Genomic DNA, 576716 nt, shown 5'->3' on the forward strand with positions numbered 1-576716 from the left:
GGGAGACACCAAAGCTGCGATTGCCACAGTGGCGCCACCGCCAGAAACGGAGGGCGACTGCTTCACACAACGCGCTGCGGCGCGCTCTTCAAAACAGCAATTTTTACTACGGCTCAACGCCGTATCTGACGTTAGGCAAAAATCTCCTGAAAACATCCTAATTATGGCCGTCCGTCGTCAATCAGCACCTCGAGCACATTACGGTTAACCGGAAGTCGCCAGTTAGAGTTAAAGAGCAGTGCATGGCTAATGACATTCATAGGTCTATGCGTTTGTCTGTCTACGTTTGTTTCTTATCTATGTAAGTAGCAATCAGCGCCCACTATTGTTCAAATGCCTCTGCCAACCTCTTACACTGTTCTCCAGTCCTGTTGTCACTATGACGGACCACCAAATGACTGCAACTAATCTCATTATCATCAAAGTCGCCTTCCCCTTCCCGTTTTTCATTTGAAGATCACTCTGTTGTTAATTTGTTTGTAAACAATTATAGCAACATCCACACAATGTCGATTCGCATCCAAGTGCTAAAACGTATACGACGGAAACCGGGGTAATATTATAAACCCCATGCAGAAATTGGAGACATTATGCCACAGAAGGGTTGACAGAACTTCATTTTCAGTGGGACATCCTGCTAGACTCCATGAATGCATTTTGGTAATGGGAGTGGAAAGTGAAATAATAGTTCGGTACTGGTGGCGGGCAATATCAGGAGGCACATAACAGCGCATCTTGAGACAGTATTTTGCCTATCTAGACCAGTGTTATCGTGGTTCTGCACTACGTCTGGCGACCATACATTTACATCTACATACATGTTCCGCAAGCCACCGACCAGTGCGTGCAGAGGGTACCGTTGCACCATTACTAGTCATTTCCGTTCCTGCTCCACTCGCAAATAAAGCGAGGCGAAATCGAATACCTATATGCCTCAGTCATTGCCCAAATTTCTCTTATCCTATCCTTCGTGGTTCTGACGCGAAGTATACGTTGGCGACAGTAGAATCGTTCTGCAGTCAACTACAAATTCCACTAGTCTAAATTTTATCAGCAGCGTGTCACGAAAAGAACGTCGTCTTCTCTCCAGGGATTCCCATTTGAATCAAATGGTTCAAACGGCTCTAAGCACTATGGGACTCAGCTTCTGAGGTCATCAGTCCCTGAGACTTAGAACTACTTAAACCTAACTAACCTAAGGACATCACACACATCCATGCCCGAGGCAGGATTCGAACGTGCGACCGTAGCAGCAGCGCGGTTCCAGAATGAAGTGGCTAGAGCCGCTCGTCCACAGCGGCCGGCCATTTGAATCCACAAACTATCTCTGTTAAACTCGCGTGCTGATAGAACCTACCGCAACATGTCTAGTACCCTGCCCCTGAATTGCTTCCATGTCTTCCTTCAACCCCACCTGGTGGTGATCCCAAACACTCTAGCAATACTCAAGAACGGGTCGCAATAGTATTCTACACGCAATCTCCTTTACAGGTGAACCACACTTCCCTAAAATTCTCCAAGTAAACCCAAGACAGCCATTCGCCTTCCCTACCACTACTCTCACGTGCCTCGTTCCATTTCATGTCACTCTGCAACGTCACGCTTAGATATTTAATCGAAGTGACTGAATCAAGCTGCTCACTATTAATGCTGTATTCGAACATTACGGCATTGTTTTTCCTACTCATCTGGATTAACTTACATGTGTCTGCATTTAAAGCAAGCTACTATTTATCACATCAACTAGGCATTTTGTTAAGTCATCTTGTATCCTTGTACAGTCACAGAAACGACGACAATATCCCATACACTACAGCATCACCAGCAGAGAACTGCAGATTGCTCCTCACCCTGTCTTTCAGATCAGTTATGCAGACAGAAAATAACAGGCGACCTGTCAGACTTGCCTGGGCACTTACGACTATACCTGTGCCTCTGGTAAACACTTGCCGCCGAGGACCACGTAAAACTGGGTTCCAATCCCCGTCTCTGTACTGAAGTCGTCGATAAGCTCAAGCCTGTTTGTAGCTACAAGGTCCAAAACACTTCCAGTGCGAGCGAGCTGTCGAATTAGCTGCTCAAGGCTGTTTTCGGAAAACCTGTTCAAAAGTACTTTACACTTGTGAGAAGAAGTTGTGGCACTAGTACCGGTGGCGATGTAGTAGTGTCAATAGTAGTAGAGACTAAAACTTGTAATCAGTGTAATTGGTGTTATGACCACACGAAACTACAATCGTCCGGCCATAACGGTTCTTTGATTGCTCTGGGAGATGACTCATTCTAAGTACAAGATATGAAATAATAGTTCTCTTTATTACATGAATGATTAAAAAGACTTACTTAACTAGATACAGTCCTTTCCTAGAGGAGTGCTTGATAATTTACAACTGCTAGTGACTAATAAAGCATCACATGATGCACTAAGTAATAAACTCTTCTCTTTAAGTGCAATGTAAACATTTACACACGTAGTTTTCCATCTGACATTTGAATAACTCTTTATTCCTAGTCATTGGTGTTCACTGTTTCAGCTGAGGTCACGATCTGGGGCAGCGCGCTACCATACACGGCTCTGTATTGACGTCCGTGCGAGGGCGCTGATGTGCTGAGAGAAAGGTCATGTGTTCTTCATCCTGTCCTATTCGTCGTTGCGGATTGCAGGGAGTCATCGCTTCAGTGTATAAAAGCACACAGAGAAAGATAAGTACGTAACTTGCTCCTTTCTGGTGCGTCACCAACGGAGGATAACGCGTTACTTCGGTGTGTAACTGACCGTTCAAAAGAAATGACAGCTGTGCTACAGACTGAGCGAATCTACAGGTTACAGTTACTAAAAATCGAAATTCCACTTCTTAAATAGAAAAACGCTCAAGGAATTGAAGAGTTAAATTAAACGAAGACACAGAAATAGCTAAATATGTAACTTGCTGTTCTGCTGGTGTGCTGCCCGCAGCTGGAACCTGACTAGCATGAGACGAAGGGTTATTTGCCATCCAAAGTAGACAAGTGAGTCAGCGATTATGGTGGCGACCTGGAAAGAAATCCAACTCTTCGAACCTTTTGGAAGGCCCCAGAGGTGTTACTGCTGGTGTCTTAGTGTGCGAAGACGTCAGGTACGAAGTAGGTCACAGCTGATAGTGGCTGAGCTAAGTCTGACGACACAACGGCACGTCACGGGCATCTTGCATCCTCATGCGTTCAGTTTCATGCGATAGTATCATGATCCTGTTTTTCGAGAGGACTATGCTCGTCCAGAAACGGAAAGTGTCTCTATGAAATCTAGTGATCAGCAGGATCCCCAAATCTGTCCATGATAGAACATGTGTGGCAACAGCTTGGATGTCAGCTTGTGCCACTGCCAGTTTGCAGCATGCAGTCGTCCAGAAACGGAAAGTGTCTCTATGAAATCTAGTGATCAGCAGGATCCCCAAATCTGTCCATGATAGAACATGTGTGGCACCAGCTTGGATGTCAGCTTGTGCCACTGCCAGTTTGCAGCATGCAGTAGTCCAGAAACGGAAAGTGTCTCTATGAAATCTAGTGATCAGCAGGATCCCCAAATCTGTCCATGATAGAACATGTGTGGCACCAGCTTGGATGTCAGCTTGTGCCACTGCCAGTTTGCAGCATGCAGTAGTCCAGAAACGGAAAGTGTCTCTATGAAATCTAGTGATCAGCAGGATCCCCAAATCTGTCCATGATAGAACATGTGTGGCACCAGCTTGGATGTCAGCTTGTGCCACTGCCAGTTTGCAGCATGCAGTAGTCCAGAAACGGAAAGTGTCTCTATGAAATCTAGTGATCAGCAGGATCCCCAAATCTGTCCATGATAGAACATGTGTGGCACCAGCTTGGATGTCAGCTTGTGCCACTGCCAGTTTGCAGCATGCAGTAGTCCAGAAACGGAAAGTGTCTCTATGAAATCTAGTGATCAGCAGGATCCCCAAATCTGTCCATGATAGAACATGTGTGGCACCAGCTTGGATGTCAGCTTGTGCCACTGCCAGTTTGCAGCATGCAGTCGTCCAGAAACGGAAAGTGTCTCTATGAAATCTAGTGATCAGCAGGATCCCCAAATCTGTCCATGATAGAACATGTGTGGCACCAGCTTGGATGTCAGCTTGTGCCACTGCCAGTTTGCAGCATGCAGTAGTCCAGAAACGGAAAGTGTCTCTATGAAATCTAGTGATCAGCAGGATCCCCAAATCTGTCCATGATAGAACATGTGTGGCAACAGCTTGGATGTCAGCTTGTGCCACTGCCAGTTTGCAGCATGCAGTAGTCCAGAAACGGAAAGTGTCTCTATGAAATCTAGTGATCAGCAGGATCCCCAAATCTGTCCATGATAGAACATGTGTGGCACCAGCTTGGATGTCAGCTTGTGCCACTGCCAGTTTGCAGCATGCAGTCGTCCAGAAACGGAAAGTGTCTCTATGAAATCTAGTGATCAGCAGGATCCCCAAATCTGTCCATGATAGAACATGTGTGGCACCAGCTTGGATGTCAGCTGGTGCCACTGCCAGTTTGCAGCATGCAGTAGTCCAGAAACGGAAAGTGTCTCTATGAAATCTAGTGATCAGCAGGATCCCCAAATCTGTCCATGATAGAACATGTGTGGCACCAGCTTGGATGTCAGCTTGTGCCACTGCCAGTTTGCAGCATGCAGTAGTCCAGAAACGGAAAGTGTCTCTATGAAATCTAGTGATCAGCAGGATCCCCAAATCTGTCCATGATAGAACATGTGTGGCACCAGCTTGGATGTCAGCTTGTGCCACTGCCAGTTTGCAGCATGCAGTAGTCCAGAAACGGAAAGTGTCTCTATGAAATCTAGTGATCAGCAGGATCCCCAAATCTGTCCATGATAGAACATGTGTGGCACCAGCTTGGATGTCAGCTTGTGCCACTGCCAGTTTGCAGCATGCAGTAGTCCAGAAACGGAAAGTGTCTCTATGAAATCTAGTGATCAGCAGGATCCCCAAATCTGTCCATGATAGAACATGTGTGGCACCAGCTTGGATGTCAGCTTGTGCCACTGCCAGTTTGCAGCATGCAGTCGTCCAGAAACGGAAAGTGTCTCTATGAAATCTAGTGATCAGCAGGATCCCCAAATCTGTCCATGATAGAACATGTGTGGCACCAGCTTGGATGTCAGCTTGTGCCACTGCCAGTTTGCAGCATGCAGTAGTCCAGAAACGGAAAGTGTCTCTATGAAATCTAGTGATCAGCAGGATCCCCAAATCTGTCCATGATAGAACATGTGTGGCAACAGCTTGGATGTCAGCTTGTGCCACTGCCAGTTTGCAGCATGCAGTAGTCCAGAAACGGAAAGTGTCTCTATGAAATCTAGTGATCAGCAGGATCCCCAAATCTGTCCATGATAGAACATGTGTGGCACCAGCTTGGATGTCAGCTTGTGCCACTGCCAGTTTGCAGCATGCAGTCGTCCAGAAACGGAAAGTGTCTCTATGAAATCTAGTGATCAGCAAGATCCCCAAATCTGTCCATGATAGAACATGTGTGGCACCAGCTTGGATGTCAGCTTGTGCCACTGCCAGTTTGCAGCATGCAGTAGTCCAGAAACGGAAAGTGTCTCTATGAAATCTAGTGATCAGCAGGATCCCCAAATCTGTCCATGATAGAACATGTGTGGCAACAGCTTGGATGTCAGCTTGTGCCACTGCCAGTTTGCAGCATGCAGTAGTCCAGAAACGGAAAGTGTCTCTATGAAATCTAGTGATCAGCAGGATCCCCAAATCTGTCCATGATAGAACATGTGTGGCACCAGCTTGGATGTCAGCTTGTGCCACTGCCAGTTTGCAGCATGCAGTCGTCCAGAAACGGAAAGTGTCTCTATGAAATCTAGTGATCAGCAGGATCCCCAAATCTGTCCATGATAGAACATGTGTGGCACCAGCTTGGATGTCAGCTTGTGCCACTGCCAGTTTGCAGCATGCAGTAGTCCAGAAACGGAAAGTGTCTCTATGAAATCTAGTGATCAGCAGGATCCCCAAATCTGTCCATGATAGAACATGTGTGGCACCAGCTTGGATGTCAGCTTGTGCCACTGCCAGTTTGCAGCATGCAGTAGTCCAGAAACGGAAAGTGTCTCTATGAAATCTAGTGATCAGCAGGATCCCCAAATCTGTCCATGATAGAACATGTGTGGCACCAGCTTGGATGTCAGCTTGTGCCACTGCCAGTTTGCAGCATGCAGTCGTCCAGAAACGGAAAGTGTCTCTATGAAATCTAGTGATCAGCAGGATCCCCAAATCTGTCCATGATAGAACATGTGTGGCACCAGCTTGGATGTCAGCTTGTGCCACTGCCAGTTTGCAGCATGCAGTAGTCCAGAAACGGAAAGTGTCTCTATGAAATCTAGTGATCAGCAGGATCCCCAAATCTGTCCATGATAGAACATGTGTGGCAACAGCTTGGATGTCAGCTTGTGCCACTGCCAGTTTGCAGCATGCAGTAGTCCAGAAACGGAAAGTGTCTCTATGAAATCTAGTGATCAGCAGGATCCCCAAATCTGTCCATGATAGAACATGTGTGGCACCAGCTTGGATGTCAGCTTGTGCCACTGCCAGTTTGCAGCATGCAGTCGTCCAGAAACGGAAAGTGTCTCTATGAAATCTAGTGATCAGCAGGATCCCCAAATCTGTCCATGATAGAACATGTGTGGCACCAGCTTGGATGTCAGCTTGTGCCACTGCCAGTTTGCAGCATGCAGTAGTCCAGAAACGGAAAGTGTCTCTATGAAATCTAGTGATCAGCAGGATCCCCAAATCTGTCCATGATAGAACATGTGTGGCAACAGCTTGGATGTCAGCTTGTGCCACTGCCAGTTTGCAGCATGCAGTAGTCCAGAAACGGAAAGTGTCTCTATGAAATCTAGTGATCAGCAGGATCCCCAAATCTGTCCATGATAGAACATGTGTGGCACCAGCTTGGATGTCAGCTTGTGCCACTGCCAGTTTGCAGCATGCAGTAGTCCAGAAACGGAAAGTGTCTCTATGAAATCTAGTGATCAGCAGGATCCCCAAATCTGTCCATGATAGAACATGTGTGGCACCAGCTTGGATGTCAGCTTGTGCCACTGCCAGTTTGCAGCATGCAGTCGTCCAGAAACGGAAAGTGTCTCTATGAAATCTAGTGATCAGCAGGATCCCCAAATCTGTCCATGATAGAACATGTGTGGCACCAGCTTGGATGTCAGCTTGTGCCACTGCCAGTTTGCAGCATGCAGTAGTCCAGAAACGGAAAGTGTCTCTATGAAATCTAGTGATCAGCAGGATCCCCAAATCTGTCCATGATAGAACATGTGTGGCAACAGCTTGGATGTCAGCTTGTGCCACTGCCAGTTTGCAGCATGCAGTAGTCCAGAAACGGAAAGTGTCTCTATGAAATCTAGTGATCAGCAGGATCCCCAAATCTGTCCATGATAGAACATGTGTGGCACCAGCTTGGATGTCAGCTTGTGCCACTGCCAGTTTGCAGCATGCAGTAGTCCAGAAACGGAAAGTGTCTCTATGAAATCTAGTGATCAGCAGGATCCCCAAATCTGTCCATGATAGAACATGTGTGGCAACAGCTTGGATGTCAGCTTGTACCACTGCCAGTTTGCAGCATGCAGTCGTCCAGAAACGGAAAGTGTCTCTATGAAATCTAGTGATCAGCAGGATCCCCAAATCTGTCCATGATAGAACATGTGTGGCACCAGCTTGGATGTCAGCTTGTGCCACTGCCAGTTTGCAGCATGCAGTAGTCCAGAAACGGAAAGTGTCTCTATGAAATCTAGTGATCAGCAGGATCCCCAAATCTGTCCATGATAGAACATGTGTGGCACCAGCTTGGATGTCAGCTTGTGCCACTGCCAGTTTGCAGCATGCAGTAGTCCAGAAACGGAAAGTGTCTCTATGAAATCTAGTGATCAGCAGGATCCCCAAATCTGTCCATGATAGAACATGTGTGGCACCAGCTTGGATGTCAGCTTGTGCCACTGCCAGTTTGCAGCATGCAGTAGTCCAGAAACGGAAAGTGTCTCTATGAAATCTAGTGATCAGCAGGATCCCCAAATCTGTCCATGATAGAACATGTGTGGCACCAGCTTGGATGTCAGCTTGTGCCACTGCCAGTTTGCAGCATGCAGTAGTCCAGAAACGGAAAGTGTCTCTATGAAATCTAGTGATCAGCAGGATCCCCAAATCTGTCCATGATAGAACATGTGTGGCACCAGCTTGGATGTCAGCTTGTGCCACTGCCAGTTTGCAGCATGCAGTAGTCCAGAAACGGAAAGTGTCTCTATGAAATCTAGTGATCAGCAGGATCCCCAAATCTGTCCATGATAGAACATGTGTGGCACCAGCTTGGATGTCAGCTTGTGCCACTGCCAGTTTGCAGCATGCAGTCGTCCAGAAACGGAAAGTGTCTCTATGAAATCTAGTGATCAGCAGGATCCCCAAATCTGTCCATGATAGAACATGTGTGGCACCAGCTTGGATGTCAGCTTGTGCCACTGCCAGTTTGCAGCATGCAGTAGTCCAGAAACGGAAAGTGTCTCTATGAAATCTAGTGATCAGCAGGATCCCCAAATCTGTCCATGATAGAACATGTGTGGCACCAGCTTGGATGTCAGCTTGTGCCACTGCCAGTTTGCAGCATGCAGTAGTCCAGAAACGGAAAGTGTCTCTATGAAATCTAGTGATCAGCAGGATCCGCAAATCTGTCCATGATAGAACATGTGTGGCACCAGCTTGGATGTCAGCTTGTGCCACTGCCAGTTTGCAGCATGCAGTAGTCCAGAAACGGAAAGTGTCTCTATGAAATCTAGTGATCAGCAGGATCCCCAAATCTGTCCATGATAGAACATGTGTGGCACCAGCTTGGATGTCAGCTTGTGCCACTGCCAGTTTGCAGCATGCAGTAGTCCAGAAACGGAAAGTGTCTCTATGAAATCTAGTGATCAGCAGGATCCCCAAATCTGTCCATGATAGAACATGTGTGGCAACAGCTTGGATGTCAGCTTGTGCCACTGCCAGTTTGCAGCATGCAGTAGTCCAGAAACGGAAAGTGTCTCTATGAAATCTAGTGATCAGCAGGATCCCCAAATCTGTCCATGATAGAACATGTGTGGCACCAGCTTGGATGTCAGCTTGTGCCACTGCCAGTTTGCAGCATGCAGTAGTCCAGAAACGGAAAGTGTCTCTATGAAATCTAGTGATCAGCAGGATCCGCAAATCTGTCCATGATAGAACATGTGTGGCACCAGCTTGGATGTCAGCTTGTGCCACTGCCAGTTTGCAGCATGCAGTAGTCCAGAAACGGAAAGTGTCTCTATGAAATCTAGTGATCAGCAGGATCCCCAAATCTGTCCATGATAGAACATGTGTGGCACCAGCTTGGATGTCAGCTTGTGCCACTGCCAGTTTGCAGCATGCAGTAGTCCAGAAACGGAAAGTGTCTCTATGAAATCTAGTGATCAGCAGGATCCCCAAATCTGTCCATGATAGAACATGTGTGGCACCAGCTTGGATGTCAGCTTGTGCCACTGCCAGTTTGCAGCATGCAGTCGTCCAGAAACGGAAAGTGTCTCTATGAAATCTAGTGATCAGCAGGATCCCCAAATCTGTCCATGATAGAACATGTGTGGCACCAGCTTGGATGTCAGCTTGTGCCACTGCCAGTTTGCAGCATGCAGTAGTCCAGAAACGGAAAGTGTCTCTATGAAATCTAGTGATCAGCAGGATCCCCAAATCTGTCCATGATAGAACATGTGTGGCAACAGCTTGGATGTCAGCTTGTGCCACTGCCAGTTTGCAGCATGCAGTAGTCCAGAAACGGAAAGTGTCTCTATGAAATCTAGTGATCAGCAGGATCCCCAAATCTGTCCATGATAGAACATGTGTGGCACCAGCTTGGATGTCAGCTTGTGCCACTGCCAGTTTGCAGCATGCAGTAGTCCAGAAACGGAAAGTGTCTCTATGAAATCTAGTGATCAGCAGGATCCGCAAATCTGTCCATGATAGAACATGTGTGGCACCAGCTTGGATGTCAGCTTGTGCCACTGCCAGTTTGCAGCATGCAGTAGTCCAGAAACGGAAAGTGTCTCTATGAAATCTAGTGATCAGCAGGATCCCCAAATCTGTCCATGATAGAACATGTGTGGCACCAGCTTGGATGTCAGCTTGTGCCACTGCCAGTTTGCAGCATGCAGTAGTCCAGAAACGGAAAGTGTCTCTATGAAATCTAGTGATCAGCAGGATCCCCAAATCTGTCCATGATAGAACATGTGTGGCACCAGCTTGGATGTCAGCTTGTGCCACTGCCAGTTTGCAGCATGCAGTAGTCCAGAAACGGAAAGTGTCTCTATGAAATCTAGTGATCAGCAGGATCCCCAAATCTGTCCATGATAGAACATGTGTGGCACCAGCTTGGATGTCAGCTTGTGCCACTGCCAGTTTGCAGCATGCAGTAGTCCAGAAACGGAAAGTGTCTCTATGAAATCTAGTGATCAGCAGGATCCGCAAATCTGTCCATGATAGAACATGTGTGGCACCAGCTTGGATGTCAGCTTGTGCCACTGCCAGTTTGCAACATGCAGGATATCAGTGGCCAGTTACAACAACCGTGGCATGGCTTGCCTCAGGAGAGGATACAACGACTTTACGAGTCTCTTCTTAACCAAATCAGACCACAGGAGGTGCAGTAAAACGTTATATTTGTAAGTGAACTATTACTGCCAATTTCTTTATTAATTTAGATTTGTAATCACTGAAATAACATCACATATCCTGTCATCCCGTGAAGTTTCATATCGTATCTGTTGTGTCCAGGTCCTACCGTCCAGACACAACGAGGTAGCTAGGTGCACGCTAAACTAACGCAGACGGGCTTGAAGTTCTGGAACATGAGACTTATTAATGAATAAGAAGAAAAGTACATATAGGTTTGTTACTTAACTTTAATGAATCCTTGGAATACATCTCTCTTGAATATTCGTTAGCTATAAGCACTGACACAAATGGCGCCTTGCTAGGTAGCAGCCATGGATTAAGCTGAAGGCTATTCAATCTGTCTCTCGGCAAATGAGAGGAAGGCTTCGTACGTCTGGTCGCAAGCTATGTAGTCCGTACAACTGGGGCGAGGTCTATTCCGTGTCTTGTGACCTGCCATGTGGTGGCGCTAGGTTTGCGGTCACACAGTGGCGACACGCGGGTCCGACATGTACTACAGGACCGCGGCCGATTTAAGTTACCACCTAGCAAGTGTGGTGTCTGGCTGTGACACCACATTCCTCCCCCGCAAATCGGCGAACGGTCGTGAGATAAGGCTTCCGCCCGCCGTGGGGAGGACCCCATGTTGACGTATGCGATGAGGTGGGGAGCCTAACAACAGGCGAGGCTGTGCCACCCGCACCCGGCCATTCGGTCCGAGGGGAGCTAGGAAACGCCTGCAAACCTAGTCCAGGGTGCACGTCAACATGCGGTGTATGCGCCCGTAATAAGACAGGAGGGGCCGATGGGTCGACCTCCATGCGGTCGGAGCACCCGACGGGCGAAGACGACATCGGGTCCGGAGCGGGCAAGAGGTCCATGGCGGAGGACGGCTGGTCACGGGAAGCGAGCGGCGGCGCGGGACCCAGGGAGGCGCCAGGCGGCTGCAGCGAAGCGTCCGCTGCGGGCGGCGCCGGCGGCGGCTGCGGCGGCGGCGCGACGCCATGAGGCAAAATGGAAGGCAGCGTCGGTAACACCTGGGGATGAGGCGAGCCAGTAGATGGGTCCCCAGGGCGCTGACCGGACGGCTCCGTCGCTGAAAGCAGACGGGGAGCGGCAGAACCCAGGCGACGACAGAGGCGCAGCTGATTGAGATGCCGACGCACCTCACCAGAGGCCCCCAAAACCAAATACATCGCGCGGCCGAGGCAGCGAAGAATGCGCCCTGCGAGCCAACGCTGTGAACCGCGATAGTGGCGATAATAGACAACGTCGCCAGGAGCAAAAACCGGAGTCTGCCGCTGCACAGGAACCTGATGCGGCGGATGCAGCAAGGACATCAGGGTGCGATGAGATCGACCATGGAGCAAGTCAGCCGGCGAGCGGCCATCGCGGGGCTGAGAGCGATACGAAGACAAAAAGAGCAACAAAGCGTCCTCCCGAGAATGCGACTCTTTCAATTTCAACATCTGGGACTTGAAAGTCCGGACCAATCGTTCAGCGGCACCGTTTGACTGAGGCGAAAACGGCGCGGAAGTCAGATGTTGAATACCATTGGCTTTGCAGAATGACTGAAATTCTGCGGACATGAATTGTGGGCCATTGCGTAGCAACAAAACGCAGAACAGTAGCAAGGACAGGGTCAGCAGCTGTGGCTGTAGCTACACGACGAAAATCAATCGGAAACGATGCGACCACGTCATCGGCTTCCGAATCAATGAACATGCAAGCAAGTTCGGAAGAATCGAATGCTTTATCCTCAGCAACAGGCAAACGGGACAACGCATCAGCGTTTCCGTGCTTAGCAGTGGACCGATACAAGATATCGTAGCGGTACTGCGAGAGAAAAAGTGACCAGCGAATGAATTTCTGCGCTGTACGTGGAGGGACAGGCTTGTTCGGATGAAAAAGCGATGTCAAAGGTTTGTGGTCCGTGATGATGGTAAAGGGACGACCATACAAGAAGTCATGGAACTTGGTAACACCAAACACGAGAGCTAAAGCGTCTTTCTCTATTTGTGAATAATTTCTTTGCGCAGATGAGAGCAATTTTGACGCAAAGGCAATAGGGCGATCATGCGAGCCATCTTTGTGCGCAAGCACAGCACCGATCCCGAAATCCGATGCATCTACCATCAACAAAAGAGGTTTTCGGGGATCGAATGGCGTAAGGCAAGTATTTGAAAGTAACGCCGATTTCAACTGGCGAAAGGCGCGTTCGCATTCCGTCGTCCAGACGAACGGAACACCTTTACGGCGTAAGCGATGAAGCGGAGCTGAAATGGAAGAAGCATTTCGCAGAAATTTGTTATAATAATTAATTTTACCCAACACACTCTGTAGCTGTTTCAAATCTTGCGGAGCAGGTAAGTCCTGTATGGCACGGAGGTGCTCTGGACTCGGATGTATACCTTGGGCATTTATGACATGCCCCAGGTAGGGTAAGTCCCGAGCAAAAAACACACATTTGTCCTCCCTCAAGCGAAGACCATTTTGACGCAAGACCTGAAATAATGTTCGGAGATTTTGCAAATGTTCGGCTTCTGTCTTTCCTGAGATCACAATGTCGTCCAGATAGTTCGCAGCAGTAGGGACCGACGCACAAAGAGTTTGTAAATATTGCTGAAACAAAGCAGGGGCGGATGCACACCCGAATGGCAGTCTTTTGAAGCGATACAAGCCAAGATGCGTGTTTACCACCAAGACGCGCTGGGATTCTTCGTCCACAGGTATCTGCAAGTACGCATCTGCTAGGTCCAATTTGGAAAAATATTTTCCCGGGCACAGTTTGTCAAAAAGATCTTCCGGGCGGGGCAAAGGAAAAGTAGCAGTCACAAGTTGAGGATTCACAGTTGCCTTGAAGTCCACACAAAGGCTCAGTTTACCGGAAGGTTTTGGCAAAATTACTAAGGGTGAGGCCCAGAGAGAAGCCTGCACACGTTCAATTACACCCTGAGATTCTAAATCGTGCAATGTTCTTGCGACCTCATCACGCAATGCGTGGGGAACATTGCGCGCTCTGAAAAATTTTGGTTGCGCGTTGTCTTTCAGTTCCAAATGTGCTGCATAGTTCTTAGCGCAACCCAGGCCCGGTGCAAAAATGTCTGCAAATTCTTCACAAAGACTAGAAACACTGGCGGAAGGCACAGTCTGATTCACTGATAGGACCTGATTTACTATAGACATATTAAACAATTTAAACAAATCTAAACCAAACAAGTTCACTGCAGTAGAAGAACGAAGAACGTAAAATGACACAAGTTTTGTTTGTCCCTTGTATGTGGCAAGAAGGCTGCACTGGCCTAACACAGGGATCTGTTGTCCTGAGTAACTAGTTAACTTAACATTTGCGGCACGCAATGGCGGTTTGCCCAGTTGTTTGTATGTGTCGTGATTGAGCAATGAAACTGCAGCTCCGGTATCGAGCTGGAATGGTATCACTTTGCCTTCAAAGTCTAAGTCCACAAAAAGTTTATTGTCCTGCTGACGACAAGAGCGACTGTCACGTGCAATTTGAACTGATACAGGTACAGAAGCACTTGCGACTTTACGGGATTTCCGGCGACGTCGACGCACACTTTTGGTGGGACGAATACAGTCACTGTTAGCTAAAGTGTCACTGGACGGGTGGGAATGAACTACATGAATGTCCATGGGCAAAGGTCCACGAGCCCGATTGTCCTGGGTTCGATTCCGGCGCGAAGCAAAAGGCCTGGAATTTGTGTGATTGTCCGATCTAAGCTTTTTCTGGCAAACACTTTGAACATGTCCCTTCTTGTGACAGTAAAAGCAAATAGCTTGGCGTGACGGGCAATTTTCACGCGAATGTCTCGTAGCACACCGCGGGCATGATTTCACTACAGTTGCTTGCTTACGCGGCGCACGTGTTTGCGAGCTAGGCCGCCGCTGCTGTGCGGACGGGCGCGAGGGCCGTGTAGCGTCCCGTGCAGCGGGCCCGGCGGGCCCGTTAATGTGACACACTGCTGGCGAAGTTTCAAATGAGTCCTGAGCAAAGTCAAGTGTGTCTTGCCTATCCAATATGTCTATCACTTGTTGAAGGGAGGGATTTACGAGTTTCAAAATCTGTTCCCGTATGCGAACATCAGAAACGTTCCGTGCTATTGCATCACGCACCATAGTGTCTGAATACGGGAGGCCACAGTCACATTCAAAGGCACACTCCCTCGTAAGTCCTTGCAAAGTTGCAACCCACTCCCTATTAGTCTGACCGGCCGTACGTTTTGTACGAAAGAACGTATACCGTTTGGCAACTACATTTACTGTTTCTTTGAAATAGGCATCTAAAGCAGACAAAATTTCGTCGTAGGACAGAGTGGCTACGTCGCGTCGGGGAAACAATTTCACTATCACACGGTAGGTAGACACACCGACACAAGAAAGCAAAAACGGCTGCCGCTCATTACCTTGTATTCTGTATGCTGCGAGGTGAAAGTTGAACTGGCGAGACCACTCTTGCCAGGTCTCGTCGGCCGCCACGTATGGCCGAAAGGGAGGTGCAACAGCGTTTTGTGGCAGCGGTAGCGAAGAAGCGGCGGCTGCCGCATCGTTTTGCAGTGCACGTTGACCCTGGACGAGCTGACCGACGGCTTCCAATAACGCCTGCGTCTGCTGATTCTGCAAGCGAAAAAATTCGGACAGTACATCTGGAGATTGTGGCGAAGCCATGACACAAACGAATTAATACAAACTCTTTTACTCGTCGCCAAATAATGTTGTGTCCAGGTCCTACCGTCCAGACACAACGAGGTAGCTAGGTGCACGCTAAACTAACGCAGACGGGCTTGAAGTTCTGGAACATGAGACTTATTAATGAATAAGAAGAAAAGTACATATAGGTTTGTTACTTAACTTTAATGAATCCTTGGAATACATCTCTCTTGAATATTCGTTAGCTATAAGCACTGACACAAATGGCGCCTTGCTAGGTAGCAGCCATGGATTAAGCTGAAGGCTATTCAATCTGTCTCTCGGCAAATGAGAGGAAGGCTTCGTACGTCTGGTCGCAAGCTATGTAGTCCGTACAACTGGGGCGAGGTCTATTCCGTGTCTTGTGACCTGCCATGTGGTGGCGCTAGGTTTGCGGTCACACAGTGGCGACACGCGGGTCCAACATGTACTACAGGACCGCCGCCGATTTAAGTTACCACCTAGCAAGTGTGGTGTCTGGCTGTGACACCACAGTATCCTCCTCCCTTTCCGCATGCTTCATTTCCTTCTCAGGCAGTGTATTTGAAGGCAAACACGATCAAGAAGTGAGCTGTAACTACTTGACGGGTATCAGCAGATGTGTGGCAGCACCGTGGAGGCATATGGCGTAAGGAGCACTCTATTCCGCATTGAATTTGAAATGATAGATGATGTGACTGTATGGTCTAAATACACTCCTGGAAATGGAAAAAAGAACACATTGACACCGGTGTGTCAGACCCACCATACTTGCTCCGGACACTGCGAGAGGGCTGTACAAGCAATGAACCCACGCACGGCACAGCGGACACACCAGGAACCGCGGTGTTGGCCGTCGAATGGCGCTAGCTGCGCAGCATTTGTGCACCACCGCCGTCAGTGTCAGCCAGTTTGCCGTGGCATACGGAGCTCCATCGCAGTCTTTAACACTGGTAGCACGCCGCGACAGCGTGGACGTGAACCGTATGTGCAGTTGACGGACTTTGAGCGAGGGCGTATAGTGGGCATGCGGGAGGCCGGGTGGACGTACCGCCGAATTGCTCAACACGTGGGGCGTGAGGTCTCCACAGTACATCGATGTTGTCGCCAGTGGTCGGCGGAAGGTGCACGTGCCCGTCGACCTGGGACCGGACCGCAGCGACGCACGGATGCACGCCAAGACCGTAGGATCCTACGCAGTGCCGTAGGGGACCGCACCGCCACTTCCCAGCAAATTAGGGACACTGTTGCTCCTGGGGTATCGGCGAGGACCATTCGCAACCGTCTCCATGAAGCTGGGCCACAGTCCCGCACACCGTTAGGCCGTCTTCCGCTCACGCCCCAACATCGTGCAGCCCGCCTCCAGTGGTGTCGCGACAGGCGTGAATGGAGGGACGAATGGAGACGTGTCGTCTTCAGCGATGAGAGTCGCTTCTGCCTTGGTGCCAATGATGGTCGTATGCGTGTTTGGCGCCGTGCAGGTGAGCGCCACAATCAGGACTGCATACGACCGACGCACACAGGGCCAACACCCGGCATCATGGTGTGGGGAGCGATCTCCTACACTGACCGTACACCACTGGTGATCGTCGAGGGGAGACTGAATAGTGCACGGTACATCCAAACCGTCATCGAACCCATCGTTCTACCATTCCTAGACCGGCAAGGGAACTTGCTGTTCCAACAGGACAATGCACGTCGGCATGTATCCCGTGCCACCCAACGTGCTCTAGAAGGTGTAAGTCAACTACCCTGGCCAGCAAGATCTCCGGATGTGTCCCCCATTGAGCATGTTTGGGACTGGATGAAGCGTCGTCTCACGCGGTCTGCACGTCCAGCACGAACGCTGGTCCAACTGAGGCGCCAGGTGGAAATGGCATGGCAAGCCGTTCCACAGGACTACATCCAGCATCTCTACGATCGTCTCCATGGGAGAATAGCAGCCTGCATTGCTGCGAAAGGTGGATATACACTGTACTAGTGCCGACATTGTGCATGCTCTGTTGCCTGTGTCTATGTGCCTGTGGTTCTGTCAGTGTGATCATGTGATGTATCTGACCTCAGGAATGTGTCAATAAAGTTTCCCCTCCCGGGACAATGAATTCACGGTGTTCTTATTTCAATTTCCAGGAGCGTACAATCGGAAATTATAGTCTAACAAAGTGGATACACCGGTTCCCGTCGTATCACCGAAGTTAAGCGCTGTCGGGCGTGGCCGGCCCTTGTATGGGTGACCATCGAGGCCGCCATGCGCTGTTGCCATTTTTCGGGGTGCACTCAGCCTCGTGATACCAACGCAGGAGCTACTCGACCGAATAGTAGCGGCTCCGGTCAAAGAAAACCATCTTAACGACCGGGAGTGCGGTGTGCTGACCACACACCCCTCCTATCCGCATCGTCAGAGCTGAGGATGACACGGCGGTCGGATGGTCCCGTGAGCCACTTGTGGCCTGGAGACGGAGTGCATATAACCATTATGTGTCTGCCTCCGTAGCTGCGTGGTCAGCGTAGATGGCTATCTGGGTTCGATTCCCAGTACTGTAAAGGATTTCTCCGCGGTAGGAGGAATGGTATGGGGTGCACGCTGCCCCGTGACGCCAGTTGAGAAGCTACTTGAAGGAGAAGTAGCGGCTCCACGTTCTGGGAAGGCTGCAAAACGGCCGGGAGAGCAGTGTGCTGACCACATGCCCGTCCGTAACGCTGCGTCACGCCACAAGGCACAGGTCGACACGGCGGCCGGTAGGCATCCCCCGGCCATTCAAGACCTGCAGAGGAGTTCGTCTTTTATGTAACCATTGTGAAAGGAAGCTCTGATGATTAACTCGGCTCCTTAAGGCTAATGTTCTAACAAGGGAACCTCCCCATCGCACCACCCTCAGATTTAGTTATAAGTTGGCGCAGTGGATATGCCTTGAAAAACTGAACACAGATCAATCGAGAAAACAGGAAGAAGTTGTGTGAAACTATGAAAAAATAAGCAAAATATACAAACTGAGTAGTCGATGCCCAAGATAGGCAAGAACAAAGAAAGTACAAGCATAGGAGTGCCGTGGTCCCGTGGTTAGCGTGAGCAGTTGCGGAAGGAGAGGTCCTTGGTTCAAGCCTCCCCTCGGGTGAAAAGTTTAACTTTTTATTTTCACTTTATGTGACAAACGCTTATGTTTTCATCACTTTTTTGGTAGTGATTATCACATCCACAAGAAAACCTAAATCGGGCAAGGTAGAAGAATCTTTTTACCCATTCGCCAAGTGTACAAGTTAGGTGGGTCGACAACATATTCCTGTCATGTGACGCACATGCCGTCACCAGTGCCGTATAGGATATATCAGACGTGTTTTCCTGTGGAGGAATCGGTTGACCTACGACCTTGCGATCAAATGTTTTCGGTTCCCACTGGAGAGGCACGTCCTTTCGTCTACCAATCGCACGGTTTTGCGGTGCGGTCGCAAAACACAGACACTAAACTTATTACAGTGAACAGAGACCTCAATGAACGAACGGACAGATCATAACTTTGCGAAAATAAAATAAATAAAATTTTCTCCCAAGGGTAGACTTGAACTAAGGACCCCTTATTCCGCAGCTGCTCACGCTACCCACGGGACCACGGCGCTCGAGAGCTCACACCCTCCTTTATGTTGCTTATCTTGCACATGGACTACTCAGTGGGTTTATTTTGCTTATTTTTTTCAAAGTTCCACACAACTTCTTCCTGTTTTCTCGATTGATCTGTGTTTAGTTTTTCAAGGCCTATCCACTGTGCCAACTTATAACTAAATCTGAGGGGGGTGCGTTGGGGAGTTTCCCTTGTAAGGAGAATTAAAGGTACTCGCGGCAAGTTGCGACACGGTAGCTTTCGCTGAAGCGCATGCCACTGGTCGTAGTCAACAGTTGAACTTGCTTGGAGTTGGTCATCAAACGATCGTTTTCGAAAGCTGCGACGCGAACTTTGTGCTCTGGGCAGGGACACGCCTGCGCATACTAGGAAGTGTATTTAGGGAGCGAACTTGGCCGAGTTCCATCAGCGAGCCGAGTTAGTTTCGGTGGTTCCGGTGTAAATCGAGAGCAGACGACAGATGGGCGCGGCAGCTGCGGCGCTCCCACGGCTAACGGCTGCTGCGTTCGCGCAGAGATTACAGATGTTATACCTGTGGAGTATCGAAAGTTGACGATCAAAACGTTAAAAAATATATCGGCTCAACCACTTGTTTATAGTGTAAAACACTAAGACTGACGCGTTTCGGAAGTCGAGCTTGCATCATCAGAATAATAAAAAGTAAAAGAACCTGTTAAAACTCGCTAAAATGGAACATGCACCAGGCACAATAAAATTGTCAACAAAATTAAAACTTCGTGGCTACTTCCCCTGTTGCAGCCGTGTCTTCCAAGGTGCATCTCCACATAGCCGTCAAAATATAAAAAACTCTAAAATGGTGTCGCCTATGGTGTTCAACATCTAACCACATGGCTCTCTCCTCTATCGTCGTAAACCACCCGTGCGTCTTCGTTGATACCACACACACCACGTCGCCAAACACGACACTGAAACGAGAGTGAGCTCACGCGCAAGTAAACAAGGAAGTCACAGAGATGTCTATACAAACAGATAAACCGGCCGGAGTGGCCGAGCGGTTCTAGGCGCTACAGTCTGGAACCGCGCTGCTGCTACGGCCGCAGGCTCGAATCCTGCCTCGGGCATGGATGTGTGTGGTGTCCTTAGGTTAGTTAGGTTTAAGTAGTCCTAAGTTGTAGGGGACTGATCACCTCAGCAGTTAAGTCCCATAGTGCTCAGAGCCATTTGAACCATTTTGAACAAATAGATAACGTATACATGTTCCAAGGACCTCATGAAATGATGGCATCCTGCCAATTGCTAAAAATATAGTCACTAAAAGAAACCAGTGAAATGTTTGAAAAAGTTATTTGTATCGCCAGTTAGCTGTTCATTCAGTGTGTTCTGATTATCCACGCTATGTATCGTAATTTCCAGCTGTTCTAGTAGATCCAGCTTTTTGCCTTTGTCCTTTCTATGTAAAATAACGAGATCCTGATTTATTCCCAACATGGGGTGTCCCGTTTCCCAAATATGCGTGGCTACAGCTGACTTTTCGAAATTATTAAGCCGGAAAGCATCGCTATGTTCTTTGTAACGTACTTTAAAGGACTTACCAGTTTGGCCTACATAGCTTGCCTTGCACGTGTTACAATGAATTTTATAGACACCAGCTCTCTCATATTTATCGCTTTCTGCTGTAAATTATTTCTTAGTTTAAACCGCAGCGTATTATTGGTCTGAAAAGCGGTATCAACTTTAAAAGGTTTGAAAATGTTAGCCATTTTTTGCGAAATATCACCGGTATCGATAAAATCAAAATTGACGACCACTTTAATACATTTCTTTACCATGCATAATCGATAGACATACACGATCGATATAGATATTTCGTCGAAAAAATGTAAATGAAGGAGCCAACGCTGAGCGAACGATTCATCTGAGTCTCTCGATCTAAATCAATAAACATTCAAAGAGTAAGTAGCAGCAATGATACATAAATTTTGCATAACCGAGTATTTATTTATTAGCTTAACGCCCGCTGTTTCGCTAGCCTACAGAGATTTTTTTCCTTGTCGTGGTGACTGTTAAATAGCTTTCACACATTGCAACACCTTTTAAAATTTTCTCGATAATTAAGGCCATACAAGCGTGGTCTATCCAGAATGCGCATCTGACCAAAAAGCAGTTTTGATAGCTTGAAAGGCGTATGTACTCGTTGGCAGCGATGATGAGGCATTGTAGAATCTCTGACCAGAGCAGTTGCGCTCGAAGCGCAGTGCAGTACAGCAGTCTGTTGGAAGTAGTAGTCGAGTGCAGTTGCGAATGGCAGTCTGTCAGTAGTGTTAGCGCAGAGCAGTCGGCGGGCGTCGGCACCGCAATGGTCGAGATTCAGGACAAGGTATATTATTAAGCAGCATCGCGCTCAGCTAGTAATGTAAATTAAATGTAATGAACTTTAAAGAATCGCCCCCAATAATAATTTTGATTTAAAAGCAATTTTTAACAAAGAATCATTCGATTTCCTTCCATTTCCTTTAAACAAAAAAATTTTCAATTAACTTCAAAAAATTTAGTTATTGCGATGCATGTGCTGCAAGCTGTGGCGCAGAATAAGAGCAGAATTTTGACATGCAGTTATATTAAGGTAATAAATTAATTCTGATTTTTGCACAGGGCCAAAGACCGACATTTCGGTTAAGCTGAGTTTTGATTGTCACTGTAGTTCCATTGTCATGGGATCATGTTTCATTATTTTATGCGAACTTATACTTGCGTCAGATTGCTAATTTTCGTTTAATTGTCTTTGTCATTAATATTTTTCCGTGGGGAGGTTACACTTGGCGACACCCAGTCCAGGATCGTATTTCGTGAGAATCTTTTGTAAAACAGTCAGATATCTGCTCTTATTTGCTTAAATATAATTAGAATTTGGCGCAACGCTTTTACTAATTTGTGACTTTCTTTCCTCAGATCATCGGCAATTCGTTGCTCTGTTGTATTTGTGTGTTGATTTTGCATTGTGCTTATTTCCCTTTTTTGTGATTAATTGTGACTATTGTAAAAAATGCCGCGAAAGACTGTGAATAGTGTATCGCGAGGTATTTTGAACGAAATTACCGACCTAAACAATGTGACCGATAGTACTTGTAACACGCAGTGTAATGATGACAATGCTGCGTTCACTGACAATCAATGCGTTCTAACCACTAATGACGATTTTTATCTTACTGATGAACAAACGAACTCGATTGTGTCTTCTGTTGATTTGACGACAATCGATGACGCGGGGCGCCCTATTGTAATGAGCGCTGCCCAGCCTAACACACCCGGTTTGGAAAATTCAAATAACATACAGACAAATTTCTCTAATGAAAATGAGCAGGATACACAAAGTACGACGTATTTATTTAATTCCGAAATAGTGTCTGACAGTGTACATCCGACTGATGACCCTTTTTGTAAATTACAGAATGACCAAATGGTCACACAAAACGTGACAATTGCATGTTCTCCATCACAGAGCACTGAGAATGCAACAGCTACTTTGGGTTTGGATCAATTTATGGCAATAATGCTACAGTTTAAGAACGACCTTACTGCAAATTCCAAACAACAGAATGAAAATCTCAAACAACAGTTAAATGAAAAATTAGACATTAATAATGAAAAACAAGATAAACTTAGTGAAGATTTCAGACAACTTAGTGAACAGGTCAGACAACAGAGTGAAGATAGCAAACAGTTTAATGAAAAATTAGACAAACAGAGTGAAAAATTAGATAACAATTCCAGACAGCTAAGTGAACAAATTAGAGCCGTTGCTGCGCTGTGCCATGACACTAAGGAACAGTTACGCGAGGAAATCGAGGCTTGTTCAAAAAAAAGTAGCGAAGAAATTAAGTCTGTTGCTCAGGAATTAAGGGAATTACAAACAGCTGCAACAGAAACACTCAGAGACGAAATTAGCGGAGTCGCTAAACAATGCTCTGAAAAGGCTACACAACTGCGCGACGAGTTTAAAGCAATGACTACAGAACTTCCGCGGACAATGGATGCTAAGATAGATGCGAAATTCGATCAACAGAACACACAGATTAACGAACGTCTTAGTCTTCACATACAGAACAGTGATACGCGTTTCCGCAAATTTATTGATGATCAAAATAAAGTAAAACGTCAAGTAATGGAAACAATCACTGCTCAGAGACAGGAAGACAAACGTAAGATGTTTGCGAAAGCAAAAACATACGTGGACAACAATATTGCTACAGTGTCCGACAAAATTAATACCATCGAACAGTCAAACACAGAATTACGTGACGAAATTTCTGATCTGAAATCGAAAACAGACACATACATAACAGATTTTCAAACAGTGACCGACAGACTCGAACAATTAGAACTAACACAGGATTCCGATGTTGTCAAAGCTGACGTTAGAAAACTGAACGAAACTAAACGTAATTTGCAAAAACAGATTAATGCGTCTGATTCTAAAACCGATGATCAGGCAAAAATACTGACTGAAAAATATGATGAATTGGCCAGTCGTATTGATGCTATCGAAAGTAGTAATGATAGCAAATCAGATGATACTTCACCGGTTTCATTTAACCAAACACCTGAATTTCAAAATTTGCAGCAAACAATTAATGAGATCGATTCGTCTAATAACACGTTGCGCAGAAAGTTGTCAAGTTTACAGCAAGAGGTAGCAGAGATAAAAAATATTTCGGTTAATAACACATCACAGCAGACGCCACTTTGCGAACATTTGTCAGACTCGCGCAACGCGTATAATTTGGGTAATCTACAGAGAGTGCGGGACTTAGATTCCGAACAACCACAGTTCAATAGATTCTCTTACAATCCTGAACCTGTTCCATCACACAGAGACGATAATTTCGATTACAAACATTTTCTGTCAGTGAGAAAGTTTAAAGTGTTTAAAAACGACAGAACGCAGATTCACCCGCTAGATTGGATCCAACAATTTAGCTTTGCTTTTCCACCGACTTGGCCTGTAACGCACAAACTGGAATTTATTTGCAGCTTTTTGGAAGGCGAACCGGCAACTCGTATGAGGAATTTCAGAATGCTTTTCTGTCAGCGTACTGGTCGAAGACGACACAGCGCGGAATTAAAGATCAGCTAATTAGTTTGCCAAATTATGAAAACACAAATTTTCCCAGTGTGACGCAATTTTTTGAGCACATGGTCCAGCAAAATCAGTATTTAAGTGAACCGTACAGTGAATCTGCACTTATACAATTATGTATCTCTAAATTACCGCGGTCATTAAGAGTGTCACTTTTAACAGGTCAACAAAAGGAAAATATTTCGGCATTCAGGGATCTGTTGCAGCTTTTAGAAGTGCAGCAATCTGATTATTCCTTTGTAAACAGAAATTTTTCGTATAACAACCAAGGCCAACAAACGTACAGCAATTATGATCAGACACGTAATTTCAATGGTAGAAGTGATAGACGCTTTAGGACTGACAACCACCAGAACTTTGGTAAGAGACAAAATTCTAATTATCGGTACCGTCAAAATTATGAGCAACAGGAACCACATTTTGGTAACAATAGACGTTTTCCGCCACAACAACATGAAAGTCAGCCGGTTAGCATACCTAACCAACAATGGAATGCACAAGGTCAACCAGGCTTTAATGTTTCGCCGCGTGCACGTGTAGTCCCTGATACAACAAATAGTAACGCACGGCAGCAAGGAAATAACTACGTACAGAGAAGACAGTATTTCAATTCCTATCGCAATGCACCGTATAGGAATGAGTATCACGACAGACGTAAAAATGATGAGCACAATTATCAGCGTACGTTTAATAACAGTCGGTCATACCAACAGCAAAATTGTCCACAAGAACCTATTCTCATGAATGAACCCGACAGTAGGTATCATCCAGAGCGTAATGCGTCTGGAAGAAGTAATAGAACTGTTCAAATTGTACAAATGCCACAACATCCTCCTGATAATAATAACACGTCGGATAGAATCTGACTAGATACTGTACAGGACGCATCTTCCAATAACACAAGCACTACTTTTGACACGCAAAATGTTGTTCACGAAAATGTTATTACTTTCGACGACATTCGAGACACTCTTTTACAGGAAAAACCAGTTATTCAGAAAATCATTTCACATCCTGTTATCGAAATTAAAATTGGTTCATCGAAATTTTCGGCAGTAATCGATTCCGGCTCAACTATGTCAGTAATAAATGAGGAAACTTTTAATGAGTGCAACAAAGAGAATACTTATCCCACATTACCATTAGGCAAAACGAAAGTAAAAGGAGCAGTATCGAGTAAAGGAGTAGACGTTAAATTACAGACACATTTATCATTTTGTATTGGAGGTCATACTTTTCACTCAAATTTTTGGATTGTTCCTTTATTGACAACAGACGTAATTTTAGGTACGAATTTTCTCGTACAACACGATGCAGTGGTTGATTTTCAGAATTCCTATTTAATGTTAAAAGATGAAAATGTGCAATTGGCTTTAGAGTTTCAGCATTCATTATCTGCGGAAGAACAAACAATTAACCGCACAGAGGTCATTTCTGCAACACGTAACATAGACTGTAATTCCCCATTGTTCACAGACACGTACGTACATAACTATAATACTCCAGACGAAGATGACTACGACGTAATGCAGATGATTACTGATAAGGTTAAAGAGAGCAGTGCAAATACAGACGACGAGCGAACGCAATTACACAAAATTCTTTTACAACAAGCTCCAGTTTTCGACAACATTCCTGGTACTATGTCCGGCTTTATGTATGAATTTCAAGTCAAACAGCACGACACATTTAAAGCAAAGCATTATCCTATTCCGAATATTCATAGAGAACAAGTTAAAAGAGAATTGCAGGATATGCTCGATCAAGGAATTATTGAACCAGCAGTTAGTCCGTACATAAACCCGCTACATATTGTTAAGAAAAAAGATGGCTCACTTCGCCTTGTACTTGATTCACGTCACATTAATGACATTATTATTAATGAAACAGATCGACCACAGACATTAGAAGAACTACTACAGAAATTTCATGGTACTGCTATTTATTCTACGTTAGATTTGAAATCGGGATTTTGGCAAATTCAACTTCATCCAAATCGCAGAAAATATACAGCTTTTCTCTGTTTTGGTGACTGTTATCAATTTTGCAAATTACCATTCGGCTTAACTATTTCTTCTGCAGCTTTTATTCGCGGTTTGAACACAATACTTCCGACAGAACTTAAAGACAGAATCACGACTTACGTAGATGACATTCTTATCGCAGAAGCTAACTGGACTGAACACAATATGATTTTAGAACAACTGTTGCAAACCGTTCATGCACAAGGACTTACAATTAATCTCAGTAAATCGCATTTTGGCAAAACTTCTATAAAATTTCTTGGACACGTAATTTCAGCAGAAGGCATCGCGCCTGATCCGGAAAAACTTCAAGCTCTACGTGACATTACTGTTCCTACGACGAAGAAACAATTACGCAGTTTTTTGGGCTTAATTAACTTTTTTCGCAAATTTATTCATCACTCTGCTTTAGACACACCTAGATTATGCCAGTTAACAGGTAAAAATACTATTTGGTCATGGGATAAGCAAGCACATTCTGAATTCGTGAACCTGAAACATGCTTTGTTGAATGCTCCACTTTTATCGCACCCAGATCTTACTCGAAATTTTTCTATTGCCACCGACAGTTCTAACACAGCTTTAGGCGTACACATTTTTCAGGAAATTGAAGAAGATGGCTCAACAGTAATTAAAAACATCGCATTTGCAAGCCGCATTTTGTCACCTGCTGAACGAAATTATTCCGTTACTGAACTAGAAACATTATGTGTTGTATGGGCTTTTACGAGATTTCGGCACTTTCTTTATGGCAGACACACGACCGTTTACACAGATCACAGAGCTATTCAATTCTTACTTTCGGCTAAATTCACTCACGACAGGTTAAGTAGATGGAAACTTTATTTGCAGGAATTTAATTTTACGATTGTTCACATTCCCGGCACACAAAATGTTATAGCAGACGCATTATCCCGTTCTCTCAGCAACAATCAGAAAGACGTAGCAACCAACTTCTGCAAAGCAAATTTCAGCGTTATGTACATTCAGCAAGTAGCATTTGAAAATTTTATTTCGTCGTCATTACAGGACATAGCAAAAGAGCAAAGTAAAGACAATGTGTGGAAAGAAATTAAACACCTTTGGCACGATAAGAATAATGTTACAATTAGGAACCACTACACTGTACGCAATGACATTCTGTTTCGCCGCTCTCATCCAGACAGCAACAATTGGTTATTATGCATTCCTGACGAACTTGTTAACAAATTAATCTGGTACACTCATTTAAGTTATGCACATTACGGAGCGAGAAAATGTTTTCTTATACTGAGACAGAACTGTTATTCTACAAATATGGAAAAACGTATACGACGAGTTTTAGCGTCATGTAAAATTTGCCAGAAAGCTAAATCAGACACCACTTCACACATTCCTCCATTATATCCCATTATACCTGTTAAATTAAGACATATGGCTGAAGTAGACATTTTTGGTCCAATTCCGAGAACTAATAGAGGTTTTTGCTACATCTTTGTCGCTGTTGAACTCACTTCAAAATTTGTTACTTTCACTCCGTTTCGTAAAGCTACTGCCAAAACTGTTTCGAAAGCATTTGTAAAACATTTTCTATTTCATGTAGGGCATGTGATGAAAGTAATTTCTGACAATGGATCACAATTTCGTTCTGCTATATGGACACGCATGTTACGAGCTAGAAACATTTCTCCGATTTATATATCCAAGTACCACGCTTCTTCGAACCCTTGTGAACGATTAATGAAAGAAATTGGTAAACTGTGTAGAATATACTGCCACAAAAGACATGTTAATTGGGACACACACATACACTCATTCCAAGATGTAATTAATTCCATTCCAAATGAATCCACTATGCTATCTCCGTCTGTAATACTGAAAAACGTTGAACCATCAAACAAAATTAAAGAATTAGTAACATTTCCTACATCTCGTCGATTACGACACCACGAAATAATTGACATTGCGCTGACCAATATCAAACGTGCCGCAGAGCGCCGGAGAAGACAACAAAAACAGGTTTGTAGACGCCGAGACTTTCACGTTGGACAGAAGATATTAGTACGTACACACTATTTATCCAGCAAATTAAAAGGTAAGTGCAGTAAATTTGAACTTCTATACGCAGGTCCATATCGGATTCGCAGCATTCCTCACCCCAATGTTGTACACGTCGAAACTTTGAGAACCAGAAAATCGAAAGGCAATCACCATATCTCCAATGTTAAACCGTTTATTGAATGAACATACTTTATGATTTATCACACTGTAATACATTTTCCAGATATTTATGTGAACAATTATTGATGATTATCGTATTTTTTCTTGGCAAGTGCCCGGCAAGGTAAGGTTAGCAGGTCGCTCTTCTTGTCGTTACACTTCAGACCGTGCATATTTTCCAGATGAACTTACACATTTTTATGACCACTTATGAAATTATAATTATATGACTAATTACTGATGATGACTATCGTATTTTTTCTTGGCGAGTGCCCGGCAAGGTAAGGTTAACAGGTCGCTTTTCTTGTCGTTACACATCAGACTGTGGACATTTTTCATTTTTTTTGTGTATAATTGTTTTCCCGTTTTGTTTGTATACATTATGAAATAGCTAAGGTATAACACACACCAGTTGACTTTGACTTTTTTTCTGCCCTATGATATCTCAACATCGTGACTGTTTTACATTTTTCTTCTTTTTGCTGCTGCATTATGATATTCTCTGTACACTTTTTGCCTTTAAACACTGTCTATGCTTTTGACATATTACGTTTTCTGTCATGTTATGCTGTATGCTTAATTGTGTCACCATTAACCAGTCATTATTTAAAGGGTATATGATTTAAATGCAAGACATTAATCTTTGTTCATCAATTTCAGAAAGAAATGATGCGTAAAGGAAATAAATTCAACAGAAATGGGAATTTCACCTACGGAATAAACGAAAGAAGATGCAATAACTTTATGAAGAAGAGTAAATGGATTAGGATTAACAAGTATTAACAAGAATATACTATACACATCGCAGAATAGTAGTCTTAACTAATTTTTTCTTTCAGAATACATGGCGATTGATGCAAGCTGTCAGACAGAACTACACATCTTAGTTTTAAGTGATGAAATATGCTAGAGATAAGGAATAGTTGTGTGATGAATAATGAAGTGATTTTTGCAGATGATAATGAATGCTGATGAAGAATAATGATGAAGAATATGCTACTATGAATAATGAAGTTTTTTTCTTTACAGATGATGATGATAATGAAGTTATGATAATATGGATAATGAAGTTTTTTTTCTTTACAGATGAGGATAATGTTGAAGTTATGTATTTATGCTATGTAGTTATTTAAGTATTTGTTGCAGTTTGCTTTGACAGCAGGTGTTATATTGCATAGTAGGATGACTGAAGGTTTTGGAAAGGACAGCTATGGAACACATTTTTATACACATTTCACTACCTGTTAATTCGAAGTTCACTACTTTTCAGCATAGTCTGCGTTTCTTCTTTCAGCCCAATAATCCATTTTGTATTTTTTCCAGGAGAAGCTTTTCATGATACTTACTAAACTTGTTACTTATTATACCTGTTCTAATACTTGCAATTTTTTTTACCCATTTGTGTATATCATTTACACATGTGATCACATATACTGCCTTGTCGCATAACCTTGCTACAGCTGACTCATGACGAATGACGTTACACATTTTTCATTTATAGGAACAACCTAGAAGCAATTTTTTCTCTTATTTCTTCTTGCTTTCCCTTATAATTACCCAAAGCAATGCATTGCTAGCACAAAAACAAAATGTATTACCAGTCTCATATAATGTCACTAGTTTATGACAATTCTGAATAATACTGATCAGCTCTGAATAGTATGTCACTTTAATAATGACTTCTTAATTATCTGAATAATAATACTTTGTAACCGGTTAATAACTGCCACTGTTTATTGTAATGAGACTACTTATTATGCCCATGATTATTAATGCTATGATTGTAATTTTATAACTGGCTAGTAATTGCCATTGTCTATTGTAATGAGACTACTTATAATGCCCATGATTATTAATGTTATGATTGTAATTGTGTAACTGGCTAAAAATTGCCACTGTCTATTGTAATGAGACTACTTATTATGCCCATGATTATCAATGCTATGATTGTAATTGTGTAACTGAACAAAGATTGCCGCTGTTTATTGTAATACGACTACCCATGATGGCAATAATTTAATTTTATGAACATTATTCTGTAATACTAAAATACTTGGTACAGAAATGTTCAATAACTAGAGTATGGATGCCGCAAACTACTTATGTAATCACTACTCAAGACTTGTGTGTTAGTTAATGTCCTTCACCTTCTGACCTAACTACCTGAAAATATTGTAACATCCATTTGTCTTGTCCATCCTCATTATCATGGAGCACTATATTTGGTTTTTGCACTAATTCTACGTTGGTGTGCCTCTTAAGAGCGTGGTGTTGACACGACATGTTGTCCACCACCGTAAGCGATGAAGACGTTATTATGGTCCCACTGTTTGGTGTACCTGGCATACTGCCAAATGATAGCATGGAATATTACTACGACGTTTCAGTGTCTAGATACGCTGATAAATACTTCTGGGAACGGAACTGCAGATTGTATCACTTAGTGTTGTGATTCTGTGGAAAGATATGGACTTTCAGTGCAGCTGTGTGCAAACTAAAGTGCTACAACCATGATGCAATCCTTTCCTTTCCTATCCTAATAGTGAAAATCATTTTTAACTAACACCATTTATGTTCATGGCCTATACATTTTTTCTCGATTTGTTGAACTCCAGTGCGAGTACACTTATGTCACCTGTCGACATGATTTTTTGCTATTATGTTTATTTATTGTGAAAATACTAAAGACATTTTTTGATTTGTTCTGAAGTGCAGTATGTGTGCACTCTTGTCATCTATATTGTATATACTTTTTGTGATTTGATGATTTTTCTACCCTTGCGTTTATTTGTTATAAAAATGTTCAAAAGTTTTCAGTGCATGTGCACTTATGTGAATATGTTTTCAACTGAACTCCAGTGCCTGTGCACTCTTCTCAATTTTCGATATGATTTGTGTTCATTCTGTATACTTTTTATGATTTATGTCATTTGTTACTCATTGTATATACATTTCGTCTTTTGCTGATATGTTCTCCACTGCAGTGCATGTGCACTCATGTCCCTTGTCAACATGATTTTGTTCAACAAAAAAAAAATGCTACAGAATCTTACAGTGCGTGTGCACTTTGTTATTTGTCAAATAATTTGTAAATACATTTTTCTGATTTGCTGATACGCTCTCTACTCATTGTACTTATATTTTGTCTTGTCTGTAATGTTTTGTAATCGGTGCATGCGCACAACATTTAATTCATGTATTACATCCAAATATTTTGTAAATGTTAATTAATTAACAGAAAAATTTGTTTCGATGGCAAGTCCAAATGACTCACCATCGCTGCCAAATTTTTTGCCCCCCAGTGGAGGGTTATGAAAGGCGTATGTACTCGTTGGCAGCGATGATGAGGCATTGTAGAATCTCTGACAAGAGCAGTTGCGCTCGAAGCGCAGTGCAGTACAGCAGTCTGTTGGAAGTAGTAGTCGAGTGCAGTTGCGAATGGCAGTCTGTCAGTAGTGTTAGCGCAGAGCAGTCGGCGGGCGTCGGCACCGCAATGGTCGAGATTCAGGACAAGGTATATTATTAAGCAGCATCGCGCTCAGCTAGTAATGTAAATTAAATGTAATGAACTTTAAAGAATCGCCCCCAATAATAATTTTGATTTAAAAGCAATTTTTAACAAAGAATCATTCGATTTCCTTCCATTTCCTTTAAACAAAAAAATTTTCAATTAACTTCAAAAAATTTAGTTATTGCGATGCATGTGCTGCAAGCTGTGGCGCAGAATAAGAGCAGAATTTTGACATGCAGTTATATTAAGGTAAGAAATTAATTCTGATTTTTGCCCAGGGCCAAAGACCGACATTTCGGTTAAGCTGAGTTTTGATTGTCACTGTAGTTCCATTGTCATGGGATCATGTTTCATTATTTTATGCGAACTTATACTTGCGTCAGATTGCTAATTTTCGTTTAATTGTCTTTGTCATTAATATTTTTCCGTGGGGAGGTTACAAGCTGAAGTCAGACTTCTTTGGTAACCCTGCCTTTGGAGTTCTTGAGGTGATATTTCCAGAAAAACTTCCATCTCCGACCACATATCTCTTCAGAATTCAAATACCAATTTTCATACAATTAATTTTAAAAATGTTTTAATGTGGCAAAATATTTTCAGAAAAAGTTTCATTCCCTATATCGACCCCTTATGGGTTGAATTTCCCGAAAACACGGAAATGTGTATTTTTTTATTTCCATCCCAGAAACCAAATACAAATTTTCGGACATTTAGCTTCAAAAAATATTTCCTGATGAAATATTTACGTAAAAATTTTCATCCCCTATTTGAATTTTCAAAAACACTCAACAACATATCTTTTGTTAGATTTAACTTTAAAAATGCTTTCATAATAAATATTTTCATAAAACTTTACATCCCCTATTTTATACCGTTAGTGCTTGAATTTCAAAAAACGATGAAACATGTATTTTTTTTAAATTTCTAATCAAGAAGTCAGACACCAGTTTTTAGATACGAAGCTTTAAAAATGCTTTAGTAGTACTTTCATATTGATTTATTTTTAAGATAAACTTCCACCTACTAGTTCATCCCCAAAAGTGATAGTTTCCAAGAATGCTGAAACAGGTGTTTCTTCATTTCTAACTGAGAAACCAAACAAATTCTCGTAGTTCTAGCTTCAAAGTTGCCATAATAGCGTCTACTTTAAAAATATCTTTCCTCCCCTACTTCAGCACCTTAGAGGCACAATTTCGGAAAAAGGAAAACGTTCTTAAAGATCAACAGCTTCTCCTGATTTCAAGTTTCTATGCTTAGAAGTACGCGTGGTTTAGGGGTAGCGTCTTTGATTCATAATCAAAAACGTCTTCAGTCCTGGGTTCGATCCCCGCCACTGCCTAAATTTTGATAAATAATTAGCATTGGCGGCCGAAGACTTCCGACATAAGAAGTCAGCCTCATTCTGCCAACGGCCTTGTCAAAGAGGGCGGAGGAGCGGATAGAGGTTCAGGGCACTCTCTTGTCCTAGGGGTGGGAAATTGCCCCTAAAGGCGCAAGAATTAGCAATGATCAACGACATGAGGATGCAGAAGGCAATGGAAACCACTGCATTAAAGACACGTAACGTGTATCCACAGGACATGTGGCCTGTATTTGAAGAAGTGTCATGATGATCTCTCCATTGGCAAAAGATTCCGGAATAGTCCCCCATTCGGATCTCCGGGAGGGGACTACCAAGGGGGAGGTTACCATGAGAAAAAGATTGAATAATCAACGAAAGGATAACGTCCTACGAGTCGTGGCGTGGAATGTAAGAAGCTTGAACATGGTAGGGAAACTAGAAAATCTGAAAAGGGAAATGCAAAGGCTCAATCTAGATATAGTAGGGGTCAGTGAAGTGAAGTCGAAGGTAGACAAGGATTACTGGTCACATGAGTATCGGGTAATATCAACAGCAGCAGAAAATGGTATAACAGGTGTAGGATTCGTTATGAATAGGAAGGTAGGGCAGAGGGCATGTTACTGTGAACAGTTCAGTGACCGGGTTGTTCTAATCACAATCGACAGCAGACCATCACCGACAACGATAGTTCAGGTATACATGCCGACGTCGCAAGCTGAAGAGGAACAGATAGAGAAAGTGTATGAGGATATTGAAAGGGTAATGCAGTATGTAAAGGGGGACGAAAATTTAACAGTCATGGGTGACTGGAATGCAGTTGTAGGGGAAGGAGTAGAAGAAAAGGTTACAGGAGAATATGGGCTTGGGACAAGGAATGAAAGAGGAGAAAGACTAATTGAGTTCTGTAACAAGTTTCAGCTAGTAATAGCGAATACCCTGTTCAAGAATCACAAGAGGAGGAGGTATACTTGGAAAAGGCCGGGAGATACGGGAAGATTTCAATTAGATTACATCATGGTCAGACAGAGATTCCGAAATCAGATATTGGATTGTAAGGCGTACCCAGGGGCAGATATAGACTCAGATCACAATATAGTAGTGATGAAGAGTAGGCTGAAGTTCAAGACATTAGTCAGGAAGAATCAATACGCAAAGAAGTGGGATACGGAAGTACTAAGGAATGACGAGATACGTTTGAAGTTCTCTAACGCTATAGATACAGCAATAAGGAATAGCGCAGTAGGCAGTACAGTTGAAGAGGAATGGACATCTCTAAAAAGGGCCATCACAGAAGTTGGGAAGGAAAACATAGGTACAAAGAAGATAGCTGCGAAGAAACCATGGGTAACAGAAGAAATACTTCAGTTGATTGATGAAAGGAGGAAGTACAAACATGTTCCGGGAAAATCAGGAATACAGAAATACAAGTCACTGAGGAATGAAATAAACAGGAAGTGCAGGGAAGCTAAGACGAAATGGCTGCAGGAAAAATGTGAAGACATCGAAAAAGATATGATTGTCGGAAGGACAGACTCAGCATACAGGAAAGTCAAAACAACCTTTGGTGACATTAAAAGCAACGTGGTAACATTAAGAGTGCAACGGGAATTCCACTGTTAAATGCAGAGGAGAGAGCAGATAGGTGGAAAGAATACATTGAAAGCCTCTATGAGGGTGAAGATTTGTCTGATGCGATAGAGGAAGAAACAGGAGTCGATTTAGAAGAGATAGGGGATCCAGTATTAGAGTCGGAATTTAAAAGAGCTTTGGAGGACTTACGGTCAAATAAGGCAGAAGGGATAGATAACATTCCATCAGAATTTCTAAAATCATTGGGGGAAGTGGCAACAAAACGACTATTCACGTTGGTGTGTAGAATATATGAGTCTGGCGATATACCATCTGACTTTCGGAAAAGCATCATCCACACAATTCCGAAAACGGCAAGAGCTGACAAGTGCGAGAATTATCGCACAATCAGCTTAACAGCTCATGCATCGAAGCTGCTTACAAGAATAATATACAGAAGAATGGAAAAGAAAATTGAGAATGCGCTAGGTGACGATCAGTTTGGCTTTAGGAAAAGTAAAGGGACGAGAAAGGCAATTCTGACGTTACGGCTAATAATGGAAGCAAGGCTAAAGAAAAATCAAGACACTTTCATAGGATTTGTCGACCTGGAAAAAGCGTTCGACAATATAAAATGGTGCAAGCTGTTCGAGATTCTGAAAACAGTAGGGGTAAGCTATAGGGAGAGACGGGTCACATACAATATGTACAACAACCAAGAGGGAATAATAAGAGTGGACGATCAAGAACGAAGTGCTCGTATTAAGAAGGGTGTAAGACAGGGCTGTAGCCTTTCGCCCCTACTCTTCAATCTGTACATCGAGGAAGCAATGATGGAAATAAAAGAAAGGTTCAGGAGTGGAATTAAAATACAAGGTGAAAGGATATCAATGATACGATTCGCTGATGACATTGCTATCCTGAGTGAAAGTGAAGAAGAATTAAATGATCTGCTGAACGGAATGAACAGTCTAATAAATACACAGTATGGTTTGAGAGTATATCGGAGAAAGACGAAGGTAATGAGAAGTAGTAGAAATGAGAACAGCGAGAAACTTAACATCAGGATTGATGGTCACGAAGTCAATGAAGTTAAGGAATTCTGCTACCTAGGCAGTAAAATAACCAATGACGGACGGAGCAAGGAGGACATCAAAAGCAGACTCGCTATGGCAAAAAAGGCATTTCTGGCCAAGAGAAGTCTACTAATATCAAATACCGGCCTTAATTTGAGGAAGAAATTTCTGAGGATGTACATCTGGAGTACAGCATTGTATGGTAGTGAAACATGGACTGTGGGAAAACCGGAAGAGAAGAGAATCGAAGCATTTGAGATGTGGTGCTATAGACGAATGTTGAAAATTAGGTGGACTGATAAGGTAAGGAATGAGGAGGTTCTACGCAGAATCGGAGAGGAAAGGAATATGTGGAAAACACTGATAAGGAGAAGGGACAGGATGATAGGACATCTGCTAAGACATGAGGGAATGACTTCCATGGTACTAGAGGGAGCTGTAGAGGGCAAACACTGTAGAGGAAGACAGAGATTGGAATACGTCAAGCAAATAATTGAGGACGTAGGTCGCAAGTGCTACTCTGAGATGAAGAGGTTAGCACAGGAAAGGAATTCGTGGCAGGCCGCATCAAACCAGTCAGTAGACTGATGAAAAAAAAAAAATGCTTAGCGGTTCGGGCTGGCAGTAATGAGTCAGTCAGTGATTTTCACCTGATCTGATTAGGACCAACAGGCCGTCTCCTATATAGGACCAGGTTTGCACACACACAGTACCCTTTTCCCACCTTAATTACGTAAGACAGGCCAATTTTGATATGATAAACAGTATTAAAATGATGTCAGTGTCTATGGTGACAATATGAGTAAATAATACTGACTATGGACAAACAACGTTAATAGTGGCAGAGCTTGTACTACTCCTACTGCACCCACTAGTAGTGATAACAGCAAAAATAATAATAATCATAATAACAACAATAATGTTAGTGGCTGATATAAAAATAATTATGGGTGCACAAAATAGATGTTTTTTGGTACAGCGAGTTCTGAAGAAACGAAATTAACGGAGGTGGCATCAAAATAAGAGTACTGGTTGGAAAAAAGGATGTGCAAGTGAAACGAGTGTCTAGAGGGACAATGGTAATCATTATTAATCCTTTAGTAGATACGATATTAACTGTCTTATGAAGCTGGAGATGTTATTCAGTTCTCTAATATAATGTGGGATTGATTTCAGAGTCGGTTTCCTGTTATGGAGAAGGACTTCGAGAACGGTGGAGTGGGACAGAAGGATTTTCCTCTGATAGGCTTTTTCTGACATGTTCTTCAGACAAGAGCATTACGGCCGAGGAGAGACATGGCGGAAAATTTACGTTGATAAGACAGTAGAGAAGACGGAGGGTATGGAAATCTCTGCGCTTGTTTGCACGCAGTCAGTACAGCTGTACATATGACGGTGAAATCTGATCAAAGAGTCGAACATCAGAGATATAACGAACATAGGCATTCAGACCAGTTACAGACGTCCTGCGCTTTCCTGAGAAAGGTCTTGCAGCACAACGTCACTGTAGTCAGTAATTGGAAGAATAAGTACTCGTACAAATTTCTTTCCATCTTCAAGAGGGAAGGGCTTTTCATATTTTTGTAGGGACTGGAGAGATGCTAGTGCCGTCATGCACACAGCAGTCACGTGTTCAGTCTAATTTAGATTTTCATCTGTCATTACTCCTACACTCTTTGCTGAAGTAGACAAGTTGATATTTGTCCCAATTAGGGTTGAAGATGGTAGGAATTTCCGATAAGTCGAGGTAATGCGATTTGGATGGATTGAGGTTTAACCTTAAATCTTGCGCCCAGTTTGACAGTGCACACGGGTCGGTATTGAGATTCTCTATAGCTGTCTTCAGATTTATTGGTTTTGCACTTGGATGCAACTGCAGGTCATCAGCGTACATGCGGTATTTTCAGAAGGACAAGACTGATGACACATCATTGACATACAACGAAAAGCGGCAGGGCGGTCAGTATCGCCTCGTATGCTGCCTGTCAACCACCTTCTCGTGGCACGGTTCTATGCTATTCCCTTCATTTTAACTATGGCTTACCACTATTAACGCGCTGTTTGTTTATAATTTAACGTGAGCGATGGGGAGTGGCTCAAAGCAGTTACTGTTCCTCTATGAGTTGTTAAACAGAACCTCTGTCACCTAAGGATGCGCCTTCAATCAACGCGAAACGGGTCGTGACTTTGAATAAAAGTATTTTCCGGCCACCACTGCGGATCATCTCATTCAAAACGTAGAAATTTGGCTGCGGTTGCCCGCAATTTAAAATAACGAACCCTGGGATCACCTGTACTACCTCCCTCCATTGTGACTTTATGGTGCTGGACAAGACGCATTTATGGCGGAATGTCAAGTATGAGCTAAACCATTGCACTGCATTTGGCGAGAAATTTCGACTGCATTGGTTTAACTAGTCACCGTTCCCAGTCCACAGGGAAAACACTTGTGCTTAAGGAGTGGTTGAAGTATATGTTATAGCGGGCGGTGGTGAGCCAGTGATAAGGTTCACCACTAGGACTGTGATGGCAATCGTGTCCGGAAGATGCTCATCTGATAAGCATAATGTTCTTTTCTTTTTTTCTTCTTTTTTGACGGTATTGCAAGTAACATTCTTTTGAAAGAATATTTCGTGGTTGCAGTTGTCTAGCATGTGGTGTAACAATGGGTACAGAATCACCACGTGAACCAACTATCGAACTGCGTCACCAGACAGGTCAGACGTCACAATAAATTCAGTACGTCGAGACCACGACAGTCAGAGACCTGCAGGATTCGCAGGAGCGACAGCAGGACAATACGGCGGAGAAAGGCCTAGAAGCCAACAACATAAAACAGAGCAACTGCTGGCAAAGACGCCACCCAAAATATTCCAGAGCATCTTAGCAATATGTAAGTGTTCGCACTGTCAGCTTGTACGCATCTAAAGACGAAGATCCTTTTACTTTATTTGTAGAAACCAAAGACGAGAACGTAGTCAGCATAAATCTTATGGCTCCTAGCAAGCTTATTGTGTTGGAATGTAGCTCGTTATTCAAATTACTACTGAACAGGGTATCACAAGCAATGTAGAAACCTTGATAACAGAGGGACAACTGCTTACTGAAATTGCATGTTGTGAAGACATTGCAGTGAAATATCAAATGTGAAAGGGGAAACGTTAAGAAAGCCGACACCAATCTGTGTTTTGACTTTTAGACTTCGGTGCGTCTCACAGTTCGTTTATATTAATATAGTTATTTACCAGTGGAGATCTATATTCCGTCCGTTCTGCAATACTATAATGCTTTGAGTTTTGTATATGGTGGCAAACAGTACTGGCGTACCAGAAAATGCCAAGCAGTCTGTATTTATTGAATTGACTAAGTACGAGTACAAGATCGAAGTATTCTCACCGATTTCTGAAAACGTCCATAATTCTTGATTCGGTATGTTCTTTGCACAGGGTTCTAAACTGCAGTTAAATCTCCATGATGTATCACATTGCAATGATTTATTACTGTGGAGAGTCATACTCTGCATCACGTTGTTGCGTCATTATCTTCGACTATTTGCGAACTATGATAAGTATCGTATCGTATTCATGTGATTCGCGGTGGTTTTCTTATCTCTGTTAGCGACCACAGGTCATTCCATTAATTTCAACCCTCCGTCGTTTTTCGGTTCTACTCACTAGTTACAAGAAATTATGAAAGAATAATCTGGCCATTTTTAATCCCTGTTCTGTCTGTTTTTTCCCCGTGGATGACTGAATTAAATGTATTTGTATCGTACTCACTGAGTAACTGTTATTAATAATTGAGATTCCTAAGTCATTGTTCACTATTCGGAAGGAGACGTCAGTCGATGAAATTAGTATTTATTATGCAAAACAATTTTCCACTTGTCCAGAAAAAAATTATTACTTATTATAGTATGTGACATATTTAAGTTCCTATCACAAAGGTCTTATAATTGAGACGGATAAGCATCACTTTCATTAGGGTGCAAATTCGTACCTGCATCTTAGCGAGATTCTTCCAAGAGTACTTTCATAATGTTGTTGTTGTTGTGGTCTTCAGTCCTGAGACTGGTTTGATGCAGCTCTCCATGCTACTCTATCCTGTGCAAGCTTCTTCATCTCCCAGTACCTACTGCAACCTACATCCTTCTGAATCTGCTTAGTGTATTCATCTCTTGGTCTCCCCCTACGATTTTTACCCTCCACGCTGCCCTCCAATACTAAATTGGTGATCCCTTGATGCCTCAGAGCATGCCCTACTAACCGATCCCTTCTTCTGGTCAAGTTGTGCCACAAACTTCTCTTCTCCCCAATCCTATTCAGTACTTCCTCATTAGTTATGTGATCTACCCATCCAATCTTCAGCATTCTTCTGTAGCACCACATTTCGAAAGCTTCTATTCTCTTCTTGTCCAAACTATTTACCGTCCATGTTTCACTTCAATACATGGCTACACTCCATACAAATACTTTCAGAAATGACTTCCTGACAAATCTATACTCGATGTTAACAAATTTCTCTTCTTCAGAAACGCTTTCCTTGCCATTGCCAGTCTACATTTTATATCTTCTCTACTTCGACCATCATCAGTTATTTTGCTCCCCAAATAGCAAACCTCCTTTAGTACTTAAAGTGTCTCATTTCCTAATCTAATACCCTCAACATCACCCGACTTAATTCGACTACATTCCATTATCCTCGTTTTGCTTTTGTTGATGTTCATCTTATATCCTCCATTCAAGACCCTGTCCATTCCATTCAACTGCTCTTCCAAGTCCTTTGCTGTCTCTGACAGAATTACAATGTCATCGGCGAACCTCAAACTTTTTATTTCTTCTCCATGGATTTTAATACCTACTCCGAATTTTTCTTTTGTTTCCTTTACTGCTTGCTCAATATACAGATTGAATAACATCGGGGAGAGGCTACAACCCTGTCTTACTCCCTTCCCAACCACTGCTTCCCTTTCATGTCCCTCGACTCTTATAATTGCCATCTGGTTTCTGTACAAATTGTAAATAGCCTTTCGCTCCCTGTATTTTACCCCTGCAGTCTTCAGCTTGAATTTCTCTGACATCTTTGCATTCATTTTCGCCATGCGTGTTGCCTCTTGCACACATGCTTGTCTTACTTTTATTAGGTTTCGAGTTCTTGTCAAATTGCTTGATTGTTCACACTATCATACGCTTTTTGGGAGGTAGAGATCGTCTCTGAGAAAAATTCCCGTTTGACTGCATTTACCTTATTATATGTAGTTGGTCAACGGTCATTTTCCCTTTCTAAACCCTGTTTATTGAAATCCAAGTACCACTTCAACGTATGTGTTAGTCGCTTGAGCAACAGTATGTTGAGGATCTTATAAGATGTGCATAGTAACGTAATTTCTCTACATTTGATGCATCTCATCGGGTGTCCTTTATTTAATATTGGACATATGCGGACTGCTTCCATTCTGCTGGGATACTTTCTTTCCTCCAAGTTAAACCGATAGGATTCCTGCCAGTACTACTTGTGTTAAATCAAACTTACGTTCTGCATTTGGAGTAATGTAGCGTCTAAGCACTTGTCCCAAAAAAAGTAATAGTGTAGAAGCCACATCCTTCAACACGGAATGGGAATTGCTTTAATTTTCGTGTCGTTTGGTGCTTATATGCCGCGAGCTTGAATCGCGCGCACTGAAACGTCTTTACAAGGCCAACCACAAAGACGATGTGACGCATTTGTCTTCTGACGTACGAAAATGAATGCTGGCTGAACTGAAGGTATCCACTACGGAAAAACTGAGCTAAGAGTAAACAGCAGAGTTGCAAATTCTTTTATGGTCGACATCACCAGTTATCTGAATTCATTAAGTTTCTTAGTGCAAAGGGAGTATCATTTAGTAACATATATGGCAGACAAAACTGGGCTACCAAACAAATATTAATCCTATGCGTGACATTTCCTGAAACTCAAGGCAGTAATTTGTGGGCCAGACACAACTGACTACTAATTTTAATTTTAATAATCAACAGCCTCAGTTGCACCATTTACCTAGGTTTCAGTCGGGATAACCCAGCCTTCTTGAGAATAACAGTAACTACCGTTTGTCCATAGTGGACATCGTCAAGCTAAAACTGCAAATCCATAAATTATCGTCAGACTGTAAAAACTTATCTGAAGCTGCCTCGGCCCCACTTCGCGACCGCGATGCGGCAGCCACGAGTGCTGTACTGGAACTCAAACGGTAGTTACTGTTATTCTGAAGAAGGTTCGGTTATTCCGACTGAAACCTAGGTAAATTGTAGGTAAACGGTGCAACTGAGGCTGTTGATTATTAAAATTAAAATTAATATTTATACAGTTGCTGACAGGGCCGCGAAATGTTGAAGATATTTAACAACTGACTACGTTTCAGTAATTCAAACATTTCATCATAAGTTTTCAATGAGCTTCCAAGACTTTTTACGACTTGGATTTGGATTTATTTGTCAGATCATTCTCAATTATCCCTGCTGATGTACCTCCTTACTTCAAACTTGACCTGATAGACGAATTGTGTGGCACGCGGATCAACGACCTGTTTGTCCGATGAGGAATCTGCAACACTTTCATAAGTGTTACAGAAGGAACGATTAGTTACTGATTACCAATTGCGGAACGATCACTGGAAGCAGTTACTGCGTGGGAAACGATTTAAAGTGGAACTACCACATAAAATTAACCGTACTTACAGCAGATGCCGAACAGAGACTCAACGGAGGAATCCTCAGGAAATGCCGTCCGCACACTAAGAAATCAGGTTACAAAACCGTCGTTCGATCAATACTTGAATACTGCTCGTCAGTTTGGCATCTGTAGCAAATATGATTGGTAGAAGAAATAGAGGAGATCCAAAGAAGAGCAGCGCGCTGCGTTACAGGCTTATTTAGTAAGCAGGAAATCGTCACGGAGATTCTCAGCCAGTGGCAGACGTTGAAAGAGAAGCGTTCTGCACAATGGTGTGGTTTACTGTTAAAGTTCCGAGAGCGTTCGTTCCTGGAGGAGACAACCAATGTGTTATTTCCTCCTACGATATCTCGTGAAAACATCATGAAGGTAAGTTTAGAGGGATTCGAGGCAACAGGCACACCAGCAATCGTTCTTCACGCGAACCATTCGCGACTGAAATAGACAAAGGGATAAGTGACAGTGATACATGAAATACCCTCTGCCACACACCGTAAGGCGGGTTGTGGAGTTTGGATGTAGATGTACCCCAAGGGCAAGAGCCTCCATTGCACAGAGAAGCCCCTAAAATTATTTCAGTGTTTGGTTCAGCATATGTGTACAAGCATTTTTCTGTATCTGTTATGAAATTGGCACAGTCTCAGCAACATTGGTGTATGACAGCTTTCAATCTGTGTAACTACGTGTGTTTGAGTGTATCACAAGCAATAATTCTAGGTATACTACATATTCTAAAACCGAAATGTGTAAAAACTTGCCGGCCGGGATGGCCGAGCGGTTCTGGGCGCTACAGTCTGGTACCGCGCGACCGCTATGGTCGCAGGTTAGAATCCTGCCTCGGGCATGGATGTGTGCGATGTCCTTAGGTTAGTTAGGTTTAAGTAGTTCTAAGTTCTAGGGGACTGGTGACCCTAGAAGTTAAGTCCCATAGTGCTCAGAGCCATTTTGTAAAAACTTATAAACATCACAACGTTTGTAAAGTTTTTTGTAGTTCTGCTCATTAAACTAGAACTATCTAATGCACTAACTTAAGTAATAAAGCTATTGTTTTGGCAGAAAAATAAAAAGCTGAAAGCTACTGATAAAATCCTGTTTATAAAAGTACGCTGCCATATTCGCCTGTTAGAAACGCTCACTCTGTGCTGCAAACACGTCTTCCTACGTTTCTCGCGTGTTTAGCCTACGCCATATTGCCGTCTTGTTCACACATCTTCTCGGAACAGCGCATTTGTTGGGGAAACCAGAGCGCTGAGCCGAACCGGCTGCGCTCGCAGAGTACGAGCGTGTTCCGGAAGTGCAAATCTTGGCCAGGCCTGATCTACGACATCTACAACACCCAAGTGGGAATAATAAATGTCGAAGGTCAAGAAAGACAATTTCACCTCAGGAACAGTTTGAGACAGAACTGTTGTGTATCACCAGTGTTGTTTAACTTGTACATCAAAGAAACAGTGAAAGAAACGAAAGCATATATCAGGAAAGAAGTACAAGTTGAATGATAACAGGTTGTTGAAAGTAATTGACAGCACACAGTTTCACGATAAAGTGTACGGCATAATTTTAAATGTAACGCCCGCAGCGTCACCTCTGGTAGTGGTCTCGAATCTGTAGGCAATGCGCTTTTGAGGAGTGTATAGATAAATATATACTTTGAAGCAGCTGTCATATAAAATCAGAGCGATATGGAGATCATTAGCGAGAGAATATGCAGAAAATCTAGTGAAAAGCATGCCAGAAAGGTCCCAAGCTATAATCAATATTGGCGCCGATTGGACCACAAGTAACTATCAGGTAATAGTGCAAGTCGTAGTAACATGTATTTTCATGTAAACATGTGTTTTTATTTTTATTTATACGTCAAGTTCCATTGGACCAAATTGAGGAGGTCATGGAACATGCCAGTACATGAAATAACGACATAAAAGCAATTACAGATAAAAATAAAATGTTCATCAACCCGAAAAAAGTAAAGCAAACGCAATCAACAATACTACAAGAATCAGCTTAATTTTTCAAGGAACTCCTCGGCAGAATAGAAGGAGTGACCCATGAGGAAACTCTTCAGTTTCGATTTGAAAGCGCATGGATTACAGCTAATGTTTTTTAATTCGAGTGGTAGCTTCTTGAAAATGGGTGTAGCAGTATACTGCACATATATCGAGAGGCCAATGTCAAAATACCCAGTCTCGTGAACAGGGGTCGACAAGAGGTTCGTGAACTTACACCACTTATTGCCCGAACCGCCCGTTCCTGAGCCTAAAATATCCTTTTAAATAATAGCGTCTTATTTCATACAGAAGACGGCATTTGATGTTATAGAGTGATGTTTTCGGTGTCCCGAAATTTGATAACAACAATGCAAGCAATTTTGGATGTACTCGTAGAATACTCCTGTAGAGGTAATAAGTATACACAGGGAGGCTGAAGTAAGAACTGGCGGGTATCCAGGGTTCAGTTCTGGGGAAGATTGCAGTGTGTTTGTGATTAGGGTAAATGCACTACTGGCCATTAAAATTGCTACATCATGAAGATTACGTCCTACAGATGCGAAATTTAACCAACAGGAAGAAGATACTGTGATATGCAAATGATTAGCTTTTCAGAGCATTCACACAAGGTTGGCGCCGGTGGCGACGCCTAAAACGTGCTGACATGAGGAAAGTTTCCAACCGATTTCTCATACATAAACAGCAGTTGACCGGCGTTGCCTGGTGAAACGTTGTTGTAATGCCTCGTCGTATTCTAGCCTATAGCGATTGCGGTTTATCATATGGGAACATTGCTGCTCGCGTTGGTCGAGATCCAATGACTGTTAGCAGAATATGGAATCGGTGGGTTCAGGAGGGCAATACGGAACGCTGTGCTGGATCCCAACTGTCTCGCATCACTAGCGGTCGAGATGACAGGCATCTTATCCGCATGGCTGTAACGGATCGTGCAGCCACGTCTCGATCCCTGAGTCAAGAGATGGGGACGTTTGCAAGACAACAACCATCTGCACGAACAGTTTGACGACGTTTGCAGCAGCAAGGACTGTCAGCTCGGAGACCATGGCTGCGGTTACACTTGACGCTGCATCGCAGACAGGACCGCCTGCGATGGTGTACTCAACGACGACCCTGGGTGCACGAATGGCAAAACGTCATTTTTTCGGATGAATCCAGGTTCTGTTTACAGCATCATGATGGTCGCATCCGTGTTTGGCGACATCGCGGTGAACGCACATTGGAAGCGTGTATTCGTCATTGCCATACTGGCGTATCACTCGGCGTGATGGTATGGGGTGCCAATGGTTATACGTCTCGGTCACCTCTTGTTCGCATTGACGGCACTTTGAGCAGCGGACGTTACATTTCAGATGTGTTACGACCCGTGGCTGTACCCCTCATTCGATCCCTGCGAAACCCATATCAGCACGATAATGCACGACCGCATGTTGCAGGTTCTGTACGGGCCTTTCTGGATAGAGAAAATGTTCGAATGCTGAGCTGGTCAGCACATTCTCCAGATCTCTCACCAATGGAAAATGTCTGGTTAATGGTGGCCGAGCAACTGGCTCGTCATAATACGCCAGTCACTATTCTTGCTGAACTGTGGTATCGTGTTGAAGCTGCATGGTCAGCTGTACCTGTACACGCCATCCAAGCTCTGTTTGACTCAATCCCAGGCGTATCAAGGCCGTTATAACGGGCAGAGGCGGTTGTTCTGCGTACTGATTTCTCAGGATCTATGCACTCTAATTACGTGAAAATGTAATCACATGTCAGTTCTAGTATAATATATTTGTCCAATAAATACCCGTTTATCATCTGCATTTCTTCTTGGTGTAGCAATTTTAGTGGCCAGTAGTATATATACTTTGAAGCAGCTGTCTTATAAAAACAGAACGATATGGAGATCGTTACCGAAAGAATATGCAGAAAATCTAGTGAAAAGCATGCCAGAAAGGTCCCAAGCTATAACCGATAATGGCGCCGATTGGAGTAACTATTAGGTAACTGTGCAAGTCCTTGTAAACATGTGTTTTTATTTTTATTTTTTTTATTTACACGTCAAGTTCCGTTTGACCAAATTGACGAGCAAATCTCCAAGGCCATGAAACATGTCAGCACATGAAATTACAACATAAAAGTAATTACAGATAAAAATAAAATGTTTATCAATCCGAAAAAAGTACAGTAACGCAATCAACAATACTACAAGAATCAGCTTAATTTTTCAAGGAACTCCTCGACAGAATAGAAGGAGTGACCCATGAGGAAAGCGCGTGGATTACAGCTAAGATTTTTGAATTCGAGCGGTAGCTTCTTGAAAATGGATGCAGTAGTATACTGCACACCTTTCTGCACAAGAGTTAGGGAATTCCGGTCCAAATGCAGGTCTGATTTCTGCCGAGTACTAACTGAGTGAAAGCTAATATTGTTAACAAGAAATGGCAGTAAGGCAGGCATATATATATATATATATATATATATATATATATATATATATATATATATATATATATATATATATATATATATATATATATCAAAATACCCAGTCTCGAGAACAGGGGTCGACAAGAGGTTCGTGAACTTACACCACTTATTGCCCGAACCGCCCGTTCCCGAGCCTAAAATATCCTTTTAAATAACAGCGTCTTATTTCATACAGATGATGTTATACAGTGATAACAACAATGTAAGCAATTTTGGATGTACTCGTAGAATACTCCTGTAGAGGTAATAAGTATACACAGGAAGGCTGAAGTAAGAACAGACGGGTACCCAGAGTTCATTTCTGGGGAAGATCGCAGTGTGTTTGTGATTAGGGTAAATGCACTAAAGGCCATTAAAATTAGTACACCACGAATTTTACGTGCTACAGATGCGAAATTTAACCGACAGGAAGAAGATGCTGTTATATGTAAATGATTAGCTTTTCAAAGCATTCACGCAAGGTTGGCACCGGTGGCGACACCTACAACGTGCTGACGTGAGGAAAGTTTCCAACCGATTTCCCATACACAAACAGCAGTTGACCGGCGTTGCCTGGTGAAACGTTGTTGTGATGCCTCGTGTAAGGAGGAGAAATGCGTACCATCACGTTTGCGGTTTATCGTATCGCGACATTGCTGCTCGCGTTGGTCGAGATCCAATGACTGTTAGCAGAATATGGAATCGGTGGGTTCAGGAGGGTAATACGGAACGCCGTGCTGGATTCCAACGGCCTCGTATCACTAGCAGTCGAGATGACAGGCATCTTATCCGTATGGCTGTAACGGATCGTGCAGCCACGTCTCGATCCCTGAGTCAAGAGATGGGGACGTTTGCAAGACAACAACCATCTGCACGAACAGTTCGACGACGTTTGCAGCAGCATGGACTGTCAGATCGGAGATCATGGCTGCGGTTACACTTGACGCTGCATCACAGACAGGAGCGCCTGCGATGGTGTACTCAACGACGAACCTGGGTGCACGAATGGCAAAACGTCATTCTTTCGGATGAATCCAGGTTCTGTTTACAGCATCATGATGGTCGCATCCGAGTTTGGCGACATCGCGATGAACTCTCATTGGAAGCGTGTATTCGTCATTGCCATACTGGCGTATCACACGGTGTGATGGTATGGGGTGCCATTGGTTACACGTCTCGGTCACCTCTTGTTCGCATTGACGGCACTTTGAACAGTGGACGTTACATTTCACATGTGTTACGACCCGTGGCTCTACCCTTCATTCGATCCCTGCGAAACCCTACATTTCAGCAGGATAATGCATGACCGCATGTTCCAGGTCCTGTACGGGCCTTTCTGGATACAGAAAATGTTCGAATGCTGCTCTGGCCAGCACATTCTCCAGATCTCTCAACAATTGAAAACGTCTGGTCAATGGTGGCCGAGCAACTGGTTCGTCACAATACGCCAGTCACTACTCTTGATGAACTGTGGTATCGTGTTTGTAGCTGCATGGGCAGCTGTACCTGTAGACTCCATTCAAGCTCTGTTTGACTCAATGCCCAGACGTATCAAGGCCGTTATTACGGCCAGAGGTGGTTGTTCTGGATACTGATTTATGAGGATCTATGCACCCAAATTGTGTGAAAATGTAATCACATGTCAGTTGTAGTATAATATATTTGTCCATGAATACCCGTTTATCATCTGCATTTCTTGTTGGAGTAGCAATCTTAATGGTCAGTAGTGTATGTTTCTTCTTTGGCGTCTCTAAGAGAGCAGGGAGCAAAGAGACGGAAAGACGCCCACTCCCCCTCCAGAGTTTCCCCTCTGTTGTTCGATATGAAAGCTACTTTCACTATGGATTTTCATGTGCACAGCGACCACCGAAAAATGTACTGTAGCACAGGCTGTAGTGCGAACTATGAGACAGTTAAGGCCTAGTCATGAATCAGATCGGCTGTGGATTTCTATTTTGCCTCTCACTAGTAGAATTAAGACTGCACAACATCGCAGAAAATGTTTACAAAATATGTGATCGATTTACGTCCTGGAATGGCGTGGAAATACCCTTCTAATTCACTTGATAATTTCACATTACTTCAGTGCAGTATTCTGGCTAACTCTCACTAACGGTGTCACATCGAGTTAGTAAATGTAAGGTTTTGATTCCAGGAAAGTCGTTCCACGCACAAGTTACAACTAATCGCATCTGCGTTGCGAAATATCTGTTCTACGCGTCACTGCGGCATTGAGACAGCGTGAACACAGTGCTATCAGTCAGCTCCCTGCAGCCGTTGGACAAGCAGCAGCCAGCAGCAAGTCGTACTCCTAGCTCACTTATTTGTTTTATAGTTTAATTCTTAATTTCGTTGCGTGTTTTTGGGTACTTGCATAGTTTATTTTACAAATTTCGGGGGTTTTTATAGTATTTGAGGGTTGTAGCATCGCGTTTTAGTACCTGAATAGTGTAAATTCGCGAAGTCGTCAGTCATCTGTTTGTTTTTGAACGGCTTGTGAGATAAAAGAGAGGAAAAAATGTTAGGGATGGATAGGGACTGCGCCTGTTGTGTACGGATTCAGGGGGGAGGTCACAGTTCGTAGTGATAGACGGTAAATCATCGAGTAGAATAGAAGTGATATCTGTCGTTCCGCAAGGCAGTGTCATAGGCCCTCTGCTCGTCCTGATTTACATAAATGATGCTGTATTTTACCGTCCAGTAAAATCATCAGTCGATCAATTCCAATTACAAAATGATCTAGAGAGAATCTGTATGGCGCGAAAGTGACAATTGGCACTAAACAAAGAAAAGTGAGAGGTCATCCACATGGGTACTGAAAGAAATCCGATAAATTTCTGCTATACGATAAATAGCACAAATCTAAGGGCTGTCAATTCGACTAAATACCTAGGAATTACAATTACGGGCATTTTAAATTGGAAAGACCACGTAGATAATATTGTGGGGAAGGCGAAACAAAGACTGCGCTTTGTTAGCAGAACACAAAAAAATGGTTCGAATGACTCTGAGCACTATGGGACTCAACTGCTGTGGTCATAAGTCCCCTAGAAGAACTACTTAAACCTAACTAACCTAAGGACATCAGACACATCCATGCCCGAGGCAGGATTCGAACCTGCGACCGGAGCAGTCGCACGGTTCCGGACTGCGCGCCTAGAACCGCGAGACCACCGCGGCCGGCAGCAGAACACAGAGGATGCGACAAAACCACTACAGAGACAACCTACATTACACTTGTCCGTCCTCTGCTGGAATACTGCTGCGCGGTGTGGGATCCTTACCAGGTAGGATTGACGGAGGACATCGAAAAAGCGCAAAGAAGCGAAGCTCGTTTCGTGTTATCGCGCAATAGGGGTGAGAGTGTCACTGATACGATGTGCCAGCTGGGGTGGCAGTCACTGAAAGAAAGGCGGTTTTCTTTGCGGCGAGATCTATTTACGAAATTTCTGTCACTAGCTTTCTCTTCCGAATGCGAAAATATTTTGTTGACACCCACCTACGTACGGAGAAATGATAAATAAAATAATAGAAATCAGAGCTCGAACGGGAAGATTTAGGTGTTCCTTTTTCCCACGCGCCATTTTGAGAGTGGAATGATAGAGAAGTAGTATGAAGATGGTTCGATGAACCCTCTGCCAGCAGTATGAATTGCAGAGAACCCATGTCGATGTAGATCGATGCCACCCTCTCATGCCAAGGTTGCATCAGATTTCGGTTCCTATCTGCATGAACGACTAGTACGCTGCATCAGTATTTTCCCGCTTGTTTAATCGAACTGCAAGCAGCCAAGTAGAATATTGGCAGAAAGTTCATACACAAAATGTGTGTATGTATGTAAAAAATCTCCTCCTAAACCAGTGGCCCGATTTCAACGAGACATCGTACACACATCACTTGTTGTACAGCTGTGGGTTTAAAAACCACCTACCTATCAAAGGGATGGGAGTGCAGATGAAAATGCAGTGTAGCTCATAACGCGCGCGTACCTGTACTTTATTATATCATTATTCCAGATTGAGAGCACATAGTGTTGTATTCTCTTTAACCACTTTTATGTTGTCTCGTTGTCTCTGTAGAGCTGTACCTTGGGATGTTGATTAGTGGCCGGTATCCTCGTTCTATAACAGAAACTGCATGCGATTAATAACTGGGTTCTTTATTCATAAACAAAGAGCTACTTAAGTTTCCATGTGGTGTGGTAGTAGCTCTCTTCTTTGTAGTCCTCGTAGCCTCAGTGCTGTTGAAGTAGAAGCTCGCTACGTTCACTACACGGTTGCTATGTGCTGCCTGTCTCTGTGCTAGAGGCTAAGTCTGCGGCTCCGTCTCGGTGACACACTGGAACTCTCACAGCGTACAGACTGGAACGACTAAAGTAACAGGCTCGAACTAACTGGCTAAACTGGCCATCCAGTGCGCGGCACGATCCTAAATATTGGCGGCTGACAGGCCGTTGGCGAGTCTTGTCGTTGGCCTCTATTGATACTCTCGTAACCTCAATGCTCCATGTGCTGGCGCCAGCGGACGCCAGCACTTTCCTACCCCGCCCATTCCTCCCCCTCCCCCTCCCCCCCGAAATGCTGCACGGTTGTCTTGTAGTGAGGCTGCAAACGACAACTGGAAGTGGGGCAGGACACTGGACGTCGTGATGAGCCAGTTGCCGTGACTGGAGGCAACGCCGACTCAAAGGAAGGCCTCGGCGCTTGCTCGTGACGTCACGTCAGCTAGGCATGGCGAACGCCAGGTCTGTTGCAGGCATACTCGTAATGGTGGTATCTCCCTATCTGACACAGGAAAATGTGAAACTATTGACGGTAGTTGACCAGTACACGTTGTTCTGAGAGATTTCTGCAATCAATTAATTGTGCAATTCATTGCACTTCTTAACAAATAGTGTACTCCTGAACTTAATTTCCACCTGTATTAAGGGTTGACATACAAAAACAACTTCATGGTTCAGAACCAACAGAATTCGTGCTTCTTTACCTTATTTGCAAATCTGAGGAAATTACGTTTGTACTGGGTTGCTTTTACAAGAAACTGTGAACATATTGGTACTCTTCTTTAGCTATCTTGGTTGACTATGGGGTGAGGAGCTCTGAATGTTAATGAAATATCTTGCGATTGTACACGCTGGGGGAGGGGGTGGGAGACAGAAGAAGAGGCAAAAGAGAGATACTTGTTTTATCAAATAAAATTTTTTTATCTTATAAAGTTTCTCCTTTCAGTTGCAAGAGGGGAATATTTATCTTTTGTAATGTGCATGTTTAAAAAAGTTTAAGCTCAGCAGTATTTTCGATGTATGAAGCTATTTTGTTTCCTGTTTAGAATTCCTTTCGTTGAAAACGACTCTAATCTAATGACTGGCAACAGTTGGACATTTACACATGTAAATTAGTTCACATTTCCAGTGACGATGTCAAACGAAAATAAATAAATAAAAGAAACGAGTTCATTGTAAGGGGGTTGGGATAAGTTTTGATAGCAAAAGGGATCAAGTAAATATAGTTACTTGATTGTAAAATTTCCGAAGCTTGCAATGGGGCAAAGCATCTTCTCATATTGATCTACGTTTGTTTCGACAGGATTCAGTAGTACAGAACTATGATCTTCATTTGTAGTTTTACGATAGTAAGAAAATCTTTCATCTAAATAAAACTGCAGAATCCAAAACAATACCAAACATTTTGTCCAAAAATAAGAGATTTATAGTGATAAGCACGACCACGCGTTTCTGCCTGCCACAGACCTGGCGTTCGCCGTGCCTAGCCGACGTGACGTCACCAACAAGCGCCGAGGCCTTCCTTTGAGTCGGTGTTGCTGGAGGACGGTGGACTCCCGACCAAACCCCGCCATCTGGCTTGCGAAGCAACAGAAACGTCCTCCGAAAAACTGCTGCCAGGGCACACGTCCAGGACTGAGGACGCGTGCGGGTCCATGGGGTCGGTGACCGAGGATGGCGGGGGCGAGGGGCCATCGTCCCTCCGCTCCTCCTGGGGTCTCCTGGAGCCACCAGCGGGCGGCTGCGAAGGCTGCGTGGTCCGTCGAAGCTGTGAATCTGGTGGGAGAACAGCAGCAGAAGCACGGAGCAAATGACACGCACAAATTTGGTTCTAGTGGCGGCGCTGCAAACCATCGGGACCTGCAATTAAGTACATATATGAGCCAATGCGTTCCTGGATTATGTTTCTTTCCCAGCGCCAACGGTTGCCATAAACGCTGAAAAGAATGAGATTATGTGGCGCAAAGCGACACTTGCGGACCACTGGCGGCGCCAGATGCTACGGAGAGTTTAACGAGTGTAGTAGCGTGCGATGGCGGCTGCCCTGCAGAAGTTCCGCCGCTGATGGTCCGTCTCTTGGGTGGGAGCGATAGGAGCCGAGAAAGAGTTGCAAGGTCTGTTCCCAGGTGTGCGTGGTGCGAAGCTTGGCCATCTGTTGCTTAAAAGTGCGTAAGAGGCGTTCTGCTTCTCTGTTGGACTGCAGGGGAAACGGAGGACTTGCTAAATGACGAATGCCATTGCATCCACAAAGCTTTTCAAAGTCACGCGAAGTGAACTATGGTCCGTTGTCCGACACAAGTACTTCTAGCAAACCTTACATGCAAAATATTGGGGACGACGATTGAATGGTGCTACGTGACGTTAGAAGCCATAGGCACTGCAAATGGGAACCTGCTAAAAGAGTCTACCACGATGAGCCAACGAGTGCCCCAAAATGGTCCTGCAAAGTCTACGTGTACTCGTTGCCATGGCGATTGAATCTTAGGCCAAGCTGCAAGTGTCTGTGGCGAGCAGATTGGTGCTCCGCGCATGTGCGACGCTGACGTCATCTGTTGAATGTGGGCTTCCATGCCCTTCCAGGTACAGTGTCGGCGCGCTAATTGTTTAGTGCGAGCAATTCGCCAAGGTCTTTGATGGAGCAATCTCAACACGTCCTTCTGCAACCCTCTTAGAATAAGTACACGCTGTTGTCCACTACTCATTTTGAACCAGAATTACACCTTGTTGAACTGAAATATCGGAGCACAACTGAGCTCCGTATACTGTTCAGTGAACGAGGCAAAGACGTACAAGCATAATGCAACAAAGACTTGATGACTGGATCTGCTTCCGTGGCCTGTGCAATTTTTCTGTGGTTCAAGTGAAAAGATTCCAGCAATTCAGAGTCTTGCGCATCGATTTGGCAATAAGATGTGGCAGATGCATCAAAATCAGAGTCTGGGCCTATCAGAAGGCGAGATAGGGCGTCTGCATTGCTATGCTTTGCTGTAGGTCTGTACACAGTTTCATACAGACACTGCCAAAGCAACAAAGCCATCGTTGCAATTTTTAGCAGTGCGCATAGGAACCGGCTTTTAGAACCATACAAATTGTGGTGTGCGTACTGTAAGACCTTTGGTACACACACCGTCGGATTATTTGACTTGTCGCTCTAACGAAGTAGGCGAGTGTCAGCAATATGTCTCGTGGTCTTATCGCGGCGTGTTTATCTTCTGCCGGTAGGTCAGACGATAGAAATGTCACTTGCACGCTTAGAGTAGCAGATTGACGGTGACCAACTTTAAACAGAACTTGATTAATTTTCACACACATTTATTAAAATAATAAAAATCATAGATATTACGTAACTTGATCTGGATGCTGTTTACAATTGGTCTTGGTACGTTAATCTTATTCTCACATCTATCTCTGATACTTGACAAAAGTGTCTATACATTTCTCTTCATGGCTATGTACAGGAATATGATAATATTATTAGGCGCAGACTGAAACTTGACTATAGACAGGTACAGACAAATGCAGACTAATGCAGACAAATGCAGACTGACTGATCGGAGGTCTGTACACTCGTTATAATAGCTCGCGTGTTCAGGTATCACTGCGCGAGTGTGATCCGCGAGGAAAAAAGGTTCTACGTTAGCAGCAATCACATTGGCTGCGTTGCATATTAATACGCGGATCGGCGGAAGCAGAATTTGGTCCGTCTCTAAGACAGCGTCTTCTCGTAGTGCGGAGACGGACGAGCGCTGCGCCTGCGCTGTTGTGCTTAGCGGGGCGCGCTCTAGTGGAAAAGTTGTGTACGCGCTGACTACGCGGAACTATGTACTCAACACAAATAATGATGGAATTTTGTCACGTCATACACGATGGCGATAGCTTCTTTTTCAATTTGAGAATAATTGCACTGAGTTTGAGTGAGCAATTTTGAAACAAAAGCAATAGGTCTGTTTTGTGCACCTATTCTGTGCGAAAGCACAGCGTCGATACCGTAGGAAGAAGCGTCAACTTGCAAAACTACTGGCGTGGCAGGATCAAAATGCACTAAACATCTATCAGTAAGTAAAGCATTTCTGAGTTTCCGAAATGCATCTTCACAATCTTCAGACCTCACAAATGGCACAATTTTGCGACGCAAGTGATGCAATAGAGACGCGATATGAGCGGCTTTCGGTATGAACCGCATGTAGTATGTCGTCTTGGAATTCAGACACATTGCGAGGAACAGGCAAGTCACGGATTGCAAGCAAATGAGTCTAGATGGGGTGCACACCCTGACTGCTTATCACATTGCAAGGTACCCACTACTGCTTCAGTTTTAACACTAAGCGCAACGGATTGGTTTGCGGGACCTTTGCATAAATGCCCTAACTTGAAAGCTATGACAATTCTGCTTGGCCCAATGATTCACATTCAAACATTTAGTGAAATTATTAAATAAAATTTCTTTTTCAACTCATAATAAAACAAATTAAAGAAAGGTTTGTCTATTGTTATGGAAAGAATGTTCCGTCTCAAATTTGAATTTTTATAGCACAAATTGATTTACTCATTAAGCATTTCAGATAATCATAAGAACAAAAAAAAATTCACTTCTTTAAACAAATCTTAACGCGTCTGATCTTTACACAGCATGAAATTTGCATCAGATTCCACAATGTAAATTAAACGCATCTGACTTTCTTATTAACAATGTAAAATTTAACGCATCTGACTTTGTATTTAAATTTATCGTTAACGCATCTTTTTTACTAAAACTATGGTCTCCTACAGAATGGTATCTCTCATTACCTCAAGTTCCCACTTTTGGATCGGAAGAAAAGGATATTCCACAACTGTATCCATTAATCAAGCTGCACGCACAGTTACTGCAACAACATACGCACAGGAGAAACGCAAGGATCGGGCCGTTAGCAGTTCCGATGTTCATCATACAGTAACTATCTCTACTCAAAATTATCCCACCGAAAACCAGAATAATTACATTCACTTTAATAGCCATTATTGTATTGCTGCCTACTCCCGACACAAATTCACCCACTGAAATATGAAAAACCTTCCAAAATTACACATACAAAATACATACTCTAAGATGAACTACTTACTTTGTTGCAGCCAAACTTCATGGATGGCTACGTTATCAGTTTACTAATCTCTTTCCCCGCTTTCCAGTTTTAATTATTCAGAAAATCTCCCCACGTGACCCACCATCCCAATAAACATGAATTAAGCAAGCATTAGCTCCACTTGGTTTGCTAAAATTTGACACACGCTTTCATACGAGATACCACGTGTCCTTAACAAAGGATCCACGTTACTAAATCTTTCAAGATTGCAGATATGTAACAAAATTGAAAATTTACAACAGTACTTCATCTCACACGCATATTTCATATAACAGCACACTTCCTGCTTACATGCTATAGGCCCCTAGCACTCGTGCATCCACTAGTTATAAAATTCTTGATCAGCCCCACGTGGTGATTGCCAAGTGTAAAACTAAATAAATTGCCATACGCACTTAAATATTTCATTTTCCCTAATGAACTTTCTCGCTCAGACAAATTAGATTAAATTATTCACCGCGAAATTGTTATAAAACCCAAAAGTTGCAAAGTACTATCACAAAGGAAAGCAACAATTTTATATCATCTACTATTGCACATTACCTACCTAAGTAAATTTCGTTCCCCCAAAATATTAATATTACTTTACGTCTAGCTGCAAAAAGAGGTTGTTCACTTAATGTGAAACCATTAGCTGCAAGAAAAGGTTGTTCATCTAATGTGAAAACATTAATCATAAATACAGCACATTTCCCACACTTAAATCGAGCATAGCTCGACCCATCTCAGAAAATCGTCCTCTCTCGTCCAAGTCTTCAGCAGCAAAGAACGCACCCACGCTACGGTGTTGCTCGCCTGACCGCTCATGGTGGGGGCGGCTCCCAACCAATCACCAGCTCAGAAAATTTCCGGTTTAAAGTTGCCGGTCAAACCTCGCTGGGGAAAGATCCCGCGCTTTTCTTCCCAAAGACTGAAACGTGAGTTTCTCAGACTATCCAACCTTCCTACGCCTCGCTACAGCCAAAGGCTGAAGTTTCAGAGCTTCCATAATCGCTGCCTATCTACTAGTTGTTCCCTATCGTACACCCACAATCGCTAAATATCGTTCGATCCTTATTCTCTCCCCAAACATTCTTCCTGCAATTATTTTCATACATTCTCCCTCCTGCTGTGGACTCAAAAGGATAAGGAACAGTGGGCATTCTTAACTTATTCAATCAATAAAAACAATTCGATTCCTCTGGTCATTCTTTTACAACTTGGTGTTGGTTTGCACAGGCCGGCAGTAAGTCTGTGCTTAGTAAATTAAATGATGTTATTACGATCAAAAAAATGATATTATTTCGATCAAACTAGTGTTCTTAGAAGAACACGACGATCAGTTTATTGTTACATTGTTAGAAATATAAATGAGAGTTGTCATTGCCGAAGACAATGTCCACCTCTCAATATGACCTAAGTACAGTTTGAAAAAAGTCACATTTCGAGACGACACTTGAGTCCTGCCTGTGCCAACGGTCGAGAAAGAGTACGCTTATTGGCAATGTGTTCCTCTTGTGTACGACCTGCGACAACAATATCGTCAAGGTAGTTTGAACAAAATGGGACGTTTGCAGTCAGATGTTTCAAGTAACGTTGAAAAATGGCGGTTGCGGAATCACTACCGAAGGGCAAACACAAATACTTGAACAGTCCTGTGTATTTACAACAAACACTTTCTGAGATTCTTCATCCAACTGAATTTGCAAGAAGGCATCACACAAATCTATCTTAGGAAAGTAACGTCCTGCACCAAGCCTGTCCATGACTTCCTCATGGCGAGGTAACGGATAAGTGTCTACTACTGTCTGCGGCTTGACTGTAGACTTGAAGTCAACACAAATGCGAATGCGACCAGAAGGCTTAGGCAACAAATCTAGTAGACTTTCCCATTGACTGGTTTGAATAGGAGCAATTGCCCCATTATCTTGCAATTCTTTCAATTCACTAGCTACTTTGTCTCTTAAAACAATTGGAACGGAGCGGGCCCGGAAAAACGTAGGCTGTGTATTGTGTTTCAATGTAACGTGCACTACAAAGTTATTAGCTTTTTCCATTCCTTCGGAAAATAGTTCAGGAAATTCTTTAAGCAAGCTAGTTACATTGTCTTCATTATCTTTGGGAGCAAATGTAGAGACTGACAGCACATTGTCGTGGATGCCAAGCCCAAAAAATCAAAGGCATCTGTGTTTAACTGAAAGCTCACACGACGGCCAGCAATGCGTAATGAGACACAGCACTAGGGAGAGAGAGAATGAGGCACAACCGTAATCTTACTTTTGTCAGAACCTGTTGTAGGTTTGGAAAACCAACGTTCACTGCATGTGCGCGAGCCTGTTATTTCTGAGAGCGGGCAAAACTGACATTTTGTTGTGCCATTGCAAACAAACTGCTTGGACATGGCTTTTTTTTTTTCAACACGTGAAACAAGTTGCGTTACGTGATGAGCAGTCTTGTCTTTTACGGCGAGCAAAACATCTAGGGCAAGACTTCACCAACTTCACCAAACTGCGTGGCTGTGTACGCACTCACTGTTCTGGCTGCTTGGGACGGTCGTGAACAACGGGCCACTCCACCCGACAGATCGGGGCCTGGTCAAAGATTTGCAAAACTCGAGCGAGTGAAGGATCAGAGTACTTTAGGATCTGTTCCCATATTCTACTGTCGGGGACATTGAATGTTATAGCATCTAGAATCACAAGGTCACTGTAAAAGTTGTCACAACTACACTTAAATATACACTTGCAAACCGGTCGCTGTGGCCGAGCGGTTCTAGGCGCTTCAGTCCGGAGTCACGCTGCTGCTACGGTCGCAGGTTCGAATCCTGCCTCGGGCACTGACGTATGTGATGTTCTTAGGCTAGTAAGGTTTAAGTAGTTCTAAGTCCTGGGGACTGATCACCTCAGATGTTAAGTCCCATAGTGCTTAGAGCCATTTGAGAATACACTTCCTAGTCATGCCCGTCAGTTCCGTTTACCACTGACGATAGGTTCAAATGGTTCAAATGGCTCTGAGCACTATGGGACTTAACTTCTGAGGTCACCAGTCCCCTAGAACTTAGAACTACTTAAACCTAACTAACCTAAGGACATCACAAACATCCATGCCCGAGGCAGGATTCGAACCTGCGACCGTAGCGGTCGCGCGGTTCCAGACTGTAGATCATAGAACCGCTCGGCCACTCCGGTCGACTGACGATAGGTCTGTTCCGGCTTTTTCTGGAAACGAAGAAACTGGTATCTGGCTGCAGCTACTTGAACTTGCTGGTCATAGTACTTGGTAAAAATGTGAATGTCGTGTGACTAGGGCCTCCCGTCAGGTAGACCATTCGCCAGGTGCCAGGCTTTCGATCTGACGCCACTTCGACGACTTGCGCGTCGATGGGGATGAAATGATGATGATTATGACAACACAACACCCAGTCCCTGAGCGGAGAAAGTCTCCGACCCAGCCGGGAATCGATCCCGGGCCATTACGACAGACATTCTCTCGCGCTGACCACTCAGCTACCGGGAGCAGCCAATTACTTCGCCATAACTGAGTTCCTCTGGAGACGCAGTTAAGAATAGTTTTTGTATTTACCAACACTGGGGACTCCGTAGTCGAAAGAAAGTACTGTAGCTTGACAGTAGCTTTAACGCGATGAACTTGACAATGTGCTTGCAACTGTGTCAGGTATTCGTGCCATCCCCTTCCATGTCGTTAAATTGCCGGAACGTAGGTATGTCAGGCTGCAGCACTTGGGCGTGTTGATCTGTCTGTTGCGCGACCGCCGTTGCTTGTGCAGCCAGAAGTCAGCACGGCAGCAATTTGTTGGTTCTGAAATTGAAAAAGCTTATGTTGGATCCATTATCCATTACATTGGCCGTCGAGGCTTGGGCGCTGGGGGGGGGGGGGGGGGGGGTCAGGGTAGCCATGGTTTACACAAATACGTTATAGCAAAACAAGCAAGTAAAGCTTCTGAAACGAGAAATTTGATTAGTTCTGCGGCTCCCCTGCTGGAATACCTGCACGAACACAGCAACAAATTTGCAATTAGAAAGCCCTGCAGTCTGGAACACAAGAGAAACAAGCAAAGTATGCTTCACTGAAGTTTTCTCGTCGCCACTGTTGTATTCATAGCCGCCTTTATGTAGTCCCGTTGTCTCTGTAGAGCTGTACCTTAGGAAGCTAGGAGAGGATGTTGTTGGATGGTGACCGGTATCCTCGTTCCATAACACAAACTGCACACAATTAATAACTGGGTTCTTTATTCGTAAAAAAAGAGCTGCGAGAGTGAGTCAAATGAAAACCATAAATTTGTAATAAAAAATCGAAATTTCGCGCCTTTGTCCTGTAAGTTGGTAAGTGTGCTACAAACAGCGTGCAGAATGGCCTGTAGGTGGCAGCATAGTGCAGATGCACACATACCGTCGCAGTATCAGTATAAAGATGGCCACTCCATTGCGACTTCCACCAGAGAAAAACAGCGTTCTGTTATTCGGTTTTTGCGTAGTGAAGGTGTGAAACCTATTGAAATTTATCGACGAATGAAGGTTCAGTACGGTGATGCACGTGTGTCACAGCAGTAAGTCTAAGAATGGAGTAGGAAGTTCGCAAATGGTGTGACTTCAGTGGAAGATGCTTCTCGTCCACATCAGGCACAACGAGTTGTGAGTCCACAGAACATTGCAGCAGTTGGAGCCATAGTGAAGGAAAACCGGCGAGTGACACTGAATGACATTGCAGCATGTTTACAGATTAGTCATGGGTCAGCACACCACACTGTGCATGAAGTGCAGTTTCACAAAGTGTCTGCATGATGGGTGCCACGGCAGCTGACTCCTGAAATGAGAGAACGACGTGTTGATGTTTGTGAAGAACTTCTTCGGCGCTTTGAGCGAGAAGGTGATGGCTTCCTTGCAAGAATCGTTACTGTGGACAAAACCTGGGTTCATTTCCACCAACCGGAAACGAAGAGAGCGAGCAAGGAATGGCGCCATTCCTCATCACCAAAACCAAAGAATTTTCGAACAGAACCATCAGCACGGAAAATTATGCTGACTCTGTTTTGAGGTGAAAAAGGGGTCATTTTGGAGCATTACATGCCTAGAGGGACCACTGTCACCAGTGCATCATACACAGATCTCCTAAAAAGTCATCCGCGGCCTCCAATCAAATCAAAGCGACGTGGATTGCTGTCAGCAGGTGTCCTTTTGCAACAAGACAATGCAAGGCCCCACACTGCCCGTACAACAGTTGCAACAATCACAGACCTGCATTTTGAGTCTTCCTCATCCACCATACTCACCAGACCTTGCCCCAAGTGATTTCCATATGTTTGGACCACTCACAGACGCAATGGGAGGAAAGAAGTTCCGTTCGGATGAAGAGGTACGCCACGCAGTGCATGAGTGGTTGCACGGACTACCAAAAGAACCTTTTTCTAAAGGAATTTATGCACTTTTTAAGCACTGGAGGACTGGCATTGAGCGTGGGGGAGATTATGTTGAAAAGTGATACAGCTTTGTATCACTTTTGCACAATAAATAATATTTTAAAAAATATTTGAGGTTTTCATGTGCTGTGGTACAAGCTCTCTTCTGTATAGTCCACATAGCCTCAATGCCGTTGAGTTAGAAGTCCACTATGTGCCGCCTGTCCCTGTGCTAGAGGCTAAGTCTGTGGCTCCGCCTCGGTGACATGCTGGAAACCTCACGGCGTACAAACTCGAACTAACTGGCTGAACTGGTCCTCCGGCGATCGTACATACTAGCGGCTGAGAGCGCGTTGGCGGCACGTTTACAGCGAGTCTTGTTGTTGGCCTCTGTCAATACTGCTCTTGAAGTGTTGGCAGAAGTGCCAACACCATGTTGCTAGAGGAGGCCGAAATGCACGCGTTTAATTACACGCAGACTGGCGTGAGGTCTGGAACAGTACAATGTCTTGAGAATTGCAAATAAAGTACGTAGATGATGTAATACTTAACTTTAATCCATAATTGGTGTACATCGCTCTTGACGGTACAGGTTTTATAATAAGCTCAATATAACTGGTAATGGCGCCTTGCTAGGTCGTAGCAAATGACGTAGCTGAAGGCTATGCTAACTATCGTCTCGGCAAATGAGAGCGTATTTGTCAGTGAACCCTTGCTATGAACGTCGGCTGTACAACTGGGGCGAGTGCTAGTAAGTCTCTCTAGACCTGCCGTGTGGTGGCGCTCGGTCTGCAATCACTGACAGTGGCGACACGCGGGTCCGACGTATACTAATGGACCGCAGCCGATTTAAAGGCTACCACCTAGCAAGTGTGGTGTCTGGCAGTGACACCACAGCTCTATGCCGCATGGAGTGCTGTTGCCAGAGTACGCCAGTACACATAGTAGGCAGGGAACTCCGTCTTCAGACCACAAGTGGCCCATCGGGACCATCCGACCGCCGTCTCATCCTCAGCTGAGGATGTGGATAGGAGGGCGTGTGGTCAGCACACCGCTCTCCCGGTAGTTACGATGGTTTTCTTTCACCGGAGCCGCTAGTATTCGGTCGAGTAGCTCCTCAGTTGGCATCACGAGGCCGAGTGCACCCCGGAAAATGGCAACGGCGCATGGCGGCCCGGATGGTCACCCATCCAAGTGCTGGCCACGCCCGACGGCGCTTAACTTCGGTGATGTGACGGGAACCGGTGTATCCACTGCGGTAAGGCCATTGCCAGCGACAAAGTACCTTGCAGAAAACTTTACACATGATTTCAAATCTTTACGAAACATGTTCTCGTTGATAACTCCCACAAAATCATGGCGTGGCCTAGCGGTTCTAGGCGCTACAGTCTGGAACGGCGCGACCGCTACGGTCGCAGGTTCGAATCCTGCCTCGGGCATGGATGTGTGTGATGTCCTTAGGTTAGTTAGGTTTAAGTAGTTCTAAGTTCTAGGGGACTGATGTCCTCAGAAGTTAAGTCCCATAGTGCTCAGAGCCATTTTGAACCACAAAATCATGGAAGGAAAAAAGTTTATCGTTAACTACATTTTTACTGTTCATCTAAAACTGCCACACGAAGCATGACGTTTATTACTTCCTTACTAGCGACTCCATTCGCAACACATGAATGTACCTTCAAAAATATGTCATTGTGCAACACATAGTTCAGGAGATAAAACATCAAATGTTGAGATGCGTCAAAAACTGCCGCATCATGCATCTCGTTTTAATTCATTACTTCTGTCCTATTAACACGTTTCGCAGGCTGTAGCCACTAGATGTACCTGCAAAATTGTATCAATGTACAGGCTCATAGTTCAGGATATCTGACGTCGTAAACATTGGACTATATGATAATGAAACTGCACGGCGAGATTCGTTTGAGATTGTGGCGGAACGCTACATATATTTACTAAAAAAAATGGAGTTTTTCTATTCTCATGAATAATTCGTCATGTGACGCTAGAAGTGTTAAAGTGCGATGTGTTTTGTGCTACGAACATTAACATTTGCAAGGAAAAGAAATTATTTCAGGACAACTAAAAATAATGATATCGAACCTTTTTTGTTTTATCTGTGTTGGTCAGTGAAACAGAACCAGAGGCATTGTATCATGTTACTGAGTCTCTTGTCTTCGATTTTTGTATGGATGAAAGGCGCCATTGTACGCTGGATATTACTGTGTGTAAGTTCTGTAAAAGTAATCAGAATATAAATAATATTTCCATGTGATAACATCTACTTTTTGTACCGTCACACCTAGGTCGGCCATTACGCCGGAAAAACAATTATTCCTATTAAATCATTTATTAAATGTAAATGTAAATGCAGGAGAGTTCTCTATTTTTCTCATTCAATATTCTGAAGCCAGTAAAATTAAATTAAAGCTACAATCATTAATATTTTCGTTGCATTGAGTTAAGTAAATTTTCGATTGGCCGCTTAGCGGCTAATAACGAGAATGTCCTTAGTTTGCATTGCTAGTGAAAAATGATCAAAGCAATTTATTACTTTTCATGAAAACAGAAATATCTCAGGTATTAATTGTCGTTTTAGAATTGGTACATAATTAAAGCAGTTGTCATCACGCCCCCTGAAAACTACTTTTTATCGCAGCACTTGTGAAATACGTTAAATGTATAAAAAAAAATATTTTTCCATGCATGCAGACGGACAAAGCCATGGTTAAAAAAAAAAAAAATTCGTCCTAAACCTCTGAAACGATATTAATCAAATCTGGTACACATATCAGTTACGGTATTAAAGTTCTCAGCCTGACTGCTCGTGTTTACGAGCACGGCGTTCGATAGGGGCACTAAGGCAACGAGACAGAGTTGGTTTTGGCTCAGCTTGATGATAATCTGACGATATTCTAAGGCGGAGCTCATGAAAGGGCGCGCTGATCAGTCAATTGCAGGCAGCGAGGCGATGCGAATTCGGCGTCCTCCGCTGGACGGTGCGGCATGCCACGACTACATCTGGCGAGCCCTCTATAGCAGCGTTCTTTTTTCTTTAATTTATTTTATTTCATCCCGCTTTCCTAAGATGGGCGGAGGGGTGGGGAGCAAGAGGGACGTGGGAGGGGGGGGGGGGGGGGGAACTCTCAGCGGTATAATTTTCCGCTCTTCAGCCAAGCGTATTATAGAAAATATAGACTGAGAAACAAAATTATTTTTCTTATTAATGACTAACTTTGTATCCCCCTTATTTAGGTAATATAAATTCTGATGAAGACTCCCTTAGTTTAGGAGTCGAAACCATGGTCAATTCGACTATAAAATCCATTGCACCACAACTGACGATGGGCTCGCCCGCTACAGACAACGATCTTTTTATTTATACCCTATACATACCCTTCATTAATCCATCCAAACCTAGTCATACACAGCGAGCGAGGTGGCGCAATGGTTGCCACACTGGACTCGCATTCGTAAGGACGATGGTTCAATCCCGCGTCCGGCCATCCTGATTTAGGTTTACCGTGATTTCCCTAAATCGCTCCAGGCAAATGCCGGGATGGTTCCTTTGAAAGGGCACGGCCGACTTCCTTCCCCATCCTTCCCTAATCCAATGAGACCGATGACCTCGCTGTTTGGTCTCTTCCACCAAACAACCCAACCCAACCCTAGTCATACAAAAAAAATATTGTACGCTCCATAGAGCAATAAATCCAAAAACAGGGAGAGGGGTCGGAGGACGGGATGAGAGGAGGTGAAGGAGGGGCCGTGGGGGAGGGGAGGATATCGTTGCTGTGGTAGCCACTCCTTACAGTAGTCCACAACGGCAGCACCACACAAATTCTTGACGGCGGCGTGTTATATCGAGATTCCCTTCTTAAAACTTAAAGTAGACGTTTTTGAGTCGTTGTTCACCACTTTAAGATACCGCTAACCACATTGCTGAAACAATGAAGCTACATACAACAGAGAGCGACCTACCACTGAATGACCATCACTCTTGGCTAAAAATTCGGTATCGTAAACTTACTTACGGCCGGGAGAGCGTTGTGCTGACCACATGCCTCTCCATATCCGCATAGAGTGACGCCTGTGGGTTGAGGAAGACACGGCGGCCGGTCGGTACTGTTGGGCATTCATGGCGTGTTCGGGCGGATTTTAGTTTAGTTTGCGCTACAAATTACTCAAGCCTGTACCTGGACTGTAGCCAATGCAATAACCAGAAACAGCGAGCAACAACATTTTGACTCTACAGCGCTGCGCTCGTAAACACGAGCAGTCAGGAAAGGAGAGGCGACCCAAGAGTGTACCACTCTTCGCGACCACCGCCGGCGCCGCTAGCGCAACCGCACTGTAAAGCGCGCGCGTGGGATGTGGAGGAACTACACAAGGCGGCGCGACGGAGCGAATTCCAAATTGCCGGGCGAGGAGACCAAACGGCATACTGAAGTGTTTTTAAAATACGTGTATTTTGGTTTTTTAGCTGTCTGTCTATGATTTTTAATTTAAAATAGAGGAACAACCGAACATTTTACAACTTTAAACATAGCTGTGTGCAGCAACCGTGAAAATATTTTTTGTAGTTAAGACAGCCCACTGGTTGCAATGGATTTTATAGTCGAATTGACCATGGTTTCGACTCCTAAACTAAGGGAGTCTTCATCAGAATTTATATTACCTAAATAAGGGGGATACAAAGTTAGGACAGTCTAGGAGGATTACAAATATTTGTTGCCGCGCGGGGTAGCCGCGCGGTCTCGGGCGCCCTGTCACGGTCCGTGCGGCTCCCCCCTTCAGAGGTTCGAGTCCTTCCTCCGACATGGGTGTGCGTGTTGCCGATAGCGTAAGTTAGTTTAAGTTAGCTTAAGAACACAGCATGTCATTCTCAATGGAGAGAAGTCTTCCGAAGTAAGAGTGATTTCAGGTGTGCCGCAGGGGAGTGTCGTAGGACCGTTGCTATTCACAATATATGTAAATGACGTTGTGGATAACATCGGAAGCTCACCGAGGCTTTTTGCGGATGATGCTGTAGTATATCGAGAGGTTGTGACAGTGGAAAATTGTACTGAAATGCAGGAGGATCTGCAATTAATTGACGCATGGTGCAGGGAAAGGCAATTGAATCTCAGTGTAGACAAGTGTAATGTGCTGCGAATACATCATTTAGCTACAATATGGCAGGTCAGCAACTCGAAGCTGTTAATTGCATAAATTATCTGGGAGTAGTCATTAGGAGTGATTTAAAATGGAATCACCATATCAAATTAATTGTCGATAAAGCAGATGCCAGACTGAGTCATTGGAAGAATCCTAAGGAAATGCAGTCCGAAAACAAAGGAAGTAGGTTACAGTAGGCCTACACTTGTTCGCCCACTGCTTGAATAGTGCTCACCGGTGTGGGATCCGTACCAGATGGGGTTGATAGGAGAGATAGAGAAGATCCAACAGAGAGCAGCGCAGTTCGTTATAGGATCATTTAGTAATCGCAAAAGCGTTACGGAGATGATAGATAAACTCCAGTGGAAGACTCTGCAAGAGAGACGCTCAGTAGCTCGGTACGGGCTTTTGTTGAAGTTTCGAGATCATAGGCCTACTTTCACCGAGGAGTCAAGCAGTATATTGCTCCCTCTTACGTATATGTCGCGAAGAGACCATGAGGATAAAATCAGAGAGATTAGAGCCCACACAGAGGCATACCGACAATCCTTCTTTCCACGAACAATACGAGACTGGAATAGAGGGGAGAACCGATAGAGGTACTCAAGGAATCCTCCGTCACACACCGTGAGGTGGCTTGCGGAGTATGGATGTAGATGTAGAAGTAGAGTGTAGGCTTAGGAACCGATGACCTCAGCAGTTTGGTCCCATAAGATCTTACCACAGATAAATTAATTATTAAAAATGTTTGTTACCATTACGTTTTCCCATACGGTACATTTAATTTATATTGGTGAAATGCGCCATTTGTGTATATGAATCAGGTGTAAAGATTTACCTTTGAGATTCCTAGAGAATATAATATGCTTCTAGTATCCTGACCAGTCGTCTAATATAGGGTGCCTAGGAAGCTGTTCTCTCCGATCGCTAGACAACAATTCAAGCAAATTATATTAATGGAGTTTATTACAGTAAGTTAAATTAACAATACTTCGCATATTCACAAGGATGTGCCACAAATAAATAGTGACATGCTAATAATTAGTGTCCTTCGGTATATACAATTTCAATGCAAATAAAACAATGTAGTCCACAAATCATTGCGGTGGCGTTTGAGTGCCGGTTTGTCTCCTACTGCGGCCGCGGCTATGCGGCTATGTGACGCGGCGCTTACGTTCTCTTCGTACAGATGCCACTCCTGCCGTGGTGTCGCCCTCGTCAGCGTACTATTCGCTCACGTCGTCTCACAGCCCTCTCTGCTCTTCTGTCCTTCTTCGTCGTGCAGGAGCTTCTCGTTGCGCTGGAACAATGCTTTTTAAATTGCGTAAAATTTTCATGAGACTATTTTCAAAACATTTCAATGTATCGCCACGTGACGTCTACACAACAACTCACAAAGGCTCTGCGGCGCCTCAGTTTAGTCCACGTGTGGTCGTCGACATGGCGTGTAGTTCTAACACTATGGGTGCTATGGCTGTTGTATTTTTACCTTTTATTCATTTAAGTACCCATCGGGGACAATGACAAATTATGTGTTTTTAATATATTTCCACTTTGTCAATGACACCTGTAAAAGTTTTTGTAAGATTTGGATAGTTCCGAAAAAAAGAATATATCTTGTGTAGATTATTGATTACCTTTTTTCCTTTAACACAGTGTAGTGCCAGTCTGAAGATGACAGCACGATTCTGTCGAACCTAGTAATTGGAATAAAGGTCTTAAAATCACGCGATCTTGGCTTTAAAAATATATATGTACTCGTACATAAACAGAGATCGTCCCAACAATATGTGTAAGTTATAAATTTTGCCCAATTGGCGTGTTAGATTGTCAAAATTCCGAACTAGTTGGAGCACCCTGCCCTCAATGCTCCAAACGTACTCAAATGGGGAGGGATCCGGCACCTTGGTGGCAAAGGTAGGATTTGGTAAGCACGAAAACAACCAGTAGAAACTACCGCTGTGTGCAGGCTGGCTACGCTGAAATGGAAGCCCAGGATGGCAACAAAACGAAGCGTAGAATATCGTCCACACACCGCTGTGCTGAAAGGAAGCCGCTGATGGCGACCAAAGGGGTTGAAGTGAAATGGCACGCAGATCATCACCCCTGGCTGTCAGATCGTATGGTGGCTGATAGGTGGGTATCTCACCACTGTCTGGTCTTCGTCTGGAATCTCACGGAGTGGTGTCCAGTTGTCTTCAGTATGAGTCCCACTTCGTTATGGGCACCGAGGAGCATCCAAGACGTATCTAGAGACGTCTCGGCAGCGGCGGGATACCAACCTGTCTGTCTCTCGCCATATGGCCCGACAGCCAGGACCGATGGAGTGCAGCGTCATTTCATTTCATAGAAGGACCCCTTCGATTGTCATGAGCGACACCCTTACTGCGATGCGGTATGCCAACAATATTCTATGTCCCTTTTCCTTTCCTTCAAGGCAACCCATCCTGGCCTTACATTTCAGCAATGTATGCCCACCTGCACATCGCAAGAGTTTCTACTATTTATCTTCCTGCCTGCCAAAATCCTATCTTGGCCAGCAAGGTTGCCAGACCTCTTCCCAATTGAGAACGTTTGGGGCATTACAGGAAGGGCCCTCTAACCAGCTGGGGAGTTTCACGACCTAACTTCACAGTGAAGCTACCACAGTATAAGGTAGGGCGATGGATAATGTTATCAGCCCCTTATACCGCAAAGGGTAAAACAAAAATGTTTGTAACAAAGTACCAAGGACCATACTAATTGAAAGAGTCAATGTCACCAGTCAGTGTCAAGCTTCTGTTGCCAATTAGAACAACGATAGTTCATGTTGGATGTTTACGAACATTTCAAGGCACTCCAGATTCATTTCCTCTCGGATCAACATCCTCAGCAAAGAGAAAAGAGAAAATAAGTGAGAGCAAGTGAACCGTGATTTATTTTCAAAGAATATTCTTAAGAATTTATTTTATTTACTAGCGATTCATCAAGAACATTAACACATTTAATCACACTATGTAAGCATGGAAGTAGTTGCCAGGAAGTAACTGATGAAATCATAACCAAATTCCTTTTAACAAATGGGAATTTTATTCACTTTAATAGTGCCTAAAAGCATTTTTTAAAAGAAACAGATTTAAAATTATAATCAGAAAGCACCCTCTAAATTTCAAAGTTACAATTTATTCGGAGGCAGAAAGAAACAAGTTTTGACTGTATGAGCTTTCGGGCAGAGAACCTTGCCGCTCCCTTTTGATACGGCCGTAGTTACGACCGCTCACAACAGCCTCTGAAAGACTACACTGGTGCAAATCTGCAACATACCAGATTACTTTAAACTAAAAGTTTTAACAATTTACACAACCACACAAACTATGCACCCCCGTAGGAGGGATGGAAATGGTACAAAACACTAAAAATTAAAATATTAACTTTGCCACCGAAGGTGCAACTTGATTTTAACTTCTAAGAAAGTCTTACGGTGAAAGGGTGGCAACTTTATATACTAAAATGATCATTTAAATGAAAGCCCATGAAATGCAATCTTTTATAAAATTCTACAGGGTTGGTCAAACAAGTTAAGATGCTCTACAGTACAGAGATACCGCCTCTCAAGATGATAGGCAAGATCAAAACTTGTTTCAGGAATTAGGCCGTTACCCTCCAAGCAATAAATTCATTAACACACCAAATCCGACAAACATGACAGAGGCAGCTACTAACGTACGGTAGATTGATAGGGAGATTAACAAACAACCCGAACCGCAGGTTGCTCTAACCCGCCCCTATTCCACAAGGGAGAAACGGACCACCCAATTTATAAACAATCACCTTCCCGCGGGCGGGCAAACGGAGAATAATGGTGGGACTACCCCAAAGCAAAACGGCTGGTGACCTCATCAAGAAAACAAGTAGAATTTAACAAGAGTAAATCAAACAACATATCACCAATCACTTAACTTCTAATAAACTGCGATTTCTCGAGAAGACCTGGCGCAGCACCCCCAAATCGTTCTCCCGAACTGTGCGCTGCCAGCCGCTTCAACAGGAAGGCGCGCCGATCTCCCATCTCACGGTGTCGCAGCTCGCACCGGCCAAACCGATGTCGTGGGTTGACTCCTGTTGCTCTCGCGTCGACCGCGAAGCCACTGCCCCTCGCTGGACGGCGTGGCCCACTGGACTCACGTGGCGATCTCACATGCGCCGACGCTCAAGACGGACAAGTCATCTTGTGTCTCAGCGCGCGACCGACCAACCGATCGATCCAACCGCCAATGACCATTGCCCTAGCAAACTCGAGCAGCCTGGCGGCCTAACGAGCAGACTCAGATGCAGGAACTAAGCCCCGACCGGCCGACCACTCGCTGAGTTCTCTTACTGGCGGAGTGGAATGACTCTCATTTGCTGGCCTTAAGGGTGATCCGAACGACAGACGTACTAGCTCTCCGGACGACAGACAGATACTAACTGCTTAACAAATGCGGACGAGAGACAGACTAGCAAGCTGGGGAAGAGAGAGTGATCCAGACTGACCCGCTGGCGAGCTCATAGCGCCCCTTAAATGCACGTGAACAGGCAACCTTTCCCCTTTGCCACCAGAGGGAGACACCAAAGCTGTGATTGCTACAGCGGCGCCACCGCCAGAAACGGAGGGCGACTGCTTCACACTACGCGCTGCAGCGCGCTCTTCAAAACAGCAATTTTTACCACGGCTCAGCAAGGGTGATCATGAAGATTTTGCATGACCTTGTGTGGGAAATGGCATAATTATGGATTAAGGCCGAGGAAACAAGGACTAATATTGGGTGTATTTTTTGTTATGTTTAAGTGTAATTATGAAGCCTGGTAGCATTACAGGGAGACGGGAAGCAACTTTGTCTTATGAGAAGGGTGTACAGTTATTGTAGTTTTATGCCTGCGTTTTATGAATAACGTATAAGAAGTATGTCAGGTGACAGCAGATCTTTCTGAAAGAGGACGGAGAGTAAGTGCGGCCTCCTGTTCTCAGACTGCTGTACGCCAAGGAAGAGGGTGGCAGTGAGGATGAAGCTGACCATAGTTCTGGCGGTGCTTCACTGCCTCACCTAAGGTGGAGTGCGGGCACTGTGAGATCAGCATTTGGAAAGCGCAGTACTTTTTACCAGGCAAGACGCTGACTCTAGTCTTCAATCATTAGAGATGAGAAACGAGGTGAGGAGAAAATTGGATGTGCTTCGTGTTTACAGTGTGAAGCAGAGAGGAAATGTGAATTAAAAGAAGCATGGATTTGCTGTTTGATCCATGGGTATACGGACAGAGTGGAGCAGCGGAGGCATATGGATTTGCTTTGTGAGCATCTTACTGTGGTGTGTCTGTGCTCGTTGGTTAAGGCTACATGCTTCCAAGGGAGGTGTGCCAGTAGTGGCGTTATTGGGTTCTTTTGCCACTGTGTGCTTCCAGCGTTTGCCTTTTGGCGCATGTGTCTTGAAAAAGTGCCTGCCACATGTGTGTAATACACAGCACGGACAAGCTCATATTTCCTAATTATATTCCTCCCTCCCCCCCCCCCCCCCCAATCCCTAACTGCTCTTAGTTGGCCGTATTTATGTGTGCTGAGCGAGGTGAAGTGGTTTTGTTAGGCATGAGCCCGTTGAGCCTTTCAGGCTCTAAGTCATTGGTACCCTCTTTTTAATCTGTTGTTCATTTGTTTAAATATTGTTTAAACTGAGAAACACACTTTTGAGTGTGTTTTATTTGCCCATAGCTGCCTTGTGTGTCTGATATAGATTAAACCAGAGGCAGAAAAGATTACGACTAAGTAAATTTCACATTTTCGTGGTCCTGTAAATATGTTATTGATACCTCAATGGTATTTAAATTTTTCCTCAGTTGCTTAAATTGGAAATTTGTGGTAAGGTCTTATGGGACCAAACTGCTGAGGTCATCGGTCCCTAAGCTTACACACTACTTAATCTAACTTAAACTAACTTATGCTAAGGACAACATACACACACACACACACCCATGCCCGAGGGAGGGCTCGAACGTCCGACGGGGGGAGCCGCGCGGACCGTGGCAAGACCCCCCCTAGACCGCGCGGCAACAGTTGTTTAAATACTGCTTGAACAGAGAGGTCTTTTTTGCTAAATTATTATTACTCACTAACTAGCATTATCAATCTTTCAGTTCTTTTGTATAATTCTCTGAGCTGTAAGAGCCATTCACCCTGCTGCCACAAGCAAGAGTTTTGTAATAAAACGCGAAGTAGAATATCTGAATATTTGTAGTAATTAATTTTAACTGATGTTTTCAAACAAATACCTTTTCTGGTGCAAATGTTAAGTTGTGCTTCCCAGCACCTTACTGTTCTCAGCTGCCCACTAGCTGCCCCATTTTAGTGATAGCACAATCTGATTGTGTGATAGGGGGAGCGTGCTTTTACACCAAAAGAGGCATTTGAGATGAAAATTTTAGTTATAAAGTTGTTTGCGTCTTGTGTCTGCTCTTGTATACTGTTCAAATGGTTCTCTGTTCCCAGGTAATAGAAATGGCTCTGAGCACTATGGGACTCAACTGCTGAGGTCATTAGTCCCCTAGAACTTAGAACTAGTTAAACCTAACCTAAGGACATCACAAACATCCATGCCCGAGGCAGGATTCGAACCTGCGACCGTAGCGGTCTGGCGGTTCCAGACTGCAGCGCCTTTAACCGCACGGCCACTTCGACCGGCTCCCAGGTAATACATTTTGTGTCAATGGAGACCCAAGACGTGCTCAAGAAGGAACATCTTCTTTATAAATCTTCTTAATACATTAAACAATGCAAAATCCATGAGGGAATGTGACAATATTATGAGAAGGATAGTTGCTACTCGCCATACAGCGGAGATGTTGCTGAGGCCTCAGCAGCCAGAGAATGTAATCATGTGTGTATGAGTTGCGTTTGGTGTGTGTGTGTGTGTGTGTGTGTGTGTGTGTGTGTGTGTGTGTGTGTGTTAGTGTTCTTACCTAGTTACAGTTATTTTGAGTGCAGGTCCATCTTGATCATTTAAGCAATCGGATACAAGACTTGTGTAAAGTTTACGCCGATACTAAGCAAGGCGCAGAATTTTAGATAGTTGCAAGATAGAGCTAGGGAACTTCAGTGTCGCGCTAATTTACTGTAGTAGAAAGAAAGTCATGATGAACCGATAGGGTTAGAAGATTGTTAGTCATTTTCATGCGAACAACCACAAAAGTGTCAAGTGTCATTTTGGTTCCACGTGACTACCATTTGTGATGTGGCAAACATCCCACCGATAATCAATTTGTTCCCACACTCGTTGCAGCAAATCGGGCATAGCCTGTAAACAGTCAGTCTCATCGAAGTTCTTGTGTCAAGAGTAAATTGTAGGCCTGCTTGGAGGTTCTTTAGCATATTTGGTGAAAAATTTATGTCGAACAGTTGTTGCAGAGTTCCTTTCTTGAAATCAAAACACACCAGTGAAAGTAGCCATTTTAGGTGTGCACTACACTGGCGCTCCTGGTGTCAGAATGGGATACCGTTCACTATGTGAAACAATGTTGAAGTTGAAACTTCCTGGCAGATTAAAACTGTGTGCCCGACCGAGACTCGAACTCGGGACCTTTGCCTTTCGCGGGCAAGCGCTCTACCAGAAGTAAAGCTGTGAGTGCCGGGCGTGAGTCGTGCTTCGGTAGCTCAATTGGTAGAGCGCTTGCCCGCGAAAGGCAAAGGTCCCGAGTTCGAGTCTCGGTCGGGCACACAGTTTTAATCTGCCAGGAAGTTTCATATCAGCGCACACTCCGCTGCAGAGTGAAAATCTCATTCTGGAATGTTGAAGTTGTTTGCCACAAAATGACACATCTACGGACTCTGTAAGTTATCTTAATAATTAACTATATCATTCCAAAGTTGTTTTGACTCATCCTGTACCTGGATGGAAGACCATTCGCAAGAGATTGTCTCTATTACACCTAGCACCTTTGGCGACTTAGGTCAAGTGTCATGAGAAATACATCGTATGAGTTTTGCTGATAAGAGAAGATTTCTTATTGACTCTGAAAACACTTAATCTGGATCCTTTTCTCATGAATATGATGTGAGCTGCACCTATAGTCTAGCACAGTAGCTCAGCATGTTCGGGCATAGGGTTAGCTGCCCTCTGTAATAAAAAAACTGAGTTAATGGATCAACGATAAACTTGAACAAGCGTCACGGGACGTCCGCCCCGAACGAATATAGTGAGAACAAAAAAAAGGGGGGAGGGATTGCGTCTTTGATTATTGATGGTTCGAATACCGCCACCGCTAAAATTTTGAATGCAAATTATCATGGATAGTCGGCTCTCAGCCGTGGCAGCGTGCGGAACTGCCCCGCGCGCCAGCCTGCGCTCCGCTCTCGGCGTTGTTTACTTCCGCGTCGCAGTATTGTTTTTAAGAGTGCGCTACTACCGTACATCATGGCGCACACTTACCGCTGTGCTACGATCAAAGTAACGTTTCAGGCCGAACATTTACGACCCAGAGCCTTTGTAGTTGAACAGTTTATAAGAGAGGGTTTGGTTTCAACCCTCTGGATGTGATCGGAATTCATTTTCCCATCACAGGAAGTGTTGTATACATCAAGACGTCAATGGAAGCGCTTTGTGCTGAAGTTGTCCAGCGACATGCCACTTAACTAAAACTTAAAACACTCTGATGGACATGTGGGTGCAATGACATGTGGGCCTTGCGGGATTCGATCTCCAAACTCTGCCGCTGTTTGAGCTCCCATTCTAGATACCTCAAGAAGTGGTCAATGCCGCTTTCCAGCCACATGGAAATGTGGCTGGGGTCAGAGCAATGATGACATCAAAAGCAGACTAGCACTGGCAAAAAGGGCATCCTGCCCAAGCGAAGTATACTAGTATCAAACATAAGCCTTAATTTGAGAAAGAAATTTCTGAGAATGTACATTTGGGGATCAGCACTGTATGGTAGTGAAACATGGACCGTGGGAAAACCAGAAAACAAGAGAATCAAAGCATTTGAGATGTGGAGCTATGGAAGAATGTTGAAAATTAGGTGGACTGATAAGGTAAGGAATGAGGGCATTCTCCAGAGAATCAGCGGGGAAAGGAATATATGGAAAACACTAAAAAGTAGAAGGGACAGGGTGGTAGAACATCTAAGACATCAGGGAATAACTTATTTGATACCAGAGGGAGCTGTAGGAGGTAAAAATGGTAGAGGGAGAAAGAGATTGAAATACCTCTAGCAAATAATTGAGGAGGATGTAGGTTGCAAGTGCTACTCCGAGATGAGGAAATCGTGGTGGGCTGCATCAAACTAGTTAGAAGACCAATGACTCAAAACTCATGGGAGTAAGCAATCTGGAAAAATTTCAAGAGCTGCTTCATGTGTAATAAATCATGTTATTTTGCTAGACAGTGTCTGCTAGGTCACGGAAAAGTTAACGGAAGATGGTGCTTTCGTAAGTGGGGTTGGAGAAGTTGAGCAGGTTGACCGCATGTGGCTTGCAAAGAGTTACGCAGAGTTAATAACTCCTCTCTCCCCTTTATTTGTGCTGCTTGAAGCATGAACTGGTTTGTGGACTGCTGGATTCCGGCAGTAATATTCCTTATTGAATTACTCTTGGTATAACATGAATCAGCATATTTCTAAACTTCAAAATTAATGGCCAGACCTTGCCCTTGTTAGGCGAGGAACAAAATAATTTAAGAGTTCGGCAATTCTCATGTTTGGTCAGGATACTGTTGCCAAACAGCTGTCTGATGAATTATCGTCGGGTTGTGATTTTATAGACGAGTCAGGTTGTGCTTTAGACTACTCTGAGAAAGTTCATCCTAAAGGAGAGTGTCAGTTGTGTGGTCATGGCCAACATTCTGCCATTAATAATGTGGACTCAACTGATTTCCTGTTTGATATTGGACATTCAGGCAAATGTACCCTAGTTGTTATTACATTGGCTAGATCAGTTTCCCGAAGTGCTGACAGGCCAGTTGGGAGTTACGGATAAGGTTGAGTACAAGATCCAACTCACTGACCAGACCCCAGTGCACCTGTCTCCCTACCATTCGTTGCCACCCAAGATCCTAGAACTACGCAAATTGTTGACAAGTTGCTTGCAGAAGGAGAAATTGGACCATCACTGTACGTCTCACCAATGTTTTTGCTTCCAAAGGGGAACGGTGAAGGGGATAGGCCTCTGATTGACTACAGTGTTTTAAATCAGGAGGTCATTCTGGAGTTGGTGCCCTTTCCTTATCTTCACACATTTTATGTGGTATGTAGAGTGTGCTATTTCACTGTTTTGGACCTTAACCAAGCTTACCATCAAAAGCTTTTACCCAAAGAGTCAAAACCTTTGGCTACCTACACAGTATAGTGGACAGCTGCTAATGGTCATTTCTTTGGCATTTTCAATCAGTCTTGAGGCTGAAAACGTGCACAGTCCACTGCAGTGGGCAATACCTACTGGTGTTGTATCTCACATGCATTTGTGGCCTCATGAGTTATTGAAAAAGGTCACAGAAGTGACCACTGAAAGATGTCCACTGCAGTGAAAATCATATGCCACAGTGCTAAGACTACTATGAAAATCAAAGAGCACCTGATAAGGCCATCTCTAAATTCCAGTGATAGGAAGTTGATCCACCAGTGTCAGGAATGCCAGTCAGCAAAGATAAACCCCAATATTCATTCATGGTTATTGCACTCTAGTTGGAAAGAGAGGCCAGTGGATAAATTTTTTGTGAACTATTTAGGGCCGCTTCCTCAAACTAAGGGTGGCAATAAGTACATCTTGGTAGTGGATGCACTTACTTGCTTTATCTGGCTTGTCCAAAGTAGGGGAACAACAACCTCTCTAACCATTGATCAATTGGATAAAATATTCTCGTTCTATGGTGCCGCACAGGTACCAGCCAGCAACAATGCTGCTACTTTTATCTGTTATCTGTTTGCCAAACATGTTAATCAGAATCTTAAATCAGCTCTTATTATCTATCGCAGTCACTCTCAGAGTGGCTGGGACAAGTCTCTGGCTCAATTTTGTTGTCAATTCTGTGGTGTATGAAGCTGATAAGACTACTCTTGCGAAACTGGTGATTCCTTATCTAATTAACTTTCCAATTTCCAATCTTTGGTCCATCAACGATCTCTTGGCAAAGAATATTGATGCTGATATCACTGAGAACAACTGGAGCAAGGTGATACACACATTCTCTTCTGACACAGGAAAGAGGCTCATAGATATGAAGAGGGTAGGCAGTCTGTCTCATTAAGGGTCCGTGACTGGGTTTTTATATAGGATTTTTGGGCTCACAGCAAGGGTGCCACTGAGCTCACTGCTACACTCCTGTCCACTTTGTTGATCCATATGAGGTTCTGGAGATGCACACTCAAATATGTCTCATGGTTAAAAATGTCACTAACAGTAAAATACATCAATTGCATGTTAGACGAGTGAAGATGAGCGCCTTGGGTGAGAGTTGCCTGGCAATCAAAGGTGGTTGAAAAGGAAGGGTACCTTTCTGTGTATCCCCCCACCCATTTTGACTTTTACATGTGAGGAGGGGGGGGGGGGGGGAGTGAGAAGGATTGAGCCATGTACATGATCAATTCCTCACTGACAGCGCAGGGCTACACCTTGGGCAGTCACTAAGCAACCTTTCCTGGTGTCTTGCAAGAGGGCATGCTCAACCAACCACAGTGACTTGACACTGAACTGCTTGGGCTCTTTGTCAGTTCCATCTTGCTGCTAGCTGGAGAAGGAAGTTCCTCAGCAGCTATAACTGGTCATTCTGTGCAAACTGTCAAAGGTTTCAAGGTATTCTCCCATCTTGTAAGCGGGTCTCGGATTGCTAAGCTCACTTCTCTAAGAGACATGACACACAAGTTCCAACACAGCCCTGGTCTGCCTTTGTGTTTGGTCCATGGGTATATGGAAGGAATGGAGCAGCGGACACACGTGGATTTGCTTGGTGAGAATCTTGCTTGGTCCTGTGGCATGCTTATTCTCAGTGTCTAAGTGCACCCCCTTCCAATGGAGATGTACCAGTAGTGGCGTTGTTCGGTTCTCTTGCAAACATGCGACTGCAGCACTTGCCTTTTGGTCTTTATGAGTTCAACAAGTATCTGCCACATGTTGTAATGCAGGAGTAAGCTCAAGTTCCCTCATGATATTCCCCTGGCAAAGAAAGATTTGACATAAATCTGCATATCTACAGCTGGAGTTATGAAAGGGAATGGAGGGTGAGTATCAGTTTCTCTAGCCAAACAGTCAGCCAGGACCCAGAGAAAGAAGACTGAGCAAGCACCACAGCCAAGGGAGGACATTAGGTCGTGGGTAGCAGAGACCAAAGGATGACGAGAGTAGCAGGCTGCCTGTTAAGTCAGTATATTATTATTATTATTATTATTATTATTATTATTATTATTATTATTTACATTTTATGGCCTTCATTGGATCACTCTAGCCAACTTCATAAAAAGAATTATTCAGTTTCCTGTCAGCCCAGTACTTCTTCACTCTCTCAGATCTCATCCTTCTTTCTTCATCGGAAACCACCCTTCCTATTGTCTGTTTGTTGATTCTTATTTGCATTCTGGTTTGTTTGTCTGTGAGTTTCCTGATTTTGCATTTCGTTTCTTAGGTCTTCCAACGTAATCTGTAGCTCATCCATATCTTCCGTGATTTCTGTTATCCACTTAATGTTGCACTTACTATTCCACAATTTTTCTATTATTCTCCTGGTGATCTTGTTCTCTGGTGTCCTGATTAGACATCCAAAAAATGAAATGCATTTCTTCCTGATTGCACTCATTACTGGTTCTATTTCTTTTACACTGTTACATTTGTAGCTACTCTCCAGTGTTCATCTTTCTGATACAATTTGTTCTTGCACTTTCTGATTATTCTTCTCTCTATTTTGAGTATTTTGTCTATTTGTGCAGTGTTTGTTTTGAAGATGGTTTCACTTGTGTTTGTTATTTCTGGTTGATTGACTCTTTTGTAGTGTTTTAATTTTGTTGCTATTGACAGGCTCTTTTTGTTGTAGGTGTTCTTGGTGATATACCTTGCTCTAGTCAATTTGTTTATTCTGTTATTCCATGTTGGCTTTTCATTGAGGTTATATGTTATGATTTCTCCCAGATATTTACATTTATGTACAATTTTCATTTCTTGGGTTCCTATGGCAATTTTGTTTATAAGTGGTGGGTAAGTTAACATGACTGTTTTTTCAAAGGATATTCCAAGACCAATTTTCTGTGCTATTTCCTGTAGTTTTTGTTTGGTTTCCTGAATACTGTTGGACAAGAGAGCAAGGTCATCAGCAAATCCTAGACAATTTAAACATATGTTGTCTTTGGATCTTCCAATTTGGATGTTCTTTGGGTTAGCCTTGTACCATTCCCTCATTATGTATTCTAAAGCACAGTTGAACAGCAGGGGTGCCAAGCAATCTCCTTGTCCTAAACCTGTTTTTATGGTGAATGGCTCAGAGAGTTCTCCCCCTGAACTTGACTTTTGATACAGTGTTGTTTAAGGTGAGTACTATCAATTTGATTAATTTTGTGTGGAGCCTGAAATTTCTTAAGCTTTTCAACACTGAAGGTCTACGAATACAGTCATATGCTTTTTAACGTCCGCAAAGGTTATTACAAGAGGTTTATTTCGTTTCTTGTACGAGGGTGAGTCAAATGAAAACCTTAAATTTTTTTTAAAAAATACTATTTATTTTTGCAGAAGTGGTATAAAGCTGTATCACTTTTCAACATAATCTCCCCCACGCTCAATGCGAGTCCTCCAGTGCTTAAAAAGTGCATAAATTCCTTTAGAAAAAAATTCTTTTGGTAGTCTGCGCAACCACTCATGCACCACATGGCGTACCTCTTCATCAGAACTGAAATTCTTTCCTCCCATTGCGTCTTTGAGTGGTCCAGACATATGGAAATGACTTGGGGGCAAGGTCTGGTGCATATGGTGGATGAGGAAGACACTCAAAATGCAGGTATGTGATTGCTGCAACTGTTGTATGGGCAGTGTGGGGCCTTGCATTGGCATGTTGCAAAAGGACACCTACTGACAGCAATCCACGTCGCTTTGATTTGATTGCAGGCCACAGATGATTTTTTGGGAGATGATTTTTTAGATCTGTGTATGAGGCACTGGTGGCAGTGGTCCCTCTAGGCATGTAATGCTCCAAAATGATGCCCTTTTATCCCAAAAGAGAGTCAATATAACCTTCCCCACCATTCTTTGCTCGCTCTCTTCGTTTCCAGTTGGTGGAAGTGAACCCAGGTTTCGTCCCCAGTAACGATTCTTGCAAGGAAGCCATCACCTTCTTGTTCAGAATGGCAAAGAAGCTCTTCACAAGCATAAACATGTCATTCTCTGATTTCAGGAGTCAGTTGCCGTGGCACCCATCTTGCAGACTCTTTGTGAAACTGGAGCACATCGTGCACAATCTGGTGTGCTGACCCATGACTAATCTGTAAACATGCTGCAATGTCATTCAGTGTCACTCGGCAGTTTTCCTTCACTATGGCTTCAACTGCTGCAATGTTCCGTGGAGTCACAACTCGTTGTGCCTGATCTGGACGAGGATCATCTTCCACTGAAGTCACACCATTTGCGAACTTCCTACTCCATTCGTAGACTTGCTGCTGTGACAAACATGCATCACCATACTGAACCTTCATTTGTTGATGAATTTCAATAGGTTTTACACCTTCACTACGCAAAAACTGAATAACAGAACGCTGTTCTTCCCTGGTGCATGTCGCAAGTGGGGCAGCCATCTTTATATTGATACTGTGACGGTATGCGTGCATCTGCACTATGCTGCCACCTACGGGCCATTCTGCACGCTGTTTGTAGCACGCTTACCAACTTACAGGATAATGGCGCGAAATTTCTATTTGTTATTACAAATTTAATGTTTTCATTTGACACACCCTCATAATAAGCTATGGCTAATTTTAAAGTGATGATCTGTTCTGCTCAGCTTCTCCAAGGCCTGAAGCCTCCTTGATATGCACCTAATTCTTCCTCTAGTTGCTCTTTGATCCTCTTGTATAGGATTCTGGAGAAAATCTTGTATGTGTAGTCTAAGAGAGAGATACCTCTGTAATTATCTGGGTTACTTTTATCTCCTTTTTGTGGAGTGGGTGGATTATGGCTGTGGTCCAAAGTTCGAGAAACTTATCTGATATCCAGATTTTTGTTAGGGCTATGTGTAAGAATGTTTGAACTGTATCACTGGCATATTTCCACATTTCTGCACAAATTTGGTCTTCTCCACATGCCTGATAATTTTTCATCTCTCTGAGTGCCATTTTCACCTCTTGGATTGTTGGAGGATTTATGAGATCAGGTGGTTTCTTGATAAGTGTGTCTGTATTAATTGCTAAACGTTCCTGGGGTTCTTCACTCAGTATATATTAAGACACTGTGGAGGAAGGCCTGGGTAACAAAATGGAGGGTCCTGGTAACAGCTAGCAGCTCTGCTGTGAACATGCTACATGATTCCAGCAATAAATTGTGCTCTAAGCCAGTAGGAGACCTGAAAGTGTATCCCAATTTATCTATCATCTTAGAACCATCAATGTAGAAGATGATAGCAAGGATAGAATGTACAAGATACTGGAAGACCATAGGGGGACAGAGACCTTAGGACACTGGAATAGGTCGGTCCTAATTCGTGGTCAAGGCACCATACAGGGGGAGGGGGGGGGGATGAGAGGAAATACATGGAGCCATTTCAGTGAGTGGCGATAGAGATCCCAACAGAAGGAAGTGAGACACATTCCACATTCCAACCGGCGATCCCACCTGTGGGCAGTGATCAGGAGGGAGACGTCCCTCACTTGTAAAGAGGACAGGATAAATGGGATGGTCACGGAATCTGCGAATGGCGACTGCATAAGAAACCAGGAATTAGCTTCAACATATTTGTAGAGCGGGAATCCCTGCTTCTGTGAGGAGTCTTTCAACAGGACTAGTGTGAAAGGCACTAATACCCAGACGCACCCAACAATGGTGAATGGGATAAAGTATTTTCAGAGTGGAAGGAGTCGCTGTGCCATAAACCTGACTTCCATATTCAAAGTTTCTTTAGTTTACGTCTATGGTCACAATCTTTTTTGTTTAGCAGATTACCGGTTTCAGTCTTTAATGACCTGTTAAACAAAAAAGATTGTTTTTCTTCGCGACGATGTCGCTGCTTGTGATTCCATATTCTAGTCTGAACAAGGCCAGAGTGTACAGAAAAGATGGACGAGTAGCATGGTCTGCACCCCAAGATGTGTGAGCCAGGAGGTAGAGAGCATTAAGCTTCCACATGCATGTAGTCTGTAGGTGGTGAATGTGTGGTAAGCATGTCAGGTTTTTATCAAAAATAACACGCAAGAAATGGGACTGTGCTGCAACATTGAGGAGCTGGTTGCCTACATAAAGTTCTGGATCGGGGTGTACTAAAATGTGATGGTGCCAGGCCATGTCGTATGCCTTATGTAGGTCAAAGAAGATCATGACATGTTGCTGATGCTTAGTAAAAGCCTGTCGGATTGTAGTTTCCAATCTAAGTAGTCAGTTAGAGATCGTCCTTCCCAGAAGCCACACTGATACAGGGACAAAAGGCCCTGAGATTCGAGTACCCAACATAATTGAAAGCTACCACCCCCTCAAGCAATTTACAAAATACATTCATCAGGCTAATTGGGTGGTAGCTGTAGAGAGACATTGGGTTCTTCCCAGGCTTAAGGACGGGGATAACTATACTGTCTCGCCATTGTGAGGGGAAGGCACCCTTGAGCCAAATGCAGCTGAAGACCCTGAGTAGATAGTGCCCTTGTGTAATTTCCAAGTGTTGGATCATCTGGCTCTGGATGGTATCCGGGCCTGGGGCAGTGTCATGTAAAGAGGTAGGAGCCTGCAAGAATTCCTATTCAGTGTCGGGTTCATTATAGGGTTCAGATCGGTGAGGGTTGAAACAGAGGGATGGGAGTGGGGGGGGGGGGGTCTGTTCGATCTGTGTTTGTGCTGGAGACAGATTGCAGAATAGGAAGGGGATGCCGATGCTGTTGCAAAGCATGTCGCGATGTGTTGGACCAATGGATCAGTAGACACAGCATCTTGCAGGATAAGGCCCTGGAGAGTTGACTGTCGCTGGCGGCCCAGAAGATTACAGAGCTCAGAACAAACCTGCGATGAAGAGCCATACATCTCCAGGGAGAAAACATAGCACTCTCAGTATTCCTTTTTACTGCACTTAATAAGGTAATGAGCCTTAGCATGGAGATGCTCAAAAGCAAGGAGGCTGGTCTGTGAAGCATGTCATTTTAATCACTGCAGCACACGTTGGCTGTACAGCGACTGCTACATCCTTGGTCTACCATGGTACCAGTCGACGAAGAGGGTGACGTGTGGATAGGGAGACAGTAGTGCCAGCAGCATGAAAAATAGTGGCACAGATGCCCTGTATGACCACATCAATGCAATTCAAAAGAGGTGTGTCAAAGTGCACAGCAGACGCATATAAATGCCAAGTGGCCTTGTGGAATGCCCAGCATGAGGGCCTGTTTGCCTGGTGGCTGCAGGGGAATGACAGAATCAACGGAAAGTGGTCACTATCACAAAGATGACTACAGGCAAGCCACAAGAGCAGGGGTGGAGATTGTGAGGTCAATAGCAGTAAAGGTTCCATTAGCGGCACTGATGTGTGTAGGGAAACAGTCATTGAGGAGAGACAAATCTAAGTATGTAGTAAGTTGGTCAAGCAGAAGATCCCTACCCGATCAAGTGGCACCCCTATTTTCATTCCTCAATGTCATGCAAGTTGACAGTATTCATGTCTGGCAGCCAATACTACAATTTGATATTACGCAGTTGGTAGTGGAGCGTTTATTACTATCAGAAACAGTTTACTTTGTATTGAAATTGAAGTAGATAGATCCTGTTAGTACTGATGGTGGTTATACTTAACAACTGGAATAAATTAATAACTGATTCAGTTTACTTATCCCCTGCCTGATAAATTCAGTTGCTCAATAGTTTAAAGAAAACTTGAGTCTCATTTCAAATAGGTAACCCGCTCATACAGATACAGCTAGTGACGACTTCACTCTATTCTCAATATGTTGGCAAAAATACATGTTTAAAGGCTGTGGTAGGCATAAAACATCATCCAAAATCTTATTAAATGGTTTCTCCAAAACATATTTTGAATAATCAGTTCAGGAGTGGAGACCATTTGAAGTGTAAATGGTTTCAAAAACATACTTTATCCCTTAGCAACAAATAATCCTGGACAAACACAGGGCATCTTGATGCATGTGGGGATTACCAGTAGTGACCCCGTGGTTGTTGTAACAAGGTTGAATACCTTAAGATTCAAATTGACCAAAAATAAACACAAAATAAATGTGGTTTGAAAGAGAGAAAAAATTTGGTAGACACCTTCCTGTGAGACACTCTCCACTCCCTATCTGACTGTGTAAGTGCAGACCAAATGTTTACATTTAAAGAAATACTATTCACAGCAATTGAGAGGTATATACCAAATAAATTAAGAGATGGTGCTGATACACCATGGTACAAAACAGGTCAGAACACTGTTGTGGAAGCAACAAGAAAGGCATGCCAAATTTAAAAAAATACAAAATCAAAGCTGGCAACATTTCACCATAGCTCGAAACTTAGTGCTAACTTCAGTGTGAGATGCTTCCAACAGTTCACAAAATGAAATCCAGCAGAAAATAAAAGAGTTTGGTTGTATGTAAAATACACCAACGGTGAAACACAATCATTGCCTAACTGTGCAACAGCAAAGGTAAAGTTAATGATAACAGTGCCACTAAAGCAGAGTTAGTAAACATGGCTTTCTCAAATTACTCCACCACAGAAGTTCAAGTACATATTCCACAATTCAAATCGAGAACTGTCAATGTGAGATGATGTGTGTAGAAAAGCAGCTTAAATCATGCTTTGCAGCCCACGAATAAATATTTCTTTATAAACCTATCCTTTCTATCACAAAAATTATTTAACAAAATTGCAGCCAAATAGCCATATGCAGTTACTTCGCTCAACATTTTACATTTACGTATTCATTTATAGATTTCACTCTTTTACTGCACAGTTCTATGTGATATCGTTACCAGGCTTCGTTACACATTTCACACACACATGTTGTGGTCGGGTCATGATAAGTTTTGTTTTTGCAAATTAGATGATGAAAACTGTGAGTAGAAAATCTAGTTACATGTCACAGTTCGAAGTTTGGTGCTGTCCACGAGCGGTTCATCATTGCTTCGGTACCACAGAACTCCGGCCATACTTTTTCTCGTTTATCCTCCCATGATCTTCAGTTGATTTCTGGAAGCCTTGGTGTGTGGCATCATATATCAAAGTTTGATGTCTTCAATTAGGAATGTCTCTCTCACTAGCAGGTACACTAGACTAGATCTTGTCGTCTTTGAGACATCTAGTGCTCTTTTTAGATAAGTCGATTTAACCTTTTCTAGTGTATCTAGATTTTTTCTGTCAGTTGGTCCCATATAACTTCCATCCCATAGGCCAGGATTTGCAATATTTTTGTGCTGAATAATTTCATGGCCGTTTCCAGACTGAGTAGGCGGATGTTTCTGATGTCATGTATTGCTATTATTGCTTGGGCTGCACATTCTGTTGTGTTTTGTGAAGCATTGGGCTGTTGGTTCTGTTGTATGTTTTGTGAAGCATTTGGCTGTTGGTTGCAACATCACCCCTAGGTATTTAAAGTCTGATGACATTTTTATTTTTTGTCCTCTACAGTTGATTTCCGCAATCTTGGGTGTTTTGTCTCCTTTTCTGAAAATCACAATTTCTGTTATGTTTATGTGTAGTTTGTGTTTACTGCGCCATTTGTCTATTTTCTCAATGATTTCCTGCAGCTTCTGTATGTGTGTTGAACGTAAGGCTATGATGTCAGTGTATATGTATACATCATCTTCATTTTCTCCAGTTTGCAGTACTTCTTCAGTGGCAAGAATGTACAGCAAGGGGCTCATTGGGTCATCCTGTAAGACCCCATTCAATTGCAGAATGAGATTCGAAAAAGAGAGGTTGTCTGATATTGTGATTAAGTTGTGTTCAAGGATTGACTTGATTATTCTTGCCCATACGCTATCTTCTCCCATTGTGTTTTCGGACTATGAGATCTCTTTCCAATAGGTCAAAGGCTTTGGTAAAGTCTATGAACACTGTGTAGAATATTTGTTTCTTTTGTAGCACTTTGTCGATGTTGTTTAGAAGCAGCTTGACTGCTGTAGTGTTGATCTTCCAGATCTGAAGCCCATTTGTCGTTCTGGGAGGTGACTGTCCACACAGGCTTTGATTTTTTGTGTAATTATCTTCAAAAACATCTTGAACTGAATATTTTCCAGAGCTATGCCTCTGTACTTGTTTGTGTCTGTTGGGTTGAAATTCTTCAAAGTTCCAGGCATGTGTTGAATGGTTTGATCCATGTGTGTTGGAGAGCCTCTTTCACATCTTTTATTTGTTCATTACATATATTATCGGGTCCTGTTTTTACATCTTCTTCGTTTAGAGGTTCCCACACATTGTCTTTTACCTTTGTCTGATGTTTCTCTTTCTTTGGGGGTGTTTTGATTCCTCGTTTGTTCAGTATCTTACTGAAGTGGTCTTCCCATTCCTTCGTGTCTATATTTGGTGTATGAGCCAGTATTCTTGGTCTTGCAGCTGTGTATGGGTCTTTCTCTGCTTCATCCGCTTCTCTTTTTTACCTCTCTTTCTATGTATTCTTTTTTTCTCTTCTATTAGTTTTTTTGTAGATTCTCCTCTCTTCTGCGTATAGTTTGCATATTTCCTCGTCACGCTGGTTTCTTAATCTGTTCTTAGAACAGTGTTCCTTTTGCTGTAGCATTCAGCATCAAACCATCTTTTGGCTGTCCTTGTTTTTGGGTTTGTTTGTATCACTGGTCTCCTATTTTGCCTGTTGCTTTTTCAAGGTCTTCTTCCTTTATTAAAGTTTCTTGTTTGTTCTTGCTGGTTTGTTAATTTTTCTTTATCTATTTTTCTTTGTGTGATTTGGTGGGTCTTTCTTGCTGGTGGTGACGTGACATTATTTTTATCTTCACTGGAATGAGCTTTCCTATAGGAGTGATGGAGTCATGCCATTGGTTTAATACGTCCTTTTATTTCTCCTCTTGTTAATGCGATGTCAATGCTGCTTTTCCCATTGCGGTATATATATATGTAGGTATCCGTCTATCGTTCAGTAGGGTGAAACCATCTTCTTCTAGGGTTTCAATGACTAGTCTTGTTTTATAGTCTCCGTGTCTATTCTGCAGTCGAGATCGCCTGCAGTAATGGTGGGTTTGCTGTCATATTGTTTGATGAGTGTGACTATTTCGTCAATATTTCTACAGCATTTGTGTGCAGTTTAAAATAGGCTGCAATTACATTTATGTTTGCTGCTTCTACTAGCATACTATTTTCTAGCTTTTTTTTTTTGGGGGGGGGGGTCATCCAGGGTTTCAGTAAGATAGATATTCCTCACATGGGTCGTCCTCTTTCTCCCTTCTCTGCCATTAGGTGAAAATTGTAGAAATCTTTGTGTTGCCAGTTGTCTATCAGGAAGGTTTCTGTTAGAATTACAAAAACCAATAATATAATAAATTTGAATTTCACAATAAAACATTTTTGGGAGTTTCACAGTGAAACCACCGAGTCATGATTTTCATGGCTAGATTATTTTTTTTTTTTTTTTTGTAAAATTCAGTGAAACAGTTCTTTGTTTTCATTAAAACATGCATCCACATACCAGGTTGATCTAATTTGATCGGTATTTTGGCAATATTACAGTGTGCAGATCTTTGAGACAGTCCTCTTCCTGGCTAATGAGATGCAGTGTCAAAGCACTTATCCGGTGCAACGAATGGCTTGAATCTGTTCTGCTCGATCCGAGACCTCTTGAGGTTAGAAGATAAAGATGCACCAACTAGGTCAGCAGTTACAGTGAGTCTAAACTGTCTTAAGGATATTTGCATGTGACTGCAATGTTCCTTATAAATGATTAAGACATTTGCAACAGTGACAAAAGTGCCAGAAAATTCTGTCACCACTTTTTCCTTTTTCTACCACTCTGATTTGTCTTACAAGTCTAATATAGGCATTGTAATCCTTTACAATTTCTGGACAACTTTCTACACAGGAACTTTACATTTCAGAGATGTGCTTGTTTTCAACACAGTGGAAATTTGAAAGAAACTTTACTGATTGCTGTGATACCCTGGCTGCTACATCAAAACTGGAATTCTCCCCAAAACACGTTCTTTTGATTCTCAAAGTATTTTGGGAACCCAACTCTCAGCTCTCCTTTTCCTCAGATCGAGCATGAGGGGTACAGGAGCAAATTAATTATCATGTACATCTTGTGATATTTTCCTGCAAATTATAAACTGAAGTGTTTTACAACTCGGGAATTGAAACACTTTTCTATATCCTGGCCAATTTTCCCAGTACAGGGCTGAAACTTGGCTTCTAACTTTCAGAATAGCTCTTGCTAAGATAATCCAGTAGCAGGGGCACCTTTAACAGTTTATCGTAGCCTTTCTCCCCTGTTTTCGGCAGCTGATCATTATCCACATTTATATGCCCCAGCAACCACAAAAATCTGTTCCAAGGCATGAGAACTGAAATATAGTGATTACAAAGAGCTGGGTAAGAAGACCAATAATCCCTATATGGAGGATATTTCTTGACAACCATTAATAAATTGATGGCATTAAATTTCTTCATTTTGCCAAGTTGTGGGTCTGTCCAGTAAATCATCACCAAGTAAGCAGCCAAATATGTCGATGGAGTTGGGTTTGTCAGGAAGTATATTTGGGCCATAATTATGTGAAAATTCAATAGTTTCTTATGTAAGTATCTCTTGCACCCATTCAATATGCTCCAGTAGTTCTCTGTTGTCATTACACACATCACCTTCACTTTCGACACCAACACTTTCACCCACATCCGCTCAAAGTTCAACTATGTTCTTTTCAGGTGAAGTTGTGACTGCTGATCAATTTTGTCACATCCACTTTTGATAGCCACAGCAGCTGACTCTGGATCACCTGGAATTTCAGTATGTTCGTTAGCACACCAGTGCTGAGGTAATGAATTATAAATCATTGGTTTCCTCTTGGCGGTGGTTTACTATCCATACTGACGCTCTATAAAGAAAAATGTCTGCATACAGACTTACCATATGAAAGTTGTTACATCCCGGAGATTTCAAACTGAAACCATCAGTATTTTTGTGAGAAATGAAACTACTACTAATAATTTATTACTAAAACATCTTCCAAAGACTGTTAAATGAAGCATAATAACAAAGCACTACCTGAAATTCCAAAGTCTGCTGTAGAGACGTCACAAATTGAGTGTGTAAGTAAGTTTGGGCTGCATGTCCCAGTAATCTGTGCAACACTACACTAAAAACACAGGTAACCTTCAATAATCACTTTTCTGCTGCAAGTAGCTGTCAGCACTGACGCTAGGTGTGAATAATCAGTGTGTGCGCTGTCTTCGAGATAAAAGCAGTGGTCCACATATAGAAGCAAAGTAAAAATACACTTTCAGGTTGAAACCACTGGGCTGGAAAGGGTCAAAAAAATAAACGTCTCTCATCCAGATTGTAAACCACTTAGGTTCCTTTCAGAGTACATTGATGCAATAGCTCCATACTGGACAATCATATACATCCACTAACTCAAAAGAAGGTTCATGGATCATGACTGGAAAGCTGCACAGATCACATTAATACTCAAGAAGGGAAATAGGAGTAATCCACTTAATTACACATCACTAACCTACATTTGCAGTACGACTTTGGAACGTATACTGCGTTTGAACATTATGCATTACTTTGAAGAAAACAGATTACTGATAAATAGCCAATATGCATTCAGAAAATATCTTTCTTCTGAAATAAAATTAGCTCTTTATTCTCGCGAAGTAAGGGATCTCAAACTGATATATTTTTATGTTTTCAGGACACCTCTTCCCCGTCCCTGACAAGCAACTTCTGATCAAATTGTGTGTCTACAAGGTATCATCTCAGTTGTGTGACTAGAGTCATAATTTCCTGTCAAAACATTGGAGTTTACAGTACCCGACAGAAAATAATCGAGTATATCAGAAGTAATATATGGTGCTCTCCCAGGAAGTGATATAGGTCCTCTGCTGTTCCTGATCTATATAAATGATTTGGGAGGCAATCTGAGCAGCTCTCTTAGGACTGTTGCAGATGATGCTGTCATTTACTATCTCGTAAAATCATCAGATGATCAAAAGCGATTGCAAAATAATTCAGACAAAATATCTGTATGATGAACAGTGGCAATTGACTCTAAACAATGAAATTGTGAAGTCATTTATGTGAGTAATAGAAGGAATCTGCTAAATTTCTGTTACACAACAAACCACACAAATCTGAAGGCTGTGAAGTCAACAGAATTCATAGGGATTAAAATTACGAGCAACTTAAACTGGAACAATCATATAGATAATGCTGTTGAGGGAAGCTAGCTAAGATTGCAATTTATTGACAGAACACTTAGAAGATGCAACAGACTACTAAAGAGACTGTCTACACTATACGCTTATCTGTCCGGGTGGCGGTGTGGGGTGGGGTGGGGTGGAGCACTGTGGATAATAATATGCAAGTTAATGTGGCACCCATTAAATGTTGACACTACTCATTGTGGCAGGACTTCTCAAGGAATATCAACCTCTAACTTTCACTTCTGAATGCGAAAATATTTTGTTGGTGCCCATCTACAAAGGGTGAGCCCACATACAAAGGGAGAGTTGCTCACTGTAATTAAATAAGAAAAATTGGAGCTGAACTGGAAAGATTTAAATGCACTATTTGAGAGTGGGACGGAAGAGAAATTTAAGAACATCATCTGGATAACTGAAGAGACTTCAATAACATCAGTTTTCTGGTTCTGAGTAAATTATTTTCACCTTGATTTTTGCAGGCAGTACTTTTACTTACTAAGTATTCCACTATCACAGCTTCAATTCTGCCAGTACCTCATTCCTACTTTCCAAATTTAACAAAATCTCTGCTCCACATATTGCTGGAAGTCCAATGTAAAAGTTCTGTCTGCAAAAGGCAGGTCGCAGTCTTAAATACCTATGCAGGCAATAAATTTCTTTTACAATTTCTTCAATATTGCTAACTTTCACAGATTTCCAATTACCCATTACAGAGTTTTAACTAAATGCCTTCATGCCACACAGAAAATAATGTGATTGTGTAACTGTAGCCAATTCATAATTATGATGCACCTATTAATGCAAAATAGAGTTAATAAAACCACAATGCTTTATTTCTTGATTCAAAAAACTTTACCAACAGCTGTATGTTTTCGTTTATTTTATTTTATATGCCACCAGTTTCGGCAGCTCAATATTGCCACCTTCAGGCCCCATACCCTATTATCGTATTATCAATCTTATCGAATGGTGCCTTAAAACTGGTATTATAAATCTGATCATTACACAACAGATTCCTGTGAATGGGTGACACTGACTGAGCCTACATACAGTACTCGAAACGTGGTCAAAGATACTACCTTACTCCATGTTGGTAAAGGTTTTTGAATCAAGAAATACGTACCAGCCGAAGTTCCTCAAGCCATAATGGACCAACAGACAATGCTTCATAGTGCTTTTTGGCCTCAGGGAAAGGGTTTAAAATTTAACATACTGTTTGGAATTTTGAATGGAATAGAAATAAAATGCCCAGAAGGTACGATTAAACTCAATGAGGCCAGGCAACTGGCCTGCAGTAGATGCTTGTTTTACTTGTGGACTCAACACATCTGCTCCACTGAGGACAGAAAAGTATGTACAAACTGGCCCTCAAAAATTTTTGATATGTAAATTTGTAACATTATTACTTCATTTGTAACTATAATGATCTCTGAGACAATGAAACCTGTTGTCAGTAATTTTACCAGTCATTTACTATAACTACTTACATTTGAGAAATTTATGTCTTGGCAAAAATGCGACATACACAATCAGCGTTCTTGTAATTTTAAACAAGTCAATACCAATGAATACTATTTCACAAAAAAAGACAAGAGATCAGTCTCACAATAAACCTGTATTTCTAAAATTTTCATTTTGAAAGGCACTACATTACACCCAATAAACTTGACAGCCCCCTTTAATTTGTGTTTAACAAATTACAAGATAAATTCTTTTTTACTAAATGAATTAATAATAAATGTATAATTATGATACTACTACAGTCTTTAAATTGTGAGTACTTACATTAGTACTTTCAATAGAATCTACTTAAAATACTGAGCAGGACTTTGGTAATGTAAGTTGTACTTTGACAGAAATAAAGAGAAACTTTCTACAACAAACCAAACAATACTTCACAATCACAGCCTAGTCTGCCTAACACTTAGTGAGAGGAACACGGCAGATGATATGAACAATTAAAAAAAAATGATTTCAGTGATATATATAATTATTACAACCACAATATTTTCAGTCGCTGAATTTTGTATCAGAACAAAATTTCAGTATGTATTTACATTTCAAAGTAGGCGTAATAATGTTTGATCATAGATACTTCACTGACTCTTCATCAAATAAAGAAATATGTCGTCTGTAAAATAATATCACTTTGGCTTTACAGCATCTGATCAGTATTAACCAAATGCAGAGAATATAACTGCACGATTACCAAAAATAAACAGTCTGATAACCCGTAATGTAGGGGAGAGAGAATCTTATTTCCATGCATGAAGGTTTCCTCATCTCAATTTCTCTCTTCCTCTACTCTTAACGTGAAAGTGAGATAAACTGTAGCAAGATAAATACAATTAAAAGATATAGCACTTCACTTGAAAGACACAGATTATGTACATGTCATGTGTAATTTCAAACAGAGTTGGGAAATCAAATGAAATCTTTAAAAGTAATTACTTTTTCTGAGCTTTCCTAATTAATACCACTATGTATCACATGCCATAACAGCATATGAAAGACATTACACACAAAAATAATTATAGCTAGTAGAATAAACATTATTGCTTTAGTTTAGACTTTACAAAATTCAACGAAGCACTACATTTGAGTGCAATAATTTTAGAACAGTTCTGAGAATAAATTTGTAAAAGTAATGTCTCATTTCATATAAATTGAGGACACTATGAAAAAGCTAATGAATACAATTATGGTCCTGAGAATACTACAAACAACAATTTGCTTATGTAAATACATTAATTTTAATTTTAACAATGAAATGTGAATGATGACTGGCGAAGACAGATCAATCAATACACTATATAGACAAGAAAAGGCACAAGATCTATTTCTTCAATACAGCATCAAACTTTCTCTGTGAACTTCTTCATGCACTTTCAATAACCAGCTTGACAAACTATGCTATCAAAATTACAAATTTCCTTGTATAAATGCTAATATATTAATCTGTTAAGATCACAATAAACTGAAATTAAGGCTACCACAGACTAATAATTTTAGAAGCACAAGGAAGGAGAGTAACCAGTCTAAAGGAATTCTGATCATCTCCAGATTTCAAAAAAATCATTTTGTGCAATACTACCATTTATCATTAGTCCAAAATTATGTGATGTTTAAAAAAATCTGCCCTGTCAAATAGGAGTACTTATGAATTGTATCAGAAACTTCATGCATGATTATAACTTTCTGTAGAAAGTTTGAAATTCTAATGATGTGGAAATTCACATTCATTATCTCCAGCAAAGGCTGGAATGAATACATTGTCATTGTGTACAATTATGTATGTACAAATTGTTACACCTGTACTGCACAGAAAAAGGGCATCAATATACTGGGGTGGTTCGTTGTAGGCCACAAGGATGCAAACCACTATTCTGTCATTCAGCATGGCGTGTAATAATTATTGTATGCAAAAGTTAACAACAAATTTATTATGCTTACAACAGGACATTCAAAAATGAGTTAAATGAAGTATATGACTGGACACCCAGAAACATCACATCCAGAAACGTCTAACTTGCTAAAAGCCTCCTACGCAGGAGGCAAATTTTCAACTGGATGATTGACAAAGATGCAGAATTCTTTGCTACATCCTTCAAATTTCGTGTCCTAAGAAAAGAAATCAAAATGTTGTTACAGAGTAAGAAGATCCAAAAGGATTTATTGTAGACGTGGCTTCAGCATTTACTATACACTTGTGAAGTTCTAATCACAATGGTTAACATCGACATCCAATTGTTAAATTCATATTTTACTACATCAGTAATTTAGAGACAAGTAGCCACCAGTTAGCTACTACTTCTGTTCAACATATGCCTTACTCATGAACATTAAGATATTGTTATCATACATGAAGCTCATTTCACCTCTTATTTCCACTAATTCAGTTTCTCAAGTGAATTTCCACTGATGAGTATGTGCATTTGAGATTTTCATTGTCTTGATAACTCAATAACTCACTTGATAACTCAATAACTCACTGATAGCTCACAGTCTTAAATGTCACACTTTTAATACAATCAACCATTTCCGGAAATGCAGAGGAGGGAAAAATCAATTAAGCAGACAGATCCTATTACATCTTTCTCAATTCTATTGCAAAACTGGGAGCCACAAGTCACATTATATTCCAAACACAATGTTTTAAAATATTTTTCTATGGATAATTTAAAATTTTCTCCATAAGTAAAAAAGAACCAAAGAAAAAGTATAACAATGCCAAACCAACTAATTGAGAAGCAGCTGCTGCATTTCAAATTGCAACAACAGTCCAATGAAATAAATAATTTTCTACCACTGTAATGGTTGTTCTAACAGATTTTTCTTCACAGCCCTAGGATGAGTCTTTTACTGATTCTAAGATAAAAATCATCCTTACATACGAAAAAGACTTGGGTAAAGAATAGTTTGCTTCCACACTGATGAAAACAGAAGATATTATAGAAAAACTGTAGCAGACTTTCAAGTACTGTGTTAGGGATTCTCAAATGGAAAACGTTCAGAAAATTATCTACGACAAATGAATGCAACATCCCATTCCAAATACACTTTGTACTCTTACTGCTATATGTTCACTAGAATAAGGAATCTAGAAATCAATCTCAGCACAAAATCAAAGAGTTCAAATACCGTACAGACATGAATAGTCTGTGCTTCGTTTTTACCCCGAATTTACGGATGAAATGCTGGGTTGTGTAGATTAATTGTAATAAGGTTGGTACTGTCCACCTCTAACAATAGATCCCATTATACTATAGTGTTGTCGTGGCCTCAGTCTGTGACATCAATAGCACATTAGAAGTGACATATTAACCACTAATTAATTATGGATGTTCTCGATACTGCTCATACACAGCTAAAAAAAAACTTGAAATTATTGAAGGAGCAGAGAACATTGGAAACAGTGCAGTGGGAATAAAGTAGGATGTGAGCAAGTGTTTTATTTGCGAATGGTGAAAAAACAAAATGCGCCTTCAAGCAACAAACCGTAATCACCAGGGATTTCACAACCAAAAAGCAAAGCATACGGACCTCGAAAAAAGGCTCTGCAATTATGTGGGCGAGAAGTGACAATGTGGATGCCCAGTGACAAGTGAAAGGTGCCAAATCAAAGCATTGGCTTCAGCCAAAGAACTAAGCATCACCGGTTTCAATGTTAGCTAGGGCTAGCTGCTATCAAGATTTTTCCAGAGCAAAACTACCATTGCTCAACAGCTGCCAGATGACTGGAGGAAAAGTAGTGAATTTTCATCACTAAAAGATAAATTTTCACTGCAAACATTCCTTTATATTATTGCTAGTTGTTACTACAGATCCAAGGGGACTCCAGCGTCATGATACGAACTGGCAGCAATGAGTGGCAAAGGTGTACAGTGATGTGTGTAACTGGCAATGGATGAAAGCTACCACCTAACGTAAAATGTAAAAGAAACTATTGCAAAAAGATCACTGAAAGCCATATCGGTGACAGTGACCCTGAAGGGGCGGATGGACAATGACCTTGCGGTTGACTGGGTGCCATGTTTGGCAATGTCACCTTGTAGCGTTACTGAATTTATGTACCATGTCAGTCCTGGGCAACTTTTACAGACATAATTGAGGAAGTGCGAGACAAGTTACAAAAAGGGAAAATTAGCTGTTATTACCCCTGGAGGCATAACATCCATCCTCCAACAACTCGATATGTGTGTGTGTGTGTGTGTGTGTGTGTGTGTGTGTGTGTGTGTGTGTGTGTGTATTTTAGCCACTCAAAGCTGCACTTAAACAGCAAGATACACAATGTATAAACAAAGACAAATTAAAACCAGTCTCTCCCCCCCCTTGAAATTTGGGTGCGCAGATAATTTGGTGAAATATATTATTCACATATATGTGGTATAAGTAGTCATAGAATAGAAAACTGATTCCGGTAGGTTATGGTGTGACAACTGTATATGTAATTAAACCAATTAAGGAAGTCACTCCTTTTATTTAAGGCTTGCACACATTTTCTGGGGAATTTATGGAATTGTTCCTCACTCAGATCATTTTAACTTTAACTGCTCATATCTAACACTTAAGTGCAACTAATTTAGATAACAATAACTTTTTATCAATGAAAATAAAATAACTGTCAAACTTGGAGCAATAACTGTTATGCTATGCAAAGCTAAGAATGTGTGTAGGAGAGAAGTAGATCTGCTACGAATTTTTTCCACTTAATTGCGCAACTACAACATTCACAAAAAGTTCAGGAGCTTCTATAATTCTTTCTTTGTAAAAAGAAGGAGCATATTAATTTTTTAATTATAGGCAAGCAATTTAAAGGATTAATATTAATGCTACCTGCATTTATAAGAGCATAGCCTCAATCTGTTTAAGACACTCTGTATAATTGTCAAATGTGTTTCACATGTTGTATGAACACAATAATATCCAATACATTCTACTCAACTAGACACGGTATGTCAAAAGATTTTGTTTTTATTTCTGTGATTATGATTTCAAATACTAAAATGATTCAAAGAATTTGTGTTGTCACTACTAAATTACTGTCGGTGTTTTGGTGTTGCCCAGACCATAACTGCATATTATAATCAGAGCTGTTAGCAAGTTATCCTCTTGTGAACATCAACCTCTGACACTTTACACTAACTTATTGGCTACAAAATAGCTATTTTGACAATCCTGGAGCTCTGCAATCATAAACGTGGTTGTAAGTGTTCTTATCCTTAAGAGAAACGAAATACTATCAAATCCAGTAAGAACCTCTCCAGTTATGGTCAGTCTCTGTTCATATTGATTGTGCTTATTATAAGACAAACATTATACACAAATATACAATTAATAATTGAACATAACCTATTTAGCGTTATTCCCTACTGATAATCAGGCTGTGAAAATCTATTAAAGTGAAGTTCCTCTGATGGAAATTGTGTATATTAAGCCAGTTTATCATTAGGTCGTCAGTCACTGAAGAGATTAAAGCTATTTATTACAGTTGCAACAAACAAGTTTCACATACATAACATTTACCCAACAGCTTTTTTTTAGATTGGTGTCACAACCTAATAAGAGTATTACAGGACGCTGAGGTTCTTATGTGCCTCAAACATGAATCAAGATAGCTCATTTTCGATGAAAATGATTTTTTTTTCCTTAAGAAGTTTTATGGTACATCAACAGAGTCCTGATCTTGTTCTTTTTCCAATTCAAGTGTTCCTTTGCCACATATAACTTGATTCTTCGTTATGGGTATCAGGGCAATGAGAATGCCTGATAAAACAATCCAAACACCAGCTAAGTAGAAGGAAAGATCCCAATAACCAGTCAGATCAAAAACCAAACCTGTAGACATTACAAAACACATAAATAAAGCAGTACAATGAGAAGCAAAACACTAATTAATTTTAACTGTGCTCTATGTACTAATTAATTTTCATTTCACATAAAGCTTCAGCAGTACCATAAACGTAATGACACTGCAATACAAAATACAGCTCTGACTTGTTAAAACAAATGCATCATTCTCTAACTTAAATAGTTCATAAATACAAGAACAAATATTAAGTAAGACAGTCTCAACATAACATATCACAAATGATAATGCTCATTTTCCTTTCTCATCCTGAACTTCTTGTGAGTCAATATTAGCCAAATACTGTTTTTTTAAGTGTTATCTTTGTTGTAGTTGAGTTCATAGGTTTTATGCTTTTGTGGAATTATGGCCTGCAAACACAGGAAGCTTACAATTGAGCAAAACCTGATGTTCATCAACGATGTCAAAGTCAATCGCAACATAAAACTTTCAGACGGAGGGGGGGGACTAAGCAGTATTAAATATCAAAGCTTGCAGTTCCTCTGGCTGCAAAAAGAGGAACATTTGCAGCTCTACAATCAGTGATGTGGAAACTATTCTTTTAAAATGGTTTCAAGGATGCAAAATGGCAGCATTCCTGTAAGCAGAACAATTCAACAACTGAAAGCTCAGAAAAATTCCCTGAAGACCTGTGTTGAAAATTTCAGTGTGTCAAACGAATAGTTTGATCATTCTGAGAAATGTCAGTCTTTCATTTCAGTGTGTAAGAGGAGACAGTGAGGCCCTGGACATAGAAAATTTAAGCCACTGGAGAAACAGTATAATGCTGCAAATAGCGATGGGAGTGAGAAGTTACCACTATTGATAATAAGGAAATTAAAACTCTTGTTTTAAAAACTCTCATGTGTTTTAAAACATACTTTGTACTTAACAAGTATATCAGCAATGCCTAGATGACATCACGAATATTTACAAGATTTCTCAGGCATTTAGATGCCAAAATGAGTACAGCAGGTAGGAAAATAGTACTACTGACTGACCGATGCCTGTACATGCGAAGGAAACTACATTTATGAGAAATATTAATGCTGTGTTTCTTCCACCAGACTGCAGAAATCATCTGCAGCCTCTGGACCTGGGCATAATACACTCCAGTAATGCCAAATACAAGATAACAACCATCTACAAATTAATTACATTCCTTGAGAGAAAGGAAGTGATTAGACTTAACATTTTGCGGGCCATGCACATGTTTGTTGCTGCACTGAATTGTGTAATGCAAAGACTGTGTTAAATTGTTTTGCAAAGGCTAGCTGTGGTACATCAGTTGCTGATGAAGATGACATTGTTCCACAGGAAATCACAAATGTTCTTAAAAATGTGACATTCCAGGACTTTGTATTTGTGACAATGATGTCTTCACTTCTACACTTGAGATTAACGTGACTGAGGTGTGAAATTCTAGTGAAGGAACACTGTGAGGTAGGAAGTGATGGTGGCACCAACGATCATGTACTAGAGAAGTAAGAGGAGGAGAAGGCGGCTGTTGTATCAAGTTTCACAGGTGCTGTACAGGGACCTGAGACTGTCAGGGACGACATTTTGTCTTTTACTGTAGACTAGTCCATTACAACCGACATCAACCAAGTGGAGTGACAACTTCTGTCATTACAGTGTGATGGCAGGAGAAAGCAAACAAGTCATCTTGAATTTTCCTAAAACACAAAGAGTGTGTTCTGCAAAAATGTGATATACAGGGTAACAATTATTTAACTACACAAAAAACAAATTAGTTACAAACTGCAGTGTGCACACACTTTATTCAGCATGTAAACGTCACTACAGATATTTGGACTTATGATAGTTTGATATGTCTGCCATCATTGGCGGTAATGTGGTGCACACGAATTGATAATTCTGCATAACCTGCCGAAGTGTCAGAACATAGATGCCATCGATAACCTCCTGAATGGCTGGTTTCGGCTCGACAATGGTTTTAGGGTTATTGCTGTACATCTTTTCTTTAATATGGTCACACAAAAAGGAGTCACTTGTGTTCAGACCCGGAGAATACGGCAGCCAATTGAGGCCCATGCCAGTGGCCTCTGGGTACCCCAGAGCTAGAATGTGGTCCCTAAAGTGCTCCTCCAGGACATCAAACACTCTCCTGCTTCGTCGGGATTGAGTTCCATCTTTCATGAACCACATCTTCTCGAAATCGGGGTTACCCTGGATAATGGAGATGAATTCATCTTCCAAAACCTTCATGTTCTGTTCGGTAGTTTCTGTGGCATCAAGGAATAATGCACAGATTATTCCGTGACTGGACACTGCACACCACGCAATGACCCATTGGGGGTGAAGGGACTACTACAGCACAAACGGCGGATTCCCAGTCTCCCAAATGTGCAAATTTTTCTTATTGGGGAACCCATCCATATGAAAGTGGAAATCGTCACTAAACCCAACCATGAATGTGCATACTAATTCCCGTAATGCCCCACGGCCAACCATGCAGTTTGAATGTTCTAATGCAAACCGTTCAGAAGTCGTGACAATTTTGTTTCATATAGTTCAATAATTGTCCCCGTTTGTGTATACTGTATTTAAATTTGCAGCACATGGCACAGATGTGAATTTTGCACAAAATACATGCAAATTTTGCCAGAAATAGACGCCATATTGTCCAGTCCTTAGTCAAGAATAATGAGTATAAAAGATGGACACATTTCAGCAGAACACAATATGTCGATACATGTGGGTATTATCAATGCAATGAATACATTACATTAAAGAAACTTTCTCTCAGTCTCATAGATATGAAGTTATTAAATGGATATCAGCCGACACTTCAAATTTGTCTTCACGTGCTATTTCCATTACAGGAATTATGTCATTGGCATTTATCACCAAGTGGTGTGATGTACAGCCCAGGAGGTCCCACTAGATGCCTGCCTTGAGTGCCACATTTAATTTCAAGGCATTATTATTGTTATTATTGTTATTATTATTATTATTATTACCCTCAATGAGACATGGGTTAGTACGTTTCACATGTTGGCTTACGCCGAGTATACCAGTACAGCACAACAACAACAAAATCACAGTCCTCCTTGTTGGCTTTGTTTATGGCTTCATTCCAAACTGTTTTGTTCCCGTAAGTAATGGGACTATCATAGAAAAAAATCCATGCCAGAGTTTTCCGAGAATGATTTTCTGATTTTCTATTCCAAAATATCTGTCCAAATTAAACTGCAGTGATTGACAACACGCCAAAGAATCCACTGCATTAGTTAAAGCAATGTCAATGCTGTGCACAACAGCACATAGAGACAATGTTATTAATGATCAAAATCAGACGTGGTATGATTTACTGGAACTCTGATGCTGTAGCACCCAATAGACCCTAAATAAAACTGGCTGAAGCAGAAAGGCACAGTGTAATACTGCCCCCCCATGAACCATGGACCTTGCCGTCGGTGGGGAGGCTTGCGTGCCTCAGCGATACAGATGGCCGTACCGCAGGTGCAACCACAACGGAGTGGTATCTGTTGAGAGGCCAGACAAACGTGTGGTTCCTGAAGAGGGGCAGCAGCCTTTCCAGTAGTTGCAGGGGCAACAGACTGGATGATTGACTGATCTGGCCTTGTAACATTAACCAAAACGGCCTTGCTGTGCTGGTACTGCGAACGGCTGAAAGCAAAGGGAAACTACAGCCGTAATTTTTCCCGAGGACATGCAGCTTTACTGTATGATTAAATGATGATGGTGTCCTCTTGGGTAAAATATTTCGGAGGTAAAATAGTCCCCCATTCGGATCTACGGGCGGGGACTACTCAAGGGGACGCCATTATCATGAGAAAGAAAACTGGCGTTCTACGGATCGGAGCGTGGAATGTCAGATCCCTTAATCGGGCAGGTAGGTTAGAAAATTTAAAAAGGGAAATGGATAGGTTAAAGTTAGATATAGTGGGAATTAGTGAAGTTCGGTGGCAGGAGGAACAAGACTCTTGGTCAGGTGATTACAGGGTTATCAATACAAAATCAAATAGGGGTAATGCAGGAGTAGGTTTCATAAGGAATAAAAAATAGGAGTGCGGGTTAGCTACTGCAAGCAGCATAGTGAACGCATTATTGTGGCCAAGATAGACACAAAGCCCATGCCTACTACAGTAGTACAAGTTTATATGCCAACTAGCTCTGCAGATGATGAAGAAATAGATGAAATGTATGACGAGATAAAAGAAATTATTCAGGTAGTGAAGGGAGACGAAAATTTAATAGTCATGGGTGACTGGAATTCGTCAGTAGGAAAAGGGAGAGAAGGAAACATAGTAGGTGAATATGGCCTGGGGGGACGAAATGGAAGAGGAAGCCGCCTTGTAGAATTTTGCACAGAGCATAACTTCATCATAGCTAACACTTGGTTCAAGAATCATAAAAGAAGGTTGTATACCTGGAAGAATCCTGGAGATACTAAAAGGTATCAGATAGATTATATAATGGTAAGACAGAGATTTAGGAACCAGGTTTTAAATTGTAAGACATTTCCAGGGGCAGATGTGGATTCTGACCACAATCTATTGGTTATGAACTGCAGATTGAAACTGAAGAAACTGCAAAAAGTTGGGAATTTAAGGAGATGGGACCTGGATAAAGTGAAAGAACCAGAGGTTGTAGAGAGTTTCAGGGAGAGCATAAGGGAACAATTGACAGGAATGGGGGAAAGAAATACAGTAGAAGAAGAATGGGTAGCTCTGAGGGATGAAGTAGTGAATGCAGCAGACGATCAAGTAGGTAAAAAGGCGAGGGCTAACAGAAATCCTTGGGCAACAGAAGAAATATTGAATTTAATTGATGAAAGGAGAAAATATAAAAATGCAGTGAATGAAGCAGGCAAAAAGGAATACAAACGTCTCAAAAATGAGATCGACAGGAAGTGCAAAAGCAGGGATGGCTAGAGGGCAAATGTAAGGATATAGAGGCTTGTCTCACTAGGGGTAAGATAGATACTGCCTACAGGAAAATTAAAGAGACCTTTGGAGAGAAGAGAACCACTTGTATGAATATCAAGAGCTCAGGTGGCAACCCAGTTCTAAGCAAAGAAGGGAAGGCAGAAAGGTGGAAGGAGTATATAGAGGGTTTATACAAGGGCAATGTACTTGAGGACAATATTATGGAAATGGAAGAGGACGTAGATGAAGATGAAATGGGAGATAAGATACTGCGTGAAGAGTTTGACAGAGCACTGAAAGACCTGAGTCGAAACAAGGCCCCGGGAGTAGACAACATTCCATTAGAACCACTGATGGCCTTGGGAGAGCCAGTCATGACAAAACTCTACCATCTGGTGAGCAAGATGTATGAGACAGGCGAAATACCCTCAGACTTCAAGAAGAATATAATAATTCCAATCCCAAAGAAAGCAGGTGTTGACAGATGTGAAAATTACCGAACTATCAGTTTAATAAATCACAGCTGCAAAATACTAACGCGAATTCTTTATAAACGAATCGAAAAACTGGTAGAAGCGGACCTCGGGGAAGATCAGTTGGATTCCGTAGAAATGTTGGAACATGTGAGGCAATACTAACCTTATGACTTATCTTAAAAGAAAGATTAAGAAAAGGCAAACCTACGTTTCTAGCATTTGTAGACTTAGAGAAAGCTTTTGACAATGTTGACTGGAATACTCTCTTTCAAATTCTGAAGGTGGCAGGGGTAAAATACAGGGAGCGAAAGGCTATTTACAATTTGTACAGAAACCAGATGGCAGTTATAAGAGTCGAGGGGCATGAAAGGGAAGCAGTGGTTGGGAAAGGAGTGAGACAGGGTTGTAGCCTCTCCCCGATGTTATTCAATCTGTATATTGAGCAAGCAGTAAAGGAAACAAAACAAAAATTCGGAGTAGGTATTAAAATTCATGGAGAAGAAGTAAAAACTTTGAGGTTCGCCGATGACATTGTAATTCTGTCACAGACAGCAAAGGACTTGGAAGAGCAGTTGAATGGAATGGACAGTGTCTTGAAAGGAGGATATAAGATGAACATCAACAAAAGCAAAACGAGGATAATGGAATGTAGTCAAATTAAATCGGGTGATGCTGAGGGGATTAGATTAGGAAATGAGACACTTAAAGTAGTAAAGGAGTTTTGCTATTTGGGGAGTAAAATAACTGATGATGGTCCAAGTAGAGAGGATATAAAATGTAGACTGGCAATGGCAAGGAAATCGTTTCTGAAGAAGAGAAATTTGTTAACATCGAGTATAGATTTAAGTGTCAGGAAGTCGTTTCTGAAAGTATTTGTATGGAGTGTAGCCATGTATGGAAGTGAAACATGGACGATAACTAGTTTGGACAAGAAGAGAATAGAAGCTTTCGAAATGTGGTGCTACAGAAGAATGCTGAAGATAAGGTGGGTAGATCACGTAACTAATGAGGAGGTATTGAATAGAATAGGGGAGAAGAGAAGTTTGTGGCACAACTGGACTAGAAGAAGAGATCGGTTGGTAGGACATGTTTTGAGGCATCAAGGGATCACAAATTTAGCATTGGAGGGCAGTGTGCAGGGTAAAAGTCTTAGAGGGAGACCAAGAGATGAATACACTAAGCAGATTCAGAAGGATGTAGGCTGCAGTAGGTACTGGGAGATGGAGAAGATTGCACAGGATAGAGTAGCATGGAGAGCTGCATCAAACCAGTCTCAGGACTGAAGACCACAACAACAACAACAACAACAATACTGCCTCCTCCATACCACACCAATTTCAATCTGGACAGTGCAAATAATGCAGCTAGTAGTAATAAAATGATTCCACTCACTCAGTGAAAGAAGCTACAGCAAACAATTCAACTAAGGACAAGCCGTAAGATGTGGACCATATCGTGAGACATGTGTCCGTAAAGAATTGGTAAACACATCAAATGAATGACCATTTCCATCCACTTATCAGTTCCAAGTCAAAATGAGAGCAGCAAACAGTCTTCTTTTGCAATTGCTCTGTCTCCATGACAGTTATTGGTATTTATAAAAGGTAAACCAATGTTTGGCAAGAAGACGAAACAAACAAAACTTCTTGATTTTTTTTTTTTTTTTTTTTTAAATAAAGGCTGTGTTCTGTCAGAAGTGTAGTAATTGTATATTTACTGCATTTAAATTTGTCGCACAGGATATTGATAATTTGTAATTAAATAGCAACTGTGTCACTCAAACATGCTTTAATTATGATTCTGGGTAACTCTTTCCATGTACTCTGACAAAATCCCCAATTAAGAATAACCCATATTTAAGGAGAAAATATTTGGGTCCCTACAGATCCGTTAAAAAGGGGTTTTACTGTACTATGTAAATGTGAAGTTGTTATACTAGGTGTTGGGCTACTGCAAAACTGAATAATTGTTTTATGAGCAACTTTGACAAATATGTTGAGATAAATCACATAAACGGAACTTAAGTGGACCTTAGAATGCAATTCTGATTTCACTTTGTTACTGACACAGCTACCTAAACGACAAAGGACCTACAATGGACAATGAGAGCAAAGGTAAGTGATGTTAATTCACTTCAACAAATGAATTTTAACTACTCTTCTATTATATTTTTCCGTTCGATTAACACTAAAGAACATAAACCAGACCCCACTTTTAATAAGGTTTGAAGTGACATCATTTATTAACTTTCATAAAATTTCAGAAAATTCAGTAAGGATTAATGAAGGACATCACAAAGTCATTGCAAAATATTCCACTAATACTGACACTGAACAGTTGTCCATCAAAAATTCAGCTGCACAGTAAGGAGTTTCTAAAACGATGGTCAAAAAAGTCAGAAAAAGTTTTATCCAAAGATGAATGGTTTTGGAATTGATAGGGTATGGGTTCCAAAGCGAATGTGACTAATGCCACGCAGATTAATACCAATTGTTCCTAAAATATTTTTCAAATTCTGTGACCTCAGACCAAATTGGTGAGTTACAACAGGTTCATAAAAATGTGCTCTCTCTCTCTCTCTCTCTCTCTCTCTCTCTCTCTCTCTCTCTCAGCCAGTCAGTCGAGTTTATAGAGTTTTGTTTTGTGTAATTCTAAAATCCACATTAAAAGACTTAAGTCCAGATGACATCAATGGGAACACAGGCAATTCAGAGGTGTGCTGCTGCATTTGTTACCAGTAGGTTCAAACAACACCCAAGTATTATGGAGACGCTTCAGGGACTTAAATGGGAAGCACTGGTGGGACGGTGACATTCTTTTCGAGGAGCACTACTGAGAAAATTTAGAGAACTGTTATTTGAGGCTGACTGGAGAGTGATTCTACTACAGCCAACATACATTTCATGTAAGGACCATAAACGTAAGATTAGAGAGATGAGGGCTCATATGGAAGCATACAGTAGTCTTTCCCTCGCTCTATTTGCAAGTGAAACAGAGAAGGAAATGACTAGTAGTGGTACGGTAGTTTGCAGGGTACGTATGTAGATGTAGAACTTGTCAGATGCTTTTGAATATCAGTGTCGCATTATTTTCTGGAACATTAACTCATTCCTCTTCTACCAATAACTTTGCTTTCCTAAAAGTTAAGCAATAGTTAACTTAAGCTCAGCTTATTTTTGATTCAGCTGATATCAAATACAAAGTGACACAGAAAAACAGGAAAATTTCCACAATCCAATACAACAAGACGTGACGGAGGAAAGAAATTGCATTCATAGTAATTGAAACCTTACATCTTTGCCATTAACAAAACACTGATGGCATTTACCATATTTTTTAAATTACGTTCTTTAGATGGCGTCGTCCTGCACAAACACATTCGTGAAATCTGCTGTTGAGATTCCCCATTGAACACTGCAACATCTAAGCTGGGATACTGTGAACTGCATCCCAAATTCTCCATTTTAACTCATCTGGGATCTTGGTTGAGTCTTGTAGACTTTTCTTTTGAAGTAGCCTCACAAGAAAAAAAAATCACACAGATAAATCTGGCAATCTAGGGGGCCAGGAAATGTTACCAAATCTTGAGATCACACGGTTGCCAAACAATTCTCGCACATATGCCATCGATTGCCATGCAGTGGGTAATTTCACTCCGTTCTGTTGAAACAAGGCTTCTTGAACGACTGGAAAAGCAGTTCAATGCAGGTGTAACGAAAGTTCGTAACATCTCCACGTAAAGATCAGCATTGACAGTTATTGTGTTTCCCTGTTCATTTGCGAAGAAATACGGTCCAATAATCCCATGTGAAGAAACACCTCACCATACTGTCACTTTACTAGCGTCTAAAGGGTGCTCATGAACGTCACTAGGATTTGCGTCTGCCCAGTAAGGGTAGTTCTGTTTATTCACATAACCTACGAGATGAAAATATGCCTCATCTGACATCCACAACTTGTTTAGAAATTCATTGCCATTGTTTACTTTTGCTATCATTTGTTGACAGAATCCTAATCGTAACTGGTAATCGTTGTCCTTCAATTGTTGCACCATCTGCAGTTTGTACGGATGAAATTTTAGATCAAGATGAAGAATTCTACGAACACTCTCCAGAGACATTCCAAGCACTGCTGCTTGCTTACAAATTGTATGTCATGGGCTCCGTAAGGCAGACTCGGGTACAACATCAACGTTCGCTGGAGAATGCACACTTCTTAGTCGTCCTGTTGGTCTCTTAAGTTATTAATCCAACATTTTGTCTGTGTTTTGATGCAACAGCATCATGCCGTCCTAAATTATAAAAACGTTGAAACTCCCTATGCGCCACTACCAAACTATCATTATTTTTATAAAACTTTTTTTTTACGGCTAACGCACACTGTTGTCTGTTCCATTGATCCACGATTACTGAAATGGCGGACTGTTTACTCACTGTCACGAACCTGCAGTGCTGCCACCAGTCCATGGCTGCCACTTCTCATTTCAAACATTCCCTTTACTCGGTGTCACACTGTATTTCAGGTATGTGACTAGCTAGGTACCCCACAATCAAACAAATGATTCTCTTACCTCTCTGAAAAACACGTACAAAGATGGCTACATAATTTTACTCTTTGTAAATATTTCCTTGAGTACTGGGTTACCTAGTACTGAATTAGAAGTTGGTGGATTTCAGGTTTTTAGTGGTCTGTGTATTAGCCATAGTGTAGTTCATATTGCGTAGTGCCTGACCTTTGAGAGGAATGTGAAGCATGTTTGTACTGACTATTAACCATCACAATCCTAATATTATGCAGTAAAGCCTCCAGTAATGTCCTATACATTACATAAAAGATAAGTTGCTACTCACCATATAGCGGAGATGCTGAGCCACAGGTTAGGCACAGCATAAAGACTGTCACAAATAAAGCTTTCGGCCACAAAGGCCTTCATCAACACACACAGATGCAACCAGTTATCTGATACTGCAGACGTGCGTGTGTGTGTGTGTGTGTGTGTGTGTGTGTGTGTGTGTTGTTGAAAAAGGCCTTAATGGCCGAAAGCTATAGTTGAGTGAATCTTTTTGTTGTGCCTATCGCGATTCAGCATCTCTGCTATATGGTGAGAAGCAACTTTCCTCTCTAATATTGTTACATTCCATCCTGGATTTTCCATTGTTTGTTTTTACTGACAACATTGCTATTCTGAGTGAAAGTGAAGAAAAATTACTTGATCTCCTGAATGGAATGAACAGTCTAATGCAGGGGTTGGCAACACGTCGATCGCGATCTACTGGTAGATCGCGAGTGCTTATTTGGTAGATTGTGTGAATACTGAGAGTGCAAAAGACAAATTGTTGAATAAAATCTTCAATTGTTTTCCGTAGCAGTAAAAATGCGTGCTCGTTCGACACAAGTTGTTTCCTTTGTTAATAACAGTGTGGAACTGGTGCCAACATCTACCTTGAACCTCTAAAATTTTTTGCCTCATTAATTACATCAGCCGCCACCTGCGCGCCACTCGTTGCTGCACTGTGTCACTCATCTTTGTGAAATGAGTTCAATACATGTCAGGAGAAGGTAGTGAGTTTTGTGCCGTGTACTCCCCACTTCTGTGATGTAACAGAGTGTGGAAAGGACGTAGGTAGAACTTTTCTGTGCCGTCAGTAGTCAGCATTGAGCATGCGTAGTTGCATACCTTGTTGACACTTTTTGAGAATGTACGAGTAGCTCAGCGACTTAATGCATAATGAGTTGTGTGTGTGTGTGTGTGTGTGTGTGTGTGTGTGTGTGTGTGTCTATATATACAGTATAATTTATCATTTTCATTCTGAATGGGAACACGATTTTTTTTAGCAGAAAAAAATGGCACATGCATTTGTTTATTGTGTGACGCAAAGATTGCATTTGTGAAAAACACACCGAGTTTACAGGAAATTCTGAACTGAGAAAAGAGAAAATCAAGAAGCTTTATATCAATTAAGTGTTCAACAAAGCATGTTTACGAAACCAGTAGACAAAATTGTTGCTGCCTCACTTACTTACCAAACGAAAGCATTGTTATGTTGATAGACACGCAAACAAACAAACACAAACACACACACAAAATTCAAGCTTTCGCAACCCACGGTTGCTTCATCAGGGAAGAGGGAAGGAGAGGGAAAGACGAAAGGATGTGGGTTTTAAGGGAGAGGGTAAGGAGTCATCCCAATCCCGGGAGCGGAAAGACTTACCTTGGGGGAAAAAAGGACAGGTATACACTCGTGCGCGCGCGCGGACACACACAGACAACCATCTGCACATATACAAACACAAGCAGACATATGTAAAAGCAAAGAGTTTGGGCAGAGATGTCAGTCGAGGCGGAAGTATATAGGCAAAGAAGTTGTTGAATGACAGGTGAGGTATGAGCGGCGGCAACTTTAAATTAGTGGAGGTTCAGGCCTGGTGGGTAACTGGAAGAGAGGATATATTGAAGGGCAAGTTCCCATCTCCGGAGTTCTGATAGGTTGGTGTTAGTGGGAAGTATCCAGATAACCCGGACGGTGTAACACTGTGCCAAGATGTGCTGGCCGTGCACCACGGCATGTTTAGCTACAGGGTGATCCTCATTACCAACAAACACTGTCTGCTTGTGTCCATTCATGCAAGTGGACAGTTTGTTGCTGGTCATTCCCACATAGAAAGCTTCACAGTGTAGGCAGGTCAGTTGGTAAATCACGTGGGTGCTTTCACACGTGGCTCTGCCTTTGATCGTGTATACCTTCCGGGTTACAGGACTGGGGTAGGTGGTGGTGGTGGGAGGGTGCATGGGACAGGTTTTACACCGGGAGCAGTTACAAGGGTAGGAGCCAGAGGGTAGGGAAGGTGGTTTGGGGATTTCACAGCGATGTACCAAGAGGTTACGAAGGTTAGGTGGACGGCGGAAAGACACTCTTGGTGGAGTGGGGAGGATTTTATGAAGGATGGATCTCATTTCAGGGCAGGATTTGAGGAAGTCTTATCCCTGCTGGAGAGCCACATTCAGAGTCTGATCCAGTCCTGGAAAGTATCCTGTCACAAGTGGGGCACTTTTGGGGTTCTTCTGTGGGAGGTTCTGGGTTTGAGGGGATGAGGAAGTGGCACTGGTAATTTGCTTCTGTACCAGGTCGGGAGGGTAGTTGCGGGATGTGAAAGCTGTTTTCAGGTTGTTGGTGTAATGGTTCAGGGATTCCGGACTGTAGCAGATTCGTTTGCCACAAAGACCTAGACTGTAGAGAAGGGACCATTTGATATGGAATGGGTGACAGCTATCGTATTGGAGGTACTGTTGCTTGTTGGTGTTTCGAATGTATTGGCGAAAAGGAAGAAACCCTTCGAAGATGGTGAATTCGTAAAAGAAGCATTTCGAGATGCTGCTGACGAGCTGTTTCATAATTTCATGAACAAGTCTGAAATAGTTGCTGCCATAGAATCCCTTCAACTTTCATCAAGAACGGTCACAAGGAGAGTTGAAAATATGTCTAATGATGTTTTCTCTCAGCTGAAAACAGATTTAGATGAGTGCTGTTATTTTTCGATGCAATTAGATGAGTCCATTGATGCAACAGGTACTGCTCAGGTGCCAGTTTTTGTAAGGATGATTTTTAATAACTTTACTGTCAAGGAAGAATTTTTGAAAGTAATTTCTTTGAAAGGCCATATTGTTGTTTTTGTGGTCTTCAATCCTGAGACTGGTTTGATGCAGCTCTCCATGCTACTCTATCCTGTGCAAGTTTCTTCATCTCCAAGTACCTACTGCAACCTACATCCTTCTGAATCTGCTTAGTGTATTCATCTCTTGGTCTCCCTCTACGATTTTTATCCTCCACGCTGCCCTCCAGTACCAAATTGGTGATCCCTTGATATCTCAGAACATGTCCTACCAACAGATCCCTTCTTCTAGTCAAGTCGTGTCACAAACTTCTCTTCTCCCCAATTCTAATCAATACCTCATCATTAGTTACGTGATCTACCCATCTAATCTTCAGCATTCTTCTGTAGCACCACATTTCAAAAGCTTCTATTCTCTTCTTGTCTAAACTATTTATCGTCCATGTTTCACTTCCATACATTGTAACACTCCATACAAATACTTTCAGAAACGACTTCCTGACACTTAAATCAATACTCAATGTTAACAAATTTCTCTTCTTCAGAAACGCTTTCCTTGCCATTGCCGGTCTACATTTTATATCCTCTCTACTTCAACCATCATCAGTTATTTTGCTCCTCAAATAGCAAACCTCCTTTACCACTTTACGTGTCTCATTTCCTAATCTAATTCCCTCAGCATCGCCCGATTTAATTTGGCTACATTCCATTATCCTCGTTTTGCTTTGGTTGATGATCATCTTATACCCTCCTTTCAAGACACTGTCCATTCCGCTCAACTGCTCTTCCAAGTCCTTTACTGTCTGTGACAGAATTACAATGTCATCGGCAAACCTCAAAGTTTTTATTTCTTCTCCATGGATTTTAATACCTACTCCGAACTTTTCTTTTGTTTCCTTTACTGCTTGCTCAATATACAGATTGAATAGCATTGGGGAGAGGCTACAACCCTGTCTCACTCCCTTCCCAACCACTGCTTCCCTTTCATGTCCCTCGACCCTAATAACTGCCATCTGGTTTCTGTACAAACTGTAAATAGCCTTTCGCTCCCTGTATTTTACCCCTGCCACCTTCAGAATTTGAAAGAGAGTATTCCAGTCAACATTGTCAAAAGCTTTCTCTACGTCTACAAATGCTAGAAACGTAGGTTTGCCTTTCCTTAATCTTTCTTCTAAGATAAGTCATAGGGTCAGTATTGACTCACGTGTTCCAACATTTCTATGGAATCCAAACTGATCTTCCCCGATTGGAATTACTATATTCTTTTTGAAGTCTGAGGGTATTTCGCCTGTCTCTTACATCATGCTCACCAGATGACAGAGTTTTGTTAGGCCTGGCTCTCCCAAGGCTATCAGTAGTTCTAATGGAATGTTGTCTACTCCCGGGGCCTTGTTTCGACTCAGGTCTTTCAGTGCTCTGTCAAACTCTTCACGCAGTATCATATCTCCCATTTCATCTTCACCTACCTCCTCTTCCATTTCCATAATATTGTCCTCAAGAACATCGCTCATGTATAGACCCTATATATACTCCTTCCACCTTTCCGCTTTCCCTTCTTTGCTTAGAACTCTGTTTCCATCTGCGCTCTTGATATTCGTGCAAGTGGTTCTCTTTTCTCCAAAGGTCTCTTTAATTTTCCTGTAGGCAGTATCTCTCTTACCTCTCGTGAGATAAGCCTCTACAGCCTTACATTTGTCCTCTAGCAATCCCTGCTTAGCCATTTTGCACTTCCTGTCAATCTCATTTTTGAGACTTTTGTATTCCTTTTTGCCTGCTTCATTTACTGCATTTTTGTATTTTCTCCTTTCATCAATTAAATTCAGTACCTCTTCTGTTACCCAAGGATTTCTACTAGCTCTCGTCTTTTCACCTACTTGATCCTCTGCTGCCTTCACTATTTCATCTCTCAAAGCTACCCATTCTTCTTCTATTGTATTTCTTTGCCCCATTCCTGTCAATTGTTCCCTTATTCTCTTCCTGAAATTCTGTAGAACCTCAGGTATTTCAGTTTATCCAGGTCCCATCTCCTTAAATTCCCACCTTTTTGCAGTTTCTTCGGTTTTAATCTACAGTTCATAACCAATAGATTGTGGTCAGAGTCCACATCTGCCCTTGGAAAGTCTTACAATTTAAAATCTGGTTCCTAAATCTCTGTCTTACCATTATATAATCTATCTGACACCTTTCAGTATTTAGGCCATATAAGAGAAGATATATTTTTTGCCATGAAGCAACTCATTCTATCAGAGGAAATACCTATGCTTGTAAGCATGACCACAGATGGAGCCCAAGCCTTTAGAGGTTCTAAAAGTGGTTTTATTGCTCAGTGCGAAAGAGATGAAAGTTTTTCACTGTTTGTAACTTATAACTGTATTTCACGCCAGCAGTCTCTGTGTGGAAAGTTTTTAAACTTGAATGAAACTATGAATACGGTTGTAAAGATAATCAACAAAATTAGCTCCCAATCACTTTAAAGAAGACTTTTCAAAGATTTGGCAAATGAACTAGAACTACAGTATGGAGATTTACTGTTCCACATTGAAGTGAATTGGCTCAGCAAGGGAAAAGTGCTGCAACATTACCACAAGCTTTTACTGGCTATCAAACTGTGGAGAGGAAATTCTGGAGTTCTTTCCTCCCCAACCTCAACTCCTTTGGTTCCAGCAGATTCACCTGGTCCTACTCCAAATCCCATGCCACTTTCCTTGACGTTGACTTCCATCTGTCCAATGGCCAGCTTCACACATCCGTCCACATCAAACCCACCAAGAAGCAACAGTACCTCCATTATGACAGCAGTCACCCATTCCATATCAAACGGACCCTTCCCTATAGCCTAGGTCTTCGTGGCAAACGAATTTGCTACAGTCCGGAATCCCTGAACCATTACACCAACAACCTGAAAACAGCTTTCGCATCCCGCAACTACCCTCCCGACCTGGTACAGAAGCAAATTACCAGTGCCACTTCCTCATCCCCTCAAACCCAGAACCTCCCACAGAAGAACCCCAAAAGTGCCCCACTTGTAACAGTATACTTTCCGGGACTGGATCAGACTCTGAATGTGGCTCTCCAGCAGGGATACGACTTCCTCAAATCCTGCCCTGAAATGAGATCCATCCTTCATGAAATCCTCCTCACTCCACCGAGAGTGTCTTTCCGCTGTCCACCTAACCTTTGTAACCTCTTGGTACATCCCTATGAAATCCCCAAACCACCTTCCCTACCCTCTGGCTCCTACCCTTGTAACTGCCCCCGGTGTAAAACCTGTCCCATGCACCCTCCCAGCACCACCACCTACTCCAGTCCTGTAACCCGGAAGGTGTACACGATCAAAGGCAGAGCCACGTGTGAAAGCACCCACGTGATTTACCAACTGACCTGCCTACACTGTGAAGCTTTCTATGTGGGAATGACCAGCAACAAACTGTCCACTTGCATGAATGGACACAGGCAGACAGTGTTTGTTGGTAATGAGGATCACCCTGCAGCTAAACACGCCTTGGTGCACGGCCAGCACATTTTGGCACAGTGTTACACCGTCCGGGTTATCTGGATACTTCCCACTAACACCAACCTATCAGAACTCCGGAGATGGGAACTTGCCCTTCAATATATCCTCTCTTCCCATTACCCACCAGGCCTCAACCTCCACTAATTTAAAGTTGCCGCCGCTCATACCTCACCTGTCATTCAACAACTTCTTTGCCTCTATACTTCCGCCTAGACTGACATCTCTGCCCAAACTCTTTGCTTTTACATATGTCTGCTTGTGTTTGTATATGTGCAGATGGTTGTGTGTGTGTGTGTGTGTGTGTGTGTGTGTGTGCGTGTGTGCGTGTGTGCGTGCGTGCGTGCGTGTGCGCGCGCGCGCGCGCGCGCGCGTGCGCGCGCACGAGTGTATACCTGTCCTTTTTTCACCCAAGGTAAGTCTTTCCGCTCCCGGGATTGGGATGACTCCTTACCCTCTCCCTTAAAACCCACATCCTTTCGTCTTTCCCTCTCCTTCCCTCTTTCCTGATGAAGCAATCGTGGGTTGCGAAAGCTTGAATTTTGTGTGTGTGTTTGTGTTTGAGTGTCTATCAACATAACAATGCTTTCATTTGGTACGTTATATCTTCTTTGTTTTTAGATATATTTTTCCCATGTGGAATGTTTCCCTCTATTGTATTCATAAGTTATACACTAAATATGATGGACACTGTTCACAAAACTGCTACTCAGATTTCACATTAAATGTAAAATAATTCTTGTGTTATTAATGTAAGAATATACTTGAGAATATTATGAAATAAAATTATTATGTTTCAAATAAATAGCGAAGATTTAAAACTTCTATTTTAAACAGTTGTTTTACAGTACCAGTATCCAAAAATTAAAAATGTAACAACTGAATATTAAAAGTAGATTACTTCGATATGCTGGTACGGAATAGGAGATCGTGAAGGCGTTGTAGTTGGCTGCCCCTGGTCTAATGTATACGGAGTATGGATTGAGAGTAAATCGAAGGAGGACGAAAGTAATGAGAATTAGCAGAAATGAGAACAGTGAGAATCTTAACATCACGATTGATGGTCACGAAGCAGATGAAGTTAAGGAATTCTACTACCTAGGCAACAAGTTAGCCCATGATGGACGGATAAAGGACATCATCAAAAGCAGACTAGTACTGGCAGAAAGGACTTTCCTGGCCAAGAGAAATTGGCTAGTATTAAATATAGGCCTCAATTTAAGGAATAAATTTCTGAGACTGTATGTATGGAGTACAGCATAGTATGGCAGTGGAACATGGACTGTGGGAAACCCGAAACAGAAGATAATCGAAGCATTTGAGATGTGGTGCTACAGACAAATGTTTAATATTAGGTGGACTGAGAAGATAAGGAATGACAAGGTTCTGCACAGAATCAGAGAAGAAAGGAATATTTAGAAAACACTGACAAGGAGAAGGGACAGGATGATAGGACATCTGTTAAGACATTAGGGAATGACTTCCATGGTACTAGAGGGGGCTGTAGAGAGCAAAAACTGTAGAGGAAGACATGAGACTGGAATACATCCACATCCCCACAAAGGAAGATCTTAAGCTTTTACCTGTTTGAAAACAACTGATTTTACTAGCTTTATATTTTTCCTTAACCTTTTCTGACCTATTTTCCAGCACAAAGATGTAGTTACATCCACAAATGCAAGCCTCTAGGTCTCTTAAGGTATTGCTAAAATAAAGTTAGAAAACTGAAGATGTTCCATTTACATTTATGGTACGTACAATATCATGAAAAGGGTAGAACGCTACTCACCGTAAGGACGACACTGTGAGTTACAGAGACACACAATGAAGAGACATTTACATATACAGTTTCGGCCAAAGCTTCCTTCAAAAAATAGGAAACACACACACACACACACAGATAAGCACACATCACATGCAAATGACTGCTACCTCAAGCCAGACTGCAACAGAAACACATGTAACAGGAGCAACAATTCAAAGCAGGGTGAGGCAGTGAGGCAGGGAAAGGGGAGGGATAGCAGGTTGGAGAAGAGGAATCAGCATAGCTTGGTGGAACATGCAGATACTAGAGGTGACAGCATGGGTATGACAAGCACAGTGTTAGGAGGTTATGGTTGGATGGTTGGTTGGTTTAGAGGCGGGAGAAGGGACCAAACTACAAGGTCATCGGTCTCTTGGTCCTAATAAAACAATGCCCCAAGGGTGAGAATAAAACGGACGAAACATATAACACAAAACGGAAAAAAAGGAAAAGCCACAAGAGTGGAGGGAAGGCAACAAATACTAAAAGGAACAAAAGAAGACAATAAAACAACAGAGAGATGCTAGAAACAGAAGAGAGTAGAACATGAAAGCAGATTACAGTGGCTGGCCAACCACGAGAATAAAAAGGGAAAGCCAGCCACAACGCAATACATTAAAACCTCCACCCTAAAAGCACTAAGGTGGAGGACACAGAGGGACAAAGGACATGTGCTAAAACCTAGATAGTAGTATAAAACCCACTCTCTCACGCATAAAACGTAAAACTAAAGATGCTGTGGAGGCATTGTTGCCCAACACCGAAGGCAGGGTGCTGAGAAAGTTAAAAATCTGCCGGAGAGCAGCTGAAAGTGGGCAGTATAGGAAGAGATGGACGACTGTCATTTGGGAGCCACAGTGACTCTGAGGTGGGCCCTCGTGATGGAGTAGGTAACCGTGCGTTAGCCACGTATTGCCAATGCCGAGCTGGCACTGATTCCCTGCAAGAGGCCTGCATGGAAGATTTCCACACATTCATAGTCTCCTTAATGACACGCAGATTGTTGTGCGTGCTGTTGTGCCATTCCGTCTCCTAAAGCTGGAAAACCCTGCGGTGTAAGACAGAACGCAGGTCAGTTTCGGAGATGCCTATCTCCAGAAACGGTTTCCGCATCGCCTGTTTGGCCAGCCTGTCGGCAAGTTCATTGCCGGGGATTACGATGCGTCCTGGGGTCCACACAAACACCACAGATTGCCAAGGACTGTTCCAGGGCATAGATGGACTCCTGAATGGACGCTACCAGAGGGTGGCGAGGGTAGCACTGGTCGATAACTTGTAGGCTGCTCAATGAGTCAGTACACAGGAGATACGACTGGCCAGGGCATGAGTGGATGTACTCAAGAGCACGAGATATGGCCGCCAGCTTTGCAGTGAAAACACTGCAGCCAACTGGCATGAGTGCTGCTCAATATGTCCTCCCTGAACATATGCGAAGCCTACATGACCATCAGCCACTGAGCTGTCGCTGTAAACCACTCTGTAAATGGGGTGTTATAGGATTCACTGCAGCGTGTAGTGAATGAAAGGACATTCCCTTCCGGCTGCCGTGTTGAGTGTGCGAAAGGCTGGGGGTTAATTCTCCGATGCAGAGGCTCGAGCAAAGTGCTCAGCAATCGTATTTACGTCAGTACATAACTCACCATTTATGGTAACACCAGGGGCAGCTGTTGGGGACTGGTACCCGAAAAGACGTTGATCTTTGCCCAGACTTGGGAAAGTTCCGTGTGGCACCCAATGGTGGAGACATGTCTCTCCCAACACTCCTCCTGCCGTTGTTTGATAAGGTAACGAACACGGGCACGGAGCCGTTTAAAGGCTATGAAGCGCTCCAGGAAAGGGTGCCGCTTATGCCGCCGCAGAGCTTGCCGACGCTCCTTAATTGCTTCAGCGACTTCCAGCGACCACCAAGGGACTGCCTTAAGCCTCTGACACCCTAAAGAGTGAGGGATCGCGTTTTCTGCCACAGAAACAATTGTGCTAGTCACATGCTCAACCATCACATCAATGTTACCATGTGGGGGAGATTCAGTGGTGACAGCAGAGGTGAAAGTTCCTCAGTTCCCCTTGTCCAAAGCCCATCTTGGATGGTGTCCGCAGGCCTGAAGCTGGGGCAGTGACAGGAAGATGTGGAAGTGGTCACTACCAGACAGGTAGTCATGTGCTCTCCGGTGGATAGATGGGAGAAGTCCGGGGCTGCAAAGTGATAAATCAATATCCAAATAACTACCATGAGCCACACCGAATTGTGTGGCAGCCCCAATATTTAAGAGGCAGAGGTCAAACTGAGACAGTGAAGTTTCGACATCTCTGCCTTGGCCAGTAAGCACGGTACCACCCCACAAGGGGATATGGGCATTAAAATCTCCCAGATGTAGGAAAGGTTCAGGGAGTTGATCTATCAGTGCAGCTAGTACATTCAAGAGGGGTTTGAAGGTGCACATGTTCACTACAGACCGAGTTTAGGACATAAACGCAAACTCCATCTAACACTCTATTATAGTCGCTACAGTTCCTGTAATATCGCTTATGGGCGCAGAGGGCAGGGGACCACACTGCCGCGAACCAGGTTTCCTGGAGGGCAATGCAGATAGCAGGTGTAAAGCTTAACAGTTGCCGTAGCTCAGCCAGGCGGTGGAAAAAAACACCGCAATGCCACTGGAGGATGACATTGAATGTTCCGTGCCTTCTCAGTCTCACGATAAGGCAGTTTATGCCTCAGAGTCACCTGCTGCCACCGATTTGTTGCCTGAGCAGTCTATATCCATTGTGCCTGAGGGTCTGGCAAGATCTAGGTCCTTGGCGGTCGCCAAAATCTCCACCCCATCCTCAGCCACAGAGGTTGTAGGTAGAGGTGACTTTGGTGCCATCGCAATTTCCTTGGTCTTAGGGGTTTTCTTTATGCATTTCTCTCGCTGCTCCTTGGGTTTCCCTGACTGGAAGGACTTCACTGGCTCTGTCTGCGAAACAGAGGACGAGCGTGAAGCCCTATGACCAGCTGCTTTTGGGCTCTTCAGCAAATGGCGGGTGTCGTCTCTCCCACTAGAAGAAACCTGGGAAGGGAGTGACCCAAGGGACCCCTTCCTAGCGAGAGAAGCCGAAGAATACTTACGCTTCTCCAGCTTAGAAGTGGGGACAGACGTCACCGATTATTTGGGGGGGAGGGTGGGGGGGGAGGGGGAGGGTGTTGCTCCCAAAGTAGGTGGTGCAGGAGCAACAGGGAGGGAAATGCCCCCCCACCATCAAGGGGGCAGGTGTAGTCTTCTGGCTCTGAGAGGTGAGCTGGGTTGGCGGAGCTGATGGTGCCAGAACTGCTGTTGCGGCGGCATAAGACGATGTCATGCGCACAGGATGCCGGCGTTAAAATTTTCTCTTAGCCTTAGTGTAGGTCAGTCTGTCCAGGGTCTTGTCCTCCATGATTTTCCTTTCTTTCTGGAGAATCCTGCAGTCAGGTGAGCAAGGCGAATGGTGCTCTCCGCAGTTGACACAGATGGGAGCCGGGGCACATGGAGTATTGGGATGTTATGGGCATCCACAATCTTGGCAAGTGATGCTGGAAATACAGCGGGAAGACACATGGCCGAACTTCCGGCACCTAAAGCACCGCATCGGGGGAGGGATATAGGGTTTTACATCGCACCATCACCTTGACCTTCTCGTGCAGTGTATCAGCCTCAAAGGCCAAGATGAAGGCACTGGTGGTAACCTGATTATCCTTTGGACCCTAGTGGACATGCCAGACGAAATGTACACCTCGCTGCTCTAAATTGGCGCGAGACCATCGTTGGACTGCAAAAGGAGGTCTCTGTGAAATATGACACCCTGGACCATACTTAAGCTCTTATGGGGTGTGATGGTTACAGAAACATCCCCCAGCTTGTCACAAGTGAGTAACTCCCGTGACTGGACAGAGGATGCTGTTTTGATCAAGAGTGGCCCAGATCTCATTTTGGACAAGCCCTCCACCTCCCCGAATTTGTCCTCTAAATGCTAAACAAAAAAGTGAGGCTTCATCAACATGAAAGATTCCCCATCAGCTCTGTAACATACAAGGTACCAGGGCGAATAAGATCTGCTGCCATCCTTAGCCTGACGTTCCTCCCAAGGTGTAGCCAGGGAGGGAACGATTTGGGGTCGTACTTCTGAGCATTGAATTGAGCTCGTGAACACTTAGAGACTGCTGGTGTTACACCACCAGCAAGAGATGATGGACTACACTTCATCGTGCCACCCACCCACCCACCCACCCACCCGCCACGACCAGACACCCCCCCCCCCCCCCCCTCCACAGGTGTCCCCCAGCTGCAGCAAAGGCCACCTGGCAGGATGGCCATTGCCGGGAGTCCCGATGCCCCAGGGGATGGGCATCTACCGCTTGGCATACATGGGGATTTAACGGCGTAGGCATCAGCAGAGCGATCCCTGTGTGGTCAGCAGGCTACAACCAACAGGGTACATGGTGGCCCCACCACAACGGACTGGCTACCGTGCTGGATATCAGGTGCAAAGAAGACCATGGTCATCATCGATGCAGAAATCAATACTGCATAGTGCATCGTGGAAAACGCACCCAGGAAGGTGTCCTCGCCTGAGAGATGGAGAATGGGCAGGACTGCAATGCAACAACGAGAAAGTGGGCTAAAGATCTCAATGCACGATGGACACGATGCACCTTGTAAGGTGCCCTTCCCCAACTGGCTTGCTCCTAGGAACAATTTTGAAGAATGGAGATCAAACCCCACAGGGGACCATCATATAAAGGCCACAAAATGTGAAACTCCTTTTAGTCGCCTCATACGACACGCAGGACTCTTCTATCCCCCGGACCCGCAGGGGGGGTGGGGGGAGGGTTGTGAGGGAGGGGGGTCAGGGGCAATACAGGGTAATCAGATGCAGGGCAGCAGAGAAGGGGAAAAGTACAGTGGATGTGCTGGCAAAGAGCAGCCCACATGAGGGTGAGTAGAGGTGGATTGTGAGGTGGTGACAGAACAGGGAGGCAATGGTGGTTGGATGGAGGATGTGAGGACAGCAGGTTATCATACGTTGAGGCCACGATAATTTTGGGAGCAGAGAATGTAGTGTAACAGCAACTCCCATCTGTGCAATTCAGAAAAGCTGGTGGTGGAGGGAAGGATCCAGATGGCCCAGATTACGAAGCAGCCACTGACAAAGTATGTGCCACAGAGTGGTCCACCTTGCTCTTGGCCACAGTCTGGTCTTTCTAAATCCGGTGTCTTCTTCCCTCCAGTGATTCCCATTTGAGCTCCCGAAGCATGTCTAACACTTGCATGCTGATCGAACCTACCAGTAACAAATCTAGCAACTCTCCACGGAATTGCTTCCAGGTCTTCTTGTGGTGTCACCGCCAGACACCACACTTGCTAGGTGGTAGCCTTTAAATCGGCCGCGGTCCGTCAGTACACGTCGGACCCGCGTGTCACCACTATCAGTGATTGCAGACCGAGCGCCGCCACACGGTAGGTCTAGAGACACTTCCTAGCACTCGCCCCAGTTGTACAGCCGACTTTGCTAGCGATGGTTCACTGACAAAATACGCTCTCATTTGCCGAGATGATTGTTAGCATAGCCTTCAGCTACGTCATTCGCTATGACCTAGCAAGGCGCCATTATCATTTGCTAATTATCTTGTGATGCATGTACCGTCAGACCGATGTTTACCAATTATGGATTAAAGTTAATTATTCCAGAAGCTACGTACCTTTTTTTCTAGTATAATTACTTTACCTGTTCCAGACCTCACGCCAGCCTGCATGAGCTTAAACGTGTGCCTTTCGGCTATCTCCTAGTGGCTTGGCTGTCTTTCCAAGTCACAACACTTCTTTCAATCTAACCTGGTGCAAATCCCAAACACTTGAGCAGTACTCAAGAATTGGTTGCACCAGTGTCCTACAAGCAGTCTCCTTTACAGATGAACCACACTTTCCTAAAATTCTCCCAACAAATCAAAGAAGACTATTCACCTTCCCTACCACAATACTCTCATGCTCGTTCCATTGCGTATCACTTTGCAATGTTACACCCAGATATTTAATCAACATGACTGTGTCAAGCAGGACACTACTAATGCTGCACCTCAACATTAAGGGTTTGTTTTTCCTACTCATCCGCATTAACTCACATTTTTCAACATTAAGAGCCAGCTGCCATTCATCATACTTATTAGAAATTTTGTCTAGATCATCTTGTATCAACCTTCAGTCACTTATCTTTGACACCTTCCTGTACACAACAGCACCATCAGCTAACAACTGTAGATTGTTTCCCACCCTGTCTGCCAGATTATTTATGTATACAGAAAATAGTAACAGTTCTATAACACTTGCCTAAGACACTCCTGACGTCATGCCTGCCTCTGATGAACACTCGCTGTAGAGGACTATATACTGTGTTCTATTACTTAAGAAGTCTTCGACCCAATCACGTATGTGGGAGCCTATCTCATATGCATGTACCTTCCTTCATTAACAGTCAACAGGTACTCCGTCGAATGCTTTTTGGAAATCTAGAAATATGGAATCTGCCTGTTGCTTTTCATCCACAGTTCACAGTATATCATGTGAAAAAAGAGCAAGCTAGGTTTTGCACTAGTGATTCTTTCTAAAACCATGCTGATTTGTGGGAATCAGCTTTTCGGTCTCTAGGAAATTTATTATTTTTGAACTCAGAATATGCTATTAGAATTCTGCATCATGAGATGTTAAGGATACTGGTCTGTAATTCTGTGGATCCATTTTTCACCTTGTTATGTAAAGCAGCCACCTGCACTCTTTTCAGTCACTTGGCACTGGTCACGAGATTTGCAATAAATTCGAACTAAATAAGGGTCCAATTATGTGAGTACTCTTTGTAAAACCGAACTAGGATTCCATCTGGACATGGTGACTTATTTGTTTTGAACTCTTTCAGTTGCTTCTCTATGCCAGGGATGCTTATTTTTAGAAACCGGATTATATGCATTTGCACGTTGCACATGCATTTGCATATTTGGCTACTTTTCACCGGTTATTGCATATTTTAACTAAAAACTAATGACAATGCATATTTTTGCTCTATGTTTACAATATTTTAAAAAAATAGATAGGCAGTATCTAACTCGATCTAGTTTTGATGTCTCACAGATTGACCACAACCTAGAATGGTGTGCAATTGCTAACCAAGAGGCCATTGCCTAGCGAAATCATTACAGGAGAGCAACACGAACAGGCAGTCAGTCAATGCTCTTGCATCTGCATCCCCAGTTAATCCCCTCTGCTGTCACGCCATACACATCGGCAACAATTAAATTAAACTACGCGAGCTATTAGTCGCATGTCCATTATTTAAATTTAGCTTGTACACAGTTAAACATGTTTACGACATGTAGTGCATAATGTGTCGTGTGCCATGCCATAAAAAAAAAAAAATAAAATAAAAAGAGAAATGTCATTTCATGGATAGCTGACCATCTTTGAACATTTACATATGACTTAATTGTTTTATACTGTCGAGTTTCCGAGAAAAAAGTTTCAAATAAACCAGCATGTCAAGACAAGTCTTCATATCGCAGGAATGCAGAAGACAGGACCACAACAACAACTTTTGACAACAGCAAGTTGCAGTAGCAGGGATCTGTCCTAAAGTATCCAAAAACACAAGTTTAACATGGATCTATGAAGTATTCATTGCAAGCAACATTCTTCTTCACAAACTTACAAACCCTATCCTCAAAGGCTTCCTGCGCAAATATTGCTTAAATCAAAATGTACCAGATGAATCAAAATTGCATTAAAATTACATACCGACAATTTATGCAAATGCTGTGGAAGAAATACGCAATGAACTCAAGGACAGCATTATCTGGATTTCAGTTGACGAAACTACAAACACATGTGGCTGTTACATTGCAAATTCAATTGTTGGTGCTTTACAAGAAAAGCCTTCTTCTTCCTATTTAGCAGCCTGCAAAGAACTTTAAGTAAATCATTCTACGATTGCCAGATTTGTGAATGAGGGTATTAGAAAATATTTCCAGAATCTTCTGCAGACGAAAGGGTGTTTGTGTTTATTTCAGATGTTGCTCCCTATATGACCAAAGCAGGAAAAACCCTCTGAGCATTTTATCCCAATTTGATTCATGTGATATGCTTTGCTCATGGATTACATCACCTTGCTGAAGAAGTATGTCTCATGTTTGTGAATGTAAATAAACTGATTTCATCCACAAAGAAAGTGTTTCTAAAGGCTTCTGCTCGCATCAAGACCTACGAAGAAAAACTACCAAATGTGCCTTTAGCTCCAGAACCAGTGGTAACTCGTTGGGGTATGTGGGTCAAAGTTGTGTTTTACAAAGAACATTCCGAGGCCATTAAGAGGGGTAGTAAACGACTTCAATAGTGCAGAGGCTTTGGCAGTTTGTCAGTGCAAGGAAGCTTTTGGTGATTCCGGTATTAAAAAAAGACATTGCTGTGATTAGTATTCATTTTTTTCAATATACCTGCAAGTATTAAAAAGATTGAAACCCTAGGTTTGGCGTAGAATGAATCTTTTCAGTTAATGAATAAAATTATTCCCGTGAACTCCTCATTACTAAGAAAAATTAAAAGTTTGAAAACATTTTAAACCATAACCCAAGCTTTCAATCCTTCTGCCAAATTGACAGTTTTATTAATGGGACGGGTGAACTTTAACCAGAAACAATAAGTGCCAACATAGTACTCAAATTCAAATACCGCCCAGGTACCTCACAGCTGATTTAGAATTGTTCTTTTCTGCTTATAAAAATGTTTTGAGTGATCGAAGACACAATCTTACTACCGAACATTTGGAATAGTACTTGGTAGTTTATGTTTACAATAGCAGAAAAATGTAAAATAAATTGTAAATGATGCTTTGGGCCTATAGTATTAATTAAAAGTTAATGCTGTTCGAAAAAATTCATGGCTGTATGCTGTTTTCTAAATAAATGTATCTTGAAGTTGGTCCTGTACCTATTTTTTGTTAAGCTGCGACTCACTCGCATCGCTCCTGCTTGTTTCTGACAATAGCAAAGAAAGAACAATTCTTGAAACATGGTATGCGTCCCCATTTTGCAGTTTTTTAGAAAATAATCCCAGAAATGCTCCATTCCTAACCTCTAACAGAAAGTATTCAGAACATGATAACAGTGTTTTAAATGTATCGATTTTTCGCATGGCCGGCGCTCTTCCTCGTAACTGATATGCACAGGTTCGGCTTTGTCAGATAAAATGCACGGACTAACTACCACGTTTTTTTACTATTTGATCTTGCATATTTCAACACTTTTCATGCATATTTTAAGGTTTTCATGATGCACATAATCCAGTCTCTACTTATTACTATGTCATCCATAAGGGACGCTGCGTGATTGTCAATGACTATATTTGAACAATTCTCTTGCACGAATGATTTCTTAAATGTGGAATTTAAAACTTCAGCCTTCCTTTCACTATCTTTTATTGCTAAACCTGACTGGGCAACGAGTGACTGGATGGAAGCCTTACATCCGTTTACTGACTTTACATAGGATAAGAATTGTTTAGGTTATCCGCCAGATCTTTAGCCAACGTACGACACTGGCAGCTGTTGGATGCTTTGTGCATAGATCTTTTCACAGACACATGAATATCTGCTAATCTTTGTCTGTCGTCATTTGCTCATTCTCTTCTGAACAGAGAGTGTGGCAGCCTTTGCTTCCTCACCATTTTACGAATTTCGTTATTAAACCACGGTGAGTCCTTTCCATCCTTTATCCACTTACTAGGCATATACTTGTCCAGAGCACAATTTACAATCTGTTGAAACTTAATCCATAATTCCTCAATGGCCATCATTCTGGAACTGAATAACTGAAGTTCACTGTCTAAGTGAGATGCTAACAACTGCTTCTCTGCTCTTTCTACTAGAAACTCTCCTAGCCCTCTTGGCAGATTTATTAACTTTCATAACCATAGTCACTATGATGACGTCTACATCTACATCTACATTTATACTCTGCAAGCCATCCAACTGTGTGTGGCGGAGGGCACTTTACGTGCCACTGTCATTACCTCCCTTTCCTGTTCTAGCCGCGTATGGTTCGCGGGAAGAACGACTGCCAGAAAGCCTCCGTGCACGCTCGAATCTCTCTAATTTTACATTTGTGATCTCCTCGGGAAGTATAAGTAGGGGGAAGCAATATATTTGATACCTCATACAGAAACGCACCCTCTCGAAACCTGGACAGCAAGCTACACCGCGATGCAGAGCGCCTCTCTTGCAAAGTCTGCCACTTCAGTTTGCTAAACATCTCCGTAACGCTATCACGCTTACCAAATAACCCTGTGACGAAACACGCCGCTCTTCTTTGGATATTCTCTATCTCCTTCGTGAACCCGATCTGGTACGGATCCCACACTGATGAGCAATACTCAAGTATAGGTCGAACGAGTGTTTTGTAAGCCACCTCCTTTGTTGATGGACTACATTTTCTAAGGACTCTCCCAACGAATCTCAACCTGGCACCCACCTTACCAACAACTAATTTTATATGATCATTCCACTTCAAATCGTTCCGCACGCGTACTCCCAGATATTTTACAGAAGTAACTGCTACCAGTGTTTGTTCCGCTATCATATAATCATACAAAAAAGGATCCTTCTTTCTATGTATTTGCAATACATTACATTTGTCTATGTTAAGGGTCAGTTGCCACTCCCTGCACCAAGTGCCTATCCGCTGCAGATCTTTCTGTATTTCTCTGCAATTTTCTAATGCTGCAACTTCTCTGTATACTACAGCATCATCTGCGAAAAGCCGCATGGAACTTCCAACACTATCTGCTAGTTTTATATATATAAAACACAGATGATGTGATTTACCGAACGGAAGTGCTGGCAGATCGATAGACACACACACACAAACACAAACATATACACGAAATTCAAGCTTTCGCAACAAACTGTTGCCTCATCAGGAAAGAGGGAAGGAGAGGGAAAGACGAAATGATGTGGGTTTTAAGGGAGAGGGTAAGGAGTCATTCCAATCCCGGGAGCGGAAAGACTTACCTTAGTGGGAAAAAAGGACAGGTATACATGCGAGTGTATACCTGTCCTTTTTTCCCCCTAAGGTAAGTCTTTCCGCTCCCGGGATTGGAATGACTCCTTACCCTCTCCCTTAAAACCCACATCCTTTCGTCTTTCCCTCTCCTTCCCTCTTTCCTGATGAGGCAACAGTTTGTTGCGAAAGCTTGAATTTCGTGTGTATGTTTGTGTGTCTATCGACCTGCCATCAGTTTCGTTCGGCAAGTCACATCATCTGTGTTTTTAGATATATTTTTCCCACGTGGAATGTTTCCCTCAATGGTCCCATAACACTCGCCTGTGATATGCCAGAGGTTACTTTAATGTCTGTAGACATCTCTCCATTGATAACAACATGCTGTGTTCTGTTTGCTAAAAACTCTTCATTCCAGCCACACAGCTGGTCTGATATTCCATAGGCTCTTACTTTGTTTATCAGGCGACAGTGCGGAACTGTATCAAACGCCTTCCGGAAGTCTAGGAAAATGTCATCTACCTGAGAGCCTGTATCTAATATTTTCTGGGTCGCATGAACAAATAAAGTGAGTTGGGTCTCACACGATTGCTGTTTCCGGAATCCATGTTAATTCCTACAGAGTAGATTCCGGGTTTCCAGAAATGACATGATGCGCGAGCAAAAAACATGTTCTAAAATTCTACAACAGATTGATGTCAGAGATATAGGCCTATAGTTTTGCGCATCTGCTCGATGACCCTTCTTGAAACCTGGAACTACCTGTGCTCTTTTCCAATCATTTCGAACCTTCAGTTCCTTTAGAGACTTAAGGTACACGGCTGTTAGAAGGGGGGCAAGTTCTTTCGCGTACTCTGTGTAAAATCAAATTGGTATCCCTCTGTTGAGTGATTTCAGTTGCTTTTCTATTCCTTGGACACTTATTTCGATGTCGGCCACTTTTTCGTTCGTCCGGTGATTTAGAGAAGGAACTGCAGTGCAATCTTCCTCTGTGAAACAGCTTTGGAAAAAGGTGTTCAGTATTTCAGATTTACGCGTGTCATCCTCTGTTTCAATGCCATCATCATCCCCGAGTATCTGGATATGCTGTTTCGATCCACTTACTGATTTAACATAAGACCAGAACTTCCTAGGATTTTCTGTCAAGTTGGTACATAAAATTTTACTTTTGAATTCACTGACGCTTCATGCATAGCCCTCCTTACACTAACTTTGACATCATTTATTTTCTGTTTGTCTGAGGAATTTTGGCTGTGTTTAAACTTGCAGTGAAGCTCTCTTTGCTTCCACAGTAGTTTCCTAACTTTGTTGTTGAACCACGGTGGGTTTTTCCCGTCCCTCACAGTTTTACTTGGCACGTACCTGTCTAATACGGATTTTACGATTGCCTTGAACTTTTTCCATAAACACTCCACATTGTCAGTGTCGGAAGAGAAATTTTCGTTTTGATCTGTTAGGTAGTCTGAAATCTGCCTTCTATTACTCTTGGTAAATAGGTAAACCTCCCTCCCTTTTTTTATATTCCTATTTACTTCCATATTCAGGGATGCTGCAACGGCCTTATGATCACTGATTCCCTGTTCTGCGCTTACAGAGTCGAAAAGTTCGGGTCTGTTTGTTATCAGCAGGTCCAAGATGTTATCTCCACAAGTCGGTTCTCTGTTTAATTGCTCGAGGTAATTTTCGGATAGTGCAATCAGTATAATGTCACTTGATGCTCTGTCCCTACCACCCGCCCTAAACATCCGAGTGTCCCAGTCTACATCTAGTAAATTGAAATCTCCACCAAAGACTATAACATGCTGAGGAAATTTATGTGAAATGTATTCCAGATTTTGTCTCAGTTGTTCTGCCACTAATGTTGCTGAGTTGGGAGGTCAGTAAAAGGTGCCAATTATTAACCTAGCTCGGTTGTTGAGTATAACCTCCACCCATAATAATTCACAGGAACTATCCACTTTTATTCACTACAGGATAAACTGCTACTAACAGTGACAAACAGGCCACCACCGATTGCATGCAATCTATCCTTTCTAAATACCGTCTGTGCCTTTGTAAAAATTTCGGCAGAATTGATCTCTGGCTTCAGCCAGCTTTCCGTACCTATAATGATTTCAGCTTCGGTGCTTTCTATCAGCACTTGAAGTTCCGATACTTTACCGATGCGGCTTTGACAGTTTACAATTACAATACCGACTGCTGCTTGGTCCCCGCATGTCCTGACTTTGCCTGGACTGCTATTTCGTAGTCATACCAGTATAAAAAGCTGAACAATGATTGCAGCAGAGCTGGTGTATACCATAGCTGCTTTAATAGGTGGCCCACACGAAGCACTGTGTGTGTGGATTGGGCAGGTCTTGCACCAAGATTTTCCTCTAAATAGCCCACAAACAGGTAGGCACAGGAGGGTGTAATGCGGGTGCCTATGGCTATGCTGCTAATTTCTTTGTATACCTTCTTTTCATAGAGAATTAGTAGAGTGTTAGGAAATAGTATGACATATGATGAATCAGGTAGTGTGTTTGGAGTCTGAAGGACATTGGGAGAAGTGGTGTTGAATAGCATCAAGACCATGGACAAGTGCAATGTTGGTGTATCGGGAAGTGGCATCAACAGTGACAAGTACGTATCCAGGAAGTAAAGAGGTGGGGATAGTGGGGAGTTGGTTCGTATCTTCGATGTGGGAGGTTCTGTTTTGGGCAATAGGTTGGCGGTATTGATCAATGAGGACCAAAATTCTTTCAGTGATAGCACTATATCCAGCTACAATGGGGCATCCAGGGCAGTCTGTCTGTGGATTTTGGGGAGCATGTATAAGGTGGGTATCTGGTGTGTCAGAGGACTGAGAAGGGAAATGAACTCAGGAAAGAAATTCTGGGAAGGGGGTAGTGTTTATAGGTGGAGCTGTCAGACAATTAGCACAGGTCTTCCAGCAGTTGGTCAGTACGATTCGTAACGACAGTGGTGGAACCTTTATCTGCAGCTAGGATGATAAGGTCAGGATCTGTTTTGAGGTTGTGTACAGTTGTCCTTGTGTCTGTTGAAAGGTTAGTGTTCTTAGAAAGAGACCTAGGGAAGGATGATGAGGCCAAGTTGTAATTAAGGAATTACTGGAAGGTAACCAGACGGTGGTCAGATGGGAGGGGTGGAGGTGGAGGAGATGCCTAGATGACGTCGCCTTGCCACATCCCCCTAAATTTCCTTCCAACACACCACTAAATCCAAAGCCTAAACACTGCTGTTAACCTTTCTACCAAAATCCAGTCTCAGAGAAGTTTCAGTTGTGTCCAAAGGCCTCACCTTCACCCCTTCACCCAAATTTAACAATATTGGACTTAAAAGACCTACTCTCCTTCTCCTGACTCCTCCAAACTAAACTTATTTGCCATCAATCCTTCCAACCAAAGCCAACTTAATTCCAACATTGAACCCTGCCTCTCCCACTTCACACCACCATCCAGCTAGTATCGTCCCTCTCCCACCCCCTCTTCTCCCCCAACCACCCCCTGATAACTTTCCAAGAATTTCTTAACTCCAACTTGGCCTCATGATCATTCTCCATGTCCATTCCTTAGTACATCAACTACCCAGCAGAAGAAAAGATAATCATACACAACCTCAAAACAGATCCCGACCTTATCCTAGCTGCAGACAAAGGTTCCACAACTGTCATTATGAACTGCAGTGACTAATTGGTGGAAGGCCTCCACCAATTGTCTGACACCTCGACCTAAAAACTCTGCCAGTGACCCCTTACCATAAGTCAAACTTAACCTCCAATCCCTGCTTAAAAGCCTTACGTACTTCAAAGAACCCCTCCCTGAATACATTTCCCTCCTATGACACTCTGCACACCCACCTTCTACATGCTCCCAAAATCCACAAACTAACTACACTGGGCATCCCACTGCAGCTGGTTATTGTTCTAACACTGAAATAATTACAGTCTTAATTGAACACCACCTCCAACCTACTGTTGAAAAAAACCTAGCCTCCCACATCAATGATACCAACCATTTCCGCCACTGGCTCCTCCAACTCCACAACTTTTACCTCCTATATCCCTGCTCATTACTGTTGACGCTACTTCCCCTTACACCATCTTACGCCAACATCCCTCATGCTCATGGTCTTGCACCATGGAACACTACTTCTCCCAATGTCCTTCGGACTCCAAACCCAGTACCTTCATTCCTGACACACCTTATTAAATATACCCTGATACACCCCAACTATTTCTTTGTAGGAAAGGTATACAAACAAATCTGCAGCACAGCCATGGGCACAAACATGCTGCCCTCCTATGCCAACCTGAGAGGAAACCTTGCTAGCCTCCAAAAACCCAAAACCCTGGTCTGGTTTGGGTTCATTGACAATATCTTCAGGATCTGGACCCATGGCCAGGACACCCTGTCCTCATTCTTTCACAACCTTAGCACCTTGTTTCCAACCTCTTCACTTGGGCCTTCTCAACCCTTCTCTCAAACATTTATCACCACCTCTCCAATGGCTCCATCCACACCTGTCTCAACATTTAACCCAACAACCACCAACAGTATTTGCATTTCAACAGCTGAAATTAGAAACATCCTATACAGGATTCTTCCCACCCCTCCAAAAGTGGTGATCCATTGCCCACTTAACCTCCACAAAGTCCTAGTCTATCCCCATACCACTCCATATCCAAACCCCTTGTCACAGGGATCATCTCCCCCATCAAAGACCCAGCAGCAAGACCTGCCCAATCCCTCAATCCAACACTTTCTACTCTAGTCCTGTCACAAGGTTATCCAATATCATCAGAGGTTGGGCCACCTGTGAAAGCAGCCATGGTATACTCCAGCTCTGCTGCAATCATAGTTCAGCCTTTTATGTTGGTATGACTCCCAACCAGCTGCACACGAGACTGAATGCCCACCATCAAACAGTCGCCAAGAGCAATGTGCACCACCTTTGGCACATCATGCAGCTGCTCATACATTTTTTCAATGGCTACCTCACAATCTGAGTCATCTGGATCCTCCTCTCCACCAGCAGCTTTTCTGAACTGCACAGATAGGAGTTACTGTTGCAACACATTCTCCACTCCCAAAATCCACCTGGCCTCAACCTATGATAACCTACTTCCTCACATCCTGCATCCAACCATTCTTGCCTCCCTTTGTCCTGTCACCTTCTCACCATTCACCTCCCATCACCCTCGTTGTCCGCTGCTCTCTGCCAGTACATCCACCTGTGTCTTTTTCTATTCTGCTCGTCTCCTTTCCGCTCCCCGTTCTTCCACCTCCTCTCCATTACCCACAGCCTCCTGGCGCTGTGCTTGTCAGCCCTATCCTGTCACCCTTAATCCCCACATGCTTCACCAGGCAGCACTGATTCTTGTTCCTCAGTCTGCTGTTCCTCTCCTTTCCTTGAACAACCCTTCTCTGGATTGTTGCTGCCATTCAATGCATTTCTGTTGCAATCTGGCAGTGTGTGTGAGGTGGGCTTGTGTGTGTGTGTGTGTGTGTGTGTGTGTGTGTGTGTGTTTCCTCTTTTCTGAAGAAGGATTTGGCTGAAAACGTATATGTAACCATCTTTCTATTTTGCCTGTCTGCAACTCAGAAGTGTTACCTTTACAGTGAGTAGCATTCTACCCTTTTCATAATATTGTTGATATTCCAGTCTGGGTTGTTGATATTCCAGTCTGGGTTTTCCATTGTTTTATTGCATGTACAACATTTTAGAACAGTCAAAAATACAAAATCCTCTATTTCATGAGTGTATCTTTCAGAAAATGTTTGAATGTTCCTCTAATCTTCGCATCACAGCATCCCATACAATGTTTGATCTTGTCGTCAAAAGCAGTAATGAAGTGCTGCTTGCTGGTTCAGAGTCTTGCTTCAGTATCTGTACGTTGTACACTGTCAGTTCTTTTCAGCGTGTAGCTTTAAATCTGAGAAACAAGGTTCTAATTTTTTTTTTTTCTCTTTCTGTATTGGAGGTGTGGGTATTAATTCCTTGTCTTTTGGTACTTTTTGCACAGCATGCAACAAAAAAAAACTCCACTATTTCAGTGATATGACTGACTAAATGATCAGCTCTGTTAAGAATATCCATTCTTCTCGTGTATGCTGCAGCTACTCTGTCTATGAGTCATTACACAGACACTGTGGTGTGTGTTGCCTGCCATCAGCATCATAATGTATACTCAACACTAAAAATGTCTACCTGGCACCCAGATAACATTACTGATTTGTCTTAGTGATAAGTACATATTTAACTTTCCTTTTATTTTCATATTATTTCCTTATCTACCAAAGTGCAACAGACAAATTGCTTTGCACAGGTTCTATCAAGTCAGTGTTTCTTCTGCAGTTCATTTGCCAAAACAATACTTCTATGTAACATATCTGTGTGAATATGAATAAGTTTTGGAGTGACAATCACATTCACAGTCAACCACAAAACTGTTAGCAATGCCTTTACATTCATTTCTTCAATCATTCCACACACAATGGTCAGCATGTTGTCCAATTTTTTGTGCAATTTTTTGCAACGAAGAACCACATGCAAAACAGGGAAATTTGTTTAGTATGTCAATATTATCACTATTCCATGCAACTTTCACCAGTGTGCCAGCACTTCACTGCATTCACTACGCAAGTCAACATTTTTGGAGAAAATCACTACCCCCTAATTCATTCTGGTATTCACTTCATCTGGATCATTTACTTCACCATTTCACTCATGACTTCTACTGAGAAGTTTCTTAATTTGACTGCCATTACGATAAGTATGTATTAACATAAATGATTTGTGTTAGAACTTCTGAACAATCTAAGAGTTCCCTAGGAAAAAAAAATCATTAACTTTAGAAAGGTTTCAAATTTTTCTGTGCATCAGCCTCCCTAAATGTAACTTTAATTGTGATTTTTCTTTCTTTCTGCACAAAAATGTGATAGTCTTTCCTTTTTATTACAATGGGAAGATAGGTAAGCAAAATATGAAATACTGGAAAAGAATTCACATTCATATAAAATTAATATTGAACAAATTAGGCTAAATAAATGTGTCCAAAAAATTGAAATGGTACAAAAGTGAGCTTCACTTTAAACCACAAAGCAAATTTGTTGCTAAAAATTGTGAAGTGACTGACTAAGTATACTTTAAGTAAACTTATTACATAATTAAGTTTAGTGTAAATCGCAGAACTTTATGGACACTGTCAAATGACTGCAGCAACCCTACAGACTGTACTTTTACACTTACCTCCTAATGGTGGGCCAAGAAGATTTCCAATTCCTTCACAAAGCAGCATCAGTCCATATGCTGTTGTGAAACGGTCAAGAGGTATTAGCTGCACCAAAATGGCTGGAGTAAATGAAAATGAAGATGCAAAAAATAAACCAAATAGAGCTGAAAGTAATGCCAACATCCAGTATGAAGTAATGACTAGTGGCATTAATCCAGTTGCCACACCACACATCACTAAGCACAAAGCATATGACTTGGTTACATTCACCCAGGGTTTGTCACCAGCCCATCCAAGAGCAATCTGAAAAAGGCAAGCATCAGAGAAATTGATGTACAGAAGGCCACATTAACAGTAACAAAACTTCTACTCCTAATTTTAAAAGTTTTAACAGACAGCACTTATAGTAGGTAATTTCCATTCAAAATGCTTTCGACCTATTTCAGTAAAGTACTTTCACAAAACAATAATCAAATCTGGAAATCAACAAACTTACTCTAGCTACTTCAGAACCACATTATTTAGCCATTATCATACTTTACTTCAAAGTGGATATTCATAGGGGAAGGGGAGATGGAAGTGAAGGGGCAGGAGGGAGACAGGGAGGAGAGAGATGGGTAGGAGGCAGACAGACAACTGGACATTCCACTCTTTGAGCTACAATGACCTGTCCATTCACAGCCCAAAACTCTCAGTCAACTGGTATGCAAAGCTCTATGAAATTTACAAATATATTTAAATAATTTAGGTGTAAAAGAGACAACATATCCTACGGTAGAAGCACTGGAAGCACTGAGTTGCCGACAGGTACACAAAAGAATGAAGACTTTGGACTTTGCTAGCTTTTGGACAAATCCTACAGCCACATTTTGCAGCTGAACGGGCAGTTTTCTCTCTCTCTCTCTCTCTCTCTCTCTCTCTCTCTCTCTCTCTCCCACCCCCCCCCTTTTTTTTTTTTGGCACCTAGAGTTCAAAGGGTTTATCTAAAGGGTAGCCAATTTATTCTTTTTATGTGGTTGTCGATGTTTCCACACTTCTATTGTTCAATGAGTTGAGTTGCCTCCTTTACTCCTAAATTATTTACATGTTGATACAACTTTTCTTACCCCAAACACATTTATTTTACTTTCAACTGACGTACCATTCCAATGCAGTTAGTGAGGCCAATAATACTGAGCAGAAGTGATGCTTCATTTTCAGTGTATCCATAGAGCATCATGTAATCAGCCAAATAGAAGTATGGGACGATAAACCATGTAAAAAGCAGGATAGTTGAAAGTGATGTAAATAGGAAATGCAGTTCCAAGAACATTGAGAAGTCCACAATGTCCCTCAAAAGGTCCAGTATATCAGAATACCATTTCTGTAAAACATAAAACAAATATGGATTATGGCAGATGGTAAAGTAACATCAAATTTATTTATATGTAAATATTGATAAATATAATAGAGGGAAACATTCCACGTGGGAAAAATATATGTAAAAACAAAGATGATGTGACTTACCGAACGAAAGCGCTGGCAGGTCGATAGACACACAAACAAACACAAACACACACACACACACACACACAAAATTCAAGCTTTCGCAACAAACTGTTGCCTCATCAGGAAAGAGGGGAAGGAGAGGGAAAGACGAAAGGATGTGGGTTTTAAGGGAGAGGGTAAGGAGTCATTCCAATCCCGGGAGCGGAAAGACTTACCTTAGGGGGAAAAAAGGACAGGTATACACTCGCACACACGCACATATACATCCACACATATACAGACACAAGCAGACATCTGCTTGCACACAAGCAGTCCTCAAGTGAATAAAGAAAATTAAATATCTCCGCTAAAGGGAATATGTTTAATGTGAGGGCCCCTCTCCCCCCCCCCCCCCCGCCCCCCACACACACACAAATTGGGGGGGGGAGGGGGTGAGAGGGGGGAGGGGGAGTCCTGGGGCAGGAGGCTAACAGATTCAGGGCTGGAGGATTATTCATGACAGAATATTCTGGAAGGACATGTATCTATTCATAGTTCAGAGAAGCTGGCATTAGGGCAAAGGACATAGATGGCACAGGTTGTGATGCTGCAACTGAAACCTAGCATGTTGTGTTCAGCAGCCTGTGGTCAACTATTATCTTGGTCACATTTGACAGAAGCAATTTATTCTGATGGACAGAAACTGCACCAGAGTTGGTATGTGACAACACTGCTTTCATATATGGCCAGGCCCCTGATGGGATAAGATAAACCTTTGACAGGACTGGAGCAGAATGTGCTCATTTGGTGAACTGGACATCTTTCACATGGGTCTTCCACAGGAATATTGAACTGTATCACCCACGTAGCATGGGGCTGGGAGTGAGTGTGGCATATGGACTAGGATACTGCACAAGTTGGGAGGGCAATGCCACACCACTTTGGAAGGAGTGGGAAGGGTTGTAGGTAGGACATTCCTGATCTCTAAGCAAATGGTAAATAGTTAAACAATATGGTCCATTTGGGCCCAGGAAATGACCTGGGGGGGTCTCTGCAGACATCATGAGACTCTGGCATAAAATGGGGGTGATACGCGATTACAAGAACTCAGCAAGAGAGTTCTCACAGCCTCTGTCACCTCAATTCTCCAACTTCCTACCTACACGTGGTGCCCCTGTTAAGCCGAGCAACTCAGCGGAAGGTTGGGTAGCCAACCCCAGCGGGAAACTGAGTCGGTGAGCAGATAGGAGTTGGAGGACAGTGGAAGGCAACGGGAAACCACCACTGAACTATCCCAAGAAAACCCCATGGCTTCGCTCAGCTCAAAATGTTCCGGAGTTTCAAGTTCCCCGATCGGATCTCCGGGGGGGAACCAGGTTGAGAGGAGCTTCACGAAGAGTAAAATGGTGCAAAGAGAAGCACTGCATAGGAACATGGAATGTAAGGTCCATGTACCAAGGAAAACTAGACATAGTGAAAAGAGAAATGGAGAAAATTAATATCGACATATTGGGAATAAGTGAAATGAGGTGGACTGGCATGGGAGAATTTGCTTCGGATGGCCATATGGTGTATTATTCTGGGCACGATAACTACAGAAGTAATGGAGTAGCATTCATAGTTAGTGATAAAGTGAGAAAAGCTGTGATGGGATGCAAATATAAAAATGATAGAATGATGTCCATCAGACTTCAAGGTCAGCCCCTCAACATCACAGTAATTCAAGTTTATGCACCAACAACCGATGCTGAAAAGGAAATTATTGACCAGTTCTATGGAGATTTACAAGAATTACTACTGTCAACACCAAAAAAGGATATCGTCTTCATAGTTGGAGATTGGAATGCAAAAGTGGGAAATGAAGCTGTAGAAGGTATAACAGGGAAATATGGTCTTGGTACAACAAATGAAGCTGGACAGAGACTCCTAGAATTCTGCCAAGAAAATTCATTGATAATTACTAATACACTGTTTCAACTACCAAAACGACGCCTATATACCTGGACCTCGCCAGATGGCCAACACCGGAACCAAATTGATTACATACTTTGTAATCAGAGGTGGAAGAGCGCGGTTCAGTCAGCTACAACAAGACCTGGGGCTGACTGCGGATCAGATCATGAGCTCCTGATTGCGAAATTTCGGCTGAAACTTCAGAATGTAGCAAAAAGTATCCCAACTTGCAGATACGACCTTAACTCTATACCCTCCGACTATGCTGTAGAGGTACAAAACAGATTTAATGTATTACAGCTGGAGGACAAAAGCTCGCAAGAGATGTGGACAGAAGTAGCTAATACTGTCAAGGAGGCCGCAGAGAAACACATTCCCAAGAAAAGGAACAGTAAGAAGGCTAGATGGCTATCAGTTGAGGCACTGCAAGTTGCAGAAGAACGAAGGAAAGCAAAAATCAAGGGAGATAGATCAGCTATGTTTGAATTAAATAAAGATTTTCAGAAATTAGCTAGAAGAGATAAAAATATATTCTTTAATGAACAGTGCAAGGAAGTTGAAGATAGTAACGTAATGGGGAAGACAAGAGATCTTTATAAGAAAATTAGAGAAATTAAAGGAAAATTCCAGGCAAAAATTGGAATGATAAAAGATAGAAACGGGAAAGATCTGAGTGAAGCAGAGGATGTTAAGGAAAGATGGGCAGAATATGTAGAAGACCTATACAAGAAAGAACTGCGTCATGACAGGGCTCCTACTGCTGATGTTAATGTTAATTTTGAACTAGAGCCAGATATTTTGGAGAGCGAAATCCAGTGGGCCCTCGAAAATATGGCTGATAACAAAACTAGTGGACATGATGAAATACCAGCAGAATTGTTTAAAGTCACTGGAAAGGATGCAGTGAAAGTGCTGCACTCAATATGTCAAAAAATATGGATCACGCAGCAGTGGCCAGAAGACTGGAAAAGATCAGTATTCATCCCCATTCCAAAGAAGAAAAGTTCTAAAGAATGCACAGATTACCGAACAATCGCACTTATTTCACATGCTAGCAAAGTTATGTTGAAAATCTTACAAAATAGACTTCGCCAATATCTAGATCGAGAGCTGCCAGAAGAACAAGCTGGATTTAGGAAAGGAAGAGGAACTAGAGATCAAATTGCTAACATTCGGTGGATTATGGAAAAAGCGAGAGAATTCCAGAAAGATGTGTACCTCTGCTTTATTGACTACGCCAAAGCCTTTGACTGCGTCGATCACAACAAATTATGGAACGTACTGAAAAACATGGGTGTACCAGATCACCTCATTCATCTGATACGGAGTTTATACCTTGACCAAGAAGCCACGGTGAGAACTATGTATGGAGCAACGAAATGGATAAAGATTCAGAAAGGGGTCCGGCAAGGCTGCATACTGTCACCGTACTTATTTAATCTGTATGCAGAACATGTCATGAGGAATGCGAGGCTAGATGAAGGAGAAACAGGAATTAAAATAGCTGGAATAAATGTAAACAACCTCAGGTACGCGGATGATACGATCCTGTTGGCAGAAAGTGAAGAAGAATTGAGAACACTCTTACTGAAGGTGAAAGACGAAAGTGAAAAGGCTGGTCTTATGCTGAATGTGAAGAAAACGAAAATTATGGCAACTACACCTACCAATTCATGGGATATAGCAGGAGAAACCATGGAGGTAGTGACCACATTCAGTTATCTCGGTTCCCAGATCGCTGCTGACGGTGACTGCAGCCATGAAATCCGGAGACGCCTGTTGCTCGGTAGACAGGCGATGTCAAACCTCGACAAGGTTATAAGGTCCAGAGATATAACACTAGCAACAAAGATCCGTATTGTGAGGGCTATGGTCTTTCCAGTTGTGATGTATGGATGTGAGACCTGGACCATTAGAAAGGCTGAACGGCGAAGAATTGACTCCTTCGAATTGTGGTGTTGGAGGAAACTTCTTAGAGTTCCATGGACGGCAAAGAGAACCAACAGATCAATATTGGAGCAAATTAAACCAGATTTCTCCCTGGAAGGTCTAATCTTAAAACAAAAGCTGACCTACTTTGGACACACAATGCGAAGGCATGCCTCACTGGAAAAAACATTAATGCTGGGGAAGATTGAAGGAACTAGAAGAAGAGGACGTCAGAGGATGAGATGGATCGATGGCATCACAGAAGCAATGTGTTCCAACCTGGAAGGTCTACGGGAGAAAGTGCAAGACAGGAAAAAGTGGCGTGATTTGGTTCATGGGGTCACGAAGAGTCGGAACCGACTAAACGAATAGAGAGAGAGAGAGAGAGAGAGAGAGAGAGAGAGAGAGAGAGAGAGAGAGATGGTCCATTTGTTCTAGTCTGGAATGAAACAGAGTGATGATGGGGTGCTCCTTTGCAACTGATCCTTGGCGGTACGCAGACAATTAAAGGGGTGTGAAGATACATTGCAGGAAATTTATCTGCAGGCTAATTTTGGAGTATAGTACCTGTCTGTGAAGGTCTTAGAAATATTTACAGTTTGTTGGGCAAGGGAATTTTTGCCAATGCAGATGTGGTGTCCACAGGTGGTCAGATTGTAAGGGAGTGAATTTTTGGTGTAAGGGATGGCAGCTATAAAAACGTAGGTACTGTTGGTTGAGTGAGTTTGATATGGACAGAGGTATGGATGGGTCCATCAGAGAGGGAGTCAATAGAGTCAATATCTAGGACTGTTGCACATTTGGCAGAGGCAGCACAGGTGAAGCAAACGAGAGAAAAGGTGTTGATAAACTTTCAGTAGCCAAGGTAGCACAAATTCATCTTTTATTTTTGACAATTTCAATGGATATCACTGTCATCTTCTGGCCTTCAAAAATTGTTTGTTACTAAAAGTATTCATTGCAAGATAGAGCCTCATGCCATGCTCTCATTACAGCAGTTAAAATACAGCACTTCATACATAGGCTTGTCAGGAATAAAACATTTGCAATTAAAAGGCTCCTTGTGCGCATGGCCATGTTCTTATACTTAGCACTTGCAGACACTTGTTAATTCTCAATAATCACAATATACAGAAAGATGCATATTTGCCCTTCTGTTTAGGTTTGTTTGACTTGTTCCACACACTGAGGATCCACCTTCGATGAGGTATATGATGCAACTATGTGGCTCTTTAGAAATAACAATCATCTATGAGCACTACTTACACAGACATGGCCATGGGCACAAGGTGCTTCCTAACAGTAAATGTTTTATTTTTGACAAACCTTTGTATGAAGCACTATATTTTTCCCACCATAATGACATCACATGAGGCTTTAAGTCGCAATGAACATATTTAGTAATAAACATTTTCCGAAAACCAGAAGATGGAAGTTATACAAGTCGAAACCGAAATAAAGACAAATTTGTGTGTTCTTGTTACTGTTAAGTGTGCTACCGAGTAAAACAGATCATTCCTTCTATTCCTCAACACGAGAAAATTCATGTCAAAAGGTGTTGAGTCTGAAGGAACAAGGATAGGGTCTTGGGCCTAGGTCCAGATCATGAAGCTTTAGTGTTAACATTACCAAATTGCTTCACAAGCTATGGAACCAGGTTGTTAGAGGAACAGTTTACAATTCACAAAATGTTATGCAAACAAGGGACAAATATGTATTGCTTAAAACTAACAGTGGGCCATTCCAAATATGGAATACCCTAAGGTTCTATGTTGGGACACTTTCCCTTGTTTATTTCTTTATAATGTAATACACTGTTCTCCAGGCTCTTAAAAATACTGTATGCAAATAATACATTTATTATGACAAAAAAGCTAAGGCAGTCTTGAGGTACTTTGATGTATTACCAATGGAATGCTGCAGATTTTAATAAATGATATCTAAATTTGTACTACAAAGACTGCAATAATGGAGTTCAATATATATTTTTATCCATAGGAAATGATACTGCAAAAAAGAACTGAACAAAATTACAGGGAACCACAATCAAAGATAATCTGAACTGAGAAATAGCAACACAGACTCCTTTACCTGTAAAAAACCTGAAAACAAATTGCCAAAAATGTGATCAACAAACATTGTAAAGATATGTATGCGTTAAAAACTGCTGTCATCCAATTTCACCTGTGCCATAGAAATAGGAGGTGTACACTTAACCTTTTTCCAAAATCAGGTGTGGTCACCAACCCAAGTGTATATATTTTAAAGTAATGTTCCTTGCAAAAACAATGCAACCAAGTTAGACTGTGACCTGCACCAACATAATGAGACAAAAATAAGAACTCCATGTAAGTAGCCCAAGAACGGTGTTACATGAAGAAATTCACTTCATGTTGGGCTGAAGTGCCTTTACCAAAAATTTCACACCCCTTCTTTTTATGAATTAGCTGAGGTACCCGGCTTCACTCACTCGGGGAGTTGATAAGAGATTGTGTGGTAGTAGGAGTAAGAGGATACACTTAAAAAGCTTAAAAGATAAATTTTTACTCTAAACATATTGTAATTATTTACAATATTTGTTTACAAACAACATTTTTCATTTTGTTATCAGGAGTATATATGTACAAATTTTTCGAATCTCTTACTCAAGAGCAAGATACGACCATGAGAGAAGCAGGAGTCTTTGAGGTTGATGCCACAACATTTCAAAGTTTGTCCTTGTGCTTTTGTCAGTTTTAAAACGCTAATGTGACTGGAAATTGCAGTCTTTTAAATTGGAATGGCAGTTTAGTAGACATCAGTGGTATTCTGGGAATAAATAGTATGTGTCCTTTGTAATTTCCAGTCGCAAGTTCAGCTTCGATGATGTTATTTGATAGCTGTTTGACAATCATCCTTGTTCCATTACACAGTTTTGATAAGTTGAAATTTCCAAGTATCATTATTGGAGATATAAGTCGAAGGCAGTGTAATGGCATTCCTGGTATTTGCAAAGAGATTAGAAATTCTGTAGTAGGTAAGTTCACACTTTCTTCAATGTTTACCACTGTGTCAATCTTTTTGTACATTCTCTCTTCACTGGTAATTTTCTTTTGAATATTAAAGTTGATATAGTCGCCAATATTATTTTTAGTTGCCAAACTTGCCCTTTCAAATAGCCAGTCTGGATTGGCATAGTTGTTAACAATGTTCAGATAAATTTGGTAGACGAGTTCATTTTCAGCAGTGGCTATGTTGCAGAAATAGCTGTCAAGTATTTAACAGTTGTCTTGTCCACAGGATATGTGCTGTTTCATCTTTTGATAGTTAGAACTTTCATAATTTCTGTTAGTCAAAGTATTTGAATGTGTCACCAGAGATGTGATTTTTTTAAGCAAGCATTGGTCCCATCTGCTAGTGTTGACTTTGGGATAAGTGGAAGTGTTTGTCTAAAATCTCCTGAGAGTATGAGTAGAGCTCCTCCCATCACTTCATTGTTTCCCCCGCAAGTCTTAATGTTCTGTCTATGGCTTCGAGTGATTTTTTATGTGCCATTATGCTTTCATCCCAGACAATAATTTCAGCTCACTTTAGAAGTTCACCCCAATCCAGATGCTCTTGAGATTTTGCATACTGGGAATTGTTATTCGGCTATATTCAATGGTAGTTGCAGGGCGGAATGGGCAGTTCGTCGTTCTTCCATAAGTGTGGCTGCAATGTCGCATGATGCCGGTGCTAGAGTGATGGGTTGTTTGGCTCGTATACCTGCCAGGAATAGATTTATTAGAAACATTTTCCTGGTGCCGTCTGGTGTGTACAAGTAAATAATTCCGCCAGTGCTGTTGTCGATCCGCTCCCTGATAACGTTGCAAATATCCTTTTGATTGTCACTGAGGAATGGTTTGTTGTGAGCAATGTACTGAAGCAGTTTGTTGATGATTTGGGTTTTTCCTTTGTTATTTCAAAGTTTACTCCACTGATAGCTTCTTTTCGGGTGCTTGCATCCCAAGTTGTACTAAGAGCTGTTTGTTTATTGCTAAACATTTATCTTCTAGGCGAATGAATGTTTCATTGAAGACATCATCATCAAATTCAATGGTCAGTTCAGGATGAGCATGTCAGATTTGGTACATCCGAACAATGCTAAATGTTTCTATCTCCGGATGTTGCTACACAAAATACAGGGACCAACAAGTTTCACATATCTCAAGATAATTGATGGTTAGCTAAGCCAGACGTACAGAGAAGCATGCCAATGGTTAGGACTACTGCGAATTAACACTATATTGTCACGTAAAGGAAGGTGTAAGCAGATGAATGACGAACATTAACTTCACTTAACAAAGGTTTATTCAGCACTTGCACATACAAGAGTGTGGAGCGAACTGCTTCTGGCCCGAACATATACAGTACATATACAGCTACAGAACATTCCAGTACAATGATTCTTGCCATTTGTGGATACTTCTCGAATGTACTCAAACCGAAGACAGAAATTAAAATGTCTCAGTTCAGGTGAGTTTTGAACTCACGACCCTACATGCAAAAATCTAGAATCATAACCACTACACTACAGCGACTGCGCTACTCGGCTTCTTCTGTGACACTGCTCCCTCCTTAAGAGAACAGCGTCTCCGTGTTACATCCTCCTAGTCCAAGAACGAGACATTGGTCCTGCATACTCCAACTTCCAATGACTGATGTTCGCCCTGGCGGTGATCATCTTAGTACTTCCCTTGCCACTACGTTCTTCATTACCTTTCCGCTTGTTGCCTGTCGCTGGACCTTCAAACTTACCCTGGGTTGCAGGATCCTTATAGGGCTTCATTCGAAGGACATGGACTATATCTCGTCATCTTGTGTCGGGGTCGAAATCTTCGACTTGATAAGTAACATTAGGCAACTGTCTTACAACCTGTAAGGTTCAAAGTAGCGCCTGAGGAGGTTCTCAGAGAGACCAACCTTCCGAATAGGAGTGAAGATCCAGACGAGGTCACCAAGCTGGTAGACAATAGAGCAGTGGCTTGCATCATACCTTCAGCAATCATTTTCTTCAGCCTGCGGTGTGTGGAGTCGAGCTAACTGCCAAGCTTCCTCAGTTCTGGTTGACATCTGGCCGATATAGTCGTCCACGTCATCAGGATGTAACAGAAATACAGTTCCATTGTCGTCGTCACCTCCCACCCATGCACCAGGAAAAATGGCATAAATCCTGTGGAGTCTTGTTTGGTGGTGTTGTAGACAAACATCAGAAAAGGTAGCACCTCATCCCAGTTGCTCTGCTCAACAATGACGAACATCGATAGCATGTCGGCCAAGGTCTTATTAAGGCATTCAGTACATCCGTTAGTTTGCGGATGGAAGGCAGTCGTCATGTGATGAATAATGTTGCAGCAACGGTTTATCTCTGTCACAAGATTCAATTGAAAAACTTTCCCTCTATCCGTAATTAACGACCTTGGGGCCCCGGGTTTTAATGCAATGTCTTCTACGATGAATTGGGTTACCTCAAATGCTTCAGCTGTTTCTACAGCTTTTGTAATAGCATAGCACGTCAGATAATCAGTGCAAACAATAATACACCTATTGCCACTAGCAGACGTTGGAAACTGTCCAAGGAGGTCAATCCCAACACACTGGAAATGCGTTTCGGCTGGTGGAATTGGTAAGAGTTGGCCAGGTGGTTTCTGAGGAAACTGCCCTTCTCGTCTGGCACTCTCGACAGTGCGACACACAGTGACTGACAACCCTCAATAAACCTGGCCAGAAAAATCTCTTGCGGATCCTATCATATGTCTTAATAAATCCTAAATGTCCGGCCTCAGATGTGTCATAGAATTTCTGTAGAACATCTAAGCGCATGTGTTTAGAAATCACTAGTAGCCACCTCTTTCCAAACGGATCAAAGATTTTCCTTGCAAAGTAATGAATTAACTACCTTAAATTGTCCTCTGATCGATTTCAGGCAAGCATAATTTGAGATATCTTGGCATCCTTCTGCTCAGCAGAGAGATCCTGGAGTGCAGCGAGACAGTCACTATCTTCTTCAAAGTCTTGATGTTCTTGCACAGAGTTTCTTGAGAGACAGTCAGCATCTTGGTGTTTTCTTCCACTTTTGTACACTATGGTAATGTCATACTATTGAAAACTTAGTGCCCTCCTGGCGAGTCGTCCTGTCTAATCCTCAAGACCCGTCAACCAACGAAGTGAATGATGGTCTGTAACAACTGTGAATGGCCTTCCATAGATATACTGTCTAAATCTGCACATGGCACAGATCACAGCAAGACATTCTCTTTCTGTAGGTGAGTAGTTTCAGCTTTTGTATGTGTCCAAGAAGCATAGATTATAACCTTCTCTTTTACATCTGAAATCTGCACCAGAACAGCACCGATCCCATACCCACTGGTATCTGTGTGTAGTTCTGTAAGTGCTCTCTCATCATACAGACCAAGTACAGGGTCAATCATCAGAGCTTTTCGCAGCACATCGAAAGAATATAGTTGAGCACCATCCCAGATAAATTTAGCACCGACTTTAAACAACTCTTGGAGTGGCCTGGCTTTGATACAGAAGTCTTTGATAAAATGACAGTAATAAGAACACCTTCCGAGGAAGCTTCTCACATCTCTTATACTTTTAGGAACAGGAAATTCCGTTAGAGCTCCATGTTTTCTAGGTCTGGCTGCACACCTTCGTTTGACACAAGGTGTCCAAGTATTTTGAATTATTTTGTTCCAAAGAGACACTTTCTTGGATTAAGTTTCAGTCCGGCTTGTTCAAGGCACTTAAGAACGGCCCCCAGTCATTTTGTGTGTTCATCAAATGTGTCTCAGAACACTATAATGTCATCTAAATAACGGAGACACATTGTCCACTTCAGGTGCCTTAGAAGATTATCCATCATTCGTTCAAAAGTTGCTGGTGCATTAAACAAACCAAACAGCATTACCTTAAATTCATACAGGCCCTCAGTGGTGATAAGTGCAGTTTTCTCACAATCAGCCTCATCTACTTCAATTTGCCAGTATCCCGAGTACATGTCCATGGTTGAGAAAAACTTAGCCCCCTTCAGACAATCTAATGTATCATCAATTCGTGGGAGAGGGTAAACGTCCTTTTTAGTTATCTTATTAAGCTTCCTGTAATCAACACAAAAGTGCCAACTGCCATCATTCTTCCTGACTATAACCACTGGTGACGACCATGGGCCCTGCAAAGGCTGAATGATGAAGGATGACATCATTTTCTCTACCTCACTGCGAATTATTCAGCGCTCCATTGCTGACACACGGTATGCTCTCTGGCTTACTGGTAGATGGTCTCCAGTGCTAATCCGGTGCTTCACCATCGAATTGTCTAATTTCCTCTTCACCCATGGATTGAAGCGTTCAGAGAACTCTTGAAGAATGGCAAGTAGCTTCTGTTGTTCCTTAGTGAGATCTGGTGATAGCCGAGTTAAAACATCTTGTCTCTTAGTGGTAGTGCTAATTTCGCCCACAGACTCGGCATGGGAGGTTTGTATGACGCTCAGCTGTTCTGCAATTAACAGCTCAGTGTTTGCTAAGCACATGTGTCAAGGATCTGCAGTTCTCGGCCACACTGAATCCGTTCTTAAACGAGACAACAGAGGCTGGGATGGCCAAGTTATTCTTCAGTGTTATGCTTCTCTTACATTCCACTACAAGATCCATGGGTTGATGCATGGCATGACACATGACAGCGCTAACTGCAGGAATGATCACTTCATCAAGCACACATAGTCTTCACACAATCGGATGCGCATATTTCCATCCACAGTATCTCATCTCGTCTAGCACAATCTTCGAGCAACCACAATGTATAATTGCTTGAGAAGCTTTCAAAAAGTCCCATCCGAGAATGACATCATGACTACACTCTTGATTAATTCCAAGGGCTGTGTATGGCCACTTATACCCACACGAATGACATCTTCCTGTAGGTTTCACATAGCCACTTTCAGCAGAGATGTTTTGCTGTCGACGAATACGGTTTTCTGCAACTGGCGACGGTACTTCTCCGATATGACTGAATATGATGCTCCAGAATCCACAAGAGCTTGGGCTGGTCAGCCTTCCATGAGGATATCGACGAAGTTTCCTATCATTTTTGTAGTGATCGACGACGGAGGATTTTTCCCTTCGGTGGCCTCATCTCCAAGGAAGGTCACACCCTTTAGTTTTCCAGGTGGCGGTGGCTAGGTGATCGGTTGGAGCTTCTAAATGGCGATGGAGACCTTGATCAGCATGTTGGTGAGCGTCCTCTCCAGTGGCTAGTTAGCGGCGATGACCGCCTATGTCGTGCTGTACCCATATCTTCATGTTCATCTTCGTCATCCCAGAGTTGGCATCAGCTAAGATCGGTCTGCTGCCTTCTGGCACGGGCGTCATCAAATACTTACAGCCTTTCTCGACAATAGCGCACCACATATCTCGGTTGTCTGCAGTGGAAACATACTGGTTGGTTATCATGGGTCCTCCAGACATCAGTCTTCCCTGGTGCCCGAACAGGTTCCTCATGAGGCATTGTAGGAACATAACTTCGCCTGGGTCTCTACTTTTTCACCATTTTAAAGGGAAATGAAGGACGAGAGACTGGGTTCAATGTCTGCTCCACTTCCTCCCTTATGACCTCTTGAAGCGTTTTGTTTTTTGCTTGCCGTGCAATCTAAGTGTCTACTGAACTTCCTATCTCACAATCTGACGAAGAACACTTGTGAAATCAGTTTCTGCCTCCATCATAGGCATAGATATGATGTTTGGAAGCCGTTCAAACTTCTTGTGTGTAATTAGTTTTTGATGCATTGTCTCGATATACTGGCACCATTTTATGAATTAGTCTGCTGTCTAAACCACCTACAGGAGTAGGACTTGATAGATGTCCTCACTAACACCCTTCATGAGATGTGCAACCTTATCTTCCTCCTTCATTCAAGGATTTACTATTTTACACAGCTCCAAGACGTCTTGAATGTAGGATGCTGTAGTTTCTCCTGGTCACTGTGCCCTGCACTTTATCTTCAGCCTTACACTTTTGTCGTCGTGTTGCCGAAATACTTGCACAGTTCCACCTAGAATACTTCCCAGTTTGTGAACTTCTCCTATACGCTCATACCTTCAGCTACTTTTTTTGATCTTGGCCATCGTCACCAGAGAACCCAGAAGGATGTCTCACGTGGTGGCACACAACTGCTGTTATCGTGATCTCATCGTCTTCTGTCTCTGATAGATTGCTATCTGTTGAATATGGCTAGAACTCGGGTTTCTCGCCACATAAACGGCAGCTCTGTCATGGGCTAATGGGAGACCCTGTGTCGTCGATAATGTGCGGTATCATAAGTTCCAATACCCAGCGTCTCCACCAGAATAATGTCACGTAGAGGAAGGTGTAAGCAAATGAATGACAAACATTAACTTCACTAAAAGGATTATTCAGCACTTGGACATACAAGAGCGCGGAGCGCACTGCCTCTGGCCAGAACATATATAGTATATATACAGCTACAGAACATTCCAGTACAATGATTCTTGCCATTTGTGCATACTTCTCGAATGTACTCGAACCAAAGATAGAAGTTAAAATGTTTCAGTTCAGTTGAGTTTTGAATTCACGACCCTCCATGCAACAATCTAGTATCATAACCACTACACTACACTACACTACACTACAGGGTCTACGCTACTCGGCTTCTTCTGTGACATTACGAAGCTTCACTCACAGCCTCAGGTGAGAACAAATGGGAGACTTACTTGCCATACTCCTAACAACATGTAACCCATTGAATCCAAAATAGCTATGGGATTTGTTCAAAGAGGTACAGAACAGGAACAGGTTGAGCAACAGACAATATGTCAGTGATACTGTGCACGCAGCTAGCTATTGACTGTGTCACATTTCACGTGATTATTCAGTGACAGACAGACTCTTTCAAGACAATGTACAGAATTAATGGCATGTAACATAACTCATGGCCTGCAGGGTTTAAAAAAAGCTCTGCTGTTACAGACTGACTTAACTATACTAAGTAAAAGAAATTATATGGAAGGAGAAACTTAAAACACATTTCTTAAATCCTCGGTGCTTCAGTATTCTTGAGTCTGAGGGAGACCATCCCTATCTTAGAAGTAATCTATTCTGACACACATTATGATTTAGAAAAATTATGCTCATCAGATACTGTAAAACGTGCTTACAGAAAGCTTTTGCCCACAGTCTTCATCAGTAAAAGAAAAACAGCGTTTATACACACAAGCAAGCCCACCTCATGCGTACATGACCGCCAACTCCAGCGCCTCGGAACGAGGTGCTGGAGTTGATGGTCACATGTGCATGAGGTTTGCTTGCCTGGAATGGTGTGTTTCTCTTTTACTGATGAAGACTGTGGCCGAAAGTTTTAAACAAGTATCTTAATTGTGCCTTTCTGCAACTTAACATGTCTAAGCAAGTAGCAATCTGTTAAAAACCACAATTTCTTAACTTTCATCTGTTACTGGAAGTGTATCATTCACGACAGTTAAGATTTGTTTTGAAGGATGGGGAGTGAGACATAAGGGAGATGAGATGGAGAATGGGGTGGCAGAGGGGAGGAATAAACACAGAAGCCACACACATCCATTGGAAGAATGCTAAGGAAATTTAATTTATCCATGAACATAGCAGCTTGTTAAGCAGATCTTTGGTACTGCTCCTCAATCTGACCCCATTACAGGTAATATGAAGTGACAGAAGAGCCCAAAAAGGCGACAACTTTCTGTTGCAGCATCGTTTAGTAAGAGAGAGAACATCGCACAAATGCTCATCCATCTCTAAAGGCAGACTCTACAAAAGAGGCATGGTACATGGCAGAAAGGTTTGCTGTTAAATTCCTCAAAGTGTATGTTTGAAGAGGAAACTAAAACCATATTACTTTCTCACATGTATATCTCCCAAATGACTATGAGAGAAAAAAAATCAGAGAACTCAAGCAAGCACATAAGGAGACTTACTGAAAGTCAACCCTCATCTATTATTTAGATCTGGAACATGGAAGGGTGTAACAGTATTACCAGGAGTACTCTGTCACACAATGAAAGGTGATTTGGTGAATTTAGACTACATTACAGTTGTTTCTCTACATAACGAAAGAGGTGCAAGAACTGGCAATGTGCAAATACTTTTGGAAAGCTCCACAAAAGAATATGGGACACAAGCACCTTACAGTCACCACAAAAATGCCTGCTTATCAAGCATGCATGCTGGGCACCCTCATGTATAGTGCTGATGCCTGGGCATCTTACACGAAACAAGAGCGTAAGCTCAACACCTTCCACCTGTGGTGCTTACAAAACATTCTAGGCCTAACATGGAAGGACTATGTGGCAAATGAGATGGTCCTGAATGTTGTGAATGTATCAAAAATCACCACCACTCTCAGGGGATGTTGCCTGTGGTGGTTAGGACATTTACGTTGTACAGACTACTCCGTTTTCCCGACGCTCACTACTTAGTGTGGTAGCATGGCAGCACATGCTAAGAAACCCCTTGGAAGACCTATTTTGTGCTTTGAAGATCGTGGTAAGCATGATATGCATGTATTTAATATCAATTGTGACAAATGGGAGAAGCTAGCCAAAGACCTCAGTAGACAGAAGAAACTCGTCAAAGATGGTAGCAAGTTCCACGATAGGGTCTGGTTTGACAAATTGCTGCAAAACAAGTGTGTAGACAAGAAGCGGCCTCTGATGAACCATTTCTTCGGTGGGGTATACACTTGCCCCACCTGTGGGCACCAAGTAGGTTCTCACATTGGACTCTCGAGTCGCCAAAGAAGGCAACTTCATGATGCTACTTCAATCTTCCGTTAGGAAGTATACCAGTGGTGGTGGTGGTGGTGGTGGTGGTATATGGGAGGGGAACAAACAGCAAGGTCATCACTCCCACGATCTAGGATGGCAGAAACCGAGGGACAAACACCACAAACAGCACAGTCCACTCAAGAGGGAAGGATAATATGCGAAACAAAGAGGGAAAAGGGACGTAAGGTTAGCAAGAAGACAAAAGAACAGGAGCGGTGTGGGTGGAAATGGGGAGAGCAGGGATGCCCCAGCCACACTGTGTGTGGCACAGCACCAGCACCACCACCCCTGAACTGTCCTGACACCACACCACACCACACCAGGGGGAGAAAATACAAGAAAAAGGGGAGACAAAGCAGCATAACAGAACAGATAAAAATGTAGGGAAAAGTAGAGAGAACCCAGTGGGTGCGAAGGCAAGTCAGGGCCTCCTTAACTAACACCTACACTAACTGAGGGACTTAAATTCCAGGGGGAAATTCAAGAACTTATACCTGAGAGTACAAACCACTTTCACAAAGAAAACCAAGGACAGACAACCATGTGAGGGTCGTCTTCTAGGACCCGAGACAAGGTGGGAGAGCATATTTAGTGTGAAGGGCCAAAACGCAAGGCAGTCCAGCAAAATATGGATCACCACTAGCAGAGCCCTGCAACTACAAGAGTGGAGGGTGGGGGACTCATTGTGCAGTACCCCCCCCCCCCCCCATGGGCCAACCTAGTATGGTCAATATAAAGACAGTAAAGGATGGTAAATTCCCACTGGGAGAGGCAGGGGGAAGAACGCCACATCGTGGGAGCCTCCTAGGAGTAGGCCCACAACTGGGCAAGAAGGGATTTGATGTAAAGCCACAAATCTGGCCCCGGAAGGGTTTACAGATAACAGGGTTAGATGGCACCAACCCAGCAGATGATGAGCAAGTTCATTACCTGCGATACTTACATGGCCAGGAACCCAAAAAAAGTCAACCGAATAAGTAGCATCATTATGATCAGCCAGAAGCTCGTGGATGGCAGAGACTAAGGGATGGCAGGGAAAGCACCAAGCGATAGCCTAAAGGCCACTGATTGAATCTGTTCATAACAACACTCATGTGAGGGACAACCGTTTAATAAAACAGAGGACCCGGCAGATGGACATTAATTCCGCAGTGACCACCCACACATGGCAGGAATGCCAAAAGAAGATATGAAGGCCTGTGCCACATGATTAGCACATTCAGAGCAATCAATGTAAAAAACAATGTCACCCTCAACTCCTGTGCCTGAGAGGTTAGCAGACAGCATTAATGAGCTGCTTCCTGGACTCAGGTAGGCGCATCGGCCCCGGATTGACGCCCTGCAGATTAACAAAGAGGAGCAGTGTGCCGGCCAGCCTGGATGTGGTTTTTATGCAGTTTTCCACATCCCGTACGTGAATACCGGGCTGGTCCCCACATTCAGCCTCAGTTACATAACTCGCAGACATTTGACACACGTTTGCACTATTTCACGATTTACACTAGACGCAGACAGTTGAGGTACACTGATTCCATCCCAGTGGGTATTGGGTGGCAGCAGGAAGACATCCGGCCACTCCTTCAAACTAACCATGTCAAATCGATTGCAACAACACTGACCCTGCTGGAATTGTGGGACAAAGGCATATGCGAAAGAAGAAGAAACATCCTAAACTCCTCTAAGATCATTCAAAACAAACAACGGAACAGCACTGGAGAGATGGAGGCTTTCGGACCCCAGCAGAGATCCATCTGAATCTGTGGTGAGGAACTGATCATAGGGTTGTGGAGAGGGAGGGGGGGGAGGGGGGTTGGCAGGAAGAGAACGAGGGGATGAGGACTAGGAGGAGAGATGGAAATCAAGGTGGAAAGAAGGGAGATGGAGCCCAACCCATTAACCCACTCAAGGACAGGCAGTAGGTGGTTGACAGCTCAAAGCTGCAAAAGAATAGGAAAGGTGAACAGCGTAAGAGTGGATAGTGAGGGCACAGGAAACTAGGAGCTGGGACTGCCAAATCTAAAGTGGAGGGATCCCAGAGTCCCCCAGAAGAATATAGACAGGACTAGTGTGAAATGCACTGGTGGCTAAATGGGCAACATGATGGTGAACTGGGTCCAAGAGGAGCAGCATGGAAGAGGTAGCTGATCCATAAACTTGACAGCGACAGCCCAGGTGAGACAGAATTAATGGCCGGTAATGACTGAGAAGGATAGAATGATCCACACCCCAAGAGGAAGCTAAGGGCACTGAATTTACGCAAACAGCCAATCTTCGGATAACAGATATGGGGCAACCAAGTAAGCTTGTTGTCAAAAAGAAGAACCAAGAAAAAGAACTGGGGGACCAAGGTCAGGTGTTGGGCATCGAGGTAGAGCTCCAAATAGCTCCAAAATCAGGGTGGACTGTAGTACAGCAACAAAAATGCACCACCCTCGACTTAAGGGGAGAGAACTGAAAACCATGCAAGAGTGTCGACATGGAAGCATTTTGGATGGCATCCTGGAGATGTCGTTCTGCAGGGGCCACCAAGTGGGAGCTAGCCCAAATACACAAATCATTCCCAATTGAGAGGGAAAATTGCCTCTGAGACTAATACAGTTAAACATCTGGAGGGGATATTGGTACTGTGAATGATTGAGGTGTTGAAGCAATTTGTTATGGATGGAATCAGAGCCAGGAGCTGAATCGCTGGAAGAAGAGAGGGCCAGAAGAAGCTCCTACTCAGTAAGAGGTTCACTGTAGGATTCCACCTGACATGGGGTGAAACATAGGCAGGTAGGTTCAGCTCGCTGTTTCTGGGGGTGGAAGGCAGCTGGATAGGGGCCTGAAGCTGATGCCACCAAGTGTTCTGCAGCATCTGGTGGATCTGTACAAATGCCAACTGGAGGCAAGGCCTGGAACGGAAGGCCGCCGCTGACAACTTTGGAGGGAGTGGTGTGTAGCCCACACCCGAGGAAGGGACACAAGAAACTGGAGAGGAGACAAAGCATTGTCAACACAACCATTTGCCCTGTCTGATTAAGTTAACAGGCTTTGGCAAGAAGATGTTAAATGGTAATAAGACCGGCAGAGAACAGGTGCCGTTTCAGATGTTACTAGTCACGATGACAACGATCACAGATAGCAGTGGCAATGGCCATGCCCCATCACGGAACTGGCAGAAGGCAAAAGGGGCCCATCAAGTGGGCAATGGCAAGGCTGGCAGTGCGGATTATTTTAGCACACCAATCACTGATGACTTCACAACCTGACAAAGAAGGTGGAAACATGACCTGGGAGGTACATAGAGGCCAATCAGCATGATGGAAAGCCCAGCGGGTTAACCTTGTCTGCGAGAGGCAGGAAGGGAACATGAGAAATCAACAGGAAGTGGTCACTATCACGGAGGTCATGGTGTGGCGACTAGTGTACAGAAGGAAGAAAGGTGAGGGGAAGAGAGTGAAAGATCAGTAGCAGAAAAAGTGCCATATGCAGCATTAAAATGAGTAGGGGAACTATCACTACGAAAGAACAGGTCACAGGCTGCAAGAAATTGATCAATGAAGAGCCCCCGACTAGATGAAGAGGCTCTGTCCTACAAAAGATGATAGGCACTAAACTCTCCAAGGAGTAGGAAGGGAAGTGGGAGTCGCTGAAGGGGGCAGTTAGGGGAGCAGATGTAGGTGGCTACCAGGGGGAAGACAGATTGCTAACTGTGATGGCAGAGTCTATGTAGACGCAAACAGCATTTGCTTCCAATGGGGTATGAAGTGGGATCTGTGTAGTACTAATAATATCTGTAGGGACCAAGGTGCAGACATCACTGGAAGTGCTAGAAGGGTGACCCGGTTCCGACAAAGCACAGAAATCACGTAGGGTCTGTGAGTGAGCATCAGTGAAATGACATTCCTGGAGAAAGACACAAGCTATTGAGTAAAAGGCAATACAGGATTGCAACACTGGGAGCTGATGGTAGCATCCATTACAGTTCCATTGAATGACAATGGAGATTACAGTTCCATTGAATGACAATGGAGCAGATATCCGAATGGCAGGCGAAAGGGATGGAGCCAGTCACACTGCTGGGTCACCATCCATTACCAAAGACGACATGGTGATATCCATAAATGTCAGACTCAGGTTGTGAGGGGGGGAGATGGCACCTCCAGGGGCACTGGGGCTTGTCCAGGGACAGCTCAGGTATCAGAAGTGTGATTCCTGTGTTGTCAAGAGGCTCAGCCAGATGGGTGCCTAACAACCTCTACACATGCTGGTGACCTAGCGGGTAGAGAGGGGCTATGGCAGGGAGGGAGGGAGGGACACTAAGAGAGGGAGTTCTTCCCCAGATAGCTCACACTACCAACAAAAAATTTAGAAATGGAGGTCAAACCCCACAGGGATCAGAAATATCAAAAAGGAAGGAAGGAAGAGGAAGCCAAGTGGATAGCTAGGTCAACATAAGCAAGAACACCGAGAGAGTAGGAGGAGGGGGCAGTGGGGAAGGAATGAGGATGGGAAGGGAGGGGCACAGGGAAGGAAAAGTAGCCCAGGAAGGAAGACTGAGCTACAATAGCTTGGGGACCCATGCACAAACTCATGAAAGAACCAGGAGGAGGGCAGCAGTAATAACTACAAAAAGCTACATCCCTATGGAAGCATTCTAACCAGGAGCATACAATATTACAATATCAGTACAAAACACTCACCTCCTCTGTTTCCTTTGCTATGGTGGTCATAGAGTTACGATAGATATCAGGGCAGGACGACGCTCTCAACCGATACTTGTGTATTTTCAACATGGCACCTCTGTACATTACAGAATTCCTGCAACAATCAACGAGGAAAATGAGAATTTCATTGTTGCACAACTAATTTAATTTCTCAAATATTCATTTATATGCTCAAACCAATAAAAATAATTAACTTTTATTTAGCAGTATCTCAAATTATCATTTCCAAATCTCCTATCACTTAAGTCACCTTATAAACTGAAATTTACAAAGAAGAAAAGGAAATCATGCCATTATGTAAACAATGCTCCCATTTGATCTGTCTTTAAAAACGACCTGTATGAGTAGCACTGTTTGCAAAATGGAATGCCCCAAATCTTCCTATCATTTACAACGTGGAAAGAGAAAGAAGAGAGAGCTGCTGCCACTACTGGAAGTGTTTTATTTCGTGGCTTGGCACTTGCAAATAAGGAGGGGAGGGTGTGGGCACCTCTGCATGGCACTAGCCATTATGGAGGGAAATGTGCATGTGATATGTGGAGTGTTATTGCCTTGTTATCAGCACTGTGGACATCTATGAGAACTTTCACTTCAAGGCTTTGTTAAAAATGGTAGTTAATATTAATTCCTTCGCAGCTCTGGCCTTTAATTTCTGCTAAGTGTTTTGTACGCTACTGGTGACATCATATGCCTGACTTTTTGAACTTTCCTCTGAAGCTAGACCAAAGTCATTGTGGAGGCGACACCAAGATGTTTGATTAAGCTTCGTATACCGCTAAATCTCATGGAAATGCATCTTGGAAAGGCAATAAGATTTTTTTAAAAGAAATGTGTTGGTAAAGAAGTGACAGAAACTGAAGTAACCATAGCTTTTGTAACAACTGCAAGTAACAAGATCACTAATTTTATTAAATTCTGCAAGTGCAATGCAGATCAGTGTAACCTTGAAGCAGAAATACACACTAAAAGTATGCCTGCATTCAAAGGGAATGAACATACAGTGGTGACAGTGCATTCCATACCTGCACTGACCCATTATTACTATGATGCCTGTAATCAATCTGCATATTTCATTGTTATCTGTGTTACGTGTTTGTCTTCAAGAAGCGATGGGGAACTTTGGAGCACATATTCCGTACTTTAACTGTTGTGATCTCGCTGAAGGCTCGTAAAATGGCAAAGCAACACTTCATCTTTTTCATACACCAAGCTCTGCATCTGTTTTGTAGGAGCATATCTTCTTTTCATAGATTCTTTGCCAGGTCTTAAAAATTGAGCCATCAGATATATTTCAAACTTATCCTGACAACTTAGTAGAATAATGGATTCCATCTGATAAAACTACTGTATTTCAACGGTTAGCTTGAGAATTTTTCCAACATTGTAAGGCATTTCACAGAATCTTAAAAGACAAGTTTGTGGATATATCACTGCAATTTCCAGTCTATAATATCCTTAAGGCTCCACTAGTACATTAGAGGTTTTCCTCTACTCAGTTTCAAAACCTGATTAAATGTGTATGTGCTAGTCCTTTAAATGTGTGTACATTAGACTACATTCATTGTTAACTGTGGCACAGTAAACGATTAAAGTCAGTCTGCAGCTAAAATTATTGTCGGATTTCTTTCACTGCATGTTCACAGTTTTTTGTTGTTGTTGTCGTTGTTGTTGTGGTCTTCAGTCCTGAGACTGGTTTGATGCAGCTCTCCATCAGTTAACTGCATCAATATTTCACACTTTTGCAGTAGTTTTGAGAAATAAAATAATGCTGAGATTATAGAAATCTTGTGTTTGTCTCTACTCCTTACTACTTTGAAAAGAACATAATGGGTAAAATTTGAGATATTTCTCCACAAATATACAATTATCTTTCAAGATGTGATACAACAGTCTCCTCACAAAGCAATGTATGTAGTAACATGAAAGCACTAGCAAATTGCAGGTAGTTTCAAGTGTGGAAGCCATGAGAAAGATGTTCTAATTCACACTTTCCATAGCAAACACCTAGATCATGTTGGCACATAGAAGTTTGCAAGGCTGACTAACAGTGAAACAAAAAAAAAAAATCAAACTGGGTTGAAAACATTACAAGACGGACCATTCACTTGTTAGCACTCTACTCCATTTCATTAAGTCTCCAACTAAGTTCCTATTCATTCCAAACAAACTACTGCCATATTTCAGCAGCAAACTGCATCTTTTCTGTCAACGGCAAGATGAGCCTCATACTTTTACTGATTCTGGTCTCTTATCATTCCATCAGTGCTAATTAATCCAATCTCCTTCACATAAGGAGATGGGAGTATACTTACAGCCTTACAGTAGATACCCCACTGCCTACGAATGGAAGATATTTTACTTTGTTCAATATAATCGCCTTCTCTAAACCAATAATGTACTGTATATTTTCTTGTTTTTCCTAAGTCTGTTCTGTCATTACGCCCAGTATTTTTGTCTCCTACTTCTCATGGAACTACACTGCAGCTCTCCATACAATCATTTTTGCATCCATTCATTGGATAGAACTGTGTTTGAGAATTTTTAACACTTGTTATACGCACTAGACATATTATGTGGTAGTATTTGTATCGATCCACTTAAGCTTTCTTTGTAAGTGTAACAGTTACATTCTTTTCAGAATCACATGTCAGTTATTCTGTTACACACACACACACACACACACACCTGTGTCACCTGGACACACAATGCCACAACTGCAGACTGACATGTGGAGCAAGTTGAGGTGGGGGCTGTGTCGGGTGGGGTGGACAGAGAGGAAAAGGTGGGAGGCAGTGAGAGGGGTTGAGGGTAATGCAACAGGGACATGTGGCAAGTGCTAGGGCGAAGCCTGTGATGCACTGATGTTGAAGCCACTGGGAAGGGGTGCACAATGAAGGAGACCAGGAGATGTGGACTGGGAGGGGATGATAGGACAGAGGAAGGGGAAACTAATGGATGCAGGTTGTGGGGACAGTGGGTTACCTGAGATAGAGGCCTGAAGGGTTGTGACAGTGAAGGATATACTGCAAGAATAAATCACATCTGTGTAGTTCAGTAAAGCTTGTTGTGGTGGAGAGAAGAATCCAGGTGACCTGGGCTATGAAGCAACCACTTAAGTCTAGCAAGTTATGATCAAGCTGTATGTTGTGCAGTAATGTAGTCAACTTTGTTCTTTGCCTGTTCGGCAGTTTACCATTCATCCTAGTCAACACCTGTTTGGTTGTGATACCAACATGAAAAGCTGTGCAGAGATTTCCAAGAGTTGCTATACGACATGGCTGCTTTCACATGTGTCCCGACCTCCAATAGGACATGATAAGACTGTTACAGAACTGGAGCACACAGTTTTGGGTGCCTGAACTGGACAGGTCTTGCACCTGGGTCTTCAACAGGTATCTGGTCCCTGTGGCAAAGGGTTGGGTGCAGAAGTGCCATAGAGATGGACTAGGATGTTGTGCATGTTGGGTAGGTAACAAAACACCACTTTAGGCGAAGTGGGAAGGATCTTGGGAAGATAGGGTTCAGTAGTTCCAGCCGAGGGTCATACTGTGTGAAGATGATGTACGAGAATATGGCATGGGAAATCTCGTTTGCAGAGTGGGTTTATGGGGTAGTGCTTGTCTGTGAACACCCTCTTGAGGCCTTCAGTGTACTGGGCAAGGGAGTTCTTGTCACTGCAAATACACTGTCCATGGGAGGGATTTTTTCATATGGCAGCTGTCAAGATGCAGGAACTGTTGGTGCTTGGCGGGTTTTAATGTGGACAGAGGTGTGGATGGAGTCATCACAACTCCTGGAGGTTGACACCTCGACTTGAGGAGGACCTGGTGAAACAGATGGGAGAGTACATGTTGAAGTTGCAAAGGAAGGAGGATAGTGTGTCTTGCTTTTCAATCTAAATCATGAAGATATCATCACTGAACTTCAACCAGACCAGGATTTGGAGTTTTGGAAGGCTAGGAAGTTTCCCTCTGGATGGCCCACAAATAGATTGACCAAGGAGGGCATCATGCAGGTGCCCATGGCTGTGCCAGATTTGTTTATATACCTTCACTTCAAAGAAGTAGTAGTTTTGGGCCAGGCTACAGTTTGTATGAGGGGATTTGAAACCTGAAGCACAATACGAGAGGGGAGTGTTCGGTAGCAGTGAGGCTACAGGCATGAGGGATGTTTGTGAATAGAAATGTGACTACTACTGCAGTGACAAGGTGGGATACAGGAGATAACAGGGGTAGGGATGGTGGGGAGTTGATAAAGGATGTGGTTGGTTGGTTGGTTTTGGGGAAGGAGACCAGACAGCGTGGTCATCGGTCTCATCGGATTAGGGAAGGATGGGGAAGGAAGTCGGCCGTGCCCTTACAGAGGAACCATCCCGGCATTTGCCTGGAGTGATTTAGGGGATAAAGGATGTGGTTAATACCTCTGACGTGGGTAGCTAGGGTTTGGAGAACTGGTTGGAGGTGTTGGTCAACAAGAGCTAAAATTCTAGAGGAGCACAATAACCAGCTACAGTGGGGCATCAAGGAGTGTTGGTCTGCACATTTGGGAGCAACTAGAAGGTGAGTGTGTAGGATGTCATCAGGGCAAGGAGATAAGAGGTTCTGGGATGGGCTGAAGTATTTCAGTAGGGATGGAATCATTATGGTAGAACTTATTTGAAGGAGTCAAGACAGTTGGCAGAAGCCTTCTGTCGTGCACATCAAGACAGTTGTGGAGCCTTTGTCTGCAAAGGAGCATTATTAGGTCAGGATCTGTTGAGAGGTTGTGTATGGTTGTCTTTTTGTCTGCTGAAAGGTTTTTGTTCTTTGGAATGGACTTGGGGAAGGATGACGACACCAAGTTGGATGTAAGGAGTTTCTGGAAGGTGATTACGGCATGGTTAGATGGAAAGATTAAAGTTGGATGGTGATATGAACTGTGTGAGGCTTCACGTTAGCTTTGGTTGGAGGAGTTGGTGGCAAGTATTTCCACTGTACAGAATGGCAGAAGGAAAGTGGGTCTTTGGCAAGTCCATCACGGTTATACTTCCGTGTGGATCTGAAAGTGAAGCCTATGGAGAGGACTGAGAATTATGTAGGATTGAGGTTTTTTGTGGAAAGATTAACAACAGTGTCTTGTGGGTCTGACTGGGTTCTGGATTTTTTGGAGTGTCGAGAGGGAGTTTTGGAGGATGTGGTAAACTGGAAAAGGTCAGCTAAGCAAGATCTGTATCCTATGAGTGGTGGAGCAGGATGTCAACAGGTTGGACAATTTATGGGAATGGTATCTGGCATTCTCTTCCAGGTACTGGAGAGCAAGGGTTTCAAATGGTTCAAATGGCTCTATGCACTATGGAACTTAACATCTGAGGTCATCAGTCCCCTAGACTTAGAACTACTTAAACCTATCTACCCTAAGGACATCACACACATCCATGTCCGAGGCAGGATTTGAACCTGTGACCATAGCAGCAGCGCGGTTCCGGACTGAAGTGCCTAGAACCGCTCGGTCACAGCAGCCAGCGCAAGGGTTTCCATTTTGGAGACTTTATGTATGTAGTGAGGAAGTGATTCTGAAGTGTCAGGTTTGTGAGGGACTGGCGTTGACTTCATTCTGTCAGAGACAGCAAAGGACCTTAAAGTGCAGAATTAAATTAGGAAACAAGATACAAAGTAGTAGATAAGTGTTGCTATTTGTGCAGCAAAATAACTGATGATGGGCGATGTAGAGAGGATATCAAAGGTACACTACCAATGGCAAGGTAAGTGTTTCTGAAGAGAAATTTGTTAACATCATGCTGGAAGTCTTTCCTGAAAGTATTTCTGTGATGGCCTTGTATGGAAGTCAAATGTGGGTGAGAAACAGCTTGGACAAGAGGAGAACAGAAGCTTTTCAAATGTGGTGCTACAGAAGAATGCTGAAGATTAGGTGGGTTGCCCATGTAACTAACAAGGAGGAACTGAACATAATTGGGGAGAAAAGAAATTTGTGGCACAACCAGACTAGAAGAAGGGATCATCGGTTGATAGGATACATTCCGAGGCATCTAGGGATCACAATTTAGTGTTGGGCACCGCCAGCCACGCGCGGCCGAAGTAAGGACATTCCTCCACTACGTCACAGCACAAGGCGCTGCACTAGCAAGACTGCGCGGCCCGGATCTGGTGTCATCGCTACGAGTCAGCGAGGACTCGGGGAAAATCATTGATATCACCAAGTCACGTTGTACTCGGCAGGAATAAAGGTGTTATGAATTAATAATGTTTCTTTGGCATTTCTGGCGCTTCTACAGCCATTTCCTAGCATCCTGACAACTGGAGAGGTCACCACTCGGCCATCCAGTCCACCGTAGGCGACCGGGACCACCGGGGTGCCTACATATCTGTCATCACACCACAAAATGAGAGACATCTTACCAAAGATCCTTCCACCCCTTCTGAAGTGGTGTTTTGTGGTCCACCCAACCTACATAACATCCTAGTCCATTCCTAAGCCACTCTGATCCACAACCCCTTTCAATAGGGATCACATCCCAGTGAAAGACTGATGCAGTACCTGCCCAATCCACCCACTCACAACAACCCACTGCCATCCTTTAATAGGCTTATCCTGTCCTACTGGAGGCCAGGACACTTGTTAAAGCAGACATGTTGTATACCAACTCTGTGCAATCACTGCACAGCTTTTATGTCTGTAAGACAACCAAACAGCTACGCACCGGGATAAATGCACGCTGCCAAACTATGGCGAAGAACAAAGCTGACCATCTGGTTGCACACACAACATGCAGCTGAGCATAACATGCTGAATTTCAGTGGCTGCTTCACAACCCAGGCCATTTGGAGTCCTCCCTCCACCACTATCTTTCCTGAGCTACACGGATGGGAATTACCCTGGCAATGTATCCTTTGCCCCCACAACATTTCTTAGCCTATACCTTCAGTAATTAACAAAAAATGGAAAAAAAAATCAGATTTTTTCCAGATTTCCCAGTTCAAAATACACTTTTTCCGTGTTAAGAGAAAGTATACTTTCCCTTGGAATTTTATCAATCCTATGAATGGCTACAGTTTTATACAGAGGCACAGAACTTTCCGGCACTGTAGGAAACAAAACCCTGCAAAAAATATGATCTGGGAAGATATTTGATGTTCAGCAACATGTATGCTGCATATTTTTGTATTACGATACGCTGCATATTTTGGTATTACAAAAGTACAAATTTGATTCCAAACACAGCACGTTACTTTCCGAAGCATTCATATTGAGATTGTGATGCCCTTTTGTAAGCCAATCATAGCTCATGTCACGTGATCCTCTCTGCCAATGACAGCAGATATTCAGCGCATATGACATGATGTAGTTAGCCTCAGCCAATATCAACATAACTGTTAAGTAACATGAACACACAAAAACGAAAAGTTAATGATTTAAATCAATGTACACAATGTACCTACAAGAAATGCTAAGCTTTCACATGTAATATTTTTATTTTTTTGTTTTTTTGTGCATGTGTTGTACTTTAACCCTTTGAGTACTGCAGACGTGATATGCTGTGGCACTCCACCTTGCCGCGGGGCTTGTGGACGTTGTTTGCTGCTGAAATGGGCTTTCCCATGGGCCCTGCAGACGGCATTCGCCACGCAGCCTGGCCAGTACTTGAGTCCTAATGACGGCTTATACCGCAGCCGGTTCCACTGGCTGTGGGCCTGCTGATGTCAATGGCCGCTCAGGGCTACATGCCAGCCCGTCGCAAGTTCTTTTGTCCCGTGCACTCCCTGGGATGGATTTACCCTATTTGTTGTTCTGTGCCACTGTCCCTGCTATATAAGAAACACTGCTACGGATTCCGCAGTTGCTATTCGACATTCGTGCTAGCGGATTCATGTGATCTTCTGCATTCTTCTTCTGGGGTGTCGTTTAGCTATCTGCCATTTCATCAGGATTTTTAGAGTGCTGTCACTTTTGAGTTCCATAGACAAATGGCACATCAGCGTTGTGGCACTGACGAATAGATACTGGAGATACTGACAAGGAGTGAGAGTGAGTGTAGCATCTTCAATGAATGTAGTGACAATGAAGATTCATCAGAAGAATCTCGTAGTAATAAACCTCCACATACGAGGGGCATCCGAGAAATGGCACCACCGGCGCGTATCGAGGCCATGTTTAGTTAGTACCATCTTTGGTAAGATGACACACCAAGTTTCAGCCATATTGGTTTATTTCTTTATATTTGGTGTTCGTGTGAATCAAGGAAGTCGAGTCAGTGTCAAAAAATGGACGAAAAAGAATATCGTGTGGTGATTAAACATTACTTTATGAAAGGCAAATGCCTCAGGAGACTAAAGAGAAGCTTGATAAACATTGCAGAGACTCTGCACCTTTGATTAGAACAGTTTATAAGTTGTTTCAAAATTTTAGGAATGGCCATATGGGCCCATGTGATGCTGAACGTTCTGGGCAACCGGTGGAGGTTATGACTCCAGAAATCATTGATAAAATCCATGATATGAAGATGGATGACAGAAGAGTTAAGGTGCGTGAGATTGCCAGTGCAGTGGGCATCTCGAATGAAAGGGTACATAATATTTTGCATACACATTTGGACACGAGAAAGCTATCCTCAAGATGGGTTCCACGATTGCTCACGCTTCACCAAAAACGGAATCGTGTGACATGTTTCAAGGATGGTTTGCAGCTGCTCAGGAAGAATACACAGGACTTTAAGCATCGTTTCTTCACTGTGGATGAAACATGGATATATTACTATACTAAGAGCAAGCAAGTGTCTAAACAATGGGTTACCAAGGGAGACTCTGCACCAGAAAAGGCGAAGACCATTCCTTCGGCCGGAAAGGTTATGGCAACTGTCTTTTAGGATTCGCAAGGGATAATCCTCATCCATTATCTGGAAAAGGGTAAAACTATTACAGGTGCATATTATTCATTGTTACTGAACCATCTGAAAACCGAGCTGCAAGAAAAACGCCAGCAATTGGACCACAAAAAAGTCCTTTTCCATCACAATGCACCAGCACACACCTCAGCAGTTGTGGTCGCAAAATTATTGGAAACAGGATTGCAACTCATTTCACGTCCCCCCTATTCTCCAGACTTTGCTCCCTCTGACTACTATTTGCTCCCCAATTTGAAGAAATGGCTGGCGGGACAAAGATTTTATTCAAACGAGGAGGTGACTGCAGCAACTAATAGCTATTTTGCAGACTTGGACAATTCCTATTATTCGGAAGGGATCAACAAATTAGAACAGCGCTGGACGAAGAGTATAAGTCTAAAAGGAGACTATGTCGAAAAATAAAAAAGATTTACCCCAAGCACGTAAGTAGTTTTTATTTTTGCGCGGACTTTTCAAATGCCCCTCGTACTTCACCTAGCAGAACTCGCCAGGACAGTTCTTCTTTAGAGTGAAGACAAATCAATACGTAAAAGGCCAATCTACAGTGAAAATGAGAAGTCTGATGGGCACAAACGTGATTTCAGTCCAGTACTTCATGCATTTGATGACTCATCTTCAGGACGTAATTGCCAACTAGCGCCTGATTCAAGCGTTCTATCCTTTTTCATGCTATTTCTATCAAAAGATCTGTTGTATTTGTAGCACTTTAAACGAAGCGATTTTTCACTTTCACCATGGCAAATTCGTTTGAATCCGTTCGTTCTTGTCTATCCACCTGGAAAGATACAGGTTTTGAGGAAATGTATAGCTTCATTGGTATTTGACTTCTCATGGCTCGTGTCAAAAAGTTGAGAATAAAGGAATACTGGTCCAGAGATGTACTTCTGAGTACTCAAATTTTTGGTGAAGTTATGTCTCTTGACTGTTTTATGTTACTTTTGAGAATGTTGCATTTTAGTGACAAACTGTCAATCATGGAGATGACAGTTTGTTTAAAATTAGGAAAATAACTGATACAGTTCATGTGGCGTTCCACACTGCATTTAATCCATACAAAACACTCTTGTCGATGAAAGCCTATTATTGTTCAAAGGTCTCATCTTTTTAAACAATGCTTTCCTTCAAAACGAAGTAGATTTAGAATCAAAACATTCGCGTTGTGCGACTGTAGAACTGGATACATCTTTGATTTCATTGTATTCACAGGCACAACAACAGAAATTGAAGTCCATAATTTGGGGAAATCTGGTGATATTGTGGCAACACTAATGAAGCAATACCTTGAACGTGGACTTACCCTGTATGTCGACAATTGGTATACAAGTCCAGCCTTGTTCCTCTGGCTTCACAACCAGAGAACAGCAGCATGCGGTACTGTACGTAAGAACAGGCACAACTTTCCAAAGCTACAAAAGAAACTGAAACGAGGAGGAGTTGAGCTTATGTCAACTGACGCAATGCTTGCCTTCAAGTGGTGCGACAAGAGAAGTATTCATGCTGACTACCTGCGACGCTACAGAAATGCGTGACACGGGAAAGAAACAGGATGACTGGCGAAAAAGTAATGAAGCTGCAATGTGTTGTTGATTACAATGCGAATATGGGAGCAGTAGACCACTACAATATCCTATTAAGCTCTGTTGCATCTGTGTGTAAATCTGTTAAATGGTACAAAAAGTTCCCCCCCGCAGGTACACGAATTAGGCGGCCCCAAGGGCAGGCTTGACACGGCCAGCCTCACACGTCGGTGCAGCACTCAATGGGTTAAAATGGATCACAAGAATGTGCCACGAAATTTAAAATGATTAACATAAATGTCTGGTCTTCTGGGATCGAAATTCGTCTAAGTCGGTGGTCCTCAAAGTATTAAGTCTTAAACGAGAGTCAAATGCTCTGTGATATAAAAAATTCATCGCAAATTCTCATACATAACATAATTCATGTTGTGTAAAAGAAAATTCACTTTACAGTAATGCTTCTCAAACCACCATTCACAATATTTCCCCGTGACCTGTTAGAAATAGGTTCATTTCAGCAGTTGCCGGAGGAAGAAAACACAGGCGTTGCTGTGTGTTCACAGCTACAATGAGGGAGGAAGCATATATGTTTACGAGTATAAAGCAGTAAGAGATCTTACATTATGTCTAAAAGAAAAATGCACAATTTGGTTTTCAGTGCACAGTTGTATGTCCAGATTCCCAATGAAGTACACCCCAACCTGATATTAAGTTTTCCATTGCGGTTTTCAGGATGTAAATTTTCTTGGAGTAGAAGTACTTTATCATCTCATGTTTGGCTCTTTATTATGGCATAATGCTATACATGCAAGAACATGAAAGCATGTATTTGAAATTCAGCCAACAGTTGACACTAGCCAATATTGTTGAATGAAACACTTCGTTTCAAATAAATTAATTGCCTCAGTGAGAAAGATTAATAACAGCCAAATTTCTTTAGCAACAAACATAAATAACTTCATTGTTTTGCAAGGCAATTATAAATAAAATAAAATCAGAAAACTGAACTAATAACATATTTAAACTTCCATAATTATGCGAATGTATTATAATTCACTTGATAGCTCCCAGCCACAAAAATTTATTTTGTTTTCATTTGACATGAGACCTGTAAACAAAGAGGAAACAGCAAAATCACTAAATGTAAGCATGGATCACATGGAGACCAACTGACTTACCACCCCCCCCCCCTCCAAACAACAACTTGCTCTGCGCATACACAAATCTGGCAGCTTGGGCACACCATAAAATTTTTTCCTGTTAGCATCCAGCTGCTTGCTGCTACTACCAATACAGCAAACAGCAACACTTCAAGCAGCCAGAAGCAGAAGAAGGTGCTGCTCATACACGACTCTACAGCACAAGCACATAAGCCCGCTGGCAACTGCTCAAACGAACCTAATGTAAACAGTTGGGTCATCACACTCATTGGAAGTATTGCATAGTCTTCATCCTAAAGCCTTTGACATTTTTTGCTGTTAGCACACACTCGTTTGTGCACTGTGTTTCCTTGTTGTAAATGGTGCATTTCCATTGCAATTCAAGTTATATTTTGGTTTTTTCTCATTTATGTTTTACTGCTGCAGTATTATTCTGCAGTAGCAGGATACAGTAATATTCTTTGCTAGAGTACCAGTTCTTACCAGTCAAAATTACAAAAAAAATTGACTGAAGGCTGAAACAGTGTAAAATTCCCAGAATTCCAAAAAATTACCACGTTTTTCACAGTTCAGACGAAAAAGTTCCTGGGTTTTCCCAGATTTTCCAGTCATCTCAGGGCATATACAACCTGTCCATTGTCCCCACCCTTCACCCAATAGTTTCCCCTTCCTCCATCCTGTCGCACCCTCTTAGTTCATGCCCCTGGTCACCTTCATTTTGTGCCCCCTCCCCTCTGATTTCAACATCTATGCATCAAATGCATAGCCTATGGACCTGGCACCTGTCTCTCCCACACTCCTACCAGCCAACTAGCTACCTCCCCCAGAGCCACTAGCTACCCACCCCAACCCCTCTTCCTGCCTTCTACACCTCCCCCTCTCTACCCACCCCACCTAGCACAATCCTCCCCACCCCTACACTATTTCATGTACCTGCAGTCCTGGCATTGTGCATCCAGTCAACACGATGTAGGGGACCGTGTGTACGTATGTACGTGTGTGTGTGTGTGCGCGTGTGCTCTCTCTCTCTCTCTCTCTCTCTCTCTCTCTCTCTCTCTCTTCGTTTGTACTCTTACTCTAGCTCAAGAAAGGATTTACTCTGCAAGCTCGGAAGTTGTCTTTGTTTTGTATGTCTAAGGCAATACTTCTGCTTTTTGGTGAGTGGTCTTTATGCCTAAAAGTATTTAAATTCTACCAAAACTTACCAGTCAATAATTCTTCCTTTGTTCTATGGCCTGATGCCCATAAGAGTTGCATATTATTTTAGCAAACTTTTTCTATCAAGAATTTCTTCTGGTCAACTCTAAAGTTTACCCCAGTGTTTCTTCTATTTCCACTACCCAATTACCTTAACTGTTTTTTCATCATTATGCTCCTTATTCTGTGATCCCTGTGGTTATTATTAAATAGCCTATGTGAAGCATCTACAGTTCCATGTTTTAATGTAAGTATTTATCTTTGACAACTACTTGCCATCAGTTCTTCTCTAGAATGTCTATATATATACAGCTAATTTCATTTCCGGGTGACTTCTTCCCGTTCACTTTCAACATTTTTACTTTTTCATTACATATTAAATCTAGTATCTCAACTATAATTCGTAATGTTGTTTTGAATACTAGTACCCTTACTGCTGCATTTTCAACAAATTTAAGGCTATTCCATCAGATCTTAAACATATTTTGTTAGGTCAATGATATTATCACGAGTTTCTTCAATGTCCCCATCATCCACACCCTTGGTTGGTATGTAGATATTTGTTTTGCTGTTGTCTTCAGTTGAGAGACTGGTTTGATGCAGCTCTCCATGCTACTCTATCCTGTGCAAGCTTCATCTCCATGTACCTACTGCAACCTACAGCCTTCTGAATCTGTGAAGTGTATTCATCTGTTTAGTCTCCCTCTACAATTTTTACGCTCCACTCTTCCCTCCAGTACTAAATTGGTGATCCCTTGATGCCTCAGAATATGTCCTATCAACCTATCCCTTCCAGTGAAGTTGTCCCACAAATTCCTCTTCTCCCCAATTCTGTTCAGTACCTCCTCATTAGTTATGTGATCTACCCATCCGATCTTCAGCATTCTTCTGTAGCACCACATTTCAAAAGCTTCTATGCTCTTCTTGTATAAACTATTTATCGTCCAAGTTTCACTTCCATACATGGCTACACTCCATACAAATACTTTCAGAAACGACTTCCTGACACTTAAATCTATACTCGATGTTAACAAATTTCTCTTCTTCAAAAACGCTTTCCTTGCAATTGGCAGTCTACATTTCATATCGTCTCTACTTTGACCATTATCAGTTAGTTTGCACCTCAGATAGCAAAACTAATTTACTACTTTTAAGTGTCTCGTTACCTGATACAATTCCCTCAGCATCACCTGATTTAATTCGACTACATTCCATTAGCCTAATTTTCCTTTTGTGATGTTCATCTTATATCCTCCTTCCAAGACTCTGTCCATTCCATTCAACTGCTCTTCCAGGCCCTTTGCTGACTGACAGAATTACAATGGCATCGGCAAACTTCAAAGTTTTTATTTCTTTCCATGGATTTTAATCCCTACTCCAAATTTTTCTTTTGTTTCCTTTACTGCTTGCTCAATATATAGATTGAATATCATCGGGGATACGTTACAACCCTGTCTCACTCCCTTCCCAATCACTGTTTGCCCCTCGACTCTTATAGCTGCCATCTGGTTTCTGTACAGATCGTAAATAGCCATTCACTCCCAGTAAGAGAGAAATGCATGTATTCAGGAAACATAATGTGGTTCCCCATTTGCCTATTCTCATATTTCTGATACAACTAATATGGATATAACATTACAGAATTTACACACACACACACACACACACACACACACACACACACACACACACCTGCATTCATATACAACAAGAAAACTTATATCTGTGCAATCATACACTTATCACCTGTGCATACGGATGCCTTTCAGGTAGTTTGATGGCCCTGTAGCCAGTGGAATTATATTTATTGGCTGTGTCACTCCTCCATTAGGCAGCAGTGGTGATGTAGCCTGCTGAGTAGGTTTTTCTGCATCGTTTCCTTCGTACTCGCAAGCTGGAATTAATTCTTCTTTCTTGGGAATGTGCACCTCCATTGACACTGGGATACGGTGAGAAACTGAGTGTGATGTTACAGGAAGCTTGTTGATACCTTTATCTGACATACTTCTGCACGAAAGTAGGCTTGGATAATTTTCCATTATTACACTGAACACTCTCCTCTTAGTGCAGAGTGATTCCAGCACTTCCAGTGGAACCTGTAAAACGGTTAACAGTGTTATTTATGATTACTTCAATTCAAGATAAATTCCTCAACTGAAAAACTATGTAGCAACAGAAGAAGATTGGCTGCGCAATTATTTATGGCTACAACAGTTTCAGATAGTGACAACTCATGTTTTCAAAAAAGATACATGATGTAAAGAATATTTTAACAAATCATTAAATATGAGACGTACCTCATAAATAGTGCACATAAAACTTTGCAGCTAACTAGCTCACAATTAAGTTCTACAGTTTTCATTATCTACTTTATGTCGCTGCTAACATGATTAAAATATTTATCTACTGATATATCTGACACACAAGCGTCCTTCAGCAGGAAATGTGCACAGGAATGTAATATTACTGTACAAATACTGTGTTATATAAGTCAAACAGGCAACTGGAAGCTATTCAATTCCTTCACAAGGCAGCAAATTCTCAAGTACCAGACATTTTCTGTTTCTTGTCATTCAATGGATTATAATGGAACAAACATTGTGGCACATATAACAAATTTGTGCAATTCCAATGTTGTTGAATCAGTGGTAATACAACTGCCGGAAAACCTGTATTCATCAAAATTATGACTACCACCTGAACACAACCTAGAATGCCGTCACTGGGAAACTTCACGTTCCACATCACTAATGTTTTGCTGTGATTTTGCAGAATCTGATTCACCTGATATTGATAAGGAGAACTTTCCCCAAGTACACTCCTGCAGTGATTTAGAAGTACCCAACACAGGTACAAGTAGGCCCCCTACACACGTACCAGTAGGGCCTTAATAGAGGAACTTAACAATACTTTATCAGTGAACAGAAGACTTTGCTGAAATATGGTAGGCAATTTCTGACATCCAGCAATTCTCTTGTAATTTAATAACAGCAGATGCATCAGAGAAAATTTGTAGGTAATTTTGTCAAGTGTTTACATGGGTACACCCTACAATAACATTTCACGTATGGAGAGAGCAGCCACCCTTGACTTATGAGCAGATGTGGATACCACATACTCAAAGCAGATAAAGTTAACATTATGATCAAGCCACGGGAGGTTGGTTGGTTGATTAAAGGGAGCACACTACTAGGTCATCAGTCCCTTTTTCCTTGAACAGAGAGGTCAACGTGTCTCTACATCAGAGATGGCCTACTGTGCAAAACCAATGAGAAGAAAACCCCAAGGTCTACCAAAGGTCAAAAAAGGCTAGGTAAGGGGGAAAAAAATGAGGAAAGGAGGGATACAGGAAGAAAGGCAGCAAAGTGTCCTATCTAGGAAGCAGCTGGAAGCCCTCGAAAGCAGACTGCAATGAGAGAACATACATCACCCATCACTTACCAGAGGTACAGCACTCAGAAATTGCCTAGGATGGTGGTTGTTGGGATGTTTAAGGGGGACTAAACAGCTAAGGTCATCAGTCCCCCATTCCAAAAACAGACGAGACAAAGGCGCGGAGCAGATAAAACCCCAAGGGGAAGGAGACTCCCCCCCCAGGCACTAAAGAACACAAATTAGCCAACGTACACTACAGAAAAGAAGAGTACAGACGAACACCAAACAGAAAGAAACAGAAGAAAAGAAAATGGCCGGAGACTGGTTGACTGACAAAAAAAAAAAAAAAAAAAAAAAGGGGGGGGGGGGGGGGGGGGAAAGAGTCAACCATCCGACGACACAACAAAACAGCAACAAATATTGAGAGACACGAGGACAAAAGACACAGAAAGGGAAAGGTGCAGGACCTCCCTAAATCGAACCATAAAAAGGACTACCACGGATAAAATGTAAAACATTGTCAGCCATGGAGGCATAGTCGGATAAAACCAAAGCCAAAGTGCCCTGGAGATTAAAAGATTGCCGGAGTGTGCGCAGTCGAGGACACTCCAGCAAAATGTGGCCGACCGTCAGCCGGGACCCACACCGACACAGGGGGGGGATCCTCCTGACACAACAGATGGCCGTGCGTCAGGTATGTATGGACGATGCGCAGCCAACACAGGACCACCGAGTCCCTGCGAGAAGCCCGCAGGGAGGAACGCCACACGTCGGTCGTCTCCTTGACAGCCCGCAGTTAATTCGGGGCTGTCATGCCACGCCACTCAGCAGCCCACATCCCAAGCACCTGACGGCGCAACACCAGCTGCGGGTCGCGAGCCGTAAGGCCGATCTCCAAAGCTGGGGCGTCTATCGCCCCTTTGGCCAGCCTGTCAACACGTTCGTTCCCCGGGATGCCAACGTGACCTGGCGTCCAAACAAAAACCACCGAACGACCAGAGCGGGTAACGGTGGAAACAGACTCCCGAAAAGAGGACACCAGAGGAGAAGAGGGGTAGCAGCGGTCGATGGCCTGGAGGCTGCTCAGGGAGTCACTGCAGATGACGATGGGCGTACCTGAGCAGGAACGCATATGCTCAAGAGTGCACAAGATGGCCACCATCTCTGCAGTAAAAACACTACAGCCAGCTGGCAAGGAGCGCTGTTCAACATGGGCAGCGTGAGCAAAAGCGTAGGCAGTGCAACCATCAACCAGGGAACCATCGGTGTAGACAGGCTCACAGCCCGGAAATGAGGCGAGGAGCGCAAGAAAACGGCGACAAAGGGCCACAGGCGGAACCGAGTCCTTGGGTCCCTGTGCCAAGTCCAGACGGACGGCCGGCCGGGGCAAACACCAGGGAGGCGTAGGTGCACGGACCCGGAAGGGAGGCAGAAGAGGGAATGACCCCAGTTCGGACAGCAGGGACTGGACGCGGACAGCTATGGAAAGCCCAGACCGAGGTCGCCGTTCGGGCAGATGGAGGACCGTGACAGGGAAAAGCAGGCGACGATTGGGATGGCCTGGCGAGCAATGAACATGGACAGCATAGTCGGCGAGCAGTCGACGACGGCGAATCCGCAGCGGGGGAACCCCGGCCTCGACCAGTAGACTATCCACGGGGCTCGTACGAAATGCGCCAGTTGCAAGCCGAACCCCACAGTGATGGATGGGGTCTAACTTCAACACTGAGGGTGATGCAGACCCATAGGCCAGGCTCCCATAATCAAGCCTGGACTGCACAAGGGCCCTGTACAATCGCAACAGCGTGCAGCGATCCGCACCCCAAGATGTGTGGCTGAGGCAGCAGAGGGCGTTGAGGTGCCGCCAGCACTTTTGTTTCAGCTGAGTAATATGAGGAACCCATGTGAGCCGGGCATCAAACACGAGACCTAAGAAGCGGCAAGTGTCCACCACTTCAAGCAGGTGGCCGTCGAGGTAAAGTTCAGGATGAGGGTGGACCGTCCGACGCCTGCAGAAGTGCATAACTCGAGTCTTGGCTGCAGAGAACTGAAAACCGTGAGTCAGAGCCCATGATGCTGCCTTGCGAATGGCTACTTGCAGCCTGCGTTCGGCGACTCCCGAGGTCGTGGAGCTAAAGGAGATGCAGAAGTCGTCGGCATACAAAGAAGGAGACACCGACGACCCCACAGCTGCAGCCCGACCATTAATGGCCACGAGAAATAAGGAGACGCTCAACACCGAGCCCTGCGGGACCCCATTTTCCTGTATATAAGATGAACTAGAGGCGGCACCGACTTGCACCCGGAAAGAGCGGCGCAATAAAAAGGTTTGAAGAAAAGCCGGGAGCCGACCACGAGGACCCCACTCATACAACGTGGCGAGGATGTGATGCCTCCATGTGGTGTCATACGCCTTCCGCAGATCGAAAAATACAGCAACGAGATGCTGACGTCGGGCAAAGGCCGTACGGATAGCAGATTCCAGCCGCACCAAATTGTCCGTGGCAGACCGGCCCCAACGGAAGCCACCCTGGGATGGAGCGAGGAGACCGCGCGACTCAAGGACCCAACACAAACGCCGCCCCACCATACGTTCGAGCAATTTGCACAAAATGTTGGTGAGGGTAATGGGACGATAGCTGTCCACCGCCAGTGGGTCCGCACCGGGCTTCAAGATGGGGACAATAACACCCTCTCGCCATTGTGACGGGAACACGCCTTCGCTCCAAATGCGGTTAAATACCGTGAGAATGTGTCTCTGGCAGTCCCGGGAGAGATGCTTCAGCATCTGCGCGTGGATGCAGTCCGGTCCTGGTGCTGTATCAGGGCAATCGGCGAGGGCAGCGAGGAATTCCCTCTCGCTGAAAGGAGCATTGTATTTTTCAGAACGACGCGTGTGAAATGAGAACTGCGTCCGCTCGGCTCGCTCCTTGAGAGAGCGAAAGGCGGGGGGATAAGATGCAGTCGCCGAGCTCTTCGCAAAGTGCGCGGCAAGCTGTTCAGCAATGGCGGCAGCGTCCGTGCAGACAGCGCCGTCCAAGGAGAGCCCAGGTACACCCATAGGGGTCTGGTATCCATAAATCCGCCGGATCCGGGACCACATGAGCGAGGGGGAGACACGGGAGCCTAAGGAGGAGACATACCGCTCCCAGCACTCCTGCTTACGCCGTGCAATAAGACGGCGGGCCAAGGCACGGAGCCTCTTAAAGGCGACGAGGGTCTCCAGAGACGGGTGCCGCCTATGACGCTGGAGAGCCCGCCTACGGTCGCGAAGAGCCTCAGCAATCTCCGGCGACCACCAGGGTACAGCCTTCCTCTGAGGGAGTCTAGAAGAGCGGGGGATGGCAGCCTCGGCCGCCAAAATGATGGATGTGGTTAAGACACGGACCACCCCGTCAATGTCACCCTGGGGGGGGAGAGTTAATGGTTGCAGCAGAAGTAAAAGCCGGCCAGTCAGCCCTGTGGAGAGCCCAGCGGGGCAGGCGCCCAGAAGAATGACGCTGGGGCAGTGACAAATAGATGGGAAAATGGTCACTACCACACACGTCAGGGTGCACTCTCCAGTGGAGGGATGGGACAAGTCCGGGGCTGCAGAGAGAGAGATCGATGGCCGAGAACGAGCCATGGGCCACACTGAAATGCGTGGGAGCACCAGTATTCAAGAGGCTAAGGTCGAGCTGAGCCAACACATGCTCCACGGCCCGACCGCGGACATCGGAGACAGTCCCACCACATAGAGGGTTGTGGGCATTGAAATCGCCCAGAAGCAGCAAAGGTGGCGGGAGTTGAGCCAGCAGCGCAGCCAAGACATGTCGGGGGAGCTCCCCATCCGGAGGAATGTAAACAGAGCAAACAGTAATAGCCGGCGAGAGCTCAACCCTGACAGCGACTGCCTCTAAAGGCGTCTGAAGGGGTACTGGCGAGCTACAGACAGAGTGGTGAACAAAAAGACAAACCCCACCTGATGCTCGTTGACAGGCAGCGAGGTTCTTATAGTATCCCCGATAACCGCGAAGGGCGGGGGTCCGCAGTGCCAGAAACCAAGTTTCCTGCAGAGCAATGCAGAGAACAGGGTAATCGCTCAGAAGCATCCGGAGCTCAGGCAGGTGGCGGAAATAACCACCGCAGTTCCATTGGAGAATGGAAGCAGGAAGGGACTGGGAGGGCGTGAATGCGACTAAGAGGCAGACAGCGCCTCAGAGCCAACTGCCGCCACCGGGGGAGAGTCAGCTGAGACCATAGGAGAGGCCCCCAAGGGTTCCGTGAGGGCGAGATCCGCGACAGAGGCGAGGATCTCCACCTCATCCCCGGAGCCAGGACTATGTACAGCAGGCGGTGCTGAAACCGCCGGAACGTCCTTCTTCTTGGACAGATGCCGTTCCTTCTTCTCACGTCGGCCCTTAGGGTGAGAGGGCTGGGAGAGCTTCTCTAAAGGAGCGTCGGAGGCTGACGACGACGCAGAAGCCCTACGACCAGCAGGTGGCGGAACCTTCAGCCACTGGCTGACATCCGGCTGGGTAGGAGAAGAAACGGAGGAAGGGAGAGCCCTGAGGGACCCCTTCCGCGAGAGAGGAACCGGCGGAGGCAACGCCGGCGGAGAAGGAGGGGGAGGGATCGAGCCTCCCGGTTGTGGAGCAGATGTCACTCCCGAAGTACGAGTGGGGGGAGCGACAGAAGAGGGTTTGCTAAGGGGGCAACAGAGGAAGGCTTGCCCCCAGGCACGAGGGGGGCAGACAGAGATACACGGCCCCGAGGGCCCACTGAAGGCGGCATAGATGAGGCGACAACCGTCGCTCGCGTGGGCGACGATAATGTGGCTGCAGCATAAGATGTTCGAATGGAAGCAGGATACAACCTTTCATATTTCTGTTTAGCCTCCCGATAAGTAAGCTGGTCCAGGGTCTTAAATTCCATTATCTTCCGCTCCTTATGAAGAACGGGGCAATCCGGCGAGCATGGAGAGTGGTGCTCCCCACAGTTGACACATACAGGCGGAGGCGCACATGGAGAGTCGGGATGAGAGGGGCGTCCGCAATCTCGACATGTAGCGCTGGATGGGCAACGGGAGGACATATGCCCAAACTTCCAGCACTGGAAGCACCGCATCGGGGGAGGGACGTATGGACGTATGGCTTGACGTCGCAACGGTAAACCATCACCTTGACCTTCTCGGGCAAGACATCACCCTCGAAGGCCAAGATAAAGGCACCGGTGGCCACCCTGTTTGTCTTGGGTCCTCTATGTACACGACGGACAAAATGCACACCACGTCGTTCCAAGTCGGCTCTCAGCTCGTCATCGGATTGCAACAAGAGGTCACGATGGTAAATAATCCCCTGGACCATATTTGAGCTACTGTGGGGAGTGACGGTAACAGGGACGTCACCCAGCTTATCACACAAGAGCAACGCTCGTGACTGGGCTGGGGAGGACGCCTTGAGGAGGATGGACCCATTCCTCATTTTTGACAACCCCGCCACTTCCCCAAACTTAGCCTCCAGGTGTTCCACAAAAACCAGAGGCTTCGTCGTAAGAAAGGAGTCACCATCAGTCCTGCTGCAAACAAGGTATTGCAGTACGTAAGGCTCCCACTTGGCACTAGATCGGCGTCCCTCCCATGGCGCAGCCAACGAGGGGAACGTCTGAGGGTCATATTGCGCAGCAACAAAGTCGACTCTACCTCGCTTAGAGACGCTGGTGGCCGTGCGACCACCAGCTTGGTGTGATTTATTGCGCTTCATTGCGCCACATCCGCCCAGATGCCACCTACTCCGAACGAGGGCTCTCCCCAAGGGCGCCACCCAGCCAAAGCAACGGGTACCTGGCCGATATCCCGTTGCCCGGAGTCCCCGTGCCCCAGACAAGATGGGCACATACTCCTTGGCATGCATGGGGAGGAAACAGCTCTGGCATCTGTAGTGCGATCCCTGCGTGGTCAGGGGGCTACCACCAAGAGGGTACATGACGACCCCACAACAACGGACTGGCTACCGTGCTGGATTTTAGGTGTTGAAAGGGTCCACAGTTGTCGTGGGTGCTAAGAATGGTATTGTGCACAAGGCGAGAAGGAGGCAACCCAGGAGACGGTGGGCGTAAATCCCGCCACACGACAAGAGGTAACATGCAAGATGGTGGTGCATGATGGACCAATAGAAAAACACCATGTAAGGTGTCCTTCCCCAAATGGCACGCACTAACAACGGAAATTTGGAAAAACGACAGGCAGGAATACCGCGGGTCTATTCGTACCCCCGAACCCGCAGGGGGTAATTGCCTAGGAAAGACTAGCAACACAAACAGGGCAAGAGAAGCACATACAGACATGAGACGAACAAGTTGAACAGATCATGCGAGAGGAGGGAAGGAAGAGCAGAAGAGCAGGTAGGGTGATGGCTGGGGTGGATCACTAAGCCCAGACAGCCACAGCGTGGTATAGGCAGAGGAGGCAACAGAGTTTTCTGCCAATTAATAAGATGTAAAAGTAAGTCAGCAGCTGAGGCATCATCTCCTATCACAGGGGTAGTGAGTAAGGGAGATCTAGAGTCTGCCGCAGGGCGACTATGTTGGAAAAGACCAGCAAAACGTGGACCACCATCAAATGAGAACCACCACAACAGTGGGGTGGGTCCTCATGATGGAGGAGATGACGAGTAATCAAAGTGTGGCCAATGCTGAGCCAGCAAAGGACAGTCTTCCCAAGATGCCTGCTGCAGGACCTCCACAGATTCGTAGTCTCCTTTATCGCCCGTAGTTAGTTTGGTGAAGTCGGAATGAGCCATTCCAATTTCCTAAAACTTGATGGCGTAATACCGACTGGAGGTCTGTTTACAGAATACTGACCTCAAGAGTCGGCTTACTGGTAGCCAATTTTGCTATCAGTGAGTTTATTCCCCAGGATCCAAATGTGGCCCAGGTAACAGACACAGGTCACTGATATCCACATTGTTCAAGGGCACATAGGGAATCCTAAATTAGCATGACCAAGGGATGGCGGTGGTAACACCAGTTGAGAGCTTGAAAACTGTTCAAGGAGTTGCAGAAGATGAGAAAGGACTCACCGGTGCAGAAATGGATATGCTCAAAAGCACAAGAGATGACTACCAACCCAACAGGGAAAATACTACAGCCACGGTATCTGGCAAGGAGCACAATTCAGCACAAGCAAAGACTACATGACCAACAACCATCGAGCTATCAGTATAGACTACTTCTGAACCCTGGGATGGAAAAAAATTGCTGTTGGAGGGCCTCGGGCTGAACCAAGTCTTTTCGACCTTGTGATAGATCAATACAAAGCTGTGGCCGAGGGAGGTCTATACAGTATTATTATGTGACATTATGAAACACTAACACTTTTCACTCCTAACACTATTAAAGGAGGTAACCAAGAGAATGAGACCACAGAAATTAGTTCCACTTAGGTTGTACAAACTGACCATGATTCACATGGAATTCATGTCTATATGATCTATTCAGAGCACTACTGGAGCATTACACACACAAACTGTATCCATCGGACATGTAGCCTGTAACTGAAAACATGTCATGATCATCTCTCCATCGGTAAAATATTCCAGAATAGTCTCCATTTGGATCTCTGGGAGGGGGTTGCCAAGGGAGAGCCGACTATGAGAAGATTCTACAACCAACAAAAGGATAACATTCTACGAGTTGGTGTATGGAACATCAGAAGCTTGGTTGTGGTACAGAAGCTAGAAAATCTGAAAAGTGAAATGCAGAGGCTCAATCTGGGTATAGTAGGGGTCAGTGAAGTGAAATGGAAAGAAGACAAGGTTTTCTGGTCAAATGAGTATAGGGTAATATTAACACCAGCAGACAATGGTATAATGGGAGTAAGATTCGTTATGAATAGGAAGGTTGGGCAGAAGAGTATTACTGTGAACAGTTCAGTGATAGGGTTACTTTGTTATCAGAATCAACAGTAAACTAACACCGACAATGATAGTTCAGATATACGTGCCGACATCACAAACTGAAGATGAGACAGAGAAAGTATAAGAGGATATTGAAAGGGTAATACAGTACATAAATGGAGACGAAAATCTAATAGTCATGGGAGACTGGAATGCAATTGTAGGGGAAGGAATAGAAGAAAAAGTCATAGGAGAATATGGGCTTGGGACAAGGAATGAGAGAGGAGAAAGACTAATCGAGTTCTGTAATAAATTTCAGCTAGTAATAGCAAATACTCTGTTCAAGAATCACAAGAAGAGAAGGAATACTTGGAAAAGGCTGAGTGATACACGAAGATTTCAGTTACATTACAACATGGTGAGATAGATTCCAAAATCAGATACTGGATTGTAAGTTGTCCACAGGAGCAGATACAGACTCAAATCACTATGCAGTAGTGATTAAGATTAGGCTCAAGTTTAAGAGATTAGAAAGGAACAATCAATATGCAAAGAAGTACTAAGGAATGACTATATACACTTAAGTTCTCTAAGGCTAGAGATACAGCAATAAGGAGTCACTCAGTAGGCAGTACAGTTGAAGAGGAATAAACATCTATACAAGGGGCAATCACAGAAGTTGGAAAGACGATCACAGAGGGTAACTGCGAAGAAACCATGGGTAACATAAGAAATACATCAGTTGATCAATGAAAGAAGAAAGTACAAAAATGTTCAGGGAAATTCAGGAAAACAGAAATACAAGTCGCTGAGTAATGAAGTGCAGGAAAGCTAAGGTGAAATGGCTGCATGAAAAATGTGAAGAAATCAAAAAAGAAATCTTTGTCAGAAGGACTGATTCAGCAAATAGGAAAGTTAAAACAACATTAGGTGAAATTAAAAGCAAGGGGGTAACATTACGAATGCAATGGGAATTCCACTGTTAAATGTGGAGGAGAGAGCGGATGGGTGGAAAGAGTACATTGGACGACTATGAGGGGGAAGATTTGTCTGATATGACAGAAGAAGGAACGAAAGTCTATTTAGAAGAGATGGGAGCACTATTAGAATCAGAATTTGCGAGTGCTTTGGAGGACTTAAGATCAAGTAAAGCAGAAAGGATAGGTAACATCCCATCAGAATTTCAAGAATCATTGGGCGGAAGTGGCAACGAAACGACTATTCACATTGGTGTGTAGAATGTATGCGCCTGGCGAAATACTATCTGACTAACAGAAAAATATCATCCACAAAATTCTGAAGACTGCAAGAGCTGACAAGTGAGAGAATTATTGAACAATCAGCTTAACAGCTCACGCATTGCTAACAAGAATAAGCTGAATGGAAAGAACAGTCTAATGAGTACAGAATATGGGCAGAGTAAATCGAAGAAACACTAAAGTAATGAGAAGTAGCAGAAATGACAACAGCGAGAAACTTAACGTCAGGATTGATGGTCACGAAGTAGATGAAGTTAAAGAATTCAGCTACCTAGGCAGAAAACTAACCAATGACGGACGGAGCAAGGAGGACATCAAAAGCAGACTAGCACTGGCAAAAAGAGCATTCCTTGCCAAGAGTCAACTAGTATGAAACATAGCTATTAATTTCTGGAAGAAATTTATGAGAATGTACGTTTGGAGCATAGTATTGTATGGTAGTGAAACATTGACTGTGAGAAAACCAGAGCTGAATAGAATTGAAGCCTCAGATGTGGTGTGGACTTTGGTTGCAACTGCTACTATTGAGATGAAAAGGTTGGCACAGGAGAGGAATTCGGGACGGGCCGCACCAAACCAGTCAGAAGATTGATGACTTAAGAAACAGCCTTAACCTACTTACAAATTGGCTAAACACTGTTTTTACTCAGTTCTATGGCAAGTAAATGTCCACATCACATTAGAGATCAGTCATTTACAAAGAAACAGGTCCAAAGCAACAGGTTTAGTAAAAACAGAGCAAAGGCCAAGGAATGACATCTACGGAACTGTTTTCCACTGTTCTCTTCAGACTGGTCTCTTTTGATTGGTATCATACTTTTTCAGGTGGTCAACAATTTCCCGTTTAGTTCTGGCATTCCTTATTCCTCCTTTGGTCTAATTCACTCTGCCTCGTTCTTTTTTACAGTGGTCACTCATTACTCTTCTATTTCCATCATACTTTATCCAGTAGTGAGCTATTGTCCATTCCATTCATTGCATTCATCTCTGGTCACTCAATTTCAAAGCTTTTATCAAATTCCCACTTCTAGTTCTTTGCGTACACTGTTCAACTTCCACGAGCGGCAATTTCTAATGTGTTATACAGGGTGTTTGATAAAGAACTCCCTGGTTTTAAGTATAAATTTAATGGGGAAATTAACGAAAAAATACATCAATGAGTATCGATGTGGGATCCATTTGTTGCTCTTGAGATAGTATTCCACTTGTCGCCACATACTCACCAACATTTCAGGTTTAACTGTCCCAACCACTGTGATGATTCTTTCCTGTAAATGATTGATGTCTCTGATATTTTCACTGTACACAACATTTTTTATGTGGCCCTAAAAGAGAAAGTCCACTGGGGTTAAGTCGGGGCTTCGTGGTGGCCAAAGTTTTGGGCCAGCCCTGCCCATCCACCTTCACGGAAAGCGAGCATCAAGAACTGCACGCACATGGTTATTGCAATGAGGTAGGGCGCCATCTTGTTGGAAACACACAAGCCACTTTTCCGCCTCAATATCGTCCATTTGGGGAAAGACTACGCTACATCAGTACACAGTAAAACATTGTCAACGGCAGCATGCTTAAAAAATAGAGTGCTGTGCTAACGGCTGTCTGCTCTTCCGTGAACACACTCCATGTTCCCAGTAGTTCCATACCAGTAGCAGACGTAAAAATGTATTTGGTCTGATACACTGTTTTAGAGCCATCAGTGTAAAAGACAGTAGCACCCTGTAACTCTAAGAACTGAATGTAACAGAAGCTGAAGTTCATGGGGGTGCCAGACTTAACAAACATGGAATAGATGGGAAAGAACTTTGAAGATGTCCACCAGACTGTGCTTTGAAGGTGGTGCTGCAGATGCTATGGACTGGGAGCTGAACTAAACGCAAAAGTCGACGTACTACGCAGGGGATGACCAATCACCCAACTGAGGTCACAAGCCTATAAAAGGCAATTAGGAAGAGATAACACTCAACACACAGCCCTGTGGGACCCCTTTCTCTTGGACCCACGAGGGGGTCAGTGAAGTGCCAATTCTAAACTGGAACAACCGGTGGGATAAAAAGTAACTAATAAAATTCAGTAGGGGGCCTCAAATACACCAGTCATGGAGGGCATTGAGAGTAAGTAAAATGTGATGACTCCAAGCAATCTTGTACACCTTAGGCAGGTCAACAGATCAAAAAGAAGACTGTGACAGATGTTGGCATTTAGAAGGAGACTATCAGATTGCTTCTTCAAACGTAAGCAGATGGAAAGTTGTTGATCGCCCCTTCCACAAACCACACTTATAGGGGGACAAAAGGCCCAGACATTCAAGAACCCAGCATAATGTGTGAGCAAAACATCCTTTCTAACACCTTATAGAATACACTTGTCATGCTAATCAACCAGTAACTGTCAAGAGACATTTGGTTCTTGCCTGGCTCAAGGACTGGGACAACTATGCAATCTCGCCACTGCAGGGGGAAGGTACATTGGATCCACATACAGTTTAAGACCTAGCAGAGATGCTGACTTTAGCAACATTCAGGGATCACCTGATTATGAATTTAATCAGAGCCTGGGGCTGTGTCATGTGTCGAGGCACAAGCCTGAAGTAGTTCTCAGTCAGTGAATGGTTCATTACGGAATCAGCTGGTGAAGAGTTAAACAGTAGAAATGTAGCAGGATAGGAAGAGGATGCCTATGCTGGCGTAAAATGGGCCGCCAGGTGTTCTGCAAGAACTGATGAATCTGTACAGAAACCACCCTGTGGGACAAGACCCAGAACAGTAGTTCATCACTGGTGGCTCATAAGACCCTGGAGGTTGACCCACATCTGAGATGAAGAGGTTGACGTTCCCAAGGAGAAGATACACTTCTCTCAGCATTCCTTCTTATTACATTTGATTAAACATTGTGCCTTAGCATTAAGTCAATTAAAAGTGATAAGGTTGGTCTGCAAAAGATATTGTTTGAATTGTTGCAGGGCTCGGCAGCGATCCTAAATAGCTACAGCAATGTCTCTTGTATGCCAAAGCACTGGACGACATTAAGGGGGACTTGTAGAAAGGGGAAAAGTAGTTCCAGCGGGCCGAGTGATCACATCAGATGCATTGCACATCTCATCAATACGATCAAACGATAGAGGTGGCGAATGTAACAGCAGAGGCATACAAAAACCAGTTTGCTCTGAAGTGCCAGAAAATGGTCCCTGTCACACAGGTTATCACGAATTGAACAATATAGTGAATCTGCAAGATTAGGAGAGGCTATCACTTGATCTATAGTTGAAAAGGTGCCATGCACAGCACTGAAATGGGTAGAACTATCACCTAGGAGTCACAGATCATGGTCTGTGAGATGTTGGTAAATTATTATTATTATTATTATTATTATTATTTGTGGGGTTTTAGGGCGCTCAACTTCCCCCATGAACCATGGACCTTGCCGTTGGTGGGGAGGCTTGCGTGCCTCAGCGATACAGATGGCCGTACCGTAGGTGCAACCACAACGGAGGGGTATCTGTTGAGAGGCCAGACAAACATGTGGTTCCTGAAGAGGGGCAGCAGCCTTTTCAGTCGTTGCAGGGGCAACAGTCTGGATGATTGACTGATATGGCCTTGTAACATTAACCAAAACGGCCTTGCTGTGCTGGTACTGCGAACGGCTGAAAGCAAGGGGAAACTACAGCCGTAATTTTTCCCGAGGACATGCAGCTTTACTGTATGATTAAATGATGATGGCGTCCTCTTGGGTAAAATATTCCGGAGGTAAAATAGTCCCCCATTCGGACCTCCGGGCGGGGACTACTCAAGAGGACGTCGTTATCAGGAGAAAGAAAACTGGCATTCTACGGATCGGCGCGTGGAATGTCAGATCCCTTAATCGGGCAGGTAGGTTAGAAAATTTAAAAAGGGAAATGGATAGGTTAAAGTTAGATATAGTGGGAATTAGTGAAGTTCGGTGGCAGGAGGAACAAGACTTTTGGTCAGGTGATTACAGGGTTATAAATACAAAATCAAATAGGGGTAATGCAGGAGTAGGTTTAATAATGAATAAAAAAATAGGAGTGTGGGTTAGCTACTACAAACAGCATAGTGAACGCATTATTGTGGCCAAGATAGACACAAAGCCCATGCCTACTAGAGTAGTATAAGTTTATATGCCAACTAGCTCTGCAGATGATGAAGAAATTGATGAAATGTATGACGAGATAAAAGAAATTATTCAGGTAGTGAAGGGAGACGAAAATTTAATAGTCATGTGTGACTGGAATTCGTCAGTAGGAAAAGGGAGAGAAGGAAACATAGTAGGTGAATATGGATTTGGGGGAAGAAATGAAAGAGGAAGCCGCCTTGTAGAATTTTGCACAGAGCATAACTTAATCATAGCTAACACTTGGTTCAAGAATCATAAAAGAAGGTTGTATACATGGAAGAATCCTGAAGATACTAATAGGTATCACATAGATTATATAATGGTAAGACAGGGATTTAGGAACCAGGTTTTAAATTGTAAGACATTTCCAGGGGCAGATGTGGATTCTGACCACAATCTATTGGTTATGAACTGCAGATTGAAACTGAAGAAACTGCAAAAAGGTGGGAATTTAAGGAGATGGGACCTGGATAAACTGAAAGAACCAGAGGTTGTAGAGAGTTTCAGGGAGAGCATAAGGGAACAATTGACAGGAATGGGGGAAAGAAATACAGTAGAAGAAGAATGGGTAGCTCTGAGGGATGAAGTAGTGAAGGCAGCAGAGGATCAAGTAGGTAAAAAGACGAGGGCTAATAGAAATCCTTGGGTAACAGAAGAAATATTGAATTTAATTGATGAAAGGAGAAAATATAAAAATGCAGTAAATGAAGCAGGCAAAAGGGAATACAAACGTCTCAAAAATGAGATCGACAGAAAGTGCAAAATGGCTAAGCAGGAATGGCTAGAGGACAAATGTAAGGATGTAGAGGCTTGTCTCACTAGGGGTAAGGTAGATACTGCCTACAGGAAAATTAAAGAGACCTTTGGAGAGAAGAGAACCACTTGTATGAATATCAAGAGCTCAGATGGAAACCCAGTTCTAAGCAAAGAAGGGAAGGCAGAAAGGTGGAAGGAGTATATAGAGGGTTTATACAAGGGCGATGTACTTGAGGACAGTATTATGGAAATGGAAGAGGATGTAGATGAAGATGAAAAGGGAGATAAGATACTGCGTGAGGAGTTTGACAGAGCACTGAAAGACCTGAGTCGAAACAAGGCCCCGGGAGTAGACAACATTCCATTAGAACTACTGATGGCCTTGGGAGAGCCAGTCATGACAAAACTCTACCATCTGGTGAGCAAGATGTATGAGACAGGCGAAATACCCACAGACTTCAAGAAGAATATAATAATTCCAATACCAAAGAAAGCAGGTGTTGACAGATGTGAAAATTACCGAACTATCAGTTTAATAAATCACAGCTGCAAAATACTAACGCGAATTCTTTACAGACGAATGGAAAAACTGGTAGGAGCGGACCTCGGGGAAGATCAGTTTGGATTCCATAGAAATGTTGGAACACGTGAGGCAATACTAACCTTACGACTTATCTTAGAAGAAAGATTAAGAAAAGGCAAACCTACGTTTCTAGCATTTGTAGACTTAGAGAAAGCTTTTGACAACGTTAACTGGAATACTCTCTTTCAAATTCTGAAGGTGGCAGGGGTAAAATACAGGGAGCGAAAGGCTATTTACAATTTGTACAGAAACCAGATGGCAGTTATAAGAGTCGAGGGGCATGAAAGGGAAGCAGTGGTTGGGAAAGGAGTGAGACAGGGTTGTAGCCTCTCCCCGATGTTATTCAATCTGTATATTGAGCAAGCAGTAAAGGAAACAAAACAAAAATTCGGAGTAGGTATTAAAATTCATGGAGAAGAAGTAAAAACTTTGAGGTTCGCTGATGACATTGTAATTCTGTCAGAGACAGCAAAGGACTTGGAAGAGCAGTTGAATGGAATGGACAGTGTCTTGAAAGGAGGATATAAGATGAACATCAACAAAAGCAAAACGAGGATAATGGAATGTAGTCAAATTAAATCGGGTGATGCTGAGGGGATTAGATTAGGAAATGAGACACTTAAAATAGTAAAGGAGTTTTGCTATTTAGGGAGTAAAATAACTGATGATGGTCCAAGTAGAGAGGATATAAAATGTAGACTGGCAATGGCAAGGAAATCGTTTCTGAAGAAGAGAAATTTGTTAACATCGAGTATAGATTTAAGGGTCAGGAAGTCGTTTCTGAAGGTATTTGTATGGAGTGTAGCCATGTATGGAAGTGAAACATGGACGATAACCAGTTTGGACAAGAAGAGAATAGAAGCTTTCGAAATGTGGTGCTACAGAAGAATGCTGAAGGTAAGGTGGGTAGATCATGTAACTAATGAGGAGGTATTAAATAGGATTGGGGAGAAGAGAAGTTTGTGGCACAACTTGACTAGAAGAAGGGATCGGTTGGTAGGACATGTTTTGAGGCACCAAGGGATCACAAATTTAGCATTGGAGGGCAGCGTGGAGGGAAAAAATCGTAGAGGGAGACCAAGAGATGAATACACTAAGCAGATTCAGAAGGATGTAGGTTGCAGTAGGTACTGGGAGATGAAGAAGCTTGCACAGGATAGAGTAGCATGGAGAGCTGCATCAAACCAGTCTCAGGACTGAAGACCAGAACAACAACAACAACTACTACTACTAAGGTCATTAGCGCCCAGTCACAAATGTTAAGTGCACATATAATCTGGTAAAACGGGGGGTGGGGCACCAGAAAGTTCTTACAAAGACGCAGATAAAATAATTAAAAGAGTTAGATGTCTTTGGACAAGTCCGTCAAAGTAATAAAACGAAGAACACTAGCAGCTGCTCGAGCGTCATCAGCTAAAATTTCCTGTAAGGCAGATGGCAGAGACAGGAAAACACGAGATTGATTAAAACGGGGACACGACAATAAAACCTGGCGCACTGTCAATGCATGACCACAAGGGCACTGCGGGGCGGGGTTACCGGATAGCAGGTAGCGGTGCCTAAACCGGCAATGCCCAATCCGCAACCTGACCAAAATGACCTCCTCTCGCCAAGATGGTCAGGAGGAGTTTGTCCAAGCTGTTGGGAACGGTTTTATGGCCAGGAGCTTATTTTCTTGAAGTGACGACCAAGTATCCCACCATAATTACACAAACCTCTTACAAACAACCCCACTAATGTCAGACGATGGGACACAAAGGGAGGCTGGCCGAGGCAGGAGGACTGCAGCCTTGGCCGCAGCTTCATTCCCAGGCACTCCTACATGGCCTGGAACCCACATAAAGCTAACAGGAGAGCCATCAGCAGCAAAATAATGGAGGGATTGCTGGATCCATTGCACCAAGGGGTGGACTGAATATGGAGCTCCAAGGCTCTGAAGAGCACTGAGTGAATCAGAGCAGAGTACACACGGAAAATGGCGATGGCAGTAGACATACTGTACGGGCTGATAGAGAGCAAAAAGCTCAGCCGTAAAGCTGAAACACTGGTTGAGGAGCCGGTATTTAAAGGTGACGTCCCCGACGACAAAGGCACAGCCGACACCATCGTCAGTTTTGGAGCCATCAGTGTAAATAAAGGTGTTACTGGAGAGTCGCACACGAAGTTCGACAAACTGTGAGCAATACACTGCATCCGGAGTACCCTCCTTCGGGGGCGTGCTGAGGTCACGATGAATGTGAACCGGAGCCTGGAGCCAAGATGGTGTCGGGCTCTCACCCTCTTTGAAGGTGGTAGGGAGGGCAAAATCCATTTGTCGAAGCAGGCGATGAAAGTGGACTCCAGGGGGTAGCAGGGCAGACACATACAACCTATACTGACGGTCGAGAGAATCGTCGAAGAAGGACTGATAAGAGGGGTGGTCGGGCATTGACAACAGCCGGCAGGCATACCGACAAAGCAGTATGTCGCGCCAGTAGGTCAATGGTAATTCGGCAGCTTCAGCATAAAGACTCTCGACGGGACTAGTATAGAATGCTCCGGTCGCAAGACGTAACCCCTGATGATGGATGGAGTTGAGACGGCGTAAGAGGGATGGCTCGTTGGTAAATTAGAAGGCCCCTCTCAGACAAAGTGGTACTCTGCCACACGCAGTGGTGTGTGTTTAAGTCCCCAAGCAGGAGAAATGGGAGAAAAGCTGTTGGATTTATGTAGTCAATTCAACATAAGTAGCCCACTTGGAGGTATGTAAACATTTAAAAGGTAACATTAAGCTTGTTTGCACCTGCACCACTACTGCCTCCAACAAGGTATGAAGGGGAATCCAATCACTGACGCCATCTGTATGAAAAGTACAGACCCTCCAGATGCCCTCTAGGGACCAACACAGTTTCAACAGAACACACAATAACCACAGAGCATAGGAGAATGGTCATCAGTGAAATGTTTTTCTGGAGAGCAATGAAAACTGGTGAAGAGGAAATAAGGTGGTGGTGGTCCATGAGGTGATAGTAGTACCCATTACAATTCCACCGAATGACCCTGACTGAAGCAGGTTACACATGAGTCACGAGCCACGCTAGAGGCTCACTGCCCGCCACCAGCGGGGAGGGAATCACATCCACAAACATCAGTTAAGAATCCAAATGTGTGAGGGGATCTGGCACCTGCAGGGGCACTTGAGGAGCCTTAACCCAAGTCGTCATTGTCGTCCCCTCTTCCTCCTCCACAACCTTTTAGAACAACTGGAGATTTACACCATGTAACACAAAGAACTGGATAAACTCCTCAATGTATGAACTGTGTTTGTACCTAATGCCTATTTTAACATCTGTAACAATTTACTTAGTCAAGTTAGTTGCCGATTCCTGCACACATCCTCCAGCTGGTCACGAGCCACCTTGTGAACGAGTGCCACACTGTGCTGTCTGGGTCACGTCTGCGCTTCCTAACATCTACCCACCCAATATGAACACTGTGCAGCTGGAAGAAGAGTGTCAGGGAGCTGCAATAAGAAACTGTCCTGATCGTCCTATGTGCAGTGGTGTACACATCTAGCAGCCTGAAGCACAGCATCACCACGACCAAAAAATACACCATAAAGATTGCTATTCTTACTTCAAAAGGCCTCATTTTGTCCTAAATAGATTTTACTGTTTTAATGACATGTATTTACTTTCACAATTTGTGAATAACTGAATGAAATATTCTTGTAACTGTCAGTAAAACTGCTGAGATTTTTTTTATAAGGACACATGCAACTAGTGCAAAGAGTGGGGAAAGGAAAGTATACATGGTTGTATGTCATAATTTCCTGATTTCTGATTTTATATTTAGTTAAGAATGCATGAACTCTTATTCATCAAATACCATCCACAGGTAAGAACCATGTGCATTTTAGTACCACTTTCCTAACTTTACCAGTAGAGGTCTACCAAAAATAATTGCACTTGTTTTAGGTATTAATTTAAGCTTTTCTATTCTCTATTGTAGCATCTGAGGATAGCCTTTGGAGTCTGATATGGAGAACATTTGAACTACAGAAAGATGGCAGAAATGCAGGCACATGGTCATAAATTTATGAGTACACCACATGTGTAAGTGAGGTCTCGTATAGAAGAGCTCATCAATATATGAGCAATGTAAAATTCAATCAACTGCTAACAACTGAGCTAGCCAAAGGCTATTTTTGATTAGTGAAGTTACATATGTGACATACCTCTGGTTAATCATGTTAGCAGTCCAATTGTTATTTTGCATAAGTTCTGCAGATATGATTGACTGAAGCAAACACTTATGGGTTGACATACAATGGAAGAGCTGTTCAAGAAATGCTGCATAGCCACAGACAATTTAATTTATATTGGCAAGCACAATACACCAGAACAAATCATTTCCATGAGCTTATGGCACTTTTGTTAAGCCCAGAGAGGACATATCCACGACTGATCAGCTATCCAAGAATAAATAGTAAATATAAGAATTATTTTCTACAGACACCATAAACAACCCCCTTGCACTTTATGTATGATGTATGTACATAGCAGGCATCAAAAGATTTGTCAGTGACTTTTTTATCATCTAATAAAGGTCTATTAGCTAATAAAAACTGCTGATGTAACTGGAATTGATAACTGTCTGGGAAGTGGAAACGTTTGACTTAATTTCAAACAACATAATTGATGTTTTTGGAAAGCTTGAAGCTCCCATTTATTATTTAAATAATGAAATACTGCACTGGTTACGTATTTTGTCATGCTTAACGACGCGTTTCGAGAATTTTTAATTTCAAGCCTCATAATCAATGTTTTTGGAAAGCCTGCATCTGTCATGCATTATTTAAATGAAATACTGCACTAGTTATGTATTTTTTCATGCTTAGCACGATGTGTTTTGGGAATTTTTTTCTCATTGTCAAGTGCAAATATGTAAATAAGTATTTTGTATTGTGTTTAAATATGTGTTATTCTGCGTCTCTTGCACTGTACTCGACTTTTAAGGTTACCAGGTACTGTGCCTCATCAGTTATGTAGAAGCACACACACACACACACACACACACACACACACACAATCTATCACATTGTTGGTTTATGTAACATCACAAAAAATAGCAAATACTGCACTTGACAACAAGAAAAAATTCTTGGAACACATGAATACAATACATAACCAGCGCTGTGTTTACGCTAAAAACATTTCAGCAACACAAAGTTAATGACCGTGTCAACTAGTGCTCCACGTGGCCACATGCCGAAACCGCTAAATACGGTTTGACAAAGGTGTCACAATGATCACAACAATCACGAAACTGCATTTGTGCAGTAGAGACAGTTTGGAAATGTTTGTAATTGGTCATGATATCTTCATTCGAACGAACCTCGTTATATACTCCCATCAGCCACCACGCCACAGAGCTTGGCAGCGGCGGGAGATACAGCACAAATTGTTACAACTTTTACTTGTTTACCCATTAAAATCCGCTGAATCAAGTGCCCTGGTGTCAAGAAACTTAACCACATAATATTTGTAAACACTACCGTACTGGACAGCCAACATTATGCCAGCATCATATTTTCTCCACAAACATTTTTTCGTAATGCGTAAATCGTGGGAAAATTATAAATATGTTGACGCAAAATCAGAGCAAATTAATATTGTGGGCATAGGAAATTTGTCGGGACCGATAAAAAATGTCATAAACAATGGGAAAATGTTAATTCTGGGAACGTAAAAGCGGGGTTCTACTGTATTTATGTGGTGACAGTATTAAACATTCTCATTCTTTCTTTCTCCCCTTAAATTCTACATGTTAGCAGCCCAATAGCCTTTCTTTCTGCGAAAGTATTATTTTATTTTCCCCAGAAAGTGAGTGAGTGAGTGAGTGAGTGTGGGAGGGGGGGTGGGGGGGGCGGCGCCATGGATTATGTGTGTTTCTAACTACAAAAATTCTTCAGAATTACGTGTTTGTTTTTTATGGCAAGTAATTTTTAAAAATGTGTAACCATTTTAATATCAAAATGTAGCTGCTTTACAATGTAAAAATGCAGCTCATTCTATTAGAGCAGCGCAAAACACAGACTCAACATTCACTGATATGGTATCAACTTTCGAAACATGTTCAATGGATTCTCAGCATGTCACATTAAATTTCATTCTATAGAGTGATATCGCACAACTTACGAAAACAGAAACCCCTGGCTCCCTCTGCCAATATTTTTCTCCTATACAGTTGGTACAGCTACACTTTTAAATAAAGTTATATGCAGAACTAAATACTTGTCCCACAAAGTTATGTTTTAAGAAGATGAAAACTTGTGAAATAACCACACATGATTGTACATTGTAGAAAGATATCTCTATAATTATTAAATTTTAATACTGTTTTTCCGACAATTCTCTGGTACACTAATTCAAGTCATTTCTAAAACATAATGATGGTGAATTGTCTCTTTCAGTTAAAACGCTAATTGGATGTTTTAACACAACCAATAACACCATTATTATGGCACTAGCCCTTGTAACAAGAATTTATTCCATGTTCACATGCAACCTATCGACTATGGCAATTTTTTGAAAGATTGCATATTAGTGTTTCAGTACATACCTTCTCACTTCTATGAATGAATGTGGGGAGATTTACAACTGAACTATAAGCTGGAGTTTTTGTACCATCCACCTCCGATTCTCCTGGGGGTAAGTCTGTGTCCTGCAAATTAGCAGCTAATGTCGTCAGCACATATTCTGGCGAATGGCCACTTGAGAGCATTTTGCGGATCCCATCTACACCCGGGAAGTCACCAGCATTATCTGATCGGCCAGATACAGAGGCACAACTTGAAGATGCTCGTCCAGATTTGTACAAGTGGCTTGTGGCTTGCTTTCTCTGCTCAAGCACCAACCAATCTGGATCACGCATCAGTGCTCCACATACACACATGTTGAAGAATGTACCAGCTAGGAGCAACGTCGTCCCACGCCATCCATACTCTTCAATAAAGTAAGTCGTCATTGGTGCATAGATGAAGGTACCAATTCCAGTGCCACATGAGCCCAGACCAGTCGCCAAAGTCCTCTTCTTATCAAACCAGTAAGCAATGCTAACAATTGCTGTCACGTAACACAGTCCTAATCCCAAGCCAGCAATCAGACCAAATGTAATGTACAACATTTCCACAGAATCAGCAAACGCACTCAATGTAAGACCTATGCCAGAAACAATGCCTCCTATAATGGTCATCCAACGGCAGCCATACCTAAAAAGTTAACAGCCAATGAGAAACATTTTACAAATTATTGGAATTGTCAGAATAAGAAAATGTATTGTTACTGTTATTAAAAGTAAGTTTATTTAGTCTATAAAAATATTTTTTACAACATACTTCCAGCAAAATTAGACAAATTTTGTAACTGAAAGGGCTTCTGCAAGTATCTTAAGTCACTTGCTTCAGAGGAAAAACAGTAAAATGAACTCTAAGTTCAGGCAGCCAAATGTCCTCTTTCAAGAATTTAAAAAAATGAAAGGTTACAAAGGCTGAAATTAAGAAACATTTAGAAATCAAAAAGCAATAATTGCAGTCTGCTACATTGAATTCCTACATTGGCACTGGAGAAGCTGAGAGAATAACACTCAACAAAAATAACATATCCCTCCTGACCTCCTCCCAAACATTATTTCATTATTACTATTACACAAAAACAAGCTACAATTCCATTTATTTAAGACTTTTTTTGTTCTTTCCTTAACTGTTAATGAGTCTACAATTGTCTTCCAAAACCATACAGTAACATTTAACAATTTGGCATATGATTGCCTTTTCTGCAGCTCCTGTGAAAGAACTAGAGAATAAGTGGTGATAGCTGCCATGTCGGATGAAAACTTTTAAATAACATTCCCTGAAAAAGAGCTACTTTTTTCCAAAATTAGCAAATGCCACAGAATTCCAACAGAATTAAACATAGATTTGACCACACTGTTAAGTGGATGTTAAAAATCAAAGCTTCTTCTGAGAGATGGGAACAAAATGTACTGAGTAGTGAGAAGATACCGGCAAATTAATGCCAGAACTGACTACAAATTATTCAATATAACAAACACACTGCCAGTCTCGCAATTAATTTCTGTCATTACTCTCTAGATGATATTCATCTGGGGTCTTTCTTTTAAGACATTTAAGTTCCACACACATACATTTCAGATTAAATATTTACACTATAACAGGATCAGAATAATGAATGACTGACATAAGCACAGAAAAGGGTGGCAGGAGACGATTATGGTTCGCCGTAGCATGCAAGAGCAATATTGCTCCGGTAGCAGCAGCTGTGCAGTTCCATACTGAGCACGTTCATATGTTTTCTGTTAATGTGTCGTACTGAGTTTACTTTGCAGGTCTTATCACTTTCTAAAGAAATTTTGTAGGTAGTTTCATACACTCTATAGTACAAAAATATCACACAAAAGCAAAGCATGCAAGAACAAAACAACAATTACGTAATGAATCGCAACTGTTGTCAATGACTGACTTAACTTGCAGCTGAGATAGCAGAGCAATGACGTTACTGTGCATGGGACAGAAGGAGGTAGGAACACACTGTTGCTGCCACGGTAGCTGTCCCATAAACAACTAGCTGTCACTGTTATTCTGATCCAGGTGTTTTAACTGTTCAAAATCTATTAATATTGAGATGAAAATAATATCTGAATAGTACCAACAATATTCAAGAAATTTATTTGTGCTCACCTGTCTACCAAAGCACTTCCAACCGGTCCAGATAAAAGTGGGACTGCCATGAACAGACTTCCAATCCAAGATGTTTTGCTCTTGCTCTCACCAAAATGATCCAGCAACTGTATGAATAATAACCCAAAGGAGAAACTTACACCATCAGCAATCATGCTGATGACAAGTGATGCAATCACAACCACCCAGCCCCAACCTCCATCCGGCACTTTGGTCTTCTCTGAATGATCCTTGCTGGAGGGGCTACTGCTGCAGATGCTATCCTTTTCTGAATTTTTGTCTGCTGATGTTTTTGTACCTTCTTCAAATTTAACAGCACAATTTGCTACGTCACTGATTGCTTTCTGGTCAGTGTGTAACGAAATGGTGGAGATGGGCTCCAAGATTGGAGATGTATCTGACACTTGAGATGGGTAAGAATTTCTACAATCGTTTTTGAAATCTGGAAAGTTGCCATATTGAGCCAGTTTACCATTAAATTCCTGTTTTAGTTTGTCACGAGGAATTATTTCTCTCACATCGAAAGCAATATCTACACCATGGCAACGGGCTGGCAATGACAAATCCACTGACAACCGTTTCTGGTGTGATGCATCTGTAGGTGTTTCCTCTGATGGTGGAGTCACCATAACGAAGCGGGTTGTTTGTACACTTATTTCTCAATGCACTAAAAATAAGGAATTTTGAAATAGCAAATAAATAAGATCAGTTATTGGTAACTTGTAGCATCATGGTAATTCTATGTTCTTGTTTAAATCCATTCCCTAATGTTTCCACCATTGGAGCACCAAGTCAATTTAGAGGGATTTTGAACACCATTTCTGTCCATTGTCTGGGCCAGCCCTGCAGTAACTTCGTAATAGGATAACATTTGCCCAATAACTGTGGCCAAGAGCACATAAAGGACCACTGGCGTGGTCCAAGGAGCACGTGAGGCGAGCAATTCACAGTTTTGGTGGCCACCATGCGGTGTGTGTCTGAATGGCAACACCTGCAAGAACAAAGCAATCTTCATTAAACTGTGAAATTTTTAAACTAACGTGTAAATGCTTACACAAAGTAGTATAATTACGAACATTGTAACTCTTCACCAGGTTTCCTCCATGTGTGGTCACATGGCATTCCACTAGTGTTACAGAAGAAATTCTTGGATTTATTTTTGCAATTTGTATGGACTCAGCCTGAATAGAGGCTTGTTTTATCCAACACCCAGTGTCAACAGAAAAAATAATTTTAGTTCTTATTAAAGTGTGATTTTATGTCAATGGTTTTCCATAACTGGCACAAATTGGTGTAGCACAGCAATATTTAATTCAAGTTCATCTACAGACGGTAAGGACTGAACATGGAATAAGCCAGATTTGCCGATGGAACTACTTTCAAAATATAGTTACACAGACCCTCAATCATTGCTGGAACACAGAAGTGTCCTTAAATTAAATAGCACAACATGCTTACTCAAGGTTGCATTAGTAACTGAAAATGTAAGAATCTGTAACGCAAATAAAAATTGCCTTTCCATTGGTGTCACATAGAACGGCTGATGAACTGACTACCTAACATTACAAAACCAAAAGTTAAGCAAGTTCTGTACCATAAGAAGAAACGCAAAATAGATATATATAATAGAGGGAAACATTCCACGTGGGAAAAATATATCTAAAAACAAAGATGATGTGACTTACCGAACGAAAGTGCTGGCAGGTCGATAGACACACAAACAAACACAAACACACACACAAAATTCAAGCTTTCGCAACAAACTGTTGCCTCATCAGGAAAGAGGGAAGGAGAGGGAAAGACGAAAGGATGTGGGTTTTAAGGGAGAGGGTAAGGAGTCATTCCAATCCCGGGAGCGGAAAGACTCACCTTAGGAGGGAAAAAAGGTCGAGTATACACTCGCGCGCGCACACACACACACACACACACACACACACACACACACACACACACACACACACATATACAGACACAAGCAGACATTTGTAAAGGCAGAGTTTCGGCAAACTCTTCTTTGCCCAAACTCTTCGTCCTTGAATATGTCTGCCTGTGTCCGTATATGTGTGGATGGACACGTGTGTGTATGTGCGTGCGCGCGAGTGTATACCCGACCTTCTTCCCCCCCCCCCCAGGCAAGTCCCCCCACTCCCAGGACCAGAACGACTCCCCACCCCCCTCCCCGAATAAAAATATATAAAAATAGAGGGAAACATTCCACGTGGGAAAAATATATCTAAAAACAAAGATGATGTAACTTACCAAACGAAAGCACTGGCATGTTGATAGACACACAAACAAACACACAAAATTCAAGCTTTCGCAACCAACGGTTGCTTCATCAGGAAAGAGAGGGAAAGACGAAAGAAAGTGGGTTTTAAGGGAGAGGGTAAGGAGTCATTCCAATCCCGGGAGCGGAAAGACTTACCTTAGGGGGAAAAAAGGACAGGTATACACTCGCACACACACACACATATCCATCCACACATATACAGACACAAGCAGACATATTTAAAGACCTGCCAGCACTTTCGTTTGGTAAGTCACATCATCTTTATATATATATATATATATATATATATATATATATATATATATATATATATATATATATATATATATGTGTGTGTGTGTGTGAGTGTGTGTGTGTGTATGTGTGTGTGTTCTCATTGAGGTGGTGATGGCTCTACATCTGTAGAATGTAGTGTCAATTTTAACCAACTATTGCCACAGATTACTGGAGGTCACACACTGTCCACTGATGCCAGCCATCGTCCTGAAGGTCTAGTTAGAGACGGTAAGTATCTCATGCACACCTAATTATAGTCCATAAATTTACTGGCAGGTGCTAAAAGCAAATATTCCAATAATCATTGCCAAAATGAAGTTATAGCCACCATCACAAAGTACACTTAGATAATGTTCAGATGGTCTATGGAAGTGGGTGCTAATCTTCAGCACAGCAATTATTGCAACTTTGGGCTACTAATTTCCCAATTTTGTCCCCAGCACATATGCAATGTGCAGATTTGGCCACTGAAGCATCAATGCTGAGCAGCACCGACTGTCACTGAGCTATTATGAAAGCAGTATGCAGCACCTAAACACTTCCAACATCCCACTGATGAAATGCAGCACCGTAACTTAGTGTATCACACCTCATGGCAATTTCACAATGTAATGAACCTATGCCAATGGTAAAATAATTCTGAAATAATAATTTTTGCTTGATATAAAAGGTAAATTTTGAAATTTTAAATTTTCTGACTATTCCTCCAGAGGGTTATGTTCTACTGACAGTGTCTCAAAATTTTACTTCAAGTCAGATAGTCACGGAATCAAGATAGTCACGGAATCAAGATAGTCACGGAATCAAGATAGTCACGGAATCAAGATAGTCACGGAATCAAGATAGTCACGGAATCAAGATAGTCACGGAATCAAGATAGTCACGGAATCAAGATAGTCACGGAATCAAGATAGTCACGGAATCAAGATAGTCACGGAATCAAGATAGTCACGGAATCAAGATAGTCACGGAATCAAGATAGTCACGGAACACAAATGTTATTCATACCATTGCATGAACACCAATTTAATTAATGGATGTCACTGTAAGTCAGTCTTTTGTATCATCAACAGAGCTTCAGTTGCTTTTCCCCCTGATGTTTATTCCCAACTTTGCAATGCTTTTTCTCAAGTTATTTATCATCTTTGTCTTCCCCTTGTCTTAAAATAATATAGTTTCCTTTCAACATTTCCCTTACAATTTCTCCATTTCTCGGCATTATAAGCTCACACCTCTATTTTGCAGTATGGATGTCCTATACTAGTTGCAATAGTGTGCAGAGAAGTTTTAAGACCATTACTACTCTTCAAAGCAAATTCAACACTGCACGTAAACACACTATGCATGAATGTAACCAGAACAAGACAATCGGCCGCTAATACAGCACACAAATATAAACCAACAACATCGACCACTACCACGCTTGGCTGTCAATCACTTTGTTGTTTTGACTGAGGTACAGGGAAAGTACTGTTTTCGAGTAGTGGTGCATAATTTGTAGCAATCAGCACCATAACATTGCTGGAATAGCGAAACTTGTCACACCTAAGGCTTACATTCTCGAGAATAGTAGAGATATGTCTTCCATCCCTGTCTGTCTCATTTACTTGAACTCTGAATAATTTATGACTTATTTTACTTATTTATATTTTATTTTTTCCATACTAGGATTTGAGCAGAACTCAAAACTTTCGGAGGTAGTGCACTACCAATTACATAACAGGTGCATGTCTCATGGACTGACAAATTTCAACTTGTCACTTTTCTCTCATACCCTCCAAGGTCTGCAGAGGATCTTCTGTCTCACTGTTAAGACTTCATACACAGAGAGAAAGGAAAACACTGTAAATTTAACTTCAACACAATGTTATTTTGGGCCGAATTATATCAATTACACCTTTTGCCCCACAGTGCTAGTCCTCCATCATTGTGGTTGAATCCCTGTGGTGACTAAATGGTACTTAAGGGAGACAGTGAAAAGGTAAAACATTCAGTCAAGCCATAACATATACTAAATGTGCTTAACAGCTCACAGCCACAACATTTTGTTGTAGTCAAACTACAGCACAGTTTCAATATGGCATACATGTTCATTACAGATACAGTTTCCTAACAGGGAGGAACATTTCCTCTGTGATGACACGTATCATGAATGCATACACTTTCAACAGTGATGAGGGATGCAGAAGATAGAAGCTAGCACCCAAGTGTGTGTGTGTGTGTGTGTGTGTGTGTGTGTGTGTGTGGGGCGGGGGGTTATTGATGTTGTTGACAAAGGCCTTAATGGCCAAAAGCTATAATTGTGAGAATATGTTTGTTGAGCCTATCTGCGACTCAGCATCTCCAGCAACTTTCCTTCTCTAATATTGCTACATTCCATCCTGGATTTTCCATTGTTAGATTTCCACTATTTTAATGTAGACGTAACTAATGAATGATACGCACCGAAAAGTTGTCATATATAAACATTATAAGTGGTGCGTACTGCTGCATCACAAATGCAGGTTTAAAAAAAAAAAAAATTCAATAGTGTATAATTTGCCAATGCACTGACCCTGCTTGTGCACAGGATCATTTATTGCAAAGCCTGCAAACTGTTCAGACACTATCTTAAACTCACGCAATTTCTAATAATTTGTCGAGTATGCTATCACCTACGTAGATACACCACAAGCTGTATTATGGAGTATAGTGGAGTGTACTTTGTGTACTACTGTTACCGTCCCTTTTTCTGTTCCAGTCCAAAACCGTCCAAGTGAAGAATAAATGTTGGTAAACCCTTTGTGTGACCTCTAATATCTCTAATTTTACATTCACTCTCTTTTTGAGAGATATACACTGAAGGGAGCAATATATTGGCTGACTCTTCTATAAACTTATGTTCTAAGAATTTTAACAGTAAACCACACCATGATTCACCTCCCTTGTAGCGTCTGCCACTAGAGTTGGCAGAGCACCTCCCTGACTCCACACTTACAACATGAAACTGGGACAGAACTTGCAGCACTTCTTTGGATCTTCCCTGTTTCCTCTTTCAGTGCTATATGGTGTGGACTCCAAACCGGCAAGCAATTGGTTGAAAGGTTTTGTAACCTAGACCTACCCCTTTTGTCATGGGACTACACTTCCTGAAGATCCTTTCAACAAATCTTAGTCTGACATTTTCTTTACCCGTAAGTAGTTTTATGTCGTCGTTCCATTTTAAATCACTTTGCATGCACAACTGCCTATTTTTAATATATGTGGTTCCTTCCAGTGATTGTTCATAATCAATAAGGTCCTACAAATTGGAGAATGACAACAGCAAATCTCCTATAATAGAACCCTCCATAGCAAAGCATTTTATTTCATACCACTCTGCATTATAAAGCATTCTACATCTACATCTATACTCTACAGACCACTGAAGTGCATGGCAGAGGGTACCTTATGTCCCATAGAACTAATCATAAGGTTCCCCTGCCCTGTTCCACTCACTTACGGAATACTGGAAAAATGCCTCTGTGTGTGCTGTAAATAACACAATCTTGTCCTCATGATCCGTATGAAGTGACTTGTAGGAGGGTAGTAGTATATTTGTAGAACCATTGGTTAAGGTCGGTTCTTGAAACTTTGTTAAGTAGGCTTTGTCGGGACAGTTTACATCTATGTACAACTGTGTGCCATTTTAGTACTTCAACATCTCTGCAACATTCTCCAACAAGTCAGACAAACCTGTGACCTTCCAGGCTGCTCTTCTCTATATACATTCCATACCCCTGTCAGTCCCCCACATTAACTACATTCCTGGATTTGTCACACAAATGAATCTTAAGCAGTCTCCTCTGTAGACTGATTGCATTTCCCTAGTATTCTACAACGAAACCTGTGCTATCTGCTCCACCCACGATGGACTACATCAACATTCCATTTCATGTCCTACAAAGTGTTACACCCGGGTACTTGTACGTATTTGCCAATTCCAACTGACATGATGATACTGTAGTGACAGGATTTTTTTTTTTCTTTCTTTATGAATTGATGAATTGCACAATTTTACACTTTTGAATATTTAAAGCAAACTGTCAATTTGTGCACCACTTTGAAAGACTACCAAATCTGACTGAATATCTGTGCAATTTTCAGAATGTACTTCATTGTAGATAAATGTGTCATCTGTGAAAAGTTCTGAGGCTCAGCAATGGATCCAACACACTTCCGTGGGTACACCCAAAGTTACATCAACAACTATCCATGATTTTCTATCCAAGATAATTTGTTGCATCCTCTCGACCAAAATATTTCAATCCAGTCACAAATTTCACTTGATACCCCATATAATCATTTTTTAAAGGAACCGTAGGTGTTGTACTGAGTCATGTTTTCTTTTTCCCCAGAAATCAAGAAATATTGAATCTACCCGATTGTCTTGATCCATGGCTTTCTGTGTATCATATGAGAAAAATGCAAGTCAGGTTTTATATGATCGACATTTTTGGAATCCATTCTGGTTGGTATGGAGAAGGTAATTGTGTTACAGATACCTCACTATGCTTGAACTCAGAATATGTTCTAAGATCCTACAACAAATTGATTTCAAAGATACTGGATGGTAGCTTTGAGGATCACTTCTGCTGTTGTTCTTGTACATAGGTGTGACCTGTGCTTTTTTCCCCACTATTAGGCAGGGTTTTTTGTTCAAGAAATCCATAGGCGATTAAAGTTAACAAAAGGGCTAAATCAGTGGAAAAAATGGTATACAGACACTGACAGGGATTCCATCGAGCCTTGGGGCGTTGTTCAGTTTTAACGATTTCAGCTGTTTTTCAACACCTACAACACATACCTACTTCTATCATCTTTTCAGAGCTACGGGAATTAAAACAAGACAATTTTTGTTCAAGCCATTCTGCAAGTTGCTAACTCATACTTGAGAAGTCCACACAGTTATCCTACATGAACTAATGAACAACAAATTTTATCTGAGAAACTGAATACAGTAAGTTTCTATGAGAGGGTACTGCACTTACAGCAAGAGGATAAACCTTTGCATAAAGGAAATAAATCAGAAGAATAGAAGAAAAAGCAGGACTATGAAGAAACTCAGTAATACAGAGACACACATCTGAAGTACACACACAGCACAGATTAGCTGAAGTGTTTGATACCACTTCAACTACTCATAACTGACCATTTGCTTTTCAACCTAATCTAGACCTCAGGCTATGGTATAGATCAGTATTGCTGTTAACTTGCCAAAAACTAACACAGACACAAAACAAATATTTATAGTGTGTTATTCTCTTTTTATTTGTAAGCATATGACACCACATAGCAAAATAATCAAATTATGAGACAAAGCCAATACCTGGCATTTGTAGGTTCAGCTGACCACATACCACCACATGCCAAAGTTTTCAGTACTGTAGAATAATAGAGGGAATGCATTATAGTGGATAGGTTATTAGCTTATATTTTTGAAATCTGTTGCACAAAAACAAATTAAGAGACATGAATGAGTGGCATATAACTGAATTTGAAAGTTGGAAAAATAGTAAAAAGAAAGTAGTAGTAGTAACAAAGTAGATGGAAGACCATAAACAGCAGGAGAGTAGATAACAAGTAATATGGGCTGCTGTTCACTAACCCCCAGGAATTTGTTAAAAAAGCGTCGGTAAGCAAATATTCAATATAGAGCACCAAAAGGTAATTTCAGAAGCACAACATACTTGGGCAACCTACTACCATCACCTGGTGATCCCATTAATGTCATTACCAGTAAGGTGCATCATATGTATTCTATATTATTAGAAATCTATACTACCTTATTATCCCATCTTTCCTATGTAATCATGCATAAAAGCAACACAGCATATGCATTTATACTGGTACTTGCAGCAGTGATTGACATTCACTACACAACTACGTTGAAAGTTTGTACTAACGCCCACACATTACTAGCTTCCAATTATTTAGTAATTTGTACTATACTCAACTGCGATGATGGGTTATGCTCCAATGTCTAATTCCCCCAGTCCACAACTGAAAATCACCCTAATGAATATCATTCCAACATGCTCGCTATCTTATGTGCACATATCCTTAAAAATAATGGACATTTTTTAGCCAAAAGTTGAGATCATTTGTCAATTTTGTATTGCATAAACAACAGCAAGCATCGCAAGTACAAAATACAAACATTACTATTTATGTAACAACCAAATTTACATACAACATTAACTAATTACCTATCCAATACCCATCATTGCAGAGATCCAGCCTTACACAAATGGGCTAACCAAAGAAACCATTGGTAGACTGAATTAAGTTAGAACTTTGTATTATCATTATAAACACACAGCTCACAGTACGTGCACGGTACACTTCCAAATAAACATTCTTATAAAAGCTAACATACACAGATTAATATGTTCATTTCACACACACACACACACACACACACACACACACACACACACACACAGAGAGAGAGAGAGAGAGAGAGAGAGAGACTAATTCTCAAGAGTTATTTCAATTTATGAGTACACAAATGAAGCATGAAGGATATCAATGACAGTTGCATTCTCTTTGAAAGTTGAAATTCTCAGCACACTCGACACTTCACGGTTGCATTGCACTACTTTCAAATTATAAGATGAAGCATTATGAAAGAAAATGGGAAACTGAAAATTATTAACTAATTCAAAGAATAATCACAATAGTACACAAATCAATTGTTCATTAAAAGTAGCATACACTCCGAAATTATACTCCGGATTCTCCATTCAAGACAGGGAGTTATCACTGACAATAAAAATAGTTATTGCAAAATAATGTATGTCAGCCTGACAAAGGTGTCAGAGCCGAGCCGAGATCCGTCCGAACAGCCACTAACATAAACATTGCTACGGTACTATTAAAAACCTGGACGTTTTGTGGGCTTGTGTAAATAATGTCTGTCACTTAGTTTCTCACATTTTCCTCTGCTGAGTTTCTTTTCACGAACAGTTTTGTCTACCGTCCTGACATCACTGAGGAACTCAACATCACAAACGTTAGATTAATACACTGTCAGTTTCGTAGAGTTCGAATAAAATGTTAGCTACTTACTGATGCAATATGTATTTCCTACTTACTGATGCAATATTTATTTCCTATGTGGAAAGAAAAGCTATACTGGGCGTACTATTCAAAATATTTCGCAGCGCATCTCAGAGTACAGATCAACAACAATAACAGGGTGATTCGAGACTTAGTTTCGTAAGAGCACAAGATTGTTGATATGTTAACAAAACCGAAAAAATATGTCTTGAGATAGTCTTCATAGATTCAAGCAAATTTACCTGCAACATTTCATTGTTGACGTTTCTCAACACACTCATTACCGTACAAAGCACTAATTTTCGCTATAGAAGAATGCACATAAAGCCTTACTCAAAGACACCACATATCAAGAGGTTACAGTTGTTGGCTAGGCGGGTTGCAGTCACACAGGAGCATTCAAACACTGCTACAATTAAGTTTAGGCTAATGAAGATGGCAATAACTTACGTGGCTCATCCACAAACTGCAGGTGTGCTGCCCTTGACGCTAAGGACGGTTTTTCTTGTGAAAGACCACTCACCTATCTTCGAAACTAGCAACGAAGTGTCACTCACGCAGCAGTGTCAGTTGTTACGACTGACGGCTAGCAAAAGTCGCCGTGGCGGTACTATCGCTGGCGTAGGAGCCTCTGCGGTGACTTGCGGAACTAATTCTTCGATTACAGGCGCGCGACGAAATAATGCGCTGCAGTTTAATTTTCTTCTCCATCTGTAGCAGACTGAGAAATTGGGAATGCAAAGCAATGAATCATGCTGGATCTGAAACCTACGATGTGGCTGTCGGAATCAAATAAGCAGCATCGTATACATAAAGATTATATTCCTCGCATTGTCGAAGTCAGTTCCGGATTCAGTGTAGACAAGAACCTTTATCCAATAATGTAGTTTTACATGGAATTGTAGCCGAAGACTCTGTACACAACGGTTTAATTATTGTGTCCCAACATTGCTGTCGTTTGTCAATTCACAATAAATGGAAAAATTTACTTTAATGTTCCAAATCAGGCTTCTACGGAAAAATCCGAAAACCAAAACTGTATCATATGGGCAACACTTGGAATCCTCGTACTTCACGACACCACATCTTTTACTCTTCGCCTTTCATTTTGGCTTTTGTGAGACCACCAGGTCGTAAAGTGAGAGATCTACCGCAGCTACGCTAATGTAACTGTTGTTAATATTTCTTCTAAACGTCTGCCACACGCTATAAAATCTTTTGTAGAAAACCAGAAATCCATGAGAATCGCAAAAAGCACTAAGGAATTGTTCAGTTACATGTCATGTCTGATTTCTGTAACTGAATGAAGTCTTTTTTTTCCCTCGTTTGTATCAAAGTACGTTCATAATGCCATACTAATGTCACTTCAGAAATTAGCTGTAAACTCATCTGCTAGCCTACGTTTCAGAATTCCTTGTGAAACGATTTTTTTTTTTACTTTGTTAATGCCAGTGATGATATTTTTTACATTGTTGTTTCAGTTTCGTGATTTGAAAACTATTTATTTTGGAAGAATGATCGAGTAAATACAATTACTTTCGTGTCGGTACTTACAACTGTCTCGATTCGTTGTACAAGTGCCTGAAACCCTTGGTAACAGCAATCCGTTCTGGAAATATGTAATTCAGAAAAGTAAAATTTTCAGCAAACATTTCCCTCAAAAGAATACTTAAGATGAAAATTGATAAATAAACAGAATTCCATTCATGAACGATGGGCAAAGTGCAATAAAAAACATCCAAAACCGAATAAATTTTAAAATTTCATCGAAAGGACTTATTAAGACCGGTCCCGGTGGATGTTCGAGTCCTCCCTCGGGCATGTGTGTGTGTGTGTTTGTCCTTAGGATAATTTAGATTAAGTAGTGCGTAAGCTTAGGGACTGATGACCTTAGCAGTTAAGTCCCATAAGATTTCACACACATTTGAACTTATTATGAAATTCAACATTCATTCTTCCTTATACACGTGGAGTCAGCGTTCAGTGTCTCACACAGATCGAATCGTGCCTTAACCTTTTATTTTATAACAAAAATCCTTAGCCTTGTAGTTCAGTGATGACCATCGTTAAATGAATCGACGCAGCATTAAATATGCAAAGGAGAAATGAAGGTTAGGGCTAAAAGCATCTCCATATAGAGATCGATGCGGAAAAGGACATAATGAGGAATTCACCAGGACTTTATTAAATCCACCATGGCTTTCGCATGGAGTTCTTTCTTTTCGAAATCACGGAAAAGTTTAACCCGTACGGCAGAATTTCAACATGAAGCTCTCCGTTCCCGAAAGGTTAGTGATTCTTGAAACACTGTGACATCTTGCTTGAAGCACAGTTACAATCGAATTCCTTAAAATGCAATGAGTGTATACTGTCACGCACAATAATCCGTTCTCTGGCAGTTTGGCGTGTCTTGAAGAGCGTCTTTTCATTATTCTTTACGGTTAGCACCCAGACGATAGAGAGATCGTTAAGGAAGTATAATAAGGTCTGTGTTGTCTTGTGCAACCAACAGAGAGAACCGGAATTCAAAGCTGACTGCAAACCGATTCTACTGCCACTAACGTATATATCGCGTAAGGACCGTGAAGACAAGATACAGAAATCAGGGCTCGTACGGAGGACATTCGTTTATCCCTCGCTCCATTTGTGAGTGTACAGGAAAGGAAATGACTAGAAGTGTCCTCCGCCATTCACCACGGTGGCTTCCGGAGTATGTATTTAGGTGAGGAAAGTTGAATCAGAAAGAACAAGAAAGAGTACAACTGTAGATACGAGTAATACGACAGCAGTTTTCTACCAATTCCGTTAGTTCTTCGCTAACCTTTGCGTGGGAACTATTCTTTGTATTCCTGAACAATGAAAACTCCAAGTAGGAATATCAACAATGTAGGAAAAGACATATTGCTACTTACCGTAAAGACGACACGTCAAGTTGCACACAGGCACAATTAAAAGACGCAATTAACAGACAATTTAAACCATCCGGCCCGAGATGCCGGAATCGGTGGTCGTGTATGTTTGAGGTGTACTTTCTTGTGTGTGTGTGTGTGTGTGTGTGTGTGAGGGAGAGAGTCTCTTTTACTGACGAAGGCTGTGGCCAAAAGCATTCGTGAGTGTTTTTTGTCGTGCCTGTCAGCAACTTGATGTGTCTTCTCGGTATTATTGGTTAGTTTTTTTGAATTAAATAAACACAAGTGGCACACACGCTTCGGTTAACAAACCCAAGATTGGTTTGATGCAGTTCCACATTCCCGTCGCTTGTCAGGCTGAAAGGATATCAGGATAAAGGATACTGCAAGCGATCAAATGTGTTTGTCAAAATTGATGTTTGATGTCTACTGGTTTGTCAAACAAGTGTGCACACGTGCAAACCAATTGATCAAACTGAACCTCAGTTTTGGAGTAACTTTCACACTATACGTAAGGTGTTGCGAAATATTTTGACATTGGTGGGTGACGTACGAAGTGCAATGCAAGACACAAAATTTAAATCTTCGAAATCTGGTCCCGCTGACAGATATCCCAAAATTACAGAAAACAGCCCCACAAGCAAATGGCTATTGTTCGATAAACGCATGTGTCAATAGTCTACATCTACATTTATACTCTACAAACCACCGTGAAGTGCATTGCAGAGGGTACTCTTATTGTGCCAGTTACTAGGGTTTCTTCCATTCATGTATGGAGTGCGGAAAGAATAATTGCTTGAATGCCTATATGAGTGCAGTAATTATTCTGACCATATCCTCACGATCCGTATGTACCTGTATGTGATACGTAGAGGGTTGTAGTATATTCCTAGAGTCATCATTTAAAGACGGTTCTTAAACCTTTGGTAACAGACTTTCTAGGGATGGTTTACGTCTATCATCAAGAGTCTTCCAGTTCAGCTCCTTCACTATCTCTGTGACCCTCTGCCACGGATCAAACAAACCTGTGACCATTTGTGCTGCCCTTGTCCGTATATGTTCAATATCGCCTGTTAGTCCTCTTTGGCATAGGTCCCACACACGTGAATAATTTCTGGAACTAGCCGCACGAGTGATTTGTAAGCAATCTCCTTTGTAGACCGATTGCACTTCCCCAGTAATCTACCAATAAAACGATGTCTACCACCTGCTTTACCTTCGACAGAGTCTGTGTGATCATTCCATTTCATATCCCTACGAAAAGTTACACCCACGTATTTGTATGAGTTGGCCTATTCCAACTGTGACTCATTGATATTATACGTTCTTTCGTTTTATGAAGTGCACAATTTTCCATTTCTGAACATTTAAAGCAAGTTGCCAATTTTTGCACCACTTTGAAATCTTATCAAGATCCGACTGAATATTTAAACAGCTTCTTTCGACAATACTTCATTATAGATAAATGCATTATCTGCAAAAAGTCTGAAGTTGCTATTAATATTGCCTGCAACGGCATTAATATAAAACACGAACAAGAAGGATCCTAAAACACTTACCTGGGGCACAACTGCAGTTACTTCTACATCTGACGATGCCTGTCCATCCAAGATAACATGCTGTGTCCTCCCCATCAAAAAGTCCCCAATGCAGTCACAAATTTCACTTGATGCCCCGTATGATTATACTTTCGACAATAAGCGTAGGTGTGGTGCAGAATTCTTTTCGGAAATCAAGGAATGCTGCATATACCCGACTGCCTTGATCCAAAGCTTTCAGTATGTCATGTGAGAAAAGCGCGAGTTGTGTTTCACTTGTTCGGCGTTTTCGGAATCCATACAGTTTGGCATTGAGGAGGTTATTCTATTCGAGATACCCCATCATGTTTGAGCTCAGAATACATCCTAAAATTCTACAACAAATCAGTGTCAAGAATATTGGACGGCAGTTTCGTGGATCACTTCAATTACCCTTCTTGTAGACGGGTATGGCCTGTGCTTTTTTTCCTAAGAACTACTCGTGGTTTTTTGTTCGAGGGATCTACGATGGATTATTGGGTACATATCTATCCATTGCATGGTCAAATATTCTTTTATATTGAACCATAGTTCCTCTACATGCTCCTACCCTGTGCTGAAAGTTTCAAGTTCCTCATTGAGTTATGGCACTACTGATTTTTTTATCTATTTTACTGAGCCTATATATTCTTCTTCTTTCGCTAACACCATAGTCCCGCAGCGATCGCAGGATCGGCGTGGTTAGAACGAATTTGGCAAAGTTAGTTTCTTGGGGTGATTCCACAACCGAGTCATGGTCACTGGCACCAGTTTCGATGTGGACAGCTTCAAAGAGGTTGGGTCTATTTGTTGCCATTAGATAGAATATATTTTTATCTTGAGTAGGGGCCTCCCCCATGAACCATGGACCTTGCCGTTGGTGGAGAGGCTTGCGTGCCTCAGCGACACAGATAGCCGTACCGTAGGTGCAACCACAACAGAGGGGTATCTGTTGAGAGGCCAGACAAACGCGTGGTTTCTGAAGAGGGGCAGCAGCCTTTTCAGTAGTTGCAGGGGCAACAGTCTGGATGATTGACTGATCCGGTCCTGTAACACTAACCAAAACGGCCTTGCTGTGCTGGTACTGCGAACGGTTGAAAGCAAGGTGAAACTACAGCCGTAATTTTTCCCGAGGGCATGCAGCTTTACTGTGTGGTTAATGATGATGGTGTCCTCTTGGGTAAAATATTCCGGAGATAAAATAGTCCCCCATTCGGATCTCCGGGCGGGGACTACTCAAGAGGACGTCGTTATCAGGAGAAAGAAAACTGGCGTTCTACGGATCGGAGCGTGGAATGTCAGATCCCTTAATCGGGCAGGTAGGTTAGAAAATTTAAAAAGGGAAATGGATAGGTTAAAGTTAGATATAATGGGAATTAGTGAAGTTCGGTGGCAGGAGGAACAAGACTTTTGGTCAGGCGAATACAGGGTTGTAAATACAAAGTCAAAGAGTGGTAATGCAGGAGTAGGTTTAATAATGAATCAAAAAATAGGAATGCGGTTAAGCTACTACAAACAGCATAGTGAAAGCATTATTGTGGCCAAGATAGACACGAAGCCCACGCCTACTACAGTAGTACAAGCTTATATGCCAACTAGCTCTGCAGATGACGAAGAAATTGAAGAAATGTATGATGAAATAAAAGAAATTATTCAGATAGTGAAGGGAGACGAAAATTTAATAGTCATGGGTGACTGGAATTCGGTAGTAGGAAAAGGCAGAGAAGGAAACGTAGTAGGCGAATATGGATTGGGGGTAAGAAATGAAAGAGGAAGCCGTCTGGTACAATTTTGTGCAGAGCATAAATTAATCATAGCTAACACTTGGTTCAAGAATCATGAAAGAAGGTTGTATACATGGAAGAGCCCTGGAGATACTAAAAGGTATCATATAGATTATATAATGGTAAGACAGAGATTTAGGAACCAGGTTTTAAATTGTAAGACATTTCCAGGGGCAGATGTGGACTCTGAACAGATTCTATTGGTTATGAACTGTAGATTAAAACTGAAGAAACTGCAAAAAGGTGGGAATTTAAGGAGACGGGACCTGGATAAACTGACTAAACCAGAGGTTGTACAGAGTTTCAGGGAGAACATAAGGGAACAATTGACAGGAATGGGGGAAAGAAATACAGTACAAGAAGAATGGGTAGCTCTGAGGGATGAAGTAGTGAAGGCAGCAGACGATCAAGTAGGTAAAAAGACGAGGGCTAATAGAAATCCTTGGGTAACAGAAGAAATACTGAATTTAATTGATGAAAGGAGAAAATATAAAAACGCAGTAAATGAAGCAGGCAAAAACGAATAAAAACGTCTCAAAAATGAGATCGACAGGAAGTGCAAAATGGCTAATCAGGGATGGCTAGAGGATAAATGTAAGGATGTAGAGGCTTATCTCACTAGGGGTAATATAGATACTGCCTACAGGAAAATTAAAGTGACCTTTGGAGAAAAGAGAACCACTTGTATGAATATCGAGAGCTCAGATGGAAACCCAGTTCTAAGTAAAGAAGGGAAAGCAGAAAGGTGGAAGGAGTATATAGAGGGTCTATACAAGGGCGATGTACTTGAGGACAATATTATGGAAATGGAAGAGGATGTAGATGAAGATGAAATGGGAGATATAATACTGCGTGAAGAGTTCGACAGAGCACTGAAAGACCTGAGTCGAAACAAGGCCCCGGGAGTAGACAACATTCCATTAGAAGGCCGTCAGTGGCCTTGGGAGAGCCAGTCCTGACAAAACTCTACCATCTGGTGAGCAAGATGTATAAGACAGGCGAAATACCCACAGACTTCAAGAAGAATATAATAATCCCAATCCCAAAGAAAGCAGGTGTTGACAGATGTGAAAATTACCGAACTATCATTTTAATAAGTCACGGCTGCAAAATACTAACGCGAATACTTTACAGACGAATGGAAAAACTAGTAGAAGCCGACCTTGGGGAAGATCAGTTTGGATTCCGTAAAAATATTGGAACACGTGAGGCAATACTGACCTTACAATTTATCTTAGAAGAAAGATTAAGGAAAGTCAAACCTACGTTTCCAGCATTTGTAGACTTACAGAAAGCTTTTGACAATGTTGACTGGAATACTCTCTTTCAAATTCTGAAGGTGGCAGGGGTAAAATATAGGGAGCGAAAGGCTATTTACAATTTGTATAGAAACCAAATGGCAGTTATAAGAGTTGAGGGGCATGAAAGGGAAGCAGTGGTTGGGAAGGGAGTGAGACAGGGTTGTAGCCTCTCCCCGATGTTATTCAATCTGTATATTGAGCAAGCAGTGAAGGAAACAAAAGAAAAATTCGGAGTAGGTATTAAAATCCATGGAGAAGAAATAAAAACTTTGAGGTTCGCCGATGACATTGTAATTCTGTCAGAGACAGCAAAGGACTTGGAAGAGCAGTTGAGCGGAATGGACAGTGTCTTGAAAGGAGGGTATAAGATGAACATCAACAAAAGCAAAACGAGGATTATGGAATGTAGCCGAATTAAATCGGGCGATGCTGAGGGAATTAGATTAGGAAATGAGACACTTAAAGTAGTAAAGGAGTTTTGCTATTTGGGGAGCAAAATAACTGATGATGGTCGAAGTAGAGAGGATATAAAATGTGGAGTGGCAATGGCAAGAAAAGCGTTTCTGAAGAAGAGAAATTTGTTAACATCGAGTATTGATCTAAGTGTTAGGAAGTCGTTTCTGAAAGTATTTGTATGGAGTGTAGCCATGTATGGAAGTGAAACATGGACGATAAATAGTTTAGACAAGAAGAGAATAGAAGCTTTCGAAATGTGGTGCTACAGAAGAATGCTGAAGATTAGGTAGGTAGATCACATAACTAATGAGGAGGTGTTGAATAGGATTGGGGAGAAGAGAAGTTTGTGGCACAACTTGACTAGAAGAAGGGATCGGTTGGTAGGACATGTTCTGAGGCATTAAGGGATCACCAGTTTAGTATTGGAGGGCAGCGTGGAGGGTAAAAATCATAGAGGGAGACCAAGAGATGAATACACCAAGCAGATTCAGAAGGATTTAGGTTGCAGTAGGTACTGGGAGATGAAGAAGCTTGCACAGGATAGAGTAGCATGGAGAGCTGCATCAAACCAGTCTCAGGACTGAAGACCACAACAACAACTTGAGTAGGGTTCCTAACTATCTGTTTAGGTAGTTTTCAGAGAAGGCGTTTAGTTATGTTGTACGCGACGTCTTATCACACCCACCACTAACAAAACTGTAATTTTCCCAATTAGTTGTTGGATGATTAAAGACTCAACCAATGGTTACAGTATGATTGGGGAACTAAAGTACAAGCTAACTGATGTGTTCTGTACGTACAGTTCTCTGTTACATCAGGAGATGAGTGTGGTGGCTGATTGAAGGATCCAGGTACCACTGTGTGCTCACCCCTGACATTGAGTCTTGCCCAAACAATTTTACATGCAGCCTCAGTTTCTACTTCGGTGGATCTGGGCGTCTTGTACGCCGTTACAAACACAAGACCTCCATTTCATATTAGCCTACCCTTTCGATACACACTTAAATATTCCCCAGAAATCTCACTGCTACCAATGTCAGGTTTCAGCCAGCTTTCTGTACCTTGTATTATGTGAGCTTCACTGCTTTTCAGGAGCGTTGGTAACTCTGACACTTTGTTGCGAAGACTTCGGCAGTTAACAGTTACAATTTTAATACGCTCGTCTGTGGGAGTATTTCTTTCGATCTCACATTGCCTCTTTCAGGTTTCCTACAGCTATCGTTATCTGAATTGGATGGAGAGTCGCCTAATCTGAAAAACCCTTCTGTGCACCCCGCACGCAGTTAGCTACCTAAGTAACAGCCTCTGATTTTTACTGCACACCTAACCCATTTAGGGGAAACCTACAGTTCTCAACCCTATGGCGCAAGTCCAGGAAGTCGAAGTCTAGCTTGTCACAGAATCTTTGAAGTTCAGTCCATCCACTCGACTCAGAACCTAAGGGCCACGATCAGTTCTGGGGACAATGCTGCAAATTGTCAGCTTCGTAGAAACTCCATGCACAAGACTGGTCTTCTCCACATTATCTGCTATTCGCTGGAATGACCCAAGGATGACCTCGTAATCCAGACAACAGGCATAATTTTTTCCAAGTGCGCCACAATCTGCAGTTGGTTGCACCCTGTTCCATCAGTGGCTGCTGGAGTAGCCTTTTCAGCATGTTGAATGAGGTCCCAAGGCATACACACCGAGTGCACATGGTGTCCTTTCCTGTCCCTAAGGGGTACCACCGTTCGCTGTACGTTTGAACTGCCAGCGATTAATAAATCCCTACCCATTCGCGTTTGCCTCCTCTTCACACCGGTCACAACATATGCCTCCAAAACAGGTGAAATGAGTCAGTCCCACTGACTCAGTTTCAGTGAAAGATTGCACCTCAAACTTGTTGGTTAGGGGGATCGGTACAAAACCCCGAGTCCTCCCTGGTCCCTGTCCATCCTATACAGGACGCCTAGATCTGCCACTGAGGCGCCACTCGCACACAGATGGACAAGTAATGACAGATTCTGAACTTTCTGCAGAGGAGACAGGATCCATAGAAGAGGATAGTACTTGAGGTGCCTCTGGTACGGGTATCACACGTACATGACTCTCGGGAGCTCTTCCAACACACCGATTGGCAGCAGCTGCGAATAGTTTGACAGTAGTCATGTCGATTTCCAACCGCTACGGACGTCAACCAACTCATCCCATGTTTGAGAACAGCATTCTTAGTGGGACTGCATTTTGGCTGGTGCCCCCATGTATTAAAGGACAGTGAAAAAATAACTTTAATTCAAGTCTACTTATTACCATTTAATCTGTCGAGCTAAAAAAATTGCTAATTTCCTATAAGAACTGAAGCAGACACACAAAACGAGTTGCCTTAAACGACACAAAACCTTTGGTAATAACTACTAGTTTCCTAAAACGTTTTGAAATTAAGTGCAGTTGTTAACAAACTCAAAAACAGAGTTAATTCACGATAAATGTAGGTAATACAGAGGGCTGCTCTTTAAGGGAACGAGATGTAACATAGACAGTTGGAATATCTGCTACAGTATTTCGCCGTATAAGGCGACCTTCAGGTAAGGAGAGGTATAAAATTTCTCGAAAGATACAAGTTTTATCGTTTGCCTACAAGTCGATCCCCAAATTATCAACGACCTGTAAATTTATTTCACAACAGCGATCATATGAATACGCACAGTGAGTCGAGTAGTGACCTCGAGTATTTATAAAAGCGTCGTACTGTCTATTCAGTTTTGCGGACATATCCGCTCTGTATTACTAAACAATAGGTACGGTTGCACATATCATAAATCAGAAGCTTCCTTCAGTATTTTTACGGTTTTTCCTGCAGAAGCACTTGCCGAATAATGAACTCATATGCAAGTTGTGTTCAAACAGTTTGTACTGTAAGCGTAATCGGCGTAAAATTTGCAAAATGTGTGTCTAATGATGGAACCTACAAAAAGAAGGAAAAGCGAAGGAACATACAAGTTAAAGGTCCTAAAAAGGCTAAATAATCGAACAACTGTGTTGCAGCAAGGGCTTTCGATATAACGGAGAAGATGATAAGAGATTTGCGATTAATAAAGATGCAATTAAAACATGAAAATATAAAGTATTCTCTTGACGAGAAGAATAGCTTGCTGACCAGATTTAGAAAATAGCGTTGCGGAATGGTTCGAGAACAGAGGCAGATTTGTTCCGTTGTTACTAGAAATATGATCAAGGCTTACGCACTGAAGTGGGCACGAGCCAATCCAGAGCACGAGAAAGAATTTAAAGCGACAGTAAGTTGGAGCAGTCGTTTCATGAACAGAAAAAAATCTGGTAACAGGCAGAAAAAAAAAGTTCTACAGAAACTACTAAAAGATCTCGACCATAAAGTTAGGAGTTTTCATAAGTTTGTTATTCATATGAGGCAACAACTAACACGGCACACCATCTTAACAGAACGTCTCAATTCACAGACGGACTGAAATGACGACAATCGGCAGATAAAACGTCTAGCACAGCTTGGACGCCATCCAGAACTTAATTCAGCTATACTGACAACGGATAATAGCCACAAAGTACGCGCACAGCGTTCGAACAGTCGCTGCTAGAAGAAAACGCTGCAGCCACTGCTATTGCACACCACGGACAGAGCGCCAGACGCGGCGCGGACCGCAGAGGGTACGCCTAGCACAACGTAGGGATAAATACCGGACTCGTTCCACACTAGAATCAGTATCGGACAGCACCTGAAGAAGACTTCGAGTCACGCAGTTGAAATATCGCGCAGGAAAGAGTCGAATAATCTGCAGAAACCCGGTAAATCAACATGACAACGCCTCGCCGAGAAAGCCTGAAGAATTACTTTTTGAAATTGGTGAATGGACGGTTAATGAATGTTCCATGATGACTGCCATGCGTTATACGTAGTCAGAAAAGCACGCAAACTTGGATACTCTACCTTTAACTACTTTAAAATCCAAAACCTACTACTATCTTGAGATACCTCCCAATGTCGTGCCAGGTATCTATTTCCCGGCGCAACGCAGCAACCAGACTTGGTATGGGCTCAACAGGTCATTGGAAGTCCTCCACCATTCTGCCTCTATAGCCGTCCATAACTGCGGAAGTGTTACCGGACCTCTCGATAATGTTTCATAAATATTCGATGGGATTCATGTCGGGCGATCTGGGTGGCCAAATCATTCGCTCGAATTGTACAGAATGTTTTCAAACCTACTGTGATGTGACATGGTTGTTTGGGAACACGAAGCCCATGAATGGCTGCAGATGGTCTCCATGTAGCTGAACATAACCACTTCCAGTCAATGATCAGTTTAGCTGGACCTAAGGACGCAGTCCATTTCATGTTAACTCAGTCCGCATCTTTATAAGCTACCACCAGCTTCCACAGTGCCTTGTTGACAACTTGGGTTCATGGCTTCGTGGGGTCTGCGCCACACTCGAACGCTACCATAGCTCTTACCAACTGAAATCGAGGCTTATCTGACCCGGTCAAGGTTTTCCTGTAGTCTAGGCGCCTCCGATACGAACACTAGTCCAGGAGAGGCCTCGCACGCGATGTCGTGCTGTTAGCACAGGCACTCGAGTCGGTCATCTGCTGCCGTTGCCCATAAACCCCAAATTTCGCAGCACTGTCCTAACGGATACGTTTGTCGTACGTCCCACGTTGATTTTTGTGGTTATTTCACACCGTGTTGCTTGTCTGTTAGCACTGACAACTCCACGCAAACGCCGCTGCTCTCGGACGTTAAGTGGAGGCCTCCGACCACTGCGTTGTCCGTGGTGGGAGGTAATGATTGAAATTCGGTATTCTCAACACACTGTGGATCTCGGAACATTGTAGTCCCTAACTGTTTCTGAAATGGAATGCCCCATTCCCCTAGTTCCAATCGCATTCAGAGTCTGTTAATTCCCGTTGTGCGCCAATAATCAGGTCGGAAACCTTTTCATATGAATCAGTGTAAACCAACTGTGGATATAATGACAGCCATTCCTATCGAAATGTCCTTGAAGGTGAATATAGATTCAATAAAACCTTATACTTCAGGCGATCATTACTCTCCTTTTCTTCAACGTAATTTCCGAAACTGGATATACTGACCAGGGGACTGCTGTCCTTTTCATCCAAGAACTTGAAGCCGGTAGAGGTAGTGGCTAGAACTAAATTTTCTCTATTAGCACAACCACTGGGATTTTTGATAGAGATGGCTGACTTTTACTTATCCTTTTATTGTGTTATTTCGTGTCAGGTAGGATATTTTTCTATTCCCTCACTTTAATTTCCGGTTTTCATTCGTTTGTGAAGTACAAAATGCTTAGGAATGTGTCACCCTCTTCACTATGCTTTTACACCTCACACTGCACAAAATTGCAAGTAAACCATATTCATGTAACACTGCTCACATACAACTCATTGTTGACAATAAAAAAAAACTGAGAGGTAGCTTCATTAACTGCCGACAACAATCTGGCATGCTACCTGTCAGCTGAGTTTCGTGACAGTGCATAACAGAGACGATCCTGCTCACATGTGGTGCTTATTTGAAGCAGAGAGGATGAAATTAATTAAATGAAGGCAGTAGAACAACAATTACTCAATGAGTGCCTCCCATTGTTAGGTCTCGTATGTGGGAAACAGTTCCAATGACGGCGACTTCCTACTTTACCGGCAAGTATCGATCGGCGGCCAAAGGCAATAAATAAACACCTCCTCAGCAAATGAGAAGAAATATAACACACTTTAAATTAGCGTCTGACAGTTGTTAATCATTAGATAAATTTTGAAGGAGTAAGCCTTAAGTGTGTTTTGACGTGCAACTGTTTTACACACCAACAGGCGTTTTCCAATTGAGGTTTATGAATATGTGCGTGATGGGGGAACTGGAAGCAGTCGCGCCCACGTGTTTTCTTATCAGTGGGGGCAAAACATTTTTCCCATGAAAGTAATAAAGAAATTTTGAGGACAATGTTACCTGTGCATTATTCTCTCTTGGCGTCTACACTGCACTTTTAATAGCTGGTAGAGGTTATAAATAGAAATAAGCTAGTAGCATAACAGTAGAAAAACCAGTCATTTTTTACATTCCCATTTTCCTGTCATTTAAGTTCTTTTCCGTTGGTCCTGTCGTTAACCCCTACTCTCTCAATTAATTGTTTTCATATCATTAAACATTTCGTACGGATAACTTTTCCACACTTTGCACTTTCGAACCACGAGCACAAGCTCCAGCATCGGCTTGTGTTGAAACTACTCGCTCATCCACAACCTGTAGAAGTGTAGAATAATGCATAACATAAAACTGTACAGCTTGTTTCAAAATCTAAATCGCTTTGTGTGCTACGAGAAATATAGGTGGCATTTTTTAGAGGTCCTTTCAAAATATTTCCGCCGCGCGGGGTAGCCGTGCGGTCTGAGGGCGGCTTGTCACGGTTCACGCGGCTGTTCCCGTCGGCCGGCCGTTGTGGCCGTGCGGTTCTAGGCGCTTCAGTCTGGTACCGCGTGACCGCTACGGTCGCAGGTTCGAAGCCTGCCTCGGGCATGGATGTATGTGATGTCCTTAGGTTAGTTAGGTTTAAGTAGTTCTAAGTCTAGGGGACTGATGACCACAGCAGTTGAGTCCCATAGTGCTCAGAGCCATTTGAACCATTTTTTTACACAAGAAACAATTTACTTTGTTACTGCGATTTGGTTTGTACTAATTTCGCAAGATTCTCCTTGACGAGTCCTTCCACATTCTTAGTTTTATTTGTAACAATATTAACAAAGTTGCTTGCCTTTCGTTACGGAGTTCGAAATTATTATGCATTTTTTTACATTTGTGAATCTTTCTGAAATTGGTGAATGGGTGGCCAACGAATGCACCATGATGACTAAGATGCGTTATGTCTGGCCAGAAAAGCACACACAATTTACTGAGCTCTCGTGTAACTGTTTACGAATAAACCGAACGTCGGTGTAATGACAGCTAGTTCAATCGAAATGCTGTCTTTATGTAGCCTACGTCGTTTTTAAAATTATGAGTCAGCTTCCAATGTATTGAATAAAATCTTATACTCCACGGAATCGTTAATCTCCTTCTTGTTTTAAGGTGATTCCGGCATCGGAAATACTGACAACGAGACTGCTATGCTTTTATTCAGCTTGGTTTCGTGACAGCGCATTATACAGAAGCTCATGTTCAGACGTGCTTATTTGCAGTAGTGATAGTAAAATTAATTAAATTTGGAAATTTTGGAAATTTATAGTAAGTTACTATGGGACCGAACTGCTGAGGTCATCGGTCCATAGCCTCACACACTACTGAATCCAACTTAAACTATCTTACGCTAAGGACGACACACACATACACACACACACACACACACACACACACACACACACACACACACATGCCCGAGGGCGGACTCGAACCTCCGACGGGGACGGGCCGTGCGAACCGTGGCAAGGCGCCTGAGACCGCACGGCTGCCCCGCGCTGGAGGAGGCTGTTGTACAACAATTACTCCATGAGTGCTTCCACTGTTAGATCGCATAGGTTGGCTGCATTTCCAAAGACGATGACTTCCTACTTCTCCCGACAAGTAACGATCAGCGGCCACACAGTATAAATACACCCCCTCAGCAAATGGAAAGAAATATAACAAAAACCGTTATTTCCAATTATCGCCTGACATTTGCTAACCACTATCTGAATTTTGAAGTTGTAAACTTTTGTCGAATGTGTTTTGTTGTGCCAATAGCCATTTGAGGTTTATGAATGTGTGTGCACTTAGTGATGTGGAAACTGGGAGGGTGATGTTTTCGTTCCTTAGGAAGGCAACATTTGCAAGATGGAACTTTAAGCGTAGGATTTGGGTGGAGTGTGGTTCAGGTGCGGGCTCAATTTTACAAATACAGTAAGAAAGACAAAGTACTCTGATAAGCCAAAACATTATGACCACGGCCCACCGCAAAGTTGGCGTCGCGGGCACGTGACATAATAACACAAGCATCTAAGCGGAGCAGACACAGGGGGGATTACTATAGGGAAGATACGGGCTGCTAATGGGGAAATCCGTCGAGATAAGGGACTTTTACAAAGGGTGGATTATAGTTACGCAGACCCTGTGAACAAGTATCTCGAAAATGGCGAAGCTGGCCGAATGTTGATGCGATACTGCTGTGAGCAGCTATGGAAAGAGGTAGAAGGAGAGTGAAACTACTACTAGGCGGAGGATTGTCTGCTCTGTATAGTAGGATAGCTCTGCAGAAAGAGCACAGTGCTGCTGCACGCGCAGCTGTTACGGAGCACACCATTCATCGTACGTAACTGAGGAGTTAAGCCGGACAATTATACGATCAATTTATCAATTATACGACTATTAAGATACAGTCATCGTACACACATCCATACAGTCACAGTTATGAGAGCATGTCATAAAACAATGTAATAAGGCTACCTTGCATTTGTGTCTTGTTTACAACATATTCAAAGCTAACCGTATCCGCCAACTTCCCCACTGTCCCTTCTTCTTCAACTAAAAGTAACAATTTGGCGACGAAACTCCTTTAAAGGGAAGAAGCCCGATGACTTCACGGTCTAGGAATAGAAGACTAAGAGGAGAGCGTAGCTTCTTGTCTGGTACGGAAACAGTGATAGGCAACATATTTCCCCACTCCAGCGAGCAGAGTCTACAAATTGGACAAAATTTCCACTTGGTGAAGTGAGTGACAGCCTTCTTTAAATGTAAGTTATTGCCCATAAGAGAGAGAATGAACACGATAACATCTGATTAGAAGATTACCAGTGAAAGTCTTGGGTACGTCACACCATGTAAGTATTTAGAGGTAACACTAAGAAGCAATGTGAAATTAGTATTAGGAAAGGTTTGGATTCTGGGAAAATACCATGCATCTGTAAGGAAACCGCATATAAGACTAGTACGACAATTTCTTGGAGTCCTTATCAAGTAGGCATTACGCATTCGTGAACGCACTGCTAGGATCGGTATAGCCCATACGAAAATGAAGGATATCCTGTAAAGAACCTAACTTTTTATTGATTAATAAAATACAGCTTTATTGGTGAAATTAAGTAATTTACATATTACTGCAATGTACACTGCCAGTGATTAGGTACGAATTAATGATGTTACTCAAATATCCTCCACTGCACGGCAGGCTCTCTCGTTCTTTCGATGTAACTTTCCTTAATTGTCCGCCTGCTTAGCTGGCTGGTAACGTGCCATGCAAGTGGGTCCGGGTTCGATTCCCGGCTGGATTGAAGATTTTCTCCGCTCAGGGATTGGGTGTTGTGTTGTCCTCCTCATCATTTCATCCCCATCACCGGCGCGCAAATCGCCCAGTGTGGCGTCGAATGAAATAAGACTTGCACTTGGCTGTCGAGCTTCCACGATTAGGGGCCTCCCGGCCAACGATGCCATACGCTCGTTACCATTTTTTTCCTTAATTTCTCGGATTATTTACTCCTCCAGTTCCGAAATTACACGCTCAATCTCGGCCTTAGATCCGGAAGTGACTGTGGTTTGCTGGCGTACGTTTAAGGCACAAACGACACAAGCCTCCGCTTAGAAAGAGCAACGGGTGCCAAGTGCAAGATTTTTATACATTTCGTATCACAAGTAGTAGCGGTGAAATTACAAGGATAATTGCGTACGAAGGAAAAAAGGGAAAAATAGGCACAAAATGATAAGTAACTCGTGTGGAAACACGTTCTTGAACAGGCTCTGCGTACACACGATATTTCAAATACCCCTGCAGAAAAAAACACATGGTGTCGTCACCGATCTGGATGGCCGAATCACGTTACCGCTGCAAAAAATTACATATTTAGGGAACCTCTGTCGTAACAAGTCCATTGACGCAATTGGTGTGTGTCAGGTTGCTTTTCATTTTGTTGAAAACAAACCGCTTCAGCATTCGCGCGACCCAGTTCAGGACGCGAAAGCTCTCTTAATACGAGGGACATTCAATAATTAAAGAGACAAATTGATATAGAAATGAAACAGTTTGTAGGAGGAGTTTTGTACTTTAATGAGTTTAGGTTGGAATCAGTGAGTTGAGCTAGGAACAGCTGATGGATGAAAATTGCTTTGTTTGTAACCAGAATATTGCATGTAACAGTTGTGTGTGCTCTTGAAGTTTCCATATTAGTTCAACAACGTTCAGTAACCCATTTTTTTCTTTCTGAAGGTGAAAAAATGCCTAAAATCTTTTTTCTAATGGTTTTATAGTATGGTGAAAGTTGGTAGATCAGTTCCAAAATGGTCGAACCTCTGTGACTGGAGAGCTACGACGTAGCCAGCCAATTGAAGTGTCAACCCGCAGTGATGACATATTCGCGAAGACCAACGTGCTACAGTTGAGCGTATAGCAAAAGCAGCTGCACTAACTATGGACACAGTCCATAATGTAATCAGTAAAAAGCTAAGATACAGCAAAAGAAGTGCAAGGTGAGTCCTAAAGGAATTAACATAGCAACACAAGAAAACAAGACTCAAAGCGTGTACAGACCTGAAAGATCTCTATGAAGGGGAACACGATTTTAACGTGGCATGAAACTTGGGCTCACAATTTTGAGCCAGAGTCCAAATGACAAAGCAAGGAATGGAAGCACAGCAGCTACCTCTCCCAAAGAAATTCAGAACGCAACCATCAACGCGAAAAGTCATGCTGACGTTTTTGTACGATGCCCAAGGTGACTGTGATTATTTGGAAGATCAAGAGTGCCTACTACTCAGACATGTCGATGAAGAAAGTAAAGTCATCGATGAGAGAAAAACATCGCAGATCTCAAAGAAAAGGCATGACACTGCTGTACGACAATGGTCGCCCTCACATCGCCCAGTTGACCCAAGAAACCATTGAAAAAATTGGTTGGGGGACACTTCCTAACCCTACGTACAGTCCATATTTGGCTCCCCAGGATTTTCGTTTGTTTGATCCACTCAAGGAGGCATTATGAGGAAAAAAGTTCAGCAATAACAAGGTCAAAGAATTTGTGGGAAGGTAGTTCAAACAATAAGACAAAGACTTATTTCCATCAGGTATTAAAAAAAAACTAGTTCATTGTTGGGACAAATGTATTAGTACTGGTATTATGTTGAGAAGTAGTGAAGTCTCATTTTGTAAAAATACACATTTTTTTTCCTACGTCGATTTGTCTCTTTAATTATTGAATGTCCTTCGCATATTGCGGTAGCACCCGCCTCCCACTATTAATGCTTATGCGTCACCAACTTCGAAGTAGTACAGCGCAGTTATGCCCTCAACCCAAATTCCATACCACACGGTGATTCGTTTTGTAATGGCTTCTCTATAATTACTCGAGGGTTTTGTGTGCCCCAAATACTATAAATTTGCTTGTTCACCGAGCCATTCAGTAGAAAGTGTGCGTCATCAGTGAACATTAGTTTCTTTATGAAATTGTTGGTTACTGGTTCTGGTAATATCAAGTTGTTATGAACGTCAGTGAATAGATTTCATCGGACTTACAGCAACGTTATCACTCACCACGGAGATGTTTTTCAGAGAACGGCTAACCCGAGGACGCCTGTAGGGTTTAATATCCATAACTGAGGTAGTTTTCACAAATTTAGCAATCAGTCATACCAGAAATGAGCTATTCGGTGCATTAAGTTGACAAAATATTCCACGGAGTTTGTCTCCGATCTCTTTACGACATTCAACACGTATATGAATATATAAGTTTTAACTCTGACAACACATTGTTCCGTCATAACCGCCCCGTTACTAAACATAAAGAAAACAGAGAAAAATCGGTCATCGGCCAGTGTAGGCAACTTACCATAACACAGATGGTGGGCATTCCAAAAAGGTGCGTTCTTTGAGAGGCACCCACTTGCCTTTCTCATACTGTGGCATCAAGCAGTCAGGCCTGCAAGATGGGTGGTTTGCCAAGCGAGTGGATTCTTCCTTAATTTATTGAGCAACATGAATTCTCGTATCTTACTATTTAGTTACCAATTATCCTCCTGCATGAATAATACGCAACGGAAACACGCATCTGACTATCAGTGATTTATAGAACTCTGACTGCACACTACGCACTGGCAATACCACACTTACTTTTTGTCTTTGGTTTAACAGCTTTTATATATATTCGGGACATTATGATAACATACAATTTAATGAAAAAGGCCACCAATCTCTTTCTATTCACTATTTGATTTATTCCTAAACACACAAATTCTACAACCTAGAACAAAATCACAAGAGAAATTCCGCCCAGTGGGCATGGCTTTACTTTAGTGAATCTCTATACTATGGTCTCGTAATCTATTTGCCCCAACAGTGCACTCCCTGGATCGGATGGTGGATCTTTTATTATACCTCACACTTCGCCTCTCACATTCATCCTCACGAAACTTTCCTCCAGATCGAGCGATACAGAAGGAACAAGCATAACCCACAAATCTTTCGAAACTACCTTGCTACTCCCATGCAAAACACACATACCCAAATTACAAGACATACACAACACAACAATATGAAATATTACACAACGAACGGTTACAACTTCATCACTTTCCGCTTTCCCACTTCAATCAATATCCATCCCAGTTTCACACTACACTGCCCCACTTTGTAATTTTACTTTCCTACTGTGAACTCTGGAGATAAACGCACATCTTCCTGTGCAATGCAAGCCAAGTGGCGTTGCTGGAAAAACGGCCGACTCACCTTGATTCTCTCTCAGAGTTTAAATTTAGTGTCACACGGAATGATATTTCTTAAATACTTCAACTTATGATACACACGCTATTTCTTAAATATTTCAGCTTATTGTACACACGCTATTAATTCTTAAATATTTCAGCTTATTGTACACACGCTAGTATCTCAACTTATAACTACACGTGGTCTCATTGTGACCGTTGGTTTACTACAATCCCCTTAAAATTACCTGCCTCACCTTGTAATTTTCCCCACAAAAGTTCCTAGGAAAGAGAAATGATTAGTTCTAACTACTCTTAAATATTCCACATCCATACCATGCCTCCACACTTTCATTACGGAGCACAACAAAAAACAGGTCTTTACATCTACATCTACATCTATACTCCGCGAGCCACCTTACGGTGTGTGGCGGAGGGTACTTATTGTACCACTATCTGATCCCCCCTTCCCTGTTCCATTCACGAATTGTGCGTGGGAAGAACGACTGCTTGTAAGTCTCCGTATTTGCTCTAATTTCTCGGATCTTTTCGTTGTGATCATTACGCGAGATATATGTGGGCGGTAGTAATATGTTGCCCATCTCTTCCCGGAATGTGCTCTCTCGTAATTTCGATAATAAACCTCTCCGTATTGCGTAACGCCTTTCTTGAAGTGTCTGCCACTGGAGCTTGTTCAGCATCTCCGTAACGCTCTCGCGCTGACTAAATGTCCCCATGACGAATCGCGCTGCTTTTCGCTGGATCATGTCTATCTCTTCTATTAATCCAACCTGGTAAGGGTCCCATACTGATGAGCAATACTCAAGAATCGGACGAACAAGCGTTTTGTAAGCTACTTCTTTCGTCGATGAGTCACATTTTCTTAGAATTCTTCCTATGAATCTCAACCTGGCGCCTGCTTTTCCCACTATTTGTTTTATGTGATCATTCCACTTCAGATCGCTCCGGATAGTAACTCCTAAGTATTTTACGGTCGTTACCGCTTCCAATGATTTACCACCTATGGCATAATCGTACTGGAATGGATTTCTGCCCCTATGTATGCGCATTATATTACATTTATCTACATTTAGGGAAAGCTGCCAGCTGTCGCACCATTCATTAATCCTCTGCAGGTCTTCCTGGAGTACGTACGAGTCTTCTGATGTTGCTACTTTCTTGTAGACAACCGTGTCATCTGCCAATAGCCTCACGGAGCTACCGATGTTGTCAACTAAGTCATTTATGTATATTGTAAACAATAAAGGTCCTATCACGCTTCCTTGCGGTACTCCCGAAATTACCTCTACATCTGCAGATTTTGAACCGTTAAGAATGACATGTTGTGTTCTTTCTTCTAGGAAATCCTGAATCCAATCACAAACCTGGTCCGATATTCCGTAAGCACGTATTTTTTTCACTAAACGTAAGTGCGGAACCGTATCAAATGCCTTCCTGAAGTCCAGGAATACGGCATCAATCTGCTCGCCAGTGTCTACGGCACTGTGAATTTCTTGGGCAAATAGGGCGAGCTGGGTTTCACATGATCTCTGTTTGCGGAATCCATGTTGGTTATGATGAAGGAGATTTGTATTATCTAAGAACGTCATAATACGAGAACACAAAACATGTTCCATTATTCTACAACAGATTGTCGTAAGTGAAATAGGCCTATAATTATTCGCATCTGATTTATGACCCTTCTTGAAAATGGGAACGACCTGTGCTTTCTTCCAGTCGCTAGGTACTTTACGTTCTTCCAGAGATCTACGATAAATTGCTGATAGAAAGGGGGCAAGTTCTTTAGCATAATCACTGTAGAATCTTAAGGGTATCTCGTCTGGTCCGGATGCTTTTCCGCTACTAAGTGATAGCAGTTGTTTTTCAATTCCGATATCGTTTATTTCAATATTTTCCATTTTGGCGTCCGTGCGACGGCTGAAGTCAGGGACCGTGTTACGATTTTCCGCAGTGAAACAGTTTCGGAACACTGAATTCAGTATTTCTGCCTTTCTTCGGTCGTCCTCTGTTTCGGTGCCATCGTGGTCAACGAGTGACTGAATAGGGAATTTAGATCCGCTTACCGATTTTACATATGACCAAAACTTTTTAGGGTTCTTGTTTAGATTGTTTGCCAATGTTTTATGTTCGAATTCGTTGAATGCTTCTCTCATTGCTCTCTTTACGCTCTTTTTCGCTTCGTTCAGCTTTTCCTTATCAGCTATGATTCGACTACTCTTAAACCTATGGTGAAGCTTTCTTTGTTTCCGTAGTACCTTTCGTACATGATTGTTATACCACGGTGGATCTTTCCCCTCGCTTTGGACCTTAGTCGGTACGAACTTATCTAAGGCGTACTGGACGATGTTTCTGAATTTTTTCCATTTTTGTTCCACATCCTCTTCCTCAGAAATGAACGTTTGATGGTGGTCACTCAGATATTCTGCGATTTGTGCCCTATCACTCTTGTTAAGCAAATAGATTTTCCTTCCTTTCTTGGCATTTCTTATTACACTTGTAGTCATTGATGCAACCACTGACTTATGATCACTGATACCCTCTTCTACATTCACGGAGTCGAAAAGTTCCGGTCTATTTGTTGCTATGAGGTCTAAAACGTTAGCTTCACGAGTTGGTTCTCTAACTATCTGCTCGAAGTAATTCTCGGACAAGGCAGTCAGGATAATGTCACAAGAGTCTCTGTCCCTGGCTCCAGTTCTGATTGTGTGACTATCCCATTCTATACCTGGTAGATTGAAGTCTCCCCCTATTACAATAGTATGATCACGAAACTTCTTCACGACGTTCTGCAGGTTCTCTCTGAGGCGCTCAACTACTACGGTTGCTGATGCAGGTGGCCAGCAGAAGGTTCAGCGCCAGAGTGCCGAAACATGGCCGTCTTCCGGTTCTCTCGCACCTCTGTCGAAGTGGGAGAAGCACCTTGCTACCTTATTGGTCAGCCACATTTCAGACGCTCCAAAGCTCTGGTAACTTCCATATCTTTGATCTCACCAAAGGTAGCCAAAGGATCGACTCAAAGATGTTCATATATTCCGATTCACTATCTGTGGTTAGCAGACGACCATACATTCATTCATTTACACCACACAGATCTCACCAACCTGGATGTAGGGATTTATGTTGAGGAAGTGCACATTTGATCAATTAAATAAATAAATTGTCATTCTTTCCCACACTGGTATCCGGCTTCGCTGTATTAATTGAAATTGAGTTACTTTTACACAAAAAATGTGTTGTTCTGACAAGAATTTCGTACCTATCTTCAATGTTGGGCGGTACTGTACCCTTTCATCTTCACTGGATATCCTTTATAACAGAAATGTTTGGGACGAAAGACGATGCAGACCTCACGAATCCTTGTTGGGTAGATTTAGGGAAGTTGTGCCACTGTCGCATATCTCGCCTAGAGATCATGTGTATAGGATAAGAAAGATTAAGGAACATGCAGAAGCCTGCATAAAGTCATTTCTCCCTTGCTCAGTACGTAAATGGAATGGAAAAAAAATCGATAATATGGATACGACTTGCCCTCTGCCACACGCTTGTACAGAGGCTTGCAGAGTAGGTATATATGTGCATGTAGAGGTGGAAGTAGGTCTTGCAGACGGTGGTTCTGTCTGCGTGGTACGTGCATTTGAGACACGGCAATCACGTAACAAGAACTCAGGATTCCACAGCGAATACAACTGTTTAGCTTTACGTGTAGTTGAATGATTATTATTATTGTTAGCAGATTAGACCCTGGTCGTAATAAGCGTCAGTGACCTGCCATTTAAATATTGTTTCGCGGTTATGAAGAAGGTTACGCGAGGGATGGAAATACAGGTAAAGTCGGCCACATGCTAGTACCAAAGGCTAGGACCATTATAGTGTTTTAAATGTTAAACGCCTGCAACTGAAAAAAGGTTAATGTTAATCAAGATCCACGCAGTGGACACCTAGTGAAAAAAGCTACTCCTTATGTTTCTGCTCTAGACTGCCATAAACATGCGAAGGAACTGTTAATCCGAACTCAGGGAGAAGTTGCAGTCTCCAGAATGAGATTTTCACTCTGCAGCGGAGTGTGCGCTGATATGAAACTTCCTGGCAGATTAAAACTGTGTGCCCGACCGAGACTCGAACTCGGGACCTTTGCCTTTCGCGGGCAAGTGCTCTACCATCTGAGCTACCCAAGCACGACTCACGCCCGGTCCTCACAGCTTTACTTCTGCCAGTATCTCGTCTCCTACCTTCCAAACTTTACAGAAGCTCTCCTGCGAACCTTGCAGAACTAGCACTCCTGAAAGAAAGGATATTGTGGAGACATGGCTTAGCCACAGCCTGGGGCATGTTTCCAGAATGAGATTTTCACTCTGCAGCGGAGTGTGCGCTGATATGAAACTTCCTGGCAGATTAAAACTAGGGCAAAGGTCCCGAGTTCGAGTCTCGGTCGGGCACACAGTTTTAATCTGCCAGGAAGTTTCAAGTTGTAGTCTAATTCACAATCGATTTATTGATCTTAAACATGACAACAAAATTATTAAAGAACCATCATACAAAAAATATTTATGTAACAAAAGCCTTACTAAAATGGGATCTATGGTGGACAAAGTGACCTGCTGGGGATCGACACACGACACTAATCAGAACACTACTCGCTCTATCTCACTTCATATACGTGAATCCAGGTTATGGCATCAAACTACGCCACCACCAAGCACCTGTATCCTACCATACAAACAAACAAACAAGAAAAGGAAAAATATGGTTCGAAAGAACAGGATGCTGATAAACAGAATATAGCCCTACGTCGCCGCAACGAATACTTTACCAACCTACTGGTCAAGGCGGCACTCCACGATGCATTCAGCGACTGAAGTCATGGACGGCGGCAATCTGTTATCAAATGCGCGTTCCCGAAAAATGCAAGTTCGCGGTCTCACGTTCGGTTAATTCAGAATGCAGGTACTTCCCTAAGAGCCTCTGAAACCCCGATGGATTCAAGTGTGCAGGTGGACCCATTTGCTGGTCTGCCAAACCAATTTGACTCCGTGTCACGACTGTGCATGTCGGAATACGTGAAATGTTTAGACGGCTGACTCAAGACAAATAAGTACATGCACGCGTCACTCATTGTGACCATGATGGTATAAGCAGTACCTCTGACATTTCAGAAGGTGACTGGCACAGGCTCTAAGTCGCACACTAGCAAGACTTCCCCCCCTTTCACGTAAGCCAGTCATGAGCTGGAGCATTCTAAGCTCAGAGAATGGTCTTTGCACCGCTAACCGATTTGACCAACCAGGGACTTTAAAGTTAATTGGCAGAAAACGGAAAAAATTCAGCTTCGCAGCCTCTTTCCCACACGTTTTCCTTGTTTTTTGCTAACACAATGCAGTGTGGAAGCACAGCCCTCCATAAAAAGCTTGTTATCTCCCTTGTTGCAAAGTTTGCAAAGAACGGCCATAAACTCGCATTGACAAAACATGTTTTGCAACAGAGTCTGGACGTCTGGGCGCCAGTTTCCCTGTCCCACGGACATTTGCAGAACGTTTACATTTCTTTTGGCGGCTTGCTCGCTAACAAGGCCTACAATGCGATGTCGGCGACTTTTCGGCCCTAGGCCGTAGAACCTGGACGTCTGCCCCCTCTCTGGCGCCAAGCTAATGTGTTTTGCACAATGCGATCACTGCACGTGGCCGTCTGGAAATGTCTCCTCATAGTTTCCCAGAGAAAACGCGCTTTGTCGGCCCACCAACGCCGTGCTCTTACTGCAGTTGTTTAAGTAGGCACCCTGTTCCTTTGAACGCAGGTAAAGCTTACCGTATTTCTTTCCCTAGAGCACACAAACAAAACCATAAAGTGCCGCCCACCATTTTATCACAATGTATGAAGTTAAATCGCAGTAGATCGTATTACCTACACCCAATCAGAAGTGAGAGTGCCTTGCAATATCTCACAACCAGCTGGCTAGAGACTTCGCAGCAGGCTCTGGGTCACATATCTGCTGTCAGACTGTGCTTTGTCACCACCGAGAGATTGATCCACATGTCAGAAGAGTTCCAAGGCGCATTTTGACCCGATGTGTGTGGTGTCTTGCTACTGAGGATGGATAGTAGGATAGTGCCCTATTGATGGGCGAGACACGGATTAGCTTAGAGAACGATTATCAATGTCTCTTTATTTGCTGCACACTTTGGACATCTTATGACCTTGCACCTGTGGTGTAGGGGTAGCGTGTAGTGATTGCAATGTCCTCGGTCCCGGGTTCGAACTCCGCCACAGCTTCAGTTGTGAACAATCAATCATCAACAATGGTGGCCGAAGACTTCCGGCATAGAAAGTCTCCCTCGTTCAGAAAATGGCCTTATCAAAGATAGCGGAGGAGTGGACAGAGGTTCAGGACAGTTCGCAGCTCGTGGTCGTGCGGTAGCGTTCTCGCTTCCCACGCCCGGGTTCCCGGGTTCGATTCCCGGCGGGGTCAGGGATTTTCTCTGCCTCGTGATGACTGGGTGTTGTGTGGTGTCCTTAGGTTAGTTAGGTTTAAGTAGTTCTAAGTTCTAGGGGACTGATGACTATAGATGTAAAGTCCCATAGTGCTCAGAGCCATTTGAACCATTTTTGGTTCAGGACACTTTCTTGCCCTTGGGGTGGGAAAGAGCCCCTAAAGGCAGAATAATCAGCATGATCAATGGCGTGAGGATGCAGAAGGCATTAAAGATACATAATGTGTATCCACAGCACACGTGGCCTGTAACTGAAAATGTATCATGATAATCTCTCCATTGGCAAAAGATTCCGGACTAGTCCTCTTTTCGGATCTCTGGGAGGGGACTGCCAAGAGGGAGGTGACCTTGAGAAAAAGATTGAGTAACTAACGAATGGATAATAACAGGCTACGAGTTCGGGCATGGAATAAGTTTGAATGTAATAGGGAAGCCAGAAGACCCTGGGTATAGTGGAGGTCAGTGAAGTGAAATGGAAAGAAGACACGGATTCTGGTCAGATGAGTATAGTGTAATACCAAAGGGAGTAGGATTTGTTGTGAATAGAAAGGTGGGGCAGAGAGTGAGTTACAGTGAACAGTTCAGTGATAGGGTTGCTCTCATCATAATCGACAACAAACCAATACCGACAACAATAGTTCAGGTATACATGCCGATGTCGCAAGCTGAAGATGAAGAGATAGAGAAGGTATATGAGGATATTGAAGGGGTAGTTCAGTACATAAAGGGGGATGAAAATCTAATAGTCATGGGGGACTGGAATGCAATAGTGGGGAAAGGAATAAAAGAAAGGGTTACGAGAGAATATGGGCTTTTTACTAGGAATGAGAAAGGAGACATACCAATTGGCTTCTGCAATAAATTTCAGCTTGTAATAGCGAACAATCTGTTCAAGAATCACAAGAGGAGGAGGTATGCTTGGAAAAGCCTGGGGGATGCACGAAGATTTGTTAGATTACATTAAGGCCACGCAGAGATTCCGAATCAGATACTTAATTTTAAGACGTTATCAGGTGCACAATTTGGTGGTGATGAAGAACAGGTTGAAGTTTATGAAACTAGAGAGGAAGAGTCAGTGCAAAAATAAATGGGATACGAATGATATAGGAAATGGAGAGATACGGTTGAAGTTCTCTGAGGCTATGGAGAATGCGATAAGAAGTAGCTCAGTAGGCAGTTCAGTTGAAGAGGGCTTACCGTGGGTAACAGAAGAACTACTTCTGTCGATTGATGGAAGAAAGAAGTGAAAAAATGTTTAGGGAAATTCAGGAATACAGAAATATTTCACTCAGGAAAGGAAATGCAGAGAAGCTAAGGTGAAATTGCTGCATCAAAAACGTGAAGAAATCTAGAAAGAAAAGATTGTCAGAAGGACCGACTCGGTATACAGAAAAGTCAAATTAAAAGCAAGGGTGGTAACATTAAGAGTGAAATGGGAATTCGACTGTTGAACGCAGAGGAGAGAGCTATGAGGGGGAAGACGTGTCTCATGACGTGATACGAGGAGAGACAGAAATCTATATAGAAGAGACAGAGGATCCAGTATTAGAATCGGAACTGAAAAGAGATTTGGAAGATTGAAAATCGAATAAGGCAGAAGGGATGGATAACATTCAGTCAGAATTTCCAAAATCATTGGGGGGAATGGCAACAAAACGACTATTCACGTTGGTATGTAGAATGTATGAGTTTGGCGATATACCATCTGACTTCCGGAGAAACATTAACCACATACTTTCGAAGATTGCAAGAGCCGACGAGTGTGAGAATTATCGAAAAATCAGCTTAAAGGCACATGCATCCAACTTGTTGACAAGAATAATATAGTGAAGAATGGAAAAGAAAATTGAGGTTGTGTTGTATGATGATCAGTTTGGCTGTGGGAAAGGCAAAGGCACCAGGGAGGCTGTTTTGACGTTGCAGTTGATAATGGAAACAAGACTAAAGAAAAATCAAGACCCGTTCATAGGATTTGTCGGCCTTGGAAAAAGCGTCCGACAACATCAAATGGTGCAAGATATTCGAAATTCTGAGAAAAATTGGGATAAGCTATAGGAAAAGACAGGTGCTATACAATGTATACAACAACCAAGAGGTTACAATCAGAGTGGAAGACCAAGAACGAAGTGCTGGGGTTAAAAATGGCGTAAGACAGGGATGAAGTCTTTCGCCCCTCCTATACATCGAAGAAGCAATGACGGAAATAATATAAAAGTTCAAGAATGGGATTAAAATTCAAGGTGAAAGGATATCAGTGATAAGATTCGATCATGATACTGCTGACCTCGGTGAAAATGAAGAAGAATAACAGGATATGCTCTATGGCACGACAGTCTAATGAGTACAGAACACGGATTGAGAGTGAATCGAAGAAAGACGAAATTCACGAGAAGCAGCAGAAATGAGAACAGCGTGAATTTTAACATCAGGCTTGTTGATAACGAAACGGATTAAGTTAAGGAATTCTGCTTTCTAGGCAGCAAAATAAGCCATGACAGACGGAGCAAGGAGGACATCAAAACCAGACTAGCACTGGCAGAAAGGGCAAGCATCAAACAATCAGAAAATGATGACTCAGATAAATAAAGAAACAAATAAATAAAGATGCTGCAACATTGCAGAAAATGACCAGCATGGTAACTTCAGCGTTCTCATCTGTGGCGGCATTATGTTAAGCGCATGTACGCCACTGCATGTGTTTCTTAGGGAAACTGTGTTTTGTATGGATGCAACGATACATGAAGCATTTTCGCATACAACGGAATCTGGCGACCATCTGATGGGTGACATTGCCCGACCAGACAGAGCCTAGTGGACGGTACCTGCAATATGATGACATATCGTATGTAATGTAAGCAGCTCGCCTCCTGGACTTAAATTCAGTTCGGGTTGATTGGCACGAAAATCTGAAGGCTGAACGTCGACACCACACAGGAGAGTAGGTCAGGCGATATAGACAACCGGCGAGTACGCCAGAGTTACCAGCAGTGCGCTCCCTTCGGTTACTTCCGGTGCTACTGTAGCAGCTGACGAGCAGTCGGAGCCCAAAAGAAGCAGATGGAGAGGGCTGTCACTTGACCGGCGTATTGGTAGTGTGCGAATTCGGTTAGCGGGAGGGTAAACTGCAGCTTCCAGCTAGTGTCTCCTTTGTATATGCCGATCAGTGAAGCAGAGAAGACACCTGTTAGTGGACATCAATGTGGTGTGTGCAACATTCAGCTTTATGGTGGCTTGAACTGTGATGCGGAAACTTTCAGTGAGGTGTGAATGTCTGCAGAGGAATGGAAGTCCAGTCTTCCTAAAGTGCCGAAACAATAAAATGTAGTGATTTTGGATGCTGGGGGGTGGAGCGCAGCTGACATTCTAACTCAAACCAATTGATTTCCAGTGGGTTCAGGTCAATTTCAGGAATATCATTGTCGTCAAGCCATTGTCTCACAGATACTGCTACATGACTCGGTCCATTGTCATGTCAATACAAACAATCGTCGTCACCGAACTATTCCTTTATTGTGCGCAATACAGAATGCTGTAAAATGTATTCACATCTTTCTGCTGTTAGCGCTTTGAAGCACGATGGCAGCAGTTTCAGCACTCGGTATCATGTGACGCAGTCACGGAATGTCTTTGCCATATGGCTACGTAAGCATAGACAGTATACAGCTTCGCCACAATGTAGCGGCTCTAATTGGCCCAGCAATCGTTGTAATGCACTTAGAATTTCTTTTTACAAGAGTGTGTTGAAAAGTGTCATCGATCATCCTCCATACAGTCCTGACTTTTCCAAAACCGATTTTCATCTGTTTCTGAATCTTAAAGAACACCTTCGAGGGCTTCTTCTTGATAGTAATGAAGCGGCACGGCCAGAGATCACATTATGGCTCTACTACCAAAGTCAAAGATTCTACAGCGGCGTTATCAACAAACTGGTCTCTCGTTAGGAGTAATATTTTCGTCGCAGGGTATCGATGTTGAGAAATAAATATGTAGACATGAAGAATAAAGACGTAGAATGTTAACAACGTTTGTTTTATTTAAAAAGCTTCAGAGGTTTCCACACAAAAATTCTGAGGCATTACTTTTCAGCACGCCCTCATAGCTGTCGATTTTCTGTTTTCTATGGTGGAAGTGTATGTTGTATACCTGAAATTCATCAAGTATTATCACACTGATTGAATACAAACATGTTTAACGAAAATTAAGCTGATAATCGGATCCTCAAAGTTACTGAATGTCATTGTTTTAGTTCAGCAGTTATAAATGTGCATGAAGGAACAGCCGATGAAACAATACTCGCAATCAACCAGTTGCTAAAATCGCACTGACATTGAAACATGCCCGCATCTCGTGGTCGTGTGGTAGCGTTCTCGCTTCCCACGCCCGGGTTCCCGGGTTCGATTCCCGGCGGGGTCAGGGATTTTCTCTGCCTCGTGATGGCTGGGTGTTGTGTACTGTCCTTAGGTTAGTTAGGTTTAAGTAGTTCTAAGTTCTAGGGGACTGATGACCATAGCTGTTAAGTCCCATAGTGCTCAGAGCCATTTGAACCATTTTTGAACATTGAAACATAATTTGAACTGAACAAACGAAGAAGAATTATGTTGAGGAGTATGGCAATAGATTATAACTGTCAACTTCATTTATGACTAACGAAAAACTTCAGTACGCGCTGTAGGCTCTCGTACTTAAATCAAGCAAATGAACTAACAGTACTCGCGGTCGTTGATAATATTAACTGCAATGAATGGATGAAGGAAGGAAGTGAAAGGTCTAGGGGTAAGCAGAGACGGGCGTTATTCGGATACATTTCTACCTGGATAAATATACAAATAAGTAGATCATTCAAATATTCGAATATTAGAATATTCGAATTTCGATGGAAGTAGATCATTGAAACACATTTGGTGGATAAAGGTTAGTAGGAGTTCTCGGGAGTATGTAGCTTGCCGATATCTGCATACCATAAAAACCTCAAGAAATACCGACTAAATTATCAACTCTGCTAACAAGCCGTACCTCCAGGTCCCTGTCGTATATTCCGGGGAATGCATGGCATACCGTGCGTGTGCGTTATGTAGATCGCGGAAGAGGGAGAAAGGCGACTTTCCGGCGCCTTAAAACTGGAACGTACCGTCCAGGTTGGAGGCTGGAGGTTAAGCTGTCGTTCTAGAAACCCATAACTTCGAAAGCAATGAATCTGTGGGAACATAACAAATTACTATTTTTTTATATGCCTGTAGAACGTTTGCCTGGTAATGTCGGCGTAATAGTGTTATAATCTTGGGAACTTAAGAAAAGAAGAAGATTGTTCCTCTGTTGCTGTAATTCAATCTTCATTGTGTGAGAGATAAAAAGTAAATAACTGGAAACGTCCGTGTTATATTGAGTGTTATAGTGTGTAACAAACTGGTGAACCCGACGTGATTGGCGAGACATTTGCAACGCAATTTGCGACGACCGAGTTTTAACCTGGATTCGTTGTATATAATGTTTAAAAATACCCAAATCGTCAAGAGAAAATGGACGTGAATGGAATAATCCTGAATGTAAACTGGAAATTGACAAAGTAAACGTTAAGCTATCGCCTTTTTGGACTGAGAAGCCAGTCATTTGGTTTTGTCAAACGGAAGAGCAATTTACGACTCCTGGTATAGCTATGCAGGCGACTGAATTTCCTCAGTCAGCTGGAGCCAAAATTTGTTGAAAATATGTGGGACCTAGTTACAAGTGACGAGAACAATAAACATTCTCTTGCGAAAGAACGACTTCTGAGCTTATTTAAGGAAAGTGAAGAGCGTCAAATTAAAATAATAAAACAAGTTTTGAAGGGTTCAGAAGTCGTCAATACGAAGCGTAGACAATTATTATGAAAATATGTGGCTTTGCAGGTACTAACGTGTCGAACAAGATCTTAAAAACACTTTTCCTTGACAAACATTCTAGTAGTAGTCGAAGTATTCTGACGAAACAGTGGATAAGAAAGCTCAAATGGCAGATTCTATAGTCGAAATGGCACGCTGTTGAGGAGGTTCAAACTGCATCAGTTCAGTCCATTCCGTCAACACTGTCGTCCCTCTCAGTGCAACATCTGCTTTTAGGTACTGACGAACTCGAATATTAGATTAAGACGCTTCGAGAAACAAATAAGCAAAGATCACGCAGTAGAAGCAGGGCAAAATTCGATAAAAAAAGGTAAATATTATATATAATATTCTGTTTAGTATGAAGTCTTCAGACCTTTTTTCCCTAGTCCACAGGAATTTACAGGAGTCAAGAAATATGACATAAAGCTGGGCGCTACCTGCTCTCGTGGACGAACAGTGCAATTTCAGTTTCACACGAACTCTTTCTGATTCATATAGAGGCACTGTTCCTTCCCGTAAGATGTTAGCTGTACAAATACTGAGGAACCCACAGTGGAGGAGGATGTCTAGCTCTCCATGTCGCTGCGAAATGGTGAGACACGTTCATCTTTTTCGCCAAGAAAGTCATCTCAGTAGTCCAAGTAGGAGCAAAACAGAGAATGTCTACAAGGAAAAAAAATGTAATTGTCACATTCAGCATTAGAACTATATTAACACTTGCGGGAACTTCATACTTTCTTATGGTACGTGAGGCTGATATGAATTTTGCCAAGCATATGGCAATGCGCAAATGATTGTGATTACAAAATTGTGTATGAAATCAGAGTTTGAGATTTTCCTGAGGTATGAGGCCTGTATGCTCTGCCCTCAGAGCCTGTAAGTGTACTGGTATGGAAGAGAATGGAGTTTCTGCTGCCCATGCAGGATAGAAGATACATCGTGCTGTTCTCACAATGCGCGGCTCAGTGGCCGCCATTACTGCGTGGGATCCATTTCTATAATCCCTTTCTGTATCACAAGCGTCACTTTCGCAGCAACATGTCCTGTACGAACATGTCACAGCGTCACAAACACTGGAATTTTTTTATAAATGATGTGGAGAACTTGCCGAATATTATAACACATCGGTGTAGAGATGAAACACTCGTTAGAGAACGAAGTATCGATACAAGCGGCACTTCAGTAGGGTTGAGATTAGCCAGCTCTGTGACGCCCTGAATGGTAGGAAAGCTTTTTCCCCTACTGTCTCCCATTATCTTTGCCAGCGGACTGGGCAGACGGGCTTTAAGTATTAACGCACCTCTGATCAGGAGACCAATGACGGTGATGTTTGCTTTGGGGGTGCCCAATTGAACAGTCATCAGCTCCCGTTCGAATCCCAATTATTACACAGTTCAGTTTTTTTGCACAGTCCAAACTAGCCACTGTCAAGAATGATGATGATGATGATGATGGTGAAATGATGAGGACAACACAAATACCCAGTCCCATGGGCAGAAAAAATTCCCAATCCGGCCGGGAATCGAACCGGGACACCGCGATCCAGAGGCAGCAATGCTAGCCACTACATCACGAGCTGTGGGCTCAGGAGAGCAAGTGCGGCTAGGTCTGATGAAGGTGGTGACAGAGAAAGCACAACGACTGCCTTATACACTGTCCAGTTACATTAATATGAGCACCAACTATGTTCCACGTAAACGTGCAATAAATACTCACGGACGGCTGTACAGGGCATATGAAGCGTGCATGAGGGACGTGGAAAAGAGCAGTCGTTGCGGTAATGCAGAAACGAAGTGTTTTATGACGTCTAAAAGTGCGTGATCGTTGGCTTTCGTTCCAAGGGTGGAAGCATATCCGAAACGGCTAAATTTTTAAACTGGCCATGTGCCGAGTTGGTGAAAGTATACTGCACACAACACCCGTAGATGCACTGCATGAATTAACGGGGTATTTGATTGCGTTTGCCATCATTATAAGCTACGATCCTACTTTCTGCTGCCACCAGTCATCGAGAAAGAGAGGTAGTTGGGATTTGCTGTTCTCTCTGATTACCTGGATGATTATATCTCCATTGTCTAAAATTCTAGAAACTATACCATAAAAACTGTTGTTCTTTCTGGCTACGTGGATGGTTATTTCTGTATTGTCTAATGTTTGAGAAACTATACCATAGAAAAAAAAGTATGGTAAAACAATTAACGGCAACCTCCACCGAACTTCATTGTTGCCATAACAGACTCACCTTAATACTGGTACTCAGGAATGTGGTGTCACCGCCAGACACCACACTTGCTAGGTGCCTTTAAATCGGCCGCGGTCCGTTAGTATACGTCGGACCCGCGTGTCGCCACTATCAGTGATTGCAGACCGAGCGCCGCCACACGGCAGGTCTAGTCTAGAGAGACTCCCTAGCACTCGCCCCAGTTGTACAGCCGACTTTGCTAGCGATGGTTCACTGACTACATACGCTCTCATTTGCAGAGACGACAGTTTAGCATAGCCTTCAGCTACGTCATTTGCTACGACCTAGCAAGTCGCCATATTCAGTTACTAACAGATAATATTGTGAATCATGTACCGTCAAGAGCGACGTTCATCATTAATGGATTAAAGTTAAGTATCAAACTAATTCCGTCCACTTTCTGAATTCTAATTCCTAGTCATGTTCCAGACCTCACGTCAGTATAGTTCTTCCCTCTTCACGCCAGCCTGCGTGAGCTAAAACGCGTGCATTTCGGCCTCCATTCATAACACGGTGTTGGCTCTTCTGCCAACACAACAAGGAATTCATCAGATACAGCACAACTATTTCAGGTACCTGGCAATATGATTCAACGGTCCATAAACATTCCTGTCACTGCTCCACTGAAGTTTAATAAAATGATGGAGGTTTTTGCAGCTATGCAAGAGAGGCCACGCATTCTATTCTATCATAAGCGCTAGATACACGATCATAAAAACCGAGTCCCTGGCGTCTCTTGACGAACTGTTGTGTAACTTATCTCTGTGCAGCTGGAACGTATGGGGCGTCAGATGATTCAACTACATGTTGAACCTTAAAGATTGCCGGGTCTTGTTAGTTAATTTATTAAGCTAATAAAATAAATGATGGCCTTTAATGGTTTTGTGTGTTTTCAATGATGAATCTGTCGTAAGATCACACTACAATATAACAGTAACTCCGTTAAAAATACGAGCCTTTTTGAAGCTATGTAGATGGTGTAGAGCTGGTACCGGATGGTAATCCTCCAACACTGACGCAAGTAATCGCAGTGAACTGACGTGTATGTGTCAGTCGGTTATGTAGAAACAGTCCAGTAAGATGTGTCGGTGTGGAGACGTCAAAGTATGGCAGAAAAGAGTTATCGTGTTTGGACTTGCCCATGAACACACCATTTGTTTGCGTAGAAATGTTGACTATCCAACATGCCTACAACGAATGGAGTCAGTCACGTGGCCTGGAGTACAACAGAGAGTGTTAATAGGTCCTAACCGGCACCATGTCAATGAAATCGGTTTCATCTGCTGTCAGTGAATACAGACACATCACAACCAGTTTTCGAGCAAACACTGCAAAAGCGAACTGCGTGTGACAGGCACTTGGACTACGGTGCCTCGCATATCGCCGTTGCTCACAGCACCACCAGCTGCTACGTCTTCACTGGGTCAAATACATTGTCCAGTCACATTAATGTGACCTCTTGTCGAAAGGCCTGAATATGATGCTCAAGGGTAGATGCATACTTGTGTTGGTCCACTGTGTCTTCTGGAATGACGAAGTCACTCGCGGAATGCCGCAAAAACATTCTCCACACCATAAAGCTCCCTCCTCCGGCCTGGGCGCTTCCGTAGGTTATTTGGTTTCAGATATGTCACACCTTACACGCCGAGGGCCTGCTGTCCAATGGAGCCGGCCGGTGTTGCCGAGCGGTTCTAGGCGCTACAGTCTGGAACCGCTGCGGTCGCAGGTTCGAATCCTGCCTCTGGCATGGACGTGTGTGATGTCCTTAGGTTAGTTAGGTTTAAGTAGTTCTAAGTTCTAGGGGACTGATGACCTCAGAAGTTAAGTCCCATTGTACTCAGAGCCATTTTTTGTCCGATGGAGCATAAAACGTGGTTCATCTGTCGCCAGTCAGTGGACGTGCAGTCGCAGAACTGGCGTGCGAATTCCACCCTTCGTCGTCGGTGAACGCGTCAGTCTGGACGCTTGTACGAGGTGCCTGCTGTGGATGCCTACACGCAGCAACGTTCGCTGAATGGTCGTTGAAGATACAGTGTTGATAGCCCCTTGATTCATCTGGCCGGTCAGTAGCTCAACAGTTACACGTCTGTTTGCCCGTACTCCTCCGCAGCATTCGTTCACCCCTGCCATCTATTGACTGTAGTGCACCACGCCTGCCTTAGTACCAGTTTCGAATAGCCCCATTTTGCCGTGAAAAGTATACTTCAACTACAGCGGCACGGGAAGAGTTTAAAAACGTAGCCGTTTCGGAAATGCTTCCACCCTTGACACGGAATCCCTTTGAACATCAAATAAATCACTCAGTTTCCACGTTACGGCAATGACTGCACTGTTTCCTGTACCCACCATGATAAGCTTTATACAGTGCGTTTGAAAAAGAACTCCCTAGTTTTAATGTGAGCTAGAACGTGTACAAAGTGACATACACTATTCTAGTTTGTCGTGTTTGATTCATCAATTCTCCAAGTTTGGCTCCCCTGCAGTTGGCAGGTCTGCTTGACCTTGAGACGGCACCAGTGCTGTTTTTTTCTCTGTTCCGTTTCAGTCCAGGCGTACATGCAGTGCAGTGCAGAGCAGCTCAGCAACAATGTGTACTCCGCAACATAAGTCCAGTGTGTTATTTGGCTTGTGAAAACTGAGTCAGCTATAACAGTGCAATGTAATTTTAGACATCAGTACGGTGATGAACCACCTACAGCAAAAAGTATCTGTCATTGGCTAAAGACTGAAAGAAACTGGTAGTGTTTTTCTCACCAGGTAGACCGAGAACTTCTGAAGATGTTAAACAGATCCATGTTCCATGTGTTCGTCATTGGCCAGCATAGTCTACAATTAGGAGTGGCTAAAGGTACTGTGTATGATGTGCATAGAAGACTTAAATTGTGTGCCTACAAATTGTAACTGTTACATGAAATAAAACCTACTGATAAAATCGAAACCTATGAGCTTGCTGTTGAGTTTCTACACAGAATTGATGATGATGTCTTTTTTTTAAAAAAAACATTCTCTTTTCTGATGAGGTTACATTTCATGTCAGTGGAACAGTTAATCGCCATAACTCCAGAATTTGGGGGGGGGGGGGGGGGCAGAGCATCCACATGAAGTTATTCAGCATCAACGTGATTCTGCCAAAGTAAATGTCTGGCACAATTCGAGGGAAGATCGTGTGATTGGTCCTTTCATTTTTGTACAAAAAACAATAAATGGGGAAGTTTACTGTGACATGTTGACAAAGTTCGTCTTTCCCCCAGTTGACAATATTGAGGCGGAAAAAGGGCTTGTGTTTATCTGACAAGATGGCGCCCCACCTCATTACAGTAGCCACATGCGTGTGGCTCTTCATACTCGCTTTCCAGGAAGGTGGATAGGCAGGGCTGGCCCAATACCTTGGCCACCACGAAGCCCAGACTTAACCCCATTGGACTTTTTCTTTTGGTTCAATGTAAAAAATGTTATGTAAAGTGAAAAGATCAGAGACATCAATCATTTATGGGACAGAATCGTCGTGGCGATTGGGACAGTTACACCTGAAATGTTGGTCAATACGTGGCGAAAAGAGGAGTATCGCCTCGACTTGTACAGGGCAACAGATGGATCCCACGTTGAATTCTACTAACATTAAACAAAACTTGAATGAATTCTCTTTCGTGATAGGTACTCATTGATGTGATTTTTCATTAATTTCCCCATTAAATTTGTTGTTAAGTAGGGAGTTTTTTTTCCGAACACCCTGTACTTCCTCCACTGCAAGTGCTGCCCCCTGCAACTGTGAATGATTATTCCACGTTGACGTCGAATATAGGCGATCGTCACTTTAATATTTCTGGACTGCGTAATATAGGAATTGGACAACAACTGATTGGAGATGTGGTATGTGACATGACATCTCGCGATTTTGTCTCTTTTCAAATGATACAAGCCTATAACCTTTTTTTTTTGTGCTATGACTTGGGTCCACTGATTCTGGTTTCTGTGAATACGAAGCGGGATGATTATTTAAACACTGTCTTTGAGCGAATGTTGCACTTTTTTTCTACATGTTCATAATGACTATGTTGTGGACATTTCCAAGGTGACAAAAAACGCGTTCACAAGGCTGCGTGAATACTTTCTTCGTTTGACAAACACTCAGGCTCTGCACCGTACAACTGTTGGATTCGTGCGTAAGTTCGTAGAGTTTTTCCGTAAGTTTAATAAACACAACAGATACACATAACAGAGATTTTAGCTATCAATAATATATTCTCCTTCACTATGTACAACAGTCTGGGCACGCTGGAGTAACTTTCGACGCTGCGACTGTAGAAATCACGTGACTTTGACGCGAAAAACTCGTCGAGCCATGTTGGGAGTGCGTGTTCATCCAGAATGGAAGTTCCTTCAAGCCTGTTCGATAGAGAGCGGCAAAGGTGAAAACGTGAGGGCGGAAGACCGAGTGAATAACATGGGTGCGGAATGACTTCCCAACCCATCTCCTATATAGCGTTTTTGTCAGTCTATCAGAATGCGGGCGGAAGTTACTGTGGAGTAGCATCACTTCACACAGTTTTCCTGGACTGCGTCTGCAAGACGTCATTGTTGTTCACAGTAAATGTCAGCACTCACGTCTTCTCTGCGCGTAAGCAATTTTTAGTACTCCACAGGGTTGCTGTTCCACCAGATGAATGACATTATCTTCTGTGGATGCGCGTAGGTCTTCTTACGGAGTGTTGCTGCTTTATTTGGGTAAAGACACCATTTCTCGTCACCAGTGACGATACTGGGTAAGTATGACCGGTGTTGTACACGAGCAAATTGATGGCGAGCGAGCATATGGCCACCCACAGAATGTTGGGATTTTGGTTTAGAGCTGGCAGTACCCAAACACTTGATTTTTGAATCTCGACACTGCATGCAAATGTCGTACGATAATGGAATGATAGCAGTTCACCACATTTACCAGTTATCGTGTACACTGAAGGGGATATTGTGGATAAATGCTTTTGAACGATCTTCGTCAAACCCCGAAGGTCCTCCTGAACCTGTAGAGTCATTAATGCCAAAACGATCCTCCTTAAAACTACAATATCATATTCTTGTGCTCTGTCCAATAACACTATCCCAACAGATGGTGCAAATGTTTCTGGCTACCTCCGCTGCTGTCAACCCTCTATTGAACTCAGGCAGAAGAATATGTCGGAAATGTTCCGATTTCTCCATTTGGCATTCTACTTTCGAGCGTCTATAGTTCCACTCAGTATCTCCAGATGACAAAATGACAATATGTAAACTCAAATAACAACAGTGAACTACAAATAACAAATGACACGCGATAAATAAAACCATAGGAACTGGAATATCAACATGCAAAATAAAGATACGAACTTATAGACCAACCTATTACTATCCCGCTAAATCATACGAGATTAATCCCATACAAAATGTCTGGGACTGTTTGGAACAGCAGATCGAATGTAGCAATCAACATCCCCCCCTCCCCAAATTCTTAGCTCTACATCAGCGGTTCGCAAACTTTCTGAGACCTTTACTCCTGCGCCGCTCGGAGTGGCCGCGCGGTTAGAGGCGCAATGTCACGAAACGGGCGGCCACTCCCGCCAGACGTTCAAGTCCTCCCTCGGGCATGGGTGTGTGTCTTGTCTTTAGCGTAAGTTAGTTTAAGTAGTGTGAAGTCTAGAGACCGATGACCTCAGCAGTTTGGTCCCTTAGGAACTGACACACATTTGAACATTTTTTTTTTACTCATATATTAGTTAGTACCTCCCCCCTCTCTCCCATTATCAAAATTAGCGCCTTACTAAACTTCTGTTTCAATAGAATTTTCTCTAGACGCTTTTAATTTTAAAATGAGTGAGGTACATGATATTCAGTTTTTGTAGGTGTTTTGTTAAACCACAAATTAATGAGTCAGTGACACAGTTGGCACCACCTACTTCTAACAAGTCCTTTTTTATACGAGGATCATTCAATAATTAAAGACACAAATTGGCCTGGAGAAAAAAGCGTTTATTTTTACAAAACAATACTTTTTCTACTTTTCAACATAATGCACTTGTTCCAACGGGCTACAAGCTTTTTTATTCCGACTGCAAAGAACACTTTATCTTGATGTTTGAACCAATCTCCCACAAACTTGTTCACGTCCTCATTGTTCTGGAACCTCTTACTGTGTAATGCCTCCTTCAGTGTACCAAACAAATGGAAATCACCAGGTGCCAAATCAGGACTGTAAGGGGGATGAGGCAGTACTTCCCAGTCCATTTTGTCGATGGTTTCACGGGTTAGTTGAGCAGTATAAGGACGTGTGTTTCGCTGGAGAATCACACATCTCCTCTGAGATACACGACGTCTCTCTTCACCTCGTTTAAAAACAAATTCGAGTGGTATTAGCTGTTCATTGTACGCTGCTCTTCGAGCTAATCACAAAAAACTGGACCTTCAGCATGCCAAAACACCGTCAACATGACTTTTCCTGCTGATGCTTGGGTTTTGATTTTTTTCTTGACCAGTGAGTTGGTGTGCTTCCGCTCCATGCTTTGTCTTTTTGTTTCTGGCTCATAATAGTGAACCCAAGTTTCATCACAAGTTAAAATTTTGTTGAGGAAGTGCTCACCTTCTCTTTCATAATGTTCCTTTAGTTCTTTGCACATTCTCAACCTGTTTCCTTGTGTAGCCTCGTCAACTCCTTTGGTACCCATCTTGCACATGTTTTGCGGTACTTCAGCTTTTTACAGATAATGTTATGAACTGTACCAGTACTAACTTGAACCTTATCAAATATCATTTCCACAGTCACACGGCGGTCGGCACGAATAATGTCATCAATTCGACTTTCAAGTGGCAAGAGTTGAAACTGCAACTGATCGGCCAGAACTCATAGAATGATGAAGCAGTTCTCAGTGAATCTTAATAATTACCTGCAACTCCTTCTCAGTAAAGAACGCTTACGATCCACGTAGAGGGTTGAGACTTGTTTCAAAGCATGATTCCTGTGTACCACTCCTCTCCCAAGGACACTTGCTTCACCAACTTAAAGTCAACCAAGCTAAAATTTGTGCACTGCACTTACTATTTGTAAATAACTTGACGGCAGGAACTGGAAGACTTCAGTTTGTCTGTTACTAACAACAATAACACTGTGTAGGTCCTGCAGAAGTGTAATAGCCATTAAAACTGCCGTGTTGTGGTGTCAATTTTTTCATTTATTGCTGCCAAGAGTCGAATACACATCTGTTGCTCAAGTTGTCAGTTCAAGCTGCCGCCAGTTGGGGTAGGCAGAGTTAAGTAAAGGACGTGCGACCGTAGTGTGTCAATGTTGTTGTGTCACATATCGCAATGGAGTGACATCTCTGAATAAAGTGTTTAAGATATTCTCCAGAATTTTTTGAAGAACAAGGAAGTGTGTGCAAGGTTTATCCCGCACACCTTGACTCCCGAACGAAAACGATGGCTTCTGGACATCTGCCGCTATTTCTGAAATGCAAGTCGGGCACAATTTTTTTAAGAAAATATCACCTCGGGGACGAGGCTAGGTATTATCAACTCGCACCTAAAACGAAACAGCAAAATGCAGCAATTCACGTGAAGGGCCAACGCTTTGACGTCATAATGGACATTCAAGCAAAAGTGACGCGCGAGTTGAAGAAAGTCCCAAAGAAGGACTTTCTAACAATTTCCAATTTCATATGGTCGTATGGACGTACCGTGCATTGTAAGCAAATGAGGGGATGCTGTGTAGAACACCTGAAGCATTAAAACCACCATCTTAATAGTTCCCTATTTTTTTTATTAATCCAGTGTCGAAACTTTTTGGGCCGATGTTTTACAAGCTGTAATCTCCACCACATTGGTTCACACGGTAATACTAGTGTTTAAATAAAATTCAACTATTAGTAACTTACGTAATCAGTATTCCATTCTTACGAAATAGTAACAGTAGTAACAATCTTTTAAAAATAGTTTTGTGGCTGAAACACAATTGAACCCTTCAGAAAATTTCATTTTACCTCTCTTGGGGTGTATTAACCTGAGGTTGGGAACCAATGAGTGGCCTCAGCAGTATATGGCATACCTCAGTAAACCTTGTGGTCTGTCTTCTTCGCTGATCTGGGACCACTGTGAAGATCAGAGGCAGCATTGCACACTATTAGCGTGGTGGCTTCTGGTTAGACTAATCGTCTGCTCGGGGTGCTTACGTGAAAACTCTTTGTTGAAACGCTCAACATGTGATTTTGCTCCTCTCGGAACGCTGTAGTTCACTAATGACTTCATACAAGCAAGAACATGATGTTAATATTTTGTGCCTGTGTTTGTATACTCCGGGACCATAGCCCAGTATTACACAGAAAACTTGCACGGAAAATGTGTGTATATGTTTGACGACATAGAGTAACTCCTTCTGCGGGAGACAGGGAGAGAACTTGGTTGTTTTCACGAGAAGACTACCTGCGCCCTATCGCGTTAGCTTCTGTTGTTTTGTTTTCGGCCCGGTGCGCGAGCCCCCAAGTTCTGACGTCACACGGGAGAAATAAGCGAGCAGAGAGAGAGAGTTACGGCAGAGGACACTCCACCCACCGACGTCAGGCCGCGCAGCTCTGGAAATAGCAGCACGCGCGCCCGGTACAACTCTAATTCTGTTGACAGCTGGCAGGGAATATATGCACCGTGGCGATATAAAGGTTGGCACGCCTGCCCCTGGCGCCTTGTACCGCTTCTCTACTGCTGCCGTCGAACTGACTGCCAAATCCAAGACAAAAGGGCAGTGACGTAACTAGCGAGTGTTTACCGCTCAGCATTAAGCAGTAGAATGTAATCTTTCGACCCGTGGTCATATTATATAATATGGAAGGTAGTACGTGGTATCACTGAATTTAGTTTTGGAAAGCATTTACTAATAGTCTTGCACCGAATTCTTCGTCATATTCTCACGAACGCTGTGCGGCGGAGGCATTGAAAATATGTCGACAAAAATCGGCTTCTACTGTGTTCCCAAACCACTACGAATTAATGCTCACTGACTAGATTCCCATAATTCTGGAAATGAAGCCCACACTTCGTAAGCCGCGAACGCAGCATAGAAACTTTTATTGGTCCAAGATGACAAGTTTGAACAGTCGAGGATATCAAGTGTGTGCATTTTATCAGCTGTGCGTTTTTTGTCAAGATATAATATGTCTATGTGTGGAGTACCCTTCGTGCCTTGACTTCATTTGACGTAACTTGGCGCTCTAATAACAAGTTCCTGAGATCAGATGATGGCAGCATAAGACGTTGAAACGGTTTTCTTGGAACAATAAAAGTTCCTATTCTGTGACCGCGGCGTAGGAAGTGTGTGCTTCATTTCCACCCATACAGATCGCCCCACACCACAAAATGTATACCTTACAAAATCCCAGATTTTTCCTGTACAGTTAGCACAGACACATATAGAATGAAACAAACCGTTGCATACCCAAGAACACTTGATGAATAGGTGAGATAAGTTGAACGGCAAGTAAAAACTAAATTTAAAGACGAAGTGAACACGATTTTAAGCGAATCGACTACAGTCTAGAAAGCAGGTCCACACATGTGTGTTGCGTTCAAACAACAATTACATCACATCAGCTAACGCCAGTGATGGAGTGTGAACAATTCAATAATTACCTTTTTAGTTTGAAGGATATTTTCTTAGAAATTTTAAGTGTTTCTTTACTCGCGGTGAGTTCTTTATGTGTCTTCTCACAAGGGAACCTCCCCATCGCACCCCCCCTCAGATTTAGTTATAAGTTGGCACAGTGGATAGGCCTTGAAAAACGGAACACAGATCAATCGAGAAAACAGGAAGAAGTTGTGTGGAACTATGAAAAAAATTAGCAAAAATATACAAACTGAGTAGTTCATGCGCAAGATATACAATATCAAGGAGAATGTGAACTAAGGAGCGCCGTGGTCCCGTGGTTAGCGTGAGCGGCTGCGCAACGAGAGGTCCTTGGTTCAAGTCTTCCCTCCAGTGAAAAATTTAATTTTTTGTTTTCAGACAATTATTATCTGGCCGTCCGTTATGTTTTCATCACTTTTTGGGAGTGATTATCACATCCACAAGAAAACCTAAATCGGGCAAGGTAGAAGAATCTTTTTACCCATTCGCCAAGTGAGGTGGGTCAACAACATATTCCTGTCATGTGACGCACATGCCGTCACCAGTGTGGTATAGAATATATCAGACGTGTTTTCCTGTGGAGGAATCGGTCGACCTATGACCTTGCGAAAAACGTTTTCGGTTCCCATTGGAGAGGCACGTCCTTTCGTCTACTAATCGCACGGTTTTGCGGTGCGGTCGCGAAACACAGACACTAAACTTATTACAGTGAATAGAGACGTCAATGAACGAACGGACAGATCATAACTTTGCGAAGATAAAAAAGTAAACTTTTCACTCGAGGGTGGACTTGAACCAAGGACCTCTCGTACCGCACACTGTCCGTGATGTTGCCTATGTTGCGCATGGACTACTCAGTTTGTATATTTTGCTTATTTTTTCATAGTTCCACACAACTTCTTCCTGTTTTCTCGATTGATCTGTGTTCCGTTTTTCAAGGCCTATCCATTATGACAACTTATAACTAAATCTGAGGGGGGTGCGATGGGGAGGTTCCCTTGTCAGTTATGCAGAGCTGCAACAGTTTTCCGCAAATTATGTTGTTCCGTTATGTTCGGACGTGTTGTTGCCTGTTATGTTTCTTTGTGAAGAAAACACTTTTATGAGTTCTGCGAAATGGAAAACAAATTTATTTCCCTGCGCTTGACCATAAACGTGATGTTGCCTGATGGCTTCTACAGCATGGGAAGGAGCGAGATGGCGGTGTAGTTAGCACACTGGACTCGCGTTCGGGAGGATGACGATTAAAATCCACGTCCAGTCATCCAGATTTAGATTTCAGTGATTTCTCTAAATCCCTCCAGGCGAATGCCGGCATGGTTCCTATGAGAGGGCGCGGCTGATATGCTTTCGCATCCTTGAAGCGATCTGAGTTTGTGTTGCGTCTCTAATGGCACGTTACACCCTACTCTTACTTATTCTGCCGGCCGCGGTGGTCTAGCGGTTCTAGGCGCTCAGTCCGGAACCGCGCGACTGCTACGGTCGCAGGTTCGAATCCTGCCTCGGGCATGGATGTGTGTGATGTCCTTAGGTTAGTTAGGTTTAAGTAGTTCTAAGTTCTAGGGGACTGATGACCACAGATGTTAAGCCCCATAGTGCTCAGAGCCATTTGAACTTACTTATTCTATTATGGGCTCTATCTTATGGGAACCATTAGAACTGTGTCGAAAGGAAATGAGAGGAAACTCAACGTATTGATTGAACTACCAGTCTGGAAACAAAGGCTGCAGCACGGGAAAAGCAGTCAGGGTTCCTGCAAACTAACTCGTTTCTGCACAGCCTGCAAGTCGTCCTCCACTGTGTCTACACAAAACATTACCCAAGTACACGCGTGTTATGTTACAGAGCTTCTCGACCAAGACGGGAATAGTACTTTAATACTTTTTTAAGAACCGCTAGGTCCTCTCCCACTCCTAATCACATTAATGATGATCACCTGTGTTCTGTCCTGTACTTCAGACAATACCGGAATGGCTACTCCATTACATGTTCCTGTCAGTCTACAATCTTATCACACGTCGCTCTAAGTTCAGCCTCGGTTATTTGTAGCAATGTAGTGACGACATTTTATAGTAAGACAGAGTTGTGCATCACTCATACAATAATGAATCTGCTTTATGAAGTTACAGACTTTGTTTATCAGAGAAACACTTCACTAAAAGCAAATTTATCGGCGACTAGAGCGTTCCTAGGTGTCGTTTCCATCGCATGGCATTCTTTTTTTTCCCCCCAAAACAGAGCGAAGTGATCCATTGGACTCGTATTGGGAAGGAGCGACGTTTGAATTCGCGTGCCGCCATTCTATTTTAGGCTTTCCCCGGTTTCCCCACGTAACCTCTGGCAACTGCCTGGTTGCTCCACCAGACATGGGGAGGACTGGTATCTCCTCACGTACATGTACGAGTGGGCTGGCGTTCTCTCTCCAATGATTTTGACGTCGACGCAGCTACAGCCTGTCACATTCCTGCTTATTTGCCACAAAGACTGCTTGCCGAGTTTATTATCTAAAGAATCATTTTCACGATCCTCACAGTTGTCCGCTCTCCCTAACATCTTGTATTGCTTTGTTTTTCTAGACTACGAGGAAGTGACTAAGAATATGCTTGGGTTCGACCGAATCAGAGGGATAGTTGGCAGTGGATTTATATCATTAGTCATTACAATCTCGTTTGATGCAGATAAATCGTGTCACTTATTCGAGGTTCTAATCAGGTCTTGAGTGATTAATTACCGTTGAGGGAAGCTACGTTGTCGAAGTCCAAGAAACGAAGGTCAGTGGAATAATACAGGACTTAGGCATTATACGACACTGCAGTGCTTGTGTTCTTCTGAATTACGATACAAAGTTCCTTCATCGCATTCAGAGTAGCGCAGGCACTGCAATATCGTATTTATCCGCTGTCACTGGGCAAGCGACTTTCAAGTGAAGTGTCTCACCTGATGGAACATACCTAATGGATGTACGAGTACAGGTTGTAGGAGCATGATTGATGACATGTGCAAGTTTGGGTTTGGCCGTGAGTCTTGCACGGATAGCCAAATGGAAGTCGACCGCTCGCGATAAGCGAGAAACCCGGGTTCGAGTCATTCCATTCTACAGTTGATGGTTGTCCATATTCGTAACTGCCAATACATTTAATACATTAGCATTTTAAGTTATATAGGCAAAGCGGTTTCAGAAACCGTATGGTACCCAATGTGAAAGTTACAAGCAAGATGTTATTTCGTTCACGGTCAACGCCAAGTAACTGCTTTGTCGTAATCGCAGTTTTCTACGCCATACGTCTGAGGCCATGCTGACCCCACCTCCATGCGTTGTCTCTCGCTACCTGATGTGCCTGTATGTTTCGCCTGTCTTCAACAAGAAGTGGTAGAACTACAACTTCGTAAATCGTTAATGTCAGTTTACTGCAATTTTTGGAACATTGTTTGATGGCTTTTGTTGAATCAAATCGTCTATTGTGTTGCACTTCGCACATGCACTGAAGAACTACAATCGGCCTCTTTATTCATAGGAGTCGATGGGTAACTGGAACGAAGTGGAAGTCGCGTTTCTGGACTTAAGAAAGGCTCTTGATACTTTTCCGCATTATCGGATAATCAATGAGGAATGCGCTTACGTAATATTCTCTGGGACACGCGACGAGCTAGACGACTTCCTAACAGGTAAAACTTAATTTGTGGTTCTCGACGATGGATAAATGGTTCAAATGGCTCTGAGCACTATGGGACTCAACTGCTGAGGTCATTAGTTCCCTAGAACTTAGAACTAGTTAAACCTAACTAACGTAAGGACATCACAAACATCCATGCCCGAGGCAGGATTCGAACCTGCGACCGTAGCGGTCTTGCGGTTCCAGACTGCAGCGCCTTTAACCGCACGGCCACTTCGGCCGGCGACGATGGATAACTCTCGAAAAAAAAAAAAAGGTGACATCCAGCGTATCTCAAGTAATAATAGCAGAGCCATTACTATTCACGAAATGTCTGCTCAGCTGAAAGTAACAAAAGAAAAGTCAAGCCCATAACTCAAAAGGTATTGTCAGTAACGCGTTCCGATATGTCTATAAATCCACAGACATAAAAGGGATGCCTTCGCAGACTCCGAATATGATTGTACATGAGCTTTACAATTTTTAGTGACATGAAAATTGACCCCAGTTGGGACTCGAACCCGGATTTCCCGCTTAACCCGAGCGGTCGACTTAACCACTTCGGCCATCCGTGCACACCTTCTAAACTGATCCAAACCCCGGTAAGTAACTGTGTCCACGACCCTTAGTGTTCGCACACATTACGTCATTCCTGCGCATGGAGAGAGTGCTACAGTATTATTGCCATTTTGGCCTATCATGGAGTGTAATACAATTTTGCCATGTCTGTATTCCATAGAGTCCGTGTATTACCATGAAATGTCATTCAGACAGCACGCATGTCACTGCGCGATAGCGATGATGACGTTACTGATGACAGTGCCACTAAAGCGGGGCTACTAAATAATTCTTTCCAAAATTCCTTCATCAAAGAAGACGAAGCACTTGTAAATATTTCAGAATTCGAATCAAGAGGAACAGCCAACGCGATAAACTTAGAAGCAGATATCGTCGGTGTAGCGAAGCAGCTTAAATCACATAATAAAGGCAAGGTCACTAGTCCAGCTTGTGTACCATTAGGTTTCTTTCAGAGTATGCTGATACAATAACTCCATACTTAGCAATCATATTAGCATCACATTATATCATATCATCGCTCGTCGAAAGATCCGTACCTAAAAACTGGAAAGTTGCATAGGTCACACCGATACCCAAGAAAGGAAAGAAGAGTAACCCACTGAATTACCGACGCATATCACTAACGTAGATTTGCAGTAGGATTTTGAAACATTATAAATTTTGAAACATTATAAATTACCTCGAAGAAAACGATCTCTCGTCACATAGTTAACATGGATTCAGAAAATATCGTTCTTGTGCAACATAACTAGCCCTTTTTTCTCGTGAAGTAATGAGTAGTATCGATAGGGATAGCATACTGATTCCATATTTGTAGAGTTCCAGAAGGCTTTTGATACCGTTCCTCTCAACTTCTAACCAAGTTGTGCCACTGATTTCGTGATTTCATGCCAAAAAGATCACAGTCCGTAGTAACTGACGGAGAAACATCGAGTTAAAAGGAAGTGACATCTGGCGCCCCGCAAGGCAGTGTTATAGGCCCTCTACAGCTCCCAATCTGTATCGGTGATTTATAAGATAATCTGAAAAACCATGTTAGATTGTTTGTAGAAGATGCAATCATTTAACAGTAATTAAGTGTTAAAAAGCCGGCCAGTGTGGCTGTGCGGTTCTAGGCGCTTCAGTCTGGAACCGCGTGACCGCTACGGTCGCAGGTTCGAATCCTGCCTCGGGCATGGATGTGTGTGATGTCCTTCGGTTAGTTAGGTTTAAGAAGTTCTAAGTTCTAGGGGACTGATGACCACAGATGTTAAGTCCCATAGCTTATATGTCGTTGAAAGGTCTCTGTTGGATTCCTTTCATGTTTAATTTCTCAAATTTGTTGTCTTTTAAGGAATAAATTCCTCTTCTAAATTTACTGTGGCGTTTCTGACTATCTGGGAGGAGACTGAGTAGTGGAACGTGTTACTTTTACACGTAAACAAGAACGATCTCTCACACTACTACACTTTAAAGCACAGTTTATATGTAATTCTTATATGTAATTCATGTCACACAGTCTCATACGGAACCTACATCCGCTTTCTTTTATATACTGTGTATGATAAGATACTGTCATCCCCCTTCCCTTCTGTGTGAGAGGATGAATGATCAAATGTGTTTGTAGCTGCATGCTTGAGGGTAGCAGACAAGGCTGTCTGCTAGAGAACAGTAGGACCAACGTTGAAACAGGTAGCTACGGTTCCTAAAAGCAGAGAGGTTTCCATTCTTAGTATGGTCCGGTCCGTCCCCTGTCATGTTGGTATAGGAAGCTGCCCCTCTGGCGCCTTCCGTTGGTCTTTGTGAGCGACTCTCGGGAGCACGCTGGGTAGTTCAGTGGGAGTCTGGAAGTTGGAGAGTTGCAGCCGAGCAGTAGGCAGTTGGAGTCCAGTAGTAGCGCAGGGCAGTCCAGCAGTAGCAGTCTGGCGGTAGCGAGCGTCTGAAGTGGTAAGATCTCCGGCTAAGCGCGTGTCTGTTAAGTCCATAGGACAATGGATTTGTTAAGTTCAGCTTAACTGAGAATTTAATCATTTTATTTCGGGTTAGCTTTAAAATGGCTAAGGTTATCTTTAATTGCAGCGGAGTGTGATTCTCGTGTCCAGTTCAGATTATTTGGCGGTAGTTGCTTTGTTACTACTTTGTGAGTAAAGTGGAACCACGTGTTGGTCAGTAACTCTAAGTAAGATCAATCTTAAATGCAAATGCTTGTGTGATTATAACGTATCGTCTTGAAAAGATTTTGAATATACCAACTTTTCTTTATGTTCAACCCACGTGGCGTGTACTTTGTGAGACCAGTACCACGTGCTTATATAACTGTTTGACCCATCAGGTTAATAGTAAGACGTTAGTAACCAGTTCGAGGTTTTTGTTTTGTAATTTGCTTTTTGATCTAATTTATTTTTATTATCTAAATTATTGCGGAGTTATACGCTTTCTGTAAACCAAGTTGACCACGTGAAGGGTAATTACAAGACGGACAGGATTGTGCTATGAAAGTAATTTCTGAATCTGTTTGTAGTGATTAACTTTCTCTTGCATGCGTTTCAATGTTCTTTGTGTGTTGTTTTATGAATGCAGTGTTGTATCCAGTCTCCCAATCTTGACTCCATATTTTATGTGTTCCGTAATATTCCAATCTCACAGTCTCACAATCGTAAATAAGGCACCAGCTCAGTTATAACTCACGTATAATATGCTGAAATTTCAATGAACAATCTTTAAAATAAATTTGCAAATATAAACTGATTTCTTTCTTTTTATTTAAATTCTCCTTTTATATAGATATATTACCGGTTGTTGTATGACTGTAAAAGATTATAATCAATGATAGACTGATTGGTAATATGGTAAACTTAGACTAGTTACCTGCTGAAACAGTGGCCCAGTAAACGCACGGTTAACCTCCCAAGACAGCTCACAGTTTTAAACCGCTTTCATGGTCTAATTAGCACCCGATTTCAGCATACCAAATTCAAGTCACAATCTTACGCTATTCAGCAAAGCAAATTAGAGTTACAATCTTTCACATGGCGACCCTGTTCTGTGATTCCGCTAGACTCTGGAATCTCTGAGACGTTAGATTGCAAGCGTTGTATAATCTTAATTTTTTTTCCCTACAGCGCTCAAACAACTTTTGCGTTGTTTCTGAGCAGACGTTCAAAAGATTCACGGCGTTGTTGAGCGGCGTTGTGTTGTTTGTCTTGTTTTGTTTTCTATATTTGTTTGTTCTATATATGTGTGTTTTTTTTTTTTCTCTTCGCTTGTAAATTCCACGGTTTCGAACAAAGATAAAAATTTGTTTTGCGTATGAAAAATTGCGTACTAGGTTGGGTATCTTTCTTGTGACTGTCGTAATTTTTGGGGGACACATTTATTGTGATTAGTGTGTTACGTACTGGGTGTAAATTGCACTAATGCTGACACGTAACCAAGCTAAAAGTAAGCGGTCCGACAACTTAAGCAACATGGACCAAGGGGATAATTTGATTTCCAATATTAACGCGTCGGGCGGTTCCGAAAATGCAATGGGGAATACTTCAGACGAAATGCAAAACAGCACGAACGGGCTCACATCAGAGCCAGAAATTAATTCGCCTCCAACTAACCAAATTGATTTGGCGGAATTCATGAAAGCCTTATTGCAACAAAATAAAGAATTGTTCCGAGAACAAAAAGAATCATCCGAAAAATCGATCCGCGAGCTAGGCGAACAAATGACGCAAAAATCTGAGAAATCGATCCGAGAGCTAGGCGAACAAATAGACGAAAAACTAATCCAGCAGACAAATAAAGTCGACAAGTCGATGCAGAGAGTGTCCGATGATATCTCACAAAGAATAAACAATCTGGCAAGTGAAATAAAAAGCGATATTATGAAAGAATTAGGCCGTACATTTGAACAGATCGATGACCGTCTGCAAGCGTTAGAACAGAGCAAGCGCAGTGGCGAGGCCGAATCTAAAGAAAGCGAAGAACGGCTACTTAGGAATTTCCAAGAGCTGAGAGAACAATGCCAAAGACATCGTCAGCAGGTACTCTCGAGGGTCCAAGAGGCTGAAACGCATTGTCCCACGGTCGTTAGCAACACAATAGCGGACAACAGTTTAGCGATCCACGCGTTGGAACTGCAGGTCGAACAATTGAAGCAGACTGGGGCGGAGGACAAGAGACAAATAGATGAGAAGATCGCGGCATTAGCGGACATTGTAGGCACGATGAAGCTGACGGAAAGCGAGAACAATATCACACAGGTAGCGGCCGCAGAGACCGAAGAAGTGCGTTCGCTTCTTAAATTCCAGAAGGGACAGTTTGAAGTGAACAGACAGCACAAAGCTGTAACAGGCGATTTACAAGAACGCGTGGCGCATCTGGAAAACCGCATGGCGTGTGATTCCGAACTCGCCAATAGCAATAAAAATAGCCGTACGAACAGTGCAGAGAGGGACTCCGGCCACGAGGGAGATTGTGACGACAGGGAAGAATGTAATTTAAGGGGCAGACATGAAACAAATAGAAACATTCAAGGGCCTCGCCAGGAGGAAATGCGGGGATTTGATTTCAAACATTTCCTTACGGTAAGAAAATTTGAGATATTCCGTAATTCTCAAAAAGGCATACATCCACGAGCATGGCTCGAGCAATTTGAGTTCTGTCTTCCTCCCGACTGGGCAAGTTCACATAAAATAGAGTATATGTGTGGCTATTTGGAAGGCGAACCGGCGAGTCGTATGAGGTCGGCAGCGCGTCACTGCAACTCCACTCGGGAGTTTCGACAAGCCTTTCTCTCCGCCTATTGGTCGGAAGCGGCACAAGATAGGGTCAAACATGGCATAATTATGCTGCCAAATTTGAACCAGTCTGGTTTCGGCAGCCCTGCACGCCTATTCGACCACATGCTGCAGGCAAATCAATTTTTGTACGACCCATACGGACCTGCGGAACTAATTAGGATATGCATCACCAAATTGCCGATGCACTTGCGGCACGTCATTCTTGCGGGACGATGCAAAGAGGACGTGGAAACGTTTAAAACGCTTCTCCAAGAGATGGAATACAATACAGCAGAATGTCCGCCTAATCAGGCACAAAGTTATTACGGGGCACAGCAGCGCGATCGCAGTCGTGGCCGTATTACTAATCAACGGCGTGACTGGTCGTCGCGACGCGAACGAAACAATAATCGGGACAGGCCGTATAGAAACTGGGGTAACAGTCGCGAACACAGATGGAGCAACAGAAATGATCGAGGACGTGGACAGAATCGTGAACGGAACAGTTACGGCAACCAGAATCGATACTACGGTGAACACGGTGGGAATAGGACTATAGGCGGAGCACCTCATGATGTTGAAATTCGGCCAGCTAACCCTAGACATAATCCAGCAAATGGAAATGAACAAAACCGGCAATGACAAACGATCAGCGCAGAAGGCGCCCAATCGGAACCAATGAACGACATGGCAAAGGAGTGCATACGGTATATAGAGAGGGAAGATATTAGAGAGGATCTGTTGCAAGAAACTACGAGTGCTAAAATTTCGGGAATAAATCCAGTCGTGACAGTTGCAGTAAACGAAATATGTTTTAAGTGTATCATTGACACTGGAAGCCCTTTCTCGATAGTGAGCGAGGCAGCATTTCAAAAATGCGAAGGGACTGGGACTTGGCCCGTTTTTCAAGTGCGAGGAATAAAGGTGAAGGGCGCAATCTACGGTAAGAGCGTAGAAATCCGAAGGCAGACTCGGCTTAATTTTACCTGCCAGGGAAGAGAGTTTGAGTACAATTTCTATGTGCTCCCAATGCTGAATGTGGCAATGATTTTAGGCAATGACTTCATGAATACCCACCATGCGGTAATTGACATGGGTGGAGGAGTAATGACAGTTCAAGTTGGGGATCAGCAAATTAATTTAGTATTTGATGAATGCATATTACGTGCCGAATCAGAAATTAGTTGCCTAAAATTTCAAGCTCAAACCGAGTCGCAACCCAAACTGGAGCTACTCGTGAACTATGTAAGTGAGTCGTGCTCTATGTCTGGTGAGCAGGGGAAAGATGTTGCTTTTGCTGATGCACTGAGAAAGAGCATCGCGGGTGTCAGAACCACGGACAGGGAAAAGGAGAAATTGTATTGCCTACTTAGGAATCATGAACGGGTATTTTCTGAGACTCCGGGGGCCATTAAGGGTTTTATGTACCAATTCAGAGTACGTGACCATCAGAAGTTTTCTGTTAGACCATACCCTATTCCCGTGGCGTATAAAGCACAGGTGGAGGAGGAAATAAACAAGATGTTAGAACAAGGAATAATTGAGCGGGCAGTAAGCTCGTACAACTCACCTTTGCTTGTCGTGCCAAAACGCGACAACTCAGTTCGTTTGGTGCTAGACTCGAGACAGATAAACACAATTATCATGTCGGAAACGGACAGGCCTGAGAGCCTTGAGGAACTCTTACAACGTTTCCACGGGGTAAAGGTACTATCATCTGTCGACCTCCGTTCGAGTTTTTGGCAAATCGTGCTACACCCATCTTGCAGATTATATACAGCGTTCCTGTGTTACGGAAATTGTTTCCAATTCCGGCGTCTCCCGTTCGGACTAAACGTCTCATCAGCTGCTTTTATAAGGGGATTAAATAGCATTTTACCTGATGATTTGAAACAGCGAGTGACAATTTACGTGGATGACATATTAATTGCGGAAAAGTCGTGGGAGGACCATAATGACGTTCTGAACAGACTACTGGATGTTTTTGAGAAGGCAGGTGTAACAGTCAACTTAGATAAGTCACAGTTCGGACGAGAGAACATAAAATTCTTAGGCCATATTGTCTCAGCAAATGGAATACAACCTGACCCGGAGAAAATTGCGGCGATAGCGGAGTGTGCAATGCCGACAAATAAAAAACAGTTGCGAGCATTCTTAGGCCTGTGTAATTTTTATAAGCGATTTATAAATTTTAGTGTACTTGGTACACCCCGTCTATGTGGACTAACAGGGAAGAACGCTTTGTGGGTCTGGGATCAAGAGGCACAGGATGAATTTTATAAATTAAAAAAGGCATTGGTAGAGGCTCCCATCCTCGTGCATCCCGACCTGACACAAGAATTCTGTTTAATGACGGACAGTTCCTTGTCAGGATTAGGTGCGGTACTGTTTCAAACGGAAGGAAATGATGATATTACAACTTGGAAAACAATCTCGTTTGGGAGCAGGGTACTCTCACGATGTGAAAAAAATTATTCCGTGACGGAACTCGAAGCACTCGCGATAGTTTGGGCATTCTCAAAATTTAGGTATTTCTTATTTGGAAGGACCACCAAGGTGTACACTGACCATCGTGCACTCCAATTTCTGATGAGCACAAAAATCACGCATGGGAGACTAGGACGCTGGGCACTATACCTACAGGAATATAACTTCACTGTAGAATACATTCCTGGACAGAAAAATGTAATTGCTGACGCTTTATCGCGCATTCCTATAGGTTTGGTTCACACAGAAGAAAGGGAACTCGGTGAAAATAATTTTAGCATCCTATACTTACAGAATGTAGCGTTCGAGAATTTTGTTACCACCTCTTTAGGGAGTATAGCGGACGAACAGGATAAGGACGCAGTATTGAAAGATATAAAGAAGAAGTGGGAGGACAAGGAGAATGTAGGAATACGCCAGTACTACTTAGTCCGCAACAGAATATTATTCAAGAAACGAGCCCCGGACGACTCCAGATGGGTGTTGGTGATTCCGGAGGAACTCGTAAACAAAATTATATGGTACATACACTTGAGTTATGGTCACTTCGGAGCACAGAAATGTTGTGAAAAACTGAAAGAGACATGCTATTTTAATAACATGCTACGGCGTATTCGTGGTGTACTTAGAGTGTGCGGACCTTGTCAGCGAGCAAAGGCGGCCACAGTGACCTATGCTGCATCTTTGCACCCGATAATACCTAGCAGACTTTGTGACCTCGCGGCCGTGGATCTATTTGGGCCACTAATACGATCTAAATCAGGTTTTGCATATGTTTTCGTAGCGGTAGAGCTAACCTCCAAGTTTGTGTGTCTGACTCCGTTGAAGCGAGCCACAGGAAGGGCCGTGGCAACTGCATTTGCAAAGCAGTTTCTGCATGAAGTTGGGAGAGTGAAAAGAGTTATCTCAGATAATGGACCACAATTTAGATCGCAATACTGGCAGCGGATGCTTCGAAGAAGAAGAATTAAACCTATATATATATCTCTGTTTCACCCCAGCTCGAACCCCAGTGAGCGTATTATGCGTGAATTAGGAAAATTATGTAGGTTATACTGCAGTCGTGATCACCGATCGTGGGACATACACCTAAAAGGGTTTCAGAATATAATTAATGAGTTGCCTAATACGTCAACAAAGCTTCCGCCAATCACTGTGCTAAAAAACAAGGAGCCCCCAAGCAAAATCAAAGAGGTGGTGCCTTGGCCACTAGAGCCGAGACTACGCCGGAACGCAATTGTTGACTTAGCTTTACGCAACATCAAACGTGCAGCAGAAGCCAGAGTCAAGGCGTATAAGAAACACGTGAGAAAAACAGTGTTTCATGTAGGACAAAAAGTTCTTATCAGATCACACAAGCTGTCTAACAAACGGTCAGGTGTCTGCAAGAAATTTTTTAATCTCTTTAGCGGCCCGTATCGGATAAGGAGGATTCCCCATGAAAACGCCATAGAAGTGGAAACTCTTCGATCGAAGAAATCAAAAGGGCTACACCACGTGTCAAACGTAAAACCATACATTGAGTAGAAAGGACAGTGAGAAGTAGAGAGGACGGTGAGGAGAGAGAATTGATTAGTTTAAATTTATGGCGTAGGCATTTTGAATAATATGATGGTAAATATAGTGATAAAGATATTTTTATGTGATTGATTGAAGTGATGTTGTTAATTTGTTTTCTTTCCTTGTGCAATTAGGATTTAGTTTGATTCAAACGTAAAGATAAAAGGTTTCCTTGTGAACAAGTGAAATGCTTTTTTTTGTGTCAATTGAAAAGAGTTGCTCCTGAGAGAAGCAAGATCGTTGCTGAAATTGCAAAAACTCAGGGGAATATCCGATCTGTGGGTATTATGGGTCTGGCAAACCCAGGTCCCCAGCTGTTAGTAGCCTTGTTTCCGATTTTCTGTTTTCAGTGCTACTATCTATCTATTACTATTCTATATCTGTCGGTATAAATGAGGATCTCTTACTATAGTATGCGTGCTGTATGAATATTTTAAGATAGGAGAACTCTGAGAAAGGAATGAGTAAGTTTGGAATCTTGAAAACAGGATGCGATAATACGATTGTTTAACCATTGGCTTCCCAATATGCGATGATATGTTAATATTGATGATATATGTCTTTTTTGTTCTTTATAGCTGAGTACGTAAAGTGCTGTCTGTGGATTTCGTAAGTATATTGATTCCCTTCAAGGTGAAAGAAGAATTGTGGTTTGTGTAATTTACGTGGCTCTGAAATATTATTGTGGTAGTCAAATACGAGCAGTTTTTCAGCAAATGGAGAATGGAACGGAAATATAGATCCTTTTTTGTAGTCTTGATTGATGTTGAGCCAAAGCCCGAAAAATTATTCTGCGTGAATACTTGTCCTAGAAAAGCGACGTTTATGTGTTTTGTATTTTGCTGATGCTGTGAGCATTGCAGCTTACTGTTTTCGCTGGTGCGGGATGCACTGCAGCCTATAGGATTTGTACTGAGGAAATTTCCCTCTTGAAGGTAGAGGATGATTAAATAATTTTGATTATGGGAACGAAGGAAAGCTTGGTTTAAGGTAATAAGGATGAAGCAAAACATTTGTCATTTAAACCACAGGAGGATTCGGATCTTTTGTGTCTGTTGTAAGTTCAAATATGTAAAAGATGAAACTGTTTTACAGAATAGAGGTGACCACAATTTTGCCATTCATGAGAAATGAATCCAGAATAACCACCACAGGCGAAATAACTGATTTGAAGGCGAAAGGTAACGTAAAGAAGGAACGAAATCGAAGCAAAATGGGTAAGAAAATGTAATATAACCTGTATAATTAAAATATTTTACCTTCTCAGAGCCATCTGTGTGATTAAGTCTTGTAATAACATAATTTTAGATGAAATTTTCTTACTGTTTTATGTATGAATCTATGAGTATGATAAATGTATAATTGCGAGTCTCTTTTCAGGTGTGCAAACTGGTATAAATGTTTTTGCGTGTAAATAACCATTGTTCTTTTTACTGTGTATGTTTAAGGAAAGTTTCTACATATTTATCATGTGACAAGACGTATGCCGCGAGCGTCAAGAAGAGTACGAAGTATAAAAAAATGTTGTAGTGGTATAAACACGGTGTTGAAATAGCATTGAAGTAGCTTGTTGGATTAATTAGTAGTGGATAGAAGTAGAATTTTGAGTAATGCATGTTTATGGGTAGTTAGTTTGTAGAATAGACAACAGGTGTGCATGTGTGTGTGTAAATAACATGTGAACCCCATGCTCTCCTAACCTATACTTGCGCAAGGCATAACCCTATTCATTTTAGTGAATTAATAAGTGGCATTTGATATTAAAACACAAGTGAACCACATTAGTGATGTGGATTTAAATATTATGTTGTCAATTCATTTAATTTTTATTTTTACATTGTAAAGTCATTTCACTTTTATTTTTTATATTGTCAAGTCATTTAACTTTTAGTTTTATATTGTCGATTCATATAACTTTGTTCTTAAAAATTGTGAAAGACAATACTAAGTGATATTATGTATGACATTGTGTAATCACATAAGGATGATGAAAAATTTCTGTGAATGCAGTTGAGAACGTGAAAGCGAACCGGCAAAACTCTTAAGAGACAGCGGGAGCAGCCAGCTAGTTGTAAACTGGCGGGTTTCCCAGCGGGACACGCTGTCAGCCAGGCCACTTCGGGAGCGCGGCCGACAACAAAAGACCCTACGCCGCAAACACTTTCCCGTATACCTGCAGCTAATGGAGGGCCGCCCCGCGCGACCCTTCCTGAAGGGAATGACCTGAGATGGGCGAGCGGTCCACCGCGCGGAAATCCATCTCCTGGCAACGCACCTCACGCACGCGACCGTGACGAGACGGCCGCGGTGAAACAAAACAAGGGGCGTGGAGCCTTTTGACAGGTACTGTCCAAAGAAACTTGCAGACGTCAACGACGCCTATCGACATTTCCTGACGGATGCCTACTGTCAAGCGACAGTAATTCATGGTTAGATGTTCTCTGGTCGCTAAGGGTGACACGAAGAAGAGCCATTGAAGTGTCATCCTTGCCCAGGAATATCAACCTGGCATGTCAATCGAGGATACTGCACGAATTTGACAATACAAACATGGAACAAAATCGAGATGTACGTGACACGGGAGAGACTTCATGAGAGGGCAGAGACGGCGGGATTGCACGCAACAGATGGACAAAAATCCCTACTGACAGCTGCGGCGACGAACCCCCTCCCCCTCCCCTTATATTGTGCCTCGGAACAGTGGAACTAGTGAGTGTATCAGTGAACAGTGATTATACGATTCTTAATTCAATGCATATACGTGTGTTTCTGTCACAGAAACTTTGACTCGTGTGTTTTGCAGGGACTCGATTTATTGGTGTTTATTAAACTCTGACTCTTGTATTTTGCAGGTGTTCTATATTTTTGTTTTGTTTTGAAACTTTGACTCTTGTAGTTTGCAGGTGTTTTATTTATTGGTGTTTTGTTTGAGATGTTGACTATTGTACTGTCTTATTGATCAATGTTTGTTCTTGTGTTAGGTATTAGATTTGTGATATTTTGTTTTGTAAATTCATTGCTGTGGCACTGCTTCCTTTATCAGTCAGATAGCTTTTCATTCTCATTGGACTGTGATCGATTAGCCTTTGCATGGGGCATATTTATTGTAAGGAACCCCTTAAGGGTAACAATCACACAATTATTGTAGTTTCAGTATAATGACACAGTGCTCATTGTTTGCTAGCTAATTGAAATATAGTAGAGTGATTAAATTAGTGCCACATAGTTATTTTAATTCTACAAATTATTAGTTTTATAAGATATAGAATTTTTTTGCGATAACCACTTTGTAAAACATGTTTTTTCTCTTATCATTTTTTTGCTTTTGCCGATTGTGGATTGTAATGTTCTGCCTTGTAATACTGATGTTATTTCCTGTTGCTTTTTAATTGCTGTGGCACCTTTGCTATTTTCATAAATTTTGCTTGTTAATAAACAGTCATAAATTTGCCTGTGATCAGTTGGCTCTTGCAATGAGCAAATACTGGTGAACTCCATAAGGGTAACAACCAGAAATTGTTTTCATATTAATGACACAGGAACCATTGTTTTTACTTGCTGACCGATTTAGGTCTACATCATCTTTTAAATAGGTGTCACAGATTGTGTGTTTTTTTTTTCTCTCTTTGAAATTGGTAGATTGTAAAGATGTTTGAAATTATTGTGTTTTAGCAAGTAGCTGGTGACCTTTTGCCTTTTTCTTTACACTTTTGGTTTAAGTAGGGTGTGAGAAGCCTGCTTGGGAATGTCCTAGCATGGCCAGAAAATTCCCTGCACAGTCTTTTCCCGGAGCGTTGGGGTTATGAAAGGTCTCTGTTGGATTCCTTTCATGTTTAATTTCTCAAATTTGTTGTCTTTTAAGGAATAAATTCCTCTTCTAAATTTACTGTGGCGTTTCTGACTATCTGGGAGGAGACTGAGTAGTGGAACGTGTTACTTTTACACGTAAACAAGAACGATCTCTCACACTACTACACTTTAAAGCACAGTTTATATGTAATTCTTATATGTAATTCATGTCACACAGTCTCATACGGAACCTACATCCGCTTTCTTTTATATACTGTGTATGATAAGATACTGTCATCCCCCTTCCCTTCTGTGTGAGAGGATGAATGATCAAATGTGTTTGTAGCTGCATGCTTGAGGGTAGCAGACAAGGCTGTCTGCTAGAGAACAGTAGGACCAACGTTGAAACAGGTAGCTACGGTTCCTAAAAGCAGAGAGGTTTCCATTCTTAGTATGGTCCGGTCCGTCCCCTGTCATGTTGGTATAGGAAGCTGCCCCTCTGGCGCCTTCCGTTGGTCTTTGTGAGCGACTCTCGGGAGCACGCTGGGTAGTTCAGTGGGAGTCTGGAAGTTGGAGAGTTGCAGCCGAGCAGTAGGCAGTTGGAGTCCAGTAGTAGCGCAGGGCAGTCCAGCAGTAGCAGTCTGGCGGTAGCGAGCGTCTGAAGTGGTAAGATCTCCGGCTAAGCGCGTGTCTGTTAAGTCCATAGGACAATGGATTTGTTAAGTTCAGCTTAACTGAGAATTTAATCATTTTATTTCGGGTTAGCTTTAAAATGGCTAAGGTTATCTTTAATTGCAGCGGAGTGTGATTCTCGTGTCCAGTTCAGATTATTTGGCGGTAGTTGCTTTGTTACTACTTTGTGAGTAAAGTGGAACCACGTGTTGGTCAGTAACTCTAAGTAAGATCAATCTTAAATGCAAATGCTTGTGTGATTATAACGTATCGTCTTGAAAAGATTTTGAATATACCAACTTTTCTTTATGTTCAACCCACGTGGCGTGTACTTTGTGAGACCAGTACCACGTGCTTATATAACTGTTTGACCCATCAGGTTAATAGTAAGACGTTAGTAACCAGTTCGAGGTTTTTGTTTTGTAATTTGCTTTTTGATCTAATTTATTTTTATTATCTAAATTATTGCGGAGTTATACGCTTTCTGTAAACCAAGTTGACCACGTGAAGGGTAATTACAAGACGGACAGGATTGTGCTATGAAAGTAATTTCTGAATCTGTTTGTAGTGATTAACTTTCTCTTGCATGCGTTTCAATGTTCTTTGTGTGTTGTTTTATGAATGCAGTGTTGTATCCAGTCTCCCAATCTTGACTCCATATTTTATGTGTTCCGTAATATTCCAATCTCACAGTCTCACAATCGTAAATAAGGCACCAGCTCAGTTATAACTCACGTATAATATGCTGAAATTTCAATGAACAATCTTTAAAATAAATTTGCAAATATAAACTGATTTCTTTCTTTTTATTTAAATTCTCCTTTTATATAGATATATTACCGGTTGTTGTATGACTGTAAAAGATTATAATCAATGATAGACTGATTGGTAATATGGTAAACTTAGACTAGTTACCTGCTGAAACAGTGGCCCAGTAAACGCACGGTTAACCTCCCAAGACAGCTCACAGTTTTAAACCGCTTTCATGGTCTAATTAGCACCCGATTTCAGCATACCAAATTCAAGTCACAATCTTACGCTATTCAGCAAAGCAAATTAGAGTTACAATCTTTCATCGTCTTCTGCATTGTCTTTGTATACTTGTAATAAGAGAAAAATATCTGTAAATGAGTCTGTATTCATTTGGGTTAAAGGTAAAGGAGTATGTGAATATGTAAAGTTTGTTGGTGACTGTACTTTGTATTTTCATAAATAAATTCATCTGTATGCAAACTGATCTGTAGCGTCAGCCATTAACCGGACACTGGTACATCACGAACCGGGGTGGCTCAAGAATGCGTTTCAGTGCCGATGAAGATGAACTGTGTTAAAAATACTGCGATGGGTTGATAAGTTTGGTAAATTTCCCTGAAAGAATACAACACTTTTGTTGCGTTTTCATGGACGGTTGTCGTTGTTGTGGTCTTCAGTCCTGAGACTGGTTTGATGCAGCTCTCCATGCTACTCTTCATCTCCCAGTACCTACTGCAACCTACATCCTTCTGAATCTGCTTAGTGTATTCATCTATTGGTACCCCTCTGCGATTTTTACCCACCACGCTGCCCTCCAATACTAAATTGGTGATCCCTTGATGCCTCAGAATATGCCCTACCAACCTATCCCTTCTTCTGGTCAAGTTGTGCCACAAATTTCTCTTCTCTCCAGTTCTATTCAATACCTCCTCATTAGTTATGTGATCTACCCATCTAATCTTCAGCATTCTTCTGTAGCACCACATTTCGAAAGCTTCTATTCTCTTCTTGTCCAAACTATTTACCGTCCATGTTTCACTTCCATACATGGCTACACTCCATACAAATACTTTCAGAAATGACTTCCTGACACTTAAATCTATACTCGATGTTAACAAATTTCTCTTCTTCAGAAACGCTTTCCTTGCCATTGCTAGTCTACGTTTTATATCCTCTCTACTTCGACCATCATCAGTTATTTTGATCCCCAAATAGCTAAACTCATTTACTACTTTAAGCGTCTCATTTCCTAATCTAATTCGGAATAATTCTCCTAGATTACTTGGAAGAAGGCAGAACCATAACTGTACCTTATTCTGCTTCATTCTTGGATCGTTTGAAACTTAGGTTGGCTAAAAAAAACCAAGGTTGGCACGCAAAAAGGTACCCTTTCACTAAGATAATGCACTATTCTACACATCAGCGATAACAATGCAAAGGTGCATGAGTTGAGCTTTGAATTGATTCCTCATGCACCTTATTCACCAGATTTAGTTCCAAGCGACTTCTTCCTGTTCCCTAACTCTGGCTTGCATGGAAGAACTTTTCATCAAATGAGGAAGTCATAGTTGCAGTCAAGAGTATTTTGCATAGTTTAGCATCTATTATTCCGATCGGATGAAAGAGCTGGAGGATCGCTGGACTAGGTGAGTATCCCTCAATGGAGACTGTGCCGAGAAATAAGGTGAGTTCTTTACGAAACAAACCCATTTTCTTGATTTTTTACCAGACATATCAAACCACTCTCGTATATTGTTGCCTGTTCTGCGCTTTGCATAAGTGTGGAGTAAATAATTATCTTTTCCATCATCCACCGTCCATTGTCCAATCCAGGAGTTTCCTTTTTCACACGTTATTCATCAATACTGTACAGTATATTAGCATTTCGTTTAAAGTAAGAACGCTTTGTCTGAACGCTGTTCCCAGATAGCGCATGTAGACTGAAAAGTTAATGTCCTCGCATTCACTTTCTGGGAAAACACAAATGTGTAACGTATTTAAGTTTTGCATCCCTGTCCTCGCAAAACGCCCTTCCCTGTTCGCGCGGGACAAAATTCCTGCTCCAAGAAAAACCCGGCTTAAGGGAGAACCAAGTTGAAGTAGACCAGTTATACACAGTAACCATCCAGAAGAGAGTGATACACAGCGGAACAGTGGGCGGGTCTCAACAGGAGAGTACGCTTTATACAGGCAGTTGTTGACGAAGGTCGGAGTGCACGGTTTAGATTCCCAGATATGTGTGGCTTGAAAAGTTTTAGGTAACAGAACCCAGTCTGTGGTTCTAGACGGCGGACATTCATCAGAGACAAACAAAGGTATCGTCAAGACTGCCCCTGGGAAGTGCATACATAAATGACCTCACCAACAGAGTCAGCAGCAATTTACGGCTGTTTACTGATGACGGTGTGGTGTATGGGAAGCTGTCGTCACGGAGTGACTGTGGGAATACACAACATCACTTAGAAAAAATTTCTAGTTGGTGTCATGAATCGCAGACTACTTAAACGTAGAAGAACGCAAGTTAGCGCGGATAAGTAGGAGAACGCAAGTTAATGCGGATGACTAGGAAAAACAGTTCTGTAACGTTCGAATACAGATTTAGGAGAGTGCAACGTGACACAGTCACTTCGATTAAATATCTAGTCGTAACTTTACAAAGCGATATAAAATGGAATGAGCACGTCAGTTTGGTTGTACGGAAAGCAAATGGGCGACTTCGGTTTATTGGGAGAATTTTGGGAAAGTGTGAGTCACCTGTAAAAGAGACCGCATATAAGACACTGCCCATTCTTAAGTACTGCTCGAGTATTTGGGATCCTCACCAGGTCGAATTAAAGGAAGACATCGAAGTAATTCAGAAGCGAGCTGCTAGATACTTTACTGGTAGGTTCGATCAGCACACAAGTACTGCGGAGATACTTCGTGAACTCAAATGGGAATCCCTGGAGGGAAGACGATGCTCTTTCCACACGACATTATCGCGCAAATTTAGAGAAATGGGATTTGAGGCCAACTGCGGAACGATCCTGCTGCCACCAAATTACATTTCGCGTAAGAATCATGGAGATAAAATGCGAGAAATTAGGACTCCTTGGAGGGTTTTAGAGAGTCGTTTTTCCCTTACTTTATTTGCGAGTGCAATAGGAGACAAAATTACTAGTAGTGGTGCGAGGTACCCTCCACCATGCACTATACGGTGCTTGCCGAGTATGTATGTAGATGTAGATGTAGGCATAATTTAAAGCGGGTCTCACTGTCGATTGCATTACATCGATTTTCAAGTACTTGTAACATAAGATAGCACACACTGCGGGAGAGCAACTTCCAGTCTACCTAATATGGCATAATTTACGTACAAAAGTGTATTGCATAATGGGTCTTGTAAGGACAACTTAGTTAGTATTAAGAAAAATCAGAGGTTTCGTAACAAAGCTAGCTATCGGAATAAAATGAAAATGCTGCTGGCGAGCACGAAAGTGTGCTTTGCCACAAAAGCTAGATAATATAAAAACAACCACCCATCACAGTAATGAATGAAAAATAGATTACACAGTATTACTTTAAATCATGTATTATAGAGCTTACAAACAGGAAAAGTAAGTTAATAACAGTAATAAGTTCTAAGACACTACTGAAAAGAGCAAAACAGCAACGCAATTATTACTTCTTTCTGCGAGGCTTGTATACAAAACCGGGATAACAGAGAGGTGGATAGAAATTCTGTTACAATGCCATTATGAGATAAACGCAAACCACAAACATGAAATGACTTTTACAGTACTTGCTTAGTAACTAAACATGTATACACAAAAATAGTACAAAAATTGCTCAATTATGACAATTACAGATTATAATATGTAACAATAATTATTTCATCTTACGCACATGACTTCTGGTTTCTATAAGTGTGCGTATGTTTCAAGATCTTCTAATACATTCATACAACTGCCCTTTTAATTTCTATGAAAGATGGTGAGGTTGTCCTCTGTACTTAAATTGTACAACTTTCTCTCGTAAGTGCAAAGAGGAAGATGACGAAGATCTCTGTAGCTTATGGTAAACCTTCGACTCGTCTGGGTCATCCTGTACATGCCAAATTCGTCTTATTTAGCGACTTTATCCATTTTATGTACAAGCCACGAATTCAGTGGTTATCAGTAAGAAAATTAATATTTTCTTTTGTCTTACGAAAGGCGTATGCTATGTTGTCCAGCCCATGCAAAGGATTATAGCGTACGGTATTTTGTTTGGCTGTTATGGGATGTAATATTTTTCCAAAGTTATTTGTATCAGTTACCTGGAGGTAATTATAACACGATACAAGGACACATCCACGTTTAAATATTTACAGGAAAGATACAATGACCAACAACACAATACCTGGAACTTCATAATGTACGCCTAGCATCAGATACACTGAAAAAATATCACAAAAGATACAATGTATCTTCAAAATACACAAGCTAAAAAGTGGTATCTTACATATAAAAACCGACAACAGGAGCCTATAGAGGGTGCGAAGTGTAATCATGACGTGAATTCAGATTCAGAAATGTACAAAATAACAGGAATGGTCTATGTGTTATCTAGGAAAAACGGAACGAAATTTCTGCAATAGATATACAAAGCACGTTAGAGCCTGTAGACAGAACAGATACTCAAAGTAATATCGTAACCACCTCGTAGTTAGTGTCGCTGACTCGCGATCAAGGTGGCTGGGTTCCATTCCCGGGCAGGTCGTGGAATTTCTCCACTTTGGACAGCGTGTACGAATTGTCATCATCATCGGCGGGCAAGTCGCCGAAGGGGCTTCAAATAAGAAGATGCCATACGACCCTCTCATTTTTCATCAGAAATAATCACACACATGAAGAGTACTGCCACGACAAAATAAAGGTCGTAAAATGGGTCTTTTGAAGAGCTGGAGATGCATTCACATCGCAAGAAACATGAAGACAAAATAATGAATGAAAAACTGCAGGTCCGCAGCTCTTGGTCGTGCGTTAGCGTTCTCGCTTCCCGCTCCCGGGTTCCCGGGTTCGATTCCCGGCGGGGTCAGGGATTTTCTCTGCCTCGTGATGACTGGGTGTTGTGTGATGTCCTTAGGTTAGTTAGGTTTAAGTAGTTCTAAGTTCTAGGGGACTGATGACCATAGATGTTAAGTCCCATAGTGCTCAGAGCCATTTGAACCATTTTTTTGAAAAACTGCAAAGTTGTTGTTGTGGTCTTCAGTCCTGAGACTGGTTTGATGCAGCTCTCCATGCTACTCTATCCTGTGCAAGCTTCTTCATCTCCCAGTACTTACTGCAACCTACATCCTTCTGAATCTGCTTAGTGTATTCATCTCTTGGTCTTCCTCTACGATTTTTACCCTACACTCTGCCCTCCAATACTAAATTTGTGATCCCTTGATGCCTCAGAACATGTCCTACCAACCGATCCCTTCTTCTAGTCAAGATGTGCCACAAACTCCTATTCTCCCAAATTCTATTCAATACCTCCTGATTAGTTACGTGATCTACCCATCTAATCTTCAGCATTCTTCTGTAGCACCACATTTCAAAAGCTTCTATTTTATTCTTGTCCAAACTATTTATCGTCCATGTTTCACTTCCATACATGGCTACACTGCAAAGTGCCTCAGTGAAGTTTTTCTGATGATTCTATGGTATCAAATAATCAATTACAATAGTGATACATAGAAATAAGTACGTTTGTAAGTAATATATATTCAAATAATGATTCAGATTACAAACAAAAACTATCTTGTGCACTAAAGAATAGCAGACATACTCACTGGGCGGTCTGAAACGTTGTCTTTGTTGACTGTATGCGAAATACCTTTGTGACGTTGCTATTGTACATTTTCTATTTTATCGTGTACTATGCGATGTAGATTCTGTGAGTTTCTGCATACGTCGGATACAAGAAAATAGTACGTTAAAAGTTTTTTTCGAAATTCGTCACTAACCTCAGATTAGTACTATTGCGTCTTAAAATCTACGATTTCTGTTCCCGTCAGTCTCGTATTATCAGTATAGGATGTAAAGCAAGACATTTTATACTTATTTTGTACGTGACATACTACTCAAGACGTTATAAAAAATACGTGTGGCTAGGGCCTCCCGTCGGGTAGACCATTCGCCTGGTGCAGGTCTTTCGAGTTGACGCCATTTCGGCGACCTGCGCGTCGATGGGGATGAAATGAGGATGATTAGGACAACACAACACCCAGTCCCTGAGCGGAGAAAATCTCCGACCCAGTCGGGAATCGAACCCGGGACCTTAGGATTGACATTCCGTCACGCTGACCAATCATAATTGAAATTAACTAGTGCATTAACTGTAACTATAAATTTCCTTTGAATATATGCTAGAGTAGTAAAATGTACCATGGTTTAGTAACAGTGTAACATTTTCCTCAATTTAATGCTCTTGGGATAACTATACATGCTGTATACTCCACTATGAATGACAAACTTGCGCGTGTTCGTATGTTACAGTACAGGTAACAGAATAGTGGAGCATCTTATACGTCGAAGTCACCACATATAAATTCCATGGTACACGAAACAATGCAATTTAAATTGGGATCATTTTACCAAACACGTTGTACAAAAAATAGATAAAGGACAATCGTGACTGACAGCACCAAAAGTTATTTTATAAACAAACCCATTTTTTTACGTCGAAGGTTTTCTCCAGCCATTTCTAGTAGATGGTAAAAAAAACAACAGCTAGTGTCACAGTCTCGAGAAATCACAAACACTCAAATGTGTAAATCAGGGGTGTCCAACCCGCGGCCCTCGGGCCGCATGAAACCCAAGTGAGCATCTATCACACGGTCGGAAAAAAAACATAAAATTCCGTTTATGTAAAATTATGATAAATTAAATATTTTCAATTTGAAACTGCCAGCACACGAAGCTCTTCCGTCATTGGTGCATTCCGTTTCTCTCTCTCTCTCTCTCTCTCTCTCTCTCTCACACACACACACACACACACACACACACACACTGTCTCTGTGTATATAACAATAGCCAACGACGTGGTTTGAATCTCATTGCGACATTTCACGATGATATAAAGGAGACTGATCGCATTGTTGAGTGCTGGGAAAAAAACGAGGTGGTTTCATTATTTTGCGAAAGTGTTAGCATCTTTAGGAAAAACAGAGCTTATAAAACTATCACATTCACTCACTCATTCATAAACTGATCGTGTTTCGTGTACCCCACCAACATTCAGGATGTGGAACGATCCAAAGTATACATTAACAAAAAGAGGCGACTCGTAGAAACTTTCTTTATACTCTGTTTTACTAAAAACTATAACTATTCCTGCTTACACTAGCTACTATAAATACAACCAGTACAGTAAAAACGATAAAACCCCGTATTGTAAGAAACGTTACTGGGCCTTCAGTTATACTGAATAGCGGCTCTTTACCTCCTAGTGGCAGTTTAATATTTACTTGAATACACCGGTATTATTCAACGAAAATGTTTACCTACATCTGTAACAGTACTGCGTATTTTGTAGCTACACAATGAAAACTAGCATTTGCCATGTAGTTTCCAGAAGTTTTTCGTTGTTGAATCCAGACAACAGTATAATTTTTAGAACGAGTGACTAAGGAGGTATGTGTCTATTTTCTTTGGGACTGGTAGGGATTCCCAATTTTTTGCTTTATTTTCTGTTTATTTTAGTGCAAATTCCTACAATATTCCAGAAACGATAACATGTTCCTCCAGGACTGTTACTGGATTGACTTATTTCATAATGGCGATTTTGGTGTGTGTGGCAACTCAATAAACATTCTCAATAAACATTTTAGCTTGTCGAATGCATTTCCAACAGAATCCACATCTCTGATCTAAACAAAACCTAAGTGAAATTTATTTTCGTGTCTTGTACTATGATTGTGAACATCGCCTCTTTATGGAAACGAAATCATGTTGGATTGACTGGAAAATGTTAAGGAAAAAATCGGCGTGACATATAACTGGTTTATTGGGTGTCTAGGGCGCGTTATGGAGAGGCGCAGTTAAATCTATTGCGAGATCCTGCAAGAGGGACTTCCTATAGCACATGGAGCCTGTCTCATACAATTTAGACACCTTGAAAGGGTACAGTACCGCCCAACATTGAAAATAGGTACGAAAATCTTGTCAGAACAACACATTTTTTGTGTAAAAGTAACTCAATTTCAATTAATACAGCGAAGCCGGATACCAGTGTGGGAAAGAATGACAATTTATTTATTTAATTGATCACATGTGCACTCCCTCAAAATAAATCCCTACATCCAGTTTGGTGAGATCTGTGAAATGAATAAATGTATGGTCGTCTGCTAACCACAGATAGTGAATCGGAATATATGATCATCTTTGAGTCGATCCTTTGGCTACCTTTGGTGAGACCAAAGAGATGGAAGTTACCAGAGCTTTTGAGCGTCTGAAATGGGGCTGACCAATAAGGTAGCAAGGTGCTTCTCCCACTTCGACAGAGGTGCGAGAGAACCGGAATACGGCCATGTTTTCGGCACTCTGGCGCTGAACCTTCTGCTGTAAAGACCTGCTTTTTGTTGTGCTCCGTAATGAAAGTGTGGAGGCATGGTATGGATGTGGAATATTTAAGAGTAGTTAGAACTAATCATTTCTCTTTCCTAGGAACTTTTGTGGGGAAAATTACAAAGTGAGGCAGGTAATTTTAAGGGGATTGTAGTAAACCAACGGTCACAATGAGACCACGTGTAGTTATAAGTTGAGATACTAGCGTGTGTACAATAAGCTGAAATATTTAAGAATTAATAGCGTGTGTACAATAAGCTGAAATATTTAAGAAATAGCGTGTGTATCATAAGTTGAAGTATTTAAGAAATATCATTCCGTGTGACACTAAATTTAAACTCTGAGAGAGAATCAAGGTGAGTCGGCCGTTTTTCCAGCAACGCCACTTGGCTTGCATTGCACAGGAAGATGTGCGTTTATCTCCAGAGTTCACAGTAGGAAAGTAAAATTACAAAGTGGGGCAGTGTCGTGTGAAACTGGGATGGATATTGATTGAAGTGGGAAAGCGGAAAGTGATGAAGTTGTAACCGTTCGTTGTGTAATATTTCATATTGTTGTGTTGTGTATGTCTTGTAATTTGGGTATGTGTGTTTTGCATGGGAGTAGCAAGGTAGTTTCGAAAGATTTGTGGGTTATGCTTGTTCCTTCTGTATCGCTCGATCTGGAGGAAAGTTTCGTGAGGATGAATGTGAGAGGCGAAGTGTGAGGTATAATAAAAGATCCACCATCCGATCCAGGGAGTGCACTGTTGGGGCAAATAGATTACGAGACCATAGTATAGAGATTCACTAAAGTAAAGCCATGCCCACTGGGCGGAATTTCTCTTGTGATTTTGTTCTAGGTTGTAGAATTTGTGTGTTTAGGAATAAATCAAATAGTGAATAGAAAGAGATTGGTGGCCTTTTTCATTAAATTGTATGTTATCATAATGTCCCGAATTTATATAAAAGCCGTTAAATCAAAGACAAAAAGTAAGTGTGGTATTGCCAGTGCGTAGTGTGCAGTCAGAGTTCTATAAATCACTGATAGTCAGATGCGTGTTTCCGTTGCGTATTATTCATGCAGGAGGATAATTTGTAACTAAATAGTAAGATACGAGAATTCATGTTGTTCAATAAATTAAGGAAGAATCCACTCGCTTGGCAAACCACCCATCTTGCAGGCCTGACTGCTTGATGCCACAGTATGAGAAAGGCAAGTGGGTGCCCCTCAACCTGTTTCTGCGGAAACAGGAAATTTAAAGGACACGCTACGTATGTATCTTGCAAAGACTGTAATGAGAGAAAAGGTAGGAAGATTAGGACATTTACAAAAGTCTACACATCATCTGTCTTCTCTCACACTATTTGTGAATTGAATGGAAAAGTATGCTGTAGCTCACGAAGTTTGAATGTTGCCGAAGGCTCACGCTCGCTCACGCCGAGGCTAAAACCGTGGTTACCTTGTTGCTCTCTGTCCCAAGACAGGTAGAAAGCAATGTTCTGAGGAAATGATGGAATGCAGATAAGGAAGTCCAACTAGTCCAAAAACACTTACCTCCTAAAAAACATTCGTAGCTGAATTTTAACGAAATAATGTTGGAGATTTCCACGTAGAGAATAATTACTTGGGATCGGAAAGACTCACGCCACAACAGCAACAGTTGTAAAATGAAGTCGCAGTGGAACGACACTAAAACTGCAATTCAAACCAGCGAAAAATTTTTAGGAAGCTGTGTTGAAACACTTACATATCACTGATTAGTACTTTTGCGTCAGTGTATTTAACAGGATACAATTTTCTTTGTTTTTTCTGGGACGAGAAGATGTACAGAATACGAAGTCCCGTGGGCATGTAAACTGCTAGATATTGTGAAATAGCTCGGGTGAATAACAATAGGGGCGGGCGGAGGAGGGACTGGAATTGTTTGTGACCCTAGGTGCGTCACGTAAACAACAAGAAAACTAAAACAGGTTGGACGAGAGGTTAGATGAAATCAGTTCCCCACATTCTGGTGACAGGATTTGTACCACCTCGCTCAGTCAGGAGCAATTAGATGTTCTCCTGACTTGGCCCACTAGCATTCTGTTTTTAAGCAAGCAGTAGCTGGAAGGTATCGTTACATTAAGGTTAATCAAAATGACAATGATCACCGAGCCTAGGTCCAAAGACTTGTGGCTGTACAGTCAGACAGCTTGTCATTAGTTAAAAGACTGCGCAGTTTCTCCAAACAGTTTCAGAACGAACATACTGGCGCCAGTTGTAACATGTGGCGACAGTACACAATGAAGATCTGCGGGCAGGTGAGCGTTTGGCCTTGCATCGGTCGCCGAGCGTGTCAGCGGATCGTAAAAGCGTAACTTGGTGCAATCACCACAGGGAACTCTGCCAGAAAAAATAGAAAGAGTTGGCAGTTCTCTCACTCATGACACGTGACAAAAACTGCGACGCATCGCTGAGGACGTACGACCTAAGATTTCTAAAAGGCTTGAGAAACACAGAATCGGCGAAAAAATGTTCCAACTTTGCTACAACAGGTTGGAAACGATAAAATGTAAATCTGCAACGTCAATCGCCTACAACTGTAAAGATGAAATCAACAATCCAGCATCGTTTCGTCAATAAATACGAGTAAACATCTGACGCGTCTTGTAAGTGTGAACGCATTCTTAACACGAGATACAAATTCAGATAAAAAGTCAGAAAATGTTGTGAATAAAGAAATATTTGTGCGCTTGGCCTTAGAAAGTTGCTACCAAGTAAAACGGATCGCTTCTTGTGATTTCTCAGAGAACATTCAATCAGGACGTAGGAGGTGATCTGCCTCTCAGCATCCTAAGACAAAATGAACACCCTTCAAAACGAAGGCACAAGTCTGTGACTTCTCTTATGCGAACGAAACATATGTGGACTACCTGAGAAAAAATTGCAACGATAAAAAAATCAGCAATAAATATAAAATGTTTATCAAGGATGACTAAGAGTGGCAGAAATAAGTAACTGAAGTGTTAGAACGCTACAAGTAGACTATTAGTGTTTCGAGATATCCCTTTTACGTACAGCAGGACCTACTTTCTGTCAAAGCCTCAAATCAAAGACGTATGATGTTTTTTTCCGAGATATTTTTTACACTGACGTTTCCACGTGATGCCATAGTTGACAGATACTGACACCTGAATGATATTTTAACTCAGTTATCAAATGACCGTATCCAATAAGGGGCCAATAGATAGCATATTAGTGGATAGACAAGTCAGAGAAAAAAAGAGACAAACAAAGCAAAAGATTTTGACATACGAAGAGCTGATATGTAATATACTATTAATAGCTTTCTGAAAGTAGTATGTTGTTTCGCGTTCTAGTAGATTACAGATAACTGCTTTTTGGAACACCTTCAATTAGTCTAACGCAGAGTGACATCCACGGTACACTGCAATTATATGTTGCCTGTCTAATATGGCGCTTAATTGTGAATACGTTAAACATAATACAAATGCAGTCATCGTTTCAACCAAAAGTAAACGAGGGCTGTGTGTCAATTATACTCATTCGATACTGACTGTATACTTTCTCCTGTTATAGTCTAAGGCACGATCAGTTCAGAATCATATTACAGCATGCTTTTTGGGAACGGAGAAGGAAAAAGGAAGGAAATAGAAATGAGGCAGGTGAAGCCATACTGGGAGAAGATTGTGACAGAGCTCTGAAGACGAAGTCTAAAGAAGCCTTCAGAGTAGACGACATTCTCTCAGAATGGTTAAGACCCGAGGGAGGGCCTATGACAACAGTCGTTTAGGTAGTATGGAGGATACATCAGACAGACGAAATAGTCTCAAATTTCAAGAGAAATGTTATATGCCTGACACAGATGGTGCATACAGTTCAATCAGTCATTACTGCACTTATTCGAGTTTTGTACAGAAGAATGGAACGACTACCACAAGGAAATTGGTTAGGGTTCCTGACAAACGTAGGACTCTATGAGTAATTGCTTACCCAACCAATTATCTAAGAAGATAGGATGAAGAGAAACAAACCCACAGTTACAACATCTGTAGATTTGGGAAAGCGTTTTACAATGGTGATTGGAACATATTCTTTGAAATGAAGAAGATAAGATGCAGACAGTTAAAGATAGTTTGCATGTTATACTGAAACTAGGTTACAGTTACAAGACTCGATGGTCTTTAAAGTAATGCAGTAGTTGAGTTAAACAGGGTTGAATTCTATCGCTCATGTTGTTCAGTCTGTGGATAGAACAAGCACTGAAGGAAACTAAGGATACAGTTGAAAACAAGTTGTACTTCAGGGGAAAGGAACGAAAAGTTTTGGCAATTAAACCGTAATTATGTTACACACAGAAAAGCATTTCGGAGATCAGTTGAACCGAACGGCTAGTGTCTCAAAGAGACACTACTCGTATAACACGAATATCAGTAAAAGCAAAACAGTGACTTTAGTTGAATTAAGGCAGACGATGCTAGAGGAAGTAAAATAGCTCAGAACCGTAAAAGTAATGAATAAATGAAATATAAATTTTCAGTTCGGAAGTCATTCCTGTAAGTATTTGTCCGGAATGTAGCCATCTATCTAAGTGAAACATGAGGAGACAGGAAGAGACTAGAGCAATATACACCGACGATTTTCTAAGATAAAAATAAATTTGAAAGAAAAGGAAATCAAAAAATTAAAATGAAATGAATGTTTCTGCACCGCAAAAACTGCCGAATAATTATTTCTATGTTGTAGACATGTAGGTATCTGGTATAGAGAGGTGAAGCTTACTTGTCTCGTACCACTTCTGATTTCCACGTCACGACGGGTGAAAGCTGCTCTAGCTTCCTGTTCAACCCATATAATGTTTCTTGATTAATTATCATAGATTGGAATCCTATGTAATAGAGGAAGAAATACAAAGATGTAGTCAAGCGTACTAGGAATTACAGTTGAAGTTTGCGAACGTTCATCTTATACAAGTGACGTCATGTGGAGCTGTCCGATTATTATTTTGTTAAGGACTAATGTGACAGAAGCATGCATTTGACAAGGTAGTGGTCGGTTTCTTGAGAAACATCTAAACGTCTGGTTTAGCAAAGACAATCACTCAGCTGACCAGATCGTTATCCGTACACTGCAGTGGGAAACCAGAGCGTGGCGTAGGAATTTCCCGTGCCGACCTGTTAGACCTGTTGCAACCAGTCACGTGACCTGGTTTGAAGTCAGTGGTCTCTGCAGATCGATCGGTTCAATTAGCTAACGCTACCTGAGTGATTTCACGTCCTCTGCATACAGCAATTTCCTCTAAGGGTGGTGGTGTTTTCTTAGTGTAATTATTAGCTTATCTATCCCACCGTAAGTGAAAGGTGACAACTGCGTCTCTTATCCACCTAGCAGGTGCTCCGTAGCGAACTAGAGATTCGAATCGGCTACTAAACCAGATTCTCTGTTCCGTGTTGGGCTTGGGGAGAGGGGGGAGGGGGAGGGAGGGGTGATGACTGCCTGAATGTGCATACATATACTTACAAAAAAAGTGCATTATACAGTTTTCGCTGCAGTAAGATCATAAGCAATCTTCACTGGAACATAATGACGCGGATTCTTCATTGTAAGTAACCGAAACATCTTGCCTATTAAATTTGCTTACATCACTTAAAATCGTTGAGGCACAATTACAGTTAAAAAGACATTATCTCACATCTTGGTTTGATTCTAGGGCACTACCACCCCAGGGAAATTTCGTCAGTTGGGGAAAAAAAAGGCTAAAACTAATGTAAAACGTGAACTAGCTGAACATGAACCTGTCGGCTCGAAACCGGTAACGGCACTGTTTAAATAAATAAATAACATTGTTAAAAGTGGCTGGTTGCTGTAATCTTCTATGTAAGAGTCAACCTATATTCTCTTCTCTCATCCTCACGATCCCTACTCGATATACACAGTGAGGTGACAGTAGTCGTGGCATATCGATCTGCACATTTACAAATGGCGGTACTATTTTCTACACAAGTTATGAAAGAGAAGTGCATCGGCGGAGCTGTCATTTGTACTCAGGTGAGTCATGTGAAAAGTTTTCCGGCGTGTTCATGACGCACGACGGAAATTAACTGACTTTGAATGCAGATTAGTGGAGTTAGAGGCATAGGGAATTTCATTTCGAAAATTGTTAGGGAATGTAGTATCCCGAGATACAAGAGTGTGCAGAGAATAACAAGAGAGACAGGTGGCTTTTTCAGGTGGACCACATGTTATGCTCCATCGAACAGAGGCCTTCTGCGTGTGCGGCGTGAAGCGTCAGAAAGTAAACAACCTGTAACAATTATCGGAAACGCCCAGGCTGGCGGAGGGAGCGTTATGCTCTGGGGAATATTTTCATGGCGTTTTCTGAGTGATCTCGTCATTCTGGAAGCAGCAGTGGATCAACAAAAGTATGCATCTATGATCTGGGACTATGTCCAACATTCAGTTTGTTTTTTTCCTCGTCACATTGGTATCCATCAGAAGAACAGTGCAACGTGTCAAACTGCTTTCAGTGTATGTGTATGGTTTTAAGAACACCAGGATGATTCTGACATACTTCCCTCGCCACCGAACGCCCTGGATTTAAATCCAGTCGAGAATTTATGAGAGCGCGTCGATGGGGCTGCTGAACCTAGAGACCTAGCACAGCTGGTCGCGGCACTCCAGTCGGCATGGCTACACATTCCTGCCCGTGCCTCCCAGAAACTCACTGACTCTCTTCCTGCATGTTGTAACATTATTGGGCTTCCCGTCGTGTGAGTACCCTTGGAAAGGCATTCACCTATCTCTATATTAAATGATCAACTTATGAGATGAGACCTATTCTTTGAAAGACGTTTGTTTTACATAATTTACGTAACTGTAAAGATGCGCATCAAGCGCGAACGCTGATACGATTGCGCAGACAAAGAAACATTTTAACAGAAGCTGAACTGAGCGTTCCGCTTCAATCTAAATAAAAAATATGACGGTAAAAAACCTTTGTAGATCTTCAGATTCTGTCGTACTTCTTCTTGCGATGTGAAAGCGTTAAGAAGGTCGTCTTTAAGCCATAAAAGTGAGCGGTCTTGCCAGCGTGCAGACAACAGTTATTAATTAATAAAATTCAAGTAATTTATGTTCGATACTGTAAATCAGCAAGTTATTGTTATGAAGGTGTTCAAGCTGCAAGAATTGTCTCGAAGGAAGGAGAAAATTAATGACTGTAGTTTGTGACAAAACGTGAACCAAGAAGCTAGCACAGGACAGGCTGACCATACAGTCAGAAAATTACTTATGTAACTTATACTGTTTATAAATAAGCCCTAATTGCTTATGAGAATTATTTGAATATATTTAGTGTTTACTAGATTTCTTATTCTATTCTTTTCCGCCGGCCGGAGTGACCGCTACGGTCGCAGGTTCGAATCCTGCCTCGGGGATGGATGTGTGCCATGTCCTTAGGTTAGTTAGGTTTAATTAGTTCTAAGTTCTAGGCGACAGATGACCTCAGAAGTGAGCCATTTGAACCATTTTTATTCTTTTCCTTTTTTTTACCTCCATGTCATATTAATTTTATAAACGTCAAACAGCCTTTACTACAGCAGAGAATTCTGCAGCATCCTGGTCGTAGACAGAAGGCCGCTCCTCGTCTTCTATTCAACTCATAGCTGCCTCAATTATTAATAATTTCATTTGAAAATGCATTTTTTTATTGTTCATTGTTAAAGGTCCCTTAGGTAATTATAAAATTCGTACTGATTACGTAAAGAAATCCGGTTGTTCTTTTCCTAATAATAGAAGCCTTTGCGTCATCAAAAACTAAACTCCTTCTGACAACGATCAGAAGCCGACCAGAAAACGGACGTCTTCGACACCTTTCGTGTTTCCTGTGGCAAAGCTGTGCCAAGCTGGGAACACGACATTCTAGTATGAAACAATATATATATATATATATATATATATATATATATATATATATATATATATATATATATATATATATAATTATCAGATTAAAATTGAAAAAAATTGAAATATATTTAACTTATTTTTTTTCTTTCATCATACTAGAACGTCTCGCAGCCGTCCGCGCTGCAAAAGATTGTTATTCAGACTTTCGACAGGTGGCCACAGTAATATGACTGGACAGTGTAGTACAATATTCCATCAGGTTCCGTGCACTCCTCAGGCGGCGTACGAAAGCTTCCATCACGCGATCCTGCATGTTCGATGGGATTTCCCTGACACCTGCATGTTTCTTTTCCTTGAGCTTCACTCTCCTGGTATCCGCACAAGGAATAGCCAGTTCAAGGGACCATACTGGCCAATTAATGGTCCCCAGCGTGGAAACTAATTGACCAGGAAAATTACGCAAGACATTAGCGGTCTGGCGGGCCGTATGAGCTGTTGCCCCTTCCCGTTGCAACCAAATGTCGTTCAGTCTTTGAAAGAGGAGATCATTTAACATTTTGACATGACTATCGCTAGTAATGATTACTGGACGGCCATGGAGATCCTCATTTTGCACGCTGTGAGGTTATTTAGTGGATACAGGATCGTGAAACAAGTGCCACCCATCAACAGAGAATTCTATTATTAATTTATTCTACATCTGAAGCAAATAGTAAAAATTATACATAACTTTGTTGCCTTGGCTGCAGCGTTAGTTGTCAACAGAAGGTTTCAATGTAGAAATGTAAACAAAAGATTTATAAATCTGTCACGCTTTAGTACAACACCTATTCAGATGATGTCGAGCCCTGGTCACTACGAAAGTCTGTAAACGTTATTCAACTGACAAACACAAAAAGAGGACTGTCCATGAGTGTTGGAACTTAAGTACACACGCCACTGGAGCGGCGAAGAGAGGATGCTTGCAGCTCATTGACAGCGGCGTAATGCTTCGTGCAGCGGTGGCGGGTGTTGGAAACGCGGCGGCACAACTGGCGGCGAGCGTATCTGAAAGTGCGGCCGACCGGATAGCGGCTGATACCGCAGAACGATGATGGAGAACAAAGCCATGCCGAGCCACAAAACCACATGGTCATAGTGCAGGGACTTCTCTTGCTACCGGCGAGTATTACACAGATTGCGTGGCCCCTCCAGTACCCGTAATTGTGGTTATTTTCACCATCGTCTAGATGAAAACGGGCCTCATCCAACATCAGTATATTGTTCCCATGGATGATGTGCCGCAGGGAATGATTAAATATTGTTAGTGCCAAGGCATGACTGGCAGCACAAGGGTGTGGACTTCGAGTCAGTCGTGGACAAAACGAGCGAGACCCCTCGCCTTTTCGTTATGCTGATCCGCACAGCTTTAAAGTCTGCTACACAGCATAACAGGCAACGCGACGAAGTGCTACCAACATACTATGCACAGGCGTGAAATTGAAAAATTATCCGAAATTTGTCAGACTGTTTTCAATCATGTATAAGACTATATCAATGCTGATTAGTGTCTTAAACACAACACCTAAATATAAGACATAAATGAAAGAAGAAACGCTAATTAGTATGAACTGTACTAATGAAAATGAATCTCAGCTTATCGATGATAATATAACTGTTTTAGTAAGACAAAGTACCCCAGATCGTTACGAATTAGTAAAATATTATGCGCATTCGGCCGCGAAATGCCTTTGTCAACGTTCAGACCAGTCATACTGGATTACCGTTGCTGACCTACCATGAAAGTGTGCAAATTTAGCAATGCGTGAAGATTCATAACGAAATTCAGCTAAAAATCATTCAGTGCCACACTTAAGTCAATTCAATTATTGACGAAAGCGGAAAAAGTAGGCAGTAACAAGTATGAAATTCTACAAGAGTTTCATATCGACATCCACGGGGTGCCGGTACAGAATAAAGGTAGCAATAAAACGTATTGGGGGGGTGCGAGAATTTCTCAAAATTCCTTTACTGATAGTCTATCTGCCTCCATCGAGATTAGAACCGAAAACAAACCAGAGCTCCGTTGCAGTAGCAAACACCTTTCACTACGCTAGAAGACAACCCAGGCAAACAGCCCTCTATTATTACCCCAGATATGAATAAACCGGCAATTTCGCAATGAAAATGGCAAAATTATCTGCAGTTTCTGTTGCGCAGAGCTTTCTGGACTCAAAAGCATGAATTGTCTACCTTTATGTCACCGCTTATGTGACAATCATTCGGGATGTTTATCGAAATAACTGAAAACTGTTACTAGCGAGTAAATTTAGTAGGATAATTCTGCTCCACTCCAGGAAATAAACGGCGACGTAGCTGCCAAACGTATTCTACAATGTTTCGAATTCTCCATTAGACGTGCCACAGCCAGAAAACGTTCATTAGCCGAAGTGTCCCTTAAGGTAGCTAGCAATGGGAATGCTCGCACATCTAAAACGCGGTCGCATTAATAGTGGGATCTGAATTACCACGTGTATAGGCAAATGGATTTTATTTGCATTCCTGTAAACGTGATTTGGATCGAAAGCGTAGCTACGACTAATATGCTGATGTATCGACTGCAACTGGAACATTTCGAATAAAGAGTACGAGAAATTATTATGCGGCCGTCATCTTCAGTAACTGTGGTAGCTATTTTCGTTGTTAGGATTTCGTCACGTTAATCGGTAAAAATGGAACCCTAATAGTCTCACTTTCTTGACAGTCTATCTATCTACCCAACCATCAAAACCCCGTTTACCTCGAGTACGGGTGGACATAATACGCGGGAAATTCCTGCGGTATACGGTCCCTTGGTGGTGTAAAAAAGTGAGCTATGTCAACGCAATCTAAAGATACGGCCGTTTATGTAAAGAAAATTTACGCGAAAGGTCAAAAAATGACTAAGAACTATGCCACCAAACTGCTTAGGTCATCAGTCCCCTAGACGTAGAACTACTTCAACGTACCGATCCTAACACACATCCATGCCCGGGGAACGATTCAAACTGACGTAGCAAGCAGCAGTGCGGTCCGCGATATGACGCCGTTAAGCGCACGGCTAACCCGCGCCGGCAAGCTGTTAATATCATCTGGTGTTACTAAAAAAGTTATTCACTTCTGGTGAATGATTTTCTGCGCAGTTCATTTAAGAAAGAATAACTAAAATATATTTGATGTTACGGAAGAAGAAGGACGCCTAATTTATTTCCCCTTATCTTTATTCATGATATTAGATTCGCAATCTGAGCGTACGTACTATCCATAACCACTCTTTAGATCCAACTCATAGTCACAGAAATGCGAATACAACACATTGGCTTATACTTCAGGTATTTCGTTTTACACGAAGTGGTGGCAGACGATGCTGTGGCGTCTTCGAAGCGCGAGTTTCTCCAGTGCCGGCTACGAGTATCTCACCACATCAGATGAGCGAACTTGCATAGTATGTTGGTAGCACTTCGTCACCTTGCCTGTTATGCTGTGTAGCAGACTTTAAAGCTGTGCGGATCAGTATAACGAAAAGGCGAGGGGTCTCGCTCGTTTTGTCCACGACTGTACCTCTTCAACTCGTTCCGCGGTCGCGGTGTCTTTCGTCGTCCTGGACTTCTCTTCTTTGCAAAAGATGGAATAACCCGAAGTTATTGCACCCGCCATACAATCGTCCGATTGTCAGGGACTTTATCACGTCTTTTCAACTCGAAATGGCTACGAAAGAGTAGCTTGACTGTAATGGGAAACTAGTTATTTTTTACGTACGCCTCGACGGCAAATGTTGAAGCTCTGAACTCTATAAGGCCATAATTAAAAATGGCGATGTAAAATGTGCATACTTTTTTGACTCAGATGCAACAGCGACGTTGTTTTACGTGACTCAGATACGACTATTCATTCTGCCGGATCGTGTACTTCACTGAAGAGCCAAAGAAACTGGAGAAACTGGTATACTTCACTTGCCTAATATCGTATAACCCCCCCCCCCCCCCCCCGAAACACACAGAAGCGCCGCAACATGACATGGCATGGACTCGACTAATGTCTGAAGTAGTGCTGGAGGGAATTGACACCATGAATCCTGCAGGGGTGAGCAATAATCTGTGAGAATACGAGGGGCTGGAGGTCTCTTCTGAACAGCACGTTGCAAGGCATCCCAGATATGCTCAATAATGTTCATGTCTGGGGAGTTTGGTGGCCAGAGGGAGTGTTTAAACTCGGAAAAGTATGCCTGGAGCCACTCTGTAGCACCTTCGGCGTGTCTCATTGTCCTACTGGAATTCTACAAGTCAGTTGGAATGCATGATGGGCATGAATGGACGCTGATGATCAGACAGGATGCTTACGTACGTGTTACCTGTCACAGTCGTATCTGCATGTATCAGAAGTCTCTTATTACTATAACTGCACTCGCCCCACACCATTACAGAGCCTCCACCAGCCTGAACAGTCCCCTGCTGACATGCAGGGTCCATGGATTCCCTAAACTCGTCCGACCAGGCAACTTGTTTCCAGTCATCAAAAGTACAGTGTCGGTGTTGACGGGCCCAGACGAGGCGTAAAGCTGTGTGTCGTGCAGTCGCCGAGGGTACACGAGTGGACCTTCGGCTCCGAAAGCCCATATCGATGATGTTTCGTTGAATGCCCCAGCATTGAAATCTGCAGCAATTTACGGAAGGGTTGCACTTCTGTCACGGTGAACGATTCTCTTCCTTTGTCGTTAGTTTCGTTCTTGCAGGGTCCTTTTCCGGCCGCAGCTATGGCGAAGATTTGATGTTTTATCGGACTCATGATATTCACGGTACAGTCTTGAAATTATCGTATAGGAAAATCCCCACTTCACTACCTCGGATATGCTGCGTCCCATCGCTCGTGTGCCGACTTTAACACCACATTCAGACTCACTTAAATCTTGATAACCTGCCATTTTAACAGCAGTAACCGATCTAACAACTGCGCCAGGCACTTGTTCTCTGCTATAGGCGTTGCCGACCGCAGCGCCGCATTCTGCCTCTTTCGATATCTCTGTATATGAATACGCCTGCCTATACCAGTTTCGTCGGCGCTTCAGTGTAGAGCAGTAACCTAGAAATCATGGCACTAGCATCTTATACCGATTTGCTTTACAGGAGTACTGCCTTTTCCCAGAACACTTCCGATAAATCTAAAGCTATATCTTACATTTATAAACATTTAAAGAGGGGTACCATTTATTACAAAAAGTGATAATTTTGTACGTGTCTTTCTGCAACTCCTTATATTGAGCAACGACGATACATTCCTGTATAAGACAGCATCTTCAGCGAATAATCTTCTAGTGCTGCAGGTCCTATCCGACAAATCACTCACGCATTTGACAACATTATGGGTCTTATTCCGCTTCCGTATGGCACACCAGACGTTATTTTAGATTCTGTCGAACTATCACCATCCAGTAGAACGTACGGGGTTCTGTTAGTTTAATATCCATCGAGCCAGTCACATATTTTCAAAGATACTCAATATAATTGTATTTTGGTTAGAAGTCGACGATGCAGTACGATGCGGAAAATATTTTGGCTCTTGATCGAAACAAGTCTCCGCAGCAAAGACCCCTGCAGCAACTTTATGGAGGTTAATAATGACTTTCTTCAAGATACACTGCAGAACGATGCTTTCAGCAAATAATAATAGAATATCACATCTTCAGATTGTACTGCGATATTTGGTTGTGAAAAACAGTCTGCCTTAGTCTCTAGACTGCATGTGCAAAAATAAACAAAAAGACTCAAATGAAATTGACAGTAAGCATGAGCTATTTTGCCTGCAGTTGTGCGGTGCTTTTTGGCCCCACGATTTAAAATTATTTTGAAAAACATATTTGCTTGTATAATTGTACGTTTATTCTCCAGAGACTTCAGTCGCAACAACCATCTTCACAGGAGAAAAACAATACTATAGCTTTTGATGAAGCTTCACAGTCGTTCGTTATTCCAAGCAACTGATTTGAGCACCCATATGGGTAAAGCCGTTTAGTTTGGAGCGAAATGATACTATTTTCTGCACTACAGTGTAACTTTGAATCACTATCGGAGGCCTTTGATACCGTTGACCATAAAATTCTGATAAAAAAAGCTAGAGTGATTTGAATGAAATTAATATCTAGTGATCGGTTTGGAATGTATCTGGAAAACAGCGCGTAGAGGGTAGAAATAATTCAGACGTAAAAAAAGCGAAATATTTAGTGAAATACGTATCAGATTCAAAATATATAAATACTGGGTCACTCAGGGTAACATATTACGACCAATTGTATTTTTGGTATAAGTCAATGGCTTTAGAGGTAATGTTAGAACAGTCAAGAAGATTCCACTTAAAATTCCTCAAATGGCACTATGTAGAATGTTTAAAATCGATGAAATAGAAATAAACTAACTTTAAGATATCGTGGATCATGAACTTTTGCTTTAAGCGGGAATATAATTCTGTAAAAGTAAATGTAGATAACAATTCCATAGATTGTATAATGGACACAAAATTTTTAAGGATGAATACTGACAGTCTCCTGAAATGAAATGAATACATAAAGGTACTATCAAAGAGAATATTAACAGTATATTGTGCCGATAGAGTCCTGTCACCAGTTTGTAACATTTAGTGCCTTGTAACTAATGTCACTTCTCCATGCACTCAGTCCTTAGCTGTGGAATCATTCTTTTGGGGAACCAGTACTCAGAGCACAAACACAATCTACATAAAAGGATCGCAAGCATAACAACCAAAAATACTATCTGGACTAACTTTACAAATCTGTTTATACGGCTCGAGATTCTAACTGCACAAATTACGAATATGTCATGCGCATTAAGAAGAACATCAGTAATTGCTATACTAATAACAATATTCCGTAACACGAAGCAGAATTAACTTACATTTAATGAAAAGAAGACGACGCCATTTTCTAGCAGGAAATAAACTACTGAAGTAGTTTAAAGAGACAACTATAAGTCTTACATTAAGTCTTAAATAATACAAACTGTACAGTTAAGGATTATTTAGAGAACACAGAGAAGTGACTGGTAAGAAATTACAATAAATTAATAATGAAAACCTAAAGTAAACAGTTAAAATATAGCCCATCTCACTACCAAATCCTATGACCAAGTTCTGTATTGGATAATGTAATAACGTCCTATCGTTTTGCTAACGTCAACAACTTGTCTACATGTAGGGGGGGGGGGCTGCTGACTCAGTTTTTCGACTTCGGAAGAACAGATGGGCCGGTCGGTTTGACCGAGAGGTTCTAGGCGCTTCAGTCTGGAACCGCGAGACCGCTACGGTCGCAGGTTCGAATCCTGCCTCGGGCATGGATGTGTGTGATGTCCTTAGGTTGGTTAGGTTTAAGTAGTTCTAAGTTCTAGGGGGCTGATGACCTCAGATGTTAAGTCCCATAGTGCTCAGAGCCATTTGAACCAAAAGGTGAAGAGGAGTGTGTAACAACACCAACGCTGTACTATTGTACATATAATAATTTTTTTCTTCTGATTTTAGTAAATTAGTGTAATCGATATTCTGTTTTCATTTCCTTTCTTTTCATGTCATTGTGTTGAGGAAACTATAAACAACTTTCGATGTGAATATTAATGTTTATGTCAAATTTCAAGCAATGTTGTAACAAAATTGAAATGTAAGAAATGTTGAAACTATTGTAAGATGTTAAAGTTGTAATTGTGAGCCTGGTCCATACGTAGGTAATGTATTAGGATATGTAGAATGCAAAACCTTGGGTGAATACCCTGTCTGTAGGGGAGAGGTAAAAGGTGGATGGCAGGCGAGCGCGGGAAAATGCACACGGGCGCGGCACGGCATAACGGGCTCAGCAGTAGTAGTCGGAGTTGGGCTTTGATCTGAGTAACACGTTCTGGATCGAGGAGGCTCTCGTGGAAAACGTGATTTCATTGAGCCTCGGGTGTGCCGTTTCCGACGACTATACAGCATGGCAAAATTCCATAGGCACTAAATGGAAAAATATTGCGACGCTATGAAGAAGTAAAGTGCCGATACATCAAGAGCCATGTGTGCTTTGCGCCTCGCCATCTCGCCGCCGCCAACCGCCACATCGATACGAACAGGTTGAAACTTTTAGTACTGTATTCGTGTTGACCAGTGTTACTTTTGTTCCTGACTGTTCAATAACAACTTAACTTTTACCAGAACTGTCCTATCATTTAATTATCCTCATCACTAACCTAGACAGGGTCCTTTCCACATGTTGTGCAATCCGAGTGTCCCGAAATGAAGATTTAAAGTTTATGTTAATAAGAATTACCTGCAGACCTATCTATGTTGGAATGATGTTTAAAGAACTTTGTTGTTAAAGAATAGATAAGTAAATATTATAGGTCTGACAAAGTTGGAAGATAATGTTGAAATTGGTTTAGTAATGAAGTTTAATTAATTTGAGTCAAAAATAATAGTAGTTAAATGAGCAAGAAATAAGACAAAAAGAGTAGTAAATCACATATTGGAATTCTTGAGTGCTTAATGATTTAAATAACCAAAATTTCAGTACAGTGATCATAACAGTTTCAGGGCCCCTCCCCAACCTTTTTATTTTCTATTCATTTAAATTCTGAAGTGTACTGAACTGATTTGACCAGCAAAGTTAAAGTCAATATAAAATCAAAATTTATTAGTGTTTTACCTTTTTCAAAATTGACATTGTATGTGTGTTTCGAAAGTGCTGTTTCTAGGGTAACCTATGCCCGATTTTAGTCAGATCAATAGACAGTACGAAGTTTGTAGTAAACATTATAGTGTATTGTTGTGTATTTTTGGCTTGTCCATATTAGTACAGAAAGTGAAATTATTAGTTCAGTAGATTTTCTGGTTCTAAAATTTACCATATTATACAGTGTAGTTACGTGCTGTTTTGTATGAACGTACTTCAACTTGTACTGGGAAGAAACTCAGTTAATGCCTAATTAGGCTGGCGACCGTATTATTAACAATTTGGTAGCATCTGCGGTGTTGTTTCTTGTCCGTCCTAACGTGTAGTTGCACTTCAGACTTGCTTGACATATTATTGTTGTTACTGAGTGGGTGAAAGTCTGATTTTGCCTCCATTCAGGTACACGCGGTCAACATATATACCAAAATCGTTTCCTATAAGGTGAAGCCCGTCAACTTACCATAGTACAGGCTTTAACAAGTATCGTGCGCAGTAGCGTAGTGTTACAAGTGCACAGTATGGAGAGCTGCACTTAACCAGCCTAAATGCATGAACTAATAAACCTTTTGATTGTTTATCTCTTTGTACTAAAATGAAATGTGAGGTACCATTGCATATATGGCCTACCAAAGAAAAAATTAACTAACTAATAGTTGAAACTTTTATTTCAGAAGAATTGTCACACGTGTACACTCTCATGCTGATTTATCATTAAAACTGCGATTAAATTTAAATTCCATTGAATGCAGTGGAATAGGTGTGAACGTGACGGGTCGCCCCGAGGGGGAGAGTTCGCACAGACTTACTGTGGACAATCTTTCCGCTGAGAGTTCCTGACTCTGAAGACAGAAAACACACAGAGCCGTCACCAGAACCGACCTGCAGAGTAATATGCGCTCGAGCTCCCCGTAGCAGTCCTGCATCTAGAACAGAGTATTTATATCTCGCCCGTGTGCGCAGCCGACTCAGCTGTTCCGGAAACACTCTCTGTTTTACCGCTGGCGTCCGTTGAGGCTTCAGCCTCACTTTCAGGCTTCCGTACCTCCATCGTTAAAAACGGATGCCTTAAAGGGTCACTTTGTTGTCCGTCTCATTGTACGTCTTACCCGACTGTTACGAACCCTTTTTCTCAGGAACGGGTAACGTATCAAGTTGACGTATCGAGTTGACATTTATGTTACATACTAAGGGTGTTTGGGGCAGGAGACGAAACAGCGAAGTCATCGGTCTCATCGCATTAGGAAAGGGAGGGGAAGGAAATCGCCCGTGCCCTTTCAAAGGAATCATCCCGGCATTTGCCTGAAACGGTTTAGGGAAATCACAGAAAACCTAAATCAGGATGGCCAGACGTGGGATTGAACCCTCTTCCTCCCGAATGCGAGTGCAGTGTGCTAACGACTGCGCTACCTCGCTCGGTACATGCTAAGGTCATGGTCCCTTGGCGATGTATAAAAATTAAGGTTCTATGCTAAAGCAATAAAAATATACGCCCGTTTCAGTCACGTATCACTCACTTCCCGTTGCCCTAGAATCTCGATATTGGTCAACTAAAGGAGAAAATCCGACAATTGTTAATTTGTACTTACATCACACAAAATAATATTTTGTCGCATTATCCGACTGCCTTTCTGTCCATCTCTTATGACCCCTTTTTCCCAGTAACGGGAAGACGTGTCAAGTTGAAATGCATGTAACGCACTAAAGTCTACGCTCCCTTGGCGGTGTAAACAATCTAAGTCTCTGCTTCAAAGCAGTTAAAAAACAAAAAATACGGCCACTTATGTCACATGTGTTGATGTCTTGCCAGTATCGATATCAATAAAAGGCAAAAATCGTTGAAATTCTCTATTGTCGGGACGGACGAGCTATCTGTAAATATAATTGGAAGGAACCCTCGGTGCACAAGTTCTACTTGAACTCATCCGGATTTTCTAGATCACATGCTTCTCTCGCATCAATGTAATATAGTTGATGATCTCTGCTTGGTTATTTGTGTATCACGAATGGAGATGAAAGTCAAGATACTTCGGAGCAGATTTGCCAATTACTAAAATGATTGCTGTATGCAACTGTGAAATGTAGAGGTCTCACCTCTGATTACACTTTTTAACAAAAAATGGTTCAAAAGGCTCTGAGCACTATGGGACTCAACATCTGAGGTCATCAGTCCCCTAGAACTTAGAACTACTTAAACCTAACTAACCTAAGGACATCACACACATCCATGCCCGAGGCAGGATTCGAACCTGCGACCGTAGCGGTCACGCGGTTCCAAACTGAAGCGTCTAGAACCGCACAGCCACACTGGCCGGCTTTTTAACACTTGATTACTCTTTGTAGGTGTTAATATGTTGAAGATGTGCCAGCGTTTGCTCCATTAGCGCGAAGAGTTTTAACTGGTCCCATTATTTAAATATTACGTACGTTGTTGCACAGTTAACCTAATAACTGGGCGTTCACTGTGTCGCTGCCCTATAAGATAATAAGATTAATTGCTTTTGCATTTGTGTGTATTAGGTTCATGTTTCACAAAGTCTGAAATACCTTTATTTTTATTTTCATCGTGTAGAGCTGACGATAGCTGTAAAGCCGAAACTGATTACAATAGTAAATAAAATAAAACGCGCCGATGATGATGAATTTCACGATTGTATTACATATCAAGCTCACCGGTCGCTTCCAAAAGTCAAAGAGATTTCACTTCATCTAAATGCAACGAATTGGCGACGATAATCGAGTTTACTGATCACTATTGCTATAGGATCTTACTTGATTAGATTCAAGGGTTTTTGCCAAACAGAATAGAGTATGCCATTCTTAACGGGGAGAAATCCTCAGGAGCAATAGTAGCTTCAGACATGCTACAATGGAGTGTTTATAGGACCATTACTTTTAGCAGCGGACAACGTCAGAAGTTCTATGAGGCTATTTGCGGATGATGATATATCTGGTCAACGTTAGCAAATTGTAGCGAAATGAAAGATCTGCAGAGGATCCACGATTTGTGCAAGGACTGGTAATTGAAGCTCAACATAAACAAATGTAAAGTACTACGCATAATTAGACAGCGAGGCCTGTCACTGTACTACACTGAAGAGCCAAAGAAACTGGTACACCTGCCTAATGTCGTGTAGAGCTCCCGAGAGCACGCAGAAGTGACGCTACACGACATGGGAATTGACACCATGAATCCTGCAGAGCTGTCCATAAATCCATAAGAGTACGAGGGGGTGGAGATCTCTTCTGAACAGCACGTTCCAAGGCATCCCAGAGATGCTCAATAATGTTGGGGAGTTTGGTGACTAGCGGAAGTGTTTGAACTCAGAATAGAGTTCCTGGAGCCACTGTGTAGCAATTCTGGACGTGTAGCATGTCGGATCGTCCTACTGCCGTCAGAATGGGCAATGGACGTGAACGGATGCTGGTCATCAGACAATGCTTATGTACATATCACCTGTCAGAATCGTATCTAGAGGTATCAGGGGTCCCATATTACTCCAACTGTACAAGCCCACACCATTGAACAGTCTCCTGCTAACATGCAGGGGCCGTGTATTCATAAGGCTGTCTCCACATCCGTACATGTTCATCCGCTCGATACAATTTGAAACGAGTTCGTCCGACCAGGCAACATGTTTCCAGTCATCAACAGTACAATGTTGGTGTTGACGGACCCCGGCGAGTCGTAGGCTTTGTGTCGTGCAGTCATCAAGGGTATATGAGTGGGTCTTCGTCTCTTAAAGCCCATATCGATGATGTTTCGTTGAACAGTTCGCACGCTGACACTTGTTGATGGCCCAGCAGTGAAGCAATTTTCGGAAGGGTTGCTCTTCTGTCACGCTGAACGATCCTCTTCCATCGTCGTTGGTCCCGTTCTTGCAGGATCTTTTTCCGGCCGCTGCGATGTCGGAGATTTGATGTTTTACCGTATTCCTGATATTCGCAGTACATTCGCAAAATGGTCGTGCGGGAAAATCCCCAGTTCATTACTACCTCGGAGATGCTGTGTGTAACACGCCATTCAAAGTCACTTAAATCTGGATAACCTGCCATTCTGGCAACAGTAACCGATCTAACAACTGCGCCAGACTCTTGTTGTCTTATGTAGGCGTTGCCGACCGCAGCCACGTATTCTGCCTGTTTACATATCTTTGTATCTGAATCCAAATGCCTGTACCAGTTTCTTTGGCACTTCAGTGTAATATGATTACTTGTTTTTCTGTTTGTGCATTAAATTCATGTTTATGTTTCGCAAAGTCTGAACTACCTTCATTTTTATTTTTATCATGAGGAGCTGATGATGGCTTGTTACCTGAGTATATAAAATAAAACGTGTCGATGATTGTGAATTCCACGATTTATTTAGATACAAAGGTCACCGGTCGCTTTCAAAAGTGAAAGAGATTTCATTTCATCTAAATGTAAGGAACTGACCACAGTAATCGAGTTTACTGACCACTATTGTATAGGATGTTACTTGATCAGGTTCAAGGGTTTTTAGGACACAGAATACAGTATGTCATTCTTAACGGAGAGAAATCCTCAGGAGTAATAGTAGCTTCAGACATACCACAAGGGAGTGTTTGGCAATGGAGAACGTCAGAAGTTCCGTGAGACTATTCGCGGATGATGATGTATACGGAGAAGTCGCAACGCTAGAAAATTGTAGCGAAATGAAAAAAGACCTCTAGAAAATCCACGATTGGAGCAAGGTGTGGGAATTGAACCTCAACATAAACAAATGTAACGTATTACGCATAATTAAGCCCGTTACTGTACTATTACGCCATTGTAGAACAATGTCTGGAAGTAATTACTTCCATAAAATATCTGGGAGCGATTTAAAGTAAATAGACCATATAAAACTAATCGCAGGAGAGGCAGGTGCCAAACTGAGATTCACAGGAAGAATCCTCAGGAAACATAGTCCGACAAAGAAGATAGTTTACAAAACCCTCGTTCGACCAAAATTTGAATACTGATCGTCACTCTCGCTTCTATATGAAATATGATTGGTAAAGGAAAATGAGAAGAACCAAATAAGGGCAGCACGTTTCGTTACAAGTTCATTTGGCAAGCACGAAAGCGTCACGGAGTTGCTCATCAACTTCGGTGGAAGACCCTGCAAGAGAGACGTTCTCCATCACGGTGTCAGAATTCCGAGAGAGTACGTTTCTAGAAGAGTCAATGAATGCATTGCTTTCTCCTTCGTGTATCTCAGGAAAAAGACTATGGATGTAAAACTAGAGAGATTCGAACCCACTCGGAGGCTTACCAGCAACAGCGGGAAGGTGTTGTCGTTGAGTGACTATTGGAGGATACAAGATGACTTGGACAGGATTTGTGATTGGTGTAAAGAATGGCAGCTACCTCCAAATAAAGATAAATGTAAATTAATGCAGATGAATAGGAAAAGAATCCTGTAATGTTTGAATATTCCATTAGTAGTGTAGCGCTTGACACAGTCACGTCGATTAAATATTTGGGCGTAACGTTGCAGAGCGATATGAAGTGGGACAAGCATGTAATGGCAGTTGTGGGGAAGGCGGATAGTCGTCTTCGGTTCATTGGTAGAATTTTGGGAAGATGTGGTTCATCTGTAAAGGAGACCGCTTATAAAACACTAATACGACCTATTCTTGAGTACTGCTCGAGTGTTTGGGATCCCTACCAGGTCGGATTGAGGGAGGACATGGAAGAAATTCAGAGGCGGGCTGCTAGATTTGTTACTGGTAGGTTTGATCATCACGCGAGTGTTACGGAAATGCTTCAGGAACTCGGGTGGGAGTCTCTAGAGGAAAGGAGCCGTTCTCTTCGTGAATCGCTACTGAGGAAATTTAGAGAACCAGCATTTGAGGCTGACTGCAGTACAATTTTACTGCAGCCAACTTACATTTCGCGGAAAGATCACAAAGATAAGATTTTGGTAAACATTTTTGGAAAGCAGTGATCAATTAACTGTTATATTTTGACTAAAGTTCAGTCTTGATCACGTCTTGATCATGTCATTAAAACATACATGACGTGATCAAGACTGAACTGTAGTCAAAATATAACAAAGATAAGAGAGATTAGGGCTCGTACAGAGGCATATAGGCAGTCATTTTTCCCTCGTTCTGTTTGGGAGTGGAACAGGGAGAGAAGATGCTAGTTGTGGTACGAGGTACCCTCCGCCACGCACCGTATGGTGGATTGCGGAGTATGTATGTAGATATGTTGATGTAGAACAGCTCTTCCCGCGACTGCAACGGGGAAGGGGGGAAGTGACAGTGGTACACGAAGTACCCTCCGCCACAGACCGTTAGGTGGCTTGCTGTTTGTAGATGTAGTTGTAGATGTAGATGTAGGCGTGGTGTATTTTTCTATGTTCGAGTCGAAGGGAAGCGTTGTCTAAATAGTGCAACTTAATAAGGGGGAAGATGGGTCACTTCACTAGCACTACTAACATAGGTAGCCTGACGAAACAACCACAGCGAGACAGAAGAGCGATTAATACTTTGGATTCGCGTTCTGGATAACTGGGTATCAAATACCTGGGCAGCTGTCCTATTTTCGGTTCGCGGTATTTTCCCTAAGTCATTAAACAGGGACAGAAGTACGGTTTGCTTTAGTAAGCCATGGCCATTCCCCTTCCCCATGCGAAAAAACGTTGTTATTAATAACTTCGATTTCAAGAAGGGCCTTCATTCAAAATACGACGTAATGATTTATCTTGAGGTCCTTAAAGTACATTAGTGAATTTGCGCTTAAACTAAATGTAGATGCGCCAAGTCTTGGTGATGAAAAAGGTTTTACTATCTGGCAGGTCAGGAGATTGCGCGCTAATGTCTGATGGCGTGATGTGTGTGTGTGTGATGTTAGTAGTAATTTTATTCGTACACGGATTAAATGTACAAGAATACTGAACATGTCGTGGTATTACAGTTTAAGAACAAAGAAAAGCATATTTCACATCTGCAGACATGTACAGATCTAGTTTGACAAGGATGGAATAGTCAATCGGCCGTGGCCATATAGAAAGAACCACCCCGACGTTGGCCTGTAGTAGTTTCGGGAAATCACTGAAAACCTAAATAAGGAGGGCCAGGTGAAGACTCGAGCTTCTACATTGCCGGATACAAGGCCAGTCTATCCGAAACACAGCAACCTCATTCGTTTTATCGCTCGTGTACAATACTGTTTTGATTACACATTCTTCCAAATATGTTATTTAATAACGTAAAAAGCTAGTGCCATACCACTCATTGATCTTTCAATATCGATCACCGTACGCAATACACACGCTGCACACACACTGCACGTCCGTTAGCTGACATCAGAAACAAGGCGACGACCTATGGTTTGCATTTTGTGTACCGCAGCTTCTCATTTACTTGCCTGACAAAACTGAATCAACATACCTCTATAGGGAGTGAATGTTGAATTCATAAAGAGTGTAAGTTCTTAATACTTTCCATTGCAGAGCTTTGGAATACGAGTTTCAACACAAAAGGAAAAAAAAATCCCTGGAGTGAAATAAGACACATTTTCATTATTGTAATTATTCACTTGCGATACATTTTTTACCAAACCTCTCATTCTGAGTTATCTAAATAACCCGTCACTGCACACAGTGTATTGCTTAAATGTATTTAACTGCGTTTATATTTGTTTTAATAATTTCTGTAAAATTTTTAGACAATTTATTGAGCTTTTTATTCCTCGGTGGAAAATGTCGTTTTGAGTTCTATCTTTAGTCTTTATTGGTACGTCTAGCTAGTATTCAGAATTTTTCTTGAACGCGAAAGCAGATATCCACGCTCAAGTTCGAACATCTGTGAAGACGACCTTTACGTACACATTTTTCCGATATTTTTCATATTATCAAACACCTAAAAGAAAGAAATATTTTGCGCTCTGAAACGGAATGAAACAGGACATTCGCCCAACACAGTGAAGACTACCTGTTGCCACAGGTATTGATTGCGACTTCGCCGGCAGTGGAGGGTGAGCGGTTATTAAACTGAGAGCCCGCGGGCATTGTCCGTCGGAGCTGCCATTTAAAAGTCAGTTCAGTTGGCGCCAGCGGCTCTGATGGGTCGTTTCGTGAGAAAATAATAAGGCGTTAGTTTCCATTTCGGAGCAAATCAGACGCGAGAACGACAATATGCAAGGGACAGTCTTAGCTTAATCCTTAAGTAGCCGGAAGATACTCAGCTGGAATATCAATAAAAGAAATTTGATTTTTATGGACGCATGCCCGAAATTTAATAAATTATTTATTACGCCGTGAACAGTTGCTGACGTTGCGTGTTAATAGGAAGGTCTCTCAAACTACACTCCTGGAAATGGAAAAAAGAACACATTGACACCAGTGTGTCAGACCCACCATACTTGCTCCGGACACTGCGAGAGGGCTGTACAAGCAATGATCACACGCACGGCACAGCGGACACACCAGGAACCGCGGTGTTGGCCGTCGAATGGCGCTAACTGCGCAGCATTTGTGCACCGCCGCCGTCAGTGTCAGCCAGTTTGCCGTGGCATACGGAGCTCCATCGCAGTCTTTAACACTGGTAGCATGCCGCGACAGCATGGACGTGAACCGTATGTGCAGTTGACGGACTTTGAGTGAGGGCGTATAGTGGGCATGCGGGAGGCCGGGTGGACGTACCGCCGAATTGCTCAACACGTCTCCACAGTACATCGATGTTGTCGCCAGTGGTCGGCGGAAGGTGCACGTGCCCGTCGACCTGGGACCGGACCGCAGCGACGCACGGATGCACGCCAAGACCGTAGGATCCTACGCAGTGCCGTAGGGGACCGCACCGCCACTTCCCAGCAAATTAGGGACACTGTTGCTCCTGGGGTATCGGCGAGGACCATTCGCAACCGTCTCCATGAAGCTGGGCTACGGTTCCTCGCACCGTAAGGCCGTCTTCCGCTCACGCCCCAACATTGTGCAGCCCGCCTCCAGTGGTGTCGCGACAGGCGTGAATGGAGGGACGAATGGAGACGTGTCGTCTTCAGCGATGAGAGTCGCTTCTGCCTTGGTGCCAATGATGGTCGTATGCGTGTTTGGCGCTGTGCAGGTGAGCGCCACAATCAGGACTGCATACGACCGAGGCACACAGGGCCAACACCCGGCATCATGGTGTGGGGAGCGATCTCCTACACTGGCCGTACACCACTGGTGATCGTCGAGGGGACACTGAATAGTGCACGGTACATCCAAACCGTCATCTAACCCATCGTTCTACCATTCCTAGACCGGCAAGGGAACTTGCTGTTCCAACAGGACAATGCACGTCCGCATGTATCCCGTGCCACCCAACGTGCTCTAGAAGGTGTAAGTCAACTACCCTGGCCAGCAAGATCTCCGGATCTGCCCCCATTGAGCATGTTTGGGACTGGATGAAGCGTCGTCTCACGCGGTCTGCACGTCCAGCACGAGCGCTGGTCCAACTGAGGCGCCAGGTGGAAATGGCATGGCAAGCCGTTCCACAGGACTACATCCAGCATCTCTACGATCGTCTCCATGGGAGAATAGCAGCCTGCATTGCTGCGAAAGGTGGATATACACTGTACTAGTGCCGACATTGTGCATACTCTGTTGCCTGTGTCTATGTGCCTGTGGTTCTGTCAGTGTGATCATGTGATGTGTCTGACCCCAGGAATGTGTCAATAAAGTTTCCCCTTCTTGGGACAATGAATTCACGGTGTTCTTATTTCAATTTCCAGGAGTGTATATTCCTCATCAAAATATTCCTTAGGAGCACACAGTCACATGAAATTATATGGCAAGCTCGCTCAAAATTGGAATATTCAGCGTTAATACCTACTATGAATTTCTAAAATTTTCAATACACAGCTGTTTTTGCATCATCATCATCTAACCCTACTTGTTATGATATGATATCCTATTATAAGCTTTTAGCTACTAACTGTCTGGAATTTGTAATTTAAAGGTAACAGACGACTTCGTTTAAGATCAAGTTAGGACGGCAATGCCGTCGTAACATGAATGCGGTGTTCTGCAACTTTTATTCCCTTCACGTGATGGCAGTGCTAGAAGCTAAGCTACATTATTTTTGCTGTTATTCGAACTATTTGTCTTTTGTAAGAGCGTGGCTTATTATCCGTTTCACGAAACATTAAAATACCGTAATTTTATGTTATCCTGAGTCCAGTGTACGCACTGATGTTCACGAAAATCGCAACTCGAAGGAGATTATACGTTTATGAATTTAGGTCTTGACCACAGGTCAGTTACAGTACGGTACATAAACTTTTTTTTTTTCTCAGTAGGGCCTGCAGCATGAACTACGACAGAATACGATATTTTACAAGAAGTCATTAGCAGTAGCTGCAATGTAATATTTTTTTGTGTCCGGGTATTGTTGCACAAAAGTCTTGCCTGTCTCGGCTTACAATGCCATTTTCAAGTGCTCGTCTAGGTGGAGCTGACAATCATACGGCATCCATGGACCAACTGTGAGCTTTCTGATGTGTTGGCAGAAGAGCCAACACCGTGTTGCTAGAGGAGGCCGAAATGCACGCGTTTAAGCTCACGCAGACTGGCGTGAGGTCTGGAACAGTTAAAGAAGTTGAGTCTACTAAATAAAGTACATAACTCTTGGAATAACTTTAATCCATAATTGGAGAACATCGCTCTTGATGATACATAATTACAATCTCAATATAAACTGGTAATGGCGCCTTGCTAGGTCGTAGCAAATGACGTAGCTGAAGGCTATGCTAACTATCGTCTCGGCAAATGAGAGCGTAGTTTGTCAGTATAGCATCGCTAGCAAAGTCGGCTGTACAACTGGGGCGAGTGCTAGGAAGTCTCTCTAGACCTGCCGTGTGGCGGCGCTCGGTCTGCAATCACTGACAGTGGCGACACGCGGGTCCGACGTATACTAGCGGACCGCGGCCGATTTAAAGGCTACCACCTAGCAAGTGTGGTGTCTGGCGGTGACACCACACTTTCCACATGTCAGACCATTACTATCATGAAAAAATTTCATATTTTACGCTAAAATTTCGTACGTATTACACACTGAAGCTCTGTATTCAAATACAGAGACATGTAAACAGGCAGAATACGGCGCCGCAGTCGGCAACACCTATATGAGACAAGTGTCTGGCGGAGTTGTTACATCGCTTAGTGCTGCAACAATGGCAGGTTATCAAGATTTAAGTGAGATTGAACGTCATGTTATAGTCCGAACACGAGCGATGCGATACAGCATCTCCGACGCAGCGATGAAGTGGGGATTTTTCCGTATGACCATTTCACGAGTGTACCGTGAATATCAGGAATCTGGTAAATTATCAAATCTTCGACATCGCTGCGGCCGGAAGAAGATCCTGCAAGAACGAGACCGACGACGACGGAAGAGATGTTGCTGATTTCAACGCTCGGCCACGAACAAGGGTCAGCACGTGAACCGTCAACGTAACAACATCGATATGGGATTTCGGTGCCGAAGGCCTACTCGTGTACCCTTGATCACTGAACGACATAAAGCTTTATGCCTCGCCTGGGCCCGTCAAGACCGACATTGGACTGTTGATGACTGGAAACATGTTGCTTGGTCGGACGAATCTCTTTTCAAATTATATGGAGCGGACGGACGTGAATCCATGGACCATTCATGTTAGCAGGGGACTGTTACAAGCTGGTGGAGGCTCTGTAATGGTGTGGGGCGAGTGCAGTTGGCGTGATATGGGACCTCTGATAAGTCAAGATACGAGACTGACAGGTAACGTGTACGTAAGCATCCTGTCTGATCATCAGCATCCATTCATGTCCAATGTGCATTCCGATCTTGGGCAATTCCAGCAGGACAATACGACACTTCACACGTCCAGAATTGCTACAGAGTAGCTCCAGCTTCCCATGGCCACTAAAGTCCCCAGACATGAACATTATTGAGCATATCTGGGATGCCTCGCAACGTGCTGTTCGGAAGAGATCTGCACTCCGTTGTAGTCTTACGGATTTATGGACAGCCCTGCAGGATTCAAATGGTTCAAATAGGCTGAGCACTGTGGCACTTAACATCTAAGGTCATCAGTCCCCTAGAACTTAGAACTACTTAAACCTAGCTAGCCTAAGGAAATCACACACATCCATGCCCGAGGCAGGATTCGAACCTGCGACCGTTGTGGTCGTGCGGTTCCAGACTGAAGCGCCTAGAACCGCTGGGCCACACTGGCCGGCCTGCAGGATTCTTGGTGTCAATTCGCTCCAGCACAACTTCAGACATTAGTCGAGTCCACGCCATGTCGCGCTCGCGGGGGCGCTACACAATATTAGACAGGTGTACCAGTGTCTTTGGCTCTTCAGCTTATGTATACGTTAAGCCACATCTCCGGCAAACAGGATCCCTAACGTGATTGCAAGAGTGAAAGAGGTCCTCCTATATTCCTGGAGAATCGTCGTCCACGTTTTTTGTATGCAACTTCATGAAATAATAAGAGTGGATACTGCTGAAAATCAACCAATTCCAGGCAAGTAAGGTGCACCACGTTTAGGGCGACTGTACACGCCAAGAAAACAGTTATAAGGGTCATTCTTTGAGGAGATCTTGAACATTACTCCTAATATGTGGAGGGGCATTCTCTCACTCAAGTATGGCAAGCAGACTTGAGTAAGGAAAAGTAATTAGCACTCTGGGATACTAAACCGTTTGGTGCAGTGTTACCCATTCTGCTTACCCTCAAGACGTTGCAGCCGGTGTTACACTATCGTTGCTCGGCGCTCGTTCTCTGTGCCGCTTATCAGTGCAGCCTGGCAGGATGGTTTCACAAAAGCAGCATCAAGGCTAAATTCACACAGTGGTGGCGTGGCGTGTTCTTCAGGCGGCGGCGACGCAGAGTCGCGCCACACTGAAGCGGCGCTGTCGAACCACAAAATGCTTTGCTGCAGCGAATAGCTAGCAGAGTACAAAAGGCTTGAATAAAACAAGGTAACGGAAAGTTAACATTCGTGAGTGGAAGCGTAATAAATGCATGGCACTGAGATACAGTGGCTGTTCTTTTGTATAGATGAGACTTGATCCTGTTCGTGGTAAACTGCCACTTGATGGTGTGTGTGGAACAACTTTGTAGCTGCAACTCGTAATGAGAAGAAAACGTTTCTCATGTTTCGCATAACCGAAACGTTGTGGCTTTATGTTAAATATTTGTTTAAATGTAGTTTCGTACCATCTAGCCGAAACTGGAATGTTTTGATTATAATTCCCATTTTTCATATGATTTTCAGATGAATTGAAGCCTAAATATCGCAGATTCTGTGATAGGTGTTCAAAATATTAGAACCCTTTTCCAAAATCTGATCCGTAAATACTTCACTACTGTACATCAGAAATTACCCGTTACAGAGCACAGTTTCCCATCATCTGATAATAATTACTCCCTTAGAGACAGGAACAAAAGATCTGGATTCCAGTAGTTGCTAACGTCAACAGTAATCGATTCCTTGACTGCAAGATGTAACCACAGGGCCGGCCGGGGTCTTCGAGCGGTTCTAGGCGCTACAGTCTGGAACCGCGCGACCGCTACTGTCGCAGTTTCGAATCCTGCCTCGGGCATGGATGTGTGTGATGTCCTTAGGTTAGTTAGGTTTAAGTAGTTCTAAGTTCTACGGGACTGATGACCTTAGAAGTTAAGTCCCATAGTGCTCAGAGCCATTTGAACCATTTTGTAGCGACAGGATTTCAGGATCTTGTCGCACTAGGCAAAAGGTTACATAGAGGCACATTCAAAATAACTCACTACGTCTGGCTACACATTTCATCTGATGAGCTTGCAGCATTAAAGGGAAGAAAAAGGCGTAACGTCCTGCAACTGTGAGTTTTTCAATGCATTGCATAGAAACCGAGAGTTACTGGGAAAGGAAAGCTTCCGCTAGATAACATTTCAGTTTTCAAAAATGGTTCAAATGGCTCTGAGCACTATGGGACTCAACATCTTAGGTCATAAGTCCCCTAGAACTTAGAACTACTTAAACCTAACTAACCTAAGGACATTACACACACCCATGCCCGAGGCAGGATTCGAACCTGCGACCGTAGCAGTCCCGCGGTTCCGGACTGCAGCGCCAGAACCGCTAGACCACCGCGGCCGGCCATTTCAGTTTTCTCTATCTTGCACGATAAAGTTCTGCCAATACAAAGTGCCACAAGAAAGCCTTGCTTGACACGTGGGAGTATATCTCAGCTGAAAAACAGAGTTTTTATGAGCAACTACCAATTGAATAGTGGATTTGCACGTCTGTCTCGTAAATCACATTGACTGAGGACAGAAAATGAAATGCTGACTGTACGCATTTAGTGCAATTGCAACAGGAATAGTGCTAGATTTTTTGTATCTTCTTCTGCTACTTGTGCAGATTTGTATTGTAATAAACATTATGTTTGTTAAACTGTGTTGTTGCACTTTCTCAAAATAAGCTTCCTATTGTGTATTTATCTGATGGCATGATAGAAGAAGAAACAGGAGTTGACATAGAAGAGACAGTGCATCCAGTATTAGAATCAGCATTTCAAAGAGCTTTGGAAGACTTGAGATCAAATAAGGCAGAAGGGATATAACATTCCATCAGAATTTCTAAAATCATTGGGGAAGTGACACCAAAACGATTATTCACCTTAGGGTGTATAATATACAAGTCTGGAGATATACCATGTGACTTTCGCAAAAACATCATCCATACGATTCCAAAGACTTCAAGAGCAGACAAGTAAGAGAATTATCGCACAATCAGCTCACCAGCTCAACCGTTCAAGTTGCTGACAAGAATAATACACAGAATGTAAGGTTCTCATATGTTTTCTGCTATTCTAAATAATTCACCTTTACTGTACCGGAACAAAGACGATTGAGCGCACGGTATGAGTAGTGAATAAGGTCCTTGATTCTGTGTTGCGTTTTATCTTTAGTTGACTTGCTAAGTTAGGAGCGCTGCGATATTCTCGTTTGAGGCATTGTAGCGAGCAGCTGTATTTTTCGGTGAACGAGATCTGTTTTTCTGTGAGTCTGGGAAAAGCTATCCGGAGTACTTTATTGTGAAAATGAAAAACCATTAATAATACTTTCTTGTTCTTTACATTGAAGGAGAAGATTTTGGAGGAATTTTAAGGGCAACGGAGAAATGCGCAAGGATGAACGTTGGTCAGAATTATTAAAGCAAATCTTTGAACTTCAGATAACTAATAACTCTCATGATTAAAGCTAATTTGGTCTCCGAGTTTTCCATTAAGTCACAAATAACTCAACTGATTGAAATGTTCTAGTCTTTTTGTAACGAGAGAATTTTTAATTGTTAAAGTCTTCTTATGCTGTGAGCCTTTTCGTCAATAATCAGGGTTTCATTCCTCAAGAATGATTTTCTTTAGAGTAAAACCTACCTCCACGATACATAGCAAAGTTGTCGTGTGTGCATTACACCTTACTCCACACACAGTCACAGATAGTTTATGAGAAGGAAAAAGAAAGAAATTAGCAGTGAGTAGTTTATTTCCTCTAGTACAATTCTGCACAGAACATAATTTAATAATATCTAACACTTGGCTTAAGAATCATGAGAGAATGTTTTGTACGTGGAAAAGAGCTGGCGATCCGGAAGGTTTCAGATTGATTACATAATGGTAAGACAGAGATTTAGGAACCAGATTTTAAATTGATTGGCGACTCCATGGAGTGTTTTGTGCACCACGACCAAATAGTGGATAGAATTGGAAGGAAAATCAGCATTGGCCGTATTTTGTATTCTAACTTCCCATGCCAAATGGTGGGTGCTATGTTTTACATTAAGCAACCGTGTATATTTGATGTCATGTATGTACGGGTTCTGACCCAGTGCTTATGCGGAAGCGTATAACCATTGTTATAATAATGTTAGCTTGTCCAAAGAGACAAATGAGAGGTACATCATCATGTCGGTTAAATATGATAAGAAAATTGTTTATCTACACCTTCAAACTTTTTGTAATGAATATTGTGTTTCAAGGCATTTTAATTATTACGTAATGGTATTTTCGTACTATTACTTTTATTTATATATTTGACTCCTTAGTCTTAACATTTTACGTAAATTACGAACGTTGTACTTCTAACTTCCCACGCCAGATGGTGAGTACTATGGTTTTTAGAAAACTGTGTTATACCTCATTTCATGTTATTCATATATTATTCCTTTCCCTTGTCTTTTTCTCTTTTACTTGTCCTGCACTCTGACAACTTATTATTGATCTGTTTTATGTTTTGTAAGTTGGTTTTTTAAAAACAACACGCCAGTGTATTTTAGATGTTTCCTTCCCCCTTCATCTGCTATGTTGTTTACGTACATTTTAAATTTGAATTCCTTCATGATTCACAAATGCGCAAGAGTTATTTTGTGTTAACATCTTGCAAAACCAGTAATATTGTCACGTGACATGTCACATAGAGGGCGTTCCAAGCCCTGTCACACCGAGGTCTACTGTACAGGTGCATGTAAACAGCGGCCTCAGTTTATGTGATCGCTCTAAGCTTGTGATTATAGCTTGATACCAGTGCCTACCAATTTTGATTGTATATTACTCGTATATTCCTACCAACTGTTGTGTTCATACGCAGATGTAGTTGTGATTTTTTGTTTCATACTCTCTGATCGTTATGTGAAATTTTTAACTTCTAGCACTGAGGATTAAGTGACCGAAAATCGATTTTGCGGACAATAAAACAACAAAAAAATACGGCCAATGTTGATTTTCCTTCCAAGATTTTAAATTGTAAGACATTTCCATGGGCAGGTGTGGACTCTGACCGCATGTTTTTGGTTATGAACAGCAGATTGAAGCTGAAGAAAAGGCAAAAAGGCAGGACTTTAAGGAGATGGGAACTGGATAAACTGAAAGAGCCAGAGGTTGTGAAGGGTCTCAGACGGAGCATTAGGGAACGATTGACAAGAACAGGGGAAAGGAATACAGTAGAAGAAGAGTGGGTAGCTTTGAGAAATGAAATAGTGAAGGCAGCAGAGTATCAAGTAAGACGAGAACTAGGAGGAATCCTTGGGCAACACAAGAGATATTGGATTTAATATAAAGGGAGAAAATATAAAAACGCAATAAAGGGAGTAGGCGAAAGGAAATACAAATGTCTATAAAATGAGATCGACAGGAAGTGCAAAATGGCTAAGCAGAAATGGTGAGACGACAAATGTAAGGATGTAGAAGCATATATCACTATGGGTAAGATAGATACTACCTACAGGAAAATTAAAGAAACTCTTGGAGAAAAGAGAACACAGAGGGTGTATACATTGTAGATTTACTTGAGGACAATATTATGGAAACGAAAGAGGACGTAGAGGAAGATGAGAAGGGAGATATGACACTGCGTGAAGAATTTGACAACGCACTGAAAGGCTTAAGCCGAAACAAGACGCAGAGACTAGACAACATTCCGTTAGAGCTGCTGATAGCATTGGGAGAGCCAGCCATGACAAAACCTTTACATCTGCCGAGCAAGATGGACGAGACAGACGAAATACCTGCAGACTTCAAGTAGAATATAATAATTCCAGTTCCAAATAAAGCACGTGCTGACAGATTGAAAATTACCGAGTTGTCACTGTAGTACGAGGTGCATTCAAGTTCTAAGGCCTCCGATTTTTTTTCTCTGGACTGGAAAGAGATAGAAACATACGCATTGTTTTAAAATGAGGCCGTGTTAATCGTCAATATGTCCCAGAGATGGCAGCACCGTACGGCAGATGGAATTTTACCGCCAGCGGCGAGAATGAGAACTGTCTTAAATACTTAAAATGGCGACGTTTTCCTTACTTGAACAGCGTGCAATCATTCGTTTTCTGAATTTGCATCGAGTGAAACCAATTGAAATTCATCGGCAGTTGAAGGAGACATGTGGTGATGGAGTTATGGATGTGTCAAAAGTGCGTTCGTGGGTGTGACAGTTTAATGAAGGCAGAACATCGTGTGACAACAAACCGAAATAACCTCGGGCTCGCACAAGCCGGTCTGACGACATGATCAAGAAAGTGGACAGAATTGTTTTGGGGGATCGCCGAATGACTGTTGAACAGATCGCCTCCAGAGTTGGCATTTCTGTGGGTTCTGTGCACACAGTCCTGCATGACGACCTGAAAATGCGAAAAGTGTCATCCAGGTGGGTGCCACGAATGCTGACAGACGACCACATGGCTGCCCGGGTGGCATGTTGCCAAGCAATGTTGACGCGCAATGACAGCATGAATGGGACTTTCTTTTCGTCGGTTGTGACAATGGATGAGATGTGGATGCCATTTTTCAATCCAGAAACAAAGCGCCAGTCAGCTCAATGGAAGCACACAGATTTACTGCCACCAAAAACATTTCGGGTAACCGTCAGTGCTGAAAAAATGATGGTGTCCATATTCTGGGACAGTGAGGGCGTAATCCTTACCCATTGAGTTCCAAAGGTCACTACGGTAACAGGTGCATCCTACGAAAATGTTTTGAAGAACAAATTCCTTCCTGCACTGCAAGAAAAATGTCCGGGAAGGGCTGCGCATGTGCTATTTCACCAAGACAACGCACCCGCACATCGAGCTAATGTTACGCAATAGTTTCTTCGTGATAACAACTTTGAAGTGATTCCTCATGCTCCCTACTCACCTGACCTGGCTCCTAGTGACTTTTGGCTTTTTCCAACAATGAAAGACACTCTCCGTGGCCGCACATTCACCAGCCGTGCTGCTATTGCCTCAGCGATTTTCCAGTGGTCAAAACAGACTCTTAAAGAAGCCTTCGCCGCTGCCATGGAATCATGGCGTCAGCGTTGTGAAAAATGTGTACGTCTGCAGGGCGATTACGTCGAGAAGTAACGCCAATTTCATCGATTTCGGGTGAGTAGTTAGTTAGAAAAAAAATCGGAGGCCTTAGAACTTGAATGCACCTCGTAAGTCACGGCTGCAAAATAATAACACGAATCCTTTACAGAAGAATGGAAAAACTGGTAGAAGTGGACCTCGAGGAAAATCAGTTTGGATTCCGGAGAAATATAGGAACACGTGAGGCGATACCATATGCCTTCTCATAGACGATAAGTTAAGGAAAGGCAAACCTGCGTTTATAGCATGTGTAGACTTAGAGAAAGCTTTTGTCATTGTTGACTGGAATACCCTCTTTCAGATTTTAAAGGTGGCAGGGGCAAAATACAAGGAGGGAAAGGCTATTTACAATTTGTAAGGAAACCAGATGGCAGTTATAAGAGTCGAGGGACATGAAAGGGAAGCAGTGGTTGGGAAGGGAGTAAGACAGGGTTGTAGCCTCTCCCCGATGTTATTCAATCTGTATATTGGGCAAGAAGTAAAGGAAACAAAAGAAAAATTTGTTGTAGGAATTAAAGTCCAGGGAGAAGAAACAAAAACTTTAAGGTTTGTCGATGACACTGAAATTCTGTCAGAGACAGCAAAGGACTTGGAAGTTTTTTTGAACGGGATGGACAGTATCTTGATAGAAAGATATAAGATGAATATCAACAAAAGCAAAACAGGATAATGGAATGTAGCCGAATTAAATTAGAAGATGCTGAGGAAATTAGATTAGGAAATGAGGCACCTAAAGTATTAGATGAGTTTTGCCATTTAGGAAGCAAAATAACTGATGATGGTCGAAGTAGACAGGATATAAGATATAGATTTTTGAAGAATACAAATTTATTAACATTGAGTATAGATTTAAGTGTCAGGAAGTCGTTTCTGAAAGTATTTGTTTAGTGTGTAGCGATGTATGGAAGTGAAACAGGACAATACATTGTTTAAACAAGGAAGGAATAGAAGTTTTCGAAATGTGGTTCTACAGAAGAATGCTGAAGATTGGATGGGTAGATCACATAACTAATGAGAAAGTACAGAACAGAATTGGAAAGAATAGAGGTTTGTGGCACAACCTGGCTAAAAGAAGGCATCTGTTGGTAGGACACAATTTGAGGCATCACGGGATCACCAGTGTAGTACTGGAGGGAGCGTGGGGGTAAAAATAGCAGAGGGGGACCAAGAGACGAATACAGTAAGGAGATTCAGAGAGATGTAGGTTGCAGTAATTGCTCGCAGATGAAAGGCTTGCACAGGATAGAGGAGCATGAAACCACTCTCTGGACTGAAGAGCACAACAACAACCGTTTAATTTCCTTTAATAGAACCCAGTATGTTTTCCTCGATGGCGATCGTTCGTCAGAGGCAAGGGTATCGTCAGAAGTGTCCCAGGGAAGTACGGTAGGACCGCTGTTGTTCTCTGTATACATAAATGACTTTGCGGATAAGGTGGGCAGCAATCTACGATTGTTTGCTGATGTGGTGTGCGGTAAGCTGTAGAAGTTGACTGACTACAGAAAAAAGCAAGATTACTCAGACAAAATTTCCAGTTGGTGTGAAGAATGTCAGCTAGCCCTAAAAATGTAAGTTGATGCGGATGAGTAAGAAGATCAAACCTGTAATTTTCGGATACAGTACTACCAGTGTCCTGCTTGACACAGTGAAGTCGTTTAAATATCTGGGTGTAATGTTGCAGAGCGATATGAGGTGGAACAAGCATATGGAATCTTTGGTAGGGAAGGCGAATGGTCAACTTCGGTTTATTGGGAGAATTTCAGGAAAGAGAGGTCCATCTGCAAAAAAAATGGTTCACATGGCTCTGAGCACTATGGGACTCCACTTTTGAGTTCATCAGTCCCCTAGAACTTAGAACTACTTAAACCTAACTAACCAAAGGGCAACACACACATCCATGCCCGAGGCAGGATTCTAACCTGCGAAAGTAGCGGTCTCGCGGTACCAGACTGTAGCGCCTAGAACCTCACGGCCATTCCGGCCGGCGTTCATCTCCAAAGGGGACCGCATATAGAACGCTGGGGCTACCTGTTCTTGAATACTGCTCGAGTGTTTGGGAGCCGTACCAGGTCGGGTTGAGGGAGGATGTCGAGGCAGTTCAGAGGCGGGCTGCTAGATTTGTTACCAAAAATGGTCCAAATGGCTCTGAGCACTATGGGACTTAACATCTGAGGTCATCAGTCCCCTAGAACTACTTAAACCTAACTAACCTAAGGACATCACACACATCCATGCACGAGGCAGGATTCAAACCTGCGACCGTAGCGGTCGTGCGGTTCCGGACTGTAGCGCCTAGAACCGCTCGGCCACTTCGGCCGTCGGTTTGTTACCGTGAGAGGTGGCATGAGCCCCCTCTCATATTTCTATCTTACGATTTTCCTCTCTAATTGCATGCGGTGAAAAGTCGCTATTCCTTCAGATGCGGACTTCCCACGCAGCGTCTCTCGTCACCCGGGTGGTCCGGTGACAGGCGGGCACTGCTGATCTTGAAAGGGTTAAGCCGATGGGTGTGAGGAAGTCGAGTGAATGCTTTCCAGACGCCGACATTGTCAAAAGACACGCCCGCAGGGGCCTGAAGTAGCGGCTGGGCTAGAGGTTCCGTTACTTCGCAGAAACTTAGCGAAAACACTTTCCGGCGGGCTACCAGCGAGGCGTGGGAATGACTTGTGTACCCAGGCAGTTGTGGCGGGAAAATTCCCGCGCTTTCTGCAAAATTGTAACTGTGATTGGCTTGCTCAGGGCATAGCTCCATGACGTAGCAAACTCAGCGCAGAAATTGGCGCCAAGAATCTCCATTGGTGGAATGGTAGTGCTCCGGCAATAGAGTGGAATTTTCCGCCGGTTTTCGAGTTGCTGATTGGAACGTTTAACCACGGCCACTGTCGTGGGGGCGGGAATGTTCTGTGTTCGGCCTGTACGGGTGCTCTAGAGGAGTCGGCTCTCCCCTTTCGGTCGGGGTAGGTTACAAGATTGAGCTCTCGCTGCTCTGGACAGCCTGTCTTCCGTTGGCTGTCTAATATACTTTTATTTAATTGTAACTGTTTGACGAAGTTGCTGAAGTTTCGACTTCAACGTAACTTTCCGAGTACAACTGGCAATTGAGCGTTCTGCGTACAAGCGGCCTATGTTGTCTGTCTTGAGCAGTTTTGGCTAAAGTTGACTGTATCAGAGTTACAGTGTGACTTCGCTTGTTAAAATCAATCACTGTACCATCAGTGATTGTGTGGCGAGCCTTCTTCGTCTCCCTCAGAGGCGCATTTGTATTGCTAGGAAGTCTTTAGTCTGGAACAACCAGACCAGGGTAATTAGTTTCGGGCTATACTCGCGACATTATCATCACCACGACGGGACGTCGAAGCAACCAGCCATCGCCTCCGGTACGCCAGATCGTGTTCTTGCAGTTAAGAAGACAGTTTGGTAATGTATGACCGCAGCACCGGCAGATAGGGATTTTCCTAGGTGATAATCAGAGCTAAGCAGAGCGCGCCTGTTCGTCTTTTTCTAACTTTGTTCTATCTTGGGTGTTCATTGTCTGAATTCTCACTACTGTAGCAGCAATTAATGTAGGGTTGGCTGTGTGTTTCTCTTAAGATTTGAGTTGCAAGGAATTGGCTCCACATACCACTTCGTCATAAATGTCACAATCTAGTTTAGGGACAACTTCACCTTCACAGCATTTATTTGAGTATCCAATTTGAGCCAATTCGATGTATTGTAAAATGTTTCATGTGTTTTGTTTATTATTTTGATTTTAGTCATAATAAATCATGTTGTTATTTTGGACAGAACTTTCATTCTGTTAATCGGTAGAGCAACCCTTTCATTTCTCACTACATTAAAGAAACTTTCCTTTATATAACTTATTTATCAAATTAAATTATTGCAGGCGTCAAACTCTTTTCTACTCCACTTGCAGGGTCGATTACAGTCAGTTCGCGTTTCTTTTTTTAATCCATGTGCAACAGCAAAAGTCGGAGTTGGAATAGGGGGGGGGGGGACTTAGGGCATACTTTACATATGTAGATTCTAGAAGAATTTAGTGTTAAATACACTGCTAGCCCCAGCACCTCACATAAAATGGCGACCCTTAGCCTCGGATCTTTCCTGTGAATCACTGATAAGCAAACAGTATTCTTAGTAGGAACATTCAAATTCTTTTTCTCTATTTTTTTAATAATTAATACCCAAGTACTTTTTCTTGTAGTTCCGCAATTAGTTTTTAAGTAGCGGCGCATGATTACAGTTTGTGTTTTCAGTGTATATATATTTTTTTTGTTCATTGTTTTTTGTGTTTCGTTGATGTGGTGTCCGTACCACATCGCACTTTGTCGGATTTGTGTGCGGTTTCTGTACCACATCAAATTGTGCTTGTAATTACAGCATTGGAACAGCGTTGTTGAAATTTTATGTCTATGTGTAAAAATACAGGGAGTAGATTATTTTTCCTGTGTATTTTAGATAAATTTTGTTTCTCATGAATGATCACGAGATGTAAGGCACGACTATTATCCAGCGAAGCTAAAACAAAAGAGGATAGCATCATGGATAAGGGGCAATTTACTGAAGGGGCTAGGTTCGGAGATGAGATGGGCACATTTTCAGCAGGACAGGACGACAGGGTCATTGATGAGGACGGTGATTTGGACGCGATCTTAGAGCAAAGTCGCGGCTGTGATTATAATAGTGAGGTAGAGGATGAAACAGAGACAGGCACACAGGTCGAGACGGCAGCAGAAGTTTATAATCAAACGAACGAGAGCAGACAGGGGCCAGCTCGGCCACGTCAGAGCTCTAGCGCCCAGGTGTCCAGAGTTACATCGCCCATGTGTGTCGAGAATCAAAAAGATGACATTAGCCCAACACTAAGCTTCCTACGATCAATGAAAGAAGAAGATGAGAAACAGCGTAAGAAGGACACTGAGGCAATAATTTCGCATGTAGGGGAAATTCGTGGGGAATTACTAACAATAAAGAAAGAATGTGGAGAAGCAAAACAAATGTCAATGGTAGCACAAAAAGTAGCAGGCCTAGCGAAAACGGCAGCAATAGGGGCAATGAAAATCGCAAAAGCAACTTCTCAACTCGCAGGGCGCTTGCGACGTGCGACACAGGCCCACTCAAAATCCCTAGCGGTCTTAAAGACTCAAGGTAATATTGCGGTTACGAACATCACGAAACGAATGAAAGAAGTAGAGAGTCGAATAGCAAAACTAGAGCGAAACGGGCACACGAGCACTGCGCGTTCGGATTCCAATGATGGAGTACACAGAATTGTTTCTCCGAGGAAAAGCCCGCCGTGCTCTAGCCCAGTGACAGAGTGCGGAACAAACAGAGCTGGGTGATGCAGTTTACAAATTCATTGCCGTCGTCATGGCCAATCCAGGCAAAATTAGAATTCATGTGTGGACACATCGAAGGCCAAGCCGCAGAAAAGATGCGGGGTGTGGCAGCGACGTGTCGGACTTATCAAGAATTTGTTGGTGCATTCCTGCGGACCTACTGGTCAAAGGAAACGCAAGATAGGATTAAAGAGGAAATAATATTTTGTCCTGAACTGGAAGTGTCCGGGCATAGGAGCGCAACCAAATTTTTTTGATGATTTACTCAAGAAGAATCAGTTTTTAGATAGTCCATATAGCAACGGAGAAATCATTAAATTTTGCTTTTCCAAATTGCCAGTTAGGTATCAACGGACACTTATCGGGAAGTGTGGATCTGACATAGAAGCATTCAAGAGTCTATTGCGCGAACTCGAAGTAGTCTTTGATAAACAAGACGCAAAGGACAGGAAGAAGGCACAAAATAACAAATACCACAGGCCAGCAAGGGAAGACGACAACAGATCGCATAATCGCACTGGTCAGTTAGGAAACCAGGGTTACGGAAATCTAGGTTACGCTATTCAAGGTTATGGAAACCAGAGACACGGAAACCAGAACGTCAGGGAACAGGGTCAATCTAGACAAGGAATCTGGGACAGGAGGAATAACGAACGGCAAAGCGACCGTAATTGGAGAGGGCGAAACCAAGGACAACAGGAAAACCAGGAGATTGAAACTAGACCCGCAAATCCTAATGCACGTCAGAGGAGGGGTAGTCTGACAAGGGTTTTGCGCTAGTCCATAGAACTCCACCACATCTCTCACACAAAGAAGTTCGTGGAATAATAGTAGTTTAAGTGGTGTACATACACTCCTGGAAATTGAAAAAAGAACACATTGACACCGGTGTGTCAGACCCACCATACTTGCTCCGGACACTGCGAGAGGGCTGTACAAGCAATGATCACACGCACGGCACAGCGGACACACCAGGAACCGCGGTGTTGGCCGTCGAATGGCGCTAGCTGCGCAGCATTTGTGCACCGCCGCCGTCAGTGTCAGCCAGTTTGCCGTGGCATACGGAGCTCCATCGCAGTCTTTAACACTGGTAGCATGCCGCGACAGCGTGGACGTGAACCGTATGTGCAGTTGACGGACTTTGAGCGAGGGCGTATAGTGGGCATGCGGGAGGCCGGGTGGACGTACCGCCGAATTGCTCAACACGTGGGGCGTGAGGTCTCCACAGTACATCGATGTTGTCGCCAGTGGTCGGCGGAAGGTGCACGTGCCCGTCGACCTGGGACCGGACCGCAGCGACGCACGGATGCACGCCAAGACCGTAGGATCCTACGCAGTGCCGTAGGGGACCGCACCGCCACTTCCCAGCAAATTAGGGACACTGTTGCTCCTGGGGTATCGGCGAGGACCATTCGCAACCGTCTCCATGAAGCTGGGCTACGGTCCCGCACACCGTTAGGTCGTCTTCCGCTCACGCCCCAACATCGTGCAGCCCGCCTCCAGTGGTGTCGCGACAGGCGTGAATGGAGGGACAAATGGAGACGTGTCGTCTTCAGCGATGAGAGTCGCTTCTGCCTTGGTGCCAATGATGGTTGTATGCGTGTTTGGCGCCGTGCAGGTGAGCGCCACAATCAGGACTGCATACGACCGAGGCACACAGGGCCAACACCCGGCATCATGGTGTGGGGAGCGATCTCCTACACTGGCCGTACACCACTGGTGATCGTCGAGGGGACACTGAATAGTGCACGGTACATCCAAACCGTCATCGAACCCATCGTTCTACCATTCCTAGACCGGCAAGGGAACTTGCTGTTCCAACAGGACAATGCACGTCCGCATGTATCCCGTGCCACCCAACGTGCTCTAGAAGGTGTAAGTCAACTACCCTGGCCAGCAAGATCTCCGGATCTGTCCCCCATTGAGCATGTTTGGGACTGGATGAAGCGTCGTCTCACGCGGTCTGCACGTCCAGCACGAACGCTGGTCCAACTGAGGCGCCAGGTGGAAATGGCATGGCAAGCCGTTCCACAGGACTACATCCAGCATCTCTACGATCGTCTCCATGGGAGAATAGCAGCCTGCATTGCTGCGAAAGGTGGATATACTCTGTACTAGTGCCGACATTGTGCATGCTCTGTTGCCTGTGTCTATGTGCCTGTGGTTCTGTCAGTGTGATCATGTGATGTATCTGACCCCAGGAATGTGTCAATAAAGTTTCCCCTTCCTGGGACAATGAATTCACGGTGTTCTTATTTCAATTTCCAGGAGTGCAGTAGAATAGGCAAATATATGAACCTTTCTTCAGGGAACAATAATCGTTGCATTAATAGATTAAGATTGTTAAACCATTAACACGCTGCGTTTTCTCGCATAAGAATTTACTGCTGCTAACTTTTTTTGTTTATGTTCGCGATCTCCACTGTCGATGGGATAAGAGGCACTACCTTTCCATGAGCAATGTTTTTGTCCTTTCCTATCTGGTGTCCATGTTAAGGGATAAAGATGAGTGACGAGATGTCGCACAAACGGGCGCATACAAGAACGTGCTCTTAGAAGCGTTCTGAGAAGTCGTGATACGCTCCATAGCGGCCACAACCAGTTCGTGAGACGTTCATACCAATGCTTGCAGGCACGCGTCAGTGCACTGCAAGATTGTGGTATATTGCGTGATTTCGAGGATGAATACGGGCAGTATAATTTTTACAGTGATGCACCAGCATCGTTGTCTTGCAAGTCGGGGTGAACCTGTGAGCGTTTGACTCCAATGGTGTCCTGGACGGTAGAAATGCGGGCATAAAGCCTACCATGACAATGTGCTGGTTGGGGATTTAGCGTGCTGCTTGTGACTGTCACAGATGAATAACCAAGGAATTATACTTGGAGATTGGTGACATACTGTGTAGCTGGTGTGTGGTGGGCGACGGAATCCTCAACAGGAACCAGTCCTGGCTTGGTCATATTACATTGCCTCTGGAAAGGGGCGCTTTGATCGCGAAAACCGCATCACATAGAAAAAGAAGTTGCAACTAACCCAGTCTCCGGAGGTTCAGTGAGGTGTAATGAAAACTCGGAGGCCATGTCGTACGGCGCGCACATCACTGTCGTCAATAGCGGCGAGCAGCGAGACATCTCAACGTAACAGGAAGTATGTAAGAGTATTGTATAAGGTAAACAAAAATAAATAAATAAATAAATAAAAATAGAAAAAAGGAGAGTACTATATACTAGGATAAGTTAAACTTTAGGATTTAACAATAGCTAGATCCTTAATATTGTGGGGGTTTTCTACCATAAGTGTTTGGCGCGCGCGTGTTGGGATGCTATTTTTCAGGTCACCAAACCACAGACCCCAAGTGGAGGGACGACGGGCGAGCGAATGTAGAATAGTTGCATGTTCTTTATAACTCAGTATAACTTCGACCTACACAACAACATAATTTAATCAAAAGACATAGAATGAAGGTCGTTGGCAAATCATAGTTAATTCTTGAGCATATCTACTGTCGATCTATATAATTAATAGTAATATTAGTGCGGGCCTGCACATTTAGTTGTTCATCCAATACATAGCATCAGTTGTCATACACCATATACAATAGTGAGATCGGTCTCTACACAAATATCAAGATAAATTATTTCCATGTCTAAATTAGATACACCAAGATTTTGTTATAATGATAGCCATAGATTAATAACTATAAAAGTAAAATAAGAGTGTCTGAAATGACAGACCATCAATGTGTCGTTATGTAAATTTATTATAACATAGAAGGTCATGGGAAAAAGTTAGGCATAAGATTTTTGTCAGAATTGTGCAGATGACGGTTATCGTGGCAATGCAGAGGCCAGCCGGAGCAAAAACAAGAGGTCATCGGCTACCTGCAAGAAGGGGAGCGTAGGCGCGCCACCTAACGAGAAGGGCGCGAGTGCATCCGGTCCTGCAAGCTGACAGTCACCGGGCCGTATACCTGAGGGATTAGGCGGCAGACAGACCTCGCCGGGCCACAAGCGAAAGTGAGGCTGGCCGTTGACACTGACACGTGACCCACACACGACAGCCTGCTAGCTCTCCGGACGCGGCAGCCGTCTGGAGGGATTCCATGCGGCAGACCACGTTGTTGTGAGTATGCGAAGAAGATCACATATCGTGTCAGAACCTGCGCCTCATGTGCCTCAGGACAGAAAGGGACGCTATATACTCACCTGTTTGGGTTTTTACAACACACTAGCATTGGCCAATCTGCATACACAAATCAGTATCGTGCCACACACTCTAACAAATGAATGGTCTCATTTCTAACTTCTCCTCTCTATTAGAGAGCAGTTGTAGCAATCGTCGCTCCTAGTTTGATCCTGTATGGATGACCTCACACACTTGTGGAGTCACTCCACGTGCCATCATCCCTCGTCGAACTGCAATATTGGGAAACGTAAAGTACTGTCCAGCGAGAGAAGAGACCTAGTCTAGTGATGTATCCCAACAAGTAGACCTCAGAGACAATTAATCGACGTGAGGAGAGCCTATCACTATGTCTTCCTAACGTACTGCCGTGATCATATGCGTGGGTCTTGCTGGAATCTCAACAGAGTACTGCAGATGCTCCAGCACACCCTATTGCTGTTGCAACAACGTAGCAACAACACCCAACGTTTAGCCCTATGTGATGTCAGTACTGTGGCCCAATCCCAAAAGCCCCCCTCTGATGCTCAAGACATGGAACCACGTGCATCAATGCATATGACTCAACATACCAACCCCCTGAGAGAAACTAACGAATTTGTGAAGTGCTTCGAATATTTCTAACAATGTGATTTAGTGCCTCATTCTCAGCACAGTCGTGAATATTGTGCAATGTGCAAGCACAACTTGACGCCCCATGAACCTTGTTTTTTTTTCTTAAATTTCTTTCTCCAATGTTGTTTTTGTAATGTATGTCATACCTTATATGTGTTTGTGTTTTGTACTGTAATTCTTATGTAAGTGATAGAGTAGGGCGCACAAATTACAAATTACTGTATTGTTCTCTACACCATGTTGTTTTTTTTTGTATTTTGTATTTATTGTTGTGTGTATGCAAACAGTGTGCCTGAAGTCCCCATAAACTGAAGCAGATACCACCACTGTCGTTGTGAATGGACCATCAGTTCAGGAAACATTTTGTAAAGGTTATTCTTGCTGCAGGGAGACAGAATGAATCGGAGGTTGTAATTAGATTCTGAAAGCTCACAAAAAGAGATTGTTAACTTAAATAGTATCATGTGTGAGTGAGTTCAGGTTAGTTTAATGTTTCAAATTGTTGTAACATCTTGGGCATTTAATTGCGGAGCACTCCAACTCTGATTGTAAAGAATAAACTGCTCCATATTAGGCTCACATGCCCGGGGCATATTTAGAGCGGAATGTCTGTGTGAATCGGTGTTTGGAAGAGGCTCCCTGGGTACGGATGTGTGATGTGAGTGTTAGTGTTCCATATGAAGAAGGTGATGTTGGCTACATCATAAATAATCCTCCCTCTATGAGCTGCATTTTTCAGTTGCAGTGATTTTCTTTATAGAGTGCGGCATGTGGAGCCAGTTTGCGAGATTGTTCTTGGGCGATTGACTCACTACATTGCCCCTAAATGAGCCAACCGCTCACCAAGTACAATCTAAAATGGCGTAGGGGCTATGAGAGGTGGCATGAGCCCCCTCTCATATTTCTATCTTACGATTTTCCTCTCTAATTGCAAGCGGTGAAAAGTCGCTATTCCTTCAGACGCGGACTTCTCATGCAGCGTCTCTCGTCACCCGGGTGGTCCGGTGACAGGCGAGCTCTGCTGATATTGAAAGGGTTAAGCCGACGGGTGTGAGGGAGTCGAGTGAATGCTTTCCAGACGCCGACATTGTCAAAAGACACGCCTGCAGGGGCCTGAAGTAGCGGCTGGGCTAGAGGTTCCGTTACTTCGCAGAAACTTAGCGAAAACACTTTCTGGCGGGCTACCAGCGAGGTGTGGGAATGACTTGTGTACCCAGGCAGTTGTGGCGGGAAAATTCCCGCGCTTTCTGCAAAATTGTAACCGTGATTGGCTTGCTCAGGGCACAGCTCCATGACATAGCAAACTCAGCGCAGAAATTGGCGCCAAGAATCTCCATTGGTGGAATGGTAGTGCTCCGGCAATAGAGTGGAATTTTCCGCCGGTTTTCGAGTTGCTGATTGGAACGTTTAACCACGGCCACTGTTGTGGGGGCGGGAATGTTCTGTGTTCGGCCTGTACGGGTGCTCTAGAGGAGTCGGCTCTCGCCTTTCGCTCGGGGTAAGTTACAAGACTGAGCTCTCGCTACTCTGGACAGCCTGCCTTCCGTTGGCTGTCTAATATACTTTTATTTAATTGTAACTGTTTGACGAAGTTGCTGAAGTTTCGACTTCAACGTAACTTTCCGAGTACAACTGGCAATTGAGCGTTCTGCGTACAAGCGGCCTATGTTGTCTGTCTTGAGCAGTTTTGGCTAAAGTTGACTGTATCAGAGTTACAGTGTGACTTAGCTTGTTAAAATCAATCACTGTACCGTCAGTGATTGTGTGGCGAGCCTTCTTCGTCTCCCTCAGAGGCGCATTTGTATAGCTAGGAAGTCTTTAGTCTGGAACAACCAGACCAGGATAATTAGTTTCGGGCTATACTCGCGACATTATCATCACCACGACGGGACGTCGAAACAACCATCCATCGCCTCTGGTATGCCAGATCGTGTTCTTGCAGTTAAGAAGACAGTTTGGTAATGTATGTCCGCAGCACCGGCAGATAGGGATTTTCCTAGGTGATAATCAGAGCTAAGCAGAGCGCGCCTGTTCGTCTTTTTCTAACTTTATTCTATCTTGGGTGTTCATTGTGTGAATTCTCACTACTGTAGCAGCAATTAATGTAGGGTTGGCTGTGTGTTTCTCTTAAGATTTGAGTTGCAAGGAATTGGCTCCACATACCACTTCGTCATAAATGTCACAATCTAGTTTAGGGACAACTTCACCTTCACAGCATTTATTTGAGTATCCAATTTGAGCCAATTCGATGTATTGTAAAATGTTTCATGTGTTTTGTTTATTATTTTGATTTTAATCATAATAAATCATGTTGTTTAGTTGTAGATGTAGCTACTCGGTGTGCTGATCTGTATTTGATTTCTTTGCTTTTGAGAACGTCAATACATCAGACACAAAACAAGCATGCTGAGCTAAAGGAAACTCACTTTTACTTCTGGGCAGATCTCACCTTGCATTGTGGAGCAAACACTGTATAGACGAGATTTTCAGGTGTCATGCTTAAAGGCAACTTAATTTTCAGTGAACAGTATTGGTAATTTCAGACACTCATTTTCTTCCGAGTAGATTACTAATTTATTTTTGTGGATATTCCAAACCGAACATATCACTTCATGTGACACAATGTTCATATTGTACTTCAGAACTGAGTTTTAATTATATAGTTTTCGTTGAGCACACAATTAGATTCTTTTGGTATTTAACTATATACATTACCCATATTTCAAATTTTGCATTTCGTTAAGTTTTAAGTTTTATTTCACGACACTGTTCACATGCCAAACAATCAGTTTTGTTCAGAAATTGAATAAGAGAGCTAAAGTACATGTTACATGAGAAAGTCTTTGAAAGCAATATATTCAGTTTTACTCACATACAAAAAATTTTCATATAAAGGTTACAAGAAGTATAGAAAACAAAATTGAGGATGTATTAGATGACGATCAGGACAGGTAAATGGACCAAAGGGGCAATTCTGACGTTGCATTTGGATAATGGAAGCATGACTAAAGAAAAACCAAGACACGTCCACAGAATTTGTCAACCTGGAAATAGCGTTCGACAGTGTCAAATGTTGTAAGATGTTTGACATTCTGAGAAAAATAGGAGTAAGCTGTAGGGAAAGACGGGTAATATACAAGAAACTATAGAGAAAAATATGAGTGGCGACCAAGAACAAAGCGCTCGGATTAAAAATGTATAAGATGGGTATGCAGTCATTCGCCCCTATTGTTCAATCTGTACATCGAAGAAAGAATGATGGAAATAGAAGAAAAGTTCAGGAGCGTAATTAAACTTCAAGGTGAAAGGATATCAATGATAAGATTCGCTGATGGCATTGTTATCCTCATTGAAAGGGAAGAAGAATTACAGGATCTGCTGAAGGAAACAGTGCAATGTGTACAGAATATTGATTGAGAGTAAATCGAAGAAAGACGAAACTAGTTAGAAGTACTAGAAATGAGAACAGCGAGAAAATGACAAAATGGCTCTGAGCACTATGAGTCTTAACTTCTGACGTCAGCAGTCCCATAGAACTTAGAACTACTTAAACCTAACTAACCCAAGGACATCACACCATCCATGCCCGAGGCAGGATTCGAACCTGCGACCGTAGCGGTCGCGCGGTTCCAGACTGTAGCACCTAGAACCGCTCGGCCACTCCGACCGGCCGAGAAAATAACACCACGACTGATGATCAAGAAGCAGTTGAAGTTAAGGAATTCTGCTAGCTAGACAACAAAATTATCCATGACAGATGGAGGAAGGGGAACGGAAAAATCAGAGTCGCACTGGCGAAAAGGACATCAAACATAGCCCTTAAGCCGACCGGAGTGGCCGACCGGTTCTAGGAGCTAAAGTCTGGAACCGAGCGACCGCTACTGTCGCAGGTTCGAATCCTGCCTCGGGCATGTGATGTCCTTAGGTTAGTTAGGTTTAATTAGTTCTAAGTTCTAGGCGACTGATGGCCTCAGAAGTTAAGTCGCATAGTGCTCAGTACCATTTGAACCATAGCTCTTAATATGAGGAAGGAATTTCTTAGACTGTACGTTTGAAGCACAGCATTAATGTTGTAAATTAGGTGGACTGATAAGGTAAGGAATGAGGGCTTCTCCGGAGAGTCAGCGAGGAAAGGAATTTATGGAAAACACTGACAAGAAGAAGAGACATGATGGTAGTGTGGTGTCACCGCCAGACACCACACTTGCTAGGTGGTAGCTTTAAATCGGCCGCGGTCCATTAGTACATGTCGGACCCGCGTGTCGCCACTGTCAGTGATCGCAGACCGAGCGCCACCACACGGCAGGTCTCGAGAGACGGACTAGCACTCGCCCCAGTTGTAAGGACGACTTAACTAGCGATGCACACTGACGAAGCCTCGCTCATTTGCAGAGCAGATAGTTAGAATAGCCTTCAGCTAAGTCAATGGCTACGACCTAGCAAGGCCCCATAGCAATTGATAGTTATCGTATGAAGCATGTCTCATCAAGAACGATGTATACAAATGATGGATTAAAGTTAAGTATTCCAGGAGCTACGTACTTTTCTTTATAGCATATATTACGTATCCTGTTTCAGACCTCACGCCATCCTGCGTGAGCTTATAGCGTGCATATCGGTCTCCTCAAACCCCACTGTGTCGGCACTTCTGTCGACACATCAGGTAGGACATGTGTTAAGACATCACAGAATAAATTCCCTATAGAGGGTAAACACTGCAGAGGAATTGGTGGCGGGCATCATCAAACTAGTCAGAAGACGGATGCCTAAAAAATTTTAGGGGAACGATTCAATTATGCATCAATATTACAATATTATTAATTATGATAATTATAGGCTAACGTGTTCCATTTAGTCCTCCAGCGATGTTCTGGTATGCTTTGTCTTGTGCACTACGACTGCAATAGTCTGCACGATTATGATCGTGTAATCAGGGGTGGTTTTCTATTACTTCATAAAACGTTGTGTTAAATTCTAGATCATTGTGCATTTTGACATCTGAAATTAATGACAGCAACAGCGCGACAAACGAATGTCTCCGCCACGCGTCACTTTGGTGCGCCACTTGTGGCTGAGCACGCAGAAGACAGTGTTAACGGGCCCACCGCAGGTACTCGGGCTGTGACGTGTGCAGCGTCCGGAAATCAGAAGCAGGTGCAGTGTCACGGTTACCACCAACCCACTCCGCAGCTGACGGCTTCCAACAGGTGCAAATTCTGTGCAAGTCTGCGGTGTCTGACCAACACCGTGAGCTCACACGTGGTCACGTGGACAAAACTGCGAGCTCCCCCAGCTGTGGCCTCGTCGCACGGTCCAGTACCTTCCACTCGCTGTGTGCGACCCTGTTGTACAAGCGAGTCACTGTCTCACCAACATGTCCATTTGTGTGCGTCATCAGTCTTCTGTCTCGTTCTCGTTTCATGCGAACTACCACGATTTATTCTCCGCTCCCATTCTTCCCATCGTAGAGTAGCACTACACCAAAGATCCAAAATTATTTGTTAAATATATTTCAATTTCTGTCTTCCCCTACACTTGTTGCCCCGGAGGGTCTCTCTAGTACCATGGAAACTATTACCTAAAATCGTAACTAATGTCCTATCGTGTGTATCCTATACGATTCGGAATGTCAAGATACGACACATCCAATTCCCGGAGACCGATCATTCGGTGCTGTTTGACGCATGCTGGTATTACGCACTTGGAGGTTGACGAGAAAATTACTTGCAAGCGTCCTCTTCGTTGTTGAGGCTGAGGTTCCCAGTCACACAGAGGGTGTTCTTTTGCCCTGCTGGAACGTCATCTGTCTCAAGTCATAATAAGTAATTGCTAATACGCTGCTCTACGCATCTTCTGAGTTAAAATTTATTTGGACTATTCCCTCTGGTTGTCGCTAGTTTTGCAGAGTTTGGTGTTATGTCACGTCTGTACCATTGCTATTGTGTAATGTTCTTACTACTTTGAAGTTATTTGTATTACATTGTCTCGCACCATGTAAGTAGACTTGGGAATGTAGCGTTACAGAATGTATAGCTGCATACTCCGCAAATCACATCACGATCCATGGCGGAGGGTACATTGTAGCACTACTATGCATTTCCTTTCCTTAATTTTTGAGAACATTTTTCTTGAAGAACAGCGGTTTTTTTACTACTTAAAAAATTAACATGAACAGTCACAACCGCAAGACTTTTTTTTTTTTTACGTGGTTACCGGCTTCGGTCTGTTTTAGACCATCCCCAGACCTCACACCTAGCTGGTAGACGGCGGCTGTGAACGGAGCAGGCGCTACAACTCCACCACTAACTGCAGTTTCATTTCTTGTTCCACTCGAAAACAGTTGTTGTTGTTGTGGTCTTCAGCCCTGAGACTGGTTTGATGCAGCTCTCCATGCTACTCTATCCTGTGCAAGCTTCTTCATCTCCCAGTACTTACTGCATCCTACATCCTTCTGAATCTGCTTAGTGCATTCATCTCTTGGTCTCCCTCCCTCTACGATTTTTACCCTCCACGCTGCCCTCGATTGCTAAATTTGTGATCCCTTGATGCCTCAGAACATGTCCTACCAACCGGTCCCTTCTTCTTGTCAAGTTGTGCCACAAACTACTCTTCTCACCAATTCTATTCAGTACCTCCTCATGAGTTACGTGATCTATCCATCTAATCTTCAGCATTCTGCTGTAGCACCACATTTCGAAAGCTTCTATTCTCTTCTTGTCCAAACTACACTCCTGGAAATTGAAATAAGAACACCGTGAATTCATTGTCCCAGGAAGGGGAAACTTTATTGACACATTCCTGGGGTCAGATACATCACATGATCACACTGACAGAACCACAGGCACATAGACACAGGCAACAGAGCATGCACAATGTCGGCACTAGTACAGTGTATATCCACCTTTCGCAGCAATGCAGGCTGCTGTTCTCCCATGGAGACGATCGTAGAGATGCTGGATGTAGTCCTGTGGAACGGCTTGCCATGCCATTTCCACCTGGCGCCTCAGTTGGACCAGCGTTCGTGCTGGACGTGCAGACCGCGTGAGACGACGCTTCATCCAGTCCCAAACATGCTCAATGGGGGACAGATCCGGAGATCTTGCTGGCCAGGGTAGTTGACTTACACCTTCTAGAGCACGTTGGGTGGCACGGGATACATGCGGACGTGCATTGTCCTGTTGGAACAGCAAGTTCCCTTGCCGGTCTAGGAATGGTAGAACGATGGGTTCGATGACGGTTTGGATGTACCGTGCACTATTCAGTGTCCCCTCGACGATCACCAGTGGTGTACGGCCAGTGTAGGAGATCGCTCCCCACACCATGATGCCGGGTGTTGGCCCTTTGTGCCTCGGTCGTATGCAGTCCTGATTGTGGCGCTCACCTGCACGGCGCCAAACACGTATACGACCATCATTGGCACCAAGGCAGAAGCGACTCTCATCGCTGAAGACGACACGTCTCCATTCGTCCCTCCATTCACGCCTGTCGCGACACCACTGGAGGCGGGCTGCACGATGTTGAGGCGTGAGCGGAAGACGGCCTAACGGTGTGCGGGACCGTAGCCCAGCTTCATGGAGACAGTTGCGAATGGTCCTCGCCGATACCCCAGGAGCAACAGTGTCCCTAATTTGCTGGGAAGTGGCGGTGCGGTCCCCTACGGCACTGCGTAGGATCCTACGGTCTTGGCGTGCATCCGTGCGTCGCTGCGGTCCGGTCCCAGGTCGACGGGCACGTGCACCTTCCGCCGACCACTGGCGACAACATCGATGTACTGTGGAGACCTCACGCCCCACGTGTTGAGCAATTCGGCGGTACGTCCACCCGGCCTCCCGCATGCCCACTATACGCCCTCGCTCAAAGTCCGTCAACTGCACATACGGTTCACGTCCACGCTGTCGCGGCATGCTACCAGTGTTAAAGACTGCGATGGAGCTCCGTATGCCATGGCAAACTGGCTGACACTGACGGCGGCGGTGCACAAATGCTGCGCAGCTAGCGCCATTCGACGGCCAACACCGCGGTTCCTGGTGTGTCCACTGTGCCGTGCGTGTGATCATTGCTTGTACAGCCCTCTCGCAGTGTCCGGGGAGCAAGTATGGTGGGTCTGACACACCGGTGTCAATGTGTTCTTTTTTCCATTTCCAGGAGTGTATTTATCGTCCATGTTTCACTTCCGTATATAGCTACACTGCATACAAGTAGTTTCAGAAACGACTTCCTGACACTTAAATCTATACTCGATGTTAACAAATTTCTCTTCTTCAGAAACGCGTTCCTTGCCATTTCCAGTCTACATTTTATATCCTCTCTACTTCGACCATCATCCGTTGTTTTGCTCCCCAAGTAACAAAACTCCTTTACTACTTTCAGTGTCTCATTTCCAAATCGAATTAAAACGCGTGATGCTGAGGGAATTAGACTACATTCCATTATCCTCGTTTTGCTTTTGATGATGTTCATCTTATACCCTCCTTTCATGACACTGTCCATTCCATTCAACTGCTCTTCCAAGTCCTTTGCTGTCTCTGACAGAATTACAATGTCATCGGCGGACCTCAAAGTTTTTACTTCTTCTCCATGAATTTTAATACCTACTCCGAATTTTTCTTTTGTTTCCTTTACTGCTTGCTCAATATACAGATTGAATAACATCGGAGAGAGGCTACAACCCTGTCTCACTCCCTTCCCACCCACTGCTTCCCTTTCATGCCCCTCGACTCTTATAACTGCCATCTGGTTTCTGTACAAATTGTAAATAGCACGTGTTGACAGATGTGGAAATTACCGAACAATCAGTTTAATAAGTCACAGCTGCAAAATAATAACGCGGATTCTTTACAGACGAATGGAACAACTGGTACATCTACATCTACATCTACATCCATACTCCACAAGCCACCTGACGGTGTGTGGCGGAGGGTACCCTGAGTACCTCTATCGGTTCTCTCTTCTATTCCAGTCTCGTATTGTTTGTGGAAAGAAGGATTGTCGGTATGCTTCTGTGTGGGCTCTAATCTCTCTGATTTTATCCTCATGGTCTCTTCGCGAGATATACGTAGGAGGGAGCAATATACTGCTTGACTCTTCGGTGAAGGTATGTTCTCGAAACTTTAACAAAAGCACGTACCGAGCTACTGAGCGTCTCTCCTGCAGAGTCTTCCACTGGAATTTATCTATCATCTCCGTAACGCTTTCGCGATTACTACCACACTGCTGAGCAGTATTCAAGCCGTGGGCGAACAAGCGTACTGTAACCTACTTCCTTTGTTTTCGGATTGCATTTCCTTAGGATTCTTCCAATGAATCTCAGTCTGGCATCTGCTTTACCGACGATCAACTTTATATGATCATTCCATTTTAAATCACATCTAATGCGTATTCCCAGATAATTTATGGAATTAACTGCTTCCAGTTGCTGACCTATTTTATAGCTAAATGATAAGGGATCTATCTTTCCATGTATTCGCAGCACATTACACTTGTCTACATTGAGATTCAATTGCCAATCCCTGCACCATGCGTCAATTCGCTGCAGATCCTCCTGCATTTCAGTACAATTTTCCATTGTTACAACCTCTCGATACACCACAGCATCATCAGCAAAAAGCCTCAGTGAACTTCCGATGTCATCCACAAGGTCATTTATGTATATTGTGAATAGCAACGGTCCTATGACACTCCCCTGTGGCACACCTGAAATCACTCTTACTTCGGAAGACTTCTCTCCATTGAGAATGACATGCTGCGTTCTGTTATCTAGGAACTCCTCAATCCAATCACACAATTGGTCTGATAGTCCATATGCTCTTACTTTGTTCATTAAACGACTGTGGCGAACTGTATCGAACGCCTTGCGGAAGTCAAGAAACACGGCATCTACTTGTCAACCCGTGTCTATGGCGCTCTGAGTCTCGTGGACGAATAGCGCGAGCTGGGTTTCACATGACCGCCTTTTCGAAACCCATGCTGATTCGCTGATTCCTACAGAGTAGATTTCTAGTCTCCAGAAAAGCCCTTATACTCGAACATAATACGTGTTCCAAAATTCTACAACTGATCGACGTTAGAGATATAGGTCTATAGTTCTGCACATCTGTTCGACGTCCCTTCTTGAAAACGGGGATGACCTGTGCCCTTTTCCTATCCTTTGGAACGCTACGCTCTTCTAGAGACCTACGGTACACCGCTGCAAGAAGGGGGCAAGTTCCTTCGCGTACTCTGTGTAAAATCGAACTGGTATCCCATCAGGTCCAGCGGCCTTTCCTCTTTTGAGCGATTTTAATTGTTGCTCTATCCCTCTGTCGTCTATTTCGATATCTATTTTGTCATCTGTGCGACAATCTAGTGAAGGAACTACAGTGCAGTCTTCCTCTGTGAAACAACTTTGGAAAAAGACATTTAGTATTTCGGCCTTTAGTCTGTCATTCTCTGTTCAGTACCACTTTGGTCACAGAGTGTCTGGACATTTTGTTTGATCCACCGACCGCTTTGACATAAGACCAAAATTTCTTAGGATTTTCTGCCAAGTCAGTACATAGAAGTTTACTTTCGAATTCATTGAACGCCTCTCACATAGCCCTCCTCACACTACATTTCGCTTCGCGTAATTTTTGTTTGTCTGCAAGGCTTTGGCTATGTTTATGTTTGCTGTGAAGTTCCCTTTGCTTCCGCAGCAGTTTTCTAACTCGGTTGTTGTACGACGGTGGCTCTTTTCCATCTCTTACGATCTTGCTTGGCACATACTCATCTATCGCATATTGTACGATGGTTTTGAACTTTGTCCACTGATCCTCAACACTATCTGTACTTGAGACAAAACTTTTGTGTTGAGCCGTCAGGTACACTGAAATCTGCTTTTTGTCACTTTTGCTAAACAGAGAAATCTTCCTACCCTTTTTAATATTTCTATTTACAGCTGAAATCATCGATGCCGTAACCGCTTTATGATCGCTGATTCCCTTTTCTGCGTTAACTGTTTCAAATAGTTCGGGTCTGTTTGTCACCAGAAGGTCTAAAATGTTATCGCCACGAGTCGGTTCTCTGTTTAACTGCTCAAGATAGTTTTCAGATAAAGTACTTAAAAAAATTTCACTGGATTTTTTGTCTCAGCCACCCGTTATGAACGTTTGAGTCTCCCAGTCTATATACGGCAAATTAAAATCTCCACCCAGAACTATAACATAGTGGGGAAATCTACTCGAAATATGTTCCAAATTATCCTTGAGGTGCTCAGCCACAACAGCTGCTGAGCCAGGGGGCCTATAGAGACATCCAATTACCATGTCTGAGCCTGCTTTAACCGTGACCTTCACCCAAATCATTTCACATTTCGGATCTCCGTCAATTTCCTTCGATACTATTGCACTTCTTATCGCTATAAACACGCCTCCCCCTTCACTGTCCAGCCTGTCTCTGCGGTATACATTCCAATCTGAGTTTAGGATTTCATTACTGTTTACGTCTCGTTTCAGCCAACTTACTGTCCCTAGTACTATATGGGCGTTGTGACCGTTTATTAATGAGAGCAGTTCTGGGACCTTTCTATAGACGCTCCTGCAGTTTACTATTAGAACATTAATATTGTTATTCCTTGTTGCATTTTGCCTACTCCTACCTTGCCGCGTCTCAGGAGGCGTCTTGTCGGGCCTAGGGAGGGGATTCTCTAACCTAACCATTGGTGCCGACATGAGCAACAATTTGCAGTCGGGTGCACCCAGTGCTCTCTATCGCCGCCGGCAGGGCCTCCTCCACATCTCGGATGAGACCCCCCGGCAAGCAGAGTGAACACTGGCCTTCTTCCCCGACCTTTCCGCTATTTCCCTAAGGGGATCCATCACCCGCATAACGTTGGAGCTCCCAATAACTAATAAACCCCTCCCCCCGTGAGCCTGCTCGGACCTTGCTGAAGGAGCAGCCACATGTCCACTCACAGGCAGAGCGGGCGATGCCACACGGCTAGCCTCCACATTTACCCTCCGCCTCGTGCGCTGCGAACGCCGCTGAACCCGCCACTCCCCTTGGGGAGAGGGTGGCCCAACCGCGCCCGGTACCCGCGAAGATGTCTCGACAGCAGGGACAGTGGGTGAAGCTTGTAACACCTGGGGTGTACCTTGCGACGCACCAGACTCCCCACTGCCGCTACACTCCCAGGCAGCAGCCTGAAGACGGCTGACCGCGGCCATCAACACGCTCAGCTGTTCGCGAACAGTGGCCAGCTCCTCCTGCGTCCGTACACAGCAGTCACACATCCTATCCATCCTAAGGAATCACTTTACTGTAGAGAGTTAATCAACTTTTAACTAGACTGCTAATTCACTAAAGGCGGCTGATTGTTGACTAAACTGTGGTTGCTAGCCACTTCTTGTAGAAAACAATGAAAATAGCACTACCTGTCTCTGGACTGTATTGAAAACAAACACTAGCACTACTGGCACTATGGTTGACTAAAGGGACTCTCTCTGACTGTATTCAAAACAAACACGAAATCTATGGAACACTGTTAATAGCCGGCCGGAGTGGCCGTGCGGTTCTGGGCGCTACAGTCTGGAACCGAGCGACCGCTACGGTCGCAGGTTCAAATCCTGCCTCGGGCATGGATGTGTGTGATGTCCTTAGGTTAGTTAGTTTTAATTAGTTCTAAGTTCTAGGCGACTGATGACGTCAGAAGTTAAGTCGCATAGTGCTCAGAACCATTTGAACACTGTTAATAGCACTCGACGATTAAAGTTTCCTAAAAGCTAAAACACACGGAAGAAGAAGTGACAAGTAAGAAAAATACAGTTATACTTAAATTAAGGTAGCTCGCTGCACAGCAGACGTGAAACAGACGGCGGTTAGGACGACCTCGGTGAAGATCATTTTGGATTCCGTAGAAATGTTGGAACCCGTGAGGCAATACTGACCTTACGACTTATCTTAGAAGAAAGATTAAGGAAAGGCAAACCTACGTTTCTAGCATTTGTAGACTTACAGAAAGCTTTTGGCAATGTTGACTGGAATACTCTCGAAAACAGAGCGAGTGAAAAACGACTGTCCAGAAGGCTCCGTGAGGTCCCTAATTTCTCGCACCTCGTCACCGTGGTTCTTATGCAAAATGTTCGTTGGCGGCAGTAGAACCGTTCTACAGTCGTCCTCAAATGTCGGTTCTCTAAATTTCCGCGATACTCCCTTGCGAATAGAGTGTCATGTTCCCTCCAGGGACTCCTATTTGAGTTCACGAGGCATATCTGTAATACTTGCGTGCTTATCGAACCTCCCGGTAAAAATTCTGGTAGCACGCCTCCGAATTGCTTCGATGTCTTCTGTTAATCCGACACGGTGGGGATTCCAAACACCCGAACAGTGGTCAAGAACGGGTCGCACTAGCATTCTGTAACCGTCTCCTTTATGAGGGAGCTACACTTTCCAAAAGTTCTCCCAATAAGACTAAGTCGAGCATTCGTCAACTCTACTAGCAGTCTGACGTGCTCATTCCACCAAATATCGCTTTACAAGGCTACGCCCAGATATTTAATCGAAGTGAATGCGTCAGACAGCACCTACTAGTGCTGTATTCGAACGTTACAAGACTATTTTCCTTCTACTCATCCGCATTTACATTTTTCGACATTTAGAGCAAGCTTCCATTCAGCACACTAACTAGAAATACAGTGTACGTCATCTTGTTCTACAGTCACTCAGCGATGACACCTTCCCGCACACCACAGAGTCATCAGCAAACAGCCATAAGCGGCCGCTCACCCTGTCTGTCCAGGTCATTTACGTGTATAGAGAGTAAAAGCGGTCCTGTCACACTTCCTAGGCCACTCCTGATTGTACCCCTGTCTCTGACGAACACTCGCCGTCGAGGACAACATCCTGGGTTCTACTACTTAAAAAGTCTTCGAGCTACTCATTATGAGGGCAAAAGTCACAGTCCTTGCTCTCCTTTTAGTTTTTGCGCTTGGCAATACCACTGCAAACTATTTGCGTTAGCCGCGCGGGCCGGCCGCTGGTGGCCGAGCGGTTCTGGCGCTCCAGTCTGGAACCGCGCGGCCGCTACGGTCGCAGGTTCGAATCCTGCCTCGGGCATGGGTGTGTGTGTTGTCCTTAGGTTAGTTAGGTTTAAGTAGTTCTAAGTTCTAGGGGACTTATGACCTCAGCAGTTGAGTCCCATAGTGCTCAGAGCCATTTGAACCATAGCCGCGCGGGGTAGCCGCGTGGTCTAGGGCGTCTTGCACGGTCCACGCGGTTCCGTCCGTCGGAGGTTCGAGTCCTCCCTCGGGCATGGGTGTCTGTGTCGTCCTTAGTGTAAGTTAGTTTAAATTAGATTAAGTAGTGCGGAAGCTTAGGGGCCGATGACTTCATCAGTTTGGTCCCATAAGACCTTACCACAGATTTAAAAAAAAATTGCGTTATAATGACTGCGACAAATACCTATGTCCTGAAACATCAATATTAATGATAGGTTCCGAGAAACATTAACATAGCATGATTTTATGCCGCTTCAGATTTATTCTTTTGAATTTATAGTTACAGTAAACCAGTAAAGGTGCCACCACAAGTAAAACAAAAGATAAGTGCAACTGTAAACACTGTCTTCAAATATTGCTTGCCAAGCTCCTTTATATCAGTTCAGTCGCTATGTTTCGAACTCGGATTAACAGTAAATCAAGGCTCACCATTGGCAGTTCCGGCAACAGTACTGAAACGTTGAGAGATTCCATGCCCTCTTTTGCATGCCGTCTCTCATTTTCATCAATTTTATTAATGTTCTACGTCACTGCACGGTGGTAACAGACCGAATAAGGTTAATGAAATGAGAGTATTTGTACTGAGAGCTCAAAAAATACTTTTCACTTGATTCCTATGCATGTTGGGTTACTTCCCTGTGTGGCCTGGGAGGACGTCGCACACTGCATTTCCGGTTGGGGGCTGCACTTCCCCGAATTCTGAGGCGTTCATACAGTGGGCTTAAGCGCCTGGCGGAACGACTGACGTCGGTCGAGTTTCGCCTATTTTATGCACGACGAAACGACCTGCGAGACCTTTGAGTGTCACCACAGTTTATATGTTTACCGTTCCGGCGCGTCCGGAACGAAGACCCCTTTCACCGATTGACTGCATTGTCCTCTTGACTCTGAGAATACTTGTGGACCGTGCCCTGCTGGGTGCGACTGTCTGGTGCCAGATGGCCGGTGCTCTAGGCAGTCAAACGGCAAGTTCAGTGCCCTCAGCTAAATAGCAGAGGCATGACTGGTCAACTTAAACTGAGTCTAGTTGACGTCATAAAGCCCTGCTCGAAATTGGAGGGAACGGTCGCTATTGGAGCGAATGATGTTCTGAGACAGTGTGGGGGAATTTTGGAATGACCACTGAATGCTGATTCGCGGTTTTCGAGGAGAGTAGGGAGTGGAGGAATGTTGGCTTCGCTCTCGTGTGGTGAAGGAGCAGAAAAATTCGGGATATGATCTTCGTTGGAGTCGGACGGTCTTGCGTCTTAGTCGCACTTTTTCGGCAGAGCTTAGAATTCTCGGACAGTCTTCAGGACCAGTGGTTGAAACAGAGTTGGTGCACAGCAGAAGTAGTCGCTTTCATCATCAGAACGCTGCCTACCAACGACGTGCTGCAGATGTCAGGTCTGGTACAGTATTTTGCGGCTCCGGCATTGTAGGACTTTATCAATTTTATGCTGAAGTCCTCTGTAGCAAGCGCGCTCGCGTTTCCACAAGTCCACCTTGCTTGTTTCTCCGTGTGATCCCATGTGAGCTCTCAGGACTAATCGTGATTCTCCAATATAGTCGAGAGAGTAATATTTGATTGATTAGGACCTCCAGTCATTATCGTCAAGCTATTGCATCACAAAGAGTAGGAGCACTTGTTCTCGAGCAAAATTCACATTATACTTCAAATACCCTATCCTTTAACCTACTGTTTGTGTCGAAAATCATCTGCCTTTATGTTATGATGTATAATAAATCTTGTTGTAATATTTAAGCCGCATATCATTTCGTAGATATATGCAGAATCCCACTTCCTGTTCTTTATTATGACAAAGTTATCTTTTTTTTTTCTCTGAGTAGATTACGATTTTCATTAAATTATTGTGAGAGTGCACTCCTTATTTTACCAACTAGCAGGGTCCATCATCATTTCCCTTCGTTACCGTTGGGCGCATAATTAATTAGCTGGTAGGTAAGGAGGGCGGGCCGGCTGCTGTGGCCGAGCGGTCCTAGGCGCTTCAGTCTGCACCCGCGCGACTGCTACGATCGCAGTTTCGAATCCTGCCTCGGGCATGGATGTTTGTGATATCCTTAGGTTAGTTAGGTTTAAGTAGTTCAAAGTTCTAGTGGACTGATGACCTCAGATGGTAAGTTCCATAGTGCTCAGAGCAATTTGAACCATTTTTTTTAAGGAGGGGATCGAGAGCATGTCTCGTTCTCATGAAAAATTCGTCAGAATTAAGGAGGTACAAATTCGTCTCCATCCCGGCATCTCGCAAAGTGTTTGGCTGGAAATGTAAATTACGTTATTCTTTGAAAATACATGATTTGTGAAATTCTTACTGGTAATCAGCCAGCTATTTTCTCTGACTTCCACCAAAACATCGGTAATAACTGGTTAGAAGTGAAATATTTTCGAGGGAGAAATAGATGGATAGGTAGATAGATAGATAGAGAGACAGAGAGAGAATAAGCGTGCTGGCACAATGGGGGCGATATATCCAGATTGATCTTTGTTCCCAACGGGTAAACACGAACTTTTAACTGGTCATTAGCTTAAGGGCGAGTAATAAGAGATAGTATTGATCCCCCATGGTACAAAAAACAGAACAGAACACTGTTGCAGAAACAATGAAACACGCATGCCAAAGTTAAAAGAATGCACAATCCCCAAGATTTGCGAAGTTTTACAGAAGCTCAAAATTTAGCGCTAACTTCAATGCGAGTTGCTTTTAATAGTTTTCACAACGAAACTGTCTCGAAATCGGGTAGAAAGTCCAAAGGGATTTTGGTCATATGTAAAGTACTCCAGTGGCAAGACGCAGTCAATACCTTCGCTACGCAATAGCAGTGGTGACGTTACTGATGAGAATGCCACTAAAGAACAGTTACTAAGCATGGTTTTCCGAAATTCCTTCCCTCGAGAAGACGAAGTGAATATTCCAGAATTCGAGTCAAGAACAACTGCCAACAAGTAATTAGATGTAGATTTCCTCGGTGTAGCAAAGCAGCTTAAATCACTTGATAAAGGCAAGGCCTCCGGTCCAGATTTTATTCCAGTTAGGTCCTTTTCAGAGTATGCTGATACAATAGCTTCACACTTAGCAATCATATACAGCTGCTCAGTCATCGAAAGATCCGTACCTAAAGACTGGAAAGTTGCATAAAGCACACCAATACCCAAGAAAGGGAGTAGGGGTAATCCTCTGAATTATAGACCGATGTCGCTAACGTCGATTTGAAGTAGGATTTTGAAACGTATGCTGTATTCGAACATTATGAATTACCTCGAAGAAAACGACTCACTGACAATACCCAACACGGATTCAAAAAATATTGTTCTTGTGAAACAAAACGAGCTCTTTGTTCTCACGAAGTAATGAGTCGACAGGGGATGTCAAAGAATTTGCATATTTTTAGATTTCCAGAAGGCTTTTTACATCGTTGCTCACAAGCAACTTCTAATCAAACTGCGTACCCCAGGTAAGTGTTATAGGCCCTCTGCTGTTCGGGATGTAAATACTAATAAAAAAAGACAATTTGAGCAACCGTCTTAGATTGCTTGTGAATGAGGTTGTCATTTACCACTTTGTAAAGTTATCGGATGATCAAAACTAACTGCAAAGTGATTTGATTAAGACATCTGTATGATACGAAAACTGGCAATTGATTCCAAATAACGAAAAGTGTCACTTCATTCACGTGAGTAGTAAAATTAATCCGCTAAATCTCGGTAACACGATAAATCACACTTCATGTAACAGAAATTTAACGGATTCCTTTTACTACTCATGTGAATGAGCTGACAAAAATTTGCAAATGTGTGTGAAATCTTATGGGACTTAACTGCTAAGGTCATCAGTCCCTAAGCTTACTCACTACTTAACCTAAATTATCCTAAGGACAAACACACACACCCATGCCCGAGGGAGGACTCGAAGCTCCGCCGGGACCAACCGCACAGTCCGTGACTGCAGCGTCTAAGACCGCTCGGCTAATCCCGCGCGGCGAATGACCTGACACTTTTCATTATTTGGAATTAATTGTCACTTTTCGTACCGTACAGATATCTTAACCAAATCACTTTGCATTTGGTTTTGATCATCCGATAACTTTACAAAACGGTAAATGACAACCTCATCTGCAAACAAACTAGGACAGTTGCTAAGATTGTCTTCTTCATCGTTTCTATTGAATATTTACATCACGAACAGCAGAGGGCCTGTAACACTTACTTGGGGTACCAAGTTATATTAGAAGTTGCTTGTGAGGAACGGTGTAAAAAGCCTTCTGGAAATCTAAAAATATGGAAACACTGTAACATCCCCTGTCGACTCATTACTTCGTGAGAATAAAGAGGTCGTACTGTTTCACAAGAACAATATTTTTTGAATCCGTGTTGGGTACATTAGCTCATTCAAATGGGTAGTAAAAGGAATCCGCTACATTCCGGTTACACGATAAATCATACAAATCTAAAGACTGTGAATGCAATTAAATACTTAGGGGTTCCAGTTGCGAATAACGTAAATTGGAAAGATCACTTAGCAAATGCTGTGGGGAAAGCAAACCAAAGACTGCAATTTATTGGCGGAACACTTAGAAGTGCAACAGGTCTATAAACAGACTGTTTACACCATGTTTGTCCGCCGGCGTCTGGAGTACTGCCATGTGGTGTGGGATCCACATTAGACAGGAGTGGCAGAGGACATCGAAAAGGTTCAAAGAATGGCAGCTCGTTTTGTGTTATTGTGAAATAGTGGAGAGAGCATCAAGGGTATGACTCGGGAATTAGGTTGGCAATAATTGAAACAAAGGTTTTTTCAAAAAAATGTTCAAATGTGTGTGAAATCTTATGGGACTTAACTGCTAAGGTCATCAATCCCTAAGCTTACACACTACTTAACCTAAATTACCCTAAAGACAAACACACACACCCATGCCCGAGGGAGGACTCGAACCTCCGCCGGGACCAGCCGCACAGTCCATGACTGGAGCGGCCCAGACCGCTTGGCTAATCCCGCGCGGCAAAGTTTTTTTTTTTTTTTTTCGTTGCGGGAGTATTTTCTCATGAAATTTCAATCATAAACTTTCTCCTCAGGGTGCGAAAATATTTTGATGGCGTCCACTTACATAAGAAGAAATGGTCATCATTATAAAATAAGAGGAATCAGAGCTTGCACGGAAAGATAAAAGTGTTCTTTTTTCCCGGGTGCTGCTCCAGAGTTAAACAGGAGAGAAATAACTTGAAGGTGGTTTGATGAACCCTCTGCTAGGTACATAACTGAGAAATGAAGAGTAATCATGTAGATGTAAATACCTCGTTCATTACGATGTGTTAATTACTGCATCGTAACTACAAGGTTTCTGCGAGTGTTTAGCGAGACAAAGTATCAGCCTCCGACAGACCATTCCACAAACTGTCTCAGAAATAGGTGCGTGTTACTTTACTATACTGTATACTTTACAGTAACGCGTCTATAAACCTTAAGAACCAACTAACCGCCGGAATATTAAACCAAGAAGCCAGCAGCACTAACGTCAATACTATTTTGAAACAGATACAATGAGCTCTTATATAGTATGTTACAGTTTTATACCAAGGTGAAAGGAAGAAAAATTCCCAGTTTCAGGATCTTTAACACGCGGGATATTTCTCGTACATACAAAGGGAATCTTTTTAGCTCACGTAGCTTGTGGAAACTATTTTATTATTTCTAAAAGGCATTGGTCCATGAACACGAGGTCAGATAATTTACACAATTATTTTTTTTTGCTCCTCAAATCTTAAATTCATTTATTCAAAAAATGGTTCAAATGGCTCTGAGCACTATGGGACTTAACATCTTAGGTCATTAGTCCCCTAGAACTTAGAACTAGTTAAACCTAACTAAGGACATCACACACATCCATGCCCGAGGCAGGATTCGAACCTGCGACCGTAGCAGTCGCGCGGTTCCGGACTGCGCGCCTAGAACCGCGAGACCACCGCGGCCGGCTTCATTTATTCCTATTTATTTATTTTCCTATTGCATATAGGCTTGAAAGGACAGCCAAGAAAATTTTGATATCCCTTCATAAAAATTAATTACCTCTTTTCCTATCAACAGTTGTTGAAACAATCTGATGTTTGGTTTTTAGTTTATTCGTTCCTTACAGTTCATTTCCTAGGAGGGATTTATTTTTCAGAAGACATGCTTCAAGCACTGCTGACGTCGTTATAGGACCAATTCCAACCGGGCGAAATTAGCTTGGCCCGATAAAGAAAGAAAGAAAGCTCACGAAGAATGAACAAAATAGAAAAAATAAAATAAAATAGAGTAAAAAGTGGTAAGACAAAAGACCCGGATTTGGGAGGACAGCGGTTCCATCCCCAGTCCGGTCCGCCCAGATTTGGGTTTTCCACGGTTTTGCTAAATCGTTTATGGCAAGTGGCAGGATGGTTCCTTTGGCACGAACACCACAGATTTACTCCGCCATCCTTAGCGAGTGCGAGCTCGGTCTCCGTCTTCAGTGAGGTCGTCGATGGGACGTTAAACACTAATGTTGCTAGCTTTTGAGGGTTTGGCAGCGTCTAAATACGTCCGAGGCCAGCCTATCGGAGAGCACGCGTGCGTCGCTCCCTCGCCTATTGTGCTCGGCCGCAGTATCTACCGAGAGGCGCAACATAATGGGCGGGGATTCCAGACGAGACGAGACGAGGCCAGCCAGCCGGCGCGAAGATAAGGCCGACCCACATGGACTGCGACCCGCGCGCCCGCGCAGCCGTCTGACGTCACGCGCCAACGGCACACGCGCCGCTGTCTTCCCAGCGCCCTTTGTCTCACCCTCTGGTGGATCGCACACACGCATGTGGCGTCATCAAAGTCGTGGCATTCAGAAGGTCAATGCGGAAGTAACAGCCATCGGCGAGGCCAGTAATGTTTCACAATTGTTGAGGCTTTCGTGGCCACTTGTTGACAAACTGCCTATTGGCTTCTGTCTCGGGTTCTTCGGCCGACGTTCTTCTGACGTCTGAAGAACAGCTCAGTGACTTCCTAAGACACTTGAACAGCCTCCATGCCAACATAACATTTACCATGGAAGTAGAAAAGGACAAGAAACTGCCATTTCTAGATGTTCTGGTCACAAGGGACGGCGAAGATCTGGGACACAGCCTGTATCGAAAACCGACTCACACGGACCGATACCTGCACAAACTGTCAAACCACCACCCGAGCCAGAAAAGAGGCATGATTAGTACGCTCGTAACGAGAGCAGGACGAATATGTGAGCCGCAACACCTCAAACGAGAAATGCAACACCTGGAAACTGTCCTGAGGAGCAATGGTTACTCCACAAATTATATTAGAAGTGTAACAGAGCCCAACCCTCGGCGAAGTAAGGAACCGGAAAAAGAATTGTCGGGTATGGCCTTTCTGCCATACATTCCCAGAGTGACGGACAGAATCGGCCGTATATTGCGCAAACATGGCGTAAAGACTATTTTCGAACCGACAAGGAAGATCAAAGAGTGTCTTAGATCGGCGAAGGAGAAAAGAGACCCACTTGCAATGTCGGGAATATACCGCATACCATGCACATGCGGAAAAGTTTATGTCGGAATGACTGGACGATCCATTAACACCAGGATCAAAGAGCATAAGCGACATTGCAGGTTGGGGCAGGTGGAGAAATCGGCCGTGACAGAGCACGCACTGAATGAGACCGACCACGTAATAAAATTCGCCGACACGGAAGTTCTGGCTGTAGAGAAGCACTATCACACGCGCTTGTTCAGAGAAGCTGTAGAAATACAAAAACACGCGAACAGTTTCAACAAGAAAGAGGAAAGCCTTAAGGTCAACGGATCCTGGCTTCCCGTACTGCAGCGAACGACCGTCGCAGGTAGCAAGAGGAGAACCGCACCGGAAATGACCGCGGAGAAGCCCTCGGACGTTGGCGCGCCAGGTACATATAGCCTGCGCCCGCGAGCTCGGCTCCAGTTCACCACCGGCAATGGAGGGTGAAGCTTTGACAATGCCAGCCACTCGTGCTGGCGAAACGTCAGAAAAATCATTAGATGAACGTCGGCCGAAGAACCCGAGACAGAAGCCAATAGGCAGTTTGCCAGTAATGTTTGCCATAAACAAGAAATAATCACAATCTGGCTCTTGTAACACTGTATAGAGCGAACTGAAGACCGGGCCGGGGTGGCTTCACATGGTCGTGTTTACGCTCCAGAAACGTGGAAGGGCACACAAGTGGGCCACTGTTACACGCTGTAGACTGTCTGTTCATTGCCGGCCGTTGTGGCCGACCGGTTCTAGCCGCTTCAGTCTGCAACCGCGCGACCGCTACGGTCGCAGGTTCGAATCCTGCCTCGGGCATGGATGTGTGTAATGTCCATAGGTTAGTTAGGTTTGAGTAGTTCTAAGTTCTAGGGGACTGATGACCTCAGAAGTTAAGTCTTATAGTGCTCAGAGCCATTTGAACCATTTTTGTCTGTTCAAAGGTACCCGGACACTCCCGTTTAGTATGGAACTGCCCCCCCCCCCTCCCACTTTCAATAAAAATTTGATTGCTAGAGAAAGGTTTCTCAAAGTGAAGAACTGGTGTAGATAAGTTAGACCTACAGTGGAGCAAAGTTAGACGACGCGATCCGAGTGTAGCAAACTAGTACCTGACATTCGGAAGTGTACACCAACCCCCCCCATGAACCATGGACCTTGCCATTGGTGGGGAGGCTTGCGTGCCTCAGCGATACAGAAGGCCGTACCGTAGGTGCAACCACAACAGAGGGTATCTGTTGAGAGGCCAGACAAACATGTGGTTCCTGAAGAGGGGCAGCAGCCTTTTCAGTAGTTGCAGGGGCAACAGTCTGGATGATTGACTGATTTGGCCTTGTAACATTAACCAAAACGGCCTTGCTGTGCTGGTACTGCGAACGGCTGAAAGCAAGGGGAAACTACAGCCGTAATTTTTCCCGAGGACATGCAGCTTTACTGTATGATTAAATGATGATGGCGTCCTCTTGGGTAAAATATTCCGGAGGTAAAATACACTCCTGGAAATTGAAATAAGAACACCGTGAATTCATTGCACCAGGAAGGGGAAACTTTATTGACACATTCCTGGAGTCAGATACATCACATGATCACACTGACAGAACCACAGGCACATAGACACAGGCAACAGAGCATGCACAATGTCGGCACTAGTACAGTGTATATCCACCTTTCGCAGCAATGCAGGCTGCTAACGCTTCATCCAGTCCCAAACATGCTCAATGGGGGACAGATCCGGAGATCTTGCTGGCCAGGGTAGTTGACTTACACCTTCTAGAGCACGTTGGGTGGCACGGGATACATGCGGACGTGCATTGTCCTGTTGGAACAGCAATTTCCCTTGCCGGTCTAGGAATGGTATAACGATGGGTTCGATGACGGTTTGGATGTACCGTGCACTATTCAGTGTCCCCTCGACGATCACCAATGGTGTGCGGCCAGTGTAGGAGATCGCTCCCCACACCATGATGCCGGGTGTTGGCCCTGTGTGCCTCAGTCGTATGCAGTCCTGATTGTGGCGCTCACCTGCACGGCGCCAAACACGCATACGACCATCATTGGCACCAAGGCAGAAGCGACTCTCATCGCTGAAGACGACACGTCTCCATTCGTCCCTCCATTCACGCCTGTCGCGACACCACTGGAGGCGGGCTGCACGATGTTGGGGCGTGAGCGGAAGACGGCCTAACGGTGTGCGGGACCGTAGTCCAGCTTCATGGAGGCGGTTGCGAATCGTCCTCGCCGATACCCCAGGAGCAACAGTGTCCCTAATTTGCTGGGAAGTGGCGGTGCGGTCCCCTACGGCACTGCGTAGGATCCTACGGTCTTGGCGTGCATCCGTGCGTCGCTGCGGTCCGGTCCCAGGTCGACGGGCACGTGCACCTTCCGCCGACCACTGGCGACAACATCGATGTACTGTGGAGACCTCACGCCCCACGTGTTGAGCAATTCGGCGGTACGTCCACCCGGCCTCCCGCATGCCCACTATACGCCCTCGCTCAAAGTCCATCAACTGCACATACGGGTCACGTCCACGCTGTCGCGGCATGCTACCAGTGTTAAAGACTATTTATTTATTTATTTATTTATTGCCAAATTATAGACCTGTTACCTGAAGTTTAAAACAGGTCGTACATCTTACAATTTTCGTTTTACATCTTTTTACAGTTCTCTTTCCTTTTTTATCTACAACATTTACAAAGAATGGTTCAAAATAACAATAATTTGAGGTTGAAATATAAATAAAATTTTGTTGTTTTTAAGAAGAATATAAAAAGAAGATAGGATAGATGAGAGATATGTTAGTACCATCACCGAGTGTGACTGACGGTGAATACCTCGGAATGGTTTCATCGAGCCGTTGACCGCCAGTCACACACACACACACACACACACACACACACACACACACACACAGACACAAATGGTTATTAATAGAGAAATATTGTTTCTTATCCTATTTGTTACTAATCCTATGTATTAACTACATTAGGTGTGCATCCATGTACAGCATTTGGTGTTTTCTTGGCTAGATTGCCATCAATTTGCTTATTTACTATCACATCTCAGCTTCCTCCTCTTGTTCCTCCTCATTGTCACTATTTTCGCTGTCACTGTAGGTATCGCTGTCCACCCTCTGGAGATTGTTGTTATGCTGCACATAGGCACGTCTGTGATGTCGTGTCCGCATATACTCTTCATGTGTTGTTTTTGAAATACTGTTTGTCAGTGCGTTTAATTGTGCCCATTGTTCTTCGTCTCTTATTGCGGTGTATATATCTATGTATCTGTGTAATCTAAGTGTAGTGTATGTCTATTGTTCGCGTATTGCCCGCAGAAAAAGACAGTGTGTTCTGGGGAACCTACTTCCCCGCATGTGCATGTAGGTGTCTGCCTCAGGCTCACGCGGTTTAAGTGCGTGGGATAAGGTCCGTGCCCGATTAAGAAATGTACCATACCGCGGCTGGGATCGATATGTCTCATTCTCAACCGCTCCCTTATGTCAGGGAGGAAGTCGTGCAGTCTACGTCCCTTATCACTTACATCCCACTCACCTTGCCATGTATCCAAACGCCAACTTTTAAGGTGACGTATCGTCTCTATGGGCACACCGGTTATTGTGTGTACCTTATCTAGTCTCCCCACCTTTAACCAGTACCTTGCAGCTCTGTATTTGATCGTGATATCTATGGGTCATATTCCGAGCACCACACACAGTGCATCCGCTGAGGTGGTACCGAAGGCTCCAGATAGCCTAAGTAGGACACTTCTCTGCCCTCGTCTGACGGATGCTTTGTTGGTGACCACTGTCAGTCTATGTGCCCACGTGCTAGCTGCAAAGCTGAGTACTGATTCGAAGAGCGCACAGTGGTATGTACGTATGACTGGTAGAGGTAGTCTGTACTGTTTTGAATTTAGCCTCACCAGTTTGTGGAGTATTTTTTCTGCTTTGTCTGTTGTTAGCCTATGTGTTCGTGGAAATTCAATTTTTCATCTATGTGTACCCCAAGATAGCGCGTAATGCGTGCTCGTTTGATGTTTGTGTCCCCAATTTTAACCGAAGGATTCCTTTGGAGTGATCCTTTCAGTAAAGTGTATGTTGTTTTGTTTTCGGCTATCCTGAGTTTGTTGTTGTGACACCATTGAGTAATTGTTTGTAGTAATCCACTGGCTTTCTCTTCTAACTGGGCTCTGTTGTTTGCAGTGACTACAACTAATAGGTCATCTGCGTAGGCGACAATTCCGTCTCACCTGTCATCCCCATCCAGAAGTTGTAGGAGGGGTTCGATTGTTATGTCCCAGAAGATGGGGCCGCAGATCGACCCTTGAGGACAGCCTTTGGTAATTCTTTTAATTACTTTCCGGCTGTCCATCTGCCATTCGACTACTCGGTCTTTACAGTAGTCCAGAAAACTGTTGTACAGTGATTGCGGTACCTCCAGATGTCTTAGCCTCTGAAACAGTGCTGGCCACCAAAGATTATCAAATGCTCCGGCAATGTCAATCATTATTGCCATGGCGTATTTCTGTTTTGTGGTGTTAACTATGTGCAGGGCCTGGTTGATGGCATCATCTATTGATCTGCCAGATCTGAAGCCGAACTGGTGTTGGCTCATACCCCTGAGAGCTCTGTGTGTTTGCAGGCGCTTACACAGTAGCTTCTCCTGAATCTTTGCTAGGGTGTTTATTAGGCATATTGGCCTGTAAGTCTTTGGATCTGAAGGATCCCTGTCCGCTGATTTCTTAATAATGACTGCTTTGGAGGTTTTCCATACTGTAGGTACCCTGCCCAGCCGTAAGGCGTCGTTCAGTAACGTTGTTAGGAACGGGGTGATCTGCGGTGCTAGTTTTTTCAGTGTTTCCGAGTGGATACCATCTGGTCCAGGTGCTTTTTTGTTTTTGAGCTCTGAGATTGCTAGCGCAACCTCTTCTTGCGCAAAAGGACAGGTGACAGTTGCAGTGTTGTATGGTGTATGTAGGTTTTCTCTTAGTGTTGCATGATATTGTGTGTCTGTATCGATAACGTCGTCAGGGAGCAGTTTATACAGCAGAAACTCCGCTGTATTCCTCCATCCCCTCGTCATCGTGCCGTCATCCTGCCTTAGCGTTCCCAGAACTAGTGGGGTTTTTATCTTCTCTGTCAGTATTTTGTATGGTTCCCCCCATATATTTTGCTCTGTTTGTGTTGTTACGAATACATCCCATTTTTGTCTACGCGTGTTGTTTAGGGTCTGTCTGTATAAGTCTTGTGCATGCCTATATGCTTCAAGTCTTATTCGTCGGTCCCTATCTGCTATCGCCCTTTGATATAATTTTCGTTTGCGTCTTGCGTCTTGTTTGAGTCTCGTAAGTTCGTTGGTCCATGGTACTGGTGAGCAATTTGTGTTCTTTGCTGTCGGTATTGATGTGTTTTGTGCATGTTGTATCACCTGTGTTAACTTGTGTGCTCTATAATCGATACTTCCATTGATGTTTTGTAGATCGTGTCGTTGGATAATTTCCGTTAATTTGATCCAGTCTGCTTTGTGCAACAGCAAGTGTCTGGTGTGTGATTTGGTCATGGTGTTCTGAGTGTGAGTTAGTGTGTATGTTATGACATTATGATCACTCATACACACTAACTCACACTCAGACCACAATGACCAAATCACACACCAGACACTTGCTGTTGCACAAAGCAGACTGGATCAAATTAACGGAAATTATCCAACGACACGATCTACAAAGATGGAGCTCCGTATGCCACGGCAAACTGGCTGACACTGACGGCGGCGGTGCACAAATGCTGCGCAGCTAGCGCCATTCGACGGCCAACACCGCGGTTCCTGGTGTGTCCGCTGTGCCGTGCGTGTGATCATTGCTTGTACAGCCCTCTCGCAGTGTCCGGAGCAAGTATGGTGGGTCTGACACACCGGTGTCAATGTGTTCTTTTTTCCATTGCCAGGAGTGTAGTTCCCCATTCGGATCTCCGGGCGGGGACTACTCAAGAGGACGTCGTTATCAGGAGGCAGAAAACTGGCGTTCTACAAATCGGAGCGTGGAATGTCAGATCCCTTAACCGGGCAGGTAGGTTAGAAAATTTAAAAAGGGAAATGGATAGGTTAAAGTTAGATATAGTGGGAATTAGTGAAGTTCGGTGGCAGGAGGAACAAGACTTCTGGTCAGGTGACTACAGGGTTATCAACACAAAGTCAAATAGGGGTAATGCAGGAGTAGGTTTAATAATGAATAGGAAAATAGGAATGCGGGTAAGCTACTACAAACAGCATAGTGAACGCATTATTGTGGCCAAGATAGACACAAAGCCCATGCCTACTACAGTAGTACAAGTTTATTTGCCAACTAGCTCTGCAGATGAAGAAATTGATGAAATGTATGACGAGATAAAAGAAATTAATCAGGTAGTGAAGGGAGACGAAAATTTAATAGTCATGGGTGACTGGAATTCGTCAGTAGGAAAAGGGAGAGAAGGAAACATAGTAGGTGAATATGGATTGGGGGGAAGAAATGAAAGAGGAAGCCGCCTTGTAGAATTTTGCACAGAGCATAACTTAATCATAGCTAACACTTGATTCAAGAATCATAAAAGAAGGTTGTATACCTGGAAGAATCCTGGAGATACTAAACGGTATCAGATAGATTATATAATGGTAAGACAGAGATTTAGGAACCAGGTTTTAAATTGAAAGACATTTCCAGGGGCAGATGTGGATTCCGACCACAATCTATTGGTTATGATCTGCAGATTGAAACTGAAGAAACTGCAAAAAGGTGGGAATTTAAGGAGATGGGACCTGGATAAACTGAAAGAACCAGAGGTTGTAGAGAGTTTCAGGGAGAGCATAAGGGAACAATTGACAGGAATGGGGGAAAGGAATACAGTAGAAGAAGAATGGGTAGCTCTGAGGGATGAAGTAGTGAAGGCAGCAGACGATCAAGTAGGTAAAAAGACGAGGGCTAATAGAAATCCTTGGGTAACAGAAGAAATATTGAATTTAATTGATGAAAGGAGAAAATATAAAAATGCAGTAAATGAAACAGGCAAAAGGGAATACAAACGTCTCAAAAATGAAATCGACAGGAAGTGCAAAATGGTTAAGTAGGGATGGCTAGAGGACAAATGTAAGGATGTAGAGGCTTGTCTCACTAGGGGTAAGATAGATACTGCCTACAGGAAAATTAAAAAGACCTTTAGAGAGAAGAGAACCACTTGTATGAATATCAAGAGCTCAGATGGCAACCCAGTTCTAAGCAAAGAAGGGAAGGCAGAAAGGTGGAAGGAGTATATAGAGGGTTTATACAAGGGCGAAGTACTTGAGGACAATATTATGGAAATGGAATAGGATGTAGATGAAGACGAAATGGGAGATAAGATACTGCGTGAAGAGTTTCGACAGAGCACTGAAAGACCTGAGTCGAAACAAGGCCCCAGGAGTAGACAACATTCCATTAGAAATACTGATGGCCTTGGGAGAGCCAGTCATGACAAACCTCTACCATCTGGTGAGCAAGATGTATGAGACAGGCGAAATACCCTCATACTTCAAGAAGAATATAATAATTCCAATCCCAAAGAAAGCAGGTGTTGACAGATGTGAAAATTACCGAACTATCAGTTTAATAAGTCACAGCTGCAAAATACCAACGCGAATTCTTTACAGACGCATTTTTCCACTGGTAGAAGCCGAACTCGGGGAAGATCAGTTTGGATTCCGTAGAAATGTTGGAACACGTGAGGCAATACTAACCTTACGACTTATCTTAGAAGAAAGATTAAGAAAAGGCAAACCTACGTTTCTAGCATTTGTAGACTTAGAGAAAGCTTTTGACAATGTTAACTGGAATACTCTCTTTCAAATTCTGAAGGTGGCAAGGGTAAAATACAGGGAGCGAAAGGCTATTTACAATTTGTACAGAAACCAGATGGCAGTTATAAGAGTCGAGGGGCATGAAAGGGAAGCAGTGGTTGGGAAAGGAGTTAGACAGGGTTGTAGCCTCTCCCCGATGTTATTCAATCTGTATATTGAGCAAGCAGTAAAGGAAACAAAAGAAAAATTCTGAGTAGGTATTAAAATTCATGGAGAAGAAGTAAAAACTTTGAGGTTCGCCGATGACATTGTAATTCTGTCAGAGACAGCAAAAGACTTGGAAGAGCAGTTGAACGGAATGGACAGTGTCTTGAAAGGAGGATATAAGATGAACATCAACAAAAGCAAAACGAGGATAATGGAATGTAGTCAAATTAAATCGGGTGATGCTGAGGGAATTAGATTAGGAAATGAGACAAAGTAGTAAAGGAGTTTTGCTATTTAGGGAGTAAAATAACTGATGATGGTCGAAGTAGATGGTTTTGCTATTTAGGGAGTAAAATAACTGATGATGGTCGAAGTAGAGAGGATATAAAATGTAGACTGGCAATGGCAAGGAATGCGTTTCTGAAGAAGAGAAATTTGTTAACATCGAGTATAGATGTAAGTGTCAGGAAGTCGTTTCTGAAAGTATTTGTATGGAGTGTAGCCATGTATGGAAGTGAAACATGGACGATAACTAGTATGGACAAGAGGAGAATAGAAGCTTTCGAAATGTGGTGCTACAGAAGAATGCTGAAGATAAGGTGGGTAGATCACGTAACTAATGAGGAGGTATTGAATAGGATTGGGGAGAAGAGAAGTTTGTGGCACAACTTGACTAGAAGAAGGGATCGGTTGGAAGGACATGTTTTGAGGCATCAAGGGATCACAAATTTAGCATTGGAGGCCAGCGTGGAGGGTAAAAATCGTAGACCAAGAGATGAATACACCAAGCAGATTCAGAAGGATGTAGGTTGCAGTAGGTACTGGGAGATGAAGAAGCTTGCACAGGATAGAGTAGCATGGAGAGCTGCATCAAACCAGTCTCAGGACTGAAGACCACAACAACAAACAACACCAAACAGCCACACTGAAACACCTGCTAAATCATTCTATTATTAGATAAGTGAAAGCCGGCAGAAAAAGGAATACGAACAAAGAAGAAGGCAGAAAACAGGGAGGATAGACGTCATAAGAGACCGGAAATACTTCTAAGACGGCTTCTTTACGTAATCGTTCTGTTCATTTAACACGTTTTGACTTTTTTTAATTAATAAAAATTTCGAGCACTTCCACTGTATCGAAATCATATCTTCTAGGAGAAGCGCCACCGTACTCTAGGTTGTGCCGGCACGGTAACTCAGCGTGTTCGGTCAGAGGGCCAGCTGTCCTCTGTAATAAAATAAAACTGAGTGAATGGATCAACAACGAACTTAAATCGGTGTCATGGGACGTCTGTCCCCGAACAATAACAAACAAAATGAGATTTGTTTTGAATCCTGGTGTTGGAATAACTTTTTACTGCCAGTATTTGGCCTACAAGTAGAGGAGGAGTGGTGATGTAAAGTTTCTGGTACCACAGACTTTGGACCGATGTTCTGGTTTAAATACCAAACCTCTCCGCAGTGTCACATGAAGTGAGGGCATGTGAGACTGTTGATGGTGATCCTCCGTCGAATGTAGACGTTCAGCTCGCTGGCGCCCTTGGTGCTGCCCCAGAGGAGCAGGCTACGTGCCGGCACCGGGTTATCACCCCCTCTCTCCTCTCATCGTCTCCAACACGAACGTGGCACACACACGGGCACACACACACACACACACACACACACACACACACACACACACACGCGCGCGCGCGCGCGCATTAGTCACCTACACTTAGCACACGTACGGACACAGATATACTTTGTGAAGCAAAGGTGCCTGCGGGCGCGACGGATAGGGGAAACCTTTCCAATGGCGGCTGAACCTGCCCTTCGGGGTCTCCTAACCATTCATGCCACTCAACTTTATTTCGTATCTTCTAGGAACAGAACGAGAAACGTCGAGATGCTCATCCATGCGTCCTACACTACTGGCCATTAAAATTGCTACACCAAGAAGAAATGCAGATGTAAACGGGTATTCATTGGGCAAATATATTATACTAGAACTGACATGTGATTACATTTTCACGCAATTTTGGTGCATTGATCCTGAGAAATCAGTACCCAGAACAACCACCTCTGGCCGTAATAACGGCCTTGATACGTCTCGACATTCAGTCAAACAGAGCTTGGATGGCGTGTACAGGTACAGCTGCCCATGCAGCTTCAACACGATACCACCCTTCATCAAGAGTAGTGACTGGCATATTGTGACGAGCCAGTAGCTCGGCCACCATTGACCAGACGTTTTCAATTGGTGAGAGATCTGGAGAATCTGCTGGCCAGGGCAGAAGTCGAACATTTTCTGTATCCAGAAAGGACCGTACAGGACCTGCAACATGCCGTCGTGCATTATGCTGCTGAAATGTAGGGTTTCGCAGGTATCGAATGAAGGGTAGAGCCACGGGTCGTAAGACATCTGAAATGTAACGTACACTGTTCAAAGTGCCGTCAATGCGAACAAGAGGTGACCGAGACGTGTAGCTAATGACACCCCATACCATCACGCCGGGTGATACGCCAGTATGGCGATGACGAATACACGCTTGCAATGTGCGATCACCGCGATGCCACCAAACACGGATGTGACCATCATGATGCTGTAAACAGAACCTGAACTCATCCGAAAAAAGGACGTTTTGCCATTCGTGCACCCAGGTTCGTCGTTGAGTACACCATCGCAGGCGCTCCTGTGATGCAGCGTCAAGGGTAACCGCAGCCAAGATCTCCGAGCTGATAGTCCATGCTGCTGCGAACGTCGTCGAACTGTTCGTGCAGATGTTTGTTGTCTTGCAAACGTCCGCACCTGTTGACTCAGGGATCGAGACGTGGCTGCACGATGCGTTGCAGCCATGCGGATAAAATGCCTGTCATCTCGACTGCTAGTGATACGAGGCCATTGGGATCCAGCACGGCGTTCCGTATTACCCTCCTGAACCCACCGATTCCATATTCTGCTAATAGTCATTGGATCTCGACCAACGCGAACAGCAATGTCGCGATACGATAAACCGCAATCGGGATATGCTACAATCCCACCTTTATCAAAGTCGGAAACGTGATGCTACGCATTTGTTCTCCTTATCCGAAGCATGTCAGCACGTTGTAGGTGTCGCCACCGGCGCGAACCTTGTGTGAATGCTCTGAAAAGCTAATCATTTGCATATCAGAGCATCTTCTTCCTGTCGGTTAAATTTCGTGTCTGTAGCATGTCATCTTCGTGGTGTAGCATTTTTAATGGCCAGTAGTATATTTTACGCTCGCCTTTCTTTTTAAAAAGAGAACGAAATGCTGTTTTATTACTACCTGCGTTACAGTGTTCTCTAAAGCGGACACCAAATGTTCTGCACGTTTGGCCTGCGTTAAATGTCAGACAAGCGCCACATTTTGTCTTATACCCATTTAACTCGATAAGTATCTAACGAATTCAAGTTGTTACACACTGCGCGACCACAAGTAGATGCCCGTATGTGTTGCGAAACTTACCGCCAGACGTCAGGGGAGGCTAATCTGCTAGCGTAAAGGAAGGCACTACTCTCCGTGCAGAAGCAGTAACGGCAAAATGGCAGTGCTAAGAAAGCTCAATCACTTCGAACTTGTACTAGCCTCTGGATGTCACCTAAGTAACAAATTTTCCATTAGTCTACTGTTGGTGACGCGTTTGTGACGTGGAAAAGAGAAGAAGGAGCGCAGCTAAACCAAGAACACGGATACAAACAGCGACCGTCGAGTATTGTGGAGGCTGGGCATCAGTAAAACGAATCATGCGTGACTTCCATAGTGCTACCGTAGTGCAGCCGGTACAACTACTGCGCAGGCACTTAAAAAAATGGCTTGCAGTGGTCCAGTAGTTCCCCACATACCACGCATTTCTGTACTCCGCGCTGAGCTACTCTTGAGGTGGTGTCGAGAGCGAAGCCACTCCACAGTGGGTGACTGGAAACGAGTGGTTTCGAGCAGTGTTAACATCGGTACTTGGTACATCCGATATTATCAATCGTATATTTAATAACTATCGATGTATCGATTAGCTATCGATAGTTTCGTGCACTTATTTCAAATGAAAAATAGCTTTCTAAGAATTTTTATTGCTTAAAATACAACGATACGTGATATCAAAATTTTGTTTTACAAAAAGCAAGCTACTTAAATTCTACTCCTATAGTCTGTTGTTTAAAATACACTCCTGGAAATGGAAAAAAAGGACACATTGACACCGGTGTGTCAGACCCACCATACTTGCGCCGGACACTGCGAGAGGGCTGTACAAGCAATGATCACACGCACGGCACAGCGGACACACCAGGAACCGCGGTGTTGGCCGTCGAATGGCGCTAGCTGCGCAGCATTTGTGCACCGCCGCCGTCAGTGTCAGCCAGTTTGCCGTGGCATACGGAGCTCCATCGCAGTCTTTAACACTGGTAGCATGCCGCGATAGCGTGGACGTGAACCGTATGTGCAGTTGACGGACTTTGAGCGAGGGCGTATAGTGGGCATGCGGGAGGCCGGGTGGACGTACCGCCGAATTGCTCAACACGTGGGGCGTGAGGTCTCCACAGTACATCGATGTTGTCGCCAGTGGTCGGCGGAAGGTGCACGTGCCCGTCGACCTGGGACCGGACCGCAGCGACGCACGGATGCACGCCAAGACCGTAGGATCCTACGCAGTGCCGTAGGGGACCGCACCGCCACTTCCCAGCAAATTAGGGACACTGTTGCTCCTGGGGTATCGGCGAGGACGATTCGCAACCGCCTCCATGAAGCTGGACTACGGTCCCGCACACCGTTAGGCCGTCTTCCGTTCACGCCCCAACATCGTGCAGCCCGCCTCCAGTGGTGTCGCGACAGGCATGAATGGAGGGACGAATGGAGACGTGTCGTCTTCAGCGATGAGAGTCGCTTCTGCCTTGGTGCCAATGATGGTCGTATGCGTGTTTGGCGCCGTGCAGGTGAGCGCCACAATCAGGACTGCATACGACCGAGGCACACAGGGCCAACACCCGGCATCATGGTGTGGGGAGCGATCTCCTACACTGGCCGTACACCACTGGTGATCGTAGAGGGGACACTGAATAGTGCACGGTACATCCAAACCGTCATCGAACCCATCGTTCTACCATTCCTAGACCGGCAAGGGAACTTGCTGTTCCAACAGGACAATGCACGTCCGCATGTATCCCGTGCCACCCAACGTGCTCTAGAAGGTGTAAGTCAACTACCCTGGCCAGCAAGATCTCCGGATCTGTCCCCCATTGAGCATGTTTGGGACTGGATGAAGCGTCGTCTCACGCGGTCTGCACGTCCAGCACGAACGCTGGTCCAACTGAGGCGCCAGGTGGAAATGGCATGGCAAGCCGTTCCACAGGACTACATCCAGCATCTCTACGATCGTCTCCATGGGAGAATAGCAGCCTGCATTGCTGCGAAAGGTGGATATACACTGTACTAGTGCCGACATTGTGCATGCTCTGTTGCCTGTGTCTATGTGCCTGTGGTTCTGTCAGTGTGATCATGTGATGTATCTGACCCCAGGAATGTGTCAATAAAGTTACCCCTTCCTGGGACAATGAATTCACGGTGTTCTTATTTCAATTTCCAGGAGTGTAGAAGTAAGATGTTTAAATCCTTCTCCTTTAGTCTGTTGCATTTTTAAGTAATTATTTATCCTGCCTTTGAGAAAAGCCTCTCTGCAACATACTATTAGGTTCTGTACAATATTCTAATACACAAGCATGCTTGTCTATTACAGGATTCTCACAATATTGATGCAGGTCAATTATGGAATCCCTGACTGGTGTTAAAAATCGACGTTACGCTGTTGCTAATTGACAAAAAAAGTAGATCATCCAATTTCAAACTGATAGAATTATCAGTAGACGTATTAGCACTGCTCGTGGATGCTTCTGTTTCAGGTATTATTCTTGTACTTGTCGCGGTGATAGCAGCGTTCTCTGCCTCTTGAAATGTCCTGAAACAGGTTTTTTAAGCCTAGGATGTAATAATGTCACACGCATATTAACAAACAATGTGTTAAATGGTTTCACACTTTCATTAACAGATTTAATCAAGGAACACAGAATATTTCGTCCTTGAATAGTTCTTAAGTAGCTTTGCAAGTCTGAAAGCTTTGCAGCGATACCTCGTGTAAGAGGATAATTAAGGAAGCAGTGATACATGACTCCCCTGAGATTCTTGTTGTTGCTTCTTCAAAAAGTTCAGGAAGAACTATTATCTCCTGTATAGCTACGAAATTTTCTGCTGTGAGGGTAGGCAGTGCTTTTGAACTCTCATTGATCGCAGTCTCAATCTCACTTTGTATTTTCAAAATTCTTTTGAGCGTTTGGCATGAGCTGTTCCATCGGGTCGGAACCACTTCTATCAGCTCAGTTGTTTCTTGTTTGCTCTTTTTTGAACATTGCGCACTTTGTCACTGGCTAGTGTATAGCTAAGAAATAAAATCACAATAGCGTTTGTTTTCAATAAAATTTTGCAACACGTTTCTGTTTTGAAACAGTCTTGTACTGTTAAGTTGATGCAGTGGGCAAAACAGGATGAAACAGCCAACGTACAAATAAAAAAACTTGACACTCCACGTGTTGTGCTTTTACTGTATTTAGTTTTGCTAGAGCTAGTGTGTCCGGTGATCGAACACAACACGGGTAACCAACACATGAATGATATTTGTGCTTCTACAAAAGCAGAAGTGACGTAGTGGCATTGAGATTGCGTCGGTTTTTTGTGTTTTCCATCCACCTTACACGTTAACATATAGAACCGAAAACACTTGTAAATATAATGAGGACTCAGAAACAGATGATGACAATAGCGGGTGCGTTTAATTAATAACGATAATACTTGTATTTACTTTAAAGTGCATTATACAGTACAATCACAAATACTTAACAAGTCTTTAAAATGTCATTTTTTTCCCTCTACTAACTGCGCTGTATTACAAAAGCCTTGCATTTTTATTCCTTGCTACAAAAAAGTAAACTGGCACATTTGAAGATGACCATCTGTATAATCCGCATTCACGAATACATGTTATTTACGTGTCTAGTTTTTACCAGAAGCATCAGATCGCTACGACATGCGCACGACCGTGACTTGTCATCAGTGAAAGACAAACAAGAAAAGTCCTTCACTCACGACCCCTCCCCCACAGAGACTAGTCTATTACCAACATATTTGTAAACAACATAGACTGGCTGAGGCGCCACCACATTTGATGTTGATTAACTACCTCTATACAATATACTTTACCTCTGCACTCCAAACTCCATTGAGGTAATAGGAACCGAGAATTTTTCAGGCGCCAATTAAAAAAGAATTAGATTATAAACGACAGGACTATCGATATTTAAACCCGACTACCGTTAGTAACGATCCTGTAAATGCTATCGATTAATCGATAGTTTATCGATGGTTAAGTAACACTAATTTCGAGTGATGCATCACGCTATTGCTTGTGTCAATCGGATGGAAGGGTTTGGGTTTGTCCAATGCCTGCAGAACGTCGTATACTAGCACGTGTAGTGCCAACAGTGAAGTATGGAGGAGGTGGTATTAAGGCATGGAGATGTTCATATGTATATGTGTGTGAAATCTTATGGGACTTAACTGCTAAGGTCATCAGTCCGTAAGCTTACACACTACGTAACCTAAATTATTTTAAGGACAAGCACACACCCATGCCCGAGGGAGGACTCGAACCTCCTCTGGTACCAGCCACACAGTCCATGACTGTATGGAGATGTTTTTTGTGATTAGTTTGTGGTTCTGATATTTTACTATAACCTGCTCTTTTGTTTGACCTTTTTAAGAGATCATTTGACGATGACTTTGCACTAAGTCTAAACCGTTAATGACAACTTTTGTGTCACCCGAAGCTGAAATATATAATAAATTATCCATCAGGTCACCCGAGGGCCTTTGGTAGCGGTAACATTGAAGGTTTTGAAGCAGTTGTGACTGTAGGTGGCTATTAGGAATACTTTTCAAAATCGGACTTGAGAGATGGAGTTTGTTAACGGGAAGAACTGTCGATAGAACGCTCAATAGTACCCTACACACCCTTAAGTTAGGAAAAGTCTGACGTAGTAACCGGTTACGATACCTATATCTACAAGGAACGAAGATAGCAGTATGACGATGGGCATTGTGCTGTTGGAAAAGAGTGGTGGCTTTGACGTTCTCATACGGCAGAACCACGGATTGGTTACCTGGTTGGTCGGTTGGCTTGGGGTAAGGGACTAAAGGCGAGGTCATCAGCCCCTCGGTCGAGGGTTCTTTCATGCGGAGCTAGCGACGTCCACCAAGAATGTGCTCGTCTGAGGAATGTAAGTCGAAGTGGTAAAAGCAATGGCAGAACTGAGAAGTAGATGGATCGGATCGGTGCGTAAGTTAGAACAGACAGGTGGTCCCCCAGGGCTCAGCTGTGGCGAGAGTAACTCAACCTGCATTCCGACCGCGCAGATCCGTTCAAGGGCGAAGGCAGCTACAGAATAAAGAGAGACGTAAAAGGGAAGAGCCTAAAAATGTAAGGGACATCAGTTGGACCGTCAAAAGTAAAACAAGATAAGAGAAATATTAAAGAGTGCACACAGTTCCCCCGAGCTCTGCACATCCGAAGGGAGCAGGCCCTCCCAAAGCCGTCTCACCGCCGATCCATCAAGGCAAAGCATTAAAGAGATGAATAGCAAACGCAAGTCAACAGAGTGCAACCCATTAAACGGAAAATTAGATGTGGCAGAAAAAGAGGAAAACCGCTTAAAAACAAATAAAACAGAGGAAAGGAAGTATGGCAGTGGCTGCAGCCAAAGGAGGCGGGGTCGAGGAGACGCCCCCAACCCCAGCCCTTCCAAGAAGGTGGTTTAAAAGCTATGTTATAGTTGAAATCTTCACCTGCTGTAATAAAACGACGGATTTCGCCGTCGCTTGCTGTTCTTTTGTCCATTGTCTGTAGATTGACGCGTTATGTCTGAGAATAAAGATCAGTGTCAGCGGAGGAGGCGGAAAACCAGTTCATTTGTGCTGTGAGTCGCCGCCAACATGAAAGACAAAGAATTCGGGAGATGGCGCTCACCATGGAGAGCTAGAAGGAGGGCAGAGCCAGGAGTTACTGGGCCTCATTAACCCTCACAACCTAAGGATGGGGGAGGGGGTGTTTTATGCCCACTTTTTGAAAATATTGTAATCTATTCAGGTACTTTAAATTTTTAAAAAAGTGAAAGAAATAACTGTTTTTTAATGATTTTTATATCAGATTCTGTTTTCAGTAAAACTTAACCGAAAAATTTAAGTCCTAAGACATTTTGCAACAAATGTCGTTTCCGTATTGTCAGGCTCAGGACACTGCAGAAAGTATGTTCTTAACAAAGGTAATCGACGACGATAATTAAAAAAACTTGTATTTCAGTGGTGATCATAAAGTACCCCTCCCGTTGGTGTACAGTGTACGAAAAATGCGTTGGTTTTGATAAGATTGCGCTGAAGGATATTTTCAGTTTCTGGACCCAACTTAAACGATAGTATCAGTTTAAAAAGTATGTTTTTAACGAAAGTTAACAACAATTAACGAAATTTATTTATTTTTTAATTTTTGTGGTGCATGTTATTGAAAATGCGTCGATATAGCAAGGAATAACACAACGTTGTGTTGTCCAAGCGCCGGCGATAAGAACCAACAGCGATTGGAACACAAGATCGTTCCACACAACATCACGTCAGCATGTTGGAAAGTGTGACATAAGCTTCGTGAGTGTGCTTACGTCGTTCACCCAAGCGTCACGCCTCAGTAGTGTGTTTACATTTTGCGGCGTGCGGTTGCAGCTGCAGCCGTTATAAAGTAAGTACTGACAAAGTTATTTGTGCACTGTTATACAGTTATTAAATTTAATAGTTTCCGACGGTGTTCGTGCTGTTTGTATCGAAATAACGATATAATAAACTTATGAAAACGTTCGCTCGCTGTGTTTTTTAGAGTTTTCTGTTCGTTGAAGTCGTTCAGTAAATTTCGTGCTTTAGTTTTCAGCTGACGTTTCGTATTGTTTCTAGTGAAATATTTCAGTAACATATTCATTCACTGTTATAACTTCGTTGAGTGTTCCAGTGGCCGCTTGAATTTTTGGTTTTAGATAATAAATTTTGTGAAGTTTTAGGTATTAGTTGTGGTTTAGTAGTATTAATAAAAGTAATTGCTTTCGTAGTAGAGAGAGGATTTCGAGACCGCTATTGTTAGTTCTATAAATAGTGCTACAGGTGTAACTGAACATAGGTAACGTAGACGTTTAACGTTTTTCAGTAACTGTAAAATTTTACCATGAGTGAGAAGTGTGAGCTCTGTCGCAGGTTTGTGAGTAGTGGGTTACGGTGTTGGATGTGTTCAAAATATTTTCATTGGAGGGGAGGGGGGGAGGAGGATGCAGTGGGGAAGTCAGTGGGCATTCTAGCGGGATCCTCTCCTGGGAATGCACAATCAGTAGTAGAAATAAGTTGATAGAGAAGGAGCTTAAGATCTGTGTCCTTCAGGTGCAATTACAACGCGCAAAGGAGGAACTAGATAGGTTGAGGATGGTGAAGGTTGCTGGGGAATGGGAACTGGCAGTTGGCAAGAACTAAACGGGGTACTACCAGTAAAAGGCAGCCTGGGTGGCTGAGTAGTGCGATAAGGATATTATGAAGAACAAAGCGGGAATTATATCAAAATGTGAGAAGTATTAACAATCACGCTACAGTAGCCCATTACAGACAGTACTGTAAGGTGCTTAAAAATGTTATTTGTAAGGCAAAGAGTATGTGGTATGCAAATAGAATAACTAATTAAAACCATATGGTCAGTTGTGAAGAAAGTGTCTGGTCAGCAGCAAAAGGTCGATGATATAAAGTCAGTTAGTAGTAAAAATATTTCTGTTACTGATAGATATGTGTACAGTATTTAACAATCATTTTCTGAGTATTGCTGGTGAATTAAATCAAAATTTAGTTTCTACGGGGTATCATATAACTCTCTTGCCAAATGTATTTCCGAGATTGATTCCTGAAATACTCCTCTGTGATACAGACAAGGGGGAGATTGAGTCAATAATTAAATCACTGAAGGCTAAGGACTTTGTTGGATATGATGGAGTGCCTATCAGAATATTAAAGTACTGTCTGCACATGTTAGCCCCGTATTTAGCTATATTTGTAATTTTTCCTTTAGGAAAGTTCAGTTTCCTGAACGATTAAAGTACTTAATAGTAAAGCAGCTTTATAAAAAGTGAAAAAGAGATCATTTGGATAATTTTAGATCTATTTCAATGCCATGTGTTTGCTAAAGTTATTGAGAAGGCTGTGTATGTAAGGAAAATTGGTCATTTTATATCACACAATTTGCTTTCGAATGTACAGTTCGGCATAAGAAGTCGTTTAACAACTGAAAATGCTATATTCTCTTTTCTCGGTGCGGCACTGGATGGGCTAAACAATAGGTTTCGGACGATAGGCATATTTTTTGATTTAACTAAGGCGTTTGATTGTGTTGATAACAAAATATTGCTCCAGAAGCTGGACCATTACGGAATACGGGGAATAGCTCACAATTGGTTCAAAGTGTTGAGAATGGCTGTGATGTGGGGTCTGAGTGGGGTACGGTCAAATGGGGGGTGCCCCAGGGATCAGTGTTGGAGCCACTCCTGTTCATTATTTATATAAACGATATGCTCTGTAGTATTACAGGTAACTCTAAAATATTTCTGTTTGCTGATGACACTAGCTTGGTAGTAAAGTAGTAAAGTAACGTTGGCTCGGTTTCAAATACTGCAATTCATGACATAAGTTTATGGCTTGTAGAAAATAAACCAACGCCAAATCACAGTAAGAGTCAGTTTCTACAGTTTCTAACACGCAATTCAACAAAACCTGACGTTCTAATTTCACAGAATGGGCATACGATTAGTGAAACTGAACAGTTCAAATTTCTAGGTGTTCACGTATATAGTAAACGGTCATGGAAAGCCCACGTTCAGGATCTTGTTCAAAGACTTAATGCTGCCATTTTTACTATTCGAACGGTATCTGAAGTGAGTCATAGTTCGACACGAAAATTAATTCGCTTATTTTTATTCGGTTATGTCGTATAGTATTATATTTTGGGGTAACTCTTCCCATTCTAAAAGGATATTTGTGGTTCAGAAACGGGCAGTTCGGGCAATAAGTGGTGTAAGTTTACGAACTTCTTGTCGATCCCTGTTCACGAGTCTGGGTATTTTGACATTGGCCTCTCAATATGTATATTCCTTACTGACATTTCTTGTTAACAATATCAGCTTATTCCCAAGAATAATCAGCTTTCACTCAGTTAATGGCAGAAATCAAACATGCATTTGGATGGGACTTCCTTAACTGTTGTCCAGAAAGGTGAGCAGTATACTGCTGCATCCATTTTCAATAATCTACCATGAGAAGCAATAATCCATGCACTTTCAAATCGAAAGTGAAGAGTTTCCTCATTGGTCACTCCTAATCTGTCGAGGAGATGCTTGAAATTTTAAGCTGATTTTTATGTTGTATTATTGATTGCGTCTACTTAAACGTATGGCTTGACTTTTTTTGGCTTCACAAACATTTTCTTTTATGTCTATTATTGCTTCTTTGGTGTACAGATTGAACAGTAGGGGCGAAAGATTACATCCCTTTCTTACACCCTTTTTAATCCGAGCACTTAATTCTTGGTTCCACTTTTATTATTCCCTCTTGACACTTGTACATATTGCATATTACCCTTCTCTTTCTACAGCTTACCCCTATTTTTCTCAGAATTTCTTAACATCTTGCACCATTTTACATTGTCAACCGCTTTTCCAGATCGACAAATCCTGTGAACGTGTCTTGATTTTTCTCTGGTCTTGTTTCCATTATCAACTGCTTCGCCAGAACGGCCAGTCTGGTACCTTTGCCTTTTCTAAAACCAAACTGATCGTCATTTAACACATCCTGAATTGTCTTTTTTCCACACACATTTGAACATTTTTTTCACAAACATTTTATTTTTATCTGTTATTACTTTTACGTTGTAATTTCATGTACTGGCACGTTCCATAACCTTGGAGATTTGCTCTTCAATTTGGTCCTGCGGAACTTGACGTGTAAATAAATAAATCACAGTCCTTAACACTGATCACTTTACCTCGATACGTACACACATACCAAAACGAGAGAAACGGTGTCAATTCCTGCAGATGATCCGATATTATTCCGCAAGGCTCGACAATAGTGGCTCATGATTTCACGATGGCATTGGGATCCGTGGGAAACAAAACAGTATGGCGTTGTTGCCTTGTAGACTATGAGGATTAGCTTCACGGCATGTACTGTATACATTTTATTTCATCAAGACACACACGTTGCCATCTTGTCTTCGTGAAATAGTGTGTTCCGCGTGTAATAGTTCAGAAACTATTAGTCTATGAGTATAGGGGCCAGGTTCCAACATTATAATACAGTTGTAAAACCTGATGTCTTATATGCGTCCGAAACTTTGACCACGAATAGACAAGGTCAAGCTGAGCGGCTGGAAAAGCGAGAGCGTAGGATATTAAGGAAAATTCTAGGTAATAGATGGGCTGATGGACAATCGCGAGTGAGACCAAATGAGGACTTGTGCAACAAGGCAGAACGTATCACAGCATCCATTAAGAAGAGACGATTGTTATTTTACGGTCATCTCATGAGGAAGGACGGTGATCGACTAACAGAAAGAATATGTTCATCCGATCTAAGAAAAAAGGCCAAGATGCTTCGAAGAATGTGAAAAAAATCTTAGGCAGATTGGTATCTCAGAGAGAGAAATTGCTGACAGGAACAAATTTAGAAGATTGGCGAACAACTACCAAGGTTTTAAAATGGCATCAACGTCCAAAAGACGGAGAGGACCATTATCCGAAGAGCATAAAAAGGCACTTCTTGGTAGGCTCACAAGATACTGGCAGGAAGTCAAAGCTGGACACTAGAATGAAGTTGATTGTTACCACGCAGTCCATAGAGGCCCAACTCGATAAAAAAAAAGTTCAGTATAGGTGACTGATATGAATGCGCGTAGAAAGCATTATCGGGTTTGTATTGTCGACGATTGCCAGGAGGGAAGGTCTGAGGGAAAACAGCCCTCACGTCGCCATTGAGACTGACGTCTCGGTGCGACAGGTGGATCAACATCACCAGCATCACTTTTCCATCATTTGACGAGACGCTGTGGAGACGTGTGGTGTTTACTGCAGGACATTTTGACCCATTCTGGTGATCAGCATCCCTCTGTCCGTCTCTCCCGTTGACCATGTACATTCGTCCCTGATAAGAACACAACCGGGTAAGCGTGTGTTTGCGTCTTCGGCTAACGAGAAGAACGCTCGTGTGGTATGAAGCGCATTCGTTATAATGGTCGCATCCAGTTACTCCCGAGTCGTGTAGCCGTTTGGCAACGGCCCTGACGCTCAAAGTGTGCCGTAGGCAGCCCATTAGTGTTCGCTGAACCGCAGCAACGGTAGTGTTAGCGGCTCTTTATTCTTGCCGGACAATTCTGTGGTCCCTTCTGCCTGTGGTTCGTGTTGGTAGCACAGATGTGGCACGTCGGTTGCGGGATGCTCCTCCCTATTCATAGCGGAAAGTTTTATTCAGTTCGATGTCTCCAATCCTGCTCTGACCTTATTACCATGTTGTTTTTCTGCACCCCTTATCGTTAAATGGTTCAAATGGCTCTGAGCACTATGGGACTTAACATCTGAGGTCATCAGTCCCCTAGAACTAAGAACTACTTAATCCTAACTAACCTAAGGAGACATCACACACACCCATGCCCGAGGCAGGATTCGAACCTGCGACCGTAGCGGTCGCGCGGTTCCAGATTCAAGCGCCTACAACCGCTCGGAGACATCGGCCGACCTTTATCAATATATTTCCCATGATTTCCCCAGATCACAGAAGATAAATGCCTGGGCGATTAGTTTGAAAAGGACACGTCCAGTTTGCTTATAGTATTTTCTGGTGTCCGGACTCTAATGTTGCCGATGGGACGTCAGACTATGTATAACAGAGTGAAAAGTGGTTCAATAAAATTTCACGTTACGCTCGTTTTTTTTTCTTATTTTATTTACCGTAATGCACATATTATTCCACGCAAAATATGTTGGCTCATTTTTCATCTGTGATTGTTCTCCGCAAGGACAAGGAAGGAAGAAAGGAATATTGTGTTTAACGTACAGTCGACGTCGAGGTCATTAGAGAGGGAGCACAAGCTCGGATTGTGTCAAAGATGGGGAAGGAAATAGGCCGTGCCATTTCAAACGAACTATCCCGGCATTTGCCCTGACCGATTTAGGGAACCCATGGAAAACCTAAATCTCGATGGCCGAATGTTGATTTGAACCGTCGTCCCCCCGAATACGAGTCCAGTGTGCTAAGTACTGCGCTACCGCGCTCGGTCCCACAAGGGTAGTATTAGTAGTGCATCCGACTGATCGATGTGCAGCTAACTTGAGATGTTTTTTCTGTTAAAATTACCTCCTCTAGTTCGATTAATACAGTTGTCATTTTTTTCTAGTGCTAATTAGAGACATGCTGCGTTCTCATTTTTGTCCTTGTGTGACGGTGGACCCAAGGCGTCGGACTGAGGCAGACGTCACAGCACCCGTGTGTGATCTGGCATTGTCATTACTCTTACATGGTAAGTGACAGAGTAGCCGCGCGGTCTGTGACGTCTTGTCACGGTTGGCGCGGCTTCCCCCGTCGGGGGTTCGAGTCCTCCCTCGGGCATGGGTGTCTGTGTCGTCCTTAGCGTAAGTTAGCTTAAGTAGTGCTTAAGCTTAGGGACCGATGACCTCGGCAGTTTGATGCCATCAGACTTTACCACAAATTTCCATTTTCAGTTACAGTTTCACGTTCATTTCAAAGACTGAATTATTAAACTGATGTTGAAAACAAAACTGTCTTCCTGAAGACATTCTTTTGGATCACTCACTGTGTATATGTATGTCGAGGTAATTGGTAGCCTATTCTAGTTACACCAAAATCTTCCAAATGGGAAGTTTATAAGTCATGAATTTGTTCAGAAAAAATTGCGTGCGATTAATCGGGAATTCGAGAGTAGGAAAAGGGAGAGAAGGAAACATAGTAGGTGAATTGTGGATTGGGGGTAAGAAATGAAAGGTGAAGCTGTCTGGTAGAATTTTGCACAGAGCATAACTTAATCATAGCTAACACTTGGTTCAAGAAACATAAAGGAAGCTGGAAACATGGAAGAAGCCTGGAGGTATTAGAAGATATCAGATAGATTATATAATGGTAAGACAGAGATTTAGGAACCAGGTTTTAAATTGTAAGACATTTCCAGGGGCAGATGTGGACTCTAACCACAATCTATTGGTTATGAACTGTAAATTAAAACTGAAGAAACTGCAAAAAGGTGGGAATTTAAGGAGATGGGACCTGGATAAACTGACTAAACCAGAGGTTGTACAGAGTTTCAGGGAGAACATAAGGGAACAATTGTCAGGAATGGGGGAAAGAAATACAGTACAAGAAGAATGGGTAGCTCTGAGGGATGAAGTAGTGAAGGCAGCAGACGATCAAGTAGGTAAAAAGACGAGGGCTAATAGAAATCCTTGGGTAACAGAAGAAATACTGAATTTAATTGATGAAAGGAGAAAATATAAGAACGCAGTAAATGAAGCAGGCAAAAACGAATACAAACGTCTCAAAAATGAGATCGACAGGAAGTGTAAAATGGCTAAGCAGGGATGGCTAGACAAATGTAAGGATTTAGAGGCTTATCTCACTAGAGGTAAGATAGATACTGCCTACAGGAAAATTAAAGAGAACTTTGGAGATAAGAGAACGACTTGTATGAATATCAAGAGCTCAAACGGAAACCCAGTTCTAAGCAAAGAAGAGAAGGCAGAAAGGTGCAAGGAGTATATAGAGGGTCTATACAAGGGCGATGTACTTGAGGACAATATTATGGAAATGGAAGAGGATGTAGATGAAGATGAAATGGGAGATACGATACTGCGTGAAGAGTTTGCAGAGCACTGAAAGACCTGAGTCGAAACAAGGCCCCGGGAGTAGACAACATTGCATTGGAACTACTGACGGCCTTGGGAGATCCAGGCCTGACTAAACTGTACCATCTGGTGAGCAAGATGTATGAGACAGCCGAAATACCCTCAAGCTTCAAGAAGAATATCATAATTCCAATCCCAAAGAAGGCAGGTGTTGACAGATGTCAAAATTACGAACTATCAGTTTAATAAGTCACAGCTGCAAAATACTAACGCGGATTCTTTACAGACGAATGGAAAAACTGGTAGAAGCCGACCTCGGGGAAGATCAGTTTGGATTCCGTAGAAATGTTGGAACACGTGAGGCAATACTGACCTTACAACTTATCTTAGAAGAAAGATTAAGGAAAGTCAAACCTACGTTTCTAGCATTTGTAGACTTAGAGAAAGCTTTTGACAATGTTGACTGGAATACTCTCTTTCAAATTCTAAAGGTGGCAGGGGTAAAATACAGGAAGCGAAAGGCTATTTACAATTTGTACAGAAACCAGATGACAGTTATAAGAGCCGAGGGGCATGAAAGTGAAGCAGTGGTTGGGAAGGGAGTGAGACAGGGTTGTAGGCTCTCCCCGCTGTTATTCAATCTGTGCATTGAGCAAGCAGTAAAGGAAACAAAAGAAAGATTCGGAGTAGGTATTAAAATCCATGGAGAAGAAATAAAAACTTTGAGGTTCGCCGATGACATTGTAATTCTGTCACAGACAGCAAAGGACTTGGAAGAGCGGTTGAACGGAATGGACAGTGTCTTGAAAGGAGGATATAAGATGAACATCAACAAAAGCAAAACGAGGATAATGGAATGTAGTCGAATTAAGTCGGGTGATGCTGATGGAATTAGATTAGGAAATGAGACGCTTAAAGTAGTAAAGGAGTTTTGCTATCTGGGGAGCAAAATAACTGAAGATGGTCGAAGTAGAGAGGATATAAAATGTAGACTGGCAGTGGCAAGGAAAGCGTTTCTGACGAAGAGAAATTTAACATCGAGTATAGATTTAAATGTCAGGAAGTCGTTTCTGAAAGTATTTGTATGGAGTGTAGCCATGTGTGGAAGAGAAACATGGACGATAAAAAGTTTGGACAAGAAGAGAATAGAAAGTTTCGAAATGTGGTGCTACAGAAGAATGCTGAAGATTAGATGGGTAGATCACATAACTAATGAGGAGGTATTGAATAGAATTGGTGAGAAGAGGAGTTTGTGGCACAACTTGACAAGAAGAAGGGAACGGTTGGTAGGACATGTTCGGAGGCATCAAGGGATCACAAATTTAGCATTGGAGGGCAGCGTGGAGGGTAAAAATTGTAGAGGGAGACTAAGAGATGAATACACTAAGCAGATTCAGAAGGATGTAGGTTGCAGCAGGTACTGAGAGATGAAGAAGCTTGCACAGGATAGAGCAGCATGGAGAGCAGAATCAAACCAGTCTCAGGACTGAAGATCACAACAACAACAACAACAATCGGGTATTTGTGATTAACATACGAGGGCGTGCTGAAAGTAATGGCTACGAAATTTTTTATGTGAAAACTTTTAAAGCATTTTAAATATAGCAAACTTTATTAACATTCTACATCTTTATTGCTCACGTCTACATATTTATTTCTTAACGTAGTCACCCTGGCGACGACAGACCAGTTTGTTGATATCGTCGCTGTAGAATGTCTGACTTTCTAGACGGAACCACAACCTTACGTCCGCTGCACCGCTTCGTTACTATCGAAGGCGTTCTTTAAATTCTGGAAACAGATGAAAATCGAATGGGGCCAACTCGGCGGTGTGTAGAGGATGGAAGATGACGGTGGACTCGAAGCGTCGGATTGCTGCAGATGTCGTAGCACTCGTGTGTGGTCAGGCATTGTCATTCTGAAAGAGAGTGTGATCCATGTGTGGACGAACTCTTCGAACTCGAAACTAAATTACAGTTCGCTGTTTCTTACACACCGACGTGCGTTACATTACAAAGCGACATGTTACTCGCTACAGTTCGCAGCCCTCAAGGGTTACAAGTATGTAGACGTGATGTAGGATGCCAATAACGTTTGTTTCATTTAAAAAGATGTAAGAGAGTTCACGCAAAAAATTCGGAGCCATTACTTTTCAGTACACCGTCGTAGTTCCTTCTCAATGGTAAAGGAAGTTCGTTCGTTCGCCTCACTTACAAGCCCTTTGGTTGGCGTACGTACCAAGACGTCAAAAAATGTCAAACAACTTTGTATTGTCACTTTTGTAGTTGTTGTAATAGGACGTCCGGTACAGATCTGAAGCAAATATGAAAGATCGCACGCTATATGCTGTTTTCGGAAACCACTCATTTAATGCTGTTTAGGACTATGCGGCTGGTCCCGGCGGAGGTTCGAGTCCTTCCTCGGGCGTGGGTGTGTGTGTTTGGCCGTAGGATAATTTAGGTTAAGTAGTGTGTAAGCTTATGGACTGATGACCTTAGCAGTTAAGTCCCATAAGATTTCACACACATTTGAACATTTTGAATGCTGTTTATTGTACGCATTAACTTCGTGTCTCAGGACCGTTGTCCAACTTATTCTATTGTATTTACAAATATCTTACAACATTTCTCCTTGAAAGCTGATGGGAGTCGAGCTCCGCGCGTTGAATATCACGTTCTGTGTAAGTAGTGTTAAGGCGTAGAGAAGATTTGTTTATTCAGTGATGTGTTGTGACATGACGGCGAGCCGCGGCAGGTAAACCGACGACCGCAGCTGTTGTAATCGTGGAGGTATAATAAGGGAAGGTGGCGCTACAGACTTACACTGTACACTGTTTTGAAACCGGTGCCGCCAAGCACGTAAACATTAGGAGACTACTGAATACACTACTTCATGTTCTTAATTTCTGATGTGTCCACGCAACAGTTGTTTTAAATGGTAATTGTTACAGTGCTTTCGAGAATTACACAGCGTCAGGAAGGCATTTTTAGACCTTTTCCTGGTCTTAAAGGCATACTTGATACAGAACTCGACGCATATGGCCTCGTTAATGTAGCTTCCTTTTTGTCACATTTTCCGAATAACCGAGAAGTCTGTCAAGTGAAAAGGCTGCTTTCGTAATGCAGCATTTTCCTTACAGTGAGGTGACAAAATTCATGGGGTGCCTCTTAATACAGTGCCACGCCTCCCTTTCTCCCAGCGTATTGCGGCGACTCGACGTGGCACGGACTCAGGAACTCGCTGCAAGTCCCGTGCAGAAATATTGCGTCATGCTGCCTCTATAGCCGTCCACAATTGCCAAAGCGTTGCCTGCCTCTCGATTATGCCCCACAAATGTTCGACGGGATTCGTGTCGGGCGGTCTAGCTGGCCAAATCATTCGCTCGAATTGTCCAGAATGTTCTTGAAACCACTGGCGGACAACTGTGGCTCACTGGCATGGCGCACTGTCAGCCATAAAATTTCGATCATTGTTCGGGAATATGAAGTCCACGAATGGCTGCAAATGGTTCCCGAGTAGCCGAACATAACCATTTCCAGTGACTGCTCGGTTCAGTTGGATCGGAGGACCCAGTCCTTCCATGCAGACACAACACACAGCGTTATGGAGTCACCACCAATGTGCAGAGTGCCCTGTTAGTCAACTTGGCTCCATGGCTTCGTGGGATCTATCCTGCACTCGAACCCTACCATCGGCTCTCACCAAATGAAATCGGAATTCATGTGACCACGCCACGCTTTTCCTGTCATCTAGGGTCCACCTGACACGGTCACGAGTCCAGGAGAGGTGCTGCAGGTGACGCCGTGCTCTCCGCAAAGGCACTCGCGTCCGTCGTCTGCTGCCACAGCCCATTAACGCCAAATTCGCCGTGTTGTCCTAACGAATTCGTTCTTCGTATGTCACACATTGATATCTGCGGTTATTTCACGCAGTGTTCCTTGTCTATTACCACTGAAAACTATGCGCAAACAACGCTACTCTCGCTCGTTAAGTGAATGCAGACGGCCACCACATTGTCAGTGGTGAGAGGTAATATCTGATATTTGGTATTCTTGGCACACTCTTCAGCCTATAGATCTTGGAATATTCAATTCCCTAACGATTTCCGAAATGGAATGTCCCATGCGTCTAGCTCCAACTACGATTCCGCGTTAAAAGTCTATTAATTCCTGTCGTGCGGCTATAATCACGTCCCTCCGCCATTGTACTGCCCTTTTATATCTTGTGTAGGCGTCACTACCGGCATCTGTATATATACGAGCGTTATCCCAAAAGTATGGTCTCCTATTTTAGTACATAGACCTGTTTACTTCTACAATGGTTTACATCAGTTTACAGCTTGACCATTTAGCTATTTTTCTACATAATCACCATTTCTGTCGATGCATTTTTGTAGACGCTGTGGCAATTTTGTATGCCCATGTGATACCAGCTCGCCGCCACGCTTTTCATAAAGTTGTGAACCTCTTCTTCACCTCGTCGTCGGAGCTGAATCGCTGGGACCAAAATTAACGCTGCCAGGTACTATGAGACTCTCAAAAAACTCAAACGCGCAATTCAGAACCGGAGAAGAGGAATTTTGAGCAAGGGCGTACACATTCTCCATGACAACGCTCGCCCACACATCGTTCGGCAAACCGTTGCTCTCCTTCAACAGTTTCAGTGGAACATAATCACCCACCCACCCACCTGGTCTTGACTAGGCGCCCAGTGACTATCACCTGTTCCCTAGTCAAAAGAACATTTGGCCGGAAAGCGATTCAGCTCCGACGACGAGGTGAAATAAGACGTTCATAACTTTCTGAACAGTATGGCGGCGAGCTGGTATAGCGTGGGCGTACAAAAACTGCCACAGCGTCTGCAAAAATGCATCGACATAAATGGTGATTATGTCGAAAAGTAGCTAAATGTTCAAGCTGTAAACTGATGTAAATGATTGTAGAAATAAACAGGTCTATGTACTTATAAAAAAATAGAACTTACTTTTCGGATTACCCTCGTACAAACTGCTACCTCAGTGTACCTCTGTTACCTCAGTGTAATACGGAACGACGAAACTGATGCGCTGTCTGTATCCTCTTTCCGAAAATGCTGAAAACATATTTCGCTATGTCTGGACGGTTTGCATTATTTTCTTCTCACAGCGTTCAACCAGAGTGCTCTTTGAGTTGTGTTGACAGCAAATCTAAATTCAAATTACCGAAATAAAACCCATAAAGTAAAAGTAACCAACGCAATTAAAATTCATATATTTAAAAGAAAATATCGCTTTACGGAGTTCACTTACGAATGAACTGTGATTACACTGTAGACTGTAATCAGAACTACTAGTGCACCTGTAAATGATGCAAGGTGGCTTTTTTTTTATCAAAAATCCTCCACAACAAGTTGCGACGTCACGACACCTCCCCATATTATACACTCCTGGAAATTGAAATAAGAACACCGTGAATTCATTGTCCCAGGAAGGGGAAACTTTATTGACACATTCCTGGGGTCAGATACATCACATGATCACACTGACAGAACCACAGGCACATAGACACAGGCAACAGAGCATGCACAATGTCGGCACTAGTACAGTGTATATCCACCTTTCGCAGCAATGCAGGCTGCTATTCTCCCATGGAGACGATCGTAGAGATGCTGAATGTAGTCCTGTGGAACGGCTTGCCATGCCATTTCCACCTGGCGCCTCAGTTGGACCAGCGTTCGTGCTGGACGTGCAGACCGCGTGAGGCGACGCTTCATCCAGTCCCAAACATGCTCAATGGGGGACAGATCCGGAGATCTTGCTGGCCAGGGTAGTTGACTTACACCTTCTAGAGCACGTTGGGTGGCACGGGATACATGCGGACGTGCATTGTCCTGTTGGAACAGCAAGTTCCCTTGCCGGTCTAGGAATGGTAGAACGATGGGTTCGATGACGGTTTGGATGTACCGTGCACTATTCAGTGTCCCCTCGACGACCACCAGTGGTGTGCGGCCAGTGTAGGAGATCGCTCCCCACACCATGATGCCGGGTGTTGGCCCTGTGTGCCTCGGTCGTATGCAGTCCTGATTGTGGCGCTCACCTGCACGGCGCCAAACACGCATACGACCATCATTGGCACCAAGGCAGAAGCGACTCTCATCGCTGAAGACGACACGTCTCCATTCGTCCCTCCATTCACGCCTGTCGCGACACCACTGGAGGCGGGCTGCACGATGTTGGGGCGTGAGCGGAAGACGGCCTAACGGTGTGCGGGACCGTAGCCCAGCTTCATGGAGACGGTTGCGAATGGTCCTCGCCGATACCCCAGGAGCAACAGTGTCCCTAATTTGCTGGGAAGTGGCGGTGCGGTCCCCTACGGCACTGCGTAGGATCCTACGGTCTTGGCGTGCATCCGTGCGTCGCTGCGGTCCGGTCCCAGGTCGACGGGCACGTGCACCTTCCGCCGACCACTGGCGACAACATCGATGTACTGTGGAGACCTCACGCCCCACGTGTTGAGCAATTCGGCGGTACGTCCACCCGGCCTCCCGCATGCCCACTATACGCCCTCGCTCAAAGTCCGTCAACTGCACATACGGTTCACGTCCACAATGTCGCGGCATGCTACCAGTGTTAAAGACTGCGATGGAGCTCCGTATGCCACGGCAAACTGGCTGACACTGACGGCGGCGGTGCACAAATGCTGCGCAGCTAGCGCCATTCGACGGCCAACACCGCGGTTCCTGGTGTGTCCGCTGTGCCGTGCGTGTGATCATTGCTTGTACAGCCCTCTCGCAGTGTCCGGAGCAAGTATGGTGGGTCTGACACACCGGTGTCAATGTGTTCTTTTTTCCATTTCCAGGAGTGTATCTCCATGTGGGCCGCGCGGACTGACCTCGCGGCTAGAGGCACAATGTCACAGATTGCGCGGCCCCTACCGCCGGAGGTTCGACTCCTCCCTCGGACATGGGTGTGTGTGTCGTTTTTAGCATACGTTAGTTTAAGTAGTGTGTAAGTATAGGGACCGATGACCTCAGCAGTTTGGTCCCTTAGGAATTCACACACGTTTGAACATTTCCTCCACAGTCACAACACTGGCCAAGGTGCACGTGGTGGGTGCCGCACACAGCAGGCCTACAGGTGGCGGTTACTGCCCCAGAGGCGGTCACCTGAGTCGGGATGTAATATTTGCCTACTGAGGTGGACCTCTCTGGGACAAGGCGGTAGAGTTCTGCACAGACGTTTCGTGGATAAACCCTCAAGTAACTTCGACAAATGGTGGCTGCAGCGTGTGAAAGGGCTGGCCATTTTATCCAGCAACAATCAAATTGTGTATGAATCTTTAATGATATGCAGATGTTTTTATTCGCATAAATGAACCGAGATCATCGAAAAACCCCAATAGCCTGCATGATGAAAATCGACAAAGCTACAGCATATGGACAGAATACGTCTAACACCAAATAATAAAACTTGGATTACTACTACATCTGTATAGTTACAAAGACCTACGGTGCTTCAAATGGTAGCTTCTGTCAAATGCTACAACTGACCAAAATATTTCGGCCATTCGTTAAGCGATTAAGATACTAAAAAACGAATCAAAAGTAAGCAATACGTAAATTCAGCCAGAACGCCATCAATCAGACATGTCAGCATAGATGGCGACATTACGTGGCAAACATACACATCCGATATATTCCTATGTAGAAACAATATAAACATAACGTTGATTTATTTGTAAAATTAACACATAATTGAAAAGGTCTCAATAAAATCAATTGTAATTAAAAATATGTAACGTGTAATGACAGAACTGAAAAGCGTATAAAGAGTCGCTTCAAAATGAACTACCGTATTAGTCAGTAGTATACTATTTGGGTGTGTTTTATTTGGTTGATCTGTTTTGATGAATTAATATTTACGATTCTAGTGCTCGGGAGAGAAGTAGCAGACTGTAAGGTCTCAGAACGACCGACGTCGGAAGGCGAAAAAATTGTTTTAATCGTCTCAGCGTAATGATTTTATAAATTGGAATGAATAGTCATGTTCTAAATTTTACACTGTTGGTTGAGGCAAGTCAGTACAAGCTAGTAGTGCGGTGGAAGTGAGTCTAAATGGTTTCACCCTTGGAGCAGCGCACACTGTGTCAGTGGCAGCGGTCTCTGGACTGGGCAAATTTTCAGTGTGAGATATGCAGTAGAGTGCTGTTTCTGAGCGAATCGTTGCGTAGTTCAACCTAGAAATTTTCGCGTGTGTCGTAGTTGGACTCAGGACATCGCGCGTGACTGCTGTACTTTGAAATTTTCACAAGAGTTGGGCTTTATGTATGTAACGGACTCAAATTTTCTGTGGGCTTTTGTTTTCTGAAGCGTGAATTGGACATACTCAGTTTCACAGCCAGAGGCTGAAAACTAAACTTCTAACGATACTTTATATTAAGCTGTGGCCCACGACAGCATCGAAAACTTTGTACGCTGGTTCGAAACAAATACTCGATAGTTATTTTAGAGTAATTTTGTGTAATCTGAACTTCATAATACGAAAAAACTACAGCTTGAGGACCTGCAGTCAGATGTAATTACACTGTAAGACAGAAAATAGTTCCCAACCCCGAAGGACTTATTCGAATGCGACGGCAGAAAACTTGTATGATTTACTCAAGCGAAAGAGCTTCACAAATAAAGCAAGTCAATTACGCGTTGGTCCACTGCTGGCTCTTACGCAAGCAATTATTCGGCTTGGCATTTATTATAGAGTTATTGGATTCCTCCTGAGGGATATCGCACCAAACTGTGTCCAATTGGCACCGGAGACCACCATTCCTGCTTGTCGCGCCGTATGGCACTATCCCACTACTATGTGGCGCGTTTCGAGACACGTCTTCGCTAGTCACAGCGGCTCAGCTCGAAGCGGGGCTCGTCACTGAAGACAATTTTTCTCCAGTCAATGAGATTCCAGGTCGAGACACGTCTGGAGACTCCCGGGACAGCGATGGGGTACCGACCTGACGGACGCCCGACACCCAGGAGGTGTGAGATATGGTGTGGGGTGCCGCTTCATTGCAAAGCAGAATCCCTTTGGTTGTCATCCGCGACACCTTACAGCACAGTGGTATGCTACGGACCAGTTCGTTGTCGTTTATGGTAGGCCATCCCAGGCTTACATTGCTCCCACGCATGGCGAGAGTTTCTATTGTTTGGTCTTTGTGCTTCCCAAAACCAACCTTGGCCAGCATAGTTGCCGGATCTCTCCCCAGTTGAGAATTTTTGGAAAATTATCTGCAGCGCCCACCAACCATCTCGGGATTATGACGATCTAACGCGCCAGCTGGACAGATTCTGGCACTACATCCTTGAGGAGACTTCCAACAACTATACCAATCAATGGCAAGCACATTACCTGCGTACTCAAGGGCCAGAGATGGACCAGCGCATTGTAGAGCTGCTCAATTTGTGAATCTGTATTTCTTGAATAAACATCCCAATTTGTCTGAATCTGTTATCATCTGGTCGTCTGCATACTAACATCAAGACTGCCAATTTTCGTCCCTTTCAGATAATTCCTTCGTGGTGTGGTTTCTTCCCTTAGAGTCATTTTTTTTACTAGTGTTGTCTGAAAATGTACACTATTGGCCATTTAAATTGCTACACCACGAAGATGACGTACTACAGACGAGAAATTTAACCGACAGGAAGAAGATGCTGTGATATGCAAATGATTGGCTTTTCAGAGCATTCACACGAGGTTGGCGCTGGTGGCGACACCTACAATGTGCTGAAATGAGGAAAGTTTCCAACCGATTTCTCATACACAAACAGCAGTTGACCGGCGTTGCCTGGTGAAACGTTGTTGTAATGCCTCGTGTAAGAACGAGAAATGCGTACCATCACGTTTCCGACTTTGATAAAGATTGGATTGTAGCCTATCGCGATTGCGGTTTATCGTATCGCGATATTGCTGCTCGCGTTGGTCGAGATCCAATGACTGTAGCAGAATATGGAATGCGTGGGTTCAGGAGGGTAATACGGAACGCCGTGCTGGATCCCAAAGGCCTCGTATCACTAGCAGTCGATATGACAAGCATCTTATCCGCATGGCTGTAACGGATCGTGCAGCCACGTCTCGATCCCTGAGTCAACAGATCGGGACGTTTGCAAGACAACAACCATCTGCACAAACAGTTCGACGACGTTTGCAGCAGCATGGACTACCAGCTCGGAGACCATGGCTGTGTTTATCCTTGACGCTGCATCACAGACAGGAGCGCCTGCCATGGTGTACTCAACGACGAACCTGGATGCACGAATGGCAAAACGTCATTTTTTCAGATGAATCCAGGTTCTGTTTACAGCATCATGATGGTCGCATCCGTGTTTGGCGACATCGCGGTGAACGCACATAGGAAGCGTGTATTCGTCATCGCCATACTGGCGTATCACCCGGCGTGATGGTGTGGTGTGCCATTGGTTACACGTCTCGATCACCTCTTGTTCGCATTGACGGCACTTTGAACAGTGGACGTTACATTTCATATGTGTTACGACCCATGGCTCTACCCTTCATTCGATCCCTGCGAAACCCTACATTTTGAAGCGTCCCCTTTGAACAATTTTACAAGACTGTGCTTAAACTGACACACAATATTTTTTAGCGCAACGCAATCTGACTTTCAATAATCCCTACAAAAGAATGGCCCTGACTAACATTAACCTATACCTTTCACAAATCACGTACCTCACAAAAATCTTCGTTACTCGAAGTACTGCAATACAGCGAGCGCCACTACTAAATAAAAGATTCAAACTACGGAAGGCACTAACTACTGATAGGCATAGTTAGCAAATGAAAGATTTTACTAGAGAACAAACACTGTATTTACCTTAATAGTCATAATATATATAGCAGTTCATGACATCCATTCTTCTCCAGATTATCCATTCTCAAAAATCCGCCATCTCACTTCCCACATCCACCACTGCTGGCGGCTCAACTCCAACTGCGCAACGCTACGCGCTGTTAACATCCAGCTGCCCAACACTACAATGGCAGACAACATTGCAAACTAGCCACAGACTGCACACAGCACAGCCAGTGATTTTCATACAGAGCGCTACGTGGCGTTACCAATATAAGAACCTAAACAGCCTACTTACATAGCCGCCATGCTCCCCACAAAAAATTTTAAAAATTGTTTTGGGCACTGGCCAACACATATTTGTTAAAATTACAATAACAAAGATATCAAATGCACACACTTATTGATACAATGTTGATCAAAAGCTAAAATTTTCTCACAGTCCATAAAGACAGTCCTGATCGTTCATCACAGTAAAATAGCAGTGTTTTTCTCAAAGTCGGAGCAGTAAATGCACACGAAAGTAGTGGATTTCCATGCAGTCTTGAAGAAGTAGTATTGTCCTTCCAATAGAAAGACAGTGCTGACTCTCGCCATGCAGACAGGTAATGGGCCACAACAGAGCAAACCCACAGCAGACTCAGTCGAAGTTTTGAAGATTATTGGTAGGTAGGTCGTCACAGAGTAGACCCACTGTAGTCCTGGTAGAGATTACGGTATTGGTGGGCCACCAGAGGTGCAGACCCAGTGCAGTCCTCGTAGAAATAATGGTATTGGTGGGCCATCAAAGATGCAGACCCACTGTAGTCCTTGTAGAGATGGCCAGCAGCCATCTGTTGCGACTGTGCAGGTGCACAATCACCATCGAAGAGTCTTGCAGACAATATAGCAAGTCCATGAACCACCACTTGTGCACTCACAAAGTTTTTGGAATTGTCCTTAGAACCAGCAATGCTCTTAACCAGGCCCTTGCTGAATTATCAACACATGTGCAAACACTAACAGTCCCTACTTCTCACATATACTATGACCAACAGAAACGTGTGCACTGAAATGAATGCTTACAAGTTACTTAATTTGCTGAACTGGTGCCCATTACAATTTTATAACATGAGAATACAATTACAAAGATACAGAAAACATCATTAAAACATAATAATACAGATAACATTTGTAGTAAAACAGGCGTTACAAAAGAATAGAAATAAACATGTACATCAGTGTTACAAGAATTATGACATAAGTACATACATAAAATAATGAGAATAGTTTTCGAAACATTAATTTCACACATGAGCATTAAAACAGAACAGAATAAATAATGTGTAAACATCTTTACAAAGAAAATAACATAGTATTTGAAAGATTCTACAATAAAAATCTTATTAGCTAAACACATAAAGACAGGAAAAAGACAAATACACAAGGACACATAAACACATAGCGGAATAATACAAAAGGAAAAACAGGGTTCGTTTTCAGGGTAACATTTGGTACTGCAGTCCAACCCAAAACTTCATTCCACAGATCTTTCGTCTTATTTCAACATTTGTTTCCACCAAAAAAATCCAATCCAAGCTTGCTTTCTGTATTTATATGTTCACATATTTCTTACCTCATTATTTATTTTCCATTATCTTACCTCATCATTTATTTCCAAGAAAATCCTACCTAAACCTGCTGTCCCTAAACCCTACTTTTTTGTTCATATCCTCTTTCAAAATACTTTTTGGCCAAACCATTTTCTTATAGCTTCTAAATGCATTTCTTCCAATTCATCACAACTCGTTCTCTTATATAGCCTACCCCATCTTAAGCTAACTTAAATCTACTGAGCTCAGATGCTAAACTAAGGGACGAGGCAATGCAGCAGCACAAAACAATTAACACAAACAGCAATGACAAAAAATGCAAATTGGCAAAGCAAGCAGCAGTAAATCTAAATTAACAGAGAAAATGCAACATTACAACTATTATGAGCCAATGTGCAGCAACAAGAAAAATAAATCAGTAGTAAAACTGGCTTAACAGAGTAATACAAAGTGAAATTCAGTAGCACTATGCCTGCCAAACAGCAGCAGCAAATGCTATAACTTATATCTAAACATGACAGAGCTCAAGCACAAAAAATAGTAGACTGAAGACAACAATGCAGATAAGGGAAATGTCTATTCACATCTTAATATCTATGTCATTAAAGTGGTGCACCATAAGAAGTTATTCTACCAAAAATATTACCAAGTACTTGAAAAGAAAATTATGTATGCAGTAACTGTTATTAATCCCTTCTTATTGTTCTTTCCTTTCCAAGTGCTCGTTTTTCGAAGAATATGGATCATAAAATAATTATTTAATAGATCTGTTGACAGAAAGTGTTCACATTAGCAAATGCATTTAATTTTATTTTATAAAACAAATGCTGCAACACAGCTGGAAACCAGATATCAAATGAAATAAGCAACTATGTACAAAGTAAAGCATAAAATAATCATTCAGTAGTGATGAGGCATTTCATAAGTTAGTAGAAATTCTCTCAATTCTCGTAGAAAGACACTTTTCATAATCAGGTGTGCAGATGTACAAAAATTTCCCATCGATTCATAAGCATTTCAGTAAGTAGCATAAAGTATGAGTAATCATATGTTTTCAAGTAATGAGCGTGTCATATTTGCGATGCTTTCTACAAAGGAATGTCAACAGCGGGGTTAATGGTCTCTTTTTTTTCTCCACCTGTGCCTCTGAAAGTCACACACTAATGTCTTTTTCCCAGGCGACTATCATGCAGCTGGGTGCCCACCACGCATTATGTGAAGGTCACAACTCTCCTACCGAAATATTTACGACAGCAGTTTCCGCTACAGTGGCAGTCTCATATAAAAAATTTCACAGGTCGAGAATTTGCGTTACAAATGTGTAGAAACAAAATCCTATAAATACAACAGTGTCCAAAAAATTTTCAGTGGCATTGTGATACATTCACACATGTACACACATTTCATAGTTCTAAAGTACGATTCTTGGTTTCCAACATCCTTTTCCACAAATCAGAGTCCCTAACCACTACTCATTATTGCTTACCTTATTATACATATACATATTCGTCGACACTTCTTCAATATTTCATCATAAGAAATATGTAGCGTAATCAAATTCCTCATATACGGTAGCATCATCTTATTGATCATAAACATACCTCAACAGCATAATACATATCGTCGTCGTAATAATATCATAACATCTCAGTCAATTCTCAAAATCGTTGTAGCTTCCTCCAATAATTTCAAAACCTAAAAAAAATTCTCTGCTCGTTTCAATAGTGTCATCTACCTCAAATGTACTTTAAAATCATGATCCCATACCAAATACATCATTAAAAGCTCTCATAGTATCACAAAGGTTCCAAAAAAAAGTACAGACGAAATACAGTTTCATAAGTGTGAAGTCATCTAACTGTGTAAATGCGTAAACATCTGTCACTGACGTAGTGAAAACAATATTTGTTTCTCTGTTAAATAATCAGATAGCTGTGTAATTCTGTGTTAGAGGAATATGTGTAAAGTTGTATAAGCAAATACCATATTAGCTAGGGCTCCTCGTGCTTGCCAAACACATGATACACAAAGTCGGCGTGTACCCCCCTGAGGATTAATGTAATTATACCCTCAGGTGTTACAGATTACAACAATGGAATGAAATGTATCACGGAAAACCTTTGTATCATTGTACTTCAAATATCTTTAAAAATAAATGTCTTAAGTACAAAATTAATCACTCAAATACGTGTACTGTAGCGCTAAACTGTGCGTCTTGTTGTAAGATAATCTCTGTGGAAGTGTCGTAGTTATCGTCCTCCGAAAGCTAAGTTCTGCAGAAGTCAGTGTACTTACCTCATGATAAACAAAAGTGAAATGCTTTGAGTATAGATATCTTAGTTATTACGCATATTGCCGTGATGAAGAAAGTACTGTGCTGTAACGTATTGTTGTGCTACGGAAAAGGCTGTCTCCTTGTAGCTATACCACAAAAGTTACTACTAAAACATGTTTTCCTTTCCAAAAGAATTCAGAAAAACTGTATAGATATAAAACAGATACAGCGCAAAAGCAAAATTGTAAATTGTGTCACATATTAGTAGCGTCATGATATAATCGTGTAGCTGTCAAAGAAACCAAATGCTAAGTCATCTTTAATCTCACAGAATGTACTTCAAATCCAGAATGTATTTTCAAGTAAACCAAAGTGTTGCATTAAAATATCATTAGCAGTACTGGTAAATGTTCTAAGTATGTGAGCCTTATAGTCATTACGTAATTGTGCAACTAACAAGCGAGAATGTACACACACAATAACACTGTGTCGTCTGTTCACAATAACAATGCATTCGTAATTTCTGTTTAAATAAGTTCTCTTGGTTCTTGACTGGATATTTAACTTCAAACATTGTTGCATGTTAACAGATTCTAAGTCTGACAAAGCATACTAGTAATGTAAAGTGAAACGTTATATGGCAAAGACAAAGTTAAAAAGCAGATTATCTTTCAATAAACGGTTTTACATGTGAATTGTGGTGTAAACCTTTACTCTTCCTAGTACGCAGAGTTTCAACTTCAACGCAATTATCATGTGGTATACGTCGGATTCTGTAAGGTCCATTGTAAACTAGAAAGAATTTGTAACTCAAGTGTTTCTTCTTATGTGACAATGAATGAGCTTTAATGAGAACTTTCGGACCAATATATAATTTCTTTGCATTTGCTTTACCGTGTAGTTTTCTCCTTTTGTCTGCTGCAGATTTTATATTTATAATAGCCAAATCAATTATGTCTTTGTGTCGAAGTTTACGTGTATTCGGGAAAGGTACAAGCTCTCTGATTCTGTTCGGTGGTTCTTCATTCTTCAGTACAAGAGTAGGTGGTAAAGCAGTCGAGTCATGAGGCATTTCATTCAGCACGTTTTGAAATGAGTGTAAATATCTGTCCCAATGCTGATTCTTTCTGTGACAATAAAGTCTGCAAAGCTTATTGATTTCTTTCATAATCCGTTCGGAAGGGTTACAATGTGGTGAGTACAATGAAATAAAAACAGGTTTGATTTTATGATTCCGAAGCATGCGTGACCAAACAGCAGATCTGAATTGCGGTCCGTTATACGAAATGACTTTACTAACGTGTCCAACTTCACGTAAGAAATTTTTAACAAAGGCATTGGATACAGACCGTCCAGTGGCTTTACGTAACGGTGTGAAAGAAACAAATTTTGAAGTAAGTTCAACGGCGACTAGAACCTACGAAAATCCATTAGATGTTCTGACAAGCGGTCCCAAGAGATCAACAGCAGCAAATTCTTTTAATTTAGAAGGAATGATAGGAAACAGCGGAGCACGATGGGAGATAGTAGATGGTTTCGCCTTTTGACAAAGTTTACAAATAGACAAGACTATTCGAATTCTCTTTTCCATATTGTTAAAATAACAAGTCGTTCGAAGAATATGATAACATTTTCGTGCGCCAAAATGTGCATAGCTGAAATGAATGTACCAAATGAGCTTATTAACAAAATCGTCAGGAATGCGAAGTACCCATAGATTGTCATCAACGGTGCAGCGTTTGAAGAGTATGTTGTTTCTAACCAGATAATAATGCCGAATCTGAGTGTGCGGCTTTTCATGCCATTTACTTTTGATGTCTTTCCAAATCGGATCTTTATCTTGTTCATGAGCAATGTCCTTTAAAGATGTGGTGATGAAGTTTTCAAAGGCGACTTTCTGAATGTAAAGAATACTGAAATTTTTCTCGAGGTTGCCTTCTGTGTTACTTTTCTCAAGCCCAGCCGGTGCGCGTGACAGTGCGTCCGCAACAATGTTCTCCTTGCCGGGAATGTAGACTATTGTGAAGTGGAATTCTTGCAGAAACAATGCCCAACGTTTTAACCTGTCATAATTTAATTTTGAAGACATAAGAAATTGTAATGCACGATGATCACTGTATACTTTTACGTGCTTACCAGAAAGAAAGAAACGGAATTTGTTAAATGCCCAAACGATAGCTAAAGCTTCTAATTCAGTAACGGAATAATTTTTTTCAGATTTTGTTAGCACTCGGCTAGCAAAAGCAATGGTTTTCTGAACGGTAGTGTCATTTTCTATGGTTTCTTGAAATAAATGGGCACCAAGACCGACTTTAGAAAAATCCGTGCTAAGGCAGAAATCTTGTGACAGATCTGGATGAGCTAGTATTGGCGCGTTAAGTAGCGATTCTTTCAAAGAATTGAATTCCAACTGTGCTTGTTCGTCCCAGTTCCAAATAGTATTTTTTCCTGTGAGAGAATAAAGTTTTGGTGTAACAAGAATTTGCATATTCAGAAAACGACGGTAAAAATTTACGAGACCTAGAAAACTGCGGACTTGTTTTTTTGTGGATGGAACTGGATTGGCTCTGATTGCTTCTAACTTTTCAGGATCTGGCTGAATGCCTTCAGAAGAAATAATATGTCCCAAAAATCTCATCTTTGACCTACCGAATTCAGACTTTTCCAATTTAACTGTAATTCCAGATTCTGCAAAAATATGTAACAAACTGTTGAGGATGCGATTATGTTGTTCCCATGAAGCTTCTGCTATTAGAATATCGTCCACATATAAGGTGATATGACGTTTTAAGAACTCAGGTAATATGGAATTTAACCCGCGAATGAATGCTGCCGAAGAAATGTTCAAACCAAAAGGAAGTTTCCGAAACTGATAACAAACGCCGAAACAAAGGAAAGCCGTGTATTTTCTACATTCGGGATGAAGTTCGATCTGATAAAAGCTGGATCTGAGATCAATGGAAGACAACACTTTTACACCATTAAAATTTTGAAGAAGTTATTCCAACGTTTGCGGCCTGTCTGTTTCAGGAATAATGATAGTATTGATTTGTCTCGAATCTAAGACAAGCCTGATCGATCAATTTGTCTTCTCAACAACATGTAATGGATTGTTGTATGAGCTTACTGCAGGTTCAATAATGCCTTCGTCAAGCATAATTTTATTTCTATTCTAACACGGTCCCTATAAAGCGCCGGAATAACGTATGGTCTAACACAAAATTTAGTATGCTCACGAACACGAAATTGGTATTGAAATCCCTTGATTGTTCCTGTTTTGTGAGTAAAAACTGGGAATGTGCTTGTAAAATCTCAAAAAGGTCCTGCCTATCAGTGTCATTACAATTCTCAATTGTTTGAATTTTATTCTGAATTAACTCATTAGTTTCAAATATGCCGTCGATATCATCCCTGTCAGTACTTGCAGAGTTGTCTAACAGAAGGTAAAACCGATTAATTTCCTCGTCATGATTTGAGAGCCAATCTTCAAATTTCAAAGCTATCGACTTACCTTCTTTCTCTAAACTTATTTCAGCATCATGAAAGTTTAAGATTGCTTTGTATTCATTCAAAAAGTCTGCTCCCAGTATAATTTCCGTTGACAATAATGGAACAATAAGAAAGTTCATAGAGAAGCTGTGGCTTTGACAAAAGAATTCTAAGTTGGTTTGTTGGCGTACATCTACACTTTTTCCAATGATTGCACCTATTAAATTCATCTTACGTAACGGAAGCGTGGGGCAATCGTTCGATTTGTTGCATTTGCTAAAAGCTGTTTCACCAATTACTGAAATGGGACTGCCAGAGTCAAGTACTGTCGTAAATTTTACGTCATTTACAGTAATGTGAATCACAGGATATGCAATGTTGTTGTGTTTTACGTCGTGTTCCTGGAGTAAGATGTCCCTAATGTCTTCCATTTTTACATAATTACTAGCTACGGCAGCTGCGTCGTCAGTTTCATAAGTACGTTTTGTGGCTGCCAGCGGTATGAGTCATTGCCTATTGTGTCTTTGTTGGCGCGCGTCGTTATTGGGGTTTGGAGACCTAACTTCTACAAATTCACCTTGTCGAGAGGGCCCTGCCCTGTTTAAATCCCACCAGTTCTGATGCAATTCAGGTCTGTCGTTACGACCATATCGTCTGTCGTCATGTCGGTAGATTCCATAGTTTCTTTCTTGTCGGTCACGTGGTGGAGAATTTCTCCCTGAATCGTAACTGCGCGCTGGACCGTTGCATCTAAAGTTATTCTTTCTCCCTTGATAATAATTATTATGGTTCCCATATTGTCTGTTTCTCTGATTGTGATAGTCATTACCGCGGAGAGGTGATCTTTCCCTGTAATTATTACTACTCTGCCAACGGTTGTCATATGGGTGGTGTCTGTTTTGGTCACGATTTATGTTGTAAGAATAGCCTTGTCGTGTATTATTTCTGTCATCACGGAATTGTGACAGATGTGACCTGTAACTGTTGTGCTCCTGTTTTCGCGTTCCGCGATTGTCAGCGTCAATTTCCAGATCTTGTAACAGTCCCTGAAAAGCTTCAATGCCGTCTTTGCAACGTCCTGCTAAAATAATATGTCGTAAATGTTCAGGCAATTTGATTAAGCAAATGCGGATGAGTTCTGAGGGGCTGTATGGGTTGGAAAGATACTGATTCTTATGCAACATGTCTTCAAAACATTTCATAAGACTGGAAAATTCAGATTGTTCGAAACGTTTCATCATTATGATGCTATGTTTTACTCGGTCTTGTGTAGCTTGAGACCAATATGCTGCGGGGAAGGCATGATAAAATTCTCCTTCACTGTGACAATCGTGAATGACCGATCGCATTCTTACAGCTGGTTCATTCTCCAAGTAACCACACATAAATTCTAACCTGTGCTCCAATGCCCAGTTGGGAGGAAAACAATGAGAGAATTGATGAAGCCATGCTTGTGGATGAATGTCGTTGTCAGAATTCTTAAATGTTTTGAATTTACGTGTAGTAATGAACAGCTTATAGTCAAAATCATCGTGTCGGCGAGTCGCACATCGCTCATTGTTACTTCGTTTCGGCGTTTCCATCTCAAAATCCAATGCGCCTTGCCAATTTCTTTCATAATTTCCAAGGTGTCCTGTGTTATTATTTTGTGGTTGTTTCTATGTCCCTCTTCCCGTACTGGAGCGCGAGTGTCCTCTGAAATATGTAATTCTTGTATTACTTGTGCCAACTGATCTTGTACTTCCCGGATTTCTCTTTTTTACTGTGTATTGATTTGATTTTGATTCTGTTTGAATTTTCTAATTTGTTCATACTCTTCAGTGTCCGTGAAGCCTACAGGTCTTGTGTCATTCAGATCATCATATACCTCTGTAGATAAGTTAGTGAACTTATCTGAAAGTTCGGCAACTTTATCCAATAGTGAAATTATTTCCTCAGTGTGTTTTTCTGAACCAAGTTTCAGAGTGTCCATTTGTGTTGAAATCGTATCTACAGTGTCCTTTAAGTTTTCCTGAGTTTTTGCAAGATGTGTAACCGAATCGGTAGATGCAACTGAGTCAATTTTACCTTGCAAGTGTCGTGATTCTCATGAACAATAGTTTGCAGTTCTTTTATGGCTGCTTCGTGATTCTGTAATGCATTTTCATGACGCGAAAAAATATGTTGGAAATGCTCACAAATTTGTGTTTTTACGTCATTACAGACTTTTTGACATTTCGATTCAATGTTATGTAACTCAGTAGTTAAATCTTCACGTGTTTGTTCAAGTGTGGTGTCTAACTTCCGAAGATTTTGTTCCATTGTGTCTAACTTTTGAAGCTTTTGCTGTGTTTGTCTCTGATTATGTTCCATTGTGTCTAATTGTTGCTGTGTTTGTCTCTGGTGTTGTTCCATTGTGTCTAACTTTTGAAGATTTTGTTCCATTGTGTCTAACTTTTGAAGATTTTGTCCCATTTGTTTCTGATTTTGTTCAAGCGTTGTGTGTAACTTTTGTAGCCTTTGTCCCATTTGTTGCATTAACTGTAATAACAGTGCACTGTTATCTGAAACATGTTCCTCAGTGCTATTCGGCAGTGCATTTGAACCGGCAATATTCGCATTTTGAAAAGCAGAAAATGTGTCTAGATTTATTTGAGAAAACGGTGAGGACGCAAAACCTGAATCTACAGTATTTGCAAGATTGTGTCCTCTCATTTCGGAATCCTGAGGCGAGCTGTTGCCGACCGATCGATCGATAATGCTTCCCTGTTCACTAATTGTTTCACTGCCTACAGCATTATTTGCAGCCCGCTCCATTTCCCTATGCACAATTACCAAATTACTACTTTGAACATTAGTTAATTCATTACATGGTAGCGCTAACACACTGCTTTCGTCTTGACTGTCATTTCTCAGTTTACTTTGGAGCCTAGTATTACGTTTTTCACACGCCATTATTGTCACAATATTTCACACGACAACACAGAAAACACAATTTGAAGAGCAAAATAAGAAAACACATTAACATAACATTGAAAATAGTTGGTTGGTTGGTTTGGGGAAGACCAGACAACTTGGTCATCGGTCATTGAAAATAGTATCTCGATAATTGCAAGCGCAGCTGCGAAATACTTGGTGCAAATTTACATGCATGCCACACCTGTTTTACTGTATAACAATGAAAGACTGCAACTACAAAGGAGATTCTCTCTACAATTACACACTAGCAATAAACAAAATCTACACTAATTACACAAACTACAAGAAAAAATCAGAAGATTCCGATGAGGTTTCCTGGCAGGGTCGCCATATGAAACGTCCCCTTTGAACAATTTTACAAGACTGCTTAAACTGACACACAATATTTTTTAGCGCAACGCAATCTGACTTTCAATAATCCCTACAAAAGAACGGCCCTGACTAACATTAACCTATACCTTTCACAAATCACTTACCTCACAAAAATCTTCGTTACTCGAAGTACTGCAATACAGCGAGCGCCACTACTGCCAGCTAAATAAAAGATTCAAACTACGGAAGGCACTAACTACTGATAGGCATAGTTAGCAAATGAAAGATTTTACTAGAGAACAGACAATATATTTACCTTAATAGTCATAATATATATAGCAGTTCATGACATCCATTCTTACAAATGTACTGTTTCTGATGGACACACCTCCAGATTATCCATTCTCAAAAATCCACCATCTCACTTCCCACATCCACCACTGCTGGCGGCTCACCTCCAACTGCGCAACGCTACGCGCTGTTAACATCCAGCTGCCCAACACTACAATGACAGACAACGATGCAAACTAGCCACAGACTGCACACAGCACAGCCAGTGATTTTCATACAGAGCGCTATGTGGTGTTACCAATATAAGAACCTGAACAGCCTACTTACAATTTTAGCAGGATAATGCACGACTGCATGTTGCAGGTCCTGTACGGGCCTTTATGGATACAGAAAATGTTCGGCTTCTGCCCTGGCCAGCACATTTTCCAGATCTCTCACCAATTGGAAACGTCTGGCCAATGGTGGCCGAGCAACTGGCTCGTCACAATACGCCAGTCATTACTCTTGATGAACTGTGGTATCGTGTTGAAGCTGCATGGGTAGCTGTACCTGTACACGCCACCCAAGCTCTGTTTGACTCAATGCCCAGGCGTATCAAGTGCCGTTATTACGGCCAGAAGTGGTTGTTGTGCGTACTGATTTCTCAGGATCTATGCACCGAAATTGCGTGAAAATGTAATCACATGTCAGTTCTAGTATAATATATTTTTCCAATGAATACCCATTTATAATCTGCATTTCTTCTTGGTGTAGCAATTTCAATGGGCAGTAGTGTATGATAAACGAACAAACTATGTTATTCATTCAGGCTGTTCACGCTATGCCGCCTGCGTTCACAAGTTGTGATTTATTAATTGTAGAGCAAATCCCATGAAAATTCGTTTGGAGTTAGGCGCGTCTATTGACAAGAAGAGGAATGAATGTCCGTAAGGGCTTCTGGCGGTATGTCGCTCCACGTTAAGAGCACTGGGCAACAAGAGTGACACAGTGTCAGAAGGGAGTACGTGTTTCGGGTTTCCTGCACACACAGTTCTGGTGCGGCACCATTAGCCGGTGCACCGCCGTGTGCGACTGAAATGGGGCGGCAACTGGAAACATACTCCAAAGTTGAAGTACGCGGGACAACACGATCCTTGAAAGCAAAACGTCTAAATTTTACACAGATTCACCGTGATATTCGGACTGTGGGCCAAATGCAAATGCAGCAGCGAATAGATTCCAACAACTTGACCAAGCCCGCGCAGACTTGGGCGATGCTGTTTGGGAAGATCAGATCTTACACCACAACACACGTTAGACTAGCAGCGTAGAGAGTGAGTCTAGTCCGTTTTCGCTTAACTAGATTCTAAAATTGTGTAGCATTTGAAGGGTCCTTTTCAGTCAGCCTATAAAATATTCCATTTTTACGATGTTTCTGCAGAAAAAAAACTAATGAAGCAATCAACATAAACCTTTTTATACATTTTTTATTGATTCTTGGACAATATTTTCTGAATTTTTTCAAGAAATTTAACGTTCATGAAGCCCTCCATCAGAAGAGTTAAAGTCGTTCTGTCCAAAATGAGGTGTGTCCATGACCAAATTCTGCAGTTGCAAGTCTTATCTGAAATCAGAAAAACAAACAGTTTTCTTACTCTTAAGGATATTGCGCACAGAGTAATAACACAGTTTTTTGAAATTTGATAAAATAGTAAAATGGCGGACGTTCGAGACAAAGAATTAGTTTTGTCGTGTTTTCTGGTTATGTTTTTTGCAATAACTAACGAATAAATTAAAATAAAAAAATCAGCGATTTTATCGTTGCGGACATGCCCGTGGGGCAATACAGCAAAATTCCAGAAAACACACTCCTGGAAATGGAAAAAAGAACACATTGACACCGGTGTGTCAGACCCACCATACTTGCTCCGGACACTGCGAGAGGGCTGTACAAGCAATGATCACACGCACGGCACAGCGGACACACCAGGAACCGCGGTGTTGGCCGTCGAATGGCGCTAGCTGCGCAGCATTTGTGCACCGCCGCCGTCAGTGTCAGCCAGTTTGCCGTGGCATACGGAGCTCCATCGCAGTCTTTAACACTGGTAGCATGCCGCGACAGCGTGGACGTGAACCGTATGTGCAGTTGACGGACTTTGAGCGAGGGCGTATAGTGGGCATGCGGGAGGCCGGGTGGACGTACCGCCGAATTGCTCATCACGTGGGGCGTGAGGTCTCCACAGTACATCGATGTTGTCGCCAGTGGTCGGCGGAAGGTGCACGTGCCCGTCGACCTGGGACCGGACCGCAGCGACGCACGGATGCACGCCAAGACCGTAGGATCCTACGCAGTGCCGTAGGGGACCGCACCGCCACTTCCCTGCAAATTAGGGACACTGTTGCTCCTGGGGTATCGGCGAGGACCATTCGCAACCGTCTCCATGAAGCTGGGCTACGGTCCCGCACACCGTTAGGCCGTCTTCCGCTCACGCCCCAACATCGTGCAGCCCGCCTCCAGTGGTGTCGCGACAGGCGTGAATGGAGGGACGAATGGAGACGTGTCGTCTTCAGCGATGAGAGTCGCTTCTGCCTTGGTGCCAATGATGGTCGTTAGCGTGTTTGGCGCCGTGCAGGTGAGCGCCACAACCAGGACTGCATACGACCGAGGCACACAGGGCCAACACCCGGCATCATGGTGTGGTGAGCGATCTCCTACATTGGCCGTACACCACTGGTGATCGTCGAAGGGACACTGAATAGTGCACGGTACATCCAAACCGTCATCGAACCCATCGTTCTACCATTCCTAGACCAGCAAGGGAACTTGCTGTTCCAACAGGACAATGCACGTCCGCATGTATCCCGTGCCACCCAACGTGCTCTAGAAGGTGTAAGTCAACTACCCTGGCCAGCAAGATCTCCGGATCTGTCCCCCATTGAGCATGTTTGGGACTGGATGAAGCGTCGTCTCACGCGGTCTGCACGTCCGGCACGAACGCTGGTCCAACTGAGGCGCCAGGTGGAAATGGCATGGCAAGCCGTTCCACAGGACTACATTCAGCATCTCTACGATCGTCTCCATGGGAGAATAGCAGCCTGCATTGCTGCGAAAGGTGGATATACACTGTACTAGTGCCGACATTGTGCATGCTCTGTTGCCTGTGTCTATGTGCCTGTGGTTCTGTCAGTGTGATCATGTGATGTATCTGACCCCAGGAATGTGTCAATAAAGTTTCCCCTTCCTGGGACAATGAATTCACGGTGTTCTTATTTCAATTTCCAGGAGTGTATATTTATTAATGTGTCTGCAATCCATTCCGTCAACTTGAAATACGCTGTTTCTCAAGCTGACGGAATGGATTACGGGCACAGAGCAACTTTAACTCCTCGGATGGGGCTTAATGATGACTGAATTTCTTTAAAACATCTGAAAATGTTGTCCAAGAAACAATAAGTAATGTGTAAACAGGTTTACATTGACTACTTCATTAATTATTACAAAAAAAGCCTAATAATCGCTTGTATTATGGGCTGACTGCGGATAATGGACCTCTAATATACGAGGAAATATCCTGATACTTGTATTAGCGATAATGGCAACCTCTGATTTTAAAGTTCTCCGTCTTTTTAAAAAGTCCTTCATTAGTTAGTGAGTTCTAGGGAAGCTGTAAAGAGACATTTGCACCAGCACGCCGCACAAGTGCAAACGAATCGTGTCCTCTTCCGTTATCAGCAGGGAAAGTAAATGAACCCAAGCACGTGTTTCCCGTCACTGATGTTATCTCGCTTTACATCAGTCACTGCTTATCTGAGCGGCTACTGTTACCCCGGGGATTACGCAAAGTCATGATTCAACAAACAACGTGCAACAGGCTGCGAGAGGAACACGTGTCACGTCGAAAGATAACGAACTTTAAAGATTTTCTCTGACAATCTAAATCTTTGGCTTTGTCATTGATTTCAGGTAGATGGGATGCACTCAAACAACTGAGCCATTTCAGAACTGCAGCTATGTATCAATAATAGACTACGAGCTCGAGTTTAGCCTCGAGATCCACACTGAACTTTTATATGTATTTTGGTTTGACAGTATCGTCCCTATCCCGGAATTTCGATGTTGCTTTCTTGCACCTTTTTGGTTAAACGGTACACAAAATAAATGATAGCACCAACGAAGGGAAGGTATAATAATTTTAAAATAAAAAATTGTGTGGCAGAAAGAAAACAGAATTGGCGATACAACACGAGAAGTCACTCAGATTTTGTGTAGAGATATTCATAGATCATCCACAACGTAATGACTACGAACCCAACTGTGTGTTGGTCAACTGTAACAGCTGCGGTTCTACATCAACATATAGATTCTGCATACTACCACAAAGTGCATCGCAAAGACTACGCCCCATTGTACCATTTACTATGGCTTTTTCTCGTTTCATGCGCCAATGGACAGCGCGAAGTATGACTGCTTGCATATCTATGCGCGCTCTGTAATTAGTTGAGTTGCAGGGCTACCTCAGCAATACGTAAGGTGTTGTGGATTCCTTGCTTAAAGCTGGTTCTTGAATATTTACAAGTAGGATTTCGCGCGATAGTGTGTGTGTGTCTTCAAGCGTCTTCCATTTCAATTTCTTCAGCAAATCCGTGACGGTCTCCAAAGGGTCAAACAAAAAAGACCATTCGTGCTGCTCATGTTGTATACGTTCAATACCCCCTGCTACGACTCCCTTAAACTACGATGGTTCGCACGACTATTTCCTGAGCAATCTCCTATGTTGATTGATTAAACTTTCTCAGTAACCTGGTAAAGATTCGTACTTTGACACTTGCTGTGGTATCGTCCCATCTGATATGCCTACGCCGGCCGCAGTGGTCTCGCGGTTAAGGCGCTCAGTCCGGAACCGCGCGACTGCTACGGTCGCAGGTTCGAATCCTGCCTCGGGGATGGATGTGTGTGATGTCCTTAGGTTAGTTAGGTTTAGGTAGTTCTAAGTTCTAGCGGACTGATGACCACAGATGTTAAGTCCCATAGTGCTCAGAGCCATTTTTGATATGCCTACGAAATATTACATTCGGGTATTTGTACTGACTTATTAATTCCATTGGTGATTCATTGTTATTATAGTCATAGGATACTAGTTTCTTTTTTCATTTTGTGCAGCGCACACTTCTACATTTACAAAAATTTGAACCAAGTGGTAACCTTGGCATCACTTTGGAGCCTTACAGATAAGAGCATCGTCGGCGAGAGTATGACACTTTTGTTAATGTTGTCTACCAGGTGATTAATATATAATACGCAAACAAAGAGTCTCAAAACACTTCCCTAGGGCATCCCTATTCCTTCCTACCAAGAAATCCTTAGTCCAATCACAAATTTCACTTGATACCCATTAAGATCATACTTCCGGTAATAAGCGGAGGTGTGGTGCTGAGTCAAACGCTTTCCAAGACTCCTGATATTGATACTCCGAGCCCGTCGTAAGCGATCAGAGGCAGATTACACAAATCCTGTAGATTATAGCGGAACGATGCGTCAGCTGTGGTACTGAGCTCGCTAGAATGCCAACCGTATTTGATAGACCTGATACATGACAAATGTGAAGAGTAAAAGATCAGCTGTGATTCGACAGCTCGCTTCTAAAGTCACTACAGCACGATTCTGATCAGTAAAATAAAATCAGTTCACAGTTTTCCCAGTGCCTTCTGTGACAACCCCGCATGTCATGGAGAGGCATCTGATAGTCCCAAACGGCATAACGCTGCCACCATCTGACTGTGTGCGTCGCGTTCTGTATCTATTCATTGGACTTTCTCGTTGATGACGTCCCATCATGACACAACCGTCAACATGACGTCATAAGAAGCATGACCATGGGGTTCTATGGTCGCTTACGGTGCTCCAGTGCAAATTGCAGTCGTAACCGACAACTGACTATACCACTGAGATCAGCAGTACATGACGTAGGGATCTGTGCTGCGAAGTCCTTAAAACACTTGTACCTCCTACTTGGTTCCATTCTAATTTTAGTACAGCGACATATTCTGCTTGATAAACGTCTCTTTACTAATCTTGTGCCATTTACTTTCTTTTGACCGCCACAGAGAAAGAGATATTGGCACAACTCACAACTTTTTAAAATATGACTATGGTACTCCACCCTCTATTGCTGATTGCGAGTAAGAAACTCTCGGAATGGGTAATTGTGGTTGTAGGCTGCCTTCAAACACTTCGAAATACATTATGACTCTTTTTTATAATCACATTTCAGTAGTTTTATTCATTATTTTGATTGTGGTAATTTTCTAAGTGCACTACGTAGGTAACTACGTTGTTATAATGCTGTTAATTACTGTAATATCAGCGATTTGGTCAAGCTCAAATAAAATGGAATAAAGCGATGCCACATAGTAGTTTAACTTCCTGTAGCACGGATGGAAACTCGCCTGTGTGGTAATGGAAATTTTGCGAGTAGCTGTATAAGTTTGATATATTTTATTATTCCATTCCAAAATGAAGGCATTCACTATGTGTGTACTGCAATCTTTTTCGCAAATTACAAAAAAATACTCTGGAAAAGTAAGGTCTTCCAAATGTGAAAATCTTCCGAGGTACAACATGATCCAGTACCTAGAAACAAATATTCTATCCAAATTTAAAAGCGTTGCACTCGAGAAACTCTTGTTAACATTGTATTTAACGGTCTATGTTTTACATTATTATTCTATTACACTCCAAAAAACAGTAACCGCAGTCAAATTAAGTAGAAGTACTATCAAAAACCAGTTACAAGTTAAAAAATTTTGAAATTGAAGCTACTGGCCACTACGGTAATATCCATTTTTTAGACACGAAAAATTGTTAATTCACTAAATAAACTCAATTAAATTGCTAACATCACGTGTTTCATGGTAACAATAGCTTCCGTTTCGAGGCCCAAGATAGTGCAACCCTGACGAAATCTGGTTTAATGGACTGACGACCATAGATGTTAAGTTCAAAAATGGCTCTGAGCACTATGGGACTTAACAGCTATGGTCATCAGTCCCCTAGAACTTAGAACTATTTAAACCTAACTAACCTAAGGACATCACACAACACCCAGCCATCACGAGGCAGAGAAAATCCCTGACCCCGCCGGGAATCGAACCCGGGAACCCGGGCGTGGGAAGCGAGAACGCTACCGCACGACCACGAGATGCGGGCAGATGTTAAGTCCCATAGTGCTCAGAGCCAGAAATCTGGTTTAACAGTCCACACTTTATTAAGTGATTTTAGAAATATACCAAATTTTACCCACCATAAAATTCTGTGACTGAAGAATTAACAATATCCTCAAAATAGCTTTTAATATATTACACGATTCTTAATTATGCAAAGCTCGTAATATTTAAACGCCGCGCGAACCACAAAGTTGTGTCTCACCATAACAAAAGCTGTAGAAAATACCGAACTGCTTATGGCGGTCTCTAGCGCGCGTTCCTTCATGTGGTACTGGAACCGGTCACTAAATTAAAACACAAATCAGGAAACATCATGTATACCTAGGTACACTGTCCTCGAGGTGCAACACTCCCTCCTACTATTAAAATCGGAGATATGTGAATAACTGTTAGCAACGTAAAAAGCAGAAATTGGTAGTAGTGGCACAGCCTGTTTTCATAATTAGATATTGGACATACACTATGTGATCAAAATTATCCGGACACCTGACTGAAAATGACTTACAATTTCGTGGCGCCCTCCATCGGTAATGCTGAAATTCAAAATGGTGTTGACCCACTCTTAGCCTTGATGACAGCTTCCACTCCCGCAAGCATACGTTCAGTCAGGTGCTGGGAGGTGTCTTGGGGAATGGCAGCCCATTCTTCACGTAGTGCTGCACTGAGGAGAGGTATCGATATCGGTCGGTGAGGCCTGGCACTACGTTCCAAAACATCCCAAAGGTGTTCTATAGGATTCACGTAAGGACTCTGTGCAGGCCAGTCCATTACAGGGACGTTATCGTCGTGTAACCACTCCGCCACAGGCTGTGCATTATGAACAGGTGCAAGATGGCGTTGAAAGATGCAATCGCCATTCCCGAATTGCTCTTCAACATTGGGAAGCAAGAAGGTGCTTGAGACATCAATGTAGGCCTGTGCTAGGATAGTGCCACGCAAAACCAACAAAGGATGCATGCCCCCTCCATGAAAAACACGACCACACCATAACACCACGGCCTCCGAATTTTACTGTTAGCACTACACACGCTGGCAGATGACATTCACCGGGCATTCGCCATACCCACACCCTGCCATCGGATCGCTACATTGTGTACCGCGATTCGTCACTCCACACAACGTTTTTCTACTGTTCAATCGTCCAATGTTTACTCTCCTTACACCAAGTGAGGCGTCGTTTGGCAATTACCGGGGTGATGCTGGGCTCGTGAGCAGCCGCTCGACCATGGAATTCGTTTTCTCACTTCCTGTCTGATTGTCATAGTACTTGCAGTGGACCCTGATGCAGTTTGGAATTCCTGTGTGATGGTCTGGATAGATGTCTGCCTATTACACATCACGACCCTCTTCAACTGTCGGCGGTCTCTTGTCAGTCAACAGACGAGGTCGACCTGTACGCTTCTATGCTGTACGTATCCCTTCATGTTTTCACTTCACTATCACATCGGAAAAAGTGGATCTAGGGATGTTTAGAAGGGTGGGAATCTCGTGTACAGACGTGTGACACAAGTGGCACCCAATCACCCGACCACGTTCAGAGTCGGTGAATTCCGCGGAGCGCCCCATTCTGCCCTCTCACGATGTCTAATGACTACTGAGGTCGCTGATATGAAGTACCTGGAATAGGTGGCAGCACAATGCACCTAATATGAAAAACGTATGGTTTTGGGGGTGTCCTGATACTTTTAATCACATAGTGTATATGACTTACTGTTCTAAGTACGATTAGGAAATTATAATAATTTCAGTACTTCTCGTCTCTAACTGTTCTTAGGAGGTATGTTACACCTCAGAATTAAAGTTTTTCAGTAGCCGGTATATACTGTTGTTTTCGATGTATTTACGGGCGGAAACTATTCTGAACAGAAAAAAAGTAGAGAGTTTTAACGGAGACAGTACAATGTTCGGTTCTGAGATAAGATAACCTAGGTTAAAGAATAATACAAAGAAGGAGACAGAATCGTTGTAGCATACATGAGAGTGGTAAAATAAAAAGATATGGGAAGTGCTCTGAAAAGGCCTAAAACTGTTTTTAGTATTCAAAATAGTTGGAAAAAATGGAAGTAGGTAGAGGGGGTTTAGGGTTTGAATACCACACATCTTCTATAAAGAGTAATACGAGGAGTTACAACGAAATCATAGAAACTTACGAAAAACGGTTGGAAGAGAATTATCTGGGCGTTGTGGTCCTCAAAGACTATAGTGGCGAATTTTCAGTGATAGCGCAGGCTCTCCTTTGTATCAACGATTTAGTTTTATTGAATTTCTGTCAATGGATGGGCCGGCCAGTGTGGCCGAGCGGTTCTAGGCGCGTCAGTCTGGAACCGCGCGACCGCTACGGTCGCAGGTTCGAATCCTGCCTCGGGCATGGATGTGTGTGATGTCCTTAGGTTAGTTAGGTTTAAGTAGTTCTAAGTTCTAGGGGACTGATGACCACAGCAGTTGAGTCCCATAGTGCTCAGAGCCATTTGAACCATTTTTTGTCAATGGATGGTATTCCCATTGCCACATCACGAGTATGGTGTAAATTTCATTGTGTGTAATCGCTTTTTATCAGGTTGTACGTTATGTAAGCGATATGTATTTGAGAAACCAGTTTCCTATTTACTTGGATGTGTACGGGTAGCCGTCTACAGCACGCGTTCGGGCTGGCGACGAACCACACCAGCAGTCGTTAATTTGGTGCACGGGGTCGTCTACATCTACATGGATACTCTGCAAATCACATTTAAGTGCCTGGCAGAGGGTTCATCGAACCACCTTCACAATTCTCTATAATTCCTATCTCGTATAGCGCGCGGAAAGAACGAACACCTATATATTTCCGTACGAGCTCTGACTTCCTTTATTTTATCGTGGTGATCGTTTCTCCCTATGTTGATCGATGTCAACAAAATATTTTCGCATTCGGAGGAGAAAGTTGGTGATTGGAATTTCGTGAGTAGATTCCGTCGCAATGAAAAACGCCTTTCTTTTGATAATGTCCAGCCCAAATTCCGTATCATGTCAGTGACACTCTCTCCCATATTTCACGATAATACAAAACTTACTGCCCTTCTTTTAACTTTTCCGATGTATTCCGTCAGTCGTATCTGGTAAGGACCCCAAACTGCACAGCAGTATTCTAAAAGAGGGCGGACAAGCGTGGTGTAGGCAGTCTCCTTAGTAGGTCTGTTACATTTTCTAAGTGTCCTGCCAATAAAACGCAGTCTTTGGTTAGCCTTCCCACAACGTTTTCTATGTGTTCCTTCCAATTTAAGTTGTTCGTAATCGTAATACCTAGGTATTTAGTTGAATTTACGGCTTTTAGATTAGACTGATTTATCGTGTAACTGAAGTTTAACGAATTCCTTTTAGCACTCATGTGGATGACCTCACACTTTTCGTAATTTAGGGTCAACTGCCTATTTTCGCACCATTCAGATATCTTTTCTAAATCGTTTTGCAATTTGTTTTGATCTTCTGATGACTTTATTAGTCGATAAACGACAGCGTCATCTGCAAACAACCTAAGACGGCTGCTCAGATTGTCTCCCAAATCGTTGATATAGATAAGGAACAGCAAAGGGCCTATAACACTACCTTGGGGAACGCCAGAAATCACTTCTGTTTTACTCGATGATTTTGATGATTTTCCGTCAGTTACTACGAACTGTGACCTCTCTGACAGGAAATCACAAATCCAGTCCCATAACTGAGACGATATTCTATAAGCACGCAATTTCGCTACGAGGCGCTTATGTGGTACAGTGTCAAAAGCCTTCCGGAAATCCAAAAATACGGAATCGATTGAAATCCCTTGTCAACAGCACTCAGCACTTCATGTTCCGAGACTGAGAAGTCCGTAGTTGTAATCATGAACAGTGCCGACGTGTCCCCATTTTGTGTTCAGTCATTGTCACTGGTTTCCCTGTTAACTCCCTTGAAATCAACAAGACTTTTTTATGAAGTAAAAGGTACACATTTCAATAATTTCTTTTACGATGCCATTTAGTAACTGGAACAGAGTCAAAAATCCCATCACTTGCAACAACAACGGAATTGACTTTTATAACACATGCAACCCGAACATCCTCATGAGTTCCTTCCATACATTATCTGATTAAAAGTACCCGGACACCTATTCTACAACTACATCTACATCTACATCTGTGCTCTGCAGACCATCGTGAGGTGCCTGGCAGAGGGAACATCCCATTGAACGAGTTATTAGGGTTTCTTCCTGTTCCCTTGACGTAATTATTCTATCTTATCCTCACGATCCTCCGTAGGGGGTTGTAGTCTATTCCTAGCGTAATCATTTAAAACCGGTTCTTGAAACTTTGTTAATAGACTTTCTCGGAATAGTTTACGTCTATCTTCAAGAGGCTTCAGTTCAATTCCTTCGTTATCTCTGCGTCACCCTCCCACAGATTAAACAAACCTGTGCCCATTTGTGCTGCCCTTCTCTGTATACGTTAAATGCTGGTACGGGTCCCACACACTTGAGCAGTATTCTAGAATCGGTCGCATGAGTGATTTGTAAGCAGTCTCCTCTGTAGACTACTTGCTCTACCCCAGTATTCTACCAATACAACGAAGTCTACCACCTGCTTTACTTACGACTGAGACCCTGTGATCATATCATTTCATATTCATGCAAAGTGCTGCACTCAGGCATTTGTATGAGTCCCAACAGTGACCCATTGTTATTATTGTCAAAGGATACTACGTTTTTTCGTTTTATGAAGTGCAAATTTTACATTTGTGAACATTTAGAGCAAGTTGTTAATCTCTACACCACGCTGAAATCTTATCACAATCTGACTGAATATTTATGCAGCTTCTTTTAGATAGTAGTTCATTATAGATAACTGGTTCACCAACAAAAAGCCTCATTTTAGTGTTAATGTTGTCAGCAAGTTCGTTAATATACAATACGAACAGGAAGATCCCTGGGGCACACCCGAAGTTGCTTCTACATGTGACGATTAGTGTACATTAGTAAGGCGGGTGTACACCCTTAACCTTTTGATAGCTTGACCTCTGCAAGGGGCATTGTTAATGAAGTATCCGAATGTCGCCGGCCGCGGTTGTCTTGCGGTTCTAGGCGCTGCAGTCCGGAACCGTGGGACTGCTACGGTCGCAGGTTCGAATCCTGCCTCGGGCATGGATGTGTGTGATGTCCTTAGATTAGTTAGTTTTAAGTAGTTCTAAGTTCTAGGGGACTGATGACCTCAGATGTTAAGTCCCATAGTGCTCAGAGCCATTTTTTGTCCGAATGTCTTTACGGGAATAGCAGTCTATTTTTCCTTAAGAACCGAAACCAGGGAAGACTGCGGAATTAGACGCTGGGGTCTGGAGCGAAGCCGACGTTCTCACTGATTTCAAAGGGGTTTCATTGCGTGCAAGTCGGGACCCTGGGCGAGGTAGGCCGTTTATGGAATGTTATTGTCTTCAAAACACTGACTCACAAATGTTGCTTTATGACGGGGGGCCTTACCACACTGATACAGTCATATCAACTGTACGCAGTGCACAACCTCCTCTGTAATTCACTGTTTGCGCTACACATGATGGCAGGTAAGACTGTCCACTCAAGTGGCGCCACTCAGCACCGACTGCAGAAATGTGTGCCTCTTGAGGAGCTGCTCGGACATTGTATCCTACTCCTTTTTAACTCCCTACACACATACACACTTGCTGGCTGGAATGCTGCGAATCGCTTTGCGTTTGATATTTACAAGCTTCGGAAAACGACATTGTTCGCGGGTTTGTCAGTATTTAAGCACTAAGGAGTATGAAGTTTAAATTCGCTACCATCTACAAAAATCAGGTAAAATTCTGATGTTCAGTTATGGTAGTGGTGTCTATGCGTCTCCGCTCCACTTCACTTCACAGTGGACTTGAGCAGGCTTTAAAAGGGTTCAAATACCGCCGGTGGTTTTGTTACTCAGGTGACATCCAACGAATAGTGTACGTTCGAAGACACTGCAGTTTGCCTGACCGAACCAATCTGCTATTACAGCTTCTCCGCTGACAACACTCTCCGTCTCCTTTTATACTGGCAGCTCCGCTTCCCGTGACGTCGTCAAATTCACATTACTTTGATCAGATTGTGTACATCTCCTCCCTATTCCAATCCTATCCATTCTTATGATTCTGTTTCTCCTTCGACCCACACCTCGCTCTTCCTCTCCCCTTTCCTTTCTGCCTCTCCTCATTTTTTTCGTCTGTTACAAAGCGTGCTCCCACGGAGACAGAACCCAGAGCCCGCGTGCCTGCTAGTAGTACCTACACTCTGATCTTAATTAGTTTACATCTGACGTTTGAGCTCCAAAGCTGCGACGTCTGTAAGTAGCCGCCCTAGCTCCCCTCTCCTGCGTAAATCACGTAAAATAGACTAAATTCGCGCCTGGTGTAGATTTTTAACGTTCAGATGTGTGTGAATTCCTAAGGGACCAAACTGCTGAGGTCATCGGTCTCTAGACTTACACGCTACTTAAACTAAGCTAACTTACGGTAAGAACAACAGACACACACCCGTGCCCGAGGGAGGACTCGAACCTCCGGCGGGAGGGGCCGCGCAATCCGTGACATAGCGCCTCAAACCACGCGGCCACTCCGCCGAGCTGTAGATTTCTAAAGTGTCTCTAAGCCTATTAGAAACCCGTTCATAGCTTTAATTAAGGACGTCAGCATTTCTGAGATAAATGATTTTTTTCTTGTACTGGAAACAGCGCCAAACTTATCGCGTTTTATCTCGAAATATACGGAAACATTCCAGAATGAGATTTTGACTCTGCAGCGGAGTGTACGCTGGTATGAAACTTCCTGGCAGATTAAAACTGTGTGCCGGAGCGAGACTCGGAACCTTTGCCTTTCGCGGGCAAGTGCTCTACCAACTGAGCTACCCAAGAACGACTCACGCCCCGTCCTCACAGCTTTACTTCTGCCAGTACCTCGTCTCCTACCTTCCAAACTTTACAGAAGCTCTCCTGCGAACCTTGCAGAACTTTGGAAGGTAGGAGACGAGGTACTGGCAGAAGTAGAGCTGTGGGGACGGGGCGTGACTCGTGCTTCGGTAGCTCAGTTGGTAAAGCACTTACCCGCGAAAGGCAAAGGTCTCGAGGTCGAGTCTCAGTCAGGCACACAGTTTTAATCTGCCAGGAAGTTTCATACGGAAACATTGTTTTTTTGCTTATTACCAAAATACGTCGCTTGACAACTGATCTATTCAAAATTGCGAGTAGCATTTCGTTTCATATTTACAACTTTCGAAAAACTGCGTTGTATCGCATGTTTGTCAGTATATAAGTAGTAAGACGTATGAAATTTAAAATCTTTATCTTCTACAAAAAATTCTGTTTCCACTTATGGTGTTGTTATCTATATGCCTCCCGTTGTGCCCCTGTTTCAACTAATTGTATCGCAGATCGTAAAGTACGCGGCATTAAACATGACAGGAATCTTTCAATGGCTCACTAAGAGCTGGCAGGATAATGCTCTGCGCAGCTGGAGTGGTAACAAAGTGGAGCCGACAATGCCAGGCTCCTATTGGTGCATTCCTGACAGCAGCAATCGAGTCCCCAAGCTGTCAAATGCCAACTGCTTTCAATCGGTCTACGTTTACACCACGGAGCACGAGCGCTGGTAATTTCTGCAGAGCAACTTACTCACCGATCCGGTCGAACTGCTCTGGAAAAAGCAACTTCTGACGGTGCGCGTGTTCGCAGGTACGTAGAGGTGAGTTTCCGGGATGTGTGCGTCGGCCTCGGCGCTTCCGGACACCGGGCTTGCGTCGCAGCTGGACCGCGCGCGCTGTGCTGTGCTGTTCCGTTCCGCGCGTGCAGGCAGCAGCGGCAGAGGCACCACTGCGGCGCACCTGCCAGGCAGCTGCTGACAGCTGCGTCCTCCAAACTGCCCGCGGAGCCGCCCACCACAGCTGCCTGCGGCTGTTTGCGGGCGATAACCGGCGCGGCGCCGCCCGCCAACACACTAACGACCTCCGGAGGCCGATACCGGCGTCCTGCCCGACGCGGAGACGGCGGCACGGCGCCGACGACTGGGCAGAGGCGCTTAATCCACCTCGTCATTCGCAGGTCCAAGCGGAAGAGGGGGGATGGCGTCGTGACGCAAACTCCAAAGAGTGTTTTACTGAAATGCTTTATACCGTACTTTCACATACTTGGGGTTTCAGATGAAGTGTTTTCTCTATAACTTACAAAACAAAAGTCAAACGAAAATTTATTTAGATAGTTAAACGTATGAAACGTTACTACACTGCCAGAAAAAAATAGTACTCCTGCAGACGACGTCGGTTTTGATGTGATGGCGGCACATCTCACCTGGCGGATAGTACTGTAGGTGTACTGATAATGGTTTCCACCTCGTCCGCCAACAGATAGCGTAGTGGCGTAGCTGCCAGAGCGCCACCGGTGTGTACCTTTTAATAGGGAATTCTCACAGCCAGAAGGCTCAGTGTGGGGCAGCGTCTGAAGCAAACAGGTAACCGTGCCACGGAGACTGACTCGTGCTTCCTGCAGCCAACTGAGCGAACTTGAAAAGAGTGAAATTGCGGTCTTTCGAGTGGCGGCATGGTCTTTTCGGAGAACTGCCATAGAAAATGGAGTCAAGTGCGCAGCGATGCTGGCATCAGTGATCACGTGAACAGTTTTGACACTCGTAGACGAGGTTCTGGACGTCCACCCAGCACAGACGCCCGCCAGGATCGTGGTACTGTGAGGGCAGCAGTGGCAGATCGTACAGCTACCACTGCTCAGGTAAGAGGGCTCGTGAGCCCAGACTTGTCAACACCAACTGTTACGAAGCCGTTATTAGCCGTGTGTCTGCGTCCATTCAGACCACAGCACCGACGTGCACGGCATGACGTACGCAGCCCCTGTCTGGGGATACGCTGCGCACACACGCCTGCGCCGTCTGCAGCTCGTAAAGAACAAAGTACTCAGAATCATAAGCAACGCTCCGCGCCACACACGCACCGCGGATCTTCATCGGGAATATCGGCTAGATACCATCTTGCAGGTATTCCAAAAACTCTCCACACGACTGCACAGTAATACGAGACACTAGCGTAACCCGTTTATCCATCCTCTGGATAACTACGACCACAACCATAGATGGAAACATAATAGACCAAAGACAGCGAGAAACTAAACATCTATGGTCCATAGCTCGCTAACACGATAGTACTGGCGAGCCCCTGCAACACAGCTACTACTGGCAACCCCAGATGCTCGACCCGCCGAAAAACAGGCAATCGCAGGGAATCCGTGCTGTACACAGCACGCAAACCAGCCACACACACACACACGCACACACACACACACACACACACACACACACACACACACACACACACACACTCACTTTACACTACGTGCTGATCTGTGACCGATGGCCCTCTAATGTATGACGACCTTGAACTGTTACAGGTTACGCAGCAGCTGCAGCAAGCCCTACAACGAGCTTCCGCAACGACAAAGGTAACGATGCACAATACCTCGCACTAACATAACCACACCATGCATGCACTGTCGCAGCTGGCAAGCCGCTACTGCCCTTATTACCCGTCCTACTGTCGCAGAGGTTTTTTTCTCTAGGCGCTTACCTTGGCACTTTTTTCCCTCTGCCCTTACAAACCGCTACCCTTCGATCGCTTTCGTCCACTTTCTGTCTCCTGATGGACCATGTCAATGAGTAATCCTACCCAGACGCATGGATGATATCGCAGCCCGCATCCTGTGACTCACGATTTGAAAACTAACATGTTGTACGGAGGTGACAGTGGAACTTTTGGTTTGGTCACCACGTTGGTGTGGGCGTGGTGGGGACCCATCCTATACGGAGAAAAAAATCGACTGGTGCCATCAGAAGATTACTTGGAAAGTGGAATGGCTCGCAGCTGTCTTCATCGATGAAAGCAGATTCTCCCTGCACACAAGTGATGTCATTTACCCTTACTACTTGGACCTGGCTAGTTCTGCCAAGTACGGACAGGCCTAATGTTGTGGGGTGCGATAAACTTTCGTTCACATTTGGTATTTCTTGAGGGGACGCTAACCAGTGCCCGGTAAGTGCATAATGTTGTTGGACCAGTTCCTTTGTCGTTCTTGCAACAGGAAGGAGATGTGCTGCTCGTAGAGCATAATGCTCGCCCACACACTGCCCATAATAAATCCGAGTGCTCTGCAAGACACGCAGCAATTTCCATGGCTAGACGATCTGCCGACTTGTCTCCAGTCGAGCATGTGTGAGGTATGATGGGACGAGAAGCGACCAGTGCGACTCGTCAACCAACGACTCCCACAGAACTACGTGAACAGATCGACAAGGCGTGCCATAATGCAACCCACGACAGTACTCACCATCCGTACGCCAGAGTCAGCGCCCGCATTGCCGCCCGTGGAGGCTACACCACGAACTATTATAACTCACAACCGCTTACGCTATTCACCTGCAAGTGGAATCATTTCGCGTACCACATATCCACTGTTGCAACAAAAACAACTGGAAACCACTAAGAGGATGTACTACTTTTTTCCCGTCAGCGTGTTTCCTGCAAATTCATCTACATATACCGCATATACCGGGTGATCAGAAAGTCAGTATAAATTTGAAAACTTAATAAACCACGGAATAATGTAGATAGAGAGGTAAAAATTGACACACATGCTTAGAATGACATGGGGTTTTATTAGAACAAAAAAAAGAAACAAAGTTCACAAAATATCGGACAGATGGCGCTGGACAGCAAAACGTCAGTGACTGCGCATGACAATCGTGCATAAAAGGAGCTGTAATGAGAGAGAGAATCGGATGCGCCAGCAGTCGCAGCATGTTGACGTTACCTGAAAAGGCGCTTTTAGTGAAGCTGTATTATCAGAATGTGGAATGTGCTAGTTCAGCGTTTCGGTCCTATCGCCATAGGAAGGAGATTCGAGCGGGTAAAGGTCCGTTGACAAATGCAGCTGTGGCGAGAATGATTTCAAAGTTCGAAGCCATGGGTTGTTTAGACGATAGACCCCGTAGTGGCCGACGGAGCACAAGGCGTAATGCTGCTGAGACAGTTCAGGAAGAAATGGAGACTGCAGCGGGTTCGTCTATGCACGGGGAAGTCAGCGCTCGTGCAGTCGCAGGTCGCACCGACATTCCATACACTACTGGTTAGTTGGCCCTTAGGCGTACCCTCCGATGCTATCCGTACAAAATACATGGGCATCATGAACTGTTACCTGGCGATTTAGTGAAGCGGAGGGCATTTGCGGTGTGGGCGTTTCAAAAGATGGCGGAAGATGACGATTGGTTGAGTAACGTGTTGTGGACCGACGAAGCTCATTTCACGCTCCGAGCGTCTGTCGACGCCCACAACTGCAGAATTTGGGCTACCGAAAATCCTAGAACTGTCGTGAAAACTCCATGGCACGACGAGAAAGTCACGGTATGGGTTCGATTTACCACATCTACCATTATCGGGCCTTTTTTCTTCGAGGAAATGCGTGATTCTGGTTTTCTAATTGCCACCGTGACGGATGAGAGGTACGCCGATATGTTACAGAATCCCATCATTCCCAGCCTGGCTGATAAACACCTGCTGGAACGTACGATGTTTATGCAGGATGGCGCTCCACCCCATATTGCTAGACGCGTGAAAGATCTCTTGCGCGCGCCGTTTGGTGGTGATCGTGTGCTCAGCCGCCACTTCCGTCATGCTTGGCCTCCCAGGTCCCCAGACCTCAGTCCGTGCGATTATTGGCTTTGGGGTTAGCTGAAGTCGCAAGTGTATCGTGATCGACCGACATCTCTAGGAATGCTGAAAGACAACATCCGACGCCAATGCTTCACCATAACTCCGGACATGCTTTACAGTGCTGTTCACAACATTATTCCTCGATTACAGCTATTGTTGAGGAATGATGGTGGACATATTGAGCATTTCCTGTAAAGAACATCATCTTTGCTTTGTCTTACTTTGTTGTGCTAATTATTGCTATTCTGATCAGATGAAGCGCCATCTGTCGGACATTTTTTGAACTTTTGTATTTTTTGGTTCTAATAAAACCCCATGTAATTCCAAGCATGTGAGTCAATTTGTACCTCTATATCTACATTATTCCGTGATTTATTCAGTTTTCAAATTTATACTGACTTTTTGATCACATGGTACATCAAAGTCTACATCACTATTCTTCAATTTACATCCAAGTGTTTGACAGAGTGTTTATAGACCCCTTACAGACAATTTCTCGGCCGTTCCGCTCTCGCATAGCACTTGGGGAAAAATTAACACTTAACTCTTTTCGTGCGAGCTCTCATTTTTCTTATTTTATAACAAGTAGTCATTTTGCCCTCTGTAGTTGAGGTCAATAACACATTTTCCCATTCGGAGGAGAAAAATGGTTATTAAAATTTCACGAGAATATCCTGCCGCGATTAAAAGCGCCTTTGTTTCAGTGATTATCACCCCAACTCGCATATCATATCTGTGGCACTCACTTCCCTATTTCATTGTAACACAAAAGCAGCTGCTCTTCTTTGAACTTTTTCGATGTCCTCCGTCAGTCTTATCCGGTAAGGACCCCATGCGGCGCAGCAACACTCTATCAGAGGAAAGGCAAGCGTAGCGTTGTTGCTGTGGTCTTCAGTCAAGAGACTGGTTTGATGCAGCTCTCCATGCTACTCTATCCTGTGCAAGATACTTCATCTCCGAGTAACTACTGCAACCTACATCCTTCTGAATCTGTTCAGTGAACCATGGACCTTGCCACTGCTGGGTAGGCTTGCGTGCCTCACCGATACAGATAGCCGTACCGTAGGTGCAACTACAATGGAGGGGTATCTGTTGAGAGGCCAGACATACGTGTGGTTCCTGAAGAGGAGCAGCCGACTTTCCACTAGTTGCCGGGCTAAGAGTCTGGATAAGCCACTCAACTGGCCTTGTACATTAACAAATGGTTCCAATGGCTCTGAGCACTATGGGACTTAACATCTGAGATCATCAGTCCCCTAGAACTTAGAACTACTTAAACCTAACTAACCTAAGGTCATCACACACATCCATGCCCGAGGCAGGATTCGAACCTGCGACCGTAGCAGTCGCGCGGTTCCGGAAAGCGCCTAGAACCGCTCGGCCACCGCGGCCGGCCGTGTAACATAAACCAAAAAGGCCTTGCTGTGCTGGAACTGCGAACGCCTGAAAACAAGGGGAAACTACAGTCGTAATTTTTCCCGAGGGCATGCAGCGTTACTGTGTGGTTAAATGATGATGGCGTCGTCTTGGGTAAAATATTCCGGAGGTAAAATAGTCCCCCATTCGGATCTCCGGGCGGGGACTACTCATGAGGTCGTCGTTATCAAGAGAAATAAAACTGGCGTTCTACGGATCGGAGCGTGGAATGTCAGATCCCTTAATCGGGCAGGTAGGTTAGAAAATTTAAAAAGGGAAATGGGTAGGTTAAAGCTAGATATAGTGGAAATTAGTGAAGTTCGGTGGCAGGGTTATAAATACAAGCTCAAATAGGGGTAATGCAGGAGTAGGTTTAATAGTGAATAAATAAATAGAAGCGCGGGTTAGCTACTACGAACAGCATAGTGAACGCTTTATTGTAGCTTAGATAGACACGTAGCCCATGCCTACCACAGTGGTACAAGTTCATATGCCAACTAGCTCCGCAGATGAGGAAGAGATTGAAGAAATGTATGATGAGTTAAAATAAATTATTCAGATAGTGAAGGGAGACGAAAATCTAAAAGTCATGGGTGACTGGAATTCGATAGTAGAGAAAGGGAGAGAAGGAAAAGTAGTAGGTGAATATGGATTGGGGGTAAGAAATGAAAGAGGAAGCCGCCTGGTAGAATTTTGCACAGAGCATAACTTAATCATAGGTAACACTTGGTTCAAGAATCATAAAAGAGGGTTGTACACATGGAAGAAGCCTGGAGATACTGACAGGTTTCAGATAGATTATATAATGGTAAGACAGATATTTAGGAACCAGGTTTTAAATTGTAAGACATTTCCAGGGGCAGATGTGGACTGTAGATTAAAACTGCAGAAACTGTAAAAAGGTGGGAATTTAAGAAAATGGGATGTAGATAAACTGAAAATACCAGAGGCTGTAGAGATTTTCAGAGAGACCATTAGGGAACGATTGACGAGAAAGGGGGAAAGAAATACAGTAGAAGAAGAATGGGTAGTTTTGAGAGATGAAATAGTGAAGGCAGCAGAGGATCAAGTAAGTAAGATGACGAGGGCTACTACAAATCCTTGGGTAACAGAAGAGATATTGAATTTAATTGATGAAAGAAGAAAATATTAAAATGCAGAAAATGAAGCAGGCAAAAAGGAATACAAACGTCTCAAGAATGAGATCGACAGGAAGTGCAAAATGGCTAAGCAGGGATGGCTAGAGGACAAATGTAAGGATGTAGAGGCTTATCTCACTAGGGGTAAGATAGATACTGCCTACAGGAAAATTAAAGAGACCTTTGGAGAGAAGAGAACCACTTGTATGAATATCAAGAGCTCAGATGGCAACCCAGTTCTAAGCAAAGAAGGGAAGGCAGAAAGGTGGAAGGAGTATATAGAGGGTTTATACAAGGGCGATGTACTTGAGGACAATATTATGGAAATGGAAGAGGATGTAGATGAAGATGAAATGGGAGATAAGATACTGCGTGAAGAGTTTGACAGAGCACTTAAAGACCGAAGTCGAAACAAGGCCCCTGGAGTAGACAACTTTCAATTAGAACTACTGATAGCCTGACAAAATACCATCTGGTGAGCAAGATGTATGAGACAGGTGAAATAACCCCTGACCAAGAGGAATATAATAATTCCAATCCCAAAGAAAGCAAGTGTTGGCAGGTATTCCGTAGAAATAGATAGGTTAAGGCAAGGTAAACCTACGTTTCTAGAATTTGTAGACTTAGAGAAAGCTTTTGACAATGTTGACTGGAATACTCTCTTTCAAATTATGAAGGTGGCAGGGGTCAAATATACAATTTGTACAGAAACCAGATGGCAGTTATAAGATTCAAGGGGCAGGAAAGGGAAGCAGTGGTTTGGAAGGGAGTAAGACAGGGTTGTATTCTATCTCAGATGTTATTCAATCTGTATATTGAACAAGCAGTAAAGAAAACAAAAGAAAAATTTGGCGTAGGAATTAAAATCCATGGAGAAGAAACAAAAACTTTGAGGTTATCACTTCTGTCTCTAAGCTGGTCGTAGGTTGTGTTCCACAAATGAACAGCATAGAGACAGAAGTGATGACACTTTCTGCAGGACATGAGCATCATTTTGCAGGACAATAATGCTCAAGCACGTCCAGTGCAAGCTGTTACTGATTTGTTTGACTAATGGCGCTGCTAAGTGCTATACCACCAACTGCACTCCCCTGAATTAAGGCCTAGTGAGTTCAACTCGATTCCGAAACTGAAGGAAACACTTCACAGCATTCGCTTCAGAACTGCTACAAATTCGTCAGGCAATAGACCGCGCCGCTCGAACTGACAACACAACTGTCACTGCTAAGCGTATCCTACAACTTCGACATCGCTGGCAACGGGTTATACACAGTGTTGGTGACTACTGTGAAGCCAGTAAGACTTTGAAACACGTATCTATTTTGCACGAGCTGTAAATAAATAGTTGCCACTATTAAAGTTCCAACCCTCATACATTTAACGATCACAAACTGTAGCAAATTTAATACTCTACAAGAAAGGTCCAAGTGCTTTTCCTCGTAGCACGCGGACGAGAAAGGGAAAAGAGGAAAAAAACTGCTCGATTTTTCGGCTTTCATTAAGTTAGCAAAGGGTTTTCACCGTCTAAAACTTGGGATGAGTATCACAGACCACTTACATACTACACACTATGTGGTGTCACCGCCAGACACCACACTTGCTAGGTGGTAGCTTAAATCGGCCGCGGTCCATTAGTACATCTCGGACCCGCGTTTCGCCACTGTCAGGATCGCAGATCGAGCGCCACCACACGGCAGGTCTCGAGAGACGTACTAGCACTCGCCCCAATTGTATGGACGACATTGCTAGCGACTACACGTACGAAGCCTTTCTCTCAATTGCCGAGAGACAGTTAGAATAGCCTTCAGCTAAGTCCATGGCTACGACCTAGCAAGGGCATTAACCATATCTGGAGAGAGTCTCACTTGTATTATCAAGAGAAATGTACCACAATGAATTAAAGTTAAGTATACGAGAAGCTCCGTTCTTTTCTTTATAGCTTTCATCACGTATCCTGTTTCAGACTTAACGCCATTTGGCGTGTGTGTACGCGTGCCTTTCGGTTACCCGTCACTGTGGACTGGCTGCCTTGTCAGTCCACTACATTGGCGACGAGTGTAAACGTGTTCTTTCTACTTTGCACTAATTTGCTTGTGTCATGGCTTCGCCACATTCTCCAGATGTACTGTCCGAATTTTATCACTTGCAGAATCAGCAGACGCAGGCGTTATTGGATGCCCATGGTCAGCTCGTCCAGGGTCACCGTGCGCTGCAAACCGATGCGGCCGCTGCCGCTTCATCGCTACCGCAGCCACAACACGCAGTTGCACCACCGTTTCGTCCGTATAACGCGGACGAGGAGTCTTGGACGGAATGGTCACGACAATTTGGATTTCATCTCGCCGCCTACAGAATTCAAGGTAATGAGCGGCAGCCGTTTTTGCTTTTGTGTGTAGGTGTGTCCACCTACCGTGTGATAGTGAAATTGTTTCCCCGACACGACGTAGCAACTCTGTCATACGAAGAAATTTTGTCTGCTTTAGATGCCTATTTCAAAGAAACAGTAAATGTCGTTGCGAAACGGTATACGTTCTTTCGTACGAAACGTACGGCCGGTCAGACTAATAGAGAGTGTGTTGCAACATTGCAAGGCCTTACAAGGGTTTGTGCTTTTGAATGTGAATGTGGACTTCCTTATTCAGATACAATGGTACGTGATGCAATAGCACAGAACGTTTCAGATGTTCGTATACGGGAACAGATTTTGAAACTAGTTAATCCCTCCCTTCAACAAGTGATAGACATATTAGATAGGCAAGACACACTTGACTTTGCTCAGGAATCATTTGAAAGTTCGCCAGCCGTGTGTCACATTAACCGGCCCGCCGGGCGTGCTGCACGGACCGCTAAACAGCCCTCGCGCACGTCCGCGCAGCTGCGGCCTAGCTCTCAAACACGTGTGCCGCGTAGGCCAGCAAATGCAGTGAAATCATGCCCGCGGTGTGCAACTAGACATTCGCGTGACAATTGCCTGTCACGCCAAGCTATTTGCTTTTACTGTCATAAGAAAGGACATGTTCAAAGTGTTTGCCAGAAAAAGCTCAGATCGGACAATCACAACCATTCCAGGCCCTTTGCTTCGCGCCGGAATAGAACCAAGGACAATCAGGCTCGTGAACCTTCGCCCATGGACATTCATGTAGTTAATTCCACCCCGTCCAGTGCAACTATCTCAAACAGTGACTGTGTTAGTCCCACAAAAAGTGTGCGTCGACGTCGACGGAAGTCCCGTCACGTCGCGCGTGATTCTGTTCCAGTTTCTGTTGAAGTTGCACAAAACAGTCGCTCTTGTCGTCAGCAGGACAATAAACTTTTTGTAGATTTGGACTTTGCCGGACAAGTGATACCGTTCCAGCTCGATACCGGAGCTGCAATTTCATTGCTCAATCACGCCACGTACAAACAACTGGGCGCACCTCCATTGCGTGCAGCAAATGTTCAGCTCACGAGTTATTCAGGACAGAATATCCCTGTGTTAGGACAGTGCAGCCTTCTTGCAACTTACAAGGGACAAACAAAACTTGTGTCTTTTTACGTTCTTCGTTCTTCTTCGGCAGTGAACTTGTTTGGTTTAGATTTATTTCAATTGTTTAACTTGTCTATCGTCAATCAGGTCCTATCAGTGAATCAGACTGTGCCTTCAGCCAGTGTTTCTAGTCTATGTGACGAATTTGCAGACATTTTTGCACCGGGCCTTGGTTGAGCTAAGAACTACGCAGCTCATTTGGAACTGAAAGTAAACGCGCAACCGCAATTTTTCCGAGCGCGCAATGTTCCCCACGCATTGCGTGATGAGGTCGCCAGAACATTAAACGATTTAGAATCACAAGGTGTCATTGAACATGTGCAGGCTTCTCTCTGGGCCTCACCCTTAGTAATTTTGAAAAAAAACCTTCCGGAAAATTGAGACTTTGCATGGACTTCAAGGCAACTGTGAATCCACAACTTGTGACTGCTACTTTTCCTTTGCCCTGCCCGGAAGATCTTTTTGACAAACTGTGCCCGGGAACATATTTTTCCAAGTTGGACCTAGCAGATGCGTACTTGCAAATACCGGTGGACGAAGAATCCCAGCGTGTATTGGTGGTTAACACGCATCTTGGATTGTACCGATTCAAAAGACTGCCATTCGGGTGTGCATCCGCCCCTGCATTGTTTCAGCAATATTTACAAACTGTTTGTGCGTCTGTCCCTACTGCTGCGAACTATCTGGACGATATTGTGATCTCCGGAAGGACAGCAGCCGAACATTTAGAAAATCTAAGAACATTATTTCAGGTCTTGCGACAGAATGGTCTTCGCTTGAGGAAGGACAAATGTGTGTTTTTTGCTCGTGACTTACCATATTTGGGACATGTCATCAATGCCCAAGGCATACATCCGAGACCCGAGCACCTCCGTGCCATACAGGACTTACCTTCGCCACAGACTTTGAAGCAGCTACAGAGTGTGCTGGGAAAAATCAACTATTATCATCGCTTTCTGCGCAATGCCTCTTCCATTTCAGCTCCGCTTCATCGCTTACGCCGTAAAGGTGTTCCGTTCGTCTGGTCGACGGAATGCGAACGCGCCTTTCGACAGTTGAAATCGGCGTTGCTTTCAAATACTTGCCTTACGCCATTCGATCCCCAGAAACCCCTTTTGTTGATGGTAGATGCATCGGATTTCGGGATCGGTGCTGTGCTTGCGCACAAAGATGGATCGCATGATCGCCCTATCGCCTTTGCGTCCAAATTGCTCTCACCTGCGCAAAGAAATTATTCACGGATAGAGAAAGAAGCTTTGGCTCTCGTTTTTGGTGTTACTAAGTTCCATGATTTCTTGTATGGTCGTCATTTTACCATCATCACGGACCACAAACCTTTGACATCGCTTTTTCATCCGAACAAGCCTGTTCCTCCACGTACAGCGCAGAAATTCATTCGCTGGTCAATTTTCCTCTCGCAGTACCGCTACGATATCTTGTATCGGTCCACTGCTAAGCACGGCAACGCTGATGCGTTGTCCCGTTTGCCTGTTGCTGAGGATAAAGCATTCGATTCTTCCGAACTTGCTTGCATGTTCATTGATTCGGAACCCGATGACGTGGTCGAATCGTTTCCGATTGATTTTCGTCGTGTAGCTACAGCCACAGCTGCTGACCCTGTCCTTGCTACTGTTTTGCGTTTTGTTGCTACGCAATGGCCCTTGTCAAAGTCGCGGATCGCGGATCCGCTGGTTCGCCGATTTTTTGCTCACAAGGAGAGACTTTTTGTACGACGTGGTGTTTTGCTGTTGCGTTCTGATAATGACCAGTCCAGAGTCGTGGTCCCACGTTCGTTACAGTCCTCTGTCTTACGGCTTCTTCACCGAGGACATTGGGGTATAGTGCGCACGAAACAACTTGCTCGTCAGCACTGTACTTGGTTCGGAATCGGTGCTGCGATTACGGATATGTGCTCTTCTTGCCTGGCGTGTGCCGAACAACAATCCGCGCCGCCGCGGAAATTCTTTGGATGGCCGAAAGCCACTTCCCCTTGGCAACGCTTGCACATAGATTTTGCCGGTCCATTCTGGAATGCTTGATGGTTGGTTGTGGTCGATTCTTTCAGTAATTTTCCTTTTGTTGTCCGGCTGTCTTCCACGACGTCATCTGGCACCATCCAAGCGTTATCTGCTATTTTTTGCATTGAAGGTCTTCCGCAGACTATTGTTTCCGACAATGGCCCACAATTCAGGTCCGCAGAATTTCAGTCATTCTGCAAGGCCAATGGTATTCAACATCTGACATCCGCGCCGTTTTCGCCTCAGTCAAACGGTGCCGCTGAACGATTGGTCCGGACTTTCAAGTCACAGATGTTGAAGTTGAAAGAGTCGCATTCTCGGGAGGACACATTATTGCTCTTTTTGTCCTCGTATCGCTCTCAGCCCCGCGATGGTCGCTCGCTGCCTGAGTTGCTCCACGGTCGTCCTCATCGAACCTTGATGTCTCTGCTGCATCCGCCGCATCAGGTTCCTGTGCAGTGGCAGACTCCTGCTTTTGCTCCTGGCGACGTTGTCTTCTATCGCAACTATCGAGGTTCACGGCGTTGGCTCGCAGGGCGCATTCTTCACTGCCTCGGCCGCGCGATGTATTTGGTTTTGGGGGCCTCTGGTGACGTGCGTCGGCATCTCAATCAGCTGCGCCTCTGTCGTCGCCTGGGTTCTGCCGCTCCCCGTCTGCTTTCAGCGACGGTGCCGTCCGGTCAGCGCCCTGGGGACCCATCTACTGGCTCGCCTCATCCCCAGGTGTTACCGACGCTGCCTTCCATATTGCCTCATGGCGACATGCCGCTGCCGCCGCCGCCTGTTCTCCCGCCGGCGCCGCCCGCAGTGGACGCTTCGCTGCAGCCGCCCAGCGCCTCCCTGGGTCACGCGCCGCCGATCGCTTCCCGTGACCAGCTGTCCTCCGCCATGGAACTCTTGCCCGCTCCGGCCCAGATGTCGTCATCGCGCGTCGGATCCCCCGACGCAATGGAGGTCGACCCTTCGGCCCCTCCTGTCTCATTACGGGCGCATACACCGCATGTTGACGTGCACCCTGGACTAGGTTTTCAGGCGTTTCCCAGCTCCCCTCGGACCGAATGGCAGGGTGCGGGTGGCACAGCCTCGCCTGTTGTTAGGCTCCCCACCTCATCGCATACGTCAACATGGGGTCCTCCCCACGGCGGGCGGAAGCCTTATCACACGACCGTTCGCCGATTTGCGGGGGAGGAATGTGGTGTCACCGCCAGACACCACACTTGCTAGGTGGTAGCTTAAATCGGCCCTGTCCATTAGTACATGTCGGACCCGCGTGTCGCCACTGTCAGGATCGCAGATCGAGCGCCACCACACGGCAGGTCTCGAGAGACGTACTAGCACTCGCCCAAATTGTATGGACGACATTGCTAGCGACTACACGTACGAAGCCTTTCTCTCAATTGCCGAGAGACAGTTAGAATGGCCTTCAGCTAAGTCTATGGCTACGACCTAGCAAGGGCATTAACCACATCTGGAGAGAGTCTCACTTGTATTATCAAGAGAAATGTACCACAATGAATTAAAGTTAAGTATACGAGAAGCTCCGTTCCTTTCTTTATAGCTTTCATCACGTATCCTGTTTCAGACTTAACGCCATTTGGCGTGTGTGTACGCGTGCCTTTCGGTTACCCGTCACTGTGGACTGGCTGCCTTGTCAGTCCACTACACACTAAAAGTTTAGAGCATTCGGTTGTTGTCTGTAACGTCCAAAGTACCTGCCGACTGGTCTAAAACGACAACGCTGGACTCAGTGTCACATTTTCAGACGTGTCTCGGGTCTGTGTACAACACTCTTATGGACGTAACGGTATGGAGGTGCCGAGGAGAACGAGGGTTGCCACACTGTGTTCACGACAATCATAACGTGGCCATCACCCGGTACGGCCGCACAGGCTGCCAGTGGTTACACAAACGCTCACCTCTGCTTCACTTAATACGCAATTCGGACAGCAGGAGGTACATTTCCAGCGTGTGAAGGCAGTCGGCTGTTCTCTGTCTTCGAGATGTCTGTGACGTTATCTGTCAACACGATAGCGCAAGTCCGCGTTTTTCGCGTGCTGTCCTGATCTAATTCGATACAGAGCTTGATTGACCATTCACCTGGCCAGCACGGTTTCGGGATCTCTCACCCAATGAGAGCATCTGATTATGAGTCCCAACAATTTATGAACCCTGCGCAGCGTCCAAGCACAGCTCGGCTCTGTGCTTATCTGGCTTAGAACAACAAATGTTACTACGACAGGTGGCAGCCTTATGCACTGAATTTCTCACCCTGTATAACGGCAAAACACTTACAGACATCCGTTACATTTCGAGCATGTATCTGCGCAGTTAATACTTCAACTGGTAATTCAGCCACGTATCGTCCGGCCATCCTCAGAGTGAGTCGCAAGACTGACGACAAGTTTCTTTTTTCTTCATTGTTATTTAAATTGCGCACAACTGGCGCGGGCTGGCAGCGGACAAAAACCGATCTCAGCTAAAGGTTACAAAAACTGTATTTTAAAATGGTTGAAACATATAAAAGATGACAATAACAGATGATTTTGGAAGGAATACGTAGGTGGACGATAGTGACGATTTTTACATAAAAATAAGTGGCAACAAACGAGGATTTCCAAAATACACATAGATGAAAATACCGATGGTTCTTAAAACTCGTTAGATGATTTTATACTATAGTTAAAATACGGTAACTCGTGAACGTGAATGATACCATGGTGATGCGAGGTGACACATTAAAAATTGTCGTAATGGAGGTGCGAAGACGAGTATGACCATGGAACCCTGTAGAGTCGCAGGTAGCGACTAGAAGTCAGCAACGTGGGTGGAGGGGAAAGGGTAAGACTGGAGGAACGTTGTGGTTAGGGTATATCTCGGCACGGATTTAACCGATGGGGACTGGGAGTTGGTTGAAATCCCGGCGGGAGGGGGTGGGTAAGGCATGGAGGTGCATGCAATGTGGAATATGGATGTAGTGGGTCAGCAGGGTACCTGGATTGATGATTAGTGGTGGGAAATTGGGTGCTGGGACTGGGTTTTGGGATTAATGTATAGGATTCGAAGGCGCTCTAGGAAGCGAAGAAGGCGTGGGAAGTGGATGAGTTGGTATGGGATGCGACTTGGTGAAGGTAGGCTAATGAAGAAGGCGAGGCGGAGTGCACGTCTTTCCAGGATTTCAAGAAAAGTATAGAATTCAGTTGATCCAGGCAACTTCAGCTTGGTTAGGATGGGGCAGACAAGGGATTTAAGAATAATGGTAGAAGGATACAGACCCCTGATGCGGCCTGTTAGTAATTTTAGTTGTTGTTGTCATTTTTGATGGACGTAAGGAGATGTGTGTTTCATATTAGTTTTCTGCTGAGAGTTACTCAGAGATCCATGGGTTGGTTTTAGATGGAGAGATGGAAATCTGGATGATGGAAACGTCGAGATGTTGGCTTGTCATTTCTGCGGGTCGACTTGAAGTTTCCATGTAGTACACCACTCGATTAGGAGATTCAGGTGGCGTTGGAGAGAGGCAGGGAAGAGTTGAAGGGTACAATGAGTGGCTAGGTAGGTGGTGTCGTCAGGAGGGACGTTGGGGGTGGCGGTTTGCGAATGTCTGCAATGTACAGGATGTAAAGGAGGAGGCAGAGGGCAGAGTCCAAGGCACACCTGCAGCAGGCTGAAAGACGCGGGAGCAGGCATGTTTGGTTGTGGTATGTGTAGGATGGTGTTGAAGGAAAGATGCTATAAGGCGGACATAGTTATAGGGAGTGCATTGGTTTGTAGCATGAACAGCAGTCCAGAATGCCATACCTGGTCGAAGACTTTTTGGATATCAAAGGAAGCAAATGCGGCGAACTTCCGTTTATTCGGCTGATGGGAGATTAGGTGGGTAAGGTAAAGTAGTTCGTCGTCCGTGGAATAGTTAGGACGAAAAGCACACTGGATATTGGGAATAGGTAGGTGAGTTGCAAGGTGATGATGAATTGGTTGGATAAGAACAGTTTCAAATATTTTGCTGAAAACTAATATGAGGCAGATAGTTTGGTACGATGACTCGCGAAAGTGGTTTATCAAGTCTCAGGAAGAGGAGGGCTTTGGACACAGGTGCCAAGCGCGGCCTTATATAGGTCTAACCCAGCGCAGCGGTACTGCGCATCGGCTCACAGATGCTGGTCGGGGGCAAAGAGGTACGCCAGGCGCTCCACCTGTGGAGTAAGCATTCAGACATTCAGTTCACGTATCGGTGTATATTCTGTGGCGGTAACACCTTTGACGAGTTCTCGGTAATTTAATTACCATGAGCCGTATTCCATGCCTTATACAAATTAAAACCATTATCTCTGTTTATTAAGACCATTATCTCTCTTTATTAAGCTATCGGTTAATCTAATTTCTGTGGGTTCCTTGAAAATAGAATCCCACAAGGAAGAAGTGAATCGTAAAATCTTCACATCACTCTAGTTCATCGAATTACCTGCATCTATACAATGTTCTGTCACAGCTGACTTGCTGGCTGTGGTAAGCGTGTGTGTCTTCGATGTGCCACGCAATTCTCATGAACGGTTCGTGTTGTCTGACCTTATCACAATTTCCGCGAGGAATATGATGCACGCCTTCCTTACGAAGCAATAGGTCAGGCTTCACAGAACCGAGTAAGGCTGCAATCTTCGTAGGAGGGCGGAAGACCACTTTAACACAGCGTTACTAGAGAATACGGCTTGTCTTCGAGGAAAGGGCGCCCACAGAAGGCAAAAACGCTCTTGCTCTTAGGCCATTACTTTCTTTTTCAAGATCACGTGCTTGCAGCATCTGTGACCAGCATGCGCAGTACCGCGGCGGTGGAGCACGTAAGGTCGCGCCTGGCACCTTGTGGCTGACTCTGAGGATGGCCAGACGATACGCGGGCGGAACATCAGTTGAAGAAGTAGTATTTGCGCGGCTGCATGCCCGAAATTTAATGAATTATTCATTACGCCGGGAGAAGTTGAAATGCATACTCACACATTTCATTATGGTTCTTTCTTTCTGTACTCTGTACGCACGACAAGGAAAATTTCGTCATTTGCTATCTTTCCTGGTGTCATTAAATTACCAGCAGTATAATAACAATGCTTGGGATTAAGAGTGCGTAATTGTGTAGGTTATTTAAAACACTGGGAACTATAGATCACAGACATAAATTTTGCCGTATTTTCGAACGTTGGAAGAATACGTTCGAAGTAAAGTAGGTAAATTCGTATGGCATGATTGGCTGACAGTCCCTCAAAAAAGATGTTTAGCAGCCTTTCAGATTCGTTCTATTTGACAGCACATAGGCAACTTGTGTGCCTCTAACCTTCTCGATCGAAATATCAGCCGACAAAAAAATCTGTAGCAAGACACAAAATTATCGGCCGATCCACATCGGTCGAAGGGGTGATGCATACAATATTGTGTGCTGCAACGCGTATTTATTGTCTGTTACTGCATAGTGTGACACTTTCTAAAAATGGAAAATATTAACCGCGAGGAATTAATTTCCTTGGTAGAAAGTCGACTCTCGCTACACAACAAAAACAGTAATGTTACAGCGATCGCCAAATAAAAGATTATGGCTGGAAATCGCTGAAACTTTGACACCAAAATGGTCCGAACTAACCTCTCGTGAAAAAAGGCCAACGTTCTAACACAACAACAACGTGTGTGAACGAAATTTATATACCGAATATTTGGGCATATCATTATGTATGTACACACAATGCTGAAATACAGTTATTTTACATTTAAATATTTCAGAAACTAAGTCATAAAAAAACATTAATGACAAAAGTGTCTCTATACCAGCATGGTCATAGTGTCAACGAACAGATCCTGCTGGCGAAGTAAAGCACTCAGAAAATTATTTACGATGATCTTCAGCCACTTGTGAAGCACTTTCATTTTTTGCAGAAATATCCAAGAAATAGTTTTCTGCAGGAATATTGGACCCGTCTTCTATTTATTTTCCATCATTTTGTCTCAGAAAATATGAAGGGCGCAACAGGCCTTAAGAATATTTTTGCAGAAACCGGGATTTTTGTCGAGGTGCCGGTGTAATATCCTCCACCAACTTGCGACTGCGGACCGACAAATAAATCGATCATATGTGTGCACACGTGGCTAGTCTAAGACTGCCACGTTCAAATGTCCCCCCAAACATAGCACTAGATTAGATTAGATTAGTTTTTCGTTCCATAGATCCGTACTGAGGAGATCCTCGTGGATGTAGAAGATGTCAAGATATTTTATTTTTTATTTTTTTAAAGCTGAAATAACAATACTAATAGTATGAATATATACAATACATCATTTGTTTCTATTAAAAAATTCGTCAATGGAGTAGAAGGAGTTGGCCACTAGTAAGTCTTTCAGGCTCCTTTTAAACTGATCTTTATTTGTAACTAAATTTTTTATGTTTGCTGGCAAATTATTGAAGATCAGTGTTCCTGAGTAGTGGACCCCTTTTTGAACTAAAGTAAGTGCTTTTAAGTCCTTGTGCAGATCATTTTTGTTCCTGGTATTGTATGTTTGAACTGAGCTGTTTGTTGGAAAAAGAGATATATTATTTAGGACAAATTTCATTAAGAGTTATCCCAAAATATTATACCATATGACATTATGGAATGAAAGCAGGCAAAGTATGCAAGCTTTTTCATTTTTATGTCGCTTATGTCTGCTAACACTCGAATTGCAAATACAGATTTGTTAAGGCGTTTCTGCAGTTGCACGTATACGTGACACTCACATACACTCTACAAATACACTTTATGAAACCAAATAAACCAATGTTTTGAAGAGGGTTGCTATCCGGTGATGATGAAACGTGCAGAAATAAAACAATTTCTCATATAGGGATAAAGAGAGGTCACGGGAAATTATCATGGTACCTCAAACCTCTCGATCCCAGTCAAATCCTTCATATACGCGCGCCGGCAGTTGTGTAGCCGCGTTTCCTACAGCCGCCACGGCGGCACGAGGGCGCTGCCTGCCACGAACGATTACGTCGCTACCAATGAGAGGCAAGCATCCCTTTTCGGGAGCTACAGCGGCCAGTGTACTCAAGTTCGAACATTCGAGCACTGACCCCGTTTTGTGGGTTTGCCAATTGAATAACACTTACAGGCTTTCATACTGGCCAAGACTCGACATCTTCTGAACAGACATTGCGTTGAAGAGTGATAGATTTATAAATCCTTTGCATCTGCATATATTTCTAAATTGAAATCTACTGTTAGCGACTGACGCTGCAAATACAGCAACAAAGCTATGTATTATTTGTACCATTTGATATTAGATGTAGAGTAAATTAATATCTGAATTCTCTGTTCATGAACGACATCTGTTCTTTGCTCCTGTGTCTACTAAACAACCACAGTGTGTGCAAAGCAAGCCGTAACGGTTCTCAACAAGGGAGAAAACACCACAGACGCAGTAAACAGTTCTGTTGAGAGACTAAGCACATCATTAGGCAAGTGCAATGGGGTGGTGAGAATCATCCGCGCCCTCAGCAAAGCGTTTGATTCTCTAAACCTCGCGTGGCTCATTAGCCAACTTGACAATTGCGACATTAGGGCCCCTGCAATAGCTTCGACCCTACTTATCAAATAAAAAGCACACAATGCAGCTAAATACCGAACTATCAAAATATGAGCGGAGTAAGGTTATTCGCAACAATCAAGACATGGAAGAAATCGACTCAGTCCAATTCTTTGTATTAAATAAGTATCAGTTGGCATCTGAGCAGCTATGCATTTTCATTGCAAATATTATCAACTGCAGTTAACGTGGACATGTAAAAAGTAACATATACAAAGTAACAGATACATGTTAATTTGAATTCATTATTAGGTATGACATTGTGTTTTAGGGACACTTGGCCAACGAATTACGGATACCAGACACAGAAAAAAAGCATTCGGAGCATACGCAGTATAAATCGTAAGGAACCATGTCAGCCATTATTCACAAAGCTTCAGATTTTAATTCCCTCATCCATACATTTTTATCAAAATACTATTACTTTGTGTACCAACAGGAGTTATTTGAGCGAAACCATTTTGTTCACACACCTGATACAAGAAACAAAGAAAACTTGATGCTTCCTAATAACAGCCGCAACACGATGTCCAAGTACCTGAGAACATGGGAATGAAAATTTATAATAAATTAAAAGGAAGCAAGTTGATGGAGATAAATTTAGGTCAAAGTTAATGGAGATGCACCTAGGTCCATAGAAAAGAAAGCCATTTGAGACAATGATAATGAAATACTATCTCTCTGCGCATTTACTGTTTATCTGAGGTGGATATAGTTGTCACGATCAGCCTCGTAACGATCAAGTAGATCCTCATTGATGGTCCTTCATCGCTCTTTATGTCTGCTATTAACTGTCAGGGAGTCCACCCGGCACACATCTTTGAGTAACCCAAATGGTGGACGAGTGTGTCAGCACTGCCAACAGAGACGTCCAGTTGTGAAGCGAGTTGTTTGATAGTGATCCATCGATCACCTCGAATGAGAGTGTCCGCACGTTCCTACACTACAGGGGTCACAGCTGTGTGCGGCAGGCTGGCACGCGGGAGTTCTGACATGTTTGCGCGATTTTGTTGCGATGATGAAAGGTGTCTCGTCCACCGACCCATGGTGCTTTTGTTCACAGCTATGTCTCCGCAGACGTGCAAACGCCTACGAACATCTGCGGTACTCCAGTTTTCCGCAAAAAAAGAAAGAAAAAAAGACCTGCAATGACAGCTCTCTGCTTGGAACGCGTCTTCCTTACAGTCGCCATTTTGTAGGCTATGTATAGCGCCGCCATCTGTCGGAACTTCATGAAACTATAGTGGCTGAAACGGGAATATTCCACAATGTCCTGCAACAAAGTCAGCATTTTTTCAACCAACACTAAAACTGATCGAGAAAAAAAATTGTTGCATTAATTGTCGAATGCCGCTGGTGTTTGGTAATGTTGGGAAGTGTGGACGTACAAAATGTGGAGACGTTGGCTAGAATATTTATATAGTTTGAGGTGAATGTAGGGTGCAGTAATTCTGAAGATCAAAGGATTCGCACAATATGAATCCTCTACGACCTGATTCCTTTCCATCTGCTTCTTTTCCTCAAACATATCCTCTACACCTCCTGCTGGCTTGATCCCCTTCATCCCCAGGTTGCTCCTCTCCTCTCCAACCCCCACCCTCTGCTCTGCCTTCACTGTTGTGTCCCCCCTACCCTCCACCTCTACACCCTTCATGTACTTTCCCAAGGTGGCTTCGATCGACTCCCCCTCCCAGATGATGCCCTCTCTCCCTCCATTTATCCCTCCTGTCTACTCTGTTCCTCACCTCCCCCTCCCTTTGATTTTGGTTCAAATGGCTCTGAGCACTATGGGACTTAACTTCTTAGGTCATCAGTCCCCTAGAACTTAGAACTACTTAAACCTAACTAACCTAAGGACATCACACAAATCCATGCCGAGGCAGGATTCGAACCTGCGACCGTAGCGGTTGCGTGGTTCCAGACCGTTGCGCCTAGAACCGCAGGGCCACAATGGCTGGCTCCCTTTGATTTTATCCATACTGGATGAGAGGTCGTGGTTGTCAATGTCAATGTTAAAAAATATATCGGCTCAACCACTTGTTTCTGGTGTAAAACGCTAAGATTGACGCGTTTCGGAAGTTAAGCTTCTATCATCAGAATAATAAACGCGTCAATCTTAGCGTTTTACGCTAGAAACAAGTGGTTGAGCCGATATATTTTTTAACAGTCCCCCTCCCTTCCTATGTCTTTTTCCCAGGCTCCCCCTCCCCCCCTTCCATCTTGTTTTTTCCACACCTCCCCTCCCTCCGACTCCCTTCGCTCCACAGAGTCCTTTTACCTTTCCCACTCCTCGTGTCCGCTCAGCCCCCCCCCCTTTTCTATGTCCCCTCCCTCCATCGGCTCCCCCCTTTTTTCTCTTCCTCTCCTCACCAGCGGTGGCCGTGCGGTTCTGGCGCTGCAGTCCGGAACCGCGGGGCTGCTACGGTCGCAGGTTCGAATCCTGCCTCGGGCATGGGTGTGTGTGATGTCCTTAGGTTAGTTAGGTTTAAGTAGTTCTAAGTTCTAGGGGACTTATGACCTAAGATGTTGAGTCCCATAGTGCTCAGAGCCATTTTAGCCATCTCCTCACCATTCTTTTCCCCCTTATTGAGTCAGGTCCTCCCTCCCCCCATCTGCCGCCGTGACGCCTATATAGTGCTGTTTTAAGTGAGTGATCAGTGTTGTGCGTCCCCTGTCAGTCTTGCAAACAGCTAGTTGTATTTTTTATCTCGTACGAACAGAAACCAGACTGTCGCCGTGTTTTTTAATTGTGTCCGTCTGTTTACCTCGGGGAAGATCAGTTTGGATTCCGTAGAAATATTGGAACACGTGAGGCAATATTGACCCTACGACTTATCTTAGAAGCTAGATTAAGGAAAGGAAAACCTACGTTTCTAGCATTTCTAGACTTAAAGAAAGCTTTTGACAATGTTGACTGGAATACTCTCTTTCAAATTCTGAAGGTGGCAAGGGTAAAATACAGGGAGCGAAAGGCTATTTACAATTTGTACAGAAACCAGATGGCGGTTATAAGAGTCAAGGGACAGGAAAGGGAGGCAGTGGTTGGGAAGGGAGTGAGACAGGGTTGTAGCCTCTCCCCGATGCTATTCAATCTGTATATTGAGCAAGCAGTAAAGGAAACGAAAGAAAAGTTCGGAGTAGGTATTAAAATCCATGGAGAAGAAATAAAAACTTTGAGGTTCGCCGATGACATTGTAATTCTGTCAGAGACAGCAAAGGACTTGGAAGAGCAGTTGAACGGAATGGACAGTGTTTTAAAAGGAGGGTATAAGATGAACATCAACAAAAGCAAAACGAGCATAATGGACTGTAGTCGATTTAAATGGGGTGATGCTGAGGGAATTAGATTAGGAAATAAGACACTTAAAGCTGTAAAGGAGTTTTGCTATTTGGGGAGCAAAATAACTAATGATGGTCGAGTAGAGAGCATATAAAATGCAGACTGGCAATGGCAAGGAAAGCGTTTCTGAAGAAGAGAAATTTGTTAACATCGAGTATAGATTTAAGTGTCAGGAAGTCGTTTGGAAGTGAAACATGGACGATAACTAGTTTGGTCAAGAAGAGAATAGAAGCTTTCGAAATGTGGTGCTACAGAAATATGCTGAAGATTAGATGGGTAGACCACATAACTAATGAGGAGGTATTGAATAGGATTGGGGAGAAGAGAAGTTTGTGGCACAACTTGACTAGAAGAAGGCATCGGTTGGTAGGACATATTCTGAGGCATCAAGGGATCACCAACTTAGTACTGGAGGGCAGCGTGGAGGGTAAAAATCGTAGAGGGAGACCAAGAGATGAATACACTAAACAGATTCAGAAGGATGTAGGTTACAGTAGGTACTGGGAGATGAAGAAGCTTGCACAGGATAGAGCAGCATGGGAGCTGGACTGAAGACCACAACAACAACATTTACTATGTGTTTTAATCAGCATCACTGACCGTTTGTTTTTATATTTTCTTCTCATCTTTCTCTCCATGTTTCAGTTTTTAACAGTCCCCGTTTCATCGCCTGCTTTTATTGTTCTCATAGCTCCTAATTCTGTTTTTCAACTTTTCAGTAGGCTGCGTATTGTGCTCCCCTCCTCTTCCCCCCTCTTGTGGGGGAATCGAAATCCAATAAAGAAAAAAAAAAAGGATTCACATAAAACAGACTATCGCTGAAGACCTTCTTCAAATAAATCTTTGCACAACAGCTGACATGGAATGTAAGTCAAAAATCAGGTATCAAAAATCGATTTCGCTATTGTGTTTACGTTTTAGGCTTTTCACTAGATCTGTCAGAAAAGATTTTGCATTATCCGAATTTTCGCTGGATGTTGCTGATTTAGCTATGAGAGCTTCAGTGTTGACAGCTGAGGTTATCAGTATTTTCTAATGTTTTTAATTCCTTACGAACGTCAGAGTACTCCAGCTGAGGTGTTTGGAGAAGACTGGTGAAGAAGAGATGTTCAAAAATCTTATCTACGCCAATTAATGCTCGCGAAACTGTTTTATTACACCCACCAAGATAGGCCCGCTGTGGAAGAAAGTGATAACTGGTGACATATTATCGTACTCCAACATTCTGGAGAATGGCCAGAAAACTTTCTGATAAACAAAAAGACATTCCTACTACTACTATGTACAGCTGCAGGGTGCTTCGTCGTTAATCACAGATTTTGTCCTTTTGCTTATTCAGCAAACATAGCGTCTTTTCAGGCATTTCGGTCTCATCCTAAGATCAACTGCTTTGGCACTATCATACTCTGTCGCTGAATACTGTTGTCCAACTTGGATGAACAGTGCTCACTGTAGGAACATAGATGCGCAACTCAACCAGACAATGCGACTTACCACAGACTGCATACGTAGCACTCAAACTGTATGGCTACCAGTTTAAAGTAACGTCCAACCTCCACCAGCTCTACGAAGATCAGATGCTCTCCTGAAGACCTGGAGAAACATTCGGAAGAACCCCCAGCTACCAGTACACAGCGATATATTAACAGCAGAACATCAGCGTCTGAAGACAAGATAACCACCTTCGCGAACTGCACGACAACTTGAGGCCTCCGACTTCAACATCAACGGAGTATGGAGAAGTCAGTGGGAAGAATCGTCAGTCTTCAACGGTCATCTGGTTGAAAAGCCTTCCATGCGAGTTCCAGGTTCCACACTCCCCAGACGCCAGTGGAGAACCATCAACCGCATCCGAACAGGACAAGGGAACTGCGGATATCTGAAGCTGGGGCTGGGCAACATCTCCAGATTGTGACTGTGGAGCTGCCCTGCAAACAATTAATCATATTGTTGTTGAATGCCCGAAGCGAGCCTTTGGGGGATCAATAAATGACATCCACCATGCATCACCTGAAGGGCTCAACTGGATTAACAGACTGGACTTAGAAATCTAAGAACTTTTGTAATGTGTAGATAATTTAGCATAATACTTTGAACATTTGATTCAGTACATGTAATTTGCTTCTCATTCTTACACTGTATACTCTTAAAATTATGTCTTTGAACCAAGCTCTGTATCATCATACGATAAATAAATAAATCAGCGTCTTGATATAACAAAAGTGAAATTGGTTTCGCATCAGTTACATAATGAAAACTAACCACTTGCTGATCAGTCGAGTGTTTCTTTCTTTCCTTGACTTCACACAAAATCATTCGATTTCAAAAACAGCAACGTGACAATCGATCCAATCACGACGGGTTTGCAGTAGATCTTTTACATGTTGGCTTCAAATGGTTCAAATGGCCCTGAGCACTATGGAACTTAACATCTGAGGTCCTCAGTACCCTAGAACTTAGAAGTACTTAGCCGGCCGGAGTGGCCGAGCGTTTCTAGACGCTACAGTCTGGAACCGCGCGACCGCTACGGTCGCAGGTTCGAATCCTGCCTCGGGCATGGATGTGTGTAATGTCCTTAGGTTAGTTAGGTTTAAGTAGTTCTAAGTTCTAGGGGACTGATGACAAAAATGGTTCAAATGGCTCTGAGCACTATGCGACTTAACTTCTGAGGTCATAAGTCCCCTAGAACTTAGAACTATTTAAACCTAACTAACCTAAGGACATCACACACATCCATGCCCGAGGCAGGATTCGAACGTGCGACCGTGGCGGTCGCGCGGTTCCAGACTGAAGCGCCTAGAACCGCTCGGCCACAACCGCCAGCACATGTTAGCGTAAACCGATTGTGATAGTTGAATGGCGAAATATGGAACTGCATTTCCAGGATCTATAGTTCAGTTTATTCTTGTTTAATCAGAAGCGGTACTAGGAATTAGGTTTAAGAGGCATACTGGATTTGCGAGCCTATGTAAACCTGCTAAGCGATGCCTTTCCTTAGTCTTAAGGGTACCTGTTGAGTATGAGTGCGTATAGATTGGCTTGGCACATAGCCTACTCCAAGTTTTTTTTTTTTTTTTTTCTTCATCAGTCTACTGACTGGTTTGATGAGGCCCGCCACGAATTCCTTTCCTGTGCTAACCTCTTCATCTCAGAGTAGCACTTGCAACCTACGTCCTCAATTATTTGCTTGACGTATTCCAATCTCTGTCTTCCTCTACATCTCAGAGTAGCACTTGCAACCTACGTCCTCAATTATTTGCTTGACGTATTCCAATCTCTGTCTTCCTCTACAGTTTTTGTCCTCTACAGCTCCCTCTAGTACCATGGAAGTCATTCCCTCATGTCTTAGCAGATGTCCTATCATCCTGTCCCTTCTCCTTATCAGTGTTTTCCACATATTCCTTTCCGATTCTGCGTAGAACCTCCTCATTCCTAACCTCATCAGTCCACCTAATTTTCAACATTCGTCTATAGGACCACATGTCAAATGCTTCGATTCTCTTCTCTTCCGGTTTTCCCACAGTCCATGTTTCACTACCATACAATGCTGTACTCCAGACGTACATTCTCAGAAATTTCTTCCTCAAATTAAGGCCGGTATTTGATATTAGTAGACTTCTCTTGGCCAGAAATGCCTTTTTTGCCATAGCGAGTCTGCTATTGATGTCCTCCTTGGTCCGTCCGTCATTGGTTATTTTACTGCCCAGGTAGCAGAATTCCTTAACTTCATTGACTTCGTGACCATCAATCCTGATGTTAAGTTTCTCGCTGTTCTCATTTCTACTACTTCTCATTACCTTCGTCTTTCTCCGATTTACTCTCAAACCGTACTGTGTACTCATTAGACTGTTCATTCCGTTCAGCAGATCATTTAATTCTTCTTCACTTTCGCTCAGGATAGCAATGTCATCAGCGAATCGTATCATTGATATCCTTTCACCTTGTATTTTAATTCCACTCCTGAACCTTTCTTTTATTTCCATCATTGCTTCCTCGATGTACAGATTGAAGAGTAGGGGCGAAAGGCTACAGCCTTGTCTTACACCCTTCTTAAGGGGCTCCGGAACGCCCTATACTTGCAATGTTAAAATAACGCTTATAAATTACATCTTTCCTCACAAAGTATTTGAGGTAGGAAGTTGAACTTTTTACAGATCATTTATTGGAATATGGGCTACAACTTAACACAGGGATTTTACAAAATTTTAGTTCAGTTATTAAAGATGATTTTTTTTCAATTGTAATGAAAATTCACAACATTTTTTTGCAATTTTTTATTTATATATTCAAAAATATACAGTTTTTTGGAAAAAGGCTGTGTTAAATTATGCAGAAGGTACTGTGTAACATTTACTGAAAGTTTGAAACAAATATGTTTGGAAGATCCTTAGAAAACATGTAATTAGTATGAGAAAATAAAAGTTTTGGGAATCGAGCGACAAAGATTGGATTAACTTTTTAGTGCATTCCAGGTCCATAGGATGGATTATCTTCATCCTCTGCAAACTCCTCCTCCAGCTTCCTCTTGTTCCTCCTCCTGTTTACTCTTGCTTGTATTTCTAGACTCTTTACAGCCCTGTCTGCAGCCTGAAGGCGTTCCTTGTCTAAAGCAAGCATCGCTCGTTGTTGTGTTCGTAGATTTTGCTACCATTTTCTTCAGTTGCAGTTACTGCAACACTGTTCCAAAAGGTGGTCATGTATGAACACTTATCACATTTCAGTTGTATTTCACTAGCAAGTCCTACGTGCTTTATTATGGAGAGTTCCAGACCAACTTCACTACAATGAATACATCTTACACAGTTTGAAAAAATTCCTTTGAGAACCGACTTATAAAATATTTCATTCACATCCGATTCGCCCATAAAACATTCATAGTTTTCACTCATTGAACCAAGCTTCTTCTGTGAAGTATTTTCTTTCCCACTTTGACTGCTATGGGCCGGTGTACATGAGAGGTTAGGTTAACTCACTTGGTTATCGTCTTTATTGTTTACAGTAATAACACTTACCTTTGGCTTTCCAACATTTCTCCTTTTCTTAAAAGCCTTCAGAGGATTTCTAATAACTTTACTTTTACTCATTATTATACTTCAACAAAACAGAGACTCAAGAAACAGAATTAATTACGAATATTTTCGAGATAACGACAGAGTAAATAAACACGAAACAATCGACAATCACACCAGCGATATATATTGAACCATCACAGGTTAGCCACAACACATACTTTATCTCACATCACTAAAATGTACCTGATGAACACGGACGTTAATAATAACACCATTTGACAGCAGTTTAACAGCGCCACAGTGGGTCACGCCCATGTAGAACACATTTCAAAAAAAATTTAAAAATAGTTGTAGTCTTCGGAATTGAATAAATTATATATCTATTAAAAGGTAATAGTCTGCAGATTCAGAAAACGCAAAGAAGTAAAAATTGAACTTTTCATGATTTTGAGCCTTTCCGGAGCCCCTTAACACGAGCACTTCGTTCCTGATCTTCCACTCTTATTATTCCCTCTTGGTTGTTGTACATGTTGTATATGACCCGTCTCTCCCTATAGCTTACCCCTACTTTTTTCAGAATCTCGAACAGCTTGCACCATTTTATATTGTCGAACGCTTTTTCCAGGTCGACAAATCCTATGAAAGTGTCTTGATTTTTCTTTAGCCTTGCTTCCATTATTAGCCGTAACGTCAGAATTGCCTCTCTCGTCCCTTTACTTTTTCTAAAGCCAAACACCTAGCGCATTCTCAATTTTTTTGCCATTCTTCTGTATATTATTCTTGTAAGCAGCTTCGATGCATGAGCTGTTAAGCTGATTGTGCGATAATTCTCGCACTTGTCAGCTCTTGCCGTCTTCGTAATTGTGTGGATGATGCTTTTCCGAAAGTCAGATGGTATATCGCCAGACTCATATATTCTACACACCAACGTGAATAGTCGTTTTGTTGCCACTTCCCCCTATGATTTTAGAAATTCTGATGGAATGTTATCTATCCCTTCTGCCTTATTTGACCGTAAGTCCTCCAAAGCTCTTTTAAATTTTGATTCTAATACTGGGTCCCCTATCTCTTCTAAATCGACTCTTGTTTCTTCTTCTATCACATCAGACAAATCTTCACCCTCATAGAGGCTTTCAATGTATTCTTTCCATCTATCTGCTCTCTCCTCTGCATTTAACAGTGGAATTCCCGTTGCACTCTTAATGTTACCACCGTTGCTTTTAATGTCACCAAAGGTTGTTTTGACTTTCCTGTATGCTGAGTCTGTCCTTTCGACAATCATATCTTTTTCGATGTCTTCACATTTTTCCTGCAGCCATTTCTTCTTAGCTTCCCTGCACTTCCTATTTATTTCATTCCTCAGCGACTTGTACTTCTGTATTCCTGATTTTCCCGGAACATGTTTGTACTTCCTCGTTTCATCAATCAACTGAAGTATTTCTTCTGTTACCCATGGTTTCTTCGCAGCTACCTTCTTTGTACCTATGTTTTCGTTCCCAACTTCTGTGATGGTCCTTTTTAGAGATGTCAATTCCTCTTCAACTGTACTGCCTACTGCGCTATTCCTTATTGCTGTATCTATAGCGTTAGAGAACTTCAAACGTATCTCGTCATTCCTTAGTACTTCCGTATCCCACTTCTTTGCGTATTGATTCTCCCTGACTAATGTCTTGAACTTCATCCTAGTCTTGATCACTACTATATTGTGATCTGAGTCTATATCTGCTCCTGGGTACGCCTTACAATCCAGTATCTGATTTCGGAATCTCTGTCTGACCATGATGTAATCTAATTGAAATCTTCCCGTATCTCCCGGCCTTTTCCAAGTATACCTCCTCCTCTTGTGATTCTTGAACAGGGTATTCGCTATTACTAGCTGAAACTTGTTACAGAACTCAATTAGTCTTTCTCCTCCTTCATTCCTTGTCCCAAGCCCATATTCTCCTGTAACCTTTTCTTCTACTCCTTCCCCTACAACTGCATTCCAGTCGCCCATGACTATTAGATTTTCGTCCCCCTTTACATACCGCATTACCCTTTCAATATCCTCATACACTTTCTCTATCTGTTCATGTTCAGCTTGCGACGTCGGCATGTATACCTGAACTATCGTTGTCGGTGTTGGTCTGCTGTCGATTCTGATTAGAACAACTCGGTCACTGAACTGTTCACAGTAACACACCCTCTGCCCTACCTTCCTATTCGTAACGAATCCTACACCTGTTATACCATTTTCTACTGCTGTTGATATTACCCGATACTCATCTGACCAGAAATCCTTGTCTTCCTTCCACTTCACTTCACTGACCCCTACTATATCTAGATTGAGCCTTTGCATTTCCCTTTTCAGATTTTCTAGTTTCCCTACCACGTTCAAGCTTCTGACATTCCACGCCCCGACTCGTAGGACGTTATCCTTTCGTTGATTATTCAATCTTTTTCTCATGGTAACCTCCCCCTTGGCAGTCCCCTCCCGGAGATCCGAATGGGGGACTATTCCGGATTCTTTTGCCAATGGAGAGATCATCATGACACTTCTTCAATTACAGGGCACATGTCCTGTGGATACACGTTACGTGTCTTTAATGCAGTGGTTTCCATTGCCTTCTGCATCCTCATGTCGTTGATCATTGCTGTTTCTTCCGCCTTTAGGGGCAATTTCCCACCCCTAGGACAAGAGAGTGCCCTGAACCTCTATCCGCTACTCCGCCCTCTTTGACAAGGCCGTTGGCAGAATGAGGCTGACTTCTTATGCCGGAAGTCTTCGGCCGCCAATGCTGATTAATTATCAAAATTTAGGCAGTGGCGGGGATCGAATCCGGGACCGAACACGTTTTGATTATGAATCAAAGAGGCTACACCCCCCCTTTTTTTATCGTTGTGTTTGGTCGTTGCGGACGTCGCAAGACATCCTGTTCAAGTTCGATGGTTGATCCTTCCACTGAGTTATTTATTACAGAGGCCAACCTGCTCTCTGACCGAACACGCTGAGCTACCGTGCCGGCTGACTCTAGACCACGGGTGTATCTCCAAGATTACTACAGCCTAATTCTCACGAAAGGCACAGAAGGTGGCGCCGACTCACATGACTGTGTGGAGACATATCGCTGAGGTGTTTTCAATTCAGCATAGAGCACTGGCGTAGGGTCTGATGATCACTGGCTGTACGCCCACGTGTGTTAGTGGCCGTGGACGCGAGTGCATGGTCACAAACGAAGCGGCGGGAAGCTGGCTGTTGGTTGCACTCCGTGAGGTCTTTGTAGCTGTACAATAGGCAATGTGTGACGGCAAGTCTTAATGGGGCTATTCACAGGCGCACTTGTTCGGCGGCCCGTCGCCACGACTGTGTGGCGTGGCCCACTGCCGACTGCCGAACTGTTTCACGGTTCTTACTGCCTAGCCTTAGTTTGTGTGCGGTACACCCGACGAACTCTGGACCGTAGTACGCGACCTGGTGCAAACCTCTTTACGTGTAAAAATGTTTACTCTGACCCAGACAGTTAATTAAGGGCTGGACACATCTTTAAGACCCTAGTTGTAATTATTCTACACAATGGATACTAAAGTAGACAGTTACGACGATAAAGTTTGATATGAACGGGAGGTTTTAACAGAAACTAACTTTGGATTAACACATTAATTTATTCAATTAAAACACACACAAAGCGGATCTGGCTCTGAGAGAATATCACTTTACTTTACAATGTCTCCTATGTGAATTTTCTCTCTCGCTCTCTCTCTCTATCTCTCTCTCTCTCTCTCTCCTCATCGATCACAATTCTCTGCTTTCACCGCCTTCCATCTCTCGCAGTCTCTCTCCACCTTGCAGACATTCCGAATGCTGCGATGTCGTTCTCTATGTCACCTTTCCACCTTGTACGGGGGCGGCCCAATGGTGTTGTTACCTGGAGAGTTCCTTCAAATGCGTTCTTGGTGATTTTGTTGTTTTACATTCTAGTCACATGTCCAGCCCATTGCAGTCTCCTACTTTTTAACTTCTGGATTATTGTGGGTTGCTCCATTAACTGCACATTTCATTGTTCATCCGAATTCCCCGTATGCCATTCCCCAACACATGTCCCCAGATTTTTCTGATTACTTTTCTTTCGAAAACATCCAGTTTTTCTCTTTCGTATATTGTAAGCGTCCAGCTTTCTGAACCGTTGAGTACCGGATGATCAAAAAGTCAGTTTAAATTTGAAAACTGAATAAATCACGGAATAATGTAGATAGAGAGGTACAAATTGACACACATGCTTGGAATGGCATTGGGTTTTATTAGAACCAAAAAAATACAAACGTTCAAAAAATGTCCGACAGATGGCGCTTCATCTGATCAGAATAGCAATAATTAGCATAACAAAGTAAGCCAAAGCAAAGATGATGTTCTTTACAGGAAATGCTCAATATGTCCACCATCATTCCTCAACAATAGCTGTAATCGACGAATAATGTTGTGAACAGCATTGTGAAGCATGTCCGGAGTTATAGTGAGGCATTGACGTCAGATGTTGTGTTTCAGCACCCCTAGAGATGTCGGTCGATCACGATACACTTGCGACTTCAGGTAACCCCAAAGCCAATAATCGCACGGGCTGAGGTCTGGGGACCTGGGAGGCCAAGCATGACGAAAGTGGCGCCTGAGCACACGATCATCACCAAACAACGCGCGCAACAGATCTTTCACGAGTCTAATAAAACCCCATGTCATTCCAAGCATGTGCGTCAATTTTTACCTCTCTATCTACATTATTCCGTTGTTTATTAAGTTTTCAAATTTATACTGACTTTTTGATCACCCCTTACTATGGGGCAGATGATGGTGTTGTATATCTTCATCTCTGTGGTGATTGACCAAGTTTTACGTTTGAGTGCGTTGCTAAGAGCACAGAAATCTTGACCCTGACGCTATTCTTTCGTTTATATCCATTGTTATGAGATATTTATTGTTGAAACGTGATGCAGGGTATTTAAACTGAATCTTCGTATATCCATAATTGAAATGTGACGAATTGGGACGTCAGCTAGTATAATATACGGTATGTTAAAAAATGACGAAATTCCTCCAGCTGTATTAAGGTGTTGGTTTTATTGGCGACTAGTTTCGATGTTGTGTTCACGCCTGTCTCATCAGTAACTACTAGTGTTAGACATATACAGTTGTTGTCAACAAGTATGGGCCTGAATATGATGTTGTAACAACATCGAAACTAGTCGCCAATAAAACCAACAGCTGGAGGAATTTCCTCGTTTTTTAACATATATTTAAACTGAGGTGAGTTTTACCAAGTTAAATCATTGGTTTCCAGCGTCACTTGAACGAACGAGAAATCATGTCTCTCAGATGCAACTGCCATTCTAAAAATTGCTCACGAGCTTTTATCTGAACGAATACAGCGGCTCTTGTCCAGCTAGTTATTGTGATAGTCAAGCATCTAGCAAAGTAATGCTGGACTTGAGACTGATGATCTCAGTGACTTGAGCAAATGCAAACAAGAGTTGTTCTGCAAGGTCGGTTCTGCTGCTTATGCTCACCACAATTAATCAGCATGAGATCTGCAGAGCACCGGCGTCATGGACGTGGCTCTGCAGTACAGAATGAGAGGTCGAACTTCTGCTGACACGGACTCAGGAGCCCATTCGTCTGCTACAGCAAAATGTTACCGATGTGCAGAAGATGCGCACACCTCCCCGTCTCCCAGCGAACTACAAGATTTTTAGCTGAACCGTACAGCCTACCATTCCTTCCCACCAAACAGGACGCGCCTCCCACTCGCAGATAATGAACGCCCTGCTGGTGAATGGCGACGTTCCTTCACGCACAAAAATCCTTCCAAGAAAAACGAGCCGCGATAAAATGCTGAGAGAGGACAAGTTACTCTCTCACAGATTTTTCATAAAATTTTGTATGAAATAAACATTTTTGTTACAACGTTACGCAGCTGGTGCGAGACCCAAGAAAGTCAACTGCCTGAGCAGGCGTTGATGGAGCTGGAAGCATATTAGTTCTTAGAAACGGCGTGTTTGAAGTTGAAAGCAAGTGGCTGCCAGCCCATCCCTCAGTAAATCTTGCCGGACAGACCCACGGCCGCGTAGGGGCCGACAAAGCACCCCCTAGTCGAGACGGGTTTCCAGCAGGGCAATGTCCGCTTTACCTGCGTCGAAACTGCAAACCCACTTCCATCGGCCGCTTTGGTCGTGAAGGAAACGCTGGCGTCTGGGAGAATCTTTATTACACCTCGTAGCTAGGACTAACTTGTTCGAAGCCACAGGCAATTAATATAAAGATCTGTAAGACTGTATCTGTTCGCTTGTTGCTGTGGGAAGCGACGCAACTTCAGAGAAAAACACCTACTTCCACGCTAAAACTTAAAAAAAAGGTCAGTAATTGGCGGTTTCTTTTTCTTTCGAGAGACGCAGGTCTCGTAACACTTGCGCTGGTTGGTCGTGAGTTTATGCTGGTGTGTAGGAGGGGAAATTTAGCGCTTCTAAAGCTCTGTGGTTGGCTCAAGTCGGAATGGAAGGCGTGGTCGTTCGTGTACTGTACGGAAAAACGGAATTTTTGTTTATCTGTAGAGGTGTGAGGCACTCTGGCTCTGGACTTTGGTCTGGAAGCAACTTGAGGTCGAAGCTCTGGCAGGTGTGGTTGGTACTTGGGACCCGTCCTAAGACTGACTCAACTTGCGAGAAGTTAGACTGGGGACCTGTGGTGAAGTTTTCACTGAACCGACAGTGTAGCTTCAATCGTCTCGGACTACTCGTTTGCCGAGGGTACACTTATTCGATTTGGTTCACCAGTCTCGACGTTCGGCATCCTTGGGCGCTCTGCCGTGTAAGTGAGCCGAATTGGTCCTTGGTACGACCAGCGAACGGATGTGTCACACATTGAAATCTTCTGTGATTTGAGAGGGCTCTAGTTGAGAGTAAATTGCGATCCGTCTGCCTGATCGCTAGATCGTGGGATTTTTCATTTCTTTAGTGGCGCGATCGACTCACAGGTACCGCCTTAAGACACGCCACTGCCGCACACGACTCGCCAGCTGCAAGTTACATCGCTGCACGAAGCAAACAGGGTAAATTACTGCTGCTCCGGCCTCGTCTAGGTGTACAAAACCCAACCGCCACTTGCTCTCAGCTGCACCCACATAGCTTAATGCAGATTGAGCAATCAAAGTCTGCTCAGCGTCAGAACAGTTGAAGATCGCGTTATCCACATTTTTTTAGGGCCAGTGTATTTAACTCACCTTTGCCACCCAGGATCCTTGTCCATTGTGGTCTTAAACCACCTGTTAGTTGATTACGATATTCGAAAATAATCCGTTTAGATTTAATTACGCCTGTCTTTGTTTCTTTTTTTTGTGTGCTTGGAAAAATAAATGTTGTCACTAAACTAAATTTTGCCTGCCTTCTCAATCAAATCATCACTTTAATATAGTCACCCCAAGTGTTAACTTCCATTGTGTACGACTCTGCTAGCATATCATGCATTTTGACGTCAGCTGCCAACAGTAAACATTCAATTTAGCGGATCCTATCAGAAAACATTTCGTACCCTGTCAGAAAGATAAAATTTCGTAACCATTCCATTTAGCGTTCCCTGTCAAGTGTTATATTGCAATTTAGCGTACCCTGCCAGGATCACCTTTTTATATATACAGGGTGGTCCATTGATCGTGACCGGGCCAAATATCTCACAAGCGTCAAACGAAAAAACTACAACGAACGAAACTCGTCTAGCTTGAAGGGGGAAACCAGATGGCGCTATGGTTGGCCCGTTAGATGCCGCTGCCATAGGTCAAACGGATATCAACTGCGTTTTGAAAAATAGGAACCCCCATTTTTTATTACATATTCGTGTAGTACGTAAAGAAATATGAATGTTTTAGTTGGACCACTGTTTTCGCTTTGTGATAGATGACGCTGTAATAGTCACAAACGTATGGCCCACAATTTTAGTCGAAGACTTAGTAACAGATAGGTATTTTAAATTAAAATACAGAACGTAGGTACGTTTGAACATTTTATTTCGGTTGTTCCAACGTGATACATGTACCTTTGTGAACTTATCATTTCTGAGAACGCATGCTGTTACAGCGTGATTACCTATAAATACCACATTAATGCAATAAATGCTCAAAATGATGTCCGTCAACCTAAATGCATTCCTCTCAACAGCAAGTAGTTCGCCTTCCGTAATATTCGCACATGCATTGACAATGCGCTGACGCAAGTTGTCAGGCGTTGTCGGTGGATCACGATAGCAAATATCCTTCAACTTTCCCCACAGAAAAAAATCCGGGGACGTCAGATCTGGTGAACGTGCGGGTCATGGTATGATGCTTCGACGACCAATCCACCTGTCATGAAATATGCTATTCAGTAGCGCTTCAACCGCACGCGAACTATGTGCCGGACATCCATCATATTGGAAGTACATCGCCATTCTGTCATGCAGTGAAACATCTCGTAGTAACATCGGTAGAACATTACGTAGGAAATCAGCATACACTGCACCATTTAGATTGCCATCGATAAAATGAGGGCCAATTATCCTTCTTCCCATAATGCCGCACCATACATTAACCCGCCAAGGTCGCCGATGTTCCACTTGTCGCAGCCATCGTGGATTTTCCGTTGCCCAATAGTGCCTATTATGCCGGTTTGCGTTACCGCTGTTGGTGAATGACGTGCAAAATATCTGTCATCGTCCCCTAATTTCTCTTGTGCCCAGTGGCAGAACTGTACACGACGTTCAAAGTCGCCGCCATGCAATTCCTGGTGCATAGAAATATGGTACTGGTGCAATCGATGTTGATGTATTATTCTCAACACTGACGGTTTTGAGTTTCCCGATTCTCGTGCAGTTTGTCTGATACTGATAGCCGCGACAGCAACTAAAACACCTACTTGGGCATTAACATTTGTTGCAGGTCGTGGTTGACGTTTCACATGTGGCTGAACACTTCCTGTTTCCTTAAATAACGTAACTCTCCAGCGAACGGTCCGGACACTTGGATGATGTCGTCCAGGATACCGAGCAGCATACATAGCACACGCCCGTTGGGCATTTTGATCACAACAGCCATACATCAACACGATATCGACCTTTTCCGCAATTGGTAAACGGTCTATTTTAACACGGGTAATGTATCACGAAGCAAATACCGCCCGCTCTGGCGGAATGTTACGTGATACCACGTACTTATACGTTTATGAGTATTACAGCGCCGTCTATCAGAAAGCGAAAAAAGTGGTCCAACTAAAACATTCATATTTCTTTACGTACTACACGAATATGTAATAAAAATGGGGGTTCCTATCTTTAAAAAAAAAGCAGTTGATATGCGTTTGACCTATGGCAGCGCCATCTAGCGGGCCAACCATAGCGCTATCTGGTTTCCCCCTTCAAGCTAGACGGGTTTCGTTCTTTGTAGTTTTTTCCTATGATGCTTATTTCGTGGAGATATTTGGCCTGGTCACTATCAATGGACCACCCTATGTATATAGTTTTCGCTATCTTCCAATTAGCGTTCCTTGCCAGGATCTCTTAGTTTATTATCGTTATCTTTCAAAGGCAACAACTTTTCGATTCTTCTTCTAAAAAGCTGCTGCCTCTGCTCTGTCTCCACGAAGTCGCAAACATTTTTAGCAGCTGCGTGTTTTCACGCCTCGCATCAGAGGTCCTCCGAAAGTAAAAAAACTGCGCCCGATGCTAGGTTCTTATCTTTGTACAAGCCATGAAGGGAAGCGAAAATTATCTGCTGAAGGCACTCTTCAGATCACGACAAAGGGCCAGCTTCCCTGGCCTGCGCTTGCCCACAGCGCAGCACTCCGTCGTAAATGCACAATCCAGTAGGTATACATTATATACTATATAATCAAGGCAGAGAATATATCGATGCATCACAATGCTGTGGGTGCAGCAACAGGCATCATAGGACGCCATATTTTGTAACGTCACACACACCGAACGTTTCTGCTGGACAGACCCAACAAAACCTGGAAAATCGTATGTTTTGTCATCGAAATGTAAATTAAAAGTATTGTCGATAATAAAACATGCCCATTGTAAGGACAGCGCACAGTTGTATTTATGGCAGTAATGATGCAGTTGGAATTTCGAACTTTAGTTAGGTACCAGCACATCTTCACACGCAACATTTCATACATGTAACTGTCGTACCTGCCAATTTTCTATACAGTGTTTTCTGGACCTTCATGGTCATTTGAAATGTCAGGCAGATGACAGTACACTTCCTTATTGCATTTAGTGTGTCTTAGTGTGTCGATACTGCATCTTTGTGTCCAGAGTAAAATTATGTCTTGAACAATAGTTACAATTGCCATATAGGCTATACGTATATATAAACTCTAAACTAGTCTTCATTTTTTGAACAGAATTCCTTTGAAAAACAAGGAGCTGACACAACAATGATTAAGTAGTGTAAGGTCGGAACAAGTGACAGCCTACTCAGTACAGTTACATACGCTCTTCTCATCTTAGGGCTTCTGGTACATGCTCTTTTCCGAGAAACAAAAATCCTAAACGAATATGAAACTAAAGATGACAGTCCGATATTCCATTAGAACTGCTGAAAGCCAAGAAAAAAAAGAAAGAAAAATATGACGTTAGAACAAAAATCTATAGCCCACATATCTGGAGTTGTCCTCAACATCAACGACAATTAAACCTTCTAATCGCGTATTAAAATATTCACTGTCACTATCGTATGCTCCCTCTAAAAATACCAACGACTATACAAATATATTTTTTTTGATAGATACATAAGGCAAACCGCCTGGACTGAAACACGCTAAACGTTATCCACGTCAAAGAAATAATAACTGTAAGTAAGAGTTGTACAGAAATTCGCCAGAATCTTTAGAATAAGATACATCGGTAGTCACAGAAATATGAGTGTTTGCATGAAAGTAACCAGAATAATGGAGCAGCTCGCACATCGAAACATCACGACTGAGATGATATAGTACACGAAAAACGCCCTTCATGTTTGGGATTTATTTCCCGAAACGAGTCGTGCGGCCAACAAATAAACAAGAAATCGCGACTAGCAGTGAGAAATTGCATGACAAACACCACAGGACTCCTTGCTAGCAGACGACTATATCGCTTAACATGACGCTGCAAAACATGGCGGCTAAGTTTTCAATTGGTTTCAAATATAATGGTGCCTTGGCCAGTCTATGTAGGTCATTGCGCACAATAGATGACGACCGCCTGGCTGGCATGGCACGACGTCGAGACACGACCAGAGGCTGCCCGCAAGTGCTAATGCTCCACGGTTGCTTTTTTCGTTACTTCGGTCACTGTCTTGCCTGGCCCAGAACTAGCATGCTTCCTGTTCCCACACACTGAGAGAAAGCATAGAGAAAAACAAGGAAGACCTTGTTTTCGATATAAAGTTAGTTAGAAGTCAGTACTTACTGTCACTTTAATAAACTATTATATTGTAGTTCATTCCATCATTATCGTCTAATCAGCGTATTATTCTCATATTAAATGAAAAAGGAGAAATGAAACGGCTTGCCGCTTTTCAGTCAGGTATCTAGCGACCATTCAGTCAGGTCATAACATCTGTGAAATGGCGCCTTTACCAGAGACAGGCAGACAACTACGCGGAACCGAAATAACGGCACAGTTGAAGAACTAAAATGTGGCAATTTATGTCGTCGCCATAGAATTCATTAGAAGCAGAGAGGACCACTGCCTCAGATGTATCAGGCTGGATTAACAGTTGGCGTAGATGTCACCTAAAGTGTACGTTGTGGGTTTGATTCTCTGCATCACGCTTAATGACAGAAATACAGATGTATCTGTTGAATATGAACATACGAAAATGACAGAATTATATGACAATGGGGCATTTCCAAAACAGTAATGAAATGGGTGTACGACTAGGTTGCCAACTCCATTTAAAGAAAACATAAGAACAGAAGGTAATAAACGGGTATTGCCATTTCAGAGGTGCCATTTTTGAGTAACCACAAAATCTAAATCAGGGTTGTTAATTATACACTCCTGGAAATTGAAATAAGAACACCGTGAATTCATTGTCCCAGGAAGGGGAAACTTTATTGACACATTCCTGGGGTCAGATACATCACATGATCACACTGACAGAACCACAGGCACATAGACACAGGCAACAGAGCATGCACAATGTCGGCACTAGTACAGTGTATATCCACCTTTCGCAGCAATGCAGGCTGCTATTCTCCCATGGAGACGATCGTAGAGATGCTGGATGCAGTCCTGTGGAACGGCTTGCCATGCCATTTCCACCTGGCGCCTCAGTTGGACCAGCGTTCGTGCTGGACGTGCAGACCGCGTGAGACGACGCTTCATCCAGTCCCAAACATGCTCAATGGGGGACAGATCCGGAGATCTTGCTGGCCAGGGTAGTTGACTTACACCTTCTAGAGCACGTTGGGTGGCACGGGATACATGCGGACGTGCATTGTCCTGTTGGAACAGCAAGTTCCCTTGCCGGTCTAGGAATGGTAGAACGATGGGTTCGATGACGGTTTGGATGTACCGTGCACTATTCAGTGTCCCCTCGACGATCACCAGTGGTGTACGGCCAGTGTAGGAGATCGCTCCCCACACCATGATGCCGGGTGTTGGCCCTGTGTGCCTCGGTCGTATGCAGTCCTGATTGTGGCGCTCACCTGCACGGCGCCAAACACGCATACGACCATCATTGGCACCAAGGCAGAAGCGACTCTCATCGCTGAAGACGACACGTCTCCATTCGTCCCTCCATTCACGCCTGTCGCGACACCACTGGAGGCGGGCTGCACGATGTTGGGGCGTGAGCGGAAGACGGCCTAACGGTGTGCGGGACCGTAGCCCAGCTTCATGGAGACGGTTGCGAATGGTCCTCGCCGATACCCCAGGAGCAACAGTGTCCCTAATTTTCTGGGAAGTGGCGGTGCGGTTCCCTACGGCACTGCGTAGGATCCTACGGTCTTGGCGTGCATCCGTGCGTCGCTGCAGTCCGGTCCCAGGTCGACGGGCACGTGCACATTCCGCCGACCACTGGCGACAACATCGATGTACTGTGGAGACCTCACACCCCACGTGTTGAGCAATTCGGTGGTACGTCCACCCGGCCTCCCGCATGCCCACTATACGCCCTCGCTCAAAGTCCGTCAACTGCACATACGGTTCACGTCCACGCTGTCGCGGCATGCTACCAGTGTTAAAGACTGCGATGGAGCTCCGTATGCCATGGCAAACTGGCTGACACTGACGGCGGCGGTGCACAAATGCTGCGCAGCTAGCGCCATTCGACGGCCAACACCGCGGTTCCTGGTGTGTCCGCTGTGCCGTGCGTGTGATCATTGCTTGTACAGCCCTCTCGCAGTGTCCGGAGCAAGTATGGTGGGTCTGACACACCGGTGTCAATGTGTTCTTTTTTCCATTTCCAGGAGTGTAGGATTTGAGCAGCGCTTCCTCTACATTCGGTGTCAGTACCATAACCACTGCAACTAGCCAGATGAGCATTACCAGTCTGAGTACACTCACACGTCTCATGTCTTGTAGTCTACGCTAATGTTCCACAAATGGTTCAGTATCGAAGAAATGGGGTCGTAAATGCTAGTACGGCGAGTAATATTCTGTACATTTGCTTTCTAATTTTTTACCACGTATAAAATGAAACTACTACTGTCTTTGTAAATGGAGCAGGGCTTGGTGGTCTAGCGGCAAAGCCTGTGCCTGGAAACCGAAAAGTCTTGCTATCGAATCCCAGTCAGACAACGGAGTTTTCAGTCTGCCTTTAACGTATCCTTCAACTATAAATGACGTGAAGATTTTGGTTAGGATTCCATGTTAAACTATAGGTCTCCAAATCGTGATAACATTACGAGGGTGCATCAGGGACATGCAAGTCATCCAATTAGCGTACAATTGAAAGTTTTTCACCAAGCCAACGGAATTATTCGTTAAACGAAACAGTGTCCTTTTTTTAGAAGGCACTGAAGTTAATAATAAGCGTAATATAGTGTGATGCTTGTTAATATATGCTGTGACACTTTTGCTGTAAAAGCAAATAAACAAAATGTGATAGCCTATCAGAGGTAAGCCAGTTGCATTGCCACAGTCGTACCACCAGTGCCCGTCAGATCACCAAACTTAAGCATTCTCAGACTTGGCACTTGGATTACTGACCGTTCAGTCTGCCAAACACCCTCGGTCAGGAGGATGCACCACCCTTGTGGGACCAGCTGAGGAGCTACTTGATTCAGATGTAGTGGCTCTGGTCACGAAAACTGAAAACAGCCAGGAGAGCAATGTGATGCCCACAAGCTCGTCCATATCAGCATACAGTGATCCCTATTGACATGGTGGGTAGTCAGTGCCTTTGGGCTTTCCGATGTCTGTATGGATGGAGTATCAATGGTAAAGAGCAGTTTCTGCCTCGTAATCCGATATGTAGATGGCAATGACTCTGGTATCATATATCGATACCACCTCATGGGCGTCATAGCAACCGTATTACAAGTTTCCGTCTGACGCCGACAGCTGTTGCACTGGCTCTGCTGGACCCAATGGCGCGCGCCCACTGAGCCACGCCTGCGGCGGCTCTGGACTACGAGCGACCTCTGCGACTGCAGTGTAGGATGGAGGAGTGGGAGGAAATGGAGATAGAAAGTGGAAATGAAGAGATGGACAGAGAGAGAGAAGGAGGAAAAGATCGACATAGAAGGGGGCTGGAGGTGGCTGACAAAGAGGGAGAGTAGAAGATAGAGGGGCTGTAGGAGATGGAGAGAAAGGAGGGTGAAGAACGTGATGGGCAGATAGAGGGGAAGCAGGAAAGGTTCAAATGGCTCTAAGCACTATGGGTCTTCACATCTGAGGTCATCAGTCCTCTAGACTTAGTACTTCTTAAACCTAAGGACATCACACACATCCATGCCCGAGGAAGGATTCGAACCTGCGACCGTAGCAGCAGCGCGGTTCCGCACTGAGGCGCCTAGAACCGCTCGGCCACAGCGGTTGGCGAAGTGATGGGCGAAGAGAGGGGAAGGAGAAGATGGACAGAGATGGGGGTGGAGATTAGGATGTATATTCAATTCCCACACATGTCAGAAACGTGAACTTTCTGTTTTCTGTCTTTACCATTTTACCATACTGAGCCACAGCAACGCAAGGCAGCGAACAGATAGTCCAGGAATAAGAAGATGAATCATTAGTAGAAGTTACTTACGACAGAAAAAGGGAACGAGTGAAAAGATGTCAAACGTCAAGATGCCACTTCCTCGGCGGAGCTCTCTCAACGTGGTTTCTGAGACACCATTTTGTACTACTGTAAAAACGACTGGAACCCACGTAGCAAGTATTTGCTATTTCTTACACATTCTTTTGGGAAGGAAGTGCCAGTGGCGCTTACACAGCTATAATCGCTAAAAGTTACATCTCATTCATGATGGAAATACGACTGTTACTGTTCCTAACGCTACAGTGCTGTATAAAATCTGCTTCAGTCAGTTATATTTTCTAAATACTCGAAACTCATCGCCAGGTGCCACTTACAGCCGTACTACAAACTTATTTTTCGGTATTTTCTGTACCTGATAAGAAAATGTTTTTCTTAGTTTACTACATTTTAAATAAACTTAGAACGTACTTTAAATATATTTGAAAATACAGCTGAAAGTACGCTTAGCGCAGATACTTTGATATTTGTATGTATGATTACAGTAAATATCGGATTTTTTTGTAAAAAAATGGCTAATTTATTTGAAAAGACTGACGTCAAAATGCCTGTTCGTAGAAACGAAAGTTTGACGCCGAACTTAAAGCAAGACACGAGTACAAACGAAAGAAAGCTGCATTTACTCATGTCAAGTAACCTACTGCAGGTTTCAGAAGCTAACCTGCGTATACTTTGGGTAGACAGAAGCTCAAACACGTTTCAGAGAGACCTTGGATTCATTTAGACTGGACCGTTTTGCTAAAGTAGCAGTAGCTAAAAGTTGTGGACTTACAGAAAAAGATATAAATGAGAGCCTAAGAATTTTATCAACTGGAAGCAAGGAGAAGAATCATAATCTTTTTGGACAACTGAAAATATGCTTAGGGCCTACGCTTCCTAAAAGCACTAAATGACACGACTAATATAAAACCGACAGTAACAGCCACACTTTTGTAAGGAATTTTATTGATATGTTTGTAAAAACAAGAAAAAACTCCAAAAAGCAATCTAAAAAATGATTTCTCTGTATGTCTAGCTGACAGAGGCAACTCGCCTGTCAAGCGACAGTAACTGAAATTCTTTGCAACGGGTATCTCTGTCGTTCTTCTCTAACATGTTTTGGCCGCGCAGGGTAGCCGTGCGGTCTGCGGCGCCTTGCCGCAGTTCACGCGGCTGTCCCCGTCTGAGGTTCGAGTCCTCCCTTGGGCATGGGTGTGTGTGTTGTCCTTATCGTCAGCTAGTTTAAGATAGATTAACTAGTGTGTCAGCCCAGGGACCGATGACCTTGAGAGTTTGGTCCCATATAACTTACCACAAATTTCCAAATTTAGCATGTTTTATTCTTTCCTTTTTTGTTATAATCATTAAAGGAATAACAATGTGTTTACGTCTTAATTTAAATGTCATGCTCGTAAAGCTGCTGGAAAATTTTGCTGTAAATCTTATGTGTAATTTCAGCTTTTTATTCAAAAATCTGTTAAGTATGTTTTAAATTTTTTGTAAAAAGTTTTGTAAGCTTATATTATTTTCCTTAGAGATACATTTATGACCAAAAACTAATGTTACGACTGTAAGCAGCCTCTAAAGATGGACCCACAGAATGTGAAAACAATTTAAAAACCATTTAATGACTGAAGGCAGATAAGATGTATTTACAGTAGCTAATGTGCGACATTGTACATGTTAAGCATCAAAATACTGGAAGTGAACTTTTCTATAATGTGGATAATACGACGTCTCTGGATTTAACGTCTGCTTTTAGTTATTGCTGTAAAGAAACACGTGTTAAATAGTTAGTTAGTTATTTTTGTATAAAATATAAAATGAGCCCTGACAATGATAGAGTCTGACCGAAATTAGGGAAGATTGAGCCTGCCATTATAATGACATGTACTATTGATTATAGAGCAAGCGATTCGGAAACGCTACAGATCATTCTGTCATCACAAACTTCGGTCTGTTTGGGGAGGGGGGAGGGGTGGGAGGAAGGAAAGGAGAAGGAGGAGGAGATGGGAGGACGAGGAATAAATGAAGAGGAGGAGGAGAAAGAGAAGGTGAAGTAGTGGACACTATACTGCACACTAGAGTTCAACTGTGCATAAGATTTCGCTAAGTGGTGTTTTTTTTTCTGCACGATCGATGCCGGTGAATTAAAATATTTCACAGGTGTCTCGTAGACACTCCCATTGTTGTCAAACACAATGAAAATCGATGTTAAATCAGTAGAATTAGACTGCTGTTCAAACTGAGACCGTTCCAGTTGCAATACAAGAAAAGAAGGTATGGTTAAGAACTCTTGAGAAATCGCGTAAGAGCTAAAGTGAAGTTCCGTTCTGGCAATCTTCCACGTAGGTTAATTGCAGTCACTGTGTTTACATACGCAGACTAGGCCTACTGCCGTTCAGAAACACAGTGGCAGTCTTGTAATTTTTTTTAAATATGTTTCGGCCTCGTGTCACACTTATAACCAAGCCATAACCAAGCCTTCACCACACAGCACAAAAATAATTTTGGGAGAAAGTCTTCTTAAAGCGAAAATTATTAAATACTCTTTAACGGCTGGTGAAGATGTGCTAGATGGCCACTAGGAGCTGCATAAATGACGCTCGCATCCAGATGTGATGAGCAAGTAGCAGACCAGTAGCTGGTGGTCATAGCCAGAATGAAACAACTGCTAAATCACACTACTATTATGCAAGTGCAAACCGGAAGGCAAAGGAATATTATAATTTAAGAAGTACCAACTTTATACTGTTATTAGTTGACTGTAGTCTTCAGTTGCATCTGTCAGTGCGCAAATATGTTTATATTTTGAAGGTATCTTCAGCTGGTGAGATAACACGTAACTTATTCAAGTACGTATTGTTGCCTATGGACGTTAGTTCGATTTGTAATATAGTTTCCTAGTATTTTACTACCTCCTTTTTCTTTCTTTTTTAAGCAGATAATCGGGATGATGACCCTGTAATAACTCGATCCCGATAATGGAACATTTTGTGTGACATGTGGCTGAAATATATAATGTAAGAAAATCTGTTGCACTTGTGTGCTTCCTGGTAAAAGTGCACTTGTTATCGCAGCTATGGTACTTGTGTTATCACTTTGAGTTCAGTCTGATTAAATTCCAGTAAACTCATACATACAGAAACATGACATCACCACCAAAATCAACGTTTTAAGGCATTTTGCTTGGCACTTATAGAATCTTAAAATCTAGAAAATATATTCATCTTTATATATTTATTTTATGATGACCTCGGGCATCATGTGTTGTCTCTGCGATTACTCTTCATACATCAATGAGGAGTTGCTAAGTGGTTGTTTGAAGCGATCCGCTGCATTTGTCAGACGAGCGCGAACTGCCTAAGGTTAGCTCAAAATTGTCTCGACACACCTGGAGACTGCTAGGAACACCTTCTGCGCTTCGCTGTACACAAATAGAAGTCGTCTGGGACGCAGCACGTGTGCCCGTGTTACATAAAGCTTTGGCATTGACTGTATCTACCTTCACATAATCCTTTGTAAGGTTTCCATCCGTCTCACGTAATGCTAAGTCGCTAAGCAGCACTAGCGTGAACTACAGAACGAATACATATTTATTAACAGTAAGTAAATAGTTATTACATGCGTCGAACTTCTCATTACTTTCTTCTTTGTTGCATTTACTCTTATTGTTCATTCCATTCAACAGATACTTTAATTCTTCCCTTCTTTCACTGAGGATAGCAATGTCATCAGTGAATCTTATCACTGAAACCTGTACTGCTTGACTTTTAATCACACTTTTCAACCTTTTTTTTCATTTCCATCATTGCTTGTTCGATTTATGGATTGAACAGTAGGAACGAAAGACTGCATCCCTTTCTTACACTCTTTTTAATCCTAGTCCTCGTGGTTGATCTTCCTCTTGGGTCTTGCTCAATATACATCCGTCTTTCCCTATAGCTTGCTCCCATTTTTCTCAGAATTTCGAACATATAAGTGTCCAGAAAACCAACTGCCCCCAGCCCTCGTAGCTTCCTGCCTATAGGCTGTTTCATCTTCCAGGCGTCTGGCGTCATGAATCTGTTGCAGAACGTGTATTACTGGTGCGAAACAAATTATTTAGTTAAGGTATCTTTCACAAAAATTACATGTGGCGTTTAACGTGGCTTTCAAGACAAGACAAACAAGAACAATTGGTAGAGTCAGCGTTAATTGCTACTTGAGCCTCACTAGTTTAAATGTTCCCAGAATGAGATTTTCACTCTGCAGCGGAGTGTGCGCTGATATGAAACTTCCTGGCAGACTAAAACTGTGTGCCAGGCCGAGACTCGAACTCGGGACCTTTGCCTTTCGCGGGCAAGTGCTCTACCGACTGAAGGTAGGAGACGAGGTACTGGCAGAAGTAAAGCTGTGAGGACGGGGCCTGAATCATGCTTGGGTAGCTCACTCGGTAGAGCACTTGCCCGCGAAAGGCAAAGGTCCCGAGTTCGAGTCTCGGCCTGGCACACAGTAATAATCTGCCAGGAAGTTTCAGTTTAAATGTTATTCACAACTCCGAAAATTTATAATATAAAAGAAACATATGTAAATCGCTTGATAAGTATGCATGTACAGTGTATTTTTTTATAGTGAATTGTCTTCTCTTTATGCCTGAGCATTCAGACTGGTAATATCTCTTACCATTCTCTCGTAATTTACAGATTTAATCCAATTTTTTATACTGTTTCATACTTTCTGAAAGTCTATTATAACACCATTGTACTCAGGTCACTGCTATGTGTTTTGCGGCTCTAGGCGAGAACTGAAAAATTAGGCCCCTTCTTTTTTTACTACCACTGGTCTCCCCCACTTCCCTCCACCACCATCACCACCACCACCACCAGCATCCAACGGCACAACAATAAAAATCTCCCATTATACTTTTCATCATTAAGCTAAGGTGACCAGGCGTTCTCATTTTCTGAAATCAGTCCTCAATTTTCATGCTTTGTCCTCAATTCCTTTTATTCGAAATTAATTTTTTCGTCCCTTTGCCACCCCTAAAATATTGACGCCCTAGGTAGCCGCCTACTTTTGCCTAATGGAAGAAACGGCCCATGTTGTGTTTGTAGCTTGACGTCCTGTTGGAAGTCAATATGTTTCTCCTGTTGCTTGATTACGGACTAGTTAATAGTTTAATTATAATGCTTCGCACGTTTGCGTCCGTCTCTAGTATATACAGAAGGATCAGTTTAATCCATAATGGGGAATAACTCGGTATAGAGATGAGATACAGCAAAATGTTTTACGTAAAAGTTGTAGATGGCAAACAGGATCACGCATTCCTACTAATGGCCGTGATCTTGAGAGTGATTTTCGAAGTAATTCGGAGGTTACAGTTTCTTTTTTTTTTTAATGGGAACCCGAATATTTGATTTAAGATTTGAAAAAGGGCGCCTAATTTTACGGAGAAAATAACACATTATTCAAGGTCATGGGAAAGTCCATATTTGTAAATATGTTTTTAATTCTAACAGGGATTAACTAGAAATAGACGAGGGATACAGCAAAATACAAAGTTAGATACAAATTGGAAGGGGCATAAGGGATCGCATATCATTACCAACAGCCAAGATCTTAAATTAATTTTCGAAGGTCATCCGAAGTTTGGGTTTTGTTACATGGAAACCTCTATTTGCGACGTCGGATTTGCAAAGAGCGAAGAGAGAGTTGAACAATAAGTTTAATTAACGTAATTTTTAGCAAAATTAGTTACAACACAACGTATAAATGTTATTTTGACATTTGTAAGACAGAACAAACATAAATAAAACGTTGATCATTGATCTACAAGTCGTTGAGTGAGTTCTCTCGCCTCCTTCTTCCTAGGGATGCCCATTCCAATCTGTGTCTAACATTGTATTTTGCTGCATCCCTCCTCTATTACGAGTTAGTTCCTACAAGAACTAAAGACACATTTGGTTATTTGACCCTCACTGAACCCTGCCATGACCTTGAATAATGTATCATTTTATTTCTAGAAGTTGTCGTTCTTTTCAAATCTTAAATCAGACATTAGGGTTCCCATTTAAAAATTCACTTTACCTTCCAAATCACCTTGAAAATCACGTGCAAGATCACAGCTCCTCTTTTCCTCTTTTCCAACTACGACTTTTATCTAAAACATTTTGCTGTATCTCATCTCTACTCGCAGTTATTCCCCATTATGGGTTAAAGTCGTCCACCCTGTATAAATTATACGTTTACCTGAGTAGGTACATCGATAGGTTTTGCACCAGCTATCCAACGATGCCTTGATTGATAAAATGTGATAACTATTTTTTCTGTTATTAATTTTACAAGCACTAACACACTTTCTTATCTTCCTGCTTGTCGTATTGAGAAGCCATTATCAGAAGTAACTTTGCTTCTACGTTCTCTGTAAGCCGGTGTACTTGCTTATTGTTATCATATCGGTAAGATATGTTTACTATATCTATGAATTCGTCGTATTGCGGCACACCGTCCCTGTTGAGCTCTCAGGCCATTATGCACATTTCACTACTGCCGTCCGTCGGATTTTCCACCACGTCATTTCTGTTGCTTAATCGGGCGCCTCCACTCGGCAGTTGGGACCGGTTGCAGTCCACATGTAGGTAAGTGCGCCTTGCCAGTACGATATATATATATATATATATATATATATATATATATATATATATATATATATATATATATTCAACAGTAGTAGCTCGTATTCGTCCGAACCGTAGCTTCTCTTTTATTGCCTCTGTTTATTTATTTTGTTTTGATGATATTCACCTTTTAACCAGCCATAATTTGCTTACACACCTACCTTCTGGCAACACGCGTCAAACCATTGTCTCATCCACAAAACGAGTCGATCACGTTGCAACGGTAATCGCGATGACATAAATCAGAGGCTGTTAACTTCTCCTCTGAGTACGTGAGGTGTCCATGCAAAACTTTTGCCAACGTGGCGCTTGGTACGAAGTCCATTTTAGTGAACTCTGATCGAGTGAGGCGTTATGTTTTAACTGTTCCGAAAAGCCGATAACAGGCCTCGTGATCCTGCAGGGATCTGTTCGAAGACTCGTGAGCAAGGACATAGGATACTAAAGTAGTTAGCGCTATTTCAGTTGTCGTGATAAATTAAAATGTCTAATAAAGAAACTAAGTCACTTCTATAAGCGAGTTCCGAAGGAACTCAACAAATCTGTTAGACTACAGTTACTGGGATCAGGGTGTCATCCTTCATATAAAGGGACCTATGAGGCGGTTACCGTCATCTAGGTGAAAACTTAAAATTATAAACTGAAAAACCCATTTACCAACATTTCATTCTGATGAAGACGCGCTTAGTAGATCAATGTACCTACTGTTTATGTGCAACCAGTTGGCTGTTTAATCTTGTGTTGAAATTGAAAAGAGATACATTGAGATTAAAATCACCCAAAAATAGTTTTTCCAAAAGTTTTACTCGATTTCATGTGAATATACCTTCTGCATGAATGAAGATAAAAACTTGGCGTGAATTTAAACTTACGCATAGGAGTACAGGATTTTCATTTTCTAAATAACTAACCGATTTTACAATGGCTTAAGTGAATTTCATCCATAATGGATACAGTTGAATTCCGTGGCTGTTCCTTTGTAGGCTGTAGAGTACTAACCGCTACCACTACTCACAATACAAGGTGATTGTACTTAATGCACGACCGGTTTCATCAGGTGCGTTACATTCAGTTACATGTATCCATGATCAGTGTCGGAGATCACTTTTCAAATAAAAGACAGATAGTGGTATGATGACTAAATAGACCTAACTGAAACAACTGGAAGTTGCTAAGTGACATATGCTTTAAAGTATTACAGTACGTACACACCTGGAATATCCATGTCATTTTCATGTTATATTCATCACTTTTTTTTACAAAAATATATCGATTTTTACAAATATTCACTGTGGCAATTACTGCTACTTCCACGTTATGCCTTTGATACAACAGATGCTGATAAATTCAGAAGCACGTGCGCTCACTACATCTACTGTGTTTACATATGAAAAATTATTATAAATTTAGACCTAATAAGTTTCGAGGTGTTACAGATACAGAAACATAATAGAGATTATCGATTATGACAACTAAGTTGCTTGATGGTTATGAGACTACACTGTCATCTACAATACTGCTGGTTGCTGCAAAGTTATAAAACGCTGTAATCACTGTCAACGTTTTCTTTTCTTTTTTATACTTATTGTGAGGAGACAGTGAGGTACAACTTCCGTTTTTAAAAATTTATTAAAGATATGTAGAAATGACTTGTTTGCAAGGCCCATTTGTTCTTTGAGAATGAGGTGTCATGAGTTGGAGCTATGAATGTAAATTTCGTGCTCTTCAGGAATATTCATTTTCTTTCCTTTGCTGAAAGTGTGTAGTGTCTGCAAGTTGTCTTTAAAGTTGTGGCTGAGTGGCCATATAGTATTGCAGTAGGTGATTTATCAAGGTTATTTAGCTGTAAGGCATCCATGTGCTTCCGGCACCTTATAGTGTAGCTATTTCCTGTCTGGCCTACGTAGAACTGTGGGCAATTTATTGTCACATGAAAGTTTGTAGGTTCCTAATTTGCTGTGATACTGGTGACTGATAGCGGTTATTATTCTACACTTTGCAAGGTTTTATCGTATATAGATAAGCACATACAATTCAGCGGAACTTATCGGAATTACATTGAAGATTTGCATTTACCTTTCGTAAATATTCAGTGTGCTCTCCACTGGACGCGCGTCAGATAGAAGGGAGAACCGATAGAGGTACTCAGGGTACCCTCCGCCACACACCGTCAGGTGGCTTGCGGAGTATGGATGTAGATGTAGATGTAGATGTAGATGTAGATATCCAAGTAATAGTCAGATTCATCGTGGCCGAGCGGTTCTAGACGCTTCAGTCTGGAACCGCGCGACTGCTACGGTCGCAGGTTCGCATCCTGCCTCGGGCATGGATGTGTGTGATGTCCTTATGTTAGTTAGGTTTAAGTAGTTCTAAGTTCTAGTGGACTGATGACCACGGATGTTAAGTCCCATAGTGCTCAGAGCCATTAGAACCATTTTTCAGACTCATCCCATATTTTTGCGACCGTGCGTGGCATTATTATATTCGCTGCTGTTGCTGTGTGACCTAGTTGTTCATTAAATTTGTTGGAAGGTGAGACATGTTGTCGGAGTCTTTTACAAACGCATGAACTAAAATCACATGGCTTAAGATCGGACTACTTTGGAGGTCAATGGCTCAATGCGAGACTAATACTGTACATTGCTTGCGGTCGATCATCGTCGAGGCAGTAACTACTTGCCATGTTCTCGACCGAACCAACGCCGCACAGTTGTAACTGAACTGAACCTGTTGAAACTGCGAACACAAAACACTTTTGGTAGCCTTGTTATCGCCACCTAGATTCGATGCAAACTGTGTAATGAACTAGCAACCTGTCCGCAGAGGGGTCACCTCTACCGACAACAACATGAACCAATATCTTACAAATGTCGCCAGGGTAAACTGTTACTTTAAATGTGTGTGTTAAAATTCACCCCGCCTTTCTACTTTCGTTCATGTAAAAAGTAGATGAATCCTTCTGGAACACCGTCTACCTCCATACCCATCCCCATCTGGTATCAGTAAAAAACAGAATACTGCTATATAAATTTTGCATCTTATTAGGTAACTAGCTGAGAGACGCAGCTCTGACTGGGTGTTCATTTATAGCTGTACCCGAGACTTCGTACGCATGGAATTTATTTTTGACTTACAAATCTTCTTTGTGTACAACATTTGAAGTCATAATGATTGGAGACATGAATGAAGAGGTTGTTTGGTTGACTTCCTGTCAAAATTTCCGCTTCTATGTTGTTACGTTGTAGAGAAGTAACTTCAAGCGTCTGTGAGGAGCGGGATACTGCATGACGCTCTCAATCAAGAGTTACGCCGCGGCTCGCTTTTCGAAGGAGTTTCCAAACAGCGAGTTAAAGCCTGAAGTTCTCGAACTGAAGCAAGTGTCGCCTCACGACCATCAATGGATTCTTCAGACTGCATAGTCTTCAGCCTTTTTGCCGTTCTGGTATATTCAGAATGACTCGACCGACATTAGGCACTTTTATTCGTAAACAAAACGGCATAAAAATATAATGAGTATTGTATTTATTCTTTGGCGTACAATGCCGTATTGATTAAATATCTGAACTACACCGTTCTTGTGTAATCTAATTTTGATGAAATAAAGCCTATACGTTGCCCCAAGCTACGCACAAGTTAGCTGCGAAAATCCCATGAAAATTAGTCTTGTAGTTTCCGGGGTTCGCGTGTTCAAATACACAGACAAGACGTTGGTAATATTTCTTGGTGAAGAACGCAACTAGTTAGAAATACTTTTCTAAAAGCTTTATTTTTATGTTATTTTTGGTTTCTTGCTATCATATCGATCTTCAGAGCGCTTACTTTCCAATTACATTAACGTCGTCAATATTACGCTTTCCGTCAACCTTTATTAGCTTCTATATTCTTGAAGATGTGATCCATCTATGAAACTAAATGGAATGCTGTTTGTTTTGTGCCACACGTGTTTTACTTCTTTTTATTTATGAAGCATCTCCAGTGACCGTAATATATGTATGTTTTATGTATATAGTAATTGCGTTATTGTATGTGACTGGCAAGAGAGAGATTCCTCGGTAATTATTAACATCGGTCCTATTCCCTTTTTTATGCAATGGATGAATTCTCTCGTGGTGTTTACTTGATCGAGCCCAAGAACAGCTAGAACCTAAAATTGGTGAATACCAAGCAGGCTTTAGATCAAACAGATCCTGTCCGGAACAAATTCTTGCTTTAAAACTAATCCTCAGATACCAAAGGATTTCTAGTAACAATATTGTATGTACATTTGTGGATTTTAAAAAGGCTTGGTATTTCTTTTCCAGATTTTAAAGGAACAAGGGCTAGATAATACAACTCTAACACTGAATAAGGAAACGTTAACTGACCACTAGATCTAAAGTTAAATCCATGGGAGAGATTTCTGAACCATTTAAAATAAAGACTAATGTTAGATAGGGAGATGGAGTCTCCCCATTACTGTTTAACTGTGTTTTGGAAAAGGTAATTACAGAATGGCGAGAGCTAAAGTGGAGTTAAAATACACATCAATAGATCATGTTAGGTAGAAGTAATATTAGACTGCCTCGCCTTTGCAGATGATCTGGCATTTTTAACAAGGGATATTACCACAGCTCAAAAACAAACTGAAGAAGTTGCAGAAAAAGTAGGACTACAAATATCATTCGAAAAACACGGAATGTATGACATGCAACAAACAAGCACCGAAGTTTTTGAACACGAAATATGGAAAAATAAAAAGGGGCTCTCAGTTTAAATACTTGGAGGAAATCATAGAAGAAAACGGTCAAGCTGCAAACGATATTCGCTGTCAAAAAATGGCAACTGCATTCAGATCAACACAAAATATTTATAATAAAAAATAACTTTCTAAATTTAGGCATTACGGTACTGGAATCAAACCTGAATCTCTTTATGGATCAGAAACTTTAATTTTAAATAGAAAGACGAATACCGAAGAAATTCAAGAGAAAGAAAGATTATACGGAAAATATTAGGCCCCAAATTACTGATGGAGAAACTTATAGACTGAGAAGTAATAAGGAAATAGAAGAATATACACAGACATACGTGGTGACATAGAAGAATACCGAGACATACATGGTGACATGTCAAAACGAAGACTTAAATTTTATGGGTTCATTAAAAAAACGGCACCTGCTAGGTTGACACAACAAAATGTATGAATCTACGAAAACAGAAGTAAGGCCAAAACTGAGCCAATTAAATGGATCGCTGCGGTTAAGGAGGATCTTAAAGTAGCCGGCATAACTCAGGCGGACGTTACAGAAAAAAAAAAACATTCAGACAAAAGATATTGGACTGGAAAGTTGGTCAGAGGGAAATTAGACAACGATCTGGAACACTGGACTGATGAAAGAAAGAGACTTCATTTTGAAAGCATGAAACGAATTTGGACAAGAAGGAAGGTCAATCATCAAAAGTGACATTGATTGAGTGAACCTCGATTGGGCCTATACGTGAATAATAATAATAAATTGCCTTATAGCCTATAATGATTCCAGATATGTTAGTATTGTAATGCATAGTAACATATGTGGCGTAATTACGTGATGCAGCTATTATAAGGAACAATCAACTGAAAACGGGATGGAAAAAAGTGAGTAAATTTTTTATGATTTCAAAAGTAGTAACTTTAATATATTTATTCCACTACGCAACAAGACGGGCAATGCCTCGATGGATGCCAGTCGGGGTAACCGTGTGGTCTCAGGCGCCTTGCCACGGTTCGCGCGGCTGCCTCCGTCGGAGATTCGAGTCCTCCCCTGGGCATGGGTGTTTGTGTTGTCCTTAGTGTAAGTTAGCTTAAGTTAGATTAAGTAGTGTGTAAGTGTAGGGGCCGATGACCTCAGCAGTTTGGTCCTACAAAACTTACCTCAAATTTCCAAATTTTGCCTTGATGGAAAACTTTTTGCTGTTATCCACGGAAACACGATCGTGCCCAGGCGTGCACCTTTTCATCCGAACTGAATTGACGGCCAGGAATACCTTTCTGGAGAAACAGCAAGCGAAATTTCTGCAGCGAACTTGAAACTACCTGCCAACAAACTGCTCACCCAAATGTTCCCAAGGTTGTTTCGAGTGCAATGCTGAAGTTTCGCTGGGAAATCTTCACACAACCTCCATACAGTTCCGGTATCTTCCCACGTGAGTTCCACATTTCTGGAGCCCTACAGAAAGACGTACGTGGCCGTAGATTTGTTTCGGACGACCGGCTGCACGCCTGGGTATAATTCTGTTCTGTAGGCAGTCGAAATCATTTTTTCCATGCAGGCATTGACCTTCTTGTCTCACCGTGGGATAATGTATTAACAGTTACGGCGATTACTTTTGAAATAATAAGCGGTTTACTTACTTTGTTTGCACCTGGTTCGTTTCCATTTGATTGTCCCTTATACATACACAAACATGTGTTACAGGCCATTGAAGAGGCTTCATAAATAACAAGATGCATTGCGTGTATGGCACAGAACACACGGCATTTTATTTAGATCCATAGACGGACCATATCCTTAAGAATACAGGTCGTCCGCTTCTGCATTGCACAAGAATTTTAATGTATTTTGCGTCACTTCGTATGTTTTGCAGATAGCGAAAAGCATGCTTAAGTGTCTGCATTGGATGTGATATAAATTGGAACCGCTGTATACACTTATATATGGGTTGGACAAAAATACGGAAACACCAAAAACACAGCACGTTACCACGCGTAATACGGTGTACGGAAACCTTTGGCATTCAAAACAGCTTCCAGTCGTCTCGGAATGGTTAAGTACAGATCCTGTATAATTTTCCAGGGAATCTTATACCATTCTTCCAGCAAAATAGTGGAAACTACAGCTAAAGGTAGTGATCACGCACCATTCTTTCCAAAGTAGACGACAAAAGTGTCCAGGGGAGATGTGCAAATTATCCTCGTGCTCACAAAATCTGTCCTGTGCGACGCGAGCTGTGGAAACAGGGGACCATGGAACAGCGTGACATGGCTGACCAAATCATCACCGAGTCACCGTCATATGTCGCTCTTGAAACGTAGACTCTTCCAGAGGTTGGAAACAGTGTGAAACAAGACTGGCCCGACCAAATGACTTTCTTCCATTGGTCCATAGTCCAGCCGTTATCGCTTCGGCACCACGTTTTCCTTTAGGGGCATTTGCATCACTGATGTTTTTGTGACGGCTCCCAAAGCCAAGGTCCTCGGCGGTACTTTTGGGGCAGCCACCACAAATTGTATAAAGCGTGGGTAGTGACCAAGATGTAGCTATGTCTGTTCTCCGAGAAATAATTAATGACAAGAATTGCGCCAGCTAGAATGACGAGATAACTTATCTTTATTTCTGACGAAACGTGCACCAGCAATACAAGTCCAAGTAACATCCAAGAGTAATCCTTGTACTGAGCCTAGTCGAATACAAGAGCAAATACCACACTGCAATGGCTCCGCTATAAACTCCACGAAAGGCTAGCAATAGACAATCGACAACAGACTGTCCGTCTCGGGGCCAACGCTCCTCCTTATATGCAAAAGGCAGAGGGCGCTGCGGACCCGAGCTCAGCCATGGCGCGACCTCTTCCGTCGGCGGTGACGCCCTGAGACGCCGACGTCCGCGACAGGAACTGTGGCCAGCGGTGTCACGGTCACGGGGCGCGTGCGCGAGTTGGTTGTTTGGTTGGGTCCGTGGATACAAGAGATGAGTCGTTCAAGAATTCCAGTTCACTGTGCAATTCCCAACCCACGGAGCTTCCTTCGTGTTGTTTTGGTGCTGTAGTGTTCGCGAGTGCGACTTACAGGTCTGCAATGACTTTTTCAGCTGTCGATCTTTTATTTTCCATGATAATCCTCTTCAACCGTCCCTCACGATCACTTAACATACTCTTTCGTCCGCGTTGTGGCTTAGTGAATGATGTTTTTTCCCGCTTTTCCTGTAAGCTGTGTAAATCTTCGGTCTGGTGTATCTTGAAACACCAAAAACTTCGTCTACCTTGGTTACGAGAACACTCATCGTACGAAGTCATTCACAAGGGAAACTTCCCATTCCCCCCCCCCCCCCCCTCTCCCCTGAGATTTAGTAATAAGATGGCCCAGTGGATAGCCCATTAAAAACAGAATACAGTTCAAGCATGAAAACATGGAGACTGTGTACTGAACGGTGAAATAAAAAGCAAAATAGAAACAGTGAACGGTGCAAGTGCAACATCGAGGGCCATCAGAGTGCCATGGGGTCGTGGTTAAGTGTTCACGGTGTTGGACTACAAGGCGGATGAGCTGTGTTCAAAACTCTGTAGTGCCACTTTTTTTCACAATATCATGAACTGTCCGTCCGGTCATTGAAATGTTTGTCCTCTTTCTGTAGTCTTGGCAGTTATACTATACAATGGTTATAGAATATGCGTCATGTCATAAGAATACATTACTGTCAGAAGAAAATGTGATAAATAAAAGTGGGTATTTACTATTTTACAACAAAGTAATTCAGGAGTCAAAACTTCCAAAACTGAATGCAACTTCAAAAACGTTACAAAACATTTGTTTTGATAGAGCACAGGGAAAACTGTGTGACTGTGAAACTGCTGCGTTCATTTGTTGCAGCTTATGTGAAAAACTATTACGTTTTCATCATTTCCTTGGGAGTGATAACATTCACATTCATACGAACATCTAAATCGGGGAAGACTCCTACCATATGACACGCGCACTGTCACTAACGCCGTGTATGACACACGAGACGTATTTTTCGGTGGAGGATTCGGATGACTTATCACCTTGCCGTCAAACGTTTGCGATTCCCATTCGAAAGCCACTTCCTTTCGGCTGCTAATACAGTAGTTGTACAGAATCAACTTTCATTAAAGGTCCCTTCCCTAAACCTTGCTGTTGCAGACGGACGTCACACCACGACATAGACATAAATTTGAATACAACAAATCAGTGACCGGACGCACAGTTCATAATTTTGTGAAAGAAAAAAGGGCCGAGGGTGTTTTGAATACGACTAGCCCGCTTTGCGCTCCAACACCGTGAGCACTTAACCACAACGCCATGCGAACAGCACACATATTCTAAACAAATCACTATGGAACTCACACTGCTTGACTTTTCTATGATGATGGTATGACACTGACTGCCGGAATCTTGATCAGGGAAGTTAAGTACAGCATTACCTGGAGAGGGCAACAACTATACGTCTACAATACTCCAAAATACCTGGGAGTAAAGTTGGATCGTGGTCTCATATTCAAAAATCATTGCCAAGAATCAAAGCTTGGAGCAACATCGTACGTAAACTTACTGGCCCCACCTGGGGGTCACAGCCTAATGTACCCCGTACATCCGCCCTGACACTATGTCCCTCTGCAGCAGAACACGCAGCATCAGTCTGGCGCAACTCCACACTAAACTAATCAGGCGGATATGGCATTGAATGAGACTGGATGCATTACAACTGGCTGCTTATGACCAACTCCTACCACTAAAATGTGAGAGGTGGCATGCCTTTCCGATGCACACAGTGGCCTGGCCCCTGTCATGTTTACAGCAATCATCTTACTCTTAGTAATTCGATTTGGGGAGGTGTAGCCGAGAATGGTCGTTACAATCAGGCGGAAGATATGAATGTTTTCCTCTCTAATTGCAAGCAGTGAAGAGTTGCTATTCCTTCCCACGCGGTGTCTCTTGTCGCCTGGGTGGTCCAGAAAGACAGGAAGGTTCTGCTGGTCAAGAAAGGGTTATGCCGGCTGGCGTGAGGGACTGGCTGAATGGGGTGGATGCTGCCCAGACGCCGAAATTGTCAAAAGAGCGGGACGACAGGCCCACGGTGCGTCCTGAGGGAGCGCCTGGGGTGAGCTATTCCGTTTCTTCGCGGAAATTCGGTAAACACATCTTCTGGCGAGCCACGAGCGAGGCGTGGGAACGACATGAGCTCCCAGGCAGTTTTTGCCGCCAAATTCCCGTGTTTTCTGTAAAAGATCACCTATGATTGGCTTGCTCAGGGAAAAGCTCCTCGAAGAAGCAAAATCATCGCAGAAATTGGCGCCAAGTATCTCCATTGGTGTAGTAGAAGTGCTTCGTAAATTGAGTGGAATTTTCCACTGGTTATCAAGTTGCCGATTGGCACGTTTAACCACGGCCGCCGCGGTGGGGCTGGTAATGTAGTGTGTTCGGCTTGTACGGGTGCTCTGTGATAGGAGTCTAGTCCCGCCTTTCAGTCTGAGCAGGTTACAAGACTGAGATCTCGCTGCTCTGGACAACCTGCCTTCCGTTGGCTGTCTAATATACCTTTGTTTAATAGTACCTGTTTCACAAAGTTGCTGAAGTTTCTGCTTCAACGTAACTTTCTGAGTACAGTTGGCAATTGAGCGTTCTGCATACAAACGACCTAGGTTGTCCGCCTTGAGCAGTTTAGGCTAAAGTTGACTGATCGGAGTTCCTGCGTGACTTCGCCTGTTAAAATCAGTCACTGTACCGTCAGCCATTGTGTGGCGTGCTTTCTTCGTCTCCCTGGAGGCGCATTTGAACTGCTAGGAAGTTTTCAATCTGGAACAACCAGGCCAGGATAATTAGTATCGGGCAATAGTCGGGACATTATCATCACCACCATGGGACGTTGAAGCAACCAGCCATCCCCTCCGGTACGCCATATCGTGTCCTTGCAGTTAAGAAGACAGCCTGGTAATGTATGTCCGCAGCACCGGCAGATTATGGAATTTTGCTACGTGATAATCAGAGCTCAGCAGAGCGCGCCTGTTTCCATTCTTTCTGTCTTGGGTCTGTCTTGGGTTTTCATTGTCTGAGTTATCACTACTGCTGCAGCGCAATTAATGTCGGGTTTGTTGGGTGTTTTTCTTCAGATCTGAGTTGCAAGTAGTTAGCTCCACATACGACTTGGTCATCACAAGCTAGTTTATGGACTTCACCTTCACGGCAATTATCTGTGTATCAAATTGACGTATTGTAAATGTTTCATGTGTTTTTCATTTTGAATTTAGTCAGAATTAATCCAGTTGTTGTCTTGAACAGAAGTTTCATTCTGTAGTTATGTAGAGCAATCATCTCATCTGTCACAACATTAATTAAACTTTCCATTGTCAAATTAATTTTTATCAAATTAAATTATTGCAGGTACCAAATTCTTCTCTACTTCACTTAAAGGATCGATTACAATCAGTTTGCGTTTCCTTTTTAATCCATCTGCAACAGCAAAAGTCGGAGGACAGGGGGGTCTTAGAGTCTCTTTTCCATATGCAAATTCTAGCTGAATTTAGTACAAAACACACTGCTAGCCCCGGCACCTCGCAAATGTATCAAATTGTTGGTATAGCGTCACCCGACATCTGCACAAGAATAGCCGCAGAAATTGAGAAAAATAAGCAGGAAACCGACCCCAGGCATCCCCTGTTAGGAAATGAAGCACAGAGACCCCGACTGGCGTCAGGGAGGAGCTTCATGCACACAGCATCAGCAAGTCCGTCAGCGCCTCGAACTTGTCGAACGGAGCTATGGCAGGGTTCATTGACTGATGGGGACAGGAAGAAGATGAAAGAGGAACCTGCTGTGGGCTTTCGTCTACCACATGCAACATGGAAGGCTCTGCACCACTGGTTCCCAGTCTTTCTTAGACCATTACCCCCGAGTGCAATCAGACATTAGCTCGCACCCCGCCTTCCCCCCCTCCCCCACTGCCGTCTGTAACTACCCCTCCCCTCCCCCACGTTGTCACTAACTTAAGCACCTGCCTAAACTGTAGAATGAAAGACTTTTTTTGGAACACTTTTATTTTTAAAGTGATGACTGTCAAAGGAATTCCTGGTGCATCGCAAGTGCTACCCACAACTCCTTCTCAGATAAGAAAGCTAAGTGTCCACAGTGAGGGCAGACACTTGTTACAAAACATACTTACCCTGCATTACTCCTCTCCATTGCGACACTTGCTTGACCCCCGCACTGCAACCCCATTGAAGGTCAACAAAGTTAAAATTTGTGCACTATACTTATTGCTCGTAAATCACTTGACTGCTACACTCCTTACTACTGAACTGGCAGAAATTGGAAGACTTCGGGCTGTTAATGCTTTGTGTCTGACACTAATTGTAATAATAATAATAATACTATAGTATATATCTACTGTAGTAGCCGCCGGCCGGGGTGGCCGAGCGGTTCTAGGCGCTTCAGTCTGGAACCGCGCGACCACTACGGTCGCAGGTTCGAATCCTGCCTCGGGCATGGATGTGTGTGATGTCCTTAGGTTAGTTAGGTTTAAGTAGTTCTAAGTTCTAGGGGACTGATGACCTCAGAAGTTAAGTCCCATAGTGCTCATAGCCATACTGTAGTAGCCGCTATGTAGTTAATGGTGTGTCGTGCTGTCAATTAATTCATTTATCAGTTTCGAAGACAGTAATGAAGCAATTTCTGGACTGCAGCAGGCACCATCTACAACTTGGAGAAGACATTTTCTTGAGATATTTAGCGTTTGTTACGTATAAGTCTCACTTTTATCATCTGCTATGTACGGGACGAAGCACGAAATATGTTTGTACTGGGTGGACTATTTGTGGCACCTGTAACCTCCAGCGCATTAATGCCAGTAACTGAAAAAAGTAATTATTGATAACTTATATAAACAGTATTAGAGTCTAACAAAATTGTAATAATAGTAATGATCTTTTGAAAATAGTTTAGTTTCGTGATTGAAAGATAATCGAATCGTTTAGTTGTTAACCCTCAGAAAAATTCATTTTACCACTCAGCAGGAAATCAGCCCCAGGATGGGAACAATTGCTCTAAACCGACTGAGGACGCGAGTGGCAAGATGCAAGGCGAACATCGGGAAGTGGGGCTACACCACTGACGAGGAATTACGTGAGTGTGGCGACCTGCAGGACACACAAGGTCTGTTGGTCTGCGGAAACCTGCCCAATCCGTGCACCGCAGACGATCTTTATGCAGCAAATGATAAGGTTATCAAAACCGCGGAATTCTGGAGCTCGCGGTCCATTTAATAGAAAATCGTATGTCCCTTGCTGTGATAAGTTATTACTTTCAGTATCTTGTATTGCTGCACTGTACTTCTATTTATCATGTTGCATTTTAATTGTTTTGTACATCTAAGTCCTGGACACGCAAAATAAATAAGATTACCGGTAGTCCCCACCTCGGGAAGTCCGGCCACCGAGTTGGATGTCTTTTGAGTAGAGGTCACAATGGATGTCTTGCGTGTCGATGATGATTAAATTATTATGACAACACAACACCCAGTCCCTGAGCGCAGAAAATCTTCGACCACGTCGGGAATTTAGCCCCGGCCAGCTGCTTGGTAGTCTGACGGGCTGACCACTCAACATAGTGGTTCGTTGGTTGGGGGAGGGGACCAAAGAGGGAGGCAGTCGGTGCCATCGGATTAGCGAAGGATGGGAAAGGAACTCTGCCGTGCCCATTCAACAAAACCATCCTAGCATTTGCCTGAAGCGATTTAGGGAAATCACGGAAAACCTAAGTCAGGATGGTCGGACGCAGGTTTGAGCCGTCGTCCTCCCGAATGCGGGTCAAGTGTCCAACCACTGCGCCACCTCGCTTGGTTTAGCTAAGGGGACGGAACTGATATTCCTAACGCCAGTTTCAGTCTCACACATCCTCTTTACATTCGATGCTTTTATTTACAATGGAACAACTACTCACTAAGCAAAGATATCACTGATTTCCTATTACGCACAGTTCTCAACTGCGTTACGTTAAACAGAGAAAATGTGTGGGAGGTGCTGCACGAAAAATTGTTTCCCTCCATTGGTGAACTCATTAAAATCTCCTCCGCTTTGAGTGTCACAGTGCAGAGTGACTTAGGGAACCCACGAGAACCTCGTGTTAGGATGGCTGGACAAGGAGCCGAACCTCGCACCACCTGAAGACGCACACGAAATCTTAATCAATGTATAATCCCACCCTGAGGAACTGACTCGCTTTAGACAACTGCCGCTCCCGAAGTTGTATATCATCGTACAGAAAGAAGGTTTAGTGAGAAACTGGCACCTTTCTCGTCGTGCGCGTAATCTACAGTCGGCTTCTTAACGCCATTAACTTGCTTTCCTGATTTAACAGCAGAGAGACGTGACGTTTTTACGCCGCTGACGTGTCAGGCGTGTAGGAGGAAGTATCATCAGTTATTATGCAAGTGTCGTGCCACGGGTCTTTGGCGCAAACCCTATAGTAGCGTGTCAGGTTGAAACCGGTTCCGCCGTTTGACTGCAGATACCGGACGAGCAGCAGACAACGAGTAGCCGCTTTTAGCCGGTTTCTCCTGAGCCTCGATCCAGCTGCAGGCCCATTCATAACTCGCGATGTGACTGTTCGAGGACAAACATGTTTACGGCCGGGAATAGGAACGCCCTAGCCCACGCAAAATTGAGGGCGGGCCGTACAGAAACGTGTTCCAGTAATCGTTCGCGCTCGGCTTACATACACCATCAAATATGTCAGTAATGTGTGTCAGGCATTTGACTTCTTTCTGTCATACCACATTATCTCTCAAGCAATAATCGATAAGGCATTTAAATGGAGTAGCAGTGAAATCACAAATTAGAAAATTAACTGCAAAAAAGATAGGTAAGCATTTCACGTAAGTTGCTTGTATTATGTGTAAGAATAATCTTTATTAAATAGTTTAACTAAATACTAAAGGCTTTCACAAAGTTTAAATTATCATCTCGAAAACATAAAGTTATGCATTTATTTATTTATTTATTTACTTGCAGGTGCATGTCTACAATCCTGATACACATCGAAATACCCGCCCGCAGTACCGTAGCATCCTGCTAGAGGAGGCAAGTGAAAATAACGCAGTCCATTAATAAACTGGGGTCTCGTGCGATGATTCGTTTTCGGTACTTGAAGGAGGATAACGCTACAACAATCCGTTCTGAGTTGGTGGGAGTATACTGCAATGTACCATCATATGACCCAGTACCCACTTCCAGATCTGCATACGTAGTCCACCAGCCACCGTACGGTGCGCGGCGGAGGGTATCCTGTAGCAATAATACTCATTTCCTTTCCTGTCCCACTCGCAAATAGAACGTGGGATAAACAATTGTCTATGCGCCTCTGTACGAACCCTAATTTCTCGTAGCTTATCTTCGTGATCCTTACGTGAAATGTACGATTGCGGCAGTAGACTCGTTCTGCAAACAGCTTAAAATGTCAGTTCTATAAATTTTCTCAGTAGTGTTCCTCGAGAAAGAATGTCGCCTTCCGTCCAGGGATTCACCTTTGACTTCCTGAAGCGTCTCCGTAATACTTGCCTGTTGTTCGAACCTACCAGTAACAAATCTAGCGGCCCGTCTCTGAATTGCTTCGATGTCTTCCTTTAATTCGACCTGTGTGGATCCCAAACACTCTAGCTGTGCTCAAGAGTGGATCGCAATTGTGTCCCGTATGCGGTCTCCTTTACAGACGAACTTCCCCCAATAAATGAAATGCGGCCATTCGCCTTCCCTACTGCAATCCTTGCAATCTCGTTCCGTTTCATATCGCTTGGCAACGTTACCCCACATACTCAATCTAAGTGGCTGTGTTAAGCAGCAGACTACTAATGCTGTATCCGAAGCTTACGGGATTATTTTTCCTACTCATTCGCGTTAACTTACATTTTTCCCCATTTAAAGGTAGGTGCAACTCATCACGTCAACTAAAAATTTTCTCTAAGTCATCTGCTGTCGTCCTTCAGTCACCTCCCCGTACACCACAGCATCATCAGCAAACAACGGTAGATTGCTGCCCACGTTGTGCTCCAAATCATTTATATAAAGGGTTATTCTCAATATATACAGGGTGGTCCATTGATTGTGACCGGGCCAAATATCTCACGAAATAAGCGTCAAATGAAAAAACTACAAAGAACGAAACTCGTCCAGCTTGAAGGGGGAAACCAGATGGCGCTATGGTTGGCCCGCTAGATGGCGCTGCCATAGGTCAAACGGATATCAACTGCGTTTTTTTAAAAATAGGAACCCCCATTTTTATTACATATTCCTGTCGTACGCAAAGAAATATGAATGTTTTAGTTAGACCACTTTTTTCGCTTTGTGATAGATGGCGCTGTAATAGTCACAAACATATGGCCCACAATTTTAGACGAACAGTTGGTAACACGTAGGTTCTTTAAATTAAAATACAGAACGTAGGTACGTTTGAACATTTTATTTCGTTTGTTCCAGTGTGATACACGTACCTTTGTGAACTTATGATTTCTGAGAACGCATGCTGTTACAACGTGATTACCTGTAAATATCACATTAATGCAATAAATACTCAAATTGATGTCCGTCAATCTCACTGCATTTGGCAATACGTGTAACGACATTCCTCTCAACAGCGAGTAGTTAGCCTTCCGTAATGTTCGCATATGCATTGACAATGCGCTGACGCATGTTGTCAGGTGTTGTCGGTGGATCACGATAGCAAATATCCTTCAACTTTCCCCACAGGAAAAAATCCGGGGACGTCAGATCCGCGGAACGTGCGGGCCATGGTATGGTGCTTCGACGACCAATCCACCTGTCATGAAATATGCTATTCAGTACCGCTTCAACCGCACGCGAGCTATGTGTCGGACATCCATCATGTTGGAAGTACTTCACCATTCTGTCATGCAGTGAAACATCTTGTAGTAACATCGGTAGAACATTACGTAGGAAATCAGCATACATTGCACCATTTAGATTGCCATCGATAAAATGGGGGCCAATTATCCTTCGTCCCATAATGCCGCACCATACATTGACGCGCCAAGGTCGCTGATGTTCCACTTGTCGCAGCCATCGTGGATTTTCCGTTGCCCAATAGTGCATATTATGCCGGTTTACGTTACCGCTGTTGGTGAATGACGCTTCGTCGATAAATAGAACGCGTGCAAAAAATCTGTCATCGTCTCGTAATTTCTCTTGTGCCCAGTGGCAGAACTGTACACGACGTTCAAAGTCGTCGCCATGCAATTCCTGGTGCATAGAAACATGGTACGGGTGCAATCGATGTTGATGTAGCATTCTCAGCACCGAAGGTTTTTAGATTCTCGATTCTCGCGCAATTTGTCTGCTACTGATGTGCGGATTTGCCGCGAAAGCAGCTAAAACACCTACTTGGGCATCATCATTTGTTGGAGGTCGTGGTTGACATTTCACATGTGGCTGAACACTTCTTGCTTCCTTAAATAACGTAACTATCCGGCGAACGGTCCGGACACTTGGATACCGAGCAGCATACATAGCACACGCGCGTTGGGCATTTTGATCACAACAGCCATACATCAACACGATATCGACCTTTTCCGCAATCTGTAAACGGTCCATTTTAACACGGGTAATGTATCACGAAGCAAATACCGTTCGCACTGGCGGAATGTTACGTGATACCACGTACTTATACGTTTGTGACTATTGCAACGCCATCTATCACAAAGCGAAAAACGTGGCCTAACTAAAACATTCATATTTCTTTACGTACTACACGAATATGTAATAAAAATGGAGGTTCCTATTTACAAAAAAACGCAGTTGATATCCGTTTGACCTATGGCAGAGGCGTCTAGCGGGCCAACCATAGCGCCATCTGGTTTCCGCCATCAAGCTGGACGAGTTTCGTTCTTTGTAGTTTTTTCATTTGACGCTCATTTCGTGAGATATTTGGCCCGGTCACTATCGATGGACCACCCTGTATATATTGAGAATAACAGTGGTGCTGTCACACTTCCCTGGGGCATTCCTAACGATTCCTTTCTCTCTGATGAATACTCGCCGTCAAGGACAACATAGTGGTTTCTATAACTTACGAAGTCTTCGAGCCACTCACGTATCTGCGAACCTGTTCCATATGCTTGAACCTTCTTTAACAGCGTGCAATGGGGCACCGAGCCAAATGTTTTCGGGAAATCTAGACATATGGAATCTGCCTATTACTCTTAATCCATAGATAGCAGTATACCATGTGAGAAAAGAGCAAGACGAGTTTCGCATGAGCGATGCCTTCTAAAACCGTGCTGATTCGTGGGCACAAGCACTTTGGTCTGGAGAACATTTTGGTATTCAAACTCAGAATATGTTCTAGAAGTCTGCAGCAAACCGAAGTTAAGGATACTGGTCCATAATTCAGCGAGTTCGTTCTTTCAGCCTTCTTATATACAGGAGTGACCAGCGCTTTCTTCCAGTCGCTTGGGACTTGACGCTGGGCGAGATATTTGCGATAAACGCAAGTTGACTAAGGGGTTAATGCCATAGAGCACTCTTTGTAATTGGCGCAGACGTTTCCAGTGACACGAGACAAGTGTGAATGAGAGAGAACTGAGAGGCTGATTATGTCTCTGGGAAGAATCGGGAATCGCGAGACACGCATTTGAGGTCAATGATCGGCGTACCAGAATCGAGGAGATTTTGGAAAACTGAAAATCAGTCATGGATTAGAAGAGATTTTCACTCTGCATTGGAGTGTGCGCTGATATGAAACTTCCTGGCAGATTAAAACTGTGTGCCGGACCGAAACTCGAACTCGCGACCTTTGCCTTTCGCGGGCAAGTGTTCTGCCATCTGAGCTACCCAAGCACGATTTGCGCCCTGTCCTCACAGCTTCACTTCTGCCAGTACATCGTCTCCTAGCTTCCAAACTTTACAGAAGCTCTCCTGCGAACCTTGCAGAACTAGCACTCCTAAAAGAAAGGATGTTGCGGTGATCTTCTGTGAAGTTTGGAAGGTAGGAGACGAGGTACTGGCAGAAGTGAAGCTGTGAGGACGGGGCGTGAGTCGTGCTTGGGTAGCTCAGATGGTAGGGCACTAGCCCGCGAAAGGTAAAGGTCGCGAGTTCTCGTCTCGGTCCGGTACACAGTTTAAATCTGCCAGGAAGTTTGAGTGATGGATTAGTTTTCAGCATATTGTACGACATTTTGAACATGACAAAGATCGTCGCCCACTTTGTTCCATGACTGCTCACAACCAATAAAAAAAAAAACTGCCGACCCAAGGCAATAGTGGAGATACTGCAACAGTCAGGCCAGAAGATTTACGAGACAAAGGAGCAATGCAAGCAATGGAAACAAACCGATGAATACTTGAGGTGAAAGGAATGGAAAGGAAACAGGATGGGAACGAGATAGGAAGGAAATAATTAATTCCAACTGCACAGGGCACTGCGGCAATGCAACGGCGTGAGTTGAAAATTTGCGCCGGACCAGGACTCGAATGCGGGTGCTCCGTTTCTCTAGCACAGTTGCCTTAACCACGTCCACCGTCCGGGCACGATTTCCAGCAAACCCAAGCTGCCAACTTTTCGTTGGCCGGACCCCACTGTCCCACTCCCATTAACCCCTACTAGCACATTTCTGGTTCCCATAGGACTTCGGACATTAGCTGAGCATCCGCAGAAACTTTTTGATCAGTCAACCTTATGACATAAAAAAGTCTGAGAAGCGCTTAGAGATTGGCTTTCTCAGAACTGTATCCGCCAGAAGGAAACCCATTGAACAACTTATTAAGCATTTGCCAAATGACGTTAGGGTTTACAGTCTTAAAAAAAGATTTCGTTAGCCAATGTTTACTGAAGCCTTCTGATTGGTGGAGTGTTATTTTGCACGTTATCTGTGCAGAGTAGAGAGGAAAGACAGACGTTTTTGGACACTCTGTAATATTTGGGGGTATTTTTCGTCGCATGACTTGGATCTGTACTACAGGCTACTTTGAATGTGTATCACGATGTTTATTTCGACATTTCCAGTGACTAAGCTGGCAGTTTCCTCTAAATCTTCTTGATGAATATGCTGTGGGCTCTCCCACCCTACAAGATGACAACAGTCGTCTTCACATATGCTCCGGTTTTGACGAACGCTCAGGTACCCCATTTCATCTCGGCTAGCCCGCTGAATTATCAGGTCTTATCCCCACAGAAAGTGTCTCGGGGCATTTGGAAAAGTAGGTGAAGCACAGCGTTCAACATCCCCGAAAAATGAGATCTACTCTTGAAAGGATGACTTCAAGTGGATGTGACATACCTGAAGAAACTTGTGTGTCTCCTTCTTGTTTAACTGACGCCGTTATCATGAGGCTAGAAGTAGTGTTTCATGGTGTTAGCGTGATGGCCCGTGTGGATGACGAATTTTTTGTTTTCGAAAGGTTTCCACAAGAAATTAGAACAGTTAGTAACAAGCAAGCTATCAAAAGAATAAACGCGTAATGTTTCCTCTCGACAAATATGTAATAATGTGTGTGTGTGCGTGTGCGTGTAAGTGTGAAAATACGAACAATAGCATGAATATGTTTCTTTGGAGGAAAACTGTTGAAACAATTAACCCAGGTGGACATTTCACAAAAGTTGCATTCTGACACATTTTTATACTGCAACCACATTAGTACGCTTTTATAACTGTGAATTATTGTTTATCCTAGGATAACTCACGTGTAAAGCAACATAACATATTTCTTGACGAAAGCTTGTATACTGTCTGATGATGAATTACCACAATTCGAAACCAGTAACAGTAATCTTTCAATAATGTAATGTTACGGGGCAGTTTATGCCCACCTAATCACATAACCTATTTGTATAATGTAATATACAGGTCCCAAGAGTCAGTACAGTTAGTTCTTTAACTCTGCATTAGAACTGCATTTACTTTCAATTACTGCACTGATATCTCCTTTCCTCTTATTCCAGGGAGACAGACCTGCAGCGTTGCGGGCTTTCTTCAGCTGGCTCCACAGCGAAGTCAACGCAGTAGGAGCGGAGTGTCATGAAGCTGTCTGGTGTTGAATCTCCAAGGAGGTGTACATCAGGGAAATGGCAGTCCCTTGTTCGCGCTGCAGGAACATAGTAGAGCGTGGAAACGTTTGTTGAAACCCCAGAAAAGAGTTTCGAGATTGGTTCAGAGTAATTATTTAGGTAGAAGGGGCGATTCCCCACACGTTCAAATTCACAAAGCTTTCGACTGGCGGCGGCTGGAAATCCATCATGTTTTGAGAGAGATTTTTCTACCTTCTTTCCTCCACCATATAATTATTGGTTAACCAAGACAAAATCCACGAGAGTAGGAAATTGTTAAACTCGTTCATAAAATCATTGTTGGTCGCGACTTACAAGGTCTGCTGCAACTGGTCACCGAGATTTTGTTTGACACTGGCGGAACTAGCTGAGGGATCATAAAGAAAAGTCAGAAAACGCTGTCGGGAGATCGAATATCCGCTTGCTTCAGGGACACTGTCTAGAATGTACTTCACCTTCGGCAGCCATAGAAGATGGTCACAGAGAGAGTTACCTCCCACTTAGTGCAATGTGCAGAGGCCGAGCTGGACTCAGAATTTGCAGCCGCTACTGCAGCCGCTTTCCACACTCACACCGGTCAAGAGTGGTAAGCGTGTGCCATTCTGAGGGGACGAGGACCTGAAGCTCGTTAATTTGCATCACGGTTTCATCATATAGATTTAAAACTGACAGCCAGCTAATTGCACACACCACGTGGTTTGACGAAAGTATGTGTGTTCGTTCTTAATTTTCTGGTGATGTTTCTTTAAATAACTAACCGTTTTCACAGTCATTTGCTGTATCCGCAGTATAGTTTCATATTATGCTTTCAGGTGTCTACCCACCTATGACAAGGCTCTAGTTCATATTTATGATGTATTGTAAAAGTGTAGATTATTTTAGGAGGAGATCGATCAGATGTACACTGATACAAATTGTTAGTGATTTATTAAAATGTGGGCATGACAAATACTTAACTTTGGAAACAGTTATTGTCCTCACAGACGACGTGTATATGACAGACTTGTTTTCCTCTATGTTGATTGAAATAATGCTTAGCTGTAGCCCTAAAAAGGGCTTGTACATGGATATTTCTGGTGTGAAAGGATCATCCGTCATTTCTTGACGCCCAGGGTACGTCCGATAGCTTTTCTCAACCGCAATCTTCTGGGAGGCTCCTTTCATGTGAAACCACCCGCAAGTTAAAGATAGAATGGTCAGGAATTAAATGGAAACACTGTGACACTCTAAAATGCCTAGGAATAAAATAGATATTTGGCTTTCAAAAACACTGTATGAATGTCAAATCAAAAGTCTCCACTAGGAACAACCTACTGAGAAACCTGGTCGGATCACAATGAGGCAGTCAAGCTGAAACCATTCGAACATCTGTAACGGCATTATGTTACTCTGCTGCGAGTACGCCTGTCCTGTTTGGTATAAGTCAACACTTACAAAACAGGTGGATATTGCCCTAAACAACACATGCAGAATTATAACAGGTTGCTTGAAGTCAACTTCAGTCGAATGGTCCTACCACCTTGCAGGAATTGCACCGCATCCCGTTCGAAGAGAAATAGCTGCAAACAGGGAAAGAACGAAACTGGAACAGGAAAAAACGCATCATACCATGCTTGGGCAGAAACCCTACCCACAACGACTAAGGTCAAGGAAAAGTTTCCTCAGAACATCAGAGAAACTAACAACCACTGATGAAGAAGCCAGGATGCAACTATGGATGACTGAGATGTTCCACCCTCCTGGTTGGAAAAGGTTTTCATAATCTTTAGCCCTGGTCGCGATGAGAATTGGCCAGTCTGGAAGTCCTTGAATAGGCTGAGATCACGAGTGGGCAGATCACGGGTTAACCTGGAAAAATGGGGATATATTCAAGAAAATGAAACACAATGTGACTGCGTCGAAGAACAGACGGTTCAGCATATGCTTCAGTGTCGACTGTGGCCAGCCCCCTGCACAGAACGTGATCTCCACCACGCAACACAAAATGCACTGGAAGTGGCCAAATTTTGGCCAAAGATTATATAAACTGTATTGATCTATCAACAATTGTATAAACTGTGTTTTATGCACGTTTCTGACACGAGAATAATAATAATAATAACCGACATTTAGCACTTCGTTCATTCCGGAAATCAGTTTCACGTCAGAGTAAAATTCTCTATGAGATGATATAAAGTTCTGACTAGCCGGTCTACTAGCACACAGCTGGATCTGTTCTGAGACAAACTGCGATTGAAAGCGATAATTACAAGTGGTCGCTGATTATGTAGAGTCTGGGACGAGCAGCACTGCACTCAGACAAAAGGAAGCAAATGGAGGCGCGCCTAAACCGACGTCTCGTATTCGTAGATGCCTCTGGCAGCGACTGTCTTTACTTGTGATGCCCTTGTGAGGTACCAACGTCTGCAAGAGACCACATTGCGTGGACAACACATCTCTTGTCCACTTATCACATGTTTGTATGCTTGGTCCAATGGATAAATTACTTTGTTTTCAGATGCAATGTATACCCAAACAAAGTAATGTGTCAGAGTTCTGATACGATTTTGTGTAAGAGTACCCAATTCAGAGTGGCACCTTTGGAGCAGAAACGTATATATTTTTACGCTCCTCTGTTATATTTTCCCATTCACTTCTCTTGCACCTTACGCTACATCACCGCCTAGAAAGCTGTGTGTTGTCAACAGATATAAAATGATGCTATGATATGATGCTTACAACCGTTATCGCTGGAATGCGTTATGTCTGATTAGTGCAAGACAGTCCGGCTTGTGGATTTAATCGCACCAACGGCCTTAGCTGACACGTAAACAGTGTGTTAGGATATCGATTTGTGGTGATTTACGCGAAGGATATTAACAATGGTAACATTTCATGTGATTTATATCATTTTACAGGGTACAAAGCTTTGCACTCGATAGATGTTATTATATTTTTGTAGTGAAAAGACTTGTTTTTGACGATGACATGTACACATGTAGGAGGATTCTGAAGTCTGACATGCGCTGAAGCAAAATATAAGTGATTATCTTCACAATTTGTGTAATGTACTACTGCCTACATTACATGTTTGTGCAATTATGTATACGAATATACACTTTGTGCTACATTTTTTTATTCTTGTAGCTTCTGTAGTACCAGTTGAAAATGCCCCAAAGCCGAAATTGTAATTCTGAAATTAATAATTTCCACTGTCAACGGTGAATAAGATGTCCTTTAAAAAATTCTACATGACTGTGAGCACCGCCCATGAGAAGTGAAACAAGAATTTAAATTAGTTATCAGTTACTTTCACTGTGTTAATTTATACTTGTCTTACAGCAAGAAGAAGTCAGGTGAGCAGAGCTAGTCGTTGTTCTGAGTTTGACGTTGCACTTTTGGGGTATATCTTTAAATGTGTCTGTCTTTGTAGTTGTACTTCATTTGTTTTGTGGTGGATGTAGGGTAGAAATTTGGTAATTAGGGGGAGTCTTTTACTTGTAATAGTGGTTAGCTATGCCAAGGTTAACCCATCTAGAGCACACAGCTTATAAAACATGAGTAATACTGTTAGGAAAGAAGCGAGTCCATCCGTAAGTGTTAATTTTGAATGTGGAAATTGAACAAGTCAGTTCACAGAGTACTGAAGTTAGAGATGATCGTGAGGTAATTTGCATAGTCACTTCAACCACATGCATATTAACAGGGAACAATTCGAAATGGTTCAAATGGCTCTGAGCACTATGGGACTTAACATCTGAGGTCATCAGTCCCCTAGAACTTAGAACCACTTAAACCTAACTAACCTAAGGACATCACACACATTCATGCCCGAGGCAGGATTCGAACCTGCGACCGTAGCGGTCGCGCGGTTCCAGACTGTAGCGCCTAGAACCGCTCGGCCACACCGGCCGGCCGAACAATTCGAGACTGAGTCATTATGTGAGGAGAATGCGACGATGTCACTGACAACGGGAAACACCGGAGCTGCTGGATACGAGGACGCGCCAACTCGCTCATCGCCAACAGCCTTTGATCTCCAATCCTTCTTGATTGAGATGGCATTATAAAACAAGAAATAGCACAATAGGATGTTCAAAAAGACAGAAGAACATCACAAAACGGAAGATTAGCATTATAAAAATATGGAGGAATTTTTCAAAAAGACCAAAGAACAACATAAAAGTGCGAAAGATTATTACAAAAAGGTAGATGACATATAAAAAGATGGAAGAGCTTTTCAAAAAGACACAGGAAAATCACGCTAAACAGGATGAAAGTAAGGATGCGTGATAGAAAAGGATAGAAGAACAATTTGAAGAACATAAGGAAAATTTTGAGAAACTAGAGCAGCAGTTAACGGTTCACGTACAAAGATGTGACGAAAAGATGATAGAAATAGAAAAAAAGATCGGGAAAAAATTAAGAAAACCGAATACAAGAGGAAAAAGATAATTGAGGATCAAGTCTGTACCTGTGCCAGTAAATTAGGCGCGCTTTCTCGGGAAGTGAAAGGCATGACCGACGAGTTGTGCAGGGACGTTGATGTCTTCAAAGAGTTGACAGACGAGGTATATGACCACGTAATACAAGTCAAAAAACAAGTAGGGCTGTTGTCGTTAGGCAGAAAAGCGTGTTCAGATAGAAACATTCCAGTAAACTTGAAAAATCAGGCGGAAGTAAGAGTGCTGTTCCAGTTTAAGGAAATACAGGCATACTCAGCCGTCGTAATCGATAACTGCTGTAATAATTACCTAAGGAGAGAGAACGTAATAGTAGTTCGTGGAGTATTATGACTTAACGAAGAGACATCAATGTGTGAAGAGGATAGGCGGAAGGAAGCGGAGGAATTACGTCAATTAGCCAACATTCTGTCGTATACGCTGCGATCCCACATCACCATACGTGAACGTACCAGTAGGAACGTACCAGTAGGAAAAGGATATCAAGAGATCGAAGAGGAGGAAATCATAAAACATTTTGTTTTGGTACAGAAGTACACGTTGTGCTCAGACGGATCGAACAGTCTGCATCCAAAAATTTCGATCAAACAGTTCCAAGAAGGAGTTACAAGGTCATGCTGGATACAAGATCAATTTAGACGCATCCCACATGATGCTAGCGATCGTCGCAAAATGCAGGAATTACAAGGAATTTAAACAGGCGTTTTCTCCGTGAATTTTAAACGCAGGAGAAGCAGGAGCGCATCAAGCTAGGAGTTTTGACGATGTGCCTCACGCAAGATCACAGTTTCGTAGTCCAACTCAGTATTTCAAAGAAGTGATGAAAAGAAAGCAGTTCCTGGACACGCAATTTGAGCAGAAAGAGTTGATAAGGATCTGCCAAACAAAGGTACTGAGAAGGATTAGAAAGGTACCACACTAGCCGGTCGTGGAATGAATGACCTAAGCGCGCTTTTACTCTTACCGGATGAGCGTGAGTATAATCGTGAGGCTGATGCTACAGAAATGATGCACTATGTGCAAAACCATTAAGAGTCGGAATAACGTAGATTACCCAATGCGAACTGGAGAGCGAGGCAACCACTCCACAAAAATGGGAACAAGTGGCACAGGTACAGTGCTGTTGGGTTGTGGCAGCCACCGTATTGGACAGGTGAGAGACGAAATTACGGAGGGTATGATGACCAAAAGGAGAGGGTGCGGCAATCTTAAAAGTGAACGGTCCAGATCCGCGAAAGAATTCGCGAGAAAATAATTAAGAGAGAAATATGAGGTGAAATTGACTTGTAGGTGAAGCTCTGACTTCAACTTCACAGCCTTACTCGTGAATTGAGAGTCTTTGTTTCCCTGCAAATAATGTAGTACTAGGAATTAGTTATCCGCAACGTATTTTGGGCACTGTAAGTAGGGTAGAACAGATTACGCATTAGTTAGTGATAGCAATTTCGACACGTGTATGAGCATACATTAAACGCCGTAAAAACCGTAGAGCAGAATGAGGCAAACTAAATTTGCTGAAGACGATGAAATTATAGGTAAGACAAGAAAAAGACCGAGCAAGAACCAATTTATAAGTCATAAATTATTTTACATCTGTTGCCGACCATATCGAGCGGGGAAAATAATAAATAATAAATTAAACTCTCAAGAGCCGCAGATGAAACGGACGACGACAAATTTCGCACGCCAGAAGATTTATTGAGTAGGCAATGTTGGAGACTAAGCAACCAGTTTCAAAGCCGTGGACGAGTGTACAACAGTGGGTTAGAGAGAGTGATGTGGAAGGGTTTCTGTAGTGAATTACTTATGTACCACTTCCTGGCAAGGTTTAATACAATGATACAGTACTGTAACACGACAATGATGAACGCATCGGATTAGATAAATTTACCCTAAAAGAATGATTTGTATGTTTTAGAGCCGAGCCTTTTATGCTTTGCTGGACGTCATGGAATGCAGAGCCTTCGAGGATTTTTTTAAATTTTTAAATTTCTTTAAAATTTGTGTAAGGAAGCCAGTAGCATGTGGTACTGGACGATGATATAGGGAAGGGTAGATTACTGACACGCTACGTCACGTAAAGGTACGTGTGTCCGATTAACTCAAAGTACAAGCTTTATTTGTTTGTGCATTTTGTTTTTACTGTTCGTCGGGGATGCAACTGTCAGCTGGAGGAAGTCCGTAATTGCAATACCGAATATCTTAGAGAAAGAAAAGTGCCACCCACGCATGTGATAACTTGATAAAGTGTACTGTAACGGAAAAATCAAGGTAAGGTGATAAGACGAGGCCACAAATTCAGGTACAGAAACTAGGCCACGTAAATGTCTTACTGTTGTAATGAGAACCATGTTTTGTTGTGGTCTTCAGTCCTGAGACTGGTTTGATGCAGCTCTACATCCTACTCTATCCTGTGCAAGCTTCTTCATCTCCCAATACTTACTGCAACCTACATCCTTCTGAATCTGTTTAGTGTATTCATCTCTTGGTCTCCCTCTACGGTTTTTGCCCTCCACGCTGCCCTCCAATACTAAACTGGTGATCCCTTGATGCTTCAGAATATGTCCGACCAACCGATCTACATCTACATCTACATTTATACTCCGCAAGCCACCCAAAGGTGTGTGGCGGAGGGCACTTTACATGCCACTGTCATTACCTCCCTTTTCTGTTCCAGTCGCGTATGGTTCGCGGGAAGAACGACTGCCGGAAAGCCTCCGTGCGCGCTCGAATCTCTCTTCTTCTGGTCAAGTTGTGCCACAAATTCCTCTTCTCCCCAATTCTGTTCAATACCTCCTCACTAATTATGTGATCTCCCCATCTGATCTTCAGCATTCTTCTGTAGCACCACATTTCGAAAGTTCTATTCTCTTCTTGTCTGAAGTATTTATCGACCACGTTTCACATCCATACAGGGCTACACTCCATACAAATACTTTCAGCAACGACTTCCTGACACTTAAATCTATACTCGATGTTAACAAATTTCACTTCTTCAGAAACGCTTTCCTTGCCGTTGCCATTCTACATTTTATATCCTCTCTACTTCGACCATCATTGGTTATTCTGCTCCCCATATAGCAAAACTCCTTTAGTACTTTAAGCGTCTCGTTTTCTAATCTAAATCCGTCAGCATCACCCGATTTAATTCGACTACATCCCATTAACCTCGTTTTGCTTTTGTTGACGTTCATCTTATATCCTCCATTCAAGACACTGTCCATTCCGTTCAGCTGCTCTTGCAGGTCCATTGCTGTCTCTGACAGAATTACAATGTCATCGGCGAACCTCAAAGTTTTTATTTCTTCTCCATGGATTTTAATACCTACTCCGAATTTTTGTTTTGTTTCCTTTACTGCTTGTTCAATATACAGATTGAATAACATCGGGGAGAGGCTACAACCCTGTCTCACTCCGTTCCCAACCACTGCATCCCTTTCATGAGAACCATAATATAATGTATTGTGTTTTGTTGTGTTGCCAACCATGTGATATGCTTGTTTGTCTTGAGTTCAGACTTCAAGAAGGTTAAGGAGAATAAAGTCTTCGTGAGAGAGAGGAAGTCGTGTGATCAAAATGAGGGCATGTGCCTGCACACATCGCCAGAGCAGTAATGAGCTGTAAGGCACGCCAATAATTAGAGTAATGCGCACGCTCAACCTAGGAGAGAGGATTCCGTTAAGCATCTATGGTTGCCTCAGGAAATAATAAAACTTGTATGCGGTGTATATTAACTACTTGTCCACTGACTCCTAACGAGCTACCGAAAGAAAATTTGTCTTCCAGTGTCAAACTAGAGTTAAAAGTTTTAAAGTTTAATTGGCACCACCTTTTTCTACTGTAAAGTCGTGTTTGTATATTAAATTTTAATTTAACTGATCATTTATCAGAAGGCCGAGTAGCCTGAATTTTTTTCTTCTCTTTTAAAAGGCCATGGAATCAAGTTGCAGTTGTAAAAAATACCTACCCGATATCAGTTGATAATTTATAGTTTTTGAAGGTCAAAGAGCCACGACATTTAATGATTTATCTTTGAGAGGCCAAGGAACCGCAATACATTGAGGATATGTTTGTTTGTTACCAATTAATACTTTTGTATAGTTTTGTTAGGCGAGGACATTGAGTGTCAGTAGAGTCTCGATTATCCGACTTTCTGTGTCATCCGACCCACCCTTTCACCGCGCCGGCCGACGGCAGGTCAGTGACTGGGGTGTTGTTTGTTGATACTCAGTTCATTGTCGCCGTCTGCTACTCCTCAGTGCTGTAGTGGAGTGGACGTGTTGCACTTTGTTTATTGTAAAATTTTGTGGTGATGGCTAAAAAACGGAAAAAGGTGGTCGTTTCAATGGAAGAAAAACTTAAAGCTCTAAAAAGAATAGACAATGGTGAAACTTCATTAAAAGTGGCTCAAGATTATAACGTCGGGAAAACAACAGTTGGAGACTGGAAGAGGAACCGCAGTGAAATTGAGAAGTGGCGTTCTCAGCGAGCAACCTCGGCTGTTTTGATAGATCGGAAAACCATGAAAAAATGTGATTATGAAAAAGTAAGTGAAGCTTTGTTCCTATGGTTTAGTCAACATAGAGATAACGGTGTACCCATGTCGGGACCTATTTTCGAGGAAAAAAGCCTCAAAGTTTCGTAACGAACTAAATGAAGGTGAACCTGACTTCACAGCTAGTGTAGGCTGGCTCGATAGTTGGAAGAAAAGATACGGAATTCGGCAACTTAAATGTCTGTGGTGAAAAGCTTTCAGCAAATTTTGAAGCTGTTCAATTGTTTAGGAATAAACTTCACAAGGCATTGGACAAGGAAAACTTAACAGGCGATCAAATGTTTAACTGCTACGAGACTGGTCTCAATTACAAAATGTTACCGGAAAAAAACATTAGCGTCAAAGGCCCAAAAGGCAGCGCCAGGCTACAAACGTAGCAAAGAAAGAGTGACAATTCTTGCATGCAGTAACGCCACAGCAAATTTGAAAATGAAACTGTCTATCATAGGTAAGCCAAAAAAACCGAGGCATTTAAAAATGTATCTAAAAATGCTTTACCGCTGAAATATTACAACCAAAAAAATGCTTGGATGAGCTCAGACATTTTTAAAGAATGGTTTTTTAACGAGTCCGTCCCACAAACTGAAAAGTTTTTGAAAGCCAACGACTTGCCCCGCAAAGCACTGTTGCTTCTAGACAATGCCACCTGTAATCCTAATGAAGATGAACTTCAAGATCAAGATATGATCTTGACGTGACCCAATCTTGGGAGAGTGTTGGAACAAATACAATTGCAAAAACCTGGAAAATTTTGCTACAGAAAAATCAAGAAAAATCTCCAGATGATGAAAATCTACAGTAGCACATCGGACCAGAAAATACTACCCTGCTTTCATTGTTACGAAAAGTTCCGGGATGTGCTGACGCCACAGAAGATGACATAAATGAATGGATTGTCCAAGATGAAGAATTTGAGGTGACAGATGAAGAAACAGTCAGCGCGGTAAACGAAAAAAAAAGAAAAGACGAAGAAGCGGATGTAGTGGAGGAAAGTGCGCCCAAGATTTCTCACAACGAAGGACACAAGGCCTTAGAAACTGCTATAAAATATGTGGAGCAACTGGAAGAAACATCGTCTACCGAGGTTTTACTTCTTAAGAGACTTCGTGATTTAGTGGCAAAAAAACGACAAACAGCAGGCAGACAAAAGACAATCACTAACTTCTTCAGACAGTAAATATCTATTGTCTAATTTGATTTGTATTGTATTAAATGTTTAACTCATTTGGCCTACTTTAGTTTAATTTTTGTGTTTTTTGTATTATTTTCCGTGTTATCCGACCTTGCCGCGGCCGGTTTAGGTCGGATAATCGAGACTGTAGTGCATGTAAAATTGTATTTCTGTGTGTCTAAAGTTCCCATGTAACGCTGCTTCAGTGCATTACGATTGACACGACTTGTACGACATGCACGAGAAGGCAAGACGGAACACCTGACCGTGAAGGCAGCTGTCCAGAGAGAGGGAGAGAGAGAGAGAGAGAGAGAGAGAGGGAGAGAGACAGAGACAGAGGGAGAGAGCGAGGCGACCTTGACCCGCTGGTGCTGGGCGAGGACGCAGGTCACGTTGTACCGCTCCTGACTTCCTGTTAGCCGGGCGCCGTGTCCCTGAACACAGCTGGGCCGGCGCCCAAAAGGCACTTACCTGCCGGTATGTCGCTCATGCTACCCCATGCCAGGTGCAGCGGGTCTCACCTGCACTACCGGTTTCTACCGCCAGGAAACCCGAGAAGGACTTTGCCGCTAGAAATTACCTAAGACATCCTCGGTGACAGCCGGCGGTTCGGTCACGCAGCCGCGCTACACAGGACATCAAATCCACTTCCACAACACTAATTAGCAGGGAGACTGTAAGTCATGAGTCATTAGCGAATCTTTGTGATGGGACTGCATGAAGAAATACTTATTATGTTGCCCACAAGGGCATGCTGCATACACTAACGGAAAGAATCCGCAACACCAGTAATGAGTTGTGGGACACAAACGAAAGTTGGCAGGCTTGTTTCTTCATCTGAAGATGATGTCTGTTCAAATTTCGTACCAGTTGCATAAGAGCGGCGATAGTATGAACACCTCACAGAGTTTGAACGATGTCGTGTAATAGGGCTACGAGAAGCTGGATGTTCCTTCTCCGACCTGCAAAAAAGACTTGGGAGGAATGCAGCCACTGTACCTGACTGCTGGCATCGGTAGTCCCGAGAATGTACAGTCGCAGGAAGACACGACTACTACCGAGAGGGGAGACCAGCGTGTTTGGCGTACGGTTTCTGGCGCATCGCACTCTATCTGCAGCAGTAATTTGAGCGGCAGTTAGCACCACAGTGACAAAAAGAACTGCCACAAATCGGTTGCTTCAAGGACAGCTCCTAGCCAGACGCTACGTAGCGTGCGTTCCACTGACCAGAAACCACCGCCATTTGCGACTTGAGCGATCTCAAACGAGAGCTCATTGGAGGGCCAGGTGGAGGTTGTTGTGTTTTCTGACGAAAGATGGTTCTGGCTCGTTCGCAGTAATGGACTAGTATTCGTTAGAGCCTGCAACCATCCTGTATGTGTGCTAGACACACAGCACACACACCTGGAGCTGTGGTCTGGGGTGCGATTTCGTGTGACAGCAGGAGCACTCTCGTGGTTCTGCTAAGCACCCTGACTCAAAATTTGTGCGTCAGTCTGGTGATTCGACCTGTTGTGCTGTTATTGACGGACAGCATTCCAGGGGGTGTTTTCCAACAGGATAACGCTCGCCCACATACCGCTGTTGTAACCAACATGTCGCCTTGGCCTGCTAGACCACCAGATCTGTCTCCAGTCGAGCACGTATGGGAGATCATCGAACGACGACACAAACATCATTAACCGTGTAAGTAGGCTGTTTAGGTTTTTATGTTGGTAACGCCACGTAGTGCTCTATATGAAAATCACTGACTGTGCTGTGTGAAGTATGTGGCTGGTTTACATTATTGGAATATTCGCTATTGTAGTGTTGGGCAGTTGGATGTGAACAGCGCGTAGCGGTGCGCAGTTGGAGGTGAGCCGCCAGCAGTGGTGGATGTGGGGAGAGAGATGGCGGAGTTTTGAGAGCGGATCATCTGGACGTGTGTCCATCAGAAAGAGTAAGTTTGTAAGACTGGATCTGATGAACTTATATATATATATATATATATATATATATATATATATATATATATATATATATATATATAGGGTGACTCACCTAACGTTACCGCTGGATATATGTCGTAAACCACATCAAATACTGACGAACCGATTCCACAGACCGAATGTGAGGAGAGGGGCTAGTGTAATTGTTTAATACAAACCATACAAAAATGCACGGAAGTATCTTTTTTAACACAAACCTATGTTTTTTTAAATGGAACCACGTTAGTTTTGTCAGCACATCTGAACATATAAACAAATACGTAATCAGTGCCGTTTGTTGCATTGTAAAATATTAATTACATCCGGAGATATTGAAACCTAAAGTTGACGCTTGAAACCTCCGACGTTCACTTGCGTGTAGTAACAAACATGGGCCACGGTCGGCGAGCAGCATCTGCAGGGACAAGTTTACGATGACGACCGTGTTTACGAGTGTGGCTGTAGTGCACTGTTGTGGTTTGGTCTAGCTGTCGCAGTGTCCGCATGTAGCGCTTGCTGCTATTGTTATTCTGCATTCGTCTCCGCACGCAGACCAACTGTAGTACACCGTGTTAAATGGTTCAAATGGCTCTAAGCACTATGGGACTTAACATCTGAGGTCAAATGGTTCAAATGGTTCTGAGCACTATGGGACTTAACATCTGTGGTCATCAGTCCCCTAAAACTTAGAACTACTTAAACCTAACTAACCTAAGGACATCACACACATCCATGCCCGAGGCAGGATTCGAACCTGCGACCGTAGCAGCCGGATGGTTCCGGACTGAAGCGCCTAGAACCGCTCGACCACAGCGGCCGGCCACACCGTGTTACCAGACGTCTGTGATAGTGTAGTATTGTAGGAACTGTGTCCATGCTTTATTCGAACTCTGAAAAGGCGAAGATGATACTCATCTATGGCGAGTGTCGACGAAATGCAGCTGAAGCCTGCAGGGTGTATGCAGAACGGTACCCGGACAGAGAGCATCCAACGTGCCGCACATTGCAAAACATCTACCGCCAACTGTATGCAACAGGTATGGTCGTAGCACGCAAACGGGTCCGTAACAGGCCCGTCACAGGAGAAGCGGGTGCAGTTGGTGTGTTAGCTGCTGTTGCCATGAACCCACACATGAGTACACGGGACACTGCGAGAGCCGGTGGACTGAGTCAAAGTAGTGTCATGCGCATACTGCATCGTCACCGCTTTCACCCGTTTCATGTGTCGCTACATCAGCAATTACATGGTAATGACTTCAACCATCGAGTGCAATTCTGTCAATGGGAATTAACAGAGAATGCGTTGCAGTTCTACCTGTTTACCGATGAAGCGGGTTTCACAAACCATGGGGCAGTGAATCTACGGAACATGCATTACTGGTCCGTGGACAATCCTCGCTGGCTCAGACAGGTAGAGCGACAGCGACCGTGGACTGTAAATGTATGGTGCAGAATCATTGGCGACCACCTCATTGGTCCTCACTTCATTGCAGGTGCCTAAACAGCTGCAACATACATCGCGTTTCTACAGAATGATCTGCCAACGTTGCTCGAAAATGTCCCACTGGAAACGCGTCGACGTATGTGGTATCAGCATGATGGTGCACCTGCACATTCCGCAATTAACACTAGGCTGACCCTTGACAGGATGTTCGACGGGCGTTTCATAGTACGTGGAGGACGCATAAATTGGCCAGCCCGTTCTCCTGATCTTACACCTCTTGACTACTTTCTGCCGGGTTCGATTCCCGGCGGGGTCAGGGATTTTCTCTGCCTCGTGATGACTGGGTGTTGTGTGATGTCCTTAGGTTAGTTAGGTTTAAGTAGTTCTAAGTTCTAGGGGACTGATGACCATAGATGTTAAGTCCCATAGTGCTCAGAGCCAACTACTTTCTGTGGGGTACGTTAAAGGAGAATGTGTACCGCGATGTTCCTACAACCCCAGAGGATATGAAACAACGTATTGTGGCAGCCTGCGGCGACATTACACCAGATGTGCTGCGCCGTGTACGACATTCATTACGCCAGAGATTGCAACTGTCTGCAGCAAATGATGGCCACCACATTGAACATCTATTGGCCTGACATGTCGGGACACACTCTATTCCACTCCGTAATTGAAAACGGAAACCACGTGTGTACGTGTACCTCACCCCTCATGGTAATGTACATGTGCGTCAGTGAAAAAGACCAATAAAAAGGTGTTAGCAGGTGGACGTAATGTGCTGTTCCAGTCTCTTCTGTACCTAAGGTCCATCACCGTTCCCTTTGGATCTCTACGTAATTCGGTGCTCTCCGATACACACGATCGAACAGCGGAGGAGTGGTACTCAAGCGTCAACTTTAGGTTACAATATCTCCGGATATAATTAACATTTTACAATGCAACAAACGGCACTGATTACGTATTTGTCTATATGTTCAGATGTGCTAACAAAACTAACGGGGTTCCATTTAAAAAAACGTAGGTTTGTGTTAAAAAACATTCTTCCGTGCATTTTTTTATGGTTTGTATTAACCAATTACACTAGCCCCTCTCCTCACGTTCGGTCTGTGGAATCGATTCGTCAGTATTTGATATGGTTTACGAAATATATCCAGCGGTAATGTTAGGTGACTCACCCTATATATATATATATATATATATATATATATATATATATATATATATAATGATTTTTGAACACTATTAAGGTAAATACATTGTTTGTTCTCTATCAAAATCTTTCATTTGCTAAGTATGCCTATCAGTAGTTAGTGCCTTCAGTAAATAGAATCTTTTATTGCAGTAGTTCGAGTAACGAAGATTTTTGTGAGGTAAGTGATTCATGAAAGGTATAGGTTACTATTAGTCAGGGCCATTCTTTTGTAGGGATTATTGAAAGTCTGATTGCGTTGCGCTAAAAAAATATTGTGTGTCAGTTTAGTGATGATCAGAATAAGTAAAGAGAGAAATGTCTGAGTACGTTCAGTTTTGCTCAGCTGTTTGAAAATTAAATAACGTAAGAGGTTTTCTAGCACAGTAATTTATAAATTTTTCTAAGGGGACGTTTCAACCGTACATGTATTGACCGACCAAGGGCAACAGGCATGGAACTCTATCTCTCAAACTGACATCCAGCGCTTGTACATCACAACGCATGCACGTTTGCATGCTTGCATTTACCATTCTGGCGGTTAAACCGGTTATTAATGTACCATTCTTTCACATTTGCAATGGCTTATCTCGCGCTTACATTAACCTGTGATCTTGCAATGTTAATCTCTTAAATATATTACCTACACAAATGTATTCTCGAAATTTCTTTACCCTACATTAATTACTTTTTGGTGTTGTGTCAAGGCCCCACAAACTTCAGCATTATAACCATTTAAATTAAAAGGAAAGTCAGCGTTGCCCGTAATATTGATGTTTTATTGATAGCAGAATCGATTTTCGATCACATAGTGATCGTCTTCAGTGCTGTACAAATTAAACTCAGACACTGGTATCAAGTATTCAATAACCAAAACTGAGAAGCGATCACAATAAGTTATGTGATCGCTTCTCAGCTTTGGCTATTGATAACTTGATACCAGTGTCTGAGTTTAATTTGTACAGCACTGAAGATGATCACTATGTGATCGAAAATCGATTCTGCTATCAATAAAACATCAATATTACGGCCAACGCTGACCTTCCTTTTAATTTAACATATATGGTCGTTGTGCACACAGCACTCCATGGATTCGCCAATCAATAACCATTTAACTTGTAATATTGTATAGTTTAATTATTTCTTGTGTTTAGTAGTGTCCTTTAGGTAAAGTGTAATTTCAACATTAAAAAACAACTTTGATGGACAACACTCTATGCAAGTTGATTGTATCTACGCTTATACTGTTTTGCTCCTTAAGAACTAGTGTCCTTTCCAGGTACTTGTCAGTTGTTTCCTAAAGATGGCCCCAGTAAGCTGAAAACTAGTTTGAAAGAAACAAAAATCTGTAGAAGAAAAAGTGCATTTATTATATTTAACCTTTAATATGGAATTGTTCTGCCTAGAAGCAACGGAAGAATTCATAGACAGACACAGTATGTAATATGAGAAGGCATCAACTGGTATCACGAGCTGGCTACAGACGTGATCTTTTATACCAGCAAACCCGTTTTGTCGAACGAGCTCCTAACTTGAGCTAGTAAATCTCGTTTCTGCCAGCGTGCTTGAGTAGCTTGGATCAGCAACTTCTATTAACCAACAGGACGAAAAACCAGTCCAAGTCGCAAATATTTTATTTTTAATTCGATGAATATTTTCTGGTCGAGACCCACTTTCAAATCACCACAACAAAGTCGGAAATGGCATTTCCAAAGATATCAACAAAATGTGTGATGTACATTCACAGTGCATGCACATAACTCTTTTGCTTATTTGTCATTTCGTGTGTTGAACTTTTTTTCAGAAGAATTCGCGTGACGAACAGTGTGTTTGTCCGAGAACTGTGAACTATACTCGTATTAATGTTTCTATTGTGTTTTCTCTTGTAGTTTTTTTAGGGATTACGCTGATGTTTTCATTTGTGTCGAAAACTGGCTTTTAGGCCCTGTCAATAGGAACTCATTCATGGGATGATGTCGGCGTGCGCCATCAGCGGTGTTGCAGTTTGTACATGTTTGTAATATTATGGAGTTTTATTAGCAAGATATGCTGTAACAGTTCTATCAATTTGTCTCAGATTGTCAATATTAAATGTCACAATTATGACACTTATTTAGCAATGTGTACTTCAACCTGCTTTTACGGTGACACAAGTGTTCGTATACGAGAGTTTGTTTATGTTTTTAATTTTCAGGATGTCTTCTTAGTACAGTTTAGAAATTCGTACTTCCGCCTGATCGTACAGCAACGTAAGTGTGATGTAATTAATTTTATTATGCTTTGACTGTCACGTACATGAGCTTCCATATATGTCAGTATATTCCTATTAATGTTCTTGTTAAGTGTGATAAAACATATAGCAGGATATGTTTCTAACGGAATGAATGATTTGGTGTTGTGAAACAGTAATTGTGAATGTAGTATCTAACGGTTAAACTGATTTCAAGTAGGTCTGTATTTTGAACACAAGCCATCCACACGTGTGTGATATCATCAAGGCACTGACTTGTTCGCAAACATTGTAAAACCAATTAATTACATGTATTCCAAACAAATATACCTTTACACCAGAGTAAGTGAATGAATGTGAAGAGGATTGTGAATAAGTGTGTGTGTGTGTATTTCCATGTTATCACACGTGATATATGGCATGAGACTCATTAGTCGATCATGAAAAACAAAATTGAGAATAGTACCCATAGCCGAACAAAAACGTCTTTGTTGAACTTGTGCTGCTGATTCATCTCAGCACAATTTCATTGACATACATTTTGAACACTAGGAGGAGGTGATGTTACGTGGAATTTTATGCCCAAACTGTCATGAAACCTCTCGTATTTCTGTAATGTAATATGCAGATCCCAAGAGTCAGTATGGTCAGTTCTTTAGCGGTGGATGAACACTGCAGACAGTATTCACTACTACCAATGATTGCAGTTCTAATTACTTCTTTTTTTCCTTTCCTCTAAATACGATGAGGGAGACCTGTTATTTCTGCAGCCTTGGGGACCTTTTTTCTAGCTGGTTCGTGAGAAGGAAGTTAACTTAGGAGGACTGTAGTGTCGTGAAGTTGTTTGGTGCTGTAAGCAGTCTCCGAGCAAGAATAGAACAGCTTAATGGCAGTCTCCAGTGCCAGCACAGCAGGAGCATAGGACAGGCTGGACTGCATTCCATTAAAATTGCATTGCATAACATATTAAAAGGAATATATTTGGCTGGATAAGATCTGAAAGGCAGGTGAAAACGTAGAGCTTCAGACCAGCCATTGAATGCTGCCGCACTGTGCAGGAATGTTTGTTCAAATCCTAATAAGGGACACTGTGATTGGTTCATAGTAATTATTTCGGTGGAAGGGACGATTTGCCAAAGTGCATACGTGCTTGGCTTTTGATTGACCGTTGCTGTCAATCCGTCGTGTAGTGGGAGAGATTTTCCGACTTCTTTCCCCCTCTGTATGTTTACTGGTTAACCAAACGAAATCCGCAAGAGTAGGAAATCGTTAAACTTGTTTATAAAATTATTATTGGTCAGAACATTCAGGTTCTCCTGCAACTGGCCAGATGGATTCTGACGCTGGCGGAATCAAGCGGCTTTCGGACAGTAAAGTCAAAAAACACTAACTGTAGGGAGATCGAAGAAGCACTGGCTCCAGCGATGCCTCTGAGAATGAACTTCATTTCACGCAACTTAGAAGATGTTCAAAGAGAGGGATGTCCCCGACTTTGAACACTGTAGAGAGGCCGAGCTAGACTCGGAATTTCCAGGCTGCTACTGCAGCCGTTTTCCACACTCACACCCTTCAAGAGTGGTAAGCATGTGCCGCTGATGCAGCCACGAAGGCAAAGGGGAAGCGAAGATAGTTAATTTTAATCAGAGCTTCATTGCGCCGATTTAACATTTAACAGCCAGCAAATTGCACCAGTCATGCACTTCGGAGAAAGCATTGGTTTTCGTTCTGACTTTTCCGGGAATCTTTCTTTAAATAACGAACCATTTTCAGAATCATTGGCCGTATCCCTGATATAGTTCCATACTATGCCTTCAATTGTCCACCCCAAGGGTGCAGTTAATTTAGGAATCTCTTGTCCACTTTTTAAATGTTTGTATGGTTGATTAATCAGGTAAATCATTTCTGATGCGATCCGACAGGATTTGAAGGACAGTGGAAGGCAACGGGAAACCATCACTGGAATGACTTCCCTAGACCTTCATGGGATGGACCTTTGTACAATATTGAAGAGGCTTAACCTATGACAAGACCCGCCGTAAGGCAAATACCGTACTACTACTATGGCAATAAACCAAATTTTTAAAGTGACTGCTAATTTTCTTTAGTAGTTTAATGAAACCCTTCATTAACATATCCGTATGAGTTGTGGTACCCATACTTTCTTGTTTAATAGTCTCCACTATTAATTTGAATTGATAAGGCGTTATCCATTGCGCAACATTGTTTCTCTTAAATTTGCATGACATTATGGGGATCTTCCCTTCCCTGTCGGCCACTGAGCATCGGAATGTAGCATCTTAGGGCTATGCTAAAATGTTCAACCTACGCCTCACACTAAACCAAAACCAATTTGCGTCTGGTTGTTGTTGTACACCATCAGCGACAAGTAAATCGTTATGATGTATGTCTATCGTTCAATATATTGTTACTATCCGATTTTTTGAGCTTGAGTTCCGTTCCAGAATCTCATAGATCTGTATCTTACTTTTCTTTCTTTCTTTCTGGGTATGTAGTGGCGTATTCTACGGCATTTTCTCACCGAGACAGATGTCCAACTGAATAAAGGATTATATAAATATATAAGTAGATCTTAAGTGTTCCATTTTTATGGAGGAAGTTTTCTATTTTTTGATTTCAACGCTGGTTACGAAACAGAGTGTGCTCTTATAGGTTGTCTCATGAAGCATAGATAAGCGCTTCCAAAATCGTTTTACCGAGCACTGAGATAAAGGCACTCGCATTCGAGAGGAGCGATTTTCAAATCACTGTCCGATGATTCTGACTGAGCACTTTAATTTTTTTCCCCTAAATTGTTTCTGTAGGGTACGGCTGTTCCCTATTTGCGAGGAAAACAAGATTTAATATCGCTAGAACTCTACAAGTAGATAGCCTACACAACTAAAATATCACTCTGAAATGTTCTTTTTTTGCATAAGTCAACAATATTTAATTTGCTGTCGTCCATAAATCGCCAAAAATAAAAAAAAAATATGAGCACATCCAGTACAATTAGCAAAGTTGACTTTAGGACACTCCTTTGGCCGGTTTAAAATGTTTAAGAAACTAACATGCAACTCTTACAGCTGGGGGAAAAATAAGACAATTTGAATTTAAGAGTCTGCGGTACCATTAATACGGTGACTGCTCTTTCAGCTTGTGATTCTGTTTCAGTTCAAAGTGATATACCTACCGCATTTCAGCAGTATTTCTGATATGATCATCCACTGGTCTTCGGCGCATTTCCCCCATGGCGTGGTGAGTTACAAGTTCTCCACGGAGACTGCTGTGCTTCTTATCCTAACTGAATGACAATTGTCTACCTCTGGCCGTTGCTCTCCGCTGGGATAGACTTGGCAGTAGTACTAAAGCCACATCCACTGTGGAGACCTCCGTGCTGGCACCATCACGCCATCACGCACTCTTGGGATGTCAGTCTTATTTTTTGAAAGTAAACTGTCCCATTATGGACGCTTTGTCTGTGGCTTTGTATTTTAAGATCTAGGTTACCGTTTTTTTTTTGTTGGTGCATAAAAAAATGATAAAGTAATCGAAACTGGCCAACAATGACGTATATACACGATAGAAAAATTCTAGTTGAATAAAAACAGCCTTCCACTTATCATATCAGTGGCTGTGCACAATTAAAAACCTTATTTCTACATGTTTTAAATGATTAAATGTGTAGTAATTACCGGTGCACTAAAGTATTATTACTGTTTCACGTTGCAAACTCTGAAGAATGGAACACTGTGTTTTATGAGTTTCTATTCGAAAAAAAGGAAACCTTTTCGCCTGGATTTATATGTCTCCCTATTCAAATCATTATCTTCTCAGATAAGTACTTTATCAGGGTGATTTCAAAACACCCTGACCGTACAAAGTTGTGCTGTGACTGCTGCTACAGCAAAGTGCCAACAGTTGCTTCTTTTCGTTATTTTCCTATTATTTATCCGTCTTCTTCATTAATATCTCTGTTGTAAGCTGTGCCTGAAAGAGATACTGAGAGAACAACACGACTGGTTCACGTTGATGCTATGTAAATCTGGATGGTGGAAAGCTATGAAGTGGTTGACCCTGAGGGTGTAACTACACATGAAGCACTAAGCAGGCGTAGCATCGCATGAGACCTGTCGGAGAGGCAGAGCACGCCTTTAAACAATGAAACACCAGACACGACGGCTACTGGCTCAGTTTCACACACCGTTCCTTTATCTTATCTCCCGCCGGCAGCGTAACTTTGACGGACGCACAAGTCCAGGTACAAAGTCACCGCGCGTCGCTCTTGTAGTAATGGAAACAAAACAGGCAGGAAATTGTACGTTAACTTTTCGATACCGAGTGACTTGCTTCACAGTGGAACCAGGAGCCACAGTCGGGGGCGACGTTGCTCAAAGACCATGAGACGGAAGCACCATTTCTGTGTTACGGTTTCTCTAAATAATTGCCGTCCAGCTGACGAAAACTTTTCTGATTTCCAGTCGGGTGGCACTGATGAGGTACCGCAACGTCATCTTGTTCGCCAGAAGATGATGGGTGTGACACTCCTCGAAAAGTCGCGCCTTATCGACTGCCACACAGCCGGAATCCCAGTAGTGTACGCTGACAAACTCTACATTCCCATAAGCTACCTTCGAGTACTTCGAGATTTTTTTATTCAACCCAGTCGCCTGCTGTACACGGTTCGTTCGTTCATGTCAGACTCAGCGTCTGATGACCCAGATCTCTCGCCCGGACAAACCGCCTCTTCTCCGATTGGAACGTATTTCCGGACTCAGTATCGTCATTCATACCACTGCCTCGTCGTTGTAGTGAACATACGAGGTGCGGCTAGAAAAAAACCGGACTGATGCTGGAAAAAACATTTATTTACAATTTCATGTTATCTCCTTTAATGTACTCTCCTCCTCGGTCTCTACACCGCTCCATACGAATTTTCCACTGTTCATAGCAATGCTGCAGATCATTTTCGGTAAGTCCATACATTACTTCCGTCGCTTTTTCTTTTACTGCTTCAACAGTCTCAAATCTAGTTCCTTTCAAAGCTGACTTGACTTTAGGGAAAAGAAAAAAGTCACAGGGGGCCAAATCAGGTGAGTAGGGTGGATGATCTAAGATGGGAATGTTGTGTTTTGCCAAAAACGTCTTCACTGACAACGCACTGTGAGCTGGGGCATTGTCTTGGTGAAGGATCCATGACTTTTTTCTCCACAAATCGTTCCGTTTTCTCCGTACTCGCTCACGTAGGGTAGCCAGGACGCTAATGTAGTAATGCTGATTCACTGTTTGTCCCTCTGGTACCCAGTCAATGTGCACAATCCCTTTGATGTCAAAAAAAACAATCATCATTGCCTTGAATTTCGATTGTGACATTCGTGCTTTTTTTTGTCGTGGAGAACCAGGAGTTTTCCAATGCATCGATTGGCGTTTAGTTTCGGCATCGTAAGTAAAAAACCACGATTCATCGCAAGTAATAACATTCTGTAAGAAGGTGGGATCACTTTCAATGTTTTTCAGGATGTCAGAACAAATCATTCTTCGGCGTTCCTTCTGTTCAATTGTGAGACACTTTGGAACCATTTTTGAACACATTTTGTTCATGTTGAAACTTTCATGAAGAATCTGCCTAACACTTTCATTGTCAACTCCTGTTAACTCAGACACTGCTCTGATTGTTAAACGGCGATCTTGTCGAACAAGTTTACCGATTTTTTCAATGTTTGCATCAGTTTTTGCTGACAACGGTCTGCCAGTGCGAGTGTCATCACTGGTGTCTTCGCGGCCATCTTTAAATCGTTTAAACCACTCAAACACTTGTGTTCGCGATAAACAATCATCGCCGTACACTTGTTGTAACATTACAAACGTTTCACTTGCAGATTTTCCTAGTTTGAAACAAAATTTGATGTTAACACGCTGTTCTTTCTGTACACTCAACATTTTCCGACGCACAGACAAAACGTCAACTACTTAAAACAGACGCCACGGGCAGACTGAGTGCAGGAGGCAGATGAAACTCGAGCAGTAGGCGGAGCGAGAGTCACGTGACAGGCCACGCGACTTTCAGCCTTATTGCATTCGTTTTATTGTTTCACCAGTACTAGTCCGGTTTTTTTCTAGCCACACCTCGTACAGCGCAAACTGTGCATTCCCTGTGTTCTCTCCTGTTATTTTATTCTGTTTGCTGTTGTCGACGTGTACCATAAATGGTGGAAAACTGTATGATTCCTATTAACTAGGCGCTCTCTTGTAACGGATCAGTTGAAGAGAAAAACATCCTGAATTGGTGCTTTCACAGGAGTTGCTAGAGGCCTAATTTTTTCTGATTTAACACGAGAGCATTTGCGAAACCAAGATTAACTACTTTGTCACAAGACTGTACGAAAAATTAATACCTCTACTTCATACGGGGTATGGTTCACTTGACATCCAGAATAGCATGGATCATCCTGCAAACTGATACATATGCATACATTGTCAGTTGACAGCTGGCGAAAATGATTGCCTGATAACATATAAGTGGAAATCTGACCAAATTGTGCATTTTTTTCGTATATTTAAGCAGAAGTTGTGGCTTTGTAGCATGCAGCGTTATAACTTTCAAACAAAAGTAAGCGTCACTGTCTCATGACCAAGCTGATGACTGTTGACAGAGGACTTTTTGAAAATAGTTTATTTTCCGGCACAGTCAAACGCAATTTCAATAACAAATGCTGTTTTTTTTTGGGGGGGGGGGGAGAGGTGGTCACCAGCTATCTTCAGATCATAAGATGAATGTGGCAGTAGTTCACTCCACTGTAGGTGAGAAATGATCTGAACGTCCATGGTGACGTAACGAGCTGCAAGTTTCTTATTGAAATTGGATGTGGTTTTGCCAGAAATTAATTTATTTCAGAACAGTTATTTGACTCTCCAGTACGGCCGAAATGTTCTTTCCATGACTTCATTTTAGCTGACAAAATCTGATATCTTGTGGAGGAAGACAAATACACTACTGCCCATTAAAATTGCTACACCAAGAACAAATGCAGATGATAGACGGGTATTCATTGGACAAATATATTATACTAGAATTGACATGTGATTACATTTTCACGCAATTTGGGTGCATAGATCCTGAGAAATCAGTACCCAGAACAACCACCTCTGGCCGTAATAACGGCCTTGATACGCCTGGGCATTGAGTCAAACAGAGATTGGATGGCGTGTACAGGTACAGCTGCTCATGGAGCTTCAACACGGTACCACAGTTCATCAAGAGTAGTGACTGGCGTATTGTGACGAGCCAGTTAAGCGGCCACCATTGACCAGACCTTTTCAATTGGTGAGAGACATGAAGAATGTGCTGGCCAGGGCAGCAGTCGAACATTCTCCGTATCTAGAAAGGCCCATACAGGACCTGCAACATGCAATCGTGCATTATCCTGCTGAAATCTACGGTTTCGCAGGGATCGAATGAAGGGTAGAGCCACGGGTCGTAATACATCTGAAATGTAACGTCCACTGTTCAAAGTGCCGTCAATGCGAACAAGAGGTGACCGAGACGTGTAACCAATGGCACCCCATACCATCACGCCGGGTGATACGCCAGTATGGCGATCACGAATACACTCTTCCAATGTGTGATCACCGCGATGTCGCCAAACACGGATGCGACCATCATGATGCTGTAAACAGAACCTGGATTAATCCGAAAAAAATGACGTTTTGCCATTCGTGCACCCAGGTTCGTCGTTGAGTACACCATCGCAGGCGCTGCTGTCTGTAAGGCAGCGTCAAGGGTAACCGCAGCCATGGTCTCCGAGCTGATAGTCCACGCAGCTGCAAACGTCGTCGAACTGTTCGTGCAGATGGTTGTTGTCTTGCAAACGTCCCCATCTGTTGACTCAGGGACCGAGACTTGGCTGCACGATCGCTACAACCATGCGTATAGTCAACTCTGCTGCAAACGTCGTCGAACTGTTCGTGCAGATGGTTGTTGTCTTACAAACGTCCCCATCTGTTGACTCAGGGATCGAGACGTTGCTGCACGATCCGCTGCAGCCGTGTGGATAAGATGCCCGTCATCTCGACTGCTATAGTGATACGAGGCCGTCGGGATCCAGCACGGCGTTCCGTATTACCCCCCTGAACCCACCGATACCATATTCTGCGAACAGTCATGGGATCTCTCTACCAACGCGAGCAGCAATGTCGCGATACGATAAACCGCAATCGCGATAGGCTACAAGTCGACCTTTATTAATGTCGGAAACGTGATCGTGCGCATTTCTCCTCCTTAAACGAGGCATCACAACAACGTTTCACTAGGCAACGCCGGTCAACTGCTGTTTTTGTATGAGAAATCGGTAGGAAACTTTCCTCATGTCAGCACGTTGTAGGTGTCGCCAGCGGCGCCAACCTTGTGTGAATGCTCTGAAAAGCTAATCATTTGCGTATCACAGCATCATCTTCCTGTCGGTTAAATTTCGCGTCTGTAGCGCGTCATCTTCGTGGTGAAGCAATTTTAATGGCCAGTAGTGTATGTTAAAGAAAGTTTACTGATTAGAATTTATGTAAATAGAAGAGGTGCATTTCGCAGCAACGAAGATGAAGAAGTGCTCATAGCTCTTAAGATAACCTACGGAAACCAAAGAGCTGGCAGTAGAAGAGATGTGTTTCACAGTATCGAATATAAACAAAAGCTGAAAGCTCTTAGGATATGCATTTTGGCGTCCATGGTTACCAGGCATTTTTTGATTGCTTTGGGGTAAGGAACCTGCTCTCAAAGTCTGTAAAGGGAATTTTGGTAACAACCTGTACATAATTCTTTACGTTCCCAGGCTTCTACGGTCAGTATCGATTTGTATAAAATCATTTGATGTGTCAGCTTTCTTCATTATTAACCACGAAAACAACTAACACTCAAAATTATTTTATTCAAATTTTCACTCTGTGTTCGAGTAGGATCCATTGAAGAGTCAGGGAATCTCCTGCCTAACGGCTGTCGACCCGGTACAGCGGCAGAGGGGGTCCCGGTAAGGATTATTTGAGAGGGGATTTACCGTTCCATCATTTCCCTTACAACACGGAGACCTCCCGGAAAACTTGCTCACAATCGGTAAGTGGTACTACACTGAAGAGCCAAAGAAACTGGTACACCTGCCTAATATCGTGTAGGGCCCCAGCGAGCACGCTGAAGTGCCGCAACACTGCGTGGCATGGACTCGACTAATGTCTGAAGTAGTGCTGGAGGGAACTGTCACCATGAATCCTGCAGGGCTGTCCATAAACCCATAAGATTACCCGAGGGGGTGGAGATCTCTTCTGAACAGCACGTTGCAAAGCATCCCAGACATGCTCAATAATGTTCAGGTCTGTGGTATTTGGTGGCCAGCGGAAGTGTTTAAACTCATAAGAATGTTCCTGGAGTCACTATGTAGCAATTCTGGATGCGTGGGGTGTTGTATCGCCATGCTGGAATTTTCCAAGGCCGTGGGAATGTATGGATGCAGGCAATCAGACAGGATGCTTACGTACATGTCACCTGTCAGAGTCCTTTCTAGACGTATCGGGGGACCCATTTCGCTCCAGATGCACACGCCCCACTCCATTACAGAGATTCTACCAGCTTGAACAGTCCCCTGATGACATGCACCGTCCATGGATTCATGAGGTGTCTCCATAGCCGTACACGACCATCGATATAATTTGATAGGAGACTCGTCCGACCAGGCAACATGTTTCCAGCCATCAATAGTCCAATGTCACTGTTGACGGACCCAGGCGATGCAAAAAGCTCTGTGTCGTGCAGTCATCAAGGGCACACGAGATGGGCCTTTGGCTCCGAAAGCCCATATCGATGATGTTTCGTTGAATGGGTCGCACGCTGACACTCGTTGATGGACCAGCATTGAAATCTGCAGCAATTTGCGGAAGGATTGCACTTTGCGAGGTGCCGGGGCTAGCAGTGTATTTAACACTAAATTCTTCTAGAATTTTCATATGTAAATGATGCTCTAAGCCCCCCTATTCTAACACTGACTTTTGCTGTTGCACATGGATTAAGAAGAAACGGGAACTGACTGTAATTGACCCGGCAAGTGGAGTAGAAAAGAGTTTGGCACCTGCAATAATTTAATTTGATAGAAATTAATTAAATAAAGAAAAGTTTCATTAATGTAGTGGGAAATGAAAGGGTTGCTCTACGGATTAACAGAATGAAAGTTCTGTCCAAAATAACAATTTGATTTATTATGACTAAAGTCAAAATAAGAAACAAAACACATGAAACATTTACAATACATCAAATTGGATCAAATTGAACAAAGTTAGAAAAGACGAACAGGCCCGTTCTGCTGAGCTCTGATTATCACCTAGCAAAATTCCCTAAGCTACCGGTGCTGCGGATATACATTACCAAGCTGTCTTCTTAACTGAAAGATAGTGTTGATCTGGCGTACTGGAGGCGATGGCTGGTTGCTTCTATGTCCCGTCGTGGTGATGATAATGTTGCGAGTATAGCCCGAAACAAATTATCCTGGTCTGGTTGTTCCAGACTAAAGATTTCCTAGCAATACAAATGACCCTCTGAGGGAGATGAAGAAGACCCGCCACACAATCACTGACAGTACAGTGATTGATTTTAACAAGTGAAGTCACTCAGTAACTCCGATTCAGTCAGCTTTAGCCAAAACTGCTCAAGAGAGACAACATAGGCCGCTTGTACGCAGAACACTCAATTGCCAACTGTACTCGGAAAGTTACGTTGAAGTCGAAACTTCAGCAACTTCGTCAAACAGTTTAAAGTAAATAAAAGTATATTAGACAGCGAATGGAAGGCAGGCTGTCGAGAGCTCGGGCTTGTAACCTACTCCGACCGAAAGGCGAGAGCCGACCCTCTCAAGAGCACCCGTACAAGCCGAACACAGAACATTCCCGCCCCCACGACAGTGGCCGTGGCTAAACGTTCCAATCATCAACTCGAAAACCGGCGGAAAATTTCACTCTATTGCCAACGTACTTCTATTCCACCAATGGAGATACTTGGCGCCAATTTCTGCGCCGATTTTGCTACGCGCGGAGCTATGCCCTGAGCAAGCCAATCACAGTGTCGATTTTTAAAACGCGGGAATTTGCCCGCCAAGACTGCCTGGGAACACAAGCCAATCCCACGCCTCGCTGGTAGCCCGCCAGAAAGTGTTTTCACTAAGTTTCTGCGAAGTAACGGAATCTCTAGTCCAGCCGCTCCTTCAGGCCCCTGTGGGCATGTCGCCGCCGCTCTTATGACAATTTCGGCGTCTGGAAAGCATCCACTCGACTCTCTCACACCCGTCGGCTTAACCCTTTCAAAATCAGCAGAACCCGCCTTTCACCGGACAACCCGGATGACTAGAGACGCTTCGTGGGAAGTCCGCGTGTGAAGGAATACAACTTTTCACCGCACGCAATTAGAGAGGAAAATCGAATTACTCAGTGTAAGATAGAAATATGAGAGGGCGATCATGCCACCTCTCAACTTCTGTCATGCTGAACGATTCTCTGCAGTCGTCGTTCGTCCCGTTATTGCAGGATCTTTTCCGGCCGCAGCGATGTCGGAGATTTGATGTTTTACCGTATTCCTGATATTCACAGTACGTACACTCATAAAATGGTCGCACGGAAACATCCCCAGTTCATTGCTGCATCGGAGATGCTGTGTCCCTTCGCTTGTGCGCCGCTTCTAACACCACGCTCAAACTCACTTAAATCTTGATAATGTGCCATTGCAGCAGCAGTAACCGACCTAACAACTGCACCACATACTTGTTTTATACAGACGTTGCCGACCACAGCTTCGTATTCTGCTTGTTTACATTGCTCTGTATTTGGCGCTTCCGTGTATTTTTAATTTAATTGCGGGACAGTATGTCCCAGCCACAAATTCTGAAAATACGTGTGGTTACAGCAAATTCGATGACGTGGTCGAAGTGTGCAGAGTTCCAGTTTAGAATCGTAACGCACTGTCAAACTTCCGCTAATTTAAAATCAGTATTTCCCGCATATATTACCGAAAATAACTTTCAAATCAATGACGTTGTCGTAATTGGTGGAAGCGTTCACTGGTGTAGTAGTGGCCGAAGAGGTGGGTGGAGGGAGGGGTGAGGAGTGGCGCCTTTTTAGTGTTGGTGTTTACATTCTCCCACGGCGTCCTCGTAGTACTACGGGCAGACAACGATGCAGCCGGCCGCTCAAAGTAGACGTCACGATTAAAAATTTTTTGAGCATTTCAGAATCTCGACTGCCTCTCCTACTTCCCGTTGACACTGGAGTGGTGTTTCTAAACCGTGAACATCAGCAAAGTCTATTTCCTGGCTGTCTGTTTCACTGTGTTCAGGTACGGCTGACTTGCTGGGTAGCTTGACTGCTACATGTCGTTCGTGCTCTTTTAGCCGTTCTTTAACTGTACGACCTGTGTCTCCTATGCATTTTTTATCACACTTGCACGTAATTTCGTACACTCTAGGAGTCACTAAGGTTTCTGATTCGTACTTCGTCGTACTTCACATGCCTTTAATTTTATAGTTGCTTGGAAAAAAATTGGCTTTACACGTTGACGACAGAGAATCTCTCCATTGTGCACTGTGACGCTCTTCGTGTATGGCAGAAACACAAGTTGTTATAGTGCTGCGTCCTCTTTCATTTTTTTGTCTGATACTTTCTTGCACTACAGAGGACTGTCTAATGTCTTTGTGTCATAAGTATTTGTTTGCAACTTTTTTGTATGCCTTAATTCTAGTTTTAAACTGGTGGTGTCACAGTATGAATCCCCTAAACCATGCGCCATAAATATTGCTGGAAATGGAAAGCGTGAAAGGTCTCTGTTGGATTCCTTTCGTGTTAATTTTTTAAATCTGTTGTCATTTATGGCATAAATTCCTCTTCTAAACTTACTGTGGTGTTTCTGACTATCTGGGAGGAGACTGAGCAGTGGAACGTGTTACTTTTACACATAAACAAGAACGATCTGTCGCACTACTACACTTTAAAACACAGTTTATATGTAATTCATGTCACACAGTCTCATACGGAACCTACATCCGCTTTCTTTTATATACTGTATATGATAAGATACTGTCATCCCCCTTCCCTTCTGTGTGAGAGGATGAATGAGCAAATGTATTTCTAGTTGCATGCTTGAGGGTAGCAGACAAGCCTGTCTGCTAGAGAACAGTAGGACCAACGTCGGAACAGGTAGCTACGCTTTCTAAAAGCAGAGAGGTCTCTATTCTTAGTATGGTCCTGTCCGTCCCTTGTCATGTTGGTATAGGAAGCTGCCTCTCTGGCCACTTCCGTTTGTATTTGTGAGCCACGCTCAGGAAGGGACTACGGCAGTCTGTCCGCGGCGAGCGTCTGAAGAGGTAAGATCTCCGGCTAAGCGCCTGTCTGCTAAGTCTGCAGGACAATGGATTTCTTAAGTTCAGCCTAACTGAAAATTTAATCACCTTTATTTCAGGTTTAGCTCTAAAATATCTAATGTTATCTTAAATCGCAACGCAGTGTAATTCGCGTGTGAAGTTCAGAATATCTTCCGGTAGTTGCTTTGTCACTACTTTGTGAGTAAAGTGGAACCACGTGTTGATCAGTAACTCTAACTAAGATCATCAATCTTAAATGCGAATGCTCGTGTGATTATAACGTCTCGTCTTGACAATATTTTTCATTATAGCAACTTTTCTTTATGTTCAACCCACGTGGGGTGTACTTTGTGAGACCAGTACCACGTGCTTATACAACTGTTTGACCCATCAGGTTAATAGTAAGACGATAGTAACCAGTTCGAGGTTTTTCTTTAGTAAATTGCGTTTCGATGTAATTTATTTTAATTATCAAAATTATTGTGGAGTTACACTCTTTGTGTAAACCAAGTTGACCACGGGAAGCATATGGTGAAAGCATCAAAGTAGCCCTCAGCTATTCTTTTCGGGAAGATTTCACAGAGAGTTAGTATGAATTTAGTATACCAGTGTGTGGTAATTTCATGACGGACAGGATTGCGCTACGAACGTAACCTCTTTGGGTGAACATTGAATTGGTTGGTTGTGGTTAATTTCCTCTTTCATATGTTTCAACGTTCTTTGTGTGTTATTTTATGAATGCAGTGTTGTATGCAGTCTTCCAATCTTGGCTCCATATTTGATGTGTTCCGTAAGATTACAAACTCACATTTTCACAATCCTAAATAAGGCACCAGTTTAGTTATGAATCAAGTTTAATATGCTGAAATTTCAATGATCAATGTTAAAATAAATTTCCAAATATAAACTGATTTATTTCTTTTTATTTAGGGTTGTCGTATGACTATTAAAAGCTTATAATTAATGTTAGTCTGGTTGGGAATTTGGTATAAGCTAGACTGGATACCTGGTGAAACAGTTGCGCAGTAATGCAAGGTTAACTACCCCACATAGGTCACAGATTTTAACCCACTTTTATGGTATTGTCTATCAGTACCGCTATCAGAAGAAATTAAAGCAACAACATTACAAGCGCTATTGAGGTTCGGTTTTCATTGAATGGATTAGCGGGCAGGGGTCTGTATTGTTAGCTAATCAATAGATTGTAACAATACCTAGAAATTGTATTTTTGTGCAGACATCCACGTTTCTGAAAGGAACGATGCCTGATGACGTTAACAAACTAAAAATAGGGAAAAGTAGAATGTCAATTGCGTTTGTTGCACGATTCTAGTGCGAATCGTTTACCATCTATCGTATTGTGCATAGTTTCGACACTGACACTTATTTGTGCCATTCAGCGTGCGTAGTTGGTAGGTACGATGTTGTTACAGTGCGTTTCTGTGCTCCTTGACTGCATTGCGACTTGCTAGTCGGTTAGTGTGCGACAGTCCAGCCAGTAAGTCATCACTTGACAATGTGATTTACCAGTGCAGAAAAAGACGACTTGCTCATCGTGTATGGAGAGTGTAGGAAGAATGTAGTTCGATCTAGTACGGTAAATGCGCCAAGATACACGAACAGATGTCAACCATCTCGGCAATTATTTATCGGCCTCTTGAACTAGTTTTGTGAAAGTGGCAGTAAAACACCTAGGCAACGTAACAGAAGGCAACGAGTAACGGCAGAAGAGGGGGAAATTAATGTTGTTGCAGTTGATCCGCACTTTAGCTTCCACGAAATGGCACGAGGAAGTGGCATGAGTAAGGCAAGCTTCCTACGTATTATCCATCGACATAGGTTCCATCGTAGCACATCTCTCTCCATCAAGAATTGCAGGGAAACTAGTATGAGAATCTTTTTAACTTCTGTACATGGACATTAAGACAGGGTACTCCAGACGAGATGAAACCATATTTACCAATCGTGGCCAAGTAAACCGCCGAAACATGCGCTATTGGTCTGTTGACAATTCCTTTGGCTTCGTCAGATGGAACGTCAGTAGTACATAGAGTGTAACCGCGTGGCGTGGGATAGTGAACCACCAGTACATTGGCCCTTTTTTTATAGACGAAAACTGAACGCGCACAAGTATCGCAGCCTCATAGCAGACCATCTTCCACAGATGCTAGAAGCTGCAGGCCAGGAACCTGTCGCACTAATACGATGGCTGTCCAGCACATAGTGCACCAAGTACTACAGCATGTCTTCACGAATTATATCCACATCGTTGGACTGGACGTAGCGGACCTGTCGCATGGCCGACCCGTTCCCTGGATCTGGCGCATGTACACTTTCTCTGTGGGGAAAACTGAAAGACACTGTTTAGAGGGACATGCCAACTATACCCAATGATATGCAACGACTTATTGTTGCAGCCTGCTCGGAAATCTCCGCAGAAATGCCAGCACGTGTGCAACACTTGTTTCATATCAGACTGGAAGCGTGTACTGTGGGTGAAGCTGGTCATTTTGAACACGTCCTGCGATGGTCAGAGTAGCATTACTGGTCAGAATCCACATAACTAGCGTCTGCAGTTGTGTTGTTCTTTAATGTGTGCTACCACAGGTATTGTACAGATGTCGGCGTAGAATCTTTTCAAAATACAATATCTCGTAGACGAGTCGTACTAGAATTCTGCAAGAAAAACAACTGATATTCTGATTTATCCTACTTTTAGTCTGCTAACACCAATAGGTATTGCTCCATTTAAAAAGTGTATGTTCGCACAAAAAATGCCCTTTATAAGTATTATTAGAGTCTGTTGATTGACTGACAATACTAGCCCTGACAATACGAGCCCAAACTACTAATCCATTCTGTGAAAACGGCACGTAGGTAGCACTTTCCATTTCCACAATATTAGCGGTGAAGGTTTTAGGTGATTTACCCTGTATACTGTATTATTTTGCTACCAGCACGCGCTGACAACTATTTTTTTATGCAGGGTTGTGGTGATAATAATTCTACCTTAAAATTAGTTTTATGTTTATATGTTACATAAATGAGTACCTCTGGACGTGTATGTATCAAGAAGTGGTTAATAAAGGGCAGCTCACCACCACCAATAAAATTTTATTAGAATGGTTATGCCGGGCAGTTACACTTCTCATTACGCAGCCTACTCATTACGGGGCCTACTCACACACTCGACATGTGAGCGTGATGTCTCCGTGTTTACACTTACTCCTCGCGGTGGTCTGCAGTTCATCACGCGATAAAACGTCGCAGATAAGACTAGTGGAGGGCAATGAACTGCCGAAAGTGAGATACGCTGTGTGCTGTGTCCTGAGCAGAGAACGAAAAGACGAAATCACGTTTCACGTTTAGTCAAGCAAGGTAGTTTTAATCTTCGCCGAATGGTGACAGCGTATGGCAAATGAGATCAATTCATTGTTGCATTCCACCTTTTTATTTGCATATTTCAAGTCAACCGATCTCTCATCCAAGTTTTAGAAGAAATTTAGAGTTTACTCTGGCCTCGAACATCGTGACCCACCGGGAAGAAAACTATATTTTGCACGGAAATCACCGATCATGCGAAAGCCAACTAACACTCTTCACGTATGATACTTTAGAAGCCATTGGTAGAGGTAGTCACGTGCAGTTGGTGTTTCTCACTCATTAAAACAATTCAAAATAGTACCACAACCACTCCTACTCAAGAAAATGTGGTAAAATTGGAAGTAGCCTCTGCCTTATACTTCACTGTGGTTTCCAGAGAATGGATATAGGTGCAGATGTCGATAGAGGTAATGCATTTTTAGAGCATAGACACGCCGGTTTGTGACTCGATCGATGTCTTCTTGTAACTACAGATACATTCGTGCCAAAAGCAAAAACAGCAAATAGCCATTGATACAAATACATTCATTAAAAAAATACAACCAACAAGTTCATTTCCCGAAGGTTTTTCACGTTTATTTTATTTAAATAGTGCTGATCACAATACATCGCCGGCTTCCCGGCATAATGAGTTTCTCGGCATGGAGGTGCTCTTCAACAAAGACATATGAGTATCGTAGAAAATTGTTTGTTTTTGTAAACCAAGTCTAGTTACTATAATAATTAGCTCCATAAGTGGGCAAATTAATCCATTTGTGTACTTCATAGATCGAAAATCCTGTGCCATTTTTAAGGGACTGATGTGAGCTGCTGTCGAAACTTCGTAAATAATGATGTACAACTGACACTTTTCCTGATTTTGGGAAAATAGTCAATGAAGAGCACAACATACACATACATCAGAACATTTCAACCGCTTGGACACTTGTATACAAAGATGAAGGTTGAAAGAACCCATAATCTTGAAGCTTCCTGGCAGATTAAAACTGTGTGCCAGACCGAAACTCGAACTCCGGATCTTTGCCTTTCGCGGGCAAGTGGTAGAGCACTTGACCGCGAAAGGCAAAGGTCCCGAGTTCGAGTCTCGGTCCGGTACACAGTTTTAATCTGCCAGGAAGTTTCATATCAGCGCACACTCCACTACAGAGTGAAAACCTCATTCTGGAAAATCTTGATTGCCTTATCTTCTGCACCATTCCTTTCTTCCACTTCGTTGAGTGACTGTTTGGTTTTTATGTTTTTTCCAATGTCTCGAATTCGTTGTCAGAGATAAATTTTACTACGCGAGTGTTTAGCAACAAATGGCTACACTGAGGTGACAAAGTCATGGGATAACGGTGTGCACGTAAACAGATGGCGGTAGTATCCCGTGCACAAGGTATGGAAGGGCAGTGCATTGGCTGAGCTGTCGTTTGTACTCAATGTGGAAATGTTGCAGACAAAATTGTCGCCGTATTACACATTATCAGACTGTGAACGCGGGCTAATAGTTGACACTAGGACATTCCATTTCCGAAATCGTCACGGAACTTAGTATTCTGAGATCCACAGAGTCAAGAGCATGCCGAGAATACCAAATTTCAGGCAGTATCCCTCACTACGGACAACATAGTGGTCGGCGGTCTTCACTTACGGCCGAAAGCAGCGGCGTTTGCGTTGAGTTGTCAGTGCTAAGAGACAAGAAACACTGCGTGAAATAACAGCAAAAATCAACGTGGAACGTACAACGAACGTATCCATTAGGATAATGTTGCCAAATTTGGCGTTAATGGGCTACGGCAGCAGACGACCGACGCGAGTGCTTTTGTTAACACCAGGGACATCGTCTGCACTGCCTCTCCTGGGCACGTGTCCATGTCGGTTGAACCCTAGACGACTGGAAAACCGTGGTCTGGTCATACGGGTCCCGATTTCAGTTGGTAGGAGCTGATGACAGGGATCGAGTGCAGCCCAGACCCCACTACGCGATGGACCCAAGTTGTCAACGAGGCACTGTGCAAGCTGCTGGTGGCTCCATAATGGTGTGCGCTGTGTTTACATGGAACGGACCGACCTCTCGGGTTAAACTGAACCGATAATTGACTGGAAATGGTTACATTTCGTACCCGAAGAGCATTTGTAGCCATTCGTGGACTTCATGTTCCCAGACAACGATAGAATTTTTATGGATGACAATGCGCCATGTCACCTCTCCATAACTATTCGCGATTGGTGTGAACAACATTCTGAACAGTTCGAGAGAGTGATTTGCCCACCCCGATCGCCCAACATGAATCCCATCGAGCATTTATGGGACATAATCTGGTCAGTTCGTGCGCAAAATCGTGCATGCGCAAAATCCTGCATGCTCAGAATCCCGCACGAGGAAAACTTTCACAATTATGGACGGCTGCAGAATCACCACTGCTCAATATTTCTGCAGGAGACTTACAAGGACTTGTTGAGGACTGAGCAAGTCGTTGGTAAATCCCCTGCAGTAATATTGAGCCGTGGTGCTTCTACAGCCGTCGAGTTGCTGCACAGCGTAAAAAGAGACCCGACGCGATATTAGGAGGTATCCGATGACTTTTGTCACAGTGTGTAACGCGTTTTACAAAGTTGTTCTACGGCACGGTATAATGTGGGAGGACCTGTGAAGGTCTTGTAGGCCGAAAATATCATAATACGATAGATAAATAGTGTGCAACATGCAGATTTATTGCTTTAAATGATAACCTTTATGTGTACAATTGCTCTCGAAAATGCCAAGTTAACACATACATCTGAATAGAGAAGAGAAGGTCTCTCCTTCATCTCCTTTAAACAACGATCCAGAACCGGATGTGGACAGATCGTGTGACACTTTTGTCTTTGCCCATCGTCCTTCGAAAGACTTTATTGAGCAATACTCTAAACCATTTTCTTGATTTTTTTTCTTCCACCTCCACTTCCGCCATATGTTTAACTTGAAATGTTGATTTTAGGAAACTGTACCTTCAAGACGTCTCATAGCAAGGCCAGTATATTCATATTTCCTTTTCTTGATGACATTTTTAACACATTTCCTGTTCTCCTCGTTATTTCGTAATGTTTTCATTCTAGGACACTCTGTGTTCATCCAGCAGGTCCACATGTCAGTTTTCTCATTCAGTGTCCCTGCTCTGATCTGCATGAAAGAACTACGAAGAAGTAGCATTTAAGGAGCGGCAGTTTCGTCTGAAACTCAAATGATTGTTTGTAGGAAGTAATGAAGTTTCACGAACTTAACATGTGCCCAGTCACTATGTCGACAAAACCTGATTGCAAGTTTCCAATCTGAAGTAATGATGGTCCTACAGATGTTATGATGCTAACTCTCCCATGTTCATCAGCCCTACGTCCAAACATCCATAAATTTTGTTTGTATTTCACTCACGACTAAAATTTAAATCTCATTAACTTCACGTGTTCTGTTTAACAGTTTTTGACGGCTTTCCATAGAGCACGTAACAAGAAGTTTCATTGGTGTATGTAATACTAGTGAGACAGTGATGATTAACAAGAATCATTTGATCTGTCTCTGAGCGTCATGAACAACTACCTCTGACACTTAGAGGGACGAAGCTCCGTGTTGAAATAGGATCTGTTGTGAGTGTGTTCTTTCAACATTAAAACCACAACAATAATAATAACGGTGGCAGAAAGTGCAAACGAAATCACGTGTAGGATTACAAAGGGGGAATATTATGGCATAGAAATGAACGTCGCGAATACATCATTAAAAAAAGAAAGTCAGGCTGATTGCCATAGTTAGGGGCTTTGCTACATGGAAAAGATAATTTCGCAGAGGAGGGTGTTTCGCTGCTACGGTGTAAATGATGCATATAAAAATGACATTTTTAGAGTTTTAGGAGCTAGGTCATTAGCTGTCATTTGAGACCAAAGATATGAATGAGTTTTAAGATATTTTGAGCTAAATTATCCGAAAGTCTGGCTCTTGCTCCTGAAACTTATCTATAAAAGGAGCCTGTGCGACGGAATGGGACACAAAGGCTTTTGCTCTAAGGGAACAATTGTTTCTGGTGTGCTGTTCACATACGAATGTTACGGTTGAGGAGAAGTAGAGCGAAGAGTATAAATTTATCGTGGGTGAAGCAGGCATAGCGTATAGAAATCACAGGATTGTTGTAGACAAACTGGTGACACATGATGAAACTGACGAGCGTCAGAGATAAATCATCTGCTGGGGTAACCTGGCGTCAGCACACCATGTGGCAAAGAGGTTGCGAGAAGATCAATACAGGCCAATTGCGGGAGGGGCCACACAATCCGTAACATGACGCCTCAAACCGCGTGGCCACTCCGCGCGGCTCTGACAAAAGTAAGATCAAGCTTGTGCCCCATTCTCGCCCTAGTGCTGTGCAATGACGTTCTTGCAAACTATTTGTCTCATTACGCACTGTTGGACGTCGTATGAACTTTCAGTTAGACACAGGTGACTCAGCAACTTTGCTTAATCGTGCCGCGTACAAACAGTTAGGCTCCTCAAGCCTTTCTAAATCTAGCAAGCACCTCACTGCCCACAACGGACAGGAAATTCCCGTGCTTGGAGAGTGTAGTTTGCCCGCAACTTACAAATCTCACACTAGAAGAGGGAATTTTACTGTGTTGAAATCAAGAGATAGTGAGAACATTTTTGGTTCAGATGCCTTTGATTTGTTTGGAATTAGCATCCACGATACCGCACTTTCAATTTCGACTTGTGATCCAAAGGACAGTGTCGCTAGCTTGCTCAAAGAATTTCCTGAACTATTTTCAGAAAGAAAGGGAAAAGCAAATAACCTCGTAGCGCAGGTTACATTGAAAGACAATGTTCAGCTTAAGTTTTTTCGGGCTCTCCGCATTCCAATTGCTGTAAGAGACAAAGTAGCCAGTGAACTGAAAGAATTGCAAGATAATTGTGTAATTGCTCCCATTCAAGATAGTCAGTGGGCAAGTCCTCTCGTTTTCTTGCCTAAGCATTCGGTTGCCTGGTCCCATTCGCATTTGTGTTGATTTCAAGTCTACAAGTCTATAGGCAACCCACAGACAGTAGCTGACATTTATCCGTTTCCTCGCCCTGAGGAAACGGACAGGCTTGGTGCAGGATGTTACTTTTGTAACACAGATTTTCGTGACGCCTACTTGTAAATTCCATTAGATGAAGAATCACTTTGTCGCAAGTACAAACTGAGGACTCTCCTTTCGGCAGTACTTCCACACCCGCCATTTTTCAACGTTACTTGGAACAGCTGACTGCAAAAGTGCCGTTTCGTTCAAACTACCTTGACGATGTTGTCGTCTCAGATCACACTTTGCCAATTTGCGTACTGTTTTCCGAGTGTTGTCAGAAGCAGGACTCAAGTGTAGTCTCTAAAAGTGTGACTTTTTGCAAACTGAACTACAGTACTTAGGTCATGTGATAAACAGTCAGGGTGTGCACCCCCTCCAATCTCATCTGCTTGCAATCCATGACCTGCCTGTTCCTCGCAACGTGCCTGAACTGCAGACAGTGCTAGGCAAGGTGACGTACCACATTCGGTTCATACCGAATCCGCTCAGATCGCGGCTCCATTGCATCGCTTACGTCCCAGAAATGTACGTTTTGTGTGGACTAAAGAGCGTCAAGACGCATTTCAGAAACTCAAAAATGCTTTGCTTAGTGACAGATGTTTAGTGCATTGTGGCCCTACCAAGCCAGTAGTTTTGCAAGTCGACGCTTCTTCCTATGGAATCGGCGCTATGCTTTCGCACAGAACTGGTGTACAAGACAGACCTTTTGCTTTTGCCTCCAAGTTGTTAACTCAAGCGCAGTACAATTATTCTCAAGTAGAAAAAGATGCTCTCGCTATTGTGTATGGTGTGACAAAATTCCGTCACTATTTGTATGGTCGCAAGTTCTATTTAGTGACAGATCACAAGCCTTTGCAGTCCTTATTCCATCCGTCAAACCCGGTTCCTACATGCACTGCTCACATATTGCAACGCTAGGCTTTGTTCCTTTCGCAGTATCAATAAGAAACTGTGTACAGATCTAGGGCAAAGCATGGCAATACAGGCGCCCATCTCGCCATGCGATTGGCTCAGACCCTGATTTTGATGCTTCTGCTGCATCTAGTTGCCAAATCGATGCACTGGACTTTGAATTTCTGGAAACTTTTCCCTTGAACTACCGAAAATTGCACAGACCACGAAAGTAGACCTAGACCTTAAGATTTTGTTGTATTATATTTGCACGTCTTGGTCTTGTTTATTGAACAGTATCCACAACTCGGTTGTGTGCCGATATTTTGCACGTCGGCATAGCCTTTCAGTTCAACAGGGTGTGATTCTAGATCAAAACGACAGTGGACAATCCGGTGTGCTCATTCCGGTGTTTCAAAATGATGTGTTGAGATTACTCCACCAAGGACATTGTGCAATTATTGTTCGCACTAAACAGTTAGCGAGACGGCAGTGTAGTTGGCAGGGAATGGACACTCCCACTGAACAGATGACGTCACAGTATTGCACATGCGCGGAAAATCGATTGCTCTTCCATAGACATTCTCAGCGTGGTCTAAGACTCAATCCCCATGGCAACGAGTGCACACAGAGTTTGCAGGACCATATTGGAACATTCGCTGACTCATAGTGGTAGACTCTTTTGGCAAGTTCCCATTTGCAGGGTCTGTGAAGTCTACCATGTCATCTAACACCGTTCAAGTATTGTCCTCAATATTTTGCATCGAAGGTTTGCCAGAAGTACTTGTGTCTGACAATGGACTGCAGTTCACTTCACGTGACTTTGAACAGTCCAACGGAGAAGCAGTACAATTTGTATGCACTTTAAAGCAACAGATGGCCAATCTTCACACCTCCCACACACGGGAAAAGGCGCTGCAACTTTCTCGCCTCATATCGCTCCCACCCACGATACGGACCATCCCAACTCCTGCATGGCCGCCGGCATCGGACGCTGCTACACTTGCTACACCCACCGCAGCATCCGGCACCCCTGATGGTCGGCAAGTATTGCTTTGCACTGTGCGATCTTGTTCTTTTCATGGTTTATGGCAACATTGGACGGTGGGAAAGAGACGTAATCCAGGGGTGCATTGGCTCTTCTACCTATATGATTGCAGGTCCTGATGGTTTGCAGTGTCGCCACCAGAACCACATGCACGCATGCTTTTATTCCACCAGATTCACGTCTTCATGGGACCGCGCAGACATTGCAACCTGGTGGCACCAGGTTGCAATGGCCCCCACCATCGCTGCTCGCCAAACCCACGGACCTGGATCCACCACTGCCATCGCCATCACCATCGCCGTCGCCGTCATCGCCACAGCACACGCCCTAAGGCCTGGGCATGTGCCCTGGAAGCAGTTTTCTGGAGGATGTTCCTGTTGCATCGCAAGCCAGATGGCGGGGTAGCATAGGGAGTAGGTTTCCCTCCACAGCTATGGCTCCTGGCTCATCTCTATGTCCAGTGTCCTGGCTCCCTCCCCATTGTCGTTTGCAGCGTCAGTACTTGACAGCTGTGCAGCATTTCGGGGAGAGGAATGTGCTGACGTGCGCTGGCGCCAGCACACCAGGCGGCAAAGAGGTTACGACAGTATCGATAGAGGCCAACAACAGACCTGCAGGAAACGTGCCGCCAACAGCCTCTCTGCCGCCAGTGTTTAGATCGCCGCTGTGGACCGGAGGGCCACTATGTCACACGAAACGAGTTCCAGTCTGTCATCAGTCGCAGCCAAGTGGGAGTCGCAGTAGCAGTTAGGTCTGCGGCTTGCTCAGAATCAGGCAGCACATAGCGACCAGAGCAGTGTGCATAGCGGACTTTGTACTTGACCAGCAGTCAGGCTAACGAGGACTATTACAGAGATCTTGTATCACATCGACTATCTATTCGTATGAATAAAGGACCCAATTAATATACGTGTGCAGTTTGTGTTATAGAAAGAGGATGCCGGCCACCAAACAAAATGCTCTCCTTTCTCCCTTTGGTATAAGCGTACAAGAGACAATGAGACTGGTGTCACCGCAAGGTACCACACTTGTTAGGTTGTAGGCTTGAAATCAGCAGCGGTCCGTCAGTAGACACCGGACCCGCGAGTCGCCACTGTCGACGCTAGCAGACCGAGCGCCGCCACGCGGCTGGTGTTACGAGACCAGCCAGCGCACTGGCCAGCTCAACAGCCGACTTTAGCAGGAGTGGTTCACTCGTTATAGCTTCAGAGGTCTCATTTGCAGAGACGCAAGGTAGCATAACCTTCAGCTGGGTCAGTAGACACGACCTAGCCAAGCGCCACATACAGTTTATACATTGCCAATTGATCTATATGTGTGAAGCAATCAGAATTGTAAAGAAGTATTCGCAGTTGAGTCTATAACTGCACTTGTAAATATTATTGTACAAAGTCAAGATCGACGCTCATCGCTGATGCTGAATTAAAGCTAAGTATTTAATTGTATTCCTGTCTACTAACTTTCTAATCACCTAAGATGTTCTAGATACATCTCGTTAAGTACAGTTAATTGATCCTCACGTCAGCCTACGTGATCAACGAATGCAATTAATGGCCACACCTCGTGATCAGACTAAGAGTCAAATTGCGTGACTCAGCCGGGTCACCCTTTTTCCATGAGGGCCATAGTTCCGCCTCATACACAACAGAGACGACATAAAATATCATATACAGGCGCTCATCGCGACAGCCAAGCGCTCTGGGCTTTCTTGAGAAAGATTTGGCTCTGTAACATCACTGTAATCAAAAAATGGACAATCAGGTCCATAAGAAAGTAGTATCTGAATTTCTGTAATCCGGGAAAGACGGCAAGGAGGATTGGCGAACGGAAATCGGCGTTTCCTTTTCAAAAGAAGCTTTCCTGCATTTGTGTGAAGCGATTTACAGAAACAACAGAAAACCTAAATCTGGAGGAAAGGACGGATTTTAGTACTGTGGCACCTTCCTCGGTGTGTAGCCCCTTCTTGCAAGTTGTATTTGTCTGTTCAAATCAGTTTAGGTTTTAGTCTCCTTGACTCTTCGCTGAGTGAGAAACAATTATGTTTGTCCCATTTAATACTAAAGATGGGAGGGATTCCCGAAATTCCTGTGTAATGACCCTGGAATGAGAACCCAGAACGGCTTGTGTTTCGGATGAACTGAGTTTTAATCCTATATTCTGTGCCCTTTATGAAAATGCATACATGTAACGCTTGACATCATCGTTGTCCTCGAGTTAATTGGCTTTGTGCTAAGTATTAACAGGAGGTCATCAGCATACATCTAGTATTTACAGTGGGACAGAACTGATGACTCACTATTGACGTACAAAGGGAAAGATATTGGACCTAATACTGCCAGTTATTATCTGTCTCCATTGTAGGAGTACTTATTTAGTCACAGACATTATACACTGCTGGTGGACTTCACGTAAGAAAAAGCCTTCGTACTGGACTTGGAGAAATCCTTAGGGTAAAAAGTATGACAAAAGTCGCAGCCAACACAATCAAAAGTTTTTTTTTTAAAATGGCAATAGTACGTGGTAGTCGCCTCTTCTTTGCCCATGGCTAGCTTCAGGCCAACTATTGCTTTCGTTAAAGCAGATGTTGTGTTTGCGAAAGCCTGATTGGTATTCATCAATGATGTTATTCACCGTAGTATTCAGTAAGCCTGCCATCGACATAGGGGGTGACCCAAGCCTTCATGGTCGTAATAATAAAGACAGAAAAAGATCCTAAACTGAGCATCTTGAGATAAGAACTCAATGGTCAGAAATGAGGATTTCAGGTAGCTCACAGCAACTAATGAGCAATGCAAATGAGTCACGTGCACATGTTTGTAAATCACCTACGTTTCGTCATCGATGTATATGGCGGTACTTTGAGACATAATACACAAAGTTCCGAAATCTGTCCACAGTAGATTTTCTCCTGTGAGGTAGCATGAAGAATTTAGTGAATGAACATTTTTTGTTCATTTCGTGTAAAATGCGCTCGCTGAGCACTTCACGCTCTGTATCTTTTTTTAGAACGTTCTTAAAAATATTTTATCAATAAATGCTTGTTATAGGCACCTGAACGTCTCATTGTAACTTCCGTTGCTTTCATTGCAACTGATCCACCATTGTATCGTGCGTACGTTCACTTATGCCCTTATTTACAGCAAGATGTTCGTTCGTTTTTTAATAATCCCCGTTAAAATCGAGCCGTATAACTGTTGTGTACGTTACTACAAGTTTCAGTGGTTAAAAGTTAGCAAGTCGCAACCTGAAATGTCAGAGAGGAGGAACGACAACTGGTGTGCAGTAACAGCCACACACTACGAAGCCTAGATGGAAGGGTAGCTGCAGTATGTCTCGACATAATTGCAGTAGCAATTAACCAATCTTCGCTCGCCTATTATTTCCACTTGCGTAGACCTACTTCTACCGTTAAGTAATACTCTCACTGCTGTGTTACGCCCATTCTCCCACACTCTTCCCGCTTCCTGTGACGAACAGCCGTGGCACTCACTGTGTTGCTCTGCAACGTACTTCAGCAGGAACGGTTCACCTGTTGGTAACCAATTCACGAAATTCCCATAGCTTACAAGATAATACAATATGAAGCTGTAACATACCGCCGTTACGCCGAGCAAATGGACTCGCATATCTGAAAAAACACATGTCTATGGTATTCGCAGACGGAAGACAGTATTTCCGTGGTAGGCTTACACACAAAATCACGAGCCCTATTCCACACGTTACGTATTGTTAGACAGCGTGTTTCAAAAAGATTAATCAGATTTCACAAAAAAAGTCTTCTACATGAATTACACATACACTTGTGACAAAAGGCTATTTTGCTATGTTAAAAATATGATTCGCATTTTTGTTCTTCTGAATGATTATAGTGTTTAAATAACACGTTCGGTCAATATTCTCGCACTGTATCTGTTATTTTTATGTTGGTTGGTTGGTTGTTTGGGGGAAGAGACCAAACAGCGAGGTTATCGGTCTCATAGGGTTAGGGAAGGATGGGAAAGGAAGTCGGCCGTGCCCTTTCAAAGGAACCATCCCGGCATTTGCCTGGAGCGATTTAGGGAAATCACGGAAAACCTAAATCAGGATGGGCGGACGCGGGATTGAACCGTCGTCCTTCCGAATGCGAGTCCAGTGTGCTAACCACTGCGCCACCTCGCAAGATTTGACACCATTAAATTTCAATATTTGGTCACGTATCGAAGAGGCTCTGTTACTGGCTGAAGCTCTGGTGACGTCACGGTCTAGGAGTAAAACGAAGCTATACGTGTATTATAGGAGTGCTAGCCGAAGTCACTAGAGTTTTTCCGTACTTCTTGTGCAAAAAGTTTAGTTAATTATAGAGGGAAAAACATTCACAATTTTTGAGCAACAGTGGAAAAGAAATACAAGTTTTATCCATTATGGCTGTGGAACACTGCTATTGTGACGAATTAGGGTTTCCAGAAATTACTGCAACCAGTCGCCCTTTGTTTTATTCTTTAATTTTTATTTTCCATTACCAGTTCCAAACCGTCCAACGATTCGTCATCAGACGGTACATCTTTATTGCGTGTGCTGTAAAATTACAGTAAGTATGTCATTCGATGGCCAGTAATGCCAAAACAAAAATTGAAAAATGAAACAGAAGGCGACTGGTTGCAGTTATTTTCTGGAAACAATGGAAAGGAATTTTGTCAACGCTGATAGTGGAAACCTCCAGAAAGTTGATACGTTTATGGTCTCTTCGTTCTTCGACAAGAAGTCATATTTTTGTGTTCTGGTGGCAAGAAACGTGAAAACTGCATTTCGTGGCGCCAGGAATGGAAGTACTGTGGCACACCAATAAGTCGCAGAATTGTCTTAGCACTGTAGGTATCTGGAAATGCATTATTTGTTCGGCTCATGCTGCAAAGATTTTCCAAGACAACTTGTGAAAGCCTGCACAATAAAACACAGTTTTTCATTCAGAAGATAATTCTGATTCGTAATTGCTGTGATTGTTGCCTGAACCACTGCTAATTTCCAGATGCCTATTTTTTCAACTTTCAAATTTTCAGTTGCCATAATAACAGCTTCACACGTTGCAGTTTTTATGTTCCTCTGGGTGACTAATTTAAACCAACGGAAAATTCTACTATAAAATGTGCAGCTGTGCAACAGAACCTAAAGAACCTGTTGTTGTACTGCATACGTAACTGCTGCAGAAACGCAATGATTTAAAGTTAGTTAAGCAGGAGCAACTTCCATCTTACCATAATGCACTAGTCTTATTACATTTACTCTTAGGTTACAAGCAATGTCAAATTTTTCTCTTTGGTAAAATCATAAATTTTTATAACGGTCTCGATGGAGACAGACGGGCAAATTATGGTTTTCGACGACTTCTGTAGGAATAATGTGGGTTGTGACCAAACGAAACTACAATCTTCCGGCCACAACTTTGGGTTCTTTGAGCGCTCTGCGAGATGATTTATAGCAACTGTAACAGATGGAATGTTAGTTCACTTTATTACATTACACTTCCTCGCCACGGATTTAGTTGATAATTTATAACTGTCATTGTCTATGAACGCATCACTTGATGCATGCAATCGCAAACTGTTCTCTTAAAGTGCGATGTTCGACTCAAGTACATGCTCCACTGAGACTTGGACTAACATTGTCCTACTAGATGGCGTTGACTGCTGTAGCTGGGGTTTCGATCAGCGGCTAAGCTCCTACATGCTCAACTCTATATTGACCTCAGTGTGAGGGCGCTGCTACGCTGATAGGAGAGGCGAGGTCTTCAGGGGTGCATCTCTTTGACTGTTGCTTATCGCAGTGAGCCCACTGTCTGTGGCATCAATTCACATAGCCGGTGTGGCACCGCGATCTCTGGACGATACCGCAATGTGGGCGGAAGTTATTAAGTAGTTGCTCAGATTCTTCAGAGTAAGAGCTACATCAGGAATGAAATACAGTTTCTTAATACCAGCTTTGTGATACATCCCAAACTGATCAGTGAAAAATGAAGCTAATAAATGAACATACACTCCTGGAAATGGAAAAAAGAACACATTGACACCGGTGTGTCAGACCCACCATACTTGCTCCGGACACTGCGAGAGGGCTGTACAAGCAATGATCACACGCACGGCACAGCGGACACACCAGGAACCGCGGTGTTGGCCGTCGAATGGCGCTAGCTGCGCAGCATTTGTGCACCGCCGCCGTCAGTGTCAGCCAGTTTGCCGTGGCATACGGAGCTCCATCGCAGTCTTTAACACTGGTAGCATGCCGCGACAGCGTGGACGTGAACCGTATGTGCAGTTGACGGACTTTGAGCGAGGGCGTATAGTGGGCATGCGGGAGGCCGGGTGGACGTACCGCCGAATTGCTCAACACGTGGGGCGTGAGGTCTCCACAGTACATCGATGTTGTCGCCAGTGGTCGGCGGAAGGTGCACGTGCCCGTCGACCTGGGACCGGACCGCAGCGACGCACGGATGCACGCCAAGACCGTAGGATCCTACGCAGTGCCGTAGGGGACCGCACCGCCACTTCCCAGCAAATTAGGGACACTGTTGCTCCTGGGGTATCGGCGAGGACCATTCGCAACCGTCTCCATGAAGCTGGGCTACGGTCCCGCACACCGTTAGGCCGTCTTCCGCTCACGCCCCAACATCGTGCAGCCCGCCTCCAGTGGTGTCGCGACAGGCGTGAATGGAGGGACGAATGGAGACGTGTCGTCTCCAGCGATGAGAGTCGCTTCTGCCTTGGTGCCAATGATGGTCGTATGCGTGTTTGGCGCCGTGCAGGTGAGCGCCACAATCAGGACTGCATACGACCGAGGCACACAGGGCCAACACCCGGCATCATGGTGTGGGGAGCGATCTCCTACACTGGCCGTACACCACTGATGATCGTCGAGGGGACACTGAATAGTGCACGGTACATCCAAACCGTCATCGAACCCATCGTTCTACCATTCCTAGATTGGCAAGGGAACTTGCTGTTCCAACAGGACAATGCACGTCCGCATGTATCCCGTGCCACCCAACGTGCTCTAGAAGGTGTAAGTCAACTACCCTGGCCAGCAAGATCTCCGGATCTGTCCCCCATTGAGCATGTTTGGGACTGGATGAAGCGTCGTCTCACGCGGTCTGCACGTCCAGCACGAACGCTGGTCCAACTGAGGCGCCAGGTGGAAATGGCATGGCAAGCCGTTCCACAGGACTACATCCAGCATCTCTACGATCGTCTCCATGGGAGAATAGCAGCCTGCATTGCTGCGAAAGGTGGATATACACTGTACTAGTGCCGACATTGTGCATGCTCTGTTGCCTGTGTCTATGTGCCTGTGGTTCTGTCAGTGTGATCATGTGATGTATCTGACCCCAGGAATGTGTCAATAAAGTTTCCCCTTCCTGGGACAATGAATTCACGGTGTTCTTATTTCAATTTCCAGGAGTGTATATTATGATGTAGCATTTAAAGCTCTTACAGTGAGGTGGCAGAACCCACTGGTACCTCTCAATATCGTGTCGAACCTCCTTTTGCCTGTAGTAGTGCCGCAACTCGACGTTGCACGGTCTCAGAAAGTCTTTGGAAGTGCCCTGCTGCCTCTATAGCCGTCCATAATTGCGAAAGTTTTGCCGGTGCTGGATTTTGTACACAAATTGACCTCTCTATTATGTCCCGTAAATATTCGATAGGATTCATTTCGGGCGACCTGAGTGACCTTATCATTAGCTCGATTTGTCGAGAATGTTCTTCAAACGAATCACGAACTACTGTGAGCCAGTGTCACGTTGCATTGTCGTCCACAAAAATTCCATCGTTGTTGGGGAACATTAAGTCCAAGAATGGCTGCAAATAGTCTCCAAGTAACCGAATATAACCATTTCCAGTCAATGATCGGTTCAGTTGGACCAGAGACGACCCAGTCCATTCCATGTAAACACAGCCCACACCATTACGGAGCCACCACCAGGTTGCGCAGTGCCTTTTCACAACTTGGGTCCATGTCTTCGGGGGATCTGCGCCGCATTCGAACCCTACCATGATCTCTTACCAGCTGAGATCGGGGCTCATCTGACCAGTCGTCTAGATTCCAACCGATATTGTCACGAATCCAGGAGAGGCGCTGCAAGCGATCTCGTGCTTCTGGCAAAGGCACTCGCGTCGCTTGTCTGCTGCTATAGCCCACCAACGCCAAATTCCGCTGTATTATTCTAATGGATGCGTTCGTCCTACGTCTCGTATTGATTTCTGTGGTTATTTCACGCACTGTTGCTTGTCTGTTAGTATTAACAACTCTACGAAAATGCCGCTGCTCTCGGTCGACAAGTGAAGGCCGTCGATCACTGTGTTGCCCATGGTGGGAGGTCATGCCTCAAACGTGGTATTATCGGCACATTCTTGACACTGTGGATTTCGGAATACTGAATTCTCTAACGAAACTCGAAATGGGATGTCCCGTAAGTCTAGCTCCAACAACGATTCCCCGTTCAAAGTCTCTAATTCTCGTCATGCGGACATAATCACGTTGGAAACTTTTCAAATAAATCACCTGATTACAAACGAGAGCTGTGCCTATGCACTGCCCTTTTATACCTTGAGTACGCGATACTACCGCCATCTGAACATGAGCACATCGCTACCTCAGGACTTCTGCCCCCTCAGTGTATGACCAGTAACGTAAACCGAAAGTCCGCCTTGGTGCCAGTTGTTAGCTGCCGGTTCTCGTGCTTGACGGTAAGTGTCCTGTGTTGGCGCAGCTAGTCAGCTCGCTCGCCCCTTCGCTACCCAGTGAGCGTGAGTCGACATGGCGAGAACAGACCAGCTAACGACGCTCGGCGCCCTCCGTTTCAGTTGTGCACTCAAGTTATAACTGTGCCGCGTCCTATTCTTCGTGACTGCGGCACTGCGCCTTCTACAGCGTAAAGAGAGTACGGTTCTAGCAATGTTCAAAAACTGGTTCAAATGGCTCTAAGCACTATGGGACTTAACATCTGAGGTCATCAGTCCCCTAGACTTAGAACTACTGAAAACTAACTAACCTAAGGACATCACACACATCTATACCCGAGGTGGGATTCGAACCTGCGACCGTAGCAGGCGCGCGGTTCCGAACTGAAGCACCTAGAACCGCTCGGTCACACCGGCCGCCTAACAATGCACCATTAGTCTGCAAGGCCGCCTTCTCTCATGGTATGTGTGATTTATTTCTTTTTCTTGTTGCAGTTTGGGAAACACTCCGTCCATGTGCCGACAACTGTGGTTGATCTCTGATACAGAAAAAAAATTAACGTATTAACTCCAGACACCGCAAGCAAAAGTATGGAACGAGCTTGACTACACTCTGTTTGTCGTAGGTTTGGAGGCGGGCACACGGATCATTTCTGAAAGATAAATGGAAAGTTGGTCCTAGACGGAATTGTAACAGACACGCAGGTCTATACGTGTATGCATGTAAAATATATGTCCTTCACAATCGGCTGGTTCTTTAGAGAAAAAAAAACAATCTTTGTAGCCTTTTCTGTACATTAAATTTTATGATAAGTTTAATCATCATTCACACATCAAACAAGGTTCTGCATCACCTCGGTTCTGAGAGTTCCGGAACCTGTACAGAAAATTGGAATAGACATCAATACACTCCTGGAAATTGAAATAAGAACACCGTGAATTCATTGTCCCAGGAAGGGGAAACTTTATTGACACATTCCTGGGGTCAGATACATCACATGATCACACTGACAGAACCACAGGCACATAGACACAGGCAACAGAGCATGCACAATCTCGGCACTAGTACAGTGTATATCCACCTTTCGCAGCAATGCAGGCTGCTATTCTCCCATGGAGACGATCGTAGAGATGCTGGATGTAGTCCTGTGGAACGGCTTGCCATGCCATTTCCACCTGGCGCCTCAGTTGGACCAGCGTTCGTGCTGGACGTGCAGACCGCGTGAGACGACGCTTCATCCAGTCCCAAACATGCTCAATGGGGGACAGATCCGGAGATCTTGCTGGCCAGGGTAGTTGACTTACACCTTCTAGAGCACGTTGGGTGGCACGGGATACATGCGGACGTGCATTGTCCTGTTGGAACAGCAAGTTCCCTTGCCGGTCTAGGAATGGTAGAACGATGGGTTCGATGACGGTTTGGATGTACCGTGCACTATTCAGTGTCCCCTCGACGATCACCAGTGTAGGAGATCGCTCCCCACACCATGATGCCGGGTGTTGGCCCTGTGTGCCTCGGTCGTATGCAGTCCTGATTGTGGCGCTCACCTGCACGGCGCCAAACACGCATACGACCATCATTGGCACCAAGGCAGAAGCGACTCTCATCGCTGAAGACGACACGTCTCCATTCGTCCCTCCATTCACGCCTGTCGCGACACCACTGGAGGCGGGCTGCACGATGTTGGGGCGTGAGCGGAAGACGGCCTAACGGTGTGCGGGACCGTAGCCCAGCTTCATGGAGACGGTTGCGAATGGTCCTCGCCGATACCCCAGGAGCAACAGTGTCCCTAATTTGCTGGGAAGTGGCGGTGCGGTCCCCTACGGCACTGCGTAGGATCCTACGGTCTTGGCGTGCATCCGTGCGTCGCTGCGGTCCGGTCCCAGGTCGACGGGCACGTGCACCTTCCGCCGACCACTGGCGACAACATCGATGTACTGTGGAGACCTCACGCCCCACGTGCTGAGCAATTCGGCGGTACGTCCACCCGGCCTCCCGCATGCCCACTATACGCCCACGCTCAAAGTCCGTCAACTGCACATACGGTTCAGGTCCACGCTGTCGCGGCATGCTACCAGTGTTAAAGACAGCGATGGAGCTCCGTATGCCACGGCAAACTGGCTGACACTGACGGCGGCGGTGCACAAATGCTGCGCAGCTAGCGCCATTCGACGGCCAACACCGTGGTTCCTGGTGTGTCCGCTGTGCCGTGCGTGTGATCATTGCTTGTACAGCCCTCTCGCAGTGTCCGGAGCAAGTATGGTGGGTCTGACACACCGGTGTCAATGTGTTCTTTTTTCCATTTCCAGGAGTGTATAAACATCAATCCCTTTTTCCTTTCATTGTTCATGAAAACCACACATTGCATGTTGAAGCACCATACAATGAGACATTCAGAGGTGGTGGTCCAAATGGCTGTACATACCGGTACCTCTAACACCCAGTAGCAAGTCCTCTTGCATTCATTCACAAGACGTGCGCCTTGGGGTGCGAATTGTCGTCCATGAAGACGAATGCGTGTATTTGTCGTGTCATACTATCCACTGTTGGTGCAGGTTGTCCACGGCGATTCGGCGAGGGGTTAGTGGGCCACGTTGTCCATAAACAGTCCTTTTTCAATCTATCCCAGGCAGGTTCGATAGGGATCGTGTCTGGAGAACATGCTGCCCACTCTAGTCGAGCGATGTCGTTTCCCTGAAGGAACTCATTCACATGAGTGCGCAATGAGGGTGCGAATTGCCGTCCATGAAGATGAATGCCTCGCCAATATGCTGCCGATATGATTCCACTATCGGTCGGAGGATGGCATTCACCTATCGTGCAGCCGTTCCGGCGCCTTCCATGACCACCAGCGGCGTACTTCGGCCCCACACAATGCCACCCCAAAACGGCAGGAAACCTCCACCTTGCTGCACTCGGTGGACAGTGTGTCTAAGGCGTTCAGCCTGACCGGGTTGCCTCCAAACTCGTCTCCGACGATTGTCTGGTTGATGGCATACGCGACACTCATCGGTGAAGAGAACGCTTCATTCGGCATGTTGTTGGGCCCATCTGTACCGCGCTGCATGGTGTCGTGGTTGCAAAGATGGACCTCGCAATGGACGTCGGGAGTCAAGTTGCGCATCATGCTGCCTATTGCGCACAGTTTGAGTCGTAACACTACGTCCTGTGGCTGCACGAAAAGCATAAATCAACATGGTGGGGTTGCTGTCAGGGTTCCTCCGAGCTCTAATCCGTAGGTAGCGGTCATCCACTGTAGTAGTAGCCCTAGGGCGGACTGAGCGAGACATGTCATCGACAGTTCCTGTCTCTCTGTATCTTCTCCATGTCCGAACGACATTGCTTTGGTTCTCGCAGGATTAGTGATATTCCTGAGCAGTCAAAGGGACTGTGTCTGTGATACAATATCGACAGTCAACGTCTATCTTGGCGAGTTATGGAAACCGGGGTGATGCAAAACTTTTTTGATGTGTATATTTTTGTGAAATCTGGTGAACCTTTTGGAAACGCGCTGTGTATTCCTTAATCATATAGTTTTAGTTAAAAATGAAGCAAGTGGGTCGTTAAGCGCTACGTCAGCAGCACTCCATGCCGTGTGTTAACTCACTCCCATTACGGGTTCTCTCGCGTTCAGGTCTACAAGTCTTCTTGCATCCATTTTATTAAAGTTATCCAAAACTATGTGTGGTTAATAATAACAAGTACTCGGTAGTAGGGCTGGCAAATGAATTTATTAATGTGTAGTAAGGGACACGTGTCACCATCACCATTTTTCTTCGACGTAACTGTTGAGCCTTATAATAAAACAGGAGTATTCAATATTACATGTTGGTCATTCACCAGTTAGACCACATTTCCTGCAATGTGTAACCATCCGCCCCTCTCATGTTCGTTACTTCCACAGAATTGCAGCTCAGCTGTCATATTACACGCCCACGGTTCACCCACGCACAATATTCATTTAAGCTTTGTAAAAGATGTTCATGAAAAAATGTCGCAGTTCTTTTCTAATAGTACCGGCTGTAAGCGTTGTTAAGTGTTGGTTCAATGTTGAAATTACGGACTATATCAAACAGTTACAGACAGGTGTATGCGCGAATACTGCTTGTTGTATTCCTGCTTACAGCGCTACGTACGCCATATGCGTGAAATGGTGACTCCCGAGCGTATAGCGTTTACTGCTCTGTAGTCTGTTAAGAGAGAGTCTGTTATTTCACTTGCAGGTATAATTTGTTTAAAATTTAATTGTGATTCTTCATGTGGGAAAACATCCGCCGATGGTGTAGTCCATTCGAAACGACAGGACGTGCGTGTAAAGGGAAAAGTACAAGAACCAAAAGTGTCCGAAGATGATGTTGACAGTGTTACAACGTCTTACCTTCGGCGTCCTACGAAGTCTGTTCAGAATTTAAGTCTTGAACTTTAGGAGCCAAAGACGACAGTATGCAAGATTTTAAGAAAACATTTACTCTTCCATTCATACTGGTTACAGCTAGTATATGCATTAAACTCAGATGACAATGTGGTATGTTAAAACTTTGCATATGAAGCGTTGCAGCAGTATGATGACATCCTTGATCGTGTAGGGTTTAGTGATGGGGCAGCTTTTCATCTAAGTGAGAAGGTGAATGTTCCACATGAAAATGTAAACTCTCAAAGAGATTCCTCAAAATAAAGCGTTTCCTCTGCTGTGCCCCGACGTCAAATGTACATACTAAAATCAGTGCCCATACAGAGCTGAACAGTCGTTACTATACATGTGATAAGTTCTTTACTGGAAGTTAAACCAACATCTTGGTCTATGCCTATTCCGTTGAAAAGATTAACTTGATAACTTTATTATGAATTTTTGCATATGTGAGTCAACTTTCTCTGAATATGGAAACTTTGTACTTAGATGTATAGCTTTCAGTAGCTTCTGTTTAATGCTTACACCTATTTACGGTCCGCCTAAAATCTTTTGCAACAAACACGATTTTTCTATACAGAAGAATCTCATGACCAGTACAGCCCTCCGAAAATGTAAGCGATCAAAATGCAACGATAAGAAAATATAAAATGTTCAAAGAACTTATATATCTATGACATATGTAATTCGATTAAGTAACATAGCATAGTATTGTTTAGTGTGTTGAATCTTAAAATAGAAACTCCAGAAAAAATTTAATTTCGAAAAAGCGTACTACCCGACCTTCACCTACGTTTTCTGTGGTTTTCCTTTGTTCATTAAGGCGGATGGCAGGATGGTTACCTTGAAAAGGACACGGCTAATTCTCAGTAAATCTTTGTCTTTTCCTTGTTCCATCTCTTCTGACCTTGTCGTCGATAAGACGTTAAACTCTAAGCTGCCCATATATTTCAAAGCCATGGGCTATTTTATCCCCCACCGCCTATCACATTTGATGACGTCCTGTCTCTAATCGCTTCATAGTACATCTTCTACTATGTAGATTGGGCCAAAACGTAGGACGGTTCCTTTCTTGGAACGCAACGACAGATGTGCTTATACAAGTAGTCCGTCATCTGAAAAAACTCCAGTTTCCACAGTTTTGTATGGTCGTAATTCAGAAAGTTGTCTGTCTGGGTAGCTATCGTGCGGAAAGATGGCAGCCAGTCCACCTTTCGTGTGATTTTGTAACTCTATTAAGTTCTGTAGAATGTCTTTTATCTATCTGTATTTTCTCTGATTTTTTATCATGCCAGGAAGTTGGAGGAGGAGGAGAGATCGCACTACGAATTGATGTGGTTGATTTTTATTTTCATTTTTTATTACACTTGATATTTAGCATCCCATGGACATTATCCATCTTTCCTAAACATGGGTGATTGCTTCATTGTATGAAAGTGAGTGCAACTGCAAATTCATGTATGCTGATAAATTCAGGCAGACGTTCTTGGTTTCGCCTGGTAGCAGCCCCTAGGAACGGTCGTTGGGTTTAAGTCTTCGAGTCTAGCCTGAGGCACCATTTTTGCGATGCTTCTGTCTGCTCGTCGCTTCTTAACAAGTGGCCTCGCGATTCGTTATTTCAGACCCACAGTGAAGAAATTCGGAACGGAGACACCAAGCGTTATGTCTCCTGTCTCCTAACTGGAGGAGACGCCTGGTATCACTGCAAATTTGCTTCGATGATTAACCAGTTTGTAACTGCCAACTTTTTTTTCTGCCTCTGTCCACAGTGGTGGGACTTGATTTTTGTTCAGAGTTAGTAGTCACTGTTCAGGGCTCTAGAGAGTATGATGTGCCACTGCTGTGTGCACTTCGAATGTTATTTTGGGTGGGAGTTAGTTTTTTCGGGTTAGGAAGCTTCGTTAACTGTTAACCAGCGGAAAAAATACTCCCATCGGATTACAAAAAGGCGAATATGCTCCTGACTGAAAATGGGGTTCCAGCTGCCTCATTCTACCTTCCTCAGCACCTTTAAAATTTTTCCAAAAAATTTTGGCATGCGAACATAATCGCGCTTTTTATAATATGCAACTCACATCAAACTCCTACAAGCTCCCCTAACTGTAACTCACGACACCCACTGGACCATCGTCGTAAGTCGCTCATACCCATCCCCTCCCAGTTGCGCATTTTCACTCACTCGCTCCGCCCAACTCACTGTCATTAATTATCTCTTTGTGTCTCTCTAACTGTCCCTGTCCCCTGTCTCACAGCCTCAGTCTCCTTCGTTCTGTGCTACTACTACTGTCTCCTCTCTCTGTCACTGTCTCCCTCTTGCTTTTTCTTACTGCTACCATCTCATTCATTCCTTCCCACTGCTGCTGTCTCTTCTCACTCTCACTATCTCTCTCTCTTCCTCGTTGTCACTGTCATATACCCTACTTCTCTTTATCACTGGCTCTCATCGACTTCCACTTCCTCCCTCTCTTTATTCCTGTTCCACTGGCACTGTCCCCTTTACTCTTTTCCTAGCACTGTTCAGTCACTTTCAGCTATGTCCCACTGCCACTATAACCCTCTCTTTCTGTCACATTGCCATTGTCTCCTTCGCTCTTTCTCTATCGCTACCACTGTCTACTATCTTCCAGTATGTATTGCTTTTCCATCTCTTTCCCACTGCCACTGTCTCCTTCTCTCTCAGCGTAAGTAAGCGCAAATACGTTACCTTTTTTTTGTGGGGGGGGGGGGGATAATTTTTAAAGACACTGAGGAGGATAGAGCACTGCAACCGGTGCCCTACTTATCAGTCACGGTCTTTTAACAAACAGGAGAATATTCGTCTTTTTTGTGCTCCGACAGAAGCGTTTCTACGCTGGTTTCGCTGCTGCAGCAGGGCATGTCACTCGCATGTCAGTAAAATATTTGAAGTTTTCTTATGTGAAATTGAAATACTACAGAACTATATTATTTTACATATCAGATTGGATTTTATGTGCATAAAAATTTTGCAAGTTCTTTAGTACTACAACATGATGTAAAGCAGAACTTTACAGCATACTTCTTCGTTATACGTCACTTTATAAACTAAGTTTTCGCCTCACTTTGAATCTCTGTTTCTCAGAAACGTATAAAGATATCAAGAATATTTCAACATTGTTCGAGATCAGGATCTTAGGACCACATCGTAAAAATGTCAACCATTTTCTACGCATTGCCATCTTGGAATCCGCGGCTCGGATTCAATCTCCAAAAACAATGTTTTCCGTGTGTTTCTCTATAATGGTTAAATATTTTTGAAAAAAGGAAGATGGCGCTTCTAGATGGAAGCCTAGGGAATATAACAGTGAAATTTGCACAATTTTCTGCTCTTATTTATTATTTATATTTCGCCTCACACTGGATTTTACGTGCGTATTTTACGTGTACAAGTAAGGTAACTTTGAATCTCTGTAACTGGGAAAGGACCAAGATATCAACAAACTTTTCAGAACTGTTCGACATCGTGATGTTAGAAACATATAGTAAAAATGTTAGGCATTTCTTGTGCATAGCCGTTTTGGAAACGCGGTACGGTTTTGGTATCTAAAGCTATCGTTTCCAGGTTTTCTCAGGAACCGCCCATTAAGGGGAGTTAGAACAGGGAATTTTTTTTTCATATTTTCGGATTTTTATCTCATTATAAAACATGCAATTTTCCGAATAAAATGATATATACATCGCCTTTAAACTCACATGGGAAATATTTTATTTGATTTTCTTAAATATAATCTACACCGGTTGAAAATGTTAAAATTTTTACATGCATTACTTCAAGATCTAATAACATCGGCAATTTTTTATATAGAAGGCTGTGGATTGCTGTGTTATAAAGGTTAAATTACGTGTTTGTATTGGTAGCACTGTCAAAAACTGTATCGTATCGTTTCATAGTACAAACACGCGTTGTATGTCGAAGTGCTAACGTTTTTCCGAGGAAAAGTGACGAATAGATTGATAAATCTCTCAAAAAGTAAAGTATGACGCCAAAACGAAGTGTTTTTCAAAAACGTGGGTTTCATGGTAATAGATTTTCGAATAAAGGGAAAAATTGTGTTCAACATGTGGTGTGTGAAGTTACAGACAATGAAATACAGGAAAACTCGTCAGTATCTAGAGATACACCCACTAGTCCTTCGAAGATTAAAAGAAAACATTGTGATACACAGTTTTCTCAAAACGAAAATGATGTATTGGTGGGTCAGATTATGTTCTGATAGATTTCCACATCCTAAAAAGGGTGTTAGGTGAATGTGTGTGCTTTAAAATATGTGGAGGGTCAGTTAGTTTACATGAAGCCAGTGAGATATCAAATGGACTAGCCAGGAAACTTGTCTTTAATTGTGCCAGTTGTAAATATACTCATTCATTTTGGAATTCTGATAAGCGTAAAGATAATTATTTTGAAGTGATTGTTAGGTGGTTTTATGGATTGAGAGCTATTGGCAAAGAATACACTGCAGCAGAAACAATGTGTGCCGTGATAGATATGCCACGCCCACCTTGTAAAATCGCCAAGTATGCAGGATTTATTGGTGCTGCTGTGGAACCTGTTGCATGTGAGTGAATGAAGGTGCTGCAAACGAAGCTGTTGACATAAGTGATGGTACGACTGACATACCAGCAGCTTTTGATGGCACTTGGCAGAAGCGCGGCTACAGTTCTGAGAATTCTGTTGCTGCGGTGACCAGTGTGCATACTGGAAAGGTAAAAGATTTCCAGATTTTAACCAAACATTGTTACAAGTGTAAATCAGGGAATGAACAAGGGCACATCTGTGACAGAAATTATAAAGGAACAAGTTGCAGTATGCGGCCTCTGCAGCTATTGAAATTTTTAGTCGATCTGTGATCAGGCAAGTGAGTTACACTAAGGTCTTAGGTTATGGAGATTCAAAAGCATATAATAGTGTAGTAGCCGGCCAGCCTTATGGTGAGAAGATTATCACAAAACTGGAATGTGTTGGTTATGTCCAAAAGAGGATGGGCACCAGGTGAAGGGAGTTGAAACAAAGTTTGAGAGACAAGAAACTTTCTGATGGTAAATCGATACGAGGCAGGCTGACAGACAAAATGATTGATGAACTACAACAGTATTATGGGATGGCCATTAGAAATAATCTCTATCCGGCGCATTTTAACGGACTGCATTTTATACCGTGATGCAAGGGCAGAAGCACAAGTTGATGGGGATCTGCCCTGTGTTTTAGCTAATGATGAGACGTGTGTGTCTAGTGTTTTAAAGTTTTGTGATGTGTCTGGACTCTGGCCTAAACTTTTACGCTGGAGATTTTAGTGTATTGCACAGTGGCTGGCTCCTCCCTTTTTTCCTTGCGGTCAGCCATGCCATTTCCATCTACTATATTGTTTTAGCTCCCTCTACCACTTTCTTCCTGGGCTGTCCATGTTTTACTGGTGGCGGCATGCTGCGTCCCACGCTTCGGTGTGGGTAGGCACATATATTTCAAGCTTGTTTCCTGTGTCTTACATTCTGTTTTATCTTATGGTTCTGAGTCTTTTCTTGACACCCATGTCAATCTGTTACTTAGCGGGTGCTGAAGACCTTGCCGTCGTGTGTCCAAACAACCCTCTCCATCCTCCATCCACTGAGGATTTGTTGAAAATGAAGCAGGCAGTATGGGCTACCTTCTTCCACAGACTATTGATGAAAAACCAATACACCACCTTTGCTCTCCTGGACTTGATCCATGGTGCAATTACTGCAATGCCCAGTACTCAAACAGTCTGGCAGATCAGCGCACTCTCCGCTGCAGAGTGAAAATCTCATTCTGGAAATGTCTGCATGGTCAAACTCAAAATCCCAATGAGTCGTTCAATAATCGTATATGGACTCGCTTGCCAAAAAATGTTTTTGTTGGAATGAAGACACTAAGGTGAGGGGCCAATTATGCTGTTATTGCTTTTAATGGCGACAACATTGGTATGGAGAAAGTGCTACAGCATATGGGAATTAATCCTGGAGCAAACTCTATCAGAGAACTTGAACGGATGGACAAGGTTAGCATTGATAAAGTAGAGTATGCAGCACAGTCGGCCACTAAGGAGTCCAGAAAGAAGAAAAGAAGAAAAAACTTGCAAAAAGATCAAGAGCATGATATACAGTACGGTGCAGGGTGCTTCTGAATGACCAAAAATAAAAAAACTGAGCATATATTAAGTGATTTACAGTCTTTTGAAACTTTAAAAGCCGTTCCTGAAAATTTACATTTTCTGTTGCATTTTCCCTAAATCTCAGAAACCACTTCGAGTATGCAAATTTCCAGGGAGTAATAACACACATATCCTGAATCTACTGAACTAAAAGAAGAACATAATGTCATGTTTAATTAAAATTATTTAGGATAACGCGTTTCATGGTGAACAGTGTGTGGAAGGCGAGAACACAAAGATGTGATTATACGGCAGTGATAAAAGTGTTAGTGCGACCTCCAGACCAGGTGTGAGGAAACGCAGATCAGCAAATAGTAAGTAATAACTTTATGACAAAAAATCGCGAAGTCAACTGTTTGATAATCTATAACTAACAAAACTGTATCGTTATAGATCCCACTGGTGATGCCTTAGAGCAAGAGAAGGCGAAACTCGTGTGGGATAAATAAAGTAACTAGCAGCAGGAAAAGGCAGTTTTATTTGCAAAACAAGGAATCAACTTAGTATACTAAACTTCTCCCTGATGTGCATTCCGATACACCATCTAATATTCCTGTACTTATTAATCCCACGTATCCTGTAGTGAAAATGTATGAAATTTTATGGCGAGAGAGAATGATAGGCAATTTTTGTTCAAAAAGAAAACCGCAACTACGAAAATGTCCATATTATATGGAGAAAGTTCATCCCATAGTAAACTGTTACCAAAATTTAGACGATATCAGTCATTTATGAACAGTGGGCGGCTTTTACTACCAAAACCGACTTGCTGCTATGCCATTCCCGCCAGTTTACAGGTAGGGATGGCGGGCGCAGCTGCAACAACCGGTTTTCGGTCATGTCTTTTTTTTTTCATGCCTGTTTAGCCTGTGTGTTAAAACCGCTCAAAATAATTTGTTTCTGAAATAACCGCTTTATGGTTTTTTGTTCCTATTACTTCCTGCAAATTTTGAGTCCGTCAGTTTCAGGATACACTGTATGAATATATTAAATTAGATAGACAACTAAAATCTTAGTCTATCAACCATTTGCTGCTTTTCTGGGAAAGAGATAAACGGTTGAATACTACGAAAAATCACCAACATTGTCCTATTGATTCCAATTTTCTGAAACTCCGCTCAGAAATCATGTTGTAGTCGGGGTTCACACCACTGCTTAGGCATTACGAACAGTCACCGCTGAGGATGCGCAGTGCGCACACTGACGTCGCAGGACTCTTGTTTCTCGATTTACGTTGTCTGTTTTCAAGGACTACAAATAAGATAAAGGCATATTACGTAGGCAGAGGCAGAAGATCAGCCACCTTCTATTTTTGTTGCATACTGTAAATGAATTGTTTTTAATTTATTACTGCTGTTACCACAATTTCCTTCCTCTTTTACTAATTCATAGAAGTGACAGATAAATCGTTAATCTTTTAAAGCAAATGAAGCATTGTACTGCATTGCTTTGTCACTTCGTGGACGTATTTCCAGACAAGGATTGCTGCTATTCTGCAATATAACGGAAGTCCGGCGACGACAGTGAGAAACTAGCATATGGACCAGGTGTGTGTCTGTGTGTGTGTGTGTGTGAGAGAGAGAGAGAGAGAGAGAGAGAGAGAGAGAGAGAGAGAGAGGCGGAGCGGGGGGGGGGGGGGGGAGTGCATTATTGTCTCACGTCAGCAATGCTGTACGAATTATTATGCCATGTGTTTCTGTCGGTACTATTGTTCGCGTAGCACTGATCGCTTTCGACATTTTCTATAATAACGCAGAATTTCAATCCACTGCAAGTTACGAACAAAAATTATTCGTCTTTTACAAAACCTTTATTTAAAAACGAAGAACCTTAGCACTGTTGCTACGGATAATTGCAATTTACGGTTTCTATTCTGTTGCTAGGAGAAAAACCTGTTATAAGAGAGACCACACAAATACCGAAATATAGCGGTTATTCAGAACTAAAATACCGGTGTAGGTTTTAAACGGCTGGTTTTTCCCATTACTACAATGCAGGTAGTATCTCTGCATGTCTGCTGGCTGCACCAAGTGCTGACAACCACGGAGTGCAAGTGCTGCCAACTCCGCCGCTGGCAGGCCCGGCAGAAAACAATAGACATGCGATAAGCTACCTACTGTGCACGGACGCATGTATCTCGTCTCTCTGACCTAAATCTGACGAACGTGACTCATGTACACGCTGTGTGGATTGTCAGCTTACCGTCGCAACTCAAAGTAATAAAATGTACTCGCCGTTTGAGAGACTGCGCTAAGCCGCTAGTGTCTGCAGTCGACGATGTTTTCGCCACAATCGCAAAGTGCTCTGCAAACGTTTGCGTTCCTTATCAGCAAATGTGCTCACCTCACCAGAGCTATTGCAAATTTCTGACGTCCTAGAAGGGAAGTTCCATTTTTTCCACGCAAAAGTATGTCTTCACCCCCTCCCCCCTCTTGTCCAGATTTAGGTTTTCAGGTATTTCTCTAAATCATTCGAAATAATTTCTGGTATGTTTCCTTTGATTAGGCCTCGACCCCTTTCGTTTCATGGGAAAACTAAGCGAGTTAAATACACTGATGAGCCATACGATTATGACCATTTGTGTAATAGCGTCTTGGTTCACCTCTGAATGGCTATTCTCCGTGGCGTGCATTCGACAAGTCCTTAGTAAGTATCCGCAGGTGTGTGGTGCGAAATATCTATCCACAAGTAACACAGTTCCAAAAATTATGGGACGCAAAACAGCGTCCCAAATGCGTTCCATCGGGTTCCAATAAGGCGGACTCGGTGGCCAAAATATCAGCGTGAGTTGACTATCACGCGCCTGCAATCAATGTAGCACGATTCTGACTTTGCAGAACGAACGGTTATCCTCGGGGAAGATGCCATCACCATCGCACTCGTAACTCAAGATGTCGTCGGTTCAACATGGTGACACGCAGTGGCCGCCTTCTGCGGGGCCCTTTGTTCAACAATGAACACTGACCAGTGTGATCTGAAACACTTGTGCCTGCACCGGCATTGTAACCTACCAAACTGCCACCGATCGGCGCCTGTCCTGCTTTATAGAGCTGGCAAGCCTTTGACATCGCCCCACGTTCTGTGATGAAGGGGGGACATCCATCGATTCTGAAATGCGCGCTCCCAGGTGGAGGGCCATCACACTCTGTCAGAGTAGCTTATGTCAGTGGATTTGCAAATTTGCGATCTGTATCACGATTTACCATTTGTGTCTGCTCCACTTATACAGGATAAGGCGGGAAGAAAGGTACACGCTTTGAGGAGTGGGAGTATTGTTGTTTCTGAACAAAAAATTTCAAATGAACATACACTCCTGGAAATGGAAAAAAGAACACATTGACACCGGTGTGTCAGATCCACCATACTTGCTCCGGACACTGCGAGAGGGCTGTACAAGCAATGATCACACGCACGGCACAGCGGACACACCAGGAACCGCGGTGTTGGCCGTCGAATGGCGCTAGCTGCGCAGCATTTGTGCACCGCCGCCGTCAGTGTCAGCCAGTTTGCCGTGGCATACGCAGCTCCATCGCAGTCTTTAACACTGGTAGCATGCCGCGACAGCGTGGACGTGAACCGTATGTACAGTTGACGGACTTTGAGCGAGGGCGTATAGTGGGCATGCGGGAGGCCGGGTGGACGTACCGCCGAATTGCTCAACACGTGGGGCGTGAGGTCTCCACAGTACATCGATGTTGTCGCCAGTGGTCGGCGGAAGGTGCATGTGCCCGTCGACCTGGGACCGGACCGCAGCGACGCACGGATGCACGCCAAGACCGTAGGATCCTACGCAGTGCCGTAGGGGACCGCACCGCCACTTCCCAGCAAATTAGGGACACTGTTGCTCCTGGGGTATCGGCGAGGACCATTCGCAACCGTCTCCATGAAGCTGGGATACGGTCCCGCACACCGTTAGGCCGTCTTCCGCTCACGCCCCAACATCGTGCAGCCCGCCTCCAGTGGTGTCGCGACAGGCGTGAATGGAGGGACGAATGGAGACGTGTCGTCTTCAGCGATGAGAGTCGCTTCTGCCTTGGTGCCGATGATGGTCGTATGCGTGTTTGGCGCCGTGCAGGTGAGCGCCACAATCAGGACTGCATACGACCGAGGCACACAGGGCCAACACCCGGCATCATGGTGTGGGGAGCGATCTCCTACACTGGCCGTACACCACTGGTGATCGTCGAGGGGACACTGAATAGTGCACGGTACATCCAAACCGTCATCGAACCCATCGCTCTACCATTCCTAGACCGGCAAGGGAACTTGCTGTTCCAACAGGACAATGCACGTCCGCATGTATCCCGTGCCACCCAACGTGCTCTAGAAGGTGTAAGTCAACTACCCTGGCCAGCAAGATCTCCGGATCTGTCCCCCATTGAGCATGTTTGGGACTGGATGAAGCGTCGTCTCACGCGGTCTGCACGTCCAGCACGAACGCTGGTCCAACTGAGGCGCCAGGTGGAAATGGCATGGCAAGCCGTTCCACAGGACTACATCCAGCATCTCTACGATCGTCTCCATGGGAGAATAGCAGCCTGCATTGCTGCGAAAGGTGGATATACACTGTACTAGTGCCGACATTGTGCATGCTCTGTTGCCTGTGTCTATCTGCCTGTGGTTCTGTCAGTGTGATCATGTGATGTATCTGACCCCAAGAATGTGTCAATAAAGTTTCCCCTTCCTGGGACAATGAATTCACGGTGTTCTTATTTCAATTTCCAGGAGTGTATGTCCCGCATCCGACATACACATCTTCGAAAATTGCGGACGTCAGTCGCCTGTTTTACTTCACCAGCATTCACATACGAATATAACCAACATCAGGCTATGTATCGAAGACGTCTTTACTGACAACTTCAATGCCCAGGAGTCACCTGCGCTTTTTCCGTCGTCCCACCATGTGCAAGTGAAGTGCGCATTGGGCGTTGGATCGGTCGCCGTGGAGTCATTTTTTGGCCACCGAGGTCACTCTGTCTTACTCCATAACGTTACTGTTTGTGGGGTTGGCTTAAGAGCGAAGTCTACAAAAGAGGAACTTCTCGCTCAAGTAAAGGGCCGCAGGAGTGAGTTCAGATCACTAGCATAGCAGCTGTCTACAAGTTGCAAAATGCACTGCAGTTGATGGTCTCCTTTTTGAACATCTTTTGTGAGTAAATTGCCGTGTCATATGCACACGACGCCACAAGGCGGCATTCTGTCTCACGACGGGAAGTGCTGCTGTTTTGGACATCACTGTCTTACAACACAGACTGAAGAAAAGCAAACCTACTTCTATAGTGTTTACAAATTTAGAAAAAGCTTTTGACAATGTTGACAAGGGCAAATTTTCTGAAGTTCTGAGACTAGTGAGGTTAAAATACAGGGCCTAAAAGCTTATTCACAACTTGGACGGAAGCCAGAATGTGATTATAAGAGTCGAAGACCGTGAGGGAGTGACACAGCTCTGTAGAATATGACCGATGTTATTCAGTCTGTATATTCAGCAAGCTGTGAACGAAACAAATGAGACATTCAGGGAGAAGAAATAATTTTGTAAGAGTCTGTAAAGGAGTTGCTAAATCAGTTGACCGAAATAGTTAGTATCTTGAAAAGAGGTTATACGGTGAACAACAACAAAAGTAAATCTAGTATAATGATATGTAGTGAAACTAAGCTAGGTAGTGCTTTAGGAATACGTGTAGGGCAGTTAGAAATTTAAAGCAGCACATGAGTTTTGCTGTTTCGGTAGCAAGATAACGCCCAAACTAGAGAGGGTATGGAAACGCAAACCGGCAACTGCTAGGAAAGCGTTTCCTAAAAAGAGAAATTTGTCAACATCTAACATAAATGTCAGTGTTAGGATGTCTTTTATGAAATTATTTGTCTGGGCTGCAGCCTTATAAGAGACTCGACCGTGCGCAATGAGCGGTATGGACAGGTGGTGCTGCAGATGACGACTGAAGATGGGTACCGGTATGTCTATTACCTAACGATGGTATAGTGGATCGAACGTGTAGGAAAAGCGATTTATGACAAAACGTGACTGAAGGAAGATATCGGTTGGTAGGACAGGTTCCTTGGGGGTGTGAAGGAACTATCACCTTGCTAATGGAAGGAAATGTGGGGGGCAAATTGTAGAGGGAGACCAAGGGTAAAATACAGTATACAGGTGAAAATGGATGTAGGTTGTTGCAGTAATTTGGACACGAAGAGCCTCGCACAGGATAGAGTAGTGGGGAGAACTACATCAAACCAGTCTTCGCACCAGAGATCAAGACAACAACAACATCTCCTCATGTACCCTTTCCCAGCGTATTAGTGTATCAAATTCTTGTCAGGTTTCCAGCCGGATCAAACTGTCGTCTGAGCACAGTATTTCAGCGGTCTACCTGGCCGCCATCATCAGGTGAGAAAATCTACGCTGCTCTCGCCGATAAATGATAAGACTCGTTTTTTTTCCCTTTATTGTTATTTTATACCTGCATATACAACAGGTAGGCTGGCAGCAGCATTCTACGCCGCTCTTCAGCCTTAGAGAGACAATGATAAAAGACAGAAGGAATACTCAGAAATGACAGAATGGTGGGTAAAAAACAGTAGACATAAAATACAAAACATGGAGCAGTTCACACTCGACGAGAAATCACACCACAAGCCGTTGACACGACGCACAAATATCGATGATTGCGATGACACATGGGAACGATGGAGCGTGACGGTGATCACTGAATACAAAACACGATGGCACACACACGAGACACTGATGGCGATGATCTCCGGCGCGCGAATGTCCACGTAATGTGTGCGAGTCTGGGGACCTGCCAAGAGGGGAAGAAGGGTGAGGGGGAGGGAGAGGGGAGAGCAAAGATGCCAATGGCAGAGGAGAGGGGTGGAGGAGTAGAGGGACGGGGGTAGGGGAAGCCTGGGGGAGGAGTGGGGAGAAAGGGAGGAGGAAGGGAAGGGGGAGAGAAGGGAGAGAGGGTGCCCAAAGGAAACAAACACAGGAAGAGGGAGGGAGGATCAAAGTTGGTAGGAGGGGTAGATGGAGGGGAGGAGGGCATCATCAGGGAGGGGGAGCTGGCGGAAGCCACCTTGGGACAGGGTATGGAGAGTGGAGAGATGGAGAGCAGGTGGGACATGGAAATACAGGCGCAGCAGCAGAGGGGGGCGGCAGAGGATGGGAGACACCAGCGGGTGAGGAGGATCGAGTTTGTGGGAGGTGTAGAGGATCCATATCCGTTCGAGGAAAAGGAGGAGGTGGGGGAAGGGAATTAGGTCGTACAGGATCCACGTGGGGGAGGGGAGACGGACGCAATAGGCGAGGCGAAAAGCATGGCGTTCCAGGATCTGAAGGGATTTGTAAAAGGCAGGGGGAGCGGAGATCCAGGCAGTGTGGGCGTAGCAAAGGATAGGGCGAATGAGGAGGTATGGAGGATGGTAGAGGGGTCCAGACCACAAGTTTGGCCGGAGAGGAGTTTGAGGAGACAGAGGCGGGAGCGTGCCTTGGCTTGGATCGTCCGGAGGTGGGGGGTCCAGGAGAGGTGACGGTCAAGGGTGACACCAAGGTACTTAAGGGTGAGGGTGAGGGCGATAGGACGGCCATAGATGGTGATGTAGAAGTCGAGGAGGCGGAAGGAAGGAGTGGTTTTGCCTACTATGATCGCCTGGGATTTGGCAGGATTGACCTTAAGCAACCACTGGTTGCACCAAGTGGTGAACCGGTCAAGATGGGATTGGAGAAGGTGTTGGGAGCGCTGCAGGGTGGGGGCAAGGGCAAGGAAGGCAGTGTCATCGGCGTACTGGAGAAGATGAATGGGGAGTGAAGGCGGTGGCATGTCCGCCGTATACAAGAGGTACAGAAGAGGGTTGAGGACGGAACCCTGGGGCACACCGGCAGAGGGGAAAAAGGTGTAGGAATCCATGTTGTGGATGGTGACGTAGGAAGGACGGTGGGAAAGAAAGGAGCCGATCAGACGGACGTAGTTAATAGAAAGTTCGAAGGTTTGGAGCTTGAAGAGGAGATTCCACTCGCAAATGACTGCACCTTTATATGCATCGGAAGTACAACAGCGCATGCGTTAGATGCAGTGCGCACGCGCTCAATCATTCCTGCTGCCCCCTGGCGCAAAAAGAGTTGCAGCGCCTCCGGTGGTGAATACTGTCGAAAACGATATATCGTTACAAATGATTATTCATAGCCGGCCGATTCAGATACGTTCTTTCTTCATGTCTCATAAAACAGGATTCTACGTTTTACTTAGCGGGTATCCATTATCACAATTAATGATATTATCTGCTAGTCTGATTTCGACAGATTCTTTTAGAACACAACATTGCCTTACAGAGGGAAACGGGATGCTATATAATGAGATGCAAGTAGTTTCAAATGCTTCGCGGTACTGGGATGGCGATTGCATCTTTCAACACGACCAAGCACCTGCTCATAATGCACTGCCTGTGGCGGAGTGGTTACACGACAATAATATCCCTGTAATTGACTGGCCTACACAGAATCCTGACAATCCTACAGAACATCTTTGGGATGTTCTGGAACGCCGACTTCGTGTCAGGCCCCACCGACCGACATCGATACCTCTCCTCAGTGCAGCCCTCCGTGAAGAATGGGCTGCCATTCCCTAAGAAACCTTCCAGCACCTGATTGAACGTATGCTTGCGAGAGTGGAAGCTGTCATCAAGGTTAACGGTGGGGCAACACCATATTGAATTCCAGCATTACCGATGGAGGGCGACGAGAACTTGTAAGTCATTTTCAGCCAGGTGTCTGGATACCTTTGATCACATAGTGTATCTACATCGAATCTCGCTGCTGGTATTTGTTCTACTTTCCCACACAATTCTAACAACAGATTTTTTATGACTGCAAATTATCAATTTATTAGTTACATAATATTTTCTTCGTGGCTAGTTTGCAGATGACATGCCATAAAAAAAACGACGAAAAAGAGTAGGAAAACCGGTGAATAATAATGCAGTTAATTTAGCGATGTAATTTTGAGGTAAGCGTCTAAACAAAACAAAGCAAAGTACACATATTGTAATTCTTAGGCCTTCTGTTTGCATAAGGCTGGTTTTCAAAACAAACCAATACATAATATTTATCCACAAAAAAGAGAAAAAGCGATTTTGTAAAAGAGACTGGAAATAAAAAAGGATGCACGAGAACTTTCATTCAAATCAGTATAGTCATTTCACTTATATTACTATATTTACAACTGTGACAAGTCAAATAGGTAACTTATGGAGTACTCCACAAATCACGTTGATACTGATCGCAGAAATATAGAAAATCATAATTATTGTAACTTACAGCACATCTGATGATCGCCAAATTTTTGCGTGTGCATGGTTTTTCAGTGTCTTACAAAACAAACTTGGTTTTCCTTCACAGACGGTTCTAGGTCATCACAAAATTTAGCGTCGTACCACGCATCTCGCAGCATGTAACCGAATATTGGTACAAACGACTGACTGCTTAAATTTTTATGCAATCTTCTCTAGAAATTCTCTCCCTATCTTGTTCGATGATGTATGCGCTATTTTGTAGTCGTTTTATAAGAGTTTTCGCCTACATGTAAAAATAAACACGCAATGCTGAGCCAATCGAAGTGCGTTTGGGGCGGGTTGCTTTAATATTGCACTTTCACAGGACAATGTGGGAGTGAGAAAACAAAAAGGAAGGTATCGGTAGCCAGATGCACTCCAGGGACCTCGCGCTTACGAAACTAACCGCTTACTCTCTCAGATGCGGACTCCTTGGATGCTCGCGACCATACAAAGTATGTAAGCAGGTTTAAAATTTTCAAACGCGATTTTCTCGGAAACGGTTGAGATGTGCATCTTCCTATTTACATACGTTGAAGACCTGGTCGTGCCCTACATACTGTCAACACGAATTTAATTACTGAGGGCTAGTTCATAATGTTCCCTTGTTAGCCATTCTAAAAATAGTATTCGCTATAGCTGAAACGCACCGTTCGCTAATTTGACCGCACGTACTTACCAAGAATCTAACTGAAGGCTTGTTAGTCCTCTGTTTATGTGTAGAATGGAGAAGACACCATGGGATTTTCCTAATAACAAGCTAATTTTCCTGCCTATATACTAATGATAAATTGTTTAGAAGTACCGTTTTGTTTCATAGTAGCTTTACTACCGTACTTTGCGTACGTATTACAAGGGCGTCTGATGTTACTGCTACACGCTGCTGGCTATGTACTTACCAATCTTTAGCTCTAGGTAAGACAAATTAAAAAGAAGAGAGTTTTATTTTCCAGGACGCGAGCGAATGAACTGTATCGATCTCTTTCGTTTTGTTCTTAATCTTTGTCTCCCTCGCGCCTTTGTCCTGAACGCCAAAGAAAGAAAACAATAGACAGCAGTGTACATTGCTCTTTCTTTCTTTTAGCAGATAATCAATGCTCATCAAGTCGCTTTGTGACCCATTCAGACCAAGTTAAACTTTTCTTTCATTTGAATTAAGAGGAAATATCTCACGGAGATTTCTTTTAATGAACACAGAATAGTAAGTAATTGATGTTTAAGAAATATTTCTCACTTCCATTATCTTCATCTGGCTGCAAATTTGGATTTGCACGTATAACACAACTTCAGTATCACAGCTCTGTAAGTGCTGCAGGTGACTGTCGGTTAAAATATTCGACGTGTCGACTTAACTGTTACAACGAATTTATGAAAATTGATGCTCTGGGTACGACTGCCTGCAAATAGTAGAGCTAACATGCTAATATCTCCTGCCCCGCAGGTGTACACCACCACTGTTCTAACACGATGGGTGTCTAAATAATCTACATATACATCTACATGGATACCCTGCAAATCACATTTAAAGGCCTGGCGGAGGGTTCATCAAACCACTTTCACAATTCTCTATTATTCCAATCTCGTATAGCGCACGGAAAGAACGAACACCTGCATCTTTCCGTACGAGCTCTGATTTCCCTTATTTTATCGTGGTGATCGTTTCTCCCTATGTAGGTCGGTGTCAATAAAATATTTTCGCATTCCGAAGAGGAAGTTGGTGATTGGAATTTCGTGAGAAGATTCCGTCGCAACGAAAAACGCCTTTCTTTTGATGATGTGCAGCACAAATCCTGTATCATGTCATTGACATTCTCTCCCTATTTCGCGATAATACAAAACGTGCTGCCTTTCTTTGAACTTTTTCGATGTACTCCGTCAGTGCTATCTGGTAAGGATCCCACACCGCGCAGCAGTATTCTAAAAGAGGACGGACAAGCGTAGTGTAGGCAGTCTCCTTAGTAGATCCGTTACATTTTCTAAGTGTCCTGCCAATAAAACGCAGTCTTTGGTTAGCCTTCCCCACAACATTTTCTGTGTGTTCCTTCCTATTTAAGTTGTTCGTAATTGTAATTGCTAGTTATTTAGTTGAATTTACGGTCTTTATATTTGACTGATTTATCGTGTAACCGAAGTTTAAGGAATTCCTTTCAGCACTCATGTGAATGAAGTCACACTTTTCGTTTTTTAGGGTCAACTGCCAATTTTCGTACCATTTAGATATTTTTTGTAAATCGTTTTGCAATTTGTTTTGATCTTCTGATGACTTTATTAGTCAATAAACGACAGCGTCATCTGCAAACAACCTAAGACGGCTGCTCAGGATGTGTCCCAAATCGTTCATATACATAATGAACAGCAAAGGGCCTATAACACTACCTTGGGAAACGCCAGAAATCACTTCTGTTTTACTCGTCACTTTCCGTCAGTTACTACGATCTGTGACCTCTCTGACAGAAAGTCACAAATGCACTCACATAACTGAGACGATATTCCATAAGCACGCAATTTCACTACAAGCCGCTTGTGTGGTACAGTGTCAAAAGCCTTTCGGAAATCCAGAAATACGGAATCTCTCTGAAATCCCTTGTCAATAGCACTCAACACTTCATGCGAATAAAGAGCTACTTGTGTTTCACAAGAACGATGTTTTCTAAACCCATGTTGACTGTGTGTCAATAGACCATTCTCTTCGAGGTAATTCATAATGTTCGAACACGGTAGATGTTCCAGAATCCTGCTGCATATCGACGTTAATGATATGGGTCTGTAATTTAGTGGATTACTCCTACTGCCTTTTTTGAGTATTAGTGTTACCTATGTAACTTTCCAGTCTTTGGGAACGGATCTTTCGTCGAGGGAACGGTTGTATATGATCGATAAGTATGGAGCTAATGCATCAGCATACTCGGAAAGGAATCTAACTGGTATACAGTCTGATTTTATTAAGTGATTTCAGTTGCTTCACTACTCTGAGGATATTTAACGTTACTCATGTTGGCAGCTGTTCTTGATTCGAATTCTGGAATATTTACTTCATCGTCTTTTGTGAAGCCATTTCGGAAGGCTGTGTTTAGTAACTCTCTTTGGTACCACTGTCTTCGATAGTATCTCCATAGCAAACATAAGTAAAACGACATGTGTGTTCCACTATTTTCCTTTTTTTTTTTCTTTTTTTGTCCTGCAACACATAGTCGTTGTGGACGCTAATCGCTTCACAAATGACAACTTGTCATCGTGTGAGGGAACTTCAAAGAGTAAGTTAAACATTATTATGGAAGATCAAGCAACTTTTATTGAACTTTGCACTACAGTTCAAAGTGACACAAACACATGACACTATTTTTCACATAGTCACCAAGTCTCTGCAAACGATGGTCGAAACGTTCTACCTTTATTTCAGTTTCTCGACGATTGAATTCAGTTCCTTGGCCACAAAGCCATTCGAGAACCGGTGAGTGGACGTCATCACGGTCAGAAAATCTGCGATTGCTGCGAATCAGGTCCTCGTTTGCCTGGTCACGGTCGTCTGTGGTCTTCCTTCCTGATCAGCATCACTAACATGAATGTGTGTGGCCTTGACCGAGTTGTTGGCACCGTTTCACTACGGGTGGAGGCGACACTGCGTCTGGTCCACACACCACCGGAATTTTACGCTGCATCTGAGTCAAACTGAGATGTTTTGCCTGCAAGAATCGTGCTGTCCCGCTTACTGAAACTGTGGACTATGTTTCTAATTGCCCCACCATTTCGTTACCACACTATGATGCACCTGAATGGATTTCGTTTGACCTGCAGCGTCCATACATGCAAAACAGTACTGCGTGAGCACTGCTAACACACGCCGCATCGCTCACATTCTTCACAAAAACAAGTTGCAGACGGCAGGAGTGCCGTTAGGAGAAATGTTTCAACGGATGCTCCTTTCTATCCCCTTTGGTTCTGGTTTTACTTGTGTCGATCGCCATAAAGTGGGAGGTCGGCAAGTTAAAGGCGGGGGTACGTAATAAATACTTGCTTTTCTATTCAACATATATCTTTCTTTAGGTATAAGACGAGTTAAAATGTAGTAAGCCTATAGGTGGTATTGTGAAAAATATATATTTCTGTAACGTTCTACTTCTGCGAAACTTGTTTTTCAAAAATACTTAATTCAATGAGAAATATACTCTCATTTTCAGAACAACATAAAATTTTTACGGATAGAAATATGTCGTTCGTTTTCACAGGACATGTACATTAGTATATTCTGCAGGAATGGTTAGCATTTGGACCATGTCGACCAGCGCGTTCAAGGTCAACATCGATATCACGGTGCAACGTTACTTACGGGTAAAATGTCCCTGGAGCTCTCGTTGTCGACATAAGCCGAAGGTAATGGATCAGTGCAACTTGAGCAGACCTGCAGGATGGCTCGCAGACGTATTGAAACAACTCTTTAATTATTTTTTTATTAATTGTAGACCTACAGAATTTTCCCTGACAAAGACAACTCAGACTTAACCTATTCATTTATTACTCACAATATAGGCCAGAAGCACAGTGCAATCTGACTGCCATACATTGACAACATCACTTACAACAATTAACACAAAAGAATATCCCTGAATTGTAAGAAATCCTAACAATAATACAAATCCATAAAATATGAAATTAAAGAAATAAGAAACTACCTCGAGCTCTGTTAATTGCCTAACCTCATTTCAATCACGGATGCCGATGGTGGGAACCCCATTCTTTTCTTAAGTCAGTTACCTCAGAGAAAATCTTCATAACACGAACTACAGCAATTACAGCAAGTAGCAACAACAGCCAGCTAAATAAAAGGATTCTGACTAGTATAGACTCTAACTACTACGAGGCATATGGTTAGCAAAAGAAAGATTTTGTTGCAGAGCAAACAATGTATTTAGAAAATTTTACCTTATTTATGTGACATCCAGCTCCAAAAATTATATAGTTGTCAATAATTCCACTATCCAAACATTATCCACCATACAACCATTATCATACCTTTCCTTGCATATTTTATTATAAGAAATTTCATCTGAATTAATATTACGTTTCCTACCAACACAGAGTCTCCGCTAAGAAACAACATGTCCATAAACTTGTCTGTCCACTCGTTAACTACTAGTCCGTCTAACCACAGATTCTCTTGCCTAGGGCGCAGAGCGCTGTCATCGATATTGACACAGTCTATAGCGTTGCCAACATAAAACAGGCTAATTACAGTAGGCCTATGCGCGAACCGCACCGTCAAATCAGTGACTTTGAAAGACGGAACAGTATTGGAATGAGAGAATGTGAAGCACCCATCTGGGAAATTGCTGCTCGTGTGGGGCGAAGTGTTTCGGCAGTGCAACGGGTCTGTGCCGAATGGGCCAGGTAGCACCATCCAGAAACCACCCGAGACGATCGACACCTCATCCGAATGGCATTACAGGACAGATATGCGTCCTCCTCGGCTCTGGCGGAAAAACGGAACACATCGTACACTATCAGGGGTGACAACTGCAGGAAACGATGGTTGCAGCGCCGTGACCCAATGCCAACCACCATAGATGAACTTCAGACAGGTGAATGCAGCATGTATGGATGTACCACAGGACGCCATTCGCCCCTTACAGGCGTCGATACCACCACGCATAGATCTTGTCATCAGGGCCCTTGGAGGACCTTGTACCTACTCGATAACAGGACACATGCTGAACCGAGGTGACTTAAACGCGAATCATTTCTGCACAACACACTAACGTACATGTCCTGTGAATATGAACGTCCTATCTCTAGTCATTCGAAGTGTTCTGCTTTTGAACAAGTGTGTAAATGCACTCATTCTGTTTTTCGATTAAAAACGGGACCGTTCTGTGTCCCGAACTATTTTCTCGGAACACCAGTACATCTATGTGAATACTGGGCTGTTCCGCCAACACCGGGACGTCTGGTCAACCTAATACGAGCTCCAGAGATGTCGATGAGGTGCTACATCCGTAAAACAACGTAATCAACAACTGCTTGCGGCAGTTCCAATGGAATCTGAGCAACGCGTTCCTGTATACTGCCCTTGAAAATGTGATAGAGACGGAACGCAAGCCTGGAAATCATATTCTTTTAAATATCCTGTGGTGTCACCGCCAGACACCACACTTGCTAGGTGGTAGCTTAAATCGGCCGCGGTCCATTAGTACATGTCGGACCCGCGTGTCGCCATTGTCGGGATCGCAGATCGAGCGCCACCACACGGCAGGTCTCGAGAGACTGACTAGCACTCGCCCCAATTGTACGACGACTTTGCTAGCGACTACACTGACGAAGCCTTCTCTCATTTGCCGAGAGACAGTTAGAATAGCCTTCAGCTAAGTTAATGGCTACGACCTAGCAAGGCGCCATTAACCATTTGTACCATTGCATGTATCTCAAGATAGTCTCACTTGTATCATCAAGAATGCTGTATACCAAAGGACGATATAAAAGTTAAGTGTTCTAGTAGCTACGTTCTTTTCTTTATCACATTCATTACGAATCCTGTTCCAGACTTCGCGCCAGTCGGCGTGTGTGTACGTGTGCTCTTTCGGCTACCCGTCTCTTGTCAGTCCACTACATATCCCAAGATCCAAAAACACATGGATCCAGATCGAAAGATCTTGCAAACCATACATCTTGAGATAATACGTTCGTCGAAGGTTGCATTAAGCAGATCTTTCACTGGGTGATCGACATGAGATATTGCCCAATCTTGCTGAAAACAGTGGTTTCCATACAGATGAGCTCTTCAAGAGCAGGAGTCACATGCTATACAGGGAGGTCTTGTGAATCTACACCATATAGTCACATACGGAAACTGCAATAGTTCCTCGTGTACAACACAAGAGTAGTGGCGCAAGGTTCGTACCACCACACTTTCCATTGTTGACAAATTTATTCAAGATAACGGCGATGACGTCATTCAAGATGGCGGTATGTAGACTTGGCAACAGCACATGACGTCAGCCAAGATGGCGGTTTTTGGCGGGAAAATAGGCTAATTGTGCTATGTCCACTAACACAACCCCAAGAAAAAAAAGGCGTCCATTTTGAATTTTGGCGAGAAAATAGGTCAATGGGGCTACATACACTAACCTAACCCTCCAGAAAAAATTTGCGCCAAATTCAAATCCCAACAAGATAATGCCTGCAAAACCTTACTTTTCTTTATTATTATTCATTATCATTTATTGGTATTATTCATTATCATTTATTATCACTTACTATCATTTATTATTATTTATTATTATTATTGGTCTACCTCCACTAGAAAACTGCCTCATATTCAAATTCCAACACGATAATATCTCGAAAACTGTACTTCTATTTTTTATTTTTTATTATCATTTATTGTTATTATTTATTCAAGATGTCCGATTTTCGCGGTGAGAAAGCCATTTGCCTTACATCCATGACAAAAATCTATCGCAAGTTTAAATCCCAACACTATAATCGATCACACATACGAATTGTATCCTACGAATTGAGTCCTATGAACTTTCGTGCTCACTTATCTTTTTTCACTGCTAACCTATCAAAATCGAGTCAAATAATAAAACGCACTTATAGTAACCTAAGTCACGTCCTCTGATTTCGCAGGGGGCAAGTAGCTGAAGCGTTTATTTCAAGCAGTATGGTCATAACACAGTCAGTACACATCTTCAAGATTGCAGCAACACCCAGTGCAGTCGCCACGACGTGTGCGCTCCAACTGAATTAGTTCAAGTCGTCGCCACCCCCTGGCCCCGCCGGATGTAGCCGATGGCGGTCACCTGAGGTGGCTGCTCGCGCCATGCTGGACTGGCGCCATGCTGGACCAGCAACCGCTCCCACGTCATAAACATGTTTTCGCTGGACACGCTGGAACTTGCCGAGGTTGACGTCATAACGGTCTGTTGTCTGTTCACCACGTGTATTCGTCACCTCCGCACGTTTCCCGCCAAAATTGATTGCCTGGGAGCGCAATCACACAACGGCCGGCCGTTCGGCTCAGCACTTGGGGGGCAAAGAACGCCCTGCCACACTTTTGGCGCGAAAGATGTTTTCCTGGATATGTTCAGTCCTCCCACTGCCGACCGTTCGCCATCCACCATGTGTCTTTGTGCGACCGAGAAGGCCGTGCTACACTTTTGGCGCCAAAGTTTGCTCAACAGTTGAATCCGCCATGACTGTACAAGAGCACGTTTGGTCGTCACGAGACCCCTCGCTAAGTTAGTTGACTCTCTCTCATGCGCGTGTTATAAACGGATGTGGTGTCACCGCCAGACACCACACTTGCTAGGTGGTAGCCTTTAAATCGGCCGCGGTCTGTTAGTATACGTCGGACCCACGTGTAGCCACTATCAGTGATTGTAGACCGAGCGTCGCCACATGGCATGTGTAGTCTAGAGAGACTCCCTAGCACTCGCCCCAGTTGTACAGCCGACTTTGCTAGCGATGGTTCACTGTCTACACACGCTCTCATTTGCAGAGACGACCGTTTAGCATAGCCTTCAGCTACTTCATTTGCTACGACCTAGCATGGCGCCATATTCAGTTACTTCAAGAATGTATTCTGAACAGATAATATTGTGACTCATGTACTGTCAAGAGCGACGTTCATCGTTAATGGATTAAAGTTAAGTATCAAACTAATTACGTCCGCTTTCTGAATTCTAATTCCTTGTCATGTTCCAGACCTCACGTCAGTATAGCCCTTCCCTCTTCACGCCAGCCTGCATGAGCTAAAACGCATGTATTTCGGCCTCCACTAGTAACACGGTGTTGGCTCTTCTGCCAACACAAAACCAGACTCGCGCCGCGCCTTCCCCCCTACGGACATCCGACTGCTTACGTCACACACCCTCGATCGCCCCCCTCCATACAAACGACGCACATAGTCTTCTGTAAAATATGCTAACACCCACATCGCGCATCTAACCTATCAATTACCTAAGTACTTAATTCCATTTCAATTTTAATCATATTAAATAATTCAATTTACAATTTTATATACCTATGCAAAGGTGTTCATCTACCTACTTTCAAGTACTTTTCGAGGACCATACCGCCATCTCCTCCTAAGAACCCTCGCCGAGTTTGAATTCTGTCAGTAAAGAAAGGTCACTTGCACTTTCGCTACCAACCTAAGAAAATTGTGCGTAAAGAAAGGACACTTGTACTAAACTCATCCACCCGAACACCACTTCCTCCTAGGATCAGGCGCCAAGTGTGAAATCTGCCAGTAAACAATCGTCACTCGCGTCTTCGCTACCAACGTAAGAAAATTGCTGAAAACAAAGGGTACCACCACCACCACTTCCTAGGGGGCGGGTGGTAAAACGACTCAGCCTGCACTAGGCTGATGGAAGGAGGGTACTTTATTTATTTGGGAGCAGGGATGGAGTATGTGTATCACAGAACACACGCTCTGACATGTCCTGACAGCATGCAGACCTGCAAACTACTCCTACATAACTCATGTATAATGCTCTACACACACGCTTGCTAATTGTAAACCGTCAAAAAAGCTACTGCACAGCCTACAGACATGTGAAGCACATCTAAATAATTCAAAACATTCACGCCCATAGAACCGAACAACTCTTAATTTCTCTAAATAATAATCCATCTAAAATACCCAGCTTGCTAATCGTCAACTTTTCAGATCATACACCTGTCTTTATTTAAACAACTAGAGACAGACAGCTCCACCACCCTCTGTATATTCGCCACTCAGTCCATGGTCCAGCTGAGTTAGTACACAGAACCATCGAATAGGACACCGCCCCTGACGTCGAACTGTATCTACGACTGTATCATTAGGACATCTACATAAATGTCAGATAACCTAAATTGAGGTCTTTTTTTTTAAACCATATGCATGACTTCTGCTTGGAATTATGTTTGTCTATCTGTTCTAAATGCATAATCATCTATGCTTAGAGAGGGAGAATGCTTTTTTTTTTATTATTAAGTGAGTTTTGGCAGGAGTGAATAGGCTTTTATATATGTGAGTCTTTAAGGTTTGTGAGTGGAAATTGTCAGCAAAGTGTGAATGACATCGGGTTTGCTGGCTGGGGGAGACACTGTTTACATGTCCATTTGGAGATGCAGGGGAGGATAGAGATCTCCGCTATTCAGGAATCCATTTGTGCACAGTATGTCGTTAGACAATAGCTGGAGATCAGGTATAGAGAGAGCCCACTTCAGCATGCTGGTCTTTGGGCTGTATGGACGGCTGTTTAGATGGACATATATGTGGCTTTGACATGCCGCTGGCGGCGCTCGAACGCTCGCTTTGTAAGGTGCAATTGGATTAGTTTGAGCATTTAGTACTTGTTTTGGTGGTTATTCGATTAAGAACTGTAATATTGAAGGTCATGTCCTCAGCGGGAACGCTGTGTAATGCAGGCTGAGTCCTTTCACCACCCGCCCCCTAGGAAGTGGTGGTGGTGGTACCCTTTGTTTTCAGCAATTTTCTTACGTTGGTAGCGAAGACGCGAGTGACGATTGTTTACTGGCAGATTTCGCACTTGGCGCCTGATCCTAGGAGGAATTGGTGGTCGGGTGGATGAGTTTAGTACAAGTGTCCTTTCTTTACGCACAATTTTCTTAGGTTGGTAGCGAAAGTGCAAGTGATCTTTCTTTACTGACAGAATTCAAACTCGGCGAGGGTTCTTAGGAGAAGATGACGGTATGGTCCTCGAAAAGTACTTGAAAGTAGGTAGTTGAACACCTTTGCATATGTATATAAAATTGTAAATTGAATTATTTAATATGATTAAAATTGAAATGGAATTAAGTACTTAGGTAATTGATAGGTTAGATGCGCGATGTGGGTGCTAGCATATTTTACAGAAGACTATGTGCGTCGTTTGTATGGAGGGGGGCGATCGAGGATGTGTGACGTAAGCAGTCGGATGTCCGTAGGGGGGAAGGTACGGCGCGTGTCCGGTCATCCGGTTATGACGCGCGCGTGAGAGAGAGAGTCAACTAACTTAGCGAGGAGTCTCGTGGCGACCAAACGTGCTCTTGTACAGTCATGACGGATTCAACTGTTGAGCAAACTTTGCCGTCAAAAGTGTAGCACGGCCTTCTCGGTCGCACAAAGACACATGGTGGATGGCGAACGGTCGGCAGTGGGAGGATTGAACGTGTCCAGGAAAACAACTTTCGCGCCAAAAGTGTGGCAGGGCGTTCTTTGCCCCCCAAGTGCTGAGCCGAACGCCCGACCGTTGTGTGATTGCGCTCCCAGGCAATCAATTTTGGCGGGAAACGTGCGGAGACGACGAATACACGTGGTGAACAGACAACAGACCGTTATGACGTCAACCTCGGCAAGTTCCAGCGTGTCCAGCGAAAACATGTTTACGACGTGGGAGCGGTTGCTGGTCCAGCATGGCGCGAGCAGCCACCTCAGGTGACCGCCATCGGCTACGGCCGGCGGGGCCTGCGGGTGGCGACGACTTGAACTAATTCAGTTGGAGCGCACACGTCGTGGCGACTGCACTGGGTGTTGCTGCAATCTTGAAGATGTGTACTGACTGTTCAAATGGTTCAAATGGCTCTGAGCACTATGGGACTCAACATCTTAGGTCATAAGTCCCCTAGAACTTAGAACTACTTAAACCTAACTAACCTAAGGACATCACACACACCCATGCCCGAGGCAGGATTCGAACCTGCGACCGTAGCAGTCCCGCGGTTCCGGACTGCAGCGCCAGAACCGCTAGACCACCGCGGCCGGCGTACTGACTGTGTTGGAGAACAAGTTATGACCATACTGCTTGAAATAAATGCTTCAGCCACTTCCCCATGCGAAATCAGAGGACGTGACTTAGGTTACTATAAGTGCATTTTATTATTTGACTCGATTTTGATAGGTTAGCAGTGAAAAAAGATAAGTGAGCACGAAATTTCATAGGACTGAATTCGTAGGATACAATTCGTACGTGTGATCGATTATGGTGTTGGGATTTGAACTTGTGATAGATTTTTGTTATGGATGTAACGCAAATGGCTTTCTCACCTCGAAAATCGGACATCTTGAATAAATAATAATAATAAATGATAATAAATAATAAAAAACAGAAGTACTGTTTTCGAGATATTATCGTGTTGGAATTTGAATATGAGGCAGTTTTCTAGTGGAGGTAGACCAATAATAATAATAAATGTTCAATGATAATGAATAATAATCAATAATAATAAAGAGAAGTACGGTTTTGCAGCCATTATCCAGCTGGAATTTGAATTTGGCGCGAATTTTCTAGTGGAGGTCGGCCAGTAATAATAATAAATAATAATAATAATAATAATAAATGATAATAATAATAATAATAAAAAATAATAATAAATGATAGTGATAATAAATGATAATGAATAATACCAATAAATGATAATGAATAATAATAAAGAAAAGTAAGGTTTTGCAGGCTTTATCTTGTTGGGATTTGAATCTGGCGCGAATTTTTTCTGGAGGGTTAGGTTAGTGGACGTAGCCCCATTGACCTATTTTCTCGCCAAAATTAAAAATTGACGCCATTTTTTCTTGTGGTTAGGTTAGTGGACATAGCACAATTAGCCTATTTTCCCACCAAAAGCCGCCATCTTGCATGACGTCATGTGCTGTTGCCAAGTCTACATACCGCTGTCTTGGATGACGTCATCACCTCCATCTTGAATAAATTTGGCAACAATGGAAAGTGGGGTCGTACGAACCTTGCCGCACTACTCATAAGGTGTGGCAGTACTTCAAATTCACTGCATCCAAAGGTGTAAATTGTGCTTTGTCACACTACAGAATATTGCCCAGCCAGATGTCATTAACTTCAAATAGTTCCAGAAAGTGAGGAGGAAATTCTGAATGTTGCTATGGTTCATGAGGTTTCAATTGCTTCACTGTTTGGATCTTGTACAGGCACCACTGCAATACAGATTGCAAAACTTTCTGCAGTGTTTACCGGGGTACGGACAGTTCACATGCCAGTGCATGAGAACTAGCACTACAAGGGCCGGCCGGAGTGGCCGTGCGGCTCTAGGCGCTACAGTCTGGAACCGAGCGACCGCTACGGTAGCAGGTTCGAATCCTGCCTCGGGCATGGATGTGTGTAATGTCCTTAGGTTAGTTAGGTTTAATTAGTTCTAAGTTCTAGGCGACTGATGACCTTAGAAGTTAAGTCGCATAGTGCTCAGAGCCATTTGAACCATTTGAGCACTACAAGGGCAGGTGCTGTGTGGTCAGCCCCATCAGAAACTTTCACCGGGATGCAATGCCTTCCTCTTCCAGTTTCACTAGCAGCATACGGTCTCTCTTCTTAGCCACACTATTCGCTCACGCTATGGCTTGTCAAATGACAGCGTTGATGTCATTTTGTCATACAAACTCTGTACAGCGCCATATTTGCAAAAGAAAGAAAAAAAAAAAAGAAAAAGAAAATGGTTCAAATTGCTCTAAGCACTATGGTACTTAACATCTGTGGTCATCAGTCCCCTAGAACTTAGAGCTACTTAAACCTAACTAACCTAAGGACATCACACACATTCATGCCCGAGGCAGGATTCGAACCTGCCACCATAGCGGTCACGCGGTTCCAGACTGAAGCGTCTAGAACCGCACGGGCACACCGGCCAGCCCATATTTGCACCTAGTGGCCGAAATTGGAACTATTTTATTCTTTTTTAATTTTATTTTCAGAGTAATTGGTTTCGCGTTAACGCGTTAGCATATCTACCAAGTTTCGCTGCCATACAACTCCAGCCCACACTTGACTTCATGAGTAGCTGCACTTTAATTGTAACCACCCAGCACTTGTTACTTCGCTTTCGGTATGATTATTCGTGTCGCGGTTTTGTTAAGGTTTTCGTATCAAACATTCAGTGTCATATGGTCACACGCGGAATATTTATACAACAGAGTGTCTTTAAAAATGTATAAAATGACTAATGGCTTCGGTAATAAACCGAACATTTTTTGATCTTTTTACATTCACCAGCCTCTATCCGAGTCCTCAGACTATCAGTAAATGCAATAAATGTGTAGTATACTGTGATTCACAAAGTAAAGATTAAAACATAGACATGCAGATTTGTGTACAAATTGCAGATCAATAAATATTGATTTTTTAAACTGATGGCCACTTTGCACTTTGAAGACTGAGGAAAACTTCTTTTAAGTAATTTTTGTTTAATGGGTATTAGCCCATGGTCCAAAGCCTGTTTCTGTCACCAGCGTGCCGGCTCCTAATGCTGGTGACATCGTAAGAAGCTATAAAGATTCAGGTAGCAGTTTCAGAGGTCACCAAGCTCAGCACTGTTTAAGCTCGCGAAGTCGAGCTGATGTTTGTTCCGGGGATTGTAATGGGATGTAGACTGAAGAGCCAAACAAACTGGTATCTCTCTGCCTAATATCGTATAGGGCAGGCTTATACAAGAATTGCGCCCGGCGGGCGCGCCCGCAAGACAGTGTAGTTCAGCGCCCCGTCCGCGACCGAGTGTCGCTAGTGTCGCCATAGGAGCGAGCTATCCCTTTTCAGAGTTTAGAAATCGGATCCTTAGTTTCCTGTTTTGTACGTAATACGTTTAACTGACCAAGTTTGAAAAATTATTAAAATAAAATTAAGGTTATAAAGCTCTTTACTTCTTACAGTCAACATTGTTAAAGAAGACAATTGTCATGTCACACTTTTTCTTTTTCGAGTAAACGATTTTGTCTAGGCTTGGTACAATATTCCGTGAGACTGCCAACCTCAAAGAATTGGTCAAATTTTTATCGCCATGGAATGAACGGTTCTTAGTTTTAGCAAGCTTTAAAAGAGAGGAAAAGCGCTCACAAATATACGTGGAACAAAACATAGAGAGAACTTTGGCCGCGTGCTTGTGCAAAAGAGGATATTTCTCTCGTGGAAGACAGCTGTAAAAGTCATACAAAGTTTTACACATAAGAAAGCGGTCCTTCAGGCGGATATGGCACTGTTGGTGAATCAGCTCTAGTTGAAGCACTTGTGAGACGTCCTCTGCCCGAAGGGAAAACGGGCGAACAAATATATCTATCGGCTGGCGTTCGGGGCGTCCACACGGCCAGCTGAGCGTCACGGCTCGGCCACTGCAGCAACACACGAATTCGCCCAGTGCGCTGGCCGCGGGCGATCGCGGGCGCTGGCGCCCCGGGGGCGCAGTTTGGACGAGCCTGTTGTAGGGCCTCACGAGCACACAGAAGTGCAGCAACACCACGTAGCATGGACTCGACTAATGTATGAAATAGTGCTGGAAGGAATTGACACCATGAATCCTGAAAGGCTGTCCATAAATACTTAAGAGTACGATAGGGCGGAGATCTCTTCTGAACAGTACGTTGTAAGGCATCCAGGATATGCTCAATAATGTCTGGGGAGTTTGGTGGCCAGCGGAAGCGTTTAAACTCTGAAGACTGTTCCGGAGCCACTTTGTACCAATTCTGGACGTGCTAGGTGTCGCATTGCCCTGCACAACTGCCCAACTCCGTCGGAATGCACAATGGATATGAACGGATGCAGATGATCAAACACGATGCTTACGTACCTCTCACTTGTCTGTGTCGTATGTAGACGTATCAGCTGTTCTATATCACTCCAACTGCAAACGCCCCACACCATTGTAGAGCCTCCGCCACCTTGAACAGTTCCCTGCTGACATGAAGGGTCCATGGATTCATGAGGCTGTCTCCATACCCGTACATGTCCGTCTACTCGATACAATTTGAAACGCGACTCGTTTGACCAGGCAACACGTTTCCAGTCTTCAACAGTCCAATTTCGGTGTTGACTGGTCATGGCGAGGCGTAAAGCTTTGTGTCGTGCAGTCATCAAGGGTACACGAGTGGGCCTTCGGTTCCGAAAGCCCGTATCGATGATGTTTCTTCGTTGAATGGTTCGCACGCTGACACCTGTTGATGGGCCAGCATTGAAATCTACAGCGTTTGCGATAGGGCTACACTTCTGTCACGTTGAAAGATTCACTTCATTGGTCCCGTTGTTGCACGATCTTTCTCCGGCCACAGCGAAGTCGGATTCCTGATATTCACAGTACACTCGTGAAATGGTCGTACGGGAAAATTCCATCGCTACCGCGGAGATGCTGCGTCCCGTTGTTCGTGCGCCGACTGTAATACCACGTTCAAACGGACTTAAATCTTGATAACCTGCCATTGTAGCGTTGTAAGCAATCTAACAACTGCACCAGACACTTGCTGTCTTACATAGACGTTGCCGACCGCAGCGCCGTTTTCTCCGCCTGTTTACATATCTCTGTATTTGAATACGCATGTCTATACCAGTTTCTTTGACGCTTCAGTGTAGTTGGCTTTGTTTGCAGTATTTGCACTAACGTGTACAACTTGTCTAATTTCAGTCCTTTAAAAGCACGAAAATATCTTTAACAGAAAAGAAGAAAGACTGAACCGAGGCTAGTTGCGCGCCTTAGCGCAAAGTAAAGCAACTGCGCCAACACGTCAACACTGCAAACTCCACAACACAAGTTGGCCCCACTCCGTGACCTTAGGCAGCTGCTTGGTACCGACACAGTCCGATCGTTGCGCGGATACGTATAAGCAGATCGGCTTGCTGAAGTTGTTTAGGTTTGAAGGTCAACTTACAACCTCTTTATGGCGTCTGACGATGCCTCTTGCGTTAGGAGACCACACGTTAGCACAGAAACATGCTTTGGAGCACAGTACAATGTCCAAGCGGTCTAGCGTGCTGCGACTGATGACCTCAGAAGTTAAGTCCCATAGTGCTCAGAGCCATTTGATTTGATTTTAGCGCGCTGCTTCCCCAGCAGGAGGGCATGCCGGTCCCTGGCACGTTTTTGCGGCGGTTTTCCATCTGCCTCGGCGAATGCTGGCTGGTCCCCCTTATTCCGCCTCAGTTACCATGTGTCGGCGATTGCTGCGCAAACACTGTCTCCACGTAATCGTACAGCATAATTACTCTACCACGTCTGTTATGAGACGTTCTCGGGGACCCACTGGGGGCCAAACCACACAATAATCCTGGGTATGGTGTGGGGCGGCGGTGGGGTGGGTGGACCGCTGTGGCCTGCTGTGGGGTTGTGAACCACTAAGGGCAACGGCGGGACGAAGCCTGTCCGTCGTTTATAGGTCCCCGGTTCAATACACGACACACATACACACAATGTGCTAAATGTATACTTACGAACGACAGTAATACCGACCGTCAATGCTTGCACTGTACTATCCTTTAAGTATGACAAGAATTTAGATGACTAAGCATGTACATTTCATTATCTGGTTACATTTCTATATGGTTAGTCAAATTAATGTACTTCATTGAAATTATCTATTCATTCTTGTTTCACCTTCCAGTACAGTATCTGATATTATTTACCTTCACTTCACTGTCAATACGAACATGTCATCGTAATGGGTGACTTGAACATAGACCTGCTAAGAGACACTCCCTCCGCAATAAACCTAAGAAGACTGTTTAGTTGCAATAGCATGAACATTCTTCCATTACAACCTACACACCATACGGCGCACAGTCATACTCTTATAGACGTAATCGCAACGAAACAGACTGACAAAGTAAGAGATGTTGGTCAAACATCGGCCCCTGGCCTCTCAGCACATGATGTAATATTCCTGGCCTACTCTGTGCAGCCCCCAAGGATCAAATCGCGTTACATAACTTGTAGGAACATGAAACGTATTGACCTTGACGCTCTAACAGCCGATTGCTCAGAAATCTCATGGCATCAAATAATCAGAAAACCCACAATCGACGGCAAAATTAATGAACTTGGTGATAAACTCACTGCCCTCTATGACAAACATGCACCTGTGCGCACAATCCGGGTAAGAAAATCTCCTGCTCCATGGCTGACAGCTGAATTACGTCAAATGATGACTAATAGGGATGCTGCCCACAGGCGTTTCAAGGCAGATCCGAAACCCGAGCGTTTCGAAGAATATAGAAAGCTACGGAACAGAGTGAAACAATGCATTCGCAATGCTAAAATCAGGCACGCTCGCTCCCTTGTATGCAGCGATCTGACGCCCACGACTCTATGGAAGAATCTCCGTAGCTTGGGGGTTGGAAAGGCAAAATCGGAAACTACTTTTCATGTGTCAGCTAACGAATTAAATGATTTCTTCTCTGCACCTCTGAATACCAGCACAGCTGATAATTACCGTCCACAAGAATCCCCAAACAGGATAACTAACAACGATACCTTCCATCTAAAACATGTAACAACAAATACGGCAAGAAAAGCAATAATGAGAATCTCTTCTGATGCAATAGGCAACGACAGTATCGGTATAACCATGATTAAGAATGTTGCCGATATCTTAGTACCTGTCTTAACTGACATATTTAATTTTTCCCTCGTGAACGGAATATATCCCACTGCATGGAAAAGAAGCCTAATTCGACCCATCCCTAAGATCGAAAACCCGCAACTGCCTAGTGATTACCGACCAATTAGCATACTGCCTGCTGTTTCCAAAGCACTTGAGTATATTGTTCATGACCAAATCACTGAACACTTGCATGAATTCAGCCTATATGACAAATTTCAATCCGGTTTCCGTAAACATCACAGCACAAACACTGCTCTAATTAAAGTAACTGATGACCTGAAATATGCCATCGACAATCGAAAGGCAACAATATTGACGCTACTGGACTTCAGCAAAGCTTTTGACACTGTTAACTTTGACATATTGCTCAGAAAAATGCAACAGCTTAATTTTTCTGATAGTGCAATGAGATGGTTTGAAAGCTACTTAAAAGACAGACAGCAATGTGTTGTCTGCGTAAATGAAAAATCTTCCTGGAAACATGTTTCCTCGGGAGTGCCACAAGGATCAGTCTTAGGACCACTTTTGTTTTCTTTATATGTAAACGATATTTCGTCGGTTCTGTCCTCCTGTAAATATCATTTCTATGCCGACGACCTCCAGCTCTACCTAAGCGTCAGACCTGAAGATGTAAACACTGCAATCGCTCAGATGAATGATGATCTGTCTTCAGTAGTGACCTGGGCGAAAAACCTGGGGCTTAAACTAAATGCAAAAAAGACGCAAGTAATCTTAATAGCCCATCAGAAATTAATAAGTTCAGATTTCCGCGAACGGCTACCTCCTATTCTGCTCGACGGTACTCCAATACCATATCAGAAAACAGTGAAGAACTTGGGTGTAACTTTGGATGAGCATCTCAACTGGGCGGAGAATACAGTCGCAGTGTGCCGAAAGACGTCTGCTTGTCTCTATGCTCTCAAAAAGTTTCGGAACATATTTCCACAGGACTTGAAACGCCAGCTCGTGCAAGCACTCGTTCTACTGAAACTCCACTATTGTGATGTGATTCAACAAGGCATGAGTAGTGAAAACAAAAGACGGCTAGAGCTAACCATGAATGCCTGTGTGCGTTACACCTGCAACATTCGCCGATACGATCATGTTAGTGCTTCATACTCCGAGCTAGGGTGGCTGCGGCCGGACAAATTGCGTGACTACCACACTCTATGTCTACTCCACCGACTCCTCGTCGCGCAAGCACCCCAGTACCTTGCTTCAGAGATTAAAAACCTTTCATGTCATCATAATCGAAACACGAGGTCACTCTCATTTGGTATCCTAACTGTGCCCACTCACAAAACAAAAACTTTTGCAAACTCCTTCTCAGTTGCCGCTGTCCGCCTCTGGAACAAACTGCCCCTTCCTTACCTTGCGCAAAATTCAATCTCTTGCTGCTTTTAAGAAGAAGTTGAAGCATCTCCTACTATCATCCTCATAAAGTTCTCCACAAAATTAATGTACAAAGGCAATCCCCTCATCTGTCAAATAGCAAAGCTAGCGTCTCCTATCTTGCTCCTGATATGCCTTCCTCTTCATCTATCTCTATTAGCCACGCAATCTTCTTTTCCTTTATATTTCCTTAATTATGTTTTCATCATGTCTCTCTATTCTTCTCCTCCCTTCACCATGAGTCTCCCTCATACTCCCTGCTGCCAGCACTCCTATCTCAAATCTGTCTGTTCAATAATGTCTAATTATAACAGTACTTGTGATCTAAGAATATAAACTCTGTATGTATGTATTTTTCCAGGTGTACACTTCAAATTGTTTATTTAACTTTTTGTACTAGATGTAGTTTAACATGCCTACTAAAACATATGAATGTAAAATAAGCAGAATGCCTGGTTAGATGTAAGAGAGGGCCTGATGGCCTTAATCTTGCCAGGTTAAATAAATCAATAAATAAAATAAATAAAATTATTCACTGTTGTAATTAATTTTTAACGTTTTTTTATGTTGAGCTTAGAAAAACTATCTTGCTAGTTAAATACAAATACTCAATACGAAACAGTTTGATTTTGTGTCTATATGAAATGTACCTTATGTGGCGTGAAGTATTTGTGCGCAATAGTAGCCGTTTTTCATTTGGACAGATCAGGGAAAATTTGTTAAGATTATATTTCGTTGCAGCAAAGTATTTAAAATAAAATATACTTTTTCTTTTTAGGGTTCCGTAACCTAATCAATAAAAACGGATCCCTTATAGGATCACTTTGTTGTCTGTCCATCTGTTTCACTGTGTGACTGTTAAAAACACTTTTTCTCAGGAAAAAAGTTAAAATTTATGTAACACACTAAGGTCTATAGTTCCCTGGCGAGGTCAAAATTGAAGCTTCTACTCAGTGCATTCAAGATACAGGCATGTATGTCACACACTTTGATACAAACTCACTCATCAAAACGTAAAGGGTGTTTTCCCGTTGACATATAAACGTGAAATTTAGTGAAAACTTGTTGTTATTGTTTGTTATCCGACTCTGTCCGTCCGTCTGTTACGACCATTTTTTTCTCACGAACACGTACACATATAAAGTAGCACTTTAGGATCCCTTGACAGTGTACAACATTTAAACTTCTAAGTCAATGGAATAAAAAGATACGGCCATTTACGCCACATATTTTGGTACTAGCAATCTTACTCATCACAACTTATAGGGTTCTTCACCTTGACCTAGAATCATGAAATTTGGTAAACAACACGCTTTCATAGTGAAAGGAAGGGGAAAAATCAGGGAAATGTTAATTTATATCACGAAAAATATTTTTTTTTCGTTCGTTGCCTGACTGTCTGTGTGACCATCTGTTAAGACGTATCAAGACGAAATTTATGTCCTTGGTAGCGTAAAAAGCTTAAGCTTCTAAGTCAGTGCAACCAAAAGGTATGAACATTTATGTTACATACTTTTATACTCGCCAACTCTCTCATTAACACCTATAGGGAACTTTCCGTTGACCTAGAATCATGAAATTTGGAAGAATCAAGGTTTCACAGTGGAAGTAACGGAGAAGGGCTGAAAGTTGTTAATTTTTAATTGTATCACGCGAAGAAATATTTATATTGTTCTTTATTATCCGACATCAAACTTAAAATCAAAACATTCTCGAAAGTCTTGGAATTCCCAGGAGCGAAATATTGCTAGTATCAATATCGATAACAGGCAAAAATCGTCGAGGTCCTTGATTCTCGCGATGGATGAACTGTGTTTATATATAATTAAGTTTTTTTTAAAAATTATGTGTTACTTATTTCACTATCTGATTCGGGTGAGAGGAGAGTGACATGGGAAAGGCGTAGTTCAGTACGTGTGTGGGGATGGGGAAGGGGGAGGGAGCGATGAACGGGTGGTGTAGGGGGGGGGGGAGGAGGTGACGGCTGGCTGTGAGAGACGATGCGTAAGAGGTGTTTTGTTTAGTTGGGAATAGGGTGGCGTGGTTGTAGATCTGCAGGAGACGAAGGGGGCACAATGTATGTACTTGTCTCCGTGACTGTACTTACGGCCCTGCAGTATGTACTACAGACGGAACGATATAGTTGACACAGGGACAAGTGAGCAAATGTGCCTTTTAATAGATACAGTGGAAGAGGAGTAGTGTTAAGTAAGGGTTATCACAATAAACATTACCGAGCCGACACGCATTCCCTCGTATTTGCAAGAGTAAAAGGCGTTAGGATGCGGTTAATGACTCTGAAGAAATGGCAAAGCAAATTTTTGTGTACAGTGATATGTTTGAAGTTGAAAGACATAGACGACAATTTATAAATGACAGAGCGCAGCAATCAGTCGTCCTTTTCTTCGCAGGTTTTATTGCGCAAATCCAGACTTCGGCTAGTGCCTAGCATTATCAATGCACTATTTTTTAATCTCGATGCATGTGAGTTCCCTGTTGACTGGGCGTCAGTCACAGTTCTTTGAATACCAACAAATTAACTGATTGCTGCGTTCTATGATTTATAAATTACATAACGGTCGCTGACTGCACCAACTTTCCTAACGGAAGGTAACCTGATAGACGACACCTGTCGCTGAGGAGTACAGCGGACACAAACTACGTCGGGGAGCGTTCACCAGCTCGTCCCTGGGCGTGCAGCAGCCACCCTGGAGACGACGCTGTGCGCGCCCCACGTGCAGGACCACGGCCCGTGTGACGCGGCGGCTCGCGCTGTGCTTACCGCGGGCGCTGCCCCCTAGCCGGCGCGGCTCCGCCTGCTCCTCGCTCTCTGCCCTACCGTCACGCGGCTGCCACTGCCGGCTGGCGGCACAGTGCAGCACGCCCGCCGACCGCCCGCGGCCGCCCTTGAGCCTTGTTGACACGAGTAACAAAAGCCAGCTTAACTGTGCGCCGTCTTCCTTTGTACTGCCGGCGACCCGCGGCTCACTGTATGTCGCCGGAACGCCGCTCCTCCCCTTTCGCGTTGCTCACTTCTCCTTCATTCCCCCTCTCCTTCTCTGCTCGTTCTGCGACGGTGCACGGACCAGCTGCCGTGACGGACCTGCCGTCTGTGGATGGTTTTCCATTACCAAAAATCTGTCTTTAGATCCTTTTCACGAGCGATTCTCTGGTCAAAATTGACCACACGTGCTGGCTGCGCGTCGCCTGCCTACATGTAAAGCAGCCACCAACCACTGACCGCGAGTCGGTAGACTGACTCCACCAATGTAGTGTTCCGTAATGCTGAGTACGTGCACAGCAACGTGTGACTGTGGCACCCTCTGGTAACATCGGACATTACCCTATTCCCGCTGTGCCAACTCGTGTTATACTAATGGATCCTGTTATTTCCTGTTTTCTTAATCTATATGCTATACCTCGCTTCGAGTTCGAGACACTATCGAAAGGCTGCGTGCCGCGCGGGATTAGCCGAGCGGTCTCAGGCGCTGCAGTCATGGACTGTACGGCTGGTCCCGGCGGAGGTTCGAGTCCTCCCTCGGGCGTGGGTGTGTGTGTTAGGATAATTTAGGTTAAGTAGTGTGTAAGTTTAGGGACTGATGACCTTAGCAGTTAAGTCGCATTAAGATTTCACACACATTTGAACATTTGAAAGGCTGCGTGAGTACTTAATGTTTCTCATACCAATGTTCGCCTACAAACATAATCCAAACACCTGAAAGCAAAAACAGTATTTAGATTTTGCAATACCGGCATGAAGACAAAGAAGGTAGATAAATCAACGTTTTTTTAATGAAATTATTTCAACAGTGAAAAAGCCAGTTCTAGCGAACAATAAAAATAATGTTACATGTCATTTAGTACTTAGAAAGAAAACAAGATACCTAGCATAGAACAGAAAGACACTATTTACCGGCTTGTAAATATTGTTTGATGTGTTTGTCTGTACTTACAGGGTAATCCAAAAGTCTGATAACATTTGAAAATGCGTTAATTCAAGGAATATACTGGGTAGAGAGGTAAAATATGACACATATGCCTGAAATGACATGGGGTTTTATAGAAACCAAAAACGAGTGCAGAAACCTGCCAACAGACGGCGCTGGGCAGCAACACGTCAATGACATCGCATGAGAATCGTGGCGGGTGCGACACACGCCGATGTGTTACAGAGTCGAGTCGTCAATAACTTTGGTGACAAACACTTCTTGGAAGGTACGACTTCTAAGCAGGATGGCGCTCCATCCTCTGCTGCTACAAGTGTGAAAGATCTCTTGCGCACATCATTTGGTGATGGCTGCGTGCCCGGCCGCCATGTCCATCTTGCTTTCCCTCTCAGGTCCCCATACCTCAATCTGTGTGATTATTGATCGTGGGGTTACCTGAGGTGGCAAGTCCACCGCTATCATCCAACCTCATTAGGGATGCTAAAACGCGACATCCGACGGCACTTTCTCACCGTACCCACTGATGTGCCGTACACTGCTGTTCACAACATTGTCCGTCGACTACAGGTATTGTTGATGAATGACGGCCGACATCCTGAGCATTTGTTCTACAGAACATCGTCTTTACTAAAAATCAGTTATTATGCAGATTACTGCTTCTGCATCATATAAGGCGCCATCTGTTGGTCATTTTGTACACTTTTTTTGCTTATATAAAATCCCTTGTTATTCCAACCATGTGCATCTATTTTTACGTCTCTACCTACATTATTCCGTGAAGTATTGGATTTTCAAATGTTAACGGACTTTCGGGTCACGCCGTACACTTAACTGAGTTCTGATATGCCTCCACAACTCTTTGCTTATTCTTTCTGTTCTCACTAGTATGGAGAATTTATCACACGACGTTTGTGAAGAACATCCATTAATAAACTCTATTGTCTTTACTAGTTCCTTAATTTTTTACCACATTTAGAGTTTTAGTAAGAGACATGGTTCACCTTAACCTCACTTTCACTTTTCGTCACCAAGCTTCGTAGCAGACAGCTCTCACAATATACGCAATTTGGCGCCGACATGTAAACGGCAGGACTACTCGTGACAGGAAACTCACAGTACCAGTAATAAGACAGTCAGGCCCGTGCGTAGGCTCACTTCCCACGAGTAGTCGACAGAGATAAGAAAGAAAGGTGTAAACAGGCTTGAGAAGCCACTACTATCTAGAGTGGCATCAAATGCAGCTGCGGGGAATTACCGTAAGATTCAGATGTGTGATTTCTGGTACACTACTCTTGATATTCACGGTATCCTCAGAATCTTATGATACATACTAAAATCAAACATCTATCGCAATGGTAACTGTAATATTCAGCGCTTTCAGTCGCGTAATGCACGATCCACATCAAGAACTACATGCTGCAGTTTAACATTAAGAAAGGCACGATATCGCAGATTAAGAATGCGGACGATTCACTCTCGGCAGCTCGTTCTTCGGTATTGATTGGTAAGTTTTGTATGTAAGAGCCAATAAATTGCGTTCCACAACACGAAGCTCGAACGAATGCCAACATTTAAATGCAGTGCTGTATGCACTTTTACCTCAACCACTGCATGAGGAAAAATCAAACAAAATGCAGTCCAAGTAAAACACTATATTCTTCACATGCAGGTTGCTTCAAATTTCCCATGCCGAGGTGTATGTCTGCTTCGTTAGGGAATGACTGATTTCTTTCTTTTTTCTGTAGTATAGAGTGCAAAGGATATGAGGATAGAACACAAGTAAATCTCAAATTACGGGGTAGCCAATATAACTTTCCGTGATAGCCACATCTCGAAAGCTAGCAGGAGAAAGGTGTTAGTTCTCATTACAAGTAGAAGCCAAATAATGTTTGCTAAACCGGCTCCCCCCGCCGGAGGTTCGAGTCCTCCTTCGGGCATGGGTGTTTCTGTTGTTCTTAGCATAAGTTAGTTTAAGTAGTGTGTAAGTCTAAGAACCGATGACCTAAGCAGTTTGGTCCCTTAGTAATTCACACGTTCAATTTCAAAGATTTTAAAGTAAATTTTAAAGTAATTTTTTCCCGAGGGCATGCAGCTTTACCGTATGGTTAAATGATGATGGCGTCCTCTTGGGTAAATTATTCCGGAGGTAAAATAGTCCCCCATTCGGATCTCCGGGCGGGAACTACTCAGGAGGACGTCGTTATCAGGAGAAAGAAAACTGGCGTTCTACGGATCGGAACGTGGAATGTCAGATCCCTTAATCGGCCAGGTAGGTTAGAAAATTTAAAAGGGAAATGGATAGGTTAAAGTTAGACATAGTGGGAATTAGTGAAGTTCGGTGGCAGGAGGAACAAGAATTTTGGTCAGGTGAATACAGGGTTATAAATACAAAATCAAATAGGAGTAATGCAGGAGTAGGTTTAATAATGAATAAAAAATAGGAGTGTGGGTAAGCTACTACAAACAGCATAGTGAACGCATTATTGTAGCCAAGATAGACACGACGCCCATGCCTACTACAGTAGTACAAGTTTATATGCCAACTGGCTCTGCAGATGATGAAGAAATTGAAGAAATGTATGATGTGATAAAATAAATTATTCAGGTAGTGAAGGGAGACGAAAATTTAATAGTGATGGGTGACTGGAATTCAAGAGTAGGAAAAAGGAGAGAAGGAAACACAGTGGGTGAATATGGAACGGGGGAGAGAGATGAAAGAGGAAGCCGTCTGGTAGAATTTTTCACAGAGCATAACTTAATCATAGCTAACACTTGGTTCAAGAATCAGAAGGTTGTATACATGAAAGAATCCTGGAGATACTAGACGGTATCAGATAGATTATATAATGGTAAGACAGAGATTTAGGAACCAGGTTTTAAATTGTAAGACATTTCCAGGGGCAGATGTGGACTCTGACCACAATCTATTGGTTATCAACTGTAGATTAAAATTGAAGGAACTGCAAAAAGGTGGGAATTTAATGAGATGGGACCTGGATCCCTACGTAATTCGGTGCTCTCCGATACACACGATCGAACAGCGGAGTGGTACTCAAGCGTCAACTTTATTACAATATCTCCGGATGTAATTAACATTTTACAATGCAGCAAACGGCACTGATTACGTATTTGTTTATATGTTCAGATGTGCTAACGAAACTAACGGGGTTCCATTAAAAAAAACGTAGGTTTGTGTTAAAAAACATACTTCCGAGCATTTTTTTATGGTTTGTATTAACCAATTACACTAGCCCCTCTCCTCACGTTCGGTCTATGGAATCGATTCGTCAGTATTTGATGTGGTTTACGAAGTATACACAGCGGTAATGTTAGGTGACTCACCATATATATATATGACATCCATCTTTACAAATTTTCTTTTTCTGGCGGACACACGTCCAGATCGTCCGCTTATAGTAACCTCTCAAAACTCTGGCACCTCTCTCTCTCCACATCCACCACTGCTGGCGGCTCAACAGCCCAACGCTACGTGCTGTTCACATCCAACTGCCCAACACTACACAAGCGAATATTCCAACAATGAGTCCAACCAGCCATATACTGCACACAGCACAGTTAGTGATTTTCACACAGAGCGCTACATGGCGTTACCAACATAAAAACTGTGGTCACCGCCAGACACCACACTTGCTAGGTGGTAACTTAAATCGGCCGCGGTCCTGTAGTACATGTCGGACCCGCGTGCCGCCACTGGGTGATCGCAAACCTAGCGCCACCACATGGCAGGTCACAAGACACGGACTAGACCTCGCCCCAGTTGTACGGACGACATAGCTTGCGACTAGACCTACCAAGTTTTCCTCTCATTTGCCGAGAGACAGATTGAATAGCCTTCAGCTTAGTCCATAGCTACTACCTAGCAAGGCGCCATTTGTATCAGTGCTAATAGCGTACTAATATTCAAGAGAGATGTATTCCAACAAGAGAATAAAGATAAGTATTAAACGTATCTACGTACTTTTCCTCTTATTCATTAATAAGTCTCATGTTCCAGAACTTCAAGCCCGTCTGCGTTAGTTTAGCGTGCACCTAGCTACCTCATTGTGTCTATGCTGTATGAAATAGACACAACATTATTTGGCGCCGAGGAGTGGTGCCGCGCCCACGTTGCATAAATTGATTGTACTTTGCTCTGATTTGCTTGTGTCATGGCTTCGCCACAATCTCCAGATGTACTGTCCGAATTTTTTCGCTTGCAGAATCAGCAGACGCAGGCGTTATTGGAAGCCCTTGGACAGCTCGTCCAGGGTCAACGTGCACTGCAAAACGATGCGGCAGCCGCCGCTTCTTCGCTACCGCTACCACAAAACGCTGTTGCACCTCCCTTTCGGCCATACGTGGCGACCGAAGAGACCTGGCAAGAGTGGTCTCGCCAGTTCGACTTTCACCTAGCAGCATACAGAATTCAAGGTAACGAGCGGCAGCCGTTTTTGCTTTCTTGTGTCGGTGTGTCTACCTACCGTGTGATAGTGAAATTGTTTCCCCGACGCGACGTAGCAACTCTGACCTACGAAGAAATTTTGTCTGCTTTAGATGCCTATTTTAAAGAAACAGTAAATGTAGTTGCAAAACGGTATACCTTCTTTCGTACAAAACGTACGGCCGGTCAGACTAATAGGGAGTGGGTAGCAACTTTGCAAGGACTTACTAGGGAGTGTGCATTTGAATGTGACTGTGGACTTCCTTATTCAGACACTATGGTGCGTGATGCAATAGCACAGAACGTTTCTGATGTTCGCATAAGGGAACAGATTTTGAAACTAGTTAATCCCTCCCTTCAACAAGTGATAGACATATTGGATAGGCAAGACACACTTGACTTTGCTCAGGAATCATTTGAAACTTCGCCAGCCGTGTGTCACATTAACCGGCCCGCCGGCCGCGCTGCCCGGGACGCTACACGGCCCTCGCGCCCATCGCAGCAGCGGCGGCCTACCTTGCAAACACGTGCGCCGCGTAAGCAAGCAACTGCAGTGAAATCATGCCCGCGGTGTGCAACTAGACATTCGCGTGAAAATTGCCCGTCACGCCAAGCTATTTGCTTTTACTGTCAAAAGAAAGGACATGTTCAAAGTGTTTGCCAGAAAAAGCTTAGATCAGACACTCACAATAATTCCAGGCCTTTTGCTTCGCGCCGGAATCAAACCCAGGACAATCGAGCTCGTGGACCTTCGCCCATGGACATTCATGTAGTTCATTCCCACCCGTCCAGTGACACTTTAGCTAACAGTGACTGTGTTCGTCCCACAAAACGTGTGCGTCGACATCGCCGGAAATCCCGTAAAGTCGCAAGTGCTGCTGTACCAGTGTCTGTTCAAATTGCACGTGACAGTCGCTCTTGTCGTCAGCAGGACAATAAACTTTTTGTGGACTTAGACTTTGAAGGCAAAGTGATCCCCTTCCAGCTCGATACCGGAGCTGCAGTTTCATTGCTCAATCACGACACGTACAAACAACTGGGCGCCCCGCCGTTGCGTGTCGCAAATGTTAAGTTAACTAGTTACTCAGGACAGCAGATCCCTGTATTAGGACAGTGCAGCCTTATTGCAACATACAAGGGACAA

At 43.2% G+C, this 576716-nt stretch overlaps 1 protein-coding gene and 1 pseudogene across 4 annotated transcripts; both read right to left on the reverse strand.

Moving 5' to 3' along the window:
- Nucleotides 1-62959: 62959 nt before the first annotated feature.
- On the reverse strand, nucleotides 62960-63077 carry LOC126238646 (5S ribosomal RNA; annotated as a pseudogene).
- A 29998-nt stretch (nucleotides 63078-93075) lies between these two features.
- On the reverse strand, nucleotides 93076-407491 carry LOC126237506 (monocarboxylate transporter 14-like). 4 transcript variants are annotated; one of them, XM_049947666.1, is made up of 9 exons: nucleotides 206701-206812; nucleotides 196813-197803; nucleotides 194676-195324; nucleotides 172100-172190; nucleotides 171841-172033; nucleotides 157298-157415; nucleotides 136571-136792; nucleotides 135447-135732; nucleotides 93076-98817 (listed from the first exon to the last, which is right to left on the reverse strand). In XM_049947666.1, the coding sequence occupies exons 2-9, from the start codon at nucleotides 197439-197441 to the stop codon at nucleotides 98639-98641; spliced, it is 2367 nt and encodes a 788-aa protein (XP_049803623.1). In that variant the 5' UTR covers nucleotides 197442-197803; nucleotides 206701-206812; the 3' UTR covers nucleotides 93076-98638. The 4 variants fall into 4 exon arrangements, with proteins under 4 accessions (XP_049803623.1, XP_049803622.1, XP_049803621.1 ...); XM_049947665.1 differs by lacking the exon at nucleotides 206701-206812 and adding an exon at nucleotides 407210-407491 and having other exon boundaries at nucleotides 171841-172190; XM_049947664.1 differs by lacking the exon at nucleotides 206701-206812 and adding an exon at nucleotides 206909-207035 and having other exon boundaries at nucleotides 171841-172190.
- Nucleotides 407492-576716: the final 169225 nt, after the last annotated feature.

This window comes from Schistocerca nitens, chromosome 2 (genome assembly GCF_023898315.1).
Source record: "Schistocerca nitens isolate TAMUIC-IGC-003100 chromosome 2, iqSchNite1.1, whole genome shotgun sequence".
In the NCBI taxonomy this organism is placed as follows: Eukaryota; Metazoa; Arthropoda; class Insecta; order Orthoptera; family Acrididae; genus Schistocerca; species Schistocerca nitens.

Coding starts and splice junctions, on each gene's coding strand:
- LOC126237506 (XM_049947665.1), bottom strand. CDS start 197,441: ATGGTGACTCCACCATCAGAGGAAACACCTACAGATGCATCACACCAG. Junction 157,416..171,840: donor AAAGGCATCCGTATGCACAG/GTGATAAGTGTA, acceptor TGATTGTTGCAG/GAATTCTGTAATGTACAGAG. Junction 135,733..136,570: donor TCACTAACTGCATTGGAATG/GTACGTCAGTTG, acceptor TGCCTTTTTCAG/ATTGCTCTTGGATGGGCTGG.